This window comes from Anser brachyrhynchus (assembly GCF_964034855.1).
Source record: "Anser brachyrhynchus genome assembly, chromosome: 8".
In the NCBI taxonomy this organism is placed as follows: Eukaryota; Metazoa; Chordata; class Aves; order Anseriformes; family Anatidae; genus Anser; species Anser brachyrhynchus.
In genome coordinates, this window is record NC_137702.1 from 8588732 (window position 1) to 9148377 (window position 559646).

Genomic DNA, 559646 nt, shown 5'->3' on the forward strand with positions numbered 1-559646 from the left:
CTTAAGTCTTTTAAGCTATTCCCTAAATATCCTAGGATGCATAATAACTTCTTATCTCTGTATGTTTGCATGTTCCCTTAACAGTTATTGAGGCTTGATCTTTCTAACCTGACTTCACATATTTTTCTTGGAATAAGATTTATTTTTAAAGGGGATCACAATTTCAGCCAACTTTTGCATCATTAACCACCTCCTCCTCTTTATTTATTTATATTTTAATAAGCCACTAATTTCCCAGTCAAGAAACGGGCAGATTTGGCTAAAAGCCAAACTCAAACACAAAGACAACCGTAATAGAAAAAGCTACATGAAAACATTTTTTTAAGAAGGAATAGATAACATTAAACATCAGTTAGAAGCTATGAGCTGCAGGTAACTGATAAAGGGAGCAAAAGATACCAGGAAAATTACTGTTGGCAGAGTGAAAGCCAAAGACAAGTGCTCAAGCAAGAACGTAACAACAGAAATTCTAACTATTACACTTGCCTGTTACTTAACCAGAGAGTGTAGAATTGCTGATAAGAGACGACTGGAAAAGAAGAAATATTCAGCAAGTAGTTTAGCTCTGGGTATGGAATACTTATAAAAGAAGATAGTAACATGGAGAAGGATGTTTCACCTTAGAAACTCTGGTCTACATGGATGCATGAGCTCCTAAATACTTAACCATATGTCATTAGATTATTCACATGTCCTGAAAAGTTGAGAAATTCAAGAGAACCTACACATGTTCAACACAGGGTGAGTTTCTGAAAGAATATACAGTTCTACTCTGCCAATTTTAATCCAGTGAGCCTGGAGCCAGACTGGGCAAGAGAATAGAAAAGTTGATAGACGATTCTGCTGAAAGGCAAATAAAAAATGTACAGCAGAAAATATAACTAATGCCAGCCAAGAAAGTTTTCTGGAAAATAGAGTTTGATATGCAGATATATCAGCTGGATAGCTAGTTGGTAAATGTTATGTGTGAAATCTGGGTATTTATTTGACCATACAATGTACAGCATTCCACATACAAACTGGCATTAAAACATATCAATAAAAGGCAAATTTTAGGCAAAACTTGGAGAGAAGACTTCAGAGGGGACACACAGATGAAATGAAAGGAACTAAAGACATGGCTTTTCCATGACTAGATCAACAGAGGAATGCACAGCCATGTAGAGTAGTGGTTCTCTCTTTTTGTAGTCCTAGTACAGTAACACCAGCTCTTGTGTGAATAATGAAAATAGATGCCAAAGTTTGGAGAGGCTTTGGGGAAAAAAGCACATGTAAAGAAATATAGAAAATAATTCTTAACAATAGACTTAGAGCTTGGCTGGTTATCAGAAAGGATAGAGACAAGTTGATTAGATGAAATAAAAATATCTGCAGCCAGTGAAAACACCACAGGTGAAAGGACTCTTTCAGCCAGCAGAGAAAGGCATAGTTACAGTCTGTGCCTGAAAGGCAGAGCGAGAAACTGAGAAATAAAGGACACATTTTGAGCAGCGAGGATGATTAATTTTAGGACAAACTACCGGGGGAAGTGGTGAATTCTCATACGATTCAGGTCAGCACAAGATGGGATCCATCAGCCACTGACAAGAGATCTGATTAAATCATTTGCAGACCATTTTTGGCATTAAGGTCTCTGCATCGCTGAGGAAAACTTGCGTTAAGCCACACCATCTGACCCAATAACCTGCGGCAGGAAAATGTCTCTGGTCAGCTGCACGTTACAGCCCCACTCTTCCTCGCTCCCACTCACAGAATGGATTGCTCCCTCGTAAAGTGCCCATCCTGGCAACACAGGAGCTTAAGAGATGAACAGAGCTGGCTTTGAATTGAAGGGGAACTCATATACATACCTTACCAGCAGGGAAACACATACTTTACAAGGCAAACCGCACCTAAGATTTTTTTTTTCCTTCCCTCTCTTTTCCAATCAATCAGGCCCTGTAAGTTCGACTCTATATGCACCTCTCTTGCTTTCTGTCAAAGAAAAAAAAATCAATTCTAGGTGAATATACAATCTCTTCCATTCAGGACCGGTGCTGGCAAAGCACAGGATGATGGGAATTTGCTGCTGGCAACATAGAGATGGGCTGTGGCCACAGAAATGCAATGAGATCGCCACATGCTGACACCGCTTGGATGCCGTCAAGAGTTTGGGGATTTGGGGTGCCCTGCTCTGAGAAGCAGGGTGCAGCGATCAGGGCTACAGCTCACTCAGGAAGCAGCAGCCACCATGGGAACCCCTGCCTTCTGGGGACGCTGGTCCCGTAACCTGCCCCAGGCTCGGCCCTTGGCAGCCTGTTCATCACCTTGTCACAAACCGTGTCGCGACAGAACCTGGCCACCCTACAGAGCAGCAGGTCTGGGAAGCCATGAGATGCACAGGTCTTGGGTCCCCAGTGGGAGACTCTTCTGAGCACTGCTCAAAGGCTGAAGGGACAAGATTTTAGACTTGCACGCAATTTGGGCTTTGCCAGATCTGAGCATAGAGACCTTCAGTTTTCAAGTCTGTCAATCCAGTTTCCCATGCCAACTTCATATTCACTGGAGGAAATAAATGAGAAAGAAGGGGTGGGAGAGATGAACTTTGTAACAAGCCACATCAGTGTAGGGAAGCAGGGAAAGGTAAGTAGAGTTTATTTTATCAGCACTACACAGGAAGTCTCAGTACCAAAAATTGCTCTCATCCCAGCCAGCGCTCCATGTTATTTCTGGCACATTTGTAAACTGGTTTGCAAAAACACCCTAGGAGTCCCTCAGCATGCCCTGCCTCTCAGCTCCCTCAGCCTTGAGTGCTTTACTGAAAATGAGGGCTGATCCTGAACAGCCAGGTGGAAGCGTCTCTTGGGGGCTGGTGACACTGCAGCCAGCGTAGGCACAGATTCCCGTTGCTAAATCAGAAAAGCTGCCTCTGGGCAGAGGCTGTTCAAGTAGTCAGCTTCGTCACCATTGCTGCCCCAACCAGTGAGATTAAGCTAGCTTAGGTACACAAATATAGAGAGCTTGTACCTTCAACTGCAGGACAGCTCTAGTTTAAGGGAAAGGTCCTGAGCAAGACCCCACTGCCTCATTTCCCTGGGAATGATCTGTCACATCCATGCCATATGAGACCTGATTAGGATGCAACGAAGGGTGTTTGTTTAATTTCAATTACTCTCTTTAAAAACAAAACCTGCTCCTGATTTCTAGTGCAAAGGACGCATTTTCAAAGCTCCATTTCTAATTTTGTTTCGAAAAGAACCCGCGAGTTGTTCCCCGAGCTGTTCTCCCTCAGAGGGAGGCTCTCCTCCCTTCGCATCCTCAGCAGTCCGGTTTCCAGGCACGAAGCTGGAGCAGGGGGGTCAGACTCAGGCCCACGGCTCTGCAGAGACCCATAGAGGGCACCAGACGCTCATTTTTAGTGCTGTGGCCAGGTGCTCGGGCTGCCCGGCCCGGGGGCTGCGCAGGGGGCTGGGGGCTCCCGGGGTGAGCAGTGGGAGCTCCAGGGAGATGGAGCATCCGCACTCCGATCTCACCTGCTGGATCGGTGGGTATGGCCATTTGCTGCCGTTTCCAAATGAAACCATAATGTAAGGTCTTGGCTTGATGCGAAATTTCTTTCACAAGTGTCTGATGAAATGGGGAAAAGAATCGGCTGAAACGTTTTCTTTTCCATTTCAAGAATTCAAACAAGAAACAAAACATGCTCAGTGACATGAAAAGTCTCTTTACATGGGAAAATCCGAGCATTTCACTTGGAAAATATCAAAATGATCTGTTCTGAATTCTCTTTTTTTTTTTTTTTTCCTCTTCTATAATAGAAATAAAATTAATTTAGAGTTTGGTGTCACTGAATCTGCCTTTTTCACCAAAAAAAAAAAAATCTTCAAATAAAAAAAAATCCAAAAAATCCAAAAATCCAAACATTTCCTCCCCTTCCAGCCACAGTTGTTTCAGATCAGCTCAGGGCAGAGGAAGTATTTCAGTGGCCTTTGGAAAGACCACACTCTGAGAAACCCATTTCACTATTTACCCACCGCCAGTGATAAACAAGAGGTAAATGAACGGGAAGAAAGCGAACCCGCTGCATGACTCACTATCATGTGAGAAGTGTGCTGTCTGCCATAACCACAAGCCATGGTATATTATCACAATGGTTTATTTAATCTGGGAGTGAACTCTAGATATCATCTAACACATCTGCTCCCATCTTGCGGCCCATGGCTCCCTGTCCTACGGGCAGAGCCTTTCTGAAGCCCGTTTCCACAACTGATGGGGCAAACGAGAGCTCGGGCAGCCCCACACCACCGTCAGCCCGATGCACGCTATGATCCAGGGCATCTGTAGCACCTACCAAGGCTGAAATATTACACAGAGAGCTGCACAGAGACTTACCACAACCCAAACATGGATGTAGCTTGTTAGACAGATAGGATCTAGGAAGTAGCTCTCAGTAAACCTAAATACATTTGGGAAAGGGAGGGCAGGAACACCAGGCTCGGAAGCCAGATTATGATCAAAATACCAAGGCAGTTCCTCTCTCTTGGTAACTGTCCAAACTAGAATCCTCAATCCCAGCCCCTCCAAGTCTCTCTGGGTTTGAAATCTGCTTGCTTCTGTGAGTTTCTCAGTTCAGGCTTCTCCCTTGTTTTCAACAACCTTTACTCCCCCTTGCCTCCCATCTTTCAAATGTCTTCTAGCTTCTTGCAGCATGGAGGATGCAACCTTCACAAGCTTTTCATCAACTTTAGTGAGTTGGACTGAGCCTTACATTCCTGCAGCAACTGGAATTTGGGTGCTTTTCTAGCACCAAATATATCTCTATGCCTAGGACAGAGTTTGCTCTGTCTTCTACCCCCCCCCCCCCCTTTTTTTTTAAGAGATTAGATTATCCTTAAATAATATGTTTTCCAACTGTTTTGTGTGGCAAAACCTCTCTGCTTCCTATTTTATACGTGGTTTACATCCTGTGCATGTGGCTTAAGAGAGCAGCCGTTCAGCTTCAGGGGGTAATTAATCCCCAGCACCGTAATCTGCACAGAGGCATTTAATCTTTCAGGAAAGACGCACCTGAAAGGAACTTTTTGAGAAGCTCAGGGCTGATAGAAACCACTGAGTAAAGCCAACAGCTTAGCCAGAGGCTGGGAACCTCCTTTCTGCTCTGATCAGGTTTCCTCAGCAATTAAATGCGGAGCCATCCAACAGAACTATTTTGTCTAAGGGTGATGAGCAGAAGTCCCTGGGATTCAATTTCAAGATCTTCTCAGAGGTCCCTGTTGCATAACCTTGGTTCTCCCAGGACAGTGTTTGATCCTGCTCCTGCTGCTAGAGGAGGCTTTCTTGGCATCACCTTATTTTGCCCTCATACAAAAGATAAGTTTCCAGATCATGGATCTACAGGGCAGAGACCCTCCCCATCACACAAACTCCAAATTTATGTTGGTTCTTTTGGGTCTGGAAGTGCAACTAAGGCCACGGCAATTTGAAAGGTCTTCAATTATGTAATCACAGAGTGATACATCCTTCACTTCTGCCACCTTACTTTGCACTTAGTTATTCTGGATGCCTTTTTCAGTCTCTCCAGCTTCGGGATGTTCAGACCCTTCCAAGAGAGACAGTTCCAAACCTTCTGCCAGGGATTTCTCTGGAACTTAGGTGATTTTCCAAAGCTATTTCTCATTTGGTTTCCTTGACTTTTCCATTCATTCTGTCCCTCCCTGTCCCCTCCAATAGCTCAACCTTTTTTTGTTTAGAGGGTTGGCTGAGGACAATGGGAAGCAGCACGGTAATCCTGCTCTCAGAACAGCAGGGAACTGGCACTACATCCTCCTCTTATGATGTACGCTCAGGTGCCCAGACAGAAAGCATTAGTATGCCAACAACACTCCCTCCTGTAGCATGTTGTCCAGAGATGTTTTACAGCCATGCAAAACTTAAATTTATGGCTTGTGGGACTTGTCCTCACTGAACTCCCTGCAGGGTCTCCATGTTGGGACCACTGCACTAAGATAGCCCTCAAAGGAGATAAATCCTTCTTCCACCTCCTTCCCTGTTTCTACCTTTCTGTTTTAGCCTCAAAAAGGAGTTTTCATCTTTTTGCTCATCTACGGACCCTTAAAGCATGGTTGCATGGAGAATGTAGGTGGGTTTGCTTTTCTGATTCGCCCATCCTCAGCACAACCTTTTCTTCCCACCCAGCCCACCAGAAGCACAGCTGCTGCCTTCAAACCAGTGCCATCCAATTGCATTCCCACTGCCCTCATGCCTACATCTCCTCTGGAGCACCTCTGAAGCACTCGGCTCAGTTGGGTACAAGAAATAAAGCTAGGTCCTATCCTTTCAGTAGGGCCGTAGGCCCCTTCAGCCAAGTCATCTCCCCGCTACCTGCAAAGTTACACCACTGCAACCAGCACCTGGGTAAAACAGCTGCCTTTGCAAGGTCTAGTGCTTCTGCCAGGCACACAGGTGCCGGGACCCCTTCATTTGCAAGAGGTGAGGCTCACAGGTCAGCAGCACACATCAAAAGGACCACATAAAGACCTACATTCAGGGCTATGCTTTCAAACCGAGGAGACAGACAGACAGACAAAAAAGACATTAAGCAGATAATAAGTTTAAGGCAAACATCTCTTGTGAAAATGGCTCCCTGGAAGCCTACAGGCTTTTCCTGCCATTAATGAGGTTTCTGCTCTAAGCTAAGAGATGTCTGTAGTGCATATCACATTAATGTGTTCAGGATAATGGGGCTTTAAATCAGCAACTAGTACTGGACAAGCATGGGATGAGGTCAGTCTTCACAAAACTAAAATTAAATTACATTTGAACTGGTGTCAGATGAAAAGATGTTTTCCACAAAGCTTTTTTTTTTTTTTTTTTTTTTTTCTAGGAAAAACAGAAGGGAAAAAAAGCAACCTATGAGTCATCAAGTTGAAATAGGTTATTCACTCATCATGTCCTGCAGCCACATTTTCTCTCCAGTAAAATAGGTTTGAAATTTGGTGTCTTATGAACTACTCAGGAAGATGAGCTCAGTAGGAGGGACAGGAGGGATGAGAGACACTGCCCTCTCAGTCCACTGTTTGCTGCTCTGTCCCACCCGTCTCCAGCCCTGGGTGGCTGCAGTGGCTGCTTGGACATCTTCAGGGACTGGCTGGCGCTGCTTAGTGTTCCCTTCAGTGACCCCCTCTGCACCTCCCTTCTTATGTTTTTGATAAACTTAGTATTTTGCCCCATTCTTTCATTTGTTCTCTCTGTATTTGCTTGGTTTCTCCTCATTATCTGCTTTAGAATCTCTTTGTCGAGTATTGCTATTAGTTTTCGTTTGTTCGTTTGTTTGTTTTTAGGGATGGGTTGATGATATTTCTAAGGGGAAGACAAATGGGAACAATGGATATCTTGGAAAAAAAGACTAAAACAGAGGAAACAGGTAGCAGTGGTTCTTCTGAAAAACTCCAACCTCCAAGGACTTCCTGAGCCAGACGGGGTGGCTTTGTGTTTGATAGCCATTGATAGACTTTTCCCCATGGACTTGTTCAGCCATCCTTTGAACCTCTGTAGGTGTTCAGCAAACATAATTTGCCCCAGCAAGGTGTTCCAGAGCGTAGCTATGAGCTGGCTACTGCCAAAATCGTTACTTAATCTCATATTACACGTTGAAAATGTTTACTATCATTATGGTGTCTGAATTGCTGGTAGACTTTCTGATAGATCTAACACACTCATCTAGCACACTGATCATCCACTATCAGTGGATTCCCATATCCTGAACGCTGTTGCAGGGTTTTTCAGGTGAAACATGCCCAAAATGTAGTTGCTGAAATCAGCTTTAGTATGACTTTTTTGTTTTTTAATCACATGAAGAGAAATAAACTGTATTTGAAAGAAGAGATACAATTGAATATAGGGTAAGAAATGGTGAGCTTTAAAAATTCGTAGGGTTGTGTGTAAGCCAGCAGGTCTCCACGTATTAGCTGCTCCGAGAAAGCTGTAGGTGCCCTGTTACAGGAGCTGTGCCAGAGCCTGTACAATGGGGAGAAAAAAAGGGGGGGGGGGAGAGGGGGGATAAATAGGGCTATATTTAACTAATCAAGTCTCTCCTTATCCTCCCAGTATTGTGAACAGCAGGAAAGCAAACAAGGCAATGTTTAATTGCCTCTCAAATACAGGGGGGAGAGCAAGCCTGAAATTGAGTTTTAGGCAGAAATTTCCACAGCTCTCTCAAGTTTCTTTGCTCGCTGGTAAAAGACACCTTCAGCAGCTCCTCCCCAAAACCCTGTCCCGAGGGACCCCGGGGGAGAACAAAGCCGGGGATTTATCAGCGCTGCCGGGCGGCTCCGCACCAAGGGACCCCCAGGGACCCGCAGCTGGGTGCCGGGCGGCCCCAGGGGGGCGAGAGGGAGCCGGGCAGGCTGGAAAGTAAAAGTCACCTGCAGGGACCGCAAGGCAGAAAGCTTAACCTGAACTCCACCAGGTTTTCATCAGCATTTCCAAAGGGGAGGCAGCAAACTGTGGATTGAAATGTGACATCGCCGGGCAAACGGACTGAACCGCAAAATGAGTAACTTCCTCCGGGAGCTCCCCCGGAGGGACGGGGATTGCTTTAAGGTGCACGGCCTCTGTTATGTAAATTGTCTTGAACCCTAAGAGGTTTTGCAGATTTACATGATAAGTAATTGTTTTCTCCCCCAGCTATTAAGCGCGATGTGGGGGAGAGAGCTCAGGGCGAGAAGGAAAGCAGAAAGCGGGAGGGAGGCTGCAGGCGAGGAGGATCTTGCAGCAGACTGGTGAAGGAGACTGGAAGTCATCCGGTAAAGGGAGCAAAAGCTGCACTGGGGACAGGGCTGTGCGAAGGGAACCCCAGTGGGTGTAACGTGGGGGCCACGAGGCCCCACCAGCCTCCCAGGGCACCCGGTGCGGAGCCACGGGGCAGTCCAGGACCAAAGCAGAGGGAGCCATGCCTCTCTGAAATACTTCTCCGAAGTTCACAAATCCTGAATTCAGGCAGTTCTAGAGCCAGGGGCAGTGCCTTTGGATTTAAAAGGGCCCCATGGGTTTTTCTTCCAGGAATTTGCCTGAATTTCAGCTTCTATGGCTTAGCGTGGCAAGCAGTGCCTTTCCTTAAGGACGCACGTAGCCCTGCTGCATTGCAGAGGGGTGTTACTTCCCCCATGCGCAGCGTTTCGAAAGGATCCTGCCATGCAGGAAGTGTTGTAGGGGTTGTCCAAGGGTACGGATCATATATGGATCCTTTGAGTCTGGATAAGCAATAAAGAGGGGTCGCAGAGACTGCAGGTGTGTGAAGCTCAGGGTCTATGCTCGGGGTGCTCCTCCCGTGAGGAGCAGCAAGTCAGGCTTGGGAGCCTGCAGTGGCACAGGGGCTGAGATGAAGACATGAGATAAATGGATGTGGGGAAGCAATGTCATTTCAGTGAGGGGAACGGGAGCTGAAGGCTGACGTGGAAGTGATTTCTGTGAGTCTAAAGGAGATTTGCAGTTCTTCCAGGGAAGATTTTTCATCGCTCATTCCTCCAGGTCTTGTCACAACAGAAAGCTTCATTTTCTTCTCAGTGGTGCAACTCCCTTCACATCAACAAAGTTACGTTAATGGAGGCGTGCACAACGAAACCCAGGGCTGGAAGAACAAACCTCCCTCATCATGAGTCCCCTGGTACAGCATGCGAGAAGGCCCTTTCCTTTCAGCCTTGGAGAGGCTATCAAATTGCTTTTAATGTTGCATCTCTCAGTGCTGGGCCACAAGACGTTTGCTTGCTTCAGGTGTCATGGGAGCTGAAAAATCTTTTTGGGGAATGATATTATCCCTCTAAAGTCTTATCTTAAGGGAAACATATGTGATCTTGCAGAGAAGCCTCTCTCGGTTGCGTTTTAACTTACTGGTCTTGTTACAGTGCGACTTCACACCAACAGCACTATGCTGTGGGTCACAGCCATGCGAACCAGGGGGAGAAAGTAACTCGTACACTGCTGACACTGCCGGAGTGGGAACGGGTGGGTTCTGTGCTCTGAGATAGGGCAGAAGAGGTTCAAGTTACTGACAGATTTGGAGAAGCTTTTTAAGTGGGATCTTCAAAGGACATGTTACTTGTCCTAACTCTGATGGTGTCAATGTCACAAAGAGGGCATTGTTTGAGTACTTTCGGTGTCTCACCTTTAATGTCTCTAGCTTCTGCTCCTCCTGTATAAATGTATTTGTCTACCTCACCCATGATTTACTCTAGAGGGAAAACTTTTACTCTATGGAAGGCTCCCATAGTCACTGTGATTATAAAGTCTGTGCTGCATAATCGCACCGAGAAAAAGAGTCTCTCCTGCAATCTAAATGTTCTGATAGAAATTGAATTCATAAATTGTTAGCACGGTTCTGTAATAAACAACTGAATTCATTCATACCTTTATTCTCTCCTTAACTCACAATTGTTATGATTTTCCAATTGTTTGTTCATTTCTTTCTGTGGCAGAACACTATTTTCAAAACGTTTTAAAATTATGGCTGTTTTTACCCATTGTTATCTTATTTCATTCTAATGAAAACTACGATATCAGCAGAAATATGATCATGGCTCACAGGCAAATCTCTGAAGTAAAAATACAATGAACTAATAAAAATGTAAGCATCGCTATCATTTTTCCAGCTCCTTTGGGCACAGTTGTCTCTCCTTGGGATAGGTTTGTACAGCACCTTGCCCAGTCCAGCCTAGAGCTTATCTAAGGTTTGTGGGCATCACTTTTAGACAAATAGCAGTAGAAAAACAAACTCTACTAGCATGAGTTCAGCCCTGCTGCCAAGCAAAAAGCTTCATGAGACCAGCTACTCCTCATCCCTTCTGAACCCGGAGGAAATCCATCGATTACACACTGTATCTCCGAGGTCAGCGGTTTGGGGTTGTTTTGAAGTGAGGGCCTCATCTAAAACAAACTTAGATCAGCACATGCACGTACAGCCTCCCCCCCACACAAACCACATACATCACTTGTGTGATAAAACCCCTTCAAAGCAAGCAGTCCACCGCTCTCAGATAATTTACCCCTGTAAGGAGAGAACAAACAGCATGATAGACACGAGTCACTCTACCACCAGAAGCCTCTAAAATCTTCTGGTGATAAAGGTGGCATGAAAACATGGCTAGAAAGGAAACAGGAGCAGTTAGAAGCATGGGTGTTTTCATGGGAACTGTGGTTAAAGAGAGAACAGGAAACATTAAAAAGCAACAGGGGAAAAATGAGAAGGAAAATTCTGGCCTTTAGTGGATCTGAAGGAGCCTGTAGCATCTCAAGACAAACTCTTCCATCTTCCCCACCTCCTCCCTGAATGTCCTGCTGGAAAGCTGGAGGTGGGGTTTCTGGCAGAGGGGAATGTGTCCTTTACTGGCGCTGCTCAGATCTCCCTTCCCTGTGGCACTCCTGCAGCAGCTGTGGTTTTGCTCACTGGACCACTGCAGGTAGGAGGAATCTTGTACCCAGTCTGGAAACACCAGTAAGGGATTAAAAAAAAAAAAAAAAAAGAAAAAAAAAGAAACCCTCCCCCTGAACTCAGTCAGTGTGCTAGGACTAGAAAAAGAGCTGCTGTTGCCACCACCATAAAGCACAAATCACTTTTGTTTCTGCCCAGCAACATCTTACCTCGTCCATCAGCCCAGGCTACTCCCCTGCCTTGACTGCAGCATGACTGGAAACTTCCAGCTAGAGGATTTTTACTTTGTGGGTCAGGTTTCTTCTTGAGGTATTAGGAAAAAAAAAAAAAGGCATTTTTTGCATCTTATGTTCCAAAGTGGCCTGAATCAGAACAGCCTCCTCAAGCACCCCAGCCCTTCTCTCAGTGCCGAACTGTGGCCCTGCTCCTGGCCCTAGAGATATTAGGGCAAGGCAGTGGTTTGTGCCAGGCTTCTCTGTCCTGACAGATCAGAAAGGTCTCCGTTTTCTTTGTGCATTTGTAAGAGAACATTTTGCCTTGGGATTTCTGGGTCGTTGGTGCAATCCTAAGGCTAAGAACTACTCTAAAAACAACAAAATATGTATTTTTCTGCCTTTCACTTCTATAAGAAATGAGAAGAGCCCAGTTTAATATGCAAGCCTTGAAGAGGTCAAGTAAAATCTATTCCTTGTACACAATCTAATGCTCTCGCTGTAAATTCAGACTTGTTCATGACCACAACAAAGCCCTTCAATGGTTGAGGAAGATCATTACAGGATTTTCCTTGTTATTACAGCCCAGCAGAGAAAGCAGTTTCAGCACAGCTGACAAGAGTTTCCATCTCACAAACTCTGCAGATGGGCCACAGGCTTCCAAGTGCTGTATCGGGCAGAGAAGAATTGGATTAAAGATAATCTGCAATGTGAAATCCTGTTAGAAAAGCCTTTGGGTCTCCACTGCTTCCAGAGCTGAAACTCTCCTGGATTGAAAAAAGGCAGCTGATGTTTGTTTTGACAGCTGCGAGGAGTGAGAGGTGTGTGCGTGCGTGCCAGGGAACAACACATATGGTGGCCATGTGACACGACCCACAACCAGATGAAAGAAAATTGTCCAATATCTCCAGCAGCGTGGTTCAAATTCCACTTCAGCCAAATTGGCGGGCGTGACAAATGCCAGCTAGTCCCTGTTCCCTACACTGATTTAGGAGGCAAAGTACTCCATTTGATCACCTGCGTGCTGTGGTTTTCATCTACTCCTAAAATTTTGGGACACCAAAACAGGGAAAAGCTGCCAGTTGTTAAATCATCTCATTGCTTCTCCAGTTCAAGTTTCTTACTCTTCCTCTTCCCTTTTTAAAAACACTTTTTCTTTCTGAGGAAGGACTCAACCTGTAGCTTCATGGGCATTTCCAAAACTGAGTTAGGAAACTCCTTGTTCACTACTTTTCCAAGTAGTTCCAGCTTGACTTGCCATCGGTAGGTACCAGGGAGGTGTAAGGACTGTTTTGCTTCCCAGCCTGTTAGTGTAAAACACTGCAGTGTAACCATCTCAGCGAGGGAAGGATCTGGCTTCTCTCAAGGTGCTCATCAAAGAACGGGTGATACGGTTCATGTTGAAAGGAGACCACGTCTCAGTTTGACTACCAAACCTTTCTATGGACAAATTATCCAGGCTGAGCTACTGCAGAGCAACTTTTTGAGGAGCTGGTCTGGTTGCATGTGTCCCAAATCATTCTGGGCAGAAAACTCAACAGAAGGAGCAGTGTATTTAAATGATATAATCACAATATTTTACTCTGAAGATGCTCAAAAACATCTTGACTTTTCCAAAGCTCTACTTCATGGGGACATCAAAAGAAAAACGTTTTTGTGAATTGTCCAGTGGGTAATGTTCTCTCCTTGCCCTGAATGGATCCTGTCCACACAGAAATCACGTGAGTTTCATTTGAGCCCTTAAACTGAATTATTAAATGAGCAGAAAACCACATATAACATATAATTAAATGAAAAATTACCTTTGGTGATCTTGAACCTTTTTCCTAACCATTTTAAATTGGTATTACCAGAAATTTATTCATTCAAGACTGTCCACACAAGCTTTGCACTAAATCCATTAGGATAATTATTACACCTTTAATTCAATCAGCTCGGTGTTGATTGCAGACCAATGACTGCTAAGTGGCTGCAGATAGCCTAGAGTTTTGTCAAAAATGCCATGGCCAGTCCTGCAGTGAGCTTTGCTAGAAAACAAGAGTAGCTTGAAAGCTTGAGCATGAGCAATGCCCACTGCTTTTCTGGTCAAACTAAAAGTCCTTTCCCCAACTGGCTGCTGAACATCACTTTAACAAGATATGCTTAAGAAAGAAAGACTGTTCCTGACAGTAAATGGGATGGGGGGGTAGGTGGGGGAAGAGGGAGGGAATTACGCATGACTCAACTATTTCCTTGCTACAATTTATTAGATTTTAAATGTGTGCATGTTGTACCCATCAGCCTCTCTGCTGCTATGGAGTCAGTGCCAGAATTATGACAAATGAGATTTTTCTGTTCACTACAAGTTTTATCTGAATTATCTACCATGTTAGAGGTCATGGGTATAACACTTCATTTTTCTCTGTACCACAGATATACTGAAAGTGAATGCCAGATCATGAACTATTTCACAGGCCTGCTGTCATGAACTCATGTGAAAAAAAATGTAATGCACAATTAGCCTTATCTTCAGGAGTTCCCAAGGACGAAGTCCAGTCTACACTGATTTATCTGATCTTTCTTGTGAACTAGAAAAAGGATAGTGTTGGGGCACTGCATTCACCCCACGCGACTGTCTCAGAACAAAAGCAGTATGAAAAGAATGGATAACAGTACCTGTGGAATCGACCCTTAGATGTCTTACAAGAACTGTCCTTTGAAGCAAATTGTCTTCTTCTAAATAATGACTTGGTAAATACGAACCACACGGTGATACCCAGCTGACCCCCAGAGGAGAGGAATCTCTGGCACCCGTGGAGAGGCAGAGTTCTAGGGAAAGCTTTCTTTCTGCAGCTGCTCTTGACCCTAAGATAGCGCTGGAATGGCCAAGCCCACATCTTCCTCTCAAAGACAGTGGTGGTGCCTTTTTGTCGACATTTGGGGTTACAAGAGAACTCCAAAGCACTGAGAAAACAAAGCAAGAACATGCGAAATGTGGGATTATCCCAGATGGTGCACTTTAACTTCAGTTGGCAAAACCACGACCCGAGTCACCTTGTGAGATGGATTGCAGTGCAACTGGATGTATATTATCCGTATTATTGGCCTAATATTTCAAGCTGATCTTCTGCTTACAGTTCACGTCAGCACATAGACTGGCTTATTCAACCTCTTGAAAACATCTTGCAGAGATAAAACACATGTGTATATACTATAATCTTTGGTAAGTCAGTATCTTCTTTTGTGAAACAGTGACGTTTATGGGGGGGGACTGATCATTTTCAGATGTTTTGTTTAATTCAACTGAGCAGTTAGACAGATACTAACAACACAAGAATGGTCCCGAACTTTTTAGAGTCAGAATCCCTTCATCACCCTGGACCAGTCAGTGATCTGCAGTCCTGTGAATGACATTTCGACTTGGAGTTTCATTTTCAGAAATTGAAACTTGGACGTGTCCCCAGTTTTAAAACCTTTTACAACACCGTCCCTTTGAGGAGCTCATGGGATTTGTAATTAAGTGCGATGTCATTCTTTGAGCTAAGCATTATTCTCCCCACACATTTTTTTTTAATTTTTTTTAAATAGATGTGAACTTGAAGTAGAGACAGGGGCCATGGTAGATGCAAAGCAATGAATTAGGGCAGAAAGAAACACTGGAGACACAGTCATTTGAACATACACCAGCTACATGCAAAGCCTGGTGAATAAAAGCTTCCAGCCCACTGTAATACAACACCTGAAAAACCACTTGATATCCCAGAAGCTGGCCCCACTATGTAACAGGAGATTGCTTGTAAATTTAGAAAAGAAATAGCCAAGCTACTGAACTACCGTGGGAAACTTGCCAGGGCATCACCTTAAGAAAGGCAGCCCTGGCTACTGGGACTGTGGTTGCCTCTCATTAAATGCACGAACAGCTTCTGGAATAGAACATTTCTCTGTAGCATTACCCTGGCAGACTGGAGAGGACAAGCCCTGCTCTCAGCTAGCAGGAACCTGACAGCCATTTTCTGACCATGCTTTCCCTGCTGCTATTTGGAAAGGATCATCCAGGCTTTCCCTTATGGGACACAACTTAGGAAAGCACATCTTTTGTCCACAGCTCTTCCATGTGCGGTTTAAGCATAATTGCAAATCAACCACAAGGAAGACATTAGCAAACATATTATTGGAGAAGGAGAAAGTAAGAGAATATTTTTCTGTTCAACTGTACGGTCCAGAATGCTTTTTGGTTTAAATGGCGTGGGTCTGTTGATTTCAAAAGACTGCAACAAATGGAAAAACTCAGGTGACATCCAGACACCTCAGTCGTGTTGATGACCATCCAGACTTCCACAGGAATCAGGACAACAAGGACTGAAGGTTTTCACTGCTGCACAAACCACCAAGATCAACCACTCTTCCCAGTTGTCCCTAATTACAGTGGAGCAACCTCTTTGATTTCAAGGCCAGGAAGCTACTTCTACTGCAGAATCAGGATGTGGCTGGCTGAGATTAGGGTATGAAAATCTTCACATATAAACTTTGTTTTGATGAATGTCCTATTTTTTTAAAGGACTGAAGCAGAGATTATCATTGCTCAGCAGTCAGATTGTCAAAATATCCCTTTTGCTCTCTTCATCTAAAAAGTTGAGTCAGATTTATAGTGGTGTTTAAATACTTAAAGCTGATGAACATGAAGAATCAGATCTGCCTCCCAACTGCAGACAGATACAGAATAAAATACCAAAAATGGAAGACAGTTAACTGCACTTTTTTTCCACAAGATGAAGTGAGCACTTAGAGCTGTGACTTCCCTGAGCTATTTTGGATGTCTTTCTAAGGATGGGATAAACTGCACTCTAAAAAAGCCCATTTCTCTCTCAGTCCAGTGATGTTTTTCAGAAGCACTGAGACATTTATCTGCTATTGTAGTTGTATGCTTGAACTGCACAAGGATTGCCAATGTGGCATGCTTTATATTTGCTCTCCATTTGAGGACAAAGTCTTTCTTACTAACACCATTTCTTACAGCATTTCAAGGCTTGGCTAATATTCAATATAGATCAATACGTGCAGATCTGGGAGGGTCTATATTGCAGATTCCTTGGAAGTCCTGGCTATTCTGCAAGAAACACACATCAAGTTTTATTCCTTATGGCCTTTACAGATATTGATGGAAATACAGTGTCTTCTGTTAGCTATCAATGACTCAGCTTGGCCTCATCATATGAAGCTATTCAGGAATAGTGAGAAAAGAGGAAGAATGCATTGAACTAATTAAATTGAAAAGTCCAAGTGAGACATAGAGCTAGAAAACTGACAAAAGGATGGAAGAAACAGATCTCAACAGCTTTCAGACACTTCCCTCCCTCTCCTGATGGTTACTTCTTCTTGTACAACATTTGGTCTAAAATCCTGTGCAGTGTTATGGAAGGAGAAAGAATATTTGCTGACTGTCTTGCTTTCCCCTTGCAGAGGGGTGAAGGAGTCTAATGAAATGCTGCAATTATACCAACGGAGTCAGAATTGCACTGTGCTCATTCTTCAAATCTAGACACTACTCTTGAAGACTGTCTGGAAAGGCATTTGCATCTGCATAATGTAGCAAAGCCTGAATGAGGGTTCATGTGTACATTTTATCAGATATTATAGGAAGGCTGGCCAAGCTTTAAGTGTAGGATGTAAAGACACTTTCATGAATTAAAACAAAAATGTTTTATATTTTATATAGAAGAGGTGAATGCTGCAGAGCAGCTAATGATTTTGAGGCTTATATAAAATGCAGTAAGAAGCTTTCAAGATCATCTGCTCCTGAAGGTTTTCTGCACCCCCAGCAGATGGGTTTGTGGCATACGAGCCATTCTCCCTGTCTCTTGCTCTCTTCTTTACCACACTGCCACTTTGGGGAAGGATAGAGGGGAAAAGAAAAAAACAACTGGAAGTCTCTCCACCAAGAGTGATAAAACGTTGCTTTTCCCTTTGTTTCAGGATTTCATTCCCAGAGGTTCTTTCCAGTCTTGGGCAAGCTTGAAAATACCATGATGTTTTCACAGTTTTTGTCATTCATTTTGAGACCCAGAATGGGGTCTGGAGGCAGATTGCTGTGGCAACCTATATAAAATTTTCCTAATTTAAATATGGGTTCTGTGTGTTGGGGGAAGAGCACAACCTACAGTTTTGCGAAGCAAAAAGGCAGCAGGAAAAGTGTGGCTTAAAATTGAACTTCCAAACATGTCCTAGAGGGAAAGGGATATACCATCTCTATGTGTAATGGTGTGGCAGATAAAAACATTTTCTTAAAGGTTATTTCATTAGCTGTGTCTGCCATTGTCTCTCATATCACTCTTTTGTGCAGAGAGGCACACTACCTTTATCACACAGCACAACAAGAGTTAGCTCTTCTCCAGGACACTGGCTTCTGAGACTTCCAGTAATGCAAACACAAATTACAGTGTGGGTGAGATCTCTGTTGCAGTGGCAGCACAGCTGTGACAGAGTTCCCACTGCTTGAGTTTCCCATGAAAAAAAAAAAAACACTCTCCAGTCAATGGGACATATTTTGTAGCCTGCCCATCCAAGTCACTCTTTTTTTTTTTTTTTTTCCTGAGCTTTTCAGAGCTGGTTCTGTTCTGAACATCCAACAGCAGCAGCAGAACTTTTCTTCACCAGATGACTTTGTTATAACCCAGACAAGCTGCCTCTGTGTTCAGCAGCACGGACAGGATAGAAATGCGTGCCAAGTGGGAGGAGTATGGAAAGTGTGATTTTGTGGTAAAACTCTTGAAAATTGGTTTAGAGGAATCTCATGAAGCTCAAGAACTGAGCATTACTTGAATTTCATCCAAGTGATGGGATCTGGGCTTCTGATCTGGAGTCTGTGAAACACAGCAGAGGAATCTGCTGGACAACAGAGAAATATCCGTCAAGTCTTAGACACAGCACCCCAATCCTGAGAGTTTCTCCAGTCCTCTGCATTTTGATAACTCAGCCAGGACTCCCCTGTTTTCCAGCGGGTCCCACTCCTTTTGTGCACTTCAGTTTCCTTTTCTTGCTCACATCCATGCTAAATGACTAGGAGAGACTAGGAGACTTGGGGAGATCGGCCTTCAGCTCACAGGAGGATGATGACCAGAGGACCTCGGCCCTGAGGCCTGACTGCCAAATCAGTTTGTCAATCATACATGTGCAAGTTCAATCCATGTTAGCATTTGAGGGCAGCAATGTTTCACATGCCAGCACTGGCAAGGCAGAGGAGAGATCCAGCCCAAATAGCCCCAGAGGCAGCAGACAGCCCAGAGGCACACAAGCAATTGGCAACACCCCACGGAAACCAGGAGAAAGGCTTGGCTTGCCTGCATTTGTTGTTTGGGGATGGGGAGGAATCCATATCTGCTTGGATGCAGATAAAAAAGTCTCTTCCCTTCAGGAAGTCAGCTGACACAGCAGGCTTATTAATGTGCCATAAAAGGATTCACAACGCTCTTCCTTCTTTCTCAAAAAGCCCCAACCCCAACAACCCAAATATATCTCCATGTTGGTGCAAGCCTCCTGATGACTCGAGCTAACAACTCAGAGTAACGCAAAATTCATTTCCAGAGTAGACCCGTTTTCCTCAGAGAGCCCAACAGCCCACGTGGCACCCTTTTCATTCCCTTAAGCGGGTACCCTTGGGGTACATTTCTTTTCCCAGGGCTTATGTTCAAGCAGCTCTGGTCTCCTTGCATCATATGAACCCCTCTCTAACAGCATCTCTGGCTTCTGTACTGCATCCTGCACCCACCAGCATGGGCAAACCCTTGGAAGTGCTGGAAGCAGACATAACGGCATGAGCTATGTGGTAGCTGCCGGCAAGCCCCAGTGCTTCCTTGGCAGCCAAAGTAGCAGTTTCATCTCTGTTACTCACTTAGCCTACCCTGGAAAATGTTTTAAACGTTGGTGTAGTTACAATTAGTGTTGCCATGTTGGCAAACCCTCCTAGCATCAGCATCAGCATGATTTATGACTTCTGCCCTGAATGAAATAACCCCCACCCAGAGACCAGGTAAAAGCTTTCTGTTAGTCCCGTCTCGGGACGAGGATGGTATCCTATGACTCAAGCTTCTTCTGGGGTGTAAGCAGTCCCAGTGCAGCCGTCCATGTGAGAACTGCTGGGTAATCCAAATTCCTAGCTGTGGCAGGAAACGAGCCAGCGGGACAGCTGCATCTGAAACAGACGGGCTACTTTGAGATGCTTCCCAGTGGGATTCTGAAGGGAGCCACTTCTCTCGCTGAGAAGCTATCCTGTTTTCTGAGAGATCTACTTTGAGTCTTGTGGCTCTTGGCTACAAGACGATTTTGCTGCGAGGCAGACAGGGTTGGGAAAGTCAGCCACTCCCTCAAAGAAGGCTTCTGCTAGTCTAGAAGTATCATTAAAAGTGAAATCACATTCTTAACTTATGCTGGCAAGTGATTAGGGTAGACCCAGCGTGAGGCTGCCAATGGCGATATGTCACAGTAAGCATGAATAGCTTGGGTAGGTTTTATTTCTTTAACAACGCATTGCAACCCATGGGTCATGCGTCTGCCAGACTCCAGCATTTGAATCTGCATCACCGACATCTGAGCAGCCACTGGCTGACATCTGATACTGCTCCACTGAGCTCACTAACTCTGTCTACTTGTCCTGCTGAACTTTTTGTGGCCACTCCATCCATTACAGCTACCCAAAGGGACAGGAAATCAATGCTGGTATCAAGCAAATGCAAATTCTGAGTCAGCCGCATGGAGCAAAGGAATCACAGCTTCCAAATATGGCATCAGACACAACGTGGAAGCGGAGAATTGTGGTTAACACAGCTCTGAATATTTCTGGGCATTTTACCCAACACAGCAGGAGCGTCTTCAGATGAATGAACTGGGCTCCTGACACTGTGCGTATAAATTTTCAAGTGGGTTTTACTGTCTCCTTTCTCCAGAGGAAACAAGGGCCACGATAGACACACGCGTACACACACACACACACACAAAATCAGTAACAGAAATACACACAGACAGAAGTCCCCAAGATCAGCTTGTTGATGTAAACCATAATAGAAAACACACTTTGGTTTGCAGAAGATCCTCTGGAGACTTTCAAGAAAAAAAATGAAGTATGCACACTTTCTCTCTACTATTTTTAAGCCTTGCTTTCAAATGGATGCTGAAGGTCACCAGAGCTCGCAGGCAGCAGTTTTGACAGATGAGATCTTTAACTGATTGGGAAGAAAAAGGCAGGGTGGGATGTGGCAGCAAAAACATACTGGTATGCCATATTGGCACGCCTTCTGAATTGCTCAGTGTCTGTGGTAGGACACTTTGCTTGTGGACCAGCCATCTGGTGGGAGAGTCCTTAGATTTAGGAGGATCTGTCAGATTTCTGGTTGCTCCACGCTTCCTCCTGGGATGAGGAAAGTAGATGTCAACGATCCACGGATGCTTTGTGCAAAAATGTAGCATTCCATTGGTCATACGCATGGAAAAGTCTAGCTGCAGAGGGCAGAGATAAGATTTGAAAATGATACTTAGCAGCTCTGTTAAACTGCCAGCCCCTTCCTCTTCTCCCTCGGGGTCCTTATTTTCTTATAGCTGGGGCTAACAAGAAAGGATTATTGTCAAGATAAAAGAAATGCACAGAATCCAAAGACATTCCCTGTTATTACCAATTTAGGTATTCCAGTCTGCCTGCCTTTCTTGCCTGCCTTTCTCAAAACAAATCCAGAAGGTTGAAAACATGTTCTTGGAGCTGTAAAATCCTAATTTTGGGGACAGTACTAGCAAATCTCTTTTTAGACTATTTCAGTCATTGTCTGGATAATCGGCCTTTGCCATTTTGCATCTTTAGTTCAAATGCCTGTGGAAAATTTGGGAGAAAAAGATGTTCTGCTAAAAAGAGTCACTGATTTCACAAAATGCTTACAGCCACCACCACCACAACAATGGAAATCAGTGATGAAATATGGACTCAAAACCAAACCTTCCAAAGCCCAGGCTAGCATTCTATCATGAAGAATCCTTCCTCATGAACAATCTGATATTCTTTACAACTACCATAAAAGTTAAAAAAATGCAGGAAAATTCCAACCTTCTTTAAAAGTACAGAAGGCAATTTTTTTTTGGTTTTCAGAACCAGATCAAAAAGATTACTCTGTTTGTGATTTAAACACATTGCATTTTTGCAGCCAGCAGTCAAAGCATTAGAATAAGAACATTTCTGTCCTGAATGTCTGTGAATTTACCATCTGCAGAGAGAAAAAGGCTCAGTTGCCTTTCACAGTTCACATACCAATGGCCTGGTTCTGCCTCGAGCTAAATTCCCTTGGATTTCCACCACTGTCCAGTGAGGCCAATACAGTTCCCTAAATATCTATCCAACGTGTAGAAAAGTCAGTCAAAAATGTACTCAGTACAAAAACAAGTCTCCCCTCCCTACAATGCTAAATATTTAACTATTGCCAAGTAGCGAAGGCACACTAAATTCAGAAAGTGTGGATTGGTAAAGCTTCCCTTCACTTGAAAAAAGTTTTATTTTTTCCCCTCTCAAGCTTCATAAAATACATAGAAGATCTTCAGTCTGGAATTTCAAAATCATAATCTTTAACATTTTAATCTTCTTCCAGCAGGTGGAGGTAGATGTGTGCTGGATTTCCTTTGGGAAAACAAGTGAGATATGTAGTTCATAAAGCAACTCTATGTGCACCTAAACAACTGCTTGCAATATTTGATATATGATCTGGTGTTTCCCTTTAGTTACCGCTCGCTTTTGTCTCATTCTCAACACACCTGAGGGAATGAAGAGGAGAAAGTTTTCTGCATTTAGCATGCAAAAGTACCTTTTCTCCCTTGAATCTTCTGGAAACCCTGTGTGTATACAATTAAAAACTCAGCATAACATTGAAAAAGCTCCTATTACTCTTTATTTTTTGTCTCTTATTTTCAACTTTTTCCACAATCAGAGTTTGGAGATGGAAAGTCAGTATTGTTCTGGACAAGGTTTTTCTTCACAAGTCTTCTGTTTCATAAACAGGGACCAAATGTTTGTGGTAAAAGGAGTTCGATCACATTTGGAAAGCTCCTGTGAAGCCCTTTCTTTATAGTCTGCCTCTCTTTGCCTCACACTTTGCTCTAAATGCTTGTTAGAAGGAAGAGTTTTGGAATATATCCTCCATGTGGATTCCCTCAGACAGACTGTTCTCAGGTCAAGTCCACGAAATTACTGGTGTCTGGACAAATATGAGAGAGGGGTCACAAACCTTGTGGTTCTCAGGGGGAGCTTTCTCTCAACAGACCTCACTGTGTATGGAAGGGCCTCTCTCCACTAATGGCTCAGATGCTCAACTCCAAACATTCCTATCCCACGTTGATCAGATAATGATCTTTAAAAAATTATAACTGCCATCGCAATGGAGGGCAGAGGAAGCTGGAGACTCAAATTCCTGGAGGATTTGTGTTCCAACCTGATGGAATCCCTGGCTTGTCAAAAGGATTAGCGTGAGCCTAACAAGGCTCATCCGCATCTTCTCGTTTGAGCACATTTGGGCCAACGAGGATTTTTCTCATTGGGCTTCATTTGCAGCCCCCTTTTGATAAGGGCTTTCCCTGGAAAGCCTCAGTTGTCAGGGTTAATGGTTTAAGCAGTGTTGATAGATTCTGTTTATGTTGGGTGAGGGGGTTCAGGTGGCCCAGTCTAATGTAAGCTTTCCATCAACTGTAAACAGCAGCTTTTTATGTCAAAGCTGTGTTTCTGCCTTTTGACAAAGCATTAACAGATCTACTGAAAGGAAGAACCTGGGGTGACGACAGTGGGAAGAGCAACGAGGTTTAATAGGTCATTTCCACCACAAATTCTGATAATTTGACAAAGTGGCATGTCTTTTCCGCTGAGGCCCTGCGAAGAGTTCACATCTGCCATATTCTGGCTCCTGTTCCCAGTTCTGCTCCAGGAGCTGTAGGGAACTTTCTGGCAGTGGCCATGGAGCTGGAGGAAAAGCCTCTGCTGTCTCTGCCCAGACTACTGTGCCAACGTGGACTGAGCTGGGGAATTCTGCCTCTGACCGCAGCCTTGTCCTTAAGCATTTGTTTGAAAACAGCTTGGTTGAAATGGGTCCTGCCTGGGAGAATTTTTCTCCTATGGATTCAGAGGAAGATTCGTGCGTGTGGCCTATATGCACAGCTATTCCTAGTCTGTCAGCTCTGTGATGATGACAGGACTAAATTAAGCCTTACTCTATGCCTGTGGTCTGGCATTAAGACATGACACCTTGTCTGGTATCTTCAATATCTGGTCCCACCCAGGAATTAGACAGATCCAAGACTCTTTGGCTTACAAGATCAGGCAGTTATGAGCAGGATTGGCCACTGGCCCAGCACAAGAGCATAAAGAATGTGGAGCTGTATATCATGGGATGCAGGGATACCATCTTTCCTCTTACATTCCCAACTCTTGTGGCCAGATATGCTGAAAGGGAGCACGCTACAAAGCATGTCCTTTGCTCCAGGAACCCAGATGAAATTGGTCCATGGGCCGAAATGTTGACCCTCGTGCTTACAGATGAAGGATTCAGTTGAAAAGTGCAGTGTAAACGTAGGAGTCCTCCTAGGAGCAGAAGAGAAATGTGGGAAATTAAATTCATGTTCATTCAGAACAAATTAGATGGGCTAGAAGAAGGAAGGTGTCCTCTGGGAATTGTAAGGCTAATTTACTGAAGATTTTGTCCTGTAAAGAGACCATCCATGCCCCAAGAAGCTTATGATGAAAATCCACAGCAACAATATTTTCCCTTTTACCTCAGTCACCTGTAAAGGCAAGCACAGTCGTGGTTTAAAGGGGAAGTGTCTGATGATGTTTGTGCAATACACTGACCCCATTTTGCCCAGAGAAGCTGTGGATGCCCCATCCCTGGAAGTGTTCAAAGCCAGGCTGGATGGGGCTTTGGGCAACCTGGTCTAATGGGAGGTGTCCCTGCCCATGGCAGGGGGGTTGGAACTGGATGATCTTTAAGGCCACTTCCAATCCAAACCATCCTGTGATTCTATGATTACTTCTTAGCCTGGGTGCATCTCAGAAGCTTTAACACACTGGGACTCCACTCAAAAGACAAAGACCTTCAAATCCTGTGATGGTATGTGGATAACTTTAGTTGGGACTTGCCACAGCCATGTTTACCAAGGGCACATGTATGTGGCAGAGTAAAAAGGCACTTGGGTCTGCTCGAGATCCTCCTTTCTGTTGTAACAGAAACCTTAGAAGGCAAATGGGCAGCTGTGTGGTGTGTGACACTCTTCTTTTGGATGCAGGTGCGAGGATTAGGGACAAATCAGAGATGGACGGATTTAACTGAGACCACACAACACAGTCTCACTCACTGCTTGTGATTCCTATGGAGCATACAGGTTCCCAGCGAGGCATCTCCAACATCTGCTCTACCAACAAAGAACCAAGCTGAGACCACCTCCTTTCTTTCTGCAGGGATCTTTTCCATCACTTGCAGGCCTTCAGGATAAGATGGAGCTTATCTTTATAACCACTTATTAATGTCGTCGACTGATGAACTGGCAGGAGAACAATCTGGCGGAGCAGTGAGTCTGCTGAGAAACGACCAGTGGGAGGGCTGGGTGAGAAAGCAACGGACTGTAATCAGGCTTGCACCATCTGATTTTGCTTCTCTTATGCTGATGGATTCTTGGCTCAGACCCAGTAACTAGCAGAGGGTAAAGGATGGCAGCTAGCATTTTGGCACAGGAATTAGCAGAGCTATCCCAGGATGGCATTGCAGGATGTCAGAAAACCATCAGCTCAGAGAGGTGCAAGGTGGTAAAAATGTAGCTTACAGGGTTAAGCCATGTTATAATTAACTTGCTTCACAAGTCCAAAACAGCTGAAAAATCCGTTATCTCCATTTATTAGTTTAATCCTTTAATCCACCTTGCTGTCCAATTAGATTAATGAAACTAGAATCCTATTTCCAGCTTGACCTGTGTTATCACACTTATAAAATGGGAATAAAGGAATTTATGTGCCTGGAAGGGGCATGGAGGTTCCTGGGTGAGGACTGCCACACAGTTTATTTTCTGAGGGCTGAATAGCTCATTAGTGACCTGAAGAGCATTGGAGGGCTTGGGGGACTAATCCACTGTTGGAAGACAAGCTGATGTTCACACTATGATGTTGCCTAACAAAAAAATTAATGGTTCAAAGGAGAATTTATTGCTTTGCTCAAGTGCTCCTGAACTCACAGATTTTATTTTTTTTTAATACATAATGTCTGTGGCCAAATTGCTTTATATATTAAGAAATGGGTCTGCTTGCAAGCAGGATCTGTGATAACTATTTAATGGAAACCAGTGAAATGTTTTGCTGGCATTTCTGTAGGACTTTCCTTAAATTGCTAGAGGTGTTCAGAAGAGTTTTACTGACAAGTGCTGACACTCTTTTTCTCTCTTCTTGGGCCAGATTCTGATCCCATGACTCAATCTCCAGAGTATTTTGACTTCAATAGTTGTCTTGACCGATGAGATTGCTTATGGATAAAGGCCAAGGCTGAGCCACTCCTGACACCAGTGTCTTTTAGAAGTCAGTGGGGTTGAAAGAGTAGCTACTCACTGGAGAAAGACTCTTCTGAAAGGACACTACTACTCCACGCTATGCAGTGCTTGAGGTGCATATGGCTATCTCAGCATTAATCTCAAATTCACTCTATGTGCCAAAGAAAGCTAGGCAGAGAGGCAAAAGCGGTTAAGGCACTCTTCAGGATTTGGGGGACCTTTAATTCTCTCCTCTAAGACAGGTTCCCTGTGTGACCCTAAGGCAGGCCCTCAACCCTGAAGTGTTTCATTTGCCAAAGGGGCAGGGTATCACAGTGTTCCTACACAGGAATGAAGCAAGGAGAAAGTGTTAGCGACCAGGATGTCTTTAATGTGCTGGTGAAGATAAGGTGTCATGGAAGCCATAAGAACTTAGAATCTGTTGAAACAAAGCTTTAGGAATTCACTGTTTTTCTTTATTTCTCTCTCAACATTATCTGCATTAATAGGTTAGGGCACATGTAGAGCACAGTATTTTTCAACTGTCTTTCAACTCCTGCCACTTGTTCTTTGCCCCCAAAGTCCTACTGACAGAAATGAGATACTACATGGTAAATCCACCACAGACCACATTTTTTAGTCATTCTGTACTGTGTGATATCTGAATTTACATGTGTTAGAGACTGATGCTTTGGTGAAAGCCACAGGGACGTGAGGTAACACACTGCTTTCTCATTCTGAAACCATGGTGTGGGAATGACATGAGCTCACCCACCACTTTTGCACTGGGTAAACAGCCTGCAAAAGTAGGAAAAAAAGGTGCTTATGATTGTAAAGGATCCTGGGAAAACTTTAAAAAAGCCAGTGTGGTGAGCTCTTTCTAGCCCAGTTTCTGGCAGTCACATTGTTAGAAGATAAACCTTGGCCCTGCAGACTTTTGATTCCCAAACAAGTATTTTCCGGCACAGGAGCTCTTTCACAGAGCCTTATTTGATGGCCTGTAGGCTGTAAAATCATAGAATAATTTAGGCTGGAAGGCACCTTTGGAAGTCTCTTATCCAATCAATGCCACAAGACTTCTGTGGATTTCACCAGGACCTATCTGGAGGAAAAGGAATGATAATACAAGGGAGATAGCTTTGGGAACTGTAATAGCAACATCTTTGATGATTAGGATGGTTTTATTGCTTTTCCTGTTGGGGAAATTAATAAAGGTGTCTTCATAAGGCAGCAACATCCAGTGGGCTGGGAACAAGGAATTAACAGCCAGACCTTGGCTCTGTTTTGAATATACATTCACTTGTAGTATAAGGCTGAATAGAACGATTGTTCTTTTTGAATTGCCTAATGCAAATTCTATCATCATCTTCAGCAGCAGTAACAGAGAGCTTTGTGTAGTGGATAAAACACTTCCCAGGAGTCACGAATCCTGATTCCAGCTCTGACATTGGTTTATTCTGTCACCTCAGACAATTCACTTTACTTCCATGCCCTCTTTTTGCCCTCATCTGCAAAATGTCCTTTGAGATGTACTGATGAAAAACTCTATATGTAAACACAGACAATGCAAGTTATATTAATTGGGCATATACTTACTCCTGCTTGAGTGACTGATGCCTTGATATAAAAATCCTGGGAAACACAACTTTTTCTTGAGACTAAGTCAGGTGAAAGCTGCCAGAGAAGCGGCATTTTTAGCCTTCAGTATGTGTTTATTTGACTTGAAAGATTCTAGGATTAATGCAGCCCAAGCTCGGGGCTTGATCAAGTGAGCAAGTTGTCCCTGCTATCTGTAAAGCAGAAATACATCTTGAAAACTTGACTAGAGCAATGCTTGCCACTTCCAAACACAGAGCTCTGAGCACAGGCCGACTGCAGTCTGTCTGCCGGGCTCATAGTGAGGTGAGGGACAAGCAGCATGTGGCAGCCCAGAAGGAGTTATGAGCAGATAAACTGGGTGATAAGCTTTCTTTTTTATTAAACATTCAGTTTGGCTCAACAAATAAAATGCCACTGGGGAAAAGCCCTCAGCTCCTACATCTTCAAATATGCAGAGGTTATACTCAGCTCTTCGGAGGAATCCAGGGACGATATGAACTGGTTTCATTTCTGTTTTGGAGCTGATTCTACACAAGGAAGAAGCAAGATCTGTCATTGTGACTGAGTGGGCACAGAAATCCCGGGCACAGAAATGGGAGAACACCTTTGTCCCGAAACCTCAGCGCTTTCTCTCAAGCCAGACAGACTGTACAGCTGCAGAGCGACTGCACATCGGGTCTAGAACATGCCTTTTCTAGAACATAAAACAGTCATTTCCAGATGGTGGAAGAACAAAGGAGAAAGATCATAATTGGATCTCACAGTTTGCGGTTTTATTTTCTCCCCTCCCTTGGCTCTCTGATGAGAGTCAGCGATTTGAAGAGTTTGTGGGCATAGTTTTCACTGGAGGAGCTTTCATTTCATGGTTCCCCATTTGTGCTCATTGCCAACTTTACAGCTAATTGAAACAAAACTGAGCTTGTAGATTAAATGGCAGCCCCTGAGATTTGTTTCTGCAATTACCAGCCCTCCTCCTAGACAGATTCTAATTCAATAGTGAGTTCCTGGACCCACACGCAGAAAACACTGGGAAAAATCGCGCTGCCTGGGTGACATCAGAGTTAACTCTGTCCAGTCCATTATAGCCCCTGCATTCCTCAACAACAGTAGGTGAGACCCTGGCCTGTTGAAATCTGGGAAATTTGCCACCAGCTTCATATAGTTAGATAGAGGCTAGGATTTCACCTGGGAAGACTGAAGGAACTGTCTCTTCTTGACAGCACAACATTTCCAGCTTTGCAGCTAGCCTTGCAATGGCTTAAATTTTTTGGAGTGCATTTTCCCTCAGTGTGGTCAAAGCTATTCATGCGTTTCATAAAGCACATGCTCAGCTTTTAGAGCAGAACCCTTTGCAAGCCCCTAGCAGATACCCTTGTGCCCAGATTGAATTCCCTGGGCAGAAAGAAAAGGGGCTACAAAATGCAGCATTTGCAAAAAGCTTTTTGAAAGTAGTTTCCAGGGGTTAAAAAGAAACCAGTCACCTCTGAACTATTTTCACCAGCAGAGATAATCTGTTGAAATGTATTCACAGATCAGGGAATAAATATGTGGTTAAGCAGATTCATAATGTGATCACTAGGCAAGAACAAAGTTGGCTTTTGCTGGATCTTCTTATTGGCAAACAGAGCTAGAGAGAACGCACACTGACTGGCAATGTTTTCTACTACCATATCCGTTTCCATGGTGTAAAGCAAAATTCATCTGCCAACTCACTGACAAACTTTCTCCACTTCTAATTCAATTGAACCTGCTCTCCTTCCAGACACTGCAGCTGGAGAGTTAACCTGATGGAACAGAGCAGGAACCAGCCATATCTGGTTCTGGATCACCTTTCCTTGCCCCCTTTCAGCTCACCAGCAGGAATGTGAGCAGGGAACAAACCCTAGATTGCTCTAAGTGATGTTACACGCCAAACAGCCCTTGGCTCAGCCCTGGGAAACAGGCAGTTATGATCCAGCTTTTCACTGAACATCAAAGGATATAGTAAAACTGGAATAGGTATAGGAGAGAATGGCTGGAGATCTTCGGTGAGAGAAATCGTTAAATGGCCTAAGTTGCTTGAAGGTGGAAGACAGATATGCTCAAGGTCTATAAAACTACAAGGGGCATGGAGCAAGCTATGAGGGGCGGGCAGTCCTGTGCAGTGCTCCGAGAGCTGCAGGACATCAGCTGGAATCGGCTGGAGGTGGGTTCAGAGCACGAGAAGGGAGACAGGTCCTCATATATCTGCAAACACGGTTAAACTATGGAGCTCTGCCACGCGTCAGCCATTTACATGGGTTCAGAAGGTAGTTAGACAAAAACATGGAAGAAAAATCAATTGCAGGACTATTAAAACACAGCAGATACCACTTCTGGCTCAGTCTCTGAACCACAATTTTCCAGAGGCTGAGAGAGAACACCCTGAGGAAGTATTTATATCATCTGCCTTGTCTTTATACTTTTTCCTGGACATCTGCTATAAACTACCAGCGCAGACAGGATCCTTAAGGAACTGGGTATAAGAACATAAGAGCTATCACCCTGGGTCAAGCCAAAGATCCTCCCTAGTGGGAAGGAAATCCACCTATAGCTTTAGCCTTTACATGAGGTCGGCTGCCTTAGCATCTCTGTCTTCCTGTCCATCTCCCTTCTGAAGCTGTCTGATCAAGCAAGCACAGGAGACGGAGAGCTCAGTGGTGCTACACTCCTCTGTTGTGAACAGGCAGAGAGGAACCACAGCTTAACCGCTCTCCCAGGGAGAGAAAGCGTGCTCGGCCTAAGCCCTGTTAGACATCAGAGAATTCACGCAGGGTGGGATGTATTGGGAAGGGGGCAACATGTGTTCTGCTCTCACCCAGTGATTGCTTTTGTTGTCAAGTCAGCGGCTGAGGCCTGGTCCCTTTCCCCAATTCAATCCACGCTGGGCCTTCCACATCTCTGCTCCAAAGCCCTGTTTATGAAGACAAAAACGGGGACTTGGCGGCTGCCATGCAAATGTCACATTTTATGAGCAAGACAATTGCTCTAAGAAGGGCTTTTTTCTTCTTTTTTTTTTTTTGGCAGGTTCTCAACCCATGGCCTGGGTCTCCGTGCCCCCCGGCTCCTCCACCACACAGCACAGAAATGGACCCTGCAAATTTCTGTCTGAGGCCAGCCTTGGCAACGCAGCCAACGAGAAGAGAAACAGCCTGTGCTCTAATAAGTAAAATATTTATTTCTCGCTTTGGCTAGCATACCCTCTCTCAATAAAATATTTTTCCCAGGAGGAAATCTATGAAAGGGAGGGGGCTCCTTTATTATGTCCCCAAATCACTCTTTTCTGCTCCCCTTCAAAAGCCTCGGAATCAAAGGACACTGTGCTCTGAAGCTTTTTGTTGCCATTCTTGACTTTGTTATCACTAGTTATTACAATCATTACATTGATTACCATTATGAGTTCTCAAGGGGCCCTGGCTAATCAGCACCCCATTCCAGGAAACGCTCTGACAAATCTCTCACAGCATATGCATTCACAAAGCTTGTAGTCGAAAAAGACCAGCTTAAACACTGTTAACCCGTTCCCATGCCAGGGAACTGCAGTACAGAAAACGCAAACTGCAGCTACGCCCAAAGTCTTTGTCAGAGGGAGCAAAGCTCTTAACTCTGGTCCTAAAGAGCAGAGCCTGGTCCTTTTTTGCTGGAGTCTCAGAAGACCATTCTGCCCCAGGAAGAGATCCCAGAGAGATGCTTCACCTGCTGAAGAGTCACTGATGATGTCCTGCACTTTGGCTCACCACTAACCTCACCAGTGCTCCATGTCTGCAGCTCACATGGCAATCTGTAGGATGTAGGGCAGGCCCCAGTGCAGCTGGAGGGTAACTCCAGGTTACAGGCTACCAGGAAAGTCAGCATGTGTTGCCTTTCAAAAGAAGAAAGTTTTGCTGCTCCTGAGACCACCAGCAAAATTTTAATCTCTTTCTGGGTACGTCACCCCCTCCAGTCATGGCAACTGCTCTGTCTTGGTAGTGACATGTTACAGGTGCTTTTTCGCTATCCCAGCCTGTGACTTGTATCAACGCCCTCAAGATGGGGAAGAGGCAGAAGTCCTGTATCCACCCCATGAAGGTGAAGATTCTGAGCTTTGATGGAGCAGGATTTTGCCTTGTAAAGCTACAGGTATACAGTCAAATTTTGATTCTTACAAAAATGCAGCCATCCACTCAGAAATGAGGCTGTGAAATCTTGCTAACCAAAAGACACATCCTTGACCACCTCGACAAGTTCCTTCCCCCAGTTTTGCTGGCAGGGGATTAACATGAAGGGAAGTAGCAGACACCTCTGCTGTTGTAGAGATGCCTCTTCCTCAGAATGCTTTTTGCTCACTGCTTACCTGGATTTCAGGCCAGGCTCACGTGCACTTCCAGATAATTCTTCTTAGCCATCTATCTCGGGATCCTCGTTTCCATAACACCAGAGATCAGTTTTGTTTATATGCTTATAACACCTATGTGAGACTGCATGAAGCTGTATTCTCGAGAAAAACACCTGAAACCTCTTTCCTTTACTTGTCTCAGGCTTTCTCTGCAAAGCTGTTGCACCTTGGTCTTCCAAATTTCCAAAAGTCAGCTGTGGGACAGTCCAGGAGGCATAGCCGTGATCTGAGCTGGCCCTTATTAGCTTCCCAAAAGTGTAGATGCGACAGAGATAGCAGGAACGTCTCAACCTTGCACAAGGTTTCCATGGGGACTCACCTTATTATGTCCCAGAGAATCCAACTCAGTCATAAATCCCTACTGCCCCGCAGCATTATATTTTGTGACAGGAAATCAGCTACAGCTCTCAGATGGCAAACCCCCGCAGATGTCACTTCCTTTGGCTCCATTTGAACTAATGACCTCAATGCAAAGGGATCCACGTTTCCCTCATAATCCGCAGACTCACTCAGGTTCTTCTTCTAGGTCACCAGCCACGCAGAAACCACAGTGTGGTGGGGAGGAGGAGGGAAGGAGAACAACACACAAAAGCAACCCCAGACTCTGTTATAGAACGACAACAGTAAAAGTCACATGGATATCAATGGCAAAAACACACATAAACTGCAAGGGAAAGAGAAAAGAAAACCCTATTTGGGATTTTAAAAGAAAAGTTGAGCATGCATACCCAATACCCTTTGGCAAAGGAGCCTGGGCCGGAAAGTGTTGCAACTCCAACATGCTGTGCTCAGAGAAGGTGTTAATGGTCCAGCCATCCTGTCGTATTGCACACAAACAGGAGAGGCCCTGCAGAGCTGTAGGGGTCTTTAAGATCCCCACCCAGATGGAAAGAGCAGAGAGAGTTATGTAGGATTAACGCGAGGGAAGAGGAAGGAAAGGGGTGAAGGAAAGGTAATGTCCCAAGCACTAGAGAGCTCTGAGCTAACAAGGCAGGTTTGCTGTGTCTCACACCTTGAAATGGGGATGCTGTGGCTGCCCCTCTCCCACACCTTGGGGTCTGCTTCTCGCACTCACGGCAGGGCGCCAGGGCTCCCCTCCTCTCCGGGACTCTGTGGGCCAGACCAGTGATTTATTGACCAGCTGCATTTAGGGTCACCAGTCCCAAACTCCTCTGAGCTCCCAGTAGGAGCCAGAAGCTTCAGGCACTCTGCTCAGAAGGCACATGCGTGATGTATTTGCAGCTGATGCCTATAGCTGAGGTCTCTTCCTAATGTGGTCGGAGATCCGAGCTCTTACACGTGGGGAAAGAGATATTGGAAAGTTTATGACACTAGACTATGCACGTTTCCTTAATAAGAGCTAGCAAAATCTTCACACGTGTCAACCTTCCTGGCCCTACAAGCCACACACCAAAATCGTCACATGTCTACGGGCTCCCAGGCACAAAGCTCTGGGTGAAAGCCAGGAGTGTACGTGCTTGTGGTTTGGGAATTTACATGCTGCACGGAATGGGTGGTATCTTCCCCAAAGCCTGCCACCACAAACACAATGGGATACCCAAGAGCTCCTTTGCTTTGCCAGTGATGCTGTAACAAGATCTCATGTCCAGAGAAAAGAATTGGTCATATCCCAGTACAGGCTACAGCCTTCTGAGTGTTAATAGTGAGGGAGAGACGTTATTACTTTGCACAGGACCACAGGGTATAGCTGATTCTTCATTGTCCAGAGGGTTTAATAAAGATTGAAGTTTTCCAAATCGGCCACAGATTAAAAGGGCTTACATGAGGGAGACACTTGATGAAATTCTGCTAGCTAGCCTCTAAAAAAGATCCATTTGTGATAGTATTGAACACTCATGAATCTCTTCTGCAACACATAAAGCCCAGGCATAACCTGCGTAACCAGCTCCTATGAGAGGTATTTCATGTCCAGAATAAAGCACAGCAGACAATTCAGACAGTGAGCTGAACTTCTGGAGAGGCCAGCACTGGCTTTTGCATTTGCAGACATGATTCACCACCACCATCTCCATAAGCATTCTCATCAGAAATGTTTGGAGACCATTTTTAACTGGTCATTCAAGGGGCAGCTCCAGAATTATAATCAACTGCACACTGCTAGGCAAAGTGCTGGACTGTTGAACTCGTGTACAGTTTTCCTGTGGATCAGATCAAATTCCTGATGTAGGAAAAACTATTAGGGCCTCCGTTCTGTTTTCACTTCTGAGAGCTTAACACACATGTTACTGACTTCAACCAAGTGATTTCCAACATATACCTGTGAGAATGCAGGATCAAACCACAATGTGTTATGTTTCAAAATATTTTTTCACAATAAGCTGGTTTGGTGAACTCACTTTTAACCCCTGGAGAGCTGACGGTAATGAGATCATGCAGAGAAAGGATATGGAGTTTCACCCCAATCTCCAGGAGACAACAGGCCATATCCAAAAATCCTCCCTCAAATCAGTAGTACTTTTGGCCATGGAGCAATACCATCTGTGGAGATAATTCAAAGGAAGGAGCAAGGTCAGAATTTCAGCTGTCAGATGAAGATTTGAAGCATACATATCTGGGATGCTGTACGGATACGTTTGCTCCAACATGGGAAGTGCTTTCAGTCTGTGCTTTTCCTAAAGCCTCGCCTCCTGGAGTCTTGTGAATGTCTGAGACATTTTTTCTATAGTCCTTTTTCTCTCCTCTTTCATTTAAAAAAGAAAAGAAGTTCTTTAGAAATATATTTTCTAATAGGAACAGCTTCAAAATGAGTCACGAAGGTGGGTCCACTCTAAATATTGTACTTTGGATAACTCTGCTGTGACTTTTGCTTTAGCAACAGAAAGCATGACAGGTTGATTTGAGGCACGAGCTAGATCAAATCTGAGCTGTATTGCTATAAGGAAATGAGAGTCATAAAAGTGGCTCCCATAAAATCACGCAGCAAATTAGTGCGATCAGAATCCCGATCTTCCAGATCCTAGTCCAACACTGTAGTAACAAATCTGCGAGGGGAAATGTTTGTCCCTGCCCCATCTGCATCACGCCAGGATTTAACTGGTGCATTTAATCCTTCATTTTCAGCACTAACATTTTACATTCAAGAAAAAAAAAAAAAAGCGGTGTTTGTCAGTTCTAATTAAATTATATGTTCTATTTTTCTAATTAAATAGCTTAAAAGGAAATAAACTGGAAGAAATATCCTAACAAATGATTTAGAAATATTTCATATGTATCTAAGAAGAGAGCCAAATATAAATTGACAACTTAGTGCAAGAGAACTTCAGTCTGGGTTTTATTGCAATAACAAAAGTGCGTATTTAAAAGCCTTCACACAGAGCATCTATTCAGAAACAAGCCCGAAGACAGTCAGGGAATTAGAAGGAGGATAGTGTTTTGAATTAATCTAGAACATTTTTGCGGATTAGTTTACAAGCACAGAATGCCTCAGGGGGCTAGGGAGAGCGCAGAGCACTGAAGTCAGAGGGATCTGTCTTTTTCCTGTTGCTAGTGATTAGTTCATATCTCTTTGACACCATGTTTACAAGCCCCTAATTGCCTCATTAATACCTCATTATTACTTAGAAAGTGAAGAAGCTTTTAGCTTTGAAGCTGCTTTGCTGCACTTGAAGGCAAATATAGGGTGAATTTTGAACGTGTTGGTACTAATTAAAGTCGAAGTCTGTTTCCTGTTGCTTGTGGGTGGGTGTTAATAGCTTCAAAGAAAAAAATTAGTCTTCAATTTATATTATACGCCTCCTAACTTATACACAGAGGAATAAGAACAAGTAAGAAGCCCATTGCTGCAAACTGGATTTACAAGGGGACACATACCCAAACATCTATTTTCTTTTTGTGCTTTTTACAAGCGGACCAGACTCTATGAGCACTTGTTAACACTGCATTAGAAAGTCTGCAGCAGACTGAAGATGGCCAGTACAGTCCACGCAGATGCAGCACACATCCTCCTGTGCTGTCACACGTGCGCAGGGCACCATAGTTACTTTTTGCACCAGAACGAGAAAAAAGAAACAGATTAACCACTGCATAAAACAGGCCCAGGTTCATCTGTCACCTGCTCAGGATGGTCATCGTTCCCAGGGTGAAGTTTGCTACAAAGCAAAGCCAAAATCAGGCACAAAACGTGCATGCCATGAACTTTCACTTCCAACCATACGTACATATTACATATATATTCAAATATAGTATGTATGTGTACACATAATGCACAGCACATTGCTGCAACCAGTAAGTGCACTTTTTCTGACTTAAGCCTTAATCTGTAAGATCTTTGACCAATTTTCAGTTTTCAAATCACTGTTGAAACACCTATTTCAGCACACAAATTGCAAACAAACCAGTGACCACAACTATGGTTACTAGATTATTGCATAAATGAATACATGAGATGTTTAGAAGCTGACTTGGGCTATAGAGATGCACTGGCTGATAATGATTTTGAGGAATTTTCTTCCAGTTCCAAACAGAAGAGAGACAGAACAGACATTAACCACAACAAAATCATTTCCATGGGAAATTTTTAACAGAAATGTGCTTTCTTTCAATTATCTTGTTTTCAGGGGTCTGGGGGGTGTTGTGTATGGAGGAGGGGGTGAAGGAGAAGGAAAAGATGCCCATTTTTGGTAAAAGCATTCAGTTTTTTAATAAGAATTTTGGACGAGAAAAAGAGTGAAAAATAGCCTTTGCGAAAAGCAAATGGAAAACCCTACATAGACTGAAAGATTTGGATACAAAAATAAAATGTTTTTCATACAAATTAAATTCCCAAAGAGGCATTTTTCACCAGTATTGTTTTTCAGTGGTGGGGGCAGAGGGTGGGCGCAGAAAAAAATCAAGTCGATTAGGTCGAACATTCCCAAACGGAGTAGTCAGGACTTGGCTAACAGTCCCCAAGGCTCAGGATTTAGCCCAAAGGGCTCAGAGTCACCGCTGATTATTGGACCTTCTTCTTGCTACGGGCCCAGGACAGCGGGGTCTTGGCTATCAGCACTCGTAAGGCACAGCTCAGAACAACGCAGCCTCTCACGTTCCCCTCACACCTTGCATCTCCTCTAAGAGGACATAAGTTAATAGAATTCTGACATCATTTCATTTTTATATTAAAAACAATCTACGAATGTCAATGACACTAAATTACATTCTTAACTTGACAGCATCCCTTTACATACAGGACCGTAAAGAATACAAATATGAAACAGGAAATTCACCTAAAATTACTGGTCAGGAACCCAGCCTACAAAACGGCTAAGGGAGGACCCCCTCCTCCTGAATTGTATTTACAATATCTTTGATTTATATCAAACATTTTAAAAAGTATTAAAACAAAAATAATTAAGGCAAGCCAAATCCTTTTCTTGCCAGCACGCAAGGCTTGTCTGACTGGACATATTGAGGCTATCAAAACGTGGTGTGTATTTATAACCTAGCGCTCAGACAACTTGGAACGACAAACGCAAACAGCCACAAAGAAGTCACTTTGTTCGCTTGGCACAAACAAACCCCCAAGATGAAAAGCAGCCTGGCGTTTATTTTGGGCCAAGCTTCCTCATCTGGCAATCCCCGACGTGGCACGAAAAGGGCAGTGTTACCAAAGGACACAAAGCACATGGAGATGCATCACTAGAGCAAACACAGGCCAGGGTGCCAGATCTTGGTATTCCCGCTTCTTCCTTCCCAGAAAGGATGTCACTTTCCCTTCCTTCTCCTCAAAGCACATGGTTTTTGGGCTTTTTTTTTTAAATTTTATTTTTCTTTAAGGACCAGGCTTGTCAGCACGGCCTGTAAAGCTCTAACAGCTATAATTTAAAGCTGAATCGTGTTGATTGAAAACATGGCCAGCATCTGACTGCAGACATGTCTGAAGACTTCCACATGCGTAGCCAAATGAGGACTGGTGAAGACATGGTGAGATTTGCCAAAAATATTAAAGCAAGCTTAGTAGGAGACATGATCCACAACTGTGAAGTGGTAGTAAACAGCCTGGGAAATGCCCGTTCAGAAATCTGGTAGGTTCCCTAAACCAGTGAGCCATGGAGACCCAAGATGCCTGGGAGATACAAGGAAACAAAGAGAGTATGGTAGCAAACCTTTCTCAAGAGGTTTTTCAGAACACCGCATCCAAATCCAAGACTGGAGGAGGAAATCTCAGTATGCTCTGGGTTGATTTGATATTGGTATTTCATTTACCCTTCCACAAACATGGCCAAGGCACAAGAGATGCAACTGAGGAGAACAGGAGGGGAAAAAGAAATCCAGTAGAGGGGTTAGCCAGGGAATATGCAGCTTACGGGATGGATAACACATTTTTGAGGGGCAGCAAGCTCACAACTACCAGAAGGTAATGAACAGTTTGCAGGAGCCCAGGTGCAGTTTGGTTTCGGGAGTGCTGATATATGTTGCCTCAGTTCAAAGCAAGTATCTTACCATCTTCCATGGCTCCTTCAGGGGAGGATCTGGTAAGGCTTGTAGTCCTTATCTCAGCACGGACACTGGGCCTTGAGTCACATTGTCCCATGCATGGGTAGTGGGAAGCTTGGCTGTTTGACGGCATGATGCCTTCATTCTTCTCATACCTTCATTCCCTCAGATAGCTAAAGGCTTTAGAAAGTCTTTATAAAGCCTTAACCTTCTGATGACTTTCAGGATTTAAAAGGAGGGTCTTAGGTGATTTCGGGTACTTCTCTCTCTTGCCACTTAAAAAAAAGCATTTCCCACAGCTCCTTAAACACCGGAATAGATATGTGTGTATTTTTCAGTATACGGATTCAAATCCTTGGTTTCTTTGGCAAAAGGCCATGTACATTCTCATGGATTTGTTATTGCCTGCTATAAATTTACTACTCAGAAAGAATAATATTTCATTTGCTTTATCGTCGGTGCCTCTAAAGAGGGTGAAAATGGATTTAAGTCTTTCATTGGGCACCTTGATGAGGGCAGAGAAGGAACAGAAAAAGAACCATAAAAAGTATGTGTTAAGAGTTGATATAAGGCTCCATCATTTACAATACAGTTGATAAACTTAGGTCTCGTTTGTAATGAGTTACAATGCCAAGAGATTTGTTCTGTAAATTCTGTCCAGAACTTGGCAACACCATTTCTAAGAAGGAAAACAATCTCCTAGGTCTAGTCCGTGTAACCCTGGGGACTTGGGCAATACTTTCCATCTGAATAAGCAGAGGGTTTGATCTTATGTTGGCTCTGATGCTTTTCCGATTTTATACAGAGGAATATGGGCAGCAGGGAGAATTCATCAGCACAGGTGGGAACAGGACCTCGAACTCATGTTCAGTTTACATATTCATGGTACATATAACACAACTTCATGGAGTTAAATCTATCGAGCTAAAGCCATTCCCCAGGCAGCTCTACTTATCCCACGATCCTTTATAGCCTCCACAGTGACCTCGTTTAGAGAACGCAGGGCAGTGATCTTATCTCCCTGTATCAGACCCCGAATGTGGTAGGTTTGGGATGAACAGACCAGGACCCGGACTCAAGCAGGGAGAGATCCAAGCACCCAGAAAAGTGTGCTTGGTTTGGCGTGATGGTGTAGAGTGAAATCAAGGATTCACCCTGTTTGTACTCTGGAGCTTGTCCAGAACTTACGTCCAGACCCAGGCTTGCCTCCATTTATCTAGATGTTAGGCAAGCTTGAAGAGTCTGAACACGTGGCTACCGTTATATTAGTATCTGAGTTATATTAAGTTTATATTACTGAACAAATTTATGACTTGAAAGCCTGACCCTTGTCATTGGGGATCCAAGATGTGGACAGATGAAGCAATTTGCACGAAGTAAAGCAAAGGGTGGGTTACGAAGCTGAGGATCAAAGCACAACTCCTGAATCCCACATGGCTGGCCAGCTCCCAGGGTGATCCTTTCTCCAGTGATTGAAAGATCAGTAAATTACTCTCTAAATGTTTCCAGCATGAACTCTCCAAAACACAGCAAATGGGATTTTTCACACTTTGACTAATGAAAACTTGGCACATGGCATGAAAAATAAAATCCTCACTGCCAGCAGTACATATATATAAAATAATGTTTATTTCTACGGGGCTTGTGAATAAGCAAGACATTTTTCATCTGTGAAAGGCAGTTTCTGTGTGTATGTGTAAGTTAGCAACAACAACAAAAACCGTGACTGATGATCCCAATGAACATTATCCTAGTGAGATTCAGTCATAACTTCTTGCTTCTGAAAAGAAAGTCTCTTTTTTTATTTCACCCTGAAAACTTTTGGGTTTATTGTAGCTATATTTCTCAACTTTTGACAAAAATGTGCACATAACCAGTCCTTTTGTTTCATGTTTACAAAATAGCTATCACCACAGGGCTATGTACCAGGGCGAGGCATTTATAGGTAGAGATTCAATGAAAGGATGTGCCCAGAAAGCACAGCTCAGTTTTTACATTGCCTGCAAGATCTACTTCTACAGGAAAGCAAGGCTATTTCCTGAAAAAGTGGGGATAGCTCATTCTTCTTGACAGCTTCTGATATTTTTCTTAATCTGTTCTTTTTTTCCCCTGTTTTCTTGGTGCTCTCCAGATGACCAGTGCAAACATCACAGATACTAACCTAACTCCTCACACAGGCAGACTGAAAGTGAGTAGCACAAATTGGGAGCAACAATACACTGTAAACACCCTTTCAAAACAAAGTCAGTATTGTCTCTTTGTCTGCTGAAAAGGTTCTGAAAAAAAAAAAACGAAACACTGAAAATCATACCATCTGAGATAAACTGATATTGGTACCCTATTGGCACACGGATAAAAGGTGACCCAGCCACAAACAGTCCTCCAGCTCACAGCTAACATTTGATACTCATAAGGACAGAGCTTAGTAGAGAAGCCCTTTTAGACTTTTTAGGGACTTGCAGAAGTGGGAAAGGTTTACTTTTTCTCAAGTGCAAAGGGATTACTGGGGCTATTGTAAACTTGCTTCAAAGAAACAAAAAAAAAAAAAAAGAGTGTTACAGTTCTGCAATATTCAGAAGATATGTAAGAAGAGAGAGGTAAGTTGTGATATGCTTTAGCATAGCATAGCATCAGGTTTTATTTGATTAATTCTTCCCTACAGCTTGTAATGGATATACACAGTGTGATTTCAGGGCAGAAGTAGCTTCAAAGTACAGTCTGAGTATCACAGATTCAAGCAAGCACAGCTGGATCTCAAATATATAAGCCACTTTGAGTTATGCAGGAGGAAGGAAAGGGGAAGATTACTATGATCTGAAATGTTAAAGCTTCTTTCTCGTGATTAAGTGCATTTACATGTTTTACTCAAACCAGCAGAAGCTGTTTCCAGATGGCAGAAAGAATCAAGTAAGGAAATTTTGCCACTCTATGTGTGTGGGTGTACAACACATACATGTCCTGCTCCTCACCTGAAGCTTCACAAAGATAGTGCAAAACCACGGTTGTTGATTTGGATAGAGAACTGGCAGTGTTACAAGAAAAATACAGGTATTGAAAAAGCTCCTGTGGGAGAGGAGAAGGGAGACCGCATGGAGAGGGGTAGGATTGCCTTCTAACAACCACCACCAGCTTTCATCATAAGGGAGGCAGCCAAATTTCTCCTGCAGCAGATGTTCTAGATGACTAGGTACACAGAAGTTAATGCATACTGGCTGTGGTGGCTCCAGTAGCCCATTTATCAGGAAACATTGCCACAGGCTGTGATTTACCCTGGAGAGAATACCATTCCCATGCTGACCCTGCAAATGCACTGCTGCAGTGCTGGCAAACTACAGTGCTGGCAAAGCCTTGGGGACTCTCACCTCTCCCAGGAGTTCTGCCTAAAGCAGAATCTTTCTCCTCCTTAGTCTAGTGATCTCACTATCCTTCTTTAACTTCTTAGGCAAATGTGTTATTCACCATTTTTAGTAGGCTTAGGATAATGTGAAGGTCTCATCAAGTATTTGCGTAAAGGTCCAGAGGAGCAAAAGTACACTTTGTTCTGGACCAGAATTAAAAAACAGTATGAAGATGACCTGGTCCAAAAAGACATCTGGTGCCCGTGCAAGAGGCAGCAAGGCAGGATTGCTCCTTTCTATGTTATCTTATAAACAGGTACGGTCTTGACCACTCAGGATTGATCTTGGACTCCAATATACTCTTGGAAGCATTAACTGTTCTTGATTTGAAACAGCAGGGAGTCTGAATGACCCTCCTTTGAAGACATGAAAGCTTCTTAGTGAAACTTGGCAGCTGGAGTCCAGTCACCTTCATGGGGAAATAGTAGACCATCTCTGAGGAACTCCACAGCTCAGGAAGGGAAAATGGCCATTACCTGAACAACTTTCCTAGAACCTGGCCACAGGCCCAGTCTTCTGCTCAGGAAAATGGGGACAGGACATGAAGAAACGACCTGAGCTATAATTGCTGATGCATTAAATCTCCACCACAGGAAATATCAATATATATAATTATATATTATTATATATAGTATATAGTTATATGCACTGTTATATATTGTATTATGATACATACTATATTTTATGCATTTATAATAATATTTCCCATGTGTATATATATATGGGAATTGTATCAGAAAGATGTGGGCACAGGGTTCCTGAAATGAGCTCAATGGCTATCACTGAGCTCTAGCCATAGCCCTCACTCCTAGGTGAGACAGGGATCTGCTTGGGATGATAGCTGTCCCTCTGACCTAATTTTAGTCAGGCTAGATGAGTTCCCTTCTAAACCAACTTGTCTAAGATTCATGAAACCAAGCACACGGACCCATATGGCACTTTGAGATTAGGGAAGTTGAGATCCTGGACGGTTTGTATTGTTAAGCTCACAAAACACTAAGATAAATAATGGAAAATGCTTCAGCTGCTATTTATTTAGGGCAATTTTGCCATGTGACATCAGAAAATATTCCATGGTGGAATTTATTAACATAAAAATGGACTTGGTGAGACTTTGTGATCTATTAAACTTCCAGCTAACGAGACTTTTGTTTATCCAATCGACAGATGGTGTTTTTCTGAACCAGTTATGTTGATTCACAGCACTGAAGTGGTTACTGGAAAAAAAGGACCATGACTTTAATAAGGAGCAGGCCCATACACAGGCAACAAATATGAGATGTGTTTCACCAGCTCCAAAAGAAAAAACAAAAAGCGGTTTTTAAACCAAATCACCAGAATATTTGCATGCCCACTATGCATGCTCAATGATCCTGGAACAGGAATGCCATGGGTAAACCAGCTATTTCAGACACATGCATCGAGTTAATTGGATTTCCTTGGAATATTCTGCTCTGGGTTAGAAGAATGACAGTCATACATAGACTCCTCCTTCAGAAATGCTGTCTTGGAAGGCTGGTTTATCTGTTTTATAATAAAGACTCATCCCACTTATGAAACTCAGACTTCTCACTAATAAACACTAACAAACATAAAATTATATCAAGGTTGTAGAAAGCAATGGCAATCTAGAAACCAGGAAAAGAAAACAAAGTGAAGGACTATAAAGAGTGGAACCTTTAAAGGACTCTGGAGCAGCTGAATTCCCAATCATTCTACAAAAATGAAGCGATTTGAACTGTTTATGAAATTAAGTGGAGCTTCTGGAACTGCACACTGAAGTATGCTGAACAGGAAGAAAACTCTTTGCTTACTAGGCCTCAAGGAAAAAAAAATCTGTTGTGCTACAGAAAAGAAATACAGCTTTTGCTGTGCAGCAGGGAGCTTACTCCTGCATGGGTAGATGAGTTGCTTTCAGACCTTTCTTTCACCATCTCTCTGACTTAACATGTTTGAGGAATGGAGCAGTAATGCCAGGGCTTAAGGTGCAGACGAAAGGTCTCCAACAGCCAGGATCCACCATGCTTGTAGTAGAAGAATAGCACTAAAGGGCAGGTGTATTCTGCCTCTACATGCTCAAATCCAGAATATCTTTGGGAGAATAGGGGAAAAAAAGCTGAAAAGCATTTACTGGAGTGTTAATAACACTCACCTACACCATCGTTTTGTGCAAGCGTAGGTGTGTATATATGTGTGCACGTAAGCTCACTGGTATATAGAAACACACACACACAGTTTCATATACCTTCCTAGGTGTGTGCGCATGTAATATTATATACATACACAAATTCAGACTAAACTTTATACAGAGGAGAATGCATACCAGAATCTAACACTGCAAAAGGTTTTCTTCAGCATATTTACACGCCTAGTCTCAGGCAGGATGTGGTCTGTCATTGCAGAGGCCACAGCACAAGGTGAGACTTCGCAAAATGTAATACAAGCCATTAATGCTAGTAGGGTTGCAAAATTCATACCTAGTCCTTAGAAGGGAGGATGTTAGGATTGAGAGGGGATTTTCTTCAAGAACTAGGTTGGTTGTTTCTGGGACGCTGAGACAAAAGACGCTGAATTGGACACATGAGGACAAACAGGCACGGAAATATAAGGCTGAGTACAATGACTACATCATATTGGTTGCAATATACAGGGAAAAAAAAAGATGTAAAACATGTTAAAACAGTTGTGATAATTGAGCAGTTTCGGTGTGACAGCCTTAATAAGTAGAGCGCTGTTCCTCTAGCAACTGCATGTTTTGAATCATGAATTGCACGACTGAACAATGATGTTATACACAAATACAACTGCTACCATCAAAATCAATCTTCAGTGGGAAAATCTGTATTTGCTAGACACATCACAGCACAGGTGTCATGGCAAATAACGGGTCGTGACATGATAGCTAGCAGTGCAACTGCTTTAGGCTTGTTACTTTCTGAGTCCAGGACAGCTACGTATAATGCCACCTGTGCATAGGGCAGCAGAGAAATCTAATCAGGATTCTTACTTGGATCTCAGCAACCTGATCTGACATTGCAGTTAACCCTGCTCTGAGTGAGAGCCAGAGAGCTCACGACATCCTTTACGACATAAATTATTCTATGAACTGCAGCATACAAGAAGAGGGATTCTCATTTGCCATCTCTGGTGGGAGCAGAAGACACCTTCAGCGTCATTCATGGAAAAAGGACAAAGGAAAAGCTGGGTTCTGACTTGCAGTTTTGGTGTAGGACAGCTTTTGGGAGAGCCTGTGGGTCAGCCATTGTCCCTTGTTAAAGGAAAGGACTCAGAAATACAGAGACTGTGCTTTGAAATCCTTCAAAAGAAAGTTCAGCATGGAAGAGACAGAGAAATACAGGTATGGCATAGGCCAACGGTATGAAATATTCCCTGGTAGGAAGGTCAGAGGAGAGGAAGAGACAAAAGGGTAGCTAGCCCTGTAAGGAGCATGTTCTGGTAAAAGTGCTACACCTCCCTGCATGCAAATACCGATCCTTCACAAGCTGTTCCCTCCAAGATCTAATGATCTTTACCTGTTGGAAACTCACTGTAATTACAAGTTCCAATGCCAGTTTCTCATTAACAAAGAAATCTACTATGGGGTTTTGCTCTCAGTGATTAAAGATATTGTTAAAGCCTCCACAAATATTTTTTGTACCCACACTGGCTCGTTATTGAATCTGGCTGTCCTCACTTCCTGTCTCAGTACAACTTACTTGTTAATTTGCTGCCTCACCGCACCCCTGAAGTGGTTGCCTATAAGTGGCTGGTGAAATGATTAATATTTATTTAGGAAAGCTCTTTGAAGATGATACATGACATAAAAATCAGCCAACGCTATTATGCTTCCAAAAAAACAATACTGCTTTTGTAAGATTAAAAGCTTATTCCCCCATTAGATTTCTTGAAGTTTATAAAAACAAAATAACGTAACCTTCCCTTTGCAGTTTATCCCTCTTATCTCTTCACAGTTTTTAATAGTCAGTATTTCCCATCTGATTACTGCTAATCACATTGTTATACTGCTTTTACAGCCTTGGGGTTTATTACAAAGCTTCTCCCTTACTCCATATAGGAACAAAACAGTAGCAGGTAGACAGCAATATCCATTTTCCAAAGATCAGAACCATTATTTAATGTTTTTGTAAATATTTACTTTAGAAGCAGGCTAAACGTTACTTAAGATTCGTTCTAAACTGCTGTGTTTAAAGGAAAAAAAAATCACGAGGACATATGGAACTCATCTGAAGGAGAAAAAAAATGTAACAATTACACAAAAGAATTAATTTCCCTTGCTGTTACCAAAGTGTTATCTTCATAAAAGCTTGTGGCATGCTTTTGAATCTTTGGTTGAACATTGTGATACATATCATGTGGTTTGTGGTCTCTACTTCCTAATGCTTGAAGCTCTGGCTGGAGTTTCCCCAACCTGACTGTCCCACCAAATCGGTACACACCCACATCGCGCTCCCACTGGGATTTCTGTGCCTGTTCTTTTTTTTTTTTCTTCTTTTTTTTTTCCCCTTCTTCTTCTTAGTCATCTTACCCACAAGCAGCATAAATCAAGGCGAGGCTGTGTTTTCACTGCTAGGCAGTTCTTGCAACATCAGGGCTGAGTTCAGGGAAATGGCTGGAAAACTTGCTATACCCCCCCACACCTGCCTTTTGGCTAAAGGAAGATGAGCACAGTGCCAAAGATGTTTGTTTATTCTTGCCCTGGGTGCTTTGATATGTATGTCATTGATGAGGGTAATCGCCCTACCTCACAACGCGGCACCCACGACTGAACAGGGCCTTGCATCGTCTTACAGACCTCTTGGGCGTCTTCTCCAGCGTGTGAGATGTTGGGTCACGTCACTGGAAGTGTTCCTGCCAGATTTCTGATGAGGCCCCTCTGCTGTTCCACTGCTTTGGAAAAGGTTTGGGAAGGATCCCGAAAGGGGACGACCAAGTCATGGCCACTCAGACAGGCAAATGCACCCGTGTCCCATGGGAAGCTGCTGTGAACAAGTGTAGCAGCCCCCCGTGCTATAGTATCATGACAGCATCAAGCTTATAGCTTTTAACAGGCTTGTGGCAGCTTTCTAGGGAAAAACTGCGTACTGTGTTGTGACTGGACTTTTAGCCCTTGTGGCACCACACCTGCTGGGACGCGGATTCATCCAGAGATCATCTGAGCCGGGGGCTTGGGCACGTGCAGTGACCACCCAGCACCCTGCATGTCCCTGGGTGGGCTGGAGGCGAGCGCTGAGGCACGTTTGGGAGAAAGGTGGGGCCACCAGAGAGAGAGTCATGGCGTGGGCATGTGCATCTGGGCCCTGCCCTGCCTGTCCTGAGTCGTCACGCCAGCAGCACAAGGGAGACAAACTGGGGGGCCCAGAGGCCCCAGGGTGAGTGGGGCAGGTGCGAGCTTGCTGCTGACAAGATGGCCTCGCTGGACCCCATGCCGCAGTGAGGAGGCAGAGGGAGAAGCAGATGCGTATCCATATTTCCACTGTGCTGACTGGTGCCGACGCAGTGGTTAGGAGAGTGCTCCTGAGCTTCTGGAGCCCAAGAGCAGAGTTGTGACAATGCACACATGATGCTGTGAAAGCCTCTCCCCATGCTTGCCTGTGGCTGTGGCTGTTTATGGGCAGCCCCAGCCCTCGGTGTGCCTCTCACACTGTTCAGGAAGCCATGGCTCAGCCAGACAGGCCTTGGCAGAATCCCTCTCGACTTTGCCCTGAGTTTTGCCACAGCAAGGGCCCTGCCTTGTACCAGCAATTAATATTTTTCATCAAGGAAACCTGGTGGCTTCGATTCTTCTCAATACAGCAAGGAACTTCCCAGTTTGGGGAAGGTTTTAGGCCTGGAGGTGGTGGACAGGCCGGGATCCCATCCCTGAAGCGTGCAGCGCCCTGAGAGGACGCTGAGGCAGCTCCTGCAGGCGGTGGCCGCCAGCCATCATTAGCCTGTCCTCGCCTCAGAAATCCACACAGCTTTAACAGAGACGGGCATTCGGGAGGAGGCTCAAGGTGCAGCTGACGGACTCGAGCGCCTGTGGCAGTGATCTCCAAAGAAAGTTCCAGGCTCAGTGGTCCTGGATGTGACCCCGTCAGCAAGGATCAGCCAGGAGGAGGGCACTTTCTCCTGAGTTGTGACTGGAAGCAGGGCAGATAACCAGTGATAGCACTAGAGCAAATGGCCTCAAGTTGCACCAGGGGAGGTTTAGGTTGGAGATTTGGAGAATTTTTTTCTCAGAAAGAGCAGTCAGGCATTGGAATGGGTTGCCCAGGGAGGTGGTGGAGTCACCGCGCCTGGGGGTGTTCAAGGAAAGGTTGGACGTGGTGCTTAGGGACACGGTTTAGTGGGTGACATTGGTGATAGAGGGATGGTTGGACCAGATATCTTGCAGGTCTTTTCCAACCTTAATGATTCTATGATTTTATGTCTAACCACCCAAACACCCTTCAGAGAGGTTTTCTTCAGCCCTCCTGAGGTACTGAGGAGACAGCGGATGCCCAGGGTGGCGATGGCAGTGAAGATGGCCGAGGCTGGCTCCGTGTGGTGCCCACGTTCTTGACCTGCCCTCCACCACGACCCTCCTCCAGGCTTTGCTGCCCCTGCCGTGAGAGGTCCCTGGGGAGGGCAGCGCCCCTGAGGAACAGGCACCCCAACCCCTCAGCGCCGAGCAGGGCCACAGCGGCTCTCAGGATCCGGTCCCCCTGTTTGAGCCCTTTGGGGACATTTTGCGGGGCGGCAGCGTCCGAACTCCCCCAAATGCCGCCCTCGGGCTCTGAGGTGAGCTCAGCGCCACGCAGGTGCCGCCGCAGCCCAGGGGCGGCGGAGGGCAGGTCGCCGCCCTCAGCCCGGTCCCTGCCGCCGCTGCGCTGGGGCGCGATCTCCCCCTGGCGGCGGCCCCGTCCCCGTCCCCGTTCCCGTCCCGGCCGCGGCGGCAGCGGGAGGCGCGGGCGGGCCGGGGCGGCTGCGCGAAACTTTCCTGCGGAGCCCGAGCTTGGCCTCCCCGGCGCGGTGTGCGCCGCCGCCCCGCCGAGCAGCGCCCGCCGGTCCCGGGGCGCCGCGGGAGCGTCTCTTCTTCGCCGCCGAAATTTAAAAAAAAAAAAAAAAAAAATTTTTTTTTTTTTTTGAGCTATTTCTCCCCCCCCCTCCCCCCCCTTCCAACCTCCTCCCGAAGCGGCGGGGAGGGAAGGGAGCTTCTCCGGTCTGCAAAATCAAAGCATGGCGGAGGCTGGCGATGAGAAGCGTCCTGCCCCGAGCATCCAGCGGCTCTGACAAGCCCGGAGCCAGCGCGGGTGGGGGTGGGAGAGGGCGGGAGGGGGGAGAGCATGGGAGGGAGGGGGCGGCCAGTCCTTCCCCCTGCACTTGTCAGATGCAGATGGGACTGGCAAAGTTTGTTTGAATAAAAAAAAAAAAAAAAGCCAAAAAAAAAAAAAAGGGGGAAGAGCAGGAGGAGGGGGAGGGAAAAAAAAAAAAAAAAAAAAAGATCCTAGAAATCCAAAAAGGCTCATCTGGGAAAGGAGAGAGAGGAGAGCGAGAGGAAGCGGGATGCAACTCAACCTGACGCTGATCTGCTTCGTCTTCGGGGGGTTCCTGCCCGACGCCGCGGCCCGGCGGGAGCAGATGGACACGGGGCAGTGCGACCTGCCCCGCTCGGTGAGCCGGGCCGAGCCGGGCCGGGCCGGGCCGCCGGGGGATGCGCGGGGGGAGCCGCCGCCGGGAGGGCGAGGGGGGCGCGGAGCGGGGGGCGAGCGGGGCCGGGGGGGGACACGCGTGGCCCCGCAGGTGTGGCGCTGCCCCCCGGGTCCCCCCGGCACAGGAGCGCGGCAGCGGCCGGGGGAGGGAGAGGGGAGACGGGGGGACACCCTCGTTGTCGCCACGCCGCTGCCTGCGGCACCCAAGGGTCCCCGCGGGGGTCCGGCGGGGCCGCTCCGTGCTGCTCGTGGTTGTCTGCTCGCCGTGGTTCTCTGCTTGCTGGGAGCTGTGCTGTGGGTTGTGTAGGGAGGTGCACCCCCCTACGCACTGCTCCGTCCCCACGGGCTACCCGTGGGTGGCTTGCCCGTGGGTGGCTGCCACCGGCACTGACCGTCCCCTGCTTTCCTCCCGCCAGCAAGGAGAGCTCAACTCCTTCCTCTGGACCATCCGCCGCGACCCCCCCGCATATCTCTTCGGCACCATCCACGTGCCCTACACGCGGGTTTGGGACTTCATCCCCGACAACTCCAAGGCCGCCTTCCACGCCAGCTCCAGCGTCTACTTTGAGCTGGACCTCACCGACCCCTACACCATCTCGGGGCTGGCCAGCTGCCAGATGCTGCCCCACGGGGAGAACCTGCAGGACGTGCTGCCCCGCGAGCTCTACCGCCGCCTCAAGCGCCACCTGGACTACATCAAGCTGATGCTGCCCCACTGGATGACCCCGGACCAGCGGGGCAAAGGGCTCTACGCCGACTACCTCTTCAACGCCATCGCCGGCAACTGGGAGCGCAAGAGGCCCGTCTGGGTGATGCTCATGGTGAACTCCTTGACGGAGACCGACATCCGCTCCAGAGGGGTGCCGGTGCTCGATCTCTACCTCGCCCAGGAGGCCGAGAGGATGAAGAAGACGACGGGTGCGGTGGAGAGGGTGGAGGAGCAGTGTCACCCGCTGAACGGGCTCAACTTCTCCCAGGTAAGGAGGCTTCTGGGCCTCGTGGCTTATCCCAGGAGCTGGGAGCCATTCTCCTCAAATTTTTGTCAGTTTACCAGAGCGAAATTGAAGCCTGTTGCAGTGGGGTGGGATGCTCGAAGGCTTCAGCGGCCTTTGCATTTGTCTGTCTGTGCCATCACACTGGTCCATGCTGTGTGAAAAAAAAACTGTGATGTGCACAGTGAGCACTATGAGTTTATCACGTGTATTATTTATTTGAGAGGCAAATGTCCAGGGTGTGAATGTGTGTGTCTGCTGGCTTGTCACTTGTGAGGGACGCCTCTGGTCAGTTTCTGGAGCTGGGTAAAAAGTGCTTTTTTGTTTGTTTGTTTTTAAATAAAGCAGCTCTGTGGTACTTGTCACGAAGGGGATAAAGCATGAACAATGAAAAAAGAAATTCAGCATTGTTCAAATAGATTTAAGTATGTGCAAACTGTTGGTCATCTTTTAGTAGTTACTCTGGGTCAAAACAAACTGACTCGAGTTGTCCTCATGGTCTGGGGGAAATTAAGTGTGTAATCTGCATGGCTTTTTTTTTTTTCATTTTATAACAGGTAAAGTTCAGAAAAAAGAAAAGGATGTAGATTAAGAAAAAAAGTTATTGGTGTAACTGAACTCCAGAATTCTTTCAGTGGATTTAGCTTTAAATAACCAAATACTAAGGCATGAGGTCTATTTCATTTCAGTGGATTAATCAGGAACACAGTCACAGCTATTGACTTTGCTTTGTGAAACTGTTTATGTGAAATCAGATTTACTAGAAATTCAGGAAATGAATGTGTGTGTGGAAGAAAACAAATAATCCAGGGGAAATTTAAGACGGTATCAGTTACTGCTACGATATTTCATTTTTAACCTTCTTTTCGGCGTTAATTTTAGATCAGTTATTTCCAGCTGTATCTTACTGTCCTAGTTTGAGCAAAAAAATTCTTGGTGATGTGTGAGTAAGAATTAAACGATTGATCTTTGGTGTGATTAAAATGTCCTTGGAGTGCCTTCAGACCTTTCTCCCCTGAAGTCTAGTGGGAGCTGTCTTAAGAGCAAAAAGTCTAGCTTTCACTAAGAGTTGGTTCATCTGATGTCCTCTGCTAGAAGACTAACTGCATTCAGACTTCACAGGAGAAGACTGGTCGCATACACTTTTTTTTTCTTCGTGAGGGGTTGTTTTTCAACAAAAATAATAAAAATTAAAAAAGCCCCCTAGACATTTTCATTAGTTAAGATACAGGCAAAACATGGAATTCATTTTTCCTTCTTGTTTTCAAAATGCTTAAGTGCCTGTCCTTGCTATTGAACCGCTTCTTTAAGGTGAGGTAAAAATAATTAACCATTGCAGACCTCTAGTAGCATTTGGTTGTATTAGGTCAAACATGGAAGTTAGAATCGGGCATGTACAAGCACTTGGTTAAAGACGTACCTCTTGGAAGCCTTTTAAATATGAATCATATTACATTCTTTTTCTTTTTAGAGAGAGAGAGAGAAGGAGTGAGAGAGACAGGAAAAGGGACAGAGCACAAAACTCACTGCTGCTCTTACCCTGAGTCTGGTTTTCGCTCAGTCACTACACTCTAAATAGAAGCAAAAATTTCCCCTTCATTTTGCTGCAATAGTAAACTAAAAAAGAGCAGTGTTACCGCCATAGGCAATTAAAGGACAATCATTTCTGCAGAAAGTTTGAGTTGATTAAAAAATACATTTTAATTATTTCAGAGAATTGATATTACTACTTATACACATCAGCATACAGGAGGATTTTTCCTAGATTGAAGGTTTTTCTGGGAACGAGTCCACCAGAACAACATGAGACAAAATTAAATAAAACAAACCAGATATTTATTTTCTTGCTTCCTCTAGATTTCATGCATCCTGACACCTGGCTAGTTGTTTAACAATAGTAATTTGTAATGTTATCACACCGTCTGGCAGTCCTACTGCTTGGTGTATTTCTGTGCTAATTTAGTGGAGTGGATTACTATTGCTAGGTTTCACCTCTTAATTCCAAGTCTTAGAGCCTTCCTTAAGCAACACATAATTAAACCACACTAAAATGGAAATCAGAAATTGAGCAGCTTTTGTCTTGTGGGGTGTTTGCAGTTTGATGAGAACATCTGTGATAAATTACAGTCCCGAATCTGCTAAGGGCATCAGCGGTTTTTACCTGTTTTCAGCATTACTGTTACAGGAATACTGCATGTAATTCCAGCATTTGGAGTTCAGGTTTTCAAACTGTGCCTTGCTGAATCATGTCAATGCTTTTGTTCCCTCTGTCCCCAAAGTCCAGTATTTTTGCCCTTAGCAAATTAAAAAAGAAAAAGGCTTTTTTTACTTCCCCTCAAAGGCAGCTTTGTGCTACTGCAAATATTTAATCTGACTACATGCACCAAATCTGTTAATCTGATACCGTGAGGAGGAGGAAATCTAGGAGTGGTCCCGGTGTGGTACTTGGTTTTGATCTGCTCTGAAAGAAAGCGGATACACTTGCATTTTTGACCAAGAACGATCTTTGAAACGTTCTGTGCGTCACTTTGAAATGTTGATTGTCTTAGCCGGATGAAAAGATCAAGGTGGCTCATATAATTGGCTGCTTCCTGGAGAGCTAGCTCTTGCAGGTAAGAGCACAGTGCATTGTTTTGTTTCTCTTATTGTAAGCTCAAAAACTTTGTAGTTTGAGACCATGTTCGCCCTGGAATTTCTGGTCAGTGTTTTGTGCAGCTTTCCCAGACCCACTGCCTTTGCTCTGCCTTCCCACCGCCTGGCTGCACAGCTCTCGGAGCATCCTTGCTTCTCCTGTGGCTCTGGCAGCCGCTGGTGACATAAAATCTATGTGTTGGCCCTAGGTCTTATATAGCTGGTGGCAGGGCTTCTAAGGCACAGCTAAGGGCCGGGATGGGAGCCTGACAACAAGGGAATTCAGATCAGATTTAGGCCAGGTTGAAATTTCACAGCTCCTTTGTTTTCACTGAAGGCAAGACAGAGAAAGCTAAAAAACGCGCAGAGAAGAAGCAGCAGACAACTTTTCTATCTGACAAGACAGAGGTTTATTTACAGAGTGATCAGAAAAGTGCAAAATCAAATGTTCCAGGATGGAGAACAGCTGATAGAGGGATAGAGGGAGTTCAAGGCCTTGTCTGTTTGGGATCCCGGGCAGAGGTAATGCACCAGGACAGGCCACGCGGGCTGGCCCGCGCATCCTTCGAGGCCTAGATTAGGAGAGGGCTTTCACCTCCTCTCTAGGACCCTCTCCCGAGACTGAAATACACTGTTTGGGCCAGGAGGATGCTGAAGGTAACTGCTGTAGCTGCTCAGGTCTGTCAGCATCCTCTTGACAGCCCCTTCCCTTTGCAGAGGGCAGGCACTGGGCTGTGACTGCTGCGGGGGGCTCCTGCTCCTTGCCCCGGCGGTGTTTGTCCTCGGTCTACTGCTCGTCCCCACCAAGAGCCAGCGAGGCCAGCAGCAGCTCCACACAAACTGCTCGTCCTGGGGGAGCTGGGTGTAGCTCTTGTTTCACATCTCAGGCCTACCTCTCAGCAGGGTTCCCAAACTGAGAATGTAAAGGTGTACGTGTCCCTTCCTCCAAGCTGAAAATAAAACCTTTCTCCCATCCCATCACACATTCTCTCACTGCAGGGAGAATCTGCATGCAGCCGTGCCAGATGCCCTTAATCCCAAGCATTGTAAGGGGAATTTGGCGTAGGGATCCGACTTTATCCTGACCGATCTGTCAGGGAAGTTGTTAGGCCAAAGGGGAGCCATGAGCAGCCCCTTTTCTCTTCCTCTGGTCGGGGTTTTCTAAGCTGTGACTGAGTATTCTCTGGCCGGTATCATTTCAAACTGCAGGGGGAGATGTTAAATATCAAACCGGTGTTGATTGGATCAGAGACTGCCTCAAAGAAAGAAACCTTAGACTGTGCCAGATTAAACTTCACACTTCACCATTCTTCCCCTTTCATTTCTTTGCCGCCTCATTCTCTGCACAAATAAACCTTGTCTCCCTACTTTCTACCAATGAGACAGCATTCAAGGGGCAGAAATTACTTTGTTAACAAAATCAGTCTTCATTTCCCAGGTCCTGCTGTTCCATCAAACCCTGGGACATGGCAGCTTTGATTACTCTGGTGATAGGATTAGAGGAGGAACAAGTGCTGTTTAATAAAAGGCCAATGGGTGGTCCATCAAGTTTGGTCACTGACAGATCTGCAGTCTTGAAGCTAGACCTTCAATGGCAAAACAGCATGACATCAATATATAGACAGGGCCACGGTTGTGGACTTGCTATTCCATCTCCCCTGTCCCCTCAAAAACATTAAACATTTCTGTAATCCCAAAGCTGAGGTTCTGGGAGCTGACAGGAGCTGGCATAACTCACTTCATGGGGAATTTGCCTGTTTGCATGAATGAAAGATCTAGGCTCCAAGTTTTCAGAACCAGATTAAAGGGCTCAGTTTCAGAGCTAGTTGACTTTTGACAGCCTGTGTAATTTACTTGAGAGAATATTATTGTTTTGTTGTTTTGTTTTGTTTTGTTTTGTTTTGTTTTATTATTTTATTTTATTTTATTTTATTTTATTTTATTTTATTTTATTTTATTTGTTAGGAAATGTGGTATTTGCCTAATAAAAATTGTGCCTTTTTGCTTTAAAAAAAATTTCAGTCTTTATCAAAAGGGCAAGATAATCGAAAATCGTTTTCTATCATCCGTTTAGATTGCCGATTATTGTTGGAAGAAATGTTGTTAAAAGGCTTGATTACGCATGCGTGCACATAATTTTCAGCTTGCTGGCTCTAATTTAATTATCACCCCCTTCACCTCTCTCCCCAACCCCAGAGTAAAAAACAAATACAAAAATTCCCCACTAAAATTACCCTCGGGGTAGAAACTTGTCCAGCAGAAATAGAAATCCTTCCACTAACTTCCTCTGAATACTAGTGGAGCTGCTTTACGTCTGTGCCAGGGAACTGCTGAGGGTGAAACTGTGTAGGTATTAAAACAAAGGTAGTTGCAGCAGCACCTGAAAGGATCAGCAGCTGATGTTTTGTAGGTAAAACTGACTGTACGTGCTGCTCTTTACAGCTGGTTACTGTGCGCTTCTTCACCATAGTCCCCTTGAAAGGCTCACCCTGGCATTTGGGGCCTATGAAGAAAATAGCCAGTCAGTTAATGACGACTCGAGCTGGCAGTTCATCTCTTGTAATCATTGGGTATATAACTGCAGGAGTTGTATATGGAGCAGGTGAGGTATGAGCCCTTCTCTCCCCTGATCCTTCACACCTCCCTTGGTAAGATCCAAGCCCGAGACAGTCCTGCCGGCCTTCCACGAGCAGGCCCGAAGAGATCTTTGCTGGTTGATTTGTTTGCAGAATTATGGGTGCTGCTAGTAAGAGATTTTAGGCAGGAAATGCATCTTTGTAAGGTGGGCTGTGAAAGGAACAACCCCCAGAAAACCATGGCGAACAAGGCGTGTTTGAGGCAGCTGAACGTTACCAACGTATACAAGTCAATTAGCAGGATTTGGGCATTTTTTCCCTGTGCGTGTGGTGAGAGATGAGTTGGGGTCAGAGCATGGTCTGTCTCTCCCCAGCAGCGGGGAGCCCCAAGAAGCACAGGGGGCACCTGGGCACATGTTTTGCTCCCTGGGGGAGACCCACTCCCCAGGCTCTGCTCAGGGAAGTGATCAGAAGAGGATCAATGGCCTGAATCCATCCCTATCATCAGGCACAAATTCTGCTTTCTAACCCCTGTTGTAGGGTCTTCCCTGGATAGTTTGTCACCTTCAAACTGTTCCCTCAGTGAGTGCAAAATACACCCTTTTTCAGTAAATGATATTCCTACAACGACGATTTTCTGTTTGTTGTCTGCTCTCGGTTTCTGATGCTCTTGCAAGAGCAGTCAGGATCCTGCCCTGGGCCCAGAGTGCTTTACTTATAAACAGAATGAACCATTGACCTTAAAAACCTCAACTTGAAGTATAGTGCAACCTACAGTCCTCAGAAAGTCTTTAACAGCCTCCCCTCAGCTCCCTGGTGAGTAGCAATCCACGTTATAAAGCCAGCCCACATCATTCAGGCTTGTCGGAGGTTCCTGTATTGAAAAGGCCAGAAATGATCTTAAGCAAGGGCACTCATTCACCTTGCACTCCTGCGGAGACAGAGATCAGCGGCAGGGCTCCTGGCAAAGCATATTTGGAACTTCAGAGGGACATACTGTAAAATAACAGGTTTCCCCTGTGCTAGGCCTTACGCTCCAAAACCATTAATCTCTTCACTGTCGTTAGGAGTTGATGAGACAGGTAAAAAGCAGAAGGAATCAGAGAGTTACTGCTTGAGCCACATGAAATTGGTGTGATTTCTTTCATCTTTTCGTCCTGTTTAAGGAGTTCCCTGAATGCTTGGATAAGGGATTTTAAGATATTGTCCTCAGGGCACATACCATTTAGGATAGTACCAAACCTGAGTTTTTCATCAAGGACCAGTGTTTGGGAACTCCATTTTTTAACTTTCAAGAGTTAACATTAAACATTAGAGGAGCCTTATTTTTCAGGGAAACTTGTCTGCCTCATCCCCACATGCTTTCCCAGGTTCCTATTTCAAACCTATAAACAATTCAGATCCTAGATGCTTCTGGACTTAAAATCCACAAAAAGCACTGCGGGGTGGCCACAAAGCTTCAGTATCTTTCTGAACCTCTCAAATTATTTATGTGTGGAAGTCTCTTAAGACATTTTTTCTGAATATTGCAACAATTTGTGGACCTGACATTCTTTCTATAACCCATAAAGCATTATGGGTTCCAGCTTGCTTGAGATACCAGAAATTAAACTGGTGCGTACAGAGCTTAAAATTGCAGATAACACTGTTTGAATGTAACATCCCAGTTCTTGGACTGGGAGTGGAACAAGGCTGTACTCTTTGCAGACTGGGAACAGACGTGCAACTAAAACGCATGACTGGTTGTACCCACCGCAACTAGTAATTATGGCATCTCGCTCATCTCCATGGATTTGCTTGCTCTAGTGTTTAAGAGCACAGTATATCTGTCTTGTGTTACTGTTGTTTATTGGATCTAGTTGTCATTTAAATGCACAGACAATTAGAAGTGACACGGTTAATACCTGTATCAGAATCTCGAGCATGGATTAGTACAGATGACTGCTACTTTTATCACCAGTTATTCCAACAGCAGTGCTTGCCGTTTGACTTTCCAATTTTTAGAGCTTCTGCTGCAAGTCATTTCAGGACTTCTAGCACAATATAAATGAAAGTTGCTAAAAACTGTAAATTAAAACCATGTGTTCAGCATTTTGGGATGGATGTTGTGTGACTTGAGGAGGCTCATTAGCAAAAGTATTTTTAGTTTGAATAAGATCAAAGACCCTAGATTTTCCACTCTGAGGGTCATTTGACATAGGCCTAGACACCCCATTTCTCATCATGCATGGACTCCCATAGCCAGTTTTGCCTGAAGAAATCATCATCCCTGAAATACTGTAATTATATTTATTATCAGTGAGTCACTGCTGATCACCTCTGTCCAGGCACTGCAGCAACAGTGAGTGTTGAAGAGTCTTGCAGATGTCAAAAGGGAGTTTGACTTCTTCAGAATCAGGATTGCAGCCCACACCTGTGGGTAGTTACATGTGGAAGACCACTGGGTATGAACCAGATCCTATATGTTGCGCTCATTCCAGAGTGTCCCTTGAAGCCAGGGGTAGCAGTGAACCGTTCCCAGAAATTCCTGTTGTCAACAGAGAAAAAGATCGTACAAAAAGAAAGCATCACAATTTCTTCTTTTCCTAGGCTCTGTTAACATGGAAGTTATGGAGCCTTTCAAATATGTTCCAGTCCGGAGGTTCTTCATGCTTGGTTATCCCTACAAAATCACCGAGTCCACCGAGATGCTGATCCAGGCTGCTAAACACAGTTCAGAAAAGCTAGCAATCCAAACACAGCCAAAATGTTAGCTTAACAACACAATTAAGGGGATAACACTAAATGCTTTCTGTTTTCCCCAGCTTCATCAGACTTGCTTTTCTTACCCTAATTCTTGTATTGGGGTACCCACTGGGAGACACGAATATCCCCAATACGGAAAACGGAGAAGGAGCTGCCTCTGTAGAGCAAAGCAAAATTCATCAGGCTCACCTCCTGAGCCAAGGAATGAGGAAAAGGAAACAGAAACCTTCAAGTTATTTTCAAACCTCTTTCCATTTTAATAAAAGTCAACTTATGAGGAACACAGGGAAAATATTTCTTTAAAGTAGGAGCTTCTATGTCTTGAAAGTACACCCTCAATATTTTAGAGACTTTATTAAATCCAAGGTCTCCATTAGGCTCCCTCACTTTTGTTAACAATCACAATGAAGACTGATTATTCTCTGTACACTTTCTGCCACCACACAAATTTTGCTTTCCTTTGATTTCTTGCAGGCTTTTCCTATTACAGGTGACAGCATAATAGTGATGGGGAATATTTATTTAAATATGAGACAGAATGCTCCCACTCTAGGAGTTTGCAGAGTCAGCAGAGGGGGGAGAGGGCAAAAGGGTGATTTGAGAAACATGCCCAACTTTTTGAAGGTCTTTGTATTTCTGGCATGTGATTGATTTACCATTTTAGAAATAATCATCGAGATTAATGTTATTCCAGCAGTGAAGTATGATGAGATACATCCCAATGTGTCCCATTGGCTCTATAGCACTGGTAAAATCATCACAGTACTGTTAATTGCAAAAATGTTAAGCCTTACAGCACATGCAGAGCTGGTTCTAATATAGAAAAGACCACTGGGATCCAACTGGGATGCTAACTGGTGGTTTGTTTTCAAGCTCAGGTAATGTTTTATTTCTGGGATATCACAGGAAGAAGAGGGGGCAAGTATGCCAAAGGGTCTCAAAATGATTGTTTTTATGAAAGCTGGCTGTACAAAAAGCCTTTCTTTCTCATAATGACTTTCTTTCCTGATTAGTACAGGAAAAAGCCAGAATGAACATCCTCGAAAAATCTCATTATTTGCTTGCTGAAGGAAATAACTCATTAACACACAGAATTGAGCAAAACTGAGTTTCTAGTACCAAGTTACGGCCAAACTATTTTTAATACAACCAGGCCTTCAAACACTGGGATGCTCTATTGATTGACAGCTGCAAGCAAACTGAAATTCAGTTCCTTTGTCATTTCTCCTTTCAATTTCCAGAACAACAGGAAGATATTTTCTTTCCTCGAGGCTCTGAAAGTCAGGCCGTGAAACCAGGTTATACCATCCTGGAATTATCCTGTTCTTTTGGTGGCAAGGTGAAGTTCAGAGGGTCACAGCAGCAGGTATTCACAGGCATGAAACAGTATTCGACTTTATGGATTGGCTTGTGGCTGTATGCAGACTTGTGCTGACTAGCTTTTTACCCAGCTAATTGTGTGAGGCCAGGGAGGATTTTCTTTATTAACTCAAGTGGCTTGGCTGTGAAATGAGACATACTGTACAGTATATAATTCAGCTCACTTTCAAAGGCATTTTTGTTGAAGCTGGGTATCCAGAGAGACCTGAGCCTTCAACATACATGCATCTGAAACAGAAATTTAATAATTTAAAGTCAGCTTTTACACTGGTTCATGTTCCAGCAAAGGAACAGTGCTTGCTTTAAAAAATACTCTGTTTATATCTTAATGCAAGAAGGTTGTTGGTAATAGGTTTTTGTTTGTTTGTTTTGTTTTGTTTTTCTGATGTACCCCTGCCACTTTGATTACTTGCTGTTTGTTAACTAGGGCCAGACAAGTTTGTAAGTGACTTAGTATGTAGACTCTTCAGCAAACTATGGCTCTGAAGTTGAAATGAAACATGGGTACTAACTTCAGTGCTTGATGTACATTCTCAAACCTCCTGAAGTATGAGTGGTTGAGAATCACTTGTGTATCCTTTTGTGTTTTGGGAAGTGCGAACAGCTATAATCTCCCAAAAGGTGTCATATTTTGGCATATTTTGGATGGATTTTGTCATTACTGACAAAGAGATGCCAGTGGAAGATATCCATAGGAATGCAAAACACAATCACCAAAACCCACACAAGATCCCTTATCATGCTCTTTCTAAAGCTGTTGCAGATTCATTTGAATTACACTGGAAAGATTTATCTCTTATTAATGGAGCGCTCTTCATTTTTTAAAATTGAGTTGTTGTGCAACACATCAAGTAACAGTGTCATAACACATCATAAATCAGTTTGTTCTCTGAAGGATTCTAGATGAGTTAATCTAACATCCTGGACACAGTTCATGAGCAGTTAATTTTAGCAGTTCTCTTTGATATATATCAGTTAAAGCAAAGCAACTCCAGCCATTACGGGGAGTCAAAACTGGTTAACGGCAAAGCAAGTACAGACAAAGATTGTTCAGAGATAAAGCCTCTGGCAGATCATTCAAGGAATCTTTGCTTTTTATAGAACAATTGTAGCTCTAATACCAGCAGCGCAGACACTCTGGGACAAAGAGAAAACACACACACACACCAAACCACAGAAGAAAACCACACACACCACTTGGTAGTCGCATCGAACAAGAAAGTCAAGCTAAAGTTCACCAACCCTGACGTAGTTACCAAAGAACTCCATGGCAGGCAATGAGATGGGAAGAAATACCCTAAAAAAGGCATTCAGGAATTATTCCCATTGTTAGGGGGAGAAACTGAGAACTTCTGATTTGAAACACAAAGTCATCCGGCAGCCTGCCAAATGCCATTTATCTCAAGGTCATGCAATAAAAATAACCCAAGAGTTAGCTGTAAAGCAGAGGAGCAGGAGGTAGCTAAACAAAAATAGAGGAAGGGATTCCTCTCTCTTTCCTGTGGATGTTCGGCATGCTACTGACAAGGTTTCAAGGCCTGGCACTTGTAACGAGTCTAAAATGTTAAGAGCAGTAACACACACTCCGAACAGAGAGTATAGTTGACTGGGGCATTGTGGAAGGGACTGCGGTCTGACACCAAGCCACTAAACTGTCACACATTTCTGCAAGAATTAGTCAGGGAGTCTAATTAAAAAGGAAAAGTCAGCCAGAAAAAAATTCTCTTGGAAGTTAAGTCTGAAAGGATTGATCCCTGTTACACAGTAGAGACAACAAGTATATATTTACTGTTCAGATTGGATGGTCATGTGCATTTTCCCCTTCTTCCACTAACCAAAGTATCAGAGCCTTCCTACAATTTTTAAGAGAAAAATAGGCTTAGCAACTGTCAGGTTCTGTAATCCATCATCACTACCAGTCAAGGAAGGAAAGGATGTGCTTTGCAGTGATCTCTTGCACCTGAGAATATAGCTTTGAAAATACCAGTGCAACGCTCCCCGAAAGGCTTGGCAGCCATTCTTCCATTCTCTGGAGCAAAGCTCAGTGTGGTTCCTGTTAAAATAAATAAGACAAGTATGTGGTCCTTGGAGCTCTGGGGCTCTAAACCATATCCCTGTGCTTTGCAAAACTAGGCAAGGTGTGTTTACTACTGGTTTATATAGAAAGGAGTTTTGTGTAGCTAAATAATTCATGAAGATAATTAGGAAGAAAAAAAATAGTTTGTCAATATTTAGCTAATTTATTTGTGATAGAGTTAAGCTTAAAAAGCAGGCTGAGTGAAGTTACCTGTGGTTTCATGTTGAATTGTTGTTGCAATGAAAAAAGTGACCTAAACCTAGTAAGCCGTCAGAAGGACGGTTTTAAACTGAAAGTGTTGTGGTTCATGTATCTCTTGCCTTGTTCAGCCAGCACTGGTAGAGATCACTATACAGAGTCCCATATATCTGTATGGTCTGAGCTCTGGTCCTTCAGAACAGAAAGCAAGCAAGCTGGCAGTCTCGGTAAGACCTAGAAAAACTAATTTTAGCAGGATCCGGGAACCCTGATCATTTTTATATCTACATCTATATCTGTATCTGTATCTATATCTATATACTACAGTTTTATATCTATAGGCTTTACGTAATGAGTTGGAAACTGAAGTATGACCTCAGAAGCAGAAGCATCCCATTATTATGCCTTGGGCTAAGGCTGTGATTTATCTGCCTATAGATTTCTCTTTTCAACTTATTTATTTCTCTTAGAAAAAGGTTACTTGTATGTGGCAGGACTGGAGTCAATGAAATAGTGATGTGAAGGGCCACTTCCAGAAGTCCAGGCTGGTTGCCATCTCCAGAGCCTTGTAGTTCTTCAGGCAAGAGACAGTGGGACACATCTACATCCCTTGGCAAATAGACCATCTCCACCCATCTTTGCACCTCATTTTAGTTCCTACTGAAACTGATTTTCTCAAACCCAAATGTTCTTTAAAAATGGCAGACAGCAAAGAATTGCATCATTAGCAATGACTTTTGTGTTGCAACAACTTTTGTTGAGGGATTATTGTGTTGAAAATCCACAGATTTTGGCACAGGCTGGAGAACTCAGCAGTTCCACTTTGCATGTCCTGCCATCATTCAACAAGCGGACTTTGTTTCTTGACGTCGCAGTAGGGCAGCCAGTTGGCTTCTCCCAACCTCTTTAGGTTTCCAGATGTCATAACAAAATGAGAGAGAGAGACTTAGCCATCTTTCATTTGTTTACGCTGGAGCTGCTAGGCAGAGACCAAGCCACAACACTGCACAGCTTTTCAAAAAGGACTTAATAGGCCTCTCTGTAAACAGATCTAAATATTTGCTCCAGTGACATTTATCGCATCACACGTCTGGCGCGAGTGTTTCGTCCTTGTTTTGCTTGCATGTTTGGATTCTGTTATAAACATTAATGAAGTGCTTGAATACAAATGAATAATCCCCCCCTTCTTCCCACCCTGGAGGGGAGGGGAATAGGAGGGCATGAAGTAATGATAGTTCAACCTTCAACCCGTAATTGTTCAGTACATTTTGATGACAGCTTTCGTTCTCACATGCTTTAAAAGACTTTATTCGGCATGTACATCCATGCTGAAGGCATTGCACCTTTCTTCAAAGGCAGCTGCAGCTGGGGTTGGGCTGGGGGGCAGTTAGCACACAGTACTGTGTAGTTTGATGTTTCGTTGGTCTTAGCAGGTTGCCCCGCTGCTGGGTTGCCAACAGGCAGCATTGTGCCCCATCAGAAGGCATTTAGTAGGGGATATATTTAATATAGTCTTCCCTTGACATCTGTTTTTGGCTATTGGCTGGACAGAATAATGGGCCTGAAACACCTCGAGGTTCATCTACCTCATGCTGGAGAACTGAGGTGCTAGGTGCCTATTTGCTGATCATAAGAGGTCAAAAGGATGAAGTTGTGAAGCATATCAAAGCTTCGCCTCTCAACCTCCTTCAGACTGAGAAAACACTGAATATCTCACTCCTGTGTGGGAGCAGTTACAACACTATTCCTTCTCCTTGTCTAGTTAAAAATGTCACAATATGTTCCATGCACAAGGAATTAGCAGCACATCCTGCCAGGTCACACAGTACTTTGCTCAGGACCTTGCTGAGCATCTTCAGTTTCCAGAGCTGGCCTTGTAGGAATGGTGGTTTGGTTTGTTTGGAAGCTGGTAGAAAACGAAATTCTGTATTAGCCAGGAGAGTTTCTTCAGAAATCCCTAAACCCATGCAACTAAGCTCTTGGTTCTTTGTTAAGAGCAAAACTGCTGCATTTATTCTGTGGGGCATAAAAAAAGTCGTAAATGCCTAGAAAGTAATCAGGAGTTTATTCTTGAGATGATCTTTAAGAAAAACATCATGCTGTACAAGAAATCTGCGGGTTAGCTGTCTGCAAGAGTACTAAGTGGGAAGGATTTATTTCCCAATAATCAGGCTTTGGGAGGTCAAGATTAGTACCCGAGAAAAAAAAAAAAAAAAAGAGTGCGTTTCCTTCATCTGAATGATTAGGTATAAAATGGGTTAGAAATAGTCCTGCCTTTGGATCAGTATGTATATGTAACCATTCAGTTTGCACATACTTGAGTAGTATTAGAAAGTGCCTGTCAACTCCATTAATTACCGAATTGCTTATTCATCCTATACATTCCTTGCATAAATCCGTATCAACTTGGCCTTTCGTAACAGTATTTGTTTATATGAACCGGAACTCTCGATCCTGAGGAGTCTTAAAACGCCTCTCGAAAGAATTTCTTCGTCCGCCCCTACAGGGACCCAGCCTAAGTGGTATTGAGAGGATGCACTGTGGGGTGATTTACTGGTGGGTGGGTGGGAGCAGTGAAATTGTCTGCAGAGGTGTTCCCTTGTCACCTCTGTCATGTTGGTAGTTAAAATGGAGAACTGATTTTTACAGTCCTCAGCAGCTGTGAAGTGCACACCAGAAAAAGGAAAAGCTGGGGGAAAAGGATAGAAAAAAGAATTTGCTGATATTTTTGTCATCCTCTGCCTGATGTGCCAACACTAATGGAGGCTGGTTTTTTTTTTTTTTTTTTTTTTTCTGAGTTATAGTCCAGTGCACTCCAGGGTCCCCGTCGCTCAAGCATTCTGCTGTTTGCTCATTTGCTGGAACACAAACATGGAAGTGTATTTGGAGCTTGCTGGAGCTTTAAAAAAAAAAAAAAATTAAGGCAAGCTGCCAGATCAGAACCTAATACACAACATATGTTTACAGGGTTATAGTCTCTTGCCATGCCGGCTTTAGCGGCGTTCCAGTATGAAATAGAGTAAATGCCTTCCAAGACCTTTTATCATCCATCGTGCTTATCAAAACAGTAAAAATACTGTTTTTATTTCAGCAAACGTGCCTTTCCTCTTGTCTGAAGCCTTTTGAATTCCCTCCTGCATTTGGGATCAATGGAAGAGCACGCCCTTGGTCTTGTTTATCTAGTTCTCCTCTTCACAAGAGCTCATCTGCCTCGGAGCTGGCCGGGTTCATCCACCAGTTTTGCCAGCGTCCCTGCACGGGACCCCTGGTCTGTAAGGAGAGGATTCTGACTTGTGCGTTTGTAGTGTAAATCATGGCACTCTACGAAGAGTCTGTGAAAAAGAAGGGGTTGTGCAAGTGGAAGGCACAGAGGACTGAAGCGAGGGAGGTGCTTTAAGCTAGCTTGGGTAACCTCAACTTGTCCACATGCAGGGGGTGCCACTGGTTAGCACTTAGTTCAGGCCACAGGCTAGCAAGAATTAGCCAGCAGTGATTCGGTTTACCTTTCGTCACCTTTTTTGTATCTTGAGTATATTGTATCATTATTCAATGTGAACCCCAATTTGCAGCCAGAGTTGTTGATAAACATGTAAATATGTATAAGCCACTTCCAACCCAGGAAAATGAACCAGGCTAGTGCTAGACAGCAGAAAGCCAAACCAGTCCCATCGTCCTGTAAAGAAAAGCTGCTTGCCTCAAAACTTCAGCCCTCTCTCCATGCCTTCAGCACTGCAAGGAGGCTGGTGTTCGGGGTGGCCAGGGCGCCCTGCAAAGCTCTGTGGTTCCCTTCTGGGCTCTGCTACCTGGGCCTTGCACAGTGCTGGTAGCTCCTCGTGGAGCATCGCCCTCTCTCAATCCACGGAAAACAGGAACATAGAGACTGAAATTTTCTGCACTGGAGAGCTGCAGGCTCACACCAAGGGCTCCTGTGACTGCCCCAGATTTAGGGGAGTAACGGACAGTGCTGTGAGCCACAGGGAATGGAAAACAGGGACTGTTATGCCAGGCTGCTGTCACCTCCTGTGGCTGCTCTGCCTGGCGTGCAGCAGAATAGCTGCAAAGCTGCTGTAGCAGCGGCTGGATGAGGCCTGCAGAATGGGTGATGAGTAACAGTGCACAGAGCCCCGGAAAATTCAGCTTGAAGTGTCTAAAAGTGTAGTGGCATAAGTCAAAGTCTTTTCTTGATGGGTATATACAGCTCTGAAAGAGCAGCAGCCAAAGCAGCTATAAGCCCATCACTTTTTATTCTCCTGCTCATTATTCTCATGTAGGATTTGCCTCACACTATTTACAAAGCATGCTAGACCACCTGAACCCATGGGATCTGCATGCACTCCTCCAGGCTAACCATGGGCTGTGCTAGCATGCTGTATGTCTTAGCAGGAGGCAAGACTCGTCTGGAGCCTCAGACACAATCCCGATGTGGCCCTTTGTGTGCATGCAAGATGGGCAAGATATTAGAGCTATTTATTTTTGGAAAATCCTTTCTTTCTTTCTTTCTTTCTTTCATTTTTTTTTTTTTGAACAGAAACAGTGCTCATGCAATTATTTGTATTTTGAGGAAAAAAATGTTCCTTCAAATGTCTCAATTTCAAACTTGAAGTGAAGCTAGAAAAACCCGAGTCTCATCAGCAAATCAACAGTCTGATGACTGACCCAAATGGACATTTTTGTGCCATTAGTTCATAAAAACACAATCAAGACAGAAAAGACTGAATTCTTAACTTTTAGCTGTGGGTACAATTATTATTCCCTGCTGAACTGTGGAAAGCAACAGAGAGGTGAAAGTCTCTAGGCAGCTTTGAATGAATATGTTAAGAAAGGAGAAAGTTGTTGGGTGCTTCTTTCATGGGAGGTCTCTAACACAACCCCAGGATACCTCACTAGCAGGTCATTTGACATAGGGCAACTCTACCTCTACAGCTATGTTCTCTACTGACATTGGTAGAGTTACAGTGGTTTACATCTTATGAGTTGTTCTTGCCCACAGGAAATTTCATGTATATTTTTCATTGGATTTCCAGCAGGTCAGATTACTCCACCTCTGCTAACATTTAGTAGTGTCCTATGCTGTGAGCAGGCATTGTTCTTGAAGTAGTTTTGGATCAAAATGGGAGGCAGGACGTGGCAGTTTCACCTCAACATCTTATCAGGAAGGTCTCTTCTAGGTTGTCTTAACTAAAAGCTCATTTCAGAAATAAAAATCACATATATGGAAGCCACATTGACAAAAGTATAAATACAGATGTTGCATCTCTTGCAGCTCCAGGACTTCATTTGTTGTAGCTCAGATGACCCAGATCTCTCACCTTTACCCCCTGACCATAGCCAGGCAGCTAATGGTTTTGTTTTAAGAGAGATTGAAGAGGTTGTAATGGTTTGGACTTTCAGCCCCTCATCTCTGTCTTTGCTCCCCAGAATTCTCTTCTTTCCATCACTAAGGAAATGAGCTACCTGTGTGCTTGGTTCAGCTTTTGAGTCAAACGTTTAGCCTTCTGCCTGCAATTCTTATTTGTCTTTACTGCTTGGTTTTAAAGAAATTTCTGTATCTGTTCCCCATTCTATTTCAGTTATGCATAGTTTTATGTGACTGGTAGGTGCAGAGCAAAGTTTAAAAGACTCAGCCAGTAAAAGTCCATATTGGCTAATTCCTTGAACATGGTGAATGCTGGGACAGTGACGTTTCTTGGACATAGGCTCTGTTTCCTATATTTCGACAGTATTCTAGCTCCTAATCACTTGTTCTGTGCAGAAAGCATTTACTATATGCTCTGCTGCTGCCCAAGTGCAGTTGTAGGTTGCAGATTATGAGATTTCAGGTTCGGCGTATCAGCATGGGTTTTAGTGCTCCGGTGACACAGCCAAATACTGTTGTTATGATAAAATTCAAAATTCGTCTCCGAAGCACCTCTTCCTAGCGTTGCCTCATGCATTCTCAACTAGCAACGTATTCCTTTGTCTAAGTGACTTCCAGTGTTGGAACTTTTTCCTAGCATATTTAAGGTTTTTCTTTACTACTTCCAGATGTAGTCTCTTGTTTTACCATTCTTTGACTCTGTAAATATATTTTCTCTGGTGTTAGTACCGCTCGGTTATTTGGATAGAGCTGTCGTGATGTACAAGATGTCTCTATTAGGAGATTTCTTTATTAAAGAATTTTTGCATAACTACGGACAAACAAACAGGCTTCTCCAGAGACTGGATTTTAGTTTTCTTGTGTTTGTTTACCAACACTCACACCCTTTCTGGGACAGTTCATAGAGACACCTCGTGGCTGTCAGGAGCTCTACAGAGCTCATCACAGTCACATCAGGCTGATTTATACAAAGCCTTCACATGCAGAGACACTTGTGGAAGAGTTACAAGAGAGAAATTATCTAACCTGTGAATTTCTAAGGACTAGAAATGTTTTAAGTTCTGTTTTGATGGAAACAAGTAAGCAAATCTGTTCTAAAGTAGAATTATACCCCCATCACCACCTGAAACAACACAACATATTGTCTGAGTGCAATTAGAACTATCAAAGAAATTTTTCTATTTAAACCTAAACAAAATTCAGTTAGTTCCTCAAGTCGCATGTCCCAGTTTATCCTCCCACTCTCCCCATTCTGTACAAGTAATGCAGACAGCTCAGGCTGCAAGAATGCAATTTTTTGGTGTGATTCTTAGCTTTTAAGTGAAAGGCCACACTAGTCACTGTGAGAAAAGCAAAAAAACAAGCCCCATTCTCTTCAAACACAAGTCAAGAAGAGTGAATTAGACAGTAAGCTTTATGCAAGAGAAACCCAGACTGACTTCTTTAGGTTTCAGGTCATCCATTAATGTAGATAATTTAAACAAGGGAGTCCTGGTAAGATTGTTCACCAGGCAATAAGTCTTTCAAATGTTAAGTGAGCAAGGCTTTGTATCTGCTATCTCCCTGACTTGGCAAAGTATACAGCTTTTCTTCTGTTTGATAGAAACTCTTCCATGAAAGTGGTACTTTCAAGAACAGAAGCCCTTAGAGGAATAAAGTATATAACCAAGTAGTTTTACTGGATGTAATTGCTCTAGATCTGGCTGAATAGAGGCTTTGTGATTTTATTGGTCTTCTATCTTTAGATCCAATTATTCAAAATCATATCATATCATAATCAAATTACAATTATGTGCATATATATGTTGAAAGGACAAGAAGGGAAGTAGAAATAGTCATGAACTGTTTGTCATTTCTGTTACTAATCCATTTCTCATTGAAAACTGAATTTTTTGAAATGTTAGAAACTGTCTTTCCATAACAAAGGAGAATGAAGTCCTTCGTGTTCTTTGCACAAGGCAGAAAGAGGCTTTTCCTGGAGAAATTAGTCTAAAGGTCCAAAGATTCCCTCAAAATTCAGGGGTTAGTTCCTACTCCCAGCTTGAGTAGAGAGGCAAAACAGAAACAAGATGGATAGAGGTATGGAAAGTATGAATTCAGAGCATTTTGATTGTAAGGGTCAATCCCCATCCTCATGAACGTATAAACACCAGAACAAGAAGTGCTGGTCTACCTTTAAGATCTCTAGAGCATCTCGGGGGAGTAGGAGAGTGCCTTTACAGAAGATGACAACTCCAAGTCAGTAGAAGGACTTTATAAAAACTTTCTAGCCTTAATCAGAATTTAAGACCACCTAATTGATTAGATCTAGGTGTGTGTGTTGAGCATCATGCTAGAGCTGAGACCATATCCATGTCTAGGGGTACTTCCACACATTTTTTCTAAATGCCCATGCAGACTTCTCAGGTTGGGTGCAGCTAATACTTCTTTCTATTCTGTGAAAAGCATACACTATGTAGGGTAACATTAAGGTCTTCCAAGCATTAAAGCTTAAAAAATTCACCATGTTTACTTCAACTTTCCCTTTCTGAATTGCTTTGACAGCCCTGTGCTTTTCTAACTCGTTTCAGGGAATATCCAGTCTGCCATTGGAATTATTTGAATTGTACAGAAAGAAAGGAGGGCCTGTTTCGCTCCGAATTCCATATATTGTGTCGCTGGAGCTTTTCATGTTCCATAAACAATGCTCTCTTTTTCTAACCCTCTCCCCCTCCTGCTCATAGCCTGACTTTCTATAATTTTCTTGACATGGACAACTCAGCATTTTTGTGAAAAGCTATGACTGATTTTCTGCAGCTTTACAAACAGGAGCTTGCTAGTGATTTCAGGAGGATCAGGTAGTTTGATGCAAGCGAGATTGGCTGGAGTCTTTGGAACTTCAAACACGTCTCAGCAGTGCATCTGGTTGTGAGTGATTGTTTTCCCATAAAACATTCACCGTCTCCCATTGGCACGTCTCCTCTCATAACTAAGGAGACATTTGGAAGAAGGTTGGTATTTTTAAATGTCTTCTTAATCCCTGTAGATCTCTATCCGCATGCAAGCTAGTGGCTTCATTTTTCCACACACCGCTTTTTTTTTAGTTAATAATTCAGTTATTATCCAAGTGAAATCCCCAGAGGTACTCAAAGTTGTAGGAGCTCTGGAATTTAAGTTCATTTCAAGCTTCCTATGAATCTTTTAATATTTGAATGGTGTTTCATGGTCTGTCTTTCTTTGGTGACTTATGAAGTTGGATCCCAAGAGAAAAATCACAGCCTAGATAAGTTGCCATGGTAGATATTGCAAAACCAGTAGTGCTTCTGTAGCTCATCAGTGGCTTGATACTTCAGTATTTTTTTTTATTTCTTTACAAAGAAGATGGATAATTTTCCATCTTGCCAACCACACATGGGAAAGATGAATAACCAGGATTTGGGAAGGGTGTCTGATTGGTAACACTGCCATCTGGCTACGCTTACCAGTGCATTTTGCATACCACTTCTGGGATACTTGTGCAGTAGTGAAGGGGTTATTGCAGCATTTGATTTCAACCGTATAAAGGCTTTAAAAGAAGTGCCAAGCTCCTGTAGTCTGGAAGCAGCAACACTGATCATGTGCCATGTCACGAAGGGGGAAAAAAATCCCTTTCAATGTTTGCACTGAACATGAGTGTCACTTTAAAGCTCTAAGTTGCTTTTAAAACTGCCTTGCAGCCCAACTGCTTTGCGGTGGACCTGAAAGGTCTTGGGTTAATGTCATCTAATGCATCCTAATGGGTAGTCTAATTGTAACTGCCATTCCAGCTGTCCCTTGTGTGTTTAACTCATGTAAATGAAAAACACAGCTTTCCAATTTACTCCTCAGCTTGAAATATTATCTTCTCCTTAAGTAATGTGTTTTAATTGCAGAAGCAAGATATATTATATATGGGAAGAGTGGGTGAGAGCATGAAGATCGTATATAAATAGCAAGGCTTCTTAGCTGTTTCTTTTCTTCACCATTGACCTGTCTTCTCTCAGCTGACTGCCGACTAAACAGACACCGAATAGGTGCCCCAGCTGATCGAGAGGGAGGATAAGAGGGCAGGCAGAGATGTGCCTTCAGTATCCCAGCTCCCATCTGCTGCAAGATGTCCGGACAGGTAGAGAGCAACAGCAACATACCGAAGCATGCACATGCCCACTTGATGTCAGTCTGGAGTGACTCTCCTGATTTACAGAGGCAGAGAAGATCAAAACCTGGCTTAAAAATTAGGTGGCAGAGGCAGAGACAAAAAAAAAAAAAGTCAGCAGACACTCGGAGGCTGGGAAAGGCTGCCAACAAGCATTCCTGCCCTTGCTTACGATTCTCCCCCACATATAACTGGCTGTGTGCATCTCGGAGCAGCCAGCATAGTGATCTATTCATAAAGGGCCAAATTCAGGAACCGACCTGCAAGGCTTGAGTACACTGACTACACACAGGGAAGGTGGAGCGAGGGCTCAGAGGGGCTTCTTGGAGTTGTGCAGGACAAAAATCCCCTTCTTTCCAGCTAGCTGAAAAGCAGGCAGACCAGAGGGAAAGACTGGTGTAGTGGTTAGGGGTTTAACCTGGGACTTGGGGCAGCTCTCTAGTCCATCAGAGACTAGGTCAAATTTAACTTCTGGGTTATTTTCTTTCTGTCAGGACAGGGGAAGTATGGCTCAGCTCTCTCTTGGCTTAATATTGGCAGCATTAGGAGAAAACTTACGGTGTGTTGGGCTCACAGCAGGAAAGTGATGGCCTGGGTAAGCAGCCTGGTCACAGCCCGTCCCACAAACGGAGGCAGTCCTGTGCAGAGCACCAGCTCCTTGGGCCCCCTGCACCCTCGCAGCACACAAACCAGCTCTAGGCAGGGCTTTGCCTGGTCCTCGGGAGAGGAGACGTGAGGGGTGTAGGCTGAGCTTGGTAGGTTGCTAGCAGCCATTAGAGGATGTGGTTTTCTCAGAGCATTTTGGTTTGCAGTGTTTTGCAGCGAGCAGGTAAAGATTAATACTGTCCTGAAATGGGCTTCTGGCCCTCCTATCACCTGGCCAGCGCTCTCAAAATTGAGACAGGATTATTCCATTTAGTCATTCAAGGAGAGGCTTGGAAAGCAAAACAAAACCTAACCCCTGTTGGCATTTCACAGTGTGCACCTGGGCTGAGCTTCTGGAGTCATCCAGCCGTCCAAAAAACAGAAGGTACCAGCACTTCCAAACAGACAAGCCGGGGAATGACCTTAAAAGCTCCTGTCTGTGTTTGCATGTCCTTTGACTGGAGCTGGAGGTAGCCAACAGGCAAATCACTGGGTGGTCCTAAAATGGTGGCTGTGGACACAGTGAGGCTGAAGGAGTAACCCAGTGACCTGAGATGCTTCTTGATTGCTCCCATCTGCTGAGAAGAGAGACAGCGTCCTGTCGTCCCACAGGGGTAAGGAGGAATCTGGGAACAAGCCATGGAAGAATTCATGCACCCCCTTCCATTTTATAAACATAAAGGAAGTTAAAAGGAGAAGGATATCAAAACATGAAACATTTCAGGAGATTTTGAATATACTGCTCTGGTTGAAATTGAATTAATGATGAAGACCAGCTGCTGAGTTTTGCACGGACACTTTAAATGAGATAAAAAAACCGAGATGCTGCTTCCACCCCATTTATGTGAGGTAGGAACCACTGTTCCATATCTGCATGGGGAACAGAAGGTGCTCGCCAACAGTGGCTTGTTTGTGCGGACACACAGAGACAGCTTGAGCTGCCCAGGGTCAAAGAGAGGAAGGGGGCAAACTCCTGTCACTTACAGGTTAATAGAGTAAAAGGGAGCAGTGCTTTCATTTTCCCATAATCTGCAGCTGCCTGTGTTTTTGTGACGTAGGTTAGAGCTCTGCAGGGGTGCTCTAATCCAAATATTGCCCCACACTCACTGCAGGCCTGAAATGGAGAAGAGCCAGCGCTGCAGATCTGTGATTTGGTCTTCCCCGTACCTGACTGCTTGGCCTGTCACATGCCTGGTCCCAGCAGGGCACACTGGAAAAGTAGATTTGTAGAGCACATATTGTCATCTAATGACAACTCTTTCTCTATGCCCTTTTGCAGGATTGCTTTGAGACCCGGTGTTGCCTTGGTGTAGAGCCCCTGAGGTGGAAAGGGTAGAGGTTGTGAAGGAGACAGGATTCTTCTCCTCCAGATGTGCAGCTAGCTGGCTTAGCTGTCCTGTTCAGGGCAAGGGTTTGTGTTTTTGCATTATGGGTTGTGTGTTCTTTGTCGCCTGTCATCCAAGTCACGCCAAGGGAAAGCTGTTCGCAATGCCACATATTTCTGTGTCTCTTTTCAAGGCCTGGTATATATGTATTCCCATCTGTAATACATACCAAGGCAGAAAGTAATAACATGGAGAGAAGGAGATTTGGGTAAAACTTTGCTATATATGCAGAAACAACACATGGCTTCTGGAATGAGATTTGTCTGGTTTTTAAACTCCTTTGTTAGACATGGAGAAGTGCAGGTAATACCATTGCACTAATAGTTGCAGACAGAGGGGGGAGATTTGTGAATAGTTTGATAACCTGAAATGTGGGCAGGAGAGAGAGACACATTCCTCCTTGTATGCATTTATTTCAAACTATCTGTCTGCCTTTCTTTTTTAAATTCCTGGTGTTAAATACAAATTGATCAGAAGTGCTACGCATCCCCTACAAACCAGTATGGTGAGGAAAAGCAGTCAAAGCCTAAGCACATCCCAGAAACTGCCATACTCTACAGAAGACCCTAACAGCGTATAGCGAGGAAACAGGTACTTTTTTAGAGTTGTAACCTCCAAAATTGACATCCTCTGCACCTTACCAAGACTCCCTTGGGATTTGGGGTTCAGGCGTGCCTGAAGAGGAGGAATATGCACCTTGTCTAGACACATAGTAGCCTTAATTTCTTTGGTCATACTAGTAGCTTTTAGTGGCAACTGTATTGCAGAGGCAGGGAAGGATTTCACTGTGGTGAGAATTTTATAGCTGCAAGTGTGAGGTTTGAGACCATGCACTGTCCTCCTTGGGACCATAGAAGCCCCTAGGGAAGTACTGCACAAGCTCTAGGAGAGAGGCTCAGCCTGAACATTTATAAGCTGTGCTTATAAAAGTTCAGAAAACATAGCCCTGGTCTATGGCATTTCACCATCAGGAGGAGGGGAGTTAAGCCAGTTTCTTCCTTTTTCAGAACTTTAGGCACAAACTGAGGTGAGTTTGTGATCCAAACTGGACTGCCCTTATCCAATATTGAGATCCCTAGCAGGGCCTTCTGAATCACCTGTGGCTTGAAAAGAATGTTTATTGGGAGTTTCAGCCTGTTTTCCTGCTCTGTTCAAGACCTAAAAGAGATAGCAAATCTGATTTCTGTGACTTGTGAGCTGTATTTAGAAGAGATTTTTACATTTGGAGCTCATTCAGGAAATGTTAATTTCTCCTGTTATTAGTTAGTGGTGTGTAATTGGTAACTGGTCACAGTAGGAACACCGCTAATCTGATTAGTGAGCTGTTCCTACAAAGGGACAGAAAGACCACCTGTGAATGACATTTTTTGCATGTGCCTGAAGAGTGCTTCCACTGTCAAAGTCCCTGTTTAGGCCTGGGAACGTTGCTCTTCTCGGATAGCTTCTCTTTGGTCACCTCTTCAGCAAAAGGGCTGTGGATGACCAGATCAGCACCTGAAGAAGCAGTTACCAGTGGTAACATTCCACTGAAAATTTACTTGCTTTAGCTCAGCATTGGCTTGTCCTCTTCTGTGTTTTACCATGCGTTTTAAGATCTCGTTTGTTTGGGAAGAACAGCCAGTCATTGCACTGAGCGGGTGCTTCCTTGCATTTCAGCTGCTGGCTCTCCCCATGCTACGTGCAGGTAGGAGGTCTTACAGGGCCTTATATAGGTTATAGGGCTTTGCTTACAGCAGAGGAAGCTGACTGTTTTTCCCAAGTTCTGTTGGTCAGGGCATTGCAGGTTTAATAAGAGAGATAATCACAAGGCACAAACGCTTCAGAAAGGAATTTCTTTGGTGAAAGATCCTATGTATGTGCGCCTGGCTAAGCTGGATTTCTCCACGTGCTCCGTACAGAAATACCTTTCCTTACACTCTGACTGCCTCTGCATTTGTGACCCCCCTCTCTGTGGCTCCAAAGGGTTTCAGACAACCTGGACACTTAGGGGCTACTCTTGCTTCTCTCATATGGTACAACACTTCCCAGCACTTCCCATTTGGCCCTAGTAATAAGACGAAGGCTCTTTGTAAGAGTTTTTTTCCCTAGGTGGCAGTTGCTGCGTAAGACCATGCAGTGACTGGACTCCATGATGCAGGCAGTGCATCCTATTGCGTCTGCACTGGTAGCTTCTACTTAAAAGTACAATCTTGGCGCAGGGTTTGCACACAATATATTTAAGAAATAGCCCACAAGATAGACGGGCTGCTTCAAATGCACGTGTTCATTCAATGTCCTGCATTTCAGATCCCTAGAGTATGTCAGGCTCTGCCAGGCTTTAACTCTGAATGATATGAAATTAAGAAGTCAGTTACTAACAGCTACAGCTTGATCACATCTGTATGCAGAGAAGCACACATGCTGAGGGAAACTGGAAAAACAGAACTACAAAAGAAGCGATTTATCCCGTTTGTTGTTTTCCTCCTTTGGCATGTGAGCACAGCTGGGAACTGTGCTCTGCTGGGTGTTTACAAGGGGGCAGGCAGTTCATGGAAAACCCTCTGCTGAAGGTGAGCAGGGAGTTTGGATCTCAACTCCTCCACTCAGTGTGAGGAGCAGAGCTCGACTGACCTCACAACATGAGAAAATGAGGCTCCATAAGCAATTCTGCTAAGAAGAATGGCAGAAGAAATGAAAGTAAAGGAAGCCTCTTCCGAGAGGGGCAGAATTTCAGTGGCCTGTTTTCTGCTCATTGTTAGAAGATTAACTGCCGGTCATGTTCCCAGTTAGGCACTCTCAGAGCTTATTTGATCCTGGACAACAGGTTTATTTGCCTAATTTATTATTGCTCTTAGACTTTTAAACTCAAATATAAATTAAAAGTTTTTGTTCTGTGCAATTTAAAAGCATGTCCAGGATGGGGGAGCCCAATATTTGGCTTGGCTTCATGTTCTGAGATCTATTTCAAGAGCTTCTGGGCATTAGTAGAATGGTTTTGGAGCTGGTGTTTGTTTTCTGAAGTATTTTGGTACTTAGAGTTTCTGTATTAAAGGTCACTGCCAGCTGTTAAGGACTGAGGAAGAGCAACTGTTGGAAGGAGGCTGCCTGGCAAGGCAGTTGTTGGGGAATAGCTTATGAAACGTGACAAGGTTAGGAGCCTTTTTTGCCATCACAGATAATTTTTGCAGGCATTAGGGATAATATACCTATTTGGAAAGAAACATTTCCAAAGAGGTGGTGAGTGAGCAAACCCTTGTGAGTTACAGCTAAAAAGATCTGCTGATTGTTCCCTAAGACAACTCAGAATGTTGCTGCATCCAAGAAACTGTGAATCCTTCAGTAAGCTTAATAAATGTATAGGGAATGTGAACAGGCTGGCCCTCTGAATGACCTAAGAGAAAGACACCTCCAGCAAAAAAAAGTTAGTGCAATCCGCACTGACGCAAGAGAAACAAGAATAATATGCTGAATTGAGGTTTGGTACAAAAGGAAAGTGAGCTCCCATTTAAGTTTTATTCTGGTAGTGAAACCGTACTTTTTTCAGAGTTTCCATCATTAAAACAAGGAGGACCTTACTTTGTATTTAATCCTGTCTTGGATGGCAGCATTGTGGGTCTACTGGATCAAATGCTGAGTTAGGACCTAACCAGTTCATCCATGGTTCATCATTGTCCTTGGTGTGCTGGATGACCCAGGGCAATTTCAACTCACAAATTTTGTTGGCTTACTGAAGAACACTGAATTTTTATGGATGGTATTTATATCCCCATTATGTGGGGAGATTGTGGGCAAGGCGATCACAGCTTTGAATCACTTCCACTCAACTGCATCTACCAGATTTGCTAAACTCTTCAGGGTACCATGCCTCTTCTCTCTTCGAAGCTCGTCAAGATATCCTATCCCGCCAAAAAGATATGTTTGGGATGTCAGTTATTGGAATATATTGTTCTTGGCCCACAGGGAGTCTGACACAGCAGCTCTGGCTTAAATATAGCGATCAGCCTGCAAAAGCCAACAAAATCCCACAGACCAAGTGATAACAACTGTTTCACTTTCTTAAAGCTCCCAGTAATCTGGGGGATGAATGAGCTTCGTAGCTGAGAATTGTTCTTAAGTACAATTTACTGGGGTTTGTTTTTTAATAACCATATTTATTACATTTTTTTTTTAAATAAAGTCTTTTCACAAGATTTGCCAAAGAACATAAAGGTTTGTCATAACGGATTAGATCACTTATCCCTGTAAGTCCGGTACCCCATATCTGCCACTGGTGACTTGGCTCAGCTTGAAAAATCAGCTTGTATAGTACAGCTGAGTGCAGGCGTGGATTTACTGCAGGGCTAAAAGCCTCCTTCCTTCCATCTCCTGCTAGACTGACCGTGGTAGCCTGGTGTTAGCATCCCTTTCTTGAGATTGTCGAGGATGCACTGCCTCTGGTTGGGAAAGGCTCAGGGAAGGCCAGTAATCTCCAGAGGAACACCGAAGGCAGCTTTCTACTGAAAAGGTGTCCTCTGGCCACATCAGCACAATTGGTCCTTTCCCTTCTTTGACATTGTTCAAGGCTTCAAGGGAATTTGATATAGACTGTTTCACACCGTGGCTCAGGTTGTCTGGAGGGTAGAGTGGTGGGAAAGAGAAAAATGAAATCTGAAATGCACTGGGCAGGTCACAACTGTGCATAATAACTGCCAAGAATAATAGGATGGCTCTCGTTCTTTGGGTAATCTACAGGACAAACAGAGATTGACTAAGAACTGCAGCAGTGATCAAAGGCTTTGAGCTGTTTCTGGTGTGGGTTGGTGTCGCAGGTGCTTCCTCTACTTCCCAAATGAAGCTATAGCAGCTAAAAGGAAGTATCACACAAGCTGAAGGGACAACCTCACGCTGCTGTTCCTAAGGTTGCAGAAAGCCCAGAAAGCATTTCTGTGCTAGGATTGTTTTTTTTCCTCACGCGTTACCATTACAGAGCTATGCCATTATGGAAAACTAAGACTGCTGTTCCAGCAAGGGACTATCTAAGTCTGTCTGTCCTGGTGCAGTCAGTGCCATGAATGCCAGTGGGTGAAGGATTGTTGTGAGGGAGGACATGCAGCTGCTCTCTGCTATGAATGGGCCACGTAACCTCGGGCAGTGGTGCTCAGTTTTCCTTCTTGCCTTTATCTGTATCCCACCATGCCGCTGCCCGTTGAAGGAGGCAGCTTAGCTTGCCATGCCAGGGAGACGCGGGAGGAGGAAAGAAAAAATGAAAATCCCACATGTATTGGATAGGAAAAAACATCCCAGTTGTGATCTACTGTTGCATGCATAGGTCAGGGAAGGATTACACTGCGGTTGAGGAAGAGGATTGTATCAAGGGACAAGTCCTGTTCCCAGTTCAGCAACAGACTTCCTTTTGGACCCTAACACTTAATTCTTTGTGACTTTGTTTACTCACCTGTCTGAAGGGAATAATACTGCCTACATCAGAGGCACATTGTGCTACTCTTTATGTTGATGCACGTGGTGTTAGTTAGGAACATTAAAATGCTTTGAGATCCATAGAATCTTAAAAATTAAGTATTAATGGCCAGGGCTGATGCTTGAGATTTAATTTCCAGGCACTCACAAATCAAAGCATCACCTTTTTTTTCTCATTGTGGAGGGTTACAAAGCGTCCAGTGGACGTAAGGCAATATTGCCCTACTGAGAGCAAGTGCAAATTTTGGACATCCCAACTAAAATCTAGTTTGATTTTTTAAATTTTGTATAGGTTCTAGTTTCCATAGCAATTTATTACGTTACTTTAATTTGATATTTACTTACAAAATGCTCCTTTGAGTTTGTTATTGTTAGCTTGTTAGTGTTAGTTATTTGTTGTCCAGTACCATTCGGTTCCATATGTGGTATTTCAAGGTCTACATTACGTCTCCCTTAGCTTTGGAGAACTAAATTATTTCTGTGCTAGTGAGCTGAAATTTAGAAGGAACTTCAGATTTACTTATTCATCAAGAACCTGTTTTTGTTACAGGCTTCACTAGCTCATGTAAAAATCCTTTAAGGAAGACACCAAACAAGAAAGTCATAGAATCATGGAATATCTTGAGTAGGAGGGGACCCACAAGGGTCATTGAGTCTAACTTCTGTCAAGCATCAATTCCTTAATTCTGCCTGATCTCAAGTTGTCTGACATTGGAGGTCAGCTACAGAATATATTTTTGTTCAGGGGACTTCCTATTGTGTGAAAGGTGCAAGGTTTATAGGCTGTAAAGGTATATATATAAAAAACAACAACAACAAAAAAAAAAAAAACAAAACTTTGGGACAGGTTGTCTAAGGTCATTAGGGGGGCTGTAGGTTTAGGGCCACTGATTTAAATACCCTCCATGGGTTTACAGCAGGGAGCGAGCCCTTTGCCCCTAACAGCAGTAGGACATTGAGTTGCAGCCACACCAGCAAAGCTCTGCATCCAGCCGTGCCTTGGGAGCAGCAAGTGCTTCACTCCATCTGCTGGGAGATGGGACACTGGGCTACCCGGCAATTAGGCCAGCCTGTCTCGGGGCCACCAGGCTGATAAAGAAGCCCAGAGCTGGAGAGAAAGCCCTGTTCGTGTCTTCACTGGAGGTGGACAGCTGTGTGGGGCTTACTTGCTATTAAGTGTCATTTCTCTTGCTGTGTTAACCATCGGAGGCCTAAGAAGGCAACGTGTTCCGTTTGCTGTCTCCAAAGATGACTTCCTGATATTTGGCGTTCTGTTACAGAGGTGGTATCTGTAATTTTTGTCCTACTGGATAAAGAACAGGGCATACAGATACTGGGGGGTAGGGTCAGGAATGATGCACTGAAAGGGAAAAAGGGTATATGTGGTTGAAATGGGTATGTTATAAGGCATGATTTGAATCATGTAAAGAGGGGATTAGCTGTAAAAGCTGTAGCAAAAAAAAATAGTTTGAACCTCTGATGTCTTTTTTCACATCCTGGTCTAGAGCCTGGGTTTCTTTCTTTACAAATCCTTACTTCTAGGCTAAGCTGTGTAATTTCATTTCGTTTTTCTTATCAGATATCTTTGTGGATGTGCAATCGAGATTTCTGGGGTAACACGTTGTCCCTTTCCTATCCCTCTAGCCAGCCTTGTGGTCTGTAAGCAGGGGTCACCTCTTCTACTTCAGCAGTCTCAGGGGTCTTTGCTGGCACTCACCAGGATACTGCTGGAATTTCATACCACTGTTATCTGTTGCCCGTGGAAAATTAGTCACAGTTTTGCATACTGCCCTTGTATATAAGAGATACTTCCTTGGGAGTGGAGACAGGAAAATGGGGGAGGGATTGTAAGGGAGCGGGGGTCCATCCCTGTGGTGTGCATGTCTGGATGCAGAGGAAAGCGATGAGGGAAGGGGGGGAGGCATAGTTTATTGTGCTAAAGGCAAACAGAGAGGACATTCTGCCGGTGATTATTGACACAAGCCTCAGCAGTCACTCCGGGCTTCCCCTCCGGCTGTGAGTGACGGGCAGAACAGGCCGCTGCCTTGTTCGGCGGGGCCTGCTGCAGACAGGCTCCTGGATCCTCCTAGGGGCGGGGGGACAGGACAGAAAGGCAGGGTCCTTCGGCTGGCCCTCTGGGCAGACATTTTAGAAAGGCTACAACTGTTAAATCAGGGGCATCTTCCCCAAGGAGACGCCTTTGGGTTCTTCTCAAAGCCTGCCATTCTGGTGCTCAAAATTAGAGTTATTTCTGTCAGGGTTGGCCACGTGGGACGCATTCAGCCCGTCACTGTGGTGCCTCGCTCAAGCTCACCTCCATGGCCAGTGCCCTCAGGGCCCGGGTTGCCTCCTGCTCGGCTGATGCTGTTGCTGGTTAGGAGTGACAGAAGTGGGCCTCCAAAGCAGAGCAGCTCATGCACAAGGCAGGAGATGGTTCATCCCTGACGTGCTGCTTTGGTCTGTGATCCGGTCCTGTGCAGGCTGCCTGCAGAGCCACACCTCGAGGGCTGGGCCGACGCAGGGAACCTGAACCGCAGGCATGGACGTAGCACATCCTTGGTGCGTGCTGTGCCTGGACATACAGCCAGAGAGTGCTATTGTGCATTTCATTGTCCTTTGGGTAAGGACCTGGATTTTGGTTCTCAGAAAAGCCCCCTGAACAACCCTGTGTGCCCTGGCAATTTATCTTTGCTATCGTGAGCAATAAACATCCTGTTATAGATTGAGGAGGCTGTGTGAAAATCTTACTGTGCCTGGTTAAGGCAGAGCAATCAAAGCACTACAGTGGTCAGCTCTTGCGTTGTTGTAGGACTTTCCCTTGAGTAAATAGCTTCTGCAGACTGGGTGGAAGGCTGTTTAGGCTTTAGATGTACATTCACATATACCTTGAGCAGGAATAAAGTACATAGGGAGATAGGGAAGAATGGGGAATTAAGGAAGTCAAGATAAAGTAAAAAATGTAGGAGAAAGCACTTGCTGTGGCACTGACCAGTGTTCAGGACTGTAGTAATTCCACAGTGCTAAAAGAAAGTCATGGCTGGCAAATGAGATGTAGACCAGCTGGAACTTGCAGGAAAGATTTTGCCATTGAGTGGTACTTTGCTGTCTGGGCAGGTATATTTGGAGGTGTGAGGAGCTCTGATTACAGGTCTTTGTGTATGGCAAGGTTCCTACATTCAGAGTTCACAGCCTGGAAGGACCATTGAGTCAGTAAGTCCAACCTCTTATTTATCACAGGTCACTGTATCAGTCCATTATTTCAGTGGAGAAGCCCACAGTGGTTGGGTGGCTGAAGCATATTTTCCAGAGAGATGGCCAGTTTTGATTTTGATGAGATGAAAAGATGATCCACCTTTTCTCTTGGGAACTTGTCTTAATGGTTAATCACACCCTTGTTTTAAAATTTGCACTTATCCTTGTACAGATTTTTCAGGCGTTAGAAGCTATGGGGTGACTTCTTACGGGTACCTCAGACAAGAAAAGGCAGGATGAGGGCAGCTGATGGCATGGAGAACTTCCTCAAAAGTGGAAAAATACAGGCAGCTGCCTTTCAAGGAGAATGGGTCCTTTATTAGAGGTAAACTCTGGCACTGTCATTTCTGTGAACTTCAGCTGTGTGAGTTAAGACCAATAAATACGTTGCTCTGCCAAGGTCTGAGCTAATTGAGGGCATGCCCAGTGTTTTTAGCTGACCTTGAGGGAACACAAGTCCCTTTCGAGTAGCAGAGTGCTATAGGTATTTGAGATCTGGGGGTAACTGAGGCTTTGCTGTAACCAACTTGGAGCTTGTGAATGTGTTAAAACATCACCCTGAAGCCACAGACATGTGGAGAAAAAAACCATTGTATCAAAGTTGTGGTTAAACAGGACAGTCAGTGAAGGTCAGTGGAATACAAGGCAAATAGTGTGTTCAGGAAAAAACATATTTTCTTGTTGTTTGAAGCCAAGACCAGGGTGTTTGTTTTTGGAGAGGGCCATTTGCAAACAGGGAAGGGCTGCCAGAGATAGGAGAAGCATTTTTGATGCATAGCAGGTGCTCCTCGGACCTGAGCGAAGAAGGAGCCAACTGGGAGGATGTTTTTCTCTGAACATTGTGAACTAAAAGAAGATAAACAAGTTTCTAGGTCTGTAAAAAGTAACAGGAAAACAATGATTGCTGTGCTGGAATAGGTGAAAAGTTTGAGCCACATGATGTGGGGTATTTAGCCGGGGCATCCAGGGGTCGTGCACTGGGAATGTGTGCAGGGAGTTGTGTAATGAGCATGGGACTGATCTTCAGCTGAAAGAAGAAGCTGCAGAGCAAGGATTTTTAGAAGGGCTTCTCTGGGTGTGAGTGTATGGGGTCATAACTTTTCCACCGCATCCTACCCACCAAACAAATTTTGTCTAGTTGAGGGTGCTTCATGCTGCACGGCTTAACAACTGGATTTTTCCTTTCATGGAGAATATCAGTATTTCTAAATAACTTTCCCAACAGGAGCGGGAAATCAAAATGCTTGCCAAGGAGGCAGAAGACTCAATGAAATTAAAATTTCAGGAGAGTTTTGAGTTAGAAAAGTTGCCATTGGAAAGCGTTTAGTGTTTCAACCTAAATAAAATGCTTAGCTTTGTCAGGATAACGTTACTCTTACATGGACATCAATTCCTAATGAAACATGCCAGTGTGCTAGAAACAGTCAATTTTGAACTATTTTAGTTTCAGTGCTGTGGACAGGAAAATAAATTAGAAGAAATGTGATTTGGAAATGTATGTTTTTCCTGCTTGCTTACACTAGGTGAGAATTTGGCTCAGACAGCAGGTCACCGTCTAGTCTTATTGGGGGATTTAGGACTGAATGTCTCAGAGCGCTGGACATATTTGAATTGAGGCCACTTGCAGCCTAAACCTTGAATTCAGTAGTGCTTTGCAGCTGCAGATAAGGATGAGGTCATACGCCAGATTGTGGTCTCCACAATACATCATTACCAGGATAATCACATCTGCAAGAAGGACTGTTAGCGTCATGCATTATTGAATGAGATCAGGTACTTGTATTTCTGAAATAGGTCCAAGACTATGTAATTTGCCTGCTTATTAGTTTCCAGGGTGAAGCTGCCAAGAGACCATTACCAGGAGTTATGTGAATTGACAAGGAAGGCTCAGAGGACAGCTTGAACCCTGTGATGGACAGGCGGAGATTTTGCAGGCAATGGGCTATCAGTCTAGTTTAAAAAAAAATAAATCATAGTCAACAGACATTCAATTTCTGGTATATTTGCTATATCTTTTTCTTTCCTTAATTGCCTGATTTCCAAAGGCAGCTTTCTCTGATACCGACATTGAAGATCAAATCCAACTGGTTTAATTGGATGCTGTTCATTCAAGACAAACAATTTTGGTGCTGAGAGAATTTCATGTTTTAAAATGTCCGCTGCCTGTTGAGCTCTTTGGCATCACTGGGGTATGCCTAGAGGCAGGCCAGCTCACTTTGTCATTCTACACACAGATGCCAGCTCTTCTGACTGTGTTGGTACTGAACAGATGTTGTATAGCCATATTAACTCCACTGCAAGTTTGAGACAATGTGTGATGGCTTTCAGCGTGGTACACCCAGCTATATACTCACAGCCAGCATTTGTTTTGGAGCTGGCTCATGTCTAACAAATTTGGAGCATAAAGGAAGTGCAAGCCCACATCTGCTGCAAAATCCATCTAGACATGCCCTGAGACAACTGGATTTCATAGATTGTGACACTGCACCTGAAAAGTAGGGTTTGGCATTTACTCTTCGTGCCAGGCATACAAAGGATAACAGACCAGAACAAGGAGGCTGCAAATTGGATGCCCAAGCCTAGGCAGTTGAAGCCAGGACTGCCAGAAATGGCTGCTTGTCCTGGTTGTTCCAGCTGCAATGGACAACTTGAATCCTCCTTAGGAAAGTCCTGACTCTTTTTTCAGGCTGATTTCCAGCACTTTTAAATCAGGACTTCTAAGGCATCCTAAAGGGAGCACTTCAAAATGGCTAGACTCTTTCCAGGAATGTAGTCTTAAATCCATTCTGTGTGTCCTAAATGAGTGGTTAGAGCTGCACAAATTCATGGGTTTTATAATCCGTAAAGATGTCTCTGGTTTAGCCTTCTGCATAAATGGTGAACCCTACTGAGGAATTAAGCCTGTAGCTTCTCTTCAAGCTACAGCAGAATGGAAAGACTGACGTCTTGATTTGAAACACTTCACTAGAAAGAGGATACGCCCTGGTTCCAGCGACAGCAGTGATGTCTTTGACCTCCTCCACTTCCTTCTCCTGGCATGTTGCAGTTGTGACATTTGGTGTCTCAACAGTGCCTCAAAGTGCAGGTTTTTGGGTGCTGTTTTGTGGCCGGGGGGAGGGGGTGGCATATGGAACAAATGTTCTGCATTCAGTCGCTCCCCTGGGCTTCAGTGCAGGCTCAGCACACTAGTAGATCTAGACAAAGGAACATGGTATTTCTAAATTCTGGGATTTGAAAAACTATTAAAGTCATTTTCCCACTATAATGTACAAGGATTCTTGAAACAGAAATAAGTTCCTGTCTCTGCCACTTACCCAGAGCTCTAGAGATGCAATCAACCCAGCAGTCGTCCCCTCGCCAGAAATAAAAATATCCATGATGGGGTTTTATTTCCTTCTTCTGTAGACCTGGGATAAGCAACACATGATTTGGTGCTGCTGACATCTGGCAGCATCGTTCCTATTTACTGTAAACACGAGTCATCGCCCATGGAGTATTTTATTGCTTGTGGTTTCCATCTTGTTGTATGCAGCAATTATGCACATGGCGCAATCTTTCCATCTCAATAAAAATGTTTCATTCTCAGCAAGGAACATAAGAATAAACCCAGCAATTCGTATGGGCTACTGTGCTGAGTTAAACACGATGTGATGGGGAGGGCAGGGTGTTTTTCTCCCACGGGGTCTCTAGGTGGAACCCACGGGCTCGGGGGCAGCAGAGGAGGGCTGGTGTGTGCGGTCGCTTCTCCGGACGGCGGCGGAGTGGGGGCCTCGCAGCCTTGCTTTGTGTCCTTGGCAAAGTGCTGTGCAGCAGGATGCCTCGCGAGTGCTGCTGGAGACGTCCCTTCGCATTAATTGCTATTTCTGTCTTTATAATTTCTTTTTCTGGTTATCCAGGAGCTTAGAGATGTTTTTCGGTGAAGGATTCATGAGAGGATCTTTAAAAGGGACCATAGCCAGGGGAAAGTCGTAAGCATGAGTGGAAAAGCAGTGTTTTAAATTAGCGTTAAAGCTCGGAGGAAGTCACTTAGGCCCAAATCCACAAGTTGATTTGAGCCTCTTATTCCTGCTTAGGTATCCTGCTTTCCATTTGGAGCTAGATATCTACAGGTCTTTATGATCAAGCACTTACTCTTCGTTCTTCCCTTGGCTTAATGGGAAACCGAGTACAACATTTGCCTGCTTTGGTGGGAGGTGTAAGTCTGGGGCTCCAGACACCGGAGCTAGTCTTAGCAAGTCACCCAGCCTCTCTACAGTCGCTGGGGAGGGACAGGCTCTCTGGGGTGATTCATCTCCACCAAAGAAAGGTGGCTGAGATACGTGGGAAGCATCGCTCCCCGGTGGTGCCAGCCTCTCTCCATTGGCTGTCAGTGGAGCCTAGCCAAAGAGTTTAGGCTAGGCGCCTAAGTTTTAGACAGCTAATGGTATGGGAGGTGAATTTCACCCCCAGGAACTTTGGGTGGAATTTCGGCTGTCTGAAAATGACAGTTGTGCAAGCAATAATAAACAGTCTGTAGTTCCATGTCTGGAATCTCCTTATAAACAGGGGCATGCAAATCTATTAGATAAAAATCTGAACATTTTTTAATCTCCTGCCCAAACTTGAACAGAATCTTCTCTTGGATTTGATGAGAATCCCCTTCACTCTTCAAACTCTACATATCTCCTGTTCTCACACACAAGGAACCTTCTCCTTGGTTCACAGAGGGATGGGGAAACAGGAGCTGTCAGATCATCTTGTCTCTGGACTTCCTTGACATGGCCAGGACGGTGAGGCTTGGTGCTGGGAACCTTCTGGGAAGAGACGAAGATCACACTCTGGCGTGATTCCTGGCTGTGCTGTTGATCGAAGTGCTCCAGATAAGCTGGCTAAGATGTAGATAAGCACCCCAACTCCCGAGTGCTTATCCAAACCAAACCTTTCAGCGTTTATCCACCTTGACTGTACATGACTTTGCCCTTAGCAACGGAGATTACACCCACTTTTTTCTCCTCTGTTTCCAGCAGAGGAGCAAGAACCTACATGACGACAAGTAAAACACCTTAGGCTTTTAGGTTCCCACACCTTTCTTCTTTCTTTTTCAGAAACCAGTCTGTTATGTATTCGTTTCTCATTGTAGTCACTACCTGTGAAACTGCAAATTCTGGTAGAGGTGCTAGGGAACTCATTGCGAAGGTGGGCGCTTCCTAACTCCACTAAAATGGGGTAGGACACTGCATGTGGGTCTCGTTTTCATCAGCATCAGTAACCAATTCCTGGGGACAGGCCTGCAGGCTCATGGCAACAGTGCACGTCTTGTGCACATCTGATGCTCATTGGTTCTTCTGGCTGTCTACAAGGGGGGGAATTTTATTTATTATTATTATTTTGTTTCTTCTTCCTTCCTAACTTGGAATGTTTTGTTGCCCTTGTTTTTTTTTTCCTTCCTTCCCTTGAGATCCTAAAGATAAGTGAATAGAAATGGCCACGGGTCATGCATTGCTCCATTTGATGTCATAAAAATGCTCAGATGCCTTGTGGCTGTGTTGTGCTCATGCACTCAGTGTAAAACCACCCATTTTACTTAGCGTCAGGAAGAAGTTTTCTCAAAGTTAGTGACAGAAGCCATTCTTTTCCTTTTTCCTTTTTATTTTTTATTTTTAGTGTTTCCAAAGTAGCATGGGGTATACGCCACTTTCTGTGACCACTAGGCATTATCGCCTAACAAATTACCTGTTCTTGCAGAGACCTAGGGTTTCTTCTTTCTGCCTGTAGTGCATTGTATTTTTTTGTGGCTTTTGGTTTTTCAAATTAAAGATTTTAAGTTGTTATAGATTACGTGGAAGTGTTTTGTGGCTTGTGGTGTGTAGAGTTATGTGGAGTCAAGTTTGGTGGACCTTTCTGAATAAAGGTTTTTATACATCGACTGAGAGGGGCTGCATGTGATGAACCAAGAGATTTCTGTGCTCAGGTCTGTGAGTTCTTTGGCTTCTCCATTCATTTGGGTACATGTAGTAAATGTACTGCACTTTCTTTCAAAAACTGCCTTAATCTTTACATTTATGGGGAATTCAAACTGTCCAGAGGTGTGAACTCACCAGGCAGCCTTAGACATTCGTGTTCTCTCATTCCTTATTCATAGATCGAGCAACTCATTGGCAACGGTATAAGAAGCTTCAGTTCTTACCTGGAAGGTCATTTCTGAAAAGAGGCCTTTCTTTTTCCCACGTATCTCTCCCCTCAGCCTTTCAGTTAAGGAGGCCTGGTTCAAGAACACATTTTTTACACAGAAAACTGGAATAGAAGTAGTTATGTTCATAGAAAAAGATAGTTTTATTTATTAACTAGTTAAAATATATTTCCATATTGTATGTGTGGGATATTTTATGTGTATTCTGTGATGAATATTGAAAAGTTTCCATTCTGCATCCCCTTTTTTCTTTCCAATAAATGTTCTGGTTTCAGTCCCTTTTTTGATGGATTGGACAATTCTAATGCAAATGATTTCTTTAATTCCATGAAGTATTAATTTTTGTCAAAAGCCCACTTTTCATCAAGCATATTTTGATTAAAAACATTTCAGCTATTCCTACTGTCAAGACTCCAGGCACAGATGCTAATTGGTATAAATTGTGGCAAGGCTGTGTATGTACAGCAGCTTATTTCCTGGAATCCTTTGAATGGGCATCAGATGGAAAAAGCCTTTAACCACAGCGATGTGACCTGCATTTGACCATGGTATCTAGAACCAGTGGGTCCATATCCTATGGGTTATCCAAGTTTGGTTATATTTTCTTTTAAAATATTGAAACAGTTTTCTGAGTAAGTGAAAACTCTTGCTGGCAGAATGTGCTGAAATACACACGAATATCAGAATACTGGACGTAAACCTTAAAAATTAAAAGTACAGTTGAATGCTTCATTTCGCTTTTGCCCAGAAAGACAACCAGACATGCAGAGAGAGGTTAAAGAGGGAAGGTACAAAGAGTATTTACAACGACAGCCTAAGAAACATCACAGACAACCCATGTCGTGTCACTCTGAACTAGCTTCTGGCTCCCTGCTTACAGCAGGGCTGTAAAGTCAGGGCCTGGTCCAGGTGAGTGTTGGAGATCTCCAGTAGTGAATCCTTTCATGAGTCCATTCCTCCGTGTTTTTAATGTACATTCCAAACCAAAAGAGGTTAAACGATCCCTAATACTCATCCTAACCACACCGAAGCTCTGGCCTCTTTAAGCTGTGACCTCTAAGGGCAATATTTGCAAACAAAACTGTCTGACCAGGGCGGGTGTCGGTAAATGTTAGTGGTTTCTTGGCCTTGCAGACGTTGGCCAGGTCTCTCTCTCAGACAGTTCTGGTTGCAGGAAACTTGCTTGAGTTGCTGTCTTAAGAATGACGGCAAAATGAGAGCATTTGGGAGTCAACAGAGTGGCCCTTCTTCGAGGGATGAGCCTGCAGAAGCCAACACATGCTTGGGGCTGCACATGGAAAATGTCTACGGCACTTGGGCACTTGGGAGGTTGCAGTGAGGGGAACTGGAGCAGCCCTGCCAGACGCTTGTGTGGCTGTGGGTGGGTTGGGGGGGGGATGTCTGACCACCAGCACATGCTGCTGTGTAATGTCTGCATTTACGTGCGTGTGTCTTCTCTATGTGGACTTCAGCCTTCAGCCCGGAGTGGTCAGGTTATCCTCAGCTGATGTGTGTGCCTGCCAGCCCCACGGAAATCAGAGGGGAATTTGTCCTTGTATTTTCTATTTTCTTTCCATGGAGTGAGAGCAACACTTTCTTAGGCATAAAATTGAGCATTGAGGATAGCTTGTGCACTCAGAAAAGCTACAAATGGCCTCTGCAAGTGCAGCTGGATGGCGGTCAGAAGGATCTATTTTTACTTGACTTGCATTTGCACAGAGGCATCCATGCACGACTTTCTGTTGTTCCTGAAGTCTTTCAAGCGTATGGTAAATAGAGTTTCAATGGGTTGGAACCTATTGCTTCAGGAAATGTTACAAATTGTTTTTCCACTGCAGTGCATGGAGGGTTTTTCATGCCACCCCCGACATGCAGCGAAATCCAAGTGGTCACCAGAAGGGAGTGGCCAAGAGCGTTTTAGGTGAGGTGAAACCCATCGGGCTTGCAGAGAAAGTCGTAAAGGCATCACAAAACATATCCTAGTGTAGAGAAGCAATGCTCAGAATGCAGTGAAAGCATGTTTCTCTAACTAGATTAGCTTACATCTTGTGGTATATAAAGAAATAAAAATTCCTTAGATTGCAGTGAGCCATGTTTTTCTAGCAAAATAGATTGACTTAAATCTTGCAGCAGGAGGGAAAAAAAAATCCTGCCTGTAAGACACATATTTATTTAGTCCCACTTGCCAGGCTGGATTTTTTTGATGCCTGTGTTGTTTAGTGATAATCTTTGGCTATAGCTGTCTTTGGGGCCCCTTCTTTTTTGGCTAGCTGTTTTTCTTATATGCTTATTGAAGAGAAGTTACCCATAAAACCTGCAGGCAAAACATTTTTCTTTACTGATCACCATTACAACTGTTCTTCATCTCTCTCGAACCTTTGCCTCACAGGAACCTGTCTATTATGTAGGACATCTCTTGACCATGAAACACATGGAGACACAGGAAAAAACACTTTTTCTGCCACATGAAGTGTTCTCACCGATTTTTCCTAGAAAAACTTTGTATCTGTTTTGAGAATGTCTTTCACACAGCACACCCTTCAAGATGTCAAGGTCTTATCCAGTTTTCTTCCCAAATTAAAGAAGTTGATGTATATGGGCAGAGATCCAAGGGTTCCATTGTGTTTTCCATTTATACCGGTTAGCAGATCTCATTTGGTGAGTTGAAAATGTGAGAAATTGAGCTGAATTCCCAGCACAATGAACTGTCATAGGTAGTGCTGACGTGAAGACTGGATGGAAAAGATGGACGGGTTTGCTGCTTATGGGAGACATGCAGAGACGTTGAACAGAAATAAGTTCTCACTTCATGGAAAATCTGAAGTAGGAGATCACAGCATTGAACTTTGATTGTAAATTTGGTGGGGAGTCTAGTGGGCGGAAGGGGAATCCCTCCCTTCTGCTAGACCAAACCATCCATCAGCTTTTGTGGCATCATGCTTGTGGTCTGGGTTTGGAGGAAGGCGGTCAGAGGCCTGTTGGAGAATTAAAGGTTTGGTTCAGATCACGGACTGCCTATTAACTGAGCACTACAGAAATCTTTGCCTTCTCTTCTGAAAAAGCTGATAATCCTCATTGCCTATGATGAGATACTGGATGGAGGACTACTGTTGTGGTATTGTCAGTCAATTCCGTTGTTTTGAGAGGCTAAAAATAGACAACAAAACGAGAAAAAAAGAGTTCTCTCCTGCAGTGGGCGTAGACTCAGAAATAATTACCTTCTGGCAAATTGTGGTGCCTCCAAATCCTTCTCTGCAGTTTGTTGAAATCCCATCTTCTGGGAGTCACCTTCGTATAGATGGGGTATGTACTGGATGTTAACTTCTGATGAACATGGTAGGATGTGTAGAGACTATCCAGATTTGTGAAACTCCAGAAAGTAAGTGCTCAACTTGTACGCGAAGTGAAGAGTGGACAGAATAAACCTGGAACAAGGTATCTGTGTGGGTGAAATAGAAAAATCCATCTACCTTGAAAGCCTTCTTGAGACAAATAGAAAGCAGATGGAAGGCGCTTAGAAGAAATTCAGGCTGGCTGAATTGCATTGAGTCAGATAAAAGACTTTACTAAAGAATATATCTTCCACTTAACATAGAGAGGAAGTCCTACAACTCATGTGCGCTTCAAGTGATGACATATGGTTCAAGTATCATGGTCCTCTTCCGAGCAAACAGCACAAAGGCTTGTCACCACCCTGGTGAAGCATTCAGAAGGCTGTGACAGGGCTGAGTCTATTCTCTTGGAAGAGAAAACAGAGCCAAGGACTCTGATGACAGCAGATGAACAGAGATGATTTTGTTTTAAGGAAAACAGCATGTATTTAGAGGCCTTGAACCCCTCAACCGTAAAGGATTTGCCCTTATATTGCATAGATACTTGGCAGATATTTCCAAATATTGACGTCTATCTGTCGTCTCTGAGTTTCACAAAGGAAAAATTGGCCATGTACACCTTCTTCAGATGCCTGTTTCATGGTGTGAAATTGCCTTCTTCGTAAACACACGCAGCAAAATAAACCACATCTATGAGGAAATCTTTTATTTTATGGATTGCTTTTGTGAGGCTGTAAAAAGTACATGTCCTCTTGTTACAGCTGAAGTTTAACTCCTCCGAGTATGTGAATTGTTTTGGGGTTCACTGTGACTACCAGCAAGTCTCTTTGTTAAAATAGCAAAGTTTGTGACAGTGGCAAAGTGCTTATGGATAACTGCTTTCAGATTTGAAATGACACCTGTTGGTCTTCAAATTTGAGCCAAATTGTGACAATCATTTCTCACCTCAGTGCAGAAATACAACACATAACATACTCGTTGAGAAATCTCAACTTTTGAAGATAAAATGAGCCCCCCAAACTGCCTGAAAGCAAGCCTCTTCCCCCATTATCCCTGGCCCTAATTACTAAGGAAGAAATTTTAAGTACACACAAGGCAGTTGAGGGTGTGTGTTAGTCACCCAAAAATAAACAGAGAAATTAACTAAAATAAAATGATTCATTATAAATTATTCTCCCAGCTACATTCATAATGATGTGAGAAATATTCCAAATAGTATTAGAAAAGCACTCCCTCCGCCCCTAGTATTTCTGGCACCTCTAGAAACAGCAAGTGCTGAAACTCCCACGTGAGGGATGTTTCCTGTGAGCTGTACTGCCAGATTGTACCTGTATTTTTGGATAAGTATTTGAACATTTGCCTGCTTATGGAAAAAGAGCCTGAAGCCTAAACTTTTCTGAGGGTAGCTGTTACCAGGTGGATCCCCACATTTCTGTGCTGGGGCTGAGCACAGGTAGTTAATAGGAACAAATGCGGAGTAATGCCTAGAAAAGGTGAAATGTGAGCTAAGGCAGGATGAGGCTCTGGAGAACCAAGATCATGTGGTTGCAGCCCTGCTTAACTCCTGGAGATCAGAGTCCTCACATTGATTTGACCTCTGGCTTTTTTAAGGGACAGTGACATCTTCCTTCCCACTGGGCCTTCAGCGATGCAGCATTGCCTGTCACATCAGATCCTTTTACTTGCTCGTTGTAAAAAACAAGACATGCCTCCTTCCTTCCCCAAAAAACAACCCGAAGCCCCCAGCCTGGTAAGTGTCAGGGTCTCCTAAGGTGCTCTGAGTGAGTGTGTGTGTGTCTGTGTTACACATGTGTTTAATTCACATATTTTCTACTGGAAGGGATGTGAAAGTGTGAGTTTAGAATTTGAAACAGAACAGTTTGGGGTTATAAAAATTTAGCTTGGCTCAGAAAACCTGTGTGTAAGCAGAGACTTAATTGACTTCTGCTGCCTCCGATGGGTCTCTGCCAGTCATTCAGGCTAGATCGACGGGCTGTCACGTAATCTGTGCACTGGGGGAGTTAGACCAATACTTCCACAAACCGGGCATTTATTCTAGGCATCCCAAGGGACCCCTGGAGGACCAGCCCCCAGGTCTGGAGCCTCTCTTGGGGCGCTGTTTGTGAGAAAGAAATTCACCTGCTCTGCGTCGGTGACTTTGTTGCCGCTGTTTAATTTGCAGGCGTTGCCTTGCCTTGCCTCTTTTTCCTTTTGCTGTTGTGTCTTGCAATCTCTTCTGAAACTGCTAAATAAACACTCTATTGCAATGTTAGAAGTTCCTGAAGAGCAAGCCTACCAAGTGCTCTGGAAGGAGAGGCTCACAGTGCTGCTTGAGGTGGAAAACAGTGCTCAGTAACTTCAAATTGGCTTAAGCAATAAAAAGGAATTCGATGGAGAAGCCTGATGAGTAATCACCATTGAATTCACATGGCAAGTTTTATGATACCCCAGCACTGTTTAGCAATACCTTCCCAGAGTCTTTTTCTGCTTAAGGTGGTCTTCATGTCATCAAACTCTTCAGACCTTCTGGTCCGGCATTAGTGCCGTAAAAATCCTAAATCCCTCCCAGCAGGGAGAGCATGAGAAGTAATTTCAAGACAAACTCTAGGTCTCGTCTGGGCTGTGTATCTGGAGAGGAATCCCTCCAAGTTTACTGAAACAGTTTTGCCATTCACTGAAACACAGCATTCATTGAAAAACAATGTTCCACCAAAACACTGAAGGGGAAGTTTTATTCTGTTTCATTTGTTTAAGACCAGGGATTTGGCCTGGGAGTTTTGTTTATTGAAATATCGAAGGAAAGTCTGTCTGGCCCCATCTTTGTAGTATCTGAACTCTTTCCAAGTTTTTGAGGGTGGGGATGCAAACTCAGTCTTCTCAAGCCCTTTTTAATTTCTCACCCTAAAAATAATATGACAGTATTTTTGCCGTGTCTTCACTGGCATAATGGGGTTTGTTTTTACCCAGTGGTAACTCACACACCGTGGTTACGTGCAACAAAAATACATCGGTGCATTGCAGCAGAGTAACTCACCTAGATCAGACAGGGACACGGAGTGTACAGAGCTCAGTATCTCATGGGGAAAAAGGGCAAACAGCCAGATCTTAGTTTAGGGGCTTTCATAGGTAGGTTTTATGTATTAACAATCTCAGAGTACATTAATAGAATATCACGATCTGTGAAAAGGTGAAATTTTCATCACTGTTTTTCCATATTGTGGAGGAAAGCCTTAGTTTTTATATAGCATTTGGAAATTGTATGTTGAAAATAAACCATGTATGTGTGAAGAAGTGATCAGAGGGGAGCAGAAGGGTGAACTTCTGTACTTAATCTTGAAAATGGTGAAATCTGATGCCATCTATGACAGCTGGGAATACAGATAACCAAAAAAATCTCATTTTTTCCACTACTCATGAAAGATATGGTATATATTTTTATTTGCTCTAAAATGTTGCTATTTAAATTGAGAAAATGTTTTTAATTTTATCTTTTTAGTTTAAAAAGGGTCTTCTATTTGCTTTTCTTTTAAACTTAATTGATTTATAATGATGAAAGCCCAAAACATTTTAGAAAATTTGTTTTCCATTACTGATTTTAATTGTCATAGTAACATTTTCATGATGTGTGTGTTTTTGCTGAAAATGACCCTTTTCGTTGAAATATTTCAGTGAAAATACTTTGACTGGCATCTCCTTGGCTCTTCAGTGCTTGTGCCAGATGTAATTTAATGATGGCAAGATTGCTAGATAGCTAAGATATGTGGGGTGGGATCTTTTTTTAAAGCTGTTAGGGAGTTTGTTACTCAGCTTCTTTGAAATTAATGAGAAAAATGTGGACTTTGAAAAGCACGAACACCAGTTTCCTTGCGCTTTATTTTGACACTTGGTGGGAGGGATGCAGCCTTCATTTACTTCAATTGGAAAAGTGCTTCCATTGCGTGAAGAGGTTTTCCTGATCCAAAATTAGGCAAGAATAGCCAAAACAGTGTTAGGAAAAGAAAAGTCTTCTTGGTCAAGAAATGAGGAGACATTCACTTCTCCTTTCACTAATTAATAAAGATTTTTAGGTGCGTTACAACAGGGAAATCCTCTCTTGCAAACCTGAATCTCAGGTGAGGTTCCTTAGGGTCCCACGACCCTCTCAGAAAACCTGAGGCCATTTGGAGACAAATGCTGGAAGGAGCTTGACCTGCAGTTGGCCTGGAATGAGTTACCTCTCCAGCTGGAAACTGTACAAAATGGGATGTTTTCATATGGCTAGACATAACCCTAATCCAGAAGGATTGCTTAGGCTAAAATAAGCAACTGGAGATGTGAATGTTTCCTCCAAACCACCTTCCAGTGCTTCCTGAAGCTCATCCATCATTGTTTAGGTGTAACTATTCATAATGCAGTAAATTGGTGATCTTGATGAAGAACAGAGATGGAGTTTGATATAAGTTGATACAATTCCAGTTGGTAGAATTCAGTTTGATTCACTTGACTGAATTTAACCAGAGTTAAACTCCTTTGGAGGTTACAGTGATAAATCAGAGAAATTGATGATCCCAAAGATAGAGTTCCCCAGGTGAAGGAGAGGGAGTAAACCTGACTTGCCCATTGTAGAAGTCAATAAGAGCGAATTTATATTGGGTTGTATCACTCAATCCCTTCTGGTCTGGTGCACAATATTTGTGTGAATATCTACATTGTGAATGAAACAAAAGCCTATCAGCATCTTGATGCGGAGACCAAGCAAATGGTAAATGCAACTACATTTAAAGTGTCACACATCACTGAGGTGAGTGGAGCTGCAGGTGGCAAACAACGCGGTGTAATGGAGGCTGGGCTCAAGCTACATGGGAGCCAGCATAGGAAATGTGGGCTAAAAGCAACAGTCAGGAAATGAATCTGGAAATTATTGTTGAAACAGCCCACTGCAAAGCTGCAGAACAGAAATGGCTGCTGACCTCCTAGGGTAGGTTGTAAGAGCCTGAATGAGTAAGCAGAGGAAAATATCTAGTCTGTAGATCAGAAACTTGTGCTTGCTCTGCCAGATAATTCAAGGACAAGGGGACATTGGATAAAAATGGAAAGGTGATGAAAGAAAACACATCTTCACAGGGTATGTAATTAAAAAGGGGAACCCATTGCTTCAGGGTGTCTTTGAGATCAGGAACTTAGCCGGAAAAAAAAAAAAGTAGGCAAAACACAAACCCCCCAAACCTGTGATATTTCCATGGATAACAACAATATCCAGTTTTGTCAGCAGTTCTGCTTCATTGCATAAAGTCACCTCTGACTTGGCAGGGTTAATACTCTCTTCCTATGAGACTGATACTCAAACTCCTTGCTGTTGGCTTTGTTTCTCTGGAAGTGCTGGCACCACCAGGAGTCAGGCACAGAGCGGGACCAGGCTGACTACTGATTTGGTGCAATATCCCTGGGTGATGCTTTTAAGGCGTCTGGCTCTCCGTCTATCCCAGTAAGGAACATTGTTCTGACTGGGGCCGCCGGACCACAGACAAGCATTATTGCTCTTGGAAGCAGTTGTCTGGGATAATGAGGTGATAGACGGTCTCCTCGAGGAATGCTTAAAAGATGTTAATCTCACCTAGTGAGAAGGGACTGCAAAACTGTGGCACGTATCACGTAATTAAATAGCTCATTGCTACAGGATATTGTGGAGGCCAAGATTACAGATGGATCTGAGAGGGGAGTAGACATGTTCATGGAAGTCCGTGAGTATCTCCTAGTCCTGATGCGACCTCCAGTTCAGGCAGTCCTTAAAGTGACGATTTCCAGGCACCGGCAGGACATACCATGGAAAGTGACCGTTTTCTATGTCACTTTTTCTTTTATGCTCTTTCCCTTTCAGTCAGTATGGAAGACAGAATAGTTAACTAGATGGATGCATACTTTGATTCTTCCTTTGTTTTTATCTTTACGTGCTTAAGAGGACTTAGAAATTCCTGAAGGGCAGATGACTCACGTTGGCAAGGGGCTCAGAAATCAGAGGATAGTCTAAAAACGCTGCGAAGCTAGATGGGAACAAAGCAGACATACTATGCTCAAAGAGTACTTAAGCATATGGAATAAGTTACTGGGGAATGGCAAGCGCTGTAAAGACATTATATTAAGACTTTAAGATGATACTTCAAGGCAATACTTTCTAAGTTCAAGGGACACCTCCATCTCTCTCTTGAGGAGGGGCTTGGGAAAAGAGCAGCCTTTCGGAAAGGAGTAGGATTAAGAAGATTGCTGGGAAATGGCAGGCGGATCGTGCTGGATGCCCTTTCCCTGTTCCTAAAATTTCTACCGTCCTCCTGAGAGGAAGAGAAAATAAACTGAGGAATGGTAATGCTCGGGGTTACATAATCAGGGTCGGAGGCTGCCGACCTTGCCGCTAATGGTTTATGGGCAGCCACAGGCGTCCGCCGCTGCCCCGTGTTTTTGTTACACATTATCTAGCCGTTGCCAAATGACTCTGTCCCAATATGCAGGAAATTACTTGAGAGCTATATTTAGCAAGATGAGCCCATATCTTGATTTGGCTGGAAGCTGAGGCAGATTGAATTAATCTAGGGGAAAGATGGAGCGTGTGGGGTCCCAGCAGAACATTTTCCCCCAAGTTTCCTGAGGTCCTTTGGCCTCCCCAGGGTTTCTGTTGCGGACCAGCCCGAGTGCCATCTCTGTGAAGGCTGAAGAAAGGGGTGGGTTTGTGGGCTCCTGGTGCCTCAAGGAGGCCAGTCCCAGCTGTGCAGTGCACTGGGGACAGCCATGGTGTGAGTGAGTCCTCCCAGGGGACCGCAGGGTGGGCTCCATCCTCCTGGACGTGGTCGCCCCATCAGGTGTGATGCTTCCCAGCACTCTGCCACCTCCAGCTCCCTGCTCTCATGCTGCTCTGGTTTCTCAGCCTCTTCCTAAACACAGGGATTGGGAGGTCCGTGCTCTGCGTGGTCACCATGCAGATAAAGCCAGCTACACGTCTGGTGCTCCAGGAGCAGGCCTTGTCCCTCCTTGTCCCACCTGCAGGCCCTCGGTCACAGGGCAGGCGGTGTCTCTGGCTCAGCCCCAAGAGAGAAGGCACCCGTGAGGCCTGAAATCTGCACGTGGAAGGTTTCCCCCTGGGTTCCTGCTTCCCCGGGGCCATGCAGGTTGCCTGCCCTTCCTGCGGTTGTCTTCTTGAAGGTGTGTGGGGAGTTGTTTTGCAGCGGGCCTGATTCACAGCCCACAAAATCAGATTGGTTTGGGATCAGACCCCGTAAGGGGTTTGTGTTGTGTTTCGGCACACAGGAACACAAAAGAGCGGAGCCTGGTTATTTGCTCAGTAATTAGCAGCTTTGTCCCCTAAGGGAAGACAGATCAGTGCTGGGATGAGTCTCCAGCCGAGCTGCCTGACATTCCCCTGCAGCTACCGTGCGGCAGCCAGGTGTTGCGGTGAGGAGGGATTTTATCAGCACTGCGCCGCATTAATGGCATTTACTGTGCAGGAAGCTTTCAGGGTGTTACGCTGGATATAGGCTCCTGTGAGGCAAGGAAGGAGATCTCTGGGCTAATGCACAGTCCCAATTTTATTGAACATATTGAGGTGTTTTGTGTGGCCTTCCACACAGTGGCGTGTAGCTGACAGGAGGGAAACAGCAGGACACATACTCAGCGAGACAAGTGCCAGGGAGAAAAGATAAAGGAAAGCTTCTAGCTTAAAGAGTTACCTTGAAATGTCCCCATTTCTCTCCTGTCCTTTCATGTGTTCATTACAGTCAGTTTTGCTGATCCCTTGGCTGAAAGCAGAAGGTGCTGTGAGGGAGAGGGGCAGTGAAGTGATTGTGCCCTGAGTATGGCAGCAGCAAAGCCCCCGAGGTCTGGGAGGGCACTGTGGGGTTCCCGGATGGTCACAGGCTTCTCTCGTTTTTGTGTAAGTCTTTCTGTGCTGCAGGTCTGAGCTGTTGGGGTTGTGTGAGGTTGTCTTCTTTTGCGGTAGGCTGTAAGTGCGAAAACTTCAGGGAAACTTCAGGGAAACCTGAACTTGGGCGCTTTTGTGGGTCGGGGCTTTCACTACTTTCTTTCTTACCAAATTAATTGGTGAGATTCTTCATAAATGTCCCGTCGTTTTGGCTTCTGACATCTGCCCCTTCTAGCCGGCGGCGCAGAGGCTGCGCAGAGCGGTTGGATCCGTCCGTCCCCTGCAGGAGGCTGCGGCAGTTGGTGCCACCACGGCGCTGGGAGAGCCCACCCTGCGAGGACGCGGGTGGCTGCTGGCATCCGCAGACGCCAGCTCACAGGCAGCCCGCGCTGCCTCCCGCCGTCAAAAACATACTCTTGGTTTCGGCAATCATCACCATTCGTCTCTTGTAATTCCGTTTTCCCGAGCACTAAAATTAAATCAGCAGTGACAGAATCTTTATAGCTCAGAAATATTCTGGACGATTTCTAGAGAAGCTGTTTCCAGTTTGGTTATTTATGTTCTTTTATCATGGATTTTATAGTGGGAATGGGGAACTAAACGGCAAAAAAACACATGAAACATGCTAAATGATTTCCTTCTTGAGCCAAACCTACATTTGTGCTAGGCAAAGAGCTGCCGGTCTGCGTGCGCGCCGTTCAGAGCACCCAGACCGTAGCCGGTGCTTCAGCTCGTAGCCATAGTTTGCAGAGAAAAGCCGGCTGGATCCTCGCTGGAGCTCAGCTCTCCTGGCACGTTTTCTTCCTTTGGAGGTTGCCACCATTTGCTGGAGAAAGGTGAACTTTGGCTTTGTTGAATTCAAAGATTTTGATAATTTTCCTCCCCAGAATTTTTGCCATTATCAGCATCCTTCTGAGAAACATTCTTACATCAGTGTTTTATCATATAAAACTGTTCCTTATGTAAAGCCGACTATTCTCAGTGATAAAATCTCTTTACGGTTCCTATCCCGGTTTCAGTCCTAGCCTCTCCGTGTTACTGTAACTTTTTATCGTGTGCTATAAATAAATAGTAATCATGTACAGAAGGAGTCCTGATCTCGCGAGGGAGTGTCACGATCTAGCCATGACGATGATGTATTGCCGGCTGAACTGATGACCCCGTTACTGATTGCAATTTTGTGCATGGCTTGGATCAGGGCTAGAGATACAGCCAGCCTGCCTTCCTGCAAGATTCCCAAATTTTCACGTGGCACCAAGTCACGGGACGTACTGTGTGCCTTGGAGGGTAGAGGGACGGAGCGGCTGTAGGGCTGGCTCGGCAGCCAGCATAGGCAGCGATTCCCTGGGTACCCCGCTGCACCCACGATGGAGGGCACTGGGGAGGCGGGTGGTGCTCTGCCCATAGCCTCCTGTTGCGTCCTTTCCTTGTGCCACCATCCCTTTTTTTGTAAGGAGCCCCAGCCCCAGCTCATGCTTACGGGAGGTGGATTTTGGGTGCTGTCTGTGGCTCAGGAGCTCAGGCGGGCTGCGGATGCAAGGACTGACGGTGGTGTCTTTCCATTCTCCTTTATAAAGAAGAAAGTGCACCAATGCTGATGATCCTTTTCAGGTTTTCCTCTTGATGATTTTTGCAGCTAAAGCTGATTTTCAGGTCTGTCCTTTTCCTGAGGCCCAAATAGCTATCCCCAAGATATTATAAAGAAATCCTATGCAGCAAACAGCACAGTGCAGGAGGGAGGGAGGGAGAAATAAATAATAATAAAAAAGAATTAAAAGGAGGACCTTTGTCTGCCCTTAATAGTCCAAGTGTTTCCTCAGACATTGCAGGCAGTCTGCCCTTCCTGCAGGATGGCTGGCTGCAGCACAGGAGATAATGGCATATCTTTTTATAGGATGTTACAGACTGTAGGTGGAGAGCCCAGTTCAAAGTGCAGGTCACTGAGCTCCTATAAATCGTCCCTGACATCCCTGATAAAACCTGTGCTCTCCCTTCCTCGTTGCGTCTTCTTTCAGCAAGGGGAAAGGGCTGGTAGTAAAGATATTATGTTTCCACTTCAGTCAATACTTTGATGTTTAAAGCTGTTTAATATTCATTAAAACTGCTCTTCAAATGTAATTGCAAGAATTACGCTTCCCTTTTTACGATTGTCTGTAAATGTTATGGGTCGGGCTGTTAAAACCATGCCCGTGGCAGAGGCGTTCTGGGGAATGGTGCAGCCAGCACAGAGCTCTCCCCCTCTCCTCGCCTGCAGGGAAGCTGGATCAGGCCTGAGGTCCCCCGCTCCCCTAATAAAGGTCAGATGTATGGGGCAAATAGATTATTTCCTGCGAAAAGCCTTTTTTGAGTTAATGGAGAGTATTTGGAAATCTGCGCCGAGTGTTGTCATCCCCACCCTCCTCTCGCACACTCCATTCCTACCAAAAGTTTCCATTTTAATCTTTTCAGAAAGAAACATTTTGATTTCTTGTTTCACCACAAAATTCATTTTGAAATTTGTTGAAAAGTTGTGTGTACCTTCTTGTCTTTGAAAGGGTTTTGTTTAGGGGATGGAAAAACTCTGAGAGATGAAGTGAGACACTTACAATCCCCAAACCAAAACTTTTACATGACTAAAACTAAGAAAACTGGAAGGAATAAAAAAAATGGTCTTTTCTTGGCAACCTAATGCAATATTTCCCATTACTGCTGACTGGGAGTTTTTATAAAAAATCTACTGTTCCCCCACCTTGGAATGAGCTATTGGGTATCTTTGTCAAGATCTTTCTGCAGCTCCTGCAATTGCAGATCTGTCGCCCGAAGAACATCTCTTAAGATCCTTTCATGTCTCGCTACGACAATGCATCTAAGCATTTCACAACGCTTTCATCAGAACACACTTACAGGGAAGTGCTAAAATCTCCATTGTTTGGATGGAAGAATGATGAGAGACTGATTTATCCCATCTAATTTTAGTTACCTAAAAATTAGACATCTTGTCTAAGCTGCTTGTCTGAGGGCTTGTTAGAGGTGATTTTCTCCCACTGTTAGATCTTCTCGCAGGGGCTGTGGAATGTGGGCAGGGAGAACGTTTTTGCCTTTAGGAAATTTCTGAGCCGTATTATCCAGGGAGGCAGAAAAGGCAGGAACGGATGTATTTCTTCTGTGGTAGCATAATGCTCCAAATGTCTTCAGAGATGAGAATTTGGACTTGGTGCTGCATCTGGGAGAAACGCTGCTCCTCTGGCCATCTGCTTTTAGTGGCGATACGGCTGACGAGGCTGGGGAGTCATCGCTGCTGGAAGGGAAGGTAACCTCTTGCTGTCTTCATCCTGGGCTGGGAGACGTTTACTGAGATGACCAAAAGGCCCGAGAGGCTCAGATGGCCCTTTAACTATGGCTACATTTAAGAGAGAAGTTTGCTTACAGATGCAAAAGCTTTGAGACATTTAGCCTCAGCAATTAGAGCAGGTGGCAAGAGCTTTCAGGAGAATATTTCCACCTGTGATGTTAAGCTCCCACTGGGATTTCTTTGCAGTCCGGCTCCTTGCTTCAAGAACTGTCATTCATCTCCAAATACACTGCAAGAGCTACAAAAGAGCCACTGTCCTCTGCTTAATCCATGGATTGTATGTCTCTATTGGTGCCTGGCTGAAGTATAGTACACACAGCCCTAATAGAAGCAATTAATGTCAATCAAATGATACCTCCTCCCACACACCATTTGAACTAATACAGCCATCTTAATTGCCCAAGTTTCTTTGCTTTCAGAAGTACGCTCCACTTAATGATGCCTTTTCTAACACTGCAAGTCTGTTGCAGCAGTCCTGTTTCAACCAGAAATACTTTTCAGCAACAATTCTGTCTCCCTGCTCCCTTTCAGTCCTTTAACTTTTGCTTCCTTCATCCCCGAGCTATGCACAGACCCGTTGGCTCCAGCCAGTACTAATTTCCTTCGTTGTCCTAGAGAAGCACTCGCATAAAGGCTCTGACATTTGACAGGGTGGTATTGTTCTGGTTGTGTTAGCAAAGCTTCTGAGTTGTACAACAGCGTTTGGCAATGCTCTTCTTAGCAAAGGGAGACGTCCTGAGAAAGGAAAAGCAAATTGGCACGCAAGGAAAGAGCAATTGCTCAGGCACATTAAAGCTGAGGCAAAATGTTTCTTTTTAAAGAGCTTTAAAATAGTCCCTAATGTAAAAGCTTAGCAGCTGCAGCAACACAGAACCTGAATAATTTCCATGTATTTGCTGCAGCAACATGGAGCCCGAATAATTTCCATGTATTTATGTATGTGTGTGCCCACACGTGTGTGTATTTTTTTTCCAATCCGTTGCGCCAGAGCCGCACTGAGTGGCACAACATCACATGCTCTCAGGTTGACGCTGGTTTGTTTGCCACTCAGGTGTGAAGAACAACTCGTTGGGTTATGTCAAGCTGAAGTGGGCCATCTGATTTCAATTCCAGCTCCCAACAATTAATGCCTTACACACTATTTCGGCACAATACCCAGCTTACAGCCTATTATGTTTATCATCAGACCATGAAGTATTAGTTACAGCAAGCCAAAATATGTCAGATACCCCTGGCTTTCTCTAGCATTCTTGAGAGAGAGTTAAAAAGAAAATGTTTGTTCTGTGAGCAGGAAAGTGAAGCTTTGAAACCCTTAAACGCACATGGTCAGCCTGTGAAATCGAGCTTCGATTCTCCTAGCCAAACTGGCTGTAATGGATTTCCAAAAGAAATTAAACTCCAGCACTGAATTAGGAGAAGGAGAATGATGTATTCTGTGCGCTAGATGGAAACAGGTGGACATCTAGGTGTAAGATAGGAATCACAAGGGAATTGGTTCATTCTTTTAAGCACGGGAATGCAGAATTCTCTAGGCATGAAATAGGTTTCATTGTGTTCTGCGAAAAGGTGGTTATTGTCTTAAAAAAACAGTTCATCATGCCCCTTAAAGCAAGCGTGAAGATCCAAAGCCCTGTCCACCCATTTGCTTGCTGACCTGTCAGTGTGGTGCTGCTGCTGCAGGACCTGAACGCTTCCACGTGCAGGCAATGCAAAGTGCTGCCTGTGTGGGTTCGGGACTCTTTGATGAGATACTGGCACCTGCAGAGCGCCTCCTGAGCTTCCCTTGTACGTGGAGGAGCCCAGATGTGGTAACATCTCTCCACATGCAGCTTTTAATCTCTCTGTCCTTCAAAAAATTAGCTAAGAAGTTGCTTTAAGCAATCTTTTTGAGGAAGCTGAAGACATATATCCTTGAAGTATCCTGTTCTGGATGGGACAAGATAAACCCAAGATGTGCATATATTCACTTTATAAATGTGTATGTTTTAATATCTCCACATATAAGAAAGGAATTAAAAAAAAAAATAGAAAAATGACTGGCCCATTCAGTAAGGAAAAGAGAACGTCTTACCAGGGCTAAGTGTTTGTCTTGTCATTTGGTGGAAGTGGAGGAAGATTTCTCAGACGCTATCATGATACTAAGAGTATTAAGAGTTATTTAATAACAGATATTTTAGCAGTAGTGTGGGCAATCCCAGCAATGTGTGTAGGGCACAAAGCTCTCATCACATCAAGAGGATGCTTTGCAAGTAGATGACTGGTAGGAGACTTAAGGAGTTTTACCAGCAGTACTCTTCATCTTATCACACGGGTTTTTGTTCCGTCTGTATGTGTAAATAACCTTTGAATAAGCTATTTCTGCTTGGGGGACTTATGGCTCTTTAACTCAGCTTGATGCGTTCATGCCTGTAGCTGTGGAAGGATCTACCAATCCCCAGTTTTTCACTCAAGGCGGAGGCTATCATCTTGTAAAGAGATTGTGTGCTATGCATCGAGTAATAGATCTCGAATGAGTCATTACCATGAAAAAGTGCTCTCTTGCCGATGTGCTGATTACTGGTGCTGCACAGAAGAAATTCAAGATTCTTGTCTGTGTTTTTTGTAATTCCTAAAGTGCTCATCAATTCTATCCTAGCAAACACACACAAGCAGATAAGAGAAATGTTTGTAGGACCAGAACTGAGCCCTTACTGAAACAAAGCTCCTTGTTTCTGCAAAAGTGTATGTTACATTCATGGCAGCAGGGAAGTGTAATCCTCCCTGTATGCCCACAGGAACAGCCCAACTGTAGAATGATGGGGTAGCCGAGGCTGGGAGGCACCTCTGGACGTCACCTAGTCCAGTTCTCCATTCAAATGAAGACCAACTCCAAAGTTAGATGGAAGCTAAGGTTGTTCAGGCTACTCCTTAAGGAGTTCCAAGAATGAAACTGAAGCTTCCTGCATCCTAGTGTGGAGCCCCTCAACTTCACCTCTAGCCCATATTTTGTAAGTGGTTTAAAACAGGAGTTTAAGAACCAGGTTTACCTAGTCTGGGTTATGGGTTGGTAGCATCAGCTATTCACCAGTAAAGGGAGCATTCAGAGAGAGGACACCAAGTCGAAAGAGTGAGTAATAGAAGGAGCAGATGAAAAAATAGGTGTTTCACTTCGAATGCATTAGGAAAAAAGGTTTTAGAGAAAAGCTAAAGGTTTTAGAAAGGCACCCAAATGCTTTCATTTTATACAGCTGATTACCTAATGCAGTGCTCCAAAGTTCAGGTTTTTACTAGCTGACTAATATCTAAAGACGTTTTCTGCTTGTTTTCTCTGCAAACCTCATGGCACTGACAAGAAATACATTGTCCATATGGGGTGAAGAATGGCATTTAAGTATCGTGTGTTGAAATCCCACTCACTTTTACACATTATGCTTCAAAGCCCTGCTTCCTGGATACAAAAGTAGTTGTGTTTCCAGCAGAAAGTTTACATAGTTTAGCATGAAGTGAAAGCACCAGGGTATGAAGCCAGCCATGTATATAAACCATTAAACAATTTCAGCGCAAAGCTGCACAAAATGTCTATTAAATTTAACAGTACTATTAAAAATCCACATTTAAGCTTTCTTTGTTTCTAGCAAAAAGGCTTTGAAACATGGAAAAGTTGGTTAAAAAATCCCCAACAATAAACAACCCAAACCCAGCTTTTGCCGGGTACTTAATTTCATAGCAAAGACGAAACGTCCTGGTCCCATGCTTCCCAATTGGTCTTGCTCCAATCCTGAGCTGACTTTTAAGTTTTCTGCAGTGTAAATGTTCCCTTTATGAAGTGGGCTATAACCAATGCCCATGGAAGCCTCTCCTAAGGAGGTGTTATTTTAATATATGAAGGGCAGTCATTTCATTTCATAAAGATAGCTTGTTCCGCGGAGGAAATAAACATCACACTTGACAGATGCAGGGACGCTCAAAGATCCTCAGCTCCTTGGGGGCAGGGAAAGGCCTATAAAGCTTTTCTGTATTCCCCTCATTATGGTGCATGGGGCTTTAGATGTCTTCTCTGAAAACCGATTCTGTGGTATTACTGCAACCACCTAATAATTTTATTTTTGCTTTTAAATACTACGTACGAGTGCTGTAGAATGCAAGGAGAAGCTTGATGTAATGTGGAAGAGTGCTGATAGCAAATGGAGAAGGGTCCCTGAGTGACTACACAGCCTTCTCTACATTCGGCAGTAGGGAACTTGCTGGGAACTTGCACCGGCAAAGTGTGAGGCATTCAAAACCAGTTTATGCCTTATCAGTATCTGGGAGCAGCATCTCTGTTGGCAGAGTGCAGGCTGGTGGGCTTCTGCGAAGCTGGATTTTGCTCTCAGCAGTTAGCCTCACCGTCTCTCCCAACGGCACAGGACTCTGAGATGGTGGATTGGAAAAAAACAACTGCTGCTACAAATTCCCCCCTTCTGAAGACGTATTGTCCCAGCATGTTGAGGGTGACTGCCCCTTTCCAATACGGGCACAGATCAGTGTTTTTTCTGATAATTCTTTTTGGATCTTGCATTTGCTCTGGGCTGATCAACAACTCCTTCTGACTCCAGGTCTAGAGGCCAAAAAGCTGGCTTGGCAATGGGAGGGAAGAGTTCAGATGAAAGGGATGGGAAGACTCCTGCCTTATCTGTTAATCCAGTGCTGTATTTGTTATCCAGAAATTACGGGGAGCTGGCTGCTGAGCAGAGGAGAGGCTTATCCACAGCTATTCCAACCGCATTTCTCAACGTCATGTTTGTTGTGCTTGGAAGGAGCTGGCTAGCTCTGTCGTCTCTCTCCCTCACTCCCTCGTCCTGAACATAGTAGCTATACTATATTCTTACTGGAGACCCGTGGCACTTAATGGGGAACCAAATTTGCTTCATTTTTCGCTTATTTGATGAATGAAGCTGGGGGTGAGGTGATGTGGGGGGAAGCAAGGAGAGAGGAAAATTCACCTTGAGAAAACCCAGGTTTCCTTAGTGATGAAAAAATGTTACGCTGAGGACAACATATTTTGCAGGAAGTTTGACCAAAAAAGGGAAAAATGCTCAGACTTTTTACAGTGCTTACAACCTTTCTGCTCAATGCAAGCAAAGTGTATTGGAGAAAAGAAAACTCTGGAAGAGTGAACTTAGGTAAAATTCCGTCTGTGTCACTGCAGGAACCCATCTGCATGCCATTCTGTCACTTGGCATCACTGCTGCTTGAATGAATGCAAAAGAGAGAGGCTGTGCTGAAATCCACCATGCTTTCTAAAGAGAACTTATGATATAGGAAAACGTCATTTAATTCCCAGGGTAAATAGCTCAGATATGGAGGATTTTTTTTTAATTTTATTTTTATTTTTTTGTGGGCAATGTATAACTTCCCTTGTAATAGAAATAATAATTTCATCATTAGCAAATGCTGTTGTTGGCACTGGTTTACCGCTGTAATAATGGTTCTGTGATAAAACAGTTTGTTATTTCTTTCTTTCTTTCTTTCTTTCTTTAATTATTTATTTTTCATGATTCATAATATGTCGTGCACAAGCAATAGATTTTACCAGTAAAGAATGCAGGGGAAATGACGTCTCAAAATAGTGTTGTATGATGTATCCACTAGTGTTGGGGAATTTGTTATGGAAGTGCTGCCATTTTTACCTGCTTGAAGGAAATACCACAAAATTAATTACATAAAGTTTGAATTAGACTTCTGTTTCCTTTTTAAAAGCTAGCAGAAATGGCAGCATCTACTGTGTGTTTTTTTTCCTTGCAAATTTTTATTTCCTCTTTAGATTTTGCTTTTCAAAAGTTTGTGTTTTTATCTAAATTGGTTCAAGCTGTCACCAATATGTATTTGCTTTTGATTTTTTTTTTCACACTGCAATTTTTCCTAAGAAAACAATGCTCATTTCACTGCTGTGCATTTTTCATATAGATACTGCGTGCGTTATATCCCATGCTGTATTTCAGCAGCAGCCAGGCAATACTACCACAGAAAAGTTTCTTCGTGATGGAGGACTTTTTCTGAGTTTGGGAAAAATCTGGGAAGAAACCAGCCAGTGTGATTTGGCAGTTCCGTTCTTTTTGCTTTTGTTCTCCTTGGACTGGATGATGGGTTTCTTACTCACTGGTTTCACTGGGGCTTCTTGTGGGGTACAGTACTACACAACATCAGTAAAATCATGAGAATCTGTCCCTTCCAGTGTGAAGAGTTATTATAAGTCCACTACTCCAGGGGCTAAGAGAATTAGAGAATCTGCTAAATAAGGGCTTTGAAATGCTTTTTCCTACTTATACATACTTGTTTTGAACAGGGAACTAAATTTCCTAGGCTCTGATGATGATGCGAAGGAAGGGAGGTGATGGACAAGCTTTGCTTTCTGGCCCTACCCAGTCTGGAAGTCCTTTGTGGGTTAGGGTTTACACAACCCAAATGGGTCAGGTCTCAGGCATCGCAGCCTGGCTCCGTGGTTAGTCACTCGTAACTGTGAAAAGTGAGGACAACATGGGGGCAGAAAGTTCTCCTTTTGGCCTAGTGGCATGTTTTTAGCACTCCGTGTTTATTTTGCTCAAACATAAACAACAACACGAGATGTAGGGCACAGTGAAGCAACGCTGGGGGATTTTGTTACTGATGTTCCCGGTGTCGGTCTCTAATCCCTTTCCAACAAAGGCGAGATGATGCAGCAGCAAAATGGCTGCCCGCACTGCGAGAGACACCAGGACCATTCACAGTTGCCGAGACAGTGAAACAGTATTTTGTGGAAGAGAAAAAAAAAAAAGAAAAAGCTCATTCCTTAATATATGGTCTTATAGGGTAAATATTTATCCAGCCATCTAAAGGCAGGAGTAATCGCTGCAGTTTTCCCTTCACTCAGAGACTGGAGATTTTCCCTGACTGCAGAAAAAAAAAAAAAAAAAAGTCCAATTTTGTGTATGTGGAGAAATCAAAGCATTGCCCTTGAAATGGGTTTTTCAGCTGTCTCCTGGGTATTCTGGGGTTAGTTTTCACCACGTGAGGTTCTGAAGTGCATACTCAGAGGTTCAAACACAGGAAAATTGGCTATCACTGCCAGCTCTGTTGGGTGGGGAGAAAGCAGTTCCTTTATAGAAAAAGGAAAAAAAAAAAAAAAAAGGAAAGACTTTCTTCTTCTTCTTCTTCCAAGGGACTATATGAGAATGAGCTGGAAGAAGTCTTGACTTTTATTATATCCTGTAATCAAATTTGAGCATCTTATTTGCTTCTTTTCTCCAAGACCACCCTGGTGGTAACAGTCCACACACACACAATTTTGGTATGCATAAACCCATAAATTTCATAACAAAATATAGGGGCTGAGGTTGTAGGAGGACTGTAAGGCAGAAGGTGCTGAAATGTAAAGTCTGTGTATGTTTGAAGGGATGTCATTTATTACATACTTCTGCCTTTAAAAAAAAAAACAACCTTACTGTTACCACACAGACTGTATAAATATATATTGCCTAATGCAAGATGGTGTGGTGTAAAGATTTTATTGGCATGCAGTAGCTTAGCCTGAGCAGTGAGGGCCTGAGCAAGCACTGTATCACCTCAGATGTCTGCCAAGAAAACATGTCCTTGGCGTGGGCAAGAAGAACATCCCCAGTGACGCTGCATAGGTGTAAATCTAATGAGGATAATAACCTGTGTGCTTCAGGGCATCAGCCCATTAGTAGCTGCCTGGGATTTGGAAGGAATTTCTCTTCTGGTTGTGTGATTTTGAAGTCACTGATGGTGGGGCACCTCACACTTCTCTCTGAAGCCTCTGCTGTTGGCCGCCGCTGGAAGAGGATGCTGGATCTGACTGACCGGCTGGAAGGGCCCGGCCTGGCAATTCGTGTGTTCCTCCGCAAGTTCTGTGCCGCCACCTGTTTTATGTGGTTTGGGATACATTTGGATGGGGCACTTTGTGCACATCCCTGCAGTGCCAGCTCCTATAAAGCTTCTTTCATAAATGCCTGGAATGATTTAGGCTGGAAGGGAGGATCTGCAGATCTGCAGGCCAGCTCTGCACTCAAAGCAGGGCTGACTTCAAAGTCAGGTCAGGTTGCTCAGGGCCTTGCCCAGTCTAGGCTCTTAAAATCTCCGCGGGTAAGAAGTTTGCTGCTTCTCTGTCTGTTCCACCACGGGGACCTTCCCGCAGCTCTAGCAGGAGTGGCAGGGGCACTTGTAGGCACAATCTTAACCTGGTGGAGGTTCTCTAGACCTCACAGAAGCGTTTGAGAGCACCCTTGGCCCAAATTGTTTCTGGCAAGGTCTGTCTTTCTGCAGTGACCCTGGGAGGAGCACAGATGTCCCCATTAGATTTGAAACCTGTGTAATAGGCAGCAATAGGTGCCTGAAAGCAGTCTCAACCTGTATGTCCAAATACAAAGTTGTCCAAGGCGAAGGAAATAGTGACAGCTTATGGCGGCGATCTCCTGTAATGTGGTGTTCTGTGCTGGCTGTTAAAAAAGACCCCAAATACTGGAGGAGGCAGTTTCCTGGATTTCTAATGTCATAAAACTCCAATTCCTGTCATTTGTCTGAGTCTTGAAGGCAGCAAGTTGTAGATAGGACTTCAGAACGGACTCACTGTTGTACACCTAAAATCAGTAGAGATTTATCCTATTGAAAACGGCCTTGGATTCCAACAATGTCAGCTGATATTTGAAGCTTGAAAGTTTGATGTGGGCAGTCCTTATTGCAGATGGTAGAAAAATGCAGACTATTACTGTTTCTTAGGGCTGGAGAAACACATTTCAATAAAAACTTGGGAAAAAGCACATCTGTCTATTAGGTGGCAAGGAAAAAAAAAGTGGGAGGAAATATTAGGAAATTCCATCTGATAGAAAAAAAAAAAAGGCAAAAAAATATGCCAAAATCTTCTAAAAGATTCTGGCAAGAAATCATTGGCAGCTGCTAAAATACCACCAAATTCTAGACTTCACTGATGAAATCTGCTTCCCTGGAACTGCTCTTGGAAAGTCCCTAGCCATGGTGTTCGCCAACAGAAAACAAAAACAGGGGTGATACCACTTGGGGAGAAGAGATCCCAAGATTTTGGATGATATTATTCCATTTCACTCTCCCTGAATTGCTGTTTCTTTCCTTCTCTACTTTATAGACAGAGGCCTAATGGTTACATGCTTCTTCCAGTTTTCTCTATCACAACAAGTCCCAGAGAATTTTGTGAGAATGAGTAAGGTTTTCCTGTTCCAGCCTAAAGAGAATTAAAAAATAAAGTCAAGAACAATTCCAAAAAATCACTTTTTATTCCCATCTATGAAGCTTCTCTACATTTTATTAGGAAATCTAATTGAAGTTGCTCCTGCAGGGTAAACCCTCTGCACACTGTCTTATTTTCAGAACGCCAGTGGAATAAGTGGAGTGATGGAATCTGGAAAGGTCTCGCTGCAATTCAAAAAGCAACTTTCTCCTTCCTCCCCTACCCCGCCTACCACCGCAGCAGGGGAAAAGTACGGGAGTAAGAAAAACAAAGCTCCTGCAATGCTAAAACTTGCTGCTCTGACACATAAAACATTCTCTATTTTTCTTTGAATTATACCCAAAAAAAAGGGGAAAAAAAAAAAGGAAAAGAACCAAAAGGTTCATGTATAAGTGTGCTGCCCAAATGATGTGCCAAACTGGCATGGGCAGCTTTGGCTCCCCTGGGCTGGGCACGGGCCAGCGGGGCTGTGGCTGGTGCCTGGCGGGCAGTGCCTGGTGCGGGGTGCTCCCTGCTCGCCCCAAGCATTTCTGCCTCAGAAATGGGGAAATTAAATGGGGGACAGGTTGCTTTTTAGTGTGGGAAGGGGTCTGCTTCTTGAAAGAGGTGGGAAAAAGGGTTGCTTGTCTTAGAAACCCTGGAAAGGAGGATGTTTCAAGAAAAAAAAAAAAGGTAGTGTTTCTATTCGGGTACATTTATATAATATTCCCTTTGGAGATGTAGCTTGGTTAACCTCTGTGGGACGAGCTCCCAGCTACAGAAACCTCTCCTCGGGCATACTGGCCAGAGAGCCTCGGCAAACAGCCACCCCCACGTGCTTTGTGGAAGGTGCAAGCAGAGATTTGGTTTTGTGGGGAAACGGGAACACAGCACGCCCAAACAACGACTGCACCAAGAGCTTTGCTTGTTTATTTTACTCTATTTTTTTCTTTTTTTTTTTCTCTTTTTTTTTATTATTATTTTTAAAGGAAAACTCTTCTTTTCCAGTTAACCATATGGAATTAATATTCTCTTCCTCTGTTTGATCCCCAGGCCAGTGCAACTGTGTTTTGCCTCTTGTTTGGAGGGACTGAAATACGGGGCTAAGGTGAATGGGCTCATGTGGTTTCTAACTGGAAGGGTGTTCAGTTCTGTGGCTGAAAATTCTCCTCATTAGAAAAATGTTGCCTGAAGTCTCCAGATTGTCTTGCAGAGCCTCTCTTGATGTTGCTGGTGATCTCTACGGTGTGTAACGTGTGTGCATGTCTACAAGCCATGGTCTTGGTCAAGGAGGCAGCTGGCTGGTGAATCTCCTTCACGACATGAGATGTCCCTGGTCACGTCTAAAAACTAGGACACCTGGGTTGTGTGTGCAGTCCCCCCATGGACATTCTTTGGTGGCCTTGGGTAAATCATCTCTCCTCTGCTATGGGGAGAAAGCCACTGATTTTCCTCATAAAAGTGCTTTGAGATTTAATGATGAACAGCACAATTTGAGATCTAGAAAATGATGATAATAATTGCAACAAGAGTTTAGGTTGGACTTGTCATTGAGGAATTTTAGGGATAAGTCAGCTGGGGAGCGAATACCAAATTTTAACACTATCTGATTTAAATACGAGTTTGCAAGCTGTTAATGAGTGGTGTATCTGTTCAGCCCCTTTTGTCTGGCCTGTCTGTCAGTTATCTGGAGCCTCCTGTAGAGTAGCAGACTGTTGTAATCTCTTTCAGATGCTCCCAGTGTCTGTCTGTCTACATCTTGGCCAGATCACGAGTGGAAAGGGTGTCATCAAAACCAGAATTAAACAACTCAGCAGCCATCCAGTGTCAAGTGCTGGAAATTTGAGGGTGAGAGAAGCTGAGTTTCTGCTCGCTGTGGTGGTTTGTTTGTAAATGCAGAGGGCAAGTTGCTGCTTCTCAGCTGTGATTTGCTAGGTCACAGTGATCTGTGGCTCCAGAAAGCTGTGATGTAAGTAGGATGGGGAAGGAAATATTTTGTCAATTGCTGAAACTGGCCATATGTTGCAATCAGATGTGCAGGAATTAGGAAAACAGGAACAAGGAAACTGTGTACAGCATCAAAGGCAGAGTTGGCTCACACTTGGAAGAGTGGAAGCATGGCCTATATTGTTTGTTGACTTTCTCCCAGTTTGCGTGCTTGGAGCACTTGAGCTCATGGGCATGTTAAGGGTGTGTTGACACTAGAAGGCAAAACTCACGTCTCGTGGGTGCAGCGAGCCTGTTGGGCAGCTGAGCTATCAGAAATGGGTTTAGAGTGCCTGGAGTCATGGCAAGGATACGTCTGAAAAAAAAAGGTGACGTTTCAATGGATGTTACAGAACCAGGCCTGATACTTGGAGCCATGTGGCTATTGCAGGTTGTTACGGGCTCTCCCCTGGGCACGGCCTGTCTGTACACAGCCACGCGGGGCTCGGTTTGTAGATGCTGAGCAGGCTCCTTATCACCTTTTTGTTCAGTATCAAGCTCTTGTTGTTCTGTCAATGCTTGACCTACAATGAACACGTTTCTACTGGAAGTTATTTTTGGCTGGTTTCTAATTGTCTAGTAAGGCTTGATTTTGTGCTGCAGCCACGCTGTTTCTTTAGTGATTTTTAGCAGATTTTTTCCTCTCTTGTTTGGTTATTTCTCATACTTAGTGGCCTTATTCTCCCATTATTTTGATGAAAACTGCCTAGGCGTTTAAAAGTTATTGGAGAGCTACTGAGACAGGTAGACCTGAAGGGAGCACGGTTAGATAGGACAAAAGAAATTAGGCTATAAAGAGCATTGAATGAGAAGTTCAAGTTGTCTGAGAAAAAAAGCAACACCACACACTTGCACAAAAAAAATATCTAATACGATTAAAAGTTGGCAAAGAGGTTGACTGTTGACACTAGGCTGATGCAACATCTGTGGACATGTGTTAGGAATACAGGTCCAACATGCACTCCACCTCTCTTTCTACTTATTGATCCACATGTACTATTTCAAACCTCCCTATTTTTCAAAGAGTCTGTAAAAAAGTGTCTTCTCCAAAGAATGGATTTTGTCTTTTGTGGTCATGAGCACACTCTCCGGAGTCCATGGAAGCTTGTGCTCTGGGGCACTGCAGACTGTGTGTTACCAGACGGTCTCCAAATGTTTGCATGGATTGCAAACACCACCCAGAGTCTGTCAGAAATGACCCTGCAAGTAATGTCAGCAGGGAAGGAGCACAACATGCATGAGCTGGATTTACTGCCACTCTTGAAGCTGCCTGAATGATGAAGATGGAGCTGCTAGGTCTCTAAAACCGTGCTCATCAGTGATCTCAGATTGATGGCCATGACTGAAAGCACTGACTGTATTTTCTGAAGTTAAAACAGGAAAAAGCGGGTACGGTGGGGAGAAGGAAGGAAGGGGTATGTGTTGCTTTCAATATTTTTGAATCATCAGTTTTATTTAAGACTAAAAAAAGAGATTTGTATCTATCAAAAGCAGCATTACTGCGCAGCTAGATAATTAACATAATCAGGTACAATTTCAGTATAATTAGCACGCTGTAATTAGAACAGTAGTTAGTATAATAAGAACAAGTATAAAATTAGTACAAAGCTATTTTAGAAAGAGGATCTGTTGTGTTGTTACTTAATCTGACCTGGTCAGTAAAGCTGTTGCTGTCATTTTGTGTTTCGGGTGACTTCTGATGCTTGTGTAGTTGCATGGCAGAGGAACTGGTGGAGGGTGGCAGGGGATGTGACAGAGCTGCTGTTCTCTGCTCTGCAGGCTTTGCCAGAGAGCATGTTGTCCGGGCTAATAATCTTCATGGGAGGATGCCCAAGTGTATAAATTAGCCCTGGGTGGATTAGCAAGATTTTCCTGCCTGCATCCATCAGAGCGCACATTTTGGGGCAGGGTGTATTGTGCTTCTCTGGATAAAAATTGTCCTGGATCCTGTGGTTCTTGTCAGGGATGTGTCGGTTTTCACCAGCCAAAGGCGTGATGGCCTTTTGAAACAAGGCTGGACATTCATTATTGGAGAGGTTAAGCTGCATGAGAGCTATTTAATTACAGTCCTGTGATGGCTTCTGCATGCTTTCCCTGGAATTGATTGTACTTTCAGGAAGGTGTGTAAATCAAACAACCGGCACATCAGGCGGGGGGGCTGAGCAGGAGGAATTATTGGATGCCCTCATAAAACTTTAAAAGGCTTGAATGTCAAGTTTAAACTCTTGGGGCCTTAAAACTTGAGTCTCAAGGCACTTCTACCTGCTGTTTCATCACATAAGCTTTTCACTGTTCATGAGCTGCAAACCCAAGATGATTATGACTTCTATTTCCCTGCAGTGTATTTAATTTCCCTTTACTGTTGTCATCATACCCATGTCTGAACCACCTTTCATCTCCTCCTACCACTCATCATCCTTTCAGTTGTAGCCAGTGATGCATAGGCTTTTTAAATAGAGTGTTCCTCGTAGGCTCTTATATCAAAATCTGTTTAACCTCTGGTGCTTTCAAGCTTAAGGCAAAATCACTGCGTATTAGCAGTTCTAATGCGTAACTGCACTCAACAGGAGAGTTAGCAAATCTGCAGCGTGATAGCGCGGCGCGGAGGGGCTAAGCGTGCCGCCAGCTGCGCCTGGCTGCTCGGCCTCACTCGGGCTGCTGGAGCCATGGGTGCCCTCCCGCTGGGTGCTGCGGCCGCCGGGCACCTCCTGTGCCCCCCGGCTGTGGGTGCCCACCCTGGTGGACCAGTCCTAGCGGTGGAAGGGCTGGAGGTGGTCCTGAACCCATCAGGCAGAGTGAGGAAGGCAGTGGGCTCGTCCACCCTAACGCCGAAGACAGGCTTGCTTTCTTTTTCATTTCCTTGCAACGCATTTTTCTGGGGAAACACCAAGTTTCTCATCCTCTGTTGTCCCTGTGTTCCGGGGAGCCCCCTGCATCCTCCCTGCTTGATCTGTGTGCTCTGTCTGTCACCAGTGTGGTTTTAGATGTTGGGCCTCGGCTATAGCATTTGATTGCAAACGCATCATCCAAAATGTTTTACGTGATACTGTAAGCGATACGAAGATTTGCAGTCAGATAAAAGTAGCAGCATCCACAGCAATGGATTAAACTGGCAATGTAGCGGCCCAAATTTTAATTTTGAGAAATGTTAGGGTCACATGTGGTTGAATCTCCCCTTTTTTTTAGGATTAGCTGGAGCAAAGCAACAACATGCGACAGTTCCTAATGTCTCTGCCAGGAGCTAGCTCAGGAAAGCTGGGTTGTGTTGCTGTTTCTGTGGCATCTGCAATTTCTTCCTATTAGTTCCTTCCTCACCCCACAAACCAACCCCTGTAGTAGCAGTCTGTAGCAAAACCAACAGAAAGTGCATCTGGGGAGGGGACCCCGAATTCAGCTTTTGCCCCCCCCCCCAGTTAACTCAGACATTTGTTGGGTCAAAGCAGCAACACCTGTGACAACAGAACTCACAGATGATGGTTCGGTTTAGTAAGTGTTCCACAAAATGCCCACTCAGTGCATGATTCTTCGTTAACACTGAAGTCCAGGGAGAATCCTATCATTTGATCATTACGCAAGAGAGAGAAAAATTCTATGCTAGACCTATACAATGCTCATTTCCTACAGTAAGTGAGCCTCTTGGCTCAGTTTAAGGTTTCTTGCCTATTTCCAGCCCACATATTTATTCTATCAGTCCAGTTTTATAACATGCTAGAAATAATTCACTCAATTTTTTTCAAAGAGTCAGAAACCATTGCTAGGCATTGGATTGCAGAGCATCAGAATGCTTTGCTAATGAGAAATGGGCAAATGAATCTAAGGAAATAACTCCACTTTCCCTGAATATTTCCTCATGCCTGGGACCAAACCCAAAGCCAAACTGAGCCTTACTACTAGGATGGATTTGTGTTTTTCCAATGTTGTTTTTGATTGCTTCTCACATCCCATCCCTGCTTTGGAGCTTGGGTTTGGATAGAAGCACCAGTGCTGAAAGGTTTTGAAATAGTTGTTTCCGTCCTGTCCCTGGCCCAGTCAGCCACAGAATTAGTTAGAAATTTTCGTGGAGCCTCTGAAAATTCATTTTCAGCCATGAACTTTGGGGAAGTCTTTGGATGGCCTGGGAGAGGCTGTGTTCGGGGGCTTTCAAAGCCATCCAGCAAGGTTATCGCTTTGGCAATGCAAACTCTAAACTGGAGATCATGGAGATGCATCTTCATTTGGTTGTATTTCAGCACCGCTGCTAAGGTGCAAGGAATAAAAGGTTGAAGGAAGGTTCCTCATCTCAGCCCATCTTTTTGAGGAGAAAACGGGGTGCTTTGATTCAGCAAAACCTCATCAGTTGTTATGATTTGGTTTTGCAGACCTCAAGCCTCGGAGGTTAGGGTCTGGCTTCTATTATATTCCAACCAGAAAGTTCCTGGAGAAGAGGTACTCTGCTCAAACCGTCTTGAACTTGTCCTAACTTCAGTTTAATCCCAGTAAAACTGTGTAGGATTTGATAGACAAAGGAACTCTTGTAGGATATTTATCATACACACACACGCACACACGAATGTATATATATTGCAGTATTATGAGGCTCTCTTTCATTTGACCACAGTGGTTTCTACTTAGCCACAGAAATCTCATGCATATACTGGCCAGCTCCTATTTTCATTTGTGCTGGGGTGAAATCAAAATCTGCTCTACGTGCATCAGATGCAGGCAGACAGTATGGCAGCACTGTGCCACCAGGGGAGAGCTCTGCGCTGAATTTTGTCCTGTCCCTCTCTAGTCCTTGGTGAGCTGCAGGCTAAAATGGACCAGAACGAGCAAAACGAACACGGCGATTATGTGCTGGCTGTACTGGATGGGAGCAATATTGAGAAATTTAAGCTGCATCCTTATAAATGCTCTTACAGTTTATGCACATGACTAAATTAATAGCAGGCATAACTCTTTCAAAAGTCACTTGACTTTAATTGACATATCAATATAATTGGCAATTATCTTAATTGATATACATGGCATAAATATTGTGCTCTGGAAATCTTCCAGTCTTTCTTTATTAGACTATTAAGCCACAACATATGCAGATTACATGAAAATACCACTGAGGCATTTGTTAAAAGAAATGCCTTTCTTATGTCTCTTTCTTATGTTTTGTATATATATATATATATGTATGTATATATGCAGAAAACAGTTGTAAGGACATACTGAGCATTGTCAATACAGTCTTTTAAACAATTTCAAATGATTCCACTAAAGGGTTTCTACAAGTTTCACACTCTGCTTTTGTGGAAATCAGCTTTCAAGTCAGTCAGGCTAGAGATTAGATCCAAAGATTTAAAACCCCTATAGATCAAAAGCAGATGCTCTTAGAAGACATTTCAGCCAAGACAAGCCGTCTGGGGACATTGTTACAGCGGGAGAAGACAATTTATCATTAAAACATGAAAGCCTCTGTTCAATAATAACCAGATGTATTAAAAAAAAAAAGGAAAGAAAAAGAAAAAAGAGAGAAAGAAAAAAATAGGGGTGTCAAGGTCTTGATTCATTTGTCTCCCACTAGAAATCATCTTTATCCCATACTTAGGAAACGAGTGCAGATTCTTTGATGCCAAGACATAATATAAGAAAAATTGAAACATTTCACATTGTAAATCCTTGGCAATTGTCAAGAAAATTTTAATTATATAAAAATCTGTGATGCCGTAGGTAAAGATAAGGAGCAATCAAGTTAAAGAGCAGTTTCCGTGACTTATAATAAAAAGGGGGGAAGATCCAATAGAAGCTTTCAGACTCTTCTCTCTTTATTTGTACTGGTTTTCACCTTTTCCCATCAACTGCTCTTTCACTCTGAGCTAATGCAACTCAGTGATAGTGCTTAGCTTTAACCTAACACTTCCCCTCCAAATATGTCGCGAATTTTATTTAAGCCATCCCCATATAGAAGAGGGATTACTGCGAGCCATAGACATGTAGGGAAACCAAGGCACAGAGAAATGGGATGACTTGCCCCTTAATATGCACCATACTGATAGGAGAGACAGGAAGTGAAATTTTTAAGATTTTGTTTTTCCAGCCTCATTCTCTAACCACTAGAGAGCATCCCTTCCCAGTGAAATAAACGTATAGCTCTGCAAGGCAGGAAATGCATTTGCTGCCAGTATATGGGAAGTGGGAAGTCCTCTTCACTCCCTATGCTTGTTTTACAGGCCATGCTATAAGGGAGTGGGTGTGATTAACAACATTTGTTATAATATATTTAAAATCACTTCCAGGTCTGTGGTTAGATGTTTCAGGCAAAAGTTCTCTGGAGAACAAGTACATCTAAGGACTCCGAGCGAGCAATGTGAAGTCAGGACATGTTCTTTGGCATTGCCACCAAGCAGGACGCAGAGCAATCTGCTGAGCTCCCTGAGCCACCCGCGAAGTCAGACGCAAACCTTACGGCTTTTCTCGTTGGAATACAGCGAAACTTTCTGAAAGGCGTGTGACACGCACGTACTGTCAGATAGGTGGGAGGGAACTTGTGGAAACACGTTCAGAACAAAAATTTTGGTCAGTCAAAAGGAGAGAACTGTCCGTCCTCCACAAATCCAGAGGAGAACACACAGCTTCAAGGGTTTTTTAATACCAGCTCTGAGCCAGGCAGATTTGAACTGAGGTCTCTGATTCCCTAGGTATCCCGAGGGATGAGTTCTCTGTCAATGACTGAGAATAAAACCTTCATCCTGGACTTGGGGAATCTTCCCAATAAAACTGTTGTCAAAACTAATAAAGAAAGAGATTGCCAGGTTGAATAAAAATATGTGAACCTCTTTTGCCTACCACATTCAGTATCTTACATGTGAGGCTGTATAATCGTCTGCTTTCTGTCTAGCTTCTGCTTGTGGTGTCTTGATAGCGGTTTGGAAGAAGGAACCAACCGGTCAGACAGGAGAATGGGATGATTAGCCATTATCGGCAAACGGCAGTATTAGAGAGGGGATGGAAGACAATTCAGAGAACAGCACCTAGACTCTGTCACCAGAAACGTGAAAGATGTAGGACGTGATGGTGTGTGGATTTCTGCTGCTCATGGAGCACAGAGCACAAGTCACAAGTCTCCTGTCTGGAGGTGGTTTATGGGTTCTGATGGAGCCCTGCTCGTAGGGTTCAAAAATAGGAGATTTTGTCAGGGTGAAAACATTTTCCAGGAAAAGTATAAGGAGACTGTGCCAAGGTCTGGAAAGCATATCAGCATGCCTGCCCTCTAGGAACTGGAAGCCTTTAACAAACTAATTGCATTCCTTTTTCTTTAGATGAGAAAAGAAAGACATTACCATCCTCTAGTCCAACAAGAACAGCTCTGGTATAAAGTCTTCAGCTTTCCAGAAAACTCAGCTTGGGTTAGCTGGAGAACTGTCACCATGGAAAAAAAATTAAATTCACTGTATTTTTGTTTCTTCTCTGTGTGCCAAGCACCATTCATTTCAAACAAATCTGTTTACTGTGCTTAGCGTAGTAACGTTGATGTAAAGTATCAGGAAAGCGTGAGATGGATGCCAGCTTTTGACTATGCTGTTGATGTCTCTGAAGGCACATGTGGTGGTTCAGAGAGCAGTGCAGACCTGTGGAGCCCCTGGGGATGACAGCACTTCAGTGACACGTTTGCAACATGCAGCTATTGGCTGAAGGTATAGGGTCTGGTGTTGGGATTTCTGCTGTTCCGAGTCGGGTTCTTCTCCTCTTCATTCAGGAAAAAAACCCTGCGCATCTGCCTTGGAAGGCACATGTTCGTTAGCAGAGCGGGATAAAGGAGAGAAATCAGGCCCAGGGCCAGATTTACAGCACCGCTGTCATCAGAAGGCTGAGCACTGAACTTCTTGTTCTGATTTCACCACAGAAGATCTGACTTAATTGGATCCAGGCTGGGTCTGTACATGGATTTGGAAACCCCAAAAGTCTGTGAGTTCACATCTGGGGTTCCTGCAGGAAAAACTGGAGAGAAGGGGCTCTTCGGCAGCAAGGGGAAGAGAAGATTAAGGAAAATAGGACTGACAAAAGGGAATGACGAGTAGAGATATTTATCCCTTCATGGCCACATGTTGTTTCTGGTGTACCTGTGTGTTCTGCACATGTACAAGCTCACCTGTGCTGCTCTTGTGCCGGTGCCCGTGGTGATCCCAGCGCCTGTTTGTGAGAAGGCAGAGATCCGCCAACATGTGGTTGTTGATGGCCCTGACACTGTGGTTGTTGTAGCTGTGCCTAAACAGAAGTTGCTCAGGGCACACCAAGTGGTTCGTGTGGCCACATACACCATTTACACAGTGTGGGAGATCACACACATAAAAGTTTAGTGCAGAAGTGCACAAGCACAGACTCACACAACCCTCGGGCCTTTTCTGTTAACAATCAGACCCATAAAGTGCATTAAAATAAACCTATTTTTACAGCTCTGCACTGCTGTTCAACCAAGCATTTCAAGAAGCAAACAAAAGCACCCACTACTCTGGAAATATGAGACTTCATTCCTATCCAGGAGCACAAACTGTACTTAGGAGGGAGTTATGAAACCCTGTTTAAGTTCAGATTTGTATTCAGTTTTACATACCTTTGATTCACCTTTCTGTAGGAGGTGTTTTTACTTTTGATAGCTCTATACTTTTGTTGACAAGCCATTTCCAAACAGTTTTTCCTCGGGCTTATGAGAACGTGTGGCAGAAACAAGTGAGTTTTTTTATTTTCCCTTTTTCCAATGTAAATAGAAACAAGAGGACAGCATGTTCAAGCGCAGAGGCCCTTCTTGCCAGCAATTTTCCAGATGCCTACCCACTGGATTACAGAGGGCACGAGAAGCCAGCACCCTTCCCCAGCCCAAAGCACCCGCAACTCCTTCGGTCACAGCCCCTTCACATCTCATCCCTCCTGGTCACACAGCCAGGGACTGAATTTCTCTTCAGGCACCCAAACACTTTGTGGCTGGAGAGCTCCCATTTGCAGCTAGGGCCACCTCATAGCACAGGCTTCAGGATTCAGAGCGTAGCAAGAGGTGACTTTGGGCTGGAGAAGCAGCTATGATCAGAGAGGCATCCTCTGAGTCTCAGTTCCTAGCTCTAACACAAAAAATAGTAATTCTTTATGTCTTCAGAACTGTGTCTTACAGCATCCAGAACAAAAGGGTCTTGATTTTATTCAGAGATCCAAACGCAAAACAAAAGAGCCTTTATAAGAATTGATTGTAAATGTAGAACTGTTTCTTCTTCTTCTACTTTTTCTTTGATTTCCGTGCAATCCTTTCAAATAACATCCCAAATCCTTTTGTGTCTGTTGAGCTAAGTGAGCCACTTATTTTTCCCAAACTGCTTGGCTGTAAGAGCTTTAAATATTGCAACACTTGACATAAAACAAAGATTTTTGCTGATAAGCGTGTGTAATGGTTCAAATCTGTTCCAGCGAGCAAATCTGGTTTCTCAAAGGTAAATGATACAAAAAAACTGGCCTTTGATTAAATATTCCAATCATTGCACGCTAATGGTGCATGAAGCTGTGATTTATCAGCCAAAACAATGTGCTGGAAAATGAACATAATTCATTAAGCTTGAACCAAACTCCACTTGAGCTTTCCACTCACAATAATTCTTAGGAGAGGGAGGCTGGTGTCATGCAGCAGAGGCCTGTTTGGAGCAGACTTCCTCGTTTTTCATTCTGCTCTGCCATTGCGACGAGCTCTTTGCCACCCGAGCCGCGCTCGGCAGAAAGCAAACACCCGAGCATCCTGAGCACAACGCAGCTCTTCCAACCATGAATGAAGACGACAAGGAGTTGTTTTAACTCATGCTGTGCGCAGGCAGAGAGCTAAGCACTACCGCACAGCTTCGGCGGAGCCTGGCATGGCCCTCCTGTGGCTGCCTGCGGGAGGAGGCCCTGGTGGCAGATCCCCTTGCCTTGGCCTCCTGCCTCTGCCTTGCGAGAGCAGCGCTGTGCACGAGGGAGATAATTACTTGTCAGGCCACAACATGTTTATTTTCAGGCACGCCGATGTGAGCTGGGGACATGGCTTGATCAGAAGCAGTTTCATGCTCTTTGCTACCTCCGAAGGGTGTTTGACAGGGCTCGAACGCAGGGCTGGAGCTGGTGTGGCTGCTGCTAGCAACACGTGCTGCTCTGTTTTGGGAACATCCTGGGGCTGGCTATCATGGAATAACAAGGGGTTAGGTCTGTTTATTAAAAAAATATGCCTGTTTTTTTACTATGCCTTTACTACAAAAGCAGTTGCGGGAAGGAGAGGAGATGATGCCAAACTGATAGTTGGTGTGGCTCCGGAGGTTTGTGATACCGCTGAGGTGTTTGTGCCATTAGATTCAACCCTTAGTGTAAATCAGGGTCAGGAAGCAGTTTAGTCTGTTCCCCATAGTCTCAAAACCTCAAAACCACCGTGATTAAGTTCCTTCTCACCCACTTTGCACATCCAGCCCAACACCGAAGACGTAAACCAGAAGAATTTCCTGCCCTTCACATCACTTTATTTCAGTGTTCGCACACACGGAAGAGAAAATAACAAGATGATTTATAAAGTTTAACCAAAACCGACTTGTCAAGCCCGCGAAGCTTTAAAAGGAGACAAGGGGAGGGGGAGGAAGATATTTTTGGCAAGAGAGGTGTATACAAGCGTGAGGAATTCGCACCCCGGCTGATAGGTGGTCACGGGGCTGGAGCAGCGGCGGAGCTCACCGGCTGCACTGCCCCAGAGGGCAGCCGGGTCGTTGCTGCTCCGAATGAAGCCAGAAGCCCATTTATGATGGGAAAAGCCCAGAACTGCTTGGGAATGTTGCCTGAAGTAGCGTACGTGTGCTAACATCAAGCTGCGTAGTTGCCGTGTGTTTTGCCCACGTTGCTGCAGCACAGGATTCCCGAACTCCAGCTTGCCCCCTGCCCTCCACGGTCCATCTAGGGCTGAGGAAGCAAACGTGGTGGTGGGGCATCACATCTACTGTGGCTTTTCTGCTCCAGAGCTGGCATGGAGTGTCCTCTTTGTCCAAGCTTGACGGTTTCCATCAGGGATGATGGATTGCCGTGCCTGTAGAAGTAGGTTACACCTGTGGTTAGCTGGCAGGGTGCACGTAGCTGTTCTGGGAAGCTGGCGTGCCACCGCTGCATCAGCTCAATCAGACGCTGGTGTGATTGACTAATTTGCTTCTCCTTTGATCTAGCAGAAAGCACTTGACAATTTTGGAAGAGGAAAGAAAGGAAAAGCCCTCTCACCTCTGCTGCGTTGTGTAAACAGAGCGCTGTGGGCTGTGCTGATGGTGTTAGACCATGACCGAGTCCTGCCTCTTGGGAATGGATCAAAGCTGGCCTCTGCGGCTGGAAAAGAAAGTGTGGTGCTAGTCAGGGAGTGGGATGGATGAGCTCCTTGTTCAGCTTGGTTCGGGGAAATCAAAGGATGCTGCAGGCTGTGAAGGCACACCAGCAAATCATTGCTGATTGAGGAGTTCATGGCACTGTAGACTCAAGAAGCACAGGAGGTGGGGAGCGGGTTGTGCTCATGGAAAGCTGAAGGTGTGGCGGTGGATGGCATGTAGCTGTTGTGTGGGCACCGGTGTTCCCCTGCCTGCTGCGTTCCCTCTACTGCTGGCTCTCTTTGAGACTTGAATTAGATCCCAGGGTAAGAGCTGTAATCATAAGATGAGCCTGCTGTTTTTACGGACAAGACCTTTATAAGTGGACAGAGTGCTAAAGAGGGAGGAATGAGCGTAGGGAAAGTGATGATTAAACACCCTGGAGATCTAGGAGTTTTTCCAAGCTCTGGAAAACTCACACTCTCCGTAAGACCTTTGGAAACTCCTGCATCATCTTGGCCCACCTTGAGCAGACTGAGTGCACTTCCTTTCATCCGCTCTTTATTTACATTATCAGATCTTCTGAGCAGATACCATTTTCTGTCAGGGTTTCTACAGTACCTTCCAATAGATACAATGTCGTAGTGAGTTGCTGGCAGAGGCACAGGTCTTCCAAGGTACTCAGGTGCCTAATTCCTTTCTACTTAGATCAGCTTCTGTTCACTTTGGAGACCTGGGCTTAAGTCACAATGGACCACAAATGATCCTCCTGGCACGCTGCAGACTTTTGCAAAGTAATAAAATATTTTTTTACATTTAAAATCCATGTGCCTGCATTGCTAACCTCTCAGACACATTTTGATTTATTGGAGGACACAAATTTTAACCTTCAGCTTCCTTCTCAATATTCATTCATTACTTTTTCCATTGTAGTTTACATTCCCTGTTGCTAAAACTAACAAAATGTTCATGTTAACAGAATGCCTTCTCCCTGCTGGGCCCCAAATTAAACATTCCTGGAGAGGCAGGAGGCAGTTGCTTTATTCTGCGTTGCGAATTAACATGTTTGCATAACTTAATGGTCAGTGCATCAGACAGGAATTCCAGAACAGATCAATCTTCAGCGCCGTGTTTGACTTCACGGGCCAAGCATCCTTCCCTCTGTACGGCAGTGCTGCGTGGCCTGCTGGAATGGCCTTGTGGTACGGGGCTATCCATCACTGGCTTTGCGTCTGGTTTCTGTGAGGAAACCACAGAGGAGGAAAATACGTCAAGTGGCCTACTGGAAAGCAGACTTATCACTTCGCAAAGCAGCGTGCAAGTGGCAGCACATCCCATTGAGAAAAATGGCTCCAACTTACGCAGGAGAGGGCTGAATTCTTCCACCTTCAGTGGAAGGACCTTGAGAAACCATCTTTGCTTTCAGCTGTAGCGCTCAGCGCTGCGATACCCCAGCGGAGGGGTCTGGGAAGCTCCACTCTGGTTCTGCCATCTCAGCTGCTGTTGTCTCAGCTGCAGCGTGTGAGCTGCTTTGGAGGAGGAAACCGCCCATGAGCATATTATTTCCTGCCCTGTGCTCTGAAGCATTTTCTTCTTTAAGAAAACATGTCAGGATTCTTCCTAAATGTACTCTTTTTTTTTTTTTTTTTTCTTTCTCTCCATTTCCCTTGCCAAGTTGAGGCCCGATCCACTCTCAGTCAGATAAATGGAAAATACTCCCCAAAGGGCAAAGGTCTAAAGGGTGGTTTGGATTTGAAAGAAGAGGAGGGGAGGTTACTGTGCTTACCCTTTTGACTGATGCACAAATTGCACGGAGTAGCAAGTAGCATCACCAATATTTCTGAAATCCTGGGTGGTGCTACCAAGCTCACAAGGTGCTGATTGAAATCATTACTACATACCTCACTATTACTATTTATTTGTTTTAACAAATTGCTGAGGCAATCATGGGCAGAGATCCCAATATCCTAGCTGCTATACAAGCAAAAACCTAAAAAATATAGCACAGAGTGCATAGTCTCTGAGCTAGATTTACACATATTTATTGCCCATGAGCACAGTCTTACCCTACTTCTAGTTTCACTAAAGTCTCTGTGAGGGTGTGACAATGTCGTGGATAATATGTGCAGGGAATATTTGGGTTAGTAATTAAAATATGAACACTCTTAGGATCTGAAGCATATATTCCAATTGATGGAGCCCACACTTCATGTTGCCACATAGATCTACCCAAAAATGCACAACACAATTTTTCCATAAGATTTTGTAGCAATCTGGGAATAGAGAAGGATGATTCCCTGAAGAACTGATAGAGCAGAGTTATTAAATGGCCTCTTTCATTCTTTGCTAGCAGATTTTCTTCAGAAGTTTAGGATTTAAAAAATTTCTGGAACTCACTAAACACACTTTTTGCCCCAGAAATATTCACACTGGTATCTTAGAACTGATAATAACTGCTCCAGAAAAATGCAACATTTTGCAGGATGTTAAGATTTGAAACATTTTTACTAGTTCTACTTCTTAGAAAATTTGCATTTTTTTTCATATTTATCTTATACCCCCTGCATTATTTCTCACATCAAGCTATTTCTGATCTATCCGTCTCATTCAATTTCATCTTAGTGTCATTTCAGTATTTATTTCCAGCTGGACTTCTCTCACTTTTATCTCTGTGTCCAGTCACCTCTCACAGCCAATCAAGTTAAAATACCAGGCATTTATCACTCTCTGGTAGTATCTTCTTACTGCTTTTTGCTCAACACCTTGTGTTTTTCATGTTTAAGGAACAATGGTAGGCTTGGCAGGCAGGCAGTAAACATTCTTCTTTTATTGTTCAAATCCATTTAAAATCATCGCAATATGCTTAAAGTTGGTTTTTTATGTACATCAAAAAAGAATTAAAGAATATATTGAAATTTACAGGTAGGCAGTGGTCCTGTAAAACTTGCATTGTCCTTAATCAAGCATTGGAGTTGACAGTTTAAGTTAACAAAATCCTCAAATATCCGGGATGTGTCTTTAAAAACCAGATACCCCATTTTCTGAAATTTACTGCAGAGGACTGAATTTTTTTAGTGTATGATCATATATTTTCACTTTGTGTATTTAGGAAATATGAAACGAATACATGTTATCAATGTGTAAGAGCTCTCCAAGTTCTCCTTTTTAATAAATTCCCTCTTATGCTACAAGAAATTGTTTTGTTTGGATGGATAACCACTAACTCCTCTCTGCCATATTGCAAATTATGAAGTGGTTTTGGATGTCTGCTTTCTAAATGAGTGTATCTGATGTAATAAATGCCCAGATGTAACTGTTGTCTTAAGCTGGTCAGATTATTCATTACAAAAAATATTGTTTCGTAACAACATTAATTCTGCTCATAACTGTTCAGTGGACAATTTATGGGAATGCAGGCCGTGCCACAGCTTAATTTATAAACTGTTAGCACATGCTTTTCATTATTTATTAATTTATTATTAGTTGTTTGAATTATCTGATGTAGACTCTATTATTTGATTGGACAACAAAAGTGTGATGAATAGGATCAAAATGAATTGTAAATTCAGATTTGTAATGCAGTAGTGTCAGGCACAAATTTATAGAAAAGGTAAGCTTTGCCTCAGAGGTCATCCATCTGCCCACAGGATGGGTGCATGCAGAAGAAGAACAGGAAAATGGACTTTGCCACTGCACTGCTTTTAGTGTCCTGGCAGCCAAGCTTCTTGCCAGTTTTATTTCATGTGAAGAAAAGCTGTAAGACAGAATCACAGAAGACGATGTGTAAGAGAGACAGGAGAGACAAATGAATTAGTTTCTTTGAAAATGTAGTCAAAAGGTATCACAAGACAACTGAAAATATAAACTAACCCTCTGATACCAAATGAGAGATAGAGGATGTTCTTGAAGAGTCCTGGAGGTGAAGAAAATCAATAGCCAAAGAGAAGAAGACGGCAAAATAGAGGCATGGGCACTATCATCAGCATGATGGGTCTCATAGCAACACTCTGGAGAATTGTTTAACTCAAGCTCTGAAAAAAAAGATGTTGTAATGACTCCAACATGAGATGAAGAGAGAAAGGATTTTTAAATGTGGATGGAAAAGAAGGCCGTGTCTTACAGATACTTTGCTGGGAAAATCTGGAAGACTTTGACTTAAGTTGGATGTGAAGACCTACAGAGTTGTCCAATAGATGAGGACACCCACCCATACTGTGAGCCTGAAGGATGGGCAGGGGGCATGTTGCTTACAGTGATCAAAGGAAAATGGAGAGGGCCTGAGAGAGAAAGACACCAAGCCTTGTCTAACCATAGTGAGCCTGAAGCTGGTGATTGGGCATCCTTAAGGAAATGCAGGAGAATTGGGCCAGAACTTCTCGTAGCACAAGAAGGAATTACTCTCACCTACAGGACCCATGGTTTTCCCTGGAAGGGAGGAGGTGGAACTGGTGTCTTTAGGTTGAATAACATCTATTACAGGTGTTGTACTGACTAGGAGAGGGGAGAGTTTTTCAGGAATTTGGTGAGTCTGGTGGTATAAGGTCAATTTTGTCTTAACTAACGCTGGTCATGTCCTCAGCAGCCATCTGCTTGAATCTGATCTGTAGTGTGTGCATAATGCAGAGGTGTGTGAGGTTGCAAGTTGTGTAGGCTTTCTTTCTCTGTTTACTTTCATCCTATATATAAGTATAGGATGAAATATATATATTCATATACAAGGATGAATGATAAGTTAGATTTTGGATGTACACCTTGCAGTGCATACAATGAAAATACAAGTATTTGTCCTAGGAAACAGCACTTGCTTTGGTAGCAGCAATTGGGTTCTTCAGTTTGGAGATGCGCATCCAAACCAGCACAGACAGCAAAATATTCATTGTATCTGCTGGTCAGCCAGCAATGCAGGGGAAGGTTCAAGCCATTCAACAATATCTGTCATGAAGCTGCTATTTATTCTTCTTTATTATTCTAAAGTTCCATGTGTTTTTGCTATTCTGTGAATATGCTGGTCTGGCAAAGTTCTTACAGATCCCTAAAAAGGTGACTGTTTTTAGAATTATGTGTTGTTTCTGGTTTCTTTTTTTTTTTTTTAATTTTATTTTATTTTTAAATAGCTAGAAATCAATTGATCTTTTTGTAACTGGCAAGCAGGGCTAAAGCATACTTAGAGAAAGCTATATCCCATGGAATTCTTGGCTAGCTTTCTTAAACTGTGGCAGGACATCCTGATGCTATGAAATTACATGGAAAAAAAAGTCTTGGAAGAAAAGGTTGGGATTAGTAGCTTTGTTACTGAATGGATTTGATGAGTTCCTGCTTTGATAGGAACATTATGATGTTGAAAAGTAACAAAATCTTTGAAGAGCTCTGGCAGATTTTGAAATGAAAATTGAATGCAAAACTCTGGAACGCTTTAAAGAATAGGCACTTCATGTTTATTAAGCCCCCTCCATGACTTACAGGTACAGAGCTTGTCTTTACAACAGAAACATCTGGCTTCTTTGCTGTCTTTATTAAATTATTCCAGTGATTCAGGGGGGAAAAATAGCACTGAGAGAAGGGGGAAGTAAAGCAAAAAAAGATACATTTACAGAGAGGGACAGTGAATAATGCCATAATTTCCCTCTAGTTGCACCCCAAATATTGCATGGGGTGAGCCTGACACAAGGGGGAAGGAGAGGGAAAGGGAGAGAGCGGACATCTGGACAAGCAGTTTTTCAGATTACCAGAAATTTGTGACATGTTACTTGGAAAAGATGTAATTAAGATTTATTTATTTTTGAATGCTCTGCTCTTTTGTATTGTTTTAGCACACATGGCATTCATATAAATCAATTATAATAATAATAGCCTATGAATATAGCGTCTCATCCACAGCCCACTGAAGTCTATGTGAGGCTTTCCATTGACTTCACTCGGCACCGAGTCAGGCTGAGAGCCTTTGATCAAGCAGCAACAGCCATCAAATTCCCCCACGTCCCTCTGTGTGGGAGAGGTGGCAGTTCTCATTGCACATTTTGCTGTTGAACACGGCAGGGAAGAGTGCGTGTGGGTGACTGGTGGGGCAGAAGCTCAGCTTTTCGGTCACCTCTCCTTCACCACCGACCTCGCCTGGTTCCCGGTGGACAGGTTTTTGTTGCTGGGCTTCGCAGGTTCATTTGACTGCTGGGAAGCTAAGAGGGTTGTGTCAAGGAAGTCTTCATAGGTGGGTCATGCTGACAAAAGGGAGTGGGAGATACAGAAAAATCTGATGAATCTTTCCTGAGGAAAACACCGCATTCTTAACCTTAACTCCAATCCTGACTCCCAGCTTTGGCATGGCCTAAGGCCAGCCAAAGGCCTGCTGAGGCCTCCTGAGGGCCTGCAGCTTTGGAGGAGCCCAGCAGAACATATGTGCAGTCAAAAAGGATCCAGAAGCCGCCGACAAGCTGAGTTGAGTTACCACCAGAAAGGTCTGGCCACCAGAAACAGTTCTGAAGCAACACACCCAGCTTCCCAGTTGTGCTAAGGGCACATACAGCGTGCTATGGCAGCTCAGCTGACAGGCCATAATTGCTTTCTCTATGAAAGTACATTTGTTTCTGAATGTGTGACCACGTGGAAGATAAACATGGGGACTGGGAAAGCACTGTTACAAAAGCAACATTATATTCTTGGTTTTAGCCAATCAGAAAAGTAATCAACTCATCTTTAGCTCAGCTATGACTTTTATAACTCATTCATTTAGCTACTGTCATTTCCCCAGTAAATGTTTTCTGAATGTAGAACTAGGAAAAAAATCTATTGTTTAAAGCAAACAATTCCATGCCACATTAAACACAGTGGTTTTCTCTTCATTATCTATTGATGAAAAGGGAAAGATGTCTCCCTAAGAAAAATACTATTACATTAACATAAGAAATGATGGTAAAGGAGTAAATCACATTCCCTATGTAACCACATAGCAGAAAAGAGTCCTCATTTCTTAGTGTCTTTCCATTATTAGTGAAATCCAGACTGCTTGGAATTACTTTTAAGCGTATGCATTCATAAGTAGAGTAGAAATAATTCATTTAGTTTTGAACAATTGTGTTCCAAATAAATTCCATTCCATGGAGCTAGTAGTGGCTATTTGGTAAAAGAGACAAAAAAAAAGACAGGCCTTGCTCAGGCTATGGCAATTTGGATTCATTTTCTAAAGGGTAAAGTTATTTTGTGCTCTGTATTTGAGCCTGGAACAAACAAACTCAGACATGTTTAATGGAAAAGATATTACACTAGTAATTTTTACACTATTGATATGCCAGCAAAGCCCTAATCCAGTGTCTGTTAATGCTGGTTCATGAGGCTTGGTCGACTCCAGTGGTCTTTGGAGTACACCCAGGACAGTTTTCTTGTACTTGGTAATAATCCTACTGCAGGGTAGAACCTGATAGCCAGAATTCAACAGGAATTTCCTCATTTATTTTCTTAATGTTTGAATCAGAGCGATGTGGTGATACTCACCCCACCCTATGTTAACAATCTCAGGATTTGGTGTCTCATCATTTAGGCTTACCTTATTATGAAAGGGCAACACAGACGCATACAGAGGGCGACTCAGCTCAGCGCTCTCAAGCTGCTGGCTCTGGCTGGCTCTGGCTGGATGCTTCCAGCTCTTGATGCACTGGGATGGAAAGAGCCTGACTGGTGAGATTAGGCAGCTAGCTACGAGACAACCGAAATCAGATCAAATCAACCCCAACTCAGCTGATCACCATGTGGCTGACTAAGAGTGTTCTTAGTGCATAAAAGATTCAGACAAATTACTTGGCACTTGAAGGTCATTGGGAATGTCATAGAGAATCAAAACGATAACTTTAATTTGAATAACCGCAAGTGTAATAGAAACAACAACAACAAAAAAGTAATGAATGCAGTACTTTCTGTTTTCATCTAAAAAAGCAACTAGTTGCAAACACATAAGAAGGAGGACAGGACATGGACAAATCTTCAGCATTTACAGATAGTGTGAAATGCTGCCATCCTGAGAATTGTTTTGATTAGTAGCAGTATCAATTTCTGAAATGAGATCAGGGCTCACTGTAGATGGTACAATGTAAGTGCATGGTAAGGGATGTCCCTTAAAGAGCATGGAGAGTACTAAACAGAGCTAGTATTAGAAGAAAGCAAAGCTAAGTGACTTGCGAAAGCTTGCTCCATTGTTACTCAGTGAGAGAGCCCAGACTAGGACCCGGCACTCCCTTCACCTTTTCTGCTGCTCTGTTCTCCCGTTTTTGGACAAAATTAAAGAACAGGGATTTCAATCCTAAATGAAATTATTACTTGAAATTGTTATACAGCTTTAAAGAGAAACCTTGACTCATGTTTACAGTAGACACTTATTTGTGTTAGTCTTTGGGATTAATGCATTCTGCTACTCTTTCTTTTCCCTTGAAATCATTTGTGTTGGTTTTGCAAGCATGTACAACTTCTCACTGGCCGGGAGCCATCACCGCTTGGGCTGTGTGCCCTCCTTATCTCCCCAGCTAGTCAAGTTCAGGCATGATCAGTCTTTATGTGGGAGATCACCAAGGAGAATCCAGGGTGCCAGAGGAGCTGCTGGTGAGGTTTGCGAGGTGGGTTTTCTCCCTCTTGAGTCAGCACGGAAGCTGTGAGTCAGCCCAGTGTTGGGGGGTGGCACATTGCCTTTGCAAGCGAATAATCCACTGGTACTGCTTAATATCAAAAGGATGCCTTAAATTAAAAACAAAACCAAAACAGAACAAAAAAAAAAGTGTTTTAGTGTTTTAGACTTTGCCTTAAATAAATGCTTTACTGATACTCATCTTAGATGAGCAAGGGAAGCCATGATGAAACACAGTGAAATATTGACACTGGAGTAAAGGTCGGTAAAGGTCTGCTCAGTCTCCTTGCTCAGGGCCCTAGGAATACTCAGGGAAAGCAAGACTTGTCTGAAAAATAATGAAGAGAATTGCCCTTTCCACATAAGATGTCATTCAGTAAGCAGTGGAACCAATTGCTATAGAAAGGTGCCTGGAACATGACATTTAAAGAGGGCTGAAGAGGAGGTCAGTGTGGCCGTACCAAGCTCCAGGGCTGTCACACTGAGGTGCTGCTCAGAGCCATCTGCTTTTGCAGCCAAGATATTCATATGTCTCTGGTGAGAGGTGGAGTTGCAGGCTATTTTAGACTGTGAAGAGGAGGTGCAGGGGTGATCGAATAGCACCCTATAACTATTTGAAAGACAATTACAAAAATGTCAGTGACAAACTGTAAGGAATGCCAGAAGATAAACCAGTGAGCAATAACAAATGACAGCTTGGGAGGCTGAAGTTACACATAAGGAAAAATTTTTCATTAGGAGGGTGGAGGAGCACTGGAAGCACTCCTGGTTACCCAAGCTGTCATGGTATCTCTCTACTTGGAGGCTTTCAAGGCTTGGCTAGACAAAGCTTTGGCTGACCTGACCTAGTGTCAGCATTAGTCTTGCTATGAGTGGGAGGTTGGACCAAAGACTTGTGGAGATCGCTTCCAACCAGCATTTCTGTGATCTTGTGATATCCAGTGTGGAATTTTCTTTAAGTTATGTCATTAAAGGTCGACTCTGGGGGACTTGCCAGTCTCCATTACAAATCCCTTGTCCTGATTTCCCTTCTGCTGGTGTCTTTGATCACCTACACTGCCAAATCACATCATACTAACTTGCAGCATATCTCAGGCAATGCACCTACATAAAGAGTGTTCTCTGTGCTTGCTGGAAAAATCTTTGCAAAACAAAAAGCATGGATATGCTTTATGTGGTGCATGCACTGCCTTCTACAAGTCCATTTGTCAGGCCAATAGCCTGAAAAATCATTGTTGGCCCCCAGTTGGCATTATTTATGCCAGCTTTATTTCTAGAGAGGTTGTGAAGTACTTACTGCATATTTATTTGAATCCTTGGTTACTAGCTTTATCTGACAAAAAGACAACTCCAGCTTTAACCAGCCCTTGACTACACCATAGGTTACCTAGTACCAGTCTATCTGTGGCATGAAAAACCCACACATATTCAGTGAAACTATGAGAAAATAAGGAAGATTTGAGGCTGTATAGTTCTGCCTGCCGTCTCTCATTGCTATTGCCATAGAGACACAGCCATAGTAGGCCCCCATCTGAAGTGCAGCCAGACATATTTTATATAATAAGAAGATATTTTGAAATATTTAGGCAGATAAGTGAAAAGCAAGTGGCAATCTACTCCTTTTATTTTTTTATATTTTTTTTTGTCAGTGGCTATTTGCTTTCTGGGCTGGAATAATTTACTGTTCATTTTCTGTCCAATAAGAAAGATAAATGAGGGTGAATTCTTCAATGAGCAAAACATACATTTGGAAACATCATTTTAGTATCAAAATGAGATTTCCATAAGACCTTGCTGAATGAAGCTGTAGCAGTATGTCTTGATCCCTCACTAGGAAGAGAAAAACAGCCAGAAATTTCAGGACTAAATCGTCTTATAGTTCATCATCTTCTTTCTTTGTTATTTTTTTGTTTATAGAAGAAGTGAATTTATTGAGCATGGAAAAATACCAGATTGACAGCTCTGGAAAATAAAAACCTCCCTTAATCCAGAGTGCAGATGTGGCACAGTCAGGATTAATGCAAAATACCTCCCTGCTATCCAAAGAAATAATTGCAAGTTGTTTGGCAGAGGATGGATGCTTTACCCTGGTACTTATCCAAGCATGTTTCGGGGGCACCAGTGGCAGGCAGTGCTGCAGAGTGTAATAGTCAGTTGTGCTGCGAGTTTCTCTGTGCCACTTTTGGTCCCAAGACACTCTGCCAAGAGGAGCGTGAAGTAAAGGAGAGGGGCAGAAGACCAAGTAGGGGAGTTTATGCTTGATAAGAAGTCACTTAAGTCACTGAACAGGCTGTCAGTAATTCACTGCAACAGAAATCATGGGGATCCAGAGTGAAACCGTAGGGCTGGCAGCGTTTGTGGTTTCTGCAGAGACAATCCTACCATGAGCAGGAAGAAGCTGAATTTGCTGTAAGGCTAGGGGCTTGGAGAGCTCAGCTTCCAGCTCGGGGGCTCAACACCCTAATGGTTGTGAGCTGGTTGGCACTGGTTAAACAGGTACGAGGTAGCACCGTCCGGCAGCAAGGCCGCGCGGCCTAGCGCGCGGGCAGGGACGCAGGAGGCCTGGCTCTTCTGGCTTGTTGCACCGCCTCCTGCCTGGCCCTGGGCAAGTCTTTTCACTTGTGCCTCAGCGTTTCTGTCTGTAAAATTAGGGCGTTGACATTCCAGCCTAGAGGAAAAGTGAAATTGCCTTAATCCCAGGAACATACTTCTCTCATAACACAAATCTTGAAGTCCACCTGCTGATGTCTGCTGTCAGTAATACCGCGCTGTCAGTCAAAATGGATGACGGATTGTTCCACCAATACTATACAGCATGACTATATGAGACTTGGCATGCACCCACAAAGCTCCTAAGTCTGTGCCTGACTTGAGGAGTAGGAATTAATGCGTTCTGCAAATGCCACCTGCCCTTGGTATTACCTATGTGCTATGGCTTTGGGTCCAGCATGAATGAGGGGGGTCTTTGCACCTGTACGGACTTGGATATAGTGCACATGGAGAATCCCTCGCCTCTGGAGTCAGGGAATTAATGCTTTTAAGAGAGGATCCAGGCTCTTGCCCAATTTTTCCTCTTCACCTAACAATCCTGTAGCCTGGGGAAAGCTGTAGGTGGTTGTCAGTTGGTTTTGGTGCAGTCAGTCTTTATTTTACATGCTTCAGGGGCACTCTGTTGTGTGGAGGGAAGGTTGTTTGTTTTTATTTTGCATTTTTTCTCTGAAGTATATGACTTTTTCATCAGGGTGAAAATCTGTCAAATGGCCATTTCAGACTGCCTAGAAATTATGAGGCTCTGGAATCTATTAAAGCATAAATGTCAAAAGAAAATTACTGCAGTTTCTCTGGCCTTTCTTGTTTCACTCCTTGATGTTAACTTTCCTTGTTTGCTGATGTGTGCTTTTTATGCAGGGATTAAAGAAAAAAGAACTCTTCTGAAGAAAGATGCTACCATTATTAACTATTTATCCATGTCTGCAATGTGCATGCTCTGTATATGTATATATGTATGTATGTATGTAGGGTTTTTCATCAAGATAAACCGGCTCAGAAAAATGCTGTGGTTAGAAAAAAAGAGGGATGGGGGCGGTGGGGGGAGAGAGAGACCGGATGCCAGAAAACCAGAACTAAATCTTTCTCTTTTTTCACTGTGAATATTTTTGAATTATACTGTAATGCACCATAACAACAAACAACATGTTTTCTTAAATGTAAGTAGATTTGCTATTGAGGAAGTCTGTGCCAAAGCTATTTTTAAGTAACAGATGTCAGGGTCCTGAACAAAACCTGAAGTGTGTATAGCTATTATGAATTACGTTTGCATTTAGAGGTGGACTGAAGACAAAGATTGTTAAATTTTACTAGATTGTCTGCGAAAAGTTGCCATTTAGATGACTACGTGGTATGAGATTGGTTATAGCATATGTGCCAGCCCCTTCCAAAGCTTAACCTATAATCCTTGATTTTCTTTTAAAGCACTTTGTACTTCCAATATACAGTTAAAATAAAATTCAAAGGGTCAGATCCTCAGCTGCTGTCAATTGGCATAGCTCACCAGGAGTATTTCTGCTAGCCCTAAGGACACTGGAGAGAGACTTGGTTGCGAGTAGGTGTCATCAGGGGCTGTGGGATGTCCCAGGCAGAGGAAAACAAATGGTACCAGGAGCAAGTACAGGGAGGTAGCGTGTATCCCTTCTACTGAAGTGCTGGAAATAACTTCCATGTCCATAGCAGTCATCAGGAGTTACTGAGGTACACAATATTGGGAAAGCAATCTATACAGGCAAAATAAAAGAGATCCCAGAGTTTCACTACGTTGTGAACTCTACTTCAGTTTCTGTCGGGGTAGATGTGTTTAGCGTATTATTTGAATACAGCACTGGGAAAAGGTGTGGGACAGTCTGGAGGTTCCAGGGATTTAAGAACTGGAAACCTACAATTAATTTTAGTTGAGGAATTACAATGGATTTAGATGTTTTAAGCAGCAAAGAATGAACTAAGGGTTCTGTGCTGTTCTGCAGGACTGGAGTAAGTCCAAGCACAATTTGCTGATGTGAGGGAAGTTATGACAATACCATGCCTGGAAGTACAGGACGGCTTCTCAATTCCGTTCAGCAAAGCCTGGGGGCCTGATGCACTCCTACATGAGAGCTCCCCTGCACTGCGGCGGAGGTGTTGATTATTGTCAGCAGGCTGCGATGCTGTAAGTGAAAATCAGACGTGTTTTACAGGGAACACTAGGAAGGTTGGCAGGAGACCCTTTTTCCATGTTTGCAAATAACATGATGTGAAATTCAGCAGCTTTGTGGCTGTTGAACAGGGCCACAGAGAGTCTATTAGGGCACATGTGTTTCCAAACTTTACCAGTGCCGAAATACCTCCCAGTAGTTGTGTATCAAAGAATAAGGCATTAATTTTCCCGAGCACATGCTGTAGCACTGAGCTGCACCAGAAGGGAATTTTGCAGAGTTCAGTTTGGTTGGTGTAAGTCAGCACAAGGGATCACTAAAACCCAGTAAGATAACATCGTGATCCTTAGAAATGAGCTCATTTCAGAGACTGCAGTGATACCACATCCCAGTGATACCCTTGATCGTCGTCCCTTTTAGGGCACTAGCAGATGTGGTATTTTGCCTAGAAGTGTGCAGGACATGTCACATGTTTTATTATTGCCTCATCATGTACGTTATAGGACAAGCTATATAGAAAACTCTGGGGAGAAGATTTAGCAGTTTTAATATATGTACCACACCTTATTGTATGTACTGTCTCACTTGTTTTGTGATCCACCAGCATTTGGTGTGATTACTCTTAGCAATAAAAATCTTCAAGGTCAGGCAGCAGATCCCAGAGCAGGGCTACAGATATGCACCAAAAAAAACCAAAAACAAAACCAAACCAAAACAAAGAAACTTTTTTTTTTGCTTTAGCTTTTTGACTGTTGAATGGATGCTGAGATTCTCTGTGCTACTGCCTATCTGGCTTCAAAACTGGGGTGATGGCAGATCCAGTGCTAGATTTCATAAATGGTATTTTTCTTTCTTGGAAGCTCTGTATATTTGCAATATATAGCTGTTTATACATTGGGGTCTTTGGAGTTTTGGAGAAAGTTAGTATTAGTCCTGAGTCTAGAACTGGAGTTGAATCTCTTTAGTACTGCTTCCAGTGAGTTGAGTTAGCTGGAACTAAGGCAAATACCTTCCTTCTTGATTGCTACCAGTGTTGACAATCAAATAAGTAGTTTGGGGGTGAACTCAAAAGAAATTTTTTTTCATATTCTGGATGAAATTAGCCAATAGTAGCTTTAACTCAAACAAAAGATTTTACTTGACTTCAGACCATAACAATTGTAGAGTATTTTGAAAACTCTGTGTATTACTGAGATGTGTTAGTCTGAAAAATCAGATTTTATAATAACTTTTTATGAAAACCTTGTAGAAAAATGTTTTAAATTATTTTCCTTTTTCCATTGAAACACCTTGGTAAATATTTTTTATTATTTTTTAGTGTTAATAATTTAAGTGATGATAATTTAAATTGATTATATGCCATGTTCACAATTTCTCAGATTTCTAAAAAGAAGACACAAAACCAATAAATTATTTCTTTTTTACTAGAAACTACATAAAAGTTTAGCTCAAGAAAATACATTTGTTAAAATGCCTTGCAACACATCGCTTTTAGTTTTTCCTTAGAATGACAAAATTGATTGAGTAGATCTGGGCAAGAGAGTTCATCAACTGGGTTTTCATGAAATCCATGTACCTCTGAACAGCCCAGAGTATGAAGTGGAAGCCAGCTGTATTATCTGGGAAAAATACAGTGTGTACCCTCATTGCAGCTCAAATGGTGCAAGCTGGGGTCATTCCACTTGACCAAGCAACCAAAGGAAAGACACAGATGAGCTGAAGATCTGGCTGCCCATGCTGATGCAGAAGGGAACATTCCTGAGCTATTCCACCAGCTGAAGTTGGGTGAAAAGGAACCTGAGTTTCTCGTCACAAGCTCTCAACAGGAGCTAACAAAAAGGAGGCAAGACCATGCATGGTGAGGTCGGAAGGGACGTCTTCATCCTCTGGGAGGCCCAACAGTGCGGAAGGGGTGGGGGTGGCAGGCCACCACCAGGTCCGGGGTCTCTGAGTGGAGGGGGACGATATGCTGGAGAAGGCAGTCTGGGAGAATGTAATGATAATAGCAGTGCTAGACCTAGGTTTGTGAGAGGAAACAAGAAGATTACCTCACAAAATAAATATTACTTATGCTATTCACTTAAGAAAGGAAAGTTAATGCCTAGGCATCATGCCTAAATATAAGAGATTTATCCTCCTTTTAGAACTGTGCTCCTTCTGCCAGAAGTTCTGCATTATTGCATTATGTTCTCCTGTGGGACTACACCGCCATCTGGTTCAACCTATTGTTCTAAGGGCTTCTAAGGCTATGTTTAAGTATCAAACATACGTTCTGTATACAGTTATGCACACAATTATTTATGCGGTTACACACGCACACACACTGTTTATTGAGAAGAGCCGAGGTTTATGATATGTAAGCAATGCCCTACAGGCTGCAGTAAGTGTTCACAAGACTTCCAACCCAAGGCACAGTTGTTCCACTTATAAAGAAAATCCCTAGTCAATGTATGTTTTATTACACTGCTGAGGAATGCATTTTCCTTTCCAAATCTGATTCACTTTTACTTTCTGTCTATTGAAACATCTCTTTTTTGTAATTCAGAGGGACTTGCAAGACCCTCTGCCAGTAGGACTCTAGTGAAAGCCATCTTGGATAAAGAGGGAGAGGTTGCTGCTATAGTCTTTATCCCAGTATACAATGATAGGAGCTATAGTGAGCATGACTGGAGGTCCTTACCCAAAACAAGCCACCATGGGAGCTGCAGGCCCTTGTGTGGGGATTGATAGAGTTGTGCTTGTCTGCGTGAAAGTCTCTTGCATGGTGGTAGGAATTCCAGAGAGCCTCAAGATGAATCTCATCACTGTGGCAGGATCAGTGGTTTGCTAGCCTTGGTAATAAGTGCTGAAATCAGAGAAGTTTTCGGTATTGAAATGTCCCCTGGAGAACAGCGGGTGCTGATAGGTAATGGAAATGGTGCAGAAGCTCAGGAAACCCAAGTGAAACGGAGAAATTGGCAGTGCCGGGACAGAGTCGTGCAGGTGGCACACCAGCTGATGGAGCCAGATTCTCTGCTCGTGCCATTGATGATCCATCCTGTAAAGCCCTGTCCTGTCCTCCAACTGAGACACCCTGGCCATACATATGAATGCACAACCCCCCAAATTACATCTGATGAGCTGTCCCTGGGCCCCATTCTGTGGGCTGTGCGCCTCACAGGGAGGCTTTACATGCACAGGGGGTCTGCAGGAGGTCGGGATGGATGATCAGCACTCCCCTGAGCTGAGAGTTTCCAATTGACTTTCCCATCCTGATATCCAAGGGCTTTCAGCCACTTATAACTGCACTTTAATTGTTTGTAATTTAGCTGGAGTCGAGGAATTGCAAGTCCACAAGACAAGGAGCTTGTATTTCGGTCCTGGCTGAGGACAGAGTTGCTTGTAGTAGATTAAACCCTCCAGGTGTTGAGTCACTGGGGTGGCCTTTGGAGGTCTGAGTAATGCATGTCCATACCCAGGGCACCCTTCCTGCCTTCAGACTTCCCTTTCTGCTTAGAACTGGTGGTATATGAACATCAACTAGAGCCGGGGTACGTGAACGTCATCTGCAGCCGGGATGGGAGCGCGCTCATCATCTGCTTGTGCGTGTGTGTGAGTGCAGGCTGGAAAAGCATTGCTCCACTCACAGATGGCCAGGAGAGGAGTAACCACAACTCTGCAGAGAACCTTTTAACACTGTGGGCTAGAGCTTTACAAGCAAAAGAAAACCCCGACGAAAACAAACAGCCCCTGGGCTAATGATCTGCTGCTCATGTTGTGTGAATGAGGGTGTGAGACAAAGAGGCTGGAGAAGGGCAGGGTGGATATAGAGCTGTTCAGCACGCTCTGTAGCTGGGGGTCTTTTTCCTATCATAGCTCAGTCAAGCATAACCTCAGGTTTCAACAGCTGGTTAGCCACATCCATTCCAGTTTTTATTTTATTTTTATTTTTATTGTTATTTTTTAACCAGGAAGGCTGTAGTGATTTCCAGCATGCTGCCTCTCTGCAGAGCCTGTGAGCTTCTTCCGTGTGAAGTGGGGAGGAAGGAGAAACGTACTTGAAAAGAAAAAAAAAGAAAAAAAAAAGAGCACTGGTATTGCTGAGGAATGCTCCCCACAATGCTGAAGTTGCATAAGTGGCGTCTTTGTTTCAATCAAAAATCTGCTTTTTGGGTTGAAACAAGGCCACCACTAGTAAGGCCAGGAAAAAAATTTCCTAATGGTTCGAAGTGAATTTAGGATTTTGATGGAGCATTTGATTTTGGGTATGGTTCATATAGCTGAAGAAACAGGAATACAGTCCCTCCACAGCAGCCAATACATACAAAAATGCCACAGTGCAGACACAGCCCAGGCACCCTCGCCACATGGCTAATGGATCTGAAGGGGAACCATATTCCTCTGTGAGCAGGGGAAATGATAAAGTGACAGATAAGGGAACTCAAAAGGAACGGCGTAAGGTATTTTGCAGCATTTGGGATACATTTTATGGTGAGATGGATTGATTACAGGTGCTGGGTTTTGGCCATACAAGTCCTTGATGGCAGTGAACCAGCCCAGGCTGAATTTGGCTTAGATAGTGCATTATATAATCCTCTGAAGTTTGCACGGAGTATGTTTTCCTATCTGAGGCTTTTTCCTTCATTTCCTTGGTCAGTTCCTGAAACATTCCCTTTTCCCTCTTTTAACATTCATCACTGGTTAGGGAGAAATGGACAGCCTGTGTCCAATGAGCGTGGTGTTTTTTCTGCCCTACATGTCAGTCATATTCAGTGGTTCCAGAGGAGAAGCAGATGAAGCTGTTTGCCACAAAATACAAGTGCTATGTTGTGCACCTCCATGATTCAGCCTAACATCTCTAGCTGTGGACCCATCCTGTAGCCACCCTGCAGGCAGTCCTTTGCCCCCTTGAGTCAACCGTGTCGCCTGTTAACCTAAAGTTGTTTCTCAGAAATGGGCATGTTGCCCCTATTGTGTTTAGTCCATAAGAACGGGGGCAGATCCCACCCAGCCATCAGACAGAAGCTGGTGCTAAACACTCAGCGTGTAAGTGCAGTGATCTTTTCCCACGTGTTTCTGGCCAGTTTGGGGCAGGCAGGCAACTTCCTGACCTGGAGGCTACATCTGCAATGGAGAGCTCAGACCATTCCCAACAGTAAAAAATACTGGACAACTTCACCGTGAAGTGTTTCTGAGTATCCAGAGCTGGCTTTCCCAGCAGCTGCTAGTCAAATTACACCACCTGAAAGCAGTGAAACCCCAAAGGAACAAATGGAGAGATAGCAGAAAACCACTATCTATCACTTTCACAAGCAACTCACCTTTTCTTCCTGCAGCAAGAGTTTTTTTCTGTCCCAGGTAATTAGATTTGACACATTTTAGCCACGCTAACGTTCAGCTTTCAACACATCTCTCATATTGTGGTCAATTATTTTTCAGCAAGGCAAACACCATCTGCAGTTACACCAGTGCAAATAAAATCACATGGGCCATCAGTTCTCATGCTTCAGGGCATAAGCTCACAACAGTTGAGGTCAGGAAGAAATCACACCGCTCACAGCAGATCGAGGCTTTGACACCTTCTCCTGTAGCATCTGGAAGGGGCGACTGCTGGAAGCGGGGTTACAGCCCTGCTGGGCCAAATCCTGCTCTGATGAAGATTGGGTCTTTTCGAGGCTTTTCCATGACAGAGTATTGTTGCACTTACCACTTCGTGTTCGTCCCTCGTGAAACTAAGCCTACGTGATTGGCATTGATTACTTTTCGTTCTTGGCTGAGCGGGCAGTTGCAGCAAGAGCAAGTCACACAGGAAATCTGTGGCAGAGCCAGAAGTAAAAACCCAGCTGCCTTGCCCCAGTCCTATGCGAAAGAACCAAGACCAGTTTTCTGTCTCGCAGAAAAAGCCGTTTTAATGAGAGCAGCCCAGAGGGGGTTGCATGTGTTGCAGATGAATGATTCAATGTGTGTCCCAGTGCACAGATTTTCCTCGACCAAAAAACACAGATTCCATACTTCTTGTTGTTGTGCTTTCTTCTGTGAAGCTTTGTGCACATTTCTGCCTCAGTTTCCCCACCTAATAAAACCTAATGATCTCTCCCTATTTTTGCTCAGCGAATTAAGATCTCTAGTTGAAAACAACTGAAGCTTATTACATTGGTCCTTTTCTTGGGACTGGCATAGTGTGATTGACTTGCTTTATTGCAAGGGAAGAAACTTGCCTCTTCTTCTCTAAGCTTTGTGTCCTGATATATTGTGTCATGGCCAGGATGAGTGGTGTTTCATCATCGGCCATGCCAGATGGTTTCTCCTTTTGGACAAAGCTGGGTGGACTCATGAGATTTTGCCTACATCTAATTACTGCCCTCGGATGACATTGGAAGATTTCCTTCCCTTAATCATGTTGAAAGGACTTGACAGTCTGTATTATGGCTTTACAAGAACACAAACTTGCGGGGAATTTTATGGATGGAATAAATTTCTTTAAAGGAATGCCAGTTCTCTAGGATACTTGAGATTTGGGGTTTGACTGTGTGTATATTTATTTGTATATATTTATATGGTTCTCTGTTTCCACATGCCTCCCTCTGTGGAATAGTAATGGTTTTGCAGATTCCCTGCTCTCATGACCACCGCGAAATTTTGATGCATTAAACTGCTTGAGCAAGATGCCGATGCCCTCCATCTTCTCCTCTGGGGACGGACTACAAGGAACCTGGGCTTAAGGGGGCAGCCAGCTGGTGTGCTGGTGTGAAGCCATTGCTTCCCCAAGGAGCGGAGGTTACAGGCCTAACAAGCATCCAGCAACAAGAAGTGGATCTAAGAGTTTCTGGGTGGTAATATTAACACTTCGGTAATGGCTTAGAGGAAAGCCCTAAGTCCTCTTGGACCTGGCTTCTGCCTGGTTGAGAAACCACGGAGCTCAGATGAGCGTTGTTCCAGCTGGAACAGAGCCTCCGCAGTGCTCCGTCCTGGGGAGGGAGAGAGGCAAAGGCGAGAAATGAGCCCAGTCAACAGGAAAGACAAGATGGAAATATCAGAAGATTTGAAGAGAAGCATGAACCCTGTTTGCTCTCTGGATACTGCTGAGCTACCCCTTTCACCTTCAGCTGTTCTCAAGAGGAAATGAGAGGGAGTCCAAAGTTGTGCTGGTGCCTTCATAGCAGCTCCCAGAGGGCATCTTCTCACATACAGACACAAAGAGACACATACACATCTCTAGTTCCCTGTCTTGCACACTTCACATACTCAGGAATGTCTTGCAGGATCGTGGTGTCAGCATTTCCAACAAAGACGGTTAATAAGACTGTGCTTGCCAAGCAGTGTGTGCATATAGCTGGGAGAACAAGTTTTTGTTTAAACAGCAAAACAAGCGAATAGGTTCCCCATTCGTTCCCTCCTCCTGTCTGCAATTCAAGTGGACTCCTAGTCCTGGGGTATTATTCCTGGCTGAGAGGGAAAGTTTATATGAGTCCCTTGTTACTGCTCTTGGCAGCTCATCCCACTATTCCTGTAATACTGCAGCACAGGTCTGGCCAGGCAGCAAAATGCAAAAGAAGATGGGAATTTGGGAGAACCAAGAAATGCTTCAGGTCAGGAGCAATGTGCTGTGAGGGGAGATGAAGATGTGGAGATGGGGTGGACAGATGAGCTCGTTCAAGCCTCCAGTTCATGCCCTGAGCTGGGGGGATAAGCTCAGAGCAGGAATAAGACAATAATTGCCTCCTGGAGTGTTTTGCCTGGATAAAATGCTGTGAGGATATCCATTTTCAAATGCAGAAGTTCCTGAAGAGAAAAAAAAGACAGCAGTCAAATTGTTGCCCCTTGGCACAGGACACAAAGTGCTAGGCTTTAGGTACAGCCCAGAAGAGTCGGGTTTGGCCTTGGCGAGGTCTTTCCTAGCAGGACAGGCAGAAGAGATGAGGCAAGATGTAGAGCTTCCACCACAGGAGATTTTTCAGGAGTGATTAGACATGCATCTGTTAAGAACTGTTTGGGCCTAACTGAAAAGAGGGTCTGGACCTTCCCTGGCTTATTTTCTGCAGTTCCATATTAGACCTAAAGATATCTCTGCATTACAGATCCCAGGAGACTAAACTGCACGCTGCAGGCAGGCATCACGGTGACGGTTCCCACAGCAGCAGAAGACTGCTTAGGTGATGCACACCCAGATAACCCTAACGGAGCTTTCTCCACCATCCCAGACGATTTGGCTGGGACAAGGTGGAGGGAGGTCATTGTATCTGAACACTTGTACAGTGCACACCAGTCAGGCATCAGTTTCTATACCCAGCCTGCAACTCTAATGTAGACAGCTCCTTGTCCACTGTTACAGCCTCTCGTGCTTCCACACACAGGGCAGAGCAAAACTAACCTCTAGGCAATTGTATGCATGTGTACAGGGGGAGGAGATCCTTCCTGGTCTGAAGTCCTGAAACAGAAGGGTTTTGTCATATCCATGCTCTGCAAGCAGGGTGGGGATTGAGACAGAGTGAGTCCAGACAACTCTGTTCTCCTCAGCCCCATTGAAAAGATGAGAAGGGAAATGCAGAAAGTCATTCCAGTTGCCAGAGAGGCTGTGGTGATCATCTAACCTGATGAAGAACTGAAGAGGGTTCAAAATGCACTTTCTCAACAAGTTATTTTTTTTATATCTTTTTGATCTTAAGTGCAGAAGACAGTAACTCCCTGGTAGCTCAGATTAGTGGCATGTTTCATAAAGAATGCAGACTTGAGACATTTTCTCCCAAAGTGTTAGCCTTGAATCCATGAATCATATTCTCTTTAACTGGCACAATCCAAAATCTCTTCATTGCACTTGTGAAGAATCTGGCCCGGACTTTGGTACCTGTCATATACACGTAGAGTTTCTGCTTTTATATGGTTTAATTTTCAGTTTGTCCTGTGTGAAGCCAGGAGTAAGAACTCGATGATCCCTGTGGGTCCTTTCCAACTCGGAATATTTTGTGATTCTGCGAAATGGGAATGGGATTCTGCAAATTGTGGCAATCACTGAATTTTGAAAGTGTTGCCAGCAGAGGTCTTAAAGCTTTAGTACTTTACCATCCAGGCCTCTGTTCTGTGTCTTTGGGAAGGATGCCTGACATCCTGAACTTCTGTTTTATAAGGGAGGTTTGCTTGGGATTAAGCCTGTGAACTTGTGTGGCTTTCATGGTAATTAATTTTAATACAAGCACCCCTGTGTATTTGCAGAGATGTAAAAATATGGTCGGATCAAAAGCATTTGATTTTGCCTTTGGATGAACGCAGAATCCAGCACTTTAGGGAAAAAAAGAATGCTGGGTGTGCTCTGTGCAATCCAGGTTCCTACAAGATGCAGTGTGAATATTTAGTAGTAAGAAGAAGGGTTTTTCTCCTCTAAATTTCACTCCCATGTAAATGGAATGATTTGAGTTGTTCTAAAGAACAAAAGGATGGGGCATGAAAGGTTAATCCTGTCTTCCACCCTTTCTGTTCCTGCCCTGCTAGAACAGCCCACGGTGGTACCAGGGCCTGGGCCACACAATGCAGTAGCAGCTAGGTTAGGTCATGCTTGTATTCATTTTATTTTCTGAAACTGTGTTTGTTTCTATCTCTCCTTGATAAAGCTGTGGTTCATGCCTGACCCCAGGACCTGGGGGGAAACGAGCACTTTGGAAAGGCACTAGTGAGAGGGGCTGGGTTTGAAGCCCTGCCGAACAGCCTGGCCCTTACAACTTGCCGACCTGTGACTTGCAAAGTGGTCTTAGGAGTGCTTGAAGTCGTGATCTTTGTAGGCGTATTCCTTGAAGGAGCCTAGTTTCTATTGTGCATGATCATGCCCTTCTTTTCCACTGCTCTTCCTCCTTTTCCATGGTTTACCTTTGGTCCCTCTTGGGGCAAGACTGTGGGAATACGGGACTGCAGACATCTCCTGCACCACCGTGTCCAGGCTTCTGCTTTCCATGGCAAACAGACTAATTATTTGTTCATGATTGCTATTAAAGGTGTTGCCATCATACAAGTATGTGTGGTATATAATTTTTCAATTAGCAGAATAATGACACTAATGGCAGATGCTGTAACACTATACATACTATAGACAGTAATAACACTACCGACACTACAGTAAGTTAGTTCCCTTGCCGTTCCTCTTAATCAGACCCACACAGACTTCTTGAGGGCAATACTCCAGGGCCTGTCCTCATGGAGTGAGGTTCACATTTGACATGGGATTTTCTCTGTTTCTTCCCTCTCCACTCCCACACCCGGGCAAGAGAAATGCGGCAGGTCCCAGATGAGAAAGGAGGGAAGGAACAAATCTGGCTCTCTTCCCCTTCCTCTCTGAAGTCCTGTGTTCCAGGCACCTCAGGCTGAGCTTGGATTTTCCACCCTAAATCCCGTTAAGCCCCTGATCCCCCTCACAGGGAACAGCGATGACACTGTAACCCAGGGCAGCGGAGCGGCAGCTGGGACCTTCAGGCCTGCGGTACTAAATCAAAGGTTTCTTGCTGGGTTTAGGTAATCCAAATGGGCACAGTTCCCTTTTGTTAACCAACAGGCCCGAGGGGACCAAATTGCAATTATTTAACTGAACTAGGAGTACAAAAAGATTTTTAGAAGAAATAATAATAGCCATATTAATAATACACGTGGACAGTATGTCATAAATTAAGGGATTGAATGCCTTTGGAGTGGGGCTCTTGCCCATGTGAAAATTTCCCTTTTGCCTTTTTTCTTCAGAGAATAGCTTGTGCATTTGAAATAAAAATTAAAAGACTTCCTGCTAGGAGAGAAAAGAGTGCAGAAGCCGCAAGAATCCCAGCTACTTCCTCTTGCTGCCGCGTCTGCTAACACCCCGTCTCGCTGCTGGCTGGGACTTGAAGCCATCCCTGGAGAAAGCTATGTCCACCCCCATTTAGGAGGTTGTTTTAGGGCACTTCCAAATAAAAAGCCAAATCCTCCATTACTGAAATGCCCTGAGAAGCTGGGGGCGTTGTGCCTGGATGGAGTCCTGTGTCCTACACGTGGTGGTGGGCTCCACCTCCCAGATGAAGGTCACTCAATGAAGGTCAACTCATGCATGTCATATGTCTGATTGCATTCAAGCCACTTGTGGAGGACAGATAAAGTTAGGCTGAATTTGGGAATGTCTGAAGGTAACACTCCAGGAAGTTTAGTTACTCCAAAGCTGAGGCTTAGACACTGGGGGACATCTGCCTCGCTTGGCAGCCAGGCTTCTTACATTGCAAAAATTTCTTGGAGCTGTAACGGGGTATGTGATGGAAGACTGGCATAGTCTACAGCTCCAAAAATCTTTCCATCCCACAAGATACCCATAGCCAACACTGCTTCCAGCTTCCTAATGGATCACTGGGTGGGAAGGATGTCTGTCCAGACAGCTATACTGCACGTGGGTGTATTTGATGTGCTGCCATCGAATGCCTTCTGATCAGAAGCCAGCGGGGGATCTATAATGTAGTTTTGGCTTTACTTTCTAAGGCATCATTAACAACAAATCTGGCTTTTGCTAGAGCTGGACCTGCCTCCAGCTGGATGTGGGAGAAGGCGAGAACGCAGGTGACGATGGTGACAAGACAGAAGTTATTTCAGGACAGACTTCCTTTGGAGCAATTTTTACTCTCTGAAGTGTGTATGTACGGGGGGAGAGAGCTGGTTGTCAACTACCAACGCAGCTCACTCAGGCTGCAGCCAGGCTAGCTGGAGATGGTCCACATGTAAGGCAGAGGTGGAAATCCCTTCAGCCTTGCAGAAATAGCTCAGTTTGGAAGACATCTCCAGGGCCAACTGAAAGCAGGGCCAGCTTCAAAGTTGCAGCCCCTCTACGTGCTCCCATGAGCAAGTGGTCATCTGAGTCCATCACAATTAAGTCAGACGTGCTGTCTTTCAGATAGCGGTATGTGCTAGCTCTGCATGTTTGGAGAACAGCGGCTTCAGGAGTGGTCTAAGACACAGCTGGGCTGGCTGGTCCCAGCATCACCTCCGGCAGCGTGGCCGTGCATCAGAGAGGAGGTTATCTGCGGGCTGGAGCAGCTGCAGCTGGAAGGGAAGGAGTGAGCACAGCCATCGGGGCCATCCCTGCCCTCTGGGGGCTGGAGTTAGACCGCCAACACAGAACAAAAACATGGAAGGGGAAAGAAGAGGTCAAGTAACATACACAAAGTCCATGAGGGAGCTGGGAATAGAAAGAACAGGTTTTTGGAGCCAGGACATACATGGTAGGCAAAGTTGCCTCTGATGCAGCGCACTCTGGGCCGTGCTCTTCTCCTCGAGTGCTCCCCGATGTCCTGCGTCCCTGTGCCAGCTGCAGTTCAAAGCACAGCTTTGTGGCTTCGAGAAATAGGCCTCCAGGGAAAGGTGAGGCATTTCTGCTGGAGAAATCCCATTTTATATCAAAAACGTTTTTCCTCTTTTACAGGAAGAGGATAAAAAAAAAAAAAGCAGACAAGCAGCCCAAGACCAGGAGGCGTGGGGGAGCATTAGCCAGGGCAGTGCTGGGGCTGGGGCTCAGCAGAAGCAGCTGCTGATGCTGGCTGAGCATGGACACCTCCTGTTGACCTCCCGTGCCTCAGTTTCCCCATCTCTGGAAGCAACTCCCAGGCGTTATTCCTGTGTGTGCTCGCTTAGGCGATGCAGGGCCCTCACATTTTGCGATGTCCGGGGCCTCTCAGATCTCCTGCAGCTCAGACCTTCAGCAGGCCGTGAACACATACATTTGTGTGATCAGAGCAAGAACCGTCCCTCCTGGAAGTGGTTCCCTCATCCCTGCACAGTTCTGCTCATGTCCCTAAAGACAGACAACACCTGAGTTTGCGTAAGGTGGCTGCCTTCCCACACTGTCAGAGGAGAGGGTCCCGTTGGCCTGTCTAAAACATGAGAGCAGGCCCGCAGCAATCCTGACTCTTGGATATCCTCAATATTACCAGAAGACGAGAGACATCAGGCACATGTCATCTACAGGGGTAGGAGATGGCAACAAAAGCGGTTAGGCTTTTATTTATTTTTCTCCTAGCCGTGTGCTGTTTTTCTGCAATGCCCCCTGCCTCCCGAAAGCACCGAGCACCTCTCGCTGAGCCCTCTCTGGTGGCTGTGCCCCGAGCGTGGCGCTGAGCAAACACGGGGATCACCGGCGGTGCTCGGTGACCTTCGTTCTGCTTTGACCTGTCAGGCTCGAGATCTCTTTGGTGAAAGTCTGCTATGTGTTAGCAAGTAACTGTTCAAACACAGATGCTGCCTGTGTCAAGGAGGTTTTTTGCTTAGAAAGTACAGACAAATATTGATCCTCTATTGAGCCTGGAGAGCAGGCTTGAGTAGCGCAGTGACATGTGATGGGAGCTGAAAGAGGTCCCACAGCACAGGGATTGAGGATACTAAAGGACCTCTTATTTACCGATCAGGCAAAGCTTGACGTGCATCTAATCCCCCTGGCCAACGTGGTCACGGGGGTTTAGCTTTAACCAATTTCTAATTAAAAGTGTTTACAGATGAGCACTTTATTTACCCAGCATTAATTATAAAGGGCTTTGCACTAGCGAGAAGCAAAAGAGTTTCCTGTCTGCTTTTGCAAAACCCTTGCCGGGACCTCACTTTCCCCAGAAGGTCCATAATAAAGTTATTATAATGACAGTCTTTGTGATGAGATCCTGAGCAGATGGGGGCAGGAAAGGTGGAAGCATTTCCACTACACATGCACCGATTGTCACAGGTTTAGAAGTCCTCTATGACTGCCTTTTTTTTTTTTTCTGCCTGGCCTCTTGCCAGTTGCCATCCAAGGTTTGGGCCCAGAAGTCATTAGTTTAAACCCCAGTGTAATCATTTTTAAGTTAGACATGTGTAAAATGAAAGCAGGGGGATGCTGGCCGCGTTAAGGTGCTCTCTGCAGTCTGTGTGGCTGGAAGCGGGCTGTGTGCTCGGGGGTGGAAAGCAGAGGGAGACACCGGACCCCGGCTCCGTATGTCCGTGTCTGTCCGTAGTGAACAGCAGCCCGCCTCCCAACAGCTCCAATGCAGCCAAACCCTGAGTATTTTTTCTCATTTATCTGCTTATTTTGGCTCGAGGAAAAACAATTTTTTTCCTCCACATCATGCCCATTTTGACAAGATTTCTCAAAAGGAGAAAATCCAATTGGGAAATTTTCATTTCAGAGCAATTGTGATTTTTGGTTCTGTAAAAAAAAAACAAAAACACAACACACAAAAGTTAATTATAAAATGTCAAGTTTAACAAATGTTTCATTTTCTTGGTTATTTTCAGTATATTTTGATCTGTGTTTCTCTACTGGTAGTATTTTATTGTGTCGTAACAGCCTGTAATTCTATACACATTTGTAACGAAAAAATGTCCAGAACTGCTGTTGTTGGGAAATTTTGGTTCATGGGAACGCAGGCCCCGGGATGTTGACATTTCCCACACAAGGCGCAGTTCTGGCAGGTTTTAGCGATAGCCACCACGGCGTGCAGGACTGTTAACACAGTGCATGGGAATAAGAGATCAGGTGGCAAGAGCATTACACCAGCCTCAGCCTCCTCCCTCGACAGTGATGTCAGTTGGTTCTTTAAGAAATAAGGGGCTTTGTCAGACCTTTGGTTGCTCTGTCAGATTGTTCGGTGCTTTTTAAAAGTGATTTTTAAGCTTGTAAACAAAAGGTTTCTTTAAAATTCAATAAAGAAACTCCAGATACCTTATCCAAGATCCAATATACAGAAAAAAAAAATGCTAATTCTGGGCATTGCTTGTGTACATGGATGCTGAATTCAGCTTTCCAGAAGAGCTGCAATGGCACTGTTGTGGTTTAACCCCAGCAGGCAGCACAGCACCACCCGGCTGCTCACTCACTCTCCCCAGGTGGGATGGGGGAGAGTCGAGAGGCAAAAGTGTGAGAACTGACGGGTTGAGATAAGGACGGTTTGCTAGGTAGAGCAAAAGCAGCGTGCTCAAGCACAGACAAGCCAAGAGCCCTCCGCTGCTTCCCATCGGCAGGCAGGTGTTCGGGCACTCCCAGGAAAGCTGGGCTCATCACACAGAATGGTGTCCTGGGGAGACAAACACCATTGCTCAAAACATCTCTCCTTCCTCCTTCTTTACCCCATTTTTACTGTTCCACATGGCACACGCGGTATGGGACATCCCTCTGGCCAGCCTGGGCCAATTGTCCCGGCTGTGTCCCCTCCCAGCTCCTCGGGCACCCCCAGCCCCTCGCAGGCAGGGCGCTGTGAGAAGCTGGGAACGCCTTGGCTCTGTGCAAGCACTGCTCTGCAACGACTGAAACATTGGTGTGGTGTCACAAAAAATCCAAAACATGGCATCTGATGAGCTTCTATGCAGAAAATTAACTCTATCCCAGCCAAAACCATGACAGACGTAATGCCCAGATAATCAAACACTTATTCCCATGTGACGGAGGCTTTCGGTGCAGCACTGTGATTCAGACGGCTTCTCTTTAAATTGCTGAGGAGCATTCGCCTTGAGACAGACATTCTGGTAAAGAAGTGTATTTGATCATGAACATGCATTTTAGGAACAGTCTGCAATCTTGGCCTCTTCTGCCTTGCATTTCCTTCGTACCGTGTATACGAGCCTGTTCTTACCACAGTGCAGTGCACAGCCTTGCAGCAGTTGTTTTTAAATCCTCTCGGCGTTACTGCAAAACACCATCCCTTAATGATACGGGAGAAGGAGGGAGGGTCCAGGAGGCATCATTAAAGAACCTCATTAATCTGTGGATCGGAAACCATTTTGGATCGCTGTGTTGCATTCGTTACGGTGTGTGCTAGCTCCTCCTCACGTCCCCATGCCACCAAGGATGCTTTTAGCCAGCGTCCTGCGAGGATGCTTTGGGGTGATCGCGTGCTTCTTCCGTGCCTGCACACATCCCCACCTTGTCTGGCCCGTGGTGAGAGCTCGTGGTATCTGAGACCAGGGCTTTGCCAAGGCTGTTCTTCGCTGTGAATTTGCATAAGGCTTCATTATTCAGTCCTGCAGCTCCCCGGTGATCCTTGGGGTAAAGCCGTGTTCCAGGCTGGTGCCCCGTCTGCAACAAATATGCCTGTGAAAGCCCGATTAATGCCAAATTATACTTAGGGGAAATCTTTACCTTCAGCTATGATATTGTAAATTATTGAATGCTGCAGAGAAATTACCACACAGTCCTTCTAAAAATACCTACCTCTGTCATAGTCATAGAGAGCTTCAAAAGGTTTATTGAGGGGGACTGGGAGATTAATTTCCGTTAAAGATGCAATTTCCATATTAAAAAAAAATATATATATATATAATTTAAACGGTGCCATAAAAGCTAAGTTAAAAATAAAGGGGAATCATATGAATTCAGGCCATGTGCTTACTCCAAAGCTTGCTAGACTTTCACCACTGTGAAGCAAGCAAGCGGAGGAGGGACGAGGGATCGGTGGCAGACCGGTGTTTGCTGCGGTTGCGGTGCCGACAAATCCATCACGCTCGCTCCTGACCATCGCTCCGGAGCTGTGTGAGCATCGTGCTGGGTGCAGCACATGCAGACAGTGAGAGGTGGTCCTCATGGGAGGAGGAGACAGCCCAGGGATGGATGGCGGGAGCAGAGATTCAGCTGGAGAGAATTTCTCCTCCAGGCCCTTGGAGTTTCAGCTTTAGGTTCCCTGTGGGCTAACTAGTGCCAAGCTCAAGGTGAAGGGACATGGGTGTGATTTTACCTGGTTGAATCCAGTCCAGCTGCACAAGAAGAGGCAGACATTACTATTTGCGAAGTGAGGACAAGGTGAGCATATCAGTAAGACAGAAAGGTTTTACAGACAAGCAAGACACTGGGAGAAACATAACTTCTCCAAAGCCGGAGAAAGGGGCTGGGGCAGAGCATCTTCTGCACAAGTGCACCTACCTCAGGGCCTTAGGAATTATGTGAATTGCAGTGAATTGCTTGTCTCTTTCAAGAGAATTGCCCATTTGGTGGAAAGCATCCCATGAAAAATATCTCCAGTGTTCCTGGCAGCAGCAGCCGGGTACCATGGGCTATTCCCATGTATTTTCAGCTGCTTTTGTTGTTATTGTTGTTTTCTTTTCTAATCTGACATGGAGGCCCTTTAACCCATGCGAACCTGCAAGTCTTAGAGACTTTCCCCACCAGTTTACAGACTATAAGTAACAGTTTTGTCAGTCCATTGCTATCGGACCTCAACGACTGAGGGAAAATCCCTTCACATGCAGGTCCTTTATATACCCCAAGTGCTGTCTAAGGCAGGTAGGATTTCCTCGATCACCCTCCACTGCCTCTCCTCCGCCTTCTCACTTGTTACGTGATTTCATTTTAACCAATGATGAAAGACATGAAAGCAGATATGCACAGCAAGATGTAAAGCCCTCCTGTCTGTCAGCATGCCTCCAAAAAACTGACTGTCACAGGAGAACAGACTCTCATCTGTAAAATCTGGTAGCATGGAGTACAGAGAACTGTAACCCGAGAACTGGAAAATTCAGCGTCTTCAAAATTAGGGGCTGGCTTCGGTAGGCAGAGGGATGTTTGGACAGTGGTCCAAGGTTATGTTAACTGGAACGTTTCCTGACGATGGCAGCGTTGAGATTTTGCCATGGCTGAGAACCAGCCTCCTTCCTTCTGCAAAACCAAATTGGAAATTTGAAGGGGATCATAGGACTTTACGTTCTGACAGCACTTCTTCAGCTCAGACACAACCTAGGCATGGGTAAATGAGACCTCTTGATGTTTGTGCTGTGAGTAGAACTGGATGGCAAATGGATTTTCCAGTTTATTGAGGTTCTGGGAAGCAAGCAAAAGAAATTTTGCTCTGTGTTGGAACAAAAAAGCAGAATTGTTTTGGGTCATTTGAAACATTTTCAATATATTCAAAGCACTTCATTCAGATTTCAACCTCTTATATTTTAATAGAAAGTAGAGTCTATTTTAAAGAATGTAATTTTGCAGAAAGAAACCAAGCTTCTCAGTGGAAGTACAGAAACAGACCATTTAAGTCTTAAAGAACAGTTTCCCTGAATTTTTCCAGTAAAGAAATATTTTTATAATGACTATGATTTTATTTTTAAACCATTTAATTAAAGCAAGAGTTTTTCTAAAGAAAGCTGGACATCCAGTTGATGTCGGCTTTGTCCATTTCTTGTCTTCCCAGGTCACTCCCTTTCTTATCAGATCTAATGCACAACCGGAGCTAAATTTGATCCCTTGGGTTTCCTTTCCTCGCAGCAAACATCCCGTAGAGCCACCATGCTTAAGTGGATCTCCTTAGAGGTTCCTTTTCTCAGGGGACAGCTTTAGCCATTGGTCCATGGCTGTTGAAATTCCCTTGTTGGCTTCAGAATATTTTATGATGAAAGTTTAATGAAAACTGATGCATTTCCCTGGAAATTTTCCATATTAACAAATGGGTATTTTCCAACAAAGAACATTTTGTCAAAACACTCCTACCCAGTTGTGCCTGCCTCTTACCTCAATTAGTTTCTTAAGAAACACACACAAACAGCTCATGTATAACTGGATAAAAGAAATTTAATAGTCTAATAAGGGGATAAAATCTGAGAAAGATTAGGAGAAAACAGGGAGATTAGTATTAGTTTAGAACGAGGCGGGGGAACGCGTTCAGAGCTATGTAATCTTGAAGATGTAAGATCTGCACTTCTCTGTGTGCGTGTTTCTGTGCGGGCTGCCACGTTCGATCAGAGAAATCACCCAGGTAGATCAAATTTATGAAGTTGCCCAGTGATGGGTCTGCATTGTAAATAAAGGCAAATTAGCTGGCAGTATGTTAGCACATATTTCACTTGTGTCACAGTGTAATAATGAACCTTGTATCAAAGTCTGCAACACCATCTGAGTTTTATATGCCCCATTTCCTACATGTTTTGAACAGTGGAACCAATTTATAATGTAATGATTTTTCCATACATAATTTCTTTCTTATGATTTCCATAACTTGGAGTTTTTACTGTGACTAGGGCTGAAGGCAGCCTCGTAAAGGATATGAAAAGAAGGCTGGCTAAAGTGTCTCATAAAAAAATAGCTCGAGTGATTTGCTAGTTACTCTCCATGGGTTTGATTGTGCCTTGAATTTTGTACCATGCCAGGAGCCAGCAACCTGCATTTCCAGCCACGCTCGCACTGTGCAGCCTTTCACACCAGGCGCTCGGCGTTGCTGCTTGCTGGCCTCCTCTCGCTGGAGAGCAGGAGCCTGGAAAGTGGGGATCCGTGGGCCAGGAGGAAAGGTAGAGCTTGGCTGCCTTTGCTCATTCACTGGCCAAAGGGGAGGAATAGAAATTTTCTCCTGGTTTAAGCCAATCTACGGGTGGGTTGATGAAGTGGCTAGAAAAGCTCCACACAGAGCCAGAAGTGCGAGTACATGCCCTGGGCTGAAGCCGGACTCTGTCTCATGTCAAAGACAAAAATAAAAGCATCTGAAGATTAAAAGGGGGTTGGATGTGTTGTTTGCCGTGTCACTGGGCACCATTAGTAGAGGAACCAGACGGTCTGAACCACACTGGCAAACTGGATTGGGCAGGTGAAGAGGTGAGCACAGCTGCCACAGGTGAGCAGGAACAAATCAGGGGATGCCCCTTGACTTATGGGTGAGCTCTTATAGCTAAATTTTCTCACCGTCCTAGAAATGGCAGGTTTGGATTCGTTGACTCCTTAATATTCACAAAGTGATGCCAAACAGAGCAAATAGTTTGCTCTATGGAAAAAAATACAGAAACGTGAGGGAACCTACCCGAACATTTGTTTCGGCCATTTCAAGACAAAATCCTTCCAGTGTCCATTTCCAATTGGAAATTAATCATTCAGGAAGAGTTTTAATCTAAGCAAGTTTAGACAAGGAAAACCTTCAACACTGAAGTACTTCATTTTAGGCACGAACAAAAAGGTAGCTTGACCCAAATGAAAAGTTTGCTTATGTTTTAATTTCATTGACCCCCTCCCCTGCCCCTGCTCCATAAATCTCCTCCAAAGCAAGCCTAGGTTGACCCAAAATGCTCATTTCATTTCCACCTCTTTCCAGCAGCAAATTGAAAAAACAGGGCATTATCTGTGAACCCCTGTATCTGCTGCTGCTGCTGCTCCTGAGATCGTGCTGTATATCCACCATCCTCACACACTGCTGTGCTGAAAGGCACCTCTGAGCCCCATATATCAGGGCTTCCTTAAACATTGCAAGTGACCTTTACCCCCCTCGCTATCCTTTCTTCCTGGGTACTTAATCCCTGCACAAGCAAAGTCTGAACTGAAGCCACTCCAAAATTCTGCTTTGGGAACATGTACTGCCTTTATCAAAGCCTTGACCTTCTGCAACACCGAGGGAAACCTTTAATAGAGAGATGCTTTCTTTTTCCCACCTGGGAAGAGGTTTAGTTAGACACAGGTGCTTGGTTAGCTGATGCAGGTCTTTTGCCCAGTGCCTCCATCCTTGCACAGAAGGATGCTGAGGGATCAATCAAGTGAACAGAGGGGAGAGGCAGGTGGGGAATAGGGAACACCTGGCCTAAGAAACACCAGCTCCATAAATCTGGGACGTTAAATCCTTTCATCTGTGCACTTTGTAGCTCTGCTGGATCATTTCTACCATGGGTCTAAGGTCAGCTTGTTTTTTCTTTTGCTCTTTCGTTGTTTGTTTGGTGAGCTCCCCAACATACAGTTAAGCTGCAAAAAAAATCAGGGGGTGCCATTTATTTCTCTGTATGACTCCCCAAGTCCTGGTGACTGTATATCAGAAGTGTATCCTGCTAGTACTGAAGTCTAATCTTGTCACAGGCAGATAAGGAAACTGTCCATTTAGTACCTCAGATGATGTGGATTTTGGCCACAAATACCACAGAAAACAAAACATATCTATTATGATAGATTGATAGACCAGACCATGTAGTGTTCCCTCCTACTGCTTTCCCCATTTTTGAGTTCCACAGAGTTTCCTTTTGGAAGACTTCATCCTAAGGAATCTCCTCTGCTGGGTTTAGAAATGGATGTGGACAGTGTGCTGGTATGAAGCAGGTGCTCCTCCTGATCAATACATCTGCTGGCTGCTAATTACCTAATTTTCCTAGAAATGTATTACTTTCAATACAGATAAATTAGTATTGTGGGTTCGTGCCACGTGGCTTTTGCCTCAGCTGGATAAATAGCATGAATCATTTTCCTCTTTCAAAGCCTCTCAGCCACTCAGCTCAAAATACCCATTTAATCTGACTTTATAAGTTAATAAATCACTCATGATAATTAAGCATGAGCTCCACCTGCCAGCAGAGCGCTGGGAAGGGCTGGTGCGATGCCGTGTCTCTCGGTGTAGTCTGGTCCTGCTCCTCCTGCCTGTGCGCAGCCACAAGCAGCAGCAGAGCTGCCCGGGGAGGGATGGACTTTGCTTCAGCTCTGCCTGAAATACCCTGAGCAAGGGGGCTGAGCGGTGTGGGCAAACACCACCTCTCATGCCTTGTGGATGCAGAGGTGCCTTACAAACCTTTCAGCACCAGAGCTCTCTGCCCTGGGGTGCTCAGAGCCCAGCACTGCTGCCTCTGCGGGTGTTAAGAGCAGGGTGATAACTTGCAGGCTGATGACTGGCTGTTAAACGAGGGTGCATCCTCCTGGGGATTAGCAATAGCTGGGGCTGTTCTGGGGCTGTTTGCCAGAGGAAGAGCAGGTCAGAGACTGTACTCAAGGCAGGAGAGCTCAGGGCTCACGTCCTGGACCCAGAGGGGCCTGGAAGCCTTGCTGTACCTTGGGCTGCGGGGTGGGAGGAAGGGGGCTGTATCCCACCTGGCTTCACCCACTGAGGAGTTAAGGCAGCTGAAAGGACTTCCTCGGGAGGCAGTGAAGAGGAGACACGTACAGTCCACATGCCTCAGACATGCTTAGAATATGTTTCCTTCTACTGACTAGAGGTGGAGCCTGGATGGCTAATCCAGCGTGTCCACGCTGTGTTTATGCAGAGCCAAGCTGGGGACATCTGCCCGTAACTCAAAAGCACTCTCACCTGGCAGCATAGCTGTTCTCTCAGGGATTTAGGATTATGTGTAGGCTTACACGTTTTGTAGGTGTTCCAGTCTGAAATCAAGGTGTATTTGCAGAGCCATTCTGAAGCTCTATCACACGCACAGGTTTATTTGGGTATCTGAGCTACTATGATCAGCAAATTTGTCTCCTATATGTTAGCAAAAATGTTTGAATATGTATTTCCCAGGCAAACCATGCATACCTTAAGCTCTGGTTGCAGCAGCCAGCTTGGTGTCAAACGTGACTTGACTGTCAGTGGCTCTTTGCGTTCTCAAATTCTGCAGTTGTTGTGTCTTTAGCCGTGGGGTTTTGAAAGGGAACATAATCTGTCCTTGAACTTGTATTTTCCATTAAAAAGGTAGTCTGTGCAGTGTAGCATTGGGCAACGGATTATTTATTTTTTAGAGGTGCTCACCATTCAGCTTTGCCCCGAGTCTCTGAAGACTTGAGCAGTAATTGTGGCCGCAATGGCTTGTGCCTCTGGAATTGTCTGCCACTTACTTCCAGCTCCAAAAGCTGTAGGTGCAAAATCATCGGTCACTTTTCAGTCCTGAAGCTTTTCCCCTGATACCACAACTCCCTCGTGCCTACCCCGTGTTTTTTGGCTTTGCTGTGTGCAGAGATTTATACACAGGAAATGGAGAATATGACATTTTGTTTGTGGCTCTGTGTGTGTGTAATATCTTTAATATGAAACTAGTTGCCACTTAATTATACAGGCTAAAGACCTCCATTCAGTGTGTTGTATACAATTTATGAGTCTCAGTTCTCCCAGACACATTACAGCCGTGTGGCAACACCCAGGTGACTAACATTCCTTTTTAATTTAATTTCCTTACATAAATAGCTTCATTAAGGATCAGTTATTTGGGCACAGAAAATAGCAGTGGAGTAGGTAAGGCTAAGCCATTGAATTTAGTGCCCTGCTACTGTTACAGCCGAGAGCAGCACCAGAGCTCGGCGTCGGACTCCTGCTCGACAGCTGCCTTCACCTCTACACCGGGAATCTCTCGGGTGAAGGTGGTGGAGTTATTTCAGAGTCAATTCAATGTACAAGGTAGGATTGGAGTTTCTGGGAGAGCAACGCTAAGGAAGTAGTGATAAGGTGAGGGAAATGGCCTCAGGTTGCGCCAAGGGAGGTTTAGGTTGGGTATTAGGAGAAATTTCCTTACTGAAAGGGTTGTGTGGCATTGGAACAGGCTGCCCAGGGAAGTGGTTGAGTCGCCATCCCTGGAGATCTTCAAGAAACATGTAGATGAAGAACTTAATAGCATGGTTTAATGGTGGACTTGTCCATCCTAGGTTAAAGATTGGACTAGTTGATTTTAGAGGTCTTTTCCAACCTGAATCATTCTGTGATTCTGTGAAGATGCTTTCAGTGTTATGATTAAGTTTGACCCTTTTGTTGGGATGTCCACTTTGTTCATTGATGTCTCATTGATTAAAAAGAAGTTCCCTAGCTTACTAGGTAGGTTCTCATAGCACTTAGAAAATTGATTCCTCTCTTTGATTATACAGATTTAGCCCTGGAAACAAATGGTAGTCAGCGAGATATTGCTGAACTCCTTGATAAGCTCCCAGTGGTCACCTTGAGGCACTGCTGTGCTTCTCTCTGCCTGCGTGGGGTATAAACGTGGGGCTCACAGGACTCGAGTCCCAGGATTCAGGCAGTGAAGGAGAGAGAAGCGCTGGAAATGGGCTGAGCAGGCAGGTGTCTGTTCATTCTCTGCACCCAGAGTTGTGATGCTTACACTGCGTACCTGCTGTCAAAGTATCTGCTTGCTCTGCAACAAAATTCCTAACTGACCACGGACAAATTATCTTCAGACTCTTAAATTATTTTTTCCCTGATAACCACGTTAACTCACTCCTTTCACATGATCAGAAATACTGTTCGCGTATCATAGTAACATAAAGATCATTTCCTGAGGTAGCCAAGATTTTTTTCTCCCCCAAAACCCCAGTTTGCAGGCTCCCAGGTCCTGCCAAAATTGGGAAGAAACATTGCCAGAAAGTTGGCTATGTGGATGGCTTTGGCATTTTCAGGCTATCTCCACAAGATTGTACTGTTAGAAGTATCTTTTAGGAACACAGCAAAATGCAAGGGAAGTTAGACGTTTCCATAGCTCTTACATGACATTGTGTAATTGTTTGTAAGTGGTATAAACACTCATTGTCCAGGACATAAGCCAAATCTTAGCTGTCCACAGGTAGGACAGAACACTCTCAGTGGACGTACTGTTATATCATTATCTATTATGCTGAAGCATCTGAGTTTTATTACTCTCGGAGATAGGATATCAGGCTCACAGGGCTGTAGGCCTGAATGTGTGTTGAAGGCATAGCAATGGCTGTTTCTTAAAACACCAGCCAAGTGTAAATCTTACAAAAGCCCTTTCGAGATGGGTGGTCTTGCTCGTTGGACACAGGCTTTCGCTTTTCAGCAGGGAAAGGGTTGAGTGATGATTATCTCTCACTTTTTCCCATTTCTTTTCTTCTAGTGATAAATAAAACGAGTCTTGCTTGAAGTGATTGCTTTTTAATGATGCATGTCAGATGTGAAAGCAGTATCTCTCCTGTTTGAAAAGGGCATGTAATGTAACAAGCTGGCTGAGTCTCGTTCCCAAATCACCACTGTTCAGAAACATTCACCCTATCAGCATGGAAATAAATGAGCTCTCGTTGCCTGCAGAGGCTGGGGAGGCCTTACCTTGTCTGGATATTACCTCCTTGTTCTCTGTGGGGGGAAGAAAGATATAAAATAGCAGACCCCCAACTTTTTTTTTTGATTGCCAGACGACCTCCAAGTAGAAAATATGTGTGATCCCTGAATACCTGTCCAAGGAATTACATTTCTGTAGGCTCATAACACTATTAATAACTGCACTACCTCCCCGCGGGGTCCCGGCTCTAGTTTGGGTATTGCTGACCTAAAGAATAGGCTGAGTGCTTTGGAGAGAAAAATCTTAGAGGCAGCCGGACCTGTGGAGAAGCCCTGAGTAGGTCTTTTGTGTTGTCTCGAGGTTGTTCACATGAACACAGGGGACTGGGAACTTGCTGCTGTTCATCAGCTTTCCTTGCGTGGAAGCTGCTGCCCGCCAGCTGGCCTGCTGCTATGGATGGTGCTGCCACTCCGTGGCAAATACAGGCTAAAATGGGTTAGTCTGGAACTTTCTAGAGGAACATGAAATGCCGCAGCTAAGGAAAGGAGGGGAAGGCTACCCAGGGAGATCGATACCAGGTATGGATGGTGAGCGTGTTGGTTATTTTCCTCAGTAAACTTCCCCAGTGCTGCATGTGGAAGATAAGCCTGAGCTTGATACAAACTGTGAGCTATTTGCAGAGCATGTCATGGAAGATACCGAGTCCAAGAGGCCAAAATGCACCAGCTCCCCCCCCCCCCCCCTTCATCCTTCAAATTCAGTGCACAACCTCCCAGAAACTCGGATACTTTCCAACGCATTACCCAGTCCAATTTGAAGTGACCCAAGCAGTGAACCAGCACTTCCCCTGGCAGCTTGTTAGGATGTTTTCTCCCTTTATCCAACTCATATTTCCCATTTCTTTATTTCAGCTCATTACTTCCTTTAGCCTGGCTGAGGGCAAATGTGCTTCACCACTAAATAGCCCACAGCAATCATGGCTTCAGTCATGTGCCATTAATCCCAGGAGTACAGCAGTACTCGTTCACCCTGCTGCATGCTCCAGGAGACAGTGAATGATTGACACTGGTCATAAATGCTTATAGTGTTAATTCTTTAACGTCCTGCTAATTTTAATATGCTCTGTTCATCTTGGGAGGGGTGCAATAACAGATGCTGGGCAGAATACTGCCCCTTGTCCGCTGCCTATCACTGCTGGAAACATGCCTCTCCTATCATAGTTTGCACAGCCTCAAGGCATGGAACAAAAATGAAGGCTATTTTTGTGTAAATAAACACCAAACTGCACAGAGTTCTGCATCTTTGGTGGCCAAGAAAAGGGATCTGTGTATTGGAATCTGCTCTGTGAAGTAGGCATAACCTTTCTCATGCCCCCTTATTATATGCAAGGGTTTTGCCTGGCTACTTAAACCCAACCTCATTTTTGGGAGGCCTTTATGCACTGAAATCCTTTGGTGTTTCAGCTTCAGCCTTTGCCAAGCACTTACACAGGTGGAGCATGTTAAGGCCACGAGCTGAATTGCATGAGATGGTTTTGTACTCGTTGTTACTTAGCTGGAATGTGCTCTCAGTTCCGCAAAAGAAGGTGGTTACATTGGGTTCATCCTTTCCCTCAGAATACAATAAGCACTGACTGCACAAAGTTGCCTTTTTGGTTCATGTACGTTGTCCTGCACATCTGGCAGAGAGTGGAGAGAGCTGCGTAGTTTGGATGGAGTTTGAGGTATGGACGGACCAGTGCAAGCTGGGGTGATCCCAATCCCAGCTGTCACTTTGGGTTTGTACCTCTCCAGGGCTGGCTGCACCGTTTGGTCCTGTCATTTCTTAGCAGCCTGTGACACAGAATTCACGTTTTCACAGCTGTCTGTGCCATGCTTCTCGAGCCGATCCCATCAGCATTTCACTCAACACGTCGCTTTTTGCAGGCTCCAAGCCCCTGTCAAAACCACCAGACTTCTGGGAGAGTTTTGAATGAAGCAGTTGGAACTTGCGTTGTTTCCAGTGCAGGCAGTGGTTTGCAGAAAGTTCAGTTCATGGCGGTGTGAGCTGAAATGCGTTGGGCTTGATTTGGGAGGATGAGCACCCCTTAGCGAGCAGTGAGGGCCCTCTGACAGGTTCACAGAGATGCAAATGCAAGTTTGGAATAGCAAGCTGGATAAAGAAATCATTTCGCCCGTCTCTGTTTTTGCTTTCAATTTACAACTAATCATAGATTTCCTTTGTATTTTCTAAAATATCCATTTTTAGCCTAATTGCAGACTATAAATCAAACCCTAAAGTAAGCAAGAATGTCTGACTGTCAGCAACTGCAAGGGGGAGATGTGACAGCGAACTGCCCTGTCTATCCAAACTTACATTTAAAAAAAATGTGGAAAGACTCGGGATGTGATGAGAGATGAATTCCACAGGTCACCCTGTACTTTTCTTTCCCTTTGAACAGCATCTTGCAAGCTCCAGGGGTAAAGAAAACATTCTTTAAAAACCAACTGGGGGAAGACAAAAGCAGCAGGCAATGCTGGCTTGTAGCTAATGGGGCTGCACAATTCCAGGGGGTCATTTTGTCACCGTTGCTCCTGCAAAATCTGAAGACGGCTCTGGTATCAGCAGAGAGGGCGATGTCGCTGTTTGCATCACAGCATCCTTTACGCTGCGGCCTCTGATGAAAGCAGCAGAAGGCTGTGGAAGTCTTCGTTCCTGAGCCCAGATGGCAGTAAATTGTACTTAGTAAAATAACGCAAACCAGATACTTACAAACCCGAGGGGAAAGCCATGAAATATTCATGAAGCCTTTTCTTATGAAAGAGGCTTATTCATATATATATAAATATATATGTGTGCACACTTTTGAAATCTATTCAAACCAAATAAGACTTTCTTAGTCACCTTGCGTAAAATAGGAAAGCAGATGACTTAGATTCTACCTCCATTATGCAGTCATTAGGAGACTGAAATAGCTCTGGAGAAGGAGCCTCTGGTGCTCTGCTGCCTTCTAAAGATGTGTGCTTTCTTCTGGCCATGTTGGTGTTTTCAGCAGAGAGCTGCTCTGAGGAAAATCACTTGCTGCTACTCAGTGTAGTAAATAAATCAGCCTTTATAATTTATCACCTTCTTTGCAAAAATAATGCATAATTACTCAAAGGTACCAAGGGAAGAAGCTTTTTAGTACCTTGGGAGTGGCAGGGTTTATGTTATGGGGAACAGCCATTCGGTGTTATGCCTTGGTCTGAGCAGCACCACCGCCAGCATCCCTGCCCTCTCCATCCTGCCACGTCATTCCCAGCGCGTCCTGCCCTGCCCGAGCTGGGGCTGTGCTCTGATTCAGGCTGGTGTCTCCAGGAATCATGGCTGCGCCAGCACAGTTTGGAAACCCCGCTAGAAAACGTGGCCCTAAGTGTGCCCAAGCCACATAGAAGCCTGATTCCTTTGCCAAGATCTTAAACACAGAGACAGCCATCTTCTGTGCTTGTATTGCTTATGCTCGATCTGTCAATAAACAATCCAAGCTTTTCATCGTTGTCAAAGCCCTTTATAAAAACAAGAAAGAACAAGACAGGGGAGCAAAGAGACTGTAAATAATAAACCGAAGATTATTTTAGGAGTTTTGCTTGATGTCTGAAAATAAGGAGCTCGGAATTAGACTCTTGCTTGCTTTTTAAAGCGAAGTCATCTGATTTAGAAAAAAGCCTTTTATTCTTAGCCTTATTAAAACATACGAGAATGTTTGTGGTTGCCTTTGCCAAGGTGGCTTCGGCATTTTCTTTTCTGGGAAATTTGTAAGCGATGTTTGCCACATGCTCCCCATGTATTACGACAGTGACAGGAACAGCGAATTAGGAAGTGAAATTGCTGTGACATTACTTTAATAGGAGAGAAGCAGCTGATAGTGTTTCTTTTTAATACTGTTCTGTTCCCTTTCTTTGCTCCTGAAATGTCAGGTACCAGAATAACCAAACGGTTGCAGGATGGAAGGTATTATAACCATGTGTATCAACATTTCCCTACTTGATCACAAGCTTAAGGGTCTCTCTTCCCTGTTTGGCATATATTCTAGACTGAAACTAGTTGGCACAGCTTGCCCTTCGCACCTTTATCAGTGGTGGGAATCCCTGTAACGGGAAGAGAGAAGGAGTTTCTGCTCAGAGTAGCTGTGCAGGGTAGGGCAATTTGCCACATCTCCACTTAGCTGAATTTTTTCTTAATCTTTTAGCTTTCTTTCTGGTCCTCATCTTTCTAGACCTCAGCTGGTAAATATTTGTGGAGTTGTTTTAACATGTGCTAGCCAGAGATATGTCAACTTGCTGTCTAATTAATATGTTGTAAATTCTTCAAGAAGAGACCATTTCTTACTGTGTTTGAAGAAAGTTAGCACAATGTTTTCAGTTCCCATGGGAGTTACCCAGCTCGCTGCAGTGAGATGTCTGGCCTGAGACGGTGATTTGGATTCTCTTTCTAACCCATGGACAGAGAGAGGCACCTGGAGAAGATGACTTGCTCCTGCTGCACTTCGATGGGCATTGCTGCTGGCTGGGGTCTCTCCTGGCTCAGGTCAGCTGAGTCAAATCCTGCAGCTAATTTCAAACCCTGCTGTCTCAGGTAGTGGGTTTTATGCTTTTATCTTGTCTTCAGGAGAACGTGTCCTAGGTCAGGCCATCGCGTTGGTCTCGGTTTGCTTGTGAAGGTCTGGCAGATGGAGGCTGTCCCAATGATACGTGATTTCTTGGGCTGGGGAGTAGATACAGCTGCACATTGCAGTGACCTGGTGCTTCCCCTCCAACTCTTGAGCTTCTTTCTCTTAAAATATTGGACTTGATCGGTGTATGTTTTCCTTATAAACTTGCTTTAAACTGGTGGAGGGAGGTGTTGGGTAAAATGAGGTGTGTAGCATTCATGCAGTGGCTTTTCTGGGATGAATGGGTCTGGGGCAAGCAGGAGAACGCAGCTTTGGGTAGTTGTTCTTCACTGGTGTAGCTTCAAGGCAGTGATTTGGGACGTGCCACAGGAGGTGGTGACCGTGGGCTGTTGGGATCCATCTGCTCTGTCTCCTTCCCAGTACAGTTTTCCATTTCCGTGGGAAGTCTTCTTCTCTTTATTTTTTGTTGTTGCTGGAAGAAAAAGGGTCTGAATGAGGAATGTGAAGCTCCTGTAATGTAGGTGTGTGCAATCTGACCTTGATGCAGTTCTGTGTCTATACAAAATTGGACAAGAGCAGAACTGGGGAAGTGCATAGCAAGCTGAGTTTGAGAAGTGCCTTCCTTGCTTCACCAGATGGGATCAAGCCATTAAGGATCATGCCTGATGTGGCTTTGGATCTGTAATTCCTTGCGCACCTCTTCATTAGCTGCCATCAGGTACTTAGGCAGGGCTCTCAATGACCACAGTGATTTCCTTTCCCTCTCCAGGTATTCTTCTGCTCACATTCCAGTCCACAGGGTTAATATGTTCATCATGTTTTATCTATGGCCAAGTTTGGCAGCCAAACATTCGCTCTCACCTGTTTCTTCATTTGTTTCACGTGTGCTCCATTTACAGAGAAAATATCACTGGCAAAAACAAAGTCTGACATCACCGTGCCTGGGGTCTGTTTATTTATCCTTTCATCACCTAGTAAGTATCTAGGACAAACAATATTGAACTGGAAGACATGTACGTACCTTTCATAACCTCTTCATTTTGTTTAAATGCCCCAGCCTTGGGCTGTATTTAACATGAAGCTCTGGGAACTGCATTCATAAACCAGATACTCAGCTGTTGTAAGTTACTGTAGCTGCGTTAAAGTCAGCGATACTGGGCTGATTTATAGTAGCTGACCTGTGCAGGAGCCAAGGAGAACACATATAAATGGCAGACATTCCAATAACTAAATTAAGCATGGGAAAACGCAGGCTGGCTCCTTGGAAAATACTCCTAACCAGAGCTGTAAGTGTTTGGAACAGGTACCCAAGCAAAGTGTTGGAAAGTTTGCCTTTGTGTGTTTTGCAATATGGAAGGGATGGAGCATTTTGAGAGCTAGGAGCTACCCAGAAATATATTAACCAGATGCTGCACATGCCTGGGTAGAGAGCGTAGTAATAAAATGACTTCACTCCTGAGAAAAATGCTTAGATTTAAACCTGGCCATTTCTTGGGTATTTCTGTACCGAGCCACAGCGTTTACTGTGTGCACCTCCCGACACTGCTCGACATAGCACATGGCAGGGTAGAAATAAGACAAAAACTGTCATACCAGGTCTGGACAAAGAGCTGGCCAGTTCAGCTGCCAGTGGTCAGGTGCACGTTTATAGGCAGGTACGCAGCCATCCCCACCTACCTGACTGTGCAGCTCACCACCTCCTCTGATGGAGGCCACACTTGCACTAAATATCACTCGATGGGCTTTTCCTTAAGGTCTAAAATTAAGATATTAATTTGCTTGGCCTCCCGCCACGCCGTGGCACTGTGCTGCAGCACTGCGTTGGAGTGTAGCACATACTGTCTGTGCGGGTGGCCCCTCTCTGACACATCACCCTGCTCAGCTTCAGTTCCCTGGTGGGAGGCAAGAATAAACCTGCTTTCTCCATCTGACATGACATCGTCCACAGTCCCTATTCTGCTGTTTGAAATTCATACAAAGCCACTTGCCCTGATAATGGCAACGTTTCCCCAACAGCCCATGGTGCATGGTGGTGCCATCTACTCCAGATCCTCACTTCTCTTGCCCTTCATTGCGCTGCTCTGAGTGGAGAGCACGCTTGCTGCAAACCTGCCAGTGCGTGGCTGGAGGGAGCCTTTTCTCATCCCTGTCACCTTTTGCACCTGATGTTTGTCCCAGGAGCTGTGCCAGCATCTCCTCCTGCCTCTTCACAACCTCCCGGGGTGTCTTGAAAGAGCGTAGCCCCTTTGGTTTCAGCATAAAACACAGCTGGGCTCTGTCGGGGAGGACTCAGGTTAGATCAGCATTTTTCATTGAAGCATATTCCAATGCCTGGGCATTCCTGAGCCGTTAACAGTGCCCATCATGCTCTCAGCTTTGCAAGCTGCCACAAATCAGCCTGAAGAGTAGCAAATAACTAGTTAGAGCTGTCAGGCGGCCATGAAATCGGTAAATTCGCTGACCAGCAGGGCTATGCAAAGGTGTTTTGTCTGGCCTTGCCCTCCGCCACTGTGCTGTTTTCCAAGTGGCATACCATTTTTCATTCCCGCTCTCAACCTGGCAGCATGCAGTCAAGTTCTGTAATAACAAACAGTGAAAAAGGACTGGGCTTTATGAACTTTAGGAAGTAAGGCAGAGAATAAAACATGCTCCATTAACCTGCCAGAAAAGATACATGGAAGACATAGGAACGACTCTTAAACCACCCTGCTAGAACATGAGGATTTTTTTTTTTTGCTAAACTGATTTCCTTATGAATTATTTTTTTACTGCATAATAACTACCAAGAAAAGTATGTTTTAGTTATTCACACTGACCTTTTAAACTTCCAAGAGAACTGCATATTTTCTGAGGCCCCATGTAGGGCCTATTAATAATTATGCACTCCCACTGAGCTCCATTGATTAGTTTGGGTCCTATTTCACACTGTAAAATGAAAAAAAAAAAAGTCCCTAGTGTTTGTATATGTTTTTTCTTTTTATGTTCAGCTCTCCTCGGCTATAGATCAAGTTTTGCTGTTAGCACAGATTTCGGCCCGTATCGATGCGTTGCTGTGTCGTGGGCTCTGAAACCCAGAGAAAATGCAAAATCAGATGGCAGGGAGGAGGGCAAAGGGTGTGACCTGTGGTCCAGGAGTGACACTGGGGTTCAGCTGCTGTGATAAGGGGCAATATGAGCGACAGGACTGTGCGTTACTATGCTATGGTCCCACTCATGCCTACGTTTTCATTTCTGCTAGCAAACATTTCTTTGTGAATAAATCTACTTTCTTGGCAATGCTGTGTTAGTACTTTAGTTTCATTAAAGAGCCTGGAAACACCCCAGTGGTTCAGGCTGAGATATATAATACTGCTAACACAGATTTGTTTCATAACCCACAAACTATTAAAAATATTAGTGTCCTCCTGGGAGTTGCCTTTAAAGATTCCCTTTCTCTTTCTCTCTCACTTTCAGAGCTGGGCTAAGACAGCTAGCAATAATGCAAAGCAAGCTCAATTTATTCGGTTAAAAAAATAGATAACACAGTATTTTACTACTTCTGAGCACTTTCTTAGTCTGAATGTTGCTTTGTGTTCCACTTCTTATCCAATGTAAATAGCCATAAAAGAGAGTTGCCGAGACAACATGTGGATATTTCGAAAGGTAGACTTTACCCGTCCAAAGGGAGATGGCTTTTTGTTGGGAGTGAATTTAGTCTGGGACTTTGTAACGGGATATGCTGGTCCCTTCAAGACCGAGCAGGGAACTCCAAGTCCCTTCAAGACTGAACAGATCTGTATGCGTGTTGGGGGTCTGACAAAATCGTAACTGCAGGAAAAGGAACGGTCCCTGGCGGGCAGTCGAGCAGTGACTGGGTCCAGCGTTCAAGGTGAGGCTTTGAGGTGTAGGGGCAGCAGAGGTGTCCGGGAGCCGCAGCCATCGGGGCAATTGGGACCCGTGGGGCTGGAGCAGGGAAGGGAGGCTGGCTCTGGTAGTAGCTTGCTCTCCTTTCAGCCAGGGTTGCTTAGGGACGTGAAGGTGCCGGCACTTTTGCGTTGGTGGGGAGACAGCCGCCAGCTTACGTTTTGCTTTTAGTGCCAGAACTCTGCTGGGGAAAGAGTCTGGAAAGCCAATGGAAGTGCTAACAGGAAGGAAGCTCCAGGTGGCTTTGAGTTTTGTTAATGCACCTTTTGGAGTGTTTGTTTGGACTTTGCCACTGGGCGTCCAGGCAGGAGATGTGATGAGGTTAACAAGGAGCCCAGAGCCCTGGGGGGCAGCAGGGAGCACCCTCCCTCGGCTCCAGAGAGCAGCCAGGATGCCTGGTTCAAAGTCAGCAGAAAAGCCCTGTCCTGGATGGGGCACTCTGAGGGCCGTGGTGTCCTCTAAACACATCTCTTGGCATCGACACCTCCTTACTTTGTTCAGTTCCCCTAAATGCTGCCGATTTTGAGAGAAACGGAAGGTGAGCGTGATGTCTGTAGCATTTTCTGTGTCATGGGAAGAGGAGTGCACGTCTCCGCTCTGCTAGTGCTTGCAGCAGCCCCTTGGCCTCTGTGCCTGAGGGTGCTCCCAGTGCTGCTTTTGTCGCATCAGACAGCATCACGGAGGAACTGGAGCATCGCTGCTAGAGACAGGCAGAAGTAACATTCATCCGAAAAGCCTGTATTTCAGGAGGGAAAGGCACATTTCCAGCTTTAATTTGGATGTTCAGTTAAGCAGTGAACGTTAGCTTTCCGCTTCTCTTATCTCCTATGAGAGTCGTAAGTGGGGGGAATTATTATGAAAAGCTCTTCTTATGCTGCTTCTGTTATTTAATGCCCTTCACAATAGCACGAAGAGGACCTGGTAGAGATCAGAGCCTCCCAGCCCACCATCCCCCTGTGTTTTCTGCTACCCTTGTAGCATGGGCTGCTATTATATAGTTAAGGGCAAGAAAGGGCGCAGAAAAAGCGTGCTCTTTGTTTTACAAAGAGGGAAGGGAAGCACAAAGAGAAGCAATAACTTGTGCAAAGACACACAGGGAGTCACAGACAGAGCTAGGAACTGTGATGTAGCTCTTTCATCCCAGTCAGTATCTTACCCGCAAAATAATCCAGTTTAGTTCTTCTTAAAAAAGCAAAATTTATAAATATTTGCTTAAATCCCAGCTAGTTTGCATAGCAACCTTATTCATATAGAAGTTTTTATGTAAGATTGGCAAGTCAGAGCTTGGGATTCTTTTTTCTGGGTCATTTGAAGAAAGTGTGAAGAAATTTCTGAACTGCCGAATCCAAATCTGAACCAAATTTTCCCCCCTTTGAACTCTGCTTATTGCAGACTGTAATAACATTCATCCACATTTCATAGGGTATCCTTGCAGATGGAGGAAATACAGTAGCGCTGTTTGACACAGAAGAAATTAGATTTACGTGAAATTCCCTTTCCCTGTGTCCCTTGCTTTATTTCCAACAGACCTACGGTTAACAATCAGCAGTGTTTCACTTTCAGACAGTGTGGTTTTCATTACAGAGGCTAAGGGAGTTTAAAATATTCTCCGAGCACACAGCACACATAACATCCTACCCCATTTCTTTTGATTTCCCTTTGCGGCACTAGCGTTACAGATGCTGTACAGAACGTGTTAGAGGACACTGCTTTTATTTGCCATCATTACAAGGAGGAAATATATTTAGAGCCATCTGTTCAGACTCTTTGATTTCAGCTGAATGTAAGACATCTTTGATGAAGAGCTGCTTTTGGAGAAAGGTGGTGTCAAACCCTGGCAGGCAAACAAACCAAGGGAATATGGCATCGCGACATGCCTCCAGCTTAATCGGCAGGTGTGGACAACACAGCTTTACCAGGAGGGGGAATTTAAGCTCTCCCTCCTGTCAGTTACCTTTCCCCAGTTGGAAGTAAGCTCTTTTCAGGTTTCACTTGGGGTCAGCTCCACACGGCGTGGAGGGAGAGGCGAGAAACCTGAACTTGTGTAGTGATTCCATATGTCGGAGGCTTCCCTGAGCGCTCGGCAATAGAGCAGGGAAGGTGCGGTCCCTCCACCTCACTTTAGGAAGCGTAGGTATCCTTTTGCCAGATCCAGACCCTGAAATAAAGTAGGCACAGCGTTTTTAGAAAGTGAAGTATGCTTTTCCTAGGGATGGGAGTACTTTAGGAGGTGCTATAGAAATTGAGCTGGACAGAGTTGTGTGCCTGTTTCCAAAGGAATGGCGAGCTTTCAAAGACAACACTGGGGATTTTGAGAGGCAGAGAGAATTTTCAAGTATAATCCCTGTCTGTTTGCTTTCAGGTCCATGCTTGGGTGAAATCTAGAAGCAGTTGTTTTCCTCATAGGGGCTGAGATACATTCACACACTGGATTATACCTTGCAAGAGCTTGTTTCCAGAACAGCTCATTAACTGATGCCAACATTTGTAAGGATGAATTATATGGGGTTGCTGAGACCGTAAAAGGTGTGTTGTGACTCTCCTTCTACCCACCTGATCTCTAGGTGGCCATACTATGTTCATAATAGGCCATATTACTGTCAACTACTCTCTGCCCTAATGGAAAAGAATAAAATAAAAGATCTCGGAGATCTAGTGTTTTTTAAATAAAGGTAAAGTTGTTTGTTTGTTTGTGTGTTTGTTTCTACACAATTTGAGTGTATCCTTGAAAGAATTTGTCTTAAAGAGTTTGCTTTCTACATTTGAGTTCCATAATTATGACAAGCAATAATCAATTTATGTAAACTTTTCTTAGGCTGGCATACCACATGCCACAAATATCCTATGATATATGCATCATTGTAGGATTTGATATAATAACATCTTTTTGCTGTGTGAAAACTGTTTATGAGCATGAATTACATAGCTGAAGTCGTATCTCACTTTTACTGGTGTAAATGCATGGTAGCTGCAGGGAGGTGGCTAATGCTGATCTCATTTGTAGTCAATATAAGTAGGATATCAGTCTTTGCAGAAGAATCATCAGAAACATCCTTATTTTTGTCAAAATAGGCCAATGTGGGATAAGAAAAAAATAATTTTCAAAAATTATGTAAATCTAAGACTGTATGTTTAATTGCCAATGGCTGGAGATACTGGAAGCTTCACAGTTCAGACTTTGCAGTGAGTAGGGAGGATCCAGCTCTTCATAAAGCTTTCTTTTACTCTCTAAAGTGCTGATCTCTTATACTGTTGCTTGTAAAAGCAGGGAAATCCTCAATGAAAATTTATTATCATGCTAAACAGTTTGTGGGACACTTCTTAAAAAAATAAAGGCAATCAAAACACTTCAGAATATATGTATGTATATATATATGCATACACACACATGTATGTATAAATCAGCAACATAAGAGCACAGCAGTGTAGGTTACAGCTTTCCCTGGAAAATCCTCATCAGCAGAATGCCAGGCTGAATTATAGATCAGGGAAGATCCCTGGTGTTCTCTGTACTGAATGCATTGTGGTGGAGTTAGTTCATTGACTCTAGTGTCAACACTGGTGACATATTCAATGCAGCTCATTTAAGAAATGCTATCAAAACTTTTTTGGTGGACAGTTGAGTTCTTGACAGTATAGCTTTTTGGTGTTTTCTCTTTTAACCTAAATGTGTCTGTTTTCTGTGAGAAGTTGGATCAATATTGAAAGCCTATTGGCCCAACCTAATATTGTTCATTCCAAGAGACTTTGGTGGGTGGCCAAAGGATTAGAGATATTTCAACAAAAGTGCAATATTTTCCATTAAAATCCCCTATGATTTTCTGGGAAACTCTAGTACTTAGCTTCCCATGTATCTTCTCTTTGTCATCATTGTCAGAAACTAACTGGCATTTCTTGCTGACATTTTTAGAAAAGAATATTTATACTAGAAACAATGCAAATAAAAATAAGTTGGCAGAAACGAGTGACATTTACAGTATGATAGAGTCCTGACATTTTTATGCCACCAGTGGGAATATTCCCTGTTTGATGACTGATTCTGTCGTTCTTCCATCATCCTTGTAGACCTATTCAACTCAACACAAGTGCCCAGCTAGATTCCCGTCTGCTCTCTAGTGAAACTCGTGGCTGAAACAAAGTCTAATGTTGTAGATAATGAGCAATGCTGTTGACCAGCTGTGCTGTGGTGAACCTCGGCCACCACTTTAGTTAGAATAGCAAAATTTGGATCAGAAGTACTGCTCAATACATCGCTGATTTTATCTTCCAGCTCAGGGGAATAATTAATTCATAATCTCTGTGGAGTAGGCGCAGAGAAGGTCCTGCAGTACTTTATTACGTGTCGAAGTCCTCTACAGATGAAACTTCTCTTTATGCTGAGCTCTAGCACAAGGCATATGCACTGGTGATGGGTCTTATTCAGAGATCTGAATTTCATTTAGGAAGAAGGATGACAAACTGGAAGCCTTGGGAAAGACTTCAAGATGAGATTCAACACCTGGGTACTTAGTCCATGCCCACGCATTTTATGTTCATAATACAAAATACATGGTTCCTTCTGATTTTGTGTTTCACGTGGCAGGAAGCATTTTGATTTTTCAGAAAGTTTTAAGAATCCTAACTTTATGTGAGTACTCATTGACATCCTTTCAATATTTTTGAAGTTAGTACATTTTTAAGGACATATTAATTACTTTGCTTCTGTTTAAATGTAAACAGCCTTTCCAGTCCAGCAGACTTATGGTTTTCTTGTGGATTTCAATGCAGTTCGTTGGTTAAGAGAGAAAAGACCTTGGCCTGCCCGAGTGTTGCAATTTTTCTGAATTTCTCCCTTGTTTTGAGCAAAGCTATGATGTAAAAAGACTCAACCAAGCCACTGGCCAAGAAAATAAATACATAAAGAGATCTCATGAAACTGTGAAAGAAAAAATACCTCTCAGACTTTGTGCCCATTCATAAACTCTTTTTAAATGGTCTTCCCATGTAAAATATCCCATTTTCAAGCAATTACTGTTCATTACCACAACCGGTCTCATTAAGACAGGTTGAGCTACATAAAAAGGTTTGGTTTTGCATTAAAAATAATACCTCTTCCTTCCCCACTGCTCCACAAAAGCTGACTTGTAGCCTGGATACTCAAGATGTGAATACAGTAAGATTAGGATAATGGTGTGGCTGGCAGAGATGGTGAGCATCTAAATCTAAAGTATCCCAGCAACGTTTTGTAGCCTGATCCTGGACTCCAATAGTGCATGCATGCGGGGATTTGTACAAGGCAAGCAGACAAGTGGTGTAGGATCTGCTGTTGTTCCTTCTTGTAATGATTTTATGTAAGAATCAGGGACAACATGGCCTGTTTGGTGGGCATAGATGACTCAGAAATGGGTCCTGACCCCATTAGTTAGGCTCGGTTATCTGAGTGCACAGCCATGTGTGGGATAAGGGAAGGGGGAAAGCGCCTTCATTTAGGACAAGACAGAGCATATAGAAGCTGCTCCTCTTACTTGGAAGCATTAAAAGGCTGATAACTGTTCTACAGTCCAGACATTGACTAAGGATGTGTTGTGTGTGTGCTGGGATGGATTGGTAGCAGAGAGGACAAGGTGGTCACCCTGAGTGAAGTTCACCTTCTCCAAATGGAGCTCATTAGAAGAAGCCACACTTCACTACAGCCAACCGCCCTTGTGTTATGATGCAGAAGGTGAGAGTCTAAAGCTGTTGTGACAAAAAAGTTTCCAATGAAAACTTGAGGGTATCTCAAATGCTTGCTATTTTTTTATTGAGGCGCCCAAATGCTTGCTTATTTCTTCCAAGTACTGCAACTGTTGTAGTGAAAAGATATTACCTCTTCCAACAAAATTTGTCCTGCTTATAAACCCTCCACATAGGTTTGTGGTGTTAAAGAAGATTAATGTTAGCATTATTCTGTTAAGATACAAATAGGTCAACACCAGTGGAATCTGAGAAATGCTGAAAATTGATTGATTAAATTCTGACCAAACAGTTTTCCTTAAAAACAGGGCACATTCATTGATGTTGAGTATGATTCATTGGTTTGTGCTGATTTTGATGGCAAGTGAATGATTTCATATTTCATTTCACTAATGCTCTGGTATAGGCTTACCTTTATTGATTTGCTGTTTTTTGTTGTTTTTTGTTTGTTTGTTTTTTTCATTTTGGCATAAAGTATCTTCTCTATTATACTCTAGAATTAAAATTAAAATAAAAATGAGACATTGTTAGTCTATCAAATGAAAAATAAATAACTTTGCTGTTATAGACATACAGTGCTTACGCAGATTCAAAATGTATTGCTAGTTATTGTGTTTCCTTTTTTTCCCCCTAAGTTTTGCTCCGGGAGAAATTTTGAAAACTTGCCTTTTTTGTTCTCAATTTGGAATGAAGACAGGCTTTGTGCTTGGTCTCCAGCTGAATAGAAATGCTGCTTCCTTGTACTGCAGAGGGAGAGCAAACAATAAAATGATGCTGACATCTCTGGAGAAAACACCCTCCAGGTGAACAGATTTTAAAAGCTGGAAAATCAACATGCTTGGAGCAGGAATCATAATTCAAATCCATTTGGTCTGTGTCTGGTTACAGAACCAGTAAAAACACTTATGTTTTGAAGCAATGGTCTGCCTTTCCCAACCCTTTTGCTCCACTCAGTGCCATGAAAGAGATGAAGAGCTGAGCTGAGGAAGCAGACAGAGGTAAATTCTGGCTCTGCGCTGGTTTGGTGACTGGGAGAGCACTGGCAAACAGCGCTGCACTGATTTTTTGAGGTTAGTTCTTGATCACGAGAGGCTGGACAGGGTTCTGTGAGTAGAAGAAAGGGTCTGAAACAGGTTGGCTGGAGACAGACTCCAACCACATGCCATTTATCCTGTTGTTAGAAGTTTCTGATTTTTTCAGGGCACGTGAAGCTGCTCACTTTGGTGAGACAAGACAGGACACTGACACTTCTCCCATGAGACATTCTTCTCGGCCAGTGAAAGCTAGAAAGAAAAGAGGCCAGCTTCCAAATTCTGAGGCAATGAAAAAGTCAGGATCTGGAGGTGGGGTTGAGACAGTATTGGATCAAAATGATTCAGAAGAGTTGAAGAGTTGATGTTCCTTGGCAGGTGCTGAAAGTTGCAGGGCTTTATTTTCATTTTTCTCTCAAGAGAAACAAGTGCATGTTCAGGCACAGATTTTCAGAGGAATTAGGATTGCTGCTTTTAATCTGCACATTCTCTGAGAAGAAAGAGATGAATAAACTGCAGGTGTCAAACTAGCTAGGGTAGCCAGTTAAGTAGCTATCAGAAAGAAGAACCCCTTTAAAGCCAAATTCTTCTAGCAAACCCAACCGTCTGTTCTGTAAAGCAACCCACAATTCCTAGTACGCTAAATTTTATAGCCCATAGGAAAAAAAGAAACACAAACTCAGGGAACGAGGAATGCCGCAGAAACTGTTTTGTTAGAGGGAGGTTTGACTTCTCTTCCAAGGCAGCGTTCTTGGTTTTGTTGTTTTACTTTCTCTTTTTTTTTTTTTTTTTTTTTCTCCTCCTTGTGGTAATGGCACCCTTAGCAGGTTTTGTTTCGTATGTGCCAGGTAGTAATTAAAATTAGGAATGTGGTAATCAGCATCTTAGCCTTGGGTGCTAGAAAGAGATGCAGTAAACAATGCCAAAATTTGTTTCAAAACCAAAGGAGACCGATGGTGAGGACCTGTACTGAGGCACCTTTTGAATTCAGTGGTTCCAGTTGACTCCTGCAGGAAGGAGATGGAAATGTAGCCCAGCATTTCGGTTAAGTCTTGCTGTCTGCTGTGCCATGCGGAAGGCAACAGGTTGCTTGAACTTTGCTGTGACTTGGCCTGAAGTCTTGTGAGTAACAGCTTGTGACAGAGAAAATCATGTCCCTGAGGTCTGTCTGTGGAGATGAACGAAGCCTTGCTACACAGCCCCGGCCCTACAACACACTGTGCAGGCCATTTGGGGCTGTTAAAGCCATTTTTCCTTTAACTCCCTTGCAGTTCAGCAGCGGATGAGGAAACTGTGAGGAGCTTTTGCTTCTTCAGGTAAAAGCTGGACTGACATCAGCTTCACCTCCACCAAGGAGAGGGCAAAGGAAGGAGCACAAACTCCACCCTCCCATCCTGCTAGGCCTCTCCCACTTCCTTGCTGGGAAGTCAGGGGCAGGGACACAGCCATGCAGGCCCAGAATGGCTTCGCACACACCATACCCCCAGGAAGGCCTACAAAGGGACCAAAATCCTGGTGGTCACCTGTTATAACCCAGCCCCAGCTTGGTCACCCCCTGACTGCTGCTGCACAGGGCCGTGGTGGCCACACAGGCATCGATTTGTGTCTGGCACCGCAGGCTGCCGGCACCTTCTCCTCCTTCCCCCCTGGCTACCACAGGCTCCTCTCCACTGGCCATCACCCCACGTGCAGCCACACAGCCACGGCCCAAAGAGCTGGGATCTGCTCCAGTGGGGCCAGCCAGCACAAAACCCAAACTCTGCTTCTTTACTTGTTTTATTACAGTCCGCAAGAGCGGGCATTGGCTGTGTCAGGAGACTGTGGTCTCTCGGTGGATTGTGTTTGTGGTCGGGCGCTCGGGAGTCCAGATTTCTAGCCCTGGTGCTGCCGTGTGCTCAGTGTGTGGCCTTGGAAAACTCTCCTAGCTCTGCTGCGCAGCAGCTTTTCCTTCTGTCGGGTGGGGAAGTGACACCTGCTTTGCTGAAGGGCCAAACCGCAGCTGGGATAAACAGCGGTGTCTCGCTAATGAGGATAACCTTTTGTACTAGCGGCTCAGAGGAAAGGCATTAAAATAAAGGGTGTTATGTGCAAATCCTGCAGATTCTGTTCCAGGCAAGAAGATGCTGAGCTCACCGGTCATTCTTTGCCAATTATTTCACAATAATGTATATCATAAAATCGCACCAGCTACCAAAAATGAATACATTGGAGTAATTCTTTCAGAGCAAGCTAACTGATAGAGCACGCTTGTGTTTAGCCAGGGGATGCTGCGTGGTGGTGTGGCGTGGAGGGGGACGGAGCTCTGTGGCTCCCCTTCCTCCTTCCGCAGTGCTCAGGAGCTGTGCTTGGAGGTTAATCTGTTTGGTGGGTCCTGATTCTGTCCTGAGCTGATTCTGCTCACTGGGTGCAGGTTTTGTGATGGTGAAAGGCCATAGTCTGACTCCTGCATGTTGGATGTGCTCATTTTAGTATTGTGGAAAATGGTGTCAGTATCTGACTTCGCTCGTTAAGAAAACTCGGAAACTAAACTGTGTTGAGACAGCCTCTGAGCATACTGCTTAATTAGAGACACCATGGTTTAGTTGATGCTATGAGTAGGGCTGCATATGCAGAGAGAGTTGTGTGCCTCAGTTTCCCCAATTACAAAAGGAATGAGGGTATTTTTTTCATTGCACTAAGAAGAGGGAATTAATTACTTTAGCTTAGATCACTGTCTGGGTTAAATCTCTGGATGGAAACCTCTTTCCATCCACGTTACCACTAACAAACCTGTATGACTCTTTTGTCTCTGAGCAGTCGAAGGCAGCTGAAGACCTGAATCCTTGCTGTGAATAGCAGGCATTGCTGATGTCTCTGTAAAGATGGACATCTCAGGTTAGAAACCACGTTGTGGGGTGATTCCTATGTGTGTGCATGTGACTTAGGAAGAAGCCTGCTTCTTTTGCCACAGGCAGGAACTTGGTGAAGCAAAAAGTGGTTCCACCATGTTTTTGTCTGAGAATCTTCAGTGTGTATTGTCCTGTTCCCTGGAGAAGTGGAAGGAGGTCTGAATTGTCCAGGTTCTTATTATATTTGGCTCCCTCCATGCCTGCGGCGGTAACCTCAGCAGAATCCAGCATCAGCTGCTGCAACAGGAGATCTTTGTAAGGTGTGAAGGCATCAAGCTGAAGAAGTATATGGTAAAACAATACCACATGTTGAAAGCACAATAGGAGTAAGTCCATTTTGGCACAGCCTTCCACATGAAATCCTTTTTAATTTCAGTGACGTCACGTTCCTAGTCTCAAGGAACCTATAGCAATATTTTCTGTGCCATAAATAAATCCACTTGGGGACTAATAAACTAAACTGTTGCTAATTTGTAATGTGCCACTTTTGCAGCAGTATCCAAAATTCATATGCACTAAGATTCCAGGGATGGAAAGAATGAGGTGGCTTGTCCCTAACCACTGGTTAACTTTTTAAGTTACACTGGTGAGTCGGGTGCAGTTTGGCTTTTAGTGAGGCCCCTGGGGAAGCAAGGCCATCTTAGCTACAGTCTTTAAAAAAAAAAAAAAAAAAAAAAAAGACTATTAAAATAAAAGCATACATATAAATAACATAAAATTCAGGGAAATGATGTCTTTGTGACCGAAGCAGGAACACTTGTGCCATTCAGGGGCCTTACTTGTACTTTTGCCTATCACCACTGATAAGCATGAGCAACCTTGCCTCATTTTATAGGCACAGGCAGGCCTTTATGTGTACAGGGCCTCTCTGCTTAGTGTGACTGTGTGGTTCAAGGGGGTTTTTAGGGGGTCTGGCTGTGAGGGGAGGGGAGGGGAGTGTGACAGATATCTCAGCAGGGCAGGTTGGTGCCCTCAGCGTAGCAGGTAGCAGCTGGTTATTGCTCTCATTGCGAGTGTCCATGTGTATCTTGTTCTCCCCATTTCACTCTGTTGTGATCTGCTTTTGGGGTCTGATCTTAGATTAGGCTGAACTTTTTCCGTTGTAAGAGTAACAGTCCAGAAAAAAACTGAAATGCTACATCTCTGGGGCAGATATGTGTTAGAGGTGTTAAAAGACTGTTTTGATTTTGCCCCTTTTGTTGCCACTGTTGAAGACAGTGATAGATCTCTATTTTGTCACATCTGGAGTGGAAAATGTTGCTCTTTCAACTTTTTGGGCTCGTATCGGCATGAAAGCAAGTATCAAAGGACTGGGATTTCTCTCAGGACACACCACTTTTTTCTGACAGCTCTTTGGATGGTTCATGACTGGGAAGGAGTTCAAAGCAACCTCAGACAGTTGAGTACCCTCTTGTTATCACAAAAACATCAAATCCCTGCATAGCTTTGCCTCCTCTTTAAAAACGGTGTCTGTCCAGGGCTGGCCCCATCCTGCCATTATGCTGATAATACGTAGCATCTCTCACAGTGAAGTGGCACTCTCTCCCAGGATGAAGCTGATAGATACCCCTGCGCAAGGAAAACCCACATTAAACTAGTAATCAGATACACCAGGAATGTGTTTGCTTTACAGTGGAAAGAAGGATTTGCCTGTTCTCCTCTGAAGGAGTTACAGTCTGCCACAGGCTTCCTATATGGTTCTAAGCAAACGGGTTAAAGCATGTCTCTCACCCGTGAGAAATGATCCCAGATCATCTTTTCATCCTAATGTTGTCACTAGAAGGGTGCACAGTCAATAATGAACACACTGGGCATAAACCAACAAAGCCCCTCACGGTCTCCTCAGCAGTACCAGCTGGGGCACTGAGCAGAAACACCGACAGTGAAGGTCATGAAACACCGCAGACAAAGCGCCTGACAACCTGAGCTGACAACCAGCACAAAAAGTGCTGGTTTTGTTCTGTTCTTCACTAGATAACAGCTCCCGTCCTGTTAGCGTTTGCCTGGAGCTGTATGGCAGCGCATGGCGGCCCTCCCTGAAGGCCAGGGAAGGCCTTCTCATGGAAGATTTCTCTGCTTCCAGCAGTTCTTCTGCATTTGCATCCATCTGGAAAAACTCTGCCTGTCTCACCTTGTGATGAAGGTCTGTCTTCTCACTTGCGCAGGACCCACCAAATGCGGTGGCCCAGCAGATAAACCAGTATAGGTTTAGGTAGGGCCTAACAGTAAGAAGTATTGTTGAGTGTTTATTGCAGGGTCAGGATCTCTCATATTAATCTTTCCCTTCAGCGCTGGCAACCCACCCGAAAGTAACATCTAGGAGTTCAGGTATACGGGACCTGTGGGAACTCAGAAAGTTGCTGCCTGTCTGCAGAGCTACCCTAACAGGCCCTACAAGCGCTCTTAAATGATGATTAAGTCAAGCTACCTTGTGTGCAGTTGCGCCGGGCTGGGGGTTGGCACGGGGACAGCTATTTACACTTTATCTGACGTGCTAACATCGCAGTAATTCAGCTGTGGTTTGTGTTCTTAGTGCACGAAACTCCTTCCTACCCCATCTCTCCCCAGCATGCTTATAAACTGTAGGGAGACACAAACTACTCTCAACATGAAAATCAACTCGGGGGTGTCCACATCAGCATTTAGTTTGGATCAGGACCTTGCTTTTGCAATGAATCCCCCAGTCTTACCCCCGTTGCACCTTGGTACTTACTGTGGATTCAACAGGCGTTCAGTCCATGGGACCAGCCTAGTGCTAAGCCAAAGTAAACCTCCTGAAATGTATATAGTGTTTATTATATCAGGCCCCACTCTCCTGATCCATTCCTGTCGGGCCACACTACTTGCCAATTTAGCCAATTCAGACTCTCATTTTTAACAGCTTCCCCCAGCCCTTCCTCCATCTCACACGTTACAAGAAACCCTTTTCATGCAGTTTCACTGTAGACAATGTGAGCTGGTGCAACTCACAGGAGCAGGGTTTACTCACCTGAGTGAAGTCTGTGCAGCTGGCCTATGAGTTACAGAAAATTATCTTTGAGTCTTTCAGCTGTAACCTGGCGTAGGCTGACTTGCACCAATTAAATCTGTTATTACTTTGCTAGCTTTATATTCATGTTCACTCCTGTTTATCAATATATTGTGTGCCAACAGCATTATTGCAAGGCCAGAGGATTATATTATCCAGGCTATCTGAGCTCATCAGGTCTTGCCAGTCTTATAAATCCTTCCTCATTAGTAAAGGATCCCAAGTGATTAGCTAGTATGCGATTGCCAGGGCCAAAGTAAGCCTTCTTTCCCTGACATTATTCAATATACTAAGTGGAGATAGAGTCTTTTTCTTTTCCTTCTTCCATCTTCCTTCTTTCCCTTTCTCTTTCACTTTCCTTTCCTTTTCCCTTTCCCCTTCCCTTTCTCTCTCCCTTTTTTTTTTCCCTCCTGTCTTTTTCCCCCAGCCCTGCCGTCTGGTCTTTGCTGGGCTGGAAAGTCACAGAAGCTGTTTTCTGTCAGTTTGTTGATATCTTCTTCCTCTCCTAGCCTGGCACAGAATCTGCTTTTGTTAGTTTTCCTTTCAGGAATACATGTGCACTTCAGCATGAGGTCTGACAACCTTTACCCTCCAGGCATGACTAATTCCCATTTACAAGACCACTACAAAATCCGTCAGATCAAAAATGTCAGGAAGCCAGGAAAACCCCATCGCGTACGGCCGGCTGGGGCTGGTCCCCCTGTGCTGTGTGACAGAGTGCACTCTGTCGGCCGTGCTTGGGTGCGATAAGGTCAAGTAGAAGTGGCACCTTGAAGGGAAGGGGGACGGAGGGGAGGGAAGGAGGGTTTTGGTTTCGCAAGCAGCCTGTGATGCGTTGTTTAATACCGTGCTCTTCGCAGCCAGACACCGTGGCTGTACTAACAGCCAGGATTAAGGCAATGGTATAAATTGAAAGTAAGGACTTACGAGATGTCTTATGGTGTTGGAAAACCTGAGGTGGAGGCTTTCATGGGGTTGAGTTTGAAAGTAGGAAAACAGCAGTGCAAAGCCCCCAATAAGTTTATTGGAAGTTGCCTTCAAAGTTTTGCCTTTATGTGGTTTAGGAGTGGTGATAGTGATAATCCAGGCTGGTTTTTCAATCTTTTTTTTTTTTTTTTTGATACTATCTTTTATAGAAACATGTTTTAGCACTGAGAAGCAGGATGGGGAGAGTGTCCCAAATCCTACTCTGGTTATCTAATCCAACAGCTTATTTTCAGCCAAACTCTCAATGACTTCAGCTTCTGGTGAGGCCAACTCTGAGGGCTCCTGAAAAATCCCTCCCTAAGGCAGAAATCAGTGTTACACCGACAGTCTGTGGTTGAATCTCTTGACATGTTCAGTCATTGCCCAAAAAGCCAGTGCAGATGAAGAGGAATAAAAATGTATGCAGATGTGAGGTCTGAAAGAATGAGAGCGCTCCGTGAGCGAGACCTCAGGAAGCAGGAGGTGGCCTTGAATCAACCACGGAAGAGTTGGAAATGAGGTTTGTGTTTAGCTGCCCAAAGGGAGCTGGAAAAAGGAGTGAGAAAGAGAAGGTCTCGGGAGAGCAAACCCCAGGGAGAAGGCAATATTGAAAATAAATGAAGGATCTCAATTTCTGTTGCAGGCATGACCCTTTGACTTCAGCAGGGCTGTACCAAATAGAATTTGGCTTTATGGACACAACTTGCTTACAAATCTGAGCTGGAGTGCACAAGAGAGGCACATAGGCAGCTGATTCAGCAGCAGCTTTGCTGGCTTTTTCACTTGGAATTGTGTGAGCCCCTTTTCATTTTTCCCCTTTGGATTTCAGGAGGAAAATTTCAACATTGTTAAAACCTTCTCAGTCACATCTCTGAAACCCAAACCTGGTATGAACTACGGGAAGGTGGTTTGTAGAGCTTCTGTTCTAACCTGGAAAGTTCTGAATTCTCTCTGTGTGGGCCTGATCCAAGATCCATAGAAATCAATCTTAGGCTTGCCATATACTTTAATAGAAATTGGACCAAATTGCAAAAGTTTCCTATTCCTCTGGCTGATTTCTATGGATTTTTGCCCACTCAATTTAAAAGAACAATTTATATCATGAAAAACAAACCACTTTCGTTGTGTCTTTCTGTGTTTATATTTTCTTGGTTAATGTTCTTTCCTTACTGTAACTGGCTGAGAAACGGTGACTGTGACTTTTGTATTGTTTTAACGGGACATGAGGAGGAAAAGTGGTTTAAGTACTTGCTGAAGGAAGTTTTATCACTCAGCTTGAAGTTAGAAAGGTTGGTGTTAAAGAAGTCCCACCTGAGCACTCAGAAGAGATGAGATGCCCATCATTTGATGGCCAATTATTATGTGGTGTTTGAGACTTTTAGTCTGGAAAGCAGCTATGCCATGGCAGAAAATACCATGCTAATTGAAGACAGCTCCTGTCCGTGACTGGTTCTTACCACCTCTGTGCATCTCGGTCCTTTGGGACATGGGTTTATGAGGCTGCACCAAGTGACTCATCTCCGTCTTCCTGTTACCCTTTCACAAGAACGAAACTCATTGTGTCTCATTCTCCTCTTACAAAAGGGGATTTATCCAAGCCCACATCCTCTAAGTACAAGCTAAGTCTTTACCACTGGGCAAGAACTTTCTTCCCAGCTCCATTGCAAGTCAATACTGAAGTACATTGGCAGAACTCTTGTATGAATTAGGTCTGGAACAGCAGAAAAATTGTATGGGAGGTTGAGCTGAGGTAATAAGTTTTCATTAGTTGAGTCTGTAAATCTCTGGCATGCAGTATCCTGCAGCCTACTGGGGTTTCCCCAGCCTTCAGCACCATGGGCCTTCAGCACCTATCGCAGCTCTGGGCCACCCGTGCGGGTTTGAGCTCTGTTGCATGTCAGGATCTGGTTGTGTTACTATGCGTAGGGAGTTTACACAGAAAGTACCACCTGCTAGCAGCCTGCCTGACCATGCTCCACGTTCAGCCTCAGCTGGGAAGCCCAAAAGCTTTGCTTGTGCAGGGCAGAGAGAGGGGAGGCATCAGCTCTCTGGGGTTCTCTCTAGGATGAAGTCCTACGTGGATTCCTTGAGAGCTGAGTTTACTGCTCAGCCTTCCCTTCACATCATCTCTGCTTTATCACCTTTTTTTGTAGGACTTGGAGGAACATAGTTACCTGGAGACCTGTACCCTGTCCATCAACTTTGTAAGAACAGGTGATAAATTTTGTAGCCTTGAACAAGAAGGCTCCCATACTAACAAAAGATAAAATGCATTCACGTCCCCTCAGGCTTCCAATGCATTATACGCTTTATTTTCTTGGGTGAAGAAATATGGTGGAAATCATCCACTTACTTCACCAAAAAGAAAATTGAAATAAACTTAGGACCGTTTCATCTTTTTTTTTCCTCCCTTTTTTTTTTTTTTTTGTGCTCTAAACTTTTCTTAGCTAATCAGGCTTGTAGTTAGCAGCTCATTTTGACGGCTTGTACTAATAATTTTGTACAGCTTGCAGGATAAATGTCCACTGATGGAAATGAGAGTGATCCTTTACTTCAGTCTACGGTATGCTGTATGTTTGTACGTAAAAAGAGCGAGATGCCCAGGACTTTCCTTGTCAGCCTTTCGTGGGTTTATGGTTTGGATTTTTTTTTTCCCTCTTAATGTTACTAATTCAGAAGTAATAAATATTTTAGAACAAAGTTGGAGGGACTCATTTAGGGTTAGATCTGACCATAAGCATGTGATGAATGGGCTTCAATTTAAATGCCAGTGGTTGGGGTAGCGGCAGGCGGTGGCTGCCACTCGAATCATGCAACTCTTACACGTTCCAGCCACAGTGGACTGAGTTTAATGAAGCAAATTCAGTAGGGATTTAGCCTGACCTCTGGGATTTCCGAAGCTGCATTTAAGAACCCCAGTTAAGGAGGGAGGAAAGATGTCTGAGTAAACTTGTCTCTCTGAAGGAGATATCTTCATCACCCATAAGAAACTGTTAAAATTGCTCCTTTTCAATTTGTCCCTTTGGTCAATTTTTGTAATGTATAAGCAAAGGCAGCAGGATTCCCTCACAGAGTGTGATCGGTGGAGTGGTATATCTTGGTGTGACTCCATGCACTTGAAAGAGTTACTGCTAGATTATACTAGTGAGAACCTGAAAAAACATCAGCTGTAAATATACAGTATAACTGATGTAAAGGCAAATGTTTGAAAACCTCCAGGATGCTGATTTAGCTTGGCTGTACTTCAGCCAAGCCAGTATTGGTCTGAGATGAGTTTTATTGACATAAAGCTGCTGCAGTGCATCAAGCTACATTTCTGTTTGCTGATAGGCAAGCGAGGAAGTGTGTGCCTCTGAGCAGCAGGCTCTGCTAACGCGTAAGTGGTGGCAATTCTTACGTGAGCCTCTTAAAGGAAATGCTGAGTGCTGCTGGGTTGCACGGACCAGGTCCTTACAAAGGTCTTCTGATTTTAAAGTTTGTCATATTCTTCCTTCAGAAGGATGGAATGGGGCTGCACCGCTGGCTTGGGAGTGTATAAGACTGTTCCCTAGCTGAGGATGTAGTTCAAATATTAATTGCCAAGCTTACTATTATTAATCTATGATTCTTATTAGTTAGTGTGGTATTAACCAACAAAGTGATGGTGCTTAGCAGCAAAAGATCTAGAATGTAGTAACTGGGGATTTAATGCTTGTTAAATCAACTGTTGGAGGAAGCTGAGCAATTCCTGAGACTGGCTTTGCTATTTTCTTTTGAGTGAGCTAGTGTTGGCTTTTTTCAATTGAAAGCCATATAAGTGTTTTGGGAGGTAGGGGGGAATCCAAGAACTGTATATCATTTTAGAAAAAATAAATAGACCCTGTCATCTATTACAACACTGTCACATTGGTTTGCATTTACAACTGAAAAGAAATGAGGCTGAAGACTGTTCATTCCTATTATTTTCCCCTGATTTGTTTCTTTCTTTGCTTTCATGTGTGGGTGAGTTTTTAAAGTTTTTGTCTTGCTTCATTTGGCAATTTTGTGTGTGTGTGTCCCACATTCTGATGGGTTGCAGTTCATCTGCAGGCTGCAAGGCTGAAGCCCCCAAGGGTGGGCAGTGTGTAGTTCCTGCTTAGCACTCAAACAGGTAGCAAGTGGGTAGGTTATAATTTAGGGAGGAGGAGAAAGAGAATAAAGATAAATGTTTCAGAAGTTTTCGAAATGTCCAATGACCACAGTTCATACGTAGGAGGAGATGTCCTTCCCTTCCTTCTCCTGCCCTGTTTCTGAATGATTTTGCAGAGTGGCTGTGGGTGAGGCTTAGCTAAACTGAAAGTGCCACAGCCTGGAATGACAATCAAAAGAGATGCATGTTGTTATAAACACTCAATCATTTTCCTTCTTTCTTGTGGAGTTGTTATTAAGCCCAGAGGTTCAGAAGTTCAAAAATATAAAGGAATAATTTGTACAAGAAAAGAAAGGAGTCTATTTCACAAGCCATTGATGCTTCCACTGGGAATTAGCAGTAGCTGTTTGAGTAGCCAGGGTCATACAGAGCAATGATGCATTCTGCTCCCACTTAGGAAACCCCTAATTTTTAACTTTTTAACAGCCACAAGCTTAAGTTTCTGTCAATGAAAAGTGGAGAGAATGTTTGAGGAGCTCTTATTAAAAAAATAAACTTCAAATGATGATTGACTCCCCTTTTATGTCTCTAGAATGGGGCACATAAATCTCAACAGTTTTCTCTTCAATGGCTACTTGTTCTTTTTGGTTGGTGACAACTTTTATTTTAAGCGAGCTCAATTCTTAAATTAACCCTTGTGTTGACTCAAGCCTCCTTGTTTGTCTTTGCTTTGCCTCCCACAGATGGAGAAAAGCTTAGCATATGGTAACAGATCCATTCCCATTTCCTGGTTGACATGAAACGTGGGCATCGGTGTCGCTTGAGGAGGGAGAAACCAGACTTCAAGAATTCTGCTTCCAAAGAAAGCAGAGCTCTCAGTTAGCGAGACTCCCCTTTGAATCTTTGGTGTAGGACTTCTGATAGACAGATGAGCACAAAAGGTTTAACTCATTTGAGAACAGATACTCAAAGTCAGATGTGCACATTCAAACTCCCAGTCCCATTCCATACGGATGGGTTCTGGCGCTCCCTCCTTTGTCATGCTTTTAATAGAAACTGTATGGATACAGCTGTTTTGCAGTCCCTGGATTTTTCCTGTATTTAGAACTAAATCCAACCCTTGAAGCCTGCTAAGGAAATACCTAATATAAAACCCATAAAAATCTCAGGCAGCATCAGCCACTGAACCTACCAGAAGACACATCTGAAAAATCGGTAGAGTAGCAAAAGTGCTGTGCCCACGGGTGTCCATTAGCTAGTGGGTGTCCTTCACAGGTATGCAAGCTCTGGAAGCTGGGCCTGCCTGTGTGTGGCCAGTCAAATTTGGGAGCTCTATCTTATATCTTTCTGTCAGTGACCTGTTACACAGTCCTGGGGCCTAATGCTTATGTCAACATGAGGTTAGGTTTCATGGCATCCTCAGCAGAGCAGGAATGTCCTGGCTTATATTCATCTCCCCAGGAGAGAGAGAGGGTGGGAGAAAAGCATTCAGAAGCTACTGGGCAATCTTCTGCCATTTCTTGACAGGTAGTGATATAAATCAGGGGCTTGAGTGGGACACGAAGGCAAGACCTTGTTGCTCTGTTTAGATCCTTATCACCCATGATTAATTCAGTGCTATAGGTGGAAAGATAAATGTGGCTTCCTGTGATCTTAATTGTTTCCACCAGCCTTTGAACTGACGCATTCATCTGGTAGCATTTAGGTTTGAATACAAAAGACCAAACTATGCCCAAGACCACATGGTGGGCAGCAGAACCAGTTCTCAGGTCTGCTGGTGCCATCTGGAAATCGGTCTCTTGGTTATGCAGTGCAACTGGGGCATGGGGACTTAAGGTAATCCCAAATAGGTGGCTAGGATTATCATATGGAAGCTTTTAGGTGCCAGAGGGTCTGGATTTATTGCAGAGGAGATTGGCAAAAGTGCCGTGGGATGGCTAGGGATGGACCAGAGACTTCATATGATGCTACAGGGATGCCTGCCATTCTGCTCTGCTCATCCTGCTCTGCCATTCCCAATGCTCATATGACAGGAGAAAACAGTTTGGATTGCTTTTCTTGAGCGACTCCCACTGTAACTGAAACAGTTTCTGTGGATCTTTCGCAGAACTACTAGTTTCTCGCATCAGGAGACCTTCCTCTCCTCCCAAGATTCTTTAATGGATTAGGTCTGCAGTCTTTGCAAGTAACTGACTCATACTTTCATCCATCTACCTTCAGCGCTGTGCACAGGACTTGACTTCACTTCGACATTCTTGCATACAATGGATTCCCATGGTAATAACTTGAAAAATACAATGCTAGCTTTACTCTAACTTTGCTATTTACCTATGGGAAATTATGAGAACGGCAACAATCCTGATATATTTAGTGGAGGGGGGTGCTTTAAAAGCAGAAAGATCTTTGGCAAATGCAGCCTGCAAGGAACAGAAACAGTTTATTTCAGCTGACAGCTTTGGAGAAAACCAGCATTGCTAAGTTTCAAATTAGTGTGGGTAGACACTAATAAGAAAATTTAGGGCTAGCAATTCAGAGTGAATAGTTTATTGCTTTTTGGTTAATCCCTTTTCAATTTCTATCAGCATAGAAAGAGGAGAACTCTTTCAGTCATTTGTGCCCAAAGCAAAATGTGATGAAAATAGGCAAACTGAAATGTAATTTAGCTCCCTAAAAGCAAAGAGGAGTGTTCACCCCTTCAGGGAAAAAAAAAAAAAAAGTCAGAATTTGCCATTTAAACAAGACTCCGTGAAGTCTTTGTTTTAGTAGTGTTTGTATTCTAACACTTTGAATCCAGTAACTTCTGGTTACCAGAGCTCAGTAAGGAATGTTTCCTGGGAAACTTCTTTTGCAATTTATTCAGTTTTCTACCCTGTGTATTAACTGTCTGACATTTTTCTCTGATGTACTCATGCTTTGGAGTCATTTAATGAATAATTCCAGACCTACAGCTCATTTCTAAGTGGTCCTGAGCATTTGCCATTCAAAACCCAAGCTAACTTTGTTAGAATTTATTAATTGTATCTCCATATGTGATGAACAATTAAATGTCAAGCATAACTGCTCTTGTACAAAATACAAACGCAAGGCAAAATTTCCTACTAAGAGAGTTAGCAGAGCATGGCTGGAGCAAACTAAGGTGACCAACTTACATCTGCAAAGAACTCGGTCTATAAAACCACCCGAGTGCATTCCCCTTCTTGCCTACTTCAGGGAAGGTAAAAAGATCACTGAACAGGGAAGAAGTGCAGAAAAGCTGCTATCTTCAAAATGAGCTGATTTCTCACAGGTTTGTGGAGGATGACATTTCCTTCTCACCGCATCATCCAATTCCCCTTCCTCAGGGTGATGCAGGCAGCATGTCAGTAGGTGAGGATCAGCACAGCTCTGCTGGCGTCATCAGAACTGTGCTAAATTACACCGGCTGAGTCTCTGGCTCTGCAACCCTGCTCCTAGTTGTTAGGCTTGAGAAGATAAATCAAACCTGGAGGTGGTCCTCAGTGCTACACTTAGTACCACCACTGCTTTGGGATTCCCTATTGGATGTTTTCCCTACTGTCCTGACACATCTGAGTGGGCTGAAGCCAAGAGCTCCAGAGCCACAGCTGCCCACGATTGTGGAAAAGGCTGCTATTGCTCTATAGTATTCCAGGGCAGCAGCAAAGAGATTTGATTTGGGGATTTGCTTTTTCACCTTAGCACATCCTGGACTTGTCTGAGCTGTGTCCCCATACGCGATGTCAGCAACACCAGCAGGATTTCTGGGAATCTTCCTGGTGAAGCACAGTTTTAGAGGGAACAACCTGCTGAAAAATGTTTCAGGGGATGGCAGCATGTGCCAACTTACTGCTGTGTGTGGGCAGATTTACAGTGGATCAGTATTAATCAGGCAAGGAAATACAAGGGAGGAGAAAAGGTTTTTTTTCTTTCTTTTTTTTTTTCCTCTGCTTTGAGAGTGTGTTACCTGCCCAGAGGAGGGGATACATCTAAGGATCAGGGAGATGTGGCTAAGGGGACAGAAGGTGAATCTGAGGCTTCTCTCTTTACCAGGTATTTCTCTTCTGTCTGAGTGGATGAACCAGAATGGTGCTTGAAAACAGCAGTAACTCTGATATTTACTTATTTTGTATTTACATGGGGAAATAGCCCACCTTCAAGGATATTTGAAGCTTTGCAAAGAATGTTTTTCAAGGTCTTTTCTTACTGGTTAGAAAAAAAAGGAGAAAAAGAAAAAGGAAAAAAACGTTAGCTAAATGAAGTGCTTTCCCCAGAATTTGCCAGTTCACATAAATTTTCACAGCAAGAATGCAACATTTGGCTTTAGCAAAAATCTGTGAAGATTCCGCTTGATTTCTTAACAGCATATCCCCTCCAGTAGCTGGTTTCATAGGCATTCTCTGACTGGAGACTGTTTAGCCTAGACATACAAAGGTTCAAGTAATGTGATCTTTTAGTCCCAAAGGTAATGAAAATATGGTAGTTATAGCTGTCTCTAGAAAGATAACCTCCCATAGTTCATAAACAACAGAATTGCACTGAGGGAGACTTATATTAGTAGAAAATAGTGTCTGAATTTATCATTCTGACCTTGAAAGCTAACAGAGTAGTTTGTTTCAACTAATTATTTTTATAAATTTCTTCTGTCTTGGCAACTTGACTTGCGAATAGATTGCAGTTTCCTTGAACCTATTTATTAGTGGAATTTATTTGCTGAATAACTGATGTAAATAACTCGGTGAATAGAAAGTAATTATTCTTGGCCTTCACTTAGTTTCAAGACAAGCACCTGGCTGCAAGTAGATGATATGAGAAATTCGAGCTGCTGTGATTTGATGGGTAGGTCGCCTTCTTTCCCTGGCTAACTGAATATTGAATAATCTTTACACAACTTGCTGCTTCCAGGCAGGAGTCCTGTAGACTGCAACACAGCTATAATGCCATACAGTGTGTACTGGAGCCGCCGTGCCATATGGGTAGCAGCAAGTGGCTCTGGTGCATCCTCCTCTACCCCCAGAGAAGGCTTCCCCTATGTGCGGGCTTCCCTGGCTGCCCCGAGCTCTGAAATGATAATTCTTGTCTTTGCGTGCCTCTGATTCTCCATTTTCTCTTTTCTCTCTCCCTCCAAAAGGCAGCTGAAGCGGGAGCTGCTGCATTCATTTCTTGTTAAGCTCATGGACACATCCCACCATTCCCCCTTGTCCTATCATTATCTACATGAGCAAAGAGTCCCTCTCCATCCTTTTTATAAGACCCCTTTAAGTATTGGTAGGCCGCAATGAGGTCTCCCCGGAGCCTTCTCTTCTCCAGACTAAACATCCCCAGCTCTTTCAGCCTTTCTTCATGGGAGAGGTGCTCCAGCCCTCTGATTATCTTTGTGGCCCTCCTCTGGATGTGTTCCAACAGGTCCACATCTTTCTTGTGCTGGGGACCCCGGACCTGGACGCAGCACTCCACGTGGGGCCTCACAAGGGCAGAGCAGAGGGGGACAATCCCCTCCCTCTCCCTGCTGGCCTGGGCCGCAAGCACACACTGCTGGCTCATGTCAAGCTTCTCATCTACCAGAACCCCCAAATCCCTTTCCGCAGGGCTGCTCCCAATAGGTTCTTCTCCCAGTCTGTACTCATGCTTGGGAATCGCTGAGAGCATTTTCAAGGGCATGTTTCCTGTTTTCCCTGGCTGCCCAGCGGCAGGCCCGCAGCAGCGGCCTTGCGCAGTGTGGTGGTGCGACCTGAGCCAGGCTGAGCTGAGCCTCCCGCAAGGCGCCTGCCTGTCTTTCCGGCGAGCTAGGGTTGATCACCTCTGGTGCCTTTCTCCAGACTTCGATTAAAATAAGCCTTCGAGAAGTTACCTGTAGGATTTCTGTGGCCATCTGTAGTTACCCAGAACTACAGTGGCACCGCTTAGTTGGTTCCCTGCCAGGTGCTCTTTGTGCAGGCTTTTTGCCAAAGGAGGAGGTGGCCTGTGGCATGTGCTGTTCTGCACCCAAAAATCCCTCTAGCTGATGGCAAAAGGATCGGGGAGAACCCTTCCTTCCAGGCCTAAGTACATTTGGGCCAGTGCAACATCTTTAATCACAAAACCCATGCAGCTAGTGCTGGGCCAGGCCCTTTCCTCAGGTACTTCTCAGGCAATGGGCCTGTGATGGGCCGTGCACCCAGCACAGGCTCACTCCCCAGGAGGGGTGACAGAGAGAAGGGCTGGAGCCACTGCCCATGCTCCCCAAGTCATGTACTTTTGAAAGTCTGCATTACCACCCTGAAGCAGATCCAAAGATGTAACTATGAATCTCTCAGAGCAAGGAAGGAAAGAGGGGTTCTCCTGGTGAGGCCACATGGGGTTCTCTGTGCTCCAATAACAGCTCCTGGCACTGGGGACATCCCATTACCTGTCATTATTAATGAAATGGGTTCTCAAGTGAGCAGGCCGTGAGATCAAGTCCTGTGTTTATCAACAGACACAGGGTACCCCATGCTTGTTCACCATTTCCCCCATGTACTGCTGGTGAGGTTGTTTTGCATAATAAAATAAGTTCAAACCTTTTCCTCTGCTGTCCCAGATCTTGATGTGCTTTTTTTCAGTTCTGCCCTGCCGCTGAACTCGCAGGGACACAATCACCTTCAGGGTTAGGAAACATTCCCTTTTCTACAGATGCCAACTTGGTCATGCTCATGTGGAGACTAGGGAACCGAGCCAGTTGTTACCCCAAACAGTCCTTGGCCAGAGGCAGTTAGTTGCTCCATCTGGCTTGCTGGAAAGTGTACCCGTTCCTAAAAGGCAGTCATTTATTCTCCAGCGTGCTGTTATACGTTGAAATTGGCACCTGTTTGTGCTGATACCCAGGGCTGTGAGCAGGAAATTCAGGTCTTTATGTCCCTTTCAGCCCTTCTTGCTGTGGGAGCAGCAGTCTGGAAAGGGGCCGTGCTGGCATCGTGAGGTGTTAAGCTGGGATGGCTGAAGGAGTTAATCTGCTGCCTCACTGTAATATAATAGAAAGAAAAACATGCCTGTGGGGCTAGTCCATTTTACTATGTAGCTTCAGCTGGTAATTAAAAAGAAGCAGTTCAAAATTAAGCAGTAATATGAATAAAACCCCAGATTAAATATACCCAGGACAGGCTGGATTTTCAATGGGTGGATGCATAGCATATCATTAAACCAGTCTTTTAAAAAATAAAAAATAAAAAAAAAAATCTCAGGCTGGCTGCCTAAAACCAGGAGCTCCCAAAGCTTTGCTCTGTCCCATGAGGGCGCCCCTTTCACTGTGGCTCCCGTGCCACCAGGGCACGAGCCGAGCCATATGCCCTGCTGGGGCATGCTCCCACATTCTTTCTGTTACAGTGGAGACAAAAAAGTAAAATTGAAACCCCAGATGGTCCCATAACAATCTTACTTGTGAGTCAAGGGCGCAAATGTGGTTTTAGGTTCTCGGGAAGGATTTCATGTGCCTCCTTTGAGAGCGGTGATCCCTGAGATGGGGACAATGTGCCCATTTAAGGTGGAGGAAAGTGATCATGGGCAATGCCCTTCGGGTCCCAAGTGCCTTTCCAGGCTTCTATTTCAGAAATGCAACCGCTGAGCAAAGTAGCAGGCTCAGCTGGGCAATCGATGTGACCTTCTGCGTGTCTAGACAGGCAGCTGGCTGCTCCCAAATAAAGCACTGCATCCAAGCACGGTGGTGATTTGGGGGTAACCGAAGGGGGAGCAGGGAGGCGAGAGGGAAGGAGCGATATGAGAAGAGGCACTGTCAGCCACATGCTCCCCACCTGGCTGGTTTCCAAAAGATGGATGTTGTGTGTCTGAAGAAAGCTCACCCTCTGCTCACCTCATGTCTTAACATTCTTTCCCAAACTATCTGTTACTGGACACTTTCGGAGGTGTTGGACTTATCTGGGATGAGTGCTTTCATTTCAGTGACGCCGTGGCACCTCTCCTGGAGCACTGCTCCTGTCCACAAACCTGCTCATTGAACTTTTAGCTCCCACAAAATTCGGTAGTCATGGGGGTGGGATTTCGCTGACATTGAGGTAGCATTTGGGTTTTTGAATACAGTGGTTTGCTAGGAAGTGGTGAGATACTCATAGGACAGGGATCACTGAGCGGAGCCTGGGGCCAAGGCAGGCTTGCAAGGTTGGTGGCACAGGAAGGGACAGAATGGGGACCAAGGGACACACAGGAGCCAGGCTGCAGCTCAGCCCAGGGCATCACCAAGTAGGCAGCAGGGCTCTGTCCGGTTTGTCCTGGGTGAGAATTTATTCTGTGCCTATGGGTTTCTTTTGGTCTGGAGGTGTTTGACAGTTATCATCAGGTATCGCACAGCCCAGCTCCTTTCTCCTCGTAGAGCTGGGTGCGTTCACATCAGGGGAGTGCCTGTTATCTCTCTAATGGTCTTTCTGATGCCTTTATTATCTGAAAATTGAATGAGCCTGTTTAAAATCAAACCCAATTACCAGCTACTCAGCCCTGGAAGAATCGCTATTCCTCTGGCATGGACTGGTGTCAAATGTGTAAAGAAGGGGAAGAAAACAATTTACATCATCAGGGCCACTGACTTGATTAAGAACTGATTTTCTTTTTTTTTTTTTAGGTTACTAGTAGGAGGGGGCATCAGTTTCATAGGCAGTGTTCTGTTGTCTCGGAGGCTAACAGATTTTTAAGTCCCGGAACTGAATAGTTTAGGTGAGTCCTGGTTAGAAGCCATTTTCTTCTGTGCCACTTTCGGTTCAGCTATAAACAAGAAAAAAAAAAATTGTCTCCCTTTGAGAGTGCAGTCTCATGCCAGAGGTATGAATTGATTGTGCTGTTGATTTACATTCTTGCTTACAAGATCTAAGACTGCAGCCCAGAAGCCTAACCGGCAGCACTTGGACCTGCAAGTCCTCACTGCCGGGCAGTGAGGTGGCCACTGCCACTTGTTGCACTTCAACCAGGAAAACACTTGCTGAATCAGGCTGCTTGGAGTGTAACTCTTTCATTGCAAATATTTAGCCTTTTGGGTAGGTTCAGCCATCAAAATTCATCTACTGAACTCAGTACAACCTAGGGAATAAAATTTCTCATGTTAATCTGTGCAGGGTCAGGTCCTCAACCAGCAAATTTCTTAAACATAGACCTAAAACCTCAAGGCTTCCGGGATAAGTGGGATTTTAGTCACTTATTTACAAGCCTAACCAAAAAGGTCATATTTAAGAAATTAGATCTATGTAAGAGTACTGGATGCAAGTAAATCCCGCATACAAAATCCACAAAAGCAATACATTTAGACTGCAAATTTAATAGCTGTAATTCTATCCCTTTCAGTGTTTCAATTTTGATTAAGTTGCAAATCCTTCCTTCTGTTATTTCTTAATCTATTTGCCTAAGCTTGAATTTGGGCATTGACCAAAGCGGAGAGTAATCCTGCCCAGTTACTGCTCCCTCCTGCCACCGATGGAGAAAAAGAACCAAATTGTTCTGTTGTCCCCAACATTTTGGGGATGTTTTGGCCTATTTAACGTGTGACATTTATAGTATATGTATTAGGAATGATAAATTGTTTCTCAAGTGCTATCAGGATGGAAATTAACTGAGCTGGGAGTGTTACTCCACTGTCTTTATTTGTTGTCTTAATTGCCTTGTACAAGGGAAGACCTGTATATAAGAGAACAAACTAGAGCTAACTGACCTGTATCTATCAGGTAACCCACAAAAACCCCGCACAGCTGCTCTCCAGGCTACAAGTAAATTATATACACGCTCAAGCTCTGATGAAGCCAGAAACTTTGTGCAGAAGCAGTAGTATAGTACTGTCAGCCCAGGGAAGGAATGAGAGCTGCTGTCAACCAGGAGAATCCTTCCTGGTCTATGGCAATGGCGTGTTGAAGTCTTGGTGTTGAAGGAGCAGGGGACCCATGCACATTGCACTGTTTTCTGTCAAGGAACTGTTTCAGAGTTTGTTGTTGTTTTGTTTTATGCTTCGATTCAATGAAACACTAAGAAAATAATAAAAAAAAAAAAATGGCTTTAGCACTTCAAAGTTCATCATGGGAAGTTTGTGTAAAGAGAAAGGTCAAGAGGTTGAAGCTAGTGCTAAGCTCCTAGAAGTCAACTTAAATACTTCCTCGGGACCTTTGGGTGTGCAGGGCTGAAAGCTGGAGCTCTTATCTCCCCGTAGCATTCCCAGCACCAAGAAAATCAGTCATGGTCTCAGGGCTGTGAGCTATTAGCATGAATGCTCTTCACCAGGTCATGCCTGCGTGTCAGCATTACTAACCTGGTAGGATCTGCCATTGTTAGGGGTTTCTCCAGGCACCTTGGTCAGATTCAAACTGTTTTATTAAACTGGTTAATTGGTAGTTTGAAAGGGAGAGAAAAAAGCAGGGTCCTTAGGTCTCCTTGGTCAGTGCCAAGCCGCAGACTGTTAACTACTCCTGCCTTTCAGAAGCAATAACTGTGGGTTTGGGGAACATATGGAACCAACTAGCCGAAAGGCTTTTATGAGGAGCTTTAACAGGGGGCACGGTTTTGTGAGCAGAAATTCCAGTGGATGAGTTAATAGTTTCACTTTCCTTAGCTGTCCCTTTATAGGAACAACAACAACAAAGTCAGGCGCGTTCCTCCAGTGGCCCCGGCTGTACAATGTGCCGATGCATCCAGGATTTCTCTTGGACACTGAGAGAGTCCTTTATAGCTCCTCCAGGACCTGTTTTTTTAGAGCTATTTCCTGATGCTGACCTCATTAGGTGAGTTTCACAGCTCACTAATTCCTAGCAACAGTGCAAAAGATTCAAGGAAAGGGGAAACCCGTCTTCTGGAAACCAATGGAACTGAACAGATTTGGGCAAACACTTTTATTGCTTTTCATTAATCTGGAAAATCAGGGACTTGGTTTTTTCTTTCTTTTCTTTTTTTTTCCCCTTTTCTCCAGGCCATTATTTTGAACTGAAACAGTATATTTGATTTTCTATTTGAGTATAGAGAATGACAACAACAGAACAAGAATCTCAGAAGAGCAGTATAGCTCAATACTTATGCTGTGGTTTGTTTTGAACCGAGCAGGAGAATGGGCACTTCTTTTCTTGAGTGGCAGTGTGGGTTCTGACGGGATATAGTCACCCAAACGCTTCCAGTAATGCTTACTTAGTATTTGCTTTGTGGTGGCACTTGTCCAAAAGAGAGAGCAAAAGAAAACAATAGTTCCCTGCCCAAGAGATGACATCATAGCATGAAACTTAAGTACTTGTTTTTGTGGTATTGTTATTAATCATGGTTCTATGCAGGGGTCATCCTGTAACTCCAGCTACTGGAGTCATGTGAATGCAGTGTTTATGGTTCAGCCTTCGTAAGTTTAGGAATGGAAAGTGATTTCTCCATCACATAACAATGAAATTTATCTGCACACCAGAGTCTGGTGCAAGAGTTTTCTCAGGGTTTCCTTTCCGTCTCAAGTCTTTTCAATAGCAATTGCACCAGAAGAACACAGATCCTTTTCAGTTTAACGCAAATTTTATTTCTTCTGTTGTAACATCTGAATTTGTTTTCTATTTTATTAGCAAAATAGTTCATAAGAATATTTGGGACCACTCAAGTATGTTACTGAAGTATGGTAACAAGGCTTCCTTGTCTTATTTTAAGACGGCCTCTGAGATACCATTGTGGCACCATTTGGGACTGTAGTCAGACAAACCGAAGAGGTGGCCTGAGGAACCTTTCCACTTGGTTAAAAGTCCATAGTATTGCCTCCTAAACAAGGTGATGGGCACAGAGTTGAGCAGTCATTAGAACTGGGGTAACTATAAATTTTAACAAAATAAACTGAAGTGTCCAAGATCAGTGGGGCCAAGGACCAAAGGTTAAGGCAGTGTGGCAGCACAGGTACTCTTGGGTAGTGGGGAGAACAGATGGCATGAATATAAGAAATGGAGCAGCCTTGTTCACCAAGAAATTAAACCTGAGGACCCTGCCAATCTCCCCCTTCCTGGGCGTACCTTGATTGCAGGTCACCCATAATGCAAGAGCTCTCGCCTTGTCACAGGTCTGCCTCTGACCTTGCCAGGGAAGAGCTGGTCTGGTACAGACCCCTTATCCATGAGATGGCAATAGGCTATGCAAAAGTGCTGCTAAAAAGACTGCCCAGTGGTTCGTGGGGCTGGTGGTACCTGCTTTCTTCAGCAATAAAGCTGGACCCATGGGTTTGCCATAAGGGCCGAGCTGGTGTCTCCAAACATGCTCATAAAATCTGTGTGTTGAATGCTTCTTTCCAGAGCATGACACCAATTGGGTGAAAAGGCTTCCTCCTGGCAGGGTGAAAAACCCCTCCTGTTGTCCGTGTTTGATCGCTTGCAATTCAGGGCCAGAGACAGCTGCGCAAAAATGGCTTTCAAAGCACGCAGATGTGAGGTTCATAAATTGCGTGAATAAAAATGCACTTTCCCAGAGCCAAACCCTTAACTTCCCATCACTTCCCAGAACAAATACTGTCTGCTGTATTTATTAGGTGGGACTGTGTATGGGCAGTCGCTCTAAGTGTGTTTATTTTGAAGTCATCAGTTGTTCGGTAATCTCAGGCACCTCTGGGAGATTTAACTCAGATAGAGGTTTAGGCTGGAGGTCGTGGGGTCACTGATATTAAGATAGGGAGAAGGGAAGGAAGCAGCATTGTTTTTGTGGCATTATCTGAACAGTAAGGAAAAATAAATGCAGCTTTTAAGATGGCTTTAACCAGACTCTGGGGGAAATAGCCTACAAATCCAGCAGGCAAGTGACTGCTACAAGACCCTGCATCTCTTCAAGTGTGTTTTGGGCCACCCAACCAAAACCCACGGTGATTACAGTGTGATTAAGCAAGACTTCTCTAGAAATCTGCTTAGGTGGCTGAAATTTTGCTTTAGCGTATGCAAGAGCTTCAGTTTCTACTTTCAGCTCCCATCCTAGAATAAAATCTCTCGAGCTGCTTTTTGGGCAGTTGCTTGAACCCAGAGATTAGCTTCCCTGCGGTGTCAGCAGAGTGCCAGAGCTCAGCTGGCCACCAGCACTTCGAGGTCCCATTGCAACACGGGGGCAGTGAGCAAGAACACGAATGTCCTGACACGGGCACTGCCACTAGTGAACTCTGGGGTCCATCTCCTGTGGCAAGCTCTGAATAACTCCTTCTCTCTCATGGTGGTGTCTTTGGTGTCTTATATGAAGTGAACTCACACTGAGGCCTTTTCTGCAACCAGACGCTTATTTTCAAGGAACATGCAGGCAATTTTCTTTAAGACCTCTAACCCTCTGCAAATATGACTGAAATCAGCTAATAGGTTCCAAATTTATTAGGAGGAAACAAAGAGACAGAGGCAGAGCATGAACACAGAGCACTGGTTTCCTCAGGAAGCCAGAGTAACCCCCCAAAAAAAAGGCATTTGGAATAAAGGAAGGATTTGTTTATCATCTCCTTAATATTTTACCATAAAACACTCTGACTTATGCTCAGGGTTCTTCTGGTTGTTTGTATATATATGTGTGTGTGTGTACACATTTTTGTATATAAAAATCCAACAACATCCATTGTTTAAAAAATCAAAAATGAGAAGGATTTTACTAAAAGCATTTTGGGAAAACCTCTACTCTCGGTTTTCCTGTCAAAGTTTTTCTAAGCTTTTATTTTTATTAGTCAAAATGTTTAGAATCCCCAGGAAATCCTGGGATGAACCGTTTCCTCTTTGAGCTGTAGCCCTTAGGGGAAAAAGAGAAAGCTCAGAGCCTTTCAAAGCTTAGAAATTTTTAAGCTGTGTTTTTTTGCAGATTTTTTAAATTACAGGAAAACTAAGTTAGGTAGATGCTTAACTTTAGGCGACGGTCCTGGGAAAGTTAGATCTCTTTGTAGAAAAGCCTGAAGAGACCCTTAGATCTGAACAAGGAAATCTCTTAGGCTTGGATCTTAAGAGGGAACCAATTGCAGAACTGGGGTATAACAGGTTCAGTTGAAAGACCATCTTTATATTTTTAAAAAGTAAATTAAAAAAAACATTTGCTTTCCCTCAAGCAGAATTTGTGTGTGTTAGTTAACATCTAACGGCTTCCTATTAAGAGGCTGTTAATGCCCTGGAGATACTTTTATTTTCTCATTCCTTAAAAAAAAAAAAAAAAAAAGAAAGAAAAGAAAATCTCAGATCATATTTGTTATATACCTGAGGTTTTTCAGAAGTAAATCCAATTGACAGCGTTACAATTCAATATATATGTTCATTTAGCAAAAGGGTAGGTGAAGGGGGAAAGACTAAGGAAGGGAGACTAATAGTGAATTTCCTAAAGTTTCTGGTATTAAAAGTATTAAGAAATTCCCCTGCTACAACAGGGACTTTTTAAGTTTTTAAGATTATGATTTATTTTTTTATTTTTTTTAAATCTTCCAGCTTTATTTGGGCTTTGGATTTGAGCTAGCTGTCAGGAAACAGAGGCAATAGAAGCTTCCTACTTCTGGGACTTTTTCATTCCAATGTCTCTCACGTAGCCAAGTTATGTGCAGAGAGTGCCTAAATGTCCTCAGACCACTTGGCCATGAGTTCCAAGCAGTGTATGTATTGTGAAATTAGACTTTATGAAGAATATCAAGGATCCTATAATAAGGACTTCTATTAGAGAAGGATGGAATTCCCTTCCAGTTGGGAATACCTAAAGATCATTCCTTACTGCTGCGTGCCAGGATGGGTCAACAGACTTCAGGCACATACGAGTTTTTAAAAGTTTAGCCTTTAAGGCTTTGCTTCTTTGATACTTGATATCTTTAACTCTTCTCCTGTTTTTATTGTTTGCATTTCTACAGGTGCTGTTTGCTCTAAACCAAACTCTGCTCCAACATGAAAGTCTCCGAGCAGGTAGTTTGCAGGCCCCGTATACCACTGAAGATCTCATCAAGCATTATAATTGTGGAGACCTGAATGCCGTCATATTCAATCACGACACTTCTCAGGTAAGCAAAATTGTTGTGGATGGGCCAGCTAACTGAGAATAAATCAGTTGTTTTAATAGCAATGGTATTTTCCCTTAAAAGGCAGGAAGAGTTCTCCTACCAAAGCCCCTGATCTAAAATTTCTGCACTGGATACAGTGACCTCTGTTCGTTAAAATGCTTGGCATCTGTTTCTGCCAGATAAACGCATACATAGCTCCCCTCTTACAGGTATCATATGACAACAAAGTGTTTAATTCAGCTGATGAATAGAGGTACAGAGAGGTTAAGAGCCTGGCATAAGGCCTGTCAGGTGCCTATAGCACAGCAAAAAGTAAAACTCCGGTCACAGGGTCATCACTTTATACCCCATCTCCTCTTTTCCCTGTTCCTTTTGATGCCTTGTGTTTTCTTCTCTACATTTGCCTGGTGAGAGACTGGGGTTTCCTTGGTATTGCTCTGGCTCTGGGGAAGTGACTGCCTGGAAAACTTTCCTAGGAATGTGCCTGAAAAAAAGTTAATTATGGATGTTTGTGGGGCTGTTGAATGTGGTCCCCTCATTAAGGGGGGAAAAAAAAGCTTTGTAATATTTGAGCTTATATTTGGAGAGGAAGTGAACCTTATGTAAATACTCTATAAAGTAAATAACTTCTCAAACATGTCATAATTCAATAATTTTGTATGTGTCTCAGGCAGCCCTTCAGTCTCTGTTTATCTTAGTTATCCAGTGCTATTAAAGACTCTCAATGGAGCAGAAATCTGCTTTCAGACTAGTCTGATAGTTCATGGCAAACTCTGGGATTCTCTTTTAATGCTTAGAATCCTCTTTCTTCCTTCCCATTAATTCTATGAAAACTTTGTCTTTGATTGTCTTCTAGTTCTTTTTTTTGATAAATGTCCCGAGGTTCCTGTCTCAGGTGCAACGACTTGCTTAAAGGGGACCTGTATAACCTTTGGCAGTATTGTATACGTTTTGCCAATGAAAATCTACTAAATTATGATAGTGGTTTACCATTAGGAAATGGAAATCAAGGATAATTATGTGACCTCAGGAGAGAACTAAGACAGTGTGAGCTCAGTCTGTCAATCTAGGTGGAGGCCTCTGAGACTTCCTACCTTGCCATTGTTATCTTGAGTTGCACAGGGCTCTGTGAGCCACTTTTTGCTCAGAGAAACAGCTGAGAAAGTGAGGATGGCCCCGTCTGCCTGTAAGACAGCCACCCTCCACAATGTGGATGCTTTCATAGTGGTCTTGTATGCCCCTCTTAGAAGTTCTAGGCAGAAGTGTAAGACATCCATTGCAGCTTTTCCATGTCATCTATCACAGAATGAACCTGCCCCTCAATGGGCAGAAAGAGATCAGCTTGGACAATCAGAGATCCTTAAATTCTAGACAAATGGTCATATCTCCTCTTTTTCCCTAACCCGTTACTATTTTCAAATAGTAGAAAGAGTGGTTGGTGGTAATGAATGGGATCAAATCTCTTTGCTCTCGCAGTGAATCCAGTCCTAGAGAGTGAAGCATTGTTTTAGCATGCCTAAGTAGGACATGGCAGTGTGGTTAACCTGGCAGTACTAAAGGAGAAGTCTGTGTAGCACCAAAGCTGCCAGAGCTGTTCTTTCTGGGCAGCCCTGAAAAGAAAAGGGAGGAACCAACTCAGGTAAAAATATGTCTGTAAAGACGTGATGTGTGAGTTGAAAAAGTTAGAGAGCTCAGGACTTTAGAAGATCCTGGAGAAGACAACTAACAATTCCTGTAATGTGAAGGCAAGCACATGAGATAAACACATCATGATTTTGAAGAAATAACTCTTGCAAGATGTGCTAATATATTTGCCATGGATGCAAAGAAAGAAATACTAGTCATGAAATCACGAAGACAGTCCTGACATCTGGATATCTTGTGTCATCTTTTCGTGGCTATCAAACAATGTAATTTTGCCAGCGTTTTTTCTCAGCCTGCGTCCCTGAGACAAGTTATGCCCTTTCACACTGACTGCATTGACTCACAGACATCTGTGATTTGTTGACACAATGTCCTATAACAGACCTGTGTTTTAGACTTGAGAGGCAAAGAACGCTGTAAAAACTTTTTTATCCCTGCAAATTCTTGGATCAAATGTGAGTTTAAAAACAGTGTTAAAGGAAGAAGAAAGAATACATAACCAATGAGAGTTCAAGCAGTGGTGTTAGTCATGGTCCCAGAGTACACACAGTTGATAGAGATTATAACACTTACAGGCCATGGAAAATTAAAATCCCTGTATATATTACTAGTCCCTGAAGAACTCTAAATGTTGTGGAGTATTTTCATCTCATGGGTTGTTGTTTTTAATTTGGTTAAAGAGGTTTTTTGTTTGGTAGTGTTTTTATAAACCAGCTTTATACCATTTATTTTTAATTGCATGCAGAACAAAACAGAAAATTAAAACCTAAAACAACTCTCTATTCAGGTCAACTTTTGCCAGTGGTAATTCCAAAGTTTACTCTATCTGTTTTTTGCAAGGATGATCTCCCTGCCACAAAGTTTTTGCCATTCAGTTATCAAATTTGATTAGCCTGGCTTAAATGTTACATATGAAGCATTCCCCATGGGATCTTTCTTTTCAGCCATTAAGTCTAAGCACAGCGATATATCACGTGCCGAGAGTTTATTGCAGTCCTCATCAGGTGACAAAAATGGTAGGCCTGCAAGTGCACAGTGAAACAGTGCACTTGCACAAGAACAGTGAAAAAATAAATAAACTTTGAATATCCCAAGTTGGATGCATCAATCGCTTGAACTTCTGGGATTGGTATGGGTGCCTGACCTGGAGACAAGAGCATCAAAGTGCTTTTGGAAGGGATGCCCAAAGCACTTCGGAGGTCTGGCAAGTTCTTGCACCTGGTACCATTAACGCAACTTTAAAATACCACATAAAAACAAACAAAAGATCAGAAATAGAGGAGTGTTCATGAGACTCAACGCTTACTTGAATGGTGAGGTCAGAAATTCAGCTCCATACCATGGGACTGTGCAGACCTGCAGAAGGCTGTGACTGTCACTCTTTGAGGGTTCGTTTGAGGGCTGTTTGTAAGGTTACTAGTGCCTGCTGGTTGCCTGAAGGTTAGTGGGAGCTGCAGAACAAAGGTCAGTCTGTCCATCAGTTCCCTCAGTTCAAAGCCGCTATTTTCGGTAACTAACGTGCTGGAAAGTAGGTGGGAAAATCCAGCATCACCCCGGGGACAGTGGGACAGGGAAGAGGAGTATTCGTGTAGTAACTTGCTAAGTTCCTCTAGCATCAATCTTGTGAGACACAGCATCTTCGGTAGCTGTCTGCAAGATGCTAGATGCCTTTACAGCAAAACTCATCTTGGAGCAGAAAGAAGGAATAGAAATAATAATACTAATGTCATTGATCTTCTGTGTTATGGATGACTTTCCTGAGCCTCTTCAGCCTTGCTGAGGGAGTTTGGGAGATCTGTGGTTCCTCAGCGTTGGTCTCATCAGCTTCTGTGGCATCTGGGAGGAGAGAGTAGCCTCTGTGCCTAGGCAGAGTGCTCTGGGGAGGAAAAGTACAGGAACGGGGCGTTTCCTAGACCGAAGCAGGAGTTCAGCTACAGGGTCAGAGGACAGCTCCTTTGGCACCCGGGGAAGGGGATGGGGACCACCAGGACAGGGACAGGGATGGGGACAAGGACAAGGATAAGGACAAGACCGCCCCAGGGAGCCGCTCCCTGCCTTGGGGCTGGGGAGCCAGGCTTAGCCGGGGCGAGGTGTCTGAAATGGGATGTGGGAGCAGGCCCCCAAATCCCTGAAGTTTTCCAGAGAAATCAGCACTGATGAGCACTAAAGAAACTCTTCTCAGTTTTAGTGTTGTTTTTTTTTTTTTAATATTTTTTTATTTTAATTAAGAACAGTGAAAGTGGGAAACACCTCTGCTTTTCTGTGGTTATATTACATTCCTCATTCCTTTCTCTTTTTCTCTGTCTCTGTTCCTTTTTTTTTTTTAATTTTGTTTCCAACCACCATTTTTCTGAACATATAAATCCTTATTCAAACTTAATAAAATTTAAAGAGGCTGAGTTTATTCAGTTAGACTGTGACCCAAAAGTGGAGTAGGAAACATCTCTCCTGCTTGTTCAGCCTTCTGCAAACTCTTGGTTCTCTTGTGACTTCTTCAATCAAGAGACTTACGCTGGAGTTTCTGGGCAAAAGGTCAACATGATACTGAAGAGAAAATATTCTAAGTTAAAGATAGGATAGGTTTATCGTGATAGGATAGGGCTATCTTGTACCCATTAATTCTGTGATCAATTTTGAGATGTTCAGTTGTTTAAGGACAGTTCTGTAAAGCAGCTTCATCTTTGCCAGTATGGATTTGCCGGTTCTATGTTTCCTTGTATTCTTTTTTATGCTTTATAAAGAGGGGATTACGGGGATATTTTTCCTTTAACCCTTTGCAAAGACTATATGTGTGATCTCCAGCTATAGTTTTTCCTCTGCTGTCCTCGGCCATTCTTCTGACCTAAGGAAGGCTCCTGTCCAGGACAGGGTAGTTTCTCCTCTCTCATTGCTGATCTGGCATACCAGATGCATGTCGCTACACTGCTTTTATTATAGACTCTTTTCTTCAAGCCAGGTCCCACTGCTTGCATACTTGTTATTTGCCTGTCCTGTTCAGGGTTATCAATATAATGCAAGGGTTATACCTGCCATTTATAAAGCATCTTTCATCCAGAGACCTCTTGTGTTTTGTGTCTCTTTTAGAGAATATTGAAATAATTTAGAGAATATTGAAGTAATTGAGTGTATTTCCATATGAAAATGAACAAATCAAGCTAGACCAGTGAATAATGCAGTTTATATGCTTTCTGTTCACCTGAGTGTAACAATCTTCATGTTGCCAGGAGAGGTTGTGTTATTGCTTCATCCTACACAGAAAGGCAGGCTATGCAATGAAGTTGCTTGGTGACCACCCTGGCCTTGCAGGTATGTCTCAACCCCTTTTGGGTGCTGAGGGCTCATTGTGACTCCTTCTTAAAGCTCTGCCCATGATAAACAACTGAGCTTTTTGTATAACTTGCTGGAATTATGTCACCTGTATCTTGAATTGGTTCTGCAGTTCAGAAGGCCATGGATTCATGCAGAAATACATTGTTTGGGTAGTGGACATTGCCTTTTGAAAAGCATGTGGTGATCCTGATATTAGAGATCCATACACTAACAGCATGTCTGTACTCAACCTCCCTAAACCACAGAAAACATTTAGTTCATCACTTCACAATATACTTGCTGTTCATGAACAGGTTGTGTTATATACCCCTTTAAAAATGTTATTCTGCATTTAAACCTGTCCTTTAAGATTTAAGAGTCCTGATAATTCTAATTATATCATTAATTTGCCCCATTCTCATTTTGGATAAAATATGACTGGATTTTTGGCTCACTCCTCAAATCAATGAAAGCTATCTGTGGAATGCCCCAGCTTCAATAAATTCAGAAACACACAGCTGAAACCATTAGGTAGAGTGTTGAATGATAAGCAGACCTAATTTGTCCAAGGAATGGAGTTTTATCTATGGGAAAGGAAGATAAATCCTTAAACCAAAGGCACAGCTATTGTAACACAACACTTTGGAAGCATCTTATCATTCTCAGCTGTAACAAAGTGCAGACGAACTGGCACAGCTTCTCGTCCTTCCAGGGAAAGTGATTATAGGCTTTTCAGCAAAGCAAGTGCAAGGTTGTCCCAGGCACCAAGTGAGCTGGTCCCAAGAGTTTCTGGGTCCAGGTTGAGGGGTCGGTAACACTTCCACAAGCATAGGTTGCTGGTGAAACTGATGGCAGTCCCAACGTTGCTTGGGTGTTTGGTGACATGCATTCAGATCTGCTTGTGTTCCAAGAGCAAGCGGTGGATGTCTCCCGCCTTCTCTTCTCTTGGCTGTAGTACAGGATGCTCCTGGAGAGATGTTGCTTTCCCATAGTTCAGAAGAGCTCCTGATCAGCTGTGATGGGGTCATTCGTTCTTTCCACTTGCACCTGAGTCACAGCTTCGTGTCTTGGTGTATTGTGAGCATTTGGAAGTAAAAAAGCCGTAAAAAAGGGCGGCCAACATCTTCAGAGTCTAATTTTCATATTATGTCAGAACAGGATTTCAGATTGGAGCAATATTGTATTTTGGCTTATGTATTTTAGAAAATTGGTTACAGATCCAGATTGTGAAAGTCTACTTGTTGATGACAGTGCTGGGGAAAACACTGCAGAGATTATTTTTTTGTGAATAATCTGGAACATTCCCAGATAATTTCCACGCTACAGGTTTTGAAAATAGGTTCTTGCTTGGAAATTTTCATTGTGTGCTTGCATTTAGCGTTGTCTAACTTGGAAGTTCCTTCTTTCCTCTTTTCTGTTTCCATGGAAAAGGCAATGGGAGAGTGAGAGAAAGCAGGAGAAAAATTGGAACAAGACATTTAAAGGCAAAGATTTTTCTTTCAGAGACTGCTGAGTTACTAGAAAAGAAACATTTGCTTACAGAAAAGGGCTGATTTACATTAAAAACATTTAAGGATTGTTGACTACCTGTATTTCTTAGTAAGGGAATAAACTATGAAAGAGCATGAAACTGACTGGGAAAAACATTTGAAGTTGAAGGTGGTAGCATGCTGCTTTCTGTGCACTGCTGTATGTTTGCTGTAAAGCATTTACTGTCCCTTCTTTTAAAAGAGCTGGTTTATGAAGTGTTTCTTGGAAAGACTTCTTCAAGAGAAATGAGAAAGACTTGTTGGTTTTTGAAACAATATCTTGTGAGTTGAATATACAAAATGTTTCTTCCCTCTTTGTGTTTTATCCAGAGGATGTGTTTGTCACCTCATTAAGACAGGGAGGGAAAAATTGGGGGGGTCAATTTGGTTGTCCCGGCTGACTTAGCAGGATTAGTATCCAGACATTATCTGAAAAGTTGTTGTTCTTGGGTACTCCTTGACATAGCCTTTCCTGGTCCAACACTTACTGTGCAAGAGTGAATAGTGAGCCCAGTAGATCAGGTTCTCCAGTGTAAACTGGTTTTGCTCCCTGATAGTGACTTCAGACCCGGAGCTTCTTTTCTCGAGGGGAGATGATTGCTGATAAGCCCAAAGTCAAGCCATGTACAGTTCTAACCGCTTAGTGGTAAAACAGTTTCAAGGATTTGTCTCTATTTAACTGATCGCACCTAAATTATTCCTTACTTTTTTCCTGATTGGTCCCGATTCCATTCTGAATTGCTTTCTTGGCAATCTTCTGCACCTTTATGTCCTATTCTAGACCTCCTAAACAATCCCAAACTCCCAATCTCACGCTGGTTCAAAAGTCATCATCTTGCCTCTGGTCCAGCTGCTGTTGCGTTATCAACGAGCGTTTCCCTTTTTGTTCCTTGCTAAGATGTGTGAAATTTTGCAAACTGTATCTTTTGGGTCATGCATCCCATGGGTTAAAATCAGGTTGCAAACTTCACGTAAGCATTCAGGCTTTCCCTAGCACCCTACCAAATGTGTATGGGAAGAAACTCATGGCAGAGCCCTGACAATATATGTTCAAGATGAGCAAACCCGAGTTTGTGCCCACTGCTGGCCAGCTGATCTCCCACTGTATAACAGAAGACAAAATGAAAAATATCTTTGGCAAAAGAACTGCAATGCCTTAATAAACCAACCCCCAAAACAAACCTTCTGGCCCCATTTTTTTCACTTTATTGCCCTGCTTTGCCTTTTGATCAGTACCTTTCCTTGGGTGTCATGGCAATATAATAGGTGATGGTTTTAGTGTCAGAATAGAAAAAAAAAATTCTTTGTCAAAGGAAACAAAGCATTTGGAAGGGAAATAGAAAAACTTGAACTTTTCCATATGTTTGCAAGCTCATGAAAGCTGGCCTCAAAAAAATCCTGATGTTAAACGGGTTTTACGTGGGGCAGGAGTTATCAGTCGGTAGTTAAGATTTACCCTCCCCACTGAAACCCAAACCTTTATTTGCATACACTGCAGGCTTGTCATCCTTATTCAATTAATGAGCAGGTCCCTGTAATCTGGTCCTAAATATACACTGCATAGCTGGGTTAAGCTCGCAGAAAGGGGGCCGGGATCATTGTTCTGGCTGTTTTGTTAAGACTTCTTTAATCAAAACATTCGTTCAGATAGAGGGGCCGGCTGCATATTTTGGCATCGCTACCAAGGGGAGCAGGGACAGGCTTGGGGTGGGGAAGGAGGCTTTGGGGGAGGGGTTGGTGTAGCTTTTTTTTTTTCCCCAAGTGCTTGGAAAGCAACTATTTAGCTGGTGTGGAAAAACAAATAGAAAACATACATGGAGGTCATGACTTTGCAGGGATTTGCTGAAAGTCCTTTTTTAGCAGGGATAAAAGTATCACCCCCCAAGCTGCTTGTGAGGTGCACAACCCATCCCTGTGGTCTTTCTCCTTTTTTTTTTCCTTTTTTTTTCCTTTTTCCCTTTTTTCATTTTTTCCTTTATTCCTTCTTTTTCTACAGTCTACAGTCAGGCCAGCAGTGGCTTCTGAAGCTTTTGTTTCGCCTGCAGATTTTTTTTTGAAGTATCACATGCTATCTTTAGAGAATTCAGCAGTTGTCAGCCTACTTTTTCCCTCTTGGTCTTCTTTGATTTGTAATTTTCCTCCGTTTATAAATTTAGATGCTCCTGTGTTTCACGGAGCTGAGCTTGCTAATTTGAAACTCCCTTTTGAAGATCTCCCTTTTGGACACTAAAATTGCCATGCCATACTAAGTGATACCCAAGCTAGCTTTTAATCGGGTAGGCCAATTACAGAAAGCTTTCTGGCGAGATCTGCAATGCATCTGCAACACATACATGAACTCTGAGCAGTGACGTGGGCGGGCAGGGGTTAGCTCACAGCCAGACATGGCTGCCCTGACCTGGTCCCAAGAAGCAGACTTGCTCTTAAACTGAATCTCCTTATGCTGTTGGTCTTTGTCCTTCAAGTTTTTCCTTCGCTCGCTTCCCTTCCCCTCCATTTTGCATTTTTTCCCCTCCAGCCTCATCCTGGTATTTTCGATGGGCTTCTGGTGCTGCCCTCTGCCCTGCAGTACTGGGTTTGGGAGAGGAGGGGAGGCTCTTCTCCTCTTCCTGCCACTGCTATTGCCAAGGAAAATGGTACAGCCAGGCTGCCTGCGCCGCTAGCCTTCTGCCCTTTTTCTTGGCAGCAGATGAAAGCAAGAACACATTGAAAAGAGCAGGGCTGAGCTTGCTGGCTTGCAGGTGTGAGACACCCCGACCTCAGCTGCTGCCCAGCAGCCCGAGCACCCAGCTGCGGGATGGGAACGGGGCTCCTTAACAGTGCAACGCAGCCCTCTAAAAGAGAGGACTGAGAGTAGAAATGCTGAAAAGCGCAGCAACGTATCCAAGTTGCAATGACTCAGAGCCAGAAAATAATTCAGGGTTTGTGAAGCCCCTCTCCTTCAGCTCCCAGTCTGCTAGACCACACTTTCTGCTGAGGGAGAGGCGACTGCCCCTTTGCCTTGCCATTTCTGCTGTTTCCTGCTGTCAGGGCTTTGGGGCACTGCAGGCTCTCACTAAGCCAGGGGACGCAATGGAAAATCCATTCCTGCAGTGGAAATGCTGAGCTGGTCCAAACCCCAGAGCAGTTCCCGAAGGGCTCCCTGGAGCAGGGGTGGCCGCAGTAGGGCAGCGTGGTGGGCGAGTGGGTGGGCAAGCGTGGGTGGGAGAAGCTCACCTGCTTTTTGACATGCTCTCAAAACCTCCAGGCCGCTGGCTGAAGAGAGAGTTGTCTCTCGAGAACTGCTCTGCATTCTGCAAAGGCAGGGGGAACAAAGTTGGATGAGCACGGGTTGGGAATATGTTTAAGCTTTCTGTGATTTCCAGTCAGTCCGAGTCTGTATCCAAGTTTGGTGGCAGGGCATGCTTCTGATAAGCCAACTTAGCAGCACAAAATCCACCAAACCAACATCCCTATCCTGGCCCTGTCTTCCAAAACTTGCTGGAAGTGCCTATAATACCCTCTTACCTCCCATCATGGGTAGGTGTTTGCTGTGGGAAAGGAGAGATGGGGCTGATTTATCCTGAAAATCTAAGACTTCTTTTACAATCTACTCAGGCTTCTAATACATTACTTCAAATTGTGATGCTTAAAAATCAGAAATTGTCACCTTAAAGCAGCAGGCATTGAAGGACGGGCTAATTGCAACATGCCTGAATCAGACACCATTTTGCAGTCCTGGTTTCCATTTTGCATAACGAACTGGAAGCTCGTCTCCTTGGCAGCTGCCAACTCTGGGCTGAATCAGAAGAGCCAGACACCCGCCCCCTTCTTGGCCAAGGTCTCGATCAGGATGGAAACTCAGGAGTGCTGGAGGAAAACCAGCCGAGTCGGCAGCAGAGTTTGTGACTCCAGCAGCCACGTCCTCCTCGTGGAGACGCTTCTTCTTGCAGCCCATTTACTTTGCTCTATTTGAATTCTTCGTATCAGAGGCTGCAGTAAGTGGATATTGCTCTCCCAGATGCCAGAAGGGTTCATAAATCAGAGAGAAACAGGTGTCTTCTGAGTCCAGGGTAGTATATTTTTCAGCACTGCAATAAAAACCACAATGCCCTGTCAAGGCTGGCTAACAGGAGGGTATCCTCCCTTCATAAACGAGTGATAACTGGAGCTCAGATGTCAGCCTCTGACCCAGCAAGTGCTGGTGTGAATTTAGGGCTGTTCGGTCTCCCGGAGGAGCTGGAGGGTTTCAGGATGCTGCTTTGGCTCTCCGGAAGCCCGTGTAAGCCATGCTGTCAGCTCTTGAGATTCTTATCTCGGGTATTGCTCTAGACCTTATAAAAGTTCCTGACCTGCTGGAACAGGAAAAATCTTGGGAAGCGTGATCCTTTACTTGTCTCCTGGCCTCTGCCCACGTAAAGCTCATAAACCGGGCAGCTAATGATATATAATGGCTATCATGTTAAAAAAAATGGTGGTGGTGGTGTAACAACTGGATAAGGATTACTAGCATGGAGGCTGAGCTGTCTTGTCAGGGAAAGATGGATGGGCTTTGTGTTTAGATGCGGGACTGGAACTTGAGAAGCTGATGGCCTTGCCATGGTCTTCTCTTGTGACTCGGAGTGAGTCTCCTCCCGTTTTCTCTGTCTAGCCTGTGAACTCCCAGGGGAGAGAGGGGCCATAAGGCATTATTATTAAGAGATTCCCATGCGAGGAGTAGTGATGGCACTGTACATGGGGCAGTTTGGAGTTCAATGATGCACATGCCGTGAGGTTGGAAAGCCTTTAGTTGTCTGCTTACTGGGAGACAGGGAGCGATGGGTTTCTTAAGCTGAGAGGGTTGAGCAAGACAGAGGAAGATAATGTCAGGAAAGGCTTCAGGACAGGAAATTTTCTCAGACTATCTGCCTTGAAGCAATCAAACTTCACCTCAGCTGTGGCTTTTATTGTCTAGGGTACAACTGGTGCCTAATGCCAAAAGAGGGAAATCACAGTGCTGTGTGGGCATACGCTGATAAGGAAACTGGTTGCCTCTGTATATTTGAAATCATTCCACTCCTAAACGGGGTTGCTGAGACCACTGTATTATTTTCTGTGGCAGGGATTGATTGGCTTCCCATTTCCCTACCTGAGCTACTTCTCCATCTCTAGCTGAATTGTGGATGAAGGTCACTTCTGCCCGCACACAGGCAGTGTCAGCCCTTTAATCTGATATTGGTGGTACTGATTTTTTGTTGACATAATCCTATTGTTTGAACAGACATTCCAGGAATAGGCTAGCATCACTGGAACAGAATGAGGCTAAAAGGGGTTATTGAAGGAATGGGAAATGGACAGAAATACAACATATAGTAGTAGGAACAAAAACACTATTCCTCCACATCTGATTATGATTTGATACTGGACTGAATAGCAGTTCCACTGTAGCCAGTGGATCCAAAGCAGGGAAAAAAATGTTTTACAAAGTTGAAGGTGCTTATGTGTGTCCAAAAAATTATTTTCAGATCGACATTCACAGCTTTGGCATTGTGCCTCTGCCCAGAAAATTTGTCCAAATATTAAAAAATAGTAAATAAGAAAATGTATTTAAATGTCATCCAGTGTTTATGAAGTTTCAGCCGAACTTTGGCAGTCAGCCCTAACTGTGATAAAAGACCCTGCACCAATATATTTTTCTTTTCTCTTTTTTTTCCCCTTTCTTTCTCTCTGTCTCTGTAGACAAAGCTGACAGCATAGTATAGATCTTGAGATATGGCTGATACATTTTTTCTAAGCTGAAGTATGTTGTTAGCTCTTATGCTAATGATTGCAGCAGAATCCCAGCCTTCTTCCACAAAGTATTTGTGGGAAGAGAGGTTACCGCTAAGCGTCATCTTTGATTTTGGATCTTGCTTGGGGTCCTGTCTTCTACAAGTAGATTCAGCCAGTGCCTTGTATGTAACATCTGTTCTCAGGTCGGAAAGTCTTGCTGTCCCCATTTTACAGATGGGCTTTTGAGAGACAGGAGGAATAATGCCAAATGCTTCAAAGATACTTAGTAGAGGTTAAGTGCTGAGTTTGCTTTGAAGGTCTAAACCCAAATGACAAGTTTGTGATCATGCATGAGATTTGTATTGCCCATGGGAACAGACCCATTTTTTCAGGATAGTGTCATAACCACTCCACAACCCTTCCTCTTTCTTCTTCCTAAAGCTCCTACTGACTTCAAAGGTGAAGAATTATGGCCCGCATCCCACAGCACTGTGAGCTCGGACATGTGTACAGACCTTTACCCACACATATATTCCATCAGGGATACTGACTCAAGTAAAATTACACAGACTTGGGGGGGCATTTCTGCAAGACTGGGACTTACCCTCTTTTAGTTCTCATATTCTCTCCTTTAACCTCAAAAGCTTGACAAAGAAATGCACGGTGTACCTAATGACACCCAGGGTGACACCTAATGACTAAGTCTGGGGTCCATCTGTACTGCACATTGGAGAGCTGTAGTCCAGGGTAAATATGAATAGAAAAAAGGCAGAGTTCTAGGTGCCTCTGTCAAACAAAATATTCTTCCTTTTCAGTAGCTATGAGTGAAATATATTATTGAGTTTCCATGAGAAATATGTATTTCTGTGTGTGTATGTATATATGTATGTATGAGTTAGCTGGATTCTCAGAAAAGTGCATGGCTTGCAGAGACTGACTACAGAACCTCTTTATCCCTTCTAACATGCATCAACTGCAACGCGAGCCCAGGTGATGGGTCGCACTGTGCTTTTCTGCTGATCCAACTCCTGCTTTCCTAGATGAACAGCAAAGTAAGAAGTTAGGATTTTTCAGCAGTCCCATCATACACCCCACTATACATTTGAGTACTGATAGCAGTAGTCAGCTATTATTGCAGAGATGGTCAGTCCCTTGCCCATTGGCACAGTGAATGTTTCATCCATTCACGCAGTTTGAAATGACAAATACCTACCTTTAAATATTAAAAATAATTTGTACACTGAATTGAAAGAAAAATATTTGATGAAATGGAACAGGGAAGGTGCATCCCTTCGGTGTGTTCATCAGCCTATTCTTTTAAAACAACAAATTTTCTTCCTCCCCTCCCCCCAAAAACATTAAATCCTGACTGCGGTTAAAAGCTTCCTAATTGCATGCGACTGTTTCTTGACTTCCTGATCCCTGTCTGGTAGTTAGGAATCCAAAGGGTTTCTTAAATCAACAGGAGCAGCTGCCTCCTTGAAGCCAGGCATGGTGTATGTCACTGGCTGTGGAAAGGAGCGGCGATACAGGGAGGAGCGGAGGTGATTAATGGGGCCAGTGTCGTAGCTCAGAGTGTGGTTGCACTACTGTGTACGGCCGTACTTACTTCAATCATTTATCTTCTAGCCTCTGCCACACACACGCACAAACATACACAGGCGCGGTCGGTTTTTTGCCAGTGACGGAGCAGTCATTAGAAATACAGGAATGCACAAGGTGCAGAGGGATCTCTAGCTGATGATGTGCCTGTAGGGTTGATACCTTCTTTCCTCTTGTTCTTTGGACAAGCTTTAGAAATGCTGACAAAACCCAGTCCTTTTTCTGAAATTTATCTCTCTGTCCTTAGCAAACTCTTTCCCACAGAAGGAAAATAAAGGAAAGGAGGAAAAAAAGGCAAAAAAAAGGCAAGGAAATGGCTCCATTTCATGGACTATATTTTAGGTTAGGTAAGGAAGGGAACCGAACTATGAGTTGAATGTGGATGTAGGATTGCAAGTGTAGAATTTGCATGAGCTGAAGCCATTCGATCCCCAGTATTGCAGCTCCTGCCTTGTGCAGGTCGTCCTCACAGGCAGTGCTGTACCTTGCTCTCCCTGAAGCACTGCAGGTGATCCGAGAGCAGGTCCCCATCGGTTCCCAGCCTTCACTTCCCTTCAGCCAAAAACAAGGGAGAAGACTTCCCTTACATGGGTGTCGAGCCTTCAGATGTTCCCAGAAAATGTCACCTTCCATTTCGGTCCCCAAGAGCTCCCATGACTCCTGGCTCAGCTACATCATCCCATCAAATACAGGGTACAGAGGAATTGCAAAGTCTTGGCATATCTGTATGGACCAACTGATTTACAGTTTTACCTTGCAGAGGTTATAGCAAGTGTAAAATGGCTACTCATTCCTCAAACATTACTCCTACGGTAATCTCTCACTGCTTTTCACCAGGAATTGAAGCTGCTGCATCCTTTGCTATTGTAGCCAGCAATGTTTTACCCCTCTGACGCCAGCAGGCTTCTCCTGAGTCCCTCTGAGACAAGCACAGGCTCTTGCCAGACAACAAGGCAGCTTCCTTGTGCATTAACAGGAAACTGGTGTCTCCAGTTGGTCTGGCTTAATGGGACTGTTATTATTGAGTGCTGGCAAAGGGCTAAAATGAGAACAAGGTGCAAAGTACTTGCTTGCTGTGAGGACTTTACAATATACATTGGAGAAGCCAAGCCATCCTGGAGAGCCCGGAGGAAGGAGTGACTCAGGCTAATACAATTGAATCCGTAAGGAGGGACGTGCTGTGGGAAATACGGTGATTTGGCAAAGCAGGTTGGGGAATCACAGTGTTTGAACCTCAAAGGTCCACCTGGTCCTCCTGGCTGGTGCAGGTAGAGCAGCAGGTTGCTGTCGGCAGCACTGGGGCTCTTGGCTCTGGAGATGTGGTGCCCGTTTCTGGCTCGCCCAGCTGGGTACGGCCCTTGGTGCAAATCCAGGGCAAGGCCTGGACTTGTCCTGCTGAATAATGCATGGTGAGAAATCTCAGCTTCCCCGTCCCCCACACACATCAGAAGAGTTGTAGCTGAGGCTGCAGTGAGAAAGCTTTACGGAGAGCCACTGGGAAGGTGAAGGTTAGTTCTTTCCCTAAGACTTGCTGAAAGCTTCTGGAGAGACAATCTGAGCGAAGAACGTGGGAAGAGACAAAAATCGTTGTGGTAAAATCATGCGGCCACATGGGAGGGTAAGAGGTGGGCTGAAAAAAGAAGACTAAAGGCAGGTTCGAAGAAAATGAGTGCAAGAATCTGGTATATTAGAAAACCAGAGGAAGAATTAAAGCAAAAGAGCCCTTGCATCAAGTATTTCAGCACGCTGCTTGAGGGATGTTCCCCTTATGGACTGCGCATGCAATACCATTACCACTGACTCAGATTAACACTGGAAATCCTGGCAGATTTGCATTCACCTGGGGACTCAGAAACCCGAACTGGGGTTTTGCAGCTTAAGCTGCTTTCCAGTGGTGAGGCAAAGAAAATCACCGGAAGGTGCCTGATCCTGTAAACAGTCATCAGACACTGCCCACCTACAGCACTTGTCGCTGCACTGTAGGCTCCCATGTTCTCACGGCAGACCTTGCGCTCATTGTGTCAAAACAGATCAACTATCCTAAAAATCAGAGACTTCCAGCTTGTCTGTCCTTTATAGCTTGGGTCTTGGCCCTTTTCTGGGTTAGCTGCCCTTGCTAGAACAATCCTAACAATGCTTTGGGTTTTCACCATGCTTCTTTGTGTGTGAACATCTCTCCTTCTAAAAGTAGGGACCAAAGGAGCACTTCTTGTGGCATTGCCTTCCTCTCCCCCAGAACATCAGGAATATTCTAGGGACTTGCGTGTTGCAATTCGTTGTCTTCTCTAGTGAGATCTAATAGCATCTAAAACTGAGGGAAAGGTAAGGAGTTTTACCACATTTACATATTCCTTTACATCAACATTTCCTACTATTTTAACCATTTGGATTATTAAAAATCAGCATATACAAGCCAAATCTTGCAGCCCTTATTCAAGGTGAAGGCGACTTCAGCTGAGAACAGATTAGAGGACTTGTTCTGTTATTAATTGGCCAATGAACTGGGTTGAACAAGCAGAGAAGAGGTTTTGGTAAGTTACCCAGGTGTAATGCCTAAAAGCTCAGTCTGCTGAAGGAACGGAGAAAAGTCAAAATGAACTTAAGTTCCATTTAGGAAACGTTTGCAGCCTGCTGTTCCCTTCCGAGATGAGGAAAGGTACCAGCTATTCTGAAAAATTGCCTGTTGTTGGGGTTTTTGTTTGTTTGGTGATTTGTATATTTTTTGTAGAATTCCCAGCAAGCTCACATCCTCTGGTGTTTTTTTTCAGCAATGTTCAGATGGCTCAAGTAAGACTAGATTAAAACCTCCAGTGTTTTTGAGATTACTTAACCGTTGTCACATGTCCTTTTTGTAAGCCCATTTTCTTTAACGGAGCTTGGTGCCTCCAGCTGAGCCTGTCTCTCTCTCTCCACTGCAGGTCCCCAACTTCATCAACACGACGCTCCCGCCCCACGAGCAGGTGACGGCTCAGGAGATAGACAGCTACTTCAGACAGGAGCTCATCTACAAGAGGAATGAGAGGATGGGGAAGAGAGTGATGGCACTTCTGAGGGAAAACGCAGACAAGAGCTTCTTCTTTGCCTTTGGAGCAGGTACAGCAGTGCTCTATTTTATTTGGATATCGTGATTAGAAGTAAAGTGGTTTGAATGCTTTGGGGTTCTTCCTCTGGTCATGCAGGAAGCTTTCTCAGGGGATTTGCACAAAGGCTTTTGTCTGTATAAACCTGCTTCTAAAACGAAGTGATTTGCTGCAGGAGGTGGGCCTGGGTCCATCTGAGTTGTGATAAGGCTGTGCTTTCTGTCAGATTGTCTTGGTAGAGCTGTGAAGCTGTTAACACTTCTCACACCTTTGTGTTTGTTCCCTTCCCCACCCAAACCTGTTGGCTTCTTAGGTTGTGTTTGCACCATGGTTGTGTTGCTGGCAGTGGGTGTAGGGTGCCTGAAGGGCCTTTGAATTTGCAAGGTCAGGTACTGGTGGCAGGGAGGCTGGGGGAACGTGAACCTTGCTGTGGCAAGGCACCAGTGTGTGGCTCTGGGTCCTGGGCTGGCATTTCAAAACTTCTGGTGTTTCTGCTCCTTGTGTTTCTTGATGTGACTTAGCTGCTTTGGTGTGTCCCAATAGATTGGATGTTTCTGAGCCTTGCACAAGTGTATGATTTACATGTATAGCTAAATAGCAGCATTTTAAGTCTCTAAGTAACAATCTGATGCATCCCTCTGCCTGTTTTAATTTTCTACATGGAGACTGCAGAAAGAAAATGTCTCTAGAACTTTTGTACATCTGCAACAGCATAGGCAACTGTCCTGTCTCTCTTCTTGTTTACCCTTTCAAATGGAATTCACGTTTCAGTGTGATAAGAGCATAAATAACTGCTCGGGCCCCTGCTCAGCAGAATCCTGAGTGCCGGCTTCAGTGGTTCTTTAAACTGTCCTGACTTCAAGGCAGTTTGAGATTTCCATGCCGAGAACTGATCTGCTCCTCCTGCTCCATCTCGCTAACAATTTCTCATTTTTGACAGAACTTTGCTTCTCGTCCCATGGCTCTCCCTGTGAACTTTGGCAATGACTCGCCTCTTGCTACTCACTTTGGTGGGAATTCTGATTAAGGACTGCAGGCTTTAATACAGATAGATGCATTTTGATGTATTTATTTTTTGAGTGGATCCAGACTGAATTTTCCCAAGCCTATTTAATCTCAAGCTTGCCTGATATTTCTGTATGAGGAGTCTTGCTCATCTGTTTTTACAGTAGGAAAATATGTCATTGTGGTTCTTAATTGGACAGGGACTAACTTTAAAAAAAAAAAAAGTTTGTCTAACCCATGGAGCTAGGTTTATTGGAGATTATAGTACATGATGGGTCTGATGGAGTCTCCAGTTCAGGAAGTCCCTAAGCAGGTAACTCCTGGAGCCAGGGGGACAAACTGGGCATTGCTGTGTGTGGGGTTTGGGTTCCCAACTCCTATCTGCATCTGAGAACAGCTACCCAAAACAGACAGGCAGCTCCACTTCTGAAAGCTGGCTTGTAAAGAGTAAGTCCCATTCTGTCTCTCAGTGCCCATTTTGGCTATGCTGGAAAAAGCTTTGTCACTGGATTGTTTCATTTTTCCAGCACTGACTGTAATAAGACAGAGTAGATGCATGTGGCAGAATTTATTGGAAACAAGGGGTGGGGGAGAGGCTGAGGAAAGCTTTTTGTTTTGGGTGCTTTGTTCCAGCATCCCTTTGGCCTTTCGCACTAAAACAGTCCCTCCCTGCAGGCCATCTGCACTTTAAGTACAATTAATTCCTCCTCTGTTCTCCAGAGTTTTTTCTTCATGCCATAAGTACTGAGGAAAATTATTAATTATTCAATGCCAAAACTTTTATGTGGCCTAAGTGCAAGCAAGTTCATTTTCTCTTATGATTCAAAAGCAGTTTTTGTCCTGAAGGTGTAATTGTAAGAGTGACATTTAAAAAAAAAAAAGCATTTTGAAAAGGCATCTTGTATTCTGATATCTACCTCTTGATTTTTAAGGGTTTTTTGTTATGTGCTTTGGACGTGAATTCAAACTGTTTTCTAGGTCCTTGAGGTTTTTTTTTTTTTTATGTATAAAAAATGGTGTTCTTGATGAAAGTTCAGGCTTTCACATATTCCCATGAACTCTGAAGTGCAAAATTTTAGAAATGCACCTTTGATTAGGACAGGCATGAGAGAACCCTGCTGGAATGTGCTTACTCTTGGAATAGTGAAAGAAGTTATTTCACTTTGTTTGAAAACTGGCATATTTAAGGCTGATGGGATAGAAAAACAGTAATTAGGGAAAAAATATTCTGGATGAAGTACCCCCAAAAGGTTTTCTTCTTGTGTTAAGCATGATCTTTTTATTAAAACATACATTTTGAGAATATCGGAATTTATATAATTGAATTCTTATTCATTTCGAGGTATATTGGTTTCCAAATTTCATAATTTCAGTCATGGTTTCTGGGAAGGGAAAAATTGGATAAAACTGTGCTGACAAATAAAATTAGGAAAACAAAATGTTTTCCTAAACATGAAATTTTCTCCTGCTACGTGAAAATAACTCTGGAAAAGCTTCAGCAAATGCAGTGTTATGGTCTTGGGCTGCTACAAGGTGACTCACTTGGCCTTGGTGTCATCCTGTAACTCGCAGTACACCTGGGGACAGGGTCCCACTCTGAAAATCACCCTCCAGAGGCAAGGAGCAAGAATGTGGTGTCCCTGTTAAACTCTTGCTGTGTGCCACGTAGAGCTGAGCTGCAGAGACATCAGGGTGCATTGCAGGGGATGTGCTTTAGGGTGTCTGTTTTGTGAGCGAGCGCAAGGCTAGGAAACATCGGGCACACAAGTACTGGGGATGAAGAAGTTGTAAGGGGAGAGGTACTTGAATATCCAAGAAAGCTGAGATTAAAACAGGTTTTAGATCCATGAGATGAAGTGAAACCTTTTTACTCTGCTGAAAGGTTTTTGCTCCATTCAGAAATATTAAAACAACAACAACAAAAATTTGCTCAGTTCTACCTTGAGCTTTTCAGTTTTCTGACTTTATTTTAAATAGAAGGTAGACTTTTCAATAGATTCCCACTTCTACCCTTCCATGGCATTACTCATACTATAAATACATTGGTACAGGTCAAGCTTTCAATTTATTCCTTTATAAAACACAAGTGAAAATGTCCATTTACTCTTTCCATTTTTACTTCTTTCTCCTCTCCAAGAAAAATACAGGATTTGGGTAAAATGGGACGCAATTCTATACCCAGTTCTGTACACCTCATTCTTCTCCTGCCATGGTTTACCATAGTCTGGCTTAATGTGAAAATTCCGCTGCACCTATATGCACACTAACTGTACTCTAGTAAAGAAATGGCATTTATTGTTTGTGCAGTTAAATGTTATTTTTCAGGTAACAGGCGTGTTAATTTTTCTCTCTGAATGAGTGAAAGTGGTTAAATAGGGTACTTCTAAACAAAAAAGATTTTTCTGCTTGCTTTTTTGTTTTGAAAATCCATCATGGACTGTCAGGAATTATTGATCAGTGAAGCCCCTCAGCCCTGATATATACATGTGATTAATAAAGGTCCATTTACAGTCAAGAAACAGACACTGCCAAGAGCACATGGGCTGTTAAAAAGAGTTAATATTTTGGCAACTAAGACTATACACATGAAGTCAATGTTTAAGAAAAAATCACTCTGGTTTATTTCATTTTTATGGGCAAATAATTTTCAAGTAACACTTATGATAACAGATGGATAAATTTATGTCTGCAGTTAATTTGAACGATAATTTCCTTAGGATGTTTTACTTAGTTGCATTTCTTTTTCTTTTATGAGAGCTGTCAGTTTTGTAACTGAGAGCTGGATTTATTGCTTCAGAAATTCGGATGCTGCTCTAGTTCATGATGTTTATTAGCAGCCAAGTCAGTAGGCTTTAAGATCTTTTTTGGTGTTTTTTTTTTTTTTTTTTTTAAAAAAACTTTCTGTGCTGAACTGTAAGCACCATAGTGGCTCCCATGGCAGGAGGGGAATCGAGCTGTCTCGGGGGCTCAGTCCTGTGGCAGAGGACAGTTTGTGTTTTCCCAGCCTGCAAGGTCTGTGCAGCCCCCTCCATCCCTGGTGTGGTGGAAGAGCACATGTGGGATTTCCACAGCTCCTGGTAAAGTTGGCGTGTACTGCCAGAACTCACCGCTTGACAAAAACAGGCCTCTTTGGTTCAGATGTCAATAGAGGTGGCTGAGATTAGGCTTAAATTTCTGAGATATTCTGTAAGAGAAAAGATTGGGGCTCTGCTGATGTTTGCATGATCCCATAAAAACAGAGGAATAATTCTGCTGGTGTTCCTGCTTCAGTGGTTTTGATTGTTCCTATTCAGGAAAGGTGAATTCCTTCCCCATTCTGCTGAGGTTTTTCTCAGACAGTGTTAGGCTGGCAGCATCATTAGTAATGAGTCTGTCATAAACTAAATGGTTAAAAATAATGTTACACATGGTCTCCAAAGCCTTTTGCAAACGCTATCTGGTCAGAATATTAAATGCTATCTGGGATGCAGAAGTGTGTTGCAAGTCTTGTGGCTGTGTTTTCACATGCTGGAGAAGTAATTGCCGAGCTTTTCTAAAGGATGGAGGTGGTGTGAGAGCACAGGGTGAGTGCAAAGCCTCCTGTTCCTAGTCCTCAGCTCCAGCTTTCTCACTGCTCTCTACAGAGGTTTCCCAAGAGGAATTTCATCACACCTCATCATAGATACAGAAGATACCAAAGGCAGGGACAGATCCACCATTCACCTTCTAAAGTAGAGTGACAAGGTGGCTCAGGTCATGCATGGTCTGGATCACCACTATGACATGCTTATTTTTCTCCGTAAACTAAAGAGAACCTGGGGAGATGGTTACAGGTGATGTAGCTGTCTTGAACGTTAAAATAAATAAAATAATGATGACCATCACTGAGATGGATGGTAGTGGATGTTGAATTTGGGTGAGAGGAAAGATGGGGAGAGGTGGGAATCTTTGTTATGGGAAACTACAATTCTGTTCAGTAGTTTGGGAAAGGGAATGAAGTGATGGATACTATACACAGCTTAAACACAAAAAATTAAAATCCAGAGGGCCTTTGTGAAAGCTGTTAGCACCTGCCACAAGATCTGGCACTCAGGTTCACATATGTTACTTGAAAGTGATTTTTCAAAAGAGAAATGCCTTGAGCCTGCCATGCAACTGCACACTGAGGACTGGGGATTTACAGACTTTGAATATGCAAATAGGTGTCTTGCAGTTTGCGCTGATGAAATATTGCATGCAAATTAGACACAAAGCTGCACCTACTTCTGTGCCATTGGGAACTAACTCGGCCTCACATCAGAGGCCCAGTCCTCCTTTTTCCAGAAATTGTGTAGCTATTTCCATTCCTGTTCTTCCTTTTGGATCCTCTGTAGGACATAGGAGGGGGGGAGGAATAAAAAATAATAATAATAAAAAAAAAAACACCATACACTTGCAGGCTGGAATATAAAGGGACTTTATCCCCAGGGTCAGACATCCTGGTCCAGCACTGATTAGTGGTGCTACTGACATCACTAGTGCAGTTCATCAGCGGGCTGTCTCAGTGGAACAAGAAGTTGGCGACTAGGAGATTGAACTTGGCAAGCCTACAAAAGAGGAAAAAAAGGGTGAATTAACAGTTTGCAGATGCTAGAACTCCCTTTGCTCGTGTTTATTTGGGCATCCAGATGCTTATAGTGAGGTTGGCCTGTTTTTGTGTATGGACTTTTTAATGTTAATTTTTAAGGTAAAGTATCACTTTGCTTTTAAAAATATACTTGCATGCTAATTTTGACCAAAAACATGTAATTGATTTGTTTAAAAGTCTGTATTAAACAGGCAGGGTCTGATTCCCTTTTCAGACACTGTTGTAAATCAGGAGTTACTCCACTGGGGAACCGCTCGTTCCAAGTGCAAATCCAGCCTGTAGCCTTTTTAAAAGAAAAGAAAAAAACAGAACCACACAACTTCAGCAGAACTTTCTGTACATTGATCATGTATCATATGGAGGTTTGGAAGCCTCTGAATATTTTCTTTTCACCTGAAGCTTAAATTGGCACAAAGAGAGAACGTGAGCTAGGGAAGCCAAAATAAACCTGCCTCCACTACCTTATTGTGAAAAGGGAAGTGCCATTGTGAAGGCTGATTCCTGTAATCCTGATTTGAGGAAAAACTCCTGTTGTACAACAAGATATTAATCATAGAAATGCTATACAGCGTATGTGATGTTTAGCTATCTTGAGGCTGCTATCACCTGTACCAACAAAGGAAGGTAGGACACCTAGCAAGTGAAAGAACAGATTTATGTCACTGGGCATGTATTTTGCTTGGGTGTCACCACCAAAACTGCTGAGGGAAGTTTGGCCAGCCCTGGACTCCCTCTGGTCTGCTGGAGAATTCCTCATGCTCAGCAGGGAGTCCTGCCTGGCTGCTTCTCATCGTTGCTCCCAATGACGTAGATTGCAGCCCAAAATCCAGGCCTTCGTGTTTGCTAGTTCCAGGTATTTAAGTAAATGTTAAATGCAAATAAAATAGGCCTTGAAAAGTGCAGTGTATGCATTTACCATCTCTGGCATAATTGTTCCCAGGATGAATGGGAAAACTCGCCTGTACACAGTAGGATTTTGCTTTAAAGAAACGTGTATGTTAATGTCAGGCCCTCTGGGTCCCTGACATTTTCATATCGTATTTATTATTACATCTGTGCCAAGTTCTACTGTATAAGTCTAATTCTGCCTGTCTGTTGTCAAAGAAAAGAAAGCTATATTGGCCCCTTCTGTCCTATAATATAGAGATTTTGGCTATACCCTAGCTGTATTTCTCCTCAAAATTTGAGATGTAAAAATGTAGACATAATTCAGGAAACTCTCTTATTGGAACTGCAAATAATCATGGGAGATTTACACCCAGGCTTAAGCGCTCTGCTGAACAGGAATGGGCTTAAACATGGGATGAAATGTTCTCCCCCCCAGCCCCTAGCCATATGCAAGAACTTGCTGTGAATCTATAGGCCACCCTGTAAGCCCTCAGGAGACCAGCAGAGGTCCCATATAATTTTAGATTTCATAGCAGGGGTGTTGAAATCAATATATGGATGCGAGACAGTTCATCACTTTCCATCCCAAAACAGTCTCATCAGAAAGTTCCCAACCAGATCCAGCAGCGCTGTTAGCGAGATCTGTAAAAGTCTGTGTGGAGAACCCCGAGGCTGGCAGCGTTCCTCTTACCACTGAGACTTCTGTGGGATGCTAGTGTGAAAAGGCAAATAGGATGCAGATGGCAAAAGATCCAAGGATCTCGTCTCTGCAGTGATTATCCCAGCTGGTAGCACAGATTTAAGATGTTACTGCACCCAAATGCACTTCCAGTCACCCAGCTGTGTGGTGGTGTCCTAGAGCAGAAGGAAATTTGGTGACTCAGCTGCCTAAGTTAAGAACCCTGTATGTTAGCACAGATCCTTCGGTGGTGTCTCCCATTAACACAGACTGACAGGGTTGGTGTGGGTTCATGTTCCCTCCTGCCTGGAGGAGCAGCACTGCCCCCAAGGTGACCTAGGCCACCATGGTTATGTCCCCTAAGGCTCCTCGGTCAGGGCTTCAGGCTGCCAGAGCAGGAGCTGAAAGGGAGACTTGATAGTGAGAGACCAGCTTGTACTGCTGAGCTTCTACAGCTTCAGGGCGTTTCTGATAAGTTTTAGGGGCAAGTTGCAGGAGGACTGTGCATGGAGGAAGTACTGGTGATCATCTTGATGGATTACAAAGACAGGGCATGAATGCTGGCTAGAGTGAGTTGTTCCGCAAAAGATACAGAACTGAAAGCCTTAAAAAGCCTGGCTGTAAATTATGTGGATTTTTTGAGAATTTTTACTGGTATGGAAACTGGGAATGGAAATCTCATTAAAGTGGGCGTTCTTGAGAGAGTTCCAGGATTTCTTGGTCATGGTTATGCCAGGAATACCATCAGAGCAAACTTGCTGAGAAAGGATTTATGGATTTGGGATCAGATCCTATTCTCGCTGAATTAATGGTACTTCTGGAGCTGACATCAAGGTGACTGGCATATGCACCTGGATGAGACAACATTTATTTGTCATTCCAATGCTTTAATCTAGGCTGTTACTTTCACATTACTGGAAAACATCAATACCTTCTGTCTCTTTTTAAGCCTATTAAATTCCTGTTCCATTGTTGTTTTCTCTGGTAGATCACAAGAGACGTGTCAAGGAAAAGAAAACGTGTGTGCAATATACCTCTGCCCAACAAAAATATTTAAACATCAGAAACGTAAAGTGAAGATAGAGTTACTTAGAGAGGCAGAGGGGAAATAATTAGAGTGCCAGCCAGCCAGAAGAGATGTCGTAAACTTCAGTTATTCACCTCTCATAGATGTTGAAAACAAACTCTGCCACTGTTCACCCATTTTATAGTGGCGTGTAGAAAGCAGCAGAGATCTGTGGACAAAATTGGTCTAATGGCAATGACAACTGGGCTCAAGCCCAAGTCCAATAGCTGAGCTGCCATCTAAAACTGGAATAAGATCGGATTCATTCTTGAATCTCAGATCCCTTTCTGCTCTGTGTAATAGATCTAATGAAATGTGAGTCAGGTCTAGACTGATGGGGAGCGAGAAGCAACTCCAATCCATGGAAAATGTTCATGTTTCAGATTTGTAATTAACCTTTTTAAAAACTAAACTTAAGAATATAAAAGGTCTTAACAAGAGTGGAAAACACTGGAGTGCTGGTTTTGGTAGAAGCTTCAGAGCTGTGGCCGCTGCAAGTCCGCAGGTGACTGCCTTGGAGGTAGTGCTGGAGTTCTTGCTATTGGTAGACCAATTTTCTAGAGCTGTGAACTAACTTTAAAAAAAAAAAAAAAGTCTTCAGAACTACCAGTCTTTACTCCTATTGACTTCCAGACAGGCAATGAGAAAGGGGAGGCAGGTGAATAAGCAAAACGTCAGATGAATGAATGTGTTTTGTAACTTTTTCTGTCTCTCTAGAGGTATTCACTGAGACTTACCAAGTACTTTGATTTTGATAAACTGTTTTTCACCAGCCAGTGACCTTTCTGCCAGAGAACTTCCAAACACCTTTTTAATCTAAGTGCTAACACTTTGTTGGAGTTTAGCTTTGGATCTGTCCCTGGCAGAAATGAAGTCTCTGTCACTGTCCAGGAATAATGTTGCAGGACTGAAACCTAGGTGACTTATATCTAAAATAAATAACATGAGTATTTTTAGTATTTTTCTGTAGTTTGTTATGGGAAATACCTTAAATTCTGAGGTTTGAGGACTTTTTTTAAATTGTATTTATATGCGGAAGGTAATTCGAGAGAAAAATCAAATGCCACCACTGGGTTAACTTGGTATGAAATTCAGCACCAGTTCTCGGTATTTACACAGAATTCACATTCACTTTGTGTTTTTCCTTAAGGTGTTTGAGGTATAGTGAAACTGCTGTGAGGTTCTTATCACTTAGCGATCTGGTCTGGTTCCAGCTGAAAATTTTGCAGTACCTCTGACTGAGAGGATTGGTTTAAAAGTAACAGAAGTCTGCCAAAGAAATAAAGACTTCATTATTGACATCAATGCTATTTTTAATCTGGTTTCCTACGGAAATGAGGCTTAAGAAATCATGGTGTTTGTGAGTGTCTGCATATAGGTGTGTGTGAATGTCTTTTCCCCCTTGTAAATTTTTAGTCTGTTGGCTGATTATAACCCAAGTTGACAGATGGCTAGAGTCTCCAAGATAAGTTCTTCCATGCGTCACGAAAACAAGTGATTGGATGGAAGAGAAAGAAATTGATGGTGCTCATCCACTGGAAGAGCACAGCGTGAGCTGAACTTTTATTAGACCTCAGAAAATCTCTCAAAATCTCTAAGGGAGGAGGTGAAATCTCTCCATAGTTAATGGCGCTTTATTGGTTCCTCTGCGTGCAGGAGGATGTGGTATGTAGTACGTGTATCAGTCACGGCATGGTATGAGCAGAATAATGATGTTTAGAGTAAATAATTATCTGGAGTATCTCAGGATCCGCATATCTCTGGACTGCACTCTGATGAGCAGTTCATTCTCAAGGCCAGAGCGACATTAGGTAGCAGCTTGGTAAATGTGACCTAGGTATGCCTCCAGGACTCTCTATAAACCTAATGAGTCGTGGGCACTCAAACCGTGCAGCCTCGTTACTGCTAATTGGCCAAGTGTGCCATCAACCATGCCTGAAAATGTTCTTAAGTAGCGAAGGGGTGAAAAGAGCATCAGAAACTCTTACCAGCCCAAGAGGCAGCCTGGGGCAACATTCCTGCGTGCAGAGTTCAGGAACACTTGAAGGTTGTTCCCTTGAGACCTGAAAGGGCTTACTGGCAATCAGGAACAAATTTGAGAAACACAGTAAAGAGTAAACCATGAGCTGTGGGGGGAAGCAGTTTTGCAACCTTAGGTGATCATAAAGGGGGATAGCTGTTACTCAGCTGTTGGAGAAGATGTGCTGAAAACATGGTGACGAGGACAGTGTTTGAAACCTTTCCAGAGCAAAATACAGATGGGAGTTGGAAAAGTCAAGCCGGAGTTGGTTCTTAATTATTTTTTTCTTTAGATTTCTGAAAATTGTCTAGTATCTTGGTAACAGCGGTAACCGTTAGGGTGGGACGCTCCCTTTTGATCTGTAGGTATCTGAAAGTTCAGCACATCTTCTGTGTAAAATCATCAGGTTCCTCTCACCCGTGAATCCCCATAGGACAAATCCTCCCACTTAGCTCAGATCCATGTTTTAAGATGGAAGGAATTGCCCTCTGGAGACATCTTTCCACTGGCTACAGAGGAAACCTAGAAAACGGACCTCCAACAGATGCCTGCCTTTCTGGTGGGAGGGATTAACTGAACCCTGAGAGCAGGAGTCAAGGATTCAGTGCTCTGTCCTTACCTCCACCTGACCTTGATCAAGCTGCTCGGCAAATTAAGACCTCCCTGAGCAACATTTTGTGTTGCTGCCTATGGAAGAGCCATGTTATTCCTGAGGAAAGTTAGCAAGCAGCTGGCTGGCCCAGGAGTGATGTCTGTCACTTCTTGGAGAGCGCCTTGGTGTGTGCTGTAGGGGTGAAGAAAGCCCTCTGCCGCTAGCTCTGGAAAACTCACACGGGGCTGGATTTCATCCCCAAGACAGAGGGAGAGCTGTAATCCCCCACAGCACCTAGCAGTACAAAGCTTCCAAGTCTTACTGTGTGATACAGTTGAAGCCCAGTGTTGGCCAACCCTTTCGTTCACTGCTCGGATCCTTTGCTAGCCCTAGCACTCAGCAAACTTTCCACCTTTGAGTGCATAGAAGGGAGACGCAGATATGCAGAGGGGTAAAGCTTCTTTCCTCAACTGTCCTGTCTAGGAAGGGAAAGACACTTCTAGTAGAAGTGCAATCATTCGTAAGCTTGATATCTGCCTGAAACTGGAAAAAAAAAAAAACCAGAACCGCTTTCTATTCATCGAGGGTGGTTATCCTCGTGAGGGACAAAACAAGCAGCCAAAACCAAAAAATGTTTTGACATACCATGTGTTTGTTAGATCTTTGCTGTTTGCTTAAAGCAGCAACTAGGCCAAATGAGTAAGCACTGTCAATGAGAAGCGATTCAGACCTTGAGACCCTTTGCAGCCTTCTGATATGACTTGTCTTACTGCATGCAAGGCCCAGGAGGGGTGGAAATTGGAGGGTGTGTGGGAGGGTTGTTTTTGTTTTTTCTAGTATTATGAAGAAACGTACCAGACAGTGTCCCCCGTGGAGCCTCTCACCAAGTCTGTAGCATTTATCCAGCATCTCCTTGAAACACAAAAAGCTCAGAAGTTGTCTGCCTGAATTTACGCTCACAGTTCAATCATCTCCCACACAATAAAAGCTCCAGTGTTGGCCTGCCTGTAACTGTTGTGCTGTGCGGTGCTCCTGTCAAAAGGGAGCCCTTCCTTCTAGCATTTTTGTTTTTCTTAATACCTGCCAATCACACGGTTTGCCTTTGCCTAAAGTTTGTTGTCTTTGCAGTTGGTCACAGCGTGAGCTACCAAAAACCTTGCTGAGCTTGACGGGATATTCTGTTAGCCTAACCCTAACACATGATCTTGCACCTCCCCAGCACACAAAGGGCCTTTTCACTGGCCTACCACAGCTCGAAGATTTCATTTCATGTGTTACAATTAATCTGTATTTATTGCCACTTATCTTAAATGGCCAACAATATCAAGAGTTTAAAAAGTGCTTTTAATGTCAAACTGGGTCAATTAAAACTGTACTTAAAATATTTGCAAAACTTCTACCCTGAAAATTGCCCCCTCGATCTGCTGTTAAGCAAAATGTTTTAAACAAATACACGCAGTTTGAGGAAACTGACATTTGGTAAAATTCCCCTTGATATTTTAGCAGAATCGAAGATCAATTTCCTTCTATGCTCTTTTTTTTTTTTTTTGTAACAAGGGAAAAATGAATACTATTTCAGATAGTTATGAATATTTGGAAGACTTTAAAGCCCAGCTTTCATCAAAACCCTTAAGCATTTCGACTCCTTGTGTTTAAACCTGAGCTTCAAATTGTGGGTCCAAGATTGTTTTTTAAACTGCTTTAGTATTGTGTTCGGACACAGGACTGAAAGCAGTATAACACCTTCATTCCTTTTTGTTATTTAGAGCTGTTGGTACTAGTGTACGTTGAGCTTTGTTGCAAGCTGATAATGCCTAGAAGTCATCACTTTTTTCCATCCCAGAAAAGCTCCTAGTTTTGCCTTGAACTTTTAAAAAGCTCAGTTTGCAGGATGGCCTCATTAAGTCATGTGAAGTAAGTGCTGGTATGGTGCCCCTGAGAATTCTGGACTCAGGCGGTGCGGCCAAGGTTGTGCCGTGTTAGGAGGCTGACATCCGTCACATGGAGAAGTCCTAGGAGGGCCCCCTGGTTAGAGCTTGGTTGTGCTGGACGCAGTAGATGCACAGATTAAGTGAGATCCCAGGCCAGGGGAATGAAATACCGAAACTGAAGGTCTGTCCACGTGGAGCCATTTGGATGTTAAGCTCTGATCCTCAAACGCTTACGCTTTTCCATGAGCAGTGACATTAATGAAGCCTGGTTTCCTATGGTTTTAAGTCATTTGCTTGGATTCCCAGTGGTCTAATAAGGTTTGAACTGCAACTGAGGCGTTTCTGTTAATTAGGGCATTCGTATTATCTTTATGGGTCTCTGATGTCCCTAATAAGGCTCACCCTGCAACTTTTTCTTCCGCAGGAGAGTTCAGTGAGTCTCTGTCCAGTCATCTATTTTCATAAAACATGTAGGAAAGGACTGTCTTGGAGACAGCTTCTCTTCTGTCTAATAGATTTGAAACTTGCCTGTGGGTTCAGAAATATTTCAGGGGAGATCATAAAGACAAAAGCATATACACAGAGGGACAGCAGGATCCCATAAGCCTCATGGTTTTTTGGAAACAAGGTTAAAATGAAATTGCCATATTTATCTAGTGTAAATATTGCACAACTTGAAGACACCAAATGGTTTTGATCATTTCTTTAGTAATTTTTTTCTTGTAGAATATATAATTAAACAAATCTGTCTTTCCCAAGTGATCTAAGTCCATTTTTAAAGGTTTAGGGATGGAAACACATCTTGAATTCCTCTTGTGTAAGACATAACATGAGAAAATATTTTTTGCTGCTTGCCACCCATAACAAAGGCATCATTATGTTAGTTTTGAGGAAAGCATTGGTTTTTGGAACCTGTGTTCTAATGAATGCAAAGATACTGGCTTGTAGACATGCTTTCATTGCTCATCAGTTGTTGCCTTTGTTATTTGTTTGTTTTAATTTTAATCTATTAACTGTATCAAGAAGCCAAGTGACACTGACTAATTGTATCCCAAGAAAGACAAATAGCGCAAAGTTAACAGCTTGCAAACAAACCATAGACTGAAATCTGTTCACATAAACTATTTGTTTTCTTAAATGCTTGCATGCAGGAATAGCGCAAGTTTCCCACTGTTGCTGTCATCCTCAGATCACTGAGTTCTGTCAGCCTGGTTTCAGACGTGTGGCACAGAGCCTTACATGGACCTGATTCATTTATGTTCTCCTCTTGGATCTGACAATAATGCCTGTCTCTGGAAAGGATCAGGCTTGAGATCTTTTTGAAGACCATTGCCTTTGGCAGTGTGGAGTAAGATCCTTACAGACTCTTATCCTGGACAAGGAATATTACTTTAGATTGATGTTATTCGCGTCTTTCAGTTACTTAAGGAGCCATTTGGAGATCATATGTTAAAACTCAGAGCTTTTTTGTTCGGAGGTACCAAAGTGCTGTAGCTGGCTTCACAGGAGGTTGGTGATGACAAGCTGAAAAGTGTAACAACAGTGAGGTGAAAACTCTAATTTGGTGTCGCTGTGGAGTACGGGAGGAAACTAGCTGCAGTTTCTCGTGAGATGGACTGGCCTAGTTCTGCACATCTGTTAAGAACATTTGAACCCATAGGGTAATTTCCCTTGAATTTGATGGAAGGTGGAAGTTTCATAGGGTTATGTTCCTATTTGGAAAGAGGTGGCTTTGGCAAGAGGAGGAGGTTTCTGTTAATGTTCCCGGTCAGGAAAAAGCTGTGATGTAAACTCTAACTCACTCCTTACTAGGGATTGGAAAAGGAGCTCATTCTCCAAACAGATCCATAGCAAAACACCTTTCTGCTGGTTTCAGTGATCGGGAAAGAGCTTGTATTTTAATGGCATTTTCTACTGAACTTCCCTGTTCAGGATTCTGCAGGCTTGTCAGATCTTCATCTGTTTCCATTAGATCCAGAGAATGGAATAAGGAGACTTTATGGCCAAATTTTGGCTGTAAAAAGGGAGATATTTGATTGAGTCTCACCAAGGGGTCAGCAGCGGAAAGACTGGATGGAAGCATCCACTGGGCATGGGCACCAGTCTGAAATTAACAAAATAGAAACCCCAGTTGTGTTGAAAATGTCTTCCTGCTGGGTGAGAAAGGGAAATAAATACAGGAAAATAAAACTTGTGTCTTGCAAGCAAAGGGGCTATGTTAAGTGCAGTCTAGTTACAACGCTGGATCCCTGTAACTGTGGGAAAATGTGATGAGACAGTGTACCCAAGCACATTTGTTGTTTCTTGTTAATTCTGCACTGTTCTGCATAAACAGGCAATGATGGATTGTCCTGGAGTTCTATGCATAGTATCGAAGAGAGCTGGATTTAATTGTCCTGCGTTTATTGTACAAAAGGAATGAATTATGAGCCACTTTACAGCATCTCCAGTGAAAGTGATTATCAGCGCTGTTCCTCGCCAGAGATATAACTCTGTCAAGTAGACTCCCTTCTCTCTTAGGTTCTTTGGAAAAAGCCCGTGAATCTGCTGTCTCCTGCCAGTTAAAGCTCAGGGTGAAACACAAAACCAAAAGCTTCCAATAACTACATATTCAGTTCAGATGTTGTAGGAATTTCTTACTCTGTTTTTTTCTTTTCCCCTGTGTGGAAGATCAGTCAGGATTTTTGGAGCAAGCAGCTGAAATAGTGCAGGAAAATGTTTTCCCAGTTGATTGCTCTTTTGATTCTGTAGGTGAGCGGTGTGGTTGAGAACACTTGGCTGTTGGCTTTAATTAGCTTTGACCTGGGCTCATGCACGCTAATAATACAATTGGTCATCATGCCATGGAAAGGCAACCTTCATCCCCAGGCACCCAGCCATATCTCATAGCTGTTTTCATGCTGCTCCTCCCTGCAACACTCAGATAACCCCAGAAATAGGTTTAAGCTGAGGCGGATGTATAAAAGGAATGTTATGAGCCCTGCCTCTGAGACTGGACAATAACTCATCTGCAGAGGAGCTGGGAGTTTTGCTCTCTACGTTTTCTATTGACTACTGTGGCATAATAAAGGACAGCGGAATGAATTGTAGGGACCATAACCTCCCTTGCCTTCTAGAAAGGTTGGGGGGGCACTACTGACCCCAGTGCTGCAGAACAGCAGCTGCAAGGGGCGGTTTTGTCTTAGTGTTTAAGATCTGCAGGAGTTTTTTCACTACACAGTGCGAGCCAGCTCTCTTCAAGGTACTTGCATGCTTTAGGGAGTACGGGTCCTGTCCCCTCTGCTGGGAGGCTTCCTGGGGCTGCAGGCTTCCACCTTGCAAACAAATGCGAGATTCCTGTGTGCTCAGAGATTTTTGTGCCTGGGGATAGCCCAGATAAATTAAACAGCACGTGGATAGACAACAATGTATATGCAATTGTGCAAATTCTTACAAATGGGTGCTTTTCTGTACCCCCTCCATCTGAACAGATTTCACATGAATTTTTGGACAGGTCTGCAGTTGCCAGAAAGTCTGTTCTTGAAAAGAAATAATTAAAGTAAAAATAAAAATGTAAAAGGCTGTCGATCCTAATGGCACTACCAGGTAGCATGTGCAATTTATTTAACTGTGATTCTACAAATGTGTTAGCTCATAGCTGTGGTAACACTCATGGCAGCAGTCCCTGGGCTGAAAACTGTCCCGCTAATTAATAACAGCTAACAACAGAGGTTATACCGCATGTCATAGTGACAGGTCATGAATCAGGAGAGGAGCATATGTGGTCATGTCTTCTGTATGCAGAGAACTATTTTTGAAACAATTCCCTATGTAACTGTACTGATGCCTTTTGGTAAATCAGCTGTTTAATGCGCAAACTAGTGATGATTCCTTCATTTCTTCCACTCTGTCATTCGGTTGATTTGTCCTCAGTCTGCTGACTCCAAGTCAGAACAGTATCAGCTGCAACAAGAAAAATTTTGAAAAAAGTACTTGGAAATTCACCATGTGTTTTGCTGGCTGAAAAGACTGTCCGAATGTTGAGCAGAGAGGCTGGGAGAAGCTGTGGGGTTCGGTGGCTGGCTGAGCCTGCCACGGGGTGGGGAGCTGTGGGTGGCCACTTGTCCATCACCCAGAAGTAGGACAGAGCTTCCCTCGGGAAGAACTGGATGACAGCCTTGGGACAAAATGGGCCCTCACTCCAGAATGCCAGTTCATGGGGACTTCTTTTAGGAAAATAAGGGATCAGTTCTCCAGGGAGGGGTGGGAATCCTCGTAGGATTAATATTTTTATGCAGCGAGACTTCTAACTTTTTCCTTGGCAAATAGCTCTTTGATGGCTTAGATTCGTTTTGAATGTGGGAAACAGAAGTTTGTGTCCAGTCCAGACTCTTAAGTTAATACAGGGAAGTGAGTATTTGCTTTGTGGTTGGAGCAGTTCCTGCAGGAGGAGGACAGCGATGGGTAGAGCATCCCCAAGAAGAGCAGCAGCATATGGGTGGCACCTGTCACAGACGTTTTAATTGCACGGCATTGCTCTTTTTAGGATTCAGTACATGTGGATCCGAGGTCTAGATTTTCAAGTACCCAAAATTGTAAGATAGTTTGTCTCTTTACTCAAATCAAAGTTAAGTGCTCAGTAACCAGACTGCTGAGGACTGGATTTTCAAAAGGCCGGAGCCCTTAGACAGCACTTCTGAAACCTGGCTGAATTTCAGTGCGTGCCTAGCTTTAGAAAGCTTTTACATCTTCACTGAGCACAAAGGGACAGACTGTCTCGTAAGTTCATGCCTTCATTAGGAGGAACTGAACCCTATTGATTTCAGCATGCATTACGGCTGGATCAGACCTCTTCAGGGAGTGACCTGTTAGCACCGTGCTGAAAGGCACCGCCGGGGCAATGAGGCAGCAACCCCGACAGCAGGGGAATGCAGAATGGCGTGAGGTGAAGATCGGACATCCTCCTCATTGACAGAGGCTTCCCCGTAATAGAAAAGGGGCGAAAAAAGCTTGGTAAGTCAAGTGGCTTGATTCATAAGTGAACTTGCTCTGAAGTAAACACAATGCCGTATGTGTCTCATTTGCCAATGAGATCATCTGTTTCTTTGTTGGGGGGGAAAAATGTGTTTCCCTTCCAAGTCCAGGGCCACTCAGGCAATTTACATGAACAAATAAAGATGAGGTTTAGCAGCACTAAATAAATAAAATACAACTCTAAGTGGCCACCAAAGAACAGATCTGCTCGAATGGAATAGTGCTGGGACTTGAGCCAGATGGCTGCTGTTTGCCATGCCTGCTTATAATTCCCAATCCAAGCACTGCTCAGATGCTTGTTGCTGAAGTCAAGTTTATGGCTGTAGCAAAACATATATTGGGAGATAAACAAGTTATGCTAGAGATGAACAGCAGGGCAGAGAATATAAAGTAAATCTGTGCTTTAGACATGGTCTTTACAGAAAGTAATTGGGCTCTTGCCAGAGCAGCACGGATCTAAGCTGACTAGGGCAATGAATATTCATCGCTTAGGAGAAGAGGTAGATGGCTTGTTTCTGATATCTTCTGCCAGCTGTATCCTATAGTTACTCAAAGGTATTAAATGAAGTCATTCCTGATTTTCTCCTCTTTGAGATTAGGATCTGGTCACCCCTTAGTTCAGTGCTTCTGACCATGGAACAGGTGTATACAATATCATGGATTCAGTTAACATGTAGAGCCCTAAATGCTGTTGGTTCGTTGCTATTTCCTCATCCAGCTGGTGTGTAGTCTGCTACGCATCAGTTCTCAATGCGATGAGACTTCCTCCAGCTCAGCTCATGCTGCACGTCTGACAGTTTGGTGCAGAACTGGTCACTGCGACTGGTGCACTGTGACACCCTAGGTCTCTTATCTACAGCTCAGTCCTGAGTGAGACTGCACCCTAACAAATCATCAGTATGTGTAAAATGCTAGCAAAGTACCTCATATCATTTGTGATTCATGGAATTGCTTATGACTTCTGGACTGATGGAGATGCACAAACTGTTTCTGCAATGGATTTATTTCAAATGACTTAGCTACAGATATTTCATCAATAGCTAGCAGAAACGTGCTCCTCCAAAGTTACTTCACCCATCACAGTTCTCCACAGTTCTTTAAGATGCCAGACATGAACCTCTGTCAGCATTTCACTGCCTCCTTTGATAAAAGAAGAAACCAATATAATCAGCTTAAATTAGACATCTAATGTGTAGTTAGACATCTAATGCTGAGTGGGATTAATCTCATCAAGACATCTAATCTGAGTTTCTTCTGTGCTGTTATCTCTGACTTTCTTGTTTGAAAAATCACTTTGCAATCTGATTTTTAGATGAAAGGCAATTAGCCACATGCTAAATTCTTCTTTCTGCATCATAGCCAGAGCATTGCTGAGAAACTAGCTCATGAGTTCTTATGATATATTCTTGCCATGATGGAGCTGCTGTGCTGACAGGCTGGGCTGAGGCTTCTGTTAGTTCTTTTATGTGCTTATTTATTTGCACAGGTTTCAGGAAGAAGTCAGGTTTGACAGCCCTATCAAACCACTATTCAGTTACACACAGAATGTTTAAGTAACTAATTTTAGATCCCATCGTTCTCCTCTTTCCCTCTTTTATTACCTTCCCTGCCCTGTCTCTTTTGTGCCTTCACACCCCAACCCCAATTAAAAAAAAAAAAGAAAAGAAAACAAACACCCAGAGCATAAATATAGTATTAGACTGTACACATAAGCTGGAAAGAACCTATACTGTGCCACAGTGCTTATTGGCAAGTACTATTAAACCAATAAAATCTTTCAGAAGTTCAGTTACTATAACATAAATGTAACTGACGTGAAAGTCATGGGCTGTAACCTATGTGCAGAGGGAGAGTTGGATGAGAATATTGATGGGAAACTCAGAACATGATGCTAGAAAGGCAAGTACTTCGCATCCGGATGCATTTGGCCTTTGGGTTTCACATCTGCTATGCTCAAGCATTGCCATGAATGCGTATTTGAATTAGTTACTCCTGTCTGTAGTTCAGCAGATGGGATATACTCATTCAGGGCCTTTTTTTTTTTTTTTTAAAAAAAAAAGTGTTTTTTGTATTAGCCCATTATTTTAAATGTGAAGACCTGGAATCATGGTAGCTGACTCCAGGTACTTTAGCACAGTAATTTCATCAAATATCAAGAGATTATAGGCTTTTTCATTTATGTTTCAGGAGTAGGAAGTCTGCCTCTCTGGAGAAAGGCATAACTCTCTCAGGAGATTTATCTCACTCTGTGTCAGTCTCTCTCCATTGACTAGAATAGGGCATAAGTAAAGTGCTATGATTAAAAACCTAAAGTTAGGTGAAGTGAGGGCTGGTAATTGGTGTATCCCAAGGAACTTACAGGGGGACCAAAACAGCATAATTCTTTCTAGTTGACAGATAAGGGACTGTACTAATATGCCCAAAGCAACAACAGAAAGCCTGCGGCCTATTTAGGAACAGATCGTGGGTGTTCTGAAGTCCAGTTCTGGCCTTAACCATTTGCTCACCCCTCCCACTGCACACAGCTGATGTTTTACATCCTCCCTCCCACAAACAAAATATATATTTCTAAGACATTAAGATACGTATATTAACATATACAATAATATAATCTCAGTAAGATATACCTGCACCTCCCTGAAGTTGCAGTACCAGATGGGCATTATTGATACAGTTTTGGGGGAAAAAAAGCTCATATGGACAACCCAGCTATGGCTGATGTTGGATCAGAAATGAATCCACTGAGGATTACTGAATCCAGAGACATCACCTGGCTCAGGAAGCCTATGAACTGCAAAAGGCTGGAGGCTGTGAGAGTTTAGGGGGAAAGGATCCCTACAGAGCTCTTCTATTTTCTGTGTTCTTCACCAGACATCTGCGTTGGCCATCCACAGTGATGGGAGGATGAGTTGTATGGACCTTTAGTGTGATCCAGTACTATTTCTTTTAGTTTGTTGTGGCAGAAAATAGTTATTGTTTGGTGGGCTTTGCCTAATCCTGACAGACACTTCGCATGTCACAGAAAACAGCTAAAAGTTGACAACATAACTTGTGCTGTGCCCCGGGGACAGCAAGAAGAGCCTGGGTAGGCTCTTGCAGCCTGCTCAAGGAGCATGAAGCATGAGCTCAAACTCTTGTTCACCTCTCAAATAACTGCACGGACATGAATGCAGTCAAGAATCTAACATGAGCAATCTCGTGGGATGTTGTGATGCTGCTAAATTTAAAAGACAAAAGCTATTTTTAGCATAAACAGTTAAGAGTCCCACAAATCATGTTGAGAGGCATGGTTCTGATTATAGATCTGTAACACATTTGCTGTGATAAAAAACAGAGCTGAGTCAGGTGATCTTGTTAATGCAATATTTGTACACTTGGGTAATAGATGCAGCTGTGGAAAAAAAGTTAAAAAAAAAAAAAATCAGCAGTTTTATTTTACTAGCAATTATTCATTTATAAACTGTAGCAGAGGAGTAGCCAGAATCTGAGGCAAGACCTGCTAGTCTGGAGGTCTTGAAAGACTATAAAATGTGAAACATGTTCCACTCCCAGGACAGATGTCCTTTCCCCTTTGCTGACTCTCCTCAACACCTGCTGCACTTTAGACATATGCTTACCTTCAACTTGACTTCATTTTGACAGAAACGCTGCTTAAAGTTTAACATATGCTCACGGGCTTTGCTGGATAAAGACAGACTGAGGTGTGTGCCTAAAACTTTTCTTAAGTTGTCCTTCTAACTAATTTCTTTTAAGAGTGATAAGAACTTCTGCTATTAGACTTGCTGTTCTTGGTTTTATAAGGAGCTGAGTGTGCTGGGAGATGCTAAAAGTGCAGACCCTGGTCAGCCTGGTGAGTATTTCACACTTCTGATGGGCATTACTGCAGGGACTGCTTTCTTAGCCAGTGCACGTACAGTTGGCTATAGTGGAAGTTCACCTCTCGGCAGACAAGCTCCTGTTGTAAAACAAGACATTTTTACTGGGATGGCCCTGAGCATCTGAATAGGACCCTGTCCACAGTAAGGCTGCATATAGGGCAGGGAAGCTTGACATGGGGTGAGCCAGTATTTGCCCCAGGTCATCGGGCAACAGGGATGCTCACAGGGCTTACCACAATTGTGGATGATAGGACTTCTTACAGCACTGGTTTCCAGATCGATTTGTTCTGGTTTCCCTTGGCTCCAGCCAGCTGTTTCTCCAACTTCAGTATGTGTCTAAACTAACCCCCAGACAAGACTGTGAGCCCTAAGTATTTTGAGTCTGGGGAACATGGAGGGAAAAATACATGTAGAAAAATTTACTTACCTCACCTGCCCGGTCCCCTGTTGGTCTAAGGATTTACAAGAAGCTCTCCTAAGAACAGAGATCCTGGTTTTTGTGCAGCTGAGTTTGAGATCAAACAGGGAGCACTGTTTCAGAACTTGTTTCAGATACTAAATTCAAAGTTTGTTAGGGATTTGGAGGATTTTTCTCTACTGAAGAGTTTTTTGTTTGTTTTCCAAGCTGAAAACAAGATCTGGCAGATAGAACTCCAGGTGTCATTTGCTTAAAATTAAAATCTTTGCCAGATCAAAAATATGGATGTACTTTGGGAAGGAAGTTCAGTTGGAGGTATTATGTTCCATTAGTGGGATACCAACATGAGCAGTCCTGGTTTGTAACTGTAGAACAATCTTTCATCTTGAGCTGTGTATATGTGATGTTGTAAAATCAAAATTAGTTCACGAGTACGCATCAAAAGCTAATTTCATCCTTTTGGGCCCATGAGAAGCCTTTGGCATCTAGGTATCAGTCTCTCGTCTTGGCACTTCATTAGCAGCCACATAGCACTATTTAGTCAGCTGCTCTGAATGAGAGCTGTGCAAAGAGCTGCTCCCTCCTGTGACATGTCCCAGATCAGCTTGTGCCAGACTTGCACAGACTCCCACCATCTCTGCAGCGTAGCTTGTTCCTCTGGGCTGGACCTTCTTTGGGCCACTGAGCAATTTCTCAGGAGTTTTTTCAAGTAAATGTGGATATTGGACTTTTTTCTAGATCATTTGTAGATGTGCTTTCTGCCTCTTTCTTTGCCCTGTTGAAAGGGAAGTGTCTCAAACTGAGGTCCAGGTGTGACTTCAGGGCCGTTTGCAGGTTACTCATTGCAGTGCTACTTGTGTGGCCGATGGGCTGCCGATCCCTTCTCAAGCCTGTTGCTTCCCATTCAGTAAACGTGCCTCAGCCTCCATCCTGTGCTCGCTTTCATGTCTGCTTCCCTTGTAATTGGCCTGCAGAGATGTGTGAGGAGCACATAGAGCCCCTTTGGGATGAAGCCTGATAGTTCTGCACTACAGACCGCAGGCAGGAGGCCAGCTCCACCTGAGCTGGAGGTCGTGGTTGTCCTCCAGCCAACCTCCTCCTGCCTGGCCTCGGCAGCCAGGGGTGGGGCTTTGGGTGAAAGGAGGTGGAAGGTGGGGTGGACCTACAGCAAGAAGGCAGGGCTCCACGCGGTCGCGGTGTGTCGTTCAGGACTTGGTGGCCCTATGCCAGCGGGCTGTGGCATGGTGCCAAGGGGACACGGCACGGGGCCCGACAGCTCACATCTGCTGAGACAGAACATGAGAATCCACAGTGGAGCCAGCCTCTCCCCCTTCCCATTTCTTCTTCCAAAAAATGGCTAATGTAAATAAATTGTCTGTTCACGTGTGTTTTGGCATCTGAATGGAAACACTTGTCTGTACACCCCCACCAGCCCTGCTCCCTCCCTCCCTCAGCGTTTTTGCTAAATGAGCCTTTCTTGCTCAGCCTCAGCTCAACTTGGAGTTATTCTGTTGGTATTTCCCTCTAGGACTGATAACGAGCCGAAGGAGCGGGCTGTAAAGCTGGTGACATAGACCAGCCCTAATAATGTCCGGAAGCTAAAAGGTCCCTAAGTCCTGAGTGATGCAGCAGATAAACATTCAGCAGGGACCCAGGGGCTGCCCCACGCCCCAAAACCTGTGTGTCAGGCTCTGCCAGTGGCGCCGCTTGGCCTGTTTTCTGCAGGAGCCCAGGCTTCTTAAAAGCTCCTACCTTGGTGCTAGCAAAAGTATGGCAGTATCCATTGCATAACTTTTCCTAGCTCAAGAACCAGAACGAACTATACCCAGAAATGCCAGTCTACTCACTGGGGCTTTTATATTAACAAAATATTGAAGCAGGGTCCAGCCCTAAGCCGTAGGAGGTCACTATGTAGAATGAACCATCATGATCGCCTACCTCGAACTCCTGCAGGAACGAGACCTTTCTGGTATAGTGTATCTTCCTCTTCAAAATATTTTTTTTACCAAGACTAAGGGAGGGGGGGAGGCACAAAAATAGAGTTACTTTTCTGTGTCCCATATTCCTCTATCTCTGTGATCCTGTGATTGGTTTTGATATGAGTATCTAAAGGCTGTGGTCACAGGCTGTTCAAAGGTCTGCTCTAGGCCGCTCAGTCCACTGCTGCTGCTTTAAAGAGAGTTGGCTACACTAAAGCTCAAGCCTGAATTGGCAGTCATCACCCATCAGCTTGCTTTCAAACCAAGGGTGGTCTCCTGTCATTTCCAGGTGGGTCAGTTGGAGCTAAATTTCAACTTAATTCTGGCACAGGGTGAGCAACAGAGAGGCTCTTCTGTCAATGCATCTGCCTCAGTAGTGATGTTGAACTTACGAGAATGTTTCCATGGCCAACCTGCTTTTTCTTCCCTTTAAAACTTATCTGTGGGCCTCTGAAGCTTAAAGAACTGTTGGACGTGGAGTATTCATGATTTCTGCTCATGACTTTTTTGATTTCCCCTCTCAACACGAAGTTTACATGAAAGAATCAGATATGCATGCATGTGTATTTAAGGAGAGAACTTCTTTATGTGATAGTTAGGGCTAAAAGAAAATAAATACTCTTATACTAGAAACAGATGGTAAAAAATATGGTGAGCATAAAAGAGGTCAGTGCTTTTTTCCCCAGCTTTATCACCAGCTGAATCATCATGCTTCTGTGTCTATGGTTTCTGCTTGTCCTGTTTCCATATCATGAAAAATCGTATGATTTTAGTCAGGGTTTTACTTTGTAATATGTACTGGGGAATTCACTGAAACACGAGTTCTGCATGGACATTCTTCACGTGGCTATAACTTAAAAATCTTGTCAGCAAGTTATGGATGGGGAAAATAACATTTAATAATAGAACTTCATTAATAATACAAAAAGGTTATCGCAGGGAAAAATGCTCATACAAATTCATTTTGACCAGGTCACTTTTTCACTTTGAGTTGTTTTGTACAGACAAGGAGAAGAGAGCTGGTAAAGTCACATATTGCAAAATGCTTCGCATACTTCCAGTTGGAAAAATAAATATTCAGGCAATTACAAGGGCCCTTGTTAAAGGAGGAGATGGAAACAGATTGTCATCCTCCTCATGGCGCATGTTTCCCGTGCTGCGGGATAATCAGCCACTGAGACATCCTTAATCTTTCTGGATTATTTGCAGCTGCACCTGCCTGAACTTTCTCTTGCCTGATTAACATTTGATTAAATCCACTTTTAAAATGCCAGCATGACTGCAGTGCTGGGGGGGCGCTTGCAGAGATTGTTTTGCTCTCCATCCTGATTGCATCTGAATTAATTATGCGAAGTGCAATGACAGGAACAATATTGATGTAACAGAAGTTTATTAGGTTGATGTGGTCATCCAGACAAGAGGGCTGTGAGCAGCTTCACGTGCTTCAGCTGTGGCCTCCCATGAGGAGAAAATGTCATCTCATTATTATTCAGATTGACCTGATTTGGGTAATTTCTTTCTGGGAGTTGAGGTAGTTTTGGAATCTCATTAGCTTACCGACATTTGCATGTGTTAATAGAGTTCTTGCTTGTTTTCAGTCTTCTGTCCCTTCCTCACCATTGCAAATGGAGCTGGGTCAAAGTCTGCGGGGAGGGAAGCAGGGGAGAAAACTCCAGATCTCGTTTTGGCCCTGCAGTGCCGCTTTCTGTTGTGTGAGCCATTACCTGTGCCAGAGGTGAAGAAGCCCTGGTTTGACCATAAGGGCATGTAGCATTTATTTGGTCTGTTGGGTGTTTTCACCTGTATCATGTACGTGATTGCCAGTGCCTCAAGTCTGTCTGAATTTGTCCTGTTATATGAAAACCCAGGAGCAAATCCTGCCAGGAAACAAACTCTTAAGGACATAATCCACGCTCAAGTGCGGTTATCTGTGGCTGCAGACTTAGTGGGCTCCTTTTTCAGCGGGCTGTGGTGTGATGGAGGGATTAATGGTGAGCTCTGCTATGCCCAGACTTCTGGGGTGAAAAGGGGGCTTTGGGGACAGTGTTTGGCAGCTCCTTGTAGAGTAATCTGGGTAGTGGGAAACTTCGGTGAGTTCCTTACGCACAAATACCTCCACCATGCAACCCAGAAGCAAATGGCCCTGGATCTGGTTACTCTGCCCAGGTCTTCAATGGAGTATGCCACAAGTGCTTTCAGCCTCTGCAAGCTAATAACAAATTGATAAATGCCTGGAATTCTTGAAGAACAGCAGCTTTACAGCAATGTTCTCAGGCATCATGAACATCTGTTTGCTGTGATTTCTTTTTCTTTCACTAACAGATGTTTGTGCATAATTTGCTTACAGAAGTCTGAGCAGATACTTCTATCTTGCTCTGGGATACCTGTCTCTCTCCCACTGGATCCTGTGGCCCGTTGGTTTAAAAGCACATCTTTCTCTAGAAGCTGCAGAGCAGCTTTTCTATCATACCAGTTGATGTTTTGAACCTGTAACAAATCAGAAAAGGAAAAAATTGCTTTCTTTGAATCCAAGTATTTTTTCCAAATACATAACAAAAACTGTTCTCCCAAAAGTTTTTTTGTTGTTTTCCACTCCCCTTTCTAAAACTAAAAATGAAGGCTGATAACTCATTGAAATAGAGACTTGGGGGAAGATTCTTGGGAAAGCTTTCATGGAGGAAATAAGGAATATATTTAAAATCTTTCTGCTGAAAAATGGCATATTCTGTGGCACGTGTGCCTAAGAATAATGCTGGTGGTTTAAAGAACACTTGGAAAATTCATTTTCAGGCTAGCTGCAGATTCAAGGTTACTTTTATTTTATTTTTGCTTTGCCTCACTGTTTGCTGTGTGCTCATCTTCCTTTCTACAGCAACTCCCTTCCTGCTGCAGCAGACCAGCAGTGCTCTCCCATCATCGCATCCTTACTCAGACAAAAGGTCCTGTGGTGGGAGCTGCTTGGACCTAACTTTACTGAGTGGTGCCCCATTCACTCCTGCAGATCTCCCCAGCGACTGCACATTTGTCTAATGTCTTTCTCAGGAATCTGGCGAACTCCCTGGACCTAGAATCATAGAATCAGGCTGGAGAAGACCTCTAAGATCGTCAAGTCCAAGTTAAAACCAGGACTTTTTAATAATTTCAGAAAGATATTTTGACTAGTTGTTTTTGTTTGTATTGCTTAAGGAGGTTTTCTTGCCTGGCTGTTGGAGGCTGCATGGATGAACAAAAACATCTGGGCTAAAAAAATAAATTGAAATTAAATTAATTATAAGCTAGCTTCAGCGAATTACTGTGGTGTAGCAGAGTAGTGGTAATAATTAAAAGGCTGCAATGTCCTTACTTTATATGTAAGTTCCTAGTAAAGGAGATGTGCTGTACCTTTCAATCAGTTTTATTAAAGGACTTAAAACTGCAGGGATCCTCCAGCTTTGGCTTGTATTCCGGGGGAGTCCCTGTGGCTGTGCCACCGGAGGAGAGCTCTCGATGGGCTTTTCTAAACTCCTTCCAAGACAGTGGTTGAAAGTCAGTGCAAATGAATGCCGTTATCATCACCACACGTGCAGGATGTTGAAAAGTCGGATTTCTCTTCCAGGGGAAGAAATGTGTTTGTACTCTAAGTTGAATCAAAAAAAAGGAACGTTTAAAAGGTTTTGGAACAAAAATTCCAGCCTGCCCCAACATGAGCCTCAGTGGAAACCCTACTGTGTTTCCCCCTTGATGGTGACCAAACACTGCCAAGTAATAAAGATAAGAGATTAGTCATCACGTAAAGGTATGATCTGTGGAATCATTTTGACGTTGATGTTAATATTTCAGTAAGGCATGACAGTCAAAAGTAATAAAATGAATGCTATTAGAAAGAAATGATGACAATTCTAACAATACGACAACCTCCAAATCATCAAATCAGAATTTTCTCTTTCAGTAAATCTGTCAAAATTGATATCTTCTGCAAAGTGTTTTGGAGCTGAAACAGCATTTCCCTGCAGAAAAATGTTGCTTAAAATATTCTATAGTTATGCAGATTCAGTGCATGTTATAAAATTAATAGTTGTTTAGGTTTGTAAGAGGAAAACCATGTAGAATTTATTAGCAGAATGTTCTAATGAAGTGCATCTTTTAATCAATGAATTACTGAGATTCTGGCTCAACATCTTTCTCCACCTCCTCTAGCAGCTGAGTGCCAGCTGGGCTGGAAATGCTCTTGTTGATGTAACTGAATGCAGACAGCTAATTTGGTAGTGTTTTAACCTACTTTGTACTCGTCTTTATCTTTACTCCCATTTTCATATGGCCTCTTGCTACAAGCCATGCACTAGATGGTAGGACAAAGAGAGATCTGACGAACACACTTTGTTTTGTGGGTTTATGAAGTTGAGGAGCTAAAGGATTGTTTTCATTACTAACATCCTGCTGTAGTAAAAAATTCAAATTTAATACATATGACAATTGTTATATTACTTAATCCACTGTTTGTCTTCTAATTTAGCTCGAGTTTGCCTTGTTATTTGGTATGTTAGAGGAGGGCTACAATTTAGCTATTTGGCACACCCTTCTTATCACATGTACTTTAATGTCATATGCTGATGAAGCCTCCAGCTGTAAGACGTTACAGGATAGCAATCTCAGCTTGTCCTTGCTGACTTGGGGAGGATGCATCTGGTGTCAATTTTGTCAGAGCTCACCATCGTGGTTTGGCAGATCTTTTTGCTTACAAGAACACAGGTATACAAGATGCCATGTACTGAGCTGGGGAGAAGGCTGTTTGGATGCTGGGCTGTGTGCCTGGTGCACAGATTGCAGAATGGGTTCATGCCTTTAGGGACCTCTGGTCCCATGGTGGTGAGCAGCAGCTGTGCTGGTTTTTATGTTATCCAGAAGGGTGCCTGCTGGGGATAGCACTGGAGATCAGCAGAACCAGGTGCTTTAGCCGCCTGGGAGCAGCTCCCAGCAGGGACCTCCCCAGACCCGTGCCCCTACACCATACTTAAGGCAGTGTAAAATGGAGCAAGTTTCATGAGCTGACCGGTACCTTGCATGGGCGACCAGGCACATGGTGCTCAGGGTAGCTGCTTGGCCTGTTTCTGTTTAGCAGTGCGTGTACCCTTTGAGAACAGATCCCTGATGGGAAGTGCTGAACCATAGCTCTTCTCTGGCTTTGGAGCTTTGTGCATCTGACATGACTCAAAGCTTAAGGAAAGCCACCAGACTCTGTGGTAAAGACCAGACATGCAAGCAGCATGTCTGGGGATGTCAGTTCATGAATCTTCTGCAATTCTGGGTTACTGTTTTTTATTAAATTGGATTTTATTAAGCTAGTTTGCCAAACCTAAGAGCAACAGATTTTTCTCTTTCATACTCCAGAAGTCATGAGAAGGTAGAGCCAGGCATTGTGCTACTCCGCCTTTCATCCCAACAGGGTAAATTGGCTTTCCATCAGCAGGACGCCAAAGTGAGGTTTGCTCCGCATGCTTGAGGACAAATCAAGCGGAAGCCTTTCCCTGCCAAGCAAGTTCCACAGAAGGATAACTTCTGTGCAAGGTCCCTCTGAGGTTGTTGAGCATCATCTGGTCAGTGCAGAGGCAAGTCTGGATACCGCTGAGAGGAGGAATTGCCACAGAGTAATCTGTGGAATTGTAGGATTTGGGGGTTGATAGGATTTGTGCCTCAGTATCATGAGTTGCTAGAAAGGTTTTGAATGGTACTGACCTTCGGTTCTCATCATTTTGGAGTCTTCTGAATCTCCTGTCTAATTCTAGGCAGGCAAAGTATGGATTCATTGAAGGAAACTGAGCTTGTGGGTCACTATTGCTGGGGCAATAGAGCACCACCCTGACTCAAATCAAATCCAAATCTTGTCTAGTTTTTTCTTGTTTTAGTTAAATACAGGAATATTTGGTAAAATAGTTGTTGAAATTCAGGATAATTGCATAAAGTCACAGATTTTATGGGTTTGTTTTGGTTTTGTGGTGAACAAAATGATTCCAGTGGCATTTTAGGAAGAAAGTCACAGGTGAAGATATGACTATCGGGCTTCCTCTTGTCTTGAGGATAAACAGAATTCAGCCCATCAAAGGCGCGATGTTTGCATGTAGCCTTTTCATTTGTGTGCCACACATGTGATCAATTTAACTGGGGAGGATTTAGGCAGGGTGGGGAGGCCGATGTTTCTTGTGACATGTGGAATGTTAAGCCACAAAAATGCAACCACAAAATCAGCAGATTAGAATTCCCATTTGTAAGGAATAAATAATCATTATGGTGAGATAGTCCATGAGGGATTAACACGGCTGCTTCCAATTCCGTTGTTCGAGGTGCTGTGACACTTCTTTTTTTCAAGCACATACCTCCCTTTTTTTTTCATTCTTATTTTCCTTTTATTCTTTTTCGTGGTGAGAATTGTAGTTGTCACGGTGATTTATGGGGATGAATGCCACTTAAATTTGTCTCTGTGTGTACCTCTTTGTTTTTCTTCCTACTAGTGGTTGTGTTATGCACCTGTTGTTCCCCATTGGGGCCCACGTGCTCATGGAACCGATGCTCACGTTGCAGTTGGTTTACTCACAGTTTTACAACACTTGTTAGTTACATCTGATAGATCTGTTCTGGCTTTGTGCCGAAGAGCTGCCTGGCAGCATAAATCATCTTAGCATCGAAGAGAAGAGCACGGTATCTATTTCAAGTTCCCACCCACCAGAGCCTCATAAATCTACACAAATGTTTCGAGAAACAGGTTTGATATTGGCTGGAATGAGCTAATGCTGCAAAGCCCTTCCTAGTCCTGAACTGAGTCTTGGACTCTGACTCCTCCAGGCTTACAGGGTTAACTTAGATTTATAGGCTATGTCTACATCACTCTTAAAAAGCACGCTTCAGAGCAATGCAGAGCATGTTGTCTTTGCAGCTCCACAAGCTTCTCATCCATACGGAGGCCTTCCAGACAGCGTGCCTTGGTGCTGAGTACCTGATGCCTTATTAACCTGATGCGCTGTTAACCTGCTCGGCATATGCAGGCATTTATCTGAACAGGTGTTGACAGCATTCTCAGGCCTTTTCTCAGACTGCAGTGTGTGTGTATCCTTAGTTTGCCCTTTTAGTGCAAAAAGGAGGAAGGGGGCATAGATTGCTTTATTAGAGTAGAATAATGCACGCTGCTGAGAGTGACGCTGGATGCTCTGAATTGCCTCCAGACGAGCCCCCTCCTCCCCTGTCTGGAGAGGAGCTGGCTTTCTCGCTCAGACCTGTAGGAGGTGGTGTGAATGATGATAATCCCTGTATTTGCCTATCTCAGTGCTGTCTGACTTTCAGGGTGCTTGATGAGGGCTTGATGCAGCAAAGCACTTGCTGTGCCTAACTCTGGATGTGTGAGGAATCCCATCGACTCTACTGAAACGAAGTGCTGTGTTTGGCGTGGTGTGTGTTGGTGGGAGTGCGGCTGCACTACCCGAGAAGATTCATGTGATTACACATCCTTTCTGCACGGCTGGTTCCACAGGTCAAATGGGGGCTTCAGGAGTTTCGTGTTGGCTTTAAATGAACTCATTTGTGTTGGCAGCAGTGACTTGCAAGGCAAGATGCATGAGTGGTTACAATATTTTGCTATAAACCTCAAGGACTGGCTTTGGCATTTTCTCTGGCCTTATACTAAAGGCCACTGCCACTTGTTCCACTTGCAAGTGTGTAGTAGACTCACGAAAACCAGGTGTGATGCCAGAGACTTCACTCCATTTTGCACTTCAGACAGGTGTTTTTTAATGATGTTAACCCAAGGAGATCTGGGTGGATCTACAGCATTTGTAAAGGAAAATAGTAGTAGTAGCAAGCCTTTAAATAATGTAGGTCCTGCACCAGACTTGTAGGTTGGAAAAAAAGAGGGAGTAACTGCTGGATCTGAGACTGCGAAACATCTGGAGTCTTCAAGCTTTCTTGAAAAACTATTCGTCCGTCTAAGTTGTATCCCTTGTATTGTTTATGCAAACCTCAGCAAAAGAGAAGGACATGCAGACCATCACTGCTTTGGGATAGCCATGTCACAGAACGAGGGCACTGGTGACCTGCTTTTTAATTGCTCTCTTTTTAGTGGATACACGTAAAGTTTTGACACATTCATAAAAGACAATTTCACCAGTGGCTCATTAAAGTTACGACAGAGGTGTAACCTCTGGTTCAGCAATTCCCTAAAGCAGAGAGAGTGGAAGAATATGGTGAAAAATGTTAATCTGTGATATATGTGTTTTTCTCTTATTTCTTCAAGCATAGAGATACTGGCTAGGTCCTGGGCTAGAGTGGCTGCTGGGGGAAAATGGCTTTCTTGTTGATTTTAAAATATTAAATCCTCTGAGTATCATTTATGTCCTGAAATGTAGTAAAAGAAATGTTGGCTCTCTGTGCTGTAACCTTTCCTATTTACAAACAGATGTGTTACTGCCTTAAATCAGGATTTGGTATAAATTGATCAAAAAACCTTCTTCCAAAATTAGCCTTGCAAAATTCCCATAACAATCGCATGACAGAAAACTGGCCGAGTACCTCTGTGATGCTCCCCAGCCTGTGATTTGGAGAGGTAACTAAATGAAAATGCGACCTGGCTTATTTAAGTGTACAGGACTCTTTCCTTTGCATGCAGTTGTTGCTATGTGAGTGAAGCTGTATCTCTGTCTCTGAGGCCATGAAGTGAATTTTTAGGCTGTGTAGTTAAATACTTCATTACTTAAATATGCATTGTCTTTGGGGAGCACCTTTCTCCTCTCCCCCTCCCTTCTCTAATATACTTCATCATAAACTTCTGCAAAAATGTATAAGTAAATAAAATAATCCAGGTTCCTTTTTCTTAAACAAAAATTTAATTAAATGGAAGTTGGATCCCTTTGGAATACAGAGAAACAGCTTTAAAGACACTCTAGACATTGGCTTTAAGGATTTCCTTCCCTCTTTTTGACTAGCAGAATGCAATCCTAGGATTGTATTTCTCTGCTTCAATGCTAAAAGAAGTCTTAAAAGAAGCCATATTCAAAGGCCTAACCCAGACATTTTATGGGATGTCATACATTTTCAGCTGTTCATAACATAAAAAATAAAATAAAATACTGCAGGTTACTTTATCAAAGAGAAAGCTGATTTGTAATTCCCAAGGTAGAATTATGAAAATACCTTGAGAGCATTACAGGAACAGACATTTATGAGAAGTAATAAAATTAGCTGACTGGAGTACAAATTTGCTGAATGCTTTTGGAGGAGAAAATATGTTCCTTCCCCCATTGCCCAAAGAAATTCAGATGAAAACTGTCAGTTTGAGAGGCCTTTTCTGTGACAAATCAAAGCCATTCTTTAGCAGAGTACTGTTTCTGCAATGTTTCCCTGGGAAGATGATGTAGACCTGATCCTTCTCCCACTGACATAATAGAAAGAGCTAATGGTATCGACAGAAGCAGTGCTGAGTATTAACAGAGCTTTCTGTAGGAGAATGGGGCTGATTCTGGCCATCCTCCATCCCCAGGCTGTTGCTTCGCTGGCTGGGTTGGTGTGAGGGTGAAAAGGGGTGGATAGGAAGGAAGACTTAGCAAGGGGTCAAACACCAAATGGTTTTAAAGACATTGGGGATCTCTCTCCACTTCCCTTTGATAAGCTCTTGCAATGGTTTTTACTTGCTCTGGCAAATTAAATAGATGAAGTACCTTACTTCTCTTTTGAATAAGTCTTATGTCACTTCTGTCTGGGTTGTTCCTTTCTCTGCTAAACTAATTAATCTTTCCAAGTTCATTGCTAATTTTCCTAGCAAAGATATGTGTAACTGCAGTCAGTGCATCTATGTCTTATGCTAAATTGACCAAACTACTTAAATCTCCTTCTGTGAGGCCTGTTTCCTGGTCCTTGAATTATTCTGTTGATCTTCTTTGTATTTGTGGTTTCTTAAGAAAACAAGGCTTATGTGGGTATACTGAAAGTGGATTTATGTGTCTGTCTGCTCCCCTCCCTCCCTCTCCCCATTAACCCTTGACTAATTTCACAAAGACATGAAAAGCATTAAAAATCTTTAGGCTGTGCATGCTACCTGAGAATATACAGCCAGGAAGGGAGGGAAATCCTATTATTGCCCTGCTGAGGGAAAAGCTGGAGCATGTGTGATCAGCCTCTATTAGACATCCAAAAATCCTACTGGAAACAGCCTGCCAAAACTGGTTTTCTTAAGTTATGCTGCTCGTGATGATGCTTGTTTTCATGGCTGGTCACTGGAGCTATACATAGTGGTCCTCTTTTAGTCTTACTGTATTCGGATACTGGACCAGCCCACCGGGTCTCTGGGCTGTGCTCCTATCTGCATCCAGCCCAGGACAGCAGCACACCAGGAACCTGGGTCTGTGGTCACTGGTGTACGTCCAGACTCGTTGTCTGAGGGCACTAGCCAGTATGCCCTGTCTGCAGAAGTCCTTCTCAGCACTGGCCGTGTTCCTGCATGCCTTGTTTGAAGAGGCAACTCTGTGCGAAGGGCTCTGTCTTCATAATTCACATCGCCGATAGTCTGTCTCGTGCATGTGGACTTCATCGTCAGTGTTTTGAGAACAACTTCCAAATCATGGATGAAAATGTTGACTAGTGCTGGGCTCACTACCAATCCCGTTTTGTTTTGGCTAGAAAATGCTCCAATCACAGATGATTCTCCATTTACAACTACTTTTCAAAATCTTTCTGGATAGTCAGTTCTGAAGTATTTGAGATTTCCTGTGAATATTGTATAGTTCTAGTTCTGTAACCAGAAGCTTGATCTCTGATCTCCTTTGGATTACTGTTGTAAATTGATTCAGTTTTACCAACTAATGCTGAATAATCTCAGAAAGGATTTATTTTTTTCTTGATATGATTGTTTTCTCTAATGTCATACTGACCACCACAGATGATCTCACTTTTCTAAGTATCTTTTCCATTCAGTGAGTACTCTATCCCATATTCTTCTTCTTTCTATGACTTATTCCAAACCAGTTCATTCAACCAAAGTCAACTGAATGGATTTAAAAAAAAAAAGACCTAAATTTGAATTTTCTTTGTCTCCCCTGTATCCTTAGTACAGTTTGTTTGCTTGCCTGAAGTCTATAGTGCAGTAAATAGCACTGAGAGAAAAAAGAGGATTTGGAATATCAAGTACTTTAACAGTACAAGAAAACTGAAACTTAAATGCATTTCCTTTTCTCAGATATGGATTTAATCTCCATTTCTGAGTCTGTGCCTAATTTATTGCAGAATTCTCTCACATGTTCAATTAAATTGTGAGTGTTTAGCAAAATTGCTTAAGTGAGAGAACATATGCCTTCCGGATATGTATGTTCCCTGGACTGAGTATGATTTCCTTTTTGTCTTCCATTGATTAATCATTTTGTTTTTCCCTCTCCCTAAATCTAGCTAATGAACTAACTTTCCTTAATCCCATGTGAAAATACTGTATGTCCCATCAATAGCATTGTTCATAAATCTTACGTTCCCCTCTAGCTAATAAGAAACAACAGTTGAGATATCCATCATCTCTGCTATGGGTTGGAGCTCTACAGAGCAACAGAAGGAGGCTGGATTACTCCATCTCAACATCTCCTCCAAGCAGTTGTTTACATGAGGCAGAGGTTAAAAATGTGGGCAAGCAAACTTCAGTCTCCATGTACAATTATAAATGATCTTTAAGTTTGACTAGAGAACAGACTACTGTTAGTAACAAACAGTACAAATAAATAACACGGGTTGCACCTCCAGGCACTGACTTTGTCTAATTTCTTTTGTAAACTGGAAAATTTTCATCGAATGCATCCTAGCTTGGCATCATATCCCTTATTTAGACCTCTTGCCATTCTTCCTCAATTTATTGCTCAGCAGATAGGCACTGTTTTTTCACAGTTAGGGCAGCTTCTTCCCCACATCACCCTTTATAAAAACAACTTCTGCATCTTCACAGAAAAGATGCTCTCCACCTCCATGTCCCCACAGCACTGGTATGAGAGAGAACATATAAAGGGTTTAGTCCATGAGCAGCTTCTGACTGACAGCAGAACCAAAGTCCTAGAAAAAGACTAATTTCACAGTTCTCTTCAAGAAGAAAAGAAAGGTAGGGAATATCTTCTCTACAAACGGGAAGACACTGAAGGGAGGAAGAACATCTCTGTAGCTCAAAGCAAGCGTTAACAGAAGAAAAAAGGGTATAGATTGGCCAGCAGTGAAGACAGACGGGATGCTCCTTCAGCATTAATTGGCTTAGGGGTAAAAACAGAATGCCTTTAGGAGAAGCACTAGGCAAAACCAGGAGGACATCAGGTTAATTGTGAAGAAGATTGTGTGAAGTCGTGTCTTTGGTAAGACACTTCTGAAATGCTTTCCTGCTCAGATCAAAAAGTCTTCATAGGATTCTCTAATCTTTAGGTCAGCTATAGCTTTTCCACTTCTTTCTCAGTCATCTTCACCTTTCTTTGATGCCTACTTTTGTCAGAAGCAAAAGATGAGTTAGGTGTCATTTTTATTAGTGACATTTCAGCAAAGGAAAATACTGAAAAATAGCTGTTTAGAATCCAGTCAATCCCAATAGCTGTTAGAATCCAGTCAGTCTTCATATCACTTGAGTCTTTCTGTTAAGTGTGTGTATGCATAAACATACACGCACATTTTACATATGCACACATACCCATATATAAGTCATTTGTATGTGTAAATGATATATATATATATATCGATGTGCAAAAGCAGTTGTAAGAAGGTTTTCTCCACATTCATATCTTTTGACTCTGCCAATTCCAGGAAAAAAAATATAATAATTCTTACTTCCTGCTTATTACTCCATTGCAAATCTCTTAGCATTTGAAAAGCTTTGCTGCTTTCCTCTCAGGCTGAAAGCAATAACAAAGCCTTTCTACAGAGCAGCAAAACATAATCCTAAACTTTTCAGGGAAGGCTTTTGAAGTTCCTAATGTAGCAGTGGGCTTATCCGGTTCTTAGTGTGTTGCTGTTTCTGTTCCTTGGTGTCCTTAAATTATTCCCAATCAGTTTTAGATTTAAGGTGCTCATTATTTCTATTTCTTGATGCACGTTCAGTGCTTTGGATAACTTGCATGATTTTCCTTTACTGTAGAGAGAATTCCTAAAAGTAACCAGATTCAATCCCAGTGCTACTCACACAGCATAATTGTGCTGAAAGTAGAACTAATTCTCTTGCTCCAAAATCTCATTTTGTTTCAATTAAAACTATACAGTTTTGTAGACCCAATTTGGGTCAAGGGTGGCAGAGAAATAATTGAAATACATTGTTTCTCCAATGTTCTGAATCTCAAAAAATCCTAAAATTTTTTTCTGATGCATTCAAAATAAAAACACCTTGATTTTTGTTATTTTTTTCAAAAGAAAATTTCTGAATATTTTAAAAGAGAAAGCTTGAAATTCAGGAACAAAATGTTTATCTTGGAAGCATGCATAATACATTTGGCTGATCCAAAGTAATTTTGCAAATACTGGTTTTGTTTGCCCATGACAAATGCCTTAAATTTTTTTTTTGATTTTTGTATTTATTTTACTGAAATAGTTTCTGAACTGGAACAAGAAGAATCAATGTCTACGTACATTTACATATGCAATGCGTATTGTCTTTCCTCGTAAAAGAAACAACGGGGGATATGACAAATGATTTTTCATTTTTGTCATTGCTGTTTATTATTCTCATTGCTTGGCATGAAGGTCAAATTCTGGTTCATGGCTCCATTACAGTCTGTGTCATACTATGCAGAATGGGAAGTAGATCCTGTGCTAATATGGTTTTGAAGGACTGAAGCCAGAGTGTGTCAGGCTTCATGATGCATTTCAGTCAACTAATTGTGGTTCATTCTGTAGTCACAAGGAAAAGCATTCAAGATATAACCTACAGTTGTACATATTTCTTGACCTAGAGGCTACAGGAATGAGGCTTTAATGCTGTTTACCACCTTGGGGAACATTAAAATGATGGGACTGGAAGGGCTGTTTAGGTTATAGCAATCTAATTATACCCAGTGGAGAGAGTACCAAAGTGTTCAGAACCAGCTGGTAGGGGAAATCTCCTGTGGATCCAATTGCTTTTTTTTTTTTTTTCAGTTAAGAAAAAAGCATCTTTAATTAGCTGAGCAACTAAACCCTGCAGTTCTTTATGCAGTTCATACCCACCAAACGCAGGGAGTTTTGTGTTAAGTGGGTATCTTCTGGTGCTTCAGTATCTCAAGAAGAAAAGTCCTCAAGTTGTGTGGGGTTTTCTGGTTCTTGTTGTTTGTTTGTTTGTTTGTTTTTGTTTTGCTCTGTAGTTGCCAGCAGCACAGCAGGTACAGATTTACTCCATCTTAACACATGCAGAAGGGCTTTCTGTTGGTCCACATAATGATACCGATTTTAAACTGCAGATTGCTTTATATGATGTGTCTCAAAATATCTGTATGCTGTTCCTCTCAGCAAACACTTGATTTTCTTCTCAAATTCTGCTGTGGCAGCTAGTTGGAAAGTGAATGTAAGGTAGAACTCTGCCATAACTGTCTGATTGGTGTTAGATAAGAAAGGAGAAGCCTAAGCCACTGTGCTCTAATGAAAATAGTGAAGCTTGCTGGGGTAACTAGAAGTAAGGAAAAATAATGATTTGTCTCCCCTAGCATGTTAAAGTATTTCTGGTTTGCTTCTGAACCTTATAAAGCTTCATTTGAAAATCTAAGTAACCAAGCTTAGATCTGGGTTTGTTTTCAAATGCTTCCTAGGCTTTTGTTGGGACAACCACTGCATTTTATCGTGTGTTTGTACATGTGCATAGATATAGATACAGATTAAACATCACCAATACCTAGTTCCCCAGGTCACGGCCCGCTTAACAAAATGACTGTTCAATCCGGGAGTGCTTTCTTTAGGATAGGGTTTCTGCCTGTTTTCAAGGTAAGACAGAACATTCAAATATTTATGAATGTTACAACATTCCAGATTTCCTTTCCAGGGCTACTTGAGGCCACTTGAAGAAGTAAATCTGTCGTGGTGATGGAGACAAGCTTCATTTGCACACTTCCTTTCATCTGTTTCCAAACAAATGGTTCATTCACACTTCCTAGGTCAATGGTAGCAACTGTGCTTGGTTTCTCTGTGGATTGAGCGGGACCGATTGTGGTCATTTACATGAATCTGGCCTATTAGTTAGGGAAGGGTTTATACGCTCTAGGTACGTGTTCTCTTTGCTCTTTTCATGTATTTGATACACTCAATTGGACTACTAATAATTGAGACCCTGTGTTTACCCTGGAGTCAGGCAGACTGGGCAATTATCTTCCTTGCACGACTGTTCATCTACAGATCTTTCTCCATTAGAAATTATTCAGGTCTCTTCCCCACTGCAGTCACAAGCTACTGCAGTGGCTAATGAATTCTGATTGCTCTGTATGAGGACAGATTTGAACCTGTGACTTCAAGCTGAGGGATGACCTTTTTAGTGTCTCTCTAGTCCTCTCCCCGCCTGCGCCTTTCATGCTTACATCAGTGCTTTCTCTGTTCCTTAATGAAGTGACAACTCCAACCATTTCATAGTCATTTTTCTCTTGACCTCCCACAGTTGCTGTCAAGTTCAGTTTGATTTTTCTGCAGATGGGGCTCTGTGCCTAGAAATCTCTTTCTAGCCCTAAAACTGAAGTCCCTCAGCTGCCGCTGAGGAAACTTGGCTGGATGCTGAGAAACTCTATCACCACAGGGCTGGAAGGAAACCTTCCTCCCAGCTGTGAAATGAGAGCAGGCTGGTTGTACCTCCTGTCTCAAACTAAGAGCCCGTGTCCTACAGGCCTCACAGCCCAGGAGGAGGGAGGCCAGCTGGAGAGCCAGCATTCCGGTGGGCTCGGGGCCTTGGTGTAGTCCTTCCTGATGAGTAGCTGTCAGTGCCCCTTGCTGTTATGCTTAGCTGGTTCCTTGTTAGCTTTCCTCAGAGGGAGGCTGTGCTATCCTCAGGGAGTTCTGGAGACAGCTTGAGCGGCTGTGGATTTTCATCTCCAGTGCTCATCTGGAAGGCACCTGTTGTGTTGGGCTGAGGAGCTCAGTGGGGTCAGAGGTGGCTGGAAAGCTATGATGGGGCTGGAGAGCAACCCCTGCTGTCTGGTGAAATCCCAGGCGTAGGGAGCTGGCAGCTGAAGCCATGAGGGAAACCCCTATGGGTGTCAATCGTGCAGGCTCCACATCCGATATTTTCCTTGGGGAGGAGGTGACCAACTGTGTGTCCTGTCAGCTTTAATGAGAAGTAAGCAGGTAGATGGTGGAGGGGAGACTGTGCAAGGTCACCTCCTGGCCTGCCCTCTATGGAATCATGTCATTAAAAGCAGTGGTCACCTCTCCCTGGACTTACCTGATGGATGTTACAGCCAGGACTCAGCACTGAAGAGCGCGTTGGGCCTCGCTGCCCAGCCTGATTCCCCAGCTGAGGCACGGAGTAATGTCTTAGCCAAATGTTCGCTCGAGCACACCGTAGCTGCTTAGTTTCTCCTGTGTGAAAGAACTTCCTTCCCTTTAGGGTATTCCCTTGATTTTTGAAAAGTCAAGCAAATATTTAAGAGTGGATTAGAGTCTAGCTCAACGTATCCATCATTCATCATCAATTATCCATGTCATTAATATGATTACACCAGCTCTGGACTTCTCCATGTCTGAATGTATGGAAAGTTAGGAGGGACTAAAGGTAGAAATTTATAGCGAGAAATTTTCCCTCCCCCCTCTTATTTAATGGCACACAGGCTTTGACCTAAAGTGTAATTTTCTGCAACATTTAAGGCAGATAAAGTGTCTTTAGCAGCCAAAGGAAAGCTCAAAGGTAACATTATCTAACTAGCAAACAGATGGAGGATTTAACATTCTTGGTAGCTGAAATTTTGGACTGTGGCCAAACCATGTTAATGGATTTTTTAGCAGTCGTTCTTTTTCTATGAAAGTGCAGGACACAGATTTAAAAAAAAAAAAAAGTCAAGGAAAACTTCTAGCAATACAGGCAGGAGCAAGGAACGACACCAACTTGATCATGAGCAGTGAGTGCAGAGGGGGAAATAAAAGCTTGTGTTTCAAAAATTGGGGCATGGCCTGTAGCATTCTATTAAGGAAATACAATAGTTCTCCTCAGAAGCCCCAAATCTGTGACTTAATGCAGGAGGCAAGCCTGTTTAATAGTGAGGGCAACTATTGTTGAGTGTTAACCTTGCCTTCATATGACAACTGCAGAGAAAGATGTCTTTGGAGAGCTCTTGTTCCAATGAATTGCAGGAAACAAAGCAAAGTAACCAAACTCCCTGATCCACCAATATGTCCTTGAAAGAGCATTCCAGCTCTTTGTATGCTTGCAGCAAGCCATGATGCTCCCTTATGGTCTCTGGTATTTTGCTGCGCTGCACAGGGCTTTCCCAACTACCACAGCCATAAGCCTTCTTCCTCCATAGCATATTCTGTCAAGGTTTAAAGCATGACAGAGCAGGCCCTGAAAAAGCTATGCAGTGGAGACCACAGGGCTCAAGAGACAAGAATGCTTTCCAGGAATTATTAGTGAAAACTTTCTAGCGTACAGAGGGAAAATGAGGGTGTTTGTGAGCCTTGGGAACCTGGAGTTACCCACCAAGTCCTATCGGTTACTATTATCTGAAAATTGTGGTGGTTTGTTTGTTTGTTTGTTTGTTTTAATGTCAGTATTTCATGGCTCTTATCTCAACGCTTGTTGACTGAGTTTTGTTGTTACCCTCTACAAAAGATTTCAGTGTCTCTAGCAGGGAACTGGGAAGTATCATGGCTAAACTGCCTAATGATCAATAGGAATAAAGATGTTAATTCAAGAGGATTCGGTTGAACTGCCAGGCACCTCTACAGAGATCTGGAACCATTCATTTTGCAAAGAAAAGAGGCTGATACTGTAAGGGTGAAAGGCATTTCCTTTGACTAGCCTTGCTCTTTTCCAAACAGAGGTTTGGGAGCAAATGGATGACATTAACACTACAGTGATTACAAAATGCTGAATAAATCATACAGAGGTCTAATTCTACCAGATCTCATTACCACCGGATTGAACTATTCGCTAGCTTGCATGCCTCCAGTGACCTGAGTCAGCACATCAGCTCTGAGCATCCCAGGATTTGGGAACGCTGGAAACAGATTTGGTTCCAAACACTGGCGCTCAAGAGCATTCTTACAAGTCGTTTTCCAGCAAGCAAAACCGAAAATATTACAAAGAGAGAGTTGGAGGCCAGCAGAAACTCCAGCTGAGCACTCTGAGCTGCTCCAACGCCAGAGCATCCATCTTTCAAATGTCTAGTGAGATGAATTTCCATCAGGCATTTTCACAACCAGGCCACCAGCAGCGGCCTTGGACTTGGTGTCTCACTCCCCATGGTGCATGGACAGCAGGAACTGTGGTTTAGACCTCACTGAGAAAGCAGGATGGTGAAAATTTGTGAGAGCTAATTAAACGAGACGAGGTTTTGCCTGGCAGGCATTCATGCCAGACACACTACATCCTGGGAAACCGTTTTAGGCTTTGCCATAAAGTTCTTGTGGAGCGAGAGCGGGATGTCTTGCCAGACTTCACTTCAACTATAGTACTGCAGCTTTTCCCTTTGTTTTTCAGAATTAGTGTGGTCATAAATTATCTATTTAGCACAAGGTTAAACACAGGACAATGTGAAGTCTTCATAGATGAAAGGCTCCAGCATAACTAGGGAAGTGGTCGTACATAATGTTATCAGGCTGTGCTTCAGCCGAACATCCCACTCTGCTGTGCAAAGCATGCCCTCTGGGGAGAGCTCAAGACATGACCATTGGTCTTAGGAGGCCTATGTTCATATTTCTGCTCTGCTGCTGCCCTACCTGTTGGTCCTGGGACAAGGTTTTAGCTTCTTCATGCTTCTTCCATATTCCCATTGGTAAATAAGAGCGGTACAGTTCTCTCCTCTGCTGTGAAAATACTGCACTATTGTTTGGGGACCGCATCCAGGAGGGCACAGAGGGGCTGAGCAGCAGCGCATTCCTCCTGTGGAGACCTTCCATACCACCACGTGGAGCCAGGGCTTCCCCCTGCCCACCGGCAGCTCCTGGCTCTACCCGGGAGGCTGCAATGTCTTGGGGAATCACTGCAGTGACGAGTGGCAGGTGAAACTGCAGTTGATTTTTTCACTGCGGATCCAGCTTTGCATCCTGAGTGAAGTATTTCAAATAGCGTCATGAATCAAAGACGGGTGAAAGGACAAGCCGTTAGCAGGAATTTGCCTCTGCCCGGACACCCCAGCACACCTGCTCCTTGAGCCCTGGGTTACTACAGAGGAAAAACCACTCTGGCTGTATCATTAAATATAAAAACAGTAGCAGGACATGAGGAGCAGATTATGTTCCTTCAGAGCTCCTGGGGGACAGGTCAGGCTTGCACCAAACCTGGCCCCTGCGTTTGTGCCTGAGGTCTGGAAGTGGGAAATGATGGCATATGTAGTTCTGGTCCATTTCTAATACCGTGTTGGATCTGCGACTTAGGGGGGATTCACATAAGTAATTCCTTGGCTCAGAGCTGAAGGTGCAAAAAGATCTAGCTGATACTGAGGAAAGTTGCCATTGCAGTAGGTAGTAACTGAGCTTTCCAGAGAAATGATGCTAATGCTAGCTGAGACTCTTAGTGTGTGAGATATTACTTAGACAAGATTGGGGTAGCAAGAGAGAGATTGCAGTTACAGGTCTATAATCTGATTATTGATTCAGTACAGATCTGTATTTATCATGTTCTTCAGCTGCCTCCCGCATTTGGAGCTCATCTTGTGTCCATCTTTCTCAATTAGTGTCATAGTTGCCTTAGTTGTTGTATTGTACGGATTCACCTGTTTCTACACCACGTATGATACGATTTAATTAAAGGCAGAGCTAAGGAGAACCTCTTCCAGAGAAAGAAACTTGAACACTTCTGAATACTGGAACACTTCTGAGATGTATTTCAGAGGGAGCAGTGAGCAGGTGTTAGGAAAAGAGAGATGAGTTCTGTGAATAAAATAGTGGACTGGAAAAGCAGTAGCACACAGACATGTTCACTGATTCATTGGAAATTAGAAGCAGATACAACAGTTTGGGGAAAAAGTTCTGCAACAACAAGTCCACCTCTGTGCACAGACACTTAGGGTATTGTTCCCTGGTTCAGGAAGGAGAGGTTTTTGATGTTGTATGCCAGTCCAGACTCATCCAGCCCAGATTTTAGTCTCTTGTGGGTAGACATCAGTCGTAAACACATTGGAAAACCTAGACACTTTTCTTGGAAGGAAACAGTTTTTTTGGGGTGGGTGTGTGTGTTTTTTTTTCTTTTCAACGCACCACAAATTTCAAAGCTGTGTGGTTTGGGCAATAGCCCAGAATTCTTGGTTTTCTATTCTCCTTGTTCATCTTAAAAAGCATAAATATCATATTTCCTCTACAGGAAAATACATACATGCTTATGTATCTGTGTTTATAATACATCTGCATCTCTGTGAACGCAGAATTGTTAATACTATGAGTTTTCAGGATCGAGGTACTGGATGCTGAATACAGCAAAACAGCGTCATGGAAAAGGAGCTTGACACTGGAAACAAAACCAATCCCTGTTGTGCCAGTCCCGTCCTCACATCTTACCCCTGCAGGCTGCCGGCAGCCCCAGTGCCACGGGCTGGCAAGGGGTCTTTAATGTTGTCTGCTAATTGCTGATGGTTGGCACAGGTTGCAGATGGAAGAACGCCAAGGCAGAGCAAACCAGGTGCTGGGGGAGGCTGCTGGCAGCTCAGGAGAAATTCTCTGCCTCGTGAATCAGCGCTGGCCGTTCCCCCGCGATCTGTCAGGGGACGATGAGGTCCTCTCCTTCCCGGTGACTCAGGAGCCTTAAGCATGGGTTGCAGTTACTTAAGGATTCAGTAGCATACTTTGCAAGAGACCCCTTTGCTCTGATCTCGTGGCCAAATTCTTTTCTGGAAAATTGGATGGGATGCGTTTCTCCTGCAATTCCAAATGCACAGAGTATTTATTCCTTGCTACTCCTAGGCTGTCAGCTAGTCATGGTTAAGGTATGTTGTCTTTTCTGGGATCAGCTCGAAGATTCCCTGAATATATTAGCTATAAAAATAATATTTTTAGAGTATAATAGAAAGGAAACTAGGTTGCTACTGCGTAATAATGTGGTACTCATGATCTTAAAGTGTGCTTGTACGTATTAGTTACTGAAAGATAATTTCATTCCTGTCTACATCTGCAAAAGCAGCATGCTGCAGAAAGTATATCGCAGTTCTACATAATGACTGAAAAAACTGTGGGATCTGATCTCTTATTTAAACATAGTATTTACAGGAAAGCTGTTCTCGAGAAACACACAATTCATTGAATCTCAGTTCTTTCAGCTCAGTTTCCAGCTATCTCTCCTTCTTTGACTGTTTTGACTGTGTTCAGTGCTCAGCCCAGATTTGGGCTTCATCCAAACAGCAGTCAAGTGATCAGAAAGTGGGATCGGTGAGTGATGGGGCAGAGGGTGCCCAAGCATGGGTGTAGTGTAACGCACAAGTGCAATGCAAACACTCTCACTGAGCTCTTGCACTCAGAGGTAGACTTCAGATAACGTGTTGACAGCATCAGTCAAAGAAAAATAACATTCTACCCAGCCCAGTGCATTTCACACTATGTAGAAAATTGCCAAAGGGTTGTGAAAGGCGCTCTCTGTTGAAATAATACGGTGTACATAACCTCTGCTTTCTGCATGCAGTTGCAGTGACACAGGATGAAAGGGATGATAATACCACAAGAAAATCCAACCAACTCTGGATGCAGCAGTAATGATACTGAAAAACAGTGGTTCAATATATTACGTTACTATAGGGTTTTTACTTCCAAGATTATAGTTCAAATCATCTTTCTCACCAGCAAGTTGCATCGCCTGTTGGTTCAGGCCAGGCTGTACGCAGCAGTAGTAGTCGTTCAGCAATTGGCTTGTTGAATTTAGGCAGCTTAACAAAACACAAGTATGTTGTAGATTGCCTGCAGACCTGGAAAAATGGTTATCTGTCGGTTCCAAGGTAACTGTGTTTCTGACGAAGCGACAGGGCGTCCTGGAATAGGAACACTCCAAGTTTCATTTATTTTAGTACAGCACCAGGAGATATGGTTGGACTGTGGCTGAGAAACAACCACAACATAAATCATTATAATTAAAATAATAATAATTGTGTAGCCACACATTAAACAGACTTCTGTGAGCAACCCTGCTTATTTCAGTGGGATGGCTTTCTAATTAGCTTGCACTTGTTAAGTAAGGGTCACAGCGCTGGACCCTAATTCCTGTTCATAAACTGCTTTGAGATCTTCTGAGGCTGCACATGAAGTTTTATTGCTATGTATAATTTACGTTCTCTGTTAATCCCTACAGCTATTATTTGCTCACGGGGTGTTCTTGGTTGAAAGCTCCTTGTGCATCAAGCACAGTTCAAGCCAGCTGGCAGTTGGCTTGAGATAACGATACTATGACAGGAAAGCTGACCAGACATTGCCAGAGCTATTAGATGGCACGTCTGCCTGCTTTATGCCAGGATCAACACTCTGCTGCAAGTACCGGTCTCTTGCTTGCAAACAGAAACATCTTCCAGTGTAGGTGAAGTGGGTAACAGCTCTTCAGAGAGATGCAGGCAAAACCTAAAGCAATGGCTTCAGTCGGAATCAGGGTGTTTCAGCTATGCTTTGTCTTGTTTGGGTTAGTATCACCACTAAGGGCAGTAATATATGCTAGAAAACGAAAAATGATCGAGTCTGTTTGACAAACCTGAAACCTGAATTTAGCCTAAAGGGAGTTTCCCTCAAACCATTTTGACAGGAATGTTTTAATTGGTTCTGTTTAGCTGTTAGCAATGAGAGCACACAAAGTGTAAGTCATTGAATGAAAGCTGATTTTCCTAGAGAAAAATAGCTGTTTTCTGCTGTTATGCTGATAGCGAGTTCCCAGTTCTGGTTGTTAGAATAATACTGCCGACAGAGAGAAAAAGAGAGAGAGAGAGACAAGGAGGATCATGTTTCATGGGCCATAAACTGGGGCACACTAAAATAATCCTCTCAGATATGGCCAACTGAATATGAATCCACGTAATCTTGAACATACTCTGCGTGAACTCAGAATTAATCATTAGAAAAAATGAACCCATGAATACAGAGCTAGATGTCAGGAGGAATATTTTGTTCTCATGGTGAAATATTCAAGATCAACTTGCGGCATTGTCCTACAAAGAGCGTCGTAAAAACTAACCCAAAAGATGTCATTATGAATTATTTGCTAGGAGCCTGACTATCCCTTGCCCTATTATGATGCCATGTGGCATTTATTTTCCAAAGAGATTAGGAAGTGCAAAGTCCATCATTAAATAAAGCTCAGCTGGAAAACTGATTTTTTTCATGATAGCAGCCTTGGGCCCTCTAAGACTGATGCTCAGTAATCCACTGAATTTATACTTCAAACAATTTGAAAAGTGATCTTTGGTTTTCATACAGACAAGCCTGAAGGTCTGGTGGGGCTTCTCATCTTGGAAGTAGAGTTGATTATGAGCATTGTGGTGATGGTGGGAAAGGCATCAGTTGCAGTATCTTGAAGTTCATTCCAAAATTCAGTCATCAGTAATTTTATCAATATACAGACATGTAATGGGATAAATATGTCCTTCTGGGAGGAAAGCAGATCATGCTGCTTTTAAAGATGGCATAGCAGGGGCACAGACCAGTTACTTTCCTTACTGTTGCTGAGGAAACCAAGTGACTGTTTCTTGAGAGAAGCAGCCCCAGCATCTCATCTACAACAAAAAATATTTTCAAATTGAGTTTTGATTCCATTTTTCTTTTTTTCAAAAATATGAGGAACTTTGGAGCATTGCAGTAGACATAGATTCCTCACCCTTGGTTCATTGCTACTTTGAATGTCTGGGACCACTGTAAAGATCTCTTGACTTATCACCCTCTTTCTGGAGCCCCATGATATACCTCAGAAAGGAATGAGAGACAGGGGAAAGTGAGACTTCTTAATGTGCCTTGGGAATTCACGACAGATCTTGAACCTCTCTAGGAATGTTTTTCTTGTTTCACTCCATTGGGAATTGGCTCTGACATAGTAAAAAACATTTTCAGAACAAGCCTCTTTCATTTTCTTGGCCTCTCTATTGCTCTTGTCACTGACCCAAAGCCTTTTGATATTTTTTTTTTCTTTTGACGTTCTTGAGCTAATTGGCCTCAATGAAAAGTGTTTTGTTTCCTGCAGAAACTTGGCTGTGAGAAAAAGTGTGGAGGTTGGGAGAAAGCTGGGACAGGCCAGTGCCAAAGGGCTTATATAATAGCCCAGAATAGTCAGCCAAAATATAGTGTGAGAGCTTTATAGGTGGAGCTCAGTGGGATGAAAAATACTGCAGGGTTTGGATGCAAAAATGCCAATAGAGCAGGCAATGAATTTCATATTTCAGTCAAGGATGATCCGAGTTTAATCCAACACAGGGAGCAGATAATTACTGAAGTGAAACTACGTGTTTGGCCAAATTCCTGCAGAAATGGTTATTCTCTTATACTTAATAACATGGGGCCTTGTTTAAGCAAGTGTTTTCCATTCATGTTCTGCTCACCTCTAAGTCCGTGTCCTCAGTGCTCTGGAGCTCTGTCATCTTTAAACTAGATGAAAGTCTGGAGAGTGAAGGAGATGCCTTCTAGGCACTTTTCTGTCGATTTCAGTGGACTAATGTTTAGGTTGCACACAAGGTAAGACTTCAGGTGTGGCAGCCAAGAATAAAGAGCTAGGCTGGACAGGTACGCAGCCCCAGAAGTTAATTTGAGCAGTATGAGTTGAATTCAATGGGATTCCCCTTATTAACAGTAAGGGAAGAAGATGGGACATTCTGCGGAGATCTTTCGATCTGCTAAGCACCCATCCTGGGCCACTTGAGTTGGCCTTCGCATGAACCACTTGTCCATGGCTATGGCCTAAACAGCTGGGGAAGTTTCCACCGTCATACTTGGGCTTTACAGTACTGCCTATCTTGAGGAAAAGAGAGAGGCTAAGGGTTGGGAATTCATCCGCATTAACAGAGACCTGTGCTCCATCTGGAGTAGTAGAAATAATTTGTCTTGTTTTGTTGGCTGAACCAGATGATTGAAGGAAAAGTTACATTGTATCAATGATGAACAAAAACTTTTTTTTCCTCATCAGAACACAAGCCTGGAAGAAAACTCAGGTTGTGCAAAATGTTTGTTTAATTTAATGTTCACGGTTATGTTCTTTTTGAAAAGAAATGTACATATATTACATCTCTTTAAAGTATTTCTGAATGCTTTGAAACAAAACCATGGTGTTTTTTTTCTTTTTGGAAACAGCAAAAGACAGTTTCAGTACTCTTAAATTATTCATCATGAACGGTTTTGACCCCAAAATTAAGTTTTAGGTGAATAAATTATAAAATGTAAATGGTCCCTACCCGATGACTGTACAGCTCCTAGCTCCATCACGAGCTCTGCATGGAAGCCTGAGACCCATTCACTCCTCTGTAGGATTGGTACATATACACAGGCATGCAGCCGGGGCACACGCAGAGGCATAGCTGCACCCTTACTGTAACATTCATCACAGATGAGGGACAGGGAAGATGGGACTGCTGAGTTTATTCTTTAGGGAGCTTTTCTTTTCCAAAAATCAGACCTTAACTGGGGAAGTGGTAACTTTTTTTTTCCCCCTAAAGAAACAGTCAGTGTTATCTTCCCTGTTACTCTAAGTGATTTTTATGTTCTGTCTTTTGTAATCTTTGGGCCAGTGCAATGATGTTTTAAATCACTGTGACTCAGCTAACACGAGCTTTTAACCCATAGTGCTACAAAGCACGCAAGCCCTGACTTATCTCAAGCAAATGACTGCTTCCCCTGAAGTCAGCTCAGGCTGCTGGTGTTATTAAAGTTAAGCAGGATTCTCTGTGTTCAGCCGTGTTCAGGTTTAAACAGTAAGGTGATGACACTTCTCTTTTGTTATTTCTTGGGGCTGTTCTCCTTCCTTCTGGAATGTGTGGTTTAAAAGCAGTCCATCATGTTGCAGACTCTATAAACCGTGGGCTGCTTAATTTGTGTCATTCGTAAGAAAAAAATAAATAAATAAAAACAACCTTCATCATTCTTGGTATTACATCCTGCTCTATTATCCAGAGCATTGACCTTGACCAGCTAATGATAGGTATTTAATACATGTGCGTGTGTGTATATATAGATATAAATATTCATTATGTGAGGTCTGGGAGGTTGGGATCACAACGGAATGTTGGCAGTGCCAAGTTTCATTCGATGGTTCAGGCCTCCAGCTGTGCCAAGCTCTGGGCTCCCTTAATGTACCATTAAAACAAAATCCAGGCTTTGCTTGAATGTCATCCAGCTTTATTAAGAGAAAGATCAAGCATAATCTTATTAAGCTTGTCACTCAGAAACTGTAAGGGTGCAGCCTTGGTGTGTCTATTCGGTCCACATGTGTGAACAATTTTGCTTCATGATAGTCAAACAGGGGCTGTTATTCTTTAATGAATGCTGTGAATAACAGAGCTACAAATTGGAATGTGAGCTTGGTGATGTGTGTGCACACTTGTGTATTAACAGAACAGAGGCATAGGAATAGATTGTTTGCTTGGATTTTAACATATTCCTCAAGCGCGCTTGAACCCACGTAACCACAATGTTTTTCAAAATCTGTTGTGTATATTTTGCGGTTTCTAAACTTCCATAATAACTCAACTTCTGAACATGACCACCTATCAGAGTGGACATCCATGTCTTGGGGAAAAAAATCAAAGAACAGGACCACTGGATTTCCCTCTTTTTGGTTTCACTAGAAGTCTGTTCACTGGGCCAAAATTATAAAAAGATATTCAGATAAAATGCACTTATCTCTGCTGCTGCTGCTTCTCCTCAATGTTCACAGCTCAGCAGCAGGAGATAACAGTGAAAACCACTAGTGTGTGTTTATACCAGCGTAAAGCCGGAGTAATGCAGTGGTGATTCAAATCAAATATTTCTGCTTGCTCAAAATGTATAAACATGCAGTTTTTCTATATACATACACATTTATACAGGAAAAAAAAAGCTACACTGAAATAAGTCAGGATGTTTGGCCATGTGGCTGAGAATAGATCTGTGTGGGTGGAATTCACTAAGACAAATAGTAATGGATGGAATGTAGATACACATTTGATGGTCTAATTAGGAATGTATTTGTGATATAAAAATACTCCACAGGCATAACATGTACAAATCAGTACTTCAGGAATACAGCTTTCCTTGATTTTTGGTCAATTAAATTTAACATCTGTGAGCAAGGTACCCTTTGTGCATGGGAATGTGGACGCTTGATGTGACTGCGTGCACAAAGCAGCTTAAAGTGGAAGAATTTGCAGGAGGAAACTCATCACTGTCATGTTGTCATAGGCAGTATCCAAGACAGGTGGCATATGAACTTGGGAGGGATATTGTTTGTATTCATACATTCACAGCTACGAGGGAATCTCTAAATACTGTAGAACTCTTTTTATGCTCTTTTTCTCACTACAGAGATGGTCTCTTTCATAACAGATAGGATTTATTGGCCCCGCCTAGTAGCGGCTCTGTCATTGCTGGCTAGGAACCCCCACTCCTTCCACCATGGGGCCTTTAGCCAAAGGACTGTCCTTCCTTCCCCTTGTGTTTCCCTTTCCTGTTTTTCTTTTAAAGAAAGGAAGAAAAATCACAACCAAAAATTACCTGATTTTCCTCTAAAAATACTGTGGTGGAAATGCCCTATGGAGATCCTTTTTCTAATTTATATGAACATCCCTCAGAGTCAAAGCTGATCTGATCTATTGTTCCCGGCTATAGGTAATCCAGATTTTTGACATTTAGATGGATGAAAAGAGGTACTTTCTGAACCAATTTTCTCTTGTTCTGCAGCTCTAGGCATGCTTTGCACTTCAGAAGAGACAGATTTCCAGATGGAGGTATTCTACATCCCTTCCCTCAATGTGTGTTATCTCAGGGTCTTCCAACATCGTATTAAGCAGCTTAACCAACGCGTGTTGTGCATTCATGCCTTCATTTTCTCCTTAAGGGTAATGGTATGTAAACCCACAAAACAAGGGAGATCAAAACAATATACGTTAGAGCAGGTGCTTAACAAGCACCAAGCCTTGAGTTTGAGTGGAAGACAGGAAGACCCAATGCTTAGCTCCTGAAATGCCACAGCAGCACTACCTGCACTTGGCAGTGCACCAATGCCTCGACCCCAGGGGCCGAGTTTGAAAGTTGTTTTTTGGGGCTTGTTTCTCCTGCTTTTGCAGAGGGAAAGGCCTTAGTCTACAACCATAAAGCACCCCTTAAGAAAGCCCAGTTCCTACACTACTGAGGTTCGCTGTGGTAGTGGAAAGACATCAGCTGAATTAAAAGGCTCAGGAAGGTCTTCTAGGGCAAGTTTCCTCTGTGTGGTTGAGCACAGTTTGAAAATTCCTAGACTAATTCAGAGCAAGTAAATGGTCTACATAACACAAAGCTGTTTTCACTGGAGATGCTAGCTCAAACCTTGAAAGCCATGCCCTGTGCTAAACTGCCCTTTCAGCAGAACCAGCTAAAAGCACACAGAGCAAGGCTGTATATAATTGCTTTTAATCAAGGAGCAAGGACAGGCTTGGAAATGTGCTTGCTGTGGTGTTTTCCACAATGTGGTAGAAGGAAAAGACTGAATCCAAACTGGAGGGCAGGCTGGATGTGTGGTGCTGAGCAGTGGCACGGCTCAGCACACAGAGCCAGAGGGGAGTCAGCAGGATGGGGGACGCCTATCTGAGCACCACTGAACTGGGGTTTGAGAGCTCTGCTTTGTGGAGGACTTGCCCTCAGGTGGTGGTGGAGACCTCAGCCATGGAGCATGTGTTGCCTCCAGTTGTTTGCACTGGCAGGGCAGCCTCTGAGTGCCACCAGCACTGTACCGGTTAACTCAAAGAAAAGGCTCTTTCCAGGTTTGGGTGACTTCATCTTACCTTATTCACAGCCTGATTTGTGAACTTTCTGGTGTGTTTTTCTGCAACAACAGTGACATCCAGTGGCCAGCTGGGTTTTTCTTGGAAAATGATGAACCATCAATGGTCTTAAAAATGCAAAGCTTTTATATTAAAAAAAAAAAAAAAAAAAAAGATACTGACTGGGAAGGCTAGGCTTTGATGGTGTTGAAAAGTTTCCTTTTTGATGTCTGGTAAAATGGCTTCCATTTTCCTATTCAGGGCACTGTGCAAGAAATTGGCTAGAAGGCATTGGTACTTTCTGCTCCTACACAGAGTTTGTCCTTATCCATAAACATCTGAAGGCCAGCATTTTTCTGAGGAATCATTGGTTTTGTGCTATGGCATTACCATGTTTTTCACTTGTGAGACATCATGGTTCAATGCTGCTGCCACAATACCAGTAAACCACTAGAAAAGGGCTACTGGAAAAGATGAAGAAATCAGTAGTCTGTTAAAATAGTGAGGTCAAAACCAGAAAGAATAATCGAGGATTCATATCCTGTCAACTGGGAGCTTGGTTTTTAGTTTTCAAGCCTGTTTTCAAACCAAAAATGACAGCCTGGCTGTAGTCTTTTTGAATTTTTTTCACAGATTTGTCAGAGCTGTGGACATTACCACCAACAAACTGTCCTGGGTGGTTGAATCTCATGCTACAGCGATGTTATAGATGTTTTAGTTTGGTTTAGAGCTATACCTATGCAGGCTGTAGATGCTGGGAGGAGCCTAATGATATGATCAGTTGGCAGATTCAGAGCAAGCATACAGAAGTGCTATTCCATATGGTGCGCAATTACATTGCAGACCCATCACCACAGCATATTGTGGAAGTCAAATGTATACGTGAGGCCAAAAAGGGATTAGTCAAATTCAGTAGTCCACCTCTGGCAGTCCTAGAGCCTACAATGATTTACTAGGGTCCTCCCCACTGTTTCCTATGGAGAGCTACTAAGTACTCATGCTTCTGTGGATGGGTTAAATTTCCCAAGCTTTTTTGTATTGGCACTGCCCATTGCAGGGGCACATGAGGGGCACAGGCAAATGCTTCAGTCCTGTCCACATGATTTTCTTCCTACAACTTCCTTGTCCTGGTAAATTGCTCCAGCTCATACAACAACTACCTTTTAGAAAAATAAACACCTAAAAGATGTAGGCTTTGTTGCTTGCTCACAAAGGACCTTTTTCTTGCATTTATACATGCTTAGTATGGTCAGGAAGGGATTCAACTCATCATACCTCAAACCTACAGAGATGATAAGGTATTGTGAGCTACTCATCCACCTCCCTCTGCCCTTTAAAATTGAATCCTTGATATTCCCATGAGCTATTTCCTTAAGAATATGTACTGAAAGGGTTATGAAGAACTGTTGGACCTTCTGTCCGCAGGAAACACTTTTAATGCTGTGTAAGAAAAGCTAGAATATGAAGCAACCCCAAAAGGTCATCAAGTAGAGATCAGCACAGCCCCTGCCTCCCTGGCAAACCCTGGCACAGAAAGGATGGTGAGGGACAGGGCAGAAGAGGGAAGGATGGAGAGAAAGGATGGAAGGGCTCCGTGCAGTGTTCAGGAGCTTCTGGGTAGTGGTGGGGCAGCTTGGTGGGCCATCATATCACGTCTGATAGATGCTGAGGCTAAAGGAGCTGTTTAAACTCATGGTCGATGGAGAGAGAATTGCACAAAGGGCATGCATCCTTCCTAAAACTACTACTTGAGATGGTGAAATGAATTGCTCTGTGGAGGTGCCTGAGCTCTCCAGTGAGACTGACCAACTTGGAGTAGTCACTTCATTAGAAACGTATGAAGAGCAATGAACCCTGTTCTGAGCTCAGTTGTTGCTGTGGTCTGACACGGAGACCAGAAGATGTGCCAGGGAAGTGACCTCACTTCAGTTCTTGCTTATGTTGTTTTTCTTAACCAAAGTGAAACAGCTGGTTTAGGCTTGAAGAGAAAATTGAGTTTTCTGTTGGGTGTTGGCTCTGCAAAGCCACCCTGATGGCACCATGTTGGGTCTGAAAGCAGAGAGCTGTGCCAGCACAGCGCCGGTCCCAAACTGATAAGCTCAGGGAAAAGGATTGTGCCCCATCTTGGGCTGACCCCATTGAGGTCTCTGTGCATCGGGCTTCAGGCTATTTCCAGAGGAGATCTTCCAGTGCATGACATTTATGTGCTTGCAGAATTCATGCCCTCAACAGGAGGGATGCTCAGGAAGGTTAAGCTGAGAGGAAGAACAGAAGGGGGAGAGAGGCATGAGGAGCTTTTATTACATGGAGGAGCAGTAAGAAAGTAGAATTAGGCAGTGGGAGTCTGCCCCTCCTTCAGACTGAGATGCACTGAGCATAGCCTTGCACTGCAGTTCTCCAGGCCTCCCCAGGGAAGCACAAATCTGTGCTCCACTACCCTGCCGTCAGTCTGGAACGACCCCTCAGCTTTTGGCCCTCGTCACTCCAGTCCCCACCCGGCTATGGTGTGGCCCTTCTCCAGAGCATGTCCTGTAAGCGCTCACGGGTAGGAGGGGAGAGAGGTGATTACATGCAAGGAAAGAATGGAGAGCCATGGGGGGATTGCTGGACGTCCAAAGTGCTGCACATTTTGGCCTTATATGTTTTATTGCTTTGCTTCCCGTGACTGTCTGAAAGTGCCTGTGAGTCAGTTCCTCACAACTGCAGAGAATAACAACATCAAACAAGAGAGGGAAATGATTTCTCCATCTGCCTTGGAGAAGTGGTGGCATGATGTAAGGAGGCTATGATGAAAGCCTGCTTTACAAGACCATTGCACATGGTTTGTACAGAAGTATTTTTAAGGCACGCTCCTGCCAAAACATGGGAGGAAGAAAGGCTCATTCCCTGCACCCCCAGCTTTCCTTCCCAGCTTTTTGCGTAATACTGACATTTCAAAGTGCAAAAGCATGTCCTGCAGCAGGGGAAAAGGCAGCAATCTGGGGTGACAGACTTCGGGGAAAGGTGGGGTGCAGAGTTCCCAGCTTTTTCTGAGCACTGGGCACTCTCCTCTATGGGATAACCCTTGGGGTAGCATCAGCAGACGTGCAGGGGATGGTCTGAGTTGGTTGGGTTTTGGTTCACTCACCCATAGGCTCATCTCTCTCAGCGTCTATCGTCCATCGTGTTTAGGCACTGTTACTGCCCAGCACTTGCCCCAGAGCACGCCCAGTTCTGTGCTGTATCTTTTAAAGACACTTTCCCTTTGGAAAGCCTAACCTGCAGCTCTCAATTTGCACCTGAATACCAGCCTCCAGGAAGCCTTTGGTAAATCTGGTATGTTTGGGACAGAGGTAGGGATGCATCTGGGATGCTGATGACTATGCTGCATCCTCCATTCCCTGGCATGGAGTACAGCCTGATTTGTTTCATGCAGACGTGGGAAGAGGGAACACTGGGGCACTTTCTGGAAAATTTCCTCGCTGGATCTCCACAAGCATGAATTTTTTTTATGTTGACAGTAAAATCTAAAATCCAAATTTTCAGGCAGTCCTAGCAACATACTCATCACTAGATGCTTCTATCACCTACCTCATCTGTTAACCAGGTGTCATTTTGTTACGTGCTTGTAAGATGCTTCACAGCAGAAGGATACTCAGACTGGAGGAAACCTTCAGCTGCATCTAGATCCAAGCTGAAAAAGCAGGATGTGTGTGCAAATCTACCTTTTGCTCCTTGTCAAGGAGTGCTTGAGATAATGATTTGAAGCAATCCTTGTCTCTAGAGTAAAGTTTCAGAAAAGTGGTTTAGGAAGACAGAAACAAACCTCTAGCAGTAATACCATGTCTAAACCATGAGAAAAAGAAGAGTGAAAGACCCACTAGTTATTAGAGGATAATATTCATTAGAAAAGAATGACTTAATGCAAGGATAGAAGCACCTATCGTGTTGGATGCAGAGTGGAGAGGAAATTAAAGTTTGGAAGGTCTGCTTACAAAACTGGTTCTCCATCATGGATGTGGGACATCTGCAATGTCAGGAAATAGTAACGTGGTTCCCCAGTAAATTCATGTCATTGTCCAGTGACCATTGGTTTGGAGTCAAATGCTGTATGGCAAACCCAGAAAAAATTCCCTGCCTGAACTGTTTGCTGCAGCTCCTTACCGCAGCCTCCTCTTGACGTGTTCATCACTCAGCCTCCAAGAATATTCAGTTGGACCATTGCAGAATAAGAGAAACAGCATACTTCTAGAGGCAACACGCAAAGGAACAAGTAAATATTTGCCCCAGTTGTGAATGTGCAGCTTCTGGCATTTGCATTTTGCCCGCACTAATTCTTGTGAAGTCTAACTGCCATAAACACTCCGGTGGTGCCAAGAGCCTTGAAAATCAGCGTTAAGAGAGAAAGAGGAATAGAGACTGCTGCCTCCTGATTGCAAAGCAGCCTGAGGTCTAAATGGCAACAAAACGTTATACATAACGTCTGATTCACTGTGTGGAGAATGTAAAGAATTGAGACCTCCCGACACAGTTTACATTGGCCCTTTTTATGACTAATTGTGCAGAAAATAGCTCTGCTTGTAGTGTGCATGGAAACAGTTCAGGTTTCTGCTGTGTGTCAGTTAATGGGCTAGCAAGGCTTTTTCAGCACGACTTCAAAGGCTCTGGCAATGGAGGTCCTTTGTGAGGGAATTATCTCCTGCTCCTTTGTACCCCTTTATCCTTCTAAGCTATGGAACAAAGAATCACAAAACGAAGAGACGGAGTAATTTGTAGTAGATCTCTAAACCTAGATAAAATACATAACATTTGCTTAGAAACATTTTTCCTGCTTCTGCCATCAAAACAAATTTGTATTTTTATGTGTAGGAACACCCAAGTTCATTTAACTTCTGAGGGATGCAATCTTATGCTTGGATATGCTATTGATGGGGTCACCAAGATGTCTATGATGGTAAAGGAGAGCTTTAGTTTCTATGGTCAATTAGAAAATGCATAGTTGTGACCGTTAGAGTTGGCTGAGAAGTGTATTTTTCTCCCCACACCCCTTTTGCCCAGCTTATTTCACTAAAAAAGGAAGAAAACGTACCTTTTCAGAAGCACATATACATGTATTAAGGAAATCATGCATGTGGGGTTTTTTTGTTTTTGTTTTTGGTTTGTTTTTTTTTTTTACCTCTTCATAAAAAACAAAGTTGCTTATTCTTTCTTTCTTCCAGTGAAAAATGAAACCTTGGGGAGATAAGAAAACATGTTACATGCATCAGCTTTGTGTAGTTCAAAACACGGTTCTTAATTAAAAAGAAAAAACAGGGATGGAAGATGGCTGATTAATGTTAGCAGCCATGCTGTATAACATGTTCTTCCAGTGTTTCCAGTCTTAGATCCTCTGTCTGAGAAAAACAAGGCACAAGAGACGGGACAAAAATCTTGTCCTCATCAAATTTAACCTAGAAACTCCCACTGCGTGCAGTGAGCCGCTCTAGCCAGTCCTCTGCATTTCTGTTCAAACTCTGAAATGTCTATTCAGCATTGGGCCTTGTCCTCAAGTAAATCTCAGGAGTATTTCCTTATCCTTAGAGGGCAGAAGGACTGCATTGACACCTTTCCTGATAAGCTGGAGCCGGTAACTGAGAGAAAATTTAAAGTGTGTGTGTGTGTATATATATATATATATATATATATATATATATATATATATATATATATATATATATATACACACACACACAGACTGCAACCAGTTAACTAGATATTTTGTTCAAGCATTTTACTTAAGAGTTCATTGAACGCTTGAGCAGTTTGCCTGGTATCATCGTGAATTTCCTAAGCACAAACGTGCAACGGATTGATGTCACAATATTGAATTTTATTTGCAGGATTTATTTATTTATTTATTTATTTATTAAACTTAAACTGTTAGGAGAGGCTGTACTCAGGTACAGAGTTCCACTTCAAGTCCCTATCTAGAAAATCTTTTCTGTCTGCTATCTCTTCTCCTCTCCTACTTCCATACTTGCATGGAATTCCCAAGGTAGTTGGTGTTCTGACCTCTTGGATCCAGTTTTCATCAGCTGTCATGGTAAATTTGGTTAATACTGCAGGAATATTTTATCCAGGTTTAGACTGAAGAGGAAATAGTGATGCAGAAGTAAGAGCATTCCTCTGTGTCTTTAAGTTATCCGATCTACCTCTGGATGCACAAACTTTTCAATAGTTTTACTTGTTTGTGTGTGGTGAGATTTTTGCCTTTTGGAATGAAATTTCCTGGCCAGGCAGAGAAACCTTTTAAAGTTTTCAGCAGAAGCATATATATGTACACACATGCACACGTACATATACACATATGAAGTACAGTGTGTGTGTGCATGTATGTATACATAAAATCCGCTGATGATGTAAAAAAAAAAAAAAAAAAAAGTATGGCAATTATTACATATTTGTTTGCACGTGTTGGCAGCCAGAGTCAGGGACTTGATGTTTGTCCCTGACCTAATCCATGCTGAACTCACATCTTACCGCACTTTCCTTTCTGGTCCATCTTGTTTCAGCAATGAGTTGCATTTGAAACTGATGGCTGCTATATCAAGATAAGTCTTGTTGAACAGGTGTCTACATAATAAATATTGTTATCATGAGCTGTTCCAGTTCTGGAGCATTTGGGGGCTTTGTTGCTGACATATGGCCAAAAGCAAAAATCTGTGCGCATCCAGAACCAGAGTGAAAAACGTGCTGGGCAGTCCATGTTTTCCTCTACCGTCGTGCACAGCAGGTCCCTAGGCCAAGAGGGTTATCAGCTTTCGTCATGGTCTCAACAGAGAAGGCAGGAAAGGAAGGCCAGGAGATATCACCTTTTGGTCCTCATCCATTGCTTGGAAGGGATTCACAGGCTTTGCTCAGGAGCTGACATTCCTGACGGGCCTGCCATTTTGTGGATGAGGAATCAGAGCTATAGCAAGTTACTTTTTTCTGGACTTAAAGCAGTTAAAATTGGATTCTTTTGTACTGTTATAATGTCAAAGATTTGCTGGACCCAGGACAGTTTTTTCCATTAAGAAATCTCTTGGCATTTAGGACTGGTTCAGGGAAAGTAGAGCTCTACTACAGTGAGCATGGACACAGAAACATCTCTGACCTTGACACTTTTGACTTTGATTCCTCAATGTCACTTTGCCAGTGACAGAATCGGGGCCATTGTTTGCTTTGGCCACTGCATAAAAAAACAGGATATGATCAAATCCAGTTAATCACTCACAAATGTCTCGTTTCTCAAATCTCTGAGGGTATGTAACACGTTTTTGGGACTGCTCTCTACTCCTTTGGCTTTTGTTATAAGTAAGTTAGGAGAAAATCAAATTTTGAGTTTTCTTAAAAGGAAGTGGAGGAATCCTGGAACACGTTAGGGCTCTGCAAATGTACGTTTAATCGTTTAAAGAAACGTCTTTTGGCCAAAAGCTCTTACCACTGCTTGCAAGTTGCACTAAAAGCCATACAACTACATCATTCTCACAACTGATGCGAATTAGCGCCCTTGTTGGCAGTGTAAGCACAAAGACGCAGGCTTAAGGAATACTGGAGACTGAATTACTCTCAAATTCATAGCGACTTTATGCAGTATGGGTGAAGTATCCTAGGGCTGACTGCTCACAGTTGCATAAGCTCCTTACGTAGTGGCATAGAATGGGGAGAGTCTTGGGCATGTCCCACCTGCCTTGTTTTTTTTTCTGTGAAAAATATTTGATTCTGTAGTGGAGATGGGCAGTTTGGCATCTCCTACAGGCACGTACTCTGTGCTCAAGACAAACACTCTCTCTCTAAGCAGCAAGCTTGAAGCAAACCAGAGGAGCGCACTTTTGCATGATGTAGAACTCACTGCTGCAAGATGTCATGGGGCAAAAAGTAGACAGAGACAGAGGCCTGAGCACATTCATGGTGAATTGCTCTATTCAGAGCTGGCAGCGAGACGTGATGACCTGGGTGTAAATGGGGGTCACCCAGCCATGCAGAGAGAGAAGCTAAAGGACATAATGGGGGAGGATTGTTCTATCCTTTCCCGCTCTCTTTCATTTATATATTTATATATATTTAACGTTTACCGTGGGCCACAGTTGGAGACAGGTTAGTGGGCTACGTGGACTTCAGTGTAACCTGTTAGTGGAGTTCTTGCGTTCTTACTTTGTACCTCGAACCCATCCTGAAAACAATGTGGAATTCTGACAATAAGTTGAAAGCTTTGGAGGGATTACATTGCCTTATTGAGTCTGTACCCAAAGCCCTTTGAGGATTCCCATTGACTCCAGCAGGATTTGGTTCAGACCTCAAGTGTATAGGATTCCCTTAAGTAAACTCTTTCAAGGCCCATACATGCTGCAATACTTACTGGGCTCTTTGTTACTTCTGTGAATAGGAATGCGACCTTTACACTTCTAGCAAAGTGCACTGGTTTACAGGACTAAATCTTCACATTTGGGAAAAGATAAGGATAAGGTTACTATCTCAGCTCCTCCCAGCCCTGCCGTGCAGGTGGCTGAGCGGTTGATGAAGCAATTTCTGAATCGCAGCCATTTTAGGTAGATGAGCACTGAGTGCAGCAGCTTCAGAGCTTCTTCATAAGCAGACATCCATGAATGATGATGGGCAGGGTGGATATCTGGGGCTGTAAGTTGTTCCAGTCCATGAGTCAATGCCCAAGTAATATTCTTTTCACCACTGTAGGGTCATTTGGATATCCACGTTAGAAGGACCTTTAGTCCATGCGCATAGTAAAAATTTCCATGGTAGCAATTTGCAGATTCCTGGACAATCAAGTGCTATTAAAAAAGAATACATTAAGGTTTTGGTTTATACACCCAGTCCCTTGGTCATGTGAGGGTTGGGAGGGGTAAATAAGACAGAAGATCGTATCAGGCTGCATGCTGTCTGTTCCCCTGCTCATTGCCAAAGGCTGCAGTGGGCTCAGTGGTGAATAGTTGAGGTAACTCCAACAAATTGCATAACATGCCTTTCTTGCTTTTGGAGCTAGCCTAGCTTCTGGTAACCTTACCTCCCAAACCTGTTGTTGCAAAAGGAGAAAGTCAAATGAGTGAGAGGAGCAGTTTAATTGACAGTGCTATTTTCTACCTGTATTTTAGGTCACTTCCTGGGTAACAACACTGTGATTGATGTACTGAGACAAGCAGGATTTGAAGTGGAGCACACCCCTCCTGGACAACCAATTGGAAAGTAAGCAGCTGCCTGCAGATTATTAATCACTTTCTTTCCTTTTCTTTTTTTCTCTCCCTTTTTCTGTGACTAAGCAAGATTATTGCATTAGTACAGGAGGTGGATGAGGGGGTGAGGTACCTTCCTTTCCCATGCAAGTTCCAGACAAAAAGTGCATTGTAAAGTATCTGTGGCATGAGTTTGGAAACACAGGGAGCTTCAGTGGCTGTTTTTTTTCACTTGTGAACTTTATTCATATCACAGCTGCTTAAAACTACTAGATCAGAGGCACCACAATTTCTTCCTGTTTTCCAGAAAAATTGTTCTGGTCATTTTCCTCTATAGTTGTTTTGAATTTTTGCCTCCATGGGGTTTTGGTTGCCTCTCCATCGCAGAGCAGTAAAGTGCCACCAACTTCATTCTTCAGGCCTCTCTGTAAGGCTGCTCTTCTTCAGGTGGGATTTCAATTTTGCCTGAAGGACCAGATGTGATGTAGCAGATGCATCTTACACACTCTGGAAAGTGTGCTGGGTAGGTAAAAAATAATTGGATATTCCCCAAGCATCTCCATCCATCTGATCAAGTGTAAAGCAGGCAAGAAAGATTGATTACTATGCTCTGGGCAATCTTTGTTAGTATAAGCTAAAATATGTCATGAAATTGTCTTCAAGCAGTGAAACAGATTTTCTTCTTCCCCTAGACTTCTCTTTCTTGGCAATTTAGATGAGGTCTCTTTCTGCTCGAGGTCTAGGAAAATCTTAGAAAATAAAAATGGAAGGGATGGCGAGATACCATTTAAGTTTGCAAAGTTAACCTTCCCCTTGCATTCTGCAGACAAAAATTGGCTGAGATTGCTCCATTATAGAATTGTTATCCTCCTTAAGAGAAAGTCTTAGCAGCATGCTCCTGTCCCTGGTGGGGCAGACATGACATGGCCCAAATATGAGATGAGTTTCAGTATGGAGGATTAATTGTGGGGCTAGGAGACCACATCTGAAAAAGCTATATTTCATATACTTGGAAAATCTGTCTGATTCACCCTTGTTTGTGAAATACTCACAATGATTCACACAGAATACAATATGGCTCAAGTGTACATAAGTGTCTTTGACAGAGCATTTATCCTAAATGCTTCTTGGAATATGTTGAGCCATTAAAGTCCAGTCTTAAGTAACAATGGGGGGAGGAGAGGAAGAAAAAAACATCATATACAATGCAGCGCATATATTCAGAGGAGGTTTAAGAAGCACTTGTGACAGAGAGAAACATCAACGTGACACAGGGAAGAGCAGTAAATTCTGTAACTGACTGAAGCTGGAAATTTTGGCTAAAATTAACCAAAATGCCTGTGTCTAAAAATACAACATGACAGAAAGCCCAAACAAGCATTACCAAAACAGCTGAGTTTTGCAGTTCCTGCAGGAATATAGTTCCTACATTTCTGACAGAGAAACTTTCCTTTCAGAGAAGCAGGCACTTTCCGTAGCAATTTTCATTTAGTTGAAAGTATCATCTTCCCATGGAAAGTATTTCAATTGGAAATTGTGAAACTATTAATTTATTGGCTGTTAGCAAATCTTTGAGAGGAGAGAAAGATTCAGTAGCGTGAGAGAGATCCAGGAACAATCTTAGCTCTTTATGGTGTTGGGTTATGTCTTTATTAAGTCATCACAGGCTTGAAGTAACACGGTGGGGCAGGAAATGTGAAACAATGCTACTACTTAATGTTGACCTACTGGCAATGTGGGGTACCTCCATGTATGCATTCCCCAACCTTGGCAGCAGCATCTCGTGTTCATGACGTCTTCCCTAAAATTGTCAGTCCCTGGGGAAAACGTACTTGAAGGCAAGAGGACTTGGGCTGCTGCCTAGAATAATGCATATGCCCTCAACTGAATTATCCTACAGATGGTAGCTTCTGTATCCGGATCCAGAGCAGAGCATTTGGCAGGTTGGTCCCTTTGTCTGGACTAGGGCCCTAATTCTGGTGGTGGCTGTCCTGAACAGTGAACAAACAAAACTTATATTGATGCATATTGTATATATCAACATATATACAGTATTGATGTGCATGTGTTGGGTATGTTGATGTGCATGTGTACTGAACTGAGTTGAGAGAGGGCATATGGCTGTACTCCACAAAGATTAGATGCTCTGTTGATGAACCTGTATGTGTCCCTATGGTCTGATGACCCATGCAGATCGGTCCATCTTAAATGAGAATACAGAAAGAAAAATAAATGGCATGGTAAAGAAATACAGGGTTGTTACTAAATTGCATGGTGCAGAAACAGTAGAAGATTATAGAAAGTTCAAATAAATAGAATTTATATGTCAGGGAAACATCTTGCTGCTTTTAATTAAAAAAGACTCCCAGACTAGCATGTCAGGACTGTGTTTTCACTGTCCTACAGCTGGGGCTGCATCCATCAGAAGTGCTTGGAGCTCCCCTTTAGAACAGAGGAGTTTGCTGCAAACCATGCTGTAGCAGATGCATCTTAGAGTAGCCTGCATTTAATGTTTTCTGGGTGAGATGCAAAAGAGTCTAATCAAGCACAGTAATGACAAAATTTGACAGCATATTCTGAAAGCATGACCAGTTAATTGGTATGATGCTGGTCTTATGTTGTTATTAAGAGTCTTATGGAACCTTGCATCTTTGTCTGTGCTTCTGTTTTTTTTTGTTTTGTTTTTTCTTTTTCTCCCCCTTCCTTTTTAAAAAATGAAATAAAAACATTTGAAAACAGCTAGAAAGGCCCACAAGAGGAACTGTTTTGTAGTAGTGGCTATGCTAAGCATGTGTACACATACAGTAAACAAGTAGAAGCTCAAAAAAAAATGGAGCTGCTTACAAGAAGTTGTTTTATGGATCATAGAGATGCAGGTGTTTTCATCTTCATTCTTGTACAATCATACATGAAAGAGGAAGTCTTTCTCTCCTCTGCTTAAACCCAAAGGGATGGTTCTGCTTTAATTCCAAGTAAGTTGTTTAAGGGAGTCAGGCCCACTTCATTGCGTTCTGGCACTGACAATTGAAGAATTGGATAGTGTGCAGGGAAAATCAGCTGGACTCCAATGGAGAGAATTGGGGGAGTGTGGACAGCACATGGAAAAAAATGCAAGGATTGGGAAAAAATGAAACAGCTGTATGGTTATGTTTTGGCCAAGGGAATTCAAAACAGGATTTTTGTGCACAGATTGTGCCCGGAAAGGCCAAGAGGAACGATTTGAGCTGGCACACAGGACCTTTTGGAAGTAGATCATATTGAAACTAAGGGTGGTTTTGGCTGAATATTTTGGCTGACAGTTAAGTTGCAGGACAATCTTTCTCAGGTTAAGTCAGAAGCCTAGCTACTTGCAACGATGAAAGTAACTACATCCTGGTTACAAGCAGTACTGTCTTGGGGAAAATAAATAAATTATTCTTGTAGATCACAGAATCACGGAATGTTAGGGATTGGAAGAGACCTTGAAAGCTCATTCAGCCCAATCCCCCTGCCGGCCCCCTCCCTCTGTCCGACAGCGACAGGACAGGGGCTCCACCGTCCTCTGGGGGCATCCCCCCAGTGCCCTTCTCTCTGGCACACCAGGGGGTTACTCCACCAGGCAATCTCCTGCTCACACGCGCTAGTGCCCCTCAGTCTGTCCTTCTCCTCCCTGAGCTCAGCCACCATTTGAGCAGCCCTTCCCCCTGTGCTCAGCCACCGTTTGAGCAGCCCTTCCCCCTGAGCACAGGCGGTCTCCCTGCTGCTCTCCCCCGGCAGCGGCAAGCTCAGGCGCTCCCTGCAGCCAGAGGCCTGAACAGCCGCGTCCCTGGTGGGCAGGGACTGGGTCGCCACAGTCTTTTTGTCTTTTTTTCTCTTTTTCTCGGCGGAGGGCCCGGGTGCAGGCGCCGTGGCCCTGGCAACGCCCAGTCCCTGTCAGCCTCTCCCGCGGCCCGCTCACGCCGCTGCCCTGGGCCGCCCCTGAGGAGGCCAAGCCCGAGATCCCCCTGAACTCGTGGACAGGCGACGAGGCGGCTGGCCTCGACTGCTGAGGATAGATCTCTGTTCCTAGAATAGTATTATTGTTGTTGGGATTGAAACGATTAGTAGTTTGAACTTCATTGTTCAATAATAATGAAGCAATGTTACCATAAATAGGTGGGGTAGTCTGGAATTGTGTTTAATCTCTAACACCTTTTTCAGAAAGGACAAGAGAATACATTTTAGAAAGAACTACTGCTATTCCTGTGTATCAGAAAAGCATTGAGAAGAGTTAAACAGGACAAAGACAAAAGCTGTAAATGCCTTCAGTTACGTACAGTTTGGGTAAAGCCAGGATATTCTGGGCTTTCTGCATCTAAGATGCTAAACACAGGTTGTTAGATGGCTCCTCTTTGAGACAACCAAAGCGATTACTTTGGGTCTTATTTTTCTGTTGTCTAGTGACAACCACAGATTTGATCCAAGCTCTTCCTTTCTTAAGGTGCTGGAGAAAAAGTGAGGCCTTAGCAGTCTAGAAGAGAGAGCTAAGACGTGGAGGGTTTTGGTGGCTCCAGAATCAATGAACTGGCAAAGAAAAGTTCATGTAAAGTACAGGTAGCTGGTGCAGAGCTATCCAGGAGCTACACTAGCACCTACTGGATTTCTGAAATCTGCTAGCTCCTGTCGATCTGCCTGGTGGCTCTGTGCTGACTTTTCTGAGCCCCTTCTAAAATCCCACTATCTGACTATTGGAAATACCTTCTTTAAAGCTTCATCCCTTTCTGTAAAGGACTCTGTTGTACTCAGCATGCAGAACAATGCTGTAAACACTTCAGAACTTACCCCCACATTGGCTTCATTTGCTTATTTTGTTGCCTGAGGGAAAGCATCCTGAATCTGTTTGCCCGACAACCTTCAACAGCATTCATATTTTCTTCTTATTCTGTTCGCTGTCTTTGTCGTCCCCAAATAAAGGCATTGGAATATGAACAGCTGAATCAGTATCTCATTGCTTTGCCCTGAGATGAAAAAGGGTAGCTTTTAATAGTGGGGTTTCTGCCAGTTGGCTGTCCCTGCCCCTCTCTTTCTTCAGAGAGCTGAAGGCTGAAGCAGAGGGCTGTCTGCTTGGGGTGGGGAAAGGAGGAGACGGGAGAAAGTTTCTCTTTAGATGGATTCCAGTGAGTCGAGCAGATAAAGGGCCACAGCTGCTTCACATTTAATTGGAAACAGCCAAATTGCGAGATCAATTCAGGAAGCACCTGTGTCCAGTGATGACTCTCTATTGTTACTGAGTTCTCAGAATCAGCTCTGACCTTCTGCCATGCGCCAAGCCTTGACATACTGCACACAGTTTTCTAGGCCAGAAAAACACACGGCGGTGCTCATTTCCATCAGACTGCTCTTTCAGATATTATGCTCAATGCTGCCTTCTTTCAGAATGGGAGAATTCAGGACAGGCTTTTATTTCTGGCCATCTGAGAGTTTATTGCAAACTCTCAGAGCTCTGCTGTAGAAATTAATTAGCCTTCCTCCTTATGGTTGAACTTCCTGGCCCAGTCGAAGCAACATGTCTTTGCTATTGTAGCTTCCTTTCCTTTTTCTGAAGCAAAGCGCTTGCTTGTTCTCCTTTTTTCACAGCATTCTACAGGTGTGATCCTGGCTCCCCAGCATCAGCATTGTCTCATGATGGAAGTGTCTTTCCTCTACTGTAAATGTTTTCTTGTTCCCCATGGGATGAAAGCACACCTGATCCACACAGCAGTGCAGCCTTTTCGCTCCATTGGGATCCATGACCTTCAAAAGGTGGTGTGCAGAGCTGGATGGAAAATTTTTGATGTAACTTGCCCCGTAACTCCTACTTAGTAAAAACACCAGTTCAGCAGACATCAAAGCCCTCAGGCGTCTTCCAGCAGTTGCCATGTTTGTTGGGATATCCAAGTGTCTTGTTTGGGGTGCCAGCATGGCAGGGTTCCTCCACTCTCATTCTTCCTGGACCACTTAGCTGTTAATGTTTGGGATACCCTTAGGAGAACATTAAAGTTGTGAAATAAGTAAAGTTTTATTTCTAAAAGAAAGAAGAAAAAATTGTGAGAGCTGTGGCACTTTCATTGGGAACAACTGAATTAATTAAGGAAAAAAAAAAAGACCTGGGGAGATATTAGGCCATTCTGGATCTTGTCTCTTCTGAGACTGGGAAAAATGCACACTTTTTATTTCTGTGGGTGGAATAATCTGCCCATTGGGATGCTGCAATTCTTCTTAATCTTATTGTAAACCTCTGGATCTTTCACTTGATCTGAGCCTGAAGATCATACTCCCTTCACAAGCTTCCTTGCCCTCAGAAGAAAAGCAAACCCATTATTTAGGGGTTTTCTTTGACAGCATAATTTGCAGTAAGTGGTGTATAGGGATTAAATGGGGTTCATCTGCATGCATTGGCAAATTTATTGCCTCATCTAACATTGGAGAATATAACTACTTAATGCTTAAAACATTTAGTCATGAAAATATGCACAGTACATTTTCAAGGGTTTCCCGTGTGCCTTTAGAATATCCTCCTTTGCGATTTAATTTTCTTTGTGTCTATAATTGCCTTACAGCCACAAAGCATAGGGTCTGAGCCAATCAAAGTAACTCGTAGGGGGAAAGAAATTGAAGGAAACCTCCAAGTCATGGTAAAGAAGCAAAGTCAACTTACAAGTTCTCAGCCATAGAAACTTAATTATCCTGTCACTTCCTTCCCATTGTTTAGGGCCAGTGTGTGTGCATGTTCTTTAGGCCATCTTTAAACACTGCCTGCCTTCTGAAAGAGTGGAACTTGCTACAAAAAAATAGTACTTATTTTTACTACTCATCCTGTGAAAGAGCAGGATAATTCACGGTGTTGGTGAAAGAATATGGAAGAGAACTTCTCAGGAATTTTGCTTGACCGTTTTTCCCAGTGGGGCATTCACTTTTCTCTATAATCAGATTTTATCTTTGGAAAATTTCTAGTTTATTTAGAAAAATATTTTCGTATTCTATATGATTGTATTCCTCGGGAACTTGCACACAGAGCCACTGGGGAACCTTGGCCTGGCTCTGTTGGCTCAGAGGGCATCTTGCTTGTTGAACTGTCATGAAGCCAGCACTATGGTTCCTAGTTTTTCAGCTGCTCTCCAGCGCGTCGGTTTTAGATCTGGTTCTCATGCTCTATAAACTAATAGTCAACTTAGAAAGCCTTGGAGACTTCAGAAGATCAGAGCTAGTTCTTTATTTCCTAGCCAAATTTTGGAATTCTTGGTTCCAGAGGGAAGTTGATTTTTCATCCTCTTTCTGCATCCAGCCAACTCTGATGCAGATCTGTTCACGCTAACATCGTTAATGTAAGATTAAAATCCTGGTCCGTAGTTGCTAGAGATAAAGCTGATCCAAACTGTACTGATATCAACATCAAGGCTTCCATATGTGCCAGTAGCTTTAGAGCAGGCATCATTAACATGAGATTATAGCTGATCGTCTCCTGTCTTTGGTTGTGAGGTGCCATGAAAGAAACAGTAGAAAACAGAGAGCTTGCTCACATATTATTATTAGAGTCGATGTAAAAAGACTGGCTTTTCTAGAGGAGTGTCCGTGGGTGTCTTAGCTAGCTGAACTTGCTTGCAGTAGACGTCTGGCTAGTTTTAGATGTTTAATCATCTTGTGAGATGAATTCCCCTCCTATTTGGAGGACTTGGGCTCTGTGTTCAAGTGAGACAATGTCATGAGACTCATTTAAGCCTTTGGAAAAATTGCACCATCCTCTCTCCGGAGTTATATTGAAACGGGGAGATTGTGTGAATTTTCTGTTTGTGTATTCAGCCTGCACTTGTCCTGTGGATTGATGGCCTCCGTCCCAAGTGATATCAATCTGGGCTGAAGTGCAGCTGCACTTTGTAACAGCTCAAGGGGCACAAAGGTATCAAGTGGTATTGTGTGGTTTGAAAGATGTCGTTTATCTAAGGAAGTTTGTGGTCTGTTTGCTGTCACTTTGTCTAGGCAGTGCCGACTTCCCTTACCTTCACTATCACGTTGTCAGGCAAAGAGACCTCACACGTTAGGCCAGATAGCTTTTCCTCTTCCAGAGCTGACTTTTCCTTCAGCCAGGAGGTCTGTGGGTTGTGCTGCCATCAATAGAGCTACTTGATTTAGCATAAGTGTAATTACTTGTAATTCTGCTTGAGGGGATCTCTTTCACATGCATGAGTTCCTAAAAATGGAACAGGGCAAGAGAGTAGTCAATGAATTTTTCATTGACACTTTTGCTCAAAATTCCTTCAAGAACACAGTCTTAGGAAAAAAAAAAAAAAAGGAAGAAAAAAAAGTTGGGGATACAGTTTTCTGCATAGCAATACAGTGACAAATTAATTTTACATCTTCCATGAGTGTTCAGCTATTTATAGGGACATGCTTCTCAGTCCAAATGGGGTTAGAAGCTCTCCAAAACAAAATTGTGTGACTGGTGACATGGCCAGATGACAACTTGCAGATCTTGTAGCAAGTTTTGAAAGGTACTTACTTTTCTGAATTGCCCCCGCAAGAAGATGGTCATTCTTACATACACATGAAATGAAATCTTCTGCCGTTTCTTGTCTATTTCAATGCAAAATAGGCTTCTTTTTAATGACTCATGATATCTTAGCCAAGCCAAGTGACTTTACTCTGGCCCTGACCCAACTTTGGGTCTGAAATCTCTGTGTATTACTGTAGGAGAACCATGGTGAAGGATCAGACTAAGAACAATGTGTATCAGCTGCTCCTTCTAGTTAAGTGCTAGGAGCAGGAACGCCAAAGAACTAAGTTCTTACAACATGACTAGTAAATTAAGAATAGTGAATATATGAAGCACTTGTCAGAGTGAATAACTTAAAAGCCAGAACATATTTTCATGTTGTAATCATTGAGTCATTTTTATTAGAAGTCAAAGTAAATTCCCATGTAATCTGTAACGTCGAGTTTAATTCATGCAGTAAATCATACATTGGGACTACTTTACCCAGCTCCAGATCAGATATACTTCAGAGAAGCTTTCAAGTTTTAAAACTCTTCCACAAGCTAAACTGATCTCCAGAACCTTTGGAGGTTCACCGTTCTCTGGAGCTTGTGCTCCATACAAGTGAATGTCATGCCAATATGTTTCCCATTTCCTGGGAATTAAAGTGCTGTGTTTGATGACTCAGGACTTCCCAAGAAAGCAACTCAATCACTTTGTCTGAAGCAGCCTCCAGTGTCTCAGAGGACATGTCTCCTCATGTGCATGACAGTGATTCATGATTGCAGAGTAGAGGATCAGCTCTCTTATTTTTTTTTTCCTCCCACAAACTTAATTAATAAAACAAATTTGTATTAATGGGTGTTGAAAGACTTTGGCTTTCCACCTACACTCCCAAATGCTCTACATTCCAGGAAGAATGAAAAATGGACCTGTGAAAAGAAACAGGAGGGAGGAAAAACAGGTCAGATGGAGTATATGCATATAGAGGTAATGGGAGTCAGCTGATACAATGGAAGAACATCCTGCATGAAGACAATTTCCTACAATCATGATTGCTAAAAATACACTGATACGATATTCCAGTTTTAGAATTAATACATGCAAAGATTGGAGTGTCGGACAGGAAATGGATGTTTGGGTCTCAGCCTTGATTTCTTGTTCAGGCTGGTGTTGTGTGGACTGCAGTTGTTGTGCTTGTGTAAAATGGATCCTTTGCCACTGCGACAGACCTCTGAGCCTCCAGTCTGTCAGCAGAAGCAACTGGAGGATTTACACTATTGTGACCACTGTGGACCTGGCAGAGCCCATCTGTCTGCCTCAGCTGTTTTCATCAGCACCAGCAATTAGCCTAAATTTACACCTAGTGCAGCTGTAGCTTCTATTGACCTCAGTGAGACAACAGTTGCTCCAAACGGGCACCAGTGTTTGTGTAAGGAGTAGCACTGGGATATTTCCCCTTTCTTTGCTGTATGGGAAGTCACACCAGCTCACATCTTTGTGAGTGCCACTCTGCAGGTCACAGTTTGCAGAGCAAATAAGACCTAATTTGGTGCTCTCGTTTGTGGATAGTAGTACAATGAATCCTATCTACTGACTCCCATGAAACACATCAACTCAAGGCAAGATTTTCCAACTAACTTGCAGTAACTCAGCGGCAAAGTCATAGAGTCCAAGTGCTTTTGTATCCAGTGCCCCGTCTGGCCACTAGATTTGAATCTCCCACCATCTGATCCCAGGTTCGCATTTCCAAATTGCTCTTGCAGAAATAAAGGCAGTCACAGAAATACTTCTGTTGAGACACCACATCTCTGTTTATGTTTGAAGGGACGATACAAATCTGGAGTCCCCAGCGATCAAAGTGCGCATTCACAGAGATGAGCCCCATGTTGTGTTTGAAGTGAGTGCAGCACTTTGAAACAAGGATGAAGCAGGAATAAATCAGGATGAAGGATGTGGGGCATTAACTACTTTACATGAAATCCCTGCTGGAAAGACATGGCCAGTGTTCCGGCGTTTTCCTTGGAGAGTGCTCAGAAGTTGCATACCAGCTTATTTGTGGAAAGCCAAACAGTTCCCCTATTGTCCTTGATATGAAACACTTCCCAGATAAACACATCCCCCTTCCATTGAGGAAAAACGATACAGCCTGTCCAGAGCTCTAACACAAGGGACTACACTGGGCTGCCGTTCAGCCTCTGTCATGTTACTGGTTTCTGTTGGCATTGAGCTTTGCTAAAAGCTACAGTTTGTATAAATGCCAGTATCATTAAGAAAAGGCTAAGTTATTGAGTGAGACTGGGATAATCTTCAAGAGCTTAATAACGTTGTGTGCCTGCATCCTTGCGTCTCTGTTCATTATACCCCTGGAATGTAAATCCCAATCCGCACTGGCTAAGCGAGGTTCACATGGATCTCAAATACTTTTGTGGTATTGTCTCCTCCTGATTTCTGAAGGGGAAAGAAAACATTGCTAGCTGACAAACTCACGTGGTTCTCTACAAGGAGAGCAGTAAACCTCTGGTGTTGTAGTGGGTTTAGATTGTAACATTGCCTGCATTTGTGGCATTTTAAATCATTGCACAAGGAATTATTCCCAACATCCATGGAGTCTACACATCAAATTCTAGCACTGGGAAGATCCATAAATCCCTGTGTGAACGTAGGAGAGAAAAAGATTTCTGAAATCAGCAGTTTTAAGAATCAAGGCTGTCTAATGCTAGGGTAGTACTGATGGTGGTACAGTCCAGGTCTGTAGGTGGCTCTTTCTCTGCCTCTCTCATCCGGGCAGATGCAGATTTGAAGGACCGAGTTGTGCCCTAACCTCTGACCCAGCTTTGGGCACACACAGAGTTTTGCTGTGCACCCCTTTTCTTCCTCTGCAGTACCACTCCATTGCTCCAGGAGCAGCAGTCATTCTGCTCATTGACTGACAGTCAGTGGGTGCAAGAGAGCCACAGGATGGTTTTTTGCAACCACTTTGCCAATGCAAACCTTGCTTTGCATTTGTGGCACAGCAATCATCTTTCTTCTCTCAGAGGCATGTGATTTCTTGCTAATGTTAAATTAATATTTTGCATGTGTATAAACTTTACGTGTTGATCATGCTTTTTGGTCATATATGAAATGGGAAGTGTAACTTCTATTAACATTTACCAGGCACAGAGGTTTTAAATCCCTGAGGCAATTTTTGAAACATCCCCCTCAAGCAGAAAGGGGATATAGAGTTGAAGCAAAGCAGAGTTAACAGAGTTTTTTATAGTTTGTTTGTTTGTTTTACAAATACAGCCATGAATTTAAGTCAGTTTTTATGTATTCAAGCATTCATTGCTGAATGGTTAACAATTCCCACTCAAATCAGTGAAAGAAAGCAAATGACATGCATAGGCATGTTTTAAATGAAGTCATGGAGCAGGACACGTTTTATTTTTTATCAGTGGCTGGAAGGCATGTCCTTTGAGGAGAGACTGAGGATGCTTTGTTTGTCTGGTCTGGAGAAAAGAAGACTGGAAATGACAGACCTGATGAAGTCTAGGTGTTGTATGGGTTTTCTCATCATTGGACTGGTATCTAGGAAAGGGCTGAGCTCACACCTGAGCCTTTTCTCAGAAGGTCTTTCTCCTTGCTGCGTATTTTCATACAAATAAGGACATTTAATCTTTTCTGATATCTGTGCTACTTGGGATAATTCTGTTACAACGGGTTGTCGGATAGTTACTGGAGAAGGGAATAGACAGAGGGACAGACAGGCTTACGTGCAGGGTGTCATCATTTGGTTAGGAAACTGAGCTAAAAAGAGCACTGCTTGAGTAGCCTGTGCTTGAGTTCAGAATAAACTTCTCTGTCTCAGAGGGCCCGCTGGGGCAGCCCCAAGTGCTTATTCTCGTTGCAGAGAGATGAGTCAGATGAATCATTCATTCTGCGGTCGTAATTAAAACATCTTGTGTGGGTAACCTCTCAACAACACGAGGGGACAGTTTTGCAGTCCGGCCCACGCTTATCTGTCCGTAATGCTCACAAGGCCCCCAGCAGCTCAGCGTCCCTTAACCTCTGCTGTATTTTTTCTCACTTATCTTCATGTGGGGTGGGGACTTATTCCCATGGGTGGATGGAAAGCTGGGGCATGACGGGATTTTTAACTCCCTGAGGAAAACTGTGACAGCATAGCTAGTTTAGCATTAGTTAAGCTACTAACCGCTAAACCACTGGGCAATCCCTGCCCTGTTGGGGTGTGATGGGCCACGCTCAGGCCTGTCAGGAGAGCTGTAAAACCACTGGCAGCCGTGTGCTGCTCTGAGTAAATACAAGATATATCTTGGCTACTGCAGAATATGACACAGGGGTCATTTGAGTCTCCTTTTCAGTGCCTGAGACTTACCAACACATTCTTGTACAGATGTTTCCTTTGTAGAGCTGCTTCTAGTGAAAGTAGAAGATTTATATGGGGCTTTCCTGTTTCTGGTCTTGGTGTTGGCCAGTGCTTGCTTATCAATCTCACACCTGGGGTATGGAGATACCGCCTATCCAGGACTGATCTGAGCTGCCAGGGCAGACAGCCACAGCAGGAAAAAAAAAAAAAAAGTCAAGGGCTTTCTGTGTCTGATAGCAACATAAATTCAACCCTACTGTGGATAACAGAAACTGGAGTTCCTCTGGGGCCCTTTTATTGAAGGCAACATCCCCAACCTGCGCTGCAAATTCAACACCTAGAGGGGAAGTTAGTCTGAGGCAGGAGGAGTCCTCGCTTATTAAATGGTGAGAGAAAAAATGAAGCCCCTTACAGGTAGAACTAGCAAACAATGACACTCAGTGTGGATTAGGAAGACAGAGGCAGAAGCTGAAGGCAGGTTGCAAGCACAGAAGTGGAACCCTTGTTCCTCCAGACCCTTTGAAAATAAAGTGTATGTCCAGTGCAGGGCCGTGTGGCACAGATGGCCTGATCCCATAAGGCTGGAAGGAGGGGACAGTCTCTACAGACAGATAAGATGGTTCACTTTAATAATATATTTAAAAAAAAAAAAAGCAATCTTAAATTACAAGATTATTCTGAGAATAAAAGAGTGATTTTGAGGTAAAAAGTCCCCTGTTAGCAAAGGAATATTGGCTTTCCTGTAATGTGAGCTGGGTTGCAGCACCTCCTCAAACCAAACCAGGTTTGGTTGTTCTGAAAATGTTCCAGCTTTCCACAGTGATAAGAGGCTAACATGACTGCTAAAACCGAAGCCAAATGCCAGGCATAGTTTTGATGGGTCTCTGACGTCCGTTAGACTTGTTAAAAGTGATATTACATGCTTTTTGTAGCTAGGCAGTGCAACAAATGCTGGTCTGCGATACCCTCTCAGAGAACTGGCACTTAGATAAAACATTTCCAGGCAAACAAACAAATACACACAGACTAAGCAAACACACACGCACATACAATGGTGGGAGGAGGATTCCTAAGTGACATACTGTGCTCTGGGGACAACAAAACAAGTGGTTCTCATTTTCCTGGTGTTTCATTTACTGCCACGTGAGGTTCTCTTCATGGGAGGAGAGCTGGGCTTGATTGCTGGTATTGTGTACGCTCGTGTGTGTGCGTGTGAACAGTTTGTGTAGAAGTTGGGTTTGCTCAAGCTTGTGACAAGAGCCGTTTGTCACATTCACAAAGTGCCCCCAGTGAAGGGGGCCAATCCTCAGCCTAATTATGAGGCCTAATGAGGCCTCAGCCTCAGCCCTGCCAATCCTCAGCCTAATTTACTGCTTTTCACTGACAAATGAAATCTGTAGACTACATGAAGAGCACCTGAGGGTGCTGATAACTCCCTGTCCAAGGAAGACAGCTGGCTGAATTCCTCTGCTGAGGCAGCAGAAAGCCCCTGGTAGCCATGCATGGATGTTCCTTCCCTTTCCTCCATGGGAAGATGAAGGGCACCAGAACACCCACCACTCTCCTTCCCCCTTTTCAGAAGCTCTGTAGAGGACCTAGGAAGGCTGATGTGACTTTCTGGTTTTATTCCTCATCCTGTATGAATTGTGCTGAGCTCTGAATACCTTTTCCGAATACATCTCACAGATGTCAGAAAAAAATTTCCCCTTTTTGGCTTTCATTTCCCGATGAAAGCATTCAGCAATGCCTCTCAGGGTCCTCTCCAAGGATGCAAGCAGCATCCTCTCAATATCAGAACTGGTGTTGGAGCGAAATGATGGAGCTCAGGAAAGCCCCTGCCTTGTAATGCTGCTGCAAGGCACCAGCTCGGGTCACGGAGAATTTTCCTCTTCTAAGTAGAGCAAGACCTTGGCCCTCGTGTTAGTAACTAGCTGGTGAGATTTGCCTGAATTCATTAAAAATCAATTTTTCTTGTGGCCTCAGATATTTCTAGATATTCGAACTGTATTTTAAGATCTAGTCCCATAGGTTTCAATTAACAACCAAAAAAAAATAGAATAAAGAAGCTACTTTTCTTCCCCAAGGCTTCAGCAGCAATATGCATGCTTCATTAACAAAGAATTATAATGAAGAATGGATTTGTCAGGCAGAAATGAGTATTTGATACAAGCAGTTTTATCAGCATGAGCTAATATACAGTGGGAATTCAAGTGAAACCAGGCTAATATATAGAGACCTTTTGTGAAATCTGTTAACGTTAGATTTGATAAAACAGCGTTAGACGTTAAAGCAAGTGGAGTTTGGAGGAAGAACTCTTCTGCCTTCATTATATTTCAAGGGCTCTGTCCATTACCGTGCAGTAAAAATGCCCACAGACAGGCTGAAATGTTGTCTGAATAGGATTTCTGACAACTGTTTAGTTCTTTTCTTGGAAACACTCAGGCTTTGTGATAAAAATGATGCAGATGGGCTATAACAATATTTTGGAGAAAGGCAGCCTGGCTCCGTGTTCCTTTTTTTAGCTCAGTAGCCATTAATGGCTAAGCAGATCAGATGTTTTACCACATCAGCTACAGAGAGGAAAAGTGGATTTGGTGTAACAGAGATGTCGGGTCTCTTACAGGCATGATCTTCTTAGGGCTGTTCGGTTCCACACTTCTGCCTGCTGCTCAGTTTAAGTGGTCTATGTCTCTCCTCTTCTAGAGATAGCAGCTGCTTATGTGCCTGCGTTATCTGTTGTCTTGTAATCTAAGAGTCTGTATTGAACAAGGTACTTAAGGAAGACAATTGCCATGCTTGTACAGATCTGTGATCCACCCAGTATCTCATTCCTGCTAGAGCCCAGCTTCAAAAACATCAGGAGAAAGTGCGGAAAACAACACCAGGCTACACTGAATAGCCGGTCCCTAATATAAGTCTAAAGTCAGCAAAAATGTACTGAGTTAGGCATTTAGTACTGTGCTTGGTTGATGTCTCTGTAGAGAGTTTATTTTTAAGATGTGATGAGAAATATGTATTCCTGCAGATGTTTCCCTCTCCAGGGGATCCAGCAGAGAAGGGAAATCAGTTTCTGAAGGACAAAATCTGGGAGCAGAATTCGATTTGGATAGCAAGCAAGAAAGATACACAGAATGGTTATGTTTTAACAGTAATTCTATCGAGGAATCAAAAGTGTAGTAGCAAGTTGGGTTTGTTTGTTTGTTTGTTTTTTGTCAATCTTTTGCTTAATATTGAAACCTTGGATGACAAATACTGGGATGGAGCAAATTCATCCTTAATTTTTTTATGCTTAAACAGAAGTTCAAGAATGGTTTGGGAATAACAACACACGAGACAAGAGAGTAGTTTTTGCAACTGAGTCAGCAGACCTGCCTTTATGCTTGTCCATACAGCTCAGTGTCCCAAAAGTTGACCTCGACTGGAGAGGAGCAGACAGCCACAGACATCACGAGTGCAACTGACTTAAAATGAAATTAGGAGAGAGGTGAATTTTGGTGACTATTTCTAGTTTGGTTATGGCAGCTGGGGGAGAAAGAAGGATTTTTTCTAGACCTTTCCTTGTTTTCTTGTCTCTGGGGTCTGAGTTCATAACTGTTGAGATAAGTCATTGGTATTTGGTCATCACTGTCTAGTTTCTAAGACTCTGCCCAAACCATAAATAAACCGTAGAACCAGAACTGGCCCCAAACCTAAGCCTGAACCAAAACTATGGAAACATCAGAATTAGACCTGAAAAAACTTAATGTTGCAGATTGGGCTGAACTGGATAAAAATGTTATGCTTTGCAAGACCTATTGAATGATGGAATTTAATTTCCAGCACCTGAAAAATCTGCTGTGTATAATTAATATGACATCACCTCAAACTAACATAGAAAGCTCTGAGATTTTATAAAGAGGAAACAGAGATTATATTGCCCGGTAATAAGTCCACCATTCTTCTTTATTAAAGTAATACACGTGTGCTTATTAAAAAGTTAGGTTAAAAAAGAAAGAGTAATATGTTCGCTCTCATTACTAATGGTTTTCAGGAAAAAAAAAAAGTGTAGAATAAAGCTTGAAAATACTCCAGTTTAATAAGAATGCAAGCCTAAAATGTTGTTTTGTGGGGTAATCACATCACTTTAGATTCATCAGAAAAACTGTGTGTTATTGGAAAAACTGGCCAGAAGTTAGGTTTTCTACTCCAGAGACAGTGCTGACACTCCAGTATTTGTTTCTGTCCAAAATCAGGGAGGAAAAGCAGAAATATTGTAAATTCATTGCAAAGTCAGCATGCAAAAATTCATTAGAAGAAGATTAAACATTGCGGTTAATGTTATGTGACAGGTCTTCCAGTGGTACATGGGCATATAGGAATTGTAATTTGAATGCCAGGCCCTTTCTGTCCTCTGTGAAGTGGACTTCCAGAACAAACCAGATTTCCCAGGGCAGCCACGTAGCTACATGATCCCACATTGAACCAGGATGCTGGAGCAGAAAATAGACTGTCTTGAGCTGTGGGACAGGTATTCTCTCCAAGCAGCTTTGAGTACAACTTCCATGAGGCAGTGAGGCTCCAAAGGCAGCAATGTTATGAGTATTCTGCATAAACCACACTACCTAGGTATAAATAGCTTAACAATTAGCTGGCATGGTGATAATAAGAGTGTGAAGATTTAGGGAGTAGGGTCTGAAGTGAGGCTATGAGCCCTTCTGTGTGCCATAAGGGCAGAGAAGGATCTTATTTACTTATTAACGTGGGAGATGGAAGCAAGACCGGAGAGTCAGCCCATCCTTCCTCTGTGGGCACAGCCCATCTTCTGAGGCTGGAGCGCACTGCTCATACATCTTAATGCTAAAGAAGCATGAACAAAGGATGGTTTAGTTCAGGAACTGAACCAAAAAACAGTTGAGAAGGGGGAAATGAGTTCACAGCAAAATGAAAAGGAATATTCTGAGGACGTCTTTGAAAGCAGGGGTTGGGTTTTGTCATTTGTATTTATTAGTTGGGTTTTCCTTTTTAATTGAGATCAATTTTTAAACAAAAAAGGACACTTTGTAGCGTTTAAGTCTTTGAAAACAGAGGACTCAAAAAAAAATCAAAAGCTTTGTTCAGAAAGTGCTGAAATGAAACATTTTGACTTTTCTGAAATAAAAGGCCATTTGAAAATGTGGAAATGGCACATTACAAATGTTTTAGCTCTCTCATTTTTTCAGTAAATTCAACCACTCAAATTGCAAAAAAGTTTACATTTCTTCTGTGCCGCAGATCAGCTCCACTTTTAATGAAATGGAATAGGCAAGAAAACTTCTACACACTTCTTTCATTTTATAGTTTCTCAGACTAGGAAGGAAAACATTAAAATCCATGGGAATAGCTTGACCTCACAAGCTTTTCACTTTGTTTATGCACAGAGTTGAGTATTTGCATTTATATGTTTATACGGAGGACCAAATTCCCTCTCAGACTAAGGTCACAGTTCTTGAAAAGCAGTGGTTCTTCCCAGACAAATGCTGTGATGTGGATTTTAAGTCCAGAGATACCATCCAAGTTTTGGGTGGACTGTAATCTAATTTAATTACTTAACCTAATTTAACTGATCGTGAGTTGTAGTAGACTGGTGCAAAAATGAAAACAACTTTGTTTCCAAATTCTGTTAAGAAATGGCAATGCTTTAACTGTAGCATACAGGCCTAAGGCACAGCATACTAAATAAAATAACCTCGTTATAATTAAGCCAACCAGAGCTTTTTTTCAGGTGATTGAATAGCCAGGGATTTCACAGGTATTCTGTTTTGCTGTCTCTTGAGCCCAAATTCATCCTCAGCAATTTATGGCACTTGTCTGAATCAGCTCAGATAGGTTAGGACTGCATGGTCACTAAAGGAGAGGGGTGGGCGTCTCCAGAGAATCCAGATGCAAATACATAGGATAAATCAGCAGCCTGGGTTTTCACCCTTTTTCCTTTGACTGTAGGGGAAGCATATGGTGATTGATTAAACAATTGGGCTGAACACCTGAAGCAGTGTGGGACAAATCTAGTCCTCCAATCTCTTCTTTGGAGTTACTCTCTTTTGCAGTAAGGAATAAATAAATTCACACTTTTGACGTGAAGGAGGTGAACTCCATGATGGTACATACTGGTGTCACCTGGTAATGTGAGAGACCATGGCTTAGATCTGTACTGTACATCAACAGTGGGAGGCCCTATAAGCTGTGCTGGGGTGGGTTAGGATTTCTGCCTGGTTTTCTGTTCTCCTTTTGTTTGCTGCTGTCCCAAGAGCTATGGAAATCCGAGTTTCATCCTAGCATGGAAAAGAAAGAAATGTCAAGCTTCTTGTGGGACAGGACATTCTGGTGCCCATCTTGTGGTGGGGATGACTGTTCTCTCTGAGAGATGCGTAAGGAAAAAAAAAAAAAAAAAGCAAGAAGCAGATGTCTCTGTGGCCTGTGGCAAGGGGAGACAAGATGCTTATGAAGGACTGATGAATTCTTGCTTTGACAAAGACTCCCAAATTGAAATTTATGGGAATCCGTCTATAATAAAATGTTCTTAACTTAGTGCCTGGCTACAGTCCTGGTGCATCCCAAGAACGGTGGCATAAGGATAAAGCTGCCACATCACACATTCCGTGCTATCACCACAGCTTGTCTCTCGAAACAAATTCTTTCCTTGTCTGACAGTCTTGAAAACTGAAGCAAGGAGCAAAGGAAAAAGCTCGGCACCGGCACCTTACTTTCAAAGTGGATGCAAACCATGGCAGTGTGCTGAACGACGCTTTTCCATTTCTCACACCACAAAGACAAGATGCAAATAACAAATTGGCCAACTTGGGTTTTAAGAGATTCTGCACGTATCCAAGTGAACAAAGATGTTACCGCAAAATCACTGAAAAATAGATGAAAGATTTAGTTGTATGGAAGGTAGCAAAGTGCTTAAAAGCGTTGTCTTGGGGAGTAGGTTCCTTGTTGTTACTGACGAGTGGTTGAAGTGAGTTGGCTGTAAGAGGAGGTGCTTCTGTTGGGGTCTCTGAATGGCATCTCCTATCTCATGAGCTAAAGCGAGGGCAAATCTGTGGCCCTGTGGAGGAGGTGTTCCACTTGGGAGATGGACAAAGCCCTCCGAGCAGATGATGTGAGGACAGGAGGGGTGCTTGCCTGGCAGGCAGGAAGGCACGTCTGCAATCCCAGGTGGCTTGGGGTTGAGGGGAAGTAGGGCCAGAGCAATTGTGAGCATGGGAATTATGAAAAGAAGCTATTACAGGACTTCATGATGCTCATTTTGTTTTTCCGACCAGATCCCCTCTGTAAGCCTGGCAAATCCTGATGATGAGTCAAATTTCTATAATCAGTGCCAACACAGAGACACTGGAGACCACAAGGCAGAAAGAGAAATGCTGAGACAGTCTAATGGAGCGTACAACTGCCTAATCTACTTGCATGTTTTGTTTTGTTCTTTTAATTCTTGAAAAGAATTAGAAAAGGATGGCAAATCCACCAGAAGTGAAACAAAACCACAGGGGTCTTTGTCTGTTGGATTAAGCATTTTCAAGAATGAATAAGAACAAATGTTTTCCTGTTTTCACTATTTTCTGTTCCATAGGATAAAGCAACTTAGGTTGTTTGCTGAGACTCCCTGGTTTTCTTATTTGGACTTCATGATTTCAGGGAGGTTGTTTTGCAGAACTGTGCTTCCCAGGGAAGGAAATTAAGGTCAGAGATGAGAGAAACCCACCTAAGGGTCTGAAATATTTTTAGTTTCTCAAACACCATCCCATGTGGGAATGATACATTTAAAAATGGGTGGAACCTCTGAGCCTGGAGTTGTATCAAGTTATTCATGAAAAATCTCTGAGATCTTTGTATGGACCAAGATATTTGGGTGGTTTCTCACTCCTTCTTGAGAAAAGGCACTGTGGCCTCACAAAGTGAAAACTAGCTCTGCTTTTCTGTGGCTTTAAAAATAGCTATGTATCTTGAAAAGCTGTCTCAGCAGTAGTGAAGGAGTGAAAAAAAAGTATATTATATCCCCATGGTTTCATCCAGTGCAGCTGTGCTAACAGAGTGCAATGAGACTGAGACCAAAGGAAAGGCATGAAATAGTCCATGAAATCATCAGTGAATCTAACGGTAAGGCTTCATGCAGTGAAGAGATCTATTGCCCAGGTATCCTATTGCAAATATTGGGGGGGTGGGAGGGGGTGTCTTTTTTCGGGGGGGGAAAATCCAGAATAGGAGTAAATTCAGGCCCATTTTAAATGTATTAATAAAAATTTTAATTAAATCAGTGGGAAGGTTATCATCTGATAGGAAGTCTACCTTGCTTTGAATTAAAATATCTTTATTCTTACAATGTATTCGGATTAAATGTGCATATTCTGCTGGTTTGAAAATTTTATTTTTACTTTTTGTTAAACGTCTGTAGGATGATGATCGGATTTGGAAACAACTAGCTCTCTAGGTTTTATTAAGTCAATTTCAAAAAACAAATCATTTTTACATGTCTAAAACTTGACGACTGGCTTTTTGTTATTGTCACTGTGTCTGTTTTTTTAGACCATTTTATTTTTCACATGCTGTGTGTGATTTTGTTTTCATTTATTAGGAAGAGTTGTTGAGTCTGCAGATGTTTTTACCAAGGATATTTCACCCCTCTGATTCCCAATATTCTCAAGCTTCAGTGCTTCAACATAGCTTAAAACATATAGATGCAAGCACGCATCAACATATAATCTTCAACAGTCTTTCTTAGGTCTTGGGATAATTATTAGTAGTGCAGGAATAGTGGAACAAATATTGACCAAGTGTAATATGCAGTTGCCACAATGGATATATTCCCTATGCATCGACTCTAAAGAACAAGTGGTTAGTTTATAACCCTCTTTGGGTTACAACATTTTAACATTTCTTCAATGTTTATTTATTCTCTTCCCAAAGAATGTTCTGAAATATCGAGTTTACAACCTGTGGCTCATGTGATGGCAGTGGAAACAATTAAGCCAGAAGCTTTCAAAGCCACCATTGGGATTTTGATGCCCAAACTCATTAATTTTAATAAGAAGTGAGCTGCCAGTCCTATTAAGTGGTTTCTAAAATCTCAACCCGTAAAAACACCTCTCCACTGATTCCAGTTTACTAGGAGTTCAGAGCAAGATAAACATGTGTAACAAAATAGTAGGTGTTAAAAGGTGGAAAGTATGTGTTCAGATGTCTCTGAAAGCATTCAGGGAACCAAGTGGTGGCCCCAGGCTTTTACTGGCAGATGTGGCCTGACGTGGGGGCTGCTCCTGCCTAGAGCATCTCGAGGAATTACTGATGCGATCTTGCTGCCAACTGATCAGAGCATGAGACATGGTTTTGGTTCCACAAAGCCAGTGGAAACAGAAATTTGGCAGCAGCTCAATTTCAGCTTCAGGTTCTTGCATCTGCTTCATTCTCCTGCCTTCTTACCATGTTTCTGCCCACTGCAGCCTGGTAGCCAGGGTCAGGGCTCTTCACCTTGATGTGCATGTGAGTGGATGGCTTGTAGGAAGATCTGAGTGTTAACACAACACCAAAGAGCAGAGGTATCCAGGGTAGTACCAGCACGATCTATCTTTGGGCAGTAGCAATCAACCTGTATTCCCATTGCTTTGGCATAAGCACAGGAGGAGATGAGGCCAGGGATTTCTGCTGCCCACTGCCAGTGCAGTTGCCCACATGCTGCTTGTGTACGGTTGGTCCAGGCCCTTCCCAGCTGCCCAAACCATCCGGCCAAGTTTGCACCATGTTGTCTTCCAAGCCACGAAGTGGCTGTATTCGCATGTTGATACTTGACTGATCCACCACCATGGTTGGATAAAAATTAAGAGTGTGTCTGCTGTGACCTGAATGAACCCATCCATTGCAAATCTATGAGAGCCTTTCCTTTTACTTGACTCTGGAGATGGTATTGCTACGCAGTCATAAGCACAGTGAAGAAAACATGAAAACTTTGGAGAGCTCCAAGATCTTTCAGAGAAAGTTGCTGCACTGATGAAAACTCATCCTCAACGTGAATCATGGAAGAAAGTCTTACTTGGAAAAAACATCTAGAACCAGTAGATCTCTCTGTGAAATTAAAATAGTGTGTGGAATGAGTGTGAATGAGTTCAAAACTGACTCACTGGAAGTCTGAATGCTTGGAAAAACAGGAAAATATGGGACTTCTTGGTGTCTGTTATTAATGAAAGCAACATTGGAGAATTTTAGAATTAATTTAAGCAAGTATCTTTCTTTTCTGTATCTGTCATATGATCTCTGAAAAAAATCATTAATGTTGGCTACGAGTGACAAAGTTGCTGTAGTTGCCAGTGAGTCTCATAGCAGTGATAATTAATACTCAGTAGCTAGTAAAGATCAAAGGACCTTTAGGTGAAACATGATGCGGTGGAAATAGATATGACCATCCTGAGTGCTATTGTAATGGACATCAAAAATATCGAAAAGAAAAAAGCTGCCATTATTAGTAGTAGATGTGACTTTTTTGGAAGAGAACAAAATGTTCCGTAAATGAAACATGTGGTTTCACTTGCAGCACATTTTGTACATTGTCACCAATGAAGTTTAGGATTTCTTATTACTTTTTCATTAAAATGTCTTACTGGTTTCACTCAGGAGGCAAAGCTTTTCACGTGGCTTTAATTGTTTCTGTCATAAAAGTCATAGCATCCATGTAATAGAAATAGTTTCACAGACCACAGCTTCATATTGCCTATTATTTCTCTTCCATTTTCTCTACCTGCAACTCATTGGACCATCCTCTCTTGCAATTAAGACCAAATACGAACTTCTACTGAAGTTAGAAAAAAAAATCCATTTGTGTCAGTAGTGCTTTATTAGATTTTTGTTTCAGATATCATAGCTCAAAAATGTAAATTGATGTGGCCACGTATCAAAGAAGAGAGTTTATATTGACTTTTTTCTAAAATCAGTGAAACTCTAGAAGATGAAATCAATAGAAGGCCTTTTGCTGCAGATTTACAGTCAGATGCAAGAGGTGGTAGTATTTCAAACAGGAGAAGTGAAGAGCTCCGGCAGTATTGTTTCATGACCCAGGAGTGGTCATTTATCCCCTTTCTTTTTTGCCTAACTTCTTGATTATACAAAAACTGCTATAGTTTGGACCTCACAAATCCCATCCCAGCAGGCCAGCCATTAGGCTGTGTTTCTGTCAGCAGTTTGGGCATTCCCATCACCAGTCCTAACTCAGATGAACAAATATAATTACTGTTGCAGTCAAAACAATTATTTGTTTCCCACAGATGATATCCAAAGTTGAAAAAAAGAAGGGATCTAGTGTTACCTCATTCGTTTAAGTTTTGCTTCTGTTAGGGCATTCATTAGTTGACAATTTGTTTTCCTCAGCGAGTGTCCCAGTTTTGCCATTTAGCCTTCAGACCACTGCGGGAGGTGATGGTAACCCATACAGGAGGCTCCAAAACCTGTAAGTAGTTAAAATTCAAGAGATCAACAATAGCTTATCATCTGTCTCTTCACCATTTTTCAGATTGGTGTTTACTTGGCAGTTTTCTAGGAAATACGCTGCTGTGTTTAGCCACTGCTCCAGAGCAAAGCCTCTCTCCTTGTACACCTCCTTAGCAGCTAGCAGCACCCACCGAGTGGTGTAGTCCTCCGTCTTCACCTTTTCTTAGCACTGTCCCTCACGTGTTCACCAAATGTTTAAATGTGTTTTGCAGTTCAAGGACGACAAAGACAAGTCCAGCCTTGGAAGGGTCCTCAGCAACAGCCCTGCCTGCCCTCCAGCTTTCTGAGCAGGTCCCACTGACGTCTCCTTCCCTGGAGCCCCTGCAGATGGACGAAGAAGACAGCCTGTCTCCTCACCTCCTGTTGCCGGACAGTATCAGCCAGCTGGAAGAGTTTGGCAGGCAGAAGAAATGGCACAAGAAGCAGTACAAACATCATCGCCAGAGGCAATTCAATGACCTCTGGGTTCGGATAGAAGACAGGTGAGTCATAACTTTTATGGCTCTTGTCCTCATCCTGTTGTCTCCTAAATAGTTGCCCTTTACTGATCCCAGCCTTTGTTGATAGACCATAAGAAGGGTTGGAGAAAGGCTAAATGGGAGAGATGGAGAGTGAGGTGTTGTTTTTGGAGCATAATGAAAAACTTGGAGGAAGGCTCATAGGAACATTTAATCTAATAGAAAGAACACTAATACTCAGAATATTTAAAATATACAGAAATAAACAGTTACCAGAGTGAAAACAGGAAAAAATGACAAGGGAAAATATTCTTTTTGCCCTACTTCCAGTAATTATTTTCCAATATTTACTGTCAGTTTTCAGCCCAAAGACTGAGCCATTTTCCAACCATTTAGACTCCTCCTGGGAGTTTTCAAGATTCTGAGATATCTGACAGTCTTCTGTGTTCTGGGGCTGAAATGTTTTAACACCTCAGATTGCTTGAAAACAACAAACTGGGAACTGGCTGCTCACCTGTACATATCATTATTGTCTCTCTGTTGGCATTAATCTTATTCCCATTTTCATAGCACCTAAAGTGCTTTTCCAATCCAAGCAATCCAAGTAAGTCAGAGTCTCTCGGAGGCTTCTGCCTTTACTAAGGAAAAACCTCTATGTATTTGCATTCTTCTGTTATTATTACTATTCATTCTATTTAAGGAGCAGTTGCCCCATTTTTATTGTGGTTTGTTGTTTTCTTTTCTTGGGATAAGTGATATAAGGGTTGTTATTTCAGTGGTGTATAAAAATCTTACTGTAATAAGGGTATATCTGATGTTAATGCCAGCTTTGTTAAGAAGAATCAGATCTGTTTTGTTCTCAAAGAGTGTTCAGTGTTGGATCCTCTCTACGGAGGTTGTTTAAGCATGAACTAAAAAGTATTTGGTCCTACATAGTTCATTACCTCAAAAACGAGGGAATTCTGTATATGCCTTCTACCTAGGACATGCCAAATCGTGGTGTCCCACGATGGCCCAGCGTTCCACATGGATGTCTGGGTCAGCTCACCTTACCAGTAATGTAAGTGGGGTGCTTAAACAGTCAGATCTTGCAGGAGCCTGGCAGTTAGCCACATTCCTCCTGCCCCCTTCTCATCTCTCCGGAAAGGATATTGGATATTGGGCCTGATAGGGCTATGGAAATGTGCAGCTGGGAGCTTAAAGCAGTGGTGCTTGCATAGCTTTGGCAGACTTTTGTGCCTTTTGTTGTTTTTATTTCAGTAAGAAATATTCCTAGGAAAAGTCTTTAAAAGGGTAGCTCTCCAGGTTACAGTTAAATTATTCACTCTGTGCTCGTGAGAGATTTCATCTGAATCAAAACCTTTTATCCCTTTACTTCCATTTCATTAGGGTGCAGATTGGGATGAGGAAACATAAGTTTCCGCTCCCACCACGCTGGTGATGAACCAGACTCTGTGTGTAGCCTGCTTGCTGAAAGATCCCAGGGAGGTATTAGTGGGAGATCACAGCCCTAGAAATGAGGAAAGGCTGGAATAAGGGAAGTTTGCCTTGGTGCTTTCAGATGGATTTAGTGCTTCTGCAGTTCTGGAGCAACTTCTGGTGTTTTCCTGGAAACAAAACAAAACAAAAACTACAAACTGTTCAGCTAAATCATAGACTCACTACCAGCTCTGGTTTCCCCATAAATTGGGGACTGTCATAAACCAGCTGCTGCATATTGTGCTTTTGGCAGTTGTGTTTCATCAGTATTAATTGCAAGCTGGACCTTGCACAAGGCAATAAACAGTGTGTTCTTTCTAACTGGTTCCCTTCTGATTGGCAAGAAAAGAGCAGAAATTTGTGCCTGTCACCAGACTTTGTAGCACGATCGTTCTTGGGAGGAAACAGGTAGGAAGACTAATAATATGGGCAAAGCACGTGAACTTACGTTGTGTTGCCCCAATAAAGTTCACCAGCACTCAACAGTGAGACTGTTAGCACTCATTTTTGGAGGATAACTGATAGACTGGAAGCTCATACTCTGGCCTGTCCACATATCCATTACACAATTGCATATACTTAAATTGGAGCCCCCCCCTCCTGTTTCTGTATGGAACGTCTCTGTGTGGACTGAGCTCCGTGCATCTAGTGTTATCCTGAGCTGTGGCTCAGTCTCTCCTAATGGTTCTTCTTCCACTTTGAGTTTCCTAACTTACCTGTTGTCACCTGAAACTTGACTTTGAGACAAAGTAGAGGGATTTAGGTCATTGTTATGTTTTTGGGGGAGGTAAAAGCTGTATAAAATTCATTGTTTCCATGCAAGGTCTTCAGAATTCAGCTGTCTGAGCCACCTTTCAACCTGAAAAGTCAAAGGGAAATATACAGGTGGAGGACAAATCCAGGCAAATTTAAACCAGATTATTGATTCTTGTATGAACCTCATTGAACTGTGAAATGACCGTGGTTCATACAGCTCTTTTCCAATGCTTTATTGACCGTGGATTACAGGACTTTATGAGCCATGAATTGCAGGGCTTTTATGGACTATGGATCTCTAGGCTATCTCATACACTCCTATGGAAATCTTAAGGTGTTTTTTTAAGCTACCAGCACAGAAACAAAGGAAATGAACACAGGAGAACAATCTTAAAGGAACATCAAAGGTCTGACTCCAACTTATAAAAGCCAGGAAATCCATAATTAATGGTTCCACTAAGACTTCAGCTCACACAGTCTTTCTGGTCTGATCCGAGGTTACAGCTACAATCTGAAATGGCCTCATGAAAAATGAGTCATCATTTAATGTCACACATCATTATTAGTATTTACTTTCAGCTATACCTTGGAGATTGTCCTTTCGTTTTTGTTCTGTCTTAACAGCTGAGGCATTTGAGTTGGCACCCCTGAGTGGACGGTGTTTAGATTTGTGTGTTTGAAGGTTAGTACTGCTGTGGAGGATGAGAAAGCTCCTGCTCTGTCTTCTCCCTGTCTCTGACAGATCTGAGATTTGCTGATCTCCTGGGTAATAGGCTTCACTGAACAATTCAGTGAAGGCTATTAAAAAAGTAAAAAACACTGATGAAATGTGTGGTTTCCTCTCCCATCTGCCTCCTTCCCTCCAAATCTAAACAAGATGAAAAAGCCCTGCCTGGCTACAATTTGTGTTTGAAATTGTTTGTCAAGAACCAAAATGAAATGGAGATTTCAAGTAGCAGGATATTTTTTCTAACTACTTGATTTTGCAGAAAGGCGCAGATCTGAAGTCTGTCATTGGGAGGAATTTGAATGGAGACAATATTAAGACCCTAGCTAGCTCTTGTAGCCAGAAGTCAGTTGGGGCAGCAAGGAGGGGACGCAAAACCCTTGTGCTGTAAGGCTGTAGTCTGGCACACAGAGTATGTTATTGTTTCTGTTGACACTGTGTTAGCTAAGCTTCTCCTTGTAATATATAATTAATTACAGATCATTCACTGGCTTTTCATGAAGAGCTGCTAAGTAAATTGAAAGAACAGAGATGCCTGTGATGTTTCAGAGTAGTGAGCAAAGGCCAAATCAGTGTTGCACCTTTGTTCTAGGTCAGGCAAACAGTTTAAGGTTACAGACAGCCCAAAACAATGGAGAACCTCTCCCAAGAGGAGTAGGAGCATTACAGCTGCTGTGGCCCTCAGTAGGGCGGGAGGGAAGCTCCCTGGGAAAAGGGAGGGAGGGGAGTTAGTAGCTGGGAGGATGCTTCAGGAGGCGTGAGGTTTGGAAGGAATGATGGCAGCTGGAGGATGCAAAAGCGAGAAATGCAGCGATGGGAAGAAAGAATTAGAGAGGGCATCATGGGCAAATCAGAGGTTCACTCCCACTGCCGAGGCAGAGATCTGGGCAAAGACAGCATTGGGGAAGACGCTGAGGATGCACAGATGCTTCACTTGTATAGAAAAGGAATTCAAGGAAGAGAATCAGACAAGAGAAAAAGAGATTCTTGTCCCAGATGTAAGCTTAGCCCTGCAAAACCTGCTATTAATGGGAAATAAAATGAATTCCCCCTGTAATTGGAAATGGCATTTCTCTGATAGCCTAGTGCTGACTGTTCAACCCCAGACGAATGCAATAACATCACAAATATCAATTTCTTCTAGAAGCAACAATTATTTTAGGGGGAAAAAAAGTTATACCAGTGATGGATGAAGGGAGACAATGTGTAATAAACTGCACTGAGTGTGCCTGTGTAGAGTGAACCTTATCAGTTTGGATGGAATTTAAGCACTTAGCCTGTTATCCTTTCTTTCAAGACAATGCAGTGATGGAAAACAGAACTCTGTCAACTCAGACAAACTTTTAATTTCACTTAACTGCATCTGAAAGGTAAATTTCAGTAAATGAATCCAAATTGCTTCCTTTTCACAACACACGGTGCTGAAATACAGTACTTAACTTCATTAAAGAAAAGGCTGCTTTTCTTTAGAGGAGACCTAGACACTTTTGAAGTCTAACAGGTAAATTGTGGTCAGATGATTTCCCTCCATATGGTGGCTTTGAGATAGAAATTTCCATCACTGGGGCCTTGTTTGTTTAAATTACCCTCTCTGCCTCTCTGGTAAGGACACTGCGCAGATTCTGCGTGCCCAGTGATGCACATGGGGAGGGGGGTCCCTCCCTCCTCCAGCCTGTCTCCACACAGCCAGGCAACCAGTTGCCACCATTGCATTTGCCCCGAGTTCAGCCTAACCTTAGCTAAAGGCCGGGGATTAGGAAGTGCTTTGGGAGCTTTCTGACTTCTCACTGGGTCCCTGTCTCCCAGAGGGGCTGTTCCAGCAGGCAGGAGCAGCGGGAGCAGAGGTGTGCTGAAGTCGCACCTTCCTCTCCCCTTGTCACACCTCATTGCTGTTTGGGGCTTAGCTGTGGTGTGTGGCCCCCTGGCCTTCCTCCAGCACTTCTGTCTGCCGTTTCCTTCACTGTTCTCCTGGCAGGATTTCCGTCTCAGGAAGCTTTCACGATCACAATCCCTATCAGCAACTGCCTTCAGCCTCCAGGGCACGGCATAGAAATACCTACGCATCAGAAAAAACTCGTGGTTTGACAGCTGGGATACGAGACACCTCCATCACGCTGAGTGGTCTCAAAACACCTCCCGGAGGAATTCTCCATCCCAGTTCCTCTGCAGACAGCAGCTTTGTATCTCAAACCAGCCTAAAATCTGCTCCTAGTTTGGCCAGTTTTCAGTGAACTCTGTTGGATATACAGGGGCCAGAAGATGGCATTTTGGCCACTGAAGCGGCATATCCATAGGTCTTTTTCTCTCTCCCCATTGCATTCCGCTCTTGAACTTACCATCATGCTTCTGTGAAAGGCTCCTCAGCTCCTCCTCAGCAGAGAGCAAAGCATGGCCTATATGCTGCATTTTCCCCTCCTTAGTCTCTTTACCGTTTCTATTCAATCCCCTCTAAGATGGGCAGATGGCTTGATGCCTCCTTTACACAAGCGCTGACGTTGGCACCTCTCACCCAGCCCTTCACCCAGCCCGAAGCACTCAAGCCCTCCCGTGGAAGTAAAATAACAGCACAGGATAACTCGGATAGCTTGGTGCAATATAAATAAGAGGCAAATCTCCTGACTGTAACATACGATACAGTGATGACATATCCTTCATCCCTAGATGTTTTCTGTAGAGGCTGCTTGGATTATCAGGTTGGTCAGAGTGCACAGAACGTATTAATTAAAGCTGTGAAACCCGCACTCAGCACAGAATTCTCCTGTGCATCGCAATAACGGATGGGAAATCTTGACATTTGTGTCCAAAACTCTAGCGTCCCCGTGCTAATAGACCCTCCCTGTCAGCAGGCCATGAGTGATAACTTCTTTCCCCTTGTAAAGTCAAGGAATTACTTCGTTATTCTCCAGATGGGGCTGCAAAGATGTGCAGGCACACTTTCACCTGCTAGACCCGCAAAAAAGATCTGCATGTTTTACTTTGTTCTGTTGATTTTACGTAGTTGAATGTTGCTGATGTTTGCGTATTTATTTTCACTATTATTTGTCTCATTGCTGATATAAATTATTAATGTGAAGCAGTACGTGTACCCTATTTTAAAGAAAGCTAAAAATGCATAAAACTAAAATCATTAGATATAAAGAACACTGAAGTCTCTTGGAAATAGATATATGATTGGGATATATATAGATTTCAGTTTTCTTTCATGAAACTAAATTCTTTATTGGTAATGTGTTAGGTATTTTATTTTCATGAAATTTAAATCCATCACAAATATTAAATCCATATTTTTGAAGGCAAGCAAGTAACAAAATTGGAGCACATAAAAGCTAAGATTTTTGAACAGTGAGGTATGCTTCAGCACTGGATATCCAAGAACGCTTTCTGCTCCTTCCTCCTCAATGCTGATTAAGGTTGAAAATACAAGATGTTTTATGGAACCTATTAAGAGATTTCTCTTCTTTCTTGTTTTCTACTTTTTTGGTATATGTTAAATAAAGGTATTCCATATTCCATGTTTATATGTGCCCCATTTTTGTGTACTTCTGACTTGGACGAAACATAGCCCTGCCATAGCACACCCTTTTAAGCCTTTTTAAGCCACTGCATCTGCCTGATGCAGCACAAATAAAATGTTTGCTTAGGATTCAGTTTCAAAAATGAGCAGCTGCTGAGTTACGATAATCTCTTCACTAGCACTTTTCAGTGATGCACATCCCCACTTGTTCCACTGTTTCTCTCAGCCAGCGCGGTCACATTTCCTTACCCACTGCCAGCACTCCTCTTAATCTTGAACAGCCTGTTCACTTTTCAGTTCTGTGATTCTCCATTTTCTGCTTGAATTTTCTTTTTCTCCCATATTTTTTCTACTTGCCCTGTTCAACGGTGGCTATGTGTGGTTGGCATGGGTCCTGGAGGCAGGTACAAAGGGACCCCTCCACCATCGCCATCTATAAATACATTCCCTACATTGCAGTTCTTGATACAAAAAGAGGTTCTCCATCAGCAAGTTTATTTTACCTACAGTTTATTTTGATGTTAATATTAAGCTACCATGATTGAATAGGTTAGGCTCTTCTGAGATTCCCATCCATAACTGCTCCACCATAAATATTAGGTTTCAGGATTGGAGCTATCATACAAAATGTCTCCTGTGCAGAGAATCAAAAAAGCAGTGTGTTTATTCCACTGTAAGAATTAACACTAAATGAGTTTGACTGTCTTCTGTGTTCATGCAAGGCTTTTTCTCCCTCTATTTTTAGTCTGTACCAACAGCATATCCCACTGTGGTCTGGTATGCAAGAGCTTTGCTGTGAGGTTTGCAGACACTTGTATTTTTGTGTTGTGAGAACAGAGCATTTGTGTGTTATTGGAGTATGTGTTCTTCAGCATCTGAAAGGGAGTGCAGGCTGTGCATGTAATCCATGCACGTTTGTTGTTGCCTGTGAATAACCATGTACAGCAAATGGGCTCTGGAAGAAAGCTTGTTCGCAGATGTCGTCATGGCCCTTCCAATTCATAAATATGAGCCTTGACATTTATATTTTCCATATTCAAGGCTTTCACTGGCCAGATGTTCTGAGGATTGTCTCCTTGGAGCTTTTAATTATGGCTCCTCATGGCATATTGTCTATCGCACACACAAAAAAGGAAAACTGTCTTTCTGACTCATATCAAACAGATAAGAATAAATGCTGTGGGTACCCTCAGGTAAATGGAAATCTTCTAAACCTGAAATGCACTTTAACACAGCTCTACAAAGCTGTTCTTATTCACTCAGCTGAAAAATAAGTTGTCGGGTTTAACAGGCAAAGAAAATTCAATACACAGTAGCACTTCTTCCCTGCTGTTTGGGTTGGGTGAAGAGTGTGGTTTGTGTTAAACTTGCAAGGCTGACTGCAGCTGCAGATGCTGTAAGAAATGCTGAATATGCTTATGCCCAGGGTGAGCTGGATTTCTTAAACGCAGGAGTGGGTAGTAAAGCACCTGCGCTCCCTAAATTGCAATACTTGATACAAAAAGAAGTTCTCCGTCAGGAAGTGTTGGTTTTTCCCTATTTCCCATCAGTGAGGAAAGCTAATAGAGTTGCAAAAGCTGGGCGTGGGTTGAAGGTGGGACCTCTGAAAGCACAGTGTTTGCTGTGTTAAATGCTGGCTGCCTCTCCTCTCTGACAATACACAGATATGGCAAAGACATCACTGGCCATCTAAAAGCTAGCACAAACCTTCATCTCAAACACTGCAGCCCTGAGCTGAACTTAGGCATTTGAGTGACCTTCGTATCTAGCAGGTATCTAAATACCGAAGAGTGCAGATGTGCTCTTTCTCAAGGTTAAGCTTCAGGCTTAGCAGAGCTAAATAAAATCCGTAACATAGCAGAAATATCTTTTAGGGAAGGCACTTGGTTACCGTAAAGAAAGAGAAGTCTGTTGTTAAAATTCCGGGGAAATGCACATGCGAAACCATCGATGCTAGACCAGAGGAAAAGGTCAAGGGATACAGGATTTATTTTGGGTTCTGCAATTCCCCTTCTGAGTAGTGAGCTTCGTGCCCTGTGAAACTAAGTGAAGCAAAGTATGACAGAGAGGAAGATGACATTATTGTTGTGGTGGGCAGTTGGCTTATAAGAGGGGCTTAACCACAGTTATACTCTGGTAGTAGGTTTATCTAAGAAGACAGATTCATTGTAGAGTGAAATGGGAGGAAACCTGATTCCCTGCCACTCCCGGCAGTGCTGAAAACCCAGCAGGACCTCAGAGGGCAGCTGTGGTCTACGTCCAGTTACTGGGATGAAGGAGAAGTAGGGTTTATTTAAATTCATATGGTTTTAATGCTATAAAAGCTGGGTTCCTGCAATTATGAAAATGCCAGGCCAAATTCCCATTTCACTCAGATCTCCCCTTTACAATTCGTGAATAACTTAACTGAACAAAGTAAGCATTATACCTGGGGTCTGAGCCCGCCACGCTGGAAAGCAAGGGAGCCAAGCCAATTTCTTGAGAGCTGCTGGATATCAGGGATGCTTCACATAGCGCTACCATGGGGAGGCACGGTGCAGACCGTGCTCACAAAATTCTTTGGCTCCAATCTATGGAGACACTTCAGGGTCCTGGTTATGACACCTGGCAGGGAAAGCTTTTGCGGCCTTTCCAGCCCTTCAGGCCAGCAAGTGGCTTTTCGTGAGTCACCAGTGGCATCTCCAGGCCTTCAGAGGGTTTGGCAGCATTTGTGGAGGAGTTTGTGTTGCATTGGTATCAACGCAGTTGCTTTGCAAGCAGCAGGAAGAATCCCAGCCTTGTGGGCATTGCAGCAACTTAATTTCTTTCACGTTACTGCCTGGTAGATATGCCCTATGAACCTTTTTTTTTTATTTATTTTTTTGAGAGTGAGTCTGCTGGAAAGAAAAAGAAGGCAGTGCTTTTGTTCAGTGGAACAAGCTTGAATTCAATACTGCTCCAAATAACAGGTTCGAAGATCTGACCCAACCTTAATTATTCTTATTAAGAGAGACTCTGGAAAAATACAAGCAGTGAGGAGGAAAGTGAGCCCAGTGAATTAGAGAGAAAAATGTGATACAGACCAAGCAGAGAGAAAAAAAAAATGTTATATGGAGATGGAAAACGAACAGGGAGAAGGAAAAAGAAAATTAAAATCAAATGGAAAAATGCAGTACGTTGGACATCCATTTAAGCCAGTTTATATTTTGGTTGTTCATTCTGTTCCTTAATACATTGCACAGGCATCTTCTTAGCTGAAATAATTGTGTGTCTTAGAGAACAGTCTTGGAGAAAATACTTAATTTGACAGGATGTTTTAGGTATTTCCCCAGTACTGCCTATTCTAAATCATTTTAAAATCTGGAGGGGAAAGTCGATATCTTTTACAGTGTTTAACAAGAAAGTGACAGGGTCAAATATATACATCTCTATGAACGTATGTGTTCCCCAAGCACATCTAAACAGGCATGGTTAATTCTGTGCATCTGCAAAAAATATCTGAGCCATAGGGCCCACACAGTACCAAACAAACACTTGAGTGCACATAGGAGAGGGCAGACCAAGTCACTCTGTTTCTAATTAATTGAAAGGTTGAGCCCAAGAAATAAAATAGGGATTACGACTTTGGCCACCCCAAAAATTGCAAATTGTTTTGTATGTGGGGCTGGTTTAATGTGAGAGACAGACAAAAGAGAGATATTCTGCTCATGCTTGGGGTTTTGTTCAAAACCACCTGATTGCAGTACCACCAAATGAACCCTTTGCATGTTGTATATCAGCAGATTGCCCCAGAAACATCACAGATTGCATCACTGGCAAGATTTTTACCATTCTAAGCTCATCTGTATATTCAAACCTTGATGTTCTTGCTTACTTTGGCTGTAAATACTGCAATCATTATCTGTCCAATGACCAGTGGAAGAAATATTTGGTTATTTGAGCCATGATGATGAGTGCCTTAATTGCACATACAAATCAGGTACACAACCAGATGTGTACAGAGGGCGGGGGGGAGTTTGTGGATGTTTTTGAGGCCACATCACTATTCAGGCTCTGGCGAACACATCCTGGCTCAGACGTCTGCGCAGAGCCTGTGAAACAAAGGGCTCCGAGCTATCCCCTGTAAGCAGGGGCCAGGCCCTGGGTAAAACTGGGATGCATTATCCCGGCTCTGTGATTGCCTCGTCCCAGTGCAGAATCACAGGGGGATATTCTTAGGGTATTAGAGAATCATCAAAGCATTTCTTAGAAGGGCAAAGGAAAGAGCTAATGTTGTCATCTCCTGCCTCAGGACCACCCAGACACTCTGCAACAAATCATGGGTCTTCAGCTACAGTATCTTGAATTATTGTTCACAGGGATTTTAAAGAATTTAATTTCTTTTTTCTCCTTTTTTTCTTTCTTTTTTTCTTTCTTTCTTTCTTTCTTTTTTTTTTTTTTAAGGATGACATGTAGTTTCCTGACGGGCTGGTTTTAATAAGGTCAAAATCTTTGTTGTTGCCAAATCAGAGAGGAATATAACATCTTTAAGTCATTAGATGGGAATGGGGTAATTACTCAGAGGGTGTGCTTCAAAGGTTATTGGTTTTTACAGCATTTTGTGTATTTACACCACTCTGCAGTTGTCTGAAAAGGAGCTGCGGGCCTGATTCTGCTGCTGCCACGTGTGGGTGCAGGATTTGTGGGTGAGATATTTGCAAGGTTTTCTTGCAGCATTTCAGGGCAGGAGGTTGAATAGGGCCATATGCAGTGTCCTGTAGGGATGGGGGAAACCTAAGCCTGACCACAAGGTACAAAAAAACTTCCCCACCTGCCGAAAGTTCAGTTCAGAAAAGTGCCTTTGGAGTGCCCCATGCTGGAGATGCTTCTCACCTGCTCTTTCCCTACCTGCTGATCACATGCACGTCTCTCTCTGCACCGCTCTGTCCTCATGCCCAGGGGACCCACAGGCCGTGGCACTGTGACAGCAAAGTCCCCTCCTCACCTTTCCCCATCTCAGATGCAGAGTTCCCCACGGCCTCCATCCCTTCCCGTCCATCCCTCTCCCCTCCTCTGGCCCCACAGCAGATGAGGCGCTTTGCCCTAGCAGCATGTCCCACCCATGCCTGGAAGGACGCTCTGCCTTTTAGGATGTCTCTGTAGCATTCTGCCTCGATGCGGGTGGATGTCACAACAGGGCTGAATTTGTCATCGCAAAGGTGTTCTGCAGGTGGCCTGGGCCACCCAGACCTGTAAATTGCAGCAAGAGCCTGCAAAACGCTCCACGATCGGTCCGTGCCGGCGGTGTCACGCTGACACCTCAAGGCCTCGTCTCAGATCAGAGTCAGGGGAGGAATAGAAGTGAAGTGCTTTAACGAGGTCTTGACAGTTCATTGATGGGTGATGTGGGGATAAAAACAAAATCTCCCATCTTCCAGCCCCTGGCCCATCCACAGAGGGGGCCAAAACTGGACCAGAGACATCAGAGACATCTTCTTTCTCAGAGAGATATGCCGTGGTCCTAACGAAGAGTGGGGCTATCAGAAGATGCACTGCCCTTTGCCTCTTCACGGGGGTTGGAGGCTCCCAAGCACCCACTTTAAACAGGGGAAGAGCTGTCTGTCCATCTCCATCAGAGCCAGGGCCTTGAAATAAAGCTGGATCTGAGCTCCAAGTTGCTCTCAGGTGGGGATATGGTTCCCATTTGCATCTCATCGGAAGGGAGGCTCAGATGGAGAGCGGCAGGTTGTTGAAATGCCCCTGATGTTGTTGCTTGACCCCTTTATCGACAGCGTGGCTGCAGCTGCCTCTCGGTGACTCTCCGGCTGTGCTGCTCACAGGGAGGGTGGATTCTTGCTCTGTGGAAAACAACCAAAGAACTGGGCTCCCAATAACCCCAGGGTAAAGAGAAAATAATAAAGATAAGGCTCTTCCTTGGCTCATCCCGCGTTCTCTGTTGGCCACAAAGCAGTGTGTGAGATTGCTCGCTCATTGAGACATGCAAAGGCAGTTTACTACACTGCTGCGAACGAGTAGTGGCCTCCCCTGGACCAAAATCCAATTTAATCTGATCCAGGTTGGATTTTTCTCTTTTTTTTTTTGGATGAACTGAACCTTGCCAAAGCATGAGCCTTTTGGCCTTGATCCCATAATGGGCTTTAGGACGTGCTGAGTTGTAGGTATGTGAAAACTAACCTTGCTGGGAGCACTCGTGCTTGCAGTGCTTAGCGTCCTGCTAGTCTGGGACCAGGAGACTCAGCATCTTGCAGGATTTATCCCTCAGGCTGCAAGAACAGCGTCCATGAGAAAGGCAGCGATTAAGAGAGATATGAAGGTTGGGAAACTGTAGCTTATGCTGATCTAAAGAGTCCCTTCCAGAAACACATTAAATCTTAATCTAAAAATATCAGGAGATGGAGACTTCGCATTCCCTTTGAGAGGTTACAGTAATGGTCTTCACATTTAAAACCTTGTAACATTTCTAGTGTGATATTTTCCCCCCAGCTTACTCTTTTTTCCTTTTGGTTAAACACCTATGTTTTTGTTTTGTTTTGTTTTTCTTTTTTTGTTTTGTTCTGTTTTTTAGAACGGTGGTCAGACTTTTTTCCAGGCAGCTTGTTTACATGCCACAACAGGTTGGTCACAATGCTTTAAGCAGATAGATTTTTCAAATCTTGATTAGTAAGTTTTGGTGACATAAATTTCTGATCAGCAGAAAAATTATGTGATCAACTCCTTTCACATCTGTTCATTAAATGAAAAGGAAAAAAATAGGGCAAAATTTGTTTGAAAAGAAACAGGAAGCATATGCTTAATATCACTTAAAAAAATCAGAAGGTTAACATCAAATCACAAATGCAAAACAGCCATTATTGTATTTACTCAAAAAATTTTCCTTCAGTTTACTAGCTCATTAGGTTTTCAGTTGAAAAATGCATGTTTTCAGGGTTCAATCTGTGATGGCACATCATCTTGATAAGCTTCTTTCATCAGATGTTGTATTGTAAGAAAGGCTGTCTGAGTCCACATTTGTTTACATTTATTAAAAATACTTGTCATGTGTTTATATAGCTCCTTTGATCCAGAAAAATCCCCAAATACTTTATAAGTTATGCTTAAAAAGGCCACTTCCTCCGCCCTGAACAGAAACCATGTTGGGGCAGAAGGATGGCAGCAGATTAATTGTGCATAGAAATATCACTGTAATTGAGCCAGTGCTCGCTCCTTCAGTGCACCACCAGTTTTCCATCATCTTGAGAACAGTTACTGGGAGTATAAGAGTGGTTTGGGGGCAAAAAGCAGTCAAAAAAACATCTTCCTGGAGATTGCAGAGGGGCAGCATGTGAAATAAGTGGCTCCTAACTGGGAGCCAGAGCTTCTCATGCACTTTCTTTTACTTTGCCAATAGAGAAGCAGCGGTGCCTACTGCACAAAGCACGGGGCTGGTAATACCTCAGAGAGACCTACAGATCCCAGTTTGGGGCAGCTCACTTCAGAGAAGATGCAGATCAACCAGGCAGAGTCAGGGGAGAAGAGAAGAAAAGATGGAGGGAGAGCACGTGAGGACTTGCAGAAAAAGGCAGAGGGAATTTTTTGTTTGAATGAGAGAAGGCTGAGGTGAAACGTGGTTAAGTCTTCAAGATACGTGAAAGGCTGACGAGAATAGGAAAGGAATAAAGCTGCCTGTGGGGACAAGAGGAGTCACGAACTTGTGCTGTAGCATGGGATATTTGGTGAAACATTAGGCAGTAATTCTGCATGTCAAGTCTCTCTGCAGAGACTCTTGAATTGCAATCACTGTAGGTTTTTTTTGAGACTGGATTAGACATACACGTCAGGAGGGGCTTAGATCCTGTTCCTGTCTTTGGGACAGATGTGCCAGAAAGTCCCTCTTGGCCCCATCTTCTGTGACCCTGATGCAGCGTCACTTGTGGTCAAATGGGCCCTGCTAATGTGAATAAACCAAGTCACACTAAAACTTTATTTGTGAGTTCCTTGCGAAGTCCTTGCAAACTAAACCAGAGCAGAAATTCCCACAAAGGGCTGTGTGTGTGTTTGTTTTATTTTTCAATTTTAAAATGCTCCCACATCATCAAGGTGCTTCAACATGCCCCCAGCGTAAAGGACTTGACTCGTTTAATTGGATTCAGTAGGGTCTGTTCACAAAGCATGTGCCTGGGGCCCCATTTTTTGGGAAAGTTTTACACGTTCTAATGGTGGTAAGACAATGTATGACTAATGCACTGATTTGAAAAACTGCCCTATTATCTGATCAAAAGTACAAGCTCATGAATATGATACCCCAGGTCATTTGGCTAAACGGTACCTGGAGTCTTCCAAATTTTTAAAACAATCCCATACACAGAAGCAAAAAATAGGCATACGAACAGTGGAGCCAGTGGTTGCCTGTTCATCATAGCTCATGAGGAATGTTTTATTAAAGATGTTTTCATCAGACACAAAAACCTCAAACATGGAATATCCTGGGCTGGCAAGAGAAGGTGTGATAATAATTTAGATTATTATCCTCCAGATCCGTGATTCATTTATATTATTCTCTGAGTACATTTCAGGAATGATCAAAACCTCCCTGAGGACAGTGGAAAGTGTCCAGTTGAGTTCAGGGGACTCTGTTTTTGCTTTCATCCGAGGGTCAGTGAGATCCTACGTACAGAGGCAAACGGGCTCAGAGGGAGTTTGGAGACGCCATCTCCTGTCACCCGAGCCACCACTAGGATTAGTTTGTAATCTCACATGGCTCTCTAGACCTCCTCCATAGCCTGCAGGAAGAGAGAGACCCCCAGCCACACTACATACCCTTAGGGACCTACACTGGAATGAGGCAGACCACCTTCTGGAGAGGCTTCTCTCCACGTTTGCTATAGAAACAGCTGAGTTACAAGCTTGAACCAGAGGTTTTATGAGGAGTTTTGTAGCATTTGTTAAAAGGGTCATTCTCTCTAATTATCTCTAAACTACCGTGGTGGTAGGCTAGCGTGCTAAAAGTAGAGCTGCATTTAAGGAAATATATTATATGGCTAAACCAGGATTCCTTTGCTATTAGTATGCCTTGTACACAGGCATGGAAACTCACTGTTATTCCCTCTTAAATCACTTAAGGATTTTTTAGTAACAAATAACTCCACCTAACAATATTTGTCCTAACAAAGAAGCGTTTATAGAAATTTAATGTCTTGAAACCAATAAATGACCTCACTGACTGAGAAGAGGGGTCAAAAACTTCTCAGGTCTTTTGACAGGAAACCCTGGATTTTAAGTAAATTGTTTTCTTTTTCTCAAAAATACCTTCTTTTTTTTTTCAAGGGAGGAAAGAAAAAACAAAAACAACAAAAAATTTGACAAAATACTTCTGGCAGTTGACTAGAAGATGGAAGCACATCATACAGAAATGCAAACTGTTGATTTAAGGTTTCTTTAGGAATTCCTTAGAGGTAGCTGGCTGATGAATGGGCTCAGTTCCCTGGCCAGCCTGATCTCCTTCCCCAGACATCTCATACAGTACGTCCCCAAGATGCAGAAAGGCAGCTTGTGCAAGGGACATTTTAGTCTCACTGGCGGATGAAGCCATAGAATGAGTCAGGAGTAGGATATACCCAAAGTGTATGCAAGTCCCGTATGGCACTGTGGCAATAATTTTTAAATTGAAGTTGAAAACCAGACCCTTCTTGCAGTCTGAAATTTAATTTAGGGCTAAATTGCTTATTTCTGTAAGTGACAACCTAAAGAAGATTACAAGCACCTTACCCATACATACTAGGGAAAAGTGGTGCAGGGTAAAAACCCCAAAGCTGTGTACCCGCTATCATCGTTGCTAGATCTGTGCACCACAGTATCACGCAAAAGGATAAATGAGATCCGGATCAAAGGTTGGAGCATGACTGCATTTCTGTTGAAGTGCTCAACATGTGTAGTTTTGTCAGAAGTATGCTTTAATGATGCTTTATATTCGCAGTGGGTATGCCATTCATACTTGATGTTACATACGTTACAGGAGCTTGAATAGACAGTACCTAATCTGGCATCATTCTTGCCAGCACTAAATTAACTGCTCAAAAACACCAGACAAATCTGAAACAGCAGCATTAACTTATCCCAGATCTATTCTTTTTATTAAGTGGCTGCAGCAGTTTTGATGCAATAGCACAAGTTCTGAAGCTGTATGCCCTGTATCATCCATTAAAGATATAAACCAACCACTTGTTATGGGAATTTAGTTAAGAGCTTTCTCCAGCATGCCTTGATTTCAAATTCTTTATTTACAGCAGTTTGTACCTCTGGAACAAGTACCACTTCTCACTGTCAAGAAATAATGTTGTTTGGATGTATTATCTGCTCTCATTAAGCAATTCCCATGTCTTTAATTATAGACTGCCTTTTCTTTTTGCTCTAATTCATTACACATTAGTTAAGATCACTTCTAGCAACATAACAACTGTCCCACCCAGAAGATGTGGTGACAGTGTAAAGAATGAGGGAAGAACTGAAATGAATTATTCCAAAATCTGGGGTGAAGTGTGACACCCAGCGATTGTCTGTTGCGTTTGATGTTGACCTGCCTGTGCGTTTACCAGTGCCCTCTTCTGGGTGGACTCTGATCTTCTCACGGTTTATGATTGCCTCCATGCTTCTGAGGCGTCCAAGCTAAAAGCTATGACTGATGGTGATGGCGATACGCCATCTTATTATTGCTCAGACAGAAAAAGACAAAAGCATTCACTGCTACTAAATTCTCTTTCTGCACATGAATCCGGAGCAAGGTATTGTTCCTTTTGTCTGATGTTAGGCAATACGCAGCCGTTTTTCCTCCAAGGTCAGGATCTCAGATACAGTAGCTAAATAGTTATAGGACTGCATAGCTTCTTACCCCATAACAAATTATGTGAGGGCCGTTTTAGTAACCCTAAATCCCCTCTATGGAAGATTTAAGAAGTAACGCAGAGAATCTGCAAGTATTAGTGTCACATCTTGTTTTCAGAGGAACTTGTCTTTTTTCTTCTTGCTCCACAGAGGTGCCTTAACTCCAAAATCCACTTTGCACAGTCTGCATGCAGTTATGCTGCTCCATGACAGCTGGTGGATTACGGATCATCTAATACTGGGTGCAAAGGAAGGATTTTATGAAATGGAGATTACAATTTAAAACTTCCTAATCAATTGCAAATGCATCTTTTTGACCTTCATTGTCATGGGAATTGTGATGAATTCCAACGTGCACATTCAAAGCAAAGTACTGACTCAAGCTACAATCAATAAGCAGTCGCACCGCTACTGAGGCAAAGCCACAGCCAGAAACTTCACGTTGAGTCTGGTTTTGGCATTATGATAGGATCCAAAATGTCTTAAAGCCAGGAAAAGAAAAGAAGCTGCTTGGTCTCCTGTGCTCAAGATTATCTGTTTTGTAAGGGGATCCCGGGAAATTCTTTATGGTTTTGAGACGGGAAGGAAATGTTTTCTGATCCTCCTGGACTTAGTATCCACTCCATGGTGGGTAAGGCATGGCTGTGACACATGCCAAATTTTGAGACCTTTGGTGGCAAGGAATATCTAAGAACATAAGAACTGGGTCATCCTGGTGGTTTCTACCAGCAGCCAGAAGCTGAGGGACATCCTGAATCAGATCTGTTTCCAGACCATCACAGTTAGTGTCCCCTGGGGATCTCCCTCCATGTCTAATACATGCAAATAATAATAATAATTGTGATTGTCATGGTTGTTGTTACTACATATAGAATGACAGATCACAGAGCAGAAATAAGGGCTCTCCTGTTTAATTTCCTTCTCTTTTGTTTTCTCGTAGCACCACCACGTTGCCTTCCTATATCAGGATAACCAACGGCTACATCACAGTCAAACCTCCCATTTGGATTTCGAACCGGCTGGATCAGAGACCACACTCAGACCGCCCATCCCAGCCTCAGCCAACAAGCTCAGCTTCAGCCACCATTTTATGGCCATCAATAACTTCTCCTCTCTACGTGGCCATAGCTTCATTTCTTCTGAATCTACTGCAGCCTTCCTGACCACATTAGTATTACGTGCAATCCCTTGGAATAGAGAAGAGAGATAATTTATGAATGAATTGGAGGTTATGACAACATTTGCAGACTGGACCTTCTCAGTGAATCAGTAGTGCCTTCTAGCTGATTTTGTCTCTTTGCCCAGATACGTTTTGAAACTCTAAAGCTTTATTGTAACACTGACTTACATCTTCTTTTTGTAGAAGGATCTTTATTTCCCATAGTGCTATGGGGTTTTGTAAAATATTCATGTTCATATAAAGAAAAAAAAAAAGAAAAAGAAAAAATGTATTTATTCGACTGGTAAACTTATTTTTTCTTGTTGTATATGTTAATAACATCCCTAGTAATCAGTAGTGATGGTGAAACAGATAAATTAATATTGCCTATATTTGTTTTCTAACTGACAATTCTGCAAATGCCTGAACTGACACCAGATGAATGGCTTGTTTCTTTAACCATTACTTTCTACAGCAACTATCCAATAAGTACATTTTGCTGCATTTCTGTATTTTGCTTTTTAAAAAAATTCTCATTAACATAACTTAAACCGAATAAAGCAGATCCTGCTCTCTGTGGCCTATGCCCATTAGAAAAATAGGTGTGCATTCTTAGCTCAAGTCAGCTGCTACAACCTAAAATTTCAGATATTTTTTATATGATTTAGTAAGTCATTAGTCAAAATAACCCTCTAAGATCCCCTGTTGTCTTTAACTCAACTATTTAACTTATGTGGAAATTATCAATTTCCGTCTTTGCCCTGGGCTTAATTCATTATCTAACTCAAGACATCTTTTTCTTAATAAAAGATTTCATTTTAAATCTGGAATTTTCCCACTGGAATTATTTTCTTCTCTCCCTCATCTTAAATAAATACAAGCCCACAACCTTTCCCAGCATAAATGAGACCAGAACTTGGTCTGTTTATAGAGTATAAAGATGCAGTTTCCTGCTAATCTATAGAACTGCTTTGCACCAGTTATTAATGCAAGTAAGCAACCTGCAGGTGGGGAAAAAATGTATAGAAATTCATCATCATCCTGCTAATGTGCTTAGAGATGGTATCTCCATGCTGAATTATGATTTGTCCAAAATTATTTCAAGGCCACAGGAACCAAGCCCCTGTGTCATGGAGATGTGCAAGAACTTTCCTGTTTGTAGACTATGGTGCTTCTGTTGACTATGATGGAAAAGTTAAGACAATTTGAATGTAGTGAAAAATTTGCTCACTTTCCAAGCAGCTACTTTTCATTAATCAGATGAACAACATCTGTGGAAAAAAAACAAGTCCATCTTTAAAACTACCATGCTTAATAAGGCATGCTGATTTTTTCCCCAACAAAACAAGATGAAAAATCACTTTTGATACAGAAGTTTCAAACAGAAAATTAATTTTGCTTGAAATAGTCTTTTTTTTTCTTGAAGTCATCTACAAAACAAAAATATGAAATCTGTGATGAAATTATCTTAGTTAAAAAGAAAATTTAAAATTTAATTTTTTTTAACTGTGATGCAAACCTTTTTTTTAATGAAAAAGTAGTGCTTTTTCACCTTGAAAAAATAGCAGATAATGATGGCAATAACAATAATACTGGTAAAAATCCGACTGAAAACAGTCATGTCACTTTCCCAGCGGCCTTGCAGCGTGGTGTTCAGGACTGGAGACAATTCTATGTACTCTTCAAGTCTCCTCAGTGAGAGATGGTTTAGGATTCACGGTTGGTTTGTCATCATACCAGTTAATTCAAGAAAGGAGTTTAGGAAATTGTCAGACTGTAATATGCATATGGTTTTATTTGAAACCATGATAAATATTGAGCTTTTTCACCGTGCATCCCAACCCACTGCTTTGCAAAGGCAAGGGAGAACACAGATGGCTTTTTTGACCTACTGCACACCATGACCTCCAGCTTTTTTTCTACTTTTGTCAGAAGGATGTGTAGATTTGTGGTCAATTTAAGTGGGTGCAGCAGCCAGTGCTGTAAGCTACCCCTATATTTTAAAGTACAGCGGTTGATAAGGCTGAATGGAAAACTTCGAGCTTTGCCACAAATGTGAGCTTCAAGCACACCCTGTGCATATTTTTATATTGTGTATTTTGGCTAGCAGAAGATTAGAGATGTTAGTTTTGGAGAGAAGCCATTCACCTTGCATAATATTTATTGCACTGGGCTGGATATTGGAAACATATTTTGAGAACTTTCATTTCAGTTTTATTTGCGCTATTACTCTAGAAATGCCTTCATTTGAATATAATAGCTTAACAGACCTTCAAATTCAACCTTAATGCGCTTAAAAAGATTGGTTCTCCTGCTGTATTCAAGACAGAGCTCAGACCTGAATAGTAATGTATTATTCATAAAAAGGGAGCTGAAAATAACATAGGCAAATCTTAAGGGTGATGATAAGTTACATAGTAAAAGCAAATAGCCAATGAACCAAAACCCATTGAATTTTATTTGTTATAATCTGATCAAATCCAGAAATGATTCTATGGTACCATCCCAGAAATAATTCCAGGTGTTGGAAAACTTACAGAATAAATAGGCTAGACCATATAAAGATAAGAGAGACAGAAAAGAGCAAAAACAGAAACAGCTTGTCCAGGACCATAAGGAAAACCACCAACAGGACCAAGACTGGGACTTACAGTTTTGTTCCTAACCTGTGGCTTTCTCCAGAGGCCTGTGAGGCTTTTAGGAATATAATGAGCACAGATGTCACCGCACTCACAGCTGTCACCATACCACACAGAACAGTCACTCGGTTTGTCACTAATGAGTTTTTTGTGAATCACTTCTCCATTGGACAGTAATGCTAAATACTTACTAGCTCAGATATCACGCTATGTTTGGATATCACAGTATGTAAATAGCTTGGATATCAACGTATGTTCTGACATATTTGCATTTCTTGGCATTTTGTCTGTAATTCCTGTGAAATGAATGAAGGTTGCTGGAGGTCACCGAATTTCAATTGTGCTCCTGCCCAGTGTTTGTCATTCTGCAGTGCAGGTTTCAAAGCAAGGTGCCTTCTGGGTTTGGAGTCAACACATTTGATTTCTGCCAGCTAAAAGTGTCTAGCGCACCCAGTCCTCTGAGCTTCCTCTGATTAGGGGAGAAGAAACCACTCGTGATAAATTTAAGATTAAATAGCTTCCCGTAGATCCTAGCTCAGGAACCCCATGTGAACAGCTATAGCGCAGTTCACTGACCAAGCATTTCTTTTATTGTTGTCTTTCCTAAGGTGTGACTTAGGGTAACTTTTTTTAATCCTTGGCATGTAAGCATAGCAATAGTAGAAAATGAGACCCTCACTGTGATTGATAGATTATTTATTCATCAGCAATAGCAGCTCAGTATTAATTAATATACACCAGTACTGGTGTGTTTAGCACAGATCTATGCACATCCATTGCAACGGATCATGACTATATTCCATGTGAGCTTAGAGTGTGTATCAGATTTGATGCAAGCTCTTGAAGTAACACTGACTACCGGCTTCATGGGACTTCAGTTTTATTCTGTGGGTTTCTCAGAAAATGGGGAGCCAACTGTTTTGTCTTTCCTAAGGGAAGCTCAGATTCCCATGAAATTGATTCCAGGAGCAGGGGATTTAAAAATAAATGAATAAATTCATGCCCACTATGTAAAATAGCAAACTTGGATGGTACTATTTACCCGTGAGAAACACAATCAAGAGAGTCATGCAATGTGTAGCAATCAAGGACATTTTGTTGTGGTTGAGTCCAAAGCTGAATGAATGCATGATTCATCCTTTCAACTCAGCTACAGTTGACACTGCTGCAGCTCACAGTACCTGTAATGGTAACATTATAAAGGAATGCTAATTATCTGTCAAGCTATTGCCCCAGTAGAATAAAACACCCCATACCACCAGCAATAGAACTAACTTCTGCTGTTTCATTGTTTTAATGCTTTTCTTGCCAGTGTTTAAGTATAGATGCTGTATTAACATGCATTGCCACTTGCAGAACCAGCTAGTAAGTTGGGACAGAAGGTATATTATATTTTATGACTGATGTAGTTCTCTGCAATCCCTCGGGCTATTGAATAATGCAATACCTCTTCTGGAAATAAATGATGAGTGTGATTTATAAATATGCTTTATACAGGTGTCAAAAATCTGCTTTGTTGAACTTCCCTTCCCATTCCTCCAAGCTCCGCTGTGATTTAGGAACACCCAAGGTACAGAGCTGTGTATTTATCTAAGTTCTTCAGTATACAATTGTGGAGAGAGACGGAGGGGCAGGCGGCGGGGAAACGAGAATTTAACCTATGTTTAGTGCATTGATTAGTCAAATGATATGTCCCAATCAGTCATTACCATGTACCACTGTTAGGGAGGAATTTCCTATCATATATTTACATTAGAGAAACCAAAGTGCCAAAGTCATTATCTCAGCATAAATGTTATCATTCCTAACTTTGCTTAGTACCATATTTCTATATTGTATCCAAAAAGCATATGAGCTTGTCATATCTCTGAAGTGATCAATGTTCCATGGAGTGTGTTAGATTTCAGCTTCAATTTAGGCTTTTTTCAGCTTAACTGGAGCAGAAAGCCAATTTCCTAATTTTGAGCGTATGGGTATGTGGGTATGTATGTGTGAGCGTGTTTTGTCCCAACCCAAATGCAAATTTTCCTGTGACTAACTTTTCAGGAGGTACCTTAATTTAACTAAAACCAGTGAGATCTTTCCAATTAGCAGTCGATACTTTTCTGCCACAGGAATGATCAGCCGCCCTGCAGGCCCATGCTCTCACTGAATTTTAAATTGCATGTTTGTCAGTTTTCAATTCAAATGTATTTCAAATATTTTTTCCTGTTCCGCCTCCTGCTTTTGTGAACTGTTTTGAAGAGTGTAATAAAAAGATGCTTTCTAATATTATTTTGTCAAAATATTTTTGTAGCATAATATATTAATAAAATGTTATTATAAATCCATAGCACAAGAATCTTGTATGTCTGAGTTCTTTCTTTTGCACCACAATCTAGGGAATCTCTGAAAAGGGGAATATTCAGTTTGCAGCATTTCCTTTTCCTCAAGACCAACATCTGATGAGGAATTAGTTCTCTGGGAAAGGTTTCTTGTAAAATAATTCAAATAAAAAATAAAATAAAAATTAAAATGGAGCAGTGTCTCCCTTGGGGATGGACCAGAAGCTACCTCTCCACACCAAAGTGCAGAGACACAGAAAGCTGCTCATTTTTCTTGGCATATTCCTTTCTGTTCTTGCATCCAAATCCTGCCTCGCAGCTGACATTGCAGACTTCTTCCTGGTCACAGGATTGTTCCTTGCTTATTAATTAGGTGCTAAATCATTTGCTCTTTAACACACTATTTTGGAGAGGGCTCCACCAGCAAAGCTGGTTTAGAAATATCCACCACAGGAAACACAGTGCAAGTACTTGAGCTACTTTGAACTGAGCTAACTAAGGCACAGGAAGGGATCGCCACTGAAACACCGCGGGGAAGCTCTCTAAAAACATGGTAAAAAAAGATCCCATTGCCCAAAATACACACGACAATCTCCACCCTGGGTGTCTGAGATGGTCCAGAGAGTCCACATGGTCCAGCCCTGGCCCTAACCGTCCCTGCCCCTGGCCAGCCTCGCACTGCCAGCTATTGCTGGCCCTGACCAGCCCCAGTCTGCCAAATCCTTTTGCTCTTAAGTGTTCTGCTCAGCCACAGGTCTGAAAAGCTGAAAAACCTTCCGTCAGCACAGCCAGATATTGGCTCAGTGGTGCCGTTTGCTTAAGCTTCTCCTTCCCTTGACCCGTCTCTGTACTCTTAGACTGTAATTGCAGCTTTCAACTCTAACGTGAGATTTTCTTGTTTATAGATTTGCACTGGGAAGAGGGGAAGCTGTGATGAGAAAAGTTCAGGGCAGACAGTTTGGGTTTCTTGTGGAATAGCTCGGGATCTGCGCTGCTGTCCAGCAGCCCGTCTCCTTTTTAGATCAGCGCTTTCTGGGACGCTCCAGTTCCCAAATCGCCCGAGTGCCAGCCACGAGAGCTCCCCTCGCTGAAGGAGCTGGGTGTTAAGTTAAATGAAGCCTCAGTGTGACTCCATCTTTCGTTTTGCTCAGCAGTTTCCAGTATTTTTGGCTTGTGAACTCCCAGAAATTTTCCAGAGTGCAGACCACCCCCTGCCCCAACCGACTTGTAATGTACCGAAGTGCCGTCTCTGAGCCGTCTGTTGCAAACGCCGCAGAATTGGGCCAGAGATCCCCAGGGGCCTGGGGACCACAGGCAGGTGTCCCTGAGCCAACGTCCTGCACCCTTCTCTTGACCAGGTGAGGACGGTCATGGAGAGCTGCATGGTGCAGAAATATCCAAATGCAGTCTGCTGTGATATATATCTCTATGTTTTTTCCTTTTGATCACTTGGGCTTTAATTAAAAAGCAGAATATTCTTGGTTCTCTCTCTCTGAAAAGCATTTAAGTGGGTGAAAAAGATTCCCAGGAAAGCTTTTGCTTTTGAAGGGGTGGGGAGTCATTTTCTAGCAGAAAACTCAAGCGTAACTTGTGTGTGTGTCTTCTTTTGGTACGCCTTTTTTTTTTTTTTGGTTTGATCTGCTTTGCTTTTTTTTTTTTTTTGGCTTTCCCTTCTACTCCCAGTATTTATTGACAATTGATCTTATTAACTTACCCTATACTATTAGAGCTTCCCTGCTGCCTATTGCCTGCTGCCTGTTCTTACGAAACTCCTAGAAATTATTATGCTTGAGACCTCCAACCCCATGTAAGCAGTTTTAAGAATTGCTGGCCAAGGTGCAGTTCCAGTAGACAGCGATCACATAACTATCGTCATTCTAGAAACGAGTCTACAATGTGGCTTAAAAGCAAATTTATTGAGGCAACGCATCTGAAGGAAAACACATCATTGCCTGTGCATTTAACCACTACTGAATCAAGGCAGAGATGTTTTTATTGCACCTGATTTGTGGAGGGGCTAAACATACTTTACCAGGCAGGGGGAAAGCTGGCGTTTAGCTTAAAGTTATGGTGGTCTGTGCCTCTAGCTGCAGACTCCAACGAGGACTTTCCCAAAGACGTGCCCACCTATTGCAGCCATGGAAAGGAGCTGTGCAGCATCTCCAGGGGCTTGGCTGGAGCAGAGGGGACTGCTTAGAAATATATGTAATGGTGAGAGCCCAGTTGGATGTACAGATGGAGCCAGAAGAACAGCAAAAATCACAGAGGATCTTCAAAGACAAAAATAACCAGACACCCATAAGTCTGCTGCCAGTAATTGAAACAATAGTAATGGAAAAAATAGCATGTGTATAGGTTGCTAAAGAGCTGGATGGTGGGAACATGATTACTTAATTTCACTGGGGTCTTAAACTGTAAAACACTGAAAGTTTTTATTGAGCATTACAAATTCTGTATTAGCTTTTTTAACAGACTCTTTCTCTCACTTTAAATAGGAGCCCTGTGATATCTCCCAATGCGTTCAGTGAGTTTTAGGCGCTGGGTTTTGGAAGGGCAGACGGCAACAGCAGTGCAAACGCACACGGGGCCTGTCCCACCTGCCCTGGGCTGAAGGTGCCTGGCTGCCAGGTGTGCTCCCCCTGCACCAGCCCATGCCCAAGGATGTGCTTAGTGCCAGTGCAGGAACATCTGGAGAGCTCTGTGGGGCTCAAGCACCAGGACTTGAGGACAACGGGTCAGAGCTCCACGCCTGAGTCCTGGCACTACCACCATATTTTGTGGCTGTAGAAAAAGGAGTAAGGACTCTAAACCCCAACAGGTACAACATCTTTAAGTTAACCTGTGCCTCTGTAACAGCCCATAAACCTAACAAACCATTCTGCCCTTTCTCCGGGTTTAACTCCTGGCAAACTGCATCATGTGTGCAGTGAGAGCCAACGTGCAGGCAGAGGCCTTCCCCTGACTGCAGTGGGCTTTGTGTCAGCTCCTGAACACCTAAGGCATTTAAGCAGCGTGTCCTGCAAGTATAAACACCTTGCTCTAAAGCATGCCAGCACTTTGTTAGGTTAGTCGCCTCTTTTAGGTGAAAACCACCACCCGAAGTACTTCAGTGTATTCCACTTTCACATTTAACATGGATCAGGTTAAACTGGCAGAACAAATTACACAGAGCCAAACCTCCATCGAGCTGATTTTCAGAGGAATGATAACAATAATAACAGCGACAGTGAGTTCATGCTAACAGCCCTCATTCACACCTGGAGCTCCCTGCCTTCCTGGAATGAGAAGCAGTTTGAACAAAGGGACCAAGATAATGTGAGAAAACATCAACAACAGGCCGATAGAGGCAAAGTAAATGAAAGACAGATGTAGAAGGGAAAGTGGGAGCTTTCTGCTTTGATTTGCACAGACCCCATATCTTTATTGTCCTAAGGAATATCAGTTTGTTGTCCTAACGCTATCAGTTCTCCAGTCCTCTTGCATGACTTACGATGCACCTTTTCCTTCTTCATATGAAACCCATTGGTTTTAATTATAATGTGATGGATGCACAGCCCAAGACAGTGCTACGTGGGTGAATTGTTTGAACAGCAGTGCAGTGGGCCCTTTTGCTTTTCAGAGATTTCTGCAGCTGTTTATCTTGGCAAGGGTAGGTTTGTCCCCAGCTTCATCCTGTGTGAAGTCCTTTCCACCCACTCAAGTTAGCCTGTGCATTCACCTCATTTTTAATGGGAGCATTATTATCTTCTACTATGCACTGGCAAAAGCATCTCTCAAAAGGGGAAAAGACAGAAACACACACCTACCCGTCCTTCTTGAACAACTGTCTTCGTTCCCATTGTAGGAAGCGAGCACTTGGAGGAATCTGCCAGGAATTGTTTTTCTCTTAGCAGCAATCCAGACCAGAAGTGGACACAGAGGCTGTGATATCATCGCTCAGACAGAAGGCTCCTCTTGAAGATGCATTAGTTCAGATAATGTGCGCACTGCAAGCACAATAGCTGTGGTTGTGTGGTTGTATGACGGACAAAGCTAGTTGTGTTTCCTGGCTGTGCACTGGCCTAGCATGGCCCTGAGAGCAGGATCCAGCCCACACAATGACCCCATCCTGCTGCTGCATTTTCCTCCAAGGGAAATGCAAATAGTTCGTGAAGATCCAAACTTTTTTTTTCTTGGCCCTGCATGTGGCCATGTGTGTTGAGTTGATGAGAGGAAAGAGGGTTGGGTTGGAGACCTCTCTCTCCTGATGTTATGCAGAGCCTGGGGCTAGAGATGGGGCTTGGTTGCCCACCACTGGGGGCTGATGAAGACACACCATCGCCTGTGCCCTTCCATGTGGCCAAGCGGGCTGCTAGAAAGACATGCAAAGTGAGATCATGATGCACGTGGAGCTGGATGGATGGTGTTTCTTCACAACACTTACCTTCACTTTCCTTGAAACCACAGCCTTCCTGGGACATCGTCACACAAAAGCAATAACTCTAAGGGAAGAGGGGGGAACACTAAAGCATTGGTGTTCATGGAAGACTCAGACATCAAGACAAAAATGCATACCAGGCTTGGAGACTCTGTAGCAAGCTGCCAGCAACAGGCCCTGCTTGAAAGGAAAGTACCTATCTCAGCAGGTAGTCAAGAGGAATGAAAAAACTCCAGTCATTCAGAGGCAGGGAAGAGGAGAAAAACACTCATAAATGTGCTGGTTTATGTTTCTCCTGAACTTTGAAAATAATTTTTCTCTCCTGCCCAGATATTACTCACAGAAGCACATGATACCGTATCTGGGAAAAAAGTTGGGTGGATGGAAATGACCTTTGGGGAGAAGGAGAGAAGGAAGGGAGCAGCCACATATTTCTCTGTGTGCCTTTCTCACCTTGCCCTTTCTCTGAGCCTGAACATATAAATGAAAGAGTTAGGGGAAAAAAATGAACACTTGGGTCTAGCCTAAGGCCAGTGGGAAGCTTTCCACAGCTGTTTGGTGGGTTCAGGGAGCTGACCTCACAGCTCCACAATCTCCCGGTGCTCCCACTCTGCAAGAAGCTTGATTTCTCCCATAGGCACCAGAGAAATGATTTTCAGCATATTTTCCAGTCTCAAAATGAAAGAGAAAAAACTGAGGGACTAATGAAAGTATGCTCATAAATAACACTGAATGGGAAAGGCTACGCTTGCTATGGCTTTAAAAATAAAAAATGCAGTTCTTCCAAGCACTTCTGAAGCCTTGGGTTAGACTTCACAACACCCAGAGGTGTCAGGTGAAGGAACAACCCCAGTCCCACCATAATAAGGTGGGAAAATGAGGTGGACAGGGGATTTTATGACATGCCTGAAATCACAAGGGACAGGTATGGGATCAGGACTCAGAAGGCAGCCTTTCCTCTATGGTACACTGTTCTCAGAAGCATGGCTCATTTATTTCAATTAATACAGCTTTATAAGAGCTCCCCTGCCTCCTTTTTTTGGCATGAACTGCTGCAAAGACAGTGAATTAAAAGCACCAAAGGGCATAATTTTTATTTAGTGTTTAAAGAAGCCATTTCCATAAAAGCAGAATATGTGAAATTTGCCGAGAAGAGTACATTTAGAAATAACCTAAAGAATTAGAACACACACACAAAAAAAAATGTCTTAAAAATCTTTTTCTCGGAGCAGGCTGACCTGACAGTTCAGATCTGGAGTGGTCTTTCTATGTAATACCAGTTAAGTGCTTCGACCTGGGACTGGCTGCTGTCACAACATGCACTCAAGCATTGCAGGAGCATGTGTATCATGGGTATCTCTGACCACATGAGATGAAGCGTTTTAAAAAGCATAAAGCTAATGCATGTAATCCACTGCCTCATTATTTTCTCTCTTCAAAAACATGCAAGGTGGGATTCAGTTCACCTACCATGTGCTGTCTGAAAGCTTATCACACAAACGTCTTTCATTCAGTGGTGCCACCCCGAATTACTCTTCCTCTAGCCCATTATCTCTACCCTAGGGCATTTGTTTAAGAGGTGCTGATGTGCTTTGTCCCAGCCAGCTTCTGACCTGAGAACAAAATTATGTGTACCGTTTGCAAAGGCACATCATTGTTTGCTTCTTATAAAGTATGTCCAGCTTCAAAATCATTTTTAAAAAGAGCCGAACTTGACCACGGCTGAGTAACATTCAGTGTTTGTGCAGCTCCAGTGTTTGGCGTGACCTTGCAAAATCTCTCTGATGTGGCCAGGCTGTGTTAGGGCAGAATCTGCCGGGCAAGCTGGGGAGTGGACAAGGTGCAGAATGGGCCATAACCCTCACTTAAAATACTTGCCTTGCAGGGTCTACCTGGAGCTCAACAAAGACAAAACTTGCAGTTTCCTACAATTAGATCCCCCACGTCGTCTTCCACACAGTATATTTTGGTGGGAATTGCAGCGCTGAGTGGTGCTGAGATATTCAGCAAATGACCTTGTATAGTATATGTAAGGTAAATGTGAGATGGTTCCCTATGAGACAGAATTGTGAAGTTTTTAACTTTGGCTTCGAGTGACTTCTTGTTGAAATGAGTTTTAATACTTTGAGTTCAGAAAGGAAGAAGAAAAAAAAAAAAAGCAACATGGCTTGGCTTTGCATAAAATTTATAATCCCAACTGAAACAATACCATTTTCAGTTTTTTCAATTTTTGCAGTGCCAAAATAATAATAATAATACATCTTTCACTGATAAGTAGCAGAAATGCTGAAATGAGACTGAATGGGGGAAAAAACGACATTTGTACTCCAGATGAAAACGTTTCTAACATTGTTTCACTACTGACTTGCACCTCCCTTCTCTCCCAGCAGCAGCAGACTCCCTGTTTGCCCTAGCTTTGAAGCCAGGAGCTGGATGTTACTTACCTGTTGTGCAGGCCTCTGGAACTAGAGCACTTTAAGTTCTTCTTTCTGAGCTTGTTAGACCAGTCATTAACAATAATTGCTAATGGATGGTCTCTATCCAAATCAAACCTGTTGCAATCCTCCCATACTTCAGACTGCTGAAGACCTCAACTCAATTCTCTGTTAGCAAACATCGTCCTGAATGCCATCTCCGTGTGGAGCAAAATGTCACTGCAATGTGATAATTTGATGATGATATTTCTGAAGTGCTGGGCTGCGCAAAGTAATAATCTTTGGTTAAACCATAATCACAGCACTGCAAACCATTGGTTAATCATGGAAACTTCATATTCAGTGTGGTCTTCTGTGCTGTTCCAAGATGTTATGAGAAATGGCCGTAAGCAGGCCAACAGGAATGTATTTATGCTGTTATTCACATCTTGTGGCATGCACACCACATGCCAGAGGTCATCGGATTTTGGTTTGTTTTGAAAAGCAGGGATCATGAGCGAGACTCAGTGCTTGAAGATGAAGAGGTTTGCAGCCCTCTGTCTTCTTCCACTAGGAGAAATGAGGTGCCATGTCCAACTTCATTTAAATAAATTGCACTCTCCTTCACCCATGATTTCTTCCAGGTTGGTGTCATGCCTAGAGCATCACGTTGCGTGGTGCTCCAAGGTGCAGGTGCTGCTACCACGTTCTGCAGATACCAAAAGGCTGCCTGACTTGTGCAAGGGCAGCCCATGTCCAGCTCTGCTCTGTCTCTGCGTACCACTGGGCAACACCCCCAGCTCTCAGACACCAGCATCCTGGGGACACGGCATCCGCAGACATTCCCTGAAGCAGCATTTTGGCTGGCTGTGCTTCCCCCTGCTTCTCCTCTCTGCTGGGACATGAACACACAAACCCCACCGAGACAGCTCAGCACTGAAGACGCAGCACAGAGAACTACCTCTTGCCTGGGTGGTTCCTGAACAGCTGTTTCAGCTATGACATAACTGCTTTTAAACTTAAATATATATATATATATATAAAAAACTAGTTCTGAGCTGGAAACATATCATTTCATAAAAAAGCAAGAGCAAGATGTAAGCTGGCCGTGTAGCAGGTAGTGGACACAGTGGAATTGCAGAGTACACACAGCATCCCGTCAGCCCCGTCTTCTGCTCAGCTTTCACTCCTTAGGGGTCCGATCCTGCAGTCCTTTCTCAAGCAATAACCTCATCCGTGCCATCAGGGTCTGCTGTTTCATCTGCTGGTAGCCTGGCTGGAATGTGTTTGCTTTGGGAGTGATTGTGTGCTTTGCTGGTGGGCTGTGAGGACAGATAAAAGGTAGTGCCCAGCTCAGCAGAGCAGTTTCTATTGGGGTGAATGAACTCATTAGTAAAAGATCCCTTTAAAAAGCTGGGTCTTTTGCAAAGCCAATGTAGGTTAGACCTCTTTGGGGCAGGTGGAGTTGAAGCATGACCAGGCTCAGCTCAAACCCGTTTTGTTCTTGTTGTCTGCTGCCCTGTGAAAACATGTTTCTTTCTGATGCCAGTTGGGAAATCCTGAGTGCAAAAATCAGTCAGGCTGGGCCTGGAGGTCTGGAAATCTTACAACACTCAGAGGATGCCTGTCTTGTTCAGACAGTGTTGCTGCAGCAGGTCCCACAGATGCTCTGTGACACTGGCTCTGCACCTGAAATTCTGACAACACCTCCCCCCCACCCCCCAAAAAAAAAAAGACAGAAAAGTCTTGCTGTAAAACCTGATTATTTTCTTACTGATACATGCAAGGAGGAAGGAGGGATTTTGTCAGAAGCAAACATACAAACCAAAATTAATAATAATAATAATAATAATCATCATCATCATCATCATCATCATCCTGTGGGGCTACATCACCATTTTTCTGGACCACAAGCTTTTCTGTGTCAACTTCCCTCCCTGTGAATGATGACTGGAAGTTCCACCTTGCAAACAGCCCTCTGAATTAAAGGTCTCTCCTTGAATATCATCCCTCCTCTCCTGAGGTCAGGGGGCTGGAGGCATCTCAGGCACGTGAGGGTAGGTGCATGGGCATCTACCACTTCCCTCCTACCTTGTAGAGCAGCTCCCTGGGCCGCAATAGGTGGCCCCTTCTTCCAACCCAGGGACACTGGGGACAATAAAACAGAGCACAGTCTGCTGAGTATAAAGTTGTGGTCTAAACCAAGAACTGGTGGTGCGAGTATGTATTGAATACCTACCTTGTAATTAACATCTTTGTGTTAGGAAATAGTAATGACTAAGGGAGCTTGAGAGAAGACTGATGTGAGTCATCTCGACACCTGTGGAAATCCTCCTGCTGGCACTGAGCAGCCTCAGGTTTTTAGGGGCAGACTCATGAGCCAGGCATCCAGCGTTCCGTTAGGAGATAAGCAGGTGAAGAAAGCCTCACACAAGCAGAAGCCCTCAGGAAGGAGCAATTTCAAAAATGCGCTGGGAAATGTTTCAACATCACTAAAAGGATTTGCTTGGAAGTCTTACATCGCTGTCAGGTATCGCAGCTCCAAAAGACTCTTAATTAGTCCGCAGTTAAATCACTCTGATTTTAGATTAAGGATTGCACCATGGAGTTGCTGTCCTGTAGGCTAAATATTGTCACTTAAGGGCGCTCTGGCATCAGAGATCAGAGCAAGTGAGTGGCTTGGAAAGGAATTCATGCTAGCTCCAGAGCCAGAGACTGCATAAAGAGCCACCCCAAGCTGTCCTTTGCAAAATAAGAGAAAATGGGTGATTCTCCAGTCCAAAACCACAGTGTTCCTCAAGCCTAATTCCAGCACGAGGGAACTGGGACACTTTGGGTGCAAGTGGCCAAGGCTGTGCGCAGGAGAGGGGCAGCCCCAGGGGCTGCCGGGCAGCGTGGATCCTTGGTAGGGGATGAAGCCGATGGAGACAGCAAAGTACATGGATCGCCAGCCTTGCTGAGCTTGAATCTCCAGCGTGCTGCCCCGCAGAGACCCTTTAGCCTGTACATCTCCTGTTTTTCACTTGCACTGTAATAGAGGGACCTGCTGCAGCTCTCAGACAGCAGCTGTCAGTGTCCGCATCCCCACGTGCTCAGGTCTAGCACTAGGACTGGAGGTCAGACCCAGATGTGATCTGCCCCAAAACCTGTTGCATGTTATTTATCTTTTTGGCTATCAGGGATTGGTGTGATATTCATTTCCCCTATAAACTGTATGCTCTGTGTAAAGATGGGGCATAGCTGTTGAAACAAATTTGCTTTAAGTTACAGCAGAAGCAACAAATTAAGCACTCCAAATTTATTCCATATAAATGCTGCACCTATACAGTGAAAGTCTTCATTTATCTCTATGCAATTAGATTTGGTTTCCACCTCTTTTACAGGAGCGTTTTAGTCCAGAGAGAAAAATGAAACACATACAACAGCAGGAGGCCACAGTCAGAAATGCTCCCTTCATCCAGGGAAGAAAGGGCTCTTACATTGTGAAAGGGAGCCTCCTGTTGTTTTCCAACTGGCATTTTCTGGCCAGCTGAAAGCTAAAATAACCCTCCTTTTATGCTTGTGATACTGTGATCTAATAGCTAAATGGATTTTAGTACAAAGCATAATTTCCTCCTTTGGTTTCACTTATCACTTAATGGAAAGGCCCCCTAATGTATTGATCACCAAAACATTCTGCTTATATCCCAGAATGGAACTGCTCAATGGAAGTAAAAAACAGATTGCCTTATAGCACTGCACTTATTTAATAACAACAATAATTATTATTATTATTATTATAATATCTTGCGGCCCGAACCTGCCGCATGCTCACAGCGTGCATGCAGTTTCAGACAGCCATCAGCAGGAAGGCACAATTAATTTCTGCACGACACACGGTTCGTGTCTCCTCACATTTTGCTGAAAGGCAGGCACTGTTTCCCGGCTCTCCCCACTGCAGCAGAAGAATCACCCCACTGATGGGGCAACCATTGCAGGTGCAACACCACCGAGATGAGTGAAGGAGAACTGCCTTCTCCTCAGGGCGTTCAAGTAATGCATCTGAAAAGGAAAGCTGCAAGACTGCATGTTTCACTATGGAAAGAAAATACCTTCTTGGATCTAAAATCAAGAACTTTGTGGAAAGAAAAGTCCAGGAAGCTCACTGGGTTCATATCTTCCATTATTGATCCCTATAAAGAAACGTTCCTGCTCTTTGCTTCACTAGTCATGGGAGACTCTTCTGACCAAAGACGGGCACGTGCTTCAGCTTCTTGCTTCACCCAGCACTGATGTTAACAGCCATAAATTAAGATGCCTCTAAAATAATAATAATTAAAATAGGAAAGAAGTAAAACAATTCATTGTTTTGGGAGAAAATATCCCTTGAGCCTAATTAATGAAAGTCAAACAGCATTTGAAAAGCAGGACATTGAAGCTAGCTTGAGCTCACAGAACATTAGCATTGCTCTGGCAAGAGCACAAGTGATTTTCTGATAGATGCTGCAATTTCATAAAACAATACATAAACTGAAAATGCAGTATCACCCTCCCGTTTGTAAACTCCCTGTTACTCTGTCATCTTCTTATTGTTAGCTTTTTAAGTATTGTCTCTCTTAGGTTTTAAATACGTCGTTAGCATGATTTGCCACCAGTCTTTTTGTCTCGAAGAAGAATATTTTTTTCCACCAGAGAGCATAACAAAGCCAATTTTTAATGTGAGGGAATTCAGGCTTCAGCGATAACTCCACACTCCTGATGGTTTAAGTCAAAAAGCAACAGAAAAGCACTTGATACTAGCAGAAGAATAATACCTGAAAACCTGATGCGAGGTGGGAGGTATACAAAAAGAATCCTTGCCTGTGGGGAAAAGTCTCTGAAAAATTTTGCAAAGGATGATGGAGGTGAAACAGCTCTCTCTGCCCTACTCCCACCTCTGAAGCAGGGCACCACCTGCACCTAGAGATGCTCTAAGAAACGAATCTCCTCCAGATCATAAAGTTAGTTTTAACACACGAGAAAAAAACGAGTTGACTTGTCTTGATTGACTGTGGAGCACTCAAAAAAACGGTGTAATTTCTTTCCCTCCCAGCCCAGGAAAACCATAGCAGAGGGCAGGAGCCAGCAGCCTCTCCACGCCTGGCCTGCTCCCTTCACATTTCTCCTTGTAAAACTCCTACTGCCATAGTGCCATCTACACACAGTTACAGAAATCAGAGATTTTGGTTGCTGCTGAGAAAAGCAGGGCTTAGCGTTGTTTGAAGATCTGTCTCGTTTTATTGCAGTAATAATTGCTGCTGACCAGTACAGCAGCCCTTAATTCTTCACTGTGCTCCAGTGATTCGGTCCCAAGCCCCACTGAGGCCACCTCAGAGGCATCTGCCGGGCTCACGGCTGTCAGGATCAGTCTCATCCTGATTCTGTGGGTTGGGGATCTCAGCGTGGTTAGCTTTTTATTAGCATAAAGGTGCTGACAGAGCACCCACGGTAGCAAACAGCTTCAGACACTTGAAAGTGTGACTCCGGGGACAGCGGTACCTGAACTAGAAAATAATATTGCACTACTGCAATGCCTACATTTTCCCTAAAAACACTGCAGAGAGAGAGAGAGAGAGCAAACACTTGCTACTTGTTCTGATTTTTGAATGTTATTGTATCTCTGTGACAACCTGAAGAATGGCAAGCATTTTGAAGGGTAAAAAAGAGATGGCACACAAGTGCAAATTAAAAATCTGGGCACACTGAAGAGAAAAATAGCACGCTGTCCTTTAACCACCAGCCTTGCAAAGATCAATACAGGTTTCATTCCAGATTTCCAACTGTATCACAGACAGTGCAGGACCTGGGACTTTTGTGCCTTCATTTCCCTGTTATATAGAAACATAACACCGACTCCTCCATTCTTTTTAACCTCTTCTTTTTTGCTTTCAGATCTCTGTGTGGTTGGTCAGTACCTCATCCATGTCTTGCACTATTACAAAAGTAATGAATAATATTAATGAAAAAAATTGCAATTGTCTCTCCTCGTAGCGAAGATTTACAGATGTTTTCTTGTACTTCCAGCAGAACAGATTTACAGGCAAAATTAAGCTATTCAGTCAAAGGCAAATTATGGAAACAGGAGATAAAATTGATGATTGTCTTGCAAGCACTAAAACACTTCTTCTTAACCATGAAGCCAAAGGACTCTGATAGCCAAATATCTATTTTTCACTGTAGCTGTGTGTCCCAAGAAGTAAAAGCTAGATTAAACAGAAGGCAACAAAATGCAGATCTCCCTCAATTGCTGTATAAGAACAAAATGTTCATTTTCCGTACATCCCTAAAAGAACTATTATTACCCATGGTCATAAAATTCCCAGTGAAAAGATTTTGAATTGAAAATACATTTTTGGTCATTTGTAAAGAAAAGACAATAACAACATCATCAAAATCCCCCTGACAGGCTGGTTTTGTTGGGAAAAGGCTCATTCTTCTAGAACTGTACCTTGTCTAATAAAAACAGGTCCACAAATGAATATCTGCAAGTTTCTGTAGGTCAGAGTGCACGGGGACATGGTAAAAGCATCTGGAGACGTGATTTTTGAGCCTGGTTGTGACTGTGAGGCTAACGTGGGTGGAGGCTGCTGTAGAGGGGCACCTTGAACATTAAAAGCTGGGCAGTTAAAAGTGAGTGGACGAGTGGACGTAATACTGGAAAATCACTCCCTCAGGAGGCTCTACTAACACTGGTGTTGTGGAGTCCAGCACTAAAAATAAAATAAAATAAAATAAAATAAAATAAAATAAAATAAAATAAAATAAAATAAAATAAAATAAAATAAAATAAAATAAAATAAAATAAAATAAAATAAAAATTAAATTAAATTAAATTAAATTAAAAATAAATAAAATAAAATAAAATATAAAAATATCAGAGCTAAAAGGAACAGTAGGGATTTTTTTTTCTTTTCAGCATTTTTGTCATTTTAACTATTTCTTGCAAGTCATCATCAAACAAAATACTCCTTTTCCAAACATCTCTCACTAAAATATGGTGGTACAAACCATCTACTAAGCAGTTACAAAGAACACACAGCAGACTTTAAATTACCATTTGCTTTGGACTATGTGTGTTAAAGTGAGGTAATAAATCACTCTCTAAACAGGTCTGTCTCTGAGACAAAAATGCAAGTCTCTGACATTTGTGTGCATTTATTGACTTCGCTCCAAGTGTGTGCCAGTGACATATGACTATGAGTCCGACAAAATGATACTTCCCCGTGTGCAGACACGTTACCCTCAGAGAATTCTTCCTAAAAAGCAACAGATCTATGGGGCAGATCCCGCTGCTGAATCTCCACCAGATCAAAGCAAAGACGGATGTGAGGATCTGGCCCTCACGGAGAGTCCGGAGTATGGCTTGGAGATGGATCAGGGGCAGTGATGGGGTGTGGAGAGAGCCTCCTGCCCTGACGCAGGGAGTCTTTGTGGATGAGACGAGCAAACGGTACTGGCCCTGGCAGTCCTCTGGGGTGAAGAGCTCAGGGCTAGGATAAGGGGCCTGGAGAAAGGGGGCAGACGTGCAGCAGACCCACAGGGGGACCATCCCCGTCCTGTCTGCTGGTGCGGGGCTGAGTTCTGCCGCTGAGACTTGTCCCACTGCACCGCCGTGGGCAAGGCAGGCTGCAAAGGATTTCTACCATGGCACTGCTCTGATTTGTACCAAGGGCCTGGTGCAGCCATCAGAACGGCTCCCCACAGCACCGGCCCATCCCCTTCCCAGGAAGGTATCCCCCAGCATCAGAGGGGCTGAGACCCTCAAAGGTAAGGAATAAATTCTTCCCACGTGTTTTCTCCAACGCAATGAAATAATGCAGGCCACAGATGTGGCACTCTACTGTCAGAAAAGTGAGAAGATGGCTGTGTTTTACCATCGGCTCTGAGGTATAATTTCCTGTAATTGTGCAGCGCTTTAGAGGTGCTTGTGAACTTGGGCGGATAGCTCCTAACTAAGTTGATGAATAACCCAGGACTGACTCATCTCCTAAACAGACCGAGCACTGAAGGAGGGAGCGTGCAGAAAGGTTTTGCCTTCCATTAGCAACACTATCCAAACAACTGACCCTCTCCCTGAGAGATTAGTTCACAGCAGGTGAACTGTAATCTGCTCTGATCGGCAGGCAAGGAGAGCATTCATTCCAGCTGCATTGCAGCCCGAGCTTTTCTTCTCTTTTTTTTTTTCCCCACACATTGTGAGCTCCTGACAAAGGGCTCCAGCTATCAGATCAAGCAAACATTTTGCCACTTATTTGCAGAAATGGTTCTGGTCCTGAGTTGGGATGGTAACCAGCTAAAGACTGGCTGATGAGTATTTTTTCCTGGCATCACCTCCAGCGCTTTCTCTGCTGGAAAATGGTCATTTGCTAATGTCCAGAACAATAGGCAAGCTTTTGATCAGGGTCAATTTTGTGCTGAGAAGCTGTTGCCAATTTATGATGTTGAGGATAATCTGCTGGAAACTATTATTTGAACATTACATGGTATTACCATCCATCTGATGCACTCAGTTGCCAATTGAAGGACATTTTCCACAAAACAATCACACCACCTCTAGATTTCTGGTTCAGACCTGCAAGAGAGTCCTAAAAAATACCGTTAAAAGATAAGCTAAATTCCCCAATTTGCCATATATTAGAGCTCACGGACTCATTAGTTTTTATGGCAGTTATATTTCCCTAAAACCAGCAGCAGTAAACTCTTCATTACCTCACAGCTGGTAGCCATCCATCCCTCCTTTCCTGTTTCTTTCTCTCCCTCTTTGGCCAACAATCTTATCACTTCCCTCCTTGTTACCTTGATACCTCTTCTCTGCAGGTATCAGTCAGCCTTTTCTCCCAAGACAGAATACCTGAAAAAACCAAGATAGACTCAGAGTCATTGTTCTCAGCTGAGATTTAGTTTGAAGGCGATGGCTTGTATTTTTGGAGTGAGAAAGCTCTTGAGTGTTTGGAAAGTTAGCTGTTTAGGTTTGTGTGTTTTTTTCCTTTCCAGTCTATACCTGCAGGTCTGGTAAAAGGTGTCACCTCTACTTGCACATACAGCCTTGCTCTCCAATCCCCTTTACTACAGCAGGGGATGTTTACTAGGGTTGGTGCCAGCTGTTGGCCCCAGGAGCTTCTGCAGAGCTTGCGATCCGACGTGGGCCCAGTTTACCAGGCTGGAGTCACGTACGGCTTGAAGAGACATCTCGTGGCCATATCCCATACTGCAAAGAAGTTATTTTGTGCATCCAACACCGCTTGTGTGCAGCGGGGACAAGAAAGGCCTGAGTGTAACCAGTGACAGTGGGCCAAAGAGAGCAGAAGATGCCAAACCACACACCATGCACGTAATTCAGCACCCCGCCATTCTCTCCAGGTGTCTTCAGATAACGGAAACATTGGAGACAGTCGCACATTATGTTCCTGTTTATTTAGCTGGGACTTCTATGTATGTAGGAAAGAAACAGCTCGGTGAGGGACGGCAAAAGTCTGCAAAATCCTGAGACACTGGGAGAAGCCAGAAAGGGAGCAGCTGCTCACTGTCCTCCTGCTCAGGACTCAGAGCCACCAGGTGAACCTTCGGGAGCCATGTTCAAGCAGGAGGGGGAGGAGGCGATTCCTCTGGAGCCTTCCTCCTGGTGTCTCAGAAGAAGGAAGCCGAGGGCTGCCCGGAGGAGCCAGGAGATGAGCTAACCCCTCGGCTGCGCGTGGTGAGGCTCTGGTTGCTCTGCGGCTTGTGGCAGCATGTAATGAAAGCCTCGCTGCCCGTGGCTCCCTTGCCAGGGACATCTGGCCAGCCTGACCCACAAACGTCCCCTCAGCGCGTCCAGCACTTGGCGTGGGGCAGTCTGTAGCAATGCAAGGCAACAGCGCTGATTCGGGCTTTCAGGAGGGTTCATCCTCTCACTGCAGTCCTTCCTCTCCTGTGTGACCCAGTCATGGGCAAGAAGGACCACAGAGGGTTGGGTGCTGGGGGATGCAGTGCTCAAGTCCCACCCCTGGTTTGCCATGCCCCAGCTGTGTCCCCTTGGGCTGTTAGGACCTGCTGGAGGTCCAGCTCCATCTCTGTCTTGGGAGGACAGGAGGCAGGGGAGCTCTGGCTTCACCTCCAGCAGTCCTTGTTCAGTCCTCGTCCCCACCAGAGCACAGAGAGGCACCCCAAAATGTGTCCACCCCCAGGTTTGAATCCCGGTCCCACTGCCCCACACGTGCTGCTGTGTGAGCCATGCCCCAGGCTTTGGGAGATGCACTGCACAGCCCACGGCTCGGTAGGAAAGGGGTTTAAACTAATCTTTGTTGGTTCCTGCTAAATGCTTCCTCCGTGATTAGCACCAGAGGTGATTTTGATAGCAGGATTCATTGTCAAAATAGCTTATAAAACAATTCCATAAAACTGTGTAAATCTTGTGTTGATCTTGCGTTTTACAAGGAGTCTTAAAGCCATATATCCCAGCGCCATTTACAACGTTGTTGCAGGTGTGGGACCAGCCTCAGAAATATAGCTACTACTTAAACTGTGTATTTTATGAGCCTGGGGAAACATCCGTTTGGGCTGTAAAAGGAGCTCTCCAGCCCCCTTGCTGCTTTGTGCGAGAGACCGTGCCACTGCCCATTGGACTTCAGTGCCTCCTGAGGCACAGCCAAGGTGCAGGGACAGGTTTCCTTTGTCAGCACACCTTAGCAAAGTTTTCCATTACGTTGAACTTTGGCTTCAGGAGGAGTTGGGCTCCTCAAGCCCAGGTTTCATTGCAGGCTACTGAGCGCGTTCAGGCTGCCAGCAGACACGGCGCTGTTTTGCTATGGGCTGCAGCCATCCCTCCAGTGAGGCTTGCAGGCTATTTACTGGTGCTCTGGAGCGCAAGGAAACAGGTGGAAAAGGGAAAAATGAATAGCCCAATCATGTAAATCAGATAACAGAAGGCATTTAAGTCGGCAACATATACTGCAATTACATAATAGGTATTTAATAGGCATCAGGCTGAGTCTGCTGGGGGTAAGGGAAGAGCCAAGTGATATTTCTCCCCTTGAGTTAAAATTTATCGGGATTTTAACCCTGTATTAATGCTCCCTTCTGTAGCAGCCCCTGGCATGTTATATTCTATGGCCTCTGAGCTCTCCTGCAGCTCCCAGCACGACAGTCATGAGATTGTTTATATCATGGGGACTGAGCCCTCATCCCATAGTGTCTACTAAATATAGCAGCCATTAGGCATCAAGCCATCACATACCTCTGCTCTGTGGGGTACATGGGCAACCAGCTGCCTCACTGCACTCCAGAAAACACTGCACTTTTCAGCTGGATACATGGGCTCTCCATTTGTAACCTGGGAAGCAGTGAGATGTACTTGGGTTTGAGGCTCAGGACTCTAGGTCTGAAGAAGGTTGTGTTCTTTGACCTTGGCCAAGCTGCTTGTTGCTTCCTTTAAGGTGTGATGAGGATTTTCCACCTGCCTCAGGTGACCTGGAAAGAGAAACGTGGGCGAGCTGCAGAGCGGTGCCACCATTGTGACATGGGCTGTGGGCAGTCCTCTGCCCCACTGACCCCACCTTCATCCTCCTCTTTGGATGCCCAGCACCTCCCTTCCCAGCGGATGTGTCTCAGCATCCTCTTATCTCCTGCCCATATTTTCTGTGTAAGACCAAATATTGACACTGTTCAGGAATGCCTCTTGGTGGTGGGCGCATCTCCTAACCTTCAAGATAACCCTTGACCTCTCCCCTGATCCCTGAAATGCACAAGATAAATGCAGGAAAGGGTCACAGCAACACACTTAAAAGATGTTTTACAGCAGTTGGAGGGTTAAGCCCAACATATGACTTCTGTGTTGCAACAGCTCATTCTGAAGGGTCTCAGAGACACAGAGATACAGATGGATGGGTCAGTCTCATATCATCACCCTCCCAATGAACTGAGCTCTTCTCTAGCTTCTCAAAGCTCTAATTCATGATGTACCTCAGATTTAACAACAAAGACAATCTCTTCCTATTTTCCTAAAATAAGACTCTTAAAATAGCTTTGAGCTCTGGAATTTGACAGCATCAGAAACCAGTACAGTGCCTGTGACTTGTGATGCCCTGAAGAGACACCAAGCTGCCCACCCTGCCCAGGAGCAGGGCCTCAGGGCACAGACACTGAGCTCGTGCAGACCCTGGCATGAATCATCTCAGCTGCCACAGCAAAATCAGTGCAATCAGGCATCCAATGGTCCTGGAGAGCGTCTGGAGGGGCTGGGATCGTCTGCATGTTTGTTATACGTTTGTACCTGGCACACTAGATTTCTTCCTTAACCAAGTGCTGTTAAGATGCTGTCACAGTTAAATTAATAATACAATGTCATATCAAATGTTTTATGTATTAAATTTAGAACACTAATTAACCATGATAATACTTTAGAGATGAATTTATGAAACCCCATTTCCTGAAACCCACGTGCGTGTGGCTTCACCAGAGCTTGATAAAATGCTGGGCTCATGCAACAACTCTCCCTTCAGCCAGGGCACCGAGCTGGGGTCCTTCCTTCTCCCTTGGCTATTTATTTCTAGGGGACACAAAGGAGTCTGATAGAAGGCTGCTCCACGCACAAACCTGGCTGAAACCTGCCTGAGTGATTAGGCAGGGACTGATAGACAGATGTGGGCAGAGCAATCACGCAACCCCGTTTCCTTTGGAAACCAGGCTAAAAATAGGGGACATGCAGTAGAAAACCAGACAGGAAGGCAGGAACGGGTCTATCAATAGCCCCCCACTCCTGCCCTGTTTCCTGCCCATTAGTGTCTCTTGGCAGATGTCAGGTAACCTTTAGAAACCCTCTAAAGAAGCATTCATTTATCAGACACTTCTTAAATTGTGACAGGGATTTGGACCCTATACATGCGTGAGCATCCCAGAAAAAAATATATATATTTGTTTTCATTCTTAATACTGCCACAGACCACCTGCTTATTTCATATTACATTTTTAGCTAAACTACCACGTCACACTGATCCACATCTCCATTCCCTTGGTGCTGCCGTGGCTCTGCCTGCAATCCCAAGCAGAGCAGGGGAGAAAACATCTTTAGCAGCAGTGGTCCTTCCAGGATGTTAAGTGCTTAAATTCTGGGTAAGATCAATTTGCTGTACATACAAGCTTGTCAGCAAGACGTTAATGACGGTGGGTAGGAGAGTACTGTATAGGTTTCAGCATGGCATGTTAGTATGTTCTTTCAGAGGTGAGAAAAAAAGGGGTTTTCGTGGGAGAAATGGATCAGCCCTTCCTTCAGGCGCAGCTGCCGGTGATGGTGTGCGATGCTCACTAGATGGCGAAGGCTGCCTTCCTCCCTGCACAGCGGCCGCCCCGCAAAGCTCCGACTGAAGCAACTGGAGATGCTGCTGGGGATGGAGGAAAGGGCTTGGATCGCCGAGGGGAGATGTAGGGGAGACGTCTGGAGCCTGCTGGGTGCAAAGAGGAAGAGAGGTATATTAAGGTTCAAAGGCTGGGAAGGTTTTCCTTGAAGAGATGGTGCCGCTTGTTTGGGAACTGCCCCTTGAAACAGATATTTAGGTGAGGTCCCAGATATTGAGGACTGGTGAGGAGAGGCAGATAGAGAGGTACCTGTGTAAGGTTCTCCCGTGGATTTCCTCCAGGCTTCAGGAGTCTCCCTCTCTTTTCACCAGCAGGACCAAGCTGACATGCCCAATAGTCATCCCTCAAATCTATCTAGGGAGGAGACAGGAAGATAGAAATGGTCTGTGGCCATCCCGAGTGCCTGAAGTGCTCTTGGGGCAAAAGACAGCCTAAAAGATGACAGCTATCTAACAGAGGTGCTCTGTGGCAGCATCCGTGGGCCACAAGAGGTCTTGGTGCAAGATACCTGCTGCTGTCATGAGCAGAGCCCTGGTAGCAAGCTTCGTGCCACCTTCACAGCACCCTTCCTCCGCTGCCCCAAGGGTGTTGGCAGACACAGGATTGCAATAAGGTGGTCGAGAGGAGTGTGGCAGAGCCTGATTTAACTCCTTACACAAAGGCTGTAGATATTAAAGCCAAAGAAATCTCATGGCTTGCTAGGTTGGAAGACTCAGCTGCCCCAGGGACCTGCAGTCTCTCAGCCACAAGTAAGGAGGCACGAGAGAGGACAATGGTCTATGCAGAATACTTGGCTACAAGCCCAAAGTATTCTGAAAAGAAGAAAAGAAATAGAGAGGAAGCTGTAAGCCAAGCAAGACTGTTTTGAAATGGTTCATCTGCACCAGTGAGTCATAAAACAACACAGCAGCTATGAAAGTGAGTTAGAGGAGGGTAATTTCAGCCCTATTTTCAGCAGCTGCCAGCTCACGGCAATGCCCTGTTCTTGCAAGTCATCACTGTTTACAAAGCAAATTTCACACCCTTGTAGCCAGTTTCTTACATCCTCAGCTATCTACGGACAGCTTCTCACCCACAAGTGCCAATATTTTCAGTAACACCAGCCTGAGAGGAGGAAGAAAGCCCTCCACAGACGTCTGCCTTGTCAGATGAAGAAGCACCTGAAGCGTGCTCAGCCCTTTTATTTCCAGGCTGCCCACCTGCACTGCTGGCTTTATTTCGGCCACGGCTGGTCTGTAACGCAGCTCCCAAAAGCCACATTTAGGCATAAGCATCACAGGCTTCCTGACAACGCTGGGCTGCAAAACCTCAACTCAGCTGTTCTCCTGGGGGATGCTGGCTACCTGGGCCCAGGTGTGTTCAAATTCACTTCTGCTCTGTCTTCCCAGACCATACGAGCACACAGCTGAAATCTGCAGACAGGGGCAGAGTGGGTGTGCGCCCTCAGGGGTACCCAGATCCATCATGAGTGCAGGGTTCATGGAAGGGCAGGGAGCACAGAACCAGCTGGTGCCAGCTCAGGCAGCCAAAATGTAGCTTTACAGGGTGGAACATCACCCTTCACTCCCCATGAGATGCCCTCGTGAGGGTGAGAGCCCGTCCACACAAACTTCTCAGCAGCAACACCAACAAGTCCTCACCTGAGCCTACAGACACGCGCTAACGCACACCAGTGATGTGCGTGATATATGCCCGGACATGGGTATATAGGAGAGCCAACAGGTTTTTTTGAACATTGCTCACAACCATTTGGCACAGAACGAGCCCTGAGGGTAATGTTTAGCAGCCAGAGTTTTTATATTGTTTCCAGGATCCATTATACCCCATCCTACATCTTTTGCAGAATAATGCAAGCAGCCTGATATTCAGAAACCCAAGGCTGTTCCTTCCCATCTCGCTGGGATATGGAAATACCTGGAAGGTGGTACTGACATTTTTCCTGAAGCTCTTTTCTGTTTAACAGAAGCAAAGTCACGTTGCTGAGAGACCCCTTAGTAACAGGAAGCAGTTGTCCGGTTTAAAGAACCAGCTAGAAAGCAAACAGCTTTGCCTCCTTTTTAAAGCCCCTCAGGACAATATTTACCTTTCTAAAATATCATTGTGCCACGGCTTTGGGACTTTGCTTGACAAACTTGGGGGTCTCTGAGCAGTTCAAAGTGGGCTTGACCTATAGCTGAGCATGGAAAACAGGAACTGCATATAAATAACTAAATTACAGAGAGATCAATTCTCAGTCAACTCATTAGCAATGCCCGGCGTCTTTAAGTGATAACTCCAGTCTCTAAGACCTTTACGTAATTACTTGCACAAGGCACATTTTACCCTTTGGTTCGCAAGTTTCATAAATGAAGGTTAAGTTTACTTAACCACCCAGGATTTACCAGCCATGTTAAAGCATAAAATGCGCATGCTGCCAGGTGTCTCTGCAGAAACTGCCTTGTTGATTCAGAGACTCCAAGGTTAAATGGTGGCTCCTGAGTCCAAGTTAGCTTCCCACAGGGGAGCAGCAGGATCTGCACTGTAACATTGTACCACAGTTCAGCTGAGGTTGATTTAACAAGGCTTGGAGTTAAGATAGCAGTGATTGCAAAAACCTGAATGGAAATCAGGGGTTTGCTGTGCACCGCACTCATAACAGGAATCTTGAGTATGTCACATTATAGTCTGTTTCTGAAAGATGCATTTATGCATTTTTGTTTAACTAGATACCCATTTCTATCCTCCATCTCCCTATACTATTCACACACATACACATCAATAGGGTGCATGTTTATGTAGTCTGCATATGTCTTACTCCACACTGTCCATACAAATTCCCAGCTGATGTAAATCAGCACAGTTGTATTAACGATTTGGCAGGTCATATTAGTTAAAGACCAATTTATTTATTTATTCATTTATTTTTTCAGTGTGTTGGGTTTATACCTATGAGTTTGGTTAACTCTTCTCTGAGAGCATTTTGGGTGTCCTGGCTGTAATCTCCTCCTTTTCACACACATTCAGATTAGCTAAGTTTTTCAGCCACTTTTGGAGCACCCAAAGGTTCCTGGCAGAGGAAGGATCGGTGTATCTGCTCTTCCACTGCCTCCCAGTGGAGTGAGACAGACCACCCCAGTCAAAGGTTCGGTTCTTGTGGCCTTTCAGCCATACCATAACTGATCTGTCACTCAGAGCAACTCACTGGTGTTCTGACAACCCCATTATCACCCTCTGAACCTGGGGAAAGTGCACAAAAGCATATGGTAATGTAACCTGCCACTCCTTTTTACCCTGACCAAACAGTGACTTGCACTCAGTCAGCCTCACAGCAGGAGAAAGCTCAGTTTTCCTCCTTCCCCAAAACTACAGAGAAGGTTCAGGCAGCTGAACCAGAAAAACATTAACTTAATCGTATTCTGTTCAAATTCCCACTGCTATCCTCTTTTTTCTAGAGACCAAAAGAAGATCAGTGAATGAGGGTTCTTTCACTGTGATCCCCCATAAGACTGACTATGCAGGGAGGCCTACAGTCCTAATGCTCCTGCATGCGAAAAGTTATGTCCAAAAATTTATGTATTAGACATCTTTTGGCAACTACATCCACTAGTTGAATGTCGGAATATCACAGAGAAATTCATATACACCCATATATCCTACCAACAATACAGGAGAGTTCTACTGGGTCTTATTTCTGCCTCCACTTTCCCCAAGCATCATGGAGTTGCAGTTATCACTAAAAGAGGATCTCTATCTCCAGGTTTCAAAGTAAATAGATGGCCACCAGAGCAAAACAGGTAGATAGCCACGAAGCCCTGGCTGAAACTTCTCATGGTCAAGGAAAAGAGTCCAAAAGATTTTGATTCAGCTGTAAAACTTGGCTTTGTGACTTAACTAGGGCTATAACCTGTTCTCAAGTGCTGCCATGTTTCTAAGTTATCTGGAAAGGCAGATTTTGAGCCATGATGCAGCCAAATAGTGAGCAGAGTTTGGCCTCTGCTGATCTGGAAATGTAAGCTCTGCTCACACTGAGCTCACTGTTACTTATTTAACATTATATTTAATAATCTATAGTTGTTCCTATTATTGCAATTATAGCCACTGATGAAACACATTACTTATATCTGAACAGCATCTCGCTACCACTGATTAACCACATTTATCAACAGAAACTTGATAAACAGCAGGCAGTTTTCTAGGAGCTGAACTTCCAGTGCAGTCAATGGGGAAAGGTCAGAACATCCACCCTTCACATTTCTGGGTGTTTCTATGCTTCATATTGTTCCCAATGGATTCCTGGTGCAGCCATCATGATCTAGGAGTACAAGCAAGGCAATGTTTGCAAGGGAAGGTAATATTTTTTGTTAGAACACAAATGGTTGGAAAAAGTAGGTCAATCTTTAAAGCATAAGCCCCTCTTCAAGTCTTCCATAATTAACAATCTCTGACAATTCTTGTGAATCAAGTGCAATTTTAAAGGCAGGATGGAAATGGTGCAAAGATTTTGTAAAGGGCTTGACACAATCAGCTATACGTTGCAATAACTAACTATTAGTTTTGGGAAAGTTCAGCCTCTGATCTGACATTTTAGCAGCTAAGAGCTCTGGCTAACAGATCCCACTCTGAATTACTCTCTCGGAGCCTTATCAAAAGGAAATGGAGCCTTTTGAAATCACTGGCATCTGTGGAAGACTGGTTTATCAAATTTCCCCCAGTTCAAGCAGAAAAACTCTGTTTTCCTTTGCTCTTTAACCTCTTATTTTAAATGTCATTTTACTTTGAACTGTCAAAAGAGGCAGTGAGGGAAGCAGCTTGCTTACCATCAGATGGAGGTGAAAACTGAAACTTTACCCGTCCTTAGTGAGCTTATCCACATATCAGTGGCATGCTACACCAGTGTGTTTATTTTTGTGACTAGAGCATATCCCTTAACCTCAAAGATCCGAACATTTCTCTGGAATGTACAGACGTTTCATATCATTTATTTCCCAGTGGTCTTTCCCCACACCAGTTACACATATGCATACATAAACACACACACTTCTATTCACATTCTCTTGATCACGCTGGCATACACAACCAGACATCAGCTTTATACACACGCACATTCCTATCCATAGCATCAGTCTTATCTAGCCCTCTGTGTAAAATAATTGCACACATTCCTGTATTTAATGTACATATTTACAATGCATATTTGAACATAAATGGTTATGATTTCTGCTGCATTTACTTATACAAGCCTACATGCACAAAAATGTACCCAAACATTTGTGTGAAAATGCACATATATGGAAAACCAAGACTGCAAAGGGCACTGACACACACCACTGAGTCCCATGGCTGCTCAGAACCTTGCTGGATTGCTTCTCTAACCAAAGAAGAGCATTTGGATAGGATCCAAACAACTTCCATCAGCTGAACATTTCAATTTCACTTACTTCTGTCTTTGTGTCAATTTTAAGAGGAAAACTACCTACTAGAGGTAATGACCAAAATAGCAGGCCAGATTCCACCTCAGAAACCCTATAGCAACTAGGATTCTCTGAAGTTCCTGCATCATTGCTCTTGTATAACTATGTCCCCTTGCCATATTGACCCAGGATCAAATGATTGGACTCCATTTTATCCGCTTGTGCTGTTTACCATGGGCCAGGGTCTTCAGCTGGTGTAAATCAACACAACTCCACCAAAGCCATGAAAAATGAGGTGCGTAAGTTAAGCATCTGTCTCAATGGCTGATGTTTATCTTTGCTCCCATGGCCTCAATTGCACTTAAGATGAACGTAAACCCATGAAAAAGGAGTTTAATGGGACAAAGGTTTTCTACTGATCATCTGCATGCAGCTGAATTTTACCCTATTTGATTGCTAAACCAAGTTTAACAGATACGCATGTTACAAATAATCTGTCATGCTCTTAGGCGCGTTCCACCCCAGGCCACAAAATGTTCACAGTAATTGAAATATACAACCAAATTCCAAGCTAGCATAAATCTCCACTGATGTCAAGTGGTATGGAAATCCATATGATTTGAGGGCTGTAAAAAAAAAAAAAAAAAAAAAAGAAAAAAGAAAAGAAAAGAAAAAAGCCTTCTAGTAAGAGACTTACGCAGCTCAATCTGATTAGTCTACCGCAAAGAAGATTAAGAGGTGACTTCACTAGGATGTCCAAGTACAACTGGAAAAAGAAAATACCAGGTACAGAACGGGTCTTTAATCTAGCTGAGAAATGCCTACCGAGATTTGATGTTTGGAAGTAAATGCCAGACAAATTTGAATAAGCGATAAAACATAGATTTTTTTTAACATGGAGTCATCGATCAAAGGATAGGGTGGACTCCATCGTTGAAAGTCTTCAGACCAAGGGCAGATGCTTTTCTTCATGAGATATTTTTGTCTAGCATAGCTAGTCGTGTTCAACACAGTGATAATAATATCAGCTGTTTCAACCTAAAATCATCTAAGGGGCTATGACTATTTATAAGAAGCTAATGAATTAATATCAAGAAGAGCCACTGTAGTATCGACAGGATTAAGTTTACTACAGATTGATTTAACTTCCTCTTGAAAAGCTTGCAGAACTGTGAAGTAAAAAGATAAAGCCTGATAAAATAGAGAGCAGAAAGTCAAACTAATGATCCGTTATCTTCATAATTACTTATTTACTTTAAAGCCTGGTCAATTGGTTCCTGGAGTCACATCAGTTTTAGAGCTGCAAAAATGAATTGTTAATTTCCTTCCAATTATAATGCAGGTAAAGAGATGAGCACTCTCAAGCCCGAAAGAAGAAATAGTACTTATCACACAGAAAGAAATCTGAATCCCATGAAGTGTTCTGTATCTTCCTAAAAATGCATTCCTCTGTAGCAAAATCGCTGGTTTTCAATGGATCCCAACCGCCAAGCGCTGTGGTTGCTCCAAGTTAGAGCATTTATCCTAAGAAAGGCCCAGGTGCCAAGTTCATTTTAAAAAAAAGTTTCCAAAAAATGTCTTTGCACCATCTGTTCTCTAGCAGTGGTGCATTCCTCAGGCCGCGATGTCATCAGCTTCTCATTATTATTCTTAACGGTTCTTCTAAGTCAATCAAAATCAAAGACAGAACAACAGATTTGGGGTGTTTGTGCTCTGTTTGCACGCTACGTTGTGCAGGAGGTACATACAGTTATTTGGTTATTTCCATCCATGGCTCTTTGGCAGCAGAGCTTGAATTCAGAACCCCAGCTTGTCAAATAGATTGTGATTATAAATTGTAGATGAAAATCTAAAATTGGGAAGGGGTGGGATTGAAACCAGCTCACTCCAGGCAGCTTTCTAATTTGAGCAATTGATTCAAATCCCACCCAGAACCCCCAGTGCAATGCAGGATCCCTGAGTCTCTCGGGAACCAGTCCCATCCTTTCACTGAAGTCAGTGGGATGCTTTGTTGTGACTCTGCTGGAAGTTTGGGAAGGTTTTAAGCCAGGGATGTCCTGATCCAGGATGCACACTCACCCTTTGCAGTTTGTTACAAGGAAAACTTCGATGCAGAACAAGGGACTGCTGGTGCCGAGACCGTGCATTGGCTGCCTGCACTTCTGGGAGGGGAGATACCTGCAGAGGAAGAAAAGGTTGAGGGAAGCTGTGTTCCAGATGCAGAAATAAAACCCACTTCCCAGCAGCAAAACCCCAAAGTCCAGACCTCACGAACACATTATTGGCTTCCCCGTGGCTCTGCTCAGCTAACAGCTGTGTGAGTAGCTGCTGCTTTATCTGGCCACACTCTTTAACTGTGGTTTACGGAATAAACCTGCAGAGACTGGGTTTAAGCAGCCAGGGTGGAGGTACAGGGCATTTCCCTGGGATTAGCAGCCACCTATGGGATTGGCTGGTGGCACCTCGATGCCAGAGAAGGCTCAGCAGCACTTCTAGGACTGGAGGGAGACAGGAGCCAAACTCCAGCTGGGGGAAGAGGCACTGCCCTAGGAAAAGGCACAGCCCCTGAGGACATTTTTGTGGTATTCACTGGCCCATAGCAGTGATGAATGTTGTTGGATAGAGCCATGACACGAGACCTGATGGACCATGCTTCTAAATGAATACCAAAATGAATACAGAATAGTCGTGTGCATATTTCCCTAGCAAGCTCAAGCCCAAGGCAGCAGGGCTTCTCCACTATATTGTGCCAGAAAGCAGAAGCAGATAGAAATCACTTCAGAGCAGAGACCATGGTCTGCACTTGGCAAATAGGAGATCTCCAAACACTTAGATGACAACAGTTTGGAGGATAAATGGTCCTACTTTTCAAGTCCTTAAACGACTGGAAAGCAGTAATCTAACAAGTGTTTTTATTACAAACTCCTTATTCCTGAGCCCATCAGACAGATAAGCATTGAATACTTTACAGCATGTAGCTGAACCGTAGCCCCCTGGGGGATCACCACATGGCAGAAAATAACCTGAAAAGTTTGTGAACCTACAGCAAGGTGCTGCACAAAGCCCATCGCAAACCTTCTTTTAAGAGGTTCAACTCCGATTCAAAGGTTGGCAAACTGTCTGGTTCCCTTCCCTCTCCCCCACTAGTTTGTTTTTGATTATTTTGGACAGGGTTCACAAGAGGAAATAAATATGCCTCATTTCACGAGAGAGGGGAAAAAAAATAACAACATGCTTGATGGTACTTTAAAGAAACTTCTTTCCTTTCAAAAACAACAATTCAAGTAAATTAATAGGTCCAGTCTGATGAGTATGAGTCACTTTTGGTACAAACTAACCACAAAAGCTGGAAATCTGTTTTTAAATTTAGAGGAGAAGGCAGAAAAGAAAAAAAAAATAGAAGAAATAATTTGTGGATTTTTTTTTGAAGTACACGCTATTACCAGTGATCAGAAGAGAACTATAAGCTGCCAGCATCAGAGATCGTAATGTAACCTTTAAGCCATGGCCAAGCAATAAACAGAACTCTTTAGTGACCAAATAATTACAGAGTTTGAAATCGGAAGATTATAGCGTGTAACTAATGCAGAGAATAAACTCCACTCCACATTTTTTTACAGCTTGATACGCCATTAACTTGAATAGATTTTTTTCTGTCAATTTGCATAGATTAGCCTTCGCAAAATATCTCCCTTACTGACTTCTCAAATTATTATTTTTTTTAAAGCTGTGATCAGTTGCTGCGTCTCTGTCTACCCATACTCTATTTTTTCCTGTATCTTCCACATAGATATCCTCCCCAAAACATAAACTGATTTGCTGTGGATGTGCATGTGTTTCCTATTCACAGTTGTGGGATCCGTGTGGGTGTTTGTCTGTGACTTACAGACACGCACATGCAGACCCATATGCCCTTAGCACTACTACTCTCTTGAAAACTTAAGTTTAAGTGATTTCTCCAATATCATATAGGAAGAGGTATCAGAGACCAAGGGAAAATACAGTTCTCTAAAGCAGCAACCCATTACGTTTGTAAAGAGATGTTTCCTTTCTACAGCCTGGAATGGCTACAACAGAGAAAATTGGGCTCCTAAGGACAACTGTAATGTGCATCCCTGGCTTCAGATCACAGTCGCTTTAGCAACATACCAAAAGACACGCTAGCTCTTCTCTTCTCTGGCTTAGCTCCCATAGATTTCTCCTCCATGTGCACTGGGTCACTAAAGAAGCTGCAGAATGAAGCCTCCAGCTTTTTGCCCAGTCCTAGAACAGGTAAAACTCATAGCCCAGACGTACAACCAGCAAGCTGGTTTTCCTTGGGCTCAGCTACAGCTCCCCTCCAGAACGATTTTCCTTTCTTTCCTGGGTTTTTGGATTCATTTCAAAATCATGCACATCCCCAACAACAACAACCAAAAAACCCTTCCCAACCTCCAAATTCTACAGTTTTAAAGAGAAATAGTATCTGTATACATATATAGTGACTACATACACACACAATACAGCTTTGCAAAGAAATAATCAATGTATGTTGTGAGTACACACACATATATAAATTAGAGACAGGACACAGCATTTTCCCGTGCCTCAGCCCCAGAGACAGCTGATGTATTTGGGCTGAAAGATTATGTAGATAAAACCTGAGGCAGCAGGAGGGTGGGATAATTTAGTCCCAAGGGTTAATTGACTATGAATGATGTTAAGATCACAGCCTAACTAATAGCTTGTAACATGAGCTTTACCTACAAGACACAGTATCTCGTGATGTCACACACATTCCTATATTCCTGCACTATTGCAGTTTCAGTCTTATATGGAATATGGTGCGTGTTTTATGCTGTGCATTGTTTCTTTTATATATGCTACATCTTGTGTGGCATATTCATACGTATTGTGTAAATTTGTACATGAAGAAGACTGGTCCGGTGCTGCTGGCACTGCAGCAGGCGGTGGCTCTGCCCTACTGCCGGCTCAGGACCATTTTCCCAGGCTGCAGAAGGAGATGGGCGATGCAGTTTTCTGCCTTGGTCCCCCGGCTGCATGCAGCTTCCAATTTTCTGAATTTCATCAGTGGGTTAAAACAAAACCCGCGAGAGGATTTCGGCTCTCCTCTGCGTCAGGCAGTGCCGGAGTGGAGAGACACGTGGTTGGTTTTTTGTGTTTGTTTGTTTGTTTTTTCCCCAGGTGGGCAAGCAAAAGCGTAAACGGGATTGCCCGAGATCAGAAAGCAGCCGGGTCCCGGCAGGAGCAGCTTTTTGCTCCCCCCAGACCCACCCAGCCGGCAGCCTGCCTGCCCGGGCTGGAAAAAATAGAAATTTTTTTTCTCCCCCCTCCCGCCCACCAAACCTGTTGCCCAAGGCAAGTGCCCACCGCAGCGCCTGCATTCCCTGTACACCAGCGGCTCCGCGTTTACATCCTTGGGCAAGGAGAAAAGCGGGGGGGGGGGGGTGTCCGCGGATTTCTGGTGATTTCGTGATTTTTTACGAGGGGCTGCGGGTTTGCAGCCGACCCCCTTCCCTACAAAAACGCTCGCTTAGCGCTCATCGCCCTGCCCCCAAACCCTTCCCCCGGCGGGGGGACACGGGAGCGGGGGGCCGGGGGGACACCACCGGGGCTCGGTGCGGGGCTGGCAGCGGCACCTCCTCGGGGAGCCCCGGGGAGCGGGGGGGCGCCGGGAGAGGAGGAGGAGGAGGAAGAGGAGGAGGGGAAGGATGCGCGTTTCGGTGCCCGGCCACCCCGCAGCGCCCCCGGCCGCCCCCGCTGCGTGTCCGCACCCACCCTTCGGGGATCCCTGCAGCCGCTGCGGGTCGCTCGGAGCTACAAACACACGTGCAAGTATCGCTATACATAGGAATTTAGGGCTCTTTTCTGTAAATCTGGACAGTCCCGCGCAGACGGCAGCGTGTTTTAGCCACTCTGCGTGCACACACCGTGTGCGTATGCACCCGGACACGTCTTAAGGCTGTTAAAAATACCTTAAGTTGTGTGCATCGTATACAAACATGGCAATGCTACAAATTCTCATTCTCTGTTCTCATTGAATAACACAATTCATGTAAGTACGTGTAATAAAATTTATACTTAAATTGAGGATATACATACATTTACTTCGATTTTTTTCTGCAGTATGTAGAACGGTATAGAAAAATTCCGAACGACATGTAATGCGTATATAATGTGCCTCGTACACACGAGGCGTATTTCATCGCCACGACAAATGCATCGTGTAATGAATTACGAATTTGTCATGTGTGTCATGTACAAATACACAGCTACAGCCGTGTGTTTGGGCGCTAAGCGTGTAAGTTACCGGGGAAGGAACAGGGCGAGGTAGGAAGCACAAGCCCCGGGAAGCCATCCATCAAAGAAAACCCACCCTGGGGGACACAAACACGCTGATTTGGTTTCGGAGCCTGGCTGGGCTCGGCGGGAGAAATGCCGCTTGGAAAGCACGGGGCACGGCGGGGCGGGGGGGGCGCACCGCGCCGTCGCCCCTGGCCCCTGGCACAGCTGCCCCGGGGCAGGGAGGGCTGCTCCTCCTCCTCCTCCTCCTCCTCCTCCTCCTCCTCTTCTCCGCACGTTTGTCCTCGGGAGGAGGACGCGCGACTGCCCGCAAACAAACCACCGCAGCGAAATTAAAATAAAGATGTAACAGAAACAAAAATAAAGGAAAAACCGCGTCGGAGCGGAACCGGCAGCCTCCCTCGGCGGAGCCAGCCCGATCCAAAGCCCCTCCTTGATCGCACTGAAAGAAATGAATCGAGAAAAAATAAATTAACGGTGGCTTTGGCTGACTCGGGGAAAAAAAAAAAAAAAGAAAAAAAAAAAGGTTTTCGACATTTCTGCAAATTATTTTGCGCCAGCCGATGTGATTGTGTAAAAGATCTTTCGGGGTCCAGCCCGCGAACGTCTCCGGCAGCGGCAGGGGCGGGGGGGGGGGGGGGGGAGGTGGAGGAAGGATAGGAAAATTAAAAAGGTGTGAGAAGGTGCTGCTAGGTAGAAAGAAGGAGGGAAAATGAGAGATGCTAAAAGAGAAAGGAAGAAAAAAATACTCGGCACATTGCTCGAAAGGCAGTGCGAAGGGCTGTGCGGTGGGGAGGGTCGGGGCGATGAGCGGAGCTCCGGGATGACGAGGATTTCGCTAACTGTACGGAAAGGGGGGGAAAAAAAATAATAGGAGGGGGACAGGAGAGAGAAAGAAGGGAAGAAAACTACAAAGCAGGAGGGCTCCGGCTCCAGCTGCGCGCCAGGTGCCGGCGGGCAGGACGCAGCCCTCGGCCCCGCAGCCCGGCTCCGAGCATCCCGGGGAGAGCGCGCCTGCCTTGGATGCCGCTCGCTAACGACCAACATCTTTATTTGCTAATTAGAAGTGCCTGGCGATGCCGGCGCCCCGAGGCTCCGCCGGGAGGGGGGCACGGCCACCCTTCTCCCCCGGGAGACCACCCCGCTCGGGGCTCCCCGCGATGGGTGCCCCCTTCCCATGCACCTGCGGGGGGGGGTGGGCAGCACCCCTCGGGCGCCCGTCCCCGAGCCAGCAGTGTTACCCTGACACCGCGCTCGCGAACCGGGCGTCGCTCTCCACCAAGCCTTGATCCGTCCGTTTTAAGCTAACGCGGTGAGATTATTATTATTATATTTTATTATTAGTTTCATTTTCTTCCCGCCCCGGAGCGGCGCGGTTCCCACGCAGCCGGTGCATTTCCCTCGGCGGGGCGCAGGGGGTGCAGCGGGACCGCACGGCGGGCCGGGCTCAGAAGAGCCGCTGGGGCTTTTACTCCACGTCTCTTTCCTGCTCTTTATTTATTTATTCCTCCTTTTTCCTTTTTTTTTTTTTTTTTCGGCCGTCCCTGGAGCGAGGCGAGCAAAGCCGCCCCAGCAGACGCTTCTCCAGCCGCTCCTGAGCCCTGGCATCCCCTCCTTTTGGAAAGCCGAGATCCACGTTTCCAGCTTGGCAGCCAAATTCCCGGCAGCCCGAAGAAATAAACGCTGGCACCTCCTGCTCCGGGACGGGCGAGTCCCCGCCGCCCCCCCTGGTGAGGGATACCCGTGCTGGAAAGGCAGATTTATTGTCCCTAATCAGCAACTCGTTTAGGTCATTACAAGCCCATTACCGAGGGACCGGGAGGGTGAAGAGAAATTTGGCTACACCTCTTCATGTGAACCAGCGCCTCTGAAAATCGGAGGAGAGGAAAGGGTCCCAGGGAGAGACCCCTGTCATCCCTCTTCTCTAGGAATGCTCCCCCCTTATCCCTTCACCCTCATCTGTTGCCTTCCTTCCGCCTCCTTGAAAGGGGTCCTGCTACATCTGGTACCCCCACCCCTGCCTAGACCCCTTCCAGCATCGTTTGCAGCCAGGGAAATGCATCTTCCCAGCAAGGCCTAGGGAATTAGTCTGTTACAATGGTTTTGGGGGTTTCTTTTATACCACCACCATCCCATTTTACGTCCTTTTCCCCTTATTCCTTTCCCCCGACTGACAATAAAACCACTGAAGATCCAGCGCTGCCCTTGCTGTGGGTAAACTGGGGGTTGCCACGCTCAGGCTTCAGAAGTGCATCCCACCAGGGAGGAATTTGGGGCAGATCGGGTCCACTTGGATCCACACTAGGGATCCAGCTCAGAGGGAAGGAGAGGGGGCAACTCAGCCCCCTGAAAATCAGGGCTCCTACCCCCCACCCCCCCAAAAGGGCCCTGGTGTGGGTGGCATCCTGCAGCATCCCTGGTACCTACCCTGGCCCCCTGGGTACTGGGGGTGTCACCAGCCTCATGGAGCTGGGGGGGCTGCACAGATCTCCACTGCGGGGCCAGAGACACCCCTGTCGTCTCCCCCCTCACCCCTTTTACCTCCACCCTGGTAATTATGCAACCTCTCCTGACCCTGCTTTCTATCCCTTTTATCCTGGCCTCAGTGCCTGTTCGCCCAAGCAGGCAGGGCTGAGCCGTTGGAGATTGCTCTGAGGTCCTTCCATCTGGCACTTTCTCTCTGTTCCCCCACTCAATAAATAAAATAAGGGTCACCTTTTTTTTTTTTTTTTTACTTTTTTTTTCCTACTTTTTTTTTTTTTTGGATCACACACCAAGGCCCATCACAAATGAGACCCCCGAGGCTTTGATGCCTGTGTTTGGACACAAGCAATTATCTCTAATTATTGTTTTGCTTTTCAGTTTGCCCAACTTTCCAACAGCCTTGAAAAGAAACTTCAAGGAGGGGGTTCAGCAGACTGAATGAGACATTTCTCCAAGAAAGCCCCTCCCAGAGCCCCCTCTCGCTACCATATTGAGAGAAACAAAATCTTCACAAATGTTTAAGTACAATATGGGTTTGGCAAGGGGGTTTCTTTTCTTTTTCTTTTTCTCTTTTTTTTTTTTTTTTGAAGATGATTTCTAAAGACACGGGAACATTTGTACAAATAAGGCGCAGATGGGAGTGGGGCGGGGGAGCACACTGGAGCTGAATATCTGGGAAGGGAGGTGAAATGGTTTTCAGCTGGGAAGGAAGTGGAGAAACAGAGATTAAAACCCCCTTAGACTTTCCCACCACTCATAAATAATACATTAAATTGCACTTATTGCTTTCTGCTCACTGAGAAGCACTGGGCAAAGGCCTTGAGTCCCGTAGAAAAATCCTGGGGGAACGGTAGGATCAGGAGGCAGAAATGGGGGAAAAGAGTGATATTTTGGGAAGCTGTCCGAAAGGATGGGAGACTAAAAATAACATGCCAAGTCTATGCCCATACATGTGGCACACACCTGCATAGACACACACGGAGCTACACAGGCAGGTTTTTTCCTGCTGGCAACATGCATGAGGACAGCCTTACCTACGCACACTTAGGCACGCAGACGTGCAGCCTGGGCACAAATGTGCTCAAAGAGTGAAACAGATGTATGCACACACAGAGGTACATACAGGGGTGTAAGTGCACAGAGGGGTGGGCTTCGGTGGTATGTGCACATCCACGGGTCCATCACATCTGTGTGCGCATGCACACAAGGAGGTGGGCAAAAGATGCAGAGGAACAGGCAGATGCACTTGTACCAACAGCCACATCCCCCTGCACCGTACAGATACTTGGTAAGTCACTAAAGCCATCTCAGTAATTCACTTGGTAGCTCACTAAAGTCATTTAAGAGTCAGGAAAGGCACTCTGTAAAGTGATGATCATAACAACTTTGCACCACAGGTTTTCTGCTGAAAATCCCCAGCCTGTGTGTTTTCGCTGCTAACCCACCGTTTGTTTAGCAGCCCTTCAGAGCAACCAGAGCAAACTAAGCAAAATACGCACAGCCTGCTAAGAGCCATCTTCGGCTGAAGGACACCGACCTTTTTCTGCAGCTAAAAATTCCTCCGCAAATCAATGCCATCCAGTCATTAGTTCCTCACGAACCGGCCTAATGGGCCATCACTTCTCCGCCCAAGAAAAGGAAAACGCAGCCCTGCTCCTAACCCGGACCTAATTGCACGGGCCAAGAGTGGCAAAGGTGGGGGAGCCTTTGTTTATTGCTTCCATCCTTTGGCAGTAGCACCGCCGAGAAGTGTTGCTCTAAATATTTGTCTTTCTGCCCGGCTGTCTGTCTGTCAGCATGTATGTCTAGAGAAACACTCCAAGTATAGATACATAAACACGAAGTGATAACCATGTGTAGTTGTACACACAGTGCACAAATACAGCGTATCACTACATGCATGCATGTGTATATATATATAAATATACACCAAAATAAACACAGGCATGTATGTCTCTTGGGTATTTTATTTTACCACCCGATTATTAGCAATGGTAGCAGTAATGGACATATTTCTGTAAACCTAGACCAGTAACATAAGAGCATATTATCCTTTTAGGAAACTAATTAGCATCAGGGATCTGATTCCTTTTGCTACCCTTCTAATTAATTATACTTGGTAATGCCGTCATTAAGAAGAGCGGAGTGTTTGTTCTTTTAATCTCCGTGTAAGGGACATGAGTTGGGAACAAGCTGCTTTGGGGTAGGTTTGCTGCGCTCTTTATTCCACCACTCAGCCCTCCGCTTTTCTTTTCATTTTCTTTTTTTCCAGCCAGAGCCTGCACCCCCCCAAACAAAACAACCCCAAACAACTCCCCCCCGAAACCTCGCTCAAACTCCTCCCCACTCAAAAAAAGGAAAAACTAGGAAACACAGTGAATTAAAGAAGTCTTGACTTAAAAACGACCCATATGTTTCCAAATGCTTTCCAAATGATCCCTTTCTGAATCCGTGTGTTGTGTGCGGGGCGGCGGGCGGGGGGACACCCCGCTACAGATTGCGGCTCTGATCCCGAGGTTTTTTCCTGAGCTCGGGGGCTGTCTGTGACCCTTCTGCCAGGGGTCGGTGCACTCGCCCCGAGGGCGGCTGTCCCCACTGCTCTGGCACAACCGCCGGCCCCGCTCCCACACGTGGGGTCCCGGATCTAAACCGCTAATTGCACGGGTTCACAGATCCTCCAGCGCAGCGCCTCGCCGAAAACCGGCTCCTCGCCGGGCCCGCATCTCTTGGGGACCACACACAAGCACCGCACAGAGCCTTTGTGTGGCAGAAAAAAGGGGACGCATAATAGAAAGGGCGAGAAAGAGAAAAAGAGTTGGTAAACACATTGGCTGCGGTACCTAGAAACCACGGCAGTGCGACAGGTTCCCAAGAGAAGATCAAAAGTTGGCCTTTGGGATAAGCAACTGAGCAAACTCAAGTATGTTTCTATAATGAACTGCACAAAAGCAGCAGAAGGGGCACTGCGCTGGACTCAATGAGCTGCTCATAATGCGCTGATATGTATATTATATAGATATTCCTCTACCTGGCGCCCGTGTCCTGCCCAACATAGGTGTGTGCGTGGGCAAAGTACAGCACATAAATCTGCCATACGCACCGTGCACCAGGCAATCTGTAAATAGATGTGCACCGCAAAGAGTTTTGCATGTATTTGTGTCCATGGGGAAACAGAGCCAAAAATTCAGAGCTATACCATGAGAGCTCAGTGCGCGTAAGTATACAACTTTACATCGTAGAGTCGTGTGGGTTTAAGGGCACTGGGTCTGTTCAATAGTGCTGATGAACCAAAATAAGTGCATGTACATCACATATACTGAAAAAAAAAAAATAAATCTATGCCTTTAAATGCCCACTTTACATGGTCACAGAGTTCTGTGTATATATTTCAGTTGCAAAGATGTACAATTGATTCTGGCTGCAGTGTGCACAGATGGCTGTGTGCATATTATTATTGTATATGGGCTACTTTTACTTATCATAGAAAATATCACACTAACACTGCTCAAAAATATTGTATTTTTCACTCAAAAATATATAGTGACAATTTTACTGAGAAGATGGGGTGTGTTTTTGTATTACAAAACTTCAGGAGCCTGAAAGACCATTAACAGTCATTCATCTGTCACCTGACATGACATCTGTCATGTCACTTAGCTTTCCATTAAGAAGAACAGGGAGCAGTTGTATTAAGTTATGTCCCAGCTATCTTCTTAAAAAGAAAAGCCCCCATTTGTTCCAGGAGCTAATACGCTAGTTTCCTTCACTGCTACTCACTGAGGCAGTAAGCATGGATGTGACAGCCAAATGGCTGATATAAATGCACATGGACATTTAAGGTCCAAAAGGAACATAATACAGTGTAATCCCAGTTTAACATTATTTTAAAATAACAGGGAAACACTTGAACTCTCCCTACACAATCATACGAGTTTTGCCCTGGATACGATTACGTGTTTTTCAGGCACGGTTAGCCATATGTCTAAACTGAAATTAGACAAAAACAAACCAGGCAACTTAGCAGTGCCTCGTGCTGAGCTCAGCACTTTTTAAAAGGGACAATATTGAACTCATTCAACTGAAGTGTAGTCATAGCAATTGCTTCATTGAGAGAAATATGTTGTTAGAAAACTAAGTGGGCATAGGAGCTGAGAGTGGTCCATTGCTTTAGAAGGGGAGCACCTGATGTGACCTAATTATTTAGCCTGCAGTATAAGTTACAATCAGTTTGCATCCCATGTGGTAAATCTTTACCTTAATAAGCACTGGTTTCTTAAAAACTTAGACGGTTTCTTCTCTCTCTTAATTCATAGTCTTTCACTAAGAGTATGTCTCCCCTTAACGAAATAACCAGTATGAACTTGTAAAGAAATATGCCAATGGGGACTGGGAAGGGTCAATCCATGAAAATGTGTGTGGGGAGTATCTGAGCTGGACAGGAAAGAAGAAAATTGGTGTAGAGCTGTTGGTAATAGTCATTTTTTTTGGAAATAGTCATTTTTTAATCATTTTTTGTCATTGTCTGCAGTCTCTTTTGGGGGCTCACAGCTGAGCAGGCTGGTTTAGGGGGGCAGCATGTTAAGATGTGCTTTGCATTGCTGATGAGACAATGGCATCAGGCTTCTAACGGAGACTGTCATAGGAATGAGTGCTTAAAGTCATCTCCAGTTTGACTCTCTCATCTTTCTGGAGGACCCACCTCACTCTTGAGTGATTCTAGAAGGAGTCTAACTAACTAACTGACTGATGCTAAGCAGTTTTCACATATTCTGAATCTGCAGGTTCCCAGGCCAATCATTTTAAGCCTCCCGAGGGTGCACCACCTGCTCTCAGATGACTGTTGAAGTCATCTCAAAGTAGCTCCTAGGATCTTCACACTGTGGGCTGAGAACCACAGGGGAAAGATGGCTTCCCCAGAAGATGTGGTCTGTTGTGGCTCTGCAGCAGTCAAAGTTTTCACGCTGCATACCCATAACTAAGCACACTCCTTGCACTTCCAAAGGAAAGGTCATCACCTTTCCTTTAACCACTCCTACAGGGGAGACAAGTTGAGCCAAACGCCAGCAGTGTGTGCAGTGTTACAAAGTCCTCGTCAATAGGCAGCTTGGAAGCCACCTGCAGTCACAGTGCCGTACCATGGCCTCAGCAGAAGCCACCTGAGAAGCATCTTGGCTTTTGGGGACCAGCTTTACGATGAGAAGGACATTTCTCTGTGCCTTCCTGGCTGCACTGTGAGTTGGGTGGAGAGTGAGACCGATGCTTCCCTGGCATCTTTCCTGTGTGGGTTGCTGGGGTTTGTGTGCATTGAACCAGCTGTACTGAAACAAGTAGGCTGGGAAGGAGAAGCTGGGGGAGCAGAGGAACACCTCCAAGTCTCACAGTTGCCACCAGGGATAAGGCTACTCTCATGCCAGCCGTGGAGCTGTCACATGCAGCACTGGTGTCTGTTTATTTACAAGAAAAGAGTCTTTCTGACACCACTATGAGCCTTTCCTTTGGCTGACGGCTGAAGAAAGAGATGGAGCTCAGGCTGCCAAGAAACTTGGGAGGAATTTTAGGAATGTGTCAATTATCTGGAGAGTGATTAGCAGTGATTCATAGGGGCTTAGTGTCTCTTCCTCGCTGCTTTCTGGCCACATGACTCGACAGGTGAGTTTGCCCAACTTGTGCTCGTTTTGGCCGCTTGAGCCCGTTTTGCAGCTGATGACTTAAGAGGTGTCATTTCCCCAGCAGTAGCTGGGTGTGAGTTCAGCCTGGGTGTGAGCCGGGTGTGAGTTACAAGCTGAGAGGGAAGATGGAAGTTATTCCAAGTCAACATCCTCCAGAGTCTTTAAATACTTCAGTTCACCTCAGCCCCGCCGAATGCGGTCCCTTCGCTTGGCTATAGCTTTTCTGTCAGCCTCCCACACTCTGCATAAAACCAAACTCCAGCCCTCTGTGTCCTTTAAATTATTTGCCTTTATTGTACAAGCTCCAAGAACAAAGCTAAAGAAAAACAATGAAAATAAACAAATTTTAAACACAACCACATTTCATGCCCATTCCTCAAGCCAAGCTCTTGTTATTCCAGAGAACGGGGCCACAAGTATGAAGGACAAAAAGTGATAAACGAGTTCATCAGACAACCAGTGGATCATGGTTCTTGCTCAAGAAAAAGTAGCTCACAGTGCTCTTTTTAGGTCATAGATACCATGAGACTTCATTAATGACTCACAAAGTGCGCAGAGAGCTTTAACTGAAAACTATTTTCTTTGTGTGCAAAATAAACTGATATTAATGGCTGGAGCAGGAACAAGTTGGCAAGCTATAGGCAGACCACAGTGTGGTCAGCACAAATTACTGTCATTTGCTGGAATAATTGCAGTGGCAACTGTTGCTGTTGTTGCTAAGTGTTGCTTTTTTTTTTTTTTCTTTTTCCCTGTGTGTCTTTGTGGTGCACACTATTTATGGCCGGATTCTGCCATTCTCGGGGATTCAAGGCTGCCCCCTCTGAGATCTGGATCATCCTGGCTAGGTCTATTCTTAAGGGTGGACAAAACTTAATTCCCCCCAGCTACACTGACTGCCCGAGGCAGGTGACTCTATTCACATCAGATTTTGCGGAGCGTAGGAAGAGATTATGGCTTATTCTGTTGCAATTTAGTGGCTGCACCCCCTAAGTTGGTGGGCAGGAGGGGGTGGACAGTTGTGCAATGTGCCCGGTGCCCTGACACGTGATGGAAGGACACCCTGTGCCACTTGGCAGGCACGTGGCTTGGAACTGCTCTGAGCTTTGCGCAGAGCTGCTGGCTGTCTCCAGCATCCTACTTTGGTCACGTAGGACCTTGCTGTGGGGAGGATTCATGGCATCGTGCTGGGTGTTACCAACTTCCCTAGGGGAGCAGAAATCAGACGAGAAGGTCTAGGGCCAAAGCATCTTTCTCCTTTTACTTCTGTGTCCAAATAAAGGTAACTGAATTGTGCAGGAGCAAAAGCTGATCACCAGAATGGAGTCTTAGCAGAAAGAGTGGAAGAAACACACATCGCAAACCAAGGAAAGGATTAAAGAGACAAGAACGTGTTGTTTTTTTTTTTCAGTCACTAGAAGCATTTTAAATATTGTGAACCAGAGAGCTGATTTATTAGCATCCAATTACCCTATGAGAGCAGAACAAAGAGCCGAAGCTGTGCCTGAAGGGAAGGTGATGCTTTCTAACACGGCTAGCCCCAAGCCCCCCCAGAGAAGTGTACCTGATAATTAAAATCAAAGAGGGCCAGGTGCAGCCTGGGCACAAAAGACAGAACAAAGAGGTGAACTGCTCCTTGAGTGAGAAAGTGCACATTTTCCCTGTTGCCTTTGACACAGCTTTGTGCTCTCAAGTGATCTCTAACTTCTGATGTGCCAGGACTCTCCATCACACACTACAGGAATATGGGAGGTGTCACCTTTGAACTCTTCATGCTCATATTTAGGCTCACAATGACACCACTCATAAAGGCTGGATGCTAAGATCCCTTGTTTTATGTACCTCTAAACCTTTCTCAGTCGGGTTACTCCCACTTTGTACTGGGGGTGCCAGATCAGAGTGAGAATAAACCAGGACAGGTCTGAGCTGGGAGGTTCCCACTACCTGTCCTGCTTGTGAAAACACAAGGTCAGAAAGACCTGAACTGTCTCTGGGTTTTGGTGGCTGATCCAGACTCAATTCTTTTTTCTGTGTGTGAGAATTTGAAAATTGACAATATGTTCCACCTCAAAATAATTCAGATGAAAGAGCATCTGAAAACTGTGTCAGGAAAGCACAGCTTCAAAATCTTAAGACCAAGCATTATGGCTGAATCTTTATTTTCCATTATTAGTCACAGAATAATGGATGATTTTGACTTTTCATCTGAATTAATGACTCAAAAAATACTAATATCCTGGAAAGTATTGCAGCACATAAAAATCATACCCATCACAAGATAGATCAGAATAGATCAGATCTCTTCTGTTCCTCCAGTATCTGAAATTCCCTTCTCCATTCTCCCTAGAGGATCTGTGTTCAAAACACTGTCATTTTGTCTTCAAATTTATTTCTGCGTGAAAAATATCATTTGAAAACAAAGCAAACCAAGCTTTTGGTGCAAGCCATGCTTTTGGACCCCTGACTTACGCTGAGCCCTCCATTAGGAGCAAGGAGTGAAATGGTTTCTCCGTGCAGGAGATCACAGAGATCTGGCTGCAGCATCCTTCATGATGAATGAGTCTTTTTTGCTCCCTCTTCTTTCTCCTGCCTCCTCACCTACTTTTATCTGCATAAATATTAATACTACAACTCCTAATTAAATCCAGGAATATATTTACCTTCACAGATGAGATACTTAAGCGGCACAAGAGAGGCCTCTTGTTTCCATGAAACTTTGCAGCCTGTAAAATGCAGTGGTTCTTCCCAGGGTTATTGCTGCTCAGTAAATAATGGGAAAAGATGAGGAATATTTCTGAAATAGGTCAAGTACACTCCAAACAGAAACATGCTAATAGGGAGAGATGTAAGAACAATGTCAAATGTCAATGATCACAAAGTAGCTCCCGAATATATATTTACTGAATGCAATGCTTCTCCGCTGAACAGAGTTGACATAATGACATGCTCTTAGTGGAAACTTTCCTAGTTATTTTATCAGAGGTGTTATTATTTTATTTATTTATTTATTTATTCCAGACGTGCAGCTAGAAAGTTCCTACTCTCAGAAGACAGACTCTTTGAATAATAATAATACAATAGAGGCCTGGAAGAGGCTAACAATGCCTGTTTTTCTCAGCGTGGGTTTTATAAAGCCATCAGCTTAGCTCCATTTCTCTCCACACCCAGTGCAACAGTACAGCCTAACCGGTATCGACTAAACTATTGTTTGTGGGAACGTCACATGGGCTGATGCTGAAGTCCAGATAAAACACCCCAACTGCAGCTTCATCGTCCACAGAAACTTATTTCCCTGTCACAATAACATCTAGACTGATTTGACATGAGATTTGATAAACCCACGCTGTCTGGTCCTTATCAGCTGTGCGTATGCAGGCAGTTTGACTGATAATTTGTTTTAATATTCGTGCTGCAAACACTTGCAAAACCGCTTTCCGGGTGGACACCAGTGTATCCATGTCAAACAGGACATACTGAACGGGGTTTTGCAAAAATTTGTCTGGAGCCTGGCAAATCATCGCTCGTGAGCTGGATGATGTGTGATGAAGCAAACCAGGAGGGCTGTTATTTCAGTAAGGCTGTGGGCAAAGTTCAACTTTCGTACTGTCCCTCCCTCTCTTCTATTCCGCTGCTCCTGGCTGATCAAAAGCCGGTGTGACATGTCAAAAAGAAATGCTCAGCATCATGCTGAAATTAATAAGCCAGGGTGTCTTATGCAAGACACATGAGCTAAGCCTGTCCCACCGCTCACTACCAGGAAGGCCTCCGCTGTGTTTATCTTCTGCTGCTGCTTCAAAACTGCCACATCCCACGAGACCAATGGGAAAAAGTATCATGGGATTTGTTTGCTTTGGATGCAGTTCAACTCAAAACCACAAAGATGGCTCCATAACCAACTTTTGATCAGAGCTGATCAAGTCCAGGGATAGGCAGACTTGGAGGGAGGTCTCTGAGAAAAGCATGGAGCAGCTCAAAACCAGAGGAGAGAAGCAGCCGGAAAACTTGGGTCAGAAATCTAGAAAACATTACATAAGAAATGGCTGAAAATGAGTGGGTTTGTTCAGCCTAGAAAAGACAAAGATAACACAGACTAGTAGTCCACAAACACATGAATGAGTAGAGGGAGGTTATAGAGCTTTATGTCTTCTATGGGATGGAGAGAAGGAGTCTTGTTTTGAGTTGCAGCAAGGGGGGGGATGACATTAGACATTACAGGGAAAACTGCTCAAAGGGAAGATAGGGAAGGGCTGGAAGACGTTGCTGAGGGAAGCTGTGGTACCCCTATCACTAATGAGTTTCAAGAAGAGGTTCGATATGCGTGTGCCAGGAATGGATTAGGCCTGACCTTGTAGGCCCTGGATGAGGATAAATTGACACCTTCACAAGGCCGCTTCCCGTGCTGTCTTCTAGGACTTGATAATTTGAGCACATGCAAAATTTGCTGGCCACACTTCCTCAGACACACTCACGGTTCGGTCCACTAACTGCTGCCTCTGGCGTTTGGAGGAGGCCTCACCCAAAGTCTCGCCGGAAAAGCACCAGGCAGCCCGGTCAGTGTGAGCTCCAATGCACCTCAGTGCTCTAAAGATGGCGACACAAATTTATGTGAGGGCGAGCAAACCTCTTACCTTGGTGAATCAATTCTGGGATGGCTGGGGACCGGGACACAATGTGAACCTGGCTCCATATCTGAACTGCCCCCAGCCCCAAGATGTTTACATCCAAACTGTTGGTTGGGGGCCTCCCTGCAACTTTCCCATGTCGGCAGCTATTGTGAAGCGCCGCATGAGGCTTTTTTTTTTGTATGTGTCAGGAAGCCTTTCAGGGATCCTTATTTTATCTAAATAAGGACAAAGAGCTTGTGCAGTGCCAGCGCTGCCCCACTGGAGTCAAAAGGCAGCTCTGCTCAAACGCCAGTGGCGTGAGGCCCGAAGATGTGCAGCTCCAGAGAGGACCCAGGAGGCGACAGCCTGTTCCTGCCAACCAACAACGTGGCTGTTTATCCAAAGGAACAGTGCTCTGTGTGAATGATGATAGGTTTATTTTGCAGTCAGCGTCACAAATTATGGCACTTTTCCATCTATTGTCCTATATGCTAAGTAAACATCATAAACCATTCTGTGCTATGGGCTTCTGAAAATCATAATGCAAGAGTCACCATCAAGGAACAATGAGAGAGCAAACAAGGAAGCCAAACCATATACGTTAGCTTTGTTTTCCATATGGCGGAGTAGTGTATGACTTGGTTTCTCCTGTCATGTCTTTTATGGTGTTTTTTAAAGCTACTATGCTGTGTTATATGGCTCCATTCATAAAATTAAATTGTACAGGACAGGAAATCATTCCCTTTTTCATGATCGTATCATCTAAACCCATGCTGCAGGCGACAGGCAAAAATTACTAGTCCTGATGCATATTTAAGGAGTTTCTTCTGCTGCATGGATCCCACATCAATAAGAACCTCTGCACATGCAACAAGGCAAAAACCCACGGGGTAGACTGAAAAGATTTTTGTGTGTGCGTGTGTGTGGTTTGGTTTAATTTAAAGATGTGCAGATAGAGTTTTCACTCAGCGCGCGGTACTGATTAGTGCAAGGCAGCAAACTTGCCTGGAGATCTTATGGCCCCAGAAATCAAGCTGTGGGCTGGTAGTGATTGGAAAGGTTTAGAGGGTGATGATTTGATAATTTCTTTAGTCCAGAAGCCTGCAGAGAACACACACATGCAAAGTCTGGTCTAGGGCTGCCCGATATCCCAACTGCCCTGAACACAGGTACTGAAGACTGGTCAGTATGGACATACTGACATGGGACAGACCCACCTAGGGGCATCCCAGAGAGGGGTATCTGCAGGCAGCCCCAGGCAATGGCACATGTATTCCAGGCCTGTTTGGTCCATAGGCTCTGGAGGTGCTACAAACAGCTATTTAAAACTAGATAAAATAGATCTTATATGTGCAACAGCAGTTTGAAAATGAGGAGATGAAAGATAATGCCCATCCCTAGATAATAACCCAGTCCTATCTGAGTTTGCATTGATAAATGAGCAAGGCCTAGTTCCTTGTGGCTCTCAGTCACGCCAAACCCTCACGTTGCTCTACTTGCCTAGGATGTGCACGGCACACATGGATTTCAGACACCCCACCAGCATCCAGGCTGAAGCCACATGAACTCAAAATTCATTCCAATGCAAAATTTTCCTTGGGAAGGAGAGACAGCATGTCCAATATTTTTTTATTTAAGAATAAAAATCTCTTCATGTTTTTTCTTACCTGCTGATTCTATCTGTTGGCAAAATACACCACCAGATTAAAATATTGGCTTTTGGAATAGGGTGGTAAATCATAAATGAATGTTGTTTTCAGCATCATAATAGGGCATTTGGAGGGTTCTGTATGCTTTCCATATCCATGACATGAACACAGCTGTGTACTCACATATGAAAAACAAGTTTTCAGAACTGAACCACAGAGATCATTTATTGTTTGGAGTCCTTTCTCAAGAGAGCTCATTACATTTTATAAAAAAAAAAAAAAAAAAGGAAAAAAAAATCCTTTATATTTCAGCTCTGCTCATTTAATATAACTATGACAGAATACCAAAAATCTGTGGAGCTTTAAATGTAGTATAATATATTACCTTTATACTTTAAAACTATTTCTCTTATGGCTTAGGAATGCTCCAACTCTCTTCTGCAAATATGTACAGCAAATACAGAGTCAATTTTATGTTGCTGTACACTGTACATTGAATATTTCTATATGTGCACAGCTGGAAATATTAATTCTTAAGAGTCTACTTGTGAGCAAATGTACATTAAAGGTCCGTTACACATAATGTATATTTACAAATGCACATCTCTCCTTACCCTGCAAAATACACACAGTTTGATCTTCAATCATTCATCTACCCGGTATATCCCATTTCCTAAGCTCTTCACTTAACTTCTCCTGCTGTTGACTATCACACCAGGCAGAGCATTCACGGAGCTCGTACTGGGCTGCCCTGGCAGGGAATGGTCCCAGTTCTCTGCTGCAAAGGCATCTGACCTGGTTCTGCAAAAATCACAGGGCACTTCACTCTTTAACCACCTCCCTGGACACGAGCAATGAAGCACTGTCTCTAAACCCTTTCATTCCCTGGGGATCCACCGAAACCTCTGCTATGCCATGTGTGTTTTGGTGCACTGCTCAGTGAAGCCATGCAAATCTGTGTAAGTTGATACAATGATGCTGAAACCCTTCCTGTAGGGTTTGGGCTCGTCACCAGTTAACCCAGCTTCAAAGCCTTATTTAGTTTAAAGTGAGCACGATTCAGCCCTGAAGTGGAGGGTGGGGGAAGGAGAAAGAAAGAGGGTGGACAGTATTTGTCAAAAGATTGTGCTGGGGTGGGAAGTGGAGGGATGGGAAGGGATGCCCCACTTCTTCCCTGGGCATGAGAAATAAAAAGCATTGTGGCAAGTGAGCAAAGCTCCTCTGCATTCCTGCTGTGCCCATCTCCAGAGAGGATAGCAAAGCACAGATGTAGGAGAAGCAGCCAAACCGCCTGGGAGATGGAAAACCCAGCCCCCTGCACCCCCTCCCTCCCTGACTCCCTCCTCATCTATGTTGCTTGGGGGCTGAAAGGATTTTTTCCAGCAGTTTTGCACCCCTGTCCCTGCTGGAAGTCCCAGCCGGGTGCAGGGGCCGGATCCCCATGGCTCTGACAGCTCCGTGCGTGGGCATTCACGCAGCCGGGGTCCCTGCTCTCCAAAACCCAAGCACAACACTGACAGCCGGGTTTTAATCACGCAAGGGCTGATAACCATCAAACGCCGCTAATTTCCAACAAATTATCTAATCCAGATGCTTGCTGGATTTGAGTAAACACTGCACCCAACAGGATCATAAAACAAATAAGCACAAAGCGGTTTAGGGTTTCAGCTCTCGCCTCGCCTAGCCCAGTACCCTCAAATGGGGAAAAATGCAAATCAGGTGATCCTGCGCTTGTGTCTGAAACCAGATCGGTTCCTGGGGGGTCACATGCAAGCCCCCCACATGGTGCGGGTGGGCTGTGGGGTGCTCGGGATAGCTGGTGACAGAGCAAGAAGGGTGAAGCCAGCACTGCTGCAGGCAGAAATAACGACCGAGGCTGGGAGCACGGCGGCCAGGAGGCATTTGTGGTGTGAGTGAGCAGAGGGGCTTTGCAAAAACCTCGGTGGGACCCTGATTCAGCCCCTCTCCCCCTGCCACATGGGGAGTTCAACACCCACAGCATCGCACCGGTGGAGGAGAGCATCTCTGGCTGCTGGCTTTGCACGTACAGGCAGCTGCCTGCAATGTGCCTGCCCGATGCCATTTGGCTCGCTGGCATCGAGCTGCCTCAGAAACCTCCCCAGCTGGCTTTCCAAGGCAGGGAGGTATTTAGAATCCATGTGTTTGGAGAGCCGTACACACACATGTGAACAGAGGAGCGTGTTTTAGGCAGCGGGAAGCAGTTCGGGAAATGGTTAATAGTTTTTTTCCTGGCTTGAGACAAGAGACAGATCTTGTCTATTGCAGAAGAACATTTAAACTTCAGTTTTGCAAGGGCAAAACTGTGACCTGGAGACAGACAAATATGCATGTATGCACACACACACAAGGCAGAGAGATATTTTTCCCTTCTTCGGGACCAGACTATTTTCTTGACTGATTCTCCTGTAGGATCACATGCAAGACATTCCTCGAAAGGAAAGACATATTTTCTATAGCCATATAATATTTTGTGAAGTATACATCACAAAATGCCCTTTCTGTAGTGTGTAGGCAGGGTACATGGTGTATATATAAAAATATGCACTACATATGGTGATGGACAGATGCTGTATGAACACACATGAAGTAACCATGCTCTGTCGAGTCCGGGGACTTATTTAAGTAAAGGATTTATTTTACAAATTTCCTTACACATAAACATGCACACACACAAACACACATACACTGGAAACATATGGGATGGAAAACATTCTTTTGCATAAATCTGCAATACTGGATTTAAAATCACAATTACCCAGAGGTTATGTAAGCTTTGAACAAGGAGGAAAAAAAAAAAAACGTAGTATGTCTGAGCAGGCCTTCTGGTGAAGAAGGGGAAATGGCACCTCCCCACTCGCAGTGTATTGTCTATTCTGTTTCAAATTGGGAAAAAAAATGTTTTCCCAATTCCATAAACAACACCCATCCTTCTTTCAGCAATTCATGGTGGTCCTAGTTCACAAATGTTCAAAAAAAAAAAAAAATAGCCCCAAATATTCAGCTTCCCAACCTTTTTTTCTTCTTTCTTTCTTTCTTTTTTTTTTTTTTTTTGCCATATGAAGAAATAAACCAGCAGTGTTGCCTGTTCCCAAGAATTTTCCGTCTTCCCCCTTTGCAGCTAAAGCTGATCTCTCCTTGCTGCTTCTCTCCCCTCTGCTCCCCCTCCAGCTCCTTGTATGTATAATCTCCTGCTCCCCTCCAAGTGTGTTATTTGGTTTTGGAATTATATCTATTTACCCGGAGTGGAAGTTGCACAACGGATGTGTTTATGCGAGAAAATTATATCACTGACAAACGCTGATTGGCATGTGGACATTGCAAGAGAAAACTACAGAGGACATTTTCATCAGCTTGGAATAACACAATGATTGTGTTTTCAGCAGAGCTAATGGATCACATACCCCTGCTCACTCTGATAGCTGTTTACACAAAGGACGGCTTCCCAGATGCAGCCAAAAGAAAAAAAAAAAAGAAAAAAAAAAGAAAAAAAAGCTTGGAATAAGAAAACCCACCCCAGCAAACACAGCAATAATAGCAATAATGGGCGATCGGGGATAATCCTGCGGAGGAGGAGGATGGGGCTAATTCTCATTTGCACTAAGATCCCTTCACAGAGGGAAAGGGGCGTTGAAGAGGGTGCAGAGGATGCGGTGCGTGCGGGGCTGGGGGGGACGACCCCTCTCCCCAGCTCATGAGTGCCTCAGGACATGGGTGCCCCCGGCCCCACCTGGGCTTCAGGAGGCTTCCTCTTCCTGCGGACTTCAGTGAGGTCAGTGCTTGGGGCAGGGAACTTATTTTCTTGCCTTTCAGCAAAGAGCAAGTTGGATTTTTAGCATGGAAAGACAACGATGCTGATCATCTGGTCAGTCTCCGCTCTTGAAAATACTCTCCCCATCTTGAAACAAAAATAAGGGAGAGAAGCGTACGTGGGCACGGGAATCAGAGCCCCCTCCTCACCCAAAAGCCTCCTCCCTTCTCATCATGCACTTGGCCTTCTCTGGAGCTCACCGATTTACCATGCAAATATGTATATCAGGCACAAAGCTCCCAGCCCAGGGAAAACACGTTGCGCATGCTTCCACCACTGTGTCACCAGGGTCTGCCAAATGAGATCGACAGATAGATACTCTTTTTTTTTCAAACATTGTTTGGAGACCAGATCTGCAACATCCATTTTATCTACCTCCTTCTCTCTCTCTTTTTTTTTTTTTTTTTTTAAGAAAAGGTGCCGTTCATCTAAAGATCAAACAGATCAAACAAACGATGTCTCCTTGGAATCCAGACTGCTCATCTACCGCATGCTCCCAATTTCACATCTATTCCTGCCTTTGAGAAATCCAAATCTGCCACATGGTGTCCAGCAAAACCTGCCTGATTTTGCTCTTTATTGCTTTTTGCATGCCTCGGTGTTTAAAGAAGACCCGTCTTTTGAACAGCAGCTCACAATCTGATAATATTTCTCTTTGAAAAGTCAACATACTATCCTTGTTTCGAATTCAATTATACAGCAGGCTTTCTCTCCATGGTATGCAAGCACTGTATTTAGGTTATATTAAATTATGTTTTAATAACATCCACTGGCTTTTTTTATCCACCTCAGTCTTTAAAAGTCTTAGTCCCTCCAAAGGAGGGGGGGAACCAGTTTATTAATGCATCACTTCAGAATTGTTTTTTAATTGGAAACATTTTGCAGAGAAAAGACCATTAATAAAATTCGATTCCAAATCAAACTTCTCTGTGTATGTTATTTTTACTCTGCAGTCAAACGCTTTTATTAGATTTAAAACTTTCACTGTTCTTTTTTATCTCTAGCTGTATAATGTTCTACAATAAAAAAAAAAAAAAGGTCCTAGCGACTCCGAAGTCTGGCAAAATAATATACTTTTTTGGATGTCTGTGTATGTTGCCAATTAGTTTTGCTGTAAATACAGACCTCCATCCATCATCAGTCTCTGGGTGGCTATAAGAGATCTAATTTGTTTCAGATGCCTTGTGCTTTCCGAGCTATTCACCAACTCTGCTGACCTGCTGCGAAGACCAAAAGCTGCAGAAGGATGACTGACAAGGGAAACTGGAGCGAGACCTATCTGCTCAGGGCCTGATCCTGCCTCCCAAACGAGGAAGGAGGCGAGCTCCCCCCCTCCACCCCCCTCCTTTTCTCTCTCTCCTCTTTTCAGAAGCTCGTAGCTTCGGAGAGGAGCGCAAAGGCGTAGGACCCGCGTTAGGGAGGCTATGACAGGGTAATGGAAAACTCTCCTCCTCGATCCCTTCTCCCACCTCCCCTCTCCTCCTTTTACAAGCCGTGCTTCAAACCTCCCGTTCCCCAGGAATTTTACGAATGCCTGAGCCGAGCCAAAATAAACTCGTAAAGAAAAAGTTTCAAAAAAAGGTCACAGACCCATACGGCAAGTGCGAACCGGCAAATATCAAACCTTGGGCCAAGCAGCATGGGGAGGGAGCCCTAGGGCCATATGCAGCCCGGCCACATGCTGTTTGTCCACCCAAAGAGGATTCGATTCCTCGGTTCCCGCGCCCAGCTTTGTGTCCCTCCCCACGGGCATCCCGTCGGCCCCGGGAAGGCACCCATGGAGGTATCAGCACCTCCAAAAAGGAACAAAGTGGGGACTACTGTTCCTTCTGGGACTTTCGTGCTGGGGAGGACCGGATCAGAGCCGCAGGCTTGGGGGCTCATTGCAAATAGCCAGAAATATCCCTCAAAATTGTTTTTCCACAGATAATTGGGATTCCTGTTAAATGCATTGTTTGTGCATGTGTGTGGAACGTGTCTTCTTTTCTACAGAAATAATCCTGACTTGTTAGGGGCAATTTAAAAGAAAAAAAGAAAAAAGAAAGGAAAAAAATAAAGAATTGGAAAAAAAAAGGTTGCCAGACTGAAAAATGTGACCCTCATACCAGAGAGGCTCAGATCCGCAGTCCCCAAAGGCAAGCGGGCAGGGACTGGGTGGGAGCATCCCCAGCCCTCCTGATGTGGTCACGTAGGAGGCAGCTCGAGATGCTGGGATAAGGCATCAAAGGAGGGAGTTTGGCTCAGCAGGATCCGCTCAAGGGTGCTGGAGAAGAGTTCTGGGTGCTGATTATTGTTGCAGTTGCTAAAGCATTTTGCATGTGAAAGCTGCTGGATAACAAACCATGGTAGGAACAGTTCTTCAAGCTGAGGAAGGAGCCACCCTGCAAAGGACAGCAGCTGGGAAAGGAGAGCAAGGCTCTTGCTTCCTTGTGCTCCAGCCCTTCCAGCACAGGCACTTGCACACTCTGCTCAGCCCACACCCAACAGACAGGCTCCTCCACAAAATCCTTTCCCTTGCTTGTTTCTCAGTTCTGCTCCAGAGATGTTTTTGTGATCCAGAGCACGCGTGTGCTCAGGATCAGTGTGTACAGATCACCCCCATGGGGTCAAAAGCTTGTCCTAATGCAGAAAGCTCCAGACAGCCATTTGTGAGGCCGCGCAGTGAAGCAGATTGGTGAACCGATCCAGCAGAAAATGAATCCTGCTACAAAAGAGCGGGGTTTATGGGTGCATCCACCAGGAGAAGGGTGCACCTGGGAATGAGGAGAAGAAGGAAGTGCTGGGAGGGCTCAAATTAGCATCTTTGCTGAAGTGAAATGAAGTGAAACAAAATGTAATGAAATGAGATAAAAGAAAACAAAACACAAAATTGCACAGAACTAGCTTTGGTGATGCAGAAGGGTCTGTAAGTGTCCTATGGCGTCCGAGGATAAGAAAGCTTTAGGGGAAAAGGATGCAGGTTGCTCCCTGCCCTGGCATCACGTGCCCTGGTAGGGGACATTATCAGAAACCCACCGCTGCTGGCAGCACAAGAAAGGTGGGCATCGTGGGGGGAGCACCTGAGCCCCCAGGACCTGCTGGGACAGCTGGGGATCCTCATGTCCTAACCCACGCTGGCACTGCTGCCATCTGTCCAGGCACACCGTTACAGGCATACTTGTGAAAATGCGATGGCCCTTCTTGAAATGAGCATCGCTGTTGCAGTGCTCAGGGAGGGGAAGAAAGTGTCGGGGGATCCCCCTTTTTCTATGGCAGGGCATGCTTCGTTTTCATTGTGTTGGGGGGCGGGAGGGGGCAGAATTACTTTTACTCCAAACCATATGTAGAGCATCAACAAATGCACATCCTGTGAAGTTGGGCGTGTTGCAAGAGGGATTACAACGCAGGCAATTTATAGCAGCTGCCTTAGTAGCCTCTTCTTCCACGCATTATTCTGTCAACATTGTATTTTCCTTGGAAAAACATCTACAGTAGTTTAAATCTCTTTACTGAAAACAGATCTACTACAGGTGCTTTAGAGTTCATCCACGGGATATGAGAAGGTTGAACGTCCCCAAGAAAGGGAAATTTATGTCATTAATGACTAATTGATTTGCTTGGCTTTAAAATCCCTAATGTATTTTCACATTTTTCCCTCCCTTCTATTTTACAGTGCTAATAAAAGAAGCTACATCATATATTTGTGTTATATGTGGGTTTATTCTGGGAAATCCTTACTTTTGCAATGTGTTTATGTTTTCCCTCATTTCCTTTTACCTTTCCTTTATAAAAGGGCTTGTTTTTATAGCAAATCAATAGGTTAAAGGTGAACATTAATGAAAAAAAAAAGTGTGTTTGGAAAATATATGGTGAAAACAAGGCCAAACTGGAAACCAAATCTTTGTTCACTGGAAATTAAAGACACGCTTTCCACATTGAAGTGGTCTAAATGCAATATATTGTGGTAGGGCAGAGTGAGAACTGCACACTCCGCTCCAAAGGCTCCCAAAACCCACCCCCACCCCAAAAGTCTCCAGAAACGTTCTGATCCTCAAAGGGATGAGGCGAAGGGTTAGTGCACCCCTGTTGGGGGTCGTTTATGGAAAAGGTTCCTGCAAGATCCTTTGCAAAAATAAATATTTTTACTAAATCCCTGGAGCTCCTTGCAATTCCCCCTGCTCACAATTATAATTTCCCCATTAGGAAACTTCCTTGAAAAAACCACTTTGGCTCAATAGGAATGTGTTTTTTCAACAAAGCTGAAACATTTTGATTTCAGCCTTTTTCTTTTTCTTTTTTTTTTTTTTACTTTGCTCCACAATCATTCATCATGCTCCAACACAGGGCGTTCAACAACACCAGAATGGCAATGTCACACAGAGGAGTCAAACCTGTTGCTCTGCTTTCATTTGGGAGGAAATATTGTTCCATTCTGAGGGAGGGATAAAAAATAATAAAATAAAATAAAATAAAAAATAAAACTGTGGTGACAGCAAAAAAATTCCCTTAAACTTTGTAATTTGGAAAGTAGCAGAAATTGGTTCTGCCAACGGTTTTGTTAATGCTGTCACAGTGTGTGCCAGTCTGACCAGACATCCACTTGGACATTTAGACAAGGTCCCTTTCCATGCCTTTCAAGACCACCAGAAAATTTCAACCGAATTTAATGCACAGAGATGGGCGCAGACAGCTTTGGAGGTCTTAGTAGCTCTCCCATGGACTGAAGAGTCCTGTTGGACCAACTCATTTCACTGCACTGTGCCTCAATTTCTATCAGTGCTCTGAGGTGAGCAATGGGAAACACCTTTTACAGCATGTTTTGAGATTTACAAGTGACATTTTATCACGACGTGATACAATGCTCAAAGTATCTGAGCATACCACAGTTTCTGACTTCACACTATTTACAAATTAAAATTACTGAGAAGGCTGTTAATAGTTAAAAGCACTCAATTAGGACTGTAGTCAGCCCCACTAACCAAGCAGAGAACAAAATTATTTACAAAACCACTTGAAAGGACATCAAAAGAAAGAATTCAGTTGCCTTTAAAATAAAATCTTCAGCTCTGTGAAATTCATGACATTCTGCCTAGAAAACTGTCCCTACTAAACACGCATTTTGATTTAAAACGAGAATACTGAAGGGATACTCCATGAATCACTGAAAGCCAGCTAGGAACAGAGGCATTCCTTTAAATTATAAGGAGTAGAGGAAAGACTGGGCTAGGAAACACGAGGTCTCCATATGTCTCTATATGTGTCCATACAGGCTCCTGCACACGATTTATAAACACCCTATGGAGCAGGGAACCTAACTTGCAAGCTGACAAAACCTGTGGAGGTTACAGAATGGATGGTTGCCCATTTCCTCCTGGGATCCTACTGCCAAGATCTTCAGGGATGCAATCTGTTCTAAAATCAATTAATTTTTACAAGGACCACTCCCGCTGAACCTTGCAATATCCATCCTTTGCCACTGTCTAATCGAGTTATTACCCTCAGGTCACGGGAGCTTTGGCACACCAAAGCGTGCACATGGTGGTGTGTGTTGCTGGAAGCTATTATCTCAGGGAGCTCACAGGATACGACAACTTGGGGATGTTGTTTCCACCGAGAACCAGAAATCACTTTCTGGGCTGACTGATGTTTGAAGAGGGGCCATCTGTGCTGCCCAAATTGATGTTGACAACTGTGTTTGATGTCTCTGTCTCAAATAGTAAAGAAAAATCGCTGTTTTGTTTTCTCGACTCTGCATTTTCTAACTTCGTGTCAGTGGAGGATAAGAAGAGAATTGATAGGCTCATACTGCAGGAAAAGAGTTTTTATAAAATACCGGGGAAAAAGAACAGCACTTTTAAACAGGAAGGGTTGCAAAAGCCTGGAATAGGTTGTCTGGAGGGGTGGTGGGATCTCTGAAAGCAAGGCCATTAAGAACAGGTTAAACAAACAACTGTCCAAGAGGTTTAGGCAGAGCTGGTCCGTGCTTGGGGCAGGAGGCGGACAAAGATGACCTCTGATGGCCGTTTCCAACACTATTATCTGTTCTTAATAATGTTTGAATATCCTGTTGTGCTTTAGGTTGAGGGTCTTTCTTACAAGGCACTTTCTCAAAATGCTGTCCAGAGTTAATTAACTCATACCCAAGAGGCTGGAATGGACATCTGTAAGAGCGTAAGCCCCTACTTCTTCGAGTAAAGAAGCACGCAGGATAGTTGGGACCGGCGATGTGACCCAGGGAGGAATTTTGCTGTCCCAGACCTCACAGCTGCGGGATGGACCCATTGGGCGTCCTGCTGGCAATGTTTGCAGGGAGCTGCCCCATGTCCCCGCTTCAAGACTACAACCACACATGGCCTGGAATCAAGGAGCCATCAAACTGGACAAGAGCAGAGGCACTGCCTCAGAAAACAGGAGAGGACTGTCAGAAGAAGAAGCAGTTCAGGAGCAGAAAATCCAGAGGATTATTTTAAGTTACAGTATTAGGTATCAGGCAAGTCAGACTATTAGGTGCATGCTGCTCAGCAGCTTCAGAATCTCTGCTGTGGTAAGCTATTATAAATCACTGGCAAACTGCAATAGTGAATTTATTTGGAGTACTTGTTCTTAAATACCAACGTGTCAGGATTACCTGTTTCATGCTTGAGCCTGTTTATAAAATCATTCTAAAACTGATTACAAAAGCTCTAGAATGATAATGGTTGATATTATGTTTATATTGCAAAAGATTCCACTGTCTGGGCTTAGAGCAGGGAGTACCTGCCTTGGTTTAGTTTAGTGATGTTAGCGTTTCAAGATACCTAAATGTTTTAACCCAGCTTTGGCAGCCATAGGAATTCACCTCAGTTATCTTCAGCTATCTAAAAATTAAGGATGTATTTGAACAGACTCCTCTAGACTCCCCTCTCAAGCAGGTTTACCTTTCCTTTCTTCATTCCTTCCTACAGCAGATATCTAGCTAGGTGGGATGAAAGAGCCTGTGAAGTCACCACACTCACCATATGGGTTACAGAAGCAGCTGAAATTACATTAGTCATCTAATATCTATACATCTAATGGGAAGTGATAACCTATCCTTAGAAATATTTCTGTATGTTAAATTGATCAGTTTAAAAACCCTTTCCATCTCAGCGCTTTATGTCCGTGACCCAGTGTGATGAGAAATTTGCTGTTTGACTTTCCTAAAGAGATAGAGCCAGAGCTCTGCCTGCTCCAAGCCAGCACCACGTGGTCCTTGCTTTGAGGGGAAATGCTTTCTCCAAGACACCGGAAATCTTTGGTAACAGAAACACGGGGTTTGGGATGTGTTTCTATCAAATCGAGATATCAGATATGGTTGTTATTATTTAATAATGATAATAGTAACAATTTCTTAGATGTAAAAGTAATACAATAATGATAGGTTTCGTGGAGCATACAAAAAGAAGACTAACAAATATAATCAGTTGCAGAAGGAACTGAAGAAAATCTGGGACATGAAAAGCAGAGTAACAACTGTTTGTGGTGAGCTGGGCTTTCATGATGGGGTTATCACAGCAGCAGCATAAAATGGAAACAGGGTCTACTGTAAAGCTATGTGTCCTCCAGATGGCAACATTGATTGGTATTTCTAAAGGAGTTCAGTAGAAGCAATCTTTCTCTGGGATACCCAGACCAGTCTTTGACACAAACTTGCTACAGTGCTGTCCTCAAGACCCTGGCCCTTGGCAGGAAAAGGGAACATCTTTGACAATATTCATGACACTAAAAAGGGGGAGCAAAAGTATGAGCCTTGAAAAATGGCTAAAAAATGGTGGAAATCAATACAAAGTCTTCAGATTCAGGCAGATTATTTCCAGGAAACAAAACATCATTTATGACATGACTATCTGACAAAGGACAAAGAAAGACTTTAACCACAAAAAAAAAAAATCCCAAAGAAGAGATTAAGACCATTAAAGACGAGAAATGACAGTGATCTTAAAGACGTTTGAGTGTCTTCTAAAATCAGTGTATTTCCATTAGGATTTTGAGTCACCAGGGCTGCTGGTGTGAAGACATTTCTCATTTTGCAACAGCAACTTAACCTCTAAGTCTAGAACTGCCAACTGATGGACGTGACAGTGACACCTAGGACTGCAACAGTAATGGTATTTAGTGTCCTTCTGAGGCTTGTCATCGAGGATTTCATAATCATACAGAAAGGAGATAGGAGGATGAATTGTAGTGAAATATGAGACTTGCATGCACTTGTCATGAACAAATTGTAGTCACTGAGCTGAAGACAGGTGAAAATAAAGAAATAGGATAAGCTCCTTTGCTTTTATTAGCTTTACTAAGGTATCATTTCCTTTCCAGTACACGGCAGGTGAAGTTGCACTGCAACCACATGACACAAATTCTGCCTGGATTTTGTGATCTGAAAGGCATCGTTGTCATCTCCTGACATCCTGCTCCTACAATGGCCTTGGTGCAAGGAGAGATAAAGGTCAAAAGCCACGTTAGCAGAGATTTACAGCCAAATGGCAGGCTGGTGAAAACGCTCAGCTCAGGTGACTGCGAAGGAGTGTCACTCAGCGGGCTGAGAGAAATCAATCTCTGTTTCTGGGTTGGAAGAGGTGATTCATATTGGTTCAAATCTTCCATACTATTGCCATTTAGAGAGCAAATAAAAAATAAACTCTATCAGTTTCTTACACAGTCTCCCTCTCTCCCTTCCTTCTTCTCTCTCTGATTAGTTCATATTAAAAATGCCTTGAGGTTTCTGTGACTCATCTGTCCTCTCTAATAATGTTGGCTATTAATGAAGGGTTTCCTGGAAAACAGAAGAGTTCAAAGTTTCAAAAATCCCTTTTTCCACTGAAGTTTAATTTTTAGAATATTTTTTTTACTTTCAGCAAGAATGAGACTGAAAGTCAGAGAACATTTTCCATTAAGATCTGCAGAAAAAAACTTCCTTTACTTTCTGAAAGAGGACTGCAGGGCTTGAAAGCAGCCTCTGCTTTCACCACTGCTGCCAGAACAAGAGTTAACATCTTTTACTTCCTTCCTCTGCCTTACATCAGGTGTAAAAATCACTGAGTTCCCAATTTCTGGGCACAGATGAGCCACTGATCCATTTTTACTTCCTTTCACCTACCCAAGCTACTTGTGATAGTCATACTCCAGTCCGCACTTGTTCCAAAGTACTCCATATACTTGGCCCTACAGAAGGAGATGACCTCTTTGTCTGATGGAGTTCTGTCTGGAATAATTTTGTCCAGGGAAGGGTTAAGACCATGGTTAATGACTTTATTTATCCTTTTAGCTCTCTAAGGTGATGAAATTTCTTCCTTATTTGCACTCTGCTTCCCATATATTTTCCATACTGAAAGGCTCACCAACAGCTTTTGTAGCAGCCCAGGCATGAATTCAGCCTATAATTTCTATTTGTTTATTTATTTATTTGTTTGTTTGTTTGTTTTTACAGGTCAGTCCTGTTCCCAGTGCCATGAGCAGAACAAACTGAAATCACATACAATTAGAGCCTTGGTTCCTTTGCCCATCAAAAATCACAGACCTACAATGTATTATTTTTTTTGAAGAAATATAATTTTGGTATGGAAAAAAATAGGGCAAAAACATTTGCAAAAAATATCTTCAGACAAACTTTTGAAAAATCAAGCCATACACTTAATGAACACTGGGAACGGTTGCAGAAAGTTTTTTTTCATTAATTAAATTTTCATTGAAAACCACCCAGCCAAATGTGCTGGCTTGGAGCCATTCTTCTCCGCAAGCAATTTGTCACCAGGGCGGGCCCGAACCAAGTCACGGGTTACATGTGGCACCTTCGCCCACCACCATCACAATCTGTGCTCCAGTGGTGGGAGGGCAAGATCTGTTTCTTCTGCCTGTGTCGTCCTCGCCAAAATTAAAACAGCATGATTTAAACCAGCAGTAGCTGACTCGCTCAGATATGCTCTGGGATTGTAGATGGGAAATGATGCAGTGATCCTTCCTTATTTATTTTCTTGGTAAGAGCAAGGCAGCCTTTAAAATGTGACTGATGTGTTTGCGAGCTAATGCCCGGCTATTAGAAGGGGATCGCTGTCCTTTTGGGAAGTACACGTAGCAAAAGACCCTTCTGATGAAGCCGCAAAGCTAAAATGTTAATCAGATGAATTCTACCTCTATGGCTCTGGAGTAAGAGGTTAACAAAACACTTTCTGTGCCAAGAAGCTGTAAAATAAGCTTCATTTTAGATGTGATAGGGGAATATCTTCTTACTAATTGTACCAAGGTGTCTGCTGAATTAGCTGAGATATGATATATCAGCAGTCGCTGTAAAACCTCTGTGTGAAAACATCTAATCGAGTCAAAGAAACTAGCACTGGAATAGACCTCAAGGCAGATCAGCTGTGCCTAAACCTAAACCAGGCTCAGCAACGTCCAGTCACACGATCCATCCCCTGACCCCATGGAGAAGAGCTCTGACTGCATTTGTTCCTATTTACTCCTGCCCGGTCAGACATCCAGCAGCGGGCTCACTCGCAGCCCAGAGTTACCCGCTCCCAGCTGCATGCACTGCCGCTAATATTGGTACAGAGGTGAAGCTGAGACTGAAACCCCATGATGACTTTACCTTTCCCTAGTCTCTGTTCTAAAAACCATACAGTGAGAACCAGATGGAAATACCATCATACCTGTTCTGCCGGTGAGCATGAAATAGCACAATTATTCCAGCAATTGTCCCATTGAGATATTGTGACCTGTCTGCAAAGCCAAGAGAGCGATGAAAGATTCAGACAAAGCATGGTTTCTCTATAACCCCAGACAGATGCAGTCATGAGGTCCTTAGCAAGGTGCCTTCCACAGGGGGTCCAGATAGCACCCTGGCTTAGATCTCCTCCCACTTTCCTTTAACCATGTTATAGTATGACTTATTGGTCATATTCATGTTATATCTTCAAAATTTGGCTCTGCTTTGGGAGAGTGGGTGGGCCTTAATTTTTTCCTCTGCAAATAAAGGATCATTTCCAATATTCTGCATCTCTCTTAGCAGAAGCAATTTCATAGAGGTAGGTTGTTCTAAAATATGTTTTTTTGTTTTGTTTTGTTGTTTTTTTTCCCCCTCAGGCACCAGTAATATGAGGCAATTTATATGACCAGTGGAAGCCAACACTGATTTTCAGTAATTTCTCCTGATTATGTTTATCAATAGGTATCTCTCAGCAAAATGCCAAATCTTGCGAACATGTTTGGAAAGTCAAATATGTTTGTGTAATACAAACCTATGTCATGTCAGGAATTAGTTTGACTAATAGGGCTTTAATTAAATCCTTGTGGGGTCTTGGTGTGAAGAATAGACCCAGCTTCCAAAAAATTTAATTTATAAGATAAATTCACAAATATATCCATCTAATAAATCTGTCCTACATCCAATATTTGTCATAGAAATAACAACAGGACAGATAATTTATTAGACTATTTCCTATTGCATTATAATGACTATGCTCGATACTTTAAACATATTCTTCAGAGCACTGGAATGATGGAGGCTATAACTAATGAAGATAAAGACTTCCAGGGTGCATTGATCCAGGGGAGACACACTTAGAGTAACTTCCAGACCTACATGTAATCACAGAAATATTTCCCTAGAGAACACAAATTATAGATGACTCTAAGGTAATATCCAACTGCCACTGGAGATACTTTGCAGAAACCACAACAGGAAATGTTTATTTTCTCAACCCTAATAACCTTTTCAATACAAATTATTTTGGACTTTTAAGAAAATTCCATTAATTTCCAATTAATTTTTTTCCTGCAAGATGCTTCACATTTATATACATATCAATATTTTTCTCCACTGCCTTTTTTAAAGTCAGCTCCTTGATTTCTTACTTACACGGCTGTTGTGTACGAAATAAAATGTTACCTAAACCGTCTCCATTTCTCTTCCCTCAGAGAACAGCATGCTTGCAATACAGATGAGCACAGCAAAAGGTCATTTTTGCCCTGGTGTAAATACATGGGAATCTTAGTAACAGAGAACAGAACAGAAGTGGCGGGTCTAAAATGTAGTCCCAGCAATCCAAAATAACATTCTGGTATTTGTAAACAGTCTGCAGAGTTAGATTTGTCCCTAATCGATTGAGGTACCATTCACCCTTCAATTTCAGAAAGCTCAGAGGAAATATGCCCTTGCAGCCCTTCCTCCCGCACTATGTCTGCTCAGAACACCCTCTTCCTTCCTCCAGCGGAAGAAACCCCAGGTTTTGCATTCTTTACAGTCTATTTCTTTTATTTAGTATCGATAATAACATTAACATTAGTTTTTCATACCTCACAAACCAGTTGCAGGTAAATCTAGCGAGAGACCATATGTCTGGCATGGAAACTGCACAGCCTTCCTGCTGATGTGAACCGATGGATGGCTTCACTTAATTTAGGCTAAGGGGGAGGAAAAGGAGTGAAAGACAACAGCTGAGGAAGGAGGTGGGTTACGTTTTGATCAAGCTTGCTGGAAGGTTCTTGAAGGCTCAGAAGTATTTGATTTATTTCTAATTGTATCAAGTAAAGTTCAGCTCTTAGAGCTTTCTCAGCATTGCTCCTGCTCGGTACGCAGCCACTGCTCCTCAGCCTTTGGGACTTGTGTCTGGGGTCAGGCTGCTGCTCTGACTCCAAAGGCTACTGAGATGAACTCTAGATAGCCAGCTTCTCAAGAGTTTGAATAACAAAACGTATTAAAAAAAAAAAAAAGAAAGAGACAGCTTGGGTATGCTGATGATTTTCAGAGGAAAATCTGATTTGCAACCTGTGGTTTGGCTTTGAGCATTTTGTGTGCATGGATTTCATAATGGTGGAAATGAGGCAGTTAGCAGCCTCGGCTGGAACCATCCTGCTCTGGACAGACACGCTCCTGGGAAGTCTCACACCTCCCTAGTCCAAACACCTCTGCTCCAAAACTCTTTGCATGGGATTGCAGGAAGAGATCTTTGGGCAACAGACTCAACTACTGAATCCTAAGGAGTTTTTTGAAGAACAAGATAAGGCTACTTTCCTGCTGGTTTAGAAAGCCTACCGTGCCTGAGGACTTGTTTTCATCCCAAATCCACAAGCAAAGTGGGCACTTGTTTTTTTCACGTGTTTTCACATGCATCGTGCACTAAGCCCCCAGCACTGCAAAGAGTGATATTTCTCTATCACACCATTTCACTTCTTGCTGCAAAGTACATCTATCTCCATGTAAGAATGGAAGAGCAAAAAGTGATCAAGTCCCCCACAACTGCAAAAGTGATGGAAATGGAGGATATATGGTATTTCTGCTCCTGTTTCCCCTCTCATAAACACAAAGAAAGCTGCAAAACATTTTCCCCAAACTTGTAACAAGCTCAAAATAAGCTGCAGAGAAGACCAAAAGCCACAAATTGCAACATAAACCAGGAGGAGAGCAGGAAAGATTACAGGCGCTGGGATGTCTTGGGGTCCTGCACAAAGCAAGGGAATTTGCTAGGTGCTAACTCCCAGGCGATACCCAGCACCGGGCTGTGCTGTGTGCTGCAGCTGAGGACAAAGAGGCGACAGGTCCCTGCCTCTGTCATCTGATGAAAAACGTATGCCTGACCCTAAGCTCAATGATTTAAAGCTGGTCATGTGAGCACGACTCCTTGAGGAGGCTCCAGAGGAATTGCTAACACTAGCTGGAGCGCCAACACAACCAGCTCAACCTCCTGCCTCTGGCTGTGGCCACTTTCCAGTGCTTCACAAGAAGGCAAAGAAAACTCTCAGAAGCCAAGTTACGTAACATTTACACAATATTATAAACTAACACAGTTCTGGTTTGTTTTTCTGTTCCCATGAACATGATATGACTCAATGGAAACTACTCTGCAGGAAATAGGCACATTTTGAATCCTAAGCTTCCAGAAATAAGATACCACTCAAAGGAATTTGGAAGCGGCGTACCTGTTGCAGGGATGATCCCAGGTCACAAATTAGAGCTGAAGAAAATAGAGCTTGGAAACAGTTGGGGGAAAAAAAAATCAATAACTCTGCATCTGGCCCAACTGTTGTAATCATGGTAGCTCTGGACTGAGCCAGGTCATATGTATATATAAGTCATGTGTCAGTATAACTAAAATCATTGTGACCTTCAAATAATACAGAAAAAATCTATAGTGTGACTCTTCAGCTGCTAATTGTAATCTACAGTGGTGTTTGAAATCTGCCTCTGAATTTCAGGGTGTGAAGCCAACTTGAATGCTGTCTCCCCATCAGCTCTCCTGACAAGGATAAAGAAGGACAAAATGTTATGCAGACTTGTTGATAGAGGTGAAACTCAGTGGTTGCCAAAGATGGTTTCTGGAAACAGTGCAAACCCTCCACAGAAACCTTACTGGCATGCAAGACAATCTTTGCTTTTTACTAGTAGGCCCAAAACTAACATTTTCATAATAATTTTCCAGTATCAAAGTGATAGTTTTTATCCAAGACAGCTGAATACTACAGAACTGTGTAACAACAATTCAGTGCCAAACATATGCTATGTATATATTTTAACACCTTTGATAATAATAAAAAATGCATGTTCCTAGCAGTTTTCTCAACTTTCATTCAATAACAACATCCTCAAGTTGATGCTTTTTGTTTTCCTTTCATATTATTACAAACCTGTGTTTAATTCTCAGTGCCAGTTTGGCTTTTTAACCTCTCTTTCTACATTCCACTAGTAATGTCTGATTAAGAAATTAGCCTTTCAAGTGCTATAAAAAAATCCAAGAAATACAGTAACACAATACCATGGAAAACTGATATAATCTTTTCAAAACTATAAAAATTGGTCACCCGGAGGAACATCTGCATGGTAAAAATTTTAAACAAACTGGAAGGGAATCAGATAGCTCATAAAGAACCGAGCGGCTAGAAGAGTCATCGGTCGTTTACATATTTTGCTGTCATCCTGACTTGGAGAAGACTATCATTTTGAAGCATGTTTCTTCAGTTTTAGTTACCAGCATCTGGAATGAATTCCAGGATGGAACACTGAAAGTTTTTAAAAGGAAACTCAACCTTACAATAATTATTCCTTAAATCATTAATATGGTGAAAATGCCAGATGTAAAAATATGAACAAAATAAAATAAAATATGCTCCCAGGTATCAGTCAAATCCCTAATGTACATCTGTCTGTTTTCTCAGTTCATTAATATCTGTTGTAGTCTCAGATATTTTCTTTTATGTAAAAATTTCCACTTGCTTGTTATGTCTTCTGTCTTGCATTAGAGTTATTGCCCTAACTCTGGCTGTGTACATTGTGGAGCCGTGGATCTACTGTAATGCAGGCTTCCCTCCAGCAGAAAATATCAGTGTGTTTGTCTTCTGTCCATCAGCATGGGAAACATTTGGACTGGTGGGTAACCAAAAGGGACCCCATCCTGAAAGAGAGGTTTCACAATGACATCAGGGCTTTGTCAGCATGGAGCTCCTCACAAGATCCGGGTTTCATTCATGGGCACAAGATATTACACAGAGAGACCTAGCTGTGAGGGACTTGCAGAGCACCAAGGCGTGGCAGTTCAGTCTGCACCTTCACGCCCTATTCACACTTTCAAAGCAGAGGGATGAAAGCAGCAGAGGGAGGCATGGGCGACTGATACAAACTATTTGATGCTCCATTCATTTCAGGATGACAACCCAAACCATTAGGCCAAAATCTATTTATTTATTTATTTTTTATCCACTTGAAGTACAGTAGCATTACTGCACAGACCAGTAAAGTTGTATTTAAATCATTTAGGAGGACCAATTTCATTGAAAGCTCCTGGAACACCTAGCTGGACCCTACCAAAGCCCCAGTCATTCACTCATTTGCACTAATGTCCTCCCTCCTTCCACAAAGGAGATGCCTCCTCAGAGCTCCACTGAGCACTCCAAGTGCCACTTAGCAGTTTTGCAGATTAATGCTCGTCTGAATGTTACTAATTTGGCCAGGCGACTATATAATGAGATGCTTACAAAGTTTATTCATCACTAAAAATAAATGTTAAGCATCTGGTTTGCAGGCTATTCCCATGGGCCATTCAGGTCTGCATGCTGGAGAACCAGATGGAGCTGGAGGGAGACCAATCACAGCACAGAGGGATTACATGTCTGAAAACCATGGTTAACTTAAATAAGCAAGTTGCCATCCCTCCATAAATCCTGCATCTACCACCAGATGTGTGACAAGACTATTGCACAGGGCTTTCTAGCCCAGGCTCCCCTGCTCTGGGGTGGCAGAGGAGAACGCAGATCATTTATGGCAAGGGACAGCTCTCCCTTGAAAACAGCCCGCTTGTCAGCAAAGCTACTCTCTGTTGGTGACCATCTGAAAATAAAGCCTGGATGACTCACAAAGCAGAAAACCATCAAACGGTGGGGGCTACACTGTGCTAGGTGAACCGTCCTTCTGTCCCCAGCAGAGGTGGAAATGACTCATCCCCCGCTAAGCCTGGGGCAAGTTTCTCTCTGCCATGTTAACCAAATGTAAAGTGGCTTTCTCAAGATGTTTTTTGCAGTGAAGCCATAGGTGATGTTTGCTTTCAAGCCCTGATTTAAGTACACAGAGTAGCACTAGATGTAAACAAAGACATTGTCTCTACTGAAAGCATTTACTAGCCTGTGTAAGTGCTGCCAGAGAAGGTTGAGCTGACAGCTGGATACTCCTATTTTCCTTTTCTCTTACTGTGTGATGCTGTGCAAGAAGAAGCACTTTTCTGGTGTCATAGGTTTCACGTTAACCGGGAAAGTAAGGTTAGGAGATTCAAGGTCCCCAGGATCCCAGGAGCAAGGAGGTCATTCCTCATCCAAGAGAAGAGAGGAGGAAGGGAAACAACCCAATTCAGCATTAGCAGAAAGAAGGAACAAGCTGGGTTTTGCCAGAGCTGGATGAATCAATTCCTCTAGATAGGAGGTATATTATAGTGTAATATAATATAATATAATATAATAATAACAATAAATAAAGGAGCTAATTTCGTGTTCTCCTCAAAGAACAAGTTCTCTAAGGAAGCAACACCACGCAGAAGCAGAACTGATGGAGACTTCAGAGAGAAGGTAATTTTTCAACAGTTATGGTTTGTCCCTAGAAAGGAGCACAGGATGAGAAGTTCATATCCGGACTCCAGGCACCCCAAAATTCAGGGTTTTCAGATTCTGGGGTTTTGATATTCAGTACCTTACATTGCTAGGGAAACATAATAAGGTACGCTGCTTCCAGGAACCACAGAGTGCAAGTAAACTAAGTGGATGAGATCATTAGCACAAGAAAAATATTTCTTTCCTCTGAAATCAGAAATCAGTTAAGCTGCTTAAGTGTAAGAAAAAAATGCATCTCCCACTCTTTAAATCAGCTGTGAACCTCTTAGCTACTGCTATCTGAACATTGTGTCTCACTCTGCCATGTTTACCAGTTTGCCTTGAAATACCAAATGTCAGGATGGACAGAGTAAGATTTTCGACTTGTCTGATACCCCCAGATACCAAGAATCTCAGGAGAAACTGCAGCACAGAAGAAGTCCACAGTGCCCCAAACCTTGGACGAGAGTTAATCCAGCTAGCAGACACAAAGCTGCAGGAAGCAGGACTTCTGAAGCCACACCGCTCACCATGCAGGCTGTCTGCTGCACAGTCCAGACTTCCTTTCCTGCTTGCTGCCACCCCCTGACACGGCAGAGTCCTTGATGTGGGGTGGAGAGGGCCAGAAAGAGCTGCAAGGGGCTGCAGCGGATGTGATCCACGCTTGTCTGCGTGATAGTAAGCAGAGACACAACAGAGCGTCAGGAAGGGTGGTTTTGTGGTCGTGTGGTTCGCCCACGGCCCAGATAATCAGTCTCCACCATAACGTTTTTGCTTTATCGGAAGCAAGTGCTTTAATGTGGCTGTGGCTCAGGCCCCCATCTGTGGTGATAACGCATTAAGGGGACGCTGTGCTGATGGGAGCCACATAGGTGTGATGCATGGGGACATGGACAGGCAGACAGACAGGCTGATGATCTCATGAAACTTCACTGATTTAGAGCCAGGTTAGATGAAAGGGGATGGATTATGGACAGTTGAAGCAAAGCTGGAGAACATATTGGAAGGTTTAATGGCACTGGATCAAAACTGACCATCTCGTGAGGGGAAGGAGCTTCTACATGTTTGGTATAAATACTGCTGCTGGCTAACTTGAAGTAGTGGAGACCTCTTCTGATATCACTCAGTGCAGGAGGAGAAGCCAGGCCATGTCCAAAAGCACTCCGGATCCTGGGCATACTGAGGGGACCGTATGAAAATCATATCTAAGCCAAGGGCATGCTAGTAAGATATCCCAGAAAAAAATCCAGCTGTTCAAGGGCTCAGGACACCCCCATGGCATTCTTTACAGAAGGCCTGACGCCAGAACTGAGACCTCTGCTCCAAGGTTTTGGGACTACTTGGAATCACTGAAGTGAAGGAGAAAGCAAACGATAAGAGTCATTGGGTGAGGACTGCACAACAGTGCAGTTGGGACAGTTTTACAGAAGGTCAGATTGCTCCTAGCAAAAATATTTTGTGGGTGGCATGAAACTAGTCCTGCTGGCTAGTGTCCATTTTTACTGGCAGAACTATCACTTATTATCACCTGTGATTTTTTTTTCATTTTTTTTTTCAGTTATGATTTATGGGTTAAGTTTAAAAAATCATAACTAATAAATTTTACCCACTGCTATTTCTGGATCCCTGAAATACAGTTTGGGGGTTCTAGCTACAGGGAAGTTTTGAGATATGACTCTTGTCTTTTAGTCCAAAGGAAAGCGATTGCTCAGAGTCAGAGTCTTGTGTCCAGTACCTAACAAATGGAAGGGGAACAGAAGTGAGACAGAGCACATTCCACAGCCTGGTATGTTTAAGGAAAGGGGTATAGCTTTCACTCTCCCGCTGTTAGACAATAATGCGCTGACTGAAAATGTCAAGCTTCAGTTTAAACAAAATAAAAGACTGGAGGGCCCAGGGCAGAGAATTTAAACACATATTAATTAGGGCTGGTAATACTCTGACATTTGCTGGATTTTTAATAAACTGATGAATATTTCTCCTTCATATTTTAGTGACATGAAATCTTTGCAGCACAATTAATTTCAACGAGTTTTGGTCAAAGGGTGTGGAAGGAAAATGAACATACAACATCATAGACTTGAAACAGAAGTACTCTCACTTTGAGTAACGAGGAAACTCATTGCCCTCTGCATGAGAAAATTGCAGCTCGGGACCTTGAGAGGAATTTATTTACTTTCAGGATGTGATTTATTTAAATACAAATAATGATACGAAAATAAGAGGAAGACAGAGAGAAAATATTAATAAAGCTCCCTTAAGAATACAACACAGCAGAATGAAAGACAACCCCAAATGTGGAAGTGCACCACAAACTTATGTTAGCATGAAGTCTTAGGTTCCTATGTTCATAAACAGCAAACAGGAAGAAAGAACATTTTCTGGAAGACACTGAAGATTCAGTTGTTATTATAGTAATGAGCACCAGAGCAACATCTCTTGACTAGTTTATAATCCCTTCTGTAGCACTCATGCAAGTTTAAGGTTCAGGAGGTTCCTGCACCTAAACAGAGCAATAACACTTCCACACAAATGGACATTGGATATTGGAGGTTTTCCTAAGTGCTCCCAACCTCTTTGGCACAGTTCCTCCTTTCTCTTTTGCTAGCTACAACGGTGTTTCTTTATGTGATGAGGGGCTTTATAGACTAGGTCCCTGTTGTGCAAGCTATGGTTGCACTCAAGAAGCACAAGTCTAGCCCAGGGCCATCTGGGAAGTTCAGTCATGACTTATAGCTCAGCACAAAATGGCACAGCAATAACATCAGCCACTGCACTGGCACAAATTGAGATACAGCACACAACTAGTGTCTGAAGAAAAGCAACTGGACAAATGCTACCTCTGCACCACTTAATGTGTTACAGAACACGTAGTCCATCACAGCGATCCTGAAACAAATCACATACACATGAGCATGCTCTCTTCCTACTAGTAAGTGAAATTTGTATGCATGTGGGGGTCTTAGCTTTGCTAAGAGAAACCCTAGGGTGCAGTTATCACAGAAAGAAATGGACTGAGAATGTATATACTGTAATAAAGAGATTTTTTGTAGCATTTAAAATGTTAGCTCTTACACTAAGCACAGGGTGTTCAAATCCTACACATAAAGACATTCAAGCAGAGAGTAGAGGTGGACATCCTCTTTCCAGATTTTAGTGAAATTTTATATTTTTAAAATACAGCACTCACATTTCTTCACATTTTTTTCAGTCTATGAATCTACAAAGTTTTGAAATTAAAAACTGAAAACCTTGAAATCTAAGTAAACTGCTGTTTAACAAAAAGTGGAACATTTTTCAAATAAACATTAAAAATGATTTATTTTTACAGTTACTTGGCTTCAAAATGACAGAAAGTGGTTCTGTGTTAGGTTGTGGCTATTATTGTTATTCCTATTATTATTATTATGTTCTCGTTATCGCCAGAATCAATGACATACTGGTATTCACTAAATCCTAAGATTGTCTATCAGAGACCGTCTTGGTTTTGGCTGGGCTAGAGTTAATTTTCTTCCTAGTAGTTGGTGTGGAGCTGTGTTTTGGATTTAGGATGAGAATAATGCTGATAACAGACTGATGTTTTAGCAGATCAGTGCTTGCACAGAGCCAAGGCCTTTCCAGCTTCTCGCACCGCCCTGCCAGCGAGGGGCTGGGTGTGCTCAAGGAGCTACTGCAGCTACTGAAACATCAGGAAGACCCATATGCTGGGTATCTTACTGATGTTAATTTGAAAGATTGTCCTTGCCTCAAGCAAATCCTAATTTACTTTTGCACTCAGGAGAACACTGAACAGAAATAGTTGATTAGCACAGGAACTGGATTATCACAGATGTCTGATGTCACAAAATACAGTAAAATCCAGTCCATCATCATCAAGAGTAACACAGGAGACCTGAGATGCCCCAGGCAAGCTCAAAACACCACTGCAACTTGGCAAGAAGCAGATCCTGACCTAAACAATTTGCAGATTAGATAGGCACAGGAACTTGTGGGATGAGAAAAAAGAGAAAGGAAAACACTCATTCACTCTTAAAGATCATGAGGTTAAGAAATTTCAGCAACGAGCTAGCAGAGCATGGCATAGTGGAAGAGTTTCTCAAAGTCACTCAGATACAGCAGATCCCCCAAATTCCGGCCTAGAGGTAGAACTACAAGAGCATCCTTTGCAGACAGCACAGCGTGTGTCTGAGAAGAAAGGGCTCCAAGAGAATTACTACAAGGTTAAGCAGCTAATACTAACTAGGATGGCATTTAAGTAGCATGGCTTAATGAACTACCGCCACCCACCTGGATTATGGTCACTGATTGTATGGATGTTCTTGCAGAAACTGGGAGGTTTTGCACCTGTGCTCCTTCCAGTGGAGGAAGATAGAGAGGAGACCTGTTTGCCTTTACCCCACTGGAACTTGCTGCTCAGGATTGTGATGTCAACAGTATTGATTTTAATTATTAATACATCAGGCTGGGAGCTGCAGCAGGTCAGACGTGCTGTGGGATGCCTCTGGGGAAGGGTTTGCTGCCCCAAGCTGTGTGGGCAGCGCCAACCTCTGCCACTCCAGCCACCCTGGGCAGGGAGCCCCTCAGTCCTAACCTGCGCCCCAGCTCCTCTGGGGCTGCTGGCAGCTCCCCAAGTCCCCATACACGTTGGAGATCACCATCTTCCAGACACTGGAGACCATGCCCATAACCCTGATGTTTTCTGAGGCACACAAGAAGGAAGTTGAGGAATGTCTGGTGTTTGGAGCTCATGGAGCTGTGTTTCCCCTCTTGCTCTGTGCAGTCATGGTGTGGGGGCAACATAAGCTCTGCAGGTGAGGAATGAAGATGGTTCCTGGCCAAAACAGCTTCCCTGCCTGGGGACAGTGCTCTTATGATCAGGGGCATCATTTAAGTTTCACCTAGCCCCCACAACTCCACGGAGGATATGCAAATAAACTCCTTTCAGCTCAGTTGGGCATTAACAGCATAAATCATGGCACACAGACTACAGTGCTCCTACTTCCACTTCAAATGAAGTCTTAAACTATGGGCAAAATATGACAGATTTGTAGGCAGTTTCTTAGGGATGGAAGTACTGCGAGGGATTCGTTACACTACGGGCTGACTACTGATACCTGAGTTTCGCAGAATGAATTGGGTTTCCAGAAGGAGCTTAGGATGAAATATGTGGTGAAGGAGCAGTACAGGCTGCAGAACTCACGGCAACCCTGGAGAGACAAATATGAAGTGTAAATTACTGAGGCCAGCAATGACCATGGAAAGAATAGAGAGCTGGGAAATATTGGAGTATTGGATCCCAAATAAGAAGAGTTGAGTTCCTCCATTTCCTTTCTAGGGCAGCTCTCCTTATAACCTGTGCAACTCAAGAGATAAGCTCCCTGTGATTGATGTTGGTGATTTTGGCATTAGATTTATAGCCTGTTTTACCGGAATGGGAGTCTGGAGACCTGGATTCTTGTATCTCAGTGCTATTGATTTCCTGCACAACCTCAGTGAGTCATACAGACCTGCCTTTTCAACTGGCAGCCTGAAGTTTGGTGAACAACCCCATGGCCAGCCCCACTGTGAATCCCTCCTACAACCTAAAAAAACCACTCTGTAAGCTGTGAAGTTAGCTTCAATTCTGTGAACCTCAGTTTCCTAAAATGTTGCTAACGTTATTATCTTTCCACAAGGTCCTTTCAGGTGTTCAGTTTATAAATAAAATACAAATACAGAGATAGAGAAGGTATGAAAAAGCAACCCAGATAAAAGCATTGCCTGAAAACCGCACTACCTCCTCAGCAAGTAGAGCTCTGTCAAAATATGATCCTGTAAAGACTAGGGCCTGCTAAAGTTTTGCAAAACAGAGGGTAAAGGAAATAATTGTTTTTCCTACCTCCCCTCCAATACTTTAGACAACCAACCCTACAGACACCTGATAGGAAAGAGAATAAATAAGTTGATCTGCTGATAGTCAGAAACAGAAAACAGCAACCCCAGAGGATTATCTAGAACTACCCCAAATAATCCCACAGAAAAATAAAATTTAAAAAAGGCTTATAAATACTTGTTAATCATTCTGCACATGTCATCTTATAATCTTGGGGCAGCTCACAATGTCTGCTTAGGGAGCAGCAGATCCAACATTTCTGAAGAGCAGACTAAGTTAGATGACTAAATATGATACTTTTTGATGAATTTTGAGCACCCACTTTGGAGTTCTTGGCCCAGAACTGATTCCTTTTGAGAACTAGTCCTTTGATCTTGCTGCTAGACAAAATAATTAAAGGAACTGAAATGCAATCAAAGTTTCTTTCCAGCTAAAAAATACAATAATATTAATAATAAAACATACTTGGACATCTTTTGTTGGACTCTTCAGATAAAACATCTCATAGAAAAAAGATATGGTGTCTCTTGAGCTTATGCCATCAGCTCCTTTCTTCTAAGGTTACATGTGAAGCTGCTCAGATCTTCTATTGGGAGGGACAAAAAATGGAAGTATAAGGTAACCCTGGGGGGAATGCCTGTCTTTGAACCAGAGATATTCCTCTCTAAGGACCGCTACCTAAAATTCTATTTTCATACCAAATGTCCCCACTGGGGGATTTTGCATTGAAAGCCTCCCCTGTCTGGAAAGAGGGTTGTTGTTTTTTTTGTTGTTGTTGTTGTTTTTTCAGACACAGATCTGGTAATTTGCTTCATTTTTCTTGATTTGGTGCTGGTCAGTCTGCTTGATGGCACCATTTTAGTGACAAAGATGATCTACCTGGAGGTTTTGTGGATAGAGAAAAGGTCTGTGTCACGAGGCTGAGGAAAGATTTGATGAGTTCCTGCTAGCTCCTTCCACCTGGTCAGGGGGTTCAGGACTAGATCAGAACAGCCCAGTGGTACTTTGTCTCCTCCTCAGAGAGGAAGGAGAGCAGCAGACTGGGTGAGGGGTTTTACTTCAGGTCCAAAGGTGCCAGCTGAAGCTTTACTTGGATTTTATGCTACAAGCTTTCCCAAATTAAGCCACTGGGAAAGACATACGGTTGTTTGGAGTGAGGAGTCAAAAGCAGATGTGACATGGCAACTTCACTCACCTCTCTGGAGAGCTTGGGTTCCTCAGGTAGGCTACGTGACTTGTAAGGATTGAAAGAGTCACCTTCAGCAGTGAATTTTGATATCCACAGAGCAAAGGCTGAATGACGTCCAAAATACTACCAACAATCTTACTTTGTCTCTTCATTTAAGCTAGTTTTGTGTCCTCTTATTGTAAACCAGTGTTCAAAAACTGGTGCCTGAAAGTCCTGATTAAAAAAAACCAAAAGATTTACCCTACCTAAAAGCGCACTGTTTTTATCCTTCACGCTCACCTTCTACTATGAGGAATCTTTATTCCCCCCCAACTTCTTATTCTTTTGCTCCCCTTCTCTTCCCTCCAGTCTCACATTTTGAGATCCTGACAAGGTAGGAAGGCAGAAAACTGGATTTCCTCGTCACTGAGCCAATTAAAATGGCTATTTTGGTGATGCTCCCAGCCTCAGATATGTTGCCAGCATGAAGGCAAACCCAGTGTGACCACACACTCTGTGTGAGCCCTGGTCTGGCTTTGAAACCCTTTGGAGCAAGCAAATCTCACTCCTTGCAAGCGTTTCATACAACATTCTTTCATTTTACATTTTGTTCTGTGGAAGTACATTTGTTATTAATCACCGGCTTGCACATTAGTGCAGTGTTTTCTAACAGTTAAACCAGATATTCCATCCTAGCAACTCAAATTAATATTTGTTTGAATAATCTATTTAAGATGATGTCTGGCCAACAGTGTGGTCTGGCTGGCAGCACTCTGCTCTCCCAAGCGGACGTTTTCATTTGGTTTGCTCCATATTTTCTTCCTCTGCTCTTATTTTATATCATCCCCCAAAATCTTCCACTCAAATTGCTTTCTCTAGCAGTGGTTCCTCTTGCATTCAGTGCATGTAGGTCAAAGTACCTTTTTCACTGCGTGTCCTAATTGTTTTGGACAGATGGCTCAGCTGAAACCAAATATTTTTGAGGAACTTATTTTTATGGAGTTCTTTTGTGTTACTTAATATTCAAGTTTAGATATGTATTTGGAGTGTAAAATACATGATATATGAAACAAAATACGTGGTTTGCATGCCTATATGTGCATCCATATTTGTTCTATTATTCTTCAGCTTGGACATTGACTGTGAAATAAATCTGGCCACTGATTATACATACCATTGTACTTATATTGTTTTAAGGATTGTCTTCCACAGGATCAAAGTCCTGCTAACTCAATTACTTTCTACTACGATAAAAATGACGAAAAAACTTCAGAATAATCAGACACTTTTGGGGGGATGGATATAAATTCTCTTCTTTTTTGAAAGACTTGGAGTTTGAAGCCAACTTTCACAGTTCAGGCTTCTCTCTAGAAAATACAAATGAGCAGCAATTCATGTCCAGTAGCAATTTCTCCACTGAAGCATACTCAGACTCTGGCCCAAAGTCCTTCTGTGTTCTGGGAAAGTATGAAGCTTTTCTGGCTTGGGTTTGCCCCAGACTGCTTTGGAAAGCAAAATTTTTGGAACTGTTCATTTTCGGAATGTTACACTGGTAAAAATTCACTTTGACAACACCCCTCTGAGGTACGGGGATCAATGTAATGTGCTCTGACTTCACAAGATGCTGAGAACACAACCTGTGCTGTGGGAATCAACTTTGCCCTGTCAGCTCTGGTCCAGGCCCACAGAGGATAAATGCATGGAAAGAGGCAAGAGCATGAACTGGCAGCAGAGCTGGGACAAGTTCTCCAGACCTCAGTATTTTTCAGCCCCTAAGGCACTATATGTCTTGTGGGGTATTACTGCTTCTCTTTACTTGAGTGTGTTTTCAGAAATCTATTTAAATCTATGGTGTTTGCAGAAAAATAGCTGTGAATGACTGCTTCCCAATTAAATGTGTACTATTAATATCCTATATCATATGTTAATTATTATATTATTATATAATTATTATACCATATCATGGTATATACCATGATTTTTAATTAATTTTAATTAAATTTAATTGATTTAAATTTAATTATTTTTAATTAATATACCATATCATATGTTTTCCCAATCCAAAGAAGCATTTTTTCACTGAGATTAAGAGACTCTTCCTTTGTCAAAAGAACTAATTGTTTTCTTCTCTAGCTTCAAAACAGTGGATAAATAACAACGTCCAGTCTAAGAATTACCTCCTCAAACAAGGGAAATCAAGAATTATTCTCCTAACCCATTTAAAAAATATATTCAATTTAGATAAATGAATAAGTTTTCCTGAAAATCCATGTTTAAACTGATAGCCACAACAAATTCCAAGAGGAAGTTTCACAAATCTTAACATCACAGATGATTTCTCTTCATTTTATCTTTCAAAAAAGTGAGAATCCTGGAACTGATATGCATTCAAGTCCTTGTTTCATTTAATATATTCTTATAATCATTAATGGAAGAAAATGGCAGAAGCCAGAAAAGTAATCTGACTTTCTGTTGTATAACAGTTGCCCTATCACATTTCAGACTGGGTTATTTATTCTTGGTGAAGCAGACTGTAGTGTATATCTATCATACACGTATTTACATTAGCCTATGATTACACTCATCCAACACATGCTGTATCTTGGTTGCAACTAATATTTCTTTTTATGATTATAAAGTAAAGGGCATTAATAAACTGGTGAGATCCCTGCGGAGGTCATATGACCGTCTCTTCAAAAAGTCCACTGCCACGTTCTCCCAGTTACTCCAGACAAAGCCAAGGTTTGAGTTTGACAACCGAGGTACATGCAGTGCTCCACTTTATGTCCACATCTCCTAAAAGCTCCGTGCACACTTGGCACAGGGAACTCTGAGCTACCGTTTTCTGGGTGTTCCTCGACAGGAAGATGTTGCCTCGGGAACGCACATTTTGCCCTTTTAGGTGCCTTATGGGTCCTTTGTTGCATATATGCATATATCATCCCAGAAGAAGTCACTTCAGGCTCTCTGATAATAATATCACACTGGAAATATTCTTTCTTACCTGAGGCAACACTAATCCCACCATGACATATTTCCATCTCAAAGTCGAGCCAGATAAAAAGATTTTGACCCGAACAAAGATACCCGTCTTTGACACAGAAGCCAAAGCTAACCACGAAAATCCACACCACAGGTGTGAATCATTACTAAAGGACCACAGTATTCACATAACTGAATGAGACGTCATTCTCTTCAAACTGACGAACCTTCAACAATTTCTGTACATCCATGAAATTTTCACTCAATCAAAAATGATAATAGCATGTGGAGCAAAACAGTAGCCCCTAATTCCTGTCTCAGGCAAGATATTTCTCCTGAAGGCCAGACAAGCTGGGAGGTTCCACCAGGTATTGATAGGTTGGCAGACCACTGAACACATAACACCTTTACAGGTACATATTTTACATAAAGGAGAGATTTTTAAACATGTGCAATATCTTTTCATGTATAGCTGTTGGTAGGATGTAACAATTTTATCATTTGGGGCTTAGGCGTATGACCTTGTCTTTGGTCTTTAGATTTGTCCAGGACAAACGCTTTCTATCTGCTCACTTCTGAAATCGAAAAGAGTTTTCAGCTAATCTTTGTATAAACATGTTGCAGTCAAATTTGTTTGGAACAAAAGCCAGTATACTATACTTTAAAAGCTCTTTTTGTCAATGACCTTGGTGTGAGAGCAATATGCTCCATTGCTATTTTTTCTCCTCTATTGTTTGCCTTGAAAAGCAGCTGGTCCTTTATGAATATCTCCCTATTTGACTCAAAAGCAGAGTATTTTAACTCCCTTCAGGAGTTATTGTAACTCCTCTTCTAGCAGACTCTTCCCTTGACCTCACTCCCACCCTCACCACTTACAGAAGATTTCCAGAAAGGTCAGAATGGAGATTTGCAAAATAATTGGTGGAAGATTTTCATTCTGCATCACTAGATGGCAATTTCTAATTATTGTTGTGGCCAAGTCATACACAGAACTGACTGATCTCATCAGAAACTATCACTGATTTATGAAATTAAATAAAGGTGGCAGAAGGAGGAAGGAAGAATATTTCTGTGAAAATCTAGAGGATGTTTCTTTGGTGCTCTAGTTTGTTTTTAATAAAAACTTTGGAAAGAAGGCACGGGGTAACTGTTCCCATTTTTTGTACTAACTCTGAAAAGTTCCTGCATTTGTTAAAACCATCTCTAGCACTAAGCCCTTGTAGCTCCCGTGTAAGTCCCTGGGAACTGCAAGCCCTTCCAGGACTGAACCCTCCAAATGCTGGCTCGCTGTAACTCACTTCACATTCAGCCAATTCCCGAGTCTTTATCCAGGTTTTACTCAGCCTTTACTCAATCAAAGCTCCCACTTAGGGGCAGTAAATAAGGACTTTAGGAACTGGCCCAATGGATAGGTTCCACAGCCTGCAAGACAACTATTATTAAGCGTGGGCGTTAGTCAGCAATAAGCCCTCCTCCACCTCTTAAACTTTTGGTGTTCCCACAAGGAAAGCTATTGAAAGCCTGTGCTTTGTAAGTTCAATTCCCTTTGCTGGCTTATAACACAGCTGCTATATATTATCTTATACATTTGACCACAAAGGTGCATTCTATAGGCAAGATTCATCCACTCCTGCCATCCCTTTTTATTCATTCACCGCTTTTCAGTGTAATGTTTGGGGACCCTGTTCTCAGCCACTTGTACATTTCAGCACTTGAAACACACCAAGAGGGACAATCGCTTGACTGATATCTCCATCTTAGTATCTATACCCGTCTCTCTGTTTCTCTAGCTTTCTACCCAAGCCATTGTGTGCGCCAATTGTGCTATCATAAAGCAGAGTGTTGGGCTGTTTTGTGATGATGAAGAACCATGCAATCACAAGCTTTATTGCATACCATCCCATCCAGTGACCCCTGTTCTTATCATGAGAGCCCATTCAAGGGGAAATTACACCAGACTTCAACGGGGAAAGTGTCCCTCTGTTTCCAGGCTATTCAGGACAAAAGGTGAGAACCACAGAACAAGCCTCTTCTGCTTTAATTGTGAAATGTTTCAAGCAATTGGAGGGGGGGAGGCGGGAGGAGGGGTAAGGGGGATGGGGAGGGAGGGAAAAAAAACAAAAAAAGAAAAACTCTATTGAGATCAGGTGGTCCCATTTCCCAGAGATAAACAAGTTCAATAATATACTGGTCAACAGAGTTACCCTATCTTCAACAGGCTTTTGTTTTTTAAAAAAGGACTAAAATAACCACTTGGAAATGTTAAACCAAGGCATGGCATTTTAATATGAAAATGGAGGCCTAGTATATTTTTGGTCCCTCTGACAACGATTGCCCTCAATTAGATCACTTATACTCAGTAAATTGGTTGCTGCAAGGGGTTTATGATCATAAAAATAATTCATACATGGCAAGTTGCTTTCAAACCTGTTCTTTTTTGTTGTTGTTGGTAGTGTTTTTTTCTCTGCTTTTTGCTTATTGCCATAGTAACGACAAGTGCATATTTTGGCTTGCTTCCAAAATAATATTCAAGAATGTTCTTTTCGTCCGTTTTTAAGAGGAATCATTATGAATATTTGAATTATATTTTCCAATTAGGTGAACTGAAGTGTTTTCCAGCAACTCTGTTTTTTTCCCCTCATTTATAGAAAACGTGAAATTTTTATTACACCAAGGACTTTCAAGACAATAGCTACAGAGACTATTTTTCAGTACTGTTTGTAATATCTCATTCAGAGCTAATTTTTAATGGACCGAGTTCCATGGGGATTTGTTTGCAAATTTCATCAACTTGAGTTCCTGCTTCATTTGCTGAAATGCAGTACTTGGAATTGACCCAGCGAGCAGGAACACTCTTGTTCCTTTTAAAACATTACTGTATATTACAATAAACAGTGACTGGTTATCAAAAATAAAATGCTTGATTGTCTAGAGATTTAGAGCACACATTTTGTCTTGGATGAACTGTCGAGTTAGACTCACCACTGACACGGCTTAAACAAACACATATATTTTATTTTAAGCCTTGTGTTTCTTCAGAAGCCAATAGGATATGCTCACTTCAGAACATAAAAGCAATTTCACGAGGAAATGCTTCTGTGATGTACACATCATTTTGTGTCTAGCTATCTTTACTAAAAAGCACAGCTGAATAAATCTCAGTACCTTCTCTCTGTCTTTACAAAACATTACTATTACCACTCATTTAGAGTCTCCAACAATATCGGTGTCTTGACCTTTTTTCTAGCATAGTTTCATATTTTCTCCTCTCACATACTCTTTTATATTTGCCCTGGTAAAACTCTCATTGTCCCTGTTCCTGTGTGGATGAAAGTGAATCCTTTTACCCACGCTTTCACCCTCCTTCAGCAGTAAAGTGTCTATCAGTTGAGATGGAATCCCAAGTGGCCAAATCATTAGTGATTGATTCGCTTCTGTCTCTGAACTCTAGAAAAACATCTGGTGTTGGGCTTTTTGCTAGTGGGCAGCAATGGCCATTTCAGGTGAAGAGAATAAATACAAACTAGAAGGAAGCATTCATGAACACAGGAGCTTATTTTAGCAGAGCCTGTTCCTGGTGAGTCTGTTGCAGACACCCAGGATTTGCTAAAGTGGCAGAGATGCTGGTCAATGGAAATCAACATTTGCAAACACTCCAGGCTAAAAATGTTGGGACTTGTTGGAAAATTTATGTATTTTCCACCTCTGACAGTATAAACATGGTCAACATGTTGTATACTTCTTCACAGGGGTAGAAATGCCCTCACACATGAAACTCATACAAGACCCTTTTCCAAAACAGGCTGCAGGTGGAAAAGGTCCTGGAACTTCTGAAGTATCATCCAGGGCCTCTCAACTTCCCTTCCCATCTCGGCCTTGATATATTATTGAGTCACACTTGAAAGCTTTTGAAACTCTGAAAAGCCAGATCTACTCATCATTGTTTGTGCCTTGTAGAAGCATCTTGTCCCAAGAAACCGCTGAGATGAAAAGTAGCAGAAATGTCAAAAGCATAAAGCAGCGTTTATGTGGCACTAGGGGAGGGAGAGGGAGCAGAGGAGGGTGATGCAGTGAAGGGGAGCGTGAGCAGCAAAGGAGTTTTACACCAAAGCGTGATGGGCTCTTTGCAAACAAAGGTGAAGGTCTGGGTCTGCTGAGTTCCTCCGATTTCAGACTGCAGTGAATTAGACCGACAAGCTCTGTTTTGTAGAGGTTCAGCTAGCCAGGCAAACAAACCAAAACACTGTGCTGTATCCATCCACTCTTTCCCTACAGCATGAAACAAGCAATTAAAAAAGAAAAACTACTTGGACATGTTTGATCAGAAAGCACTTAAGCAACACAGAAGGAATCTGCAGCTTTTGATATTACATTAATACACTAATATCTTAATCCTTTACCAGTGACAGACTACACATTTAAATCCCTAATGGGACCTGGTTTCCAAATTACATTATTTAATGTTTATTCAGTGAATAATCCAAATAGTATTTAACACCACTGAAGAAAAAACACACACACCCCCTGGGCGGATTGTCTGCTTTTCCTTTGCTTCGTAATTACCCAACCAAGGGCCCTATTAAATAACTCCATTTTTTATGATCTTAAAGCGAAACAAACCCTCTATTTGAATGTTCCACAGAAGAAACACTTCAGGCACATATGCAGTCCAGCTCCACATCCATGTCAAAAAATTTTCCAACGATCAAGACCGTTTAGGTCTATTTGGGGATTTTCTAGCCAGAACGATTTACTACTAAAGGGCCTGATCCAGGCCCCACCCTAGAAAGAAAATGAAAGCAAGAGCCAAGAGAGCATCAAATAAATAGAAATGGCTCATGAATGAAATCTGTGTGTGGAAGAGGGGAAGTTAATAGCCTGTAACATTATAACGTAGTTAAGGCACTTTCAATAGGATTTGTGCCACCCAGCTGTGGACACGGCCGGCAGGGCTGTAATCACCCAAAAACACTCTCGCTCTTCACCGCGGTGGGAGCTCAGTCTGCCATGAGGCTAAGGGAGGCCTCTGCGTGACAGGGCTGGTGACAGCCTCACCCACACCCCACTGCTGTGCACCAAAGGGATGGAATCGCCCAGTCTTTTGGGGAAGGTTGGTCCACATTCAGCAGAAGTCACTTGTTTCCCTAGGGAAAAGTGCTTTTTGCTGCTAGTGAACAGAATACAACCCCTTAGTAGTCAAAGATGAGCCAGCCTTCATTTCTAAGGGGAATGTGTTTTCTTGACCCACTTGCTCCTTGGGTAGAGGAAATCACCACTGACATACGATACGTGCAAAAACAGATGCTCCTGTTGCGGTCCCCACATTTTCATGCCTCTCCTTCAAACCTGTCTTAAATAAAGGCCAGTTTTGTTGTTGTCGTTGTTTCATGGAACATCTCTAATTGAAAACTTCAGTCTTTGATATATAAATCAGCTCGAATAGATTCTGAAGCTGTGAGTTAAAAAGTGTGTGTGGAAGTGGAGTAAAGTTGGGAAAACGAAGGAAAAGTATTTTTGCCCCTTTTGTGGAGTGAAGAATAACTTGGGGATTTATTTATAACATTCTAAGAAAAACAAGGCTTTTTGAAGAGATCTTGGCTCAGATCTGTTTTATATTTGTCACAAATAGCCAATGGTGCTTGAATCCAGCATTTAACTGTTTCAATCTGCGTAGTTTAAAAAATACCCAGCACAATTCCAGATACACATGTTTTGACATCAGAGCTCCCAGTAATCTGTCAACATTTCCATTAAGGAGCCCTACTTGGAGAGCTGGACATATCAACAATTCCAAGAGCATATGGCTTGCAATAAAGGCGCACATGTTACTGCCATTTGGGATGTAAAGGGATAAACGCAGGGATGCACAGATAGACAGGCAGACAGCTCCTCCTAGTAAGCCAGCAGAGCGATGCTCTTTCTGTACCAGATCATGACCGGCTTTCTCCTAAAAGAGCAGGAGCGGACTGAAGAGACCCGTGGTGGGTTCACATCCTTTCCTTTATGATTCACAGCCCAGCAAAGTACCAAATGCATGGCAGAGGGACGTGGTTGGTTTTCCCCTGTTAATTCACAGCCGGGGAAGGAGGGGTTAGTGAGAGGTTTCCCACCCCACACACCAGCACAGGGGCTTTCAGGGGGACACTGATCTAGAGACTGCATCATAAGTGCAGAAACCTAGAGAGTGCAATAGCATCTGCTCTCAGCATGAGACATTGAACTTTCCTACCTTAATAATAAAAGGAGATTTTCCCCCAGCATTACTGTTTGCATTTTTGAGACATTATCGGTTAAAGGAATTTCTTGAGATGAAGGCAAATGTCCCCAAAATTCATACTTTTGAGAGGGCTTGAGTATTGGTTTGTGAGTGGGTTTTTGTGTTTTTATTTTTTGACTCTTGACCATAGGGTGTATTACCAGAGGCAAAGAGAAGAAGAAATAACGCCTGATTTCTTTACCTACAGAGCAGGGAACCTCAGTTATTAATGAGATACAAGAGGTGACATTTATATAGGCCTCACTGTAACAGAGCCCCTCATAATCACCAGTGGACTCCATCCTACTTTTATGCGAAGCAGTGGATATTCATCCTTACTACACCGAGAGGGAACACAAGCACTGGTGAAGTGACGCCCCCAGGGATGCCCCAGCCAGGCTGAGAACCTGCCGCGCACCTCCTGCACCCAGCTCCAGCCTGCACTGCTTCGGGCAGCACGGCGTCGCACCGGGTGATGCTGGAAGCCAACACAGGGTGGTGTGGGCATCACAAAAGGGAGAGAGAAGACAAAATGCTCTGCACGTTCTGAAATCTGAATTTACCGGCAGGGTCAGGGAGCTATTTTACTTGCTGCCACTGTGAACTCCGGGAATGGAATCAATTAGTATTAGTTTAAAACATCATCTGTTTCAGTTTAACAGAAGGCTTCTGTTCAATGAAATACAGGATTGGTAAATGAAAAAAATAAAAGTTGATCTGATTTTAGTAACTCCTAAGGTACTATGTTAGGTGTGTCAGAGGTATATCATACATCTGCCACAAATGCGTATGACAATACATTACTCTTGCTGTTCTTCACCTCTTCAGATAAGGAGATCCCAGTAAGTCGTGCACGAGCACAAATCACAAATCTGCACTAAGAAAGATGTTTCACCAGCAACTGAGCAGATGTGTGACTGAGCATTTTCTCCAATTATAGGTAATAACACAAATAATTTTAAATGTATGTTTGCCCAGTTAATTTAAAATCATCTTTAAAATGACATTGGAAGGATTTCTTTCCAACCACAATCTCTACCTTTAGAAAAAAACACTATATATGCTTTTTTTTTTTTTTTTTACCCTAGAATTTTACAATTTATGGAAAAGGATTCATTATAGATCTGCAGAATATGACAATTTTCCAATGCAATTAACTTGCTCCAAGTAATATTGCATTTGTTTTAACAAAAGGTTTTTCAAGTACTATCATACTTTCCAATTCAAAATAGTTCTAAAATACTTCAGTTCCTCATGGGCACCACCAACGTACTCCTCATCTAAACATCTTACGAGGTAAACAGCATACACTACTTTATAGGTAAAACAGGAGTGAAACACCTGGACTTATGTCACCCAAAACAGGTGATGGCAACGCTGCTGGCTCTGTGCAAATATTTTTAGTCTGTTAGTTAAACAATGCCCCATAAAGTCAGGGAGAGAAAAGCAGAGACAAGTTGGGTTTCTATCAGAGAGGACAACCAAGCCCTCAGCAGCGTGATAAAGAGCTGGTGGACCTGGAGAGGAAAGGTCAGTGTGGGCATCCTGCAGACACCCAGCACAGTCAGCGAGTCAGCAGAAAAAGCCCCGGAGAGGGCTACGGAGGGAGTGTGGGGTGAGACGAAACAGCTGCTGGACTTCCTAACTGCTGGAAAATGGCATCACAGCCCGAAGAAGCAAGGAAATGCAAAAGTGGAAACTTATAGATATATTTTTACATGGTGATAATGATTTTAGCATCTGCATGACGTGCATGAGCCAAGGCCAGGATCCCTCCTCGCTTAAATCGCTTAAAGTTCTGTTCTGACTGAAAGTAATAATCTGTTTGCTTTTATTGCTGCCTTATAAACTTTCCATCCGCATCTACTGATGAAATGAAGTGGCACTGGGACTGTCAAATAAATTCTTCAAGGAGGGTGGGAAGTTTGGGTTTGATGAGGCAGAGCAGCAGTAGCACATTGCAAATGTGAAGTCCAGAAGAGGATGCTCATTGTTCTTTGGGGCTTCCAAGGTTTTCCAAGCTTGGAAAACCAACCCTGAAGCATGACTAGCAGCTTCCTGCTAGATGTTTGCTAGGCCACCAGTAGACCTCACTGAAGGAAGACCGCTTTAAGTGGGGAGCTGAGACCTCCAGTGATGAAGTATTAAGGAGCTATTCCCTTTCCAGATGGTGTAACTGATGCTGATTAGCCCAAATTATGTCATGCAGCGAATGGTGTCAACCCATGCTGTGTACACCATCTCGTATTGCGAGACAACAATGAGGAGAGGAGAACGAGACAATGGAGGCCACGGGAGTCTGGTACACAGCAAGGTCACAAGGTACAGAATGGAACAGGAAAATAGATATTTTCAGCATGCATTTTCCTTTGATGGAGATCTGCTTTGCTTCTGTGCTGAGGGAGAGAATGACACGGCATCCTCCTGGGTTAAACACACTGCAAGGTAACTGGGAAAGCAGAGATGCGGTCCCACTTCTTTCAATGTTGTTACCCGCTGCTAATCTTTCTAATAATTTTTTCAGATTTCATAATAAATTTTAATAAAATTTTTAATAAATGCAGACCAAACCTATCCTGGACCTGTCCAACACCACACAAAACTCAGTCTGTATTTACAGAAGTGGGAATTTGTATTCTCCACATTAGCTCATCTATTTTGCTATTCTCCAAAATAACCTAGTTCACACTTATAACATGAATGACTGAGAAAAGTTGTTGTTTTTCTTTTTTAAAAAACAAAAGGAGTGTTTTTCACAATTCTCAGTATTTCCTACAGAACAAAAAGATCATTTTAAGTTCTTCCAAATCTATCTGAATGGATAACTGGGGAGACAAAGAGGAAATCAAGCTCTGAGACTAAAGATGGTCTGATTGCTCTAGGGGTGAGGACATATGTATTTATGTGTATTTAGGTCTGTTGTTTATCATGGGAATACATTGTGCGGGAGCACAAATCTGGAATATAGGGGGGGAAATAGGAGAAACAACAGAATAAAATAAATGATCCCCTTGGGCATGGATCTGAAATGACTGACTTGGTTCATCTCTGCATGAAATTACTATGATTGCATTATTGTTTAGATTTCTAATGTATTCCACTGGAAAGCCTTCAAGTATTTAATTTGAACTCTAGTCCTGCAGGGACCAGTTGGTCCATTAGACACTGAATATGTAGCGGAGAATATCAAATACGTTGTTCATCAACATAGCCAAAGGGAAAACAATACTTGGTTTATTCCAACAAAAAGAAACCCTTGATGCTTATGATTTTAAAGGTCTTATTTTTTAATCCCTCTCCTAGAGCAGAACTGATGAATGTGTGATAACTGACAAATGCAAGAACAGCGCAAAACTGGGGCATTCACAAATCACAGGGTGTTTAGGGAGAAATCCCCTGTCTTTGATTAACATGGTCCTGAATCACCCAGGCTGTCAGTATAAACTTCAGCTTCCAACAAGCCTAAAATATTAAAGATGATTTTAGACATCATAACCTCATTCCCCATGTCTTGCACCAAATCCACACGCAGTCATTAGAGCACTACTTGCTGCGTTCCCATGAAAAACCATAACATTGACCGAGGTTAAATTAATCCATTTGTCAGCATCTGCTGACCTGTGCACCTGCGTTGGAGTTTGTAACAAAATCCTAAACTAGCATCACTGAGCTTCAGGTTCTGGCAAAAATGGCTTGCAGAGTCCATGCTACACTTCTTGAGACTTCCCCGGGGGATGTGACTCAGTGGAGAGATGGATGGATACTTAGAGAAATGTAGCCTGATCAGTTTAACTAGAAATTTCAGAAGATCAAGTTCCCCAAGAGATTTCCTCTCTTGTTAAAATATGTTTTATCATTTGTTCCTATTAAAGCCTGTGTTTGATTTGCCACAAAAAAGCCACTGTAGCATAAGCGGTGCTCAGAGAACAAAGCAGCACAGACGGTATTAAAAAGAAGGAAAGAAAACAAAGCCAAATATTTGAATGAGACTGTTTTAAATACCACCAAAATTGTAACACGACAGCCAAATTCATACATGAGGTTGAAGAAAGGGGGAGCTAATTTCCTCCAGAAAAAAACTGCTGTCCTTCCTTTATATTATGTTATCCTGACTTTTTTCATTCACAAGTGTTCCTGAACACTGTATACACACATAAGTGTTCATATTCCAAATATTCCTCTTGAAAAATTGTGTGTGGGAGGACATTGTGGACATGAGGCTGGAGCAATACCACAGTGAAAATGGGATTCAGGCCTACTAAGGCATCAGAGTGCTGAAAGTCCTGGGCACAGGCTTTCACTTCTGCCCTTTTCCTGGACTCTGACTGTTATAGAAGTGACCTGAGATCTTTTGGGGATGGATAGACAATAGTGATGAAATGACCTGGAGACTAAAGAAATGTAAGGAATTCCCTCTGTCTAGCATATCAAGAAGTTCAAAAGTTGCCACAGTCTCAGTGGCTAAGCAGCAGAAATGTCAGGTGTTAAAATATTTTTTTAAAGAAAATGAGAAAGGCGTAAGAACCACCAAAGGCTTGGTATGAGGTCCAAGATAACTCAAAGAGAATCCGCATACATATTTGACACACTGGGTTATTTTCCATCAGACTAAAATAGCAAGAGAAATTCTATATTCTCATTTTTTTAAAAGTTCATATTAAAACCTGTATCAAAACTGTGATAAAAATATGGGCTGCATATATTCATCCACTAGAAAATGCACATCCACGACAATTTATTTTTTAACACATATTTGCCAGAATTGTTGAGCTTTTGATCAAAACAAACCATATAATATATGACATGGCAACAATGTAAAATGAGCCAGATGAGAAGCTGGAGATTCATAGATTTTCTCCAAAGGGTTTGCAGAAGGTAACTCAAATAATCAAGTCCCCCTCCAGTAAGATTAAATTTAATATCCGTTTTCTGCACTTTTCTTACAGGCGTTTTAGGGGCCAACATTAACAATGGTTAAAAATGAAGCAATGTAATCCTTTTTTTCTTCTTAAAAAAAAAAAAATCTAGGAACTCTGAATGTGTTGTTTGACGTGACATAAAGTTTAATATTTTCTAATTCCATCACACCTCCATATCAATAAAGGTTTTTAATAGGTAGGAACAAGTAAGGGATGGGTTTCCATAGAGGTGAAAAGAAAAGAGCAGTAGACTAGACCCAAAGTTGTCTCCTGAGCCTATCATTGGCATTTTTAAGCCAAGAGATCTCATACAATATCTGACAAGGAAAGAAGGTTTATCCTCTATAAATTTCCTGGAAATCTTAATCTACAAGTATAGGAACTGCAAGGAAGAGTGAATTTACCTGCTACTGAACCTGGCTTGGATGTGCTCAGGAGGCTTTGCTGATATAACACGACTGCCTGCGAGCCTCCGCATGATGGCACCTGGGGCAGGCTCTCAGCATATAAAGCACATCAACACACCACCAAAAATCGAGAAAGCAGTAATAACAGTCAAGCAGAAAAACAGGACTTTCCTTAGAAAGCTGAAGTGATAGATGTTCAAGAAAAAAAAAATAAAAAATCTAGTAATGCTTCTTGTTAAAACTGGTCAAAGACAGTTAGTGCTATCACACTTGCTGGGAAAGATGGTTCTCTGGAAGCTGTTTTGTTGTGCTTTTTTTCTTTTTAATTATATTTTGGAGAAACCAAAACAGTTGAAGTTATGATAAAATTTAAAAACCCAATTTCAACAATTTTTAATAAAATTCCTCTGTTTTTTTGTTTTGCAGGGAACAACATTTCTCCTTTTTAAATATATCTTATCATTAGATAATAAGCAATAAGCAGAATATATTTTTTTTTAAATTAAACAACACGTTTTATTATTTTTCCCTTACGTTTAGAATAAGATAAAAAGTGACAGGTAGGTCAAAAAGGATTTAGAAACCTACTTTAGTGAGAAATTTGAAAGTTGAGGAGTTCTTCTTTGTAAGCAGAATAAAGCCAGACTTGGAGTTTCTTTTCTTTTTTTTTTTTTTTTCTTTGCCAGGCAGAAGACCTGTTCTCTGCAGAGCACCAGGAGTCACAAATAATTAACATTCTGATCAAGCTGTCCTGCTAAAAATCCAATCCCTCCATCATATCTGAATCATTAACAGGCCACCCAAGGAAGCGAAAGAAAACTGGAACTTGACTTTCTAAGGATATTTCCGTTATTCCTGGTGGTCTCTGCCATTCTTAGGGTCTCATTTTTGCTAAGCAAACAAACTGGCATGAAAAGAAAAGCTTTTCTCATCCATAGATCGATTAGATTAGATCATATCAGATCCCTGTCGGTCAGCTGAAACCTATAGGGTGCTTTTACTCTTGGCCAGCTACGACTGCAGCTGATGAATGTTAGTACCGAAAAGATGACAAAAAAAGATCAATAAAAGCTTTTCTCTCTTCCTCTGCTTAAATATATTCAGTCACACGGAGGAGAACACAAATACATACGGCAATATAATTATTTAAAACAAATATTTCTGCCATCGGACATTTTCCTTAGAGACGTAGGAACTTTTCTATAAAAAGTGTGATTTCTATTAATTTCCCTTGAAAATAAAATCGTGGCGACAAAAAAAAAAAAAGTCTGCCCTTATGGAATGTCTTTAATTTTACATTACTTTTTCCATCTGTATTCTTTCTATGGAAGTAAACCTCAATTCCAAGATGTTTTTTAAGATTTACATGTTTATTTCATTTTGTTTAATATCCTAATCGGTTCACAGTAACTTTGACCACACACACATATACAGTGCTCCCAGCTGGTTGAATGTGGTGAGCCAAGCCAACGATACTGTCAAGAATACAGCCCTACAGCTGAAAACCTCGCAAAATTATAAACAAGACCCTTAAAATTATGAACGTGGCATCTCGCGCCAGCAAGCAGGATGATAATGTCGTTTTGCAGGGAAACAAGCTAAAAGCAGCTCCCTGCTCTTTACTACTTTGAAGGTTAGGGGAAAGGGAAAACTGGCATATAAATACCATCGATGTACAGGCTTTCTCCTGATTTGGCCCAACGTTGTGGTTTCCAGAAGCAGGTCTGAGGATGCTGTGTTTTCCTTGTAGGTATGCGAATGACACAAGTTAACATCTGAGTGAACCCTTCCAGCCTGTCAACCCTCTTTCTCTCTCTCTTTTTTCTTTTTTTTTTTTTTTGGCAGTTAATTCATTATCTTTTGCCGCTCCCTTCATTGTAAAGCCCAAAACAAACAAACCCGAGGGTTTGTCTGCAGCCTTCAGAGCTGCTTTCGGAAAAACCACGGGGAGAAATCTGGGGCAAGGATCTTCAAAAGTGTTGAAATAAAAACTAAAAACAAACCAAAGCAAACAAACAAACAAAAACATTTCCCTGAAGGCATTTGGTGTGTCCTGGTCCCTGCCATGCTCCCTGCGAGGAAACCCAGAGTAAAGGGGAAGGTGTTAGGTGGAAACGGAAAAAAAAAATGAAAAGAAAAAATGAAAGAAAAAGGATTTTCAAACCCCCTTTTCCCAGGGAATGCCCTGGGACTGAGCCTGACCATGGAGGGACAGATGGAAACACACAGCCTGTGTCTGCGAGCAGCCCGGGCTCTCCGTGGTACGTGGATGCTCTTTATGGAGACCTCGATGAGCAAGGGCGAGATCAGAGGGTGCAAAGATCAAATACGCCCGTGATCGGAACGAGATAATGGTGGGAGGACACAGAGGCGCTCTGTGCTGGCCGCGGCGCTGCTCTCCTTGCTCTGCCCGTGGAGCTAATCAAAAGCCGAGCCGCGCTGCGCTACGAGGCTTGTTATCAAGATTTCACATCTGGCCCGCACATCTTAATTTAATGATGATACGGCAGCATCCCCTCTCCGCTGCACAGCCCAAATTATCGCGTTGCCTTCTGAGGACATAAATCTCATTTAGATGTTGTTCCCCTTCAGGGAGTTTTACAGGCCAGATAGCAGGAAAAAGATATCCACCAGGATGCGCATGGGGAACTTTGTACGCGGGCAGAGCCTGCAAAGCCGCCCGTCCCCGACAGACACCGCAGCTTTGCATGCTTAGTACCTTTCCCTTCATTCTCCTCGCCAGTCCCTCCCAGGGTATAAGCTGGCAGAAGGCCATGGGAGTTGATGTGCACCAGCTGGGAATGTGGTCCGTCTCATGCAGACCCCCCTCAAACCACCCGCCTGTCACTTCAACTCACTCCTATTTCTTAGGTGGTTTTTTTTTTCTTTTTCTTTTCTTTCTTTTTTTTTTTTTTGGTTGGATTTTATTTTGTTTTTTCAATAGAGACATTGCAGGAAAAATCCTGTTCCTGCTTAGTGGAGACCTCCTCTATTTCATGTTCCTCTCCAGGCACCAGGTGAGCATACGTGGGAGGCCGGTGGGACTGGCCCACGGCGGAGGAAGAGCGGAGAACATCCCAAGACATCCCATAACAACATCTGCGTCCTGCCACCCTCATTCGGTGCTTGCCCCCACTTCGCAGGAAAACCAGCGTCCTGGGTCTGTGAGTAAAATCAATAATGGGGAAGAAATTCCCAGCGCCGTAACAGGGACAGTGGTGTCCGCAGCCCCATTCTTTCTTGAAACTGTGTTATTATGGGATGGAGTGTTAAGGATCTGTCAGCATTTCTATTACAAACCTCAGTCTTTAGAGGTTTATAAACGCAGCCATTTAAAATAACACTGCATTAAAAAGTAGGTATGTGAGTTGTCAGCAGTGGTGTTTCTGTTTTCTTTAAGATGGTTTAAAGACGTTTTAGCAGATTATTAGCCTTAGAGAGGTCAAAAATAATCAGAGGTGGTTTTTCGGCTACATTTTTGGCTACCTCTGGATAAATAATGGTTTAATTTGAAAAACATTGAGTACATAATATGAACTGTCTTTAAGCAACAACAACAAAAAAAGGAAAAGCCTCAGTTAACGGCCATGCTATTTATGTTTCAGAAACAGCTCCTGCACATGCACAGTGAATGCTCAATTTTTATAACTTTCCCTGTGATGTGGGTAATGCGATACAACAATAGTGACATTGACAGGGCAGTTTTTCCCATGTCCTAAACTCACATCACTACCCCACGTCACCTCCGGCAGACAGGCCACCCCCGAACAGGGGCTGGCCCCATACAAGACGCTCAGGATGGGGCTCCAGGAGCTCAAGGACAGGGTAGGAGAGCACCTCACACCCTCCCATCTCAGCCCAACGTCCACCAGCTGATGCTGAACAGCTCTGACCCTGTTTTGCAGCCAGTGTTTTGACCAGGATGGGTCAGGAGATGAGATGATGCCCTGCCTGGTGCTACCAGCACCAGCACCTTCTCCTACACAAGGAAGCCCAAGTTATGGCCAGCTTACCACCGGCAGCATGGACACAGGATAAAATAGAAGATATTTTGACCTTCATCTAGCTGGGCTTTTGGACTATCTCATCTTAGCTGCGCAAGAAGCACACCTAAGTTCATGGTCAGAACATTTATGGTTTAGGACAGGCCGCTGCTGTGGACCACAATCAGATGAGGACACAACCTGGACACTTCGCAGTCTATGAAACTAAGAGGGAAAAGACTGGATAAGGAGGGCAAAACTGCCTCAAAAACTGCCTGTGTGTCATTAAATGCTGTTACCAGCAAAAAGTAAAAATGGCATTTTTTTCTTCCCCTCCATGAAGAAAATTGCAGGCCTGATATTTTGTTACAGCAATAATTGCCCCTGAGATTGGCTTGCAATTATTTTTGTGAGGCTGACCTTCCAAAGTGAAATGGCATGAACAGCACAGCATCCATTGGCCCAGGTAACAGCCAGCTTAACAGCTTCTAATTATTTCCCATCAACTCTTGATCTTCTTTACCTGATTGTTGCTTCAAAGTATTTCAGCAAAGAGAAGATGGCCTCAGCACTCTCTATTTATCTCAGTGTCTTGGGGAAAGTTTTGGAGAGCTTTCCCCAGGCAGAGAGCAGAGATGGCCTGTGTTGCCTGAAACACATTTTTAACTAACAAAGCAATGGCTTGAGTGCAAAACTTATGATATTACTCAGACAAGACATTTGGGGTTTTCTGACGCTTAATTTTAATGCTTTTGCTAGAAAATCTATTTATTTTTTAAAGATCATACATAGAAACTTGCTAAAAATCTTGACTCTGGACTGTTTACTTTAGAATAGTTATATCAATTTAAAACCTGGAGTGTGGTTATTTTATTCTGGAATAAATAAACAGATTTGAAGCTGGATAAGAATAAATGTAATCAATATTACATTATGGACATTGTCTGCTTCTCCTACCCTTCACTTTGCAGAATCCAATTCTCAAGAAGGATGTGACGATGAACCCTCTGCCTGCCCACAGCAAGTGTTGCTGCTCCCTCAGGTCTTCTTCTGAGATCCCAACACTTTCTCTAGCCCTTCCATCCTTAGAGCTCACCAAACCCACTCTTGAAAGGGCCAGATGATATTGCCTCTTCCACCAGCTCCAGACACATGCTGGTTGCTGCCGTGATTCTCATTTCTGCTGCCCCTTCCTCTCCCATATCTTCTTTCTATAGTCTATTCCTTTGCTCTCTCTCTAGCCTGCTATATATACATTTATATAAAAAAATCTGATGTAGGCAGCCAAGATTACATTGCTTCTTCTATTTCTGTAGCTGTATTTCCGTGAGCCTGCAACCCAAAAGGCAGCGGGAGGCAATGCCTTAAATATGCCTCTGCAGCACGGAGGCCTCGCCGTGACTCAGCTCCAGAAGCTGTTCTAGCTTTGCTCTCCTTTTCTCTTTCCTTTCCATAAGTGCTTGTCTTTGGGACTTGGTTTTGCTTTCTCTTTCCTGAAAGTGGGACTGAACTCCAGCAATAGCAGTAGCAGAAACAGCGCTGATCTGCCTTTGTTAAAACAACTTCTTTTTGCAGGAAAGGCAGTTCCGCCATCTCTAACACTATTCGAACATGGTCAGAAAAGGGTTTCTTCAGGAAAACTGGTTGGTATTAAGGAAGCTCATTCAAGCGAGGGCCTTAATATTTTGCATTCAAGATTCTTTCATGTCTTTTATTCTGCTTTCTGGAGTCAGAGATCTTTGTATTCAAAGCCCCAAATGTTATTTATAGCGCTTTATGGAGACAGACCCATCAGCATGCCGGCTCTCCAGACCCCTTCATCCGATTTTCGTTAGCACTGCACCGCAAGCCCACAACATTTAGCAAATGAGAAACTGAGATGCAGAGGCACAACAGCACTGCTCCAAAACGAGCCCGTGCCTTCCCAAATCCCACACACGCATCCCAGCCGCTAGTGTCGCCGTCCTCCCTTGGAGGAACTATGGGGTTTTTTGTTAGCAAAAGGCCCATTGTGCTACCTCCTTGCACTCATCCACAGCATCTTCCCACCCACTGCTGCAGTTGATTTTTATTTATTTATTTATTTTTGCACTTTATTGCTCTGCAAAAGCAGAATTTGAGGCGGTGACTTCACTTCGTGCTGGTATCCAGGGCCACCTCCTTGCCCTTTCCGGACAAGGAAAACAGTAAGGATGACAAATGCTGTGGCAGGCGATGAGTAAGGGCTCTCATACCTTCACCCCACTAATTTCTCTCTGTCGCAAGGCTTTGGACAAATTTTGTTCCCTCCCTGGTGAATCTCCTGCTCAGACCTCGGAGGAGCTCGTGCCTCTCTCCCCTGACCCTGCACACAGGCGCTGGATCAACCCCAGACCACAATCCACGGCCCACCTTGTGCAAGTGGATACATTTTGTATTTAATACCACGGTAAATTAAAAAATGGCAGACCACATCAAGCTTTTATTTCACATACAATAAAAGGTTTCCTCAGCCATAAAAAAATGGGCAACGAGAGTGGGAAGAGGCCACCGCGCAACAAATTCCTGCCTTGCAGTCTTGAGAATTTGAGGGGGCGGGCTGGGGGGAGATTTGCCAGTTAATAAAATGTTGTGTATGAATTATACTTCAGGACTGGCCCTAAACGTGAACCAGACGCGGGCTGGTGTGCTGGGATCACCATGCCAGCACAGTGCAGGGGAACGGCCAGTCCTGCACGAACTCGCACGCGCGCTTATCTCCGTGCTTTAAGCTCCTCCTGTCCCCGCTCAAACAGCGATGGACATGTGTGAGCGTTCACATGCTGAAGGACTTAGCTTACAAAGAGCGCTTTGTTCTGCAAAGGTTGCCTACGCTGGAGGAAATACTAAAACAATACGAAACATCACAACTGTTTATCCTCTCGGCTAAAAAAAAAAAAAAAAAAAAGAATGATGCAAGCACCTAAATATATTTGCCTTGTAAACCTATTTAGATTTTGTCCCACTTTTTTTTTTTTTGTGACAGACTGGATGCTGATATTAATAAATTTCCATACCCCAAATTCTCACACATCAGTAGAAGAAAATCCACTGGCTTAAACCTGGATTGCCTCTCCTCTAAGGTGAAACCAAAACTGATTTTAGAATGACCACAGTGACGATACTGCCTTCGTAACAACTCAGGCGTTAGGTCCCCTAACCAAATAAAACATTTATGTGCTCTACGTGCTACTCTCACCACTCAGTGCCCGGCAGCCCCAGGAGGGTGACAGTAAGCGATGCACAGCCCTCACCCCATGCTCCTGGCAGTGCAGGCATAAAACCCACAATGGGTAGCAAATGACCCACGGTTAAGTCTATAGAAAAAATAAAACAACCCACGTCGAGATGAGAAGCAGTGTTTTCCATCCCCAGCAGCCCAGGTTCATCTTTACCATGCTACACTTGCCCACCGCGCACAACAGTCTGCCTTATAGAGCTTTTTGGCTCAGCTGCGGTCGCCTTCCCGACCTACACACGGGACAGCCCCAGCAAAGCCCGGTGGCTCCGGCAGCCCCGTTTCCCTTCCCTGCGGTGCTCCAGGGCTGCACCAAGCCCCCGTGTCGTTTTTATCCTGCTCGCCGCAGCAGAAGGGGGACGTTTACAGCCGTGCTTTGCAAACGAGACGTCATGAGCACGCCGCGCCGAGGACTCCCACCACTTCCACACCACATACCTCCCATGCAGCCAGCCCGATAAATCCATCAGGGGAAAAATAAAAAAAAAAATAAAAAATTAAAAAAAAAAAAGGGGTGGGGGGTGGGAACAGGATATTTTAATTGACTTGACACTAAATTCCACTCCCCGCGTTGAATCAACCAAGCATTAAATTCATGTGTCTAGTATGGTATGTGCAGATGTGTCAGGGTGCACATGGAAGTGTTTCCACTCATTCGCTGAGCTGTTGTTTTTTTTGTTGTTGTTGAATAATGTGAAACTCATTAAAGGAAAGACCAACAGAATTTGATAACACGATGCAACAGCTATCTAAGGGTTTTGAACAACCCCAATAATTTCAGGTGAGAAATCTGACTTTTCTGCACTTCTTCCTAATATTCACTAGAGGTACAGTATTTCCAGGGGTGTAACTGAGGGATTATTTTATTTTATTTTTGAGAATGTTACTGTATTAACATGTTCATTTAGCTTGTTTTTGCTTGGTTTTGTTTGTTTTTTACACAATAAAAAATGTGAAGTTGAAAAAATTTCAGTATTTGTTCTATTTTTTATTTTAAATAAGAGGCTTGGTAATGCTGAAACAAAATATTTTTTTCAGATAAGAAGTGTGTTTTTTTCTAACTTAGAATATTTTCTATTTAAAATTATATCTAATAATCAGTAAAACTGAAAGGAAAGGCCTCAAAATGCTTTAAATAATTTTTTTTAGTTGAGGAGATGAAGCCCTTTCTTCAGATTTTTTTGGTACGTGTGAAAATATGAGATTTCAATGAGAAAATGCATAACATCTTGGAAAACTGTGCCAACAGCATTCGCAGGAGAGGGGAACCACAGCTCGATCGCGTCTGCTCTGAAGTGGGAGAGGGCCCAGCTCCCTGCTGGCACGCTCCTAGCAAAGCGAGGGGCGTTAGGTGGGAGAGGACACGTCCTGCGGAAAGAAAACGGTCTCTTCTCCCCGTAGGCAGCCCAGCAGAGGATGCAGCCCCACACTTTTCAAGAGATTCCCATCAAAAAAATGGCTGCAGGAGCCAGTGGGGCTTCGTGGCTGCCGCGTCCTTCTCCAGAGCTGGGATTTTTACAGACCGGGCTTTGTACTGAAACGAAAGCAGCGAGTCCCTTTTGGGCCACAGAAGTCCCTGAAGTCATCGCATTCATCCGCACGAGGCTGATGAGCTCTAAGCGGTTCCTTTCTCCAATATATATACGTGTTTTAAATAAGATTTGAAGTGGGAGGAGGGGGGCAGAAAGCCGCTCTGCTGCCCGTCCGTCCCCGCGCTGGGGCTGTGGAGCGAGGGAGGGCGGCGAGAGCAGCAGGCACCGGGACCAGCGTATTGTTATCTAAGTCACACGCAGCAAACAGCATCCCATATTTCCCTTGAATCCAAAATGATCTACCACAGCAATTTTCATTACTCCAAGAAAAAGAGAGAGAGAGAGAGAGAGAGAGAGAGGGAAAAAAAAAAAGACATTACTTCTCTGAATTACACGCCACTTTCATAATTCTCCCTGAAGTACCACACAGGGACTGTGTTGAAGGGAGGAAAATGAAAACAGCTGTGGAGGTTTTGGGTTACACTGCAGTTCAGTGCTGCCTTTGGCCCTTGCCCACCAGTGCAGTTTGTTCTAATCCTGGTCGTGAATGTCCGTATTTGTTACTGCTCGCTAAGGCGAGGCTTCTGCCTCGTGGAATAATAAAAACCGTTGTGCGCTTATCTGCTAAGCTGCCTCGACAGTTGCAAAAAGTCACCCAGTCAGCAACGTGGGCGCTGGGGCTGTCACTCAGGGCGCTGCCACAGCACCAGCTGGGACAGGGATGGGGCCGGTGGCCGCGGGGCTGGGGGCACTCGGTGCTGCCCGTGACCCCCTGGCTGGCACGGCCCCTGTGCCCCTGCACTCTCCTTCGACTCCCTTTTTCTTTCTTTTTTTTTTTTTTTTTTTTTTTTCATATCTGGTATGTATGCCTCAAAACAAAGAAGGTGTCTCCATCGGTAAAACTGGCTCCTAAAATAGGGCACATCATTTTTGGAAGGGATTTTGGCTCTTATATTCAGATTTTGACAAATATGAGGCAGCTCTGCTGAAAGCAAGAAACTTAGAGCCGTAATTTGGAGCCAGGAGCCCCTCCTGTCCTCACTCTCTGCCCACCATATCGGCCTGGTCTCCCCTCTGTCCTCTGTCCTCCTCTGCCTCCAGGTCCTCTGCGCTGCCATACTATTTCCTGCCGCTGTGCTCCTATTTTCTCCCTAATCCCTGACTTCCCCCACACTCTCCAAATAGTTCTCCTCAGCCTCGGCTTTATTAACTTAAGCTGTTTATTCTTCTGCCACTAGAAAGTAATTCTGCGCCTTCCCTTTTCCTCTCCTCCCTGCGTCCCCTGTCTTCCTCCCACCCCGTCCCCAACCCCACTGCATGCTGAGAAACCATTCGCCCCTTTGGAGAACTGTGAATTTTTTTTCCCCGACGCGTTTGGGAAAGAAAAGTTGTGGGGGGGCTCCTGGCACCTCCCCACCGGAGGATCCGGTCTGGTTTTAATTTAGATAGTTAAAAATTGCAGCCCCGCTGGAGTCTGGAAGAGGAGCGTGTGTGCGTCGCTGCGTGTGTGGTTATATAGGCGCGCATTGTTTTTGTCTGTATGGAAATAGGGTGACATGTTTATTGCGTGTGTGCACGCGTGTTGTTTTTGCCTATGTGGGAATGGCGCGGCGCGTTGCCTGCGAGCTGCGTGCGGCTGCGTCGTGAGCCGGACGTTTCCACGCGTACGGGAACGTCCGAGGGAGCTGTCGTCTGTGAAACGTGCCACGTAGCCGGCTTCTCCCCCAAACCCACGGAACGTCCCACAGGAACCCCAAAAACCTCCCCCAGGAAAGCCGGCTCCAGATTTAGGTATAAAAAGACATACGTGGGGTTACGTATGTATGCATGCACGCCTAGAAAGTTTTCCATGTAGCCCTCCATGCGTGCCTGTGGGAAGCACCTTGCTGAGATCCTGAGGCAGCGTGGAGGGGAGCCCAGGTAATGCCTCTGCCTCTAACGCACTTCCCTTCCTCTCCGGCTCCCAGCAGAAGTGACTTATTACAGGAGCTTATAAAAATTCCCCCAAAGAATAATTGCAAAATGAAACAAATTGCGCTAAGTGGTGGCCAAGAGCTTCAGCGGGGACGGAGGCCGGGAGGCCGGCTGGGAACCTCGTCTCTTCTCCGCCTCCCCGCGGCTGCGACAAGCCCTGTGGCAGGGGCAATGCAATCCGAGCACACGGTTAGGAGGCAATTAATTGTGCCTCCACCGAAGGGGAGATGAAGTCAGCAACTGCTTTTGCTGACGGGCTCATCACGGAGCCCACAGTTTGATGGGCACCCACAAGCCTGCTCCTGTCGCTTCGCCATTGTTGTGGTTTAACCCGGCTGGCAGCTAAACACCACACAGCCGTTCGCTCACCCTCCCCCCTCCCTCTCTGGGATGGGGGGAGAGAAACGGGAAAGTGAAGCCTGTGAGTTGAGATAAAGACAGTTTATTAAGACAGGAAAATAATAATAACAATAATAATAATAATAGTGATAATGGTAATAGTATTAACAATAATAATGTGTAAGAAAACAAGTGATGCACAATGCGATTGCTCACCACCCGCTGACCGATGCCCAGCCTATTCCCGAGCAGCCGGCCCCCCACCCCGGCCAGCCACCCCTATATATTGTTTAGCATGACGTCAGATGGTATGGAATACCCCTTTGGCCAGTTTGGGTCAGCTGTCCTGGGTCTGTCCCCTCCCAGCTCCTGCTGCACCCCCAGCCTGCTCGCTGGCAGGACAGAGCAAGAAGCCGAAAAGTCCTTGGCCTGGTGTAAACACTGCTCTGCAACAATTAAAACATCAGCATGTTATCAGCGCTCTTCTCATCCTAATCCAAAACATAGCACCCTACCAGCTACTATGAGCTACTTAACTCTGTCCTAACTGGAACCAGGACAGCCATCCATCCATCCAAACAGTTCCTGATGGATGCGCAGCTGCGGCCACCAGCCCCTCTTGGGCCACCTTGGCAAACCCCAGCTCCTTCGTGCTGTTTGTCTCCGTGCTCTTGGGAATTGCCGAGGGAAAAAAATTCCCTGTAGCATTAACCAGTATTTTTGGCCTCTGCGCAACAGCTGACCCAGGAGAAGATATTCATGTGAGACAAAAAAAAAAAAAAAGACAAAAAAAATAAATAAAAAATAAAACAACCCAGCACATTCCCTGCCCCTTTCCCTCCTCCTCCCCCAAAATAAAATAAAATAATCACACAAGTGATGAAAAATGGGCCATGTGTAAAGAACAGCAGACCCCAGAGGCAGCTCAGGATTGAACTCCCTATTTATACATGGTTTTACATTATTATTTACTACAGTAATCAATGTAAAAACACTGCCTACCCTAGCAACCCCTGTGTCATATGGTGTGTATACATCACCTCTGGGAAGCAGGTCAGCTCTATAAAGAAAATCAGCCATATTTAACGTGAAACTCTGTAGTTTTTACTATGTTTTGAAAAATGTTTTACAACATGTAGAAATGCTTCCATAAAAGCAGACTTATTAATCCCAGTTTTAAGCTGTCTTTTAAAGTGTAGTTTTCTTACACAAATATTTTCCTTGTCTCCCCACTGCTCCCCCCTTTTGAATAACGTTATAAGAGAGAAGGAACCAGACCGGGAAGGCGGTCCAGCACCAGTCACCTCCATGGACTGCCAGATTCCCCCTAGAAGATGTGTTACGGGGGGGGACAGGTCTTTTGCACGGTACTGCTGCCCACCCCGGAGCAAGGATCCCTCCTGGGTGCTGCCAGCCATGGGGACTATCTGCAGGATTTCACATGTTTGCTTATGCTTTTCCCAAGGCTCAAAGTCTTTGCACCAAATGTGAGGCTCTCAGCTGAGAAGCTTGAGTTGGGAACCTAACTGGGCCCCTTTCCCCACAAGAGAGGACTACAGACAGCTCTGGTCTGAATTGCCCTCTGTGGAGGAGCTTGTCCCTTACTAATGCTGGAAAGAACCTAGAGCAATTACGTGCCTCATTTAGGAATGAGATGTAAACGAGCCTCGCTGCTGGGTACCTGCCACCACACATCCCCTGCAGCCCCAGGAGGGCTGCCCAGCACGCCCTGCCCACAGCCCGGACACCGCTGAGCTCCCTGCCGTCGAGCTGGAGGCACCACGGGTCCAACCAAGCAAAGCCAGACATCATGCCACAGGTCCAACCCTTGTCTGCACGGGGCTGCCGTGAAATTTCAATTCAGTCCTTTGCTCGTGGAGAGGAGCAGAGAGACCCCAGGAATGCCCCAGGAGAGCACTGGTCGCAAAGCAGAGGGTGGGGGCACTGCGGCAGGTGGGGCACAGCGCAGCCCAGCAGCTCCCCGCATGCCTGCCCTGGGAAGGGGCTGGGATGCAGGGGTGGAGCACTGCAAGCAGCACAGCCGAGCCCCTGCTCCTCCTGCAGCCTGACCACGGGAGCAAAGACACACAAGGGAAGTCTGTTTTTCACAAGTTCATTACTTGAATCTGCCCAGTAACGTCTCTGAGGAGCACGGCATATCAGAAAACTACTATACATATAACATTGTATATAAATATACAATAACTATACATATAACTATAACTATATAATGATGGTTCTGGATTATTGCTTTAGCGATAACTAATATAATAAAAAACAAACAAAAAAAAATGTTTTCACATTTACATCAGGCATAGCTTAATAAAAAACAGCTCTCAGATAAGATAAGCTGCCTCCTCTTCACCCCCAATTTCTAATCCTCAGAGCACACCCTTTTGAGTAACAGCCCATTTCACAGATGGCAAAACTGAGAGAGGGAGGACTTGGCAGCTTGCCCGAGGTCACACGTTTTTCTAAAGCCTACCAGCTGGTGTTCAGAAGCGTCACATCTTTGCACTGAGGACTGGGTGCAGCGATGTTTTTAAGATGGGGGGCAGGAGTGCCGGTCTAACTCCACGCATGCTTGCCACTGCCCTCCTGCCTGTAATAAGCTTGACTGCTCGGAGCAGGGGACGCTGTTTGTCTTTCCCCCAGCGCGACCCCGCTCCGCAGCCTCTCTCGCGTGTCCTTCATTGGACCCAGATTTCCACCCCGCCTGCTGTTTTTCCAGCAGTAGCATTTTGGCTCCTGGCAGACTGGAGAGACGTTTCTGTCGGCAGCTCAGGAATTCCCTTTGTGTCTTTCCTGAGCTTAGGCTCACCTTGATGCTAGTCTCTGACCCCTCTTTAATGCAGAGGAATGTGTGAAAAATTTATTCCCCTTTTCATTAAGAACTCATTTAAATTCACCAAAAGGTGACCCAGCTCCCTCCTCTGTGGATATATTGTTCTCCGAGAAGCCGTTTTATTTCTGACTTTGAGTTCAACAGAAAAGTGAGATCTTGCTTCCACCGATCCAATACTTTAATTCTTTGGCATCAGCTATGAATAAAACAGTGAGGAGACACGTTTGAGGTACGTTTCCCATGCTCATAAACAGTCTGACCAGCTACGAGGAAAGGAGGAAATACTGCATGTCCCTGGGCGTAGTGTCCTCCTTTTAGCTTACTTAATTAGCAACTGTGGTAAGAATGGGAATCTGATTTTCCATTAAAAACTTAGAAAAATATTTGTTTTGTTTATTTGTTTCTCACAACACGCAAAGTGAAAGCCAAAACCCGTCATTTCTACTCTGGTTTGTTTTGGTTTTTTTGACAAGTGAAAAATCGACAATCCTAGACTTGAAGTGTTTTGGGGGCTGCTCCGGAAAAGGTGCCAATGAAAATAACGTCATTCTTTGTGCAAAACTTCATCCAGTTAAAAATAAAAACAAAAAGAAAAAAAAGGGGGGGGGGTGGGGAGAGAAGCCATTTTTCATCCAAAAAGCACTTTGGAAAATCAAAACCCAATTGTCGACTCACTTTATTCTCAATCTGATTCTTATTAATGGCCCTTACTCTCCGGCGCGCTCGGGGCTGGACGCGCCGCAGCAGGGATGTGCGGGGCTGGGTGCAGCACAACGTGTCTGGGGGGCAGCAAGGACCCCTCACCTTCAACAATATTAGGGGCAGAGGCAGCAAGGGGTCTGTCTGGGCAGAGATACCCGCGGCAATGCTCCAGCAAGCACCCTGATTGCCCGAGAGCTGCCGATGGCCCCGGCGTGCCGGATGGAGCCGCCTGCCCAGCGCAAGCCGCAGCCAGCTGCAGTTTTCTTTATTTGTGTCACTTGTGTATTTGGTTTGCAGAGGGGGGAGGAAAAGGCCCTAATACAATTTATTTTTTAAATGAACCTATTTAAAGCTATGGATGCCGACTTTTCAGTAGTCTTCTGGGGGCTGTTACAAAGGGGCCCTGGTTGAAATCTATCTGAAGGGAGTTAACCACAGCCCTTTGCTCACACATGTGGTATAACGTAGGCTCTTTATTGCTTTTCTTTACTCCCCCCCCGCCCCCCCTCCCCACACACACACGTTTAAGATACGCAGAGTAGAGCTTTTCTAAATATCTTACAAGTGTGTTTGTGTGTATGCTGGATTTATGGCAGAGCGGGGAGCGTACTCCTGCCCTCAATTAAGGAAGCCCGTGAGCAAATGGGACTCAGCTCCAAGCTCCACGCCAGAGCCAAGAGGGAGCTGCTGGAGGAGGGTGTAACACAGCCTGGTGACACTGGGAGATGACAAGTGCCCCAGTCTCTCTGGGAGAACAAACTCGTGCCCCAGGATTTCAGGAGCGAGGGATCCCCAGACCCACGCGTGTCCCTCCAGAGAGAGAGAAGCTGATCCAACCCTCCAGACTAAAGCTTGGTCCTGCAAACGGGCACAGCTTGTGTTCATCTGCTCCAACTTTTGGGCAGCCAGAGGAGGCCAACAGCCTGGGAGCATGGTCACCTGAGACGTCCTCTGGGGTCAGAGGCTGGAAATCAGCTCCCTCAGGATCAAAGCCTCAGACCATGCCCAAAACAACTAGCAGAGGTGTCTCTGCCTCTCCGCTGCCTGGGCTCAGGCTGGGTGTCTCCAAGCCCAGCTGCACGTCCTCCTCTCCCCTGGGCTCTGCTGCGATGGCAGGGCTTTGGGATATGAGTGTGATGAGCCAGACATCATTTATCACAGCCAGAGCTGGTGTGCCGGGGGGAGGAATATTCAGACCACCTACCACGGCACCTAAGACAGATGTAGGTGTCAGCAATGACATCTGCGTTCAAGAGGGATGAGCAGCTCAGGCACCTACCAGCTGGTGATGCCAGACTCTGGCTCCCTAAGCACAAGGAAGAGGCAGAGAGCCGTGCTTCAGTCATGCAATAATCATGCAAAAATCATGAGCTGTCACACCTATTTCACCCCCCTGACCACCAAGAGGAGCCAGGAGTCAGCATCGCTGGATCACAGACCAACTGATCATCTCCTTCCTGCCAAACCAGGTGTCCTGAAATGGTCTTAGACCTACTCCAGCCGCCCTTCAGCTTAGTGTCAAGATTTACAGTGGTTTTCAATAGCAGCCTTTTCGGATGCCTGAAGATGTCAAGCACCGAGTGGTGGCACAAAGGGACAGAAGCTCAGCTGGGGCAGATAAGCCCCAACTGGCTGAAATCTCCAGTTGAAGACTTGGCCCAAAGTTGGCACCCCAGTGTTTAAGATTCCACAAACTGCAAATCCAACCCCAGTTTTAACTCTGTGGTGTCTTGCTTTGTTTTGTTTTGTTTAAGTCTTGCTTTGCTGCTCTAATGTGCTTTTAACGTTGTTTCTTTGCTGGTATGCATGTTATATTAGCACACATGCACACGCGTACCCTGTATACACAGAAAGTCTATAAAACAGGGCACTCGTATAATTTTAAAATAGACAAATCAGTTTAAAGCATTAAAGCAAATCTGGTAAAAGAAAATCTCTCCTGGGTTGACATTTTGTTTGCCAAGTTTTAGCTTGGAATGAATTTTTATGACTGAGTTATAAACCCTCGAAAATAGAGGTTTATAATGGAAATCTTGACAAATCCTTAACACAGGCCCCATTGTAACATATTCTGTACATATCCCATTGATCTATGGTAATAACAAGTTTTATATAAAACATTTTAACCATGGGAGCGACGTGGTTATCTTCAGGCTTCCAAAAATATTTTTCAAATAAATAGGTGGCTTTTTCTTTTGGGCAAAATCAAGGAATTGAACATCGAAAATGACATCTAAATATTCATCTGGATTTAAGAAAAAAAAAATCACAATAATCCAGAACCCATGATGTTTCTTTGGCTGAAACACAGCCACTGACTAAGCAGCAACTCCACTCTGATACAACTCTCAGTGCGGGATGGGGTATTAGCCATGAGCAACAGAAATGACTTTCTTAGAGGATTAGCTGTTGGTCTGAAAAAATAAGCAACTTAATAAGCAAGCTATTCCCTGATCAGGGGAGCTGATAAAGCTGGGATTCAAAGGATTTGTCCCCAAACCTTCATCTCTCCTACAAGACACCCGCTGCCTTGGCCCCGCCAGGTCCCTGCCCAGTCCCCAGCCATGCACAGACAGACGGACAGCACAGGGACCGACTCGTAACTTCTTTCCCTTCTCAGGCCCACTGAGCACCACGAGGCTTAAAAGAAGAAAACATTTCCTGCAAGTTGAAGGGCGGTTCAAGCGTGTCTCTCCCCAGCACCTTCCACCATCAAACCTGCAGTGAAGCACCACGCTTGATCCTGGACACACAGCCCCCAGAGCGTCCCTCTAGACTCCAAACCACGAGAGTGTCTGGATGGGCAGCCTCCCTGGGAGTGGGGATTTCTAAAACACAGGTTTCTTAATATCTGAAAATTTTGCAGTCTTCACTATTTAACCTGATGTAATTCTTGTCAGATAAGGAAGGTCAGGTTCACAGATAGAAAACTGAGACGTGATTACGAGGAGCTAGGGGTACTTCAGTGTCTTCAAAGATAGAAACTGAACTGGACATGCGATCAAGATGCTATAAGCTTTTTATGAACTGCAGTGCTATGGGCTTATTTGCTTTACGGTGACATATTTTGTCTAAGTGAGATGATTCAGAAAACCTGAAACAACAGGGATGAGTCGCTGCCTGGATGTACTTGTCTCTCTTTTCCTGATTACAGAGGATCCTGAACAAGCAACTTTTGTAAGTCTCCTCAGTAATCCGAATGGCTTATCTTGGCAAAACCAGAATTTGGACTTACACCTCTACCACCCTAGGCAACCCTGGAACAACCTCAATTACAACCAACCAGAGGACAAAAACTGGCATTGAGTGTGCATAAATGGGCACGCAAAACACAGCTGCTTCTATGCAAACCAAGATGTGCGCCCATGGAGAAGTACCGCTGCCGAAGGTCTGATTTGCTCTCACAGATAAAAGCACTTTCCTTTTCGTGCAGTCTGCCCAGACTGTAGGTCTGAATTCCTGCACTTGCATCCAAGGGAGCAACCCATTTCCATCTCTGATGCATTCCTCTTGCTTCCATTGAAACCGATTACTACACTGCTGCTTTAGCATGAACATAAATTTTTCCAACTTAACATGTTGCTTTAGGACTCAGTTCCACTCAACAGTAGACTTCCATATGTGCTGTAATGTTTGTGTTTCTAAGCAATGCCTCGGCAACCACATCAGGGTTGCCGAAATACGAAAACGAAAAGCCTGCTTTTTAATTTTCTTTTTCTGGTGATCTCAGTTGGAAACTCGAAATAAAAGAAGGTGGTCTATCTTCCCCAGAAGAAATGTAGCCCATAGGGCCTACCTGCTGTTAACACACACCAAAAACATTTTGGTGGCATGTGTGTATTAAAAAAAAAATACACATATACTATGCTGGGATTAGTATGGAAGAAGAAATGTTAATTTGCTGACACGTGAGAGGCATAGCAAAACACCTTGTCCTTGTGGAAAATGCCAGCAGGTGTTGTCTAGGGATGTTTTTTGTTGTTTTCTTTTTTGTCTTTTTAAATGCCAGAATATTTCCACACACACAGCCCTGGCAGCATCCTTTTGCATATTTTGCTGAACGGTTGACAAATTAGCTGCATAAACTTGCATGAATTCCATTCATCAGCTATTTATGAGCAAGCAATAGTTTATTCAGATGCCTTGACCAGAGAGGATAATAGCTGTGCTTTTTTTTTTTTTTTTTTTTAAGGGCAAGATCTAAATCTCAATGAAGTCTATGGAGAAATGCAGAGGTTTTTAGGATCATTATGAAAATCTGGTCTGACACATACTATAGAATTTCAGTCAGCTACCCCTGTAGTGAGCCCTAGAATTTATGCTCGACTAAAGACCCCATTATTTTGCTAGGCTTTGAGAATCAAGCATTTATGCCTTCGTTCTAGAAAGCATTTAAACACATGCTTAAGTCCCTCCCTAGTCAATAAAAGCACTTAAACACATACTTTGTTCCTGCTGAAGTCAACTGCATGTTGACACAGCAAGTAGCTTGCTGGGTAGAGCAGACTGCTAACGGGGAGCCTTGGTGAGCTGCGTTTCTGGACGCCGAAGCTTAAAACTGGGGATACATTACTTCATTTTTATAGTGATCAAACCAGGGACTTTCCATCCCATGTGATGTTTGAGGATGTTAAGATTTGGTCTTGCATGGAGCTGGGGTGCAAAGTCAAAACCCACGAGGGCCATTTTATTTTTAGATATATATATAAACAAAGCACAAATGTTCTCAGCCATTTCATGTCACTCTTAACAGTGTGCCTTGGCCAGGCCAGAGGGAGTCTGCTCAACGCTCCTGTTCAGCCTCTGTTGGGAGGTGTCTATATGCGATGCAGCCCAAGCCCATGCCAAAGCCACCAGCCCTCCCCACTGCAGGGACACAAACCCACCACGGAACGGGCACCCAGCTCCTGTGACACCTCCTTACACAACGCCAAGCTGCTCTGGTGGAAAATACCTCCCCTAGCTCCCTCGATACCAAACCACGGGCTTCTCGCCGTCGAGCAGACCACCCTAAGGCAAAGCACCAGTTCTCTCCCCGCAGCAGCTCCCCGGCCCCTCAGCTGCCCCCACCGCCCCCAGCAGCTGCTCTGCGCCTCGGTGATGCCGCAGGATGTGCTGGCCGCCTCTGCCTTTCCTCTCCCCTGCTTAGGAATTTATTCTAACCTCAGTGAAGTGGTTAGGGGTGCTTAAGAGCCAGCTATGGCTCATTAGAAGTGGTGCTGGGCTGTGGGAGCACGGAAGGTGCCTGGAGGCGCTATGGCAGGTTTAATGGCATTTTGCTCCCCCACAGATACTCCATGGATTCAAGGGGGCAGCAAGACCTAGAAAGCAGCAGCCGTTTCTTTTCCCTCATCCACAGCAATGGGTGATGCCTTCCCTCTGAGGCCCAGCAGCCACAGCCCAAACCCAAAACGCTGCTCTGTGCCCCAGCTCCTGCTCCCCAACGCCCACGTGCAGGGCAAGCAGGGCTCGCCCTGCCCACGGCACACGGCAAAGCCCCGTAGAAATGGAAGTCACTGCATTTATAGCTTGCCTGAACATATGGTCTCAAAGCTCTTTCAGCGTGTAGCATGCATGAATATGTATCGTAACTAGATGTCACTGCTTCAGTTACATAATCCTGTGCAAACATATATTTAAGAAGGACCCAACATCCTCTCTTTTTTAAGGGGCTTTAGCAGTGATTAATTCTCTGAGCTTATTAATCACAACATGTGTTAGTGTTTGATAAATTGCCCAAAAGTTGCATTAGCTAATAAGTATAAGAACAAAACGAAATAGTTTCATCTGTTTTTATAATAAGACAAAGAGCATCATGGGAGCATACACGGTGGTCATGAATAAAAGAGAAACATTCATTTATGATAATTGGTTTCAGCTCCCCGTTTGGCTGGTTCTTGTGACCTAAATGTATCCAGTTGTTTCCTTTCTTTCCCGTTGGTTTTTGGGTCACTCCTAATGGTTTAATTCAACAAAAAATGTCTACCATTTCCTGTAACCTCTGTCTTTTTTCATTCCTCCTTCCAAAATGTTTTTTTTCTGTGCAGCATCTAGAGAAATCTCCCTCTCTCTCTCTCTCTGTTTCCTTCCAAGTGAACAAAGTCAATATTGTTGACAGAGAAAAGGTTTAACTCCAGGCAAAAGAAAAAAAAAAAGTAATAGTCATTTATTTGTCTCCACTTTTGAGTTCACAAGGGTTTTTTGTTTGATCCTGGCGGTCAAGACTTTGACACGGAACATGCCCCCTCTGACCATGAACAATTTATGGAGGGAGAAAGAGACAAAAATCCTCATTCATGTTTAAGAAAGCAAAGGAAATGGCTGTAGATTAATATTTGTGCATTTGTAGCAAAATTTCTGATAGGTCTGTAACACATTCAACCACCCTGGTTGAGAAACACAAGAGGCAAAACTCAGCCCTGGAGAGTTGAGTTTTGTTACTCTTGGACACCTTTCAAAACATCAGCCCTCATTCTGCTTTTCTTAGGGCAGCTTTTTATTCCAGCAGAGAGTGAAAAATATTGCATGGCATTTGCAAGGACGAGGCACATGCTGGCCGGGTTACCTCGAAGCACAAACAGAGAGTGCTTGCCGTGTTCTTGCATCTGCCCTCATACCTGATGCTCCCCGAATACCACAGAGCGGTTTTACATCTCCCATTCATTCTGCTCAAAGCAACGAGCAATGAATTTTCTAGCACAATGTCCTGAGTTTTGGCTGCCGGGCGATGTGGTGCAGCACAGTACTGGGGAGCCAGAAGGCTGCTAGCACCTGGTAGAGATATCCTAACATGTGCCATCAGAAGTCCCTGCTCTGTTACATTCACCACATTTAAGCTATTTGGGCTGAAATTCTCCTTTGCCAGGTGTCTGCCTCCAGCAGAATTTTCTAGGAAATTGCAGGGAGGGTGGGAGAGAGGAAGGGCTGGCGGCTTTCCAAAACAAGATTAGAGAAAAGTGCTTAGTCGATGTAAAAACAAATTCTAACAATTATTTTTTGGAGACTCTCTCACGCCTCCATCCTCTGGAAAGGGGACTGGAAATTTGGTGTCACCCTGGGAATGGGGATGTGCCTTTTGCATCCAAATTTGGCAAAGTTAAAAGCCTTTGAAAACATCCCGCTAAAGATTTATTAGCTTTTGGGAGAGAAACCTCTACAGATTCTGCTTGCCTTGATCTTGCTCCATTTTGGGGCTTCTGGGGCTTGCTCAGGACTTTCCTTGCTATGACTCCCTTCTTGGCTGCTGGACACGGCTGCGGCTCTGGGCACAAGAAGAGAGAGCCAGAAAGCTGTCGCCTTGGCCCCTGGGTTCTCCATAGTCCCCTGCTGCCCAAATCACATGAAGGGAAAAGCAACAGGACTGCAAATTAAGAGAAATGGGGGAAGGACCACAGAGAAAAATGTCTTCAGGAGAAACTGGGTCCAGGAGGACGCTTACTGCTACATCAGGAAATGGGGACCAGGCAGAAAAATGAGGCAGGATGATCTAGCAATGATACATAATAAAAGTACAGATAAAACAAATGCACGAAGAAGTGGATGAAGGCCACTGTTGTGGCCTTAATTCCAGTGTTTCAAGGCTCCTGAGTTTCAGTCTTACATTTCTCAAGCGTTACTGTCTGCATCTGCTATCGCTTCTGAGCAGCCAGAGTCCTCCACCAGACCAGGACAGCAAAGTACTTCGCTGTTACATCGACCACCCTTTGAAATAGCTGACAAGCTAAAAAATCACGCAGGAAGATGTAATGAGAGGGCAGAGAGTCAGTCCAGAAAATGGCATGATTTTGAGCACGCAGATGGCATGCACAAGGTGTACTGAGCACTGCAGCAGTAAATCAAAATCTGCTCTCGAAACACTCACTGCTGTTATCCAGAGACTCTCTGGCTGGAAATCAGTTCCCCACAAAATCATGCGATTAACATAAATAGTCATGTGATTTTAACCATACAATATCTAGGAAATTTTTAGCCCTCAAGAATTGCCGTTCCTTTCAACTCTGAGCAGATGTAATTCCCGTTTCCAGTTATCGAAACCCACCGTCCCAATTGGATTACACAGATCAGAGGCTTTCAGAAAAAATAAATAAATAAATAAATCCAGCCTGAAGAAACTCCAGCTAAAACATGGGCATCACCAACACTTTGTAAACTACCCATGCTCATTCCTAAGCCTACATAGAGGCCAGGAGTATAAATAGGTTCAAGACACAAGGGCACGCGTTCAGAGGATAGCTCCAGCTTCAGCTCATAAATACAGAGGTTCAAGCACAAATTGCATCACGAGCACTTGCTGGAGGATGCTTCGGGAGAGATCTCATGCTGTATTTGCCCTGTTCCTGTGGTGCACTGAAGACTACTGCTGGCAGCTGGGTGCGGACCACACGGACCTCTCCATCCGGGCAGTTCTCTGTCCTTCTGTAGGGCTGCTTACTGCAGCAGCAGCCAGCACTGCAAACCCCATGTACTCCCCTATGAGCAGAGCAAGGCTTGTGACTGCAGGAAGAGCAGCACGTGGAAGGACCAGAAATCTGCTTTCACGTCAGAAAACCCACTGTCTAGACAAGAGATCAGGAATTATCTTAGATTCCAAGCAGTGACAGTTGACCAAGGGGAAGGGGGGGAAAAGGGGAAAGGTTTTATTAACAAAGACGATGATCCTTTTGGGGTTTGTCATACAAATAAGAGGAAACTATACTATTTCATTGTCTTGGTGCCCCTAAAGACTCATTGCAGCAGGTTTTTTTCCTCATCCTGCACTTTTCTATCAAGGAAAATCTGTCCATTTTATTATCATATGCAGTCCAAGTGCCAACATTTTCAAAGGAGACAGGCTTGTTACTGCCCGAGACACCTGCTTTGTGTCTATTTGCATTAGTCATGACTGAAAACATTATTTAAGGGAACTGTGCATCTCTGACTATGACAGGCACTTACTTCTTCTTGCATCTCCTCAACAGCTTCAGAAAATTGTTTTTCTCTACCCTTATCAAACTAGAGCAGGTGGAGAAACCAACTTTTATGGTGACCACACAAAAACACCTGTACCCCAGGCCTTCTGACCAAATGGACTGAGTAGTTTAGTGGGGAAAGCCCACACACTGTTGGATACTCATCCTAACTGCGGATAAGCTTAACATCCAAAAAAAAAAAAATTTGATATTAGAAGTTTTCAATAATCTCCAAAACAATACACCACAATCACTTCATATACCTAGTTTCACTTCTAAAAATTGTTGAGCACAAGCCTGCAATGAGATGAGCCCCTCCACTCATCCATCACTTGTAAAGACGTCAAAACATTAATGGGAGTCTCTGATCTTCTCTCCTTTGCCTTACCCCTCTCCTCACCCTCCTCCACAGTCACATCTCAGAGATCTTGGGACATGCTTTGTCAACCCAGCTGACAAACACCAAGCACACAGATCAATCAGTTTTTCATTTGAATTTTCTGCCAAATGATATTTTAAAATCCCTGAAAACTCTGCTTTTGTGAAAAATCACACTGCTTAGAGCAGGACAGAGTATTAAAATTCACGTTTTTCTCCTTTGAGGAGCTACTGGTGAAGTCAATACTCAGAAACAAAACCATTTGGTTGGACAAATGCATCTCTAGTTGTTTTTGCAGGTGGCAGATTAATTAATACTGGGTGCCTGTGTTGAAGACTGTGGAAATCTTGCACTGTTCTCTTTGTTTCCAGATCTGCCTGACAATGATATCCACAGCTGCTCCAGAAATATAAAGACATATCTTACCAATACTCCCTGATTCAATATATCCCAATTATCTCAAAAATACTTAGAGATGATCTAGAATTTTATGGAAAAATAGGAGTTACAGTCAGTTTTGCATTATACATTATCTCTGCTACCTGTTTCTGATGAGCACTTTTTTTTTTTTTTTTTTTTTTTTTTGTAGGGGGACTGTTAAACAAATTCCTGCTGCACTGGGACTTCCCTCTCCCAAGGTGCTGGTACAAGCTTTTCCACCGAAGCTGAACCGACTGTGAAATAAAAATGTCCTCTCCTTCCTGAGATTTGAAGATTTAGACCACTGTAAATAAGAGGTGGGCTGGATCTCTGCCTGCATGGGCTCTGCCCAGTAACTTACATCTTCTGCCTATTTTACAAACAAAACCTTCAGCTGGGCATTTGCCCAGTGCACATGGTAATAGCTGTGCCACATTTCAGTGTCATCGCATCAGCCACGTGCTCTTGCAATGGTTCCATTTCATGATATCCTACATTTCCTCCCATTTTGCTAGCTGTTACACCTAATAAAAGAGACCTCCAATCTAAAAAGAATAAAAAGTGACTTTTACATGTAGAGTTGAACACTTCAACCATATTCTTTTTATTTTCACCATTTGATGATCCTGCCTCTTCCCTGTGCCTCCCAGCTCACTGAAGGGTGTGTTAGCACGTGCATTTACAACGTGATGGAATTTATCCATCACATTGGTGTTGCATATGAGAATAGGAATTGCTTGCCTTGCGAACCATGCGAAGGACTTTGTTGTCATTAAGACAGTGCAAGACATGACCTGGTGGGGAAAACCCAACCCTCCTCCGGGTGCCCAGTCTCGTCCTTCTATCAGGGGCTGCAGCTTAAGGGGTCTTTTAGAAGAAAGGGAGAAAAACTCTTCACCAAGGCCTGTAGCGATAGGACAAGGAATAATGTTCTCAAACTGAAAGAAGTTAGACTTAGATCAGATATTAGAAAGAAATTTTTACCACAAGGGTGGTGAGGCACTGAAACGGGTTGCCCAAGGAGGTTGTTGATGTCCCTTCCTTAGAAGTGTTCAAAGCCAGGTTGGATGGGAATTTGGGCAACCTGAGCTGGTGGAAGGACTCTGCAGGAGAGCCCGTGCCCACCTCCCTGAGCTGGCTGCAGGTGCAGCACCAGGGCTCAACCCAGAAACAGAGCTGAGCGGAGGGCAAAGTGCCAGTCCTGCTTCTTTACAGGTTTTGTTCTAAAGGTCTGCAATTTTTTGCCCTTCAGTCCAGCCAGGAGGACAGCAGTATCAGCAGCTGGCTGTGCATGAAGCAATTGAGATTAGCACAGCACGAGCTACCAAGCTATTCCAATGCCCTACAGGTGCTGGGCGAGAAGCAGAAGTGACATCCTCGGTGGCATTTTGCTGCCCTACCAACCTCAGGTCAGACTTAAAACCCTAGTCTAAATACCAATGATAAAGCAAAAGCCTTTGCCAAAAACAAGGCAGGACATTCCTGCCAGAATATATGTTAAAGAAAGACACATAATTATTTTTTAGAGTTGCTGGCACAGTGCTTTCAGGAAACCTTTCCCTTTAAACACTAAAATTAAACAAACACATGAAACGCAGGGAGAAATGTAATTACTTTATAGCTTGACTTTGGTCTATTGCCTTGGGTATCCAGTTCCTTTTCTTACTGATGTGGAAACTCAAATTCCCCCCTTACAGTGTCATTAATTCCTTGGCCTGGGGAGCCCAGCCTTCCTGCTGCATCGTGCACCAGGAAATCCCAGCCGCCCGCACCTTGCTCCCAGAGCTGTGGCTCTGCAGGTGACGGGGGATCTCCCGCCCCTCTCTGATTGAAACAATCAGTTTGACAAAAAGAAACAAACAAAAAATAATAATAAAAAAGCACAATTATAGACACAGGCAAAGATCTAGCTCCTCTGACCCCTTGTCCTCACAAAGCTCCCCTTGCCTGCCAAAAATAATGACAAGGGGTGTCTATTTCTGCTTGCCTTTCTCCTAAGAAAAACACCTTCCCTCTGCCTCCTCATCCCCCCTGCTGCTCTTCCCCCTGCACGCAGTTGGGGCCGGCTGAGGTTGGCGCTAAATGGACGCCCGTTCCTAAAACACAGCCGGGATGCTGGCCAAAGGCTGTCGAGAGTCCCGCTGACGTGGGTGAGCGCGGGTGCCTCCCGCAGACCTCCCTCCCCAGCTCCGGCACCCTGCAGACAAAGCAAATAGCCCAAAGGAGCCCCGTGGGAGGAGAAGCATCTCGCCCAGACTCACCTTCCCGCTGCCCCGCGTCCTCGCACGTGGATGAAATCCTCACCACCACGTGCCAGCCCGACCGGGCGGCCGCCCTGACTCCTTCCCCTTGCTCAAGCTGGGGCAGCTGCTCCCGAAAAAGCCTTTCCTAGGCACTGCGCAGATCCTCCCAGCTCCCTTCCGAGAGAAACCGTTTTGAGGTCGGTCCTGGAAGCAGACCGGTAGCAGCCTGCCCATTGCAAGCTGTCATGTAATTTAGGAGGAACCGAGACGGACTGTGTGAGTATATATACCACGGTGACACACGCGCGCACACACACGCTGAATGTGCCTGGCATCCGAAGCAGCCGATGCTGGATTTATCCCTTCCCTTTTTGCCAGTGACTGACATAAGTGCCGGGAACTCTTGGTGGAAAACTGCTTATGAGCTTTGGGACCGATCCAAACCCCACTGAAGACAAAGGAAAGACTTGCGATTGCCTCGGAGCTGGCTTGGGATCAGTCCCATTATCTCTGCCCAGAGAGCAGCACGCAAACAAAGCAGGCAGGCGCTGGGGCACGGTAAGCCTGTGCCCAGAGGCCCCTCCTCAGCTAGGACACGGAGAAGCAGCCAGGCACATCTGAGCCTTCTTAAGACGTTTATCCAAAACCTTCCTGGGAGAGGAGGCTGGGGACTGTGCATGGCCAACACAGCCGCCTCCGGCCTGGAGGGAGTTGGCACCCGGCTTTCTCTGCTATCAGCCATGCTCAGCCTCCCGAGCCAGACTTAAACCGTGCCAGTCACCCACGGGCTGAGAGCCTTCATCCATCAGACACCGCTGGCTCGGGTGCTCCAGCCCTGAACACACCCGTGTATCCCAAAGGACACAAGGATCCCCATGAGCTCACTCTATATTCCAACCAGATATCAGAAGAGTTATGTTTGCAGACTCCCTCCCACCTAAAATCCACAAGACCATTTGTTTTGTCAGCAATTAGGCAGCAATTTGCATTCTTCCTAGGAGGCAGCCTGAAAAATGGTTTGACACCATTTTATTCCACTGCCTCTAGCAGTACTACCTTCCTCCCCACTTACTAATAAATAATAAATAACTGTTAAGTCATGACTTTAAGACATTTGTTGTAACAACACAAGGCTTTTTTTTTTTTTTTCTCATGTGGAGAATAACTGGGAACCATGAACCGCACCAAACCTACCCAAGCAAAGTGCAAAACTAGCCTCCATCCTAGGAGTACAGAGTTGAGGATTCATGACCCTTACTTTGTTGAGTTTAGGCTACACAACATTTGTAGCCATAGAACTATTTCCACTGGAAATAAGGGGTATTGTTTTGGTTTGGTTTGGTTGTTATTTCTTGGGTTTTGATTATTTTTTTAAAACCAACACCCTTCTACTAGTGACAATCCCTAGCATGGGTATTGTTATATCATGACAGCTTTTCTTGGGAAGCTGGTACAAAGCCTCCTTGCACCCCAAGTTTAGAAACACATGTGAATTCCCACATTTTAACAGACTACCACGTGTCAGCTGAATGACAATAAACAGCAATGTGTGTGTCCTTCAGATGAGATGAGCATGAGCCAGAACGACCGACTCTCAGCTCTTTCTGCTGAGGCTGATGCTGTGGTCTGGCTTACATCTGGGATGGGCCGAGGGCCGGCACACGAGCACCTGGGCTCAGTGGTGGCTTGGGAGGTGAGTCCAGCTTAAACCACATTCAGGTACCCAGAGAGGGGCAAATCTAAGCAACAGAGACGCTCTTACAAGTTTCAAAGCCTTCTGGCATTTTTGTGTACCCAAACTCTGAAAATCACAGCTAGCATTGAAAGTCCTGAGCTCAAAACATGCAGCACTGAGCTACTTTTCAATCCTGGCCTGAACTGCAGCCTTGCATAAGCATAAGGGTCTAGGATTTCCCACCCCTTGCCCAAAGAAGTAGAGAATAGAAAGTGGGGATTTAATGGGAAATAAGTTAAACCTCATAGCATGCAAAATGAATTCCCTAACCAGAAGGGTCTTGCCACATCCTCTGTATGGTGTCACGGCTTGAAAATATGCCTTGTTTTCTAAGCTCATTTATTTGCTAGGAAAACCCAGCAACTAAAATATGTCTTAAAGAAATCCCTAGAAAGGCATCTGCAAACAGTTGCACTGAAACTTCAATTGCTGCTGAACGTAATTCACGGCAGAGCGAAACCCTGGAATCTCTGCGAGTGTGGGGTACAAATAGCTCAAGGAGGTGTTTGGTACGAAGGAAATGGTGATGCTTCCTCCATTTCCCATGAATATCATATGCACAGCTCCAGCCATATGTTGTGTTGAATCTGCCACATTCTTCGGTGGTGGGCACAGATGTGGACAGATCTGACAGATCAGGGTCTTAGGGTCACACAGGAGTAAATTGGGGGCAGATGATTTGAGAGTCACAGCTTATTTTTAGAAAAAAAAAAAAAAAAAACGAGAGAGAACAGAAAAAAAAAATTGCCAAGAATCATTTCTACCATGTGTCTGAACAAGAAAAGCATTTATCTCACTTACTAAAAACAAAGAAGAGTTTCTCTCAAATAAGGAGTTTGTTTTGAGAGGCTAACAAAGATTTTTCTATGCACTCTATAGATCACAGGTGCTTCAGAAAATATACTTTGCCATGTATTTCCATGCTTCATTACTGGGTATTATTTTCAGATGGTCTCCAACAATGTTCCATCTCTGCAGGCACAATAGCAATTTAACAAATCAGCAAAGTTTCTCCTCAATTGCCTGACTTTCAATATCCTCTGCTTGTTCTTCTGATTAGTGTTATTTTGCTTGCAAGTGAACTATGGATGATAAAAGACATTAAGGAAGTGGAAAAACCTTTCCTGAGAATAGAATCACTACTGGAAGGTGGAACTAAAAACAAGGAAAATGAAAATCAATGCTAATCCAAACCCTTTAGATCACTAAAATATTACAAAAATGTAGCAGACACTTTTATTCTGCATATCTCCTATTTACATGAACAGGAGTACGTTGCAAACACCCTCTGTGCCTCCTGCTGTATGACGTTTAACTGCAGAGAATGAGGATGCAGTGTCACGTTACTTCATCAGTCCCACAAACTGCACTGCTGAACATTTATTCGTACACTGTGAGGCTCTGCAAAACTAAGGAAGAACTCAAACCCAAGGCCAAACGGCATTTGCCAAAGAAGCAAAAGGAGTGTTTCACAACACCGCCTGCCATTGAGCACAGAGATGTCCCTTTCCAAGGCTGCTTTGAGAAGGAAGACAGAAGAAAACCCTGGAACAAAGAAGGTGGCTAGGACAAATGCTGATGGCAGGACTGTCCCCGCCAGCCCCACCACCTGCCTCTTTGCACAGTGCTTGAGGCCAGTCATTTACAGTGGATTTTTTCCAGGCCATCAGCTCAAATTACTGATGGCCAGCCTGGGACACTTTTATTTGCATCAAGTCGAAGCTTGACCTGGAATGTGCCATGGGTGCAAGTATCCCAAGCAAGGCCCCAGACGTGCTGGAAAATGCTCAGAGAACAATGACACCCCTTTGCTCCCCATGCTGAAACAGGGGGAAGCTGCTGCTGAAAGCATAGCTGGAGCTTTTCCATTTCCTCTTACGAGTCACTGAGGAATTCTAGGTGTGATCAGTCTTCTTTTTTATTTTTTTATTTTTTATTTTTTCCCCTATGTTTTTCCTTTCTGTTTGGCTAAGAGTAAAAGGCCTGGGTTGACTCTATCATTGTCCCTGGGCCTCGAGGTTTCTTGCAGGCTGTTTCTGGGTCTTTGGAAAGGTCACACCAACTGGCAGAGGATTCAGATGGGACTTGAGCTGTGTGATGCTACGCCAAAACTGTATGAAGTGTAGCTTAGTGATTAACGTCTTGGAACAGGGATCAGAAAGCCCATCTTTTTGGGTAAATACGGACTTTTCAGCGCAGCCATCCTCACTCTGGGTAACGTGTGTCACTGAAATCCTTTTGCCAGATTGCTAGCGATCTACCACCTGGGCACAGTGCTGGAAAGGGTGGGAGATGGGGGAAGGGAAGGTGGTATTTTGCTGCTCCCATCCTTTGGGACCTCCTTGAGCTCATCAGAGCTGTGTTTTGCTCTAGCGCCTAGCACAGCAGCCCAGCCAGGACTGCCAGAAGAGCCAAGGGAGAAGCTGAGGTGCTTTGGGAGAAGCAGTCACTTCAAACTTGTTTTTCTGTCTATGGGATTCATTTTCAGCAAGGGGGATTCCCTAACACAGGTAAGCACAGAAGGTTCTGTGAAAGGAACAGGAGCAGATACCCAGTGGGAGCAAGAGGTGGGACCATCACTTCCAGAGGAAAGGCAAGATTATGCTGGATTAATCAGACACTAAACTGGAATATGTACCTATAACTTAGTGATTTAGGGCAATTCCCATTAGGCAAACAGACAATCAGGGACTGGACGTTGCCTTTCTGGAAACATTTTTACCCCTTGCAGGGGGATTGTGGAGACTGGATACCTGTGGATCAGAGCAGCACCATCAGGCAATGGCAGCGTGGCACAGCAACAACACACCAGGCTGCCATAGCTCTGGGGACAGACCTAGGGAGCTGGGGTCCATGCATCCCTACCATCCCCTGCCAGCAGAGCTGCTTCCCAGGAGCCAGGAGTTCAAACCAATCTGAGACACTGGGAGGAAGGTTGTTCTTTGTTGGTGGTTTTTTTCTCCCTGACCACTGGTTTCAGCCATTTCTGTCTACCTGTCAGTTGTTTCGCAGCACATCAAATAAGCCAGGTTCCCCAGAAACTCCTCTGTCAGTGATTTTTCTCCTCCAGTTGAAAAATAAACTACCAGTACTAAAATGCATCACCTGTTGGCAGAAGGAGCGGTAACGTTTTATCCACCGTCACCTCCCCTTGTGTTCATATCTGATCACTTCCGTACCTGTGCAAATAACATCACAAAATAGGAGTTTTTGCAAGATAGTTCAGCTCCCAGTGCTGTCATAAACTCCTTCTGAGGCCTTGAAAAAGTTGTGCTACTTCAGTAAGTCTCAGTCTAGGTCAATCTGCTGCTTAGGAAAAAAAAAAATCTCTGCCTTGCAGGGCTATTCAAAGCTTAAACGAACATTTGCAAAGCTCTAGGAGAAATGGTGTGAAGGGTGCTTTCAGAGACACAAAACATTATCATCATAAAGTGTAATCTTGATGGTTTTTATGGGCAAGCATCAGCTTCCAGCAGTAATCTTTAAAGCAACGTCCATTATCCAGAAAATCGGCTTTCAGCTAATGGCCTGTTACAAGTCACACTTGGTAAAACTTCATGCCTTTCTTCCTTTTTTCCCCTAAGAGCACTTGGAAATCCCATGACAGCTGCCTGTGAGAAACAACGGATCCTGGCTGGCTGCTGGCGCAGAGCAGAACAGAGAGATGAGGAGCACACGCCTGCAGAGCTTTCCTCTGCACACCAGGAAAATCTCCAGCCTGAGCACCCCGAACACCTCGAGATGCCTCCCCAGGGCACAAATCTCACCCAGAGCTGCGTCTGCCCCAGTGCATAGTGCTGGTTTGGAGACAGATGCTCCGTATTAGGGCTCTGGATGGAGACGAGGATCTGACTCGGATGCCTCCTTGCTAGGACAGTTGGGCAGCAAAAAGCAGAAGGGGGTGGTGTTCTCCTAAATGGATTTATCCCAGTTGAGACTCCCAGAGGTTATGCCAAAGGGCCTGAGCCAGAGCGTCTGGAGGCGGGGATGAAACCCCACATGGTCAGGCTGTGCCCCTCAGCACCCTCGATGCACGTCCTACTTCTCTTTCCAGAGATGGTGCTCTCCCTGCTGAGCAGGTCCACGAGGGTCCCAACAAGGTCCAAGAGGAGCAGAAAGCACCAGATCTGCCTCCACCCTCAGTCGTTCAGCACCCACCTCCTGCCCTGCCGCCAAGCTTCTGTGGGCAGCAGCCCCTCTCCCCCTGCCACCTGGAAATGCTCCGTTTCATGGGGAAATGCTCCACTCCCCACCACGGCCACCTGCCTGGGCTCTCTCCTGGACACGTGGGCACAGACTGACCTGGGGGACCTTCCTCACGTGGGCCATCACACAAAGATATCTGTGCTATCTGTACCATCAAATGTTGATGAGGGACAGCAAGCAATGGTCATTGGTACAGAGGAGCACCAAACCATGAATCAGATGGTGGTCAGGGCACAGAAATAACTCCTTGTTTGTCTTGGAGATCCAGGCCTTCTCCTGAAAGAGTGAAGAGCTACTATTCACTACCACCGATGCGTGAAGCCAAGAAAGCAGTTTGCAACTTGAACTCAGCAGCATATAAAGGCAGAAAGGAAGAGCAAAGAAGACTATGTAATCACTGGGAGGTTATGCCTAGGACCTTTAAACTGTCCTTCCTTGCCCTGCTACACTCGGCCCTCCGCAGGTGGAGAGTGCCGCTGGCACCATGAGAACCCTCGTCACGGGGAACCTCGTCATCCAGCAGGCAGAGGTGTCAGAGCCACGTCTCTTGACGTTCTTCTTTCTTGGCAAAAAATATGGATAAGATGGAAATAGGTGGCTTGAATGAAAAAAAAAATTACTATTCCTTTTAATCTTTTTTTTTTGTCATGTTATGTCATGCTGCCAAAAATGTTGCCAAAAATGTTAAGTTTGTTAATGTTATGTTATGTCATGCTGCCAAAAATTTTAAGTTTCTAGAACCTGGTCATTTTAAGGTTTTGGTTGCCAAAACCAATGGAAGCAAAGGGTGCTTTTCAGCTTTCAAAAACCAAAGTCTCACAAAGAAAAATGAAAATTGTCACTGCAGATTTTTCCTTTTTATTTACTTTGCTAGAAATAACGTTCTAATGAAAAAGTGATAAAAATTAAAAACAATAGTTGTGCAGTTGCTCACCCAACCTTTTCATGTATATTCTGGATCTATCTGAGCAAAATGCAGCAGAAATAAAAATCTTACTCATACCATGACAGGTCTTTCTATTTTTCTGAAAGTTTATGGCACCACTGTGGGGCCGGCTTTGTTTTTAAACAAGCAACAGCTAAACCCGGGTTTGAAGCCAGCTGAGACAATCTCAGAGGAAACGCCACCACTTTTTTAAAGTGCTATTCTGCTTCCTCCCTCTGAGCTTGGATTTAATGTCTTTTTTATGATACCAAAGAGTGAAGTACTTCCATTTATTCTAACGGCAAGCAAAGACATGGCTGGAGAGCGAAGGTAACATGGTTTCTTCCCTGCTCTCCCAAGGATTACTTGGAGAGTTTTGCTCCATAGCTCCAGGCTCTCTGCAGCAGCAGCAGGGTGAGGACACCCACCCAGCTGCCACGTGGAAGCCCATACTCAGTGTCAGAGCAGATCTGAAGGTCAAAAATTAAAAGCATTTTCCAGATTGCCTCCTGTTCCCAGCTGCAGCATCCCTGGGCCCTAATCTCCAAACCTACTCCCTCATAAAATTTGCAAGCAGACTATGAACCGATGGGGAGCTGCAGTGAGACCTCCTAATCCCAGCTCCCAGTTGCGATGTAAACCAGTGTCTACCATGGCTGCTGGCTGACACTGGAAAAACAAAACGGGAGGGAGAGACTTGAGACATTTCCAGCTTTTGTCTGGGCCAGGTAGTCCCAGCTGCTTTGTGCAAACTCTGAGCCTCCAGGACTCAGTCTGGGGTCTTGGTGGGAAGGGAGCAGAGAGCAAAAGCAGCAGTGGTGTATGACTGCCATGAGGAGCAAGGCCCTGCTATCTGTTTTGCCCAAGAAACTAAGGAGAAGAGAGGAAAAATAGCCAACAGTTTTTATACAAGGAATAACTAAGCAAACCACAGGCTGGAAAAGACATGCACAAGGCGGAGATAAGATTTAGTTGTACAAAACCTTGTGACTGGGTAAGGATCATGTGTTCTTGATCCCTTCCAACACAAAATTGGGGTTGCTGGAGGGGCACCAAAAAACCTAGCCTGTGGCAGGTTCAAAACAAATGCAAGCAAATGGCTAGTTCAAATGCAACCTGGAATTAAGCTGTGGGACTCTTTGCCACTGGATTTGTAACTAGAAGATGATACAGGTTGAAGGGAAGGCTGCGCAAGTTCAAGAAAAACAAACAAACAACAACAAAAACAACCAACCAAAGCCAAACAAACACTAAGGTTCATTAAAAATATTAAACACCTCCTCTAGCTCAGGAAGTCCTTGGAGAGTAGCTGGGGGATGGACAATATTTGGAAATCTCCTGCTTGTCTGGCACCTTTCCTCTTCTGATTGTACCCACTTGCAGCCTCAGTCAGAGACAAGATCCTGGATTAGCCAGACAGTCAGGGTGGCCACTTCTACGTGCTGAGACCAAAATTGTGAAACGTCCCATGGAAGCCTGCCCGGGCCTCACCTGCCCTCACTCCTGGACATCCTCCTGCCACCTCCAGAGAAGCTGCCCAGCTCCAAACAAAGGGTGAGGGAGAGCTGAAGTGTTGAAGACGTACAGCTGCCACGACTGCTGCTCTGGCAAACACAGACCTGCACAGAGGCAGCTACCAGTTTCCTGACAGCTTCACAAACAACAAGCCATATAAAACTAATCAAACCGACCACTGAACTTTACCCATAGTAGAAAGAGATCTTTTTTCTTTTTTCTTTTTTTTTTTTTTTTTTTGAAAAGGCAGCACAAAAACAAGCCTGGATGTGAGGAAGACACCCAGTCCCTAGGAGCACTGTCTGCCAGAAAACTCTGCACAGCCACACACAGCCCTGCCCCTCCAGAGCCCTTCCAAGTCCTAGACTCCGCCGTGAAACTGTGCAGGACCGCACTGAGGACCATGAGGATTAAGGTTCTCACTGTGTATGGGTTGGAGGGAAGAAGCCGATGAGATGAAAAGTTTCGACTTGATTCCAGTTTTGAGGTTTCCGATTGCAATTACGAGCCGGGATTAGCAGCCCTACAGCAGACCACCACCGCAATCTTCCCCGAGAATCTCCAATGCCGTTTTTAGCTGTGCATGATTATCCTACCGCCACCCGGCTCCGGGTCCCAGTGCTTTCCCCAAACTCCCATTCCTGCGGCCCAGAAAAGACTTCCTAACACTCCTGAATTCAGCTCTGATCTGGGTGTCTCACACTTCGCCAGCACGTGGGAAGAGGAGCAGCCACCTATACATGACACAGCTCGCAACGGGGCTCAGCCGGGGAAGGCGTATAAAACGATATTAGCAACAACTCGGTAGAAAGGAGCCATGTTGGTGTCATTTAACACAATGAAAAGCGTAATTGGTTACAGCTGACAAACACAGAATTGCATTAAACAGAACATTGGATGCTGGGCCATGGTTTACATCAAATTGTCAATCTCAATACGGCAGTCCCCTAAAGAAGCCGCTTTTTCTGTAAACCCTCAGGAAACATAGCAAATCATGGCAACATGTTTATAGTCCTCAAATGCCACACAAGGAACCTGATATGTATCTTTTATGGCGGGATATACTGGAGGGCGTTTCAGCGCGTCCATACTCATTTTCCAAATACATTGCACAGCTTTGTTAAGCCTTCCTGAATCTCCGAGATCTACTTTTAGATGAAGCTGTGCAGTGGGCAATCCTCAAGGCCAAACTCACTCAATAAAAGCGAGATCACGTGATTTATCTCTATGTTGTTTTTTCTCTTAGAGCCTGGCAATTAAGGTTGGAAACGGCAGTGACGACGCAGATCTGTGCCGCCTGCCCCTGAACCTCGCTGACTGCTGTTGCCATATAACCTGATGGCTGCCCTTAGACTTTGGCACTAATTTGCAACCAGAGTGGAAGGACAACATTATTTATGTCCAAACAAATGTTTGTTTCTGAGCTTACAGTGGCTGGAATTCAAGTCATTCCAAGATAGCTACTAACCATCAGTCCTGACCCCAAATCTTACTGGTGTTTGCTCAAAGTAGGTAATATAATTAGGCTGAAGGGAAAGAGTGCTTTATGGGTGGTTTGGCTAACGTTCAGATGGCCTTTGCCAAGTCACTTCTCTGCCTGCTCAGCAGTGCTGAGCGTAGGGCACTGGGGTTGCTGGCCATCTCTTTGAGGTTCCTTACACAACAGGCCCTTTGGGAAGGGGCAGGTTTGTGCAGTGTCCAGCAAAACCAAGACCATGAAAAGGCAGGGAGAGAGACACACACGTTAAACAAAGAAAGCACCTCCAAAACAGGCAAAAGCAACTTTTGTTTGGGAAGATGCACAGGGTCCCGGTGCAATTAGAACACACCCTGCCATACTGGGAGCTTCATGAGTGGCAGAACTTGTGAAGCCTGGTGTCCCGGGAGGTTTGTCGTTTAGATTCTCCAGTGTCTAACACTTCAACTGAGCTCAAGCCACAGCTCTTTCAGGGGAATCTAACCAAGGCTGTTTCCTTCATCCAGCTTTGGATTTCCATGAATCTGGTAAAAAGTTAGTCTTTTTAAGTCCTCCAACTCTCTGTCAGTTTTTCCACCAATCTGACAAACAGGTCAATGGAAATAAAGACAGACAAATAGATAGCGTAAGGAAAAGAAAACAAAAAACTCAGTACACAGAGTTTAATCTTCAACTTCAGAAGAAGAGAATTACTTAGAATTACATAGCAGGAAAAAAAAATTAAAAATTGAATGAGCTCTTTAAAATGACAATCCAAATTACCCACTATGTAGATGACCTACTATTGACATACCTTCAAGGTTTCTTGATAAGGAACTACAACACAAGAGAGGTCTTTACAGCAGGATGGCAGCACCCTGAATTCGTTGGCAGTCTGGGTTTACTACTCTGAGTACTTCAACAGCCTTGCAGAAAATAGCTTTGAGCTAACTTTATTAAAGAACAAACAAGAAGAAGAGTCAACAAAACTGTTCTCTAAGTTTTAAATAGCAGGAGGAGAGGAAGCTTTATTGCTTTATGCTACTACATTACACAGATACAACAACAGCTGTCAACAATAATATTATCTGTATTACAGCAGAGATCCCAACTGAGACTAAGGTCTCATTGTGCTGGACACTTGTTTTAAAAAAAAAAAAAGAAAAAAGGAAAAGAAAAAAAGCGCTCTGTGAAACCATCCCTGCCCCAAAGAAACTTAAGGCTAAATAGGATAGAAGGAAGAAGGGGTGAAAAATTATATGCACCTTTAAAGGATAAATGACTTGCCAGCGGTTGCAATAAGATGTCTGTGGCAGTCCAACGCCATCCAAATCCAGTAGCAGACTTTCCTTTAAATCAACCCTAACAGCATTACAATTGGATCTCACTTGTAATCTAAATGGAGAAATCAGAAACGGATATGGTTGTTCTTTGTTTTATTTTGTTTTATTTTGTCTTGTTGTGGGGGGGTGTTGTTTTTGGTTTTGGTTTTGTGTGTGTGTGTGTGTGTTTTAAGAGCAATCTTATTTAGTCCATGCCATATTTTGCTTACGACTGTAAATTCTTCACAAAATGGGTCCTTTGTGTCTAATTTTCTCCACTTAACCTAGAGGCTGCATTTTTGGGTGCTGTGCCAGACACAAACTTGTTCCAGCAACTGGGCACCCCCCTTCTTCCTAATGCTCCTTTGCATGCTCAAGGCTAACAAATCTGCAAATCTGCTCCACTCCCGCTCCCTCCTCTGCATCTGCAGGAGATACAGGGACATTTAACACAACTGACACGCTCCTGACTCGCTGATGATGATGGGAGGCTCCTGAACGAAAGTTCTCCCACAGCCCTGTAACGCAACGTGTTGGTTGAATGCTTAAACTCATGTGGTTAGCAAGAGTCAACATGATAATTTGGTGTTCGTCAGAATTACCACGGTTGGATTACCCGTTTTTCAGCTTCTCCGGTTCTAAGCCGTCTTAGTGGCCTTGATTCATAAAAGACACAGATCTACCCATTTCAAATTGCCCCTTCATGTAAATACTGTCAGTACAAATAAAGTAATTACCGTCAAACCATCTGAAAATGATCAACACACTTCACTACGAAGTAAGTAGAGTGAAGTCCATAATAAGATAGTAATTTGCACCTTTTTTTTTTAATTTGAGGAAAAATTCACTTTCTTCAGTGCATAAGTTAAGCATGGAACATATTATTTAATCCTAATGCAAATCACACCAGCAGGAAATGTCGTAAAGAAAAAAGTAATCTTCTGAAGGAAAAATAAATTATCGACCACGTTAAGAAGGAAAGAAACATTCTCGAATAATTTCTCTCTTTGTTGGTATTGGCTGGCAGCATAATCCTTCCAAGTAAATTGTAATTTCCAAATTAGATTATACATTATGTCATATTAGTTTTATATTAGAAAAACAAACTGACTTAAAGGAAAAATGCCAAAGTCGACTTGCCTGGCAATGTAAAAATTTTGCTTTTCTACTGTGAAATGTTTAACGTTTTTTTTTTTTTTTTAACAAGTTTTACAGCAAACATAAAACCTAAATTAAGGCAAGATATTTACTTTACCTGACCAAGCCCTGTTTGAAACGTAAATAGGAAAAGGAAGACCGAGCATTTTCAGGATACCATATAACCATAGCAACAACTATCTCTGTGTATAAATACATACAGATACTGGCATGGAAATTTATGAGTTATGCCTCAATTTGTTGGAGGTATGTATTCAAAAATATAAGCACCTATTTCACTCAAAAATAACTTACATTTAGAGAGCGTTAAATCTCAACAGGTCAAGTGATCTAAAGTCTGGAAATGCCAGAATTAAGAATGTCTGTGTAACTTTTGCACAGCTCCTTGGATGGCTATGTTATGCCAGAGCCCTTAAATACATCATCCTCTATTTGTGTTTTATTTCACACAGCCCCTGCTTTGGCCACCGGTCAGGATGGACAGTGTTTGACGGATTATTCATTGTGTCTTTATAATCTTCAAAAACTGATGCTTGGCCCAACCCCTGCATAAGAGGCACTGCATCCTTGCTTTTCACAGGGTTAACCTATATCACAGAAAACCTTAAAATACTGCTATAATGCTTTAGCTTCAGTGTATATCAAATGAGGTCAACAATGCAGAAGCATGTGATGACCTAGAAACAAGGCCTAATGGCATCAGGGTATGAAGAAAGCAAGGTAGGTACAGGGCTGCAGAGGAAATGAGACTGAAGATGTTTCCTATCACCAGCACACATGAATTCCTGACAGCAACAAGTGGCAGAACGTTTTTGAGACAACCATCCACATGTGAACAAGGAAATTATATTATTTCTGCATCACCTGCTAACTGTCCCAGGAGCAAAGGTGTGTTATCGTCTCTACAAACTTTCAGTAAGATTAGACAGTTAAAAAACAAAGTGTAAAAACAGTCAATTAATCCCGGGTGCTGCAGGAACCATAAACCCACAGGCCTGCCTCTCCAAGCAGCTGGCTGCAGTTGCTCAGGAAGATATTCCACCTGAGCGACACCCTTCGCCTCCTCACCCGTGCTTCTCTCCCCTTCTGACACAAGGCTGGCTGCCTCCTTATTCTCTCCCTTTGCAGCTCAGTGTGGGGTACCAGCACACAGTGTAGACAACTGCGGTCTTAGGCCCAAAGGTAGACTAACTACAGAAAAACTCCGGCTTGGACATTGAGTAAGCTTAGGGAAGCTGGACACAGTCAAAGCAAGGATCTTAATGAGGAAGCTGGGTAGATTCCTGACAACTCTTCCACAAGGATAAATTCCTGAGTAAGTTTTAACATGTGCTTTCTTACATACATATACACAGACAATTTGCTGAAAGCAGTTACTACTCACTAAGAAGTTCTGAAGTTTAAAAAAAGGAAATTGCTTTTTTTCTTTTTTCTTTTCTTTTCTTTTTTTTTTTTACAACGCAAATCCTCTGTTCTCTTATGGTATTTCCAAGTGCAGATCAGCCGATAAAAATAAATGCTTTGGTATTAATTAGAGAAAATGAGAGGTAGAGCGCATACAGTACGTCTTTACACATACAAAGGGAAAGTAATCTGCAAAAGAGGAAGGAGATGTAAGAAAGGACGAAAGATCTGTGCATCCCAGTCTAGCAGACTGACAGCATCTATGGACCCTGACAACAATTACTTTGAAATTGTGTGTTTGGTATCCCAAAGTTACCTTTGTTGCTAGACTTTTCCCAAATCAACCACAATTGAAAACTGACCTTCCTGTGCCCTGAGGAAATAACTGGACACAGAAGCATCTTAAATGTTAAAAAAGAGAGAGAGAAAAATTTGGCCTCTAAAGACCATTTTGAACTCAAGTTTGAAATGAACTGACAGAGAGGTTTAAATGCAAGTTCTCACTTCATCTTAGCTACAGTCCCGTTACCCACATAACATATTATAAAATACAACAGGGTGGGTTTAGCACAAATATATTTTTATATTGTCAGAGCTACAGCAACATTGCCATCATAAAACACAGACAGATACACAGACATGTCTGTCTCACTTCCTGCTAAGGCTGCACTTACAAGTTTTTTAAAAGGAGCCAAGAGGTTATTATTAGATGTAATAATGTGGTGGTGAACATGAGAACTATGAGGTACAAACCATTACAAAGCCCTCAGTAAAAGGTAGCTCTAAGCCTTGATTCTACACAACATGCTGGCTTCCATAATATTTTATAATCTTTTTTAAAACATCTATTTATCATCTGCTAATCTTTAGCAAACTCTTCTAAGTAGGTTTGTCATAAGCAACACACACATAATCATGGGATTTTGTGTGAGAATATCACCGTAGTCACAGTGTCGACTGTAGTCTAAAGCAAGCAAGGAGCCAAGTTGCATAGCCTCACTTCCTTTGTATATTTGACCACATTGGATATAGATGTCATGGCATACCAGCTTGGAGACTATTCCAGATTGTCTTATTGTGCCAAACTCCAATGATGTATACATCCCTGATAGTCTTGCCCAATCACATATATTCATGGTTTACATTTAGATGGCTGGAAATGGTTTACTAAGTTGTAGCCCCATGATCTTGTCAAGTTTCACGGTGGGCCACAGATATCAGTTTTGGCTAAACCTCATCATAGTGATGTACAAACCCAGCTAGAGTTCATAAGTTATTTGGTGTGGTTCTGATCTTAATCAGCTTCGCCCATCTCATATTCATGTAGCCATCCTAAACGGCTCACCTAGAGCAACAGAGAAGGACTTCACAGAACAATGAAAATAAATGTTATTTTTGCATTTTCTCTTTTCCATCATAACTGAAGAGAGTTGATGAATACACAAGCCTGCAAGATGCTTTATGTCTTGATTCCATACTCAGTTAGCCCATGGGACTTCCTCTCCCATGATAACACCAGATTCAGGAGTCCCTCTGAATTTGAAAAAAAGGATGACATACTGACAGGAAAAAAAATAAAAATTCTTCCACGATGTAGCAAATGCATAAAACACAAAAAATATAATCCTTCAATCTTCTATAAATCATTAAACAATTATGTGAGCAAGAAATTTCCTTCACTGACATCTTGAAACAGAATTATCCACTGTGGATTTTTTTTTTAACTCTACCTCCTTTATTGGCCCCAGTCAAAGAAAGGACTAAATGAGTAGTGACTGACATGGTGGATCCTTCTAACCCACCCTCTCTCATGCAGGAAATCAGTATTTGGTTTTGATGTGGAGAATCTTTACGTGTTTTCCTTCCAAGACCTGACCCAGATATTCCTTTCTCTGATGACATTCGCAGAGAGACAATGGATGTGAGATCTGTTTTTCGCACATTCATCAAAATGTCTTTTTTTATCTTTTCTTTTCTCTTTCCCTTTTTAGACAGGGCTCACAAGGATTTTGCCCAAGGACCAAGATCAGGTTCTAAACTCCATACTCAGAGCACAGCCCTTCACAAAACCTTTTGTGACACGAAATGCAAACGGCGGCAGGGAGGGTGGGGGGAGGAGAATAAAAGCAACAATTCTGAACACCAAAGGCTCTCACAATGTTCATAAAACAGCAGTTTCAAGAGAGTCAGAGTCCCAGCCAAGAGAGACAAGACACACACATACACATACATACACAATGAGTCCAGGAGACCATGTCCAGAATGATATAATTGGCTTGCAGGCACACTTCAATCATTCCTTCATTTTGAAGACTGCCATTATTTAGCTTAATAGGAACTCAAAGAAAGGAAGGCGGAAGTTAAATGAAGTAACCTCCCACCCAGCCCTGATGTATTATACTGGTTTCCTTTATGCCGGCTCATTTGTACCTATAGAAACTGTTCTCAATGACACAGAGACCACGGATTATTATCAATAAAGAACCTGACTTGATCATAGTCACCCATTACCATGAATGCTACTCAACAGCTTCTTCTATTTAAGAAAAAATCCTTTTTTAACGTAATATTTGTTGTCAGTGAATTCCACTGGAAATACATATACTGCAAACATCTGCTTTTAAGCACAGCTACAGCCTTTGTGCCGTGATTTCAGAGGAAGCCTGAAAGGCTCAGTCCAAGATTGTTATCTGGGGACACGTTATTTAAATGAAGATCTTTAATACACCATGTCAGAAGGCCATCTTCAGCTGTGTGGTTCCAGGGAAGTGGAGGCACTGCACTGTCAAGAATTTGGCTCCTTACCTACATAAAATAAACAGTTTCAATGCCTGTAGGTCTCAAAAATAGTAGTAAGGGGTTTTTTTTAATAATCCTCAGTCTGGTGTTTCAATAGCTAGACTACACATTGCATCTCCCTGTACGTATAATACAGCTGCTTTATGTTGGCCTTCTAACTGTTCATTATTTTTGTTTTTATAATAAGAAATGTATGGAAACAAATGATCCTTTCAAAGTGCCGATCTGTTAAAAGAAATAACAAACAATCCCAAAGCCACAGAGACTCTTCTATTGGCACAAGAATGGTGGCTCTTAGTCATTTCAGGCCCCAAATGAGATAACACTTTGAAACAACATTCATTAATGTTTGAAATCCCAATACAGAGCAATTTAATTCAACCAGCTTTGTTCTTTAGAAGAAACCTAAAGGGGAAGGAGGGAAGGGTAAAAAGACAGCTTAAGTCATATAAACTTCCACCAAAGAACAAATCAAAACATCTGAGGTTCATTCAATAGGGCTAACTGGCCTCAGCAAGAAGAAGACAAACAAAGAAGCATTGTATTGTTCCACAGAGTGAGGTTTTTCCAGGAACATCCAGTCAAATGCTTTCCAAGCGAACACCATGCAGCTGAGAGTAGGTGGATTTGAAACAGTGAAAGATCAATAAAATCCAGCTTTCCATTTCACAGGAAGTTGACTTAAAACAGTAACGTACTTGTCCGTAGCATGTAAAACAGAAAGGCCACACAGAGGCTGGGCGTCAGATTACTGCTTGATGTGTCTTAATAACATGGCAAATACATAATGAACATCTTCCTTACCCCACCCTGAAAGCCTCAAGAGCCAAAGAGTCCAAGCTTTTCAAGCAAATGAACATGGATAATCCCTGATAAAAGGCAAAATTCAACCGCATTTTCCAAAAGAACAAATGATCCCATTTCCCCCATCCACCCTGCAAAGAGCTATTTAAATCTGCACTCTGTCACCCTGTCTTAACTCCCCAGGGCTCAGATGTGTGGGGAGCAGAGGCAGGTCAGTAATGAGGAACGTTACTGATGGTGTCCTGACTCACCAGAAGAGCAGTGGGTGGAGAGGGCATCCAGTGCGAAACCAAGCAGATTCTTCTGTTCTTGGATGTCTACTGTTTTACTTTTTGCATGATCCCTTCTTCCTGGAGTTGTGAGTGGAAATCTGAATAAAAAGCCCTGGTTCAAATGATCTGTGCACGCACCCACATTTGGACCAGCAATGTGACAAGGAGAAGACAAGATCTTAAGTAGCTCCTGCCTGGGGAATAATTAAATAGATAATGACTTCTCAGATTGGAAGAGATGACTGAGATGGGGTGTGGTGGAGGTCTCTGGGACCCTGAGTAATCTGGCCACAGCAAGCAGGAATAGTTTGTTCTCTCTCCTTTCCAGCACAAGGCCTAGGAAGCAGAGAAGGAGGTAGCAAAGAGCAGACTGAGAACATAGGAAAGTAAACGGCTCTTTCCCCAGTACCTGGTGAAGCTAAGGAAGTCCTCGCTTGGGATATTATGAAATGTATAACGGTTCAAAAAGTAATCAAACATTAATCTGGAGAAGAAAAAAAAAAAAAAAACTACTTAAATACAAAACACCACCTGTGTCTGATGTGCCTTTGAGGGGTAAAATGCTGAAGAACAATGCTGAAAAAATGTCACTAGATGCTTGCCTTGTGGTTGTAGTTTTCCTTTTGTGTACCCTGTTGATCACCATCAATGGCAGAGTAATGGGTTAGAGAGACCTTTGGCATTACCCAGTGTAACTGATCTTGCATTATGTGAACTACCACATCAACCGCCTGTGTGTGTTCCTAGCCCGCAGCAAACATGAGGTAATTTGGATTAATTTAACCCACCCAGAAGGAGGGTTAAGTTAGGCTGAATTGTCTCACATTTGCCAATGACCAAAACACATATGCACGAAGTTATCTCAAGCTAGCCACCAGGAGCCAAGGTAGTGCCAAGCCCCATGGGACTGACTCTGCATGTTACAGAGTCTGGCCCCAGAGCATGAGTTCATCTCTAGATCTGCTCGTCTGTCTGAGCATCCCACAGATCCTACCAAGCTGACAACGTTTCAGCCACAATCTGATCTCAGGGGTTTGTTTTCCAGCCAAGACACCACAGAGATAACCCAGTTGGTTCTGACAAAGCTCTGACTGGTTCATGTCTTAGGCACTCCGCTGGTTTGGGACGTAAAGATTTTCCTAGAGAGGTAAAAGCAAAAATCAGAAGAAACAATTCAGTTCTGCCTTGTTGGCTGGGCAAATCCATCAGCTTTCCAGGTCCATTCCCAGGTTAATGTTTACAGATCCCAGCTCCGGCACCAGGCTCAGTCAGCCTAACCTATCGTTTCTTTACAAACACTCAGCATTGTTCCAGTGATTTCTCAAGGACATATTGCTACCCCAGCTTTCCAGGTTTACTGCATGTGTAAATGTTTTTGCTTTTGAGGGATTAATCACACCATCTCCAGAACTTCAGGGTATCTTTTTTTTCTTGCTCTGCTAACACTGCTGCAAGGAATCTATGCTGACGTCTATAGCCTCCCACAGGAATGCCGCTGTGGGAGCATCTGCAAGTGATTAATAACTGGGAAAGAGGCGAGATGAAAAGGTTCCAGTTGGTGATGAGGCTCCTTTGGACACTTCTGGGGTGTCAGAGCTTTTATGATGATACTCAGTCTTCTTATCACCATTTGCTTGCCTTTCCACAATGTGGACGTGAAGAACAGCCTGGAAGCATGAGTGGGAAAGATCAGCAGCCCCAGGGCAAGATGAAGTGACTGATCCTTCTGTGTCAACAGCCAGGTCTGCAAAACCTTGCCTGTAAGTCTCATGGATCTTCTTAATGGTAAGGGGAACCAGATGCTCATTAGTCAAAGATGTGGCGGATGTTCAACCAATAGTGCACTGGTTGAGCTTTTAACCTGTGGGTTTGTCTGTCTGCAAAATGGCAATGGGACCCTCTAGCAGGGCTGGGGGAGTTAGCGATTCCGGCTCAGATGGATTTGTGCAAACTTCTTGCAAGATTACTTGACTCCTTAGTTCTCCAAGTCAGATTTGATCCTCACCTGGGGGCAACAGAGCAGTTCAGCTGGCTAACATGGAACCAGGCTAACTTACACCAGAGGAGGTGGTGAGGGATTGAAATAAAGCCAGCATTTAAAAAATCTGAGTTTCTCATAAAGATGGATCCTCCAAGGCCTCTGTGGAGGGAATTTCCACTGACTTCAACACACAAGGAGAGCTTAGAGGAGCAGACCCCTGAACCTAGGTCAAAGCAATGAACGATACCCAGTTCTGCTGCGAACGACATAAATCAGCCACATTCATTCCAAACTAGGCCCTGCAGCATGACCCTTAACCAACCTTTCAGTGAACCTGAGATATGGTTTTCAAATTTGTAATGAAACCTGAAACTAAGTGATTTTCACCTGGTTCTGGCTTTCACAGAAAACATTTCTCAGCAAGCTTTATTTCCAAGGTGTGATCCCCTAATTTCTTTGTTAAATTCAACCAGTTCTTTGAACCAGGAGAGCCAAAGAGTAACATGATGATAATTACCTGAACTACATTAAACTTCGTGTAAGAATATGAGCTCATCAAAGTGGATGCGTTCCATGGTGTTCGCCAAGGAATTTTCAAGACACTTCATTTCAAAACCACGTGCCTCCAAAAAATTAAAAGGATAAAACCTATATTGAATTTTCCTCCAACAGTTTCCACAACCAATAACACCACTGAGAGGTTGCCTGGGGCAGGAAGCATCGAGGGAAGATAACAGCAGTTAGTGCAGCACTCAATGAACGTGAGAGCTAGTCCCATCAGGATGGTGCTGGCCTGCAGAAGGGCTTCCATGCCATAGGAACGCCACAACGTGGAGTAGGTTCTGCACCATTAACGTGGGCAGCTCTATTTCAGATTGTCTGCTAGCAAAGACTCCCAAAAGGTCGGAGGACCTTTTGGGAAAATGTACGTTTTGAAATGTACCTTCTGATGCCTGAGCCATACATCAGCTGAATTACCACTGAGGTTGCTCGTATCTTTGGGCACGGGTGCATTGACAGCCACAGGAGAGCAATGATGCTCAGGAACTCTCGAAGCTTTGTGCCCCTCTTGCTTTGCAAATATTTGCTCAGCAGAGATGATCCAGTCAACCAGCCTTTGAAACAAGGATCCATGCGTGTTTTCTTTCACACTCGATTTCTAGACAGGTAGCATTGCCTCATGTTTGATAATACCCTTGTTATAAAGGATACTAACCCATGATTTACTCTGTGAAAAGCATAATGCTAACTGAAAATAGCCTAGGAAGGATATAGCGTCATACCTAACACTACATTAAATGCAAACTGAGAACCTGATATATTTTAGGAAAATTCAGCACACTCTAGACTAATAAACATTTTACAATATTATTGCACATGTTCATTTCACTTTGTACAAATAATCATTCCCTTCACATCTAATAAGTCTGCTTGACACATTTGTGGCCTTATAAAAACACCTTCAAGGGTCTTGTTTTGAGGCATTGATCATTTATTTATACAAAGCTCAAAGACAATGACTAATGATTTTGGTGGTATAAAAGTCTTCAACTGTGATCTTTGTCTTGCTGTTTGTTATCTCAGAACTGTAAAATAATTTAAAGGAGATTTTATTTTAATGAATGAAAAATGGCTTTTTTTTTTCTCTGGCAGCAGCATCAAATCAATCAAGGAGAAGGAAAAGACCAGACCTGTTTGCCTTTTAGTGTATTTCCAGGGCTGGAAATAGAGTGCACTTGCAATTCTGAGACCTTATTTGCAGTTTGTGCTGCCTACACAATTGACAGAGGTGCCAGAGGCTGGGAAAGCATGAACTGAAAATCAGGCCTCCAAACTTCACCTGTGGGGACATTTGGGGTAGACTTCACCCACTCTCCAGAGAAAGAGCTTGGTCTAACCTCACCATAAAACATAAATAACTGATGCTGATGAATTAGAAGAGTATCAAATCTGTAAGTGTAAATGGGCTTATAAAGCTGGACACCCTGAAGATGATTTGCCTTTCTAACCTCCCTCCTCACTGCAATACCACCTTCCTCCTTGCCTCTGGAAGCAAATCCCAGCTGCCCATCTCTGGTGGGCCAGCTCTCTAAGGAACGCAGATGGAGTCAGCATCTTATGCACGCATGAAATCACGTGGATTTAGGGTGGCAAGTACACTGATCTGCAGAAATGACTGCTCCATGGTATGCTGTGACACAGCAGTCCTGTGCTGACAGAAGGGAACAGCCACTGAACGTGGCATTGCTTTTCTAGGCTTTTTTTTAGCAAGCCACTAAAATGACAACGTTTTCATTAAACTCATGATAGCTGATCTATGCTCCAGAGTTAACCAAAAGCAGAACCTCCACTCGTTATGACCTCAGATACATGTAAATTCAAATGAGGTGCCAGGGAAATATGATAGAAATAGAAGAATTATAAGCACTTACGTAACAATACAAGCATTCTGAACCTTGGTTTACAATTAAAATGGATATATAATTAACTGTATTTTACTGGGCCCAGATTATGTTCAAAGCATACTGAAGTAGATTAGCAGATTTATGGAAACACATGTTAACTAGTTGTACGAGACCAGGTTCCCCCCCAGCCAACTCTCCATCATGCTTTGTTGTCACTGCATTTAACATCGCATGATACCCTATAGCACAATACAAAAATTAAATGCCAGAAAATAAAACAGCTGCTAATCTTGGGAGATCTCTGAAAAAATCCATGTCCTCTGTTTAAGATATTGCACAAGGTTCACGTTGCTGTTAACTCAGTTTTCACTTTCTCCCAGCCCTGGCAGCCCTAGCCAACTGCTCCAGGTACACCTCCATGGGGTAAGACGGCACTACCCTAAAATGAGATTAATAGTTAGGAAGAAAACTCCCTTTACAAAGATGTCCCTGTGGATATCCCGAAGGCTGCACGTGTGTTCAGCCTGGGTCCTGTTGTGGTGTTCTTGGAGGGAGTCCCAGTGAGAGCGCTTGGTCCATGCTGGCACCAGCTGGGACTGCTCTAGGGGATGCTGCCTGAGGATCTGGTCCCTCGAAACCCCTCATCTCATGCATTTGCAAAGACTCACAAGCACATTCTAGCAAATCACTGTGGATCTGCAGCTCTCAAGGACCTGCTCTCACTGTGTTTATTCAGCCTTCTTTTTTGTGCTTGTACCCACTTTCATTTCTATTGGAAATTTACCAGAAAATGTACAAAACCCTTAAATCATACTAAAACCCATTAAACCTGAGATTAATTTAGTCTTAAAGGTTAGCTCCATTTTCTTACCACTATTTCTGTCTGCAATCTGTCTTCATCAGACACTAATTAATAAGCAGACACAGCTTTGGAAAACTGCCTTTAATCTTAGGAAAGTGTAAATACTCATGGTTACTAATGTAAAATCTCACTACACAATTCATCAGTAGATTGGAACATATAATTTTCCTTTATAACAGCTTACTGATTTAGAGGACTAAAAGCACAGGTGAAGCTGAAAAGAAATATTACTTTAGAAGCTTAAAGCATTTCGCTTTATTTTTTCCTCTCTGCAGTGCCAAAGCAGTTGTATTTTCCTAAGATGTTTTCATTTTTTTCCTCAGGCGACGGGGTTAGATCCTCCTGTGATTTACACCAAGAGCCTTTGCTTGAAGTCAGGGTTTGTTGCTCCTGATTTACAATGGTGAAAGTCATTTGGGGATTAACCCTGTCCAGAGCTGTGTGCAGAAAGGGGGGTCTGTGACAACTAGGAGGTAAAATATTGCTCTCCAAATTATATTTTTAATGATCACTTCCCTTCATAATGATGCAAGATTATATATTGACTGTGAAGAGCTATTTATATGCCATGACTAAGATATGTTTTCATCAAACATTTTTTTCTCATGCTTAGAACTAATTTGTATTTGATTAAAGGTTTTCTACGCATTTACAGGAAAAGATTATTCACGTTGAATTGCTTTTCTCAACAAAACAAAACAAAAAGCTCACGAGTACTGCCAAAATAGTGGTTTTAAATACAACTCTTTTTACTCTGTGCATCACAGTAGGGATTTCTTAATCAATGCCACGTTGGCTAGCGCAGATACGCTTGCGGCTGGGCTAGGCCAGAGCAGCAGCCCAGCAGCAGCAGATGACAGACAGCAATCCCTCATTGCAACTGCGTCCTTTACCTGGACCAGAAATTGTCTTTTGTGGGGCACAGCGAGAGCCGCAGATCCACAGCATCTAAATTGGAAGACGTCTTAGTATATATCTCATTGGCAAAATGTAGGAAAAATTATTCTTATATCATTCCCGACCTGTATTGAAGACCCACGGTGGTGGCCACTCCACTTCTTCACCAGGCAAGCTATTTTGACAGGTACTAGCTTTGTGTCTCCTTCTGCATTTTCTTGGGAAAATAATCTGTGCTGGTTTATCAAACCACATCTGATCGGCTGCAGAGACTGGAATAGCTTCTTTCTCCCCTCAAAATAACGAAGATTCATGGAGCTAAAAAGGGGCTCACTCAAATCTGCCTTTCCAGACCATCCAGAAAACATCACTGCACTCTGCCACCCACAGCAGACTGATAAATTATAGACTTATCTCTGCAAAGAGCCTTCGGGGAGTCGGGGGTAAATCCCAAATGACTCGCACGCACACTGCCTTCAGTACCTGACCGAGCGCTGGGGCCCAGATCCATCTGCTTTCCATCATTTTTTCCCAAGAAACTGGGGAAAATGGGATTCATCTCAGCTGACCCCAGCCACCAAAACCAGAGGTGTCTAATTCAAACTGGTCATTTGTCCCCTACAATAGACACTGGAGAGACATACGTCCCTCCCAGCAACTTTGGTACTTACCTTTGGATAATAAGGATCACCCTGAGGAGGTGCAGTCTCTCCCACTGACCCCAGGGGAAACCTGGACTAACCAAGACCAGATGCCTCCAATTAACGTGTCTCTAAATATACGAGACCATTCTCACTGCAAACCCTTCTGTGCCTCAGTTCCTCAGACAACTGAATCTCCACGAAGACCAGAACAGTTTAGAAAAGCAAAACATCCAAAGCAGCGATGCACCCGTAAACCAAAGGGCATCACATAATGGCGAGTCCATGCAAAAAAAAACAAAACAAAACAAAACGACAAAATGTAGGCAAACCCCATCATTTCTTCACCTCCTGCTTTCCCATTCTTTTTTTCTCTTCCCACTATCTCTATCATCACTCCTGCTTTGTGCTGAAGCAAAGCCACAATATGTTGAGCACATGGGGAAGAATTCTCTGCAGCAGCATTAAGAAAAAAAAAAGAAATAAAAAGGAAAAAATCCTCTGAAAAACGTTTTAGTTATTAAGACACTCGGATTTTTCAATATAAATAAATTTATTCGTGAGAGCACTTAAGACAAGTTCTAAGGTTAACAAACACTGCACTATGCAACTCACAGCTGCGACAAATATTTAAGAAATCTGATACAGCATGCCTAAAAATTATTCATTTGCAGGCCTCGTTGCTTTTGAAGATCAACTGTTTTATTTGTAATTTTTGACATTTTCCTTCTTTTCCTGTTTGGCCTGTGAATTTGAAAGGGTTGTAAACACGTACTCCAGCTCTCTGCCTGAGGCGCTGGGCTGTTGTCAGAATGCCAAAAAGGAAAAGGAAGCTGATAGGTCCTTTGGTACATACCGATATGAAGGGCTTGTAAAGATAGTATTTGTTTGTTTTTTTTGATCTGACTTTGAATCTGGCTGTAGTACCTACCCTTCAGGGAAAAGCAACTTTTAAATAAATGCTTCAAGATTGTGCAAACATTTCAGTAGTTTCGGAGTCCTGGTGTTCTGGGTCAGGGAAGGAAGAAAATACATGTCAGTCAATAGAGATGGAAACGATAAAAAATGGTTAGAGCTACAGTCATAATTTTCCCTGTGCCAGGTGACGGGTTCTTTTGGCTGCTGCATCACTCGCTGCTGCACTCATGTGCGTTTTGGCCAGCCTATAAAATGCACTGTGGATTTTCTACATGCGCACACACGCGCTTGGAAACAGATTAAAAATGTGGTTCTTTCAAACTCATTATCCTTTAGGACCATAAAGATCTGCTAAAGTTGCAGGGAAAAAAAAATACAAGCTTGCTAGTTTTTCTGTTTGTCCTCCGAGAACTTAGGAAACACAATCTCTTTTCATCTCTTCATTTAATAACCATGTTTCTGCATTTTTTTTAAATCCATTACTTGCTACCTAGCACCCGAGGACCCCATTATGCTGTGACGTGAGGAACAAGCAGGCAAGTTGCACCAGTGCACGAAGCCGTGCAGGGGGCTGCACGAGCTGCTCCCGCTCGCCTTGAGAGCTGATAAGCTGGAGGGCCAAAGAGCAGGAGGAGGAACAGAAGGAAGTGAAACGGCTCGTTCAAGGCCACAGAGCAAATCAGTAATGAATCTGGGAACACAAGCTACATCTTCTGGCCCTTTATCATAGCAGAGTAAATCAGCTTTTTCTCATTTGCCTTCTGTACTTCTCTCCACTAACTCCTAAATATTTCAGCAGATTGCAATGAATGTTTACAGAGAAGTATATTCTTCAAGGCAAAAAAGTTGTTTCTTGCCTAAGGGGTGGCTAGGGCAGCTGGAAGGGCCGGGGTCTGGAGGACTGGGAGCTGCAGGACTCGCTGCCCTGGGAGCACAGAGCCCAGCCCAAGGGCATGCAGCGAGGAACCGGAGCTGACAGAGGCACTTGGGCAAACACAAGTCCTAAGTCGACACGAAGCCAGGAACCAGGTCCTCATTCACCCAAATTGATTTGGTTTTTAAGTGGAAGATCTGGAGGCAGTGGTGCTCAGGGTCAGCTCGTACTAGGGTTGAAACACTCCCGATCTACTGGTGTTTAGTCACATTAATAACGCACTTTTCCCAAGGGACAACCAGCCCTGCAAAGCCTGAGATGCTCCACAACCAAGGCGCTGGGGCACATTTCTCCCCGTTGGCGGTCTCTGCGCGTGAACATACCAGAGACTTGGGCAAGGAGAGGGAGAGAAAGAAGAAAAAGAGGAGAGGACAGTTTGTGCATCCAGAGCATTTTTCCCTGGCTGGGACTTGCCAGCCCTACGAGCCCAACGCTGGCCGTGAAATTCAAAGCAGCCCAGGTTGTTCCGCTACTGCCGGACCACCAGGCCAGCTCCGCGGTGTGCTCCAAGGGAATCTTTCCACCCAATAAAACCCTCAGGCCGCTATTCCTCGGATGCTTGGCAGTGCGCTGCTGTCACGTTTTCATGGCAAGAGCAGCCTGTGGGAGGTGGGATCCCAAGCGGAGACAGTTATGAGGCTGTCAGGCATTTGTGGCACAAGCTGGGGTAGGGTTTTGTTATCCGGCGTCTCGCAGGGTAACGTGTCCTCTCCTCGGCCTCTAAGTGCCCCACAGAAAGCACCGCTCCGTTTTCCCCTCCTCGCCCCCGCCGCTGCGCATCCATCCCACCAGTGGCTGGGGTTTGGGGGAATTTGTCTCCAAATGGGAACCAGATTGGAAAACGGATTAGCAGGAATAAGATAAAGAATTAAACTCAATCAGCAGGCGACCGCGTTTTTAAAAGGCACAGATGCACGCGATTAGCTTGCAGCATGTGTTCAAGTCAGATCCCAACATCAGAGATGGGCTGGGAGAAAACCTCAAATCCCCCAAGAGCCCACCGGGGCCCTGGAGCCATGCCTGGGAAGCGAGGGAACTCAGACAGCCCTTCGGCTCCCCGTCCCCCCGACCTGTCCCCTTCGGTCCCCCTGGGGGGAGAGGGCATCGCTTGCTGCACGCTCGCGGCAGCTGGCAACCATTTCCATGCCCCCAGCGTGGGCTGTGGGACGCGGGCTGAAGTGGAGAAGTTCGAACAAAGCTAATCCCAATATCACAGTGCCTGAATATTCCCAGGCCGCGTTTGGGAGGGGCGAGGGGGAGAAATCGCTTTTTTTTCTCCTCCGCACCCAGGTCACAGAGTGAGTCAGGGGTCAGGGAACAGGGGTGATGCTCCTGCTCCACCCACTCCCCAAGCAAGGCCAAGGAGGGTGAGAAAAGTTCAGAACAGGCTTCCCACCTCCAGCTGGAGGAGGCAATGGACGTTTCACTGTGCCGAGAGACACTCCAGCGTCTCCTGGCCTCACACTTACTTAAGACCCATCCGAAAAGTAAATATTACTGAGAGACAGAACAGCATCTGCACACTATCAAGTTTTCCTGGATCTCAGGCAGCCGTTGGGTTCACCAGCATCAGGGGGTGGTTTTCTACTGGGGAGACAGGGATGGGGTGGGGAGAAAGTGAGGGGAGGGAGGAGGAAGGGATTGAGTTCGGTAGAAGGAGAGCTCTGATTTTTGGGAAGCCCTTTTTCGCTGGCAGAGCCTCACCATCAAGTTCTTGTTGCTCCGACATTCGATACAGGTTCATGAGTTCAGAAGGAAAACATGAAACCAGAAAGGGCCAAATTCTGACCCCAAGCAGGCAGGGAAAGCACTGGCCCAGCCCAGGGAGTGCTGTAATTTAGCAGCCAGACCACCCTATCGTTCCTAGAACAATAAAATAATCTTACTTCTATAGGACTAAATCCCGAGCCCAGCATGGCTCCTTCCAATTGGTGACAGCAGAGTCAAGCTGTGTGGTTTGCAGCACCATTAGCCAGGGAGCTCTGAGCAGTTTGCAAATATTAATTCAGAGGCAAAAAAAAAAGCCAGCCGTGAGAGAGGGGACATTTCTTTCACTGCTCCTTGCAGCGGGGCAAGCAGAGGTCAAAGAAGAACCGGATTTCATGTGTACACCACCAGGCTTTCTGCTGGACCTCACCTGGGCAATGCCCAAGCAGCCGTGGGAATTGCTGGGGTCAGAGTCTCAATTGTCTCATGTCCCTGACCACGGTCGAGAGCCACCTGTCTGAAAGGACAACACGAAGAGAAATCCCCTGGAAATGGTAAGTGTGGGACCATTTACCTGCAGGATGGGTTCACCTTGCTCTGGAGCAGGATTTCAGCAAAGGATGGTTTCATCCAATGCGTCTGGCCATAGGGCAGGTGTGAACAAGGGTATTACCCCAGTAAGTTACAGCCCTCCATCGGACATGAGGCAACTGGCGAATTTGTCACAGCTTTGCCATGTCTGGTTATGTGACATGAATCCTCCCCTCAAAGGCTTTTTAGAGTGTCCTTTCATGAGATCTGTGTGACAGGGCCAGTTCCGGTGGATTTTGAGTCCAGAGGCTGACCTCCAACACATCTTTACCCATGGAGGGAGATGTCCTCTCAACAGTTTTTAACCAGTTAGCATAAGCAGACATTGCTGGGCATGTTTTAAAGAAATGCTGAACCAAGTCAGATGAGTTACATCCCAAAGGTGCCCATCTCTTCCCACCAGGAGAAGTGGTGCTGACTAACTACGCAGACCCGTTTTTTCCTGTAGCCAAGACAGAGGTGAATCACACCCTAAATTCCTGTGAGTTTTCTAAAAGTTTTCTTGGAGAACAGAGAGGTTCCCTGAGAGGTTAGGGCTCAGTCCCTAGCAGAGCCAGGTCCCATATTTGTGGTCTTCTTGCCTCTTCAGTTCACCTAGTCGACCCTCAGCAACAGAGAGTCCCGAACACGGATGGCCCCTCTCAAGCTCCCCGACATGAGCAGGCCGGGGTGAGCTGCCCCTCTTCTTTCCTCCCCAGCTCCCAGCCCCATCTCACCCCCAGGGGGAATCTTCCACCTTCTGGAGCCCACACGGTCACTCCAGCCCCAGCTGGTCAAATCCAAGAAAAAGATTTGTTTAAGCTTTTTCCAGCACGTATTTTACTGCAGACATTGCTTTTAATAAAGGCTGCACCACAATCCTTTTCATAATGGCACCAAGCGATCTAGCAATATCCTCATGCACTTAGAGAGTGAGTTAATGAAGGAATAGGTTAATTGAAATCGACTTCAGTGCTGCGCACGAGCGGTTGAGCTGAAACGTGGCATAAAATAGAAATGAAAAGAAAACCAAGCTTCTCAAACCAGCCTGTAGCTTTCTGGCCATACACGGAAAAGAATTATTATTTCTTCTTCGTCTTCTAATATGTTCGACAGTAAAACCACCAATAATATGAAAATAAATTACACCTGGGGCAACCTTATATTGCACTAACAGTCTGGCTCTGATTAGCCTTGCCTTTATCATGCATGCATCGTATTAGTCCGTTTCAAAGAATTCACGGAGAAATTCATACTTCGACCTTAAAACAGAGAGTAAAAACACAGCTGAATTTAATTACCCGCTGACCGCATGCACTGGGTTAGGTAATAAAATATAGAAGCAGTAAGATATGTAATGCTTTATTAAGCTATCTCAGATACAAGAGCATGCCTGGCAATTATGCCTGAAGGCTACTGAAGGCTACTCAGAATCTCCTGCGGACCACCCAAAGAGAGCTAAACAGAACCTGGTTCTCACCGCACAGCGAGGACATCCATAAATAACACAGCTATATGCAGGCGAGGTGCCTCCTTGCTCCTATCTCCCTTTAAATCCATATGTTTATCAAACACACATTGCCCTGGCATCAGCCTATTCTTCTCTGCCTTGCTCAAGACACGGGTTTTTAACGCTTACCCGGCGCGCTCTTAAGCCCAGCTTAGGCCACAAGTTTATGAACATTTAAATAAAACAGTCAAAAATTAAATGCAGCCCAGGAATGGCTGGATGAGAAAGGAAAAGCCAAGCCTGCCTCCCCTCCTCATTCCTCAAAGGAAACCTTGGCTGCAATTAAAATGGACAGAGGAGACGGGAGCCAGCCTGCAGAGCCACTCTGCAGATAAAGAAAATGTTTCAGAGCACATGCCAGCGAGAGGGCTGAGCGGGGAGGAGAGAGAGGAGAAAACAAACCCTATCTTAATTCCAAAATTAACAGTTTAAAGGATTCCAGTAAGAGGCACGAGCTGCAAATACTGGTCTGACCAGATCAGTGCGTTCAGGCAGTAATTTTTGAATTACTCTAAACTAACATCAGCCCTTTTTATGTGCTTCACCCGACCTTCTGCTGCCCGTAACATGTAAATTTATGCTAGTAAAAGGGAGCTATACAACGAATAATGAAAAGGTTGTGATAAACAGAGAAAAAAAGGAAGAAAAAAAAAGTCCATCGAAGGATACATTGCCAAGGAATTGTACAATAAACTGGATAACCCAAGTTTATAAAGAGATTCACATTTTCGGGCCCCCATCCAGGCAAGGGGCCCAGGTTGTGGGTTTCCAGGGGGAAAGACAGCTGTCTGTCCTCTGCTCCCACATCACTCCCACCCCGTGGTGCTGCGGGGTGCCACCGAGAGCTGGTCACCCCAAATCACCGCCAGAGCTGGCAGGCGGCAGGACCGGCGGAGGAAAGGAAGAGCTGGGATGGGATCGGCAGAGATGGAGGCAGATTCCCCGGTTGGAGGGGAGTCTGAATCAAAACCTCACGTTCAGACTTTTTCTGGTGACCACCCCTTTTTCTCTTCTTCCATTTCCCTTCTCAGTTGTTGTTGGCTTAGACTACAGACAAGTTTAGGGTAGGAACACTTTTGCGTGTGGCTGTGCCATCCCTGGAGACACCACACTTGGTTGGAGTCTGCAGGCTGTATATAAATATAATCACTGCCATAAGAATCAAATTAGAGAGGGATCCAATATTCACATCTAGCCCCTCTCACTCGTAACCAGCTGAACCCAACTCACAGATCCCAGAAAATTTCCACCTCTGGCAGTCTTCTCCCCCATACTTGCCATGGAGGTCCACTCCTCTTTTCCTGTGACGGGAAATCTATTTCTTTGTGTATTTAAATTCGGGTTTTAGCTTTTTTTCTTTTTAATAGAAGAATCAGTCCAAAGCAAAGGCCAAAATTTGAATCAAATCTTCCCAGAAAAAAAAAAAAAAGTAAAAAGAAATAACCAAAGAAAGAAAAACCAACCCCAAGTTTGGGTCACTTTTTCCTTTCCCACATTCCCTGGCTCCTGTTCATTTGTTGCTCTTCTGCATTTCGAGCTATCTGGCCAGGATCAGAGGCAGACTTTCTTAAACATATTGTGGTGTGAAAGGCAGCTCTGGAAGGATTTCTGGCCCCCACTCTCAGTGCGGGATGAGTTGGAAATCTCCAGGTAGAGCTGATTCTCAAAGACTTCCACAGCAATGCTGGAGGGGAATAAAGACCTCTGGAAAATGGCCATACTCACATCTCCAGGAGCTTGTGAACACTCATGGCAAAGGGGAACTGAGCAGCAGCTTCATCAAATTGACATCTCTCTCGCTGGAAGGTTATTTACACGGATCACGGTTTGATCTGCAAAGCCCTTTAGCAGTGCTGGCTGACAAGTCTCCTACTCCATGCAGCGCTTTTCCCACCTTCGAGCTGGACAAACAGGGAGCAATCGAGTACCTTGCCTGCTGCTGGTGGAGAAGAGGAGCCAGGCACTCAGATCCTAACCGCTGTTCGCACCAGAGTCTGGGAGTTTCCTGGGGCTCTACATTTACCATAGGTTTCCTGAAATCTGTCCACAGAGTTTCAGAGTGGGGGGCTCAGAGATAAAAAAACAGAACCTTGTATGCCAGATCAGGAATTCTTGCAGACAACGCCTGCACGGAGCGCCCTTGCAACAGGCAGTGGGGGAGCCCTGCTTGTTCACATTCTCTTTATAAACAGTTGTTTATTTTATTATCTTTATTTGAAACAGATTATGCAGCAGAAGACTTCTGGAAAAATCTTTTCCATCTGACTACTATTTTTGGCAACATACGGTACGGGATAAAAATGCGCTTGCTCGTGTTTGTTTATTTGTCTTCATCCCAAAGGCTGCGAACGGGGAGAAGGATGTATTAGATGTAACTTTGGAGAGAGCCTGCAACTGCTGGTGCAAAAAGGGCTCAGGTGCAAATCAAAAGCCTTCACCCGGGGCTGTCTGTGGGCCACTTACAGCAAGACAGAATTAATCTTTCTTTGATAATTCATTTTTCCTTCTATATCTGGTCCTTTCTGAGCTTTTCCTAGAAAAAGAGTTCAGGAAACACAGCACTGAAGCTAACAATCCCTATTACCAGCTCTAAATGAGCGGCTCCTGCTGCAAGAAGAAGAAGACAACTGTGATCCTCATAAGGGAACCAGAAATAAAGGGTGAAAAAAACATCTTGAGAACTGCCTCCCTATGATACACCTAACGCTGCAGTGGATTCCTCTATTGAATTAAAGGCATTACCACTTTTTTTCTAAAGAAATTACCCAAAACAGCTATAAAAAGCAGTACAAGATGATAGTCAGTGGGTCAGATTTTTAGTCGATTAAAAGCTCTGATTCACCTCTGATATCAGAAGTCAGTGAGTCACAGGACAGATTCATTAATTTCAAGAGAGGCTAGAGAATTTTATGGATGATGTAATAAAATGAGGTGTAATAACACCAAAATGCAACTATCCACTTCTCTGCATATGCAAGAAACTTCAATGAAAATTAAAGGTGGAGGTCACTTTGTTTAAATGTACGGGTTATTTTTGTTAATGCCTTGATTACTGAGGGCGGATTTTTTTCCTGCTTACTAGTAATTTTCCCACACATACGAAATCTTTCATTTCCATTCCAACAGAAACGATAAAGAAAAGAAACGGGAAGAAAAGACATTTTAGAACAGAAATGGGGAAATATTGCTCGAAGTAGAAACCATCCTTTGAAATTTGTATTGAGAGGCGAACAAGAAATTATTTCCTGTCAAAAAAACATTTATACAGAGAAAACACCCAAAACCTCAGGCTTTTCCTTCCCATGTACAAATAACTACTGAACCTGTCTTCATGATGTAGCCTTTCTTTATGGGACATGAACACACGCATTCGTAAGCCGTCAACAAGGCTTTCACACAACCTGCAGTGCCCGTAACGTCTCTATAAAATTTTCACTTAAACATTGTTCATTGATCTGCTTGTAAACTTCCCAAACAGCACGTCGCCTAATTAATCATTTTTATACTAGATGCAATTGTGTGTTTAAGCTGCAGAATGGTTTGCTGTGGCTAATCACATCCATGCACTGAGCAAAGACGGAGCTGTTTGACAATTGAATATGAAGCTTTAATTATTCTATTCAGAAACAAAGTTTTCATTAGAGGATCCCAGAGCAGCTGGTTACTGTAATGATGTCCCTAGTGGAATTACAAACAGGATGAAAAGGGTTGGACAATGTTATTTGACTTACAGCATCGCGATGTTCATTTTGAAAGCCATGAAGAGTTGGACAAGATTCTTTAAGCTTTCTGTTGCTGGTGCCAAAACCCAGCTGGAGTGTGTTTTCACGACACTCTCCACTTCCTATTGTTTTGCAAAATGCTTTTTCCACCTTCTTGAAAGGACTCTGAAAACAATACACCTCTGAGAGTGAAGATTTTCTGCTAGGAGGAGCTACTGAGCTGAGCACAGACTAGATGTCCTCTCTAGCTCCCGGCTGTCTATGTCTGCATGGAAATACAGTGCATGCGGTTTCGCTCTCCCACTTCCATACCCACTTAGGGAGCAGATGTAATGGGAGAACGTGACACTACCATTAACACTACCCGTTACGGCACGTGTTCCCCTGGATGCAACCCTACCTGAGTCAAATTCAAACGTGGATATTAACTGTTCAAAGATGTGGGTGCAGGGCCATGAGGAAGTCCTCGGTGTGAGCTGGACTGGTTCCAACCCCACATCAAGGACTGGCCTAATGACTGAACGCCTACCTGGGAGAAAGAGAAAGGAGTGAGGGAAGAGCCTGTTACTCCTTGCACCTGCCCTGTTTTCCATACCAATAAGAAAGCCTCCAGCCCTTTGTGACCAGACCAGGGGCTGGGAAACTTTGCCAGCAACTCTCCATAGCTGCAAGGACACAAACGGGGAAGTGAAGGAAGGAAAAATAGAAAAGCAGGCTGTCATTGGGGCTGATATATGAAAGCCCCCTACCAGAACATCTCTTTGTGGTCAAAAATCCACCCACTACAGAGCCTAACAGCAATCACAACCAACAACAACTGGACAGCAAACACCAAAAGATGGAACATGTTGGGATTGACCCTTCCTGTGGTGGCTACTGGCAACTAGGTAGGACATCACATTTAACAGTCACCAGTAGACCCATTCTTCATTCACCCATTTTGATCCCCATCCTCATTCCATCTGCTATTTAGGTCTGTACAACACCCTGCAGCAATGAGTCTCACGGGTTCTCTCCTGTGCAAAGTTGCAGTCACTTTTTGTTTTAGCCTGCACCCAACCAGTCCAGCAGCTGTCCTCCTAGCTCCAAAACTGAGAGAAACAGCAAGGAGTCATTCCTCATTCCTCTTCTCCATCCTGTTCAAGATTTTGTTACCCTAATCCAAACCATGCAACATTTCTCTTCCTCTCCAGGCATTCTTTCTCTATACGTGAAGAGTCCTAGAAATCCCAGGATTCTGTTAAGAAATCAGGTAAGAGTGTACAATAAGAAGTTGGAAGAGGAAAAAAAAGAACGAGGTAAACTTCCCACACAATTGCATTAAAATTAGGACTTCCAGTGAGGCACCACCAGCTTCCAGAGAAATCTTCCCAATGCCACCATAAGCACTATTCCCCCTGAGAAATTTATCTCGGTTTGTCCCAGTATCTTCCTTTGTAGCAAAGGTGATGAAAAATTAAGTTATTCCCTCCCTTAACATGTGCCCATCTTTTGTGGGGCTGGTCCCACAGGACAGGGAGGAGGAAAGAGGTTAGGGTGTCAGTGCACCAACATAAACTCTCATAAAAATCCATTTTCCTGCAGGGAAAAAAAAAAAAACACTTTTTTTTTTTTTTGCACAACCCCCTAAGCCATACGTGCTAGTGTCCAGAATTAGGCCCGGAATATAACATCTCTATTGAATTCTCTCCTCCCTTGCTGCCCTCCCTCCAGGATTTCCCTAACCAGTTCAGGCTGTGGAGGTAAAAGTCCAAAGTCTGTTAGTAACGTCCCAAATGTAAGCCCACCATGAGAAGAAAAAAAAAAGGGGGGGGGGGGGGAAATGCTCATGAAGACATATATCCTGCTGAGCCACCAGAGAAGCTCCAGGAACATCAAAAACAGAACCAACTCTAGTGAGTTCTGATGTGGTTTCAATTTTGGATTCTGTCATTGGGAAAGTAATCAGGTCAATCAGAAATGTGGTGGAAACCCAGCTGAGAACATGAATTACTGCACATTCTGGACCACCCAAGACTAGAAAAGAAAAAAAAAAAGGGAAAAAAAAAAGCCCTATATCCTAGTAATACTATAGCTTTTATCATTAGGGGTAGAATTATAGTTGCAGTGAAACTATGGAAACAATACAGGGTTGTAAATGCTTCCCGTTGAAATCTACATTTATTTTTTAGTGTGTGTCCTATTGCTGTGTAAAACTACTGCAAAAGTTCAGTTGGGGCTGAGGGCTGGGGGTCACATCCTCAACGGATGCAAATGTGGAACAGCTCCAGCGCTGGAGGACTCAGCCCTTTGTTGAATTAAGTTCCAGCTAGAGACTGATTTTTTTTCCTCCTCAGTTTATAGAAAAATCTATTTGGGGCATTTGTGTGAGTGAGTGGATGTGATTTCTTCTTCGAGGATGTTTGGAAATGAGAAACTGAAGCACTAGAGAGGTCTCAAGATTTGTTAGTGTCCCTTTCCTCCACCCCCCCTCATGCAGCTGTGAAAATAGTCTAGCTGGAACAAACATGTGGATTAAAATGGAGATATTTCACAAGTACAACTTCTGTACCCGGGCACCGCTCACCAGTCACACTGAACTCACTATAGCCATGGTGTAACAGGGATAAAGGGAGCGAATGAAGGAGAAAACTCCTTCGAGGCTTGGAGGGGGCCAGCAAATACTCTCTACTGCTTACAGGTTCAGTGCAATCTCACAAAACAACTGGCCTGTCCTTCAGGTGAGGAGAAATGGGAACAATCCCACTGTTGCAGCAGAGCCAGATGCGGATCTGGCCCAGCTGAGGCCAGAAGCACTCAGAGAACAAGGAACGTGAGATGTCTGAAATGCAAAGGGCAAGTCAAAATCTGCATCCTAGGAAGCCACATTCCAGGCACTGACAGCAGCCAGGGAAGTCTAAAACTGCCACCTTCAATCTGGCCTCCGCTAAAAGAGGCCAAGGTATGTAATCTGGAGAGCGTTTGAAGATAGACAAGCCAAAAACAGAGACTTCCTTTCACCCTCTTCAATTAAATCTGAAGAGCTAGGAAACCAGAAGTTTTTTTACATTGAGGACGGTCAAACACTGGAGTAGGTTTGCCAGAAAGACTGAGGAGTCTCCATGCCTGGAGATACTCAAAGCTCAGCTGGACAATGTCCTGAGCTACCTGCTCTAGTTCACCCTGCTTTGAACACGGTGGTTGGAGTAGATGTTCTCCAGAGGTGCCCTCCAACCTCAACCGCTGGGTGTGAGAACTTTGCCTCGGTCATACCCCAGCCTGAAATAGGCTGAAGAGCTCCCTCCTCTTGGGGACATGGCCAAGAAAATTCTCGGAGGGCAGAGACCGGCCAGCCAGCAGCCTTCAGGCTGCATGGATGGGCAAGGACATGCAAATCCCCCGCTGCACAACGTCAGTAACACGGGACCACAAACACTGCAGCCTACAAGCTCCAGCTAGATGCAGCCTGCATAGCTCCGAGGACAGAAATATGTGGATTATTTTTTTTTTCTTCTGTCCGTTTTTAGACAGGAACGTGGGGTACTGAGCAGCAGGGTCATGCTCTCTTCCTCCTGTGGTCTGCCTCAATCTAAACACTGGCCGCAGTGGAGTCCAAGGCACGTTCTGCTATGGTAATAAAAAGATCATGGTCATTTCAAAAGCAATTAAGCCCTCGTAATCGATTGTGCCGTTACCGCAGCCATCCTTGCCCTTGAAGCACACACCCGAGTGGAGAGGAATTGACAGCCATTTTCACATGCCCTGCATGCCACTCTAAAGGCTTCTCTTTCTATTTCTGGCTAGTCATATCCCAAAAGACTTCCAAAACCAAAATGTTATAAAAGCAAATCCCTAAGAGGGGGATGCTTTTACTGCCTCCTCACTGTCACAGAAAATGAGAGGGAGAAGACCACAGTGGTTCTAGTCATCCATAGCAAGGATAACTAGATTATCAGGGGAGAATTATGGCCCTGTGGCCTGGACCAGCCACCAGTAAAGCTGGGCTCTGATCCCACGGCAGGGCAAATCCTCTCAAGGTTCATCATCCATCTTTCACAGGGGTGGTGCATGCGAGGGGCTGTCATCTCATGGCACCTTCACAGTCACTTCCAGGCAAATGGAAGCGTGCTCCTCCCATGCTTGGTGCTGAGCAGATGCTCTGCGACTTGGTGCTGAGTCGGTGGTAGCACACAAGACCTCCTGTTCAGACCTGACCCAGAAGCCTAGAGGTTTCTTACTGAACAGGTAACATGGCCAACCGAAACCTGCTGAATTCAGCTGGAAAGCTATAAGGTTGGCATCAAGAGTGCAAGGCATATTTGTATTCCTTTGTGAGAAAGAATATACCTGCCAGGTGTCCTTGCTGCCTTCCTCCATTTCGCAGCCCATGAGACACCACCTCTGAGACTCAAGTCGGGTCTCAGTAGATCACCTTCCTCACCAAGCAGTCAGTGTCTGTCCTCCCCCAGCTTTCCCTGGCTGTATTTAAATCCATGATCCTCTGTCTGAACCCTAATGGGTGTGGACAACAGATTATTTCTTGCCACTGCAGCAGCGTTTACATGTTGGTATGCTTGTATCTTATCTATTTTTTTCTTTTTCTTTACCTTATTTTTTGTGTGAGCACACCTTGGCTGACTCAAATTTTGTTTGTGCTGGACTCTCAATCCCAGATTTTTTTTTTCTGCAGAGCTACTGTCTTGGATACCTTTTATATTCATGCAGCTGATTTCTCCTACCAAATTTCACCCTTTACCAAAATTCCTCCTCTCAAATCATGCTTTGCCAAGCTCATTTATGTCCTATACCTACTCCCACCAACTCTTCAGGGACACCTTCAAAATTAACAGAGAAGCTCTCCTTTCGTCATCCCAGGTGGTAAGAGAACAATTATAGAGCAACGAGCGCAGGACACAGTCCTCAAGATCCCCCAAGCTGTAGCATGGAAATTTGATAATGAAATTAGGATAATTACTCCCTGAATATTATCTTCAGCCAGCCTTACAGCCTTTCTAGAGAAGATTTGTCTCAGCAAGGCTTTCCTAGCTCAGTTATGAGGCAACAAAGCTCCTGTTTTCTTTCAAAGCCTTCTGAAAATGATAGTCAATACAACAGTCTTAGCCTTAAATTACTATGTATACATACATACATATATGTATCTAAATAAAATAATCAGAGAGTGAATGAAAGCTTGCTGGCAGCCTGAGGCTTCCCTCTGACCAGATGTACCCAGTTCATTTCCAGTAAAATTCCATGAAAGCCGCTGGCATCCCACTGGGATGTGCTAGGCCCGTACTAAGTTGCTAAAATAACATGGAAGATTTGCGTGCATTCTGCTGTGATCTATCGCTTCTCACTTTTTTTTTTTTAATAGTCAGTACAGTATCAAAGCACGACACGACAGTATGGAAACGCAGGGTCACAGGGCAGCTTGCTCCTGCTCAGCATCCTCAACCTGCTGTGCTGGGTCCCTGTAGGCTCAGCTGACACGCTTGGAAATTTCTTGGCCTCATCCTGCACCATCCGCACTGAGAACAAGCTGGTGTGTTATAAGCAGAAGGGCCTGGGGAAAAGCCTGACTCAAAATCTCCAGTCCTAGATGCACCCAAAATTTTTGTGAAATCTCCCCAGAGACTGACATCCAAACTGCGTAACTCTGGTCCTGCTTTTGATCCCTGCTCCCTTGTGACGAGCAAGGGACACGAGCACAACACCAGCTAAGTGCAAAGCGGAGCTGGCTGCCCTCGTGAAATGTCTCTGCCTAGGACTCTGTCATCTCCTCCCACTCATTCATGCCCTCCATCCTGCAGCCTCATCATCCCAGACCCCTAATCACTTGATGCACACGCTATCCATAAATTAGGAGACATCACATTGTTATTTGGGGCACTGAACAAGATTACTGTGCAATTACACCAACGAGCCACCTTTATCTCCAGGCTTGAAATCATGCCTTTACTTAAAACACTTTAAATCAATAAAATTATACTGTAGCTGTCGACAGTACATACAGTTTTGCTTACTGCAATGACCCCCATTATGTTCAACGGGAGATATGTTTCTGCCTGATTCAAGCACAGCAAACAGACTTCAAGTAATGACAAATGTCAAGTGGTTTCAGGAGGAAGTAATTATAAATCATTCATGACACCCTGCTATGTCCTAGCTGTTGGTTGGCTTAGTCCTCCTGATTAGTGCTAATTTGCATATGACTCAGACCAGTGCATCGGTGATGGAGACCCCTCCGGAGAAAGGAAGGTACCCTGGAGCACAAAGGCAGGTGGGTTGGTTATGGTGGGAGAAATGCTGCAGAAGGGTGAGAGAGGTGCATAAAATCCTGGGTGACGTGGAGAAAGTGCAGAATAAAGGAACAGAAGAATGTTCACACGGTGTGTAGCGGAGCTGCGGAACTTCCCCCTGCCAGAGACTGCACAGACAAAAGCTTTCTGCGGGCTTCAGCTTCGTCTCCAGGGCCAAAATCGGAGCAAAAGACGGAGACAGAAGGTTGGACTTCTCTTTCTTCACAACAGCAGAGGAATAGGATGCAGACAGGTATCATCTGTAGCCTGGCTTCATGGCTGAAGGCACCACAGGTGCAGCGTTGACAGCACTACTCACCTCCATGGGAGCAGAAAGCAATCAGCTCCCAGGTCTAGGTGTGATAGAAAAAGTGAGGACCGGCCTCGGGGAAGATGTGGCTGGCTGCACGGCTGCCACAGCGATGGGAGGCAGAGGACCTGCTCCCCAGGAAGCAGCCTTCAGCCCCAAGCCATACATATGACACAGACCCAGAGCAGGACTCGGGCAGGCACTTCCAAAGGAAAGCGCAGGGAACCCAACTCTACCCCAAGAGGCTGAGACTCTCTCCAGCCGTATTACATTGTCTTGGGAGGTGCAGGAAATTTGCAAGCAGCTCTGAGTAAAGGGGGATTGTCTGACGCAGTGACAGAGCCCTGATTTAACAGGCTGCTAATTAACTTCATGCATTTGAAATTAGGCGAATGCTGAGCATCCCTGTTGAATCAGGGCCTACACACAGCTCTGAGATAGCTTAAGCCTGAAGAAGTAGGCTGGAAACATCTAACAACAAGAGGATTTCCCATGATAAATCTGGTACTTCCTGCTTCTGGCTGTGCTGGGTTTACCACACAAATAGTCTTTCTCACAGTCCTTCGGCGCTGCTCATTCCATTCTCAGCTGGGCTCCAGACGCACAGAGGTGCAGGGAGAGGAAAATAATGAGACAAAGTTGGGACAGGCAAACCTCGTGGTGCTGGAGGCTTTTCAAGGCTCTCAGACGCTTTGGTGGGTTTGCAAACTGGGATAAGATTGGGAACCACTTTTTTTTTTTCCTGTAATTTAAAATGCATGCTCTCCTTCGTGTACCACCAAGGGTGGCTCGGATATTAAAGGCACAAACTTTTTTGGGGGGTGGGGAGAGCCTCTGCTATGCCTGCGGGAGAGGAGAAACCTGGACCACCTACCCTTAGCTGGGTAGTCAGAGGATATTGCCTACAGTCCATTCCCTGCCTTTTCTTCCCATGCTACTGCTCCCACTCTGGTGCCCATCTGCCATCGTAGCATCCCCATAGCCGCTCTGTGCAAACATTCCTTGTTTTCAAAAACAGGAATGATCCTAGAGTTGTAACACTCACACCCAGATCTGGAAATGATCTGGATTTCCCCCAAAGCCTGGCATCCCGTTTCAGGTCCATTGTATACACAATGACCGTAGTGGAGCCCAAATTAGACCCTTGATGTAAGCTCCAGTCTCACAGAGTGCCAGTGGTTTTGGCACTGTTTCCCAGTTCAAATTCATCTTCTGCTTATGCTGCTCCCAGATCCAAAAGATTTTTCTTTATGCTTTTACACAGCCGCATCCATACACGAGTTTCATCCCTTAATCCTGCACCAAATTCACCTTAAATGATTCCTTCTCTTGTTTGTGACTCATCAATATTTTTCAACAGCAGTGACCGTCCCTGTCTTACTAACTCTCTTCGCAGGCACTGTCTCGGCGCTCCCCACAGCTCAGTCCGTCTAGCTCTTTAAACATGACCTGCTGCTCTCTGAAGCCTGACTCGTTGGTACCTTTGTACAACACCGAGAAGTCAGTGCTTGTTGTACTCATGCCTACAGAGGGCTGCCACTCCAGGCTGGATGGGAGGTCTTAAAATAGCTATTTTGTTCCCTGCCTTTGGCACTGTGTTAAGAGCTTGGATCTCATCTGCTGCTATCACCTTAAGGTCACTTTGAGGCATATTGTGTTTCCAGCCCACCCACCCCCCACCACCTCTAATTGCACGAGTTAAGATTGCTTTCAATTTTAATTTCCTTCCTTTTGATGGTTTCATACCACTCTTAACATGACTTGAACATGGGTCAGGGTTTTTTGTTGCCTTTTTTTTTTTTTTAGGCTTCTTCTGAACATCTCTGCTGACCAGTTATTGATTTAACCCACATTCACAACGTACAGCTAAGAAAGTGAGACTAAATGATTGAGCGTTCATTAGAAACAGATCAAGAAGAGACTATGTTAACATCCCCCTGACTGCTGCTTATACCCTCACATCTGGCCACTAAGTGCCTCTATAAATCAAATATGGCATAAAAGGATGAGGAAAGCTGTAGGGTTGCAGCAGGCAAACACTGTCTCTGCTCCTCCGCCGGTTTATCTCAAAGGAGTCTGAACGCAGCCAAGCTAGCGCCGGCTTTGTTGACTTTCTGCTGGTGCAAATATCTCCCTGCCTTCTCCTCAGCACCCCTTCAAATGATCCCTTCCCAAACCCACAGCCACCCTGCTGGGGGCCCCCCAGCATGGGCAGAGACACCTAAAACAAAAAGCACGGCCCAGGCTAATCAGGGAATGGCTCGGGTTGGAAGGGACCTCGAAGATCTTCCAACTCCAACCCCTGAATGGTGAACTGTGCAAGGTGGAAATAATACTCTCACTCTCTGTACAAATATATACAGACAGTACTGCTCTTCTTGTTCAGCATCAGAGGAAAACCTTCCCGTAATTGCCTCCCATGGCTCCCTAACACCACTCCCTGCATCAGTTCTTCTGGTGTCTTCAGCATCTGCAGCACTGCTCCAAAGAGCACCAGGAAGCCTGATGTTGGGCTGGACATCCCACCAAAGCTGCCCGCAAAACACGCAGTGTCCCCACGTCTGACCACGCACCCCAAATGGAGATCTGGCATCTGTTTTGTCCAACACTACCACCAGGCTACATAGCCAGCTGAAATGAAGGACTAACCCCCAGCCTTCAGTTACAGGTTACTGTCCCGTGTTAAGACTATAAATTCTTTGACCAATTAGATAGATAGCTATGAAGTTAAACTGGATGCTCACTTCCACCTCAATATAACATTTTGTACCTGATCCCTGTTATTAGAAGGAACAAATCTCTTCACTAATACTTTTTTATAGGTATTAAGACATTCGAGGACTCTATTCTCAATTTTCTACCAGTGTAACCCAGATCAGATTTGAACCATTGTAACCCCAGAGGCTTTTTGTTTACCAGAATTTTTGTCAAAGAAACATGATATTGAGATACAAAAAAAACCCTGAGCTTGCATTTTCAACCTTAACTTATACGGGTCCAGGCCAATTCAGAGAATTTATAAAGAGTGTAAAACCCCCTGCCTCGATTTCCCTGCACACAAGTCTCTTGAAAATCACTGACCCAAAATGTAAGTCTGGCTCCTGTTTTCCTGTTTGTTTTTGTTTGGTTGGTTTGGTTTTTGTTTTCCTTTTGTTTGTTTGTTTGTTTTGTTGTTTTATTGTTGTTGTTGTTGTTTTGTTTTGGGGTTTTATGTTTATTTTGTGGAAAGCCCTGTTTCTCCCTGATCATTTTGGTGATGTTTTCTCCACAGAACTCAAGTATTTCTAATTCTTTTCCAGCATCTTCACTCTCCAATCGACTGTGCTGCCGGACGCTTCCCTAGCTGGGTCCCTGTTAGTACTGCCTGAGGGCCGTGCATGGCTGGACCTGCTCTCACGGAGTCCATCCTGGCTGCTGTGGTAGCTCAGAGCAGGGACGGTGCCCCTGGGGCTGAGCTGGCTGCCTGGCTGAGGCTGTATTCCTTACAAATGTGCTCCCTGAGCCTGACACCAGGGCAGCAAGGGCAAAGCCACGAGGAGCCAGGAGCTCCTTAGTGACAGCTGAGACTTGCTGCAGACCCAGGAAGGCAGACAGCTAGAGCAAGGCCATGAAATAAGGTTAAAAGCTGCCCTTAATATAAATTTTTTATTTATATTTATTTATATATTTATATAAATATATATATATATATATTTATATATAATTTTGATATATATATATCAACTAATATAAAAATATAATTTTATTGAAAGAGTGACCTAAATTAGTAAGAACCAGCAACTGCGTTCTTGCATTGCCACCCGTCCTACAAGCACTTCTTTCCCCTTGCCTCATCCTGAGCCCGTGTTCCCCCAGCTGCTGCCTGTGCCGGGGGTCCGAGCAGCCGGGACACCGCCGGCAGAGGCAGGGTCCCCACTCCCAAGGCTGGCTGGGGACACGGGGCCAGCAGCCGGCAGCGCAGGCTGGCAAAGGCAATACCAGAGCAGCAGGGGAAACTGGCCACAGCCAGAAAAGCATTTGCCAAACGCCACCCAGCTAGCCTGGGTAAAGAAGGAAAAGAAACCGTAGCCCAGTCCCCTCCACAGGGCAAAATCCCAGGGCTTCGGTAAGCCCCTTGCAGCCGGATTCGCAGCCCCTGCGGAGCTCGAGCACGGCGGCACACAGGGACAGGGGGTGCCGGGAGGATTTGTGGTCTGATTCTGTGGACACCATTTCGAGAGCAATCCCATGTCAGAACAATGCAATGCAAGCAAATTTATGGAGGGCTTGTTGCCTCCCCCCACAGAAATGAAGAGGGGGAGAGAGAAAGAGAGAAGGAAACTTCTCTGTGCTCCTACTGATTAACCACAATGCAAACTTCATAAACGTGCTCCTGACCTCCACCACAACGCGCAGACTTGAGTCATTCCAATAAAAGAGGAAATGACACTTTGCCACAACATTACTAAGTCCACATCCCATAAAACCATTCAGGGAAGGAAGAAAAAAAAAAAGGAGAGAGAGAGAGAGAGAAAGAAAGAAAGAAAAAGAAAAGAGAGAGCGAAAAGCAAGAGTAAAGCCAGGCAATTATCTGTTATTAACCCAGCCCTGAGTGGTATCACATTGCTCCTAAAAATAATGACAGAGCAACAAAGCTTGTTTGTGTCTCCTGTGTCCTTTGTGGGTTCCTCATTATTCTAATGAGCTGCTAGAAAATGCACTTCGGTTCCATCCCCGTGGGTTATTTCACTGATCACCCTGCTTTCATTTCCACCTGGCACCGCAAGATGTTTTACAATTAACACTTTGATCCTTGCTTTTTCTTCTTTTTTTTTTTTTTTTTTTTTCCCTTCTCCAGCTAGCCCAGGGATGAAGGCAGACACCCACTTCGGGAGGAGCTGGCAAAGCCCTTGGACCAGGCTGCACCCACATCCCGTCCGCACGTGGTGCCCGCCACGCATCCCTCTCTTCGTGGGGACCAGGCTGGGCAGGGTGACAAAGCGTGAGCCTCCTCCAGTGATGGACGCAGCCCCATGGCCAGTACCAAAAAGAAACCAGGAAGAATTTAAGAATAGATCGGCGTAATGTCTGCCACGTGGGTTCGGGAGCAAAATATGGAAGGGATGGAGGAGGGCCGAAAGGCAGCCGTTGCACAAGCAAACACGCTGTGGCTTGGTTGGTTTTTTTCTGTCGCAGTGAGTCACGCTGCAAGTCCGTGACCACCTTTCAGCATGTGGAGAAAACAAAATTTAAGGGAAATCTTGTTTGGTTCAACGAACTTCCCTCGCCACCCTGTAGCCCACCCTTTCCAGACATTACTCAAGCTGACCGTCCCTCCAAGCAGGGGTGCGTGCTCAGCCAACGCCATCCTGGAGCCCACCCTCTGCTCTGGGGGTGTCAGCTCCGCAATGAATTCCCCTGGGCTGAGAGCATCTTTGCCCAGGAGCATCCCTCGTTTGGGTGCAGAACCGGACCGCGGTGGGGTGCCATATATTCAGTATTTAGTACCAGCTACTTCTGCCGGAGGTCGGGAACGGAGCTGCACAGCACCCAGGGGGCTGACAGCTGCAGAGCGGGGATGCACAGAGAGATGAACCTCAGCCTCCACCAGCTGAAGCCCACGTAGAAGGCTGACACATTTCAAGATCTGAGTAGTGGTCTTCAAGGAAATTTGGGCTATTAAATGCTCTTTTTGTCCTTTCTTCAATAGACAGTACTTTCTCACGATTGAGTTACCTCCTTTCCCACAAAAGTGCTGTTTTACCTCTTTTTTATTAAAAAAAATTGGAAAAGATACCAAAATTGCTACAGAAGGAGTTTGTATGTCCCAAACACCCAAGTCTTTAAAGAATTTGGAAGGGTTTCTTGTTTCGCTTGTTGCTGGTTTTGTTCAGAAAAACATAGAAAGCAGTATAAGCAGCATTTAAAGAAAACAATTTCAGCCCCTCTAGAAGTATTTGAAAAAAATTGTAGCTTTTTTTTTTTTTTCAGGAAAATAGATTTCTGGCTAGCCTGAATATTAGCGCTGGTCATAAAAGTATTGACAAAGGGCATTTTATCAAAGACTTTCTTGACACTTCACAGTTCTGAAAATGTAGTCTGATAGGAAATTCCACGTTTTAGCTCTTTGGGGACAATTCAGGACTTCAAAATATTTATTCCTTGCTATTTTATTGAGAAAATGTTGATTCTTCCAACACTTGAGTTAGAGCATAACTTTACTACAGTTGTATCTGAATGAGGGTATTTACGAGGGTAAACTCATGCACACACACTCGTGTTTACAGGGTCGGGGCTTCCGGTAACTTGCTGACATTCTGCACAACCTATAGTGCTGTACAATGCTCGCTTTATGTACAGCAGACTTTGACCTTATTCATCAAAATACCCTTCTGACTTTGCTCCAAGAGCTTTTATGTTCTTTGAAAACAATAAAAATTCCCTTTTATGACATTACAACTTTAATTTCAAAGTGTGATGAGTGAACGTGGTGTTGTTCTGCTTATTAAGGCACAACAAGCTCGTATGCTGCGGCTCTAATTATTTTTACTTTGGGTTTACATAACCCTGATACGACAAGCAGCTCGGGGTCCAAAGTGCAGCGCCAGGACACACGCGATCTCAAACCCCGCCTTCCAAAATGGACGATGACTTTGACCTCTGCAGCCATAACCCACTGGAGCAATTCCTACCCTGCCAGGGCTCCTTTGCTCTGCAAAGCCACCAGCTCTGGGGCACGAGGTGCTTTTCCACCGGTCCTCGGGTCCCGCAGTCACGGGAACGCAGGCATCACAGTTCCAGCTCTGTTAAAACATGACTTTTTATTCCCCATGGATGCAACGGAGGCTTTGAAATACAATAGCCCAGCGGCGCAAAGGCAACGGATACCAAAATGTCTTTTGGGGCAAGGGGCTGATACTGAGCTCTCAATTCCCACAGTCATCAGTGCAGAGCAGGGAAGAGCGAAAAAGAGCCTGGGGCTCCGTTCAGCCCAATGCAAAGCTCTTTGCTCCTTGAATATTAACACAGATTTGCTCACAGTGTTGTTTCTTGGGGTTTTTTGTGTGCTTTTTTTTTTTTGCCTTAAAAATATTCTAATACAAAAAAAAAGAAAAAAGTGCAGATTGTCATTATGAAAAACCACACACGCACACAAACATTAAGCATTAAGCTACCCAGACGTTCTAGCTCAAATTTTAAGCATGTAAGTAACCTCCCCGGTACAAGAGTTCGAACAATGCCGATTCAGTTCCAAGGCCAAAGCTGCGTTAGTAATGGCTTGCTGGCACCGCTCGCGAGCCTACCTTCCTCAACTGGCAAAAGGGATGCTTCCGCTGGGATAATTTATACCAGTTTCCCTAAGGAAATCCACTGTAACTGCAAAAGTGCAGTTTTGCCAGGAAAAGCTATAACATTTACGCAGCATTTGCCAACATATATATATATTTCAAAAAATTTATGAAAAGCCGTGCCTCACTGCAATGCTGTTCCACTGACAATGATTTGGCTTGAAGCGCCGAGTGGAGATACAAAAGGCATTATTATACGAGACTGGGGACTGGCTCCAAGCTCTGTAGAAGTAATTGAAGATAGGAAATGCTGAAAGGCAAACTCAAAGCATGTACACAATCCAGGAAAATGTTGCAAACCGCTTCTTTGAACAATGGAAGAAACTCAGTCCTGAACTAGGTCCTCAGCTGGTTATGAGCTGGCACAGCTCCACTGTGGTACATCAGTGCAAACATAGCCCTGAAAATTTCCTGTTTTCAGGTGTGCATCTCTGGGGAGCTGTTGGTTTTTTTTTTTTTAATTTGGAGGGAGGCTACCTGCCACCTCTGGGCTCTCCTGCAGTATCTTCAGCTGCTGCAAGCAAAAAGGAGGTTCAAGGCTACTGGGACCTCAAATATGGTCAAATGAAGTCAAGATGTGGCCCCAAAGAGGGCATCTCTTTGCACGTGAGGATGACCTTTAGCTTGGATCCCCTCGGTGTGAGTGTAAAAAGAACAAGAGAATGGACAAGAGGGAAGGAAGTAGTCACGTTGGAGGGGATAGATGGTGAACAGAAATTCAGAGGGGAAAAAGGAGATGGAAACAAAAAACAAAGGGTGAAAAACGAGGCAGATGAAGAAATAGGAATCAGAGGTGGAGGAGGGAGAAGAGGAGGGATGGGCAGTGATAAAGGGAGCGGGGTTAAAATGAGTAAACAGAGAAGGCATAAAGAGAAGGGTTCGGGTTAAAGGAGCAATTGCCCTCTGGCAAACATACTGCAGTGTAAATGGAAACACGTATGTCAACAAGGAGAGCCCAGAGATGGGCTGAAGAGGAAGCAGCTTACGTGACACGAGCTTCTGCCAGGAACCACGGCAGCTTTCTCCCTCCACCCCAGCACCGCCCCAAGTCACCCCCTTCCTGCAGAGGCTGGTGCCCCCCCTTCGGGCAGGGCACTGGCAGAGGGGTGCCCCAAACCCAGCCGTGGCCCAAGGTATGCCCAGAGAGGCACCCCAGGTAAAGAAACTCTTGTGTATGCTAAGGATTCAGCCTCTTCTGTTGATGGGATCTGTGCGTGCTGGTTTCTGTGGCCAGCTGCACAGAGGGAATTGCAATGGCTTGGTATTTATGCTCTGATGCCTCTTCCTTACCCAGCAGCATCCAGCACAAGTCCAGGGCATGGCTCAACCCATCGTGTCAGGGTCACCACCGACCTGAGCAATACCTCACTGCAGTGCATTTACTCCTGCTCCTGCCTAACAGCCCACATCAGCAGAAACGCATTTATCCCAAAATTAGGCCAGCTGTAAGCAGAGCGTTACACCATCTTGAAGACCCAGCTGGGCTGCGGAGATGATGTATTGGTACAGACAAGCTCTTAGACTACTGCACAGTTAATCTGTGCATCATCAAGGTATTGACAGCAGATCTATTAACTGCTAAGGAGGTTACTGTGGAGAAGCTGACATATGGTTACTTCTACAGCACTAAACTCCTTACGGGGGCGTGTTTAATACACAGCACATCGTGTGTTGTAGGTGGCTGTTCCCAACAACCATTCATCTTTCTTCGCTTGTGCTGCTGTGACTTCCCTTTGAAGTGTTAAGAAACACTTTTCAGATATCCTCCATCGCTTTGCTGAGTACAAGATGTGTGACCGGGATCATTAATGCCTTTATGCAGAGGCCTTTTTGTCTATTAAAAATACCCTTCAAACATGTGGGATCCAACTCTTCGCATTAAGTCAAGCCTGAAGATGTTACAGAGATGGAGGGCTTCCCATAGCTATAAACTGAGTAGATAGATGGAAGTTCAGTCACAGGCACTGAATCTTTCTGACATTTTAACATTTTCTACTCCAGAACACATGACAATCCTTCAAACAACCATGTTGTTTTATTTTTACAAGGACACCAATTAGCCTGTGTTGTTTAGATTGGTAATACTTGCCATGTATAAACTTTCTTAGCACATGGCAAGTGAAAACAAATAACTTCCATCAGATATGCATTTTCTATGTCAAGAGGGCAAAGGAAAATTAAGTGGCATTTCTGTAATAAACTGCCTCTAGACTTCCTTCCCAGAATCTGGGGAGAAACTTTCAAAGGTAGAAGCACAAATGTACATAGTGGCCCCAAAGTTATTCTCCAGTGGGTACTTTCTCCAAGCGAGTTGTGTTGTTGTAGCTGTGATGGTCCGAAAATAGAGGAACGAGGTTTCTAGACAATCTTTTCCTAGATCAGCTGATATAGCTAAAGAAAACAAGCTTTGGGCACACAGAGTTTTATAAATGCTATTCACATGAAGAATTCTATTCTTTCCTCGCAAAGCCTTGATGCCAGCTCTTGAGGCTCTCCAGCCACCGAGGTTTGACAACAGCTTTGCTTTTTTCCGTGGTACAAACTGCCCTCCTGAGAGGGTGGCCTAGCTCTTCTCAGGACCTGGGTTCAATTCCCTTTTGTCACAAGCCACTTGTAAGGTTTGTGGAAAGCAGCATGACAGCTCTAAACATCCATTTCTCCATCAGCTACAAAGCAGGCTGGGAGCACTCCTACCCCAGCCAAGTAAGAGGGAGGCTGCAGCACAGAGCGGGCTGGGAGCAGATAAACCACGGTGCCGTAACTGGCACAGCTGGGGATGGGCCTCCTCTCGTGTATGCTGAGAGCTCTAAAATGATGTAAGGACCGCTCCGGTCTTCCAGGCCACAGCAGCCGTCGTCTCAGCTACCTGAAGTGTTCTGCTTAAGATGCAGATGTCTCACCAGGCTGCTGAGGGAGCCCGAGAGGAGGAACAGAAAAGATGCCTTAAGGGGGACCAAGTTGCAGCCCTCATAGTTTTAATGGGATTTTATCTCAGCCCTGAAGTTTCATCCTGCTGCTCTGGAGCTTGTTGATCAACTTAAATGCACTGCTGCACCGGGATACAAGGATGTGTCTCCTTCCTACACCACAGCATAGCCAAGGAAATAATTTCCTTGATCTGATCTTAAAGATCAGAGAGAACTAAATTATTCAGGAAAAGACTAGCATTGCTGGATTTTAAGGCAACAGGTATACTGCAAACTGCTATGAAAGAGAAGCTGGGGAGCTGGGCAGCCACTGAATAACCAAGGACTCTAGCATTCACATCTGTACATGTCATTTTTAAATAGACCATTTTCTGAGCACAAGATATTGGTCTCCTTTTAGAAATGTTAACATGTTGTGCTACAGAACTCTTTCAAAGACAGATGCACAGAGCTGTTTGTTCAGTGTCCTTAAGCCAAACAAACAGTTGCATACTGTTACCTTCAATATAAGTCTCTCTTCTTAAGACTCTGGCCAAGAAAAATATTATCCTAGCTAGTTTGTTATGAAAATGTTTGAATAAAAGCAGCAACATCAATAACTTATGTAAAAACTTCAACCTTTAATCAGCTGAGCTTTAATAAGGTTTGAGATAACAGCACAAGCATTTTGCCAAGAGTATAAAATAATCATAAAATATTATAATTGATGTGCTGTTCTGGTTTATTACATCTCACAAACTAGATAGTTGATTGCATGGAAGAAAACATCTTGGACCTTATGTTAACATATTGTAATAATTAATAGCCATTATTTGCATTTGAGGAATTTGTGATTTTTTTTTCTTTCAACAGCTTGTACAAATTTGGCGAAAGACTCAAATCTCTCTGAAATCAAACAAAACTATTTATGGTGCAGAGATTTGGCCCACAGTATTTTGAAAGAAGTGAAGATGGCAGAGCTTAATGCCTCCTCAAATGAAACCCTCAAAATAGAAGGGGGAAAAAAAAAAAAGAAAAAGAAAAAGCCCCAAACTGCAAATAAACCCTTGACAATAAGTTACACCAAGTTGTTTCCTTTTTGGAAGGTAGTGAGCTGCAAATAATTGCTAATAAAAGGTTCACTGTGTTTGGTGAATACAAATCTTTATTTAGTGGCTGCAGAGCAAGTCTTTTTCTTGCTCTCTTGACAGTTTAACTACACGCCAACAATATTTGCTTAAAGTCTTTGGCTCCATTAATCTCAAACCCTGCTATGCAGATTGCCAAAGCTGATGACAAACCCCAGTTAGCATGGATCATCTACTTGCCCATGACAGTATTTTTCCCATGACATTAAAAGGATGTTTTTTTCCCCCCAAAGAGGGCACAAGTCTACTGGTTCTCCAGAAGGCTTGAAAGGATAAGTCTGTGGCTTAAGGTGAGTGATCGAGATAGCTGGGGACTACACGGAAACAAGGAGGAGGAAGAATACCCTTGCACTCTAATTGGCTTTTTTGTTTGCTCACAGTTGCTTCTAATATGGACAGATCTCCATAGGAAAACACAAAATTAGCACCTGTTAGGACAACTTAACCTTCAGAGAGAAAAGCAAACATCCTTGGGTTGTCAGGATTTTGAAACAAAGGTTACAAAGGAGGTGATTTTTATCTGGATTATTTTAACCCCTTCTTACAACGCACTGCAACTCATTAAGGAAGGTCTTAATGAGTTCTTCTGAAATACTGTACATGAAGCAGCACCACAAAATGCGATACTAATTAACCACAGCTGCACACCCCAAACATCAGATGGGGAAAGCATGTGCATGTTGAACTCATTATCAAGGGAAACTGAGGCACGGTAAGTAACTGCTTCCCCTGTGTCCCCTTCATGTCTCGCAAAGCCGTCCCCATTCTGAGTCCCACAGCTTACTGGAAAAGAGCTTGAAAGCTCTCTGCTGTGGTTGTTTTCAGTCACCCTCACTGAGAGAAGGCAAATGGGGCTGGTCCACTACTGTTTGGGCAGTCGGAGGAACAGTACAGGAACAGGGGATAGGGAGCGGTAGGGGAGAGGGAGAGGTGCCCCGGCCTCTCTCAGACATCCCGACCCCACAGTACTTATCCTGGCCACTTTCTCCTCTCAAGCCCCGCTGGGAAGCAGGCATTAGCAGTGCCCTTCCTCCAGGCCAGGGAGGGCAGCACCACCCAGAAGACGACCGCTTTCCTCTGCCCAATGTCCAGCTTGAGATCACGGTGGGGTGCAAGGACACTTTGTGCCCGCTCACCCTGAGCAGCACCCAGCTCAGCTGCCTCCCCCGGCAGGAAGGGCATCTCGCAGACTTCTCGCTTTCTTTGCTTCCTTGCAAAGAGCCGAAAGATTTAAAAACAAGCCCATGAACTACAAGGCAGTTCTGAGTCCTCCCTCCTGATTGACCAGCAGGTGTTTCGGCTGACGCCGCGGCGGCCCTGGCCGTAACCGTGTCTCCCGTCCCAGCACCAGCTCCCACACACAGATACCAAAATGCAGAATTTGGAGGGAAATGCAAGAGATTTAGTGGAAAATCAGGGGGGAAAAAAAATAAAAGTGCTTCCAAGTGAAAGCAGCGGTATTCAGCTGTGGCTCTGGACAATACAAGCGGAGTGCGTATTATGTACACCTGGCTAACAATAACATCACCTCCACCACCCAGCCTGGGGCTTGTTCTTGATAGACGACGACTTGTTTAAGCTAAGGGCCTCGGTGAAACTATTCAAATGTGAAAGCAGAAAACCTTCACAGAACTCTGCAGGACGGTGACCTCCGTAAGTAAATTGAACTCAAGTGATTGTAAACGAGCTAACATCTTTCACTTTGCACTGCCTCCTGTTCCTCTCCAACACAGGCACCAACCTCTCTCGCACTGGAATCTTCCACTTCTCTATCAAAACCACAAGCATCTCCCAATTTTTCTACACTTTAACCCCAAAGGGGTTCACACTGTAGCTAACAGCCTCTGAGAGGACCGTAATAAAAACCGAGCGAGCCTTTGTTCCGACTGCAGATTAAAGGGAACAATCTGCAGTACAAATGTAAAATAGCTTTCCTCTGAGTTTTCTTTCCTCCCCCCGTTTTGAATAATCGGTATCTGCATGCGAAGGTTCAATGTCACCAAACATGAAGCTTGTGTACAAAAGCAGTGATCCTTGACTAAAGCACAGCATACTTAACAGCTCAAAAGCAATTGTTGTAAAACTTGATGGAATTGTGCCTGGCAATCGTATTTTATTGTCGTTTGTATAGGGACGCTTCAACATTTTCTGGGCGCTTTTTTTTTTTTTTTTGCCTTAGGGAAGTGATGGATATTTGATGAAGAAACTTGAGCTCAGGAGTTCACGGCCATATTTACTGTTTTCTCCAGAACGTACATACCTTACACAAAATACAACCCAGGTGTTGAGAAGAGAAACATTTTCCATTTATTGAGGTAAAAATATAGCCCAAGGTCATATAAATGATCGTCACTGAAGTTTGCACAGACTATGGAGCAACAGATAAAGGTCCAGTTTGACACAGCACTGAATATTCCTGTGCTTTGTACCACGTTGAACCCAAAATCTTTACAAGAGTAAAGGTACAAAGGAAAAGAGAAAAAGGGTCCTGCAGACAGAATTCCCCTGGGGTGTGGGAAGCCCTGGACTCCTTCCTTCCACAGCCTGAATCAGAGCAGAGATTTAACTTTCCATCCCTCTTCACCCCAGGAAGGAGCCTTCACCGCCTCACTGCCCTCTCCCCCTGCCTCTCCACGGCAGGCACGGAGCCTTTTTGCCAGCTGGGTGGGTTACACACATCCCATCTTCACTCCCTGCTGTCCAAGGGACAGAAATATGCAGGAATGGGAAAGGGCAAAGACAAAAGGCGTACAGTTCTTAAAAACCTTCACACAGCAGCACTCAGAAGGGCTGTTTCCTTCTGGTAAGTGGTTTGGGGATGGCCCGGGGTACCTGCATTGCTCCGCCTGAGGCGCAAACAAGCATTCAGGAGCAGGTGGCTACAGCTCTGCAGGCTGGCTGGGAAAGGAGTCCCAGGAAAGCAGCGTTTTGCTGTTGAAGCCCCGGTCTCCAGATGGGGTCAAACACGGCTGGGGAGGCAGCACCTCGCGGCAGGGGGGCTTCTCCCGCGAGCCAGAGTGCTGCGGAAGGGACCCCCCTGGAAAGCACGCCTCGCGCATCCTCCTGCCTCCGCTCAGTGTGCTCGGGAGCATATGGCACATCCACAGCCAGCAGGTTTTAATAGCATAGCTTGTTGTTTTGTTTTGTTTTAATGCTGGAATCTTGATCTGGACACCAGCTGTTTATGCACATGAAGGTTTAAAACAGCACTTCTGGCACTGGGAGCAACCACGCAGTGTGTTTCTTTGCCTTAGCAGGAAGGACATATACATATAGGTGACCAGCTGAGGTAGTTAAATAAAGAGACAAAGTGAAATATACGACCAGAAAGCATTATCTCTCTGCCAAGCACCAACCGCAAGCCAGGACTGTCACATGTCTGGGTTGTCCTTTATGCACTCCTTTTTTAACCCCTGAAAATGGTAATCTGGTCCTAACATCACAACGTCAGGAACCTCAGAACGTCCCTCAGCCTGAGGAGATAAGCAAATTTATTTCCTCTCAAGTGCATACACACTAATCAATGTGATCCATGTGCATACGTTCTGTGCACCATAAATCCTGCACAGCCAGTACCTGTCAGCCATAGCCATACACATGGGTGTTTCTGTGCAGGATTTTCTGCATGGAGGGAAACCTTAGCACTCAGTAAGTCACAGCCACACAGCTGGAAGGGATCTCCAGACATCCAGTCCCTTCCACTGCAGCATCCCTGTTGTCTCCACATCCTCACCCCCAAGCCTCTTGTGGTTAGATTAAAGAAAAAAATAGAAAACTTCTGGCTTTAGCAATAAGAAAGATAAAACAGAAATGCCAAGACCCCCCATCCTAACTGTCAGGGGTGCCCACGGGAGCAGTGGTTCCCGGTGCCCAGTACTATGGGCACTCGCAGTACTCACCCAGTGCTCAGATCACTCCCATCTCCGTGCCTCCCAGGCAGAGACGCAGCTCCCCCCAAGTGCCAAAAACGGGGTCCAGCTGCATTATGTAGAGTGAGCACGTGCATGTGTACACACAGATACTCGTATATTTATGTGCGCACACACCTATATATATATATATATAAAAGTGCCAAAGGCTTTCGGGGGAGGGAGGAAGAGGGAAATCCCTCTTTTAATCTGGACTTAAATGGGAAGACCTGGTTTGCACTGGAAGTGAGATTTCAGAAACGTAAGGAATGAATGGTCTGCTTTGTATCCGCAGCTTTGATATATCAGTTCCTTCAGTGACAGACTTGTTAATCTTTCCAATGTTGCTTTTTCAAAAAAGACAAACACAGTGGATAAATGCGAAGGGCCAACCACATCCCCTCCCATAGGAAGTCTCGCCACATGGGCAATTCTTCCAAGTAAAGAAAACAGCCCACTTTATTTACAGGGTAAATCATTTTGACTTATCTTGCAGGGGTTTGCTCATAGCAAACTGACAGTTTCCCCCTGTTGCACAGTAAATGGCTGACGGGGAAAATGTTTTCCTTCCCACCATGTAGAAACAACCAGCCAGAAGGGAGGAGGGGTCGGGGACTTCATTTTTCTAATACTCCATTAATGTTCTCCTGGCTGACAACCACTGCAAAGGCCTGAACTCACCACTCCAGGCAGCTTGAGCAAGAAACCTGAATCTCTACAGGGAGTTTGAGCTAAGTACATTGACTCGAGTTAGAACTTTTGGTCTTACAGGGTAAGGTAACCATTAGAACTATTTCCAAGTAAGTGGCATTACTCGAGGAAAAAAATAGTACCCAAAGTTTCTCCTTTTTTTTTCTTGTTTAAATCCTTGCTCTCAAAAAAAAAATCTTTATTACCTGAAATGACAGGACAGCAGGGATAGGAACTTTTTAAAGGTGTGATATTCCCAAGCAGATTCAGTGATTTCTTATACAGTTTTTCCTACTGTGATCCGCTAATCATGACTGAATCAATCCACATTTTTTAAAAAATATTTTTAAAATAGAAAAGCAAATCTGGATATAATGCAAATTGGTATGTTTTTGCAGATAAAGTTTGCAGCTCAGGGAATTAAGGCCAAGGTTTCTTCTGTGCAAGTCCATGAGGTCTTAAGACACCACTTTCCAATAGCCCACTTCACCTGCTCCTATCTGACTTACAGCAGCAGCTATCCCGAGTCTTCAAACACGACCCTGCAAGCACATTTTCCTTGTACTGTCTCATAAAGCGAAACACAAGTGATAAAAGGACTAAAAACCTGCAGACGGGTGTGCATTTCTTACCATGCCTCATCTTTGCATGGCACCTATCACTGCCAGGTGAGCAACAACAGAGATGCTGAGAGCCCTAGTATTGTCCCAGAAGGGTACAGGGAGAGATGGACAGATCAGAGGAGTGCTGAGATGTGCTTGCTTTGGGACAGGAAGAGGAAAGCATTTCTCCTGCCACACTTGCATCCTCGCATCTGTGTAAGCCACTCCATAGTCTTTGTTAATGATCTTATTGGAATAAATTGGGATGAACTGCAAGTGCAAAAGTGAGCCTTAATGATTTCAACAGCGATTGCAACAGGACACATATGCTTAAGTGCTGTCCACAATAGCAAACTCAAAAAAAAAAACCACACACCTAAAATGGCTGTCATTACACAAACACTATAGAGAAATCCACCAAGAAGTTTAGATGCCCTATGCGTGCACAAAGACAGCAGGAGTGGCATTTTGCAATCTTAAATACAGCAGGTTAAGAAGTGTGCATGTTCCACATTCCCAATAATGTCTTATTTAAGAGAGACATCAATCAAGGCTAGACCTCAGGCAAAATCCACATAATTGCGGTGATTTATACCTTTTGACACTCTGGTCTGCTGACACTGGAAAGACAATGTGCATCTGACTTTGCTGCAAATATTCACTAACACATTTTTCTGCTTTTTTCAGTTAGAAATATGAAAACATATGTTCTGATTTATAAACTGCAGGTCAAACATGCAGGTGTTAATGGCTTTTTCCCTGAGATTTTCAACTCCAGACAGGCCTGTGTATGAACAGCCAATTAAAAAAATAGAAAATAGCACAGCATAATGGTGTTCCCATCATCTCATAGTAACAAAATAGCACAGTGAAATTAGAAACACAGACCTTTCCACCAGGACTCAACCTCCAGGTAAGAAAACAACTTTGGATCCTGCTCGAATCCAACAAATACTTCTGCTTTGACCTTAAATGGTGTGATTTACTGTAATAATAAATATTTTAAAGACCCTTCCAATTTAAATGACTAAGAGTTGAAAGTTTTCACTAGTACAGTTAGTTGAATGATTAAAAGTAACTGTAACCCTGCTCGTACTAATGAAGGCTGCGCAAAGGCTCAGCTTGCTTAATAGGTACATTTTTCCCTTTTTGTTTTTCCTTCGTTGTTCTAATATCCCCTTTGGGTCCCATCTGCACAGGTAAATTTATGATGTTGAGGATTACCCTGAAACACAGGCTCTATCTGCACTGGGCTGGGAGCCCAGGCAGGTAAATGCAGACATATCACAGGACCTGGTGCAGCCCAGCTGCCCTGCGCCCAGTCACCAGCATCATGCCCAAGGACATGCGTGGGTTAGGGCCTCACCGCTGCTCGTCCACAAGCAAAAAGGCACAATATGAGAAAATTGGTATAGTAAAAGCACCAGGGCCAGGACTCACGCTCTGATTCCCATCTGTGGTTCCATGAAAAACAAGCACCGCAGGTGCCTTCTAAGTTACAGCCAAAAAGACGGTGACCAAGGGCAGCTCAGCTCCCCTCTTCTCAGGTGAAGCTAATTTTGGAAGACTGAGCTGCTCCTTACTGCATTCTTTGCTGACTGGAGAGGAAAGCCATGTTTTTTCAACAAGATGCCACAGCAAAACCCTCCATTGGGAAAATTTAGGTTTTCAGGTCCACATACATGTTACAGGGTGTGACACATGAATATCTTTGCCTGCAAGCTCAAGACTTCAAATCAATGTTCAGCACGTGGCGCACCCACACTCTGTGTGGGAAGCTGCTCTGCTGTCCCCAAGATTGTGCATCAACCTGAAGCTGCTTTGGGTCAACATTGCCCCACAGCACAGCAGAAGATGCAATGCTTGCAGATGTGAAGGAATTGCAGAAGCACAAGTGCGTTGGCTGAAAAGGGGTTCTGGAATTTGCCCGGCCCCACCTCCCACCTGTAACAGGGTTATCGCCAACACCACAGCAGGTCACCCTTGCTGAGCCTTACATGGCTCTGAGGATGGTGATCCCACAGCCTTCCCAGGCACCTGCTCCAGCACCACACCACCCTGAGTGTGGCACCCCAAGTGAAGAAACTTATCCTAATATTCAAGAGAGGTAAGACAAGACCCATACATCCAGATGTGCAAGTAGAGCAGGAGAAATACTACTAAAACTGAACATTTGGTGATCAGGTTGATTTTTCATTTCAGCAGGTGGTTCACATCACAAACTCACAACTGCTTGGTAGGGTTTTTATTTTGTTTTGTTTTTAAAGGTTGGGTAGCCCTTTGGTTAACACAGGCTGAGAAACATTGCCCGAAACGGTCTGAAAGAAATCCATGCACAGTTTCTTCCTTTTTTATAGAGTATTTCCCCATCAGGTAACATAACTTATAATTAAGCCAAAGATTTGTGAAGACAGCAAGGCAATATTGCCTCGAGACCACAGAATTGTTGAAAATTGTTTTTTTTAATGGGGATTCAAAGTGGTTTTGCATCATTTGGAATATATAAATCAGCTACATATTTTCAAAAAATTAACTGGCCACATAATTCCCACCAAGTATAGCTTCTAGCAACAGCATTATGAAGAAAACACCAACGTTTGCAAACCCAGTAAAAACATGTTATATGTGGTAGAAACTACAACCAAAGAAAGCTAGAGTACATCCTTTAAAAACATTCCAGGCATCTTTCTTTTTCATGCCATGAGAGATGATTTTTCTATTTCTTGTGAGGCACTCTGCTGTTTTGCTTGCAATTCCTAAGGGAACGGTGACCTCATGAAGAAAAACAACCAGGACAGAATTAGCCTGTATTTATATATTAATAGCTTTACCTCCAGCAGTAGCAGATACAATTCTGAGTCAAAAATCATAATTTGTGAGTGTTTGGATAGCAGTGTTCCTGCGAAGTTGTGGTAGCAGGAATCGTCGGGGAAGGCAGGATTGCGGTTCCCAATCGCTGCGTTTATTAACGATTGGATCTGAAAATTAAGGGCCTACTCCAAAAGCTACGAAAGCCAAGAAGATCCTTCGCATTCCCTGGATTTTATATCAAACCTTAAACACATACTGGAGTCGCAGCACAGCGGGGGACGCAGAAAGGGAATGCGAGACAGCAAAGCTCTTCCAACGCAAGCTCTCGCAGCGGCGATAGCTAACGGGGTGGTGCTGGCTCGGGAGAGCTGGGTGTCAAAAAGTCCCCTCCCCAGCACTGCCATTCCCCGCCAGGGTCATCCCAGCAGGTGACCGATCCCTGTGCCCTCCCTGCCTGGTGAGGTGCCGGTTCCCTCGGCCTCCCTCCCCAAAATGCCCCTCCTGGGTTGGGAGAGGGAGCCTCCGCCCCGAGGGCCTGGGAGGCGGTGAAAAACGATACGGACCGAACGGCAAAACCAATATTTGGTCAGGCCGAGGGGGGACTATCGATTCTTTTCTCATGATATCCGTGTCTCCTGCACTTCCTGCTTCTCCGGGGCACTGGAAACTCAAGTCCCTCCTAGACCAAGGGTGGCCAGGCTTTGACTCTGCAACATCTGTGCCTCACAAGAAGTTCACGTGTGGTCCCCGGGGCCGACGCTCGTCCACATGAGTGGCAGCAGGGCCACGCTGGCACAAGGGCTACCGGGTAGGCTGGGAGGAAGGGGACCAGCGGGAGATGCTGAGGGCAACCTCACCGGGTCAACACAGGAGAGCACCACGTGGAGCTGCTGCCGCCTCCTGCCTCTGCCTTCTTCCTCACAGCCCTGTGGCTGCACCAAGGTTTTAGCCTTTAATTTTTCATTCAGTCTCCCCCACATCCATTTTCTCCATTTTTTTTTCATTCATTTTCTCTTGCTCTCTGTCCCAAAGGTCTCATTGTTTTGGGCAGGGACAGCCACAGGGCCCACACAACGTGCCGTTCATGTGGGGGTCCAGGAAAGGTTCCCAATCCTTGCATCCAGGGCCCAGCCCACATCCAGGTGAGAGCTGGGTACCCAACAGCCCTCATCCTCGTTCCTTATTTCCACAGGAGATGGAGACTCAGGGACAAACTGCGACACTCGTCACAAGTTGGTACAGGCACAGCCAAGAGCGAGGTCTGTACTCCTGTGAAGCACATTCACCATTTCCTCACGTTTCTCCCAGTTTCTCCACCACTGAGGGCCTTGTCACAGGGAGCCATGGCCAACACGATGGCCAGCAATGGGGACAGCACGTCCAAAGGGAAATAAAACTGCACCGCTGTGACTAAATATAATCATCTTATCATCTCAAACTCTGGCAGCCCTTTTCCAGAAAAGTTGCTATTTTAAGTCCCCTCTTCTTTTGAGAAAGTTAGGCTCTCCCTAAACACTACCCCAGATGAAGAAACCCGCCAGATGCCTTGAACTCCAGGATGGAGAGCAACCAGTGAAACTTTGAACTTCTCACTGGAGCAAGGAGGCAGTGAAATGGCTCCCCACACACGTACCTGCCGCTCAGCATCCACAGACCCAACCCACACTGAATAGCCATGAGCAGATATCGCAACAACTGCGGCCACCAAAGCACCACAAGCTGTCCTCTCCAGGACAAGCAAAGCGGGAATTCCCACATCACTGAGTTCACCCAGGGTTTGAGCCCACAAGAAAACCAAAGCTCCTTGGCTGTCCACATATTGTTCCTGCTGATTCCTTTTCTTGTTCAAACTGGGAACATGGAAAGCCCTCTAATCCCACTCATTCGCACAATCCACATACAGGAGGCAACAGCCCTGCTGGAGCTGGCTTCTGCTTCATTATCTCCGAAGGCATCCCCAGGCTTTGCGGGCTCTTGGCCTCTCTCACACTGCTCTGTCCTCAGCGCTACCCCAGCCAGAAGAGCCCAATGGAGGTGGAAAAAAGCCTGAACCCAGCCTTGCTGAAGCACAATGAGAGAAAGACATGGGAAAGCAAAGGTCACCAGTGCTGGACAAAATGCATTAATGGAAATGTGGGCCCTGCAGCAAGAGACTCGCCTAGGAAAAGCACAACCACGATGGCCCATTGCTGAGGGCACCAGGTGGCACTCAGATGCCACGGTGCCAAGGACAAGGTGACCCAGTGCACAGCTCTGCCTCAAAATAAAATCAGCAGGCACCTGAGCGAGAGCTGCTCTCATCAGTGCTCACAAGAATATGAATAAATCACCACCATGAATGCTTTTTTTCAGGTTGCATCTGGCAAAAAGTGCCTCACAAGGGTTTGGGAGAGTCTATAGGGAAAGCACTCAGCCCTCAAAGACAAATACACAGCGGAGTTGGCTAGGTGGTGGCTGTCCTTGTTAAACTTCACAGAAAAACACAACTTGTGCAAACCAAATTCCCTTGCTAACCTCTTCCCCTTGTTGAAATATTAAACAAAAATAACTTCTCTTTTTATCTTTGAGCCAGCAGGACAAATTCATCATTAATGGAACTTCACTGAAGTCAACAGGGATCTATCTGAGATGAAGTAATGAATTTGACCTATTGTGTCCTGCGTCCTTATGTTCTAGATAATAACTACGTTGTACAGGCTTTTAATCAAAGGAATCTGAAAACCTGGCCAAAATGGCTTGCTTTCTTCCACCCCGTGCTGCTATCTGTACTTTCATATTACTTTCTCTTTATGCAATTTTTGAAACCTGGTATTTTCAGCTAATTTAATCACTATTTTTTCCCCCCCATAAGAATATTGTTTAAATTGTAACAAGACTTTCATAAAATACTTGCATTGAAGCAGAAAATAGGAAGCCCAAAAAATCTTAAAACGTTCAACGTTTTCATCAGTGCTCACAAAAGAAGCACTGTGGGTGTTCTTGGGCACGCACACTTGTTAGCACGACCCCAGCTGAAGGATGCCTCGTCTCACCCCAGGACCACCCTGGAAAACGCAGGGATGGAAGCAAAAAGGAGCAGCAGTGCTCCAGCAGAGCTCCTGCGGAGTGCAAGCTCCTCACGAGGCAGGACATGAAGAACTCCAGGAGGAAGAGTTTCTCCTGGAGGAACGTGAAGATGACGGAAGAGCAGCTACCGACGTCGGCGTTGCGTGGAAGACGCCTTTTGTGCATCACGTTGTACTGCCTGCCGGCTGAGGAGGGCCTGGCCCGCACTAACACATCACGTGTGCTCTGACAGCGAGCCGGGGTGAAGCAGGGTGTCAGGGTAAAGCAGAGGATAATAAAATCACTTTAGATTTATTCCTCTAAATTGGAAACTTCATGCTTACACCTGACTAAATCATCAGCCTGAAACTTTAGCTCGACTCCCACAGAAAAAGTATGAAACCTTATCCCATCTTTGTTTAACAAAGGCCAATCAAGCTCGCCTAATGAATTCTACAGATGGAGGCGACGCGACTCCTTTGGCCAGTTTAATTCTGTGGGGCTTCATCAAACCCACCTCCACCGTACCCATCTTTCAGCGGCTGAGGAGCCCGGCAGGGACGTTTCTGCAATTGCAGCCGGGATACCCCACACCAGCTGGGCATCAGCCACAGCCTCCATAAATCCCACAAATATCAAGGAAAAGGCACGAGTGGCCAGCCAGCTGCTGAGATGGAAGCACTCAGCTCCACTGCCCAGCGGGCACGGGAGGCAGGGCACCGCTGCACCACAAGCCTCACCACTCGCCAAGTGCAAAAGGACTTCTTTTAAAAAAAAAAAAAGAAAAAAAAAAGCCCAGCATAAGGAGCTGGTTAAAAAACAATAAATCAGTGGTGAAATGTGGATAACAACCTTCTCTGTAAAATCAACATGGATTGTGTTCCTGCAGAGAGCTGTCTGACAGGCTGGTTGAAGCCTGACTGCTTGCAGCCAGATTTCCCCTGTTCTTTTTTTTTTTTAAAAAAAAAAAAAGAAGGCTGGAGGAGTATCTTGGATCAGAGGGAGGCAAGGAGGTCTCTTCCTTTTGTACATGGTTTCATTGAAAATCAATAAGCACAGTCCCAACCTGAGTATAACTTCAGACATCATTCATGACTCTTCAGGATCTTGTTCTCCCCCTGCTCTTCCTTTTAAACGCACCCACCAGAGGGAATAGTGGTGGGGAGGCAAACCCTTGCTCCAAAACCAATGTGCACCGATCCTTCCCGACAGGTAGGAATCCAACCCAAGGACGAGCAAGTCCTCGGGGAGCTGGGGTCGGCTGAGGTAGAGCCCAGCCCTGCAGGAAACGGCAGGAGAGAAACCATATGGAGCGTGGAGGTGCTACGGATTAATATCTGAATTCCTGCAAATTTTTTATTTTTTTTTTTTTTACCCCAGAGGAGAGGGCATCAAAAATAAAATGTACATTTTTCCCTCCATTCTTGTTTTAGCACAACATTTTCTGTTAAGTCCCATTTTAAAAAAAAATGAAAATAAAAATTGCTTTGCCACACATTTTCCCTCCAGCACACTCCTCAGGCTGGCTAAATTGGGTGATTAAAATATAGGAAGGCCTCCAGATTCCCCTCAGGACTGTTTTTAATATCTGTAAAACTGCCACTTTGTCTTGCCAAGGTAAACACCATCGCATGCGGTTCAAAGGTGAGCAAGCCTAAATGTTTCCCTTCGCCTGAAAGGAATCTGCCTGGGGACCCGCGGGCCGTGCCGGAGGGGGACGCGCCGAGCCCGGCCGCAGCGCGGTGGCCGGAGAGGCATCTGTGTACACAACGCTAACTTCTCCCACACAAATACTAAAAATTTCTCATTAAAAATTATTGCTGTGTCAACATGCGAGGCCACCAGCCCCCAGTCTGGAAAAGGCGTTCTGGTTTTTTCTTCTCTTTTGCTGGGAAACCGGCGGCAGGGAGGGGGGGAAGAGGGATGGGACGTGAGACCGGAGTCATCTGCTGCTGACTTTGGATCTCTGCGCTCTCCCCTGTCACTCAAGTTGAGATTTCCAACTGTTCCACTTCATCTATTTTAGTTCCTTGCTACCCAGATATTTCCCTCTCCTCCTTAGCTGCCTATCGCGGAGCTTTATATGTACCTCCCGTGGCCGCGCCGCTTGGCGTTACTTTAAATGGAAATGCAATTTTAAGCGATCTTGTTGTTGTAGCGCCTACGGCGCCTTCAGAGCAAAAGATTTGCTGTTATCCAGACAAATCCACACAGATGCTGCTGTAAATCTGAGCGTGCTCAACCCATCCACGATCCGTTCCACGGGTGGCCAGGAATTCATAGCAAAACAGCGCAGGGACCGAATATTTTTCCGGAGCCAGCAAGGCGAAATTTGCATCCAAGCTCTGCCAGGGCAGGCTCCTAACTCTGCCCCCACCACACCGGACATTTTGCTCCGACGCACCAGAATAAAGTTTCAAAATACACTTTGTTATCAAGCGAGGTGAAGGAGGGGAAGATACCCAGAGGAATGAAAATATGGGACGGGGTGGGGAGGAGAGGGCAGGGAGCCAGCTGCGCGCTGTATGAGCGAGCAGCCGCCCGTGCTCGGAGCATCCTTCCCAGGGGAGGGCTCGGTGGCGGCTCCGGGCGCCCCGCTCTCCAGCACGATGCCGTGATGCATGCGGGTCTGTGCCGAGCCGACATGAAATACAGCAACGTGCAATTAACCTGATGTAATGCTATATATCAATAAGTTAAAAAAAACAACAACTTGCTTTGAGGTCAGGCACCCACACACGCAACTCAAACAGTGGAGACCTAATCCAAATTTATTAGAGTTTGCAACAGCTGGACTTATGCCTCTAATACCTTTTAAGTGCCTCTTTTAACAGTGAACTGAGTGTGTCTTTCATTAAGGTGGAGTTGAAAGTATGTTAAGTTCATAAGCATGAAAATAGCCATTTAGTTCTCTTGGAGATTAATTCTGCCTTCAGTTTACTCTCATCGAACCCCATTAATGTTTGGGATTTGGTCTTTAGTGTCCCATTTGCATAAGCTCTGTTTATTATAAGGCCTCTTGATAATATGAAAGTATTAAAATATTTCTTTCCCAAAATATATAGGCATTAATCTTGGAATCCTCCTAATGTCCTCAATTTGCCATCAAATCCCACAACAGGAACAAATGGGCTTTCTAATCAGCAATCTTTTCTCGCTTATAGGCCCTGATCCAACAAGCTTTTAAGCAAACAATTTACTTTAAGCAATGAGTAGTCATAGTGGAACCAATGGAACAGCTCGTGTGTTATGATGGATTGGGGCCATAGAAAATTGCCTTGATGAAAATGTCAATGCTCCCAAGAGCTGGTGAAAATATATTTTTATTATAAACACACAGAGGAACTGTTTTGATCTGAACATTATGGGGAACAAGCTTTGAACCAATGCTTTTTCACGGTCAGACCTAAACAGAAATTGAACACCGCCAGGCTTGGATGACAGTTTAAAAAGGCAGTCCAGAGCCAGATTGATGTTTGTATATAATGAAATTTAGTATTGATGTGATATGGACACTGTCCAGCCTCTAAGACTTGTTAGGGCAATGTACAGAATACGTGGAGGAGATAAAAATCAAAGGAGCACAAGGAAAGTAAGTCTCAACACTAAGAGGAAACATTGTTTTGAGAAGCTATTTTGCTGAAAACATTTTGAAGATAAGCTACAGTCAGATATAAAATACAGAAGTGACTGTGATGTCCAGGCACCCTGCACAAACATCTATCATGCACAAGTTTAAGTCAGCAAATCGAAGCTGGGCTATCAACCAGATGTGAGATAGTAACTGGAAAGGGGCTCACCAGAAGAGCCTTTGCAAAAATGTCCTTTTGTCCCCATACCCACGCATGCCCAGGAGCAGCAGGTAGCACATGGCTGGTGGGTGAGGGCATCTCCATCTCCCCTGCCCATAGGCAACTTCGAACACGGTGTCCTCCTACTGCCAGGTACAAAAGCACTACAAGAATGGGTGTTATGCAGCAGCACACGGGACTGCCAGACGAGGTGGTAACACCAACAGCATCTAAACCCCTGAGATCGGCACAGAGTTAATCCCCACAGCAGCAGACAGGGAATTGTCCCTTTCCTTTGAAGAACACCACATGCCCACCTACGTGCTGGATTTCCATGGCACTGCCTGCTCTGCGAGCACCAGGGCTTCCTTCCACCAGAAGGGTAACTGCACGCAGGTCAGAGGGCTGATGACAGCCCCGACTGGCCCTGCTCACCAATACCTGAGGGACAGCACGGGTGTCCTTCACCTCTGAGGTTCACCTTTCACCACGTAGGGTTTGATGCCCATGAAGGGGAAGAAGGACAGGTATCAAGCCAAAATGAGGAACCTTATGGGGAAAAAAAAAAAAAAAGGAAAAAAAAAACAGGTCTTAAAAGCATAAGGGAGGCAAGCTCTTCTGGGAAGTAGCAGAGATCTTCATAGACTAGCCAAAAATGGCTTAAAGTAGCCCAGACTTGCTGCTTTTTTGGAGCACAACCCTTGCAAGTTCTGAAAGACACCTTTGCACTGACGGCTTCTGAAGTTTTCTATGCAAAGAAGGCAAACTGAACGGGACTCCAGGGAACAAAACCATCCCCGACTCCTCACGCCTCCACAAAAAGGAGTCACACCACTGTAGGGATGAGGCAGCATGTCAAAGGTACACCAGGAACTGAAGGCTTTGGGGAGACCAAGAGGCCTCCAGGTGGGTTAAAAAATAAAAGGAAAATTCAACATCAGACATCACTGACTCAAACGCGATGCAGCCTCCACCCTTCTATGTCGGTGAGCTTCCAACATCGAGGACGTGTCAGGGGAAGAATCGCTCCACTCCCAGCTTGTTTTCCCCAGTTCTCACTGAACAGGCCCAGCCGCCGGCAGGGCGCAGGGTTAGGCGTGCCGTGGCCTGATCCGGCAAGCGCACACTAGGTCTGCACCTAGAGGAGTGGGAAATCGTTCTTTTTGCTATGCCCTGTCTGTGCCTCTGCACTGGATGCTCTGGATATGGAAAGCTGCTGGACCAGGGGAAAATGGGCGGAAAGCCAGCAAGGAACGGGCAGTGCATCAGCCCCAGAGCCACATCCCAGCTGCAAATCAAGTGTGCCCACAGGTTGTGGGGTTGCAAAAGCAGGGGAGGGAGCTTGTTTTGCTTTGCTTTTCTTAGTAAACCACAGGGCTATTTCCTAGCACTTTATCCCGGGAATGACAGGCAGGGCCAGGGCTGCCGGGTGCCCAGGAAGAGGCTGCCAAGTCCCGAGGATCACCATTGCTAATTGGCTCCTCTGAAACGAGCGTGACAGAGCCACATTTTCTCACCCGCGGGTTTCGGGGTTATATTTAACCGGCCAAGGCAGAATTAAATGTCAGCCTGGCTGGAAGGGGAAAAAACAAAACAAAACAAACAACAACAAACAAAGTGAGAACTTGTCATTAAGCCGGGGGGGGGCTCAGCGCTAAGCGCGCTGCGGACGGTGCCCACACGCAGGGCTGGCAGGAGCAGGCAGCCCTGATGGCAAGGAGGGACCGAGGGATTCAGCCCTTTAAAAACAAATACTTTAGATGCAGGTCGTTTATTTTGAGGTGTAAGAAACGCAGCACGCTGGGCGGGGAGGATCCGGGTGCTGGGGAACATTATCCCTTCTGATTTCTCTGCTGGATGTTCCTACCCTGCTAATTTGACTACAGCCACAGACTTCCATATACAGCACCACTGAGGGTAGATGGGGTGCTCAGCACAAAGGGGATGGGGTGGCAGGAAGAAACAGGGACAAAAACCTTACTGAATACATCTGAGACCACTCCAAGTCCTCCACTCAGCTGGAGGATGCTTGAAAGCCAGTATGGGCTTCACCGATCTGGATACAGAGAAGGAGATGTTTGCCCCCTGCCAAGCCAGAGCGCAGGACACTTGCAGGGAGACAAGGCACGGAGGTACAAAAGCACACCTAACTGCTCTGGCTGCTCCTCACTTGCTTTGTTGAGGGATAAGAGGTCTGTCACTGTGCTGTGCATGCTGCAAACCACATAACATTGAACTTTCTGAGGTCAGGTTTACGTGGGCAAGACCAGGGCTACAGCCAGGGAGAGGCACAGCCCCAGGTCACACTGGGCATTGCCGACTTCCTCCCACCCCAAAAGCAGCACAGCTGTGTGCCCCATCCAGGGCCATGGGCAAGGGAAAAGAGCAGGATCATGGGGAGCAGTCGGAGATCTTGAACCATGGAAGAGTGACAGCTTTACATGCATTAGCTAATAAGAAAATAAAATCAAGAGAACAGAGGTCCTCATTAGGATTAGGACCAAGAGGTCCTAGCTTTGCATTACAAGAAATTTTCATTCCCTTCCTCCTCTCCACCAGAAAATACTGTTTAATCCAGGTAGTCTTTTCCTCTTCCTGCCCCCAAGCAAGAGAAAATGTCAAATTTTAGAAAAGCAGGGCTCCTTCAGGAAAACAAAAGTATCGCTTCCCAAAAAAACAAAATGCAAGGTTTTGCTTTCCAGTTTGAAGCAAAATATTCCAGACCAAACTGCTCTTTTGAGTTTAAAATCATGTTTTTCAAGTCAAAATGGATACTGCAAATGGAATCATTTGTTTTGAGACAGTTTAACCTCTTCAGAGAAGAATGACAAATTTAAACTTTTTGGCACTACTGAGTCAGAACTTCTTACTCAGGAGAGACTGGTTATTTTGGCTTTTTCCTCTTAACTGGGGACCAAAAATCTTGAAAACTCAACAAAATGTTGACACATCCAAATTTCCCTCAGGCTGGCAGGTCCATCTTCTAACCATCCCTTCATAAACGAAGATGGAAATATTAAGCCTGAGCTCATATGTCTACGGGCTTATTTTCTTTAGCTCCCATCTTTAAAATCTGGAGACCATAAATAGGCTGGGTTTTTTTCCTCCAGACTGCAACACAGCCTTTTAAACCAAACATTTGTAATCGTCACAGCTGTAATAAGTACAACGTTTCTTCAAAGGAATAACATTGGACTGTGGTTTCCAGTATTGCTCCGTTGTCTGTTGCGAAATCTCCTCACCATAAATTAATTTGATTCTATTATCTTTCTGATACAATCTGCTTTCTGACAGATCGTTTTTATCTTGGCTCATTCCTGTTTCTTATTGACAACTCAGAGCACTGTTGAAGAGATGTGAGTTATTAATGTTGACAAGGTTTGTAACCAAATATCTTTTATCCAGCAACTTATCCTTTGTAATGTTTTTATTCCCCCTTCTCTGGCTACTTTAAGAGGCTAAACAGCAAAAATCAAACAAGCCATACAGCTAGACTTTCCTGGAACCATTTTCAGCTCTTTCTGGAACATCTTTCTACATCCACCGAGGATGTTATGGTATAAGGTGTTATTCATATTGGACAAAACTACTAAAACAATAACATACTGAAGGTTAAGTACAGTGCAATCCTGTTGGAAATCCAAGCACTGGATCAAACACAAGTTCATATTTTTACCAAGTGACGTAAGCCTGTAATGCCAACCAACAAGAGAAGCGGGGAGGAAAATTAACAGGACAGCTTATGCGCTGTCCAAGCTTCAGATGATACCTCCCAGCTCACCACAGAATAGGAGAGCAAAAACCATTGCAAACAGACTCAGTCCATTAAGTCGGAGGTGCTTGGCTGGAGCTCTAAAAATTACGCACATATCTGCCTCCTGCACGCCTGACACGCTGGGGCAGAGCAGGGGGCTGAGCACGTCTTCTCCATCCTGTTTTACCGCTATCCTCAAAGCCCCCTTCAATTCTTCGTATGATTAATTTTGCTTTAAATGCCTATTAAACATATTCCTGAAAACATTAAAATTGCGCACGGAACACAAGAGAAGAATTAAACTGTCACTTCTCTCCCTTTGCACCTTCTCTGCTGAAGCAAATAAATTCCAGGCACCGCAACTTCAGCAGCGGTGACTGCAGTTATACCAGGGACAGAGGATAAAACACCTCTAAATCGATGTAATTCTCTATTCAGTTTCCCCGCAAAAGCATTTTACAGCCACCCTGGGTTCACACTGCACAAGATACCAGGATTTACGATTGGGATTTCAGCAAATCTAGCTTCTAATGAATAGGAAAGGACGTGTAGGGAGCATGGCCCCCACCAGCCCCCCTGCGGTTTCCTATCTCTCCTTTCAAGGTGCGTTGTGCCAGAGGCAGCAGAGGGACCAGGTGTCCAGGACTGGCTCAGATAGTTCCGGTTCTGTTCTGAGACTATTCCTGCATCCAGAAATAAAGCCTCAACAGTCCCACGTTTCCACCTCAAGCAGGAGATTTTCCCACCGGTCCTGCGGGTACTGTTGGCAATGCCCCTCTCCCGACAGCGCAGCAGGGGAGGACCTCGCCTCCTGCCTTTCTCTCAGGAATTTGCTGCACCCGGGGCTGACAAATCCCCGTGCTGACATTTACAGATGGGGACTGTTTTCCCCAGGTCTGCTGGTTTATTTTGACCGGCTTCCACCTTCTTATCTTACCTCCCAAACCATCAGGCCCCGTTTCTTGGTATCTTTAGCAGTAGGCTCTTAAAGCTCAGGCGGCTTGCCTTCCAGTAAACTTAATAGTACCTTTTCCCAATTATCTGGAGCCCTCGAGAGCTCCTTGTTATTACTGGAGTGTTTTTCATTAACAGTGCTGGTTCCAGGCTGCAGGAGGATGGAGTTCAGCACAGGAGTCGAACTGTTCTGGACAGAGTGAATGAGAAATCCTGTAACACAATTAGAAGTACCCACAGGGTAACGTATAACTTTACTGTCAAGCCCTGAAATAACACGGCCAGCTAATGAAATAACAAAATAAACTTTGTTTTAATTAAAATTAAGAACATTTTTATCTCTCTCATTTTAGTCTTAAATGGGGGCAGTTCAAAAGTCATGATAGAACAAATGGAAAAAAACACTTGCAAAGTGAGGGGCAAGAGGTGAGGGCGACGTGACGGGCTTAGGATTGACCTGTGCCAGACTCCTGGTGGGATCTTTGTATGAAAGCAGCCTACAGTGGATGCAGGTGAAGTGGATTCCTAAGAAGGATCCCAACCTTAAAAAAAAACAGGGATGTCCTCGTGGGCCCACCCTGCTTCCAGATTCAGACTGAGGGGAGGAGATGCCCCCATCACAGGTCTGCAATTCAAGCCACAGGGCCTGAACTGCTCAGAAGCCACCCAGACCCAAGAAGCATGACAGGACCATGTCGTCCACTTTAACCTTTGACTGCTCATCAGGAGACGCAGCACAATGCTACAGCCAGGCTGGATGGGGCAGGGCAGGAATCTCCAGGACATCCAACCCCTCCTGGGCTAACCAGCTGCAGCCTTTCTGAGGCAAGCGCAAGCCACCACGGGCTCTGCCTCGTGACACCCCGGTCCCTTGTGCCTGGGGACAGTAAGCTCTGCTCCCTGCAGGGGGTTTGGTTTGTGACAACGAGTTGTCTTCACCCATCAGCAGCAGCCTGCTGGCTGGCAGCGCTCCCAGGGCACCAGCCGCCGACAATGCACCCTGGGCTGGTGCCACCCCACAACCCGCGGTGCTGAAGGCAGGCCGGGCCCCTTATCCTCACGCTGGCTTCTGCGAGCACACTGCTGGATGCTCCCAGCTCAGGCTGTGCCGAAGGCAGGTGGGATGAGCCTGAATTCTCACTCCCCATACAGCATCGCAGTGCCCACAGCGCAGACGCTCACACCAACAGCAGGCACGGGCTCCTCCACAGCACCCAAAATAAATCTGAGTGCATGGCTTTGCTACTCCAGACCCCCTTAAAGTCAAATACTGTTTCACAGTAGTCCTTATCCTCGTCTCTCCTGCTCTTCCTCCTACAACTGATTTTCTTAACCATTCTCAAAAGCCTTGAAGGGGCACAGATGTATGCTGCCGGAGGGACGCCGCTGTGCTCCCTGCACTTGCCATGGCTGTTTGGCACAGCAATGAGCCTGCCTCAAGACAGCCTAACCGAACAAGGTGTGTTATAGAGGCTTTACGCACACAAGTGGGGAAAAGGGAGAGGTGGTACAAATAATAAACTTTCCTTTTACATATATACATAAACAGACATTCTGGCAAAAGGTATTGGGGCAAAAAATGTTCCATGCTTGACCTGTTTTAATGAACAATGGAAGTATGCAGAGAGCTAGACTATATGATCAGAGTCTGATGAAAAGCAGAAATCACCCAGGGGAAACAAATCCTCTTGGTTGAGATCCCAGTTTTCTCTCAGGTCTCCAACAGATTTTCAGCAGTTTCAATATAACCTTTTCAAAAACCAGTTTGATGTCTAGTCTTGCTGCAAATGAGACGCGAGGAACTTTCTGGTCTCTTAATGCTCTGCGTATGTGCATATCACCAGTACATCCACCACAGATACGGATGAGCGCCTCCACACAGGACACAAGTGCCAATGTAATTCCAGAACGAGTCAACACCTTTTTTAATGCATCCATCTCGTTCTAAAATTCTGCATAATCTCTGGACCACCACATCTATTCATTGCCTCCAGACTTCCCTAGCCATTTCTGCGTGCACAAAATGAATTGGGAAAGACAGATCAGAACTAAGTTGTAAGTTTGGTAGGGCAGGGCTATCGGCTGATTGGGCTTTCCCTGCTCACAGCCCCATTCCCCCAGTCTGTCCTTAAGCGCAGTGGAAGCACAGGTGGGTAGTAAGTCATGCTACATCCTCACACCCCCACGTTAACATGAGTGAGCAGTACCGGTGGGCGCTCAGTGGAGAGCGTTGGAGGATGGTTCAGAAGACAGGTGGCTCCTCAGCCCACGGAGATAGTCAGGACCCTCAGATCCAACAGATCTGCCACCCAACTCCCTGATTTCTCAGGCAACGGTCCTTAAACCACCTGCCCAAACCAGGAACCAGGTCACTGCTGTGAGACATCTGCCATTTCCCAAAGAAACAGGCAGGATCAGTAGCTTGTTCTCGAGGTCACAAAATGCAGAATATGGAAGACAAAATCCCGTACCAAAGAGGAAACATCCAAAGCCGAGGAGCGTGGAATCAGCTCTCCCTCCCTTGCTTACTGCAGAGAGGCTCACTTGCTCTGAAAGGGACCCACAAGACGGGCAGCTTTCTTTGGTCAGGAGTTTAATTAACCTTTGGATCAAAAAAGGTTGATCAACCACTGTATCCAAACCCCAAGACCTTCAAGTTACTGGGAAATCTGTCAACAACCAGGTGGAACTGGGACACGCAGCTGTGGTGGGGTCTTTATGCCAGACTCAAAATTACAGATTAATTTTTCTTCAAGATCTAACCTCCAGAAGACCTAAGCTACCACACGATGCAAATGAAGGATACTTCTAAAGTGACCAGTGTAGGTGCCTTGAACTGTGACGTGAGCAAAGATCTCTAAGGCTCTTTGATACTGCAGCCAAATTGCTTTCTGATTAAAAACAGCTCAAATTTGCTTACACATGCTACAGTCTGTCTAGAGACTCTTTGTGGAAAGTGTATGCTGTCTATGACAAATATTAGATGTCTATTACAAGGAAAGAGACTTCCAAAGTCAGAGCAGGAAAGATTAAGGGAAGAGGTGTGAAAGCAAAAGAACAGAGGAATAGGAATGAAAACCTCAGAAGCAAACTCAGGATGTCAAGAAATAAATGATGTAAAAATAACACACGGGAGGTCAATCGCCAGTGATACAGTTCACAGTTCAAAACCTGCATATCTTAAACAATCTTAAACTGATTCAATCCAATAAAAGCAACAATTCTCATTATACACTTACTATAGGGAAGTATTATTTCAGCATTGGCTTACAAATTGTCTCCCTCTTTCTCTCTCAAACTCATCACAGTCCTAATACAAGTAAATCTCTGTGCATGAAATATGAACCACTGGCAGCTCTAAGACTCGCTTTTCATCCCAAGCCTAATGGGCAAAGCACAGTGATTTCATTTCACGAGCTTTTCCAGCTGAGCTCAGAGTCGATCACTTGCCAGAGCCTGACTCTTGCAAACAGCCTGCCGGAGCCGCTGAACTCATGGGTCCAAATCCATCAATGGTGCAACTCCAGCTAACCCGAGAGTTTAGGCCAGAGATCAGTTTGTTCCAAAGCATTAAAAGGAGAAGGATATGTCTTCTGAGACCCGTGATTACAGGACATTGTCATAACACTTAAAAAGTTATGGTATGATAATTAAAAGCTGTCAAAATATATGTATGGCCTTGCCTGCACTTTGCTTGGATGTGCACAAGAAGCCAAAAAGTTCATTTATGACAAGGGAAACCTCACCAGAGCTCTGCAGCCCCATGCCAAAGTGAAGTGGCTCTCCAGCCCAGCGGGACAGGCCTTCAGGTGGAGTCCGTGCTCCTGCCCCTCTCCAGCAGGAGATTCCCAGACCTTCTGCAGAGCTTAGCAGTGCTCCCAGGCTCAGTCACTCCTTCCAATTCCTGAACCAAAACATACAGCTCTCATCTTAAACAGCATCAGTACTTGGTGTCCCTCTCCAGGAAGGGAGATCTTGTAGCTCAAAGGACCTCAGAGAACTAATTCAGGCAAAAAAAATAAGCAAAGAGCCTATAGAGCTTCACAGATGCAAGATTTCCCCTATACCCAAGGGAAATGAGGTACCAAGTATTTAAACACATTTGCTACTGAGTTACAGCCATTGCCAAGACGAGGAACGCACACCTATTGAAAGGCTAAAAGCTGTTATACAGGAATCAGGAGTTACGCAGGAGTGAATCAGGCTCCAAAGCAGTGTGTCCCAGGGTGAGTTCCCACCACTGAGTGCACATTTAAACAGAAATCTGGACCTCCAGTTACTTTCTCATTTCAAGAACGTTTTGAACCTTTTGGAATTTCCTTCCTGCAATAGGAAAGAGACAAGGCTATGGCAAGAGAGATGTGCCAGTCCTTGTCCCCTCCGCAGAAAGCAGGTCCTGGCCCCACAGTGATCACAGCTGCTGGTCTGCAGACACCACAAAACATCCCATGGCAAACCCCTACACCCCTTCCAGAGAGATGTCTGGAGCCCCCCCACAGCCCAATTTCAGGTCTCAGCCAAAGGGCTGTTGGACGGAGTCATTCCCCACAGAAATCACAGGGAACACAAAGTTTACTCTAAAAGCTTCATTACTGACAGAGCTGTAATTTCCAAATGGGGTTAGTGGGACAGCAGCAGGTAAATGGGCTGTCCAAAAGCTCTCACAGTGCTTTGTTTAAGTGCTTTGTTGGATCTGGATACAAAGGAATTAAAGGATGAAAAGTAACGACAACACTACAAAACATATTAGAAGAATTTAAATCCTTGGCAAAAGTATGTGGGTTCCCATTGTGTTTGATAATATATCACAAAACGTCGGTAAAAGCATTATATTATAGTCTGTGAAAATAGCATTTTGCAAAGCAATACCTCATCACTGCTTTCTGCCCAACTAGGCTAGAACCACCAGCTACAAGAAAATGTGAAACGACGGCAAGCTAAGTGCATTAACTGGGAAATAAGGAGGTGTTGGATTGCTCAGCAGAGCAATGATTATTAAAATTCAAGTCACAAAGATTGTACTGTGAAACCAACAGGCAAGAACTTTCCACTGTTACTGTAGGAATACTGTCATGATATTCAAGACGATACTCTGTTATTTCGTTTTAAGCCAGTTATGCAGAACAACATTTGGGTGGGTCTAGGGAAGCAATATTTGTTCCCAGAAGAGCTACATGCAGTATTTATTGACTGTTCAGCTAGGTAGCTCTCCAGTTATTTACCTTTTAGCAGAGAGCTGGCAGGAGCTAGCACTCAAAGACAGCAGGACTTGTGGCAAGGTTCCTGTTAAGCTGAATAATGGGAGGAAATAAAATTAAGCCCAGAAATACATCAGAATAAAAACAATATGACGGGGGGGGGGGGGGGGGGAAGTAAGACTTCAATGTCAGAGTGTAGCACCCTGACCTGAGATAATCTTAGCCAAAAGAGCAGTGCTAACAACCACGTCACATGCCCTGTTTGCTCTACAGCAATCATTAATAGGGGTGAGCCTGGGAGAATAGAGAGGTGGGACAGAGCTTCTCACATCCTTTGGACTCTGGGTTGCCAAAACAGCTCTGGCTGCAAGTTTGAACTGCTCTGATTTCCAGTTGCTTTCTGTGGGGATGCTTCGCCCTGTCCTCCACAGAGGAAATCCTGCAGAGGGAGAGGACACCTCCTGGAAGGCCACAGTGGGCATGAAGATGCAGTAAAACCCTGTGAGGAGCTAGGACATCCCTGGGAAGCACCAGGTTCAGAGCCCCGGCAGCTCCCTGCCCGCAGACACTCGGGGATGCTCGCGGGCACAATGGGGTAAGTGCAGAGCGGTCCCTGCTCGCATCCCCCGGACAGCAGCTTGTGGGTTTGCCATGGTCACCCATAGGACAAACAGGAGAAAAATGCTCAACTTGATAAAGCAAGGGGCAGCTGGAAAACATCCTCGACTTCAGGACACTTGATCTACCAGCTATTCTTATTCCTCCCTCTTTGTTTCACCTAAATTCCTAATCCTGTTCTTGAAATGGCAGAAGACAAAAAAAGTGATGGCAAACTGCACATTTTTACGAATCTCTGCTGAACTTGGCAGCAGGCCCTGGATGTCCTCAGAACACTCAAAATTTAGGGCCTGAACCAATTCCCACTGGAACCTTTCCATTCATTCAGCAGCAGATGGATCGGGATGGTCAGCACAAGGGCTGGCAGGGGAGGGCACCAGGGAGGGCAGCTGCCAGCTGGGATGCCTGGGTTGCATTCCCAGCCCTGTCCCCAAACTCACAGCCCAGCAAGCCCCTTCTTCTTCCCACAGCTCTTTCCCATTCATCCCCTCTTTGAAAACAGCCTTCAGCCACTCTAGCTGCTGCAGCTCTGCCCAAAATTCACTCCTTTCCAAAAGGGTTTCCCTCCCACCCAATCTCACAGACCAGAGACAAAGCCTGGGAAAGCCCAGCCCAGAAGGGAACATTTCGGAGAGGTACGAATATGTGAGAGCTGGGTGGGGAGGCTGCTTGGGCTTCACCCAAAAATCAGGCTGCCTGGGTAACTACATCCCATTCGGCACCCCAAACTCCTGGAAAAACCTCTTCACTTCTCCGGGATGCTCACAGCGGGAAGGTGGGAGGCAGCTTAAGCATTAACAGCTTGTGCTACGGGATCGGGGCCTCCATCGAGGTCAACGAGGCTCTTTATTCCTGGAACAGCTCCAGTCCTGGCCGCCCCTGAAACCCGGGAACATAGCCACCTTTGCCCCACCTTCCCGGGCTGCGCCAAGCCCGGGCTGGCCACCACCCAGGTTTGGGGCCACCAATTCTCATTTTTAAGTAAGAGGGGAGAAGAGAGAAACCAAGAGATGGAAAGGTCAGGTGCCTTCGCCAAGGCTACACGGAGCATCGGTGGTGGAGCTGGCATTCGCGCGCAGGAGCGCCTGTTTTCTACGCCAGTGCTAAAACATCCAGACCACCCTGCTGCCTCCGAGACCACACCGCCTCTGTGAAATGTGTGGAAATTCGCAGGCATTTTCCCTGATTTTTACAGGGATTTTTTTTTGTTGTTGTTCCACACTTGGCTTACAGCTGTTTGCCAAAATCAAATTGCTGAGGTGTTTGTCTCTTTAAAACTTCATAAACAGACACTTGGACAAAAACCATCAGTGCATCGCAGCTGCGGTGGGGGATTTGGTTTAGCTGTGGTGGGCTGGAAGTGAGAAACCCAACCCGAGATGCAGCCCCGTCCCTCTGCCCTCCCGGGCAGGGGCTCACGGCCACACACAACCCTGCAGGCATCACCCGCGGCCCCTTCACCTGGCAGGAGAGGTGCACCAGAAAACGAGACTGTCCTTCCATTCTTCCCAACAAATAAAACATTTTCTGCAGTGACCATTTTACTCCTTAATTCCAAAGGAAAAGGTCAGCAAACATTTAGGTTCCCGCCTTCCAGTGCTACCTGCCTCCGCTGCAGTTAGCTATCTGTAATTCAGCAGGACCCCAGTGCCTCTCCTGGACCCTTGCGTTTCCCTACAGACCGAGCCCAGGGCACATCAGGTGCATCAGGGGAAAGCTATCCAAGGCTTACCCAGGCAGAGCAACACTGCAAGCGAAGCACGTGGAGATGCTGTGGCTATTTTTAAGTCCTTTAAAAAAAAAGCAATCGATGCCTCTGCAACTTGCCACACAGCAAACAAAAGGTTAAGCAAACAAACCCCAAGCGATGTCTCAGGCTTGCCAGATGCAAAAAAGCTTTCAGCCAGTGACATTTCTCCTTCCCCAGCTGTAGGTTCATATTTTTAACGTCAGATCGCAAAAATAATAAAAAAAAAAGCAGGGGGAGAAGGAAAAAAAGCAAACATTTAGCTCACAACTGGATGGGAAATGAACTGGAAGCCCATGTTTGTGTATATTTCTCCCTGGCAAAGAAGCCAGCTGGTATGTGCAAGGTCTTGAAAACCTGTCCTGACATCGGCAGAAGTGTGACCAGCAATACCTCTCCCGTGCCGGCTCATGCGTTTTCTCCTATCTCACTTCATCTCTCACTAAGCTCAAGCGAGCCCGCGCTATTGCAGATTTATCGCCATCTGAAAAACATTAAATATCTCAGGGTTTCAAATATTTGCAGACAGCTGAAGAAGTGGCTGTGATGGAACTGTCTCTTTCTGGCATAAAGCTATCAATTTTCCGTGAAAGCCGAGGCCCGGATTTTTTATTTTATTTTATTTTTTTTTTACCCCTGGTAAAACACTGTAACAAATGACTTATTCCCCTTTTAGCAAATGCGAGGGAAGCAGGCGGTCATTATTACCAAATGTGTGCACACACAAGTAACTAAGGGAAAATAAATCCCATTTGAAGGTTAATTAACTAAGGCAGGGTCACAGCTTGACAATCTGCCCTCAGCAAAGGGAAGCACAACATCACCGGCTCTACGAAGCAGAGCTGTAATGAATTGTGACTTGGGGCTTGTCTATGCAGGGCATTACCACAGTGCGAGCTACGGGCTGAATTTACAGCCCTCGCTCCACATTTATGGCATTAGGCGCTTTGCGCAGACTAATTAGGAACTAGTTTACCTCGTTCACCTTGTGACAAATGCTGCTTTTGCACAGAAGCCCACAAGAGCCCCATCAACTCCTCGTTTTTTGCCAGCACCTCTGGCTTTGCACGGCAATGAGCAATTCCAAACTGAGGAGCGAGGGAGGGAGAGGCTGGGGAAAACATGCTCAGCGCCAGCACGTGAGCAAGAGCTGGGGCTTGAGCATCCCCAAAGGCCCCCAGAAAGCCCCTGGGTTTGGACATAAATAAGTTTGCAACAATGGGCACATCTGGTTCTTGGGAGAAGGCTGAGGTTGAAGCCATGGAGAAGCCTGGACGCATTTGTCATCACAGCTTGTCCTCCAGTTTGCTCCCCAGCCCATCCCTGCACGTGGCTGCAGTGCCTCTTGCAGCCCCCAGTGCCCAACAGAGCAGGAAAACCCGTAGTGGTTTAGCCAAGGAGGCTGCAGAAGGCCAGAGCAGTGGTGGAGAGAGGGCCTCTGAGGAGCTTTGGGGGGGGGGGAGCCGAGCTGAGCACCACCTAGGTCTCTTCTAAAGGGATTTCTGAAGAGGACCAGCTGGCTCATTTTCATTTTGCCTGGCTTCTCAGCCAAGCTGAAGGGCACCAAGCCAACCCAAGGCCACCTCGGTGCTGAACAAACACACCCACCGCAGAGGTTTTGTGCAGGTCAGCTGTTCTGCTTGCTCCCCATTGCCAGGTGGTGATCGCGGGGGGATTACGGGGTCAGCAGCCAGAAGAGGGTACAAGAGTCGGAGCTGGTACGTGGTGACACCAGGCTGAGGGTGACAGAACCACGCTCCTGCACGCTGGGTGACAGCTCGCTACCCGTCCAAAGCAAAAGTCCTTCAAGGTTGCTTCACAAATGCAGTCACACCTGCAAAACTAGTCAAGGCACCACATGCCAGAAGTGCTGGGGAAGGTCAAATATGCCACCAGTGGCTAAAAAAATTCTTTAGGCATTTGGGCCTTTTGAGGCAGCAGACAGACAGGAGGGCTTATGGGCTGCGATCTCCTGCCAGCCCCTACAGAAAAACTCAGAAGTCCTTTCACCTCCTTGCGCTTCCTTTTCCCTGCAATAGAAGACAGCAGGTGACCTCCTCTGGGGGAAGATTTTACAAGGATTAGGGGGTAGCCAAGCTCTGATAAGAAGCTGCTCAAACCACGGCTTCCTCAGTGAAGCAGTGCTACTTTCACACCTTCTTTTCCCCACATGCCAGAGAGGATGGTTGAGTTTCAGGGCACATCCACAAGGTGCAGAACATTTTCTTTCCAACAGGGTCTCCAACAGAGTGAAGCAGGCCGGCCAGTTGGGGGACACGCCATGCAGTGGGCTAAAAGCTCCCCCTTTTGGGGAGAGCCCTTTGGAGACAGCTCCAGCACAAGGATGCTGTATTTGGCAGACACTTTTCTGTGCTAAAACCCAAGATTAGCAGCCATTTCTGCTCTTATCTCTCACCTACCTGCAGAGCTAATGAAAGGGGTTCACTATTAGCATTCAATCACGCTCCACCCCTTGGGACTTGGAAGTCCACTACCTCCTGTCTGTGACAGCAGGTTTTCATTTGCCAATTTATCTCATTCTGATTTTCCTCTTCCCAAACCGTGGGTTTCTTAAAGTTTCCAGGACAGCTGCTTCACTGAAGAGGAAGTGCTTAAAGCCAGCTCGGCTACAAGGTGAGCACTGCTGAAAGCACAAGTCAGCTGGTGAAAAGACCAGCTTCTCCCTAGTGGCCCAGAACCCAAAAGACGGAGATAAAACCATCAGAGAAACTGCTGAAACAAGAAACAGGCACACAGGCCACCAAAAGACAGAGCAGACCCCAAGAGGCACTAAGCAAAACCAGATGGAAATCTCAGCTGAGCCATCAAGAGACGCGTTCCTACCCGGCGCCTGCCCGCAAGCTCCCCCAGCACCTTGTAGCAGTCCCCCCCTTTCAGCACGGACACCCCAAGTGACCTGCCCACAGTGATCACACCGCGCAAGCAATTCAGCTAACATCTCCCAAGCCCTACGTGACCCTTCTATTTTCCATCCTCTGCATTGCTTTTTCTTTCCCCTTCCCCCTTTCCTTCAACTTCTATGCATAAATATCCTTCCATATGCGCTCTTAACCCATCTATAATCTCAGACTTTCCTTTCACCTACTCCTCTCTATCTCAGCACTGAAGAATCAAGCATTCAAATCTTTCATGATATTTGCAAAGAACTACCAGCACTGGTTAGTTCCCTGTGAAATCAATTACAAAATGATCTTCCACCACGACCCGTCAGATGGGTCCTTTCACCAAGATGCACAAGAAATTCAGGGGGAGGAGAAACACCGCTGGGAAGAGAACAGTGAGTTTTTAGTGTTATTTTCAATGGTCTTTTTCAAAGAACAGATTGGATATACAGATTACACCCCCACGAAAACGTAGATGGCCCCTTCTCTACAGAAAACCTGGCGAGTAAATAGGTATAAAGCTACATACTCTGCAGGCTGGTCCATGATGTCACAGCCTGCCAATGTGCGCATAATCTCATATGTTTACCTACTAAAATATAAATAATATTTTATGTAGGAGTCCGTTTATGGGGCAGTGTTTATGCAGAAATGGAAGAGTCTTTTCTACAGGAGAGAGGGGAGGTTAAAAGGGCTGCATTGCTGCACTGATTTACAGGCTGCCTGATTTAATTAATATTTGAATATGATTATTTTGGGGGCTGTGGGTGGTCGTTCACAAGGGAATGAAAATATCATCATCTGAAATCTCTTCATTTATTTCATATGTTCACGTAATTGTGTATGAAACTCAAATACACGAAACTGCCACACTAGCATTCTTTTTAGGTACGTTTGTACTGCACCTATACAAAAACCACCACAAGAAACAGGAGAAAAAAAAAAAGCTTTATTCCTCAACCTGCAAGGTCAAGGCTGCTACATCCATTACTCGGACACAAGTTTTGGGGGAACAAAGAGGTTTAGCAGCCTCCTCCACCGCAGGGAGGAAAGTGGCTTCCACCGATGCTGTCCCAAGCATGAGGCTCCCCTCCCTCACGCCCCCACCCTCCTCATATTTCTATGCTATGTGTGCTCATATAGTCTCATTCTTATTTTAAGAGCATTAATATATACATTTGAAAACCCAAACCATTAAAAAGTAGTTGGCTCGGACTTTTACTGGAACACGTGCACAAATATGTTGTTTGGATATTTTTATGGCCATTAACTTTTCCATATATAACCCAGACCTCCCATTAGGTGTTGTGAACTGGATCGCCTCTTTACTTGCCAAGTTATATTTCAATTAAATTAAAGTCACCTTTGGTCCTAATGAACTCTTGTTGTTTGCCTAATGCCATGATTAATTCCAGCTGCAAGAACTGGTATTAGCCTGGGTGGGTACATAGCTGAAGATGCTGATTCTCCTCTGATACTTACGGGTGCTGGAGAAGGCTCCATAACTCATTACTGGGTGTATTACTGTTCAGACAGTAAGCAGAGTTGATTTGTGTCCCCAGAAAGATGGTCACAATAGGAAGTACTTCAGCACCTGCCCGCAGCCCGTGGTGCTGCAGAAACTGTGATTCACCCTAGATGTGTTCCTGCAGTTAGAAACCGAGCACATTTCTTTGGGCACTGGTGGCCATCTCCTTTCTTCCAAGACACAGAAGAGAGGCAGCCCAAAGACCTTGAACAGCTACATGGTGAAAAGCAACCTCACCTGGGGAATAACACGGCCAGGAAGGATTGCAGCCTCTGTTTACACCTGGTGGTGATCTCAATGCCACTAGAGTGGTCTTAGATCCTCAGGAGATGCAGACATGAGAAACTCAGCTGGGAGCTAAACACCAGCTATGGGCCAAGACCTCAGCTTTCTCAAAAGGATGCTGCCTTGGAGCTTTATCAGGACCCAGGCTTCTGGTGACCCAGCACTTAAGAGCAGAGGTCCATTCAAGCGCAGAATCTTTCTGAAGAAATTCCTATGGGGTAAAGATTTCTGTGACCAACAGACATGGATGAGCTTGTCCATCATGAGCGCATCTAATCCGCTTTTCACCCCACTCAAACTTATGGTCACCTTGACATCAGGAGGCAGAGTCCCACCACTTTATTACCTGTGGTTTAACAAAGGCAGGTGCCTGCCAGGGCACAGCATGGTGCTGGAGGAGCTTTGTCAGCCATTGCATGAGATCCTAAGAGAAGATTGTAGTGACCTAAAAAGGTTTGGGCTTTTTAATCATTATTTCACAGCTTACAGATTAATTTATTTGTGGTCAATCATTTTTCCAACTCCCTTCCCATCCCTCCTCCATTTATTAAGGCCATAGAAATTGCTTCAGTATTCAAAAATATCACTAGATTGTCAGGCCTTTACTTTTATTAGTGCCAGTGGCAATCTGTCACCATGACCCTGCTTAACAACTTGCTTCACACCTTCCCAGCTAGCTTAAGCTCTCCCTAATCCTAGTTGCAGTTCTCCAGAGAAGAGGGGGAACTCAGCAAATCTGGCACCACAAGCCCGGAAAACAACACACAGTTCAGACTCCATTCAGAGACAGAACAGGATAAGAACAGACGGGATCTCAGATATCTGAAAATTTCTGCCTTCTTCTCATAAGCATCATTACAGAAGAAAAAAAAAAAAAAAGGTTGTTGCCAGAACCCTGTTTCAGGATTGTATCTGGATGAGATGATACCTGCTGCTGACATCCAAGGCAGTCCTTCCTTGACAATCAGCCCACAGGATCAATTCTTAGGAGAATTCTCCTGTGTTTAAGCCCAGATAAATCAGGAATATCTCAAGCTGAATGGAGCTTAAGATAGAGGGGAGAATAAGGCCTATGATTTTAGAGGGGCTGGGTTAGAGGAAACAAATATACATTAGTCAAAGTTTCAGAACTGTCTTACTTCATTCAGCATTTCAATGCAAATCACAGTCTAAGTACAACAAAAAATAGTTGTGTAATCATCATAGTTCCCATGATTTCCCTGGCATCTGCCTCACCTAAACCAGGACTGCATTTGAGCAAGAGCAAAAAGACAGAGCCAAACCATATTACATATAACTCTGAAGAAAAAAAAAAAAAGAGGTTCAATAGGATTCAGACAAACCCAAGAATAACCATTACATTGTGGAAAGTATTTGCCATTAAAACATTTTTCATTAAAAGTGGCATTTCTGAGACTTCTATCCTGCTGAAAAGCAATACCAGCCTCACGTCAGAAAGTCTGTAAGAAAAATTTCCATTGCTATAATTAACTTCTCTGTTGAGGTTGCATTGTTCCCCTTTTGCAGAAAAGCTCAGCAAAATTTCCATGGATTGAAGGCAGCCAAAAAGGTGTCCTGCCCCATTTTTAGGAGGAACTTGTGGTCGGCAAGACATCTAGGAGAGCTTTAAGCTATACAGAAGATGCAGAGCAAACAAGTTCATCTACCCCACTGAAACCAGATGAGACTAAGCTCTGTAGGTTAGCTTCGATGCTGGAGCAGCTAAAAAGTACTCTTCTGGCCAACAGCTGCCACAGGACCACAGCAGAGTCAGAGAAATAATGCAAGAACCTGGCTTGTACAGTATGTTCTTTCTCCCGATACATTTTTGTCTGCAAGCTTCATTACTGAACTGCAAAGTAAGATGTGAAGAGCCTACAGAACGAAGAGAGACCTCTGGAGGGGAACTAAAAGAAAACCCCAAGATGTTCAAGCAAACCAGACCCCCACAGCAGCCAGTGCTAACCCAGCATGTTTTTAACCCTGCCAGTACTCCAGCAGAGACACTCATCCATGGATTGGTGCCATATAAGCCCAGAACCAAGGAGCCCTCAGTCAGAGCACCAGGCAGGAGGCAGTGGGGAGCATCGGTCTTGGCTCATCAACAACCCAGCTCCTGCCAGATACATTGGGCATCATTACAGGGGAAAGTTTTATTACTCCGATATTTGAAGGAAAAGAGCAAAATAAACCACTCTGGTTGTTAAAACACCCCCAGTTCTTAGGAATCGATCCCAAATGTAAACTCCCCTTTTTCAGATAGATGCAGCCCTGAATGAGGCCCCAATATCTGCTTTCGGGTTACTAAGTCATTTGAATCATTAGACCAGCCACTACAAGACCCTGTCTCACATGGCATGTGACTGTGAAGCTTTGTGTTGCATTTCAGGGACGTGAAGGGGGAAGCAAGACCCTCCAGAGTAACACCTACAACAGAACCCAACTCCTGCACTGAGCCCAGTAACATCCAACTGGCCAGGACATCTAAGGAAACATGCATTCTGTCTTTAAGACTAAAGATGAAGACTCCACCATTTCCCTTTGCAGCTTGTTCCTTGTTAGTTTAAAAAAAAAAAAGGAATGTGCTATAGTTTTACTTTGAGTTGGTTTGCTAACCAGCCATTGTTTTTCTTTTTTTTTTCCCCTCCATTTCAGGAAAATTAAGAATTTTTCTCTGGGTGATGGCACTTCACATACTAAGTCATATCAAGCTCTTCTTCCTAAGTTGAGGATATTTAACTCTTTTCAACCTTGCGAGCTAACTCTAAAGTCACTGATGCAATAGTTCTGTTGATTTCTCCATTTCCTCTAAAAATATTGAGCACATTCTCCCACTTCCACCCCTTGATCTTTCATTATTATAGAACTGCTGTGAGTTGTGTGGGGAGGGTGCAGAAGCAAAGGAGAGAAAGAAAGCAAGCCTAGTTAACATCTCTCAAGAGGAAAGCAAACAGAATTCTCCTGTGCTATGAACATGGAAATACATGTCAGCCCCAGGACTTTGTGCCAGCTAAACACCACAAACAGCTCAGAAACAGATGTATCTTGTACATATTCTTGCCCAGAAAATCATTAGATTGGGGAATGAGACACAGCTTGGCACAAGGACACGGGAGTTGTAAAGGTTGCAATGATAATGATTTCACTAGATTCATTGCTCAGGAAAGCCTTATTTCCTTTTGCCGTAGCAAAATTTTCTTACATTTCAGGAAACGGGTCAGAAACAGCCTTGCCGTTTAAGCTGGATATTTCCAGGATGCAGCTCTGTAGCTGACATGCCAGAGAGCTGGTCAAGAGATGACAAAGCAGTTGGTCTTGTTCCCAGCAGAAGACATCCTGCCCAGATACAAGGCATCATCTCAGCTCTTCCGCTCCAAAACCAAGCACACCAGAAATATGCTGATCCCCACTCCGCCAGCCCCTATACCAGATCTAATGCTGCCTTCTGCATCAAAGCAAAGCAAACTTGAGTAGCATCCATTTTTGTGGGCTCTGGTCTCCAAGATCCAGTACTGAAGTTGCCAGAGATTCTCTTTATAAAAGCAGTGTCCTGTTTTGCTTCTGAATCTTGGCCCAGCAAAACTTGATCTTTGGCACATCTGCCCTCTCTCTGCCACTTAAATATCACTGACACATGTAATTAACACCAGGTCAAACATACCACTCTAGCATTTTACAGAGTCTGGTTTCAGCTGCTGTACTGAAGCTCCTAGATTGGGCCAAAGATGGGTAACTGACACCAGGACAAAGAAGGGTCAAGAAATAACTGCAGAAAGATTTTTACCCAATCAGTGAGGATTTTAATCCATGTTTTAGCATCTAACTAAACGACAAGGAGGTTGTTAGGAACACTGTCTAGTAGCGTACAACTTGTTTACACAAAAAAATAAATGCCTCCTTATAATATATAATAAAATACAACTTAGCCCTAAATGATCCCCTAACCCATCTAGAAACCAAGCCTAGATCTGAACAGTTATGATCCTGGCAGTCTGCCAAAGAGATAAATCAGTCAAAAAAATCAATTTCAGATTTCTTCCAGGCCTAAGTGTATCCCACTGAAATATCTCTGTTCGAGCCCATGCAGAAGGAAGAATTCCCAGAAATCAGATGCTGCAAGCACATCCTTCTCCAAGAAGAAAGGGAATATTTTCAACATAGTTTCACAGAGTTATAGGATCCAGCTTGCTGAGTTAGTGTTTGATTACAATCCTAGCTACACATGATCTTCACAGCTCATTCACCACCCCCTGAGAAATACCTGCAGCAAATCAGCCCACCTGTCCTAAGACAACATGGCTGGGTAAGAAACAGAAAATCAGACTTGAGAAACACTTCTCCCACCCTGGACCACTGTAAGCAAGTCAGACCCACATACGTTGCTCAAAAGGTTTCTTCCATGTGAAGCCTCAGATTCTGCTGCCTTACTGATCCCATAAGCCTACCTTAGTAAATGGGACAACTTAGCAGACAACCCAGTAAATGTATCTAGTCCCTTATCTCCAGAAGGCCTCCAAATGCCATGCTTAAAGGCCCAGACAACAAAACAAAATAACATTTATTTGCAGCAAAGAATCCACTTTCCAATAAGTAGTTTGGATGAAAACACACTTCAAAACACTTAAAAATACTTTGACACTATAAGTAGAAGTGACTGCCATCCATATCACATCAGTGCTCCATTCTAGGAGGCCCATTCATCAGACAGGGAGAAAGTTAGCCCTAAGCAGTATTACAAAGAACTCAGCCAGAATGAATTTGTAAAACAATACAGGAAATCGAGGAACAAATATGAACATGGCAATGTTGTGTGAAGCACCACAAAGCAATAAAAATAAATATATTTCAACAATCAGCTTCACCTTTAGACTCATCTCTACAAGAACAGTAAGTATTTCTCACTTGTGAGTCCATGACAACTGGAGGTCTTCCCAAGCTTTCCTGAAGACTGTACTGTTCAAGATGGACTTTTTTTCTGCCTTGGCTTTAGGACCTCACTGGTGTTATCAGACACTATTTGCCCCCAGTAAGCACCCTCCAGGTGGAGGCAAGCTATCTGGCTGCCTACCAGAGCTGTTAGAGCTTCTTCTTTTCATTTGGAATAAAGCATTCTTACCTTGTAATCCAGGTGCAAGCTTACAGCCAGACATCGCAGCCTTGTTTGACCATGAATCCCATCCGCTGGCACCCCAGGGAATCTGGCAGAAGCCAAAACAGAGCCAGGTTGCAAGCTCCCCAAGATGCTCCACTCCACCCAGGTCCCAGTCACCCACCAGCCACTAACATCTTTCTAAAGCAAGTCCTGGTGGGTACGTGAAACATGGACTGCCCTGGTAATGGAGGCTTAAAAGCTGCAGCCAACATCTTTGGAAACAGGTAGAGGAGTCCTGGGCAGGTTCTTCTCTTTCTCAAATGACATCCCAGATGGAGTGTCCTCCTAGAGATGGGGGTTGACACTTCAGGCAGATTCTGTTAGCTAACACTTTTCACCTGGGATACTCATAACTAAGCCTAAAATGGATCTGCTGGCAGTGCTCACCCCTTGCTGTCATATTGCTGGCACCTGGCCCTACCCTTGAGCAATAAAGCAGACAAAAGAAAAGTGAAAATTATGGGATGAACTCTAGGAGTAGCAATAGGCTCCTGCTAAAGTTTCAGACCCTTCATTTGCAAATCAGTTCTGGCTGACAGTATGGCAACTGGACCACAAAAGTCTTCCTTCTCCAAGAAAAAGAAAAATTACAGCCTCATTCCCATTGCTTTTTTTTCTGATGTTCAGCACTAAAAGCTTTACCCAGACTATAACTATTTCATCACTGACTTACTTCACAGGAGGTTTGGAGGATCATCAGGAAAAAAAGGCAAGCCTCTTCAGCAACATCTCTCCATTGCTCTGCCTAAAAAAAATAGATATTGGAGTTTTAAAAAGGTAATGGAAGGATTTCTGAGCATGCAAGGTGAATTCAATAGAAAAAAAACAGTACAATTAAAGATATTTGGCCAAATCTTAATTTAAAAAGTCCCATTTCACCAAAACACAATTTTTTTCATCCTATATATTTCACAAAGTAACAGTATTTATTCTCAAAGAAAAGAAAAAAAAACTTTTATAAATACTTTGATCAAGCAGACTAGGGGAGAGGGGCTAGTTTTCTGATGTTACCTTTTTTCTTCTCTTTCCCCTACCATTTTAGTACAGAGAAAGAAAGTACTGGTTATACGCAAAAAGTACAGCTCATGCCTTCCCCTCCCTGTCCCCCATTAAAAATAGCTCTAGAAAGTGAATAAAACATTTTTTCCTTCCACAAAAAAGAATAAAATTTTCCAAAACAAATTTAAAATTAAAGCAACCCCCAGCCAGCTTCACATACTCATTATTAACCTGTCTCTCTCTGCAATTAGGGCTCCACATTTAAAACTCCTCTGACAGAGGCATAACAAACCAACATTAAGCTCGTTTATTGTTATTGCTCACTCAAAATTTCTGCTTTCCAGCTAAAACACCAGCCTGGATTCTCAGCCTCAGAAGAGCTAGACCCAAGGTCAGGATCCCTAATCTCAAAACCTCCTTTAACTTTACAATCAACAAATCCAGCATTTGTGAATGTTACCGATTATTTTCCAAGCTGTGGAGGGAGATTTCTTTCGTAATTGGAGAACAAGGAGAAGAAAACCTCGCACGGGATTTGCCACCAACCTAAATTTCCTATTCCTCCCCCTCCGAGCAGGACACACACCTCCTTCCTCTCCCACTGTCCCACACCTTGTACTGCAGCAAACCAGTGCCTGCTGTACGTAACGGGCTATTTATAGGAAAGCCCCCTGTGGGTGGGGTCTGTTGTGACTTAGTGGGGTCTATTGTAACTTAGTGGGGTCTGTCATGACAGAGTGGGCCTAACACATACACACACATACACAGTTACATGGAGGGTGGCCACCAAGCTGTGCTAGGTAATGTCAGGGGCACTGCTGCCTCGGCTTTAGAGCAGTGCTGATTTGCAGGGCTTGGGTTCGTTAAATGATCTGTAGGTACGTGGTCCAAATTAGTCACACCTACTGCTTTCTGTGTGAGAGTCAAAGCCAGGCTGGATGCCGGCAAATTGCTCAGCGCTTCGCCGCAGCGCTTGGCCCAACTGCTGCCTCCCGCTTAGGGGCGGCCTGGGCTGATGGTTTGGCTGGGACGTTTGTCTCGACAGCGCTCAAGGAATAGAGGACTCCAGGCCAACTCCTGCAGCAATTAAAGGCTTCGGTATTATGCCCGGTGGGATCCATGCTAAAAGTTCTGCAGAGCCTCGTCCAAGCACTGGTCTAGGAAAGCGGGAGAGAAATTCCCCTGTCACAGTCTGCAGACGCTCGGGTTTAGTTCATGACGGCTGCAGATTTATCAGAATAGATGGTAAGAGCCGAACCTACCTGGCTGGAGTCGCCATTCCCTGCTGAGCTCCTCAGCACGCGGAGTTTAAACCAGGTTGGCCTCAAGCCTCCTGGAAGCGAGCGTGGAAATTGCTCCGTGGCGGCTGAGGCCTAGCCAGGCCTTGGGCAGGCTCTGTGTGGTGTCTGTGCGGCTTTCCACCCAGAAGGGATAAGTGAGAGCTATGCTTATCGGTGTCTGCCTCCACCCTGCCACACCTCACTGAACAATTTTGTCTTCCCATAACACGGGTCTGCCTCCTCTGTCCCCAGAAGCACAGACCAGATATGAAGGCCGAAGGACCAAGAGGTCAAAGGGTCTCCTTCAGCTCCACCTCCTGGAGGCTCTCCTGGACAACCCCGGGGGAACAGCCCGAGCACCCTCTCCTTCTGGTGTCCCAGCACGTCTCAGCTCAGGCACCAACGGGGTTTCCAGGCGAATGCTCCTGAGGAAGCAAATCCTCCAGCCCACCCTCCACTTTGTGAAATAAAAGCCTGCAAAAACAGGCATCTACTGCCAACATTCATTTCTGTACATTGTCCCTTCCCTAGGTTGTTTGGAAAAGCCACTTTTCTCCACAGCTCCCTCGTAAGCATTGCATCCCTCTGAAGGCCACGTCCAGTCCGAGCTAATTATTTCCCTTCTATGTCAATGTTAAGCTTTAACAGGGCCCAGCACAGCTCACTGCCGCTGGAGCTGGAGGAAAACAAGGATGCCTTTTGGCGCTTGCTCTCTGCGTGATCTCAGAGCGGTGAAGATGCCGCGGGAGACACAGCCCGTGTGGAGCGTGCGAGGAGGTGTGGGCAGCGGGGAGCGGGGTTGGGGTGGGCAGCAGAAACCAGGGGGTACGTGCACGGCTTGGTGTCCAGCTGCCACCACGGCACCTTTGGAAGCAGCTCTCTGAGCCTCGAGCCAGCTTTGTTTTACAAGCGTGAGGTCTTCCTTGTGTTATTTCAGGCACCATTTGCTGAGGCACAGCTGGGGTCCAAATAGCTGTATTTACAACCAAATGCAAATCCGCCGAGCCTCGCTGCACACAGGCACTGCACACACATCTACTGGAGTGTGGTGGGAGGAGAAACGGGTCGGTGACTCACTCCCCGATTTGCATTGCTTAATGTGGGACATGTGTGCCGCAGCAGCATCTGTGCCTCCCTCCCCAGCGCATCCACCCTGCCTGCAGACACACGACAGCTCTGCTGGCTTCTGGTGGCTCTCACAGGAGAAGATCAGAGGGTTCATTTGAGGCCGTCTAGACTATTTAAAACATACTACTCCGTTCCTTTATGTTACAGCAGCTTAGGAAATGCTGCTGCCCCAACCCTTCGCAGCACGGCAGCTGTGGGCTCAGGAGCTCGAACACGGCTTGAAAGCATTGCATCAACTTCACTGGCTTCCCTCAGGTCTCTATCTCTGCTTGCTTCACACTGATCAAAGCCAAAGGAGGGAAGAACAGCACAAACAGTTTGGAAATGCTGGATATTCCTCCAGTTTCCACATGACCGCTTTGGACTTGTCTTCTTGGTTTTCATAACTCTCCATGGACTCAACCATTGGTTTCATTCCTCAGTGCTTGGCCTCTCCCCCCCTGCCCCACGACTCCTTGCAGCCAGGGGTCACTGGAGCTGCCGAGCCTCCCCGGGACCCCATCCCCATTCCCAACCCATGAGTCACTTCCCCTCATCAAACCTCACCTTTCAACATTCATTTGTCATCTGCTTATGATCTTCACTCTATCTCCACAGGGCTTTCTACCAGGCACCATTCAGCCACAGCCCGTTGGTCCAGACAGGAGCGATGCTTCTGGTTTCAGCAGGAAACAGGGGGGAGAAGACACCACACAAATGCACAGGGCTCAATCTCCTCTCCATGCAACCTGGCACAAGTTCTTGTGGAGATGGGCTGTCCTGCACCAGCTGAAAACCCAAACCATGTTGCAGGTGGCGTGAGCTTTCTCTTCTCTCAAGACAACACCATTGCTCGATGATCAAAAGTTGATTGGAAATGGAAACAAATCCACCTGGAAAAAAAAAAATCAAACTTTTTTCCACCTCACGTGCTTTGAAACTCTCCCCTTTTCTATGATTTTCATCATTAATTGAAGTTATTGTTATTTTAGGAAACCTTTTGAAACGTGCCTTTTGGTGAGAACATGTAGGGTCTGGCCAATAAAAGAATTACTACCAGGATTTCAAATGCATAGTAAAAAATCACTTCTAATTTCATTAAAAAATACAATAATATAATTAATATTAAAATAGTTTAATAAAATTTAATTTTAAAATAGCTTTAAAAAAACCATTTTTTTTGTATGTAAAACACCATAGACCTTCAGGTCATCATGCTACGTGCTGCAGCGTGGGATTTTTGCCACTCTCAGCCCCTGGCAAGCAGCACCAAAGGGACTTCTCATCTGTGGAGTCCGTTTGGACCGCCTGGCTCAGTGGGCTGTGCTGGACACATCCCCTCTGGCTTTGTCTCATTTGAAGTTCTGACTCTCATGTGGTTTGTGCTCAGCAAAGCAACCCGTATTCTTCTTTCCCTGCGTGGAATATGAATGGCAAAATCCTCTGTGAACGCAGTGGATGTTCAACCAAAGTGAGCAAAAGCATGACCAGCCCTGGGATTTTAGCGTGTGTAATAAGCCGTACTTAGAGTCAGAGCAGAAGTAGTCCAACAGATGTTTTTGCTCCTTCCAAACCCTCATGGGGTCTCTTCCAAAGGCCCCAGGCTCCAGCCAGCCATCTCCACCAGCCATCTCTCCCAATAGGCCAGAGACACCTGTAGGAACTCATGCAGCAAGGATTGTCTACCTGCACACACCCCAGGATATAAGAACTTCCTCCTTAATTTATGCCACCTCCTGACTGTGAGCTCAGCCCCCACAGGTGCTGCCCAGGGCCGTTTGTATGAGCCGGGAGCTACGGCACACGCATGACCTGCAGCACAGCCTCACATGGCCGCCAGCCCAGGCCCTTGACCAAAAAACCTAGGCTATGTTGGTGTCTTGAGCCGCTTCTCTGTGGCTCTCAGGCACCTCCATTTTCCCCTCCTCCTTATTACACTGAGTCTCCCCAAACGCACCTTCCTTCATACAAAGCCCAAGCCTTTGCCAGGGTTCGGTCTGATGACCACAGTTGGGATCCTTCATCACCTCCAGCTTGGAGGATGCCAGTGAGGAAAGTGAGATCCCTGCCTGGGACATGGGACTGCCCGGCTAGGGATGCTCCTCTCGGTCCCTGGAGATGGGGGACAGGGACACGGGGACACACGGGGAACTTGTGGCCAAGGGGATCGGACAGGGCCTGGGAGAGTGCCCCATGGCCCGCCCCGAGCACGTCTGCCCCGTCCCCACCTCAGCAAGCCGGAGATGAATTACTGGGGACAGCTGAGACAGGAGGCAAATGGCATTGCGCTGAAGCCGAACAAGGCCTGTGACTGCGCGCTGTGGGATCCTAAATATTTTGAGAGCAAAGGTCAGGAGAACAGGACACTCCTCAGCGGTGATTTTCCTCCCGCCCCCGCCAGGCTGCAATGCCTGGAATGACCTCGGGCATCGGCCAGAGCCAGCGATGGGGCACCAGGGCTGGTGGTACCCACGGGCAGGCCCTCAACCTCCACTGCCAGCACCCAAAACGACGCCCATATGTATTTATGATGGTCCCGATGTCATGCAGCACGAAGCCAGAAGAAAAGCACCCTCCGGCCCGGCCGCACCCTCAGCAGGACACGGTGGGAGCCGATCCGCCCCGCCACGTCCCTGCGGCCTGCTGGCCAGGCCTCCGGCCACTGCCAAAATAAACACTCGGGCACGGCGGCGCTGACATTTGCTGTCCGCCAACAGGCGCTGGGCGAAGGAGGCGGCCGTGGTATTTTTTGCAGGCCGGTCACGAGGTGGGAGGCAAGCTGCTCGGCACGGGGCGTCCGGGATGACAGCCGTCCCCGTGACTTTGTGGCCGTCCCCAGCACACTGCTGGCCACCTCCACACAGCCCACGGTCCCCTCCGTGACACACGTGATGGCACCAGGTGTCTCCATGGGGCTGAACATCTCTTGCCAGGTTTGCCCTCCTCATGCTGGCATCTTCAAGGGAGCTGGCAGCTCCTGCTGGCTCTTTGTGTGCTTGGGAGGCAAAAAAGCATCTTGGGGGTGATTAAAGGGATGAAGAAGTTGATGCTGGGAGCCCCAGGGGCCCTGCGGAGGATGGGAAGGATCGGTCGATCAGCTCAGCAAGCAAAGTTTCTCTGCAGATTTGCTGCTGAGCTGTCGGGCAGATGAGCGAGGCCAGCTGGGCGGAGGGGAGGCAGGCCTGTCACTCCTTGTCTGTGTGGACGTCACCCTGCGAGCAGCCTCACGGCTCCTGCCCTCCCCCGGAGGCCGGAGGAGATGTGCAAGCAGAGGATGCCAAGGCGCTCACATCCCAGCCAGCTGCACCGTCAGATGTCTGATGGAGAATAGGGGACATCGCAGGGGACAGGGAGAGGTTCCGACAAGGACACCCACCCCAGGGTGCCGGCTGAAGCCGCAGCCTTTCTCCTGCGTCCCAGTTCCCTACCCCCATCCTGGCTGGGGATTTGGGAGTCAGGTAAGATCTGCTGGTGGAGCGCCGGCATCCCCGGGATTTCCCCCGGAGGGATGGCTGGGGACACAGGGGAGTCCCCGGGAATGCGGTGCCAGTCGATTTTGTTCTGGGAGAGAAGCCAGAGCTGAGCACAGCTGCCGAAACACGGGCTTTCCTCACGAGCAGGCTGCTGTCCCACTGCCCCTGCCCGCTGCCAGGGGGAGATTTGCCACATCCGCCTCACACCTCAAAACCCCGCATGTCAGGGAGAGGCACCAAACCCAAATGCCCAGGGTTTAGTTACCCAGATAATTCAGCTTGGTGTGAAATCAAGGGGGTTATTTTGTAGTTATTGCACCAGACAGGTTAAGGCATCCAGAAAGAACTTCTTCAGTGCCTTCTTGTTATCCATCAAAGTCAGGGGGCTGCACATTTTTGAGCTGAACTGAGCATGAAACAAGTTGCACCGGTGACTTAAAAAGCACGTCCTTCCCTTGACATTCAGAGAGCACTACAGAAGTGGCCAGGACTCTCGGGGTGCAAAAGGGAAACTGAGGCACGGAGCAGCAAAGCATCACCCCAGGAACCCAGCACACCTCCGCACCCCAGCCCCAGGATCACCCCAAATCCCCCTCGGCATGGCTGGGCAGCGCCCATCCTGTCCCCAGCTCCTGTCCCTGGGGGGGCACAGGCGAAGAGGGCTGGGGGCACCGAGGGCACAGCCCTGGCACGCAGCGGCGTGGGCGAACGCCTTGAAGCCGCTGGATGCTTCTCACAGCTGCAGAACAAATTGAATAACAATAATACGAGCGATGCCTTTTTAATAGGCGCGGGGTGAAAAGAACCCAGCGAGTCAATATTTGTGGACGAAAACAAAATAAGCCGAGCTGTTAGCGCAGAGGAATGCAAGGGAGGCCGGGATGCGGCCGGGGTAATTATTATTTCATCTGCCAGAGAGCCGTGGTCCTGCCCGGACGCGGGGCAGGGGAGAGGCGAGGGCAGGCAACAGGGGCAGAAAAGAGCAAATGTTTTCACTGCGGCAGCAGCAGGCGTGCGGCTGGGGATGGATGGCTCAGCGCTCCGTCTGCCGGAGGTTTAGCGCTGCCCTGGCCCAAGTATTTAATGTCAGCGGCTGGAATGTGCTTAACACAACATTTTACAAGGGAACATTAGTCAAGCATCTGCACTGACAGAGCAGGGCAACGATAAGGAGCCGGCGCATGGGAGCTGCGGGGAGACGGCTCTGGTTTCAGGCTCGGGGAGGGAGCGCTGCGACGGAGGGCAGGGCTGCGGAGCTGGTGCTGAGGGGGCACAGCGTGGGACACAGAGCCCCCAGATCGGTTTGTCCCTCCTGCCAGGCATCGTATGGGGTGGCAGTGCCGCGCCAACAGTGGGGTCCAGCTTCTTTCACCCACCAGGTACCGCATTTTCTGCCTCAAGTTGCATGGGCTGAGAGCCCTCCTCCAAAGCACCTGCAAGGTGGTATTTGGGGAAAACTGTCCCCTGCCACTCTGTAGCCCTTGTTTGCAGGTGTAACAGCTTTCGTCTGCCCCTGGGTACTAGGTGCAGGCAGGCGCTTTGTGCAGCTCAGGCTTTGTTCCTCTGCAGCAGGGGTTCTCCAGACCCGAGGCAGCACAAGAGCGGTGAAGCCAGCCCCGGCACGGGAGTGTCCGTCCCTAAGCAGCAAGAGGGAGATGTGCCACAGCCTGGAAGTCTCCCAGAAACTGGGTTCGGGAACCATTAGTCAGCTTTGCCTGAGACCTGAAAATGGCACCACCCTCCATCTATTCCTGGAGCTATCCCTGTTCATTAGCCTTCTTGGCCCTCAGGCTTAAAAAAATCCCCCGGTGTCATGACTCCTTAATAAGATGTCATCTTCAGCCATGACAAACACGAGCGCTTGGTAAATAATAGCCCTGCCACGTAATGTCACGCCTCTCCCATCTGCCGGAGCGATGGCTGTGCCTCTCTCACCTGCCGCCCGCTCCCGGCTGCTCCTCCACGCCAGCCAAGCCAGCACTGCCTGGCCACAGCTCAGCCACCCGCCGCCTCCTCGGCCCCCCGGGCAGCTGCTGGGCTCGGTCCGGGGGCAGGCGGGGGCTCGGGGGGCTCTGCCGGGGAGGAAATGTGCTTCGACACAGCTTGGTGCTGGCACCCGCACGGGGAGAGGGTGAGCGTGCATCCTACAGCCACAGGGCTTCCTCTCCTTCTCTTCCATCCTCTTTTTTTCTCTTCTCTTTTTTCTTTTTCTCCTCCTTTGTTTTCTTTTTCTTCCTATCTTCCTTTCCTTTCCTTTCCTTTCCTTTCCTTTCCTTTCCTTTCCTTTCCTTTCCTTTCCTTTCCTTTCCTTTCCTTTCCTTTCCTTTCCTTTCCTTTCCTTTCCTTTCCTTTCCTTTCCTTTCCTTTCCTTTCCTTTCCTTTCCTTTCCTTTCCTTTCCTTTCCTTTCCTTTCCTTTCCTTTCCTTTCCTTTCCTTTCCTTTCCTTTCCTTTCCTTTCCTTTCCTTTCCTTTCCTTTCCTTTCCTTTCCTTTCCTTTCCTTTCCTTTCCTTTCCTTTCCTTTCCTTTCCTTTCCTTTCCTTTCCTTTCCTTTCCTCCTTGCTGCCTGCAGCCCTGTTTGCAGCACAGTCTCTCTGCTCTCTCTGCAACCCCATTTCCAAAACCTTCCCAAGCATCACTTCAGAACCAAGCTGCAAGATTTGAACAAGCTGTCCCTGGCAATCTGAGGACGGAGTTCCCCTTCTCCCCCCACCCCCTCCCACCAGAGGCCATTAACCCCTTTGTGCCTCAGTTTACCCACCTGCAAACCTGTCCCAATGACCCAGAGCAGACCTGCTGCCGTGGGACTGGGCTTTCCACACTGGTCAGCTGTTGGCGCTTAACTCCTGTTCCCTAAAAACCTGTGTCCTCTGAGCCACGGATAGGAGACACTGCTACACCACTATTAAAAAACCGACATGCACTGATCGAAGCTGTCTCTAGGCAGGGGAAGGATTTCAGGACGCATCATGCCCTCAGCCAGAAGCGACTGGAGACGCTGCCTCTACGAGATGTCTTTTTTTACCCCTCCCTTTCCTGTGGAACTTGGGTTACACCAAGTGCGTAAGGGGCAGCGGGACGTGGCATTGCTTCTTGCCGTGAAAACTAATAGGGCCGAGGCTGCTTTCATCGGGAGTGTAATCAGAGCCCTGGATAATGTTTTAAAAGGCACAGCAGCTTCAAGTGCAAGCAGGGATTTATTAGTGAAAATGAAACCAGGCTCAAGCCTTTGCGAGCCTTATTTTAAGAGCCTGGATGAGAAGGGAGCGGGCTGACGGGGCGGCTTCGCCCCCGGGTTGCCGGTACAGCCTCGGCTGCCCCACTTGGCCTCGCTGGGCTTCAGCTCTGCACCCGCACAGGGCGAGAAGATCCACCCCCCTGCTGCTGGGGGCATGCTTCTGTAAAAAGAAAGGGTCACTTCCAACCTCTGCAGCCCCTTTGGGGTCCCAGCAGGACCCAACAGGGTGGCCAAGGGGTCCCAAGGATCCCACAGGCTGAGGGAGCAGCCCTGGGACTTTCTGCAGCTCCAGCATCACCACTACCTCTCTTTTGGAGAGAGGAGGAAACTTGCGAAGAAGCGAGCAGCTTTGCATAAAGCCTATAGGAGCGGCTTTCCCGGCCTCAGGTGCCCCTGCCATCTGCGCACATAAGAAACCCTTCATAAGGTTCTCATTTCCTCTTTACCTTTTTTATATAGCCCATAATAAGATGCCTAATTTTAATGGACTGTATGGATCTCGGTAGCAGGGAAAGGCTCCAGCAGGGGGGTTTTAACCCTCAGTTTCGTCACGATCAGCAGCTTGGCACGGCAGGTGCTGGTAGGGTTCCTGCGGCCACCTCCACCCAGGCCCTCCCTGGCTGCCGGGAGATGCTCAGCGTAGGTGTCCTGTGTAGCGCTGACGGGAACTAGCTCCTCTCCCTCAAATGACTATGAAAAAGCGCAAGAAAAATTGCAAATACATTGCCAAATCGGGGGCATGGGGTGTGTTGGGATGCAGGGGGAGCTGGGCTTGTTCGGCCAGAGGAGATGAAGACGTGACCCCGGGTGACTCCAGGCAGGCTCCTGGCAGGGCACCAGGCCAGGTGTGGATGTGTGTGTTTCGATCCATGGTGCAGAGGCAGGGCAGAGCCCAGCCCAGCCTGGAAGTGGTGCTGGTGTCCCTTGCGTGGGGCACAGCTCCCCTGGGACACCAGCAGCCCGGCTGAGACTGCAGCGCACGGGAGCTGGTGGTTACTGCAGAGGAGGGGGAGCAAAGCCAGGCAGCAAAGAGGCAAGGAGCACGTGTCAGGGGATCTGTTCTGCCTTCCGACAGCTCCCTTCTCCCGGAGCTCCTGGACAGGAGACAAAACGTGATTTCTTGCTCCTTCCACTCAAAGGCGGCTGTGAAAGTCTGATTTATGCTGAACGCTCTGGAAAAGAAAAAAGCTTGGCTGTGGAACCAAGCACAGCTCCCAGCCAGGAAAACCTTGTATGGGATCAACACGTTTTAACCATGCAAATTGAATTTGGGTCCAAACAGAGCCCTGTTTCATGACTTCTGCCTCTCCCTTCCTCGCTGCATGGGGCCAGGCTACCTCTTCCCCAGACAAGCCCCCACGTCCACTCCCTGGGGCAGGGACACACAGGGATGCTGCGGACAACTCCTTTTGTCTTTTTTCTTTTCTTTCCTTTTCCAAGGTGCAGCCAAACGTGTCACAGCTCCATCTTTCACCGAGATGATTTCCAGCTGCTGAAATGCACTGGATGAGGTCCACCTGCCTGGGAGCCTGTCACTGAGCAAGGTCTTGTTCTGTGCGACCCCAGCAGCACGGAGCAGTGCACCCAGGGAGCTCAGGAGGCCCAGGACCCGGTGTCCCTGCCAGGACCATCCCTGAAGCACATCCCCACCTATCTGGCTCACAAGGCAGGTACAGCACGGCCTGAACAAGCCCCCGATGCCCCTTGACATCCACCAGCATTCGAGGTGCACAGCGATAGAAGGCGAGGCAACGAACACAAGCTGCAGATGGAAAAGATTTGTAGACAGAGGGACTGGAGAGGTGGGCATCTCCCTCCCTGGAGACATTTGGAACTTGGCTGCACAAACCCCTGGGCAAACTGACCCTAGCTGGCTCTGCTTTGAGGGCTGGTGGACCAGAGACCTTCAGCGGTTCCTTCCAACCTAAATCCTCCTGTGCTCTACACCCACGGCACTGAGATGCTCTTTCATCATCTAGAGTTCTACAAGCCTGCCCAGGTATCCTTCCTGCTTCTAAATCAGCAGGATCCTAATCTTCCCTCGTGATTTTATTCCTTAATTCATTTACCATAATCCCGTAGTATACGGCTGGAGGAAAAGGAAACGACGCAGCAAAGCAAACAGAGAAATGCAAGCAGTGCCCCTGAGAATAGTATATTACTCCTCTTCTTTCCTGTTTGCCTTCCTGCCGTTCCGCTTCCATGAGCATCTGTGGGATTTCATCCAAAGCTCCAGTATCTCCTCTCCAGCCGTGGCTGGTGACGGATGCTTAGAAAGAAAACATCAGGAACGGTGAGCCCAGAGCAATCCTTTCCCTGCTGCACCCTGCCAGCCGCTGCCAGCCGTGGCTTCAAGGGCATCTGGCGCTAAAGGCCACCTCGTGTGCTTGGTGGTTACCCAGACAGCCGTCCTCCACCGCCGGCTGGAAGCCCCATCCCAACCCACCTCAGTTTTGGGGCTGAGAAGCTGCTGGTGGAGTGAGAGGCACAGCAGAGTGAGTTTTATGGCGTGCCCCGGGGAAAGGCATTTCCCTTCCCCCTGTGAAGTGGGCTGCGTGCTGGAAAGGGACCAGCATCACCTGGAGCTCTGCGCGCTGCTGCGGGCGCGGAGCCCGAGGGGTTTGTGCCTATTCTCCCTGTCCTCTTTTTTTTCCCTGTGCCCCCGGTCCCACCCTGACCTCGGGAATTCACTAAGAAAAGCCATCTCGGAGGTAAAACCCAAACCCCTTCCCCTGACAGGCAGCGCTGGGATGTGTCTCGGCAGCGCGGTGACTCAGCCCGAGCCATTGTTCGCCCGCACAAGTGCCACGCGTCTTCGCCGCGCGTGTTCAAGTTGAAGAGCCCTTTGTGGGCAATTTATCCCCCGAGCCAGAATGGGAGCGTTTTACACTTTGCTCTCCCATTGTGCTGCCGGCAGAGAGCTCCGCACATGCACACGCGTGTACACACACACACACACACACACGCGGGGCAGAGCCTGCAGGAGCAGCAGCCGCAGCCAGCACCCTGCTGCCGGGCGAAAGCATCGCGCCCTGGGCTGGCAAGGGTGCCGGGGGGCGCTGAGCACCCTGGGCCTGGATCAGGGTGCGGGGGGACAGGGCGTGGGCACGCATGGTGAAGGGAGGCTGTGACACGCAGGGAGCCCTGGTTCTGGGGGGGATGACGGGGATGCTCCAGGCGAGTGCTTGGTCCGAACCCGCGTGTGTCCCCGCCGCTCGGCCGCAGTCGTGTGTGCCGACGGAGTGAGCTGAAGTGAAGCTTGGCGGAGGAAAACAAACCCCACGCATGCTCACCGCCACAGCCCACTGGTGAAGCACGTGGTGGCCGTGGGAATCCCCCCCCCCCCCGGTGGCCTTTTTGGGTACACGGAGCTCACAGGGGAGCAGAGCCGAGGATGGCTCCGTGCCCCGGCTCTGACACGCGGGGCTGGCTTAGACCTCGGTGGCGCTTTGAGAAGAGGTAGAAATATGTATTTCCCCAATAATCTGAACACTTCGGCAAATGTTTTCCCTCAGTGGGACGTAGCTGTGGAATCTGGGGACCGTGGCTGTTGCCAGCCGATCTGAGAGCAGAGCGTGGGAAGCCAGGCCAAGTGCAACAACTGCCAGGACGAGAAAGGGATCTGGAGGGGTTCAGGGGTAGGGGAGGATTTTTTAATTTCTTCGTCTCTTTGGTGTAGTTTCTTTATGAATATTTACATGTCAGAACCAGCAAAGCACACCTCCAGATCACACACGGGATCTTTTCCTCCTCACTCGGGCAGCCGACCATGCAGGCCTGGCAATTGTGCAAACCAAGAGGTGTGCCAAGCCGACGGGAAGGAGAAAAAACTCCGGCTCTTTGAAACACGTGTCCTAACGGGGGGGTTCGCCTCTGCCCTGCATTTGATGCTCCCAGCTCCAGGCCACCCTGGGCCACCCATTGTCACCTGCACCGCCACCCCCACTGCCGCCTTCCTGTTCCTCCTTTCTAATGCATTTGTAAGGTTTCAGCCCAAAGTTTCGAGGCTCTCAGTTTAGGATTAAACGCTGCGTTCCCATCGCCGGTGCTTGGTGAGGGGATGGGGGGAGCTCGGGACAGCAAAGAGCTCGGCCACCCGGCCCCTGCGCCCAGCCTGGCATTGCCCCAGCAGCCCAAACCCCGGTGCCAGCCCTGCCTGGGGGCCCCCAATCTCCCAGGAGATTTGGCGAGGCGATGTGGGTGCCTCAGCTCGCAGCGAGGACAGAGAGCAACGCGGGGCTGCGGGAGGTAACGGGAGCCAGGAGGTCTTCCCGACTGCTCCGAGGGCAGAGCCAGGCCCTTCAAATGAAAGCCCTTCAGGGAGAAGAGAGGATCTTCCCTCAAGTGTCAGGCGCGTTTCAGCACCTTATAAATGCTGACGTCCTCCCTGCTGGCTGCGTCCTCAGCCCTGCACAGAGCTGAGCACCGCAGCTGGACTTGGCCAGGGGAAGGCAGGATCCAGCCTCAGGTGTGTGTGTGGCTTCAGAGCCTCCTCCTGCTGCCCTCAGCCGACGTCTGCTGACGGGGACACGCAGGGATGCGGCCGGCCCAGAGCAGCACAGCCCCAGGTTAACCCCGGCCCTTGCTCAAAGCCACCGGGAGCAGCAGAGCATAGGAAAGGGGACGGGGTGTCTCCGGCGGCCAGTGACCCCCATGGAGCAGGGGGGGGGACTTAGGGCTGGTCTCACCTTCACCAAGAAACAGGAGGATTTTAGCAGCACCACCACCTCCTGCCACCTGGGCTCACGGCTAGTAAAAGCGTCTGTGTTTAGAAAGGGAGTAAATAGAAAGCTCCTCGGGCTATTTGGCACACGGATCGGGGAGAGAGGGTGAGCACAGGCGTCTTCCTGAGCAGCCCCAATACCTCTGGCCTCCCCGGGGGGGCCTGGGAAGGAGAGGCACTTGCTGGTGGTTGCGGTGCACGTCCAGGCTGCATCCCCTGCCCTGCTCAGCCCTCCTGGCTCCTGGCACCTGCCAAGGGCAGGGGGGCTCGGGGGGGGGTTAAACCTGGCTGAGTTCTCCCAACCTGCCGGCGAAACACCTGGGGCCGGTGCTGCAGGTTTCCACCGGGACCCAAGTCCGCCTTTCCCCTGGGCCCACCCCCCCTTTTAAAGCCAGGGGATGTCCCAAAAGGCGTGCGAAGTCTGGGGGCTGCTGGACTGATCCCTTCCATCCCGGGAAGGAAAGGGGCATCGCGGGAGGGAGGCGAGGGGAGTCAGATCCCACCCGGGGATCCTTTTGGATACCCCCGGGGTGGCTTTTGGGGTGGGCCCAGCAGAGATCCCAAAACGGGGGGTGCCGGAGGGTGGCAGTGGGTGGTGGGACGTGACTCAGGGGGCGCAGACCGTAACAGTTCCGGGGGGGGGGGGGCATGCACTGAGACTGAGCCCCCTGCCCATTCCCAGGGACTGAGGGTGGGCAGCGGTGCTGGAAGGATTTGGAAAGGAGGGGGGGGATCGCCGCCCCTGCGCCCTGATTCCTCCTTCCCAATATTACCGACGGGTCAGGTTACACCAAACAAATGGGGAAGCAGGGCAAAACCGGGGGGAAAATACTGACTCCGATTGAGGGGGAAAATAAAAAAAAAAAAAAAAAAGAAAAAAAAAAAGAAAAACGGAGCGGGGAGCAAGGAGGGAGATTTTATAGCCCTGTGCCAGTGCCCCTGGCAGAGCGATCAGCTGGGGACGGGGTTTGGGGTTGCTGCTCCCCGCTCCGGGCGCGGGGGTTTCTTAGGACAAGTCTGCAAAAGCCATTAGGACTTTTGCGCCGGGGCACTAGAAAAGCAACGCAGACACCACTCACTTTTCTAAATAAACATTAGTCTTAAAAAGTTTGCACTGCTGACCCCCGCAGCTCTGATTACTTGTAATTCTCTGAACCATATTTTAAGACTTCAAACTCCTTTTTTTTTCCTTTTTTTTTTTTTTTCTGCTGGGGAGGGGGGAGAGCATTTGGTCGGTTCCTGCCCGCGCCCGTGCCGCAGATGTGCTGCTGGTGCTGCGTGCTCCGGGGGCGGGGGTCCTCCCGTTTTCTTTTTTTCTTCTTCTTTTTTTTTTTTCTCTTCTTTTTTTTTTTTTCTTTATTTTGGAGGGATTGAGACTGCCTTCGCGATGCGGCTGCGGCGATGCTGAGCCCTCCTCGGGCTCCCCGGGAGGCGGGCGGGCTGCGGCCCCATCCCCGCCGGGCTGCGCCCCCCCCCGGGCCGCCCCCAAAACCCCCCCGGCACCTTTCCTGCCCCCTTTCCCCATAGCCCCGAAGCAGCCGCATCTCCTCGGCGCGGCGGAGGCAGCTGCAGCGAGGTATCATCAGCCTAATTGGAAGGGGTCACATGTTAAACCCTCGCTGTTGTTCGCGGTAATGTAGCTGTGTCCCTCGGTTGCACATTTCCTGATTTCTCTCAAACCAACCCATTGTCACAAGGTTCACTCCGCGAGGAGTGATCCGATGGGTTGCCACGGCAACTATAATGACATTAAAATAGAGGCGGCCACCGCCGCGGCGAGCAGCGGGGATGCGGCGCCCCCGGGGGCTCCTCTCCGCATCCCTCGACCCCCCCCCCCAAAAAAAAAAATAAAAAAAATAAAAAAAATGGGAGCAGCCCCGGCAAAAATAAATAAATAAATAAATAACCCGCAGCGCTCCGGATGCTCCGGCCCCGAAAATCGCGGCGGTAACCAGCTGCCCCCGCCTGCCAGCAGAGCCGGGAGGGTGCCCTGGGTTCCGCTCAGCCTTCCCCTGGAAAGCGGCTGAATTAAAGCAAAATGAACCCGGCCGGAGCAAGGCGAAAAGGGCAAAGAAAATGGTACTCGGGGTTGTAATTTTTTTTTATTATTTTTTTTTCTTCTGTGAGCAGAGCAAACGGTGCAAACGTGCCGGTTACAAAGCCCCCGCGCGGCACCTGCGGGTTGGGCGCTGGGCGCCCTTCCTTCGGCACTGAAACCCCGCTTTCTGCAACTTCTGTTTCAGGGAAACGATCGTTTCCGATCGTTTTGCCCCGATCAGTTTCCCTTCGCCGCTTTCGCCCCGTTTTTTTCCCCTCGAAACCGGGCCGAGGGGAGCTGTTCAAAGAAAGCCCCGCGATCCCAGCCGGCACGAGTCACCCCCAGGTCCCCAAAATCTTCAATTTCCCGGCTGCTCCTTCCCCGGCGCGTAACCCAGCGCTGCGCCGAGGGGGCTGCGAGACAGGAGAGGGGAAATTCTGGGAAGAGCAGCTCCAACATCGCCTGCTTCTGGCGGGTGGTCCCGGGGCGGGTGTTTGGCGTGGAGGAGGATGCTCTGCTCCTCTGCTCCTCTTCCCTCCCCGGGATTTCAGCGCCGCTCCCCAGCCCCGAGCGTTTTTCCCCCGGGCAGGACGAAGGGAGAAGAGGGGAGAGCTCCGCTCCGACCTGCGCTTTCATTCCCGCCGCCGACATGTGCCTGGCACCTGCCTGCGGTCGGGGTGGGAGGGGGCAAAACCCACCTCCGGGCAGCCCCCCTGGTTAGCGGGGGGGAGGTTTGGGGCCGCTATTTGCTTTTGCGGGTTTTATTTTCCGGGGTGGTTTACTCTGCCCCCGAAATCCGCAGCGTGCCCTTAGCTGGCAAGGAAAGGGGGAAAAAAAAAAAAAAAAAAAAAAAAGGGAAAAAAAGGGGAAAAAAAAAAGAGGGGGTCGGAGGGGGTGGATTTGGGCGCAAACCGCCCCGGAGCCGTCGGGGCTGAGACCCCGAGAGGGGCTGCGGGGCCCGGAGCTCGGGGGATGCGGGCTCCAGGGGGGCACCGCTCTCCCCCCGGCTCCTTGGGGGCTGCAGCCAGCTCCGGAGCTGCCTCCCTGGGCCAGAAATGGGCCAGAAACCCCCTCACGACCACCCGCCCCCCCCAGCTGGAGGGCCGTCAGAAAGGTCCCTCCGAAGCGATCCTCTTGGCACAGGCTCATTGAAAGAGACACACGGAGCGGGAGCGTGCCCGAGGGGAGGTGTGAGCCCTGCGTGGCAGGGGAAAAATGAAAATAAAATCGAATTAAGGAGGTGAAAGAGAGAAGAAGGTGGGAAACGAATTTATCCGCCTTGTGGAAACGTGTCGGGCTTCTTCGGAGCAACTGCAGAAGGGAGGCCTTTCCACCAGGGTGGATAAATTTACTCGTGTCCCACATGACTGAGGGTGGGGGGACCTGGGAGGGGGGGTAGAGAAAGGTCATGGGACTGGGATTTGGGTTGTAAGTCACAGAGGAGACGTGGATTTCTGTGCCGGGATCCGCGTTAGGTGACTCGGGTTTTGCAAGAGAAACAATTAAACCAAAAAAAAAAAAAAAAAGAGGGAGGGGGAGCGGGAAAGGGCATTTTAAAATAACCCCGGGAAAATCTCGGGGGCTCAGCCGTGGGAAGGTGCCTTTGGGAGCCGCAGCTCCGGGAGACCCTAGCCCAGGGAAGGGGCTGGCCCCCCCCCCCACGCCAGCCAGGGCCGGCCGCGGGTGCTCGGCGCTGCTCACGGCCCCCCCGGCCCGACCGAGCCGCGCTGCCCCCGCCGCTTCTCGCCCCCGTCCTCCTGTCCCCTTGTCCCTTTGTCCCCTTGTCCCCGCCGGGCGGCCCAGGCAGCGCGGGGAGCGTGAGCTCCGCGGGGGCAGGACCCTGGCACTGTTGGCCCCATCCCCAGATGGGGAATTTTTCCCTTCTCCACCGATTTTGTTTAAACTTAAAGCGGCGGTGGCGGCACCCCCCGTCCCCCCCCGGACCCGGCACGCCTGGGGTCTGTCCCGCAGCGGCCGAGCAGCGCCCGTGGGTGTCTCGGGGACACCGAGCGCGGAGCTGGCACCGCGTTCCCCACACCCGGGGATTTGACCCCCCCGTTCCCTCTGCCCAAGGGCTGATGGGGGGCAGCGGGTGGGCGAAATGCGAAGCCCACCCCCGGTCCCGCTCCGGGCAGGGCGCAGCGCTGCTCCCTGGCAGCCCCGCGGGGCAGGATCCGGCCGCCGGGGACCACGGGGGAGGCTGAGCCCGAAGCGCAGCGGCCACCCGGGTTCCCCGAGCTGAAACGAGATCGAAAGAGATCGATCGCTTCCTCCGGTCCCCATCGAACAGGCACCGGCTCCTCGGAAAGGAGGCGAGGGGCCGGGTACAGCCACCCCGGGGGGACCTTTTCTCTCCCCAGGTAATCTCGTCCGGGGGAAAATAAAAATAAATAAAAAAAAAAAATCCCACGGATTTTGCAGAGAGTCCAGCTGGAAATAAGCACGGTCCTGTGCCCAGCACAAGACTGACTGCTGATGAGTGGTTTTGGTGGGGAAATGCTGGGATCACTCAGGTTAGATGGAATTTTCGAGGAGTCTCTGCTCGCCTTCTTCCGCGGGAAAAATAAAATGAAAATAAAAAAATGAAAGAAAAAAAAGGAAAAAAAAAAGTGGAATTTCGGGGAATTTTGCGGGAATGAAAGGAATCGCCGCTGTTGGCTTAACACGTTTAAAATCCCCGGCACTAACGAATGAGGAATGTAATTTCACTTAAATGGCGAGTTAAAGCGGGGAAATCGAAATCTGATCGAAACGGACAGCGGCTGCCCCAAAAAGCGCTTCCCTGCCACCCTCCGCCTCGGAGCCCGAACCTCGATATCCAGCAACGACCGGGGACGGGGAGAAAAAGCAGCAAACGAGTAATTAGAAGTACCGTGATGCGCCGACACGGAGCCTCCCCTGTAGGAACAGGGACGCCCAAACTCATCGCACCGCTTTCGGCTCCCACCCGACCCCTCGGCGGGGAGACCGCAGGTTTGCATTCGGTTTTTCGCGACCTGCTTTGGCACCCAGAGAGGAACATTGATTTATTAATCACTCCACGCACCCACACGGGGTTGGGCAGCGAGGTGTCCGCCGGGTCGTGGCTGGAAAAGGCCGTCGGGGCCGCGCTCCGGGCTGCCTGGGGCCGCCCGCCCGGCGGAGCCGAGCCGGGCCGGGCCGGGCCGGGCCGAGAGAACCCGATGCGGGGCAGCGGGAGGGCGCGCCCCCGGCTCTGCCCCGGGGGACCGTCCATCCGAGGGGAACATTAGGATGTGAACGATGAGGAAGGGTTGGAAACGTGCGATCAGACCCTGCCGGGAGTGGGGTTTTTGCCCCGTCCCGGATCGCAGTGTCACCTGTTGCTGCCAAGGGCTTGGGGAACCGGGGTGCGCCTTGTTTAATAGCAAAACGCGATCTGGTGGGAGAGGAGCCGCCGTGGGTCTGGTGCTGCCCGCAGCCCCCAGCGGCCCCCCATGGGCGCTCTCCCGGCCCGGGGACGCTGCCGCTTGCCCCCCCCGCTCCCCCCGTCTGTACAAGGAGCCACGGGCCGGTAAAAGGGGAAGGACGGAGCCCACGGGGAGGCTGCACCCGCACGGGAAAGCCCCGCAAAGGCAGCGTGGGGGGCAGCGCGGGTGGGAGGGAGAGCCGCGGGTGGGCTGGGGCGCGGGCGGCGGAGGTGAGGGCTGGGGACCCCAACAGAGCTTCGGAGGTCGCTTTTTGGGGGGAAGCAGGAGGCACCTGGGACTTCTCCTGGGCTGTTTCCGCTGCGTGTGGCCTGATGGCAAAAGCTGGTTGGGCTGAGGTTGGTTGGGCACTTATGCCCCGGGGGGGTCCGGCAGCCCGGGCCAGGGTGCTGGGCTCTGGGCAGGAGCTGGGCCACAATCCTGCAGGGCAGGGGAACCGCGGGGCCCGGGGGGTCCTCGCCGCTCTCTCCCCGGGGAAGAGGGGAGACCCCCCCTGGTGCGGCCGGGTGGGCGATCCCCGGGGTCCGACGGGAGGTGGACAGAGCTGGAAAAACCCTGCGGAGAGCGGCAAAGCAGCTCCCAGTGACGCCGAGATGAAGCGGGAGAGACTGGAGAGACAGAGAAAGAGGCAGATAAAAGCAAAGAGGGAAAGAGAGAGGAAAGAAAAATAGAGAGAGGTAAGGAGAAAAAGAGGGAGAAAAGGTGATAAACAGGAAAACAGAGAGGGAAGAAGAGAGAGAAGCAAGAGAGGAGAGAGAAAGTGAGAGATGGAGAAAGGGAAAAAAGAAATAGAGCAATAGGGCGAAAGAGAAAACAAAGTGAGAGAGAAGGAAAGAGAGAAGGAAAGAGAAAGAGAGAAAGAAAGAGAAAGAAAGGAGAGAGAGAAAAAAAGAAAGGAAAAAAGAGAGAGAGGGAAAGAGAGAAAGAGAGAAAGAGAGAAAGAGAGAAAGAGAGAGAAAGAAAGACAAAAAGAGAGAGAAAGAGAGAGAGAAAGAGAGATAGAGAAAGAAAGAAAGAAAGAAAGAAAGAAAGAAAGAAAGAAAGAAAGAAAGAAAGAAAGAAAGAAAGAAAGAAAGAAAGAAAGAAAGAAAGAAAGAAAGAAAAAGAGAAAAAGAAACGGAGAGAGAAAAAAATTGAAAGAAAAAAAAAACCCTAGAGGACAAGAAAGTGGAAAGAGGAGGAAGAAAGAGAAGAGCGGTGCCCCCGGTGCGGGCTCTCCCGGCCGCGGCCGCCCCACGCAGTGGCCCCGGCAGCGGCCCCTGGGCCGAGGGGCAGCCGGAGGGGCGAGCGCGGGGCCCTTCCCCACCGCAGGCATCTCCGGGCGCGTTCCGAAAGCTCGGACTTCATTTCCAGGGCAATTTTGCTGCGGCCGAGTCGGCTGCGACAGCTTCTCCCTCCCTCCCCGTGCTGGAAACCGGGGTTTTTCTTAAAAACCTCGTTTCTCTACTTTCTGAGCCGGGAAAGGAAAGAAACGAAAGGGAGACGGGGAGGGGAAGAAGATGCTGGTTGCAGCTATTTTCCACAGTTAGGAGGGGGGAAAGTGTTTTCAGGTCGGACACCGGGGCACGGGGAGACTGGGCGTTATTATTAAATCTTAAATCCACCGTGAAAACGAGAGCTTCTCCGCAGTAGCAGCGAAACGGCCAGGCCGGCAACGGAGAAAGCACCGAGCTAGGGGATGAGATGCTCTTGAGACTTAAAGGTAGTTTCCATAATCCAGGTTCATTTATTTTCATTCGGGGCTGCGAGGAACTCGAAAGAGAAAACCAAAAAAGCTACCGGGGAAAGGAATAAGAACTTGACCTTCCCCAGTTCTCCCCATCGGCAGTGATGGAGAGCAGAAGGCGCCAGGGGAGGAGGCAGGGGGCGAGGACCGGGCCGGGGTCCCGGCACCCCGCAGCCCGCACCCGGCGGCTCGGAGCCGCCCCGCTCGGCTCAACACGGGCTCGGCTGAGCGAAAAGAGGAAAAGAAATTGTCCCCCGTCCCGGCGGGGATATTCCGGGACTGGATAGTTGCTTGTTTGTTTTTTCTGCCCAGATAATGAGAGGAGAACCCGCTGATTTTTCCGCCCAGCCGTGCCCGCTGCTCCGTCTGCGCACACACGGAGAGCTGCGGCGGGACGGACACGCACAGAGCACCGCGGTTTCGTTACAAGCCCTTCGTCGGACGCACAGAAAGGAGAGGGGGCACATTAAAAAAATACATAAATAAATTCCTCGGATGTACGAGCAAGGCCGGCGAGAAAAGGGGGTGGGAACCGCATCCCCCCCAAGCCCTGCTCGGGAACAGCGAGAAGGGGAGAAGGGAAAAACCCAAACCGGCGGCAAAGGATCGGGCCCTGCGGCCGGTGCGGGGCCGCCGGCGGCCCGGCTTCGCTCGGGTTTTTCACGGGCAAATATCCACCGAAAGCAACAGCAAGAACCGGAGGGATTCGCCTGCATCCTCCGGAGGGGAGGGAAGGGAAATGCCAGGTCGCCTTTTTGGCCAGGGACCCCCAAAGCAGCGACTGCAAGAGCTAATTATTTTCCTTTCAGTGCTCGGTTATTGCTGGTGTCCTCCACGCCTCCCCCAGTAAATAAATAAAACCCTCCTTTAGGCAGCGAGGCGTGAAAAATGATCCTCGCTGAACGCTTAAAAATAATGTCCCGTGAAGATCGGAGCTGCGGAGCCAGCCAGCCCCGTAATTAGGAGCCATTATCCGGCCTGCCTCGCCGAGGCAATATTTCCCCTGCACAACCTTAGCCGAGCCCGGCGAAGAGTTCCCGGCCCCCCAGGAGCCGTCCCGGGCCCTTTCCTGCCGCCCCCGGCTCCGGGGGGGAGCGGATTTTGGGGAATTCCCACCGATCCCCCCCCCTCCCCGGCTCCCCACTCATCGCAGATATTTGCAGGCGGCGGCGTTTTGTCAGGGAGGGGGGCACGCAACGAGCTCGGGTGCTTTTAGGGGAATTTAGGGGGGGGGGTGAAAAATAAACTGAAATCAAAACACCGCCTAAAGTCAGAGCCGCTTGGGGATGTTCCCCACCACCAGCAAACAACGGCGCCGGCGCTTGCAGATCCCCCGCAGGCCCGGCAGAGCCGAGCCGAGCCGAGCCCGGGGGGGTCCTCCCGG

At 44.6% G+C, this 559646-nt stretch overlaps 1 protein-coding gene and 1 long non-coding RNA gene across 11 annotated transcripts; one reads left to right on the forward strand and one right to left on the reverse strand.

Annotated features, from left to right (window-relative positions):
• Positions 1 to 46055: 46055 nt before the first annotated feature.
• TRABD2B (TraB domain containing 2B) lies at positions 46056 to 332163 on the forward strand. 10 transcript variants are annotated; one of them, XM_080602716.1, is made up of 7 exons: positions 46056 to 49596; positions 50051 to 50611; positions 204634 to 204780; positions 221513 to 221687; positions 283857 to 283947; positions 308470 to 308739; positions 326968 to 332163. In XM_080602716.1, the coding sequence occupies exons 1-7, from the start codon at positions 49489 to 49491 to the stop codon at positions 327188 to 327190; spliced, it is 1575 nt and encodes a 524-aa protein (XP_080458842.1). In that variant the 5' UTR covers positions 46056 to 49488; the 3' UTR covers positions 327191 to 332163. The 10 variants fall into 10 exon arrangements, 8 of the variants coding, with proteins under 8 accessions (XP_080458842.1, XP_080458840.1, XP_080458843.1 ...); XM_080602714.1 differs by lacking the exon at positions 326968 to 332163 and adding an exon at positions 313653 to 321418; XM_080602717.1 differs by lacking the exon at positions 326968 to 332163 and adding an exon at positions 310105 to 313644.
• Positions 332164 to 336648: 4485 nt separating this feature from the next.
• On the reverse strand, positions 336649 to 537856 carry LOC308199135. Its single transcript, XR_013954410.1, has 6 exons — positions 537780 to 537856; positions 536908 to 536979; positions 536199 to 536280; positions 359797 to 359895; positions 350211 to 352413; positions 336649 to 349832 (listed from the first exon to the last, which is right to left on the reverse strand). It is a non-coding gene; the product is annotated as an uncharacterized lncRNA (long non-coding RNA).
• Between the last annotated feature and the right edge of the window lie 21790 nt (positions 537857 to 559646).

Excerpts from the sequence above, each read along its gene's own strand:
- TRABD2B (XM_080602714.1), top strand. The coding sequence starts at position 49,489 with ATGCAACTCAACCTGACGCTGATCTGCTTCGTCTTCGGGGGGTTCCTG. Across the intron at positions 49,597-50,050 it reads AGTGCGACCTGCCCCGCTCG|CAAGGAGAGCTCAACTCCTT; the intron begins GTGAGCCGGGCC and ends TCCTCCCGCCAG. Across the intron at positions 221,688-283,856 it reads CTTCTTTGCCTTTGGAGCAG|GTCACTTCCTGGGTAACAAC; the intron begins GTACAGCAGTGC and ends CCTGTATTTTAG.